Source organism: Oncorhynchus nerka, linkage group LG28 (genome assembly GCF_034236695.1).
Source record: "Oncorhynchus nerka isolate Pitt River linkage group LG28, Oner_Uvic_2.0, whole genome shotgun sequence".
Taxonomy (NCBI): domain Eukaryota; kingdom Metazoa; phylum Chordata; class Actinopteri; order Salmoniformes; family Salmonidae; genus Oncorhynchus; species Oncorhynchus nerka.
Genome location: NC_088423.1, coordinates 55,247,782 through 55,824,497, shown reverse-complemented (window position 1 = coordinate 55,824,497; position 576,716 = coordinate 55,247,782). Strand labels below are relative to the sequence as shown.

General features: G+C 43.0%; 1 protein-coding gene and 1 long non-coding RNA gene across 2 annotated transcripts; both read right to left on the bottom strand.

Annotated features, from left to right (window-relative positions):
• Positions 1-30,178: 30,178 nt before the first annotated feature.
• Positions 30,179-38,430, bottom strand: LOC115112833 (uncharacterized). The gene is made up of 3 exons (XR_003861037.2): positions 38,333-38,430; positions 37,985-38,171; positions 30,179-30,547 (listed from the first exon to the last, which is right to left on the bottom strand). It is a non-coding gene; the product is annotated as an uncharacterized LOC115112833 (long non-coding RNA).
• Positions 38,431-120,879: 82,449 nt separating this feature from the next.
• LOC115102815 (MAM domain-containing glycosylphosphatidylinositol anchor protein 1-like) lies at positions 120,880-518,677 on the bottom strand. Its single transcript, XM_029623129.2, has 18 exons — positions 518,423-518,677; positions 431,508-431,647; positions 391,969-392,143; positions 305,659-305,855; positions 288,708-288,840; positions 251,996-252,265; positions 239,734-239,849; positions 239,262-239,475; positions 235,506-235,802; positions 223,518-223,784; positions 223,015-223,163; positions 184,571-184,766; positions 184,347-184,370; positions 183,167-183,319; positions 178,906-179,067; positions 155,260-155,390; positions 135,314-135,422; positions 120,880-121,748 (listed from the first exon to the last, which is right to left on the bottom strand). The coding sequence occupies exons 1-18, from the start codon at positions 518,487-518,489 to the stop codon at positions 121,654-121,656; spliced, it is 2,895 nt and encodes a 964-aa protein (XP_029478989.2). The 5' UTR covers positions 518,490-518,677; the 3' UTR covers positions 120,880-121,653.
• Positions 518,678-576,716: the final 58,039 nt, after the last annotated feature.

The window sequence follows — 576,716 nt, the reverse complement described above, 5'->3', positions numbered from 1 at the left end:
GGGGGACCTTCAGATGAGTCTTGTGAGGGCTGTGGGCATCCCAGAGCAAGACAAGAGGGGTCATATTAGTGTGTAGCTCAAACTGTTTGGATGTTACAGACAGAAGTTGGCACAATGGCTGTACCAACCTCAGACGAGTCCCAAGAAGCTTGTGAGGGTCGTAGCGCAAAACGGAGTACACCACCGTGGTCAGACGCTACAGACGGTTTTGTGAGAAGGCTGCATTTTCAAGATCTCTCACGGTCTGACAAACACTGCTCTAGCTCTGTCACCTTTCACCACAGATGTGAAAGTGCGACATCGGGGGATGCGGTGGATTGAGAAGCATCCAATGCAAAACAACATATCCCTTGCTTAAACTGACACATTTTAATGGGGATTTTTTATTTTGCTAGGGGGCCATGTCCCACAGTGAATGAACGTACATATCCCAATTAGAAGCTATGAGGAAGCCCGGGAGGAAGAGCAGCTCCATCTTATCCAGGTTGAGTTAGGGGTGGTGGGCCAACATCCAACCTGAGATATCTGCCAGGCACTCAGAGATGCTTGTCGCCACATGGGTCTCAGAAGGGGGGAAGGCGAAAAGTAGTTGAACGTCATCCGCATAGCTATGATAGGAGAGACCATGTGAGAAATGGTCTGGAGAAGGGGATGGGGTCCAGTGGGCAGGTTGTCCTATAGCTACCTCAATTACCTCGTACCCCTGCACATCGACTCGGTACCCCATGTATATAGCCAAGTTATCATTTCTCCAACAATCATTGTGTATTTATTTTTGTTTTATTATTTTTCTATTTTTCTAATTAAGTATTTCACTGTTAGTCTACACCTGGTGTTTACGAAGCATGTGACAAATAACATTTTATTTGATTTTTGATTTGACAAAGAAAGAGGAGACAACTGTAAATCAATTGGTGATTCATCATAATGAGATGGTGAGTACTGAATTACTCCAACTACTTAGCATCATTGAGATATAGTTTTACTGTAGCATGATGTCTTAAAGACAGATGGAGACACGCTTACCTAAAAATGTACGTTCCCACAGCAGGCGAAACATCCACTTCCGTTTTCCCGATCAGGAAACTTATGGCTTCTTTCCTAGAACCGATGGGAAACCAAAAACGTACGTTCCCACAACTTCCAAGGAACCAAATGTGCTAGCTGAGATGACAATCTGTCTCTTTCTGTTGCTCTGGCTATGTCAGTGTGTGTGTTGTCGACTGTGCATGTCCTACCTCAGGGTTCTTTCCATTAGCATCAAGCTATAGCTTCAGGCTGATATAGTTTAAATAGAGAGGGTGTCCTCTTCCTCACGTCTTGGTGACTGGGCTAGAGTGAAACAGCAGCCCTAACATCATGCTCACCTCTGATACAACAGCACAAAGTTTCAGTCCTCCCACTGAGGACCGGTGATTGATTGTGAGCTCGAAAGCGAGTCATAATGGAGTTGTGAGTAAAGATGCGAGGGCAGCAGGAAGAGAGAGATATTGTTTCTGTGTGTAAGAAAGAGAGTCTTTGTTTAAGGAGCCGAGACAGAAGTACACACTTCGTTATGGCAAAAACTGCCAAGGATATTCATTAATTTCAGCTCTACATCACTGCCTAGTACTTACTGCCTTCTCACAGTATGTTAGTGTGACATTTTTATAAAAAAATCATAAGCATATAGTCATTACATTTCCCTCAGAGCCCTGTCCAAGAAATTGACCAACAAAAACATTATAAATATCTGCCAAGTGATTGCACCCGATTATATTGGGGAATGCCAAAAACGTGTGAAGAGTCGAAACAGCAACTAAAGTTTGTAAGAGGTGGACCAATCTTATAGCCATACCAACAACATCGATATCAATCATCAGACCGGGCCTGCAACCGCCTATTGAACAAAGATTGTTTGAGTTGAACTTTCCATGTGATTTAAAAAATGGAAGATTCTGGTATTGACAGAAACTTAGATCTCTGGACATTCTGGACTCTGATATTAACATTGAGGGTTATAATGTGTTCAGAGCTGACAGACGGTGGTGGAGTGACCATATATATTTCTGTCTCTTTACTGAAATGCATTTCCTTTGCCTAAAAATGTGAGCTTCTATCTTCAAGCCTTTGTCTTGGGAAAAAATGTATCCATAACTGTTACAGGGGTGTACCGCCCTCCCCCAGCTAACCTTTGGGCACTCGCGGAGTTAGCTAGTTTGTTGTCTTCTTTTACTAAATCAGAAGTTATTTTCCTGGGTGACCTAAATTATGATTGTGAAATGCAGGCTTCAGACAATCTAAAAGAAATGGGTAATGATCTAAATCTAACCCAGCTGGTGACTAAACTTATATAACCCAACCCTCAAGATGTGAGAGTACAAAAATCTAAGCCTCGTGTAATCACAAAGAACTTTAAAAACATCAGTGAACAGGCTTTTTTTTACATGATCTTTATTTCAGTGACCTGGATTGTAATTTCAGCTATTCCTGAACTAGATTTAGCTTTGAGCCTTTTTGCAGATGTCTTCAATACTACTGTGGATAATCATGCTCTCTTCAGAAAAAATAAGGGTTAAATGCCTGGAACACTCCGGAATTATCAGAAGTCATTCATAAAATAAATTGTGCTTTGGTCAAGGCCAGGAACACAGGCTTCGGCCCAGCTTTTAAGCAACTAAGGAATCATTGTGTAAGACAAATCAGAAAGGCTAAATCTGATTATTATGTAACCACTCTTTCGGATAGTAATGGGAACCTGGCTAAAGTCTGGAAATCTGCCAAATCCATGAAGGATTCTACTACATCCTCTCTGCCACAACAAATTAATTCAAACACTGGCCTCATTACGGAAAAAAATGCTATCACTGATGCATTTAATCACCATTTTATTTCACCAGGCTATCTATTTGAAATAACTTCTAAGCATATTCACAATGATATTTGGCTGGCTGCTGATAGGTAAAACTTTCTGAATGATCAGAGAAATTATAGTCAAAGCTTTTCTTTTATGCTATTTACAGAAAAATAAGTCCTGGATGCTTTGCTAACAGACAAGAAATCCACAGGGGCCAACCAATTGGATCCTGGTCTGCTTAAGTGTGCAGCGACCATCATTGTTGGCTCAACAGCCCATTCTTTAAAAATAAATTGTTATCAGGAAATATTCCAAAAATATGAAACTCAGCTCTTGTGCTGCCACCCAATAAGGGTGGGGATTGTAGTGACCTTAATAATGAGCACCCCCTTTCAAGGCTTTGTAGCTAAGATTCTCTATTATTTATTTTGAATGTAAACCAGGCCTGGGTATAGAACTAACCACTTAGTTGTTAATGATCTTGTCAACGCTTTAGACACTAAAATGAGATAAAATGAGACCAGTTCGATTAACTATTTACAGTATGTAAACACATTGGTCAATCTGTTAAAAAACCTGCATGTACAGTACCAGTCAAACATTTGGACTCAACTACTCACTTCCCGTTTGGCCCTGTCCGGGGGTGTCCTCGGATGGGGCCACAGTGTCTCTTGACCCCTCCTGTCTCAGCCTCCAGTATTTATGCTGCAGTAGTTTATGTGTCGGGGGGCTAGGGTCAGTTTGTTATATCTGGAGTACTTCTCCTGTCCTATTCGGTGTCCTGTGTGAATCTAAGTGTGCGTTCTCTAATTCTCTCCTTCTCTCTTTCTTTCTCTCTCTGAGGACCTGAGCCCTAGGACCATGCCCCAGGACTACCTGACATGATGACTCCTTGCTGTCCCCAGTCCACCTGGCCATGCTGCTACTCCAGTTTCAACTGTTCTGCCTTACTATTATTCGACCATGCTGGTCATTTATGAACATTTGAACATCCTGGCCATGTTCTGTTATAATCTCCACCCGGCACAGCCAGAAGAGGACTGGCCACCCCACATAGCCTGGTTCCTCCCTAGGTTTCTTCCTAGGTTTTGGCCTTTCTAGGGAGTTTTTCCTAGCCACCGTGCTTTTACACCTGCATTGCTTGCTGTTTGGGGTTTTAGGCTGGGTTTCTGTACAGCACTTTGAGATATCAGCTGATGTACGAAGGGCTATATAAATACATTTGATTTGATTACTCATTCAAGGTTTTTTATTTTATTTGTACTATTTTCTATGTTGTAGAATAATAGTGAAGACATTGAAACAATGAAATAACACATGAAATCATGTAGAACCAAGAAAGTTTTAACAAATCAAAATATATTTTATATTTGAGATTCTTCAAATTAGCCATCCTTTGCTTTGATGACAGCTTGCACAGTCTTGGCACAGTCACCTGGAATGAATTTCAATCAACAGGTGCCTACAGTGCCTTCATCAAAGTTGATTTGTGGAATTTCTTTCCTTAATGCATTTGAGCCAATCTGTTGTGTTGTGGACAAGGTAGGGGTGGTATACAGAAGATAGTCCTACATGGTGAAAGTCCACATTATGGCAAGAACAGCTCAAATAAGCAATGAGAAACGACAGTCCATCACTACTTTAAGACATGAAGGTCAGTCAAATTTCAAGAACTTAGACATTTTCTTCAAATGCAATCTCAAAAACCATCATGTGCTGTGATGAAACTGGCCCTCATGAGGACGGTCACAGGAAAGGAAGACCTATAGTTACCTCTACTGCAGAGGATAAGTTCCTTAGACTTAGAGCCCCAAAAATTGCAGCGCAAATAAATGCTTCACAGAGTTCAAGTACAGACACATCTCAACATTAACTGTTCAGAGGAGACTGCGTTAATCAAGCCTTCATGGTAGAATTGCTGCAAATAAACCACTACTAAAGGAAACCAATAATAAGAAGAGACTTGCGTGTGCCAAGAAACACGAGCAATGGACAATAGACAGGTGGAAATCTGTCCTTTGGTCTGATGAGTCCAAATTTGAGATTTTTGGTTCAAGTACAGACACATCTCAACATTAACTGTTCAGAGGAGACTGTTAATCTTTGGTAGAGCTGCAAATAAACCACTACTAAAGCCAATAATAAGAAGAGACTAGGTGAACAGATGGACAATCTCTGTCCTTTGGTCTGATGGTTCCAATCACCGTGAAGCATGGAGGGATGATCTCCGCATGGTTCCCACCGTGAAGCATGGAGGGGGAGGTGTGATGGTGTGGGAGTGCTTTGCTGGTGACACTGTCAGTGATTTATTTAGAATTCAATGCACGCTTAAACCGCATGGCTACAACAGCATTCTACAGCAATACGCCATCCCATCTGGTTTTCGCTTAGTGGGACTATAATTTGTTTATTAACAGGACAATGACCCAACTATGGAAAGGCTGTGTAAGGGCTATTTGACCAAGAAGGAGAGTGAATCACCCAACCTCAAACCAATTGAGATGATTTGGGATGATTTGGACCGCAGTGGGAAGGAAGAGCGGCCAACAAATGCTCAGCATATGTGGGAACTCCTTCAAGGCTTTTGGAAAAGCATTTGAGGTGAAGCTGGTTGAGAGAATGCCAAGAGTGTGCAAAGCTGCCATCAAGTCAAAGGGTGGCTACTTTGAAGAATCTCAAATATAAAAAATAAATAAAATTGTTTAGCACTTTTTTGGTTACTACATGTTTCCATATGTCTTACTTAATAGTGTTTATGTCTTCACTATTGTTTTATAATGTAGAAAATAGTAAAAAATAAAGAGAACCCTTTTAATGAGTAGGTGTGTCCAAACTTTTGACTGGTACTGTCTCAGCCTCCAGTATTTATGCTGCAGTAGTTTATGTGTCGGGGGGCTAGGGTCAGTTTGTTATATCTGGAGTACTTCTCCTGTCCTATTCGGGGTCCTGTGTGAATTTAAGTGTGCTCTCTCTAATTCTCTCTTTCTCTCTTTCTTTCTCTCTCTCGGAGGACCTGAGCCCTAGGACCATTCCTCAGGACTACCTGACATGATGACTCCTTGCTGTCCCCAGTCCACCTGGCCGTGCTGCTGCTCCAGTTTCAACTGTTCTGCCTTATTATTATTATTGGACCATGCTGGTCATTTATGAACATTTGAACATCTTGGCCATGTTCTGTTATAATCTCCACCTGGCACAGCCAGAAGAGGACTGGCCACCCCACATAGCCTGGTTCCTCTCTAGGTTTCTTCCTAGGTTTTGGCCTTTCTAGGGAGTTTTTCCTAGCCACCGTGCTTCTACACCTGCATTGCTTGCTGTTTGGGGTTTTAGGCTGGGTTTCTGTACAGCACTTTGAGATATCAGCTGATGTACGACGGGCTATATAAATCAATTTGATTTGATTTGATATATGTGGATGATACTACACAGCGGAGTCAATCACCACCTTCCGGAGACACCTGAAACACCACCTCTTTCAGGAATACCTAGGATAGGATAAAGTAATCCTTCTGACCCCCCCCCCCTTAAAATATTTAGATGCACTATTGTAAAGTGGCTGTTCCACTGGATGTCTTAAGGTGAACGCACCAATTTGTAAGTCGCTCTGGATAAGAGCGTCTGCTAAATGACTTAAATGTAAATGTAATACTATTATATATGCTATTGCTCTGACTGTACAGAAGTACAGAAACAGATTGTGCCTTTCTCTAAGCAGTTGAATGCAAATGATTCAGTCACCCTTTTTATCTGTTATTGATTATTGTGATATAATTTATCAAAGTACAGCTGCTTGTACTCTTAAACCTTTGGATGCCATCTACCATAGAGCCCTTCGGTTTGTTACAGGTGACAGTTTTGATACTCATCACTGCATCTCGTATCAAAAGGTTGGCTGGACTTCGTTCAAGACCCGCAGATCCCTACATTACCCCCTTTTTGTTTACAAGGCCCTACTTCATAAATGTTTGTCTTATCTAACTTTGCTGTTGAAGTATAGACACCTAACCCAAACCGTTCACTGGTTAACTCTCGAGGTTCATAGGGTCTCCACCGAGGTAGGTAAATCTGCTTTTAGATTTAATGCACAGTATTGCTGGAACAAAATTCAAATGACATTTCATCTTGATGTTCTGGTGCCTGTTCGGCCAATTTAAATTATTAATGGGTGACTTAATTGTGGAGGAACTGTTTTTCTTGGTGATTTGTGATGTTTTATTTGTGCTTACCATGACTGTGTTTTTGCATTTTAATGTGTATTTATATTTTTGGGGTGGAGGGTGTGTATAATGTGTACGTTTATATTTTATTATACAGGGTGCATTTGAAAATAGACTTATGTCTCAATATGTCTTCCCTGTTAAAATAAAGGTTCCGTAAAAGAAATGTAACGATTCCAATGACCTCTACTGGAGTCTAGCTGAAAAGAAAAACCCTACTCCGTGTGCCTTTGTGTAGATCTTTTGCCTTCACATTTCTCATTAACTTGGCCATATCTGCATTTCCATCAGTGATTGCACAGTTATTTCACAAACAGGTGAGGCTAAAGAAAACACAGCATAACGAGTCTGCGAGGGGGGGAAGCCCTTCATGATACACTTTTTCAGAATACAATGTTTCTCCCACACCCGGGTTTATCGGTTAAATCTGAATGCAATCTGCCCCATAGCGAGTTTGCACATCGTGTTTAGTCTGTGTGCACCCTTTCATTTGTTTTGTCAGGCGTTTTTTAAATGTTATTTGTTGATGGGCTTTCTCTTTTTGTATTACCAGAGCAAATTTAATTACCGCTTCTGGAATACAAATATGTGCCTGTGTGTGTTCTCCATGGGATGTTTTGCACGCCAATAAAGGACTTAGTAGACTGCTCAATGTGCCTCTCCACAATGATGATGAAAGGTGATGAGAGAAAACAAATGTTGTCATCTTTACAACAAAGGAATTTGTAAATAAATTAGAAGTGTAGTGTAATAAGAAGGTTAGTTTTCCGGACCTAGATTATGCCTATTCCAGGACTTTCAATTGAGATTATTCATTGAGCATTGTTTTAAATCTAAGAATAGACTTAATCTGGGTCAGGGAAATCGACTAGCACTAAAAGTACAACCACATTCTCACGGCACCTACTTTATCACTACTTCGACCCTCTGAGGTTTTACATTCTCCCAACCAATTGTGCTATTTTGTTATTTTTTTGTGTTTTGTGTAACTTATTTAAAAAAAAAAATTGTGTACATAATGTTGCTGCTACCGTCTCTTATGACCAAAAATAACTTCTGGACATCAGAAAAGCGATTACTCAACGCGGACTAGAAGAAACTTTTTCCTTTAACAAGTCTGACGAGAAGGATATCCTGCTTTCACTGGAACAAGCCCAGATCCACGTCTTTTGCATGAAGAAAAGATGCAGGAAAAGGGGCTGCAGATCAGGCATCCTCCTGAGAATCCGGAGATGAGCGAGTAAACTCCCACTGCCTTCCATCCTTCTTGCTAATTTGCAATCATTGGAAAATAAAATTGATGACCTACAATTATGATTATGCTACCAACGGGACATTAAAAACTGTAACATCTTATGTTTCACCGAGACGTGGCTGAATGAAGGTACGGACAATATAGAGCTAGAGGGATTTTCCATGAACTGGCAAAACAGAGATGCTACCTCTGGTAAGACAAGGGGTGGGGGTGTGTGTCTTTTTGTCAATAACAGCTGGTGCGCAATGTCTAATATTAACGTTTAAAAATACCTAACGTTGTATTACAAAAGTAGTTTGAAATATTTTGAGGTGGCGTTGTGTTTTGGTAAACTGTTTTTCTCTGGATCAAACGCGCTTTATAAATGGACATTTTCGATATATATGGACGAAATTAAACAAAACAAAAGAACCAATTGTGATGTTTATGGGACATATTGGAGTGCCAACAAAAGAAGCTCGTCAAAGGTAATGCATATTTTATGTTTTATTTCACCATTTGTGTAGCGCCTGCTACGCTAGCTCCTTTGTTTACTGCTGGTACAGATGGATGCAGGCTATCAGATAATAGCTTCTTATGCTTTCGTCACCCCAATTTCTTTTTTTAATCTGACATGTCTGGATTCACAACGAGTGAACAAGTATAGCATTTTATTTGAATCTGGCGCTCTGCATTTCCCCTGGCAATTGGCCAGTTGAGACGCTAGCGTCTCCCCTATCCATAAGAGGTTTTAAAGAAGTTTTGAGGAATTGTCAACCAATTTAGCAAGACAGTTATCATCTGTATTATTTGTAGCCGTCTATTTACCACCACAAAACGAGGCTGGCACTAAGACCGCTCTCAACCAGCTCTATAAGGCCATAAGCAAAGAAGAAAATGCTGACCCAAGAGCGGCACTTCTAGTGGCCAGGGACTATAATGCAGGCAAAGTTAAATCAGGACTATTTACAGGACTATTTTGCTAGAACAGACTGGAATATGTTCCGGGATATGTTCCGGGATTCATCCAATGGCATTTTGGAAAACACCACCTCAGTCATCAGCTTCATCAATAAGTGCATCGATGACATCGTCCCCACAGTGACTGTACGTACATATCCCAAACAGAAGCCATGGGATTACAGGCAACATTCGCAATGAGCTAAAGGCTAGAGCTGCCGCTTTCAAGGAGCGGGAGACTAATCCGGACTCTTATAAGAAATCCTGCTATGCCCTAAGACGAACCATAAAACAAGCAAAGCTTCAATACAGGATAAAGATTGAATCCTACTACACCGGCTCTGACACTCCGTCGGATGTGGCAGGGCTGCAAACTATTACGGACTACAAAGGGAATCCCAGACGCGAGCTACCCAGTGTTGCGAGCCTACCAGACAAGCTAAAAGCCTTTTATGCTCACTTTGAGGCAAGCAACACTGAAGCATGCATGAGAGCACCAGCTTTTCTGGGTGAATGTGTGATAACGCTCTCGGTAGCCGATGTGAACAAAACCTTTAAACAGGTCAACATTCTCAAAGGTGCTGGGCCAGACGGATTACCAGGCCGTGTACTCAAAGCATGCGCAGACCAACTGTCAAGTGTTTTCTCTGACATTTTCAACCTCTCCCTGACCGAGTCTGTAATACCTACATGCTTCAAGCAGACCACCATATTCCTTGTGCCCAAGGACGCCAAGGTAACCTGCCTAAATGATTACCGCCCCGTGAAGTGCTTTGAAAGGCTGGTTATGGCTCACATCAACAGCATCCTCCCGGACACCCTAGACCCACTCCAATTCGCATACCGCCCCAACAGATCCACAGGTGAAGCTACCTCAATCGCACTCCACACTGCCCTTTCTCACTTGGACAAAAGGAACACATGTCAAATCAAATCAAAATCAAATCAAATGTATTTATATAGCCCTTCGTACATCAGCTGATATCTCAAAGTGCTTTACAGAAACCCAGCCTAAAACCCCAACCAGCAAGCAATGCAGGTGTAGAAGCACGGTGGCTAGGAAAAACTCCCTAGAAAGGCCAAAACCTAGGAAGAAACCTAGAGAGGAACCAGGCTATGTGGGGTGGCCAGTCCTCTTCTGGCTGTGCCGGCTGGAGATTATAACAGAACATGGCCAAGATGTTAAAATGTTCATAAATGACCAGCATGGTCGAATAATAATAAGGCAGAACAGTTGAAACTGGAGCAGCAGCACGGCCAGGTGGACTGGGGACAGCAAGGAGTCATCATGTCAGGTAGTCCTGGGGCATGGTCCTAGGGCTCAGGTCCTCCGAGATAGAGAAAGAAAGAGAGAAGGAGAGAATTAGAGAACGCACACTTAGATTCACACAGGACACCGAATAGGACAGGAGAGGTACTCCAGATATAACAAACTGACCCTAGCCCCCCGACACAAACTACTGCAGCATAAATACTGGAGGCTGAGACAGGAGGGGTCAGGAGACACTGTGGCCCCATCCGAGGACACCCCCGGACAGGGCCAAACAGGAAGGATATAACCCCACCCACTTTGCTGTTCATTGACTGCAGCTCAGCGTTCAACACCATAGTGACCAAGAAGCTCATCACTAAGCTAAGGACTCTGGGACTAAACACATCCCTCTGCAAGTGGATCCTGGACATCCTGACGGGCCGCCCCCAGTTGGTAAGAGTAGGCAACAACACGTCTGCCATGCTTATCCTTAACACTGGGGGCCCTCAGGGGTTTTTACTTAATCCCCTCCTGTATTCCCTGTTCACCCACAACTGCGTGGCCAAACACGACTCCAACACCATCATTAAGTTTGCTGACAACACAACAGTGGTAGGCCTGATCAGCAGCAATGATGAGATGGCCTATAGGGAGGAGGTCAGAGAACTGGCAGTGTGGTGCCAGGACAAGAACCTCTCCCTCAATGTGAGCAAGACAAAGGAGCTGGTTTTCGACTACAGGAAAATGTTGGCCGAACAATTGTTTCTACAAATGAACATGGTACCTTCAGGCGTTTGGAAATTGCTCCCCAGGATGAACCAGACTTGTGGAGGTCTACCATTGACTGATTTATTTTCCCATGATGTCAAGCAAAGAGGCACTGAGTTTGAATGTATGCCTTGAAATACATCAACAGGTACACCTCCAATTGACTAAATTAGCAGAAGCTTCTAAAGCCATGACATCAGTTGTTTAAAAGCACAGTAAACTTAGTGTATGTAAACTTCTGACCCACTGGAATTGTGATACAGTGAATTATAAGTGAAATCATCTGTCTGTAAACAATTGTTGGAAAAATGACTTGTGTCATGCACAAAGTAGATGTCCTAACCAACCTCCAAAAACTACAGTTTGTTTAAACCTCTTTGGGCTTCAATCCCGTTAACGGGATGATATGAAAACAGCCAGTGAAAGTGCAGGCGACAAATTCAAAACAACAGAAATCTCATAATAAAATTCCTCAAACATACATGTCTTATTCCGTTTTAAAGGTAATCTTGTTGTTAATCCCACCACAGTGTCCGATTTCAAATATGCTTTTCAGCTAAAGCACCACAAACGATTATGTTAGGTCACCACCAAACCACAATAAACACAGTCATTTTTCCATCCAAAGAGAGGAGTCACAAAAAGCACAAATAGAGAGAAAATGAATCACTAACCTTTGATGATCTTCATCAGATGACACTCATAGGACTTCATGTTAAACAATACATGTATGATTTGTTTCATAAAGTTCATATTTATATAAAAAAATCGGAGTTTACATTGGCGCGTTACATTCACTAATTCCAAAACCATCCAGTGATTTTGCATAGCCACATCGATTCAGAGAAATACTCTTCATAAATGTAGATGATAATACAAGTTATACACATGGAATTAAAGATATACCTCTCCTTAATGCAAACGCTGTGTCAGATTTCAAAAAATTTACGGAAAAAGCAAACCATGCAATAATCTGAGATGGCCCTCAGAACAATAGTCAAATTAGCCGCCATGTTGGAGTCAACATACCTTTGATGATCTTCATCAGAATACACTCCCAGGAATCCCAGGTCCACAATAAATGCTTGATCTGTTCGATAATGTCCGTTATTTATGTCCAATTAGCTACTTTTGTTAGCGCGTTTGGTACACCTATCCAAACGCTGGTGCTGGTCGACCTTTTCTTCAGACAAAAACTTTAAAAAGTTATATTACAGGTCGAAGAAACATTTCAAACTAAGTACAGAATCAATCATTAGGATGTTTTTTTCATAAATATTCAATAAAGTTCCAACCGGAGAATTCCTTTGTGTCTTGAGGAGGAACGGAACGCAGGAAGGTATCATGTGCGTGACCTGGAACTGGCTCTCTGCCAGTAGTCTGATTCATTCCCCTCTTATTCAGTCCCACAACACAGTAGAACCTTCATTCAAATTTCTATAGACGGGTGACATCTAATGGAAGCCCTTGGAAGTTAATATTCATTCGTATCCCAAGGGGATTTCAATAGGGAATGGGTTGAAAATATACCAACCTCAGATTTCTCACTTCCTGTTTGGATTTCTTCTCTGGTTTTTGCCTGCCATATGAGTTCTGTTATACTCACAGACATCCTTCAAACAGTTTTAGAAACTTCAGAGTGTTTTCTATTCAATACTAATAATAATATGCCATTTACTCTGGGCACCTCTGGGCACCTTTCATCCAAGCTACTCAATAGTGCCCCTGCAGCCATAAGATGTTTAACAAGAAATGTGTGTATTGGTTGAAAAACTAGTTTTAATGACTCCAACCAAAGTGTATGTGAACTTCCGACTTCAACTGTATATAATAGGCAGCGTTAGAGGAAAGCCCATACATTTTCAGACTCCATTCACCCAAGTTATAGACTGTTTTCTCTGCTACCGCACGGCAAGTGGTACCGGAGCACCAAGTCTAGGACCAAAAGGTTCCTTAGCAGCTTCTATTCACAAGCCATTAAACTACTGAACTATTCATAAAATCGCCACCGGACAATTTACATTGCCCCCCCTCCCTTTTGTACACTGCTACTACTAGCTCTTTATTTGTTACCAATGCATAGTCACTTAGTCGCCCCAACCTACATGTACAGGTTATCTCAACTAGCCTGATCTCCCGCAAACTGAGTCGGTACTGGTGCCCCGTGTATAGCCTCGTTATGCTATTCTTATTGTGTTACTTTTTATTATTACTTTTTATTTTAGTCCACTTGGTAAATCTTTTTCTTGAACTGCGCTGTTGGTTAAGGGCTTGTATGTATGCATTTCACGGCAAAGTCTACACTTGTTGTATTCGCCGCATGTGACAAATAAAGTTTGATTTGATTTGTTATCAAGTCTGATGTTCAGCTTGGAAACAAAGTGCTCAGGGCCGTAACCATGGGTGGTAACCAACACTTTAAATGCTATTTGGAGAACAGCAAAAACAACCCCAGCTATTATCAGCTTAGCTGCTGTAGATTTATTCACCTCAGTCGAACAGCAAACACAAAGCCTATTAGCTATACAATTGTAATGTTCCCTGAAGTGGGAAAATACGAGAAATGATTCACGTTTGCATTTTGATTGCATTTGAACTTCTTGGATATAGGGGGCGCTCTTTTAATTTATGGATAAAAAAACGTTCCCGTTTTAAACAAGATATTTTGTCACGAAAAGATGCTCGACTATGCATATAATTGACAGCTTTGGAAAGAAAACACTCTGACGTTTCCAAATCTGCAAAGATATTATTTGTCAGTGCCACAGAACTGATGCTACAGGCGAAACCAAAATGAAATTTCAAACAGGAAATGCCCCAGATTTTGAATGCGCTTTGTTCCAATGTCTCCTTATATGGCTGTGAATGCGCAAGGAATAAGCCTACACTTTCTGTCGTTTCCCCAAGGTGTCTGCAGCATTGTGACGTATTTGTAGGCATATCATTGGAAGATTGACCATAAGAGACTACATTTACCAGGTGCTTCGGTTGGTGTCCTCCGTCTTATTATTGCGTAATCTCCAGCTGCGTGTATTTTACCATTTGCTTCAGAGGAGAAACCAAACTGCCACGAATGACTTATCATCGAATAGATATGTGAAAAACACCTTGAGGATTGATTCTAAACAACGTTTGCCATGTTTCTGTCGATATTATGGAGTTAATTTGGAAAAACGTTTGGCGTTGTAATGACTGAATTTTCGGGGGGTTTTCTTAGCCAAACGTGATGAATAAAACGGAGTGATTTCTCCTACACAAATAATATTTTGGGAAAAACTGAACATTTGCTATCTAACAGAGAGTCTCCACATTGAAAACATCCGAAGTTCTTCAAAGGTAAATGATTTTATTTGAATGCTTTTCTTGTTTTTGTGAAAATGTTGCCTGCTGAATGCTAGGCTTAGTGCTATGCTAGCTATCAATAATCTTACACAAATGCTTGTGTAGCTATGGTTGAAAAGCATATTTTGAAAATCTGAGATGACAGTGTTGTTAACAAAAGGCTAAGCTTGTGAGCCAATATATTATTTAATTTAATTTGCGATTTTCATGAATAGTTAACGTTGCGTTATGGTAATGAGCTTGAGGCTATAATTACGCTCCCGGATGCGGGATTGCTCGACGCAACAGGTTATTGTAGGCCTATAGGGAAGCTAGGTCATGTGGAGATGTTCATATGTTCATACGTTTCTTATCCTCTTGAGCTTAGGGCTGAATGACTGGCCCCTTTGGAGGAAGTGCGTGCCCATAGTAAACTGAAAATATTTTTTACCAAAATTGCTAATATATGCATATACATATGTTTTACCAAAATTGCTAATATATGCATATAATAATTATTATTGAATAGAAAACACTCTAAAGTTTCTAAAACCGTTTAAATTATGTCTGTATGTAAAGCAGAACTCTCAGGGCAGCCTTTCTCCCAAACTCTCTCTTGTCAAGAGAAAAGTTGGGTCAACTTTGACGTCATCGCCCCCACCCTTCCCAGGCAGCTACCGATCTCCAGTCTCTATCTCTTCAGCGCGATGCCTGCTTTCAAATGGCGCGTTCATTGCGAGAATCGTGAGCGCCCTCGTCTTTTGGCGGGCAAAAATGCTGGGGTCACTCCCAAATACATGCACTCTATTGCGCGCGGCCGATTTGGGGAACGTTCTTTTCCAAGATACACCTATTGAAGCCGGTTTGTCTGTTCGCGCTGATCATTGTTTTACATGTTAAAAACATCATAAAGTTCGATTCTGCACATAGTTTGACCAGTTTAGTCGACATATAATATGTAAATTTGAAGTTTTGATGTGCAAGAGTGCGGGACCAGAAGTAATTTTGGGTGCATTTCAGCTGAAGCTGTTAGCATATGCTAATACAGAGACACACAACGTGAAACCAAACAATGTATTGGGTAAGTATGACTCCTTATACGTCTTCTGATCGAAGAACATCAAAGGTAAGGGAATATTTATGTGGTTATTTTGGGTTTCTGTGGACTCCAAACGTAGAGGAGACATACTGCTAATATCTGAGCGCCGTCTCATTGTATAGCCCAGTGAACGATTTCTGTAACGTTAAAAATAAATGTAATACAGCTGTTGCATTAAGAAGAAGTGTATCTTTGTAACTATATGTAGAACATGTATATTTAGTCATGTTTATTGCTTGTTATCTGACGTTATCTGTCGGAGCTATCATCATTTCTCCGGACATTTGAGTAGCATTTTTTGAAATGTCGTCATTGTAAACAGAGATTTATGGATATAAATGGCATATTATTGAAAAAAAATTTAATGTACTGTGTAACATATAATATTACTGTCATCTGATGAAGATTTTCAAAAGGTTAGTGAATTATTTATTTTTTAATCCTACTTTTAAATTTTATATTTTCTGGGACAAAATGGCCACCGCTTGTCTTTTGTTTCGGTGGTGATCTAATATAAATATGTGCTATGTTTTCGCCGTAAAACATTTTAGAAATCTGACTTGCTGGGTAGATGAACAAGGTGTTTATCTTTCATTTGAGCTATTGGACTTGTTAATGTGTGGAGGTTAAATATTTCTAAGAATATTATTTTGCATTTTGCGTTATGGTAATGAGCTTGAGCCGTAGTCACGATCCCAGATCCGGGATGGGTAGGATCAAGAGGTTAAATCTTCCTAACTTTTTTTATTAAGATTATTACAGATTTCCTCAGGGCACCTCACGTGGACCCTTCCCCAAGTTTGGTAACCGCTGTACTAACCTTTCTCTCTGCTTGCTTCCTCTCTGTCTCCTCTGCCTCTTCCTGCATGCATTGCAGCCTGCCTCAACCTCACCACTGAACCCCACATCACTGTCTGTCTCAGTGGCCTACTCTCTGTAAAGCAAAGTTATTATGAGAATTTAGTAACATATTTTTTAGGCTCTGTTTAACGTCATCTTCTTACTTCATCCTTCTCGCTAGTAATACTAACCAGAGCCTTTTAACGTTACTACAATAGAAGTCTCTACTGGCAGCTAGCCACCTGACTTACTGAGGTTCTCTGAGAGTCGGTTTTTGTTTGTTTTGGTATGTCTGTAGACACAGCAGGAGTTGCGGGATGGTTTTAAAATTGTCAGCAGGTCTGACTCTCTAGTAGCCTACTTGATCCGACTGCAAGCCGAGGTAGTTTGTTTCGCATCTCAGGCTCTACTATTTCGCAGGCACAATTAGAACTTGGTCAGAATATAAGAATATAAGCATTCTGAGCTTTGATCAACGTTGGGAGCAATATTTAAATGTTGACCCGTAAATGATTTTCTTTATTGTGAACAAAATATATTTATTTATTAAATTACAGAGGTCTGATACTGTACGTATGTAGTTACGGCCATGATAGCAAGTAACTCAATGGAGATTGGCGAGTACCTTAATAACCTGACTCCATGGTTTCCTGATGAATGAATTATTACTACTTTTATGTACATTCTGGGGGCTATAAAACAAAAATATGAACTCAAAATGCAACAATTTCAAAGATTTTACTGAGTTACAGTTCATATAAGGAAATCAGTCAATTGAAATAAATTCATTAGGCCCTGATCTATGGATATCACATGACTGGGAATACAGATATGCATCTGTTGGTCACAGATATCTTCAAAAACAAATGAATGGCACAACAATGGACCTCAGAATTCATTACATTATCTCTGTGCATTCAAATTGCCATTGATAAAATGCAATGTTAGTTTCCATAGCTTAGCAAACCGCTCGACGCCATACACGTGGTCTGCAGTTGTTTAGACGGTTGGACGTACTGCCAAATTCTCTAAAAATGACGTTAGAGTTGGCTTATGGAAGAGAAATGAATATTACATTTTCTGCCAACAGCTCTGGTTTACATTCCTGCAATCAGCCTGCCAATTGCACACTTCCTCAAAACTTCAGATATTTGTAGAATTTGGGTTGTGTGAGAAAACTGCACATTTTAGAATGGCCTTTTATTGTCCCCAGCACAAGGTGCACCTGTTTAATGATCATGCTGTTTAATCAGCTTCTTGATATGCCACACTTGTCAGGTGGATGGATTATCTTGGTGAAGGAGAAATGCTCACTAACAGGGATGTAAACAAATGTGTGCATAAAATGTAAGCAAAATAAGCTTTTTGTCTTTTATTTCAGCTCATGAAACATGGTACCAACACTTTACATATTTCTGTTCAGTGTAAATGAACGTTTACTCTGCGATTGAAGATATATTGAGGTTTGATAGAGATAGTAGAAAATGGGTTAATGACATGAATGTTGCTATTAGACACGGTGGTGTAATGAAACATGTGTTGTGAGTTAATATGGCCAGAGAGAAATCATTTTCGATAACCTGCTTGTGTTTTACCCTTCTGCAATTGCAGTCAAGGGGAAATGCACACACATGCAAGTGCTCACACACACAAAGAAGACAGATGAGACAAAGGCAGGCCTATGCTCAGTCAAAAGGAAAAAATAACACACACACAGGTGTGACAGTTGCACCTGATCATTCGGACCTCTTCTGACCCCAGTCTGGGGCGGGCTACTAGGGAGAAGAGAGCAGAGACACACATGCCTACCCAGGTGTACCTTTTGCTCCCACACCGTATCAGGGACTTGGCTGACCAATCACCAGCAACCCTCCCTCGGTCGCTTCCTCTCTGACCCCACTGTGATCACATCTGCGAGGGGGGCGGCTGACTTCCGCCTGCCCACTCACCCCACCCGTCACAGGGTCACTGTGTCCTCCAGCCATGTTGAATAGACCACTGCCAATAGTTAAATAGAACATGAAAAAAATAAGGGAAATGGGATATCTCAGAGTAGCAAAAGAGTACTGTATCCATTTCAACTGAGTTGTGACTGAGGAGAGAGAATTAGTTAAGGTTATTAAGACTGTGAAAGAACTCAAAGAAAATAACTATCTTTTTATTTCATTTTTAATTTCATTGGTGGATATGCTGCTGCATTTTTGGCTTGAATACAGTTTCAATTGACTGTCTATTTGGTCAATGGAAAACCTTGGTGGAGGTTAATGTATTGTATACACAGTGTATAGGGTCTATTTATAAATGATATGCAGTCAAATTAAATTCAAATATATTTTACTATTCTAAAAGCAATTTCAGTGCATTCGGAAATTACTCAGACCTTTTGACATTTCCACATTTTGTTAAGTTACAGCCTTATTCTAAAATTGATTACATATATTTTTTCACGTATAAGAGAGTATGTTATGGGTTAGCCGCTGCTCCATCAGCATTTCAGAAGATGATGTTGATGTCAACCATACTGAAAGATCTCCCTGGTGTCCACTGCTATCTTGATGACATCATAGTGTATGGAAACACTGCTACTGAGTATGATGTACGTCTTAAGACTGTTCTTTCCAAGCAACAGGAGGCTGAACTGCATCTGAATAACAAGAATGCAGGTTCCACCATGAGAAGCTGAGCTTCTTGGGACACCATCTGCAAAGATGGACTGCTGCCAGATGACAACCAAATCGTTTCTATTCGGGACACTCCAGTCCCCCTACTACATACTACACAACAACCACCATACCACGAAACAGTGCTATTTCATAGTTATCACGGCTTTGCTCTCTCTCTCTCTCTCTCTCTCTCTCTCTCTCTCTCTCTCTCTCTCTCTCTCTCTCTCTCTCTCTCTCTCTCTCTCTCTCTCTCAGCAATGTAAAACAAGAACTCTACCAATCATAATTACCAGTCATTTTTCCCTATGAAAGGTCTATCAAACAGTAATTAAGCTATTGAGAAGAAAGGGGGATGGAGAGTGGTCTGCCCGCTTACTGGTCCACACAAAGCTCTAGAGCATGGGTTGGAAACAGGTGGACCGTAGGCCAAAACCAGCCCGTAAGTGATAACCCCCCCCATCCCCCTCACAAAAGAGGTTTAGAAAATAATTGTGCGTTTGTCTTTTGGTCAAAGAAGACCTGTCAATTCCCCAGTAATTTGTCAATAAATGTGTTCAATAGTCCCGTGATCATGTCTCAATGTAATCAAGGTATTACTTGTTTTATTTTTTATTTTATTCAATCACTTATTGGGCTTAGTTACGGTCACTCTTCAATTGTACAAATTAGAATTATGTTCCGGACCCTCGAACATCATCTCAGAGAAAAAATGTCCCGTGGCTGAATCCAGTTGCCTACCCCTGCTCTAGAATTTAGCCCCAACTAAAATCATATTCCCTTCATCCATATATCCATCTGAGCCGTGGTGAGAACTGACATTTGAGGAAGCGAAAGGTTAACGTCCCGCATGCCCAGACGAGCACAAGCTCCGTACGTCACTCCTTCACGGACAATTATGAGACTAGGTGGGTTGAGCTAATGGGGAAGCTAGCTCAAAAGCCCACCACGGGGCTAACCGCATCTCTACTCCTCTCTCCCTGCTTTAATTGGACTGTTCCTCATCCTCTGTCAGCTCCATTAATAAATTATATTTTATCCTTTATTTAACTAGGCAAGTCAGTTAAGAACAAATTATTATTTACAATGACAGCATACCGGGGAATAGTGGGTTAATTGCCTTGTTCGGGGGAAGAACAACATATTTTTACCTTGTCAGCTCAGGGATTCAATCCAACAACCTTTCGGTTACTGGCACAATGCTCTAACCACTAGGCTACCTGCCACCCCATCTAAGTTTTAAGGTTAGCGCACCAACACTACCGTGTCGAGCCAAGAGCATTCAATTCCCAGATCACTGTTCTCGTGGTGTGGGCTCGAGAGAATAACTTGTCTTCCTACTCTTACTCAACTAACCAAAGTTAATGCATCAGTATTGCGAAACAGGGCTTAATGTTGGATTATGAAGTATATTACAGAAGTTGTCTTTTTTTGTCTTGTCTGGCTAATGCATTCAGGTATTCTCTGGCAAAGGATTCAGGTTTATAGAATTGGGTTCAGTCCTGCCAACCCAGTCTTCTTTAAGATTTTGGCAATTTCCGCTGCTTTTTAGACATTTATGGACAAAACTATTTTGATAGTCACCTACGCTGCCTTCAGAAAGTATTCACACCCCTTTACTTTTTCCCCATCTTGTTGTGTTACAGCCTGAATTGAAAATGTATTAAATTGAGATTTTGTGTCACTGGCCTACACATAATACCCCAAAGGTCAAAGTGGAAATATGTTTTTAGAAATGTTAACAAATTCATTAAAATGAAAATCTGAAATGTCTTGAAACAATAATCTATTAAACGCCTTTGTTATGGCAAGCCTAAATAATTTCAGGAGTAAACATTTGCTTAACATGTCACATAATAAGGTGCATGGACTCACTCTGTAGTGCAAAATAGTGTTTAACATGATTTTTGATTGACCACCTCATCTCGGTACCCCCCACAAATACAATTATCTGTAAGGTCCCTCAGTCGAGCAGGGAGGTTTTCCAGTGCCTTGCAAAGAAGGACACCAATTGGTAGATGGGTAAAAATAAAAAGTAGACATTGAATATCCCTTTGAGCATGGTTAAGTTATTAATTACATTTTGGATGGTTTATCAATACACCCAGTCAATACAGAAATACAGGCTTACTTCCTAACTCAGTTGCTGGAGAGGAAGGAAACTGCTCAGGGATTTCACCATGAGGCCAATGGTGATTTTAAAACAGTTACAGAGTTTAATGGCTGTGATAGGAGGAAACTGAGGATGGATCAACAACCGTGTAGTTACTCCACAATACTAACCTAAATGAAAGAGTGAAAAGAAGGAAGCCTGTACAGAATACAAATATTCTAAAGCATGCATCCTGTTTGAAATTAGGCACAAAAGTAAAACTGGAAATAATTTAGGAAAGAAATTAACTTTTTGTCCTGAGAAAAAAGTGTTATGTTTGGGGAAAATCCAAAACAACACATTGCTGAGTTCCATATGTTCAAGCATGGTGGTGGCTTGATAATGTTTTTTATAAAACATTAATGGAATAGAACTAAGCACAGGCAAAATCCTAGAGGAAAACCTGTTTCAGTCTGTGTCCATCAGACACTGGGAGACAAATTCACTTTTCAGCAGGACAATAACCTAAACTGCAATGCCAAATATACACTGACGTTGCTTACCAAGATGACACTGAACGTTCATTTGTGGCCCATGTACAGTTTTGACTTAAATCGGCTTGCTTAAACAGCATGGCTAATACAGCACTGTGCAGCTATACACCAATTGGTTTGCCCTTAGTGGGACTATCATTTTTTTTTCAACATGAAAATTACCCAACACACCTCCAGGTTGTGTAAGGGCTATTTGACCAAGAAGGAGAGTGATGGAGTGCTGCATCAGATGACCTGGCCTCCACAATCACCTGGCCTCGGCCCAATTGAGATGATTTGGAATTATTTGGACCACAGTGTGAAGGAAGAGCAGCCAACAAGTGCTCAGCATACAGTGGGGCAAAAAAGTATTTATTTAGTCAGCCACCAATTGTGCAAGTTCTCCCACTTAAAAAGATGAGAGAGGCCTAACCCAAGCAAGTTGTTGCAGTAGAAAGTGTATTGATGGATAAAGCATCCATAGACCATCTTTAGTGTACTAGCCATGATTTATGTTATTAAAAAATGAAGATTTTGACATGATTGTGCTGTATATTACCGTAAGTACTTTCTGTGCTTAAAGGGAAAGTACATTTTACAATGTGTTTTGAGACTTATGGAATTGAGACTCCCCTGGCCCCTCAAAAAAGTAGATAATCAAATAACCACTTTCCATACACTCCAGTAGATTTTCCCATAAACGTTCCACAAACACAGAAAACATCCAACCTGTCTGACCTTGTCGTGAGGAGGTGATACTGTACATCTCAATGCCAGTTGTTCTGACAGAGCAAAGTGGTTTACATATCAGAGTGTTTCTCCCTAGACTTTCTCTAAAGGTGAGAGAAAAGGTATTTTTTCCTCAAAATGTCTTTCTTCACTGTGCCTTTGAAATCAGAGTAAGCTCCCATTGATCTGTGATCCAGATCTTTTCTGGCAAAGACTGTGAGAAGAGCTCTAGACCATACTAGATTCCAACCTCTGCTGCACTGTATGCCTGAGAAGAGAAGGTTATTTTAGCAAGAGAGACATTTTTCCATCAAATGTCATTGTCATTATTAAGAATGCTAGCAAGATATTTTAAGTCCTGTGAAAAACTGAGACAAAACTCTAGACAACACTAATCACAGCATCTACTGTATGACTGAGCAGAGAAGAGTTTGTATACTGAGAGAGCTTGCTATACAGATAATGTTATTGTCATTATTGAGATGGCAAGATTTCCAAAGCCAGTCTTCAGTCTCCCCTATGATTCTCCAGAGACCACAAAGCCCCCCATTTTCGTCTTTTGACAATTATAAACAATACACGTTCCACTTCTGATTTACACTCCAGTGATACCATGGCTCTGTCCCAAATGGCACCCTATTTCCTATATGGTTCACTACTTTTGACCAGAAATCTACCTCGGTGAATAATACCCTGATCAAAAGTAGTGCACTGAATAGGGAGTAGGGTTTCATTTCGGACACAGCCATGTCTTTTCTTTCCCCGTATGTAATAAAAGTAATTTCCAGCGTCGCACTCACCCGAGCCTCCTCCATATTTACTTTCATGTCCCCCAGTGAATGATACCATTTCCAATTCATTAAGCAATGCTTTGTTTTAGAGGGCCTGCAAATTAAAGTGGATGGTGTTTTTTTTCTGCCCCCCCTTTCCGCACGAGTGCCCAGCGTTGAATCTGACTTTATCGCGGCATTCCTAATACAGCCCGTTCCCTGGTTTGTCCCAGGTGTCCAGGCTAGCACCCCTTCCAGAGAGTCCAGTCTTGCCACTTGATTTCTTTATTCATTACTCTGCATTAAAGTAACCATGAAAACAAGGGGAAACAAGGCTAGGCTTGGGCAGTCACCGAGGGGACCGGCGCTGTTGGCGCTTTGGCTTAATCTGGGCTATGCAGCTTGCGGCTGACTGGCTCGCCTTTCAAATGGAGTTTATCGATGCAAAATCTTGGCTGAGTTGGCCATAGTCTTTGGACAGTGGCCATACGGCAGTACATTAGGCAGAGGTTTGAACCAGTGCAGTCGTGTCATGAGTATGTGAGTCAATACTGAAAAGCTTGAAGATTTCTTTAATTTGTGGTATGGTTACATTTTCAGCCAGACACTTCCGGGTGAGCTGCTGATCCCAGTTATTGCCAAGGTGACTATGACCAACACCATGTCAGATCCACCAAATCTCAACTCTTATCACTTAACGGTTTCCTGTCTCCAGTTAAGCACATCTGATAGGATGTGTTTCATAATGTACGTGTGACTACCTATCAATGTATTTACAAACAGCACAAGAATGAAATCATCCTTTGTTTCAGAGGGCCTGATCACATCTGTACTGATCACATCTTTGCTAATGCTGCAGAAATCTGCTCTAAAGCAGTACCCAAATCCATCGAATGTAGTGATCATAATATAGTAGCCATATCTAAGAAAACCAAAGTTGCAAAGGCTGGGCCTTATATAGTGTGTAAGAGGTCATACAATAAGTTTTGTAGTGATTCATATGTTGTTGATGTAAAGAATATGTGCTGGTCTGTGGGGTGCAATGAGGAGCAACCACATTTAGCTGCCTTGGCACATTTATGAAATTGTTTATTCCAGTAACAAATAAGCATGCACCCATTAATAAAATGACTGTAAAAACGGTTAAATCCCAGTGGTTTGATGAGGAATTTAAACATTTTATGGTTGAGAGGGATGAGGTAAAAGGAATGGTAAATAAGTCTGGCTGCACAACCGATTGGAAAATGTACTGTAAATGTGGAAATCATGTGACTAAACTGAATTAAAAGAAGACACTATACTATGAAATATCTAAATGATATAAAGAATTACAGTAAAAAGTTTTGGAGCACCTTAAATGACATTTTGGGCAAAAAGGCAAACTCCGCTCCATCATTGTACCAGATTGCTAATTCATCACAAAACCCACAGATATTGCCAACTACTGTTCTTTAATGGAAACCTCTCCAACATAATCCCAGTAGAATCAGGAAAATGTATGCGGATGACTCAACACTATACATATCAGCTGCTACAGTGAGTGCAATCACATTGAACACTTAACAAAGACCTGCAGTCAGTTTCAGAATGGGTGGCAAGAAATAAGTTAGTCCTAAATATTTTTTTAACTAAAAGCTTTGTATTTGGAACAAATCATTCACTAAACCCTAAACCTCAACTAAAACCTGTAATGAATAATGTGAAAATTGAGCAAGTTGAGGTGACTAAAACTGTTTGGAGTAACCTTGTATTGTAAACTGTCAACAGTCACTAAACTGGGGAGACATATGTCCATAATAAAGTGCTGCTCTGCCTTCTTAACAACACTATCAACAAGGCAGGTCCTACAGGCCCTAGTTTTGTCGCAGCTGGACTACTATCCAGTCGTTTGGTCAGGGGCCACGAAGAGGGACTTAGGAAAATTGCATTTGTGTCAGAACAGGGCAGCAAAGCTGGCCCTTAAATGTACACAGAGAGGAAACATTAATACTATGCATGTTAATCTCTCATGGCTCAAAGTAGAGAAAAGATTGACTTCATCACTACTTGTTTTTGTAAGAAGCATTGACAAACTACTAGCGCACAGCACGGACACTCATGTATATCCCACAAGGTACCACAGGTCTCTTCACAATCCCCAAGTCCAAAACAGGCTATGGGAGGCGCACAGTACAACAGAGAACCATGGTTACATGGAACTCCATTCCGCATCAGGTAACTGATGCAAGCAGAAGAATCGGAATTAAATAACAGATACAAATACACTGTATGGAACAACGGGGACTATGAAATGATACACACAAAGGCACAGACACAAGCATGCACATACACATGCTAACACACACACTCTACACACACACACTTGGGTTTTGTATTTGAGATATGTGGTAGTAGAGTAGTGGCCTGAAGCAACACACTTAATTAATGTGTCGTGAAAAGTGTTAAGAAATGTAATGCCATGTAATGTGTTCTATTATTATAACTGCTGTAATGTTGCTGGACCCAAGGATGAGTAGCTTCTGCCTTGAAGGGGGATCCTTAATAAATACAAATAATACAATTACTATATTCTATCAACCTATACAACAGTATGAATATAACATGGTGAAACATATAAAAATACAAAAAGGCCAAGGAGAATTGAGTATATGTATCTAATACAAACATGAAAATTAATGTCACACGTTATATCATCTAGGGATGTTACGTTCTGTAGATACTGTATCTAAAGCACTGTGTTTCGACTCCTAACAGATAATGTCCCTTGCGGATGTAAAGAGGTATTTTGGTCATAGCTCTGTTTTACAGTTGCCAGTGTTTTTTTAGACAATAGTGTGAAGACCCCTAAAAATGAAACCCTATTCAACTGAAGTATAAAGGTAGGTTAATATAAAAAAATGACTCAACTTTTCTAGGACTGATAGTTATATTCGGTATCTTTAAACAGAGGCTTCAAATGCAGAGCCTGTTCTGTTTAAGCTTTATTGTAACATTAACAGTGGGGAGATGGGAGAGAAACAGTGGGAAAGGTGGACGCAGAGATTGAACCCCAGTCTCTGAGGTTACAATATATAGCATGTGCTTAGAGCTAGTAGTGTTGCCACTGGACAATTGGCTCTGCACCGCTTCCTTGTCCAACGTATCAGATGTATAGGATGATTGACTTACCTAATCTACACATAACAACTGTATAACAATCACCTCAACTTTTACCAACAACAACAGACAAACTGGTCCAGGTCCAGTGGTCAAGTGTATGAAGTAACTACTCAGGCTTCATTGTAGCTTCAATCTCTTTTATGGTACACAGAACACACCCAGACTCTCTCTTCTTCAGGAAGCCAACAATGTCCTGCTTTAATGCTCATGTTGCTGTTCACGGAGAGGGCTTTAATCGTTGTTTTTTAAGCCGCTTGTCAATGCTAACCTGAAGCTCTGGAGTCTCGTTAGAAACCCAATTCCTGTTCAATTTGGGGCCTTCAACTCGCCGGAGTCTCTCTCTAACCAGGCCCATTAGTGGAATTTGTTGCTGAAATTGAGCCGCAAGGCGGTTCCAGCCAGGCGTTTAGCAGAGAGGCAGGGGAGACAGCCGCCACGCTGTTTGAGATGCAAGTCAGGCCAGCAGCCCGGCAGAGTAAATCTCTGTTAATAAAGTTCTGTTAAAGGCAAGGGGGACGGTGAGGGAAAGGTGAGGGGCAGCCGGCAGCAAGCAAGGAGAAGAAGGCAGCCGTCGGCCTGGTTACACGTGAGGAAACAACGCACCCCCTGAGCGCAGGACAAAGAGTGTGTGGGGGGGGGAGTGTAAGTCTGGGTGAGGGAAGTTTATACTCTGAGAAACAGGTCTCCAAAGTAATTTCAAGGGGAGATTTTCCTTGAGTACTCCTTGTATTTCGGCATATAACTTCCTTGAGTCGAAAAAGTTTTTGACCTCATTGATTGTTTGCTTTGTCCAAAATTCATATCAACTGGAGCGTTGGTGAACGATAAACCAGTCCCATTTTGTGACTGTATTAATTGTTATCTGTGTAACAACACCCTTGTTGAGCAAACATATTTAGTGATGTGTCCTCTATCTGCTCCATGCTGATTTGCCCAATATAGTGTAGTGTGTACACAACTAAATACAGGCTGGAATGAAATGCGAATAAATGAGAGAGATATGAAACTAATTGTATGATAATGAAACCACTGCCTAATTACATACACAGTAATGAAGATCACAGAGTTAAGCAAGGGTGTGCAAGGTCAGGATCAGGAGATCGTGTTTTGGACCGATTCATAGCCTTCAACATTTTTGTTGCCTAATAGAAAGAGAATATATAACTATTGAACTATTGAAATCGAGGCAGTAGCTTGTGCAGTACATGATGTAGGCTTCAACACAAAAAATGGAATATACATATTCACTGATCATAATTATAAACAAACATACATGTTTGTTCTTGCTTAGTCTTCCCATGTATTTATATATATATTTTTCTTGATGCAGGGTCTCCTTACCTCAACTTATAATACAGAAAAAGTAATAATGTTTTAAATACTGTATGTATTTATGATGGGTACATTTTCATGGTGCAAAAGAGCACAGATCTCTGCAAAAAATACTGTGAACCTCATTATAATCGGCCAATTAAATCATGCTGCTAGATCTGTGCTCTTTTGCGCAATGAGAGCACAAAGGTGCAACCACCCAGGTGTGTTTTTGTTTTCTAACCTTTTCCTAACCCTTAACCACTCGCTAGCATGCCTAACACTAACCTTATACTAACCACTTTGTCATTTGGCAATGACATCTTGTTGGAAAAATGTGATTGTGTAGTGTAGTCTGGCCCAGGAGTGTGAAGGTGAATGGAAAGGCTCTGGAGCATCGAACCGCCCTTGCTGTCTCTGCCTGGCCGGTTCCACTCTTTCCACTGGGATTCTCTGCCTCTAAACCTATTACAGGGGCTGAGTCACTGGCTTACTGGTGCTCTTGGGTTGAGTGGGTTGAGTCACTGATGTGATCTTCCTGTCTGGGTTGGCACCCCCCTTGGGTTGTGCCGTGGCGGAGATCTTTGTGGGCTATACTCAGCCTTGTCTCAGGATGGTACGTTGGTTGTTGAAGATATCCCTCTAGTGGTGTGGGGGCTGTGTTTGGCAAAGTGGGTGGGGTTATATCCTTCCTGTTTGGCCCATTCCTGGGTTATCATCGGATGGGGCCACAGTGTCTCCTGACCCGTCCTGTCTCAGCCTCCAGTATTTATGCTGCAGTAGTTTATGTGTCAGGGGGCTAGGGTCAGTTTGTTATATCTGGAGTACTTCTCCTGTCTTGTCCGGTGTCCAGTGTGAATTTAAGTATGCTCTCTCTAATTCTCTCTTTCTCTCTTTCTTTCTCTCTCTCGGAGGACCTGAGCCCTAGGACCATGCCTCAGGACTACCTGGCATGATGACTCCTTGCTGTCCACAGTCCACCTGGCTGTGCTGCTGCTCCAGTTTCAACTGTTCTGCCTGCGGCTATGGAACCCTGACCTGTTCACCAGACGTGCTACCGGTCGCAGACCTATTAGTTGACCATGCTGGTCATTTATGAACATTTGCACATCTTGGCCATGTTCTGTTCTAATCTCCGCCCGTTGCAGCCAGAAGAGGACTGGCCACCCCTCATAGCCTGGTTCCTCTCTAGGTTTCTTCCTAGGATTTGGCCTTTCTAGGGAGTTTTTCCTAGCCAACGTGCTTCAACTCCTGCATTGCTTGCTGTTTGGGGTTTTAGGCTGTTTCTGTACAGCACTTTGATGTACGAAAGGCTGTATAAATAAACTTGATTTAGATTTTTTTTTAATGTTGAATGCACTGAGCTGTCTGTCTAAACTACTTGCACACAGCTCGGACACCCATGCATACTCAACAAGACATGCCACAAGAGGTCTCTTCACAGTCCCCAAATCCAGAAAAGACTATGGCAGGCACACAGTACTACATAGAGCCATGACTACATGGAACTCTATTCCACATCAAGTAACTGACGCAAGCAGTAAAATTAGAATCTAGAAACAGATAAAAAAACACCTTATGGAACAGCAGGAACTGTGAAGCAACACAAACATTGGCACAGGCACATGAATACACACACACACGATAACATACGCACTATACATACGCATGGATTTAGTAGATATGTGGTAGTGGTGGAGTAGGGGCCTGAGGGCAAACAGTGTGTTGTGAAATCTGTGAATGTATTATAATGTTTTTAAAGTTGTACAAACTGACTCCATTTTGCTGGACCCCAGGAAGTGTAGTTGCTGCTTTGGCAGAAGCTAATGGGGATCCATAATAAATACAAACACCAAACAACCTGCCCATGGTAAGCCTTACGTGGACCCAACCATCTCTGTGAGAGGTCAGTACCTGTCACCTGTGGAAAAAATAACCTACCTTGTTGCCACTCTGTCCCATGCTGTTCACATAGAGGATGAAATAAACATCAGGATCGCCAAGGCTAGTGCAGTCTTTGGCCATCTGTAAGATTCAGTGTGGGAAAGGACAGGCATCAAACTGGCAATTCAACTGAAGTTCTACCAGGCTGCTAGGGTTGGGCTGTATCCTCATACCGTTTCTGTACCATACCTGGTTATATGGTATTACTGGAAGTGCACACAAGGGGCGCTGTTTAAAGCAAAATGGGCAAAGGGACCTTCGTTCAGGAGGGGATTGAATGTTTCTGCTGTAACCAAGAAGCTTGATCTTGACATCTAGTGACTTAGCTAGCAAGTTAGGAAACCAAATGCATAACAGGAGTCCTGAGCTGGATATCATTTATTTTTTATAATTATACTTAACTTATAGTTAATTATAGGCAGTGCTGTAGCACGCACTCCCATAGCCCCACGTTGCGGGGCTGCCCCCAACCCCCAAAAAATTAAGTCACGTTTTTGACGGTATTTAAACTCATACCGTTGGTATTCCGAAATACCCCCATATACGGTATAAATGGTATTTCGCCCAAGCCTACAATACCAACCCTTATGGCTGAAAAATCTGGACAGTCTACCAATGCCCTGCCAGGAAGCTTAATCACTTACACCAAAACAGTTTGAGGTAGCTCTTAAGGATCAAATGGCAGGATATAATCACAGACATTGAAGTCCTTAGCCGTGCTGACATGTTGAGCATTCCATCACCGCTCATGAAAGCACAGCTCAGATGGCCGGCTGTGAGACCAGGATGCCTGTTACTCCCTAAGCAGATCTTTTTGGAGAGCTGAAGAGTGGGAAGAGAGCACAATGTGGGCAGAAGAAACGTTACAAAGACAATAACTCCCTCAAGAGCTTTATTAACATTGATCTCATCCAGAATCGTGCTACCCCCTCTGAAACCAGCAGGGCCAAAATGCTATGTGGAATAGACAACAGTACAAGGACCAGTATCAACAGATCCGTCCTTCAGGAGACTGCGGCTAACATCATGCCCAGTATGCCAGAGTGTTCCGGGCTCAGATTGGCCTCATCGGCCATCTGCACACTCAGTGTACTCCAGTCTCATCCAAATGAATCGTGTCATGGTCATCATTAACCGATGTGACCCCGTTTGACCATTCGCTATAGGCTGGTATATCTAAGGCCAATTGCCTCTAACACTACGTATGTCAAAATGACAAATAAGATAACAATACAGTACTACAGTTTTGTTGCTCCTCATGGACATTCTATTTTCTGACAGATGACTCGTGTTTAGTTGAAGTCACGATTGCAATAAGCCTCAAGAAAATGTCAGGCCTTTTTCTTAGATGATGAAATTCAAACAGTTATTCTTCCATTCTCATAAAACGAAAACGAAAGAGAGAGAGCAAAAAGAGAACAAATAGGAGGGAAATTATCAAGCATTTATTAGCCTACGAAGACTGTGGTATTCAAATCTGCCCTGCTATTCTCTGCACTTTATTTAAGAGAGAGAAAATGGGGTTTTAACAAAGAGCTCCCTATTAACGACACCTCGAGGGCTATGTCAATGGGATTTGTTTCTGAGCCTCTCCAAACCTCCCCTCTCACAAACCGACTCCAACTGTTTCATTAAGATAAATTACCATATATACATGCAAACAAGCTCTTGTTGATGTTGATATGTTGATAAGCTGTTTTTTCTACGCTGGTAATAAAATACAAAATATTAAGAGAGCTAGGAGGCTCCTGGGGTGTTACGCAACAGTGTGCGTCTTGTAATAATGAAACGTGCATTGACGCCGTACATGGGTTGTATCCAATTATGTACATAAACCCTAGTACATGTTTTACTCTTTCACCATTGTAAAAAAAATATATACTTTTGAAGATATAGGAATGCAATTATTAATGTCTATAATTGTATTTGCCAAACATATTCTATTACAGACACCTTAATGCATACTTTTAAAATATATTATGTGAACTGGACATAAAAATACAAAAATATATAATCTTATTTTCCTTAAAGAGGCAATCTGCAGTTGCTATATCCATTTTTGGACTTTAGTTAATAATAATAATAAAATTGGGTACCCATTGATTAATTAATATTACTTATAAATACCTCATGAGCTTGATATAACTGTCATATCCCATCAGAACCCAAAATATAAGAATATTTTACTCCAATATACAGTACCAATCAAAAGTTTGGACACATCTACTCATTCCAGGGTTTTTCTTTATTTTTACTCTTTTCCACATTGTAGCATAAGAGTGAAGAGATAAAAAACCATGAAATAACACATGGAATTATGTAGTAACCAAAAAGTGTTAAACAAATCTAAATATATTTTATGTTTGAGATTCTTCAAAGTAGCCACCCTTTGCCTTGATGACAGCTTTGCACACTCTTGACATTCTCTCAACGAGCTTCATGAGGTTGGAATGCATTTCAATGAACAGGTGTGTCTTGTTAATTTGAGATTGAGCCAATCAGTTATGTTGTGACAAGGTAGAGGTGGTATACAGAAGATAGCCCTAATTGGTAAAAGTCCATATTATTGCAAAAACAGTGGCAGGTAGCCTAGTGGTTAGAGCATTGGTCTAGTAACTGAAAGGTTGCAAGATTGAATCCCCGAGCTGACAAGATAAATATCTGTCGTTCTGCCCCTGAACAAGGCAGTTAACCCACTGTTCCTAGGCCACCATTGAAAATAATAATTTGTTCTTAACTGACTTAAGGTGGTAAATAAAGGTAAAATAAATTCAAATGACATCATTACTTCAAGACATGAAGATCAGTCAATCTGGAAAATGTCTACTTCCGGGTTGGAGCGAGCGGTCGCATCCGCACTCGGTCCGCAGGTAGTATTACATTTCATTACATTTCATTATAGTACAACGGTTTGAATTGTCTAATCTTAGCAATTTCTTCTTAGCTAGCTACATAGCCGTCTTTGTATCATAGATAATTGCGTAATTATCGTATTTCGTCGTCCTAACGCAGTCTACACTGCTATCTGCCCTGCAGCTAGCCAGCTAGCTAACGTCCACCGTCTACCGATTAGCAGCACAACTATTACACTCAACTGAACGACTTGATTAGTGTAGTGTTAGCTAGCTACATAGTTGTCTTTGCTGTCTTCGTATCCAAGATAATTGTGTAGTTTAGAGTGTGTAGTTTTAGAGTGATTATCTTAATTTACCGAGGTTAGCTAGCCAGCTATTTGTTGTCCTTAACGTAGGAGACACTGCTAGCTAGCCAACAGCTAGCCAACGTCTACCGAACAGAACTTCCGCACTCAACAACCCGGTCGCATTTCGCTCGCTCCACAGGTAGTATCACATTTTTATTTCATTTCATTACAGTACAACGGCTTGATTTGTTTGATCGTAGCTAGCTACATAGCTAGCTACATAGCCGTCTTTGTATCAAAGATAATTGTGTAGTCTAGAGCGATTTCCTAGGTTAGCTAGCCAGCTATTGTCGTTCTTTTAACGCAACGTAACGTAATCAACACTGCTAGCTAGCCAGCTAGCCCCGAATAGCAGCACAGTAGAAACTATTACACTCAACGGAACGACTTGATTAGTGTAGTGTCAACAACGCAGCCACTGCCAGCTAGCCTACATAGTCAACAACGCAGCCTCTGCCAGCTAGCCTACTTCAGCAGTACTGTATCATTTTAATCATTTTAGTCAATAAGATTCTTGCTACGTAAGCTTAACTTTCTGAACACTCGAGACGTGTAGTCCACTTGTCATTCCAATCTCCTTTGCATTAGCGTAGCCTCTTGTGTAGCCTGTCAACTATGTGTCTGTCTATCCCTGTTCTCTCCTCTCTGCACAGACCATACAAACGCTCCACACCGCGTGGCCGCTGCCACCCTAATCTGGTGGTCCCAGCGCGCACGACCCACGTGGAGTTCCAGGTCTCCGGTAGCCTCTGGAACTGCCGATCTGCGGCCAACAGGGCAGAGTTCATCTCAGCCTATGCCTCCCTCCAGTCCCTCGACTTCTTGGCACTGACGGAAACATGGATCACCACAGACAACACTGCTACTCCTACTGCTCTCTCTTTGTCTGCCCACGTGTTCTCGCACACCCCGAGAGCTTCTGGTCAGCGGGGTGGTGGCACCGGGATCCTCATCTCTCCCAAGTGGTCATTCTCTCTTTCTCCCCTTACCCATCTGTCTATCGCCTCCTTTGAATTCCATGCTGTCACAGTTACCAGCCCTTTCAAGCTTAACATCCTTATCATTTATCGCCCTCCAGGTTCCCTCGGAGAGTTCATCAATGAGCTTGATGCCTTGATAAGCTCCTTTCCTGAGGACGGCTCACCTCTCACAGTTCTGGGCAACTTTAACCTCCCCACGTCTACCTTTGACTCATTCCTCTCTGCCTCTTTCTTTCCACTCCTCTCCTCTTTTGACCTCACCCTCTCACCTTCCCCCCCTACTCACAAGGCAGGAAATACGCTCGACCTCATCTTTACTAGATGCTGTTCTTCCACTAACCTCATTGCAACTCCCCTCCAAGTCTCCGACCACTACCTTGTATCCTTTTCCCTCTCGCTCTCATCCAACACTTCCCACACTGCCCCTACTCGGATGGTATCGCGCCGTCCCAACCTTCGCTCTCTTTCCCCCGCTACTCTCTCCTCTTCCATCCTATCATCTCTTCCCTCTGCACAAACCTTCTCCAACCTATCTCCTGATTCTGCCTCCTCAACCCTCCTCTCCTCCCTTTCTGCATCCTTTGACTCTCTATGTCCCCTATCCTCCAGGCCGGCTCGGTCCTCCCCTCCCGCTCCGTGGCTCGACGACTCATTGCGAGCTCACAGAACAGGGCTCCGGGCAGCCGAGCGGAAATGGAGGAAAACTCGCCTCCCTGCGGACCTGGCATCCTTTCACTCCCTCCTCTCTACATTTTCCTCTTCTCTCTCTGCTGCTAAAGCCACTTTCTACCACTCTAAATTCCAAGCATCTGCCTCTAACCCTAGGAAGCTCTTTGCCACCTTCTCCTCCCTCCTGAATCCTCCTCCCCCCCTCCCTCCCTCTCTGCAGATGACTTCGTCAACCATTTTGAAAAGAAGGTCGACGACATCCGATCCTCGTTTGCTAAGTCAAACGACACCGCTGGTTCTGCTCACACTGCCCTACCCTGTGCTCTGACCTCTTTCTCCCCTCTCTCTCCAGATGAAATCTCGCGTCTTGTGACGGCCGGCCGCCCAACAACCTGCCCGCTTGACCCTATCCCCGCCTCTCTTCTCCAGACCATTTCCGGAGACCTTCTCCCTTACCTCACCTCGCTCATCAACTCATCCCTGACCGCTGGCTACGTCCCTTCCGTCTTCAAGAGAGCGAGAGTTGCACCCCTTCTGAAAAAACCTACACTTGATCCCTCCGATGTCAACAACTACAGACCAGTATCCCTTCTTTCTTTTCTCTCCAAAACTCTTGAACGTGCCGTCCTTGGCCAGCTCTCCGCTATCTCTCTCAGAATGACCTTCTTGATCCATATCAGTCAGGTTTCAAGACTAGTCATTCAACTGAGACTGCTCTTCTCTGTATCACGGAGGCGCTCCGCACTGCTAAAGCTAACTCTCTCTCCTCTGCTCTCATCCTTCTAGACCTATCGGCTGCCTTCGATACTGTGAACCATCAGATCCTCCTCTCCACCCTCTCCGAGTTGGGCATCTCCGGCGCGGCCCACGCTTGGATTGCGTCCTACCTGACAGGTCGCTCCTACCAGGTGGCGTGGCGAGAATCCGTCTCCACACCACGTGCTCTCACCACTGGTGTCCCCCAGGGCTCTGTTCTAGGCCCTCTCCTATTCTCGCTATACACCAAGTCACTTGGCTCTGTCATAACCTCACATGGTCTCTCCTATCATTGCTATGCAGACGACGACACACAATTAATCTTCTCCTTTGCCCCTTCTGATGACCAGGTGGCGAATCGCATCTCTGCATGTCTGGCAGACATATCAGTGTGGATGACGGATCACCACCTCAAGCTGAACCTCGGCAAGACGGAGCTGCTCTTCCTCCCGGGGAAGGACTGCCCGTTCCATGATCTCGCCATCACGGTTGACAACTCCATTGTGTCCTCCTCCCAGAGCGCTAAGAACCTTGGCGTGATCCTGGACAACACCCTGTCGTTCTCAACTAACATCAAGGCGGTGGCCCGTTCCTGTAGGTTCATGCTCTACAACATCCGCAGAGTACGACCCTGCCTCACACAGGAAGAGGCGCAGGTCCTAATCCAGGCACTTGTCATCTCCCGTCTGGATTACTGCAACTCGCTGTTGGCTGGGCTCCCTGCCTGTGCCATTAAACCCCTACAACTCATCCAGAACGCCGCAGCCCGTCTGGTGTTCAACCTTCCCAAGTTCTCTCACGTCACCCCGCTCCTCCGCTCTCTCCACTGGCTTCCAGTTGAAGCTCGCATCCGCTACAAGACCATGGTGCTTGCCTACGGAGCTGTGAGGGGAACGGTACCTCAGTACCTCCAGGCTCTGATCAGGCCCTACACCCAAACAAGGGCACTGCGTTCATCCACCTCTGGCCTGCTCGCCTCCCTACCACTGAGGAAGTACAGTTCCCGCTCAGCCCAGTCAAAACTGTTCGCTGCTCTGGCCCCCCAATGGTGGAACAAACTCCCTCACGATGCCAGGACAGCGGAGTCAATCACCACCTTCCGGAGACACCTGAAACCCCACCTCTTTAAGGAATACCTAGGATAGGATAAAGTAATCCCTCTCACCCCCTTAAAAGATTTAGATGCACTACTGTTCCACTGGATGTCATAAGGTGAATGCACCAATTTGTAAGTCGCTCTGGATAAGAGCGTCTGCTAAATGACTTAAATGTAAATGTAAATGTTAATAACATTAAAAGTTTCTTCAAGAGGAGTTGCAAAAACCATCAAGTGCTATGATGAAACTGACTCTCATGAGGACCGCCACAGGAAAAGAAGACCCAGAGTTACCTTTGCTGCAGAAGATAAGTTCATTAGAGTTACCAGCCTTAGAAAATGCAGCCCAAATAAATGCTTCAGAGTTCAAGTAACAGACACATCTCATCATCAACTGTTCAGAGGAGACTGCATGAAGCAGGCCTTCATGGTCGAATTGCTGCAAAGAAACCACTACTAAACCACTACTAAAAGACACCAATAATAAGAAGAGACTTGCTTGGGCCAACACAAGCAATGGACATCAGACTGGTGGAAATCTGTCCTTTGGTCTGATGAGTGCAAATTTTTTATTTTTGATTCCAACCACCGTGCCTTTGTGAGACATAGAGTAGGTGAACGGATGATCTCCGCATGTGTGGTTCCCATCGTGAAGCATGGAGGAGGAAGGGTGATGGTGCTTTGCTGCTGACCACTGTAAGTGATTTATTTAGAATTCAAGGCACACTTAACTAGCATGTTTACCACAGTATTCTGCAGCGACACACCATCCCATCTGGTTTGAGCTTAGTGGGACTATCATTTGTTTTCAACAGGACAATGACTCAACACACCTCCAGGCTGTGTAAGGGCTATTTGACCAAGAAGGAAAGTGATGGAGTGCTGCATCAGATCACCTGACCTCAATCCAATTGAGTTGGCTTGTGATGATTTGGACTGCAGGGTGAAGGAAAAGCATCCAACAAGTGCTCAGCATATGTGGGAACTCCTTCAAGACTGTTGGAAAAGCATTCCAGGTGAAGCTCATTGAGAGAATGCCAAGAGTGTACAAAGCTGTTATCATGGAAAAGGGTGGCTACTTTGAAGAATCTCAAATATAAAATATATGTTGATTTGTTTAACACTTTTTTTGTTACTACATGATTCCATGTGTTATTTTATAGTTTTGATGTTTTCACTATTATTCTACAATGTAGGAAATTGTAAAAAAATAAGAAAAACCTTGAGTAGGTGAGTAGGTGTGAACAAACTTTTGACTGGTACTGTATGTAAACAAACAAAGCAAAGCCTCAAAGCATGGTTAAAACTATAATTCTGGTCAATCCTTGCATTGTAGCTCTGTCTGGATTTGAAGGTGGTTACATTTCTCCAGCCCCATCCCTCAGCTCAGTGGAGGCTAGTGACTTGAATAATCTAGGAGGATGGAAAACCCACGGAGACAACAAAGCATTGTTGAAAAATCGACGAAGACTAACTATTTTAACATATAGCATTTAATTAAAACATTTACAGTATAGTACAATGTTATGGGAAACGGAAATGAGAAGGCTACTTACACAGTGTTGGGAAGGGATCACAACAGTGATGTGAATGAGGGTATGAGGCATGAGTTGAGGTGTTCAGAGGCTTCAGTGCAGGACAGTGGTTGAGGTGTTTATAGGCTTCAGTGCAGGACAGGCTCATCATGGATGGATGCTGTTGAAGAAGAGCTCAACTCTTCCACTGAGGCAGGAAAGGATTTGACTGGGAAGACAAAAAGCAATAACACAACACACTACACAGTTAGGCAAATGAGCTAAGTTAGTCCAAGAAAGGACCAAAATCATTTGTGTAATATGTGAGTGTGTTGTGTGTGTGATTTACTCTAGATACAGTATTGAGAGAAAATTGCCAGGTCTACTCACAGTGCTTGGAGAGGAAGCATTTAATGTGCCAGTGGATGAAAAGGCACTTGAGGCATTTTTTCAGTTCATGTTTGGTGAGAGTTGGCACTGGCAGTGGAACGGAGTGGTCATCACCTCTTAATCAGGGAACTGAAGGGGACATAGCTACAAATAGCATATTGCCTACATTCCATTATAGCAGCGCAATCATATGTTTGGGCAACAAGTTTCTCTATGAAGTCAGGATTTACACAATCAAACACAGACTGCGCATCTCGCCCACAAAATGTACTCACAGTCTGTCATCATTATTCTGTTGATTGATTAATTCCAGTTGCTAAATTTGCATTTAAAAGGCAGCCTAGCCTGCCAAATGTCAATATATACCAAATTTGATCACGTTCACATTTTCCCCTGAAACAAACAAATGGACGATAAATACATAACGTTACCAATTTCTTTACCCTGACCAGATGGACAGGGCGCATATGTAGCGTCGTTCGTTCTGCGTTCTGTCATTTAATGAGGACACTGCCACAACTGGGGGTCTGCTTGTTTGATTTTTATTTGTCCTTTGCTCGAAGAGACAACATACATGATGTGAGCCCTTGGCGCAGTCACAGCTCTCAGGCACCTCGCTAACTGAAGGTCAGGCAAGAGAGAGCAACCAAAAATAAATAACAGATGCTGCTGCACACATTCAGTGCACAACAGCACATAACAATACAATACAAGTAAAATGATATACAACATAATTCAGACAAAATAAAATACCTCCCTGCGCACGAAGAGACAACATACAAAATGTTAGCCCTTGGAGTATTCACAGCTCTCAGGCACCTGCGTGAGCACATGGGAACTCACTCAAACACTGTCCCAAGTGCCCACAAGTTACAATAGGTACCCTAGCTAGCAAATTTTTGAATTTAATAAAATCCTCAACAATTACTCTTCACTCTTAATCTCTATCCAATATGTAACCAACTCACCTAGCTCCTCAGCACATAGAATTACCATAGTGCTCTGCAGCACAATGCCACACTAGTTCATTCTCTGATCCTAATCCTATGATTTGATTGACAACATGTCAGTTCATATTGCAAAAGCTTTGATTGATTGGAGAATGTCCTCCGGAAGTGGTTATAACTACCGTGAATTGACAACAATTCAGTAAATGCAGTGTTAGAGAGGATTCAGATAAAAAAAATCAAATGCAACCACACAAAGAAGGGTATTGGATTGACAAAGATTCTTATTTCTGTAAAAATATGAACAACTAATCAGAGACTATTTAAAAATGTAAATAACCTCAATAAGACTTAGTACAGACTAGGCCTGTACAGCAATTAAATTCTTGTTTTTTAAATATATTTTCCCTCTTTATTGTTTTCCCTTAACCCTACCACGCTTTCTATAATTATCTTCCGAAATTGTTGCAACCCCGATTACTAGCCTGTTCAACCTCTCTTTCGTATCGTCTGAGATTCCCAAAGATTGGAAAGCTGCCGCGGTCATCCCCCTCTTCAAAGGGGGTGACTCTCTAAGGTCTTCGAAAGTCAAGTTAACAAACAGATTACCGACCATTTCGAATCCCACCGTACCTTCTCCGCTATGCAATCTGGTTTCAGAGCTGGTCATGGGTGCACCTCAGCCACGCTCAAGGTCCTAAACGACATCATAACCTCCATCGATAAGAGACATTACTGTGCAGCCGTATTCATCGACCTGGCCAAGGCTTTCGACTCTGTCAATCACCACATTCTTAGTGGCAGACTCAACAGCCTTGGTTACTCAAATGATTGCCTCACCTGGTTGACCAACTACTTCTCTGATAGAGTTCAGTGTGTCAAATCAGAGGGCCTGTTGTCCGAACCTGTTGCCGTCTCTATGGGGGTGCCACAGGGTTCAATTCTCGGGCCGACTCTCTTCTCTGTATACATCATTGATGTCGCTCTTGCTGCTGGTGATTTGCTGATCCACCTCTACGCAGATGACACCATTCTGTATCCTTCTGGCCCCTCTTTGGACACTGTGTTAACTAACCTCCAAACAAGCTTCAACGCCATACAAATGTCCTTCCGTGGCCTGCAACTGCTCTTAAAGCAAGTAAAACTAAATGCATGCTATTCAATCGATCACTGCCCGCACCTGCCCGCCCGTCCAGCATCACTACTCTGGACAGCTCTGCCTTAGAATACGTGGACAACTACAAATACCTAGGTGTCTGGTTAGACTGTAAACTCTACTTCCAGACTCACATGAACCATCTCCAATCAAAAATAAAATCTAGAATCGGCTTTCTATTTCGCAACAAAGCATCCTTCACTCATGCTGCCAAACATACCCTCGTAAAACGAACCATCCTACCGATCCTCGACTTTGGCAATGTCATCTATAAAATAGCCTCCAACACTCTACTCAACAAATTGGATGCAGTCTATCACAGTGCCATCCGTTTTGTCACCAAAGCCCCATACACTACCCACCACTGCGACCTGTACGCTCTCGTTGGTTGGCCCTCGCTTCATACTCGTCGCCAAACTCACTGGGTACAGGTTATCTACAAGTCTCTGCTAGGTAAAGCCCCGCCTAATCTCAGTTCACTGGTCACCATAGCAGCACCCACTCGTAGCACGCGCTCCAGCAGGTAAATCTCACTGGTCACCCCCAAAGCCAATTCCTGCCTTTGGTCACCTTTCCTTCCAGTGTATTAGGTAAGATAAGGGAGGTAAGGCAATAAATAGGCCATAGTGGCAAATTAATGACAATATAACAATTAAACAATGGAGTGATAGATGTGCAGAAGATGAGTGTGCAAGTAGAGATACTGGGGTGCAAAGGAGCAAAAAAATTAAAATAAAATAAACAACAGTATGGGGGATGAGGTAGTTGGATGGACTATTTACAGATGGGTTGTGTATAGGTGCAGTGATCTGCAAGCTGCTCTGACAGCTGGTGCTTAAAGTTAGTGAGGGATATATGAGTCTCCATCTTCAGTGATTTTTGCAGTTTGTTCCAGTCATTGGCAGCAGAGAACTGGAAGGAAAGACGGGAAAAGGAGGAATTGGCTTTGGGGGCGACCAGTGAGATATACCTGCTGGAGTGCGTGCTATGGGTGGGTGCTGCTATGGTGACCAGTGAGCTAAGATAAGGCAGGGCTTTACCTAGCAAATACATATAGATGACCTGGAGCCAGTTGGTTTGGTGACGAATATGGCTCAGCCGTCAATTATTTGGTCCTTAAATAGAACTGGAACACTTATTTATTCATCACACATTTTTTGGAACCAATTTTGGTCTTCAATGCAGAGCCAACAGACAGTTCCTCACCCTTCCACTTGCCTCTTCCATTTTTGTGGTAATGCTGCAATCAGTTCGTTGTAATTTTGGATAGAGCATTTAATAATTATTGCCCTCCAAATTCATATTCATTATATAAATAGGCCCGTTTAATTTTATCTGACTTGCCGTTCAAAATAAAGTGGAATATTTTTTGATAATGTAATTAAAAAAGGGCCATAAGTAAATAGGTAAACTTGGATATGACTAAAGAATTAATCAGGGTGATTTTTTTCCACAAATATACAGGTATTTACCATTCCATGATAGCAAGATCTTATCTACATATTTTTGCAAACTTTATAATAAAATGTATTGTAGTGAGAATCTTTTGGGATATGAATACCAAGTATGTCCACTTCACCATCAGACCATTTTATTGGTAAACTACACATTAATGTAAAAGTTTAAAAAATTGGTACACTTGTATTAAGGTACATTTATCATAGTTTAGTTGTAATCCAGATAGGTCAGATAAATGATCTAGATCCTCTGTGAGGCTGTGCAGGGATCCAAATTGCAGATTTAAAAGGAAACATGAGTCATCAGTATACAATGACAACTTTGTATTTAAACCATGGAATTCTAGCCGCTTAATATTCTTATTGGATTTGATTTTAATAGCTAACATTTCAATGGCCATAATAAATACACTGAATAAAAATATGAACGTAACATGTAAAGTGTTGGTCCGAAGGAAGCCGATTCTATGTTTTATGAGCTGAAATAATATATATAGCATATATTTTCCATATTCACAAAAAGCTTATTTATCTCAAATGTTGTTCACAAATTTGTTTAAATTCCTGTTAGTCAGTATTCCCCCTTTGCCAAGATAATCCATCCACCTGACCGGTGTGGCATATCAAAGAAGCTGATTAAACAACATGATCATTACACAGGTGCACCATGTGCTGGGGACAATAAAAGGCTATTCTTAAATTTGAATTTTTGTCACACAACACAATGCCACAGATGTCTCGTGTTTTGAGGGAGTGTGCAATTGGCTTGCTGACTGAAGGAATGCCCCACCAGAGCTATTGCCAGAGAATGTAATGTTAATTTGTCTACCATCAGCTGCCCCCAACATCATTTTAGAGAACTTGGCAGTACGTCCAACCGGTCTCACAACCGCAGATCACGGGTAACCACGCCAGCCCAGGACCTCCACATCTGGCTGCTTCACCTAAGGGATCATCTGAGATCAGCCACCAGACAGCTGATATAAAACTGTTGGCTAGCACAACCAAAGAAATTCTGCATAACCTGTCAGAAACCATCTCCGGGAAGCTCATCTGCATGCTCGTCGTCCTCACAAAGGGCTTAACCTGATTGCAGTTTGGCGTCGTAGACGACTTCAGTGGTGAAATGCTCACCTTCGCTGACCACAGCCACGCTGGAGAAGTAACGGAAGAATACCGGTTTCAACTGTACCGGGCAGATGGCAGACAGCATGTATGGTGCGGTTTGCTGATGTCAACATTGTGTACAGAGCTTCTTGATATGCCACACCTGTCAGGTGGTTGGATTATCTTGGCAAAGGAGAAATGCTCACTATAACAGGGATGTTAACACATTTGTGTTACATCTGCTCCTGCCATGCCCGCTACTGCTCATCCTGTGTCTCCTCGACCTGCCGTCACTCCCCCAATACTCTCTCCCTGTCCCCCTCTCTCTCTCTCTCTCTCTCTCTCTCTCTCTCTCTGTGTGATTGTGTGGGCGGAGATATGTGTGCTGAAGTCTGAGCAGATCCCCACCAGCTGCCACCTGTTCCATAATCAAGACCTCTACAAATAATCAGTCCTGCCACTTCCACACTGCCCAATCATAATCTCAGATCAGTCAGTCTACGTTTCTAGCCGTTTGTTACTATTTAGATCCTGTTATGCCTGTTCTCCTTGCCTGACATGGTTTTCCTCTCCGCTACAGTTCTGCCCACTCGGACTCTGGTCCCTGTCTCCAGTCCCACGCCTCCTCATCCTGCTACTCTGCCCTGGATTCTCCACTCTACTGCTCCCTTGGATTCCCCTCCGGACCTGCTTACCCCGTCCCAACCCCTCTCGCTCCAGCCTCAGCCTCTGCACCTGGATTCCTGCAACCCGGCCGAGCCTCCCCTGGCCTGTACTCCATCTTCCCCCTGTGTTTCAATAATTACCTTGGTTACTTCATCCCAGTCTCCTCGCCTGAGTCTGCTCTTGGGTTTCCCTGTTCCACTTTGCATAACAATTTGAGCATTAGCGTTAACATTTTGATCAGTATCATTTCTAGTCATACTTTATCAAAGTCCTTTTTAAAATTAGCTATAAATGCCAGGCCTGGTATCCCAGATTTTTTCATAATGTTCTATTGTTTCCAGTACTTCTCTTATCTCCAATGTGTCATCCATGAAAAAACCTGTTTGATTAGGATGAATAATATCCAACATTATCTTTTTAATTCTATGAGGTGTGCATTTTGTTAGTATTTTGGTAAGGGGCCTCCAGCTTTTTAGGTGGATTGGATCTTTATATTTAACACCTGGGTCCTGTTACAGTAACAGTGAAATCAGACCTTCTTGCTGAGCATCTGATATTCTACCATTTTTATAGGAGTGGTTTAAACATGCTCAGAACGGACCATTGAGTACATTAATAAAGGGGGGTGGGGGAGGGTGCTGAAAATGTGTTGCCCTATATCGGTCCGCTAATACAGGACTAGTAAAGGCCCAGTGTACTTAAAAGATGTATAAAATCTGTTGAATGTATATTTTTATATTATGATTATTCAAGGAGTGCTGAAGCACTCTCAACACCCCTACTTCCCGATGCTATGAGTGAATCATGGATGACTTTGTTAGTTATTTTGGTAGCATTTTCTCCTATATTCCATGAAATTTGTTTTATTTTTATAATATATTACACTTAATCTTGTCACAGGCCGGCAAAAATGAGGGGACGCGAACAACAGGTATAGGACAATTATTTTTATTTATTTATTGTAAACAAAACTATTAACTTTAAACTAAGAAAAGGGAATGAGGTGTGGAAGTATCATAATGTAAGGTGTATGTAAAGTGCATGGATGCGTGAATCTGTGTGTGTGAATGACTGAGTGAAAACTATGCAAAACTACAAAAGAACAAACAAAACAGGTTCATACCTGGAGGAGTGGAGAGAGAGAGAGAGAGTGAATAGTGACAGTTGAAATACTCTGATCCCAGGTGACTCCAATCACTAACGACCCTCCTCTGCCTGAGGAGGAACCGCACCTACAATGCAGAGGAGGAGCCGTGACACCCCCTCTTCCTGAACAAGTTCCTCCAGTTCTTTTTGTTTTTCCTATAACTTATGTGCTTCTATGGTACAGTTTTTACTTCTATCTGTACTGTTAGTTTCTCTATTTCCTTTGTTAATATGAACTCCTTTGACTTATATTTTTCTTTTAAAGATGAGCATTGAATTGCATGGCCTCTAAAGGCACATTTAAAAGTGTCCCATACAATTAGGGTATCTGCTTAACATGTTATGTAGGAAAAAGTTAGCAAACAATTATTCTGTCTTGGTTAAAACAAGTTGTCATCCAGTAGGCTTTGATTATATTTTCAATATCCTCACCCACAAACTGTATTATAATCACCCACCTGACTCCCATTCTATACGTGACACCACCATTATAATAGAGTCGTGTATTGCTTGCAAGCTCAATAAATGATTTTATATATTTTCAAAGAAGCCTGGACCATCATTATTTGGATCGTATAGATTAATCCAAATCTGTTAATGGTCCAATAGCATATTTACATCCACCTTCTTTGCGGATCTGTTTGGACATTATTGTTAATTAATCATCACCCTAGTTGAGTTTCCCATGGGAGACAGTATTTCACCCCCCCCCCCTGTTCTTTTTCCACACAACTTCATCTAAGGATGTACAATGCTTTTATTGTTAACAATAGATAGTATATTCCTACTCTTTTAGGCAGGAAATACGCATTTATATGTTCTTGTTATCTGCTAAGCCATTACAATTATAACTCGCTATACCTATTTTAATCACTTACCATAATAAGGTACCCGTTTCAATTATACTTACCATAATATGTTTTTGAATCTACCATTAAGAAGTACCATGATGATTCAGTGTCCATATAGCTGTACCATGATATTTGCACTAACATATTGTAGCTGCGACTGAGTAAACCTCAATTGTCCTCCAATACTGTCACGTTCTGACCTTAGTTCTTTTGTTATGTCTTTGTTTTAGTATGGTCAGGGCGTGAGTTGGTTGGTTTGTCTATGTTTGTTTTTCTATGTCGTGTTTTGAGTTTGGCCTGGTATGGTTCTCAATCAGAGGCAGGTGTCATTAGTTGTCTCTGATTGAGAATCATACTTAGGTAGCCTTTTTCCACCTGTGTTTCGTGGGTGTTTATTTTCTGTTCTGTGTTTGTATTTCACTGTTCAGGACTGTTTTCGGTTCGTTTTGTTGTTTTTGTTCGAGTGTTCATTTTCATTAAAAGAGAATATGAATACTTACCACGCTGCACCTTGGTCCTCCTCTCTTTCTCCCAACAACAAACGTTACAAATACTCCATCCGCTAAACCTCCCCCATCCCAAGTTGAGTTGTCTAACAACTTCACCTCAGTTGTGCTGTATGTAGTTATTTAAAAATACATATAAATAAAAAATCCCACAATTTGAATTAATTCCCACAATTCACAAACAATGTCTGTAATAATGTAGGCACTTCTTATGAAGGATTGTTACCTAAAACTGGCAGTAGAAAATCTACATTTATGGCAAGCAATTATTATTCATTTTATATACAGCTTGTGATTCCATCCTATACTATCCCTAACATCATTATCCCATAGCAACACATTATATTATTTTCCTTTTTAGCCCCTAAAATGTACAGTGTTGGGTGTTCCATTATTCGCCCCTTCTATGGGAACGTTTTCTTATTTAGAATATCCATGGAGTAGTCCTGGTGTCTACGAACAGTTGGTTATCAATGTACAGCTTGTCGAATACGAGATCTACGTTTCCCTTTTTATCTTTGAAGAGTGGGTATAGTACTTTGCACTGTTCTGCGATTTCCTTCGGGAACTTGGCGACTCTCTGTCCGAGTCGATGTACACGTTCAAGTTTGATTTTGTCCTGGGTTCTATTCGCAACACCATCCATCATTGTCTTAAATTCTGGTAAGCAGTAGATTTTCTCACATAGATCTAGTTTGTATATCAAGTAAGGATTCTCTTAGAAACTTGTTCTCTTTTGTTTTGTTCATTAACACAAGTTTCGATAGTATTCATCCCCAGGCTCACCTTCAGCTCTTACATATCTGCACGGACTATCTCAAGTATGCCTAATTTGTAATTTTAGCAGTTCGGTTTCCACTGAAACCGTACCGGGTGGCTAAAAGCATAGGTCATTCGTGTCTGTCACTGAGTCTCATACTTTTCTTTTGGAGTTGGAGCTGACTGCCTTACTAATATACAGTGGGGCAAAAAAGTATTAGTCAGCCACCGATTGTGCAAGTTCTCCTACTTCAAAAGATGAGAGAGGCCTGTAATTTTCATCATAGGTACACTTCAACTATGACAGACAAAAAAAAAAAAAATCCAGAAAATCACATTTACAGGATATTTAATTAATTTATTTGCAAATTATGGTGGAAAATAAGTATTTGGTCACCTACAAACAAGCAAGATTTCTGGCTCTCACAGACCTGTAACTTCTTCTTTAAGTGGCTCCTCTGTCCTCCACCCCGTTACCTGTATAAATGGCACCTGTTTGAACTTGTTATCACTATAAAAAACACCTGTCCACAACCTCAAACAGTCACACTCCAAACTCCACCATGGCCAAGACCAAAGAGCTATCTAAGGACACCAGAAACAAAATTGCAGACCTGCACCAGGCTGGGAAGACTGAATCTGCAATAGGTAAGCAGCTTGGTTTGAAGAAATCAACTGTGGGAGCAATTATTAGGAAATGGAAGACATACAAGACCACTGATAATCAACCTCGATCTGAGGCTCCACACAAGATCACTCCCCGTGGGGTCAAAATGATCACAAGAACTGTGAGCAAAAATCCCAGAACCACACGGGGGGACCTAGTGAATGACCTGCAGAGAGCTGGGACCAAAGTAACAAAGCCTACCATCAGTAACACACTACGCCGCCAGGGAATCAAATCCTGCAGTGCCAGACGTGTCCTCCTGCTTAAGCAAGTACATGTCCAGGCAGGTCTGAAGTTTGCTAGAGAGCATTTGGATGATCCAGAAGAAGATTGGGAGAATGTCATATGGTCAGATGAAACCTAAATAGAACTTTTTGGTAAAAACTCAACTCGTCATGTTTGGAGGACAAAGAATGCTGAGTTGCATCCAAAGAACACCATACCTACTGTGAAGCATGGGAGTGGAAACATGCTTTGGGGCTGTTTTTCTGCAAAGGGGCCAGGACGACTGATCCGTGTAAAGGAAAGAATGAATGGGGCCATGTATCGTGAGACTTTGAGTGAAAACCTACTTCCATCAGCAAGGGAATTGAAGATGAAACGTGGCTGGGTCTTTCAGCATGACAATGATCCCAAACACACCGCCTGGGCAACGAAGGAGTGGCTTCGTAAGAAGCATTTCAAGGTCCTGGAGGGGCATAGCCAGTCTCCTGATCTCAACCACATAGAAAATCTTTGGAGGGAGTTGAAAGTCTGTTGGAGATCTGTATGGAGGAATGGGCCAAAATACCAGCAACAGTGTGTGAAAACCTTGTGAAGACTTACAGAAAACGTTTGACCTCTGTCATTGCCAACAAAGGGTATATAACAAAGTATTGAGATAAACTCTTGTTATTGACCAAATACTTATTTTCCACCATAATTTGCAAATAAATTCATAAAAAATCCTACAATGTGATTTTCTGGATTTTCTTTCTCATTTTGTCTGTCATAGTTGAAGTGTACCTATGATGAAAATTACAGGCCTCTCTCATCTTTTTAAGTGGGAGAACTTGCACAATTGGTGGCTGACTAAATACTTTTTTGCCCCACTGTATGTCAATTCTCTGGCCTTACGAGTTGTTTTGAGTTATTATCCAGCTTGGATGTAAAGCAATACTATTTAATGGTTTTTAAAAATACATTGATTCCTTAGTTTTTTTCACGAGGCATTCAGCACCGCTATCTTGAGTCCACCATGTTCATTGGTCCTCCTCATTGGTTCACATCTCCCACTCTTTTCCCCGCCTCACTCCTGATGCACACCACACACACTCTCTTGTGCCCTTCAAACTTCACCAGGGAGTGGCCTGCTTTCAAATCATGAGTAACAACTCGGTCCACACCCCCTGGTGCCACACTCTTGGCTCCCCACTCCTGCCACTGTAGCCATCAAAAAGTGAATGCACAGGCTGCATTTTAAATGCCTTCGGGGACCAGTGCCTGCGGTTTCTGGGAATGGGCCTTTGCAGAGTCCGCCACACTGGTCTACTGATGCCGCCCTCAGGTTACCATACATAGGTAGCAATATGCCATGCAACCAAATTCAACAAATGAGACAGACAAATTGCACGAAGTAAGCCGTGTGGTACAAGGGTGTACCAAGCTATTCCTCTTTGTCCTCTTCCTCTCCATGTTCCTCTCCCTCCACTCTCCTCTCCCACTGTCACGCCCTGACCTTAGATATTTTTTGTCTCTATTTTGTTTTGGTCAGAGTGTGATTTGGGTGGGCATTCTATGTTCCTTTTTCTATGTTTTTGTATTTCTTTGTTTTTGGATGGGTATGGTTCTCAATCAGGGACAGCTTTCTATCGTTGTCTCTGATTGAGAACCATACTTAGGTAGCTTTTTCCCACCTATGTTTTGTGGGTCGTTAATTTCTGTTTAGTACCTTTCAGGACTGTTTCGGTTATTCCCTTTTGTTATTTTGTTATAGTGTTCAGTTTAATAAAGAAAGCATGAACACTTACCACGCTGCTCTTTGGTCCGATGATTCCTCATCTTCAGCCGACGAATACCATTACACCCTCCCCTTCACTCTCCTCTTCCCCTTTCCCTCTACTCTCCTCTTGCTCCACTACTTTTTAAAATTGTGTGTTACACACACACACACAGTATAATCATGTGGTAGTCGAGGAAGAGTAGCTGCTGCATGTGTAGTAGCTAATGAGGCTCCTAATAAACTGAACGAAATCATGAAGATATACAGCATTTGGATTCAATGAATCATTAATTAAAACAATTTTATAAATCCCTTAATGGCCAGATTGTTTGTTTGTTGTTGCTGTTCATTGTGCGCATATGTTTGTCTGACTGATGGATAATCAGACAGGATAGAGCACGCAGAAATACGTTCATAAACATGTTCATAGATGACCAGCAGGCTTAGATTATAACCGTAAAGGCTATATATGGTACACACACACCTCAAGACCAATGGTCAGATTACTTAGTTAGCTGGTGGTCCATTTATAGGGGGGATTTGGCCTTGTGTTTTAGGTTAGTGTCCTGCTGAAATGTGAATTAATGTCCCAGTGTCTTGTGGAAAGCAGAATGAATCAGGTGTGTTGCCAGTGCTTAAGTCCATTATATTTATTTTTATCCTGAAGAGTGCTACTCAGTAATGTGTTGTATTGGATTTTCCCAAACATAACACCATGTATTTTTGCAGTATTACTTTAGTGCCTTGTTGCAAACAGGATGCATGTTTTGGAATATGTGTATTCTGTACAGGCATCCTTCTTTTCACTCTGTCAATTAGGTTAGTATTGTGGAGTAACTACAATGTTGTTGATCAAACCTCAGTTTTCTCCTATCACAGTCATTAAACTCTGTAACTGTTTTAAAGTCACCATTGGCCTCATGGTGAAATCCCTGAACGGTTTCCTTCTTATCCCTGATTAGACCGGATGCGTAGCGTGCACCAGCGTTGCAAAATAAACATTACAATTCAATTATTGCACCCACACTAAGCGAGCATCTGCAAAGCCAGGCGCTAAAATAGAACTTGGTTCTATTTGTGACGCTCAACGCGCTGCAAGTCCTGCCTCTCCCATCTCCTCTTGGTTTTTAGGAGCATATACCCACATGGGTGATTGAAAGATGAACTGAAGTCCACACTCCAGTCGGTTGTGGTAATGCACCTTAAAGTTTGTTGCCAACCGCCATATAAAGTCCAAAGAAGAAGAAGAAGCCTGAAGGAGGAGGAGAGATTACTGGAAAAACTAACTCGGTTGACCGTTTTATCTGTGGATTTTTTGTAGGAGTAGAGTATCTTGTGCATTTCAGGTAAAATAACAACCCAATGTTTATTTCCCAAGACAAATTAGCTAGCTAAAGTGCCATAAATGTTTAATGCTTTTCGACCTGTCCCCAAATGAATATAATTGGTTCAGAGTTTGTTTTGATATTTCAACCTGTGTGTCCTGATCACATCTGGTGTGGGTGGACAAAATCAACTTGTGCACGATGGTACACTGAACCATGCGTGCGTTCGGCCTAGTCAACATGTAGGAAGGACGCCTGTATCTTTGTAGTGACTGGGTGTATTGATACACCATCCAAAGTGTAATTAATAACTTCACCATGCTCAAAGGGATATTCAATGTCTGCTTTTTAATGTTTACCCATCTACCAATAGGTGCCCTTCTTTGCAAGGAATTGGAAAACCTCCCTGGTCTTTGTGGTTGAATCTGTGTTTGAATACCACTGCTCGACTGATGGACCTTATAGATAATTGTATGTGTGGGTTAAAGAGATGAGGTAGTCGTTCAAAAATAATGTTAAACACTATTATAGCACACATAGTGAGTCCATGCAATTTATTATGCAACTTGTTCAGCACATTTTTACTACTGAATTTATTTAGGCTTGCTACAACAAAGGGGTTGAATACCGACTCAATTTCATTTTAAATTAATTTGCTAAAGATTCTAAAATCATAAATCCACTTTGATATTATAGGGTATTGTATGACAGTGAAAAACTAAATTAGCAATTCATGTTGTAACAATAAAATGTGGAAAAAGTCAAGGGGTGTGAATGCTTTCTGAAGGCAGTCTCATTTGCATCATTGGTGGCGTCCCAATATTCTCTACTTTCTCCGTAAGTGTACACCTGTTCACTTTCCTTCATGGAATTGAAAGGAAATGAATGGTATATGGAACTCCCCCTTCCCCCTGGCTACATCAATCAAATCCAGTGGAGATTAGTGAACAAGTGCACAGTTTAAGAGGAAGGAAAGATTATTGGCGTGACCGCAGGGTGTTAGACGACGATTGGGATTGTCCCCCGCTGTTTTATTCTGCCCCTGAGACTTCCTGTGTATGACCTTGTCTGTGACCAGTGTCTAATCAATATCTGTGATAATTGCAGAGCAGTGACTCATTTTAACTTCAATACAATGCCAAAGAGCATCATTATTTAAAAGGACAGGTCATACACCTCTGCATTTTCAGATCGTGAAAGAAATTGCTGTTATTAACCCTCTCTCTTTTTCGCTCTCTTTGGGAATAGGATTCAACCAAATGATTCGTTGCCAGAGTTTTATTAATGCTATGTTATTTTCACTGGAGACGTGGGGGTCATGTCCCCCCCATATTCTGAAATTTGTGAAAATTCTATAGTAATATAGAGTAGAAAAGCGGCCATGCGTTTCGACAATTAATAGACACTGCAGCAAATCATAAAAAATAAAAAAACATCTGTCTTGTTCAGGACCGGAGTCTACACACACCAGTGCACTATAGCAAATCAGAGCTACAGTGGCCATATACAAACAAGTAATTTGTCACACAGGCCTGCCATCATTCACTTTGAACTGGACTGCATGTTTACAGGCAGTTGGGCCTGCCATCATTCACTTTGAACTGGACTGCATGTTTACAGGCAGTTGGGCCTGCCATCATTCACTTTGAACTGGAGTGCATGTTTACAGGCAGTAGGGCCTGCCATCATTCACTTTGAACTGGAATGTGTGTTTACAGGCAGTAGGGCCTGCCATCATTAACTTTGAACTGGACTGCATGTTTACGGGCAGTAGGGCCTGCCATCATTCACTTTGAACTGGACTGTGTGTTTACAGGCAGTAGGGCCTGCCATCATTCACTTTAAACTGGATTGCATGTTTACAGGCAGTAGGGCCTGCCATCATTCACTTTGAACTGGACTGTATGTTTACAGGCAGTTAAAACATTTGCCAAAAGCCAAAAAATTCACCTGAATTGATTTCTTAAAATATGTAAACACCACGAGAGTCTTCTTACATTTGGGAACTTTACAGTCCCATTGATCAAACAACCATGAAAAGGTAGGCTCTCTCTCCCTCGGTTACGCACATCAACAACAACACCATCAACAACTAATGCTAGAAAGAGCAATATGAGCTCAAATCTAACGAAGGATTTAGATAAACCCTCTCAAACCTTTTCAGTTAGTTAGCTGTCGAAATTCCACTGATGAACAATGGGGAATTGTAGCCTCCTCATTCATCTGCAGCTTGCCTGCCATTGCATGCTTGTCCCAACTAAGCACCCGAGCTAACTGGCTAAAGTACTTCTAGACACAAATGAGAGAACACCTCACTCTGACCATTTTACTCGCCGTAAGCAGAGCTGGTAAGGCTGTTTACATCTAGAGCGTTCTTGACTAACTATTACTTAGGCATGACATCCAATGGCATGGAATCCTCCTTGCAGCTAGCTAGCTAGCTATCTCACTAACATTAGACTCCATGTTTTTTGCTTGTTACATAAATAAATATGCTAGCCGATTAGCCATGTTATGAATGACTTGTGATCATTGCCCCTTGCTAGTTTGATTGTATTGACATTACAAGCCTTAGTTACATTCGTCCGTTTTTGTCTAGAATATTGAGTCATTGAAACCGAAACAGTTCATCTCGAATGGAGGAAGCAAACAATGTACCAGGGTGGCTGTGATTTACAACCTGATATCAATATTTTTTGGACTACCAAGAAATGTATTGGTGAATTATATTAATCATGCATTGAACTGTATCCATCTATTCTGACAACAACGCCTTAGTGTCATGGAATGTTGGGTCTAATAGAACCTATGTTTAAAAGTTGGTTTTGTAGCATAAACTGTGAATTTGATATTTTTGACTAATATTATGAGTGTGTTTGTTTCATATCTGCAAAGTAGTTCAAATGCAATCAGTTTCACTTTAAAATGTATGCCACTGGTTACTGTGTGCTGAACGTGAAATGTTTATTTGCAAAGGGAAGTAAGAGTTGTACATTTTGATAGGGAAATGCTTAATGGTTGTGTTTTTGTATTCTTATGATTGGGACCTACTGGCTTATTATGTCTGAGTTCATGGACTGGTTATCCTTTAACATCATGCTGTGACTGTTGTCTTTCCATCAGCCCTATGCAGTGGTATCGTGGTGCTCATCATGCTGTGTGTGACTGCTGTTTCTCCATCAGCCCTATGCAGTGGTATCGTGGTGATTTAACATCATGCTGTGTGTGACTGTTGTCTTTCCATCAGCCCTGTCCAGTGGTGTAGTGGTGCTTCAACATCATGCTGTGTGTGACTGTTGTCTTTCCATCAGCCCTATGCAGCGGTGTAGTGGTGATTTAACATCATGCTGTGTGTGACTGCTGTCTTTCCATCGGCCCTATGCAGTGGTGTACTGGTGATTTAACATTGTGTTGTGTGTGACTGCTGTCTTTCCATCAGCCTATGCAGGGGTGTAGTGGTGCTTTAACATCATGCTGTGTGTGACTGTTGTCTATCAATCAGCCTATGAAGTGGTGAAGTGGTGCTTTAACATCATGCTATGTGTGACTGCTGTCTTTTCATCAGCCTATGAAGTGGTGTAGTGGTGCTTTAACATCATGCTGTGTGTGACTGTTGTCTTTCTATCAGCCCTGTCCAGTGGTGTAGTGGTGCTTTAACATCATGCTGTGTGTGACTACTGTCTTTCCATCAGCCTATGAAGTGGTGTAGTGGTGCTTTAACACCATGCTGTGTGTGACTGCTGTCTTTCCATCAGCCTATGAAGTGGTGTAGTGGTGCATTAACATCGCGTTGTGTGTGACTGCTGTCTTTCCATCGGCCCTACGCAGTGGTGTAGTGGTGCTTTAACATCATGCTGTGTGTGACTGCTGTCTTTCCATCAGCCTATGAAGTGGTGCTTTAACATCGTGTTGTGTGTGACTGCTGTCTTTCCATCAGCCTATGAAGTGGTGTAGTGGTGCTTTTACATCATCCTGTGTGTGACTGTTGTCTTTCCATCAGCCCTGTCCAGTGGTGTAGTGGTGCTTTAACATCATGCTGTGTGTGACTGCTGTCTTTCCATCAGTCCTATGCAGTGGTGTAGTGGTGCTTTAACATCATGCTGTGCGTGACTGCTGTCTTTCCATCAGCCCTATGAAGTGGTGAAGTGGTGCTTTAAAATCATCTGTGTGTGACTGCTGTCTTTCCATCAGCCATATGCAGTGGTGCTTTAACATCGTGTTGTGTGTGACTGCGGTCTTTCCATCAGCCTATGCAGTGGTGTAGTGGTGCTTTAACATCATGCTGTATGTGACTGCTGTCCTTCCATCAGCCCTATGAAGCGGTGAAGTGGTGCTTTAACATCATGCTGTGTGTGACTGCTGTCTTTCCATCAGCCATATGCAGTGGTGTAGTGGTGCTTTAACATTGTGTTGTGTGTGACTGCTGTCTTTCCCTCGACCCTATGCAGTGGTGTAGTGGTGCCTGAAGAAGTGGGTATACGCAAATTTTTCAAAAGTGTCCCCAAACGGCCCACCCAGCAAAGGAAAGGCACCCTGTGTTAAAAAGTCCTGTAGGTTTTTCAGATTTTCACTCTCAAAATCACACTTTTTTAATAGAAAAAAATTGAAAAATGTGATGATCTAAGTGCAACAATGCTTAAACAAATTCAATCTGATTGATTGGGTGGGCCCGTCAGTTCCTGGCTCCCCAGTGTGTGGGCCCATGTCTACGCCCCTGATGCAAACAGGCCATGATGACAATTGTGCATCACAAATAGCCTACTAAATAACACTTCGGGCTAAAAAATGTCAATACCTAGTTTCCATACCTTTGTCATCATGTACTGGTAGATATCATAAGTCGAAACGTCTTGTTATTCTTCTGTGAGCTGCTCCATACCAAAAACAGCTGAGAGCTGCCCGCTCTTGCTGCATGCAGATGATAAACTAGGCAATATGTTCAGCGTGCATGTGAATATATTTCACGTGCTTTGAGTTTGTGTAAGCTACTTTGTGCATGATTTCTCTATTGTACTACATAAATGATAAGTCGTATACCTCCACTACACTTATTTGAGATGGATCAGTAGGAATTTAAAAAGTGAGTATACACAATGCCCACCCAAAAAAGTGGGTATATGGCTTATATCTGCATATTACCTCCACCACACCACTGGCCTTTTGTGTTTTACAGAAAGTGCACTCTCCTACATGAGTGTGATGGTATTACAGTGGCTGTCCTTTCAGAATCACAAACCTGTCAGACACTGAGGTAGGTTCCCCACTGTACTAACCTGTCACACTGAAGACCTATAGGTTCACCACTGTACTAACCTGTCACACACTGAAGCCCTATAGGTTTACCACTGTACTAACCTGTCACACTGAAGCCCTATAGGTTCCCCACTGTACTAACCTGTCACACTGAAGACCTATAGGTTCACCACTGTACTAACCTGTCACACACTGAAGACCTATAGGTTCCCCACTGTACTAACCTGTCACACACTGAACACCTATAGGTTCACCACTGTACTAACCTGTCACATACTGAACACCTGTAGGTTCACCACTGAACTAACCTGTCACACACTGAAGACCTATAGGTTCACTGTACTAACCTGTCACACACTGAAGACCTATAGGTTCACCACTGTACTAACCTGTCACACACTGAAGCCCTATAGGTTTACCACTGTACTAACCTGTCACACACTGAAGACCTATAGGTTCACCACTATACTAACCTGTCACACACTGAAGCCCTATAGGTTTACCACTGTACTAACCTGTCACACACTGAAGACCCTTAGGTTTACCACTGTACTAACCTGTCAGACACTGAAGACCTATAGGTTCACCACTATACTAACCTGTCACACACTGAAGACCTATAGGTTCCCCACTGTACTAACCTGTCACACACTGAAGACCTATAGGTTCACAACTATACTAACCTGTCACACACTGAAGCCCTATAGGTTTCCCACTGTACTAACCTGTCACACACTGAAGACCCTTAGGTTTACCACTGTACTAACCTGTCAGACACTGAAGACCTATAGGTTCACCACTGTACTAACCTGTCACACTGTGAAGACCTATAGGTTCACCACTGTACTAACCTGTCACACCCTGAAGCCCTATAGGTTCACCACTGTACTAACCTGTCACATACTGAAGACCTATAGGTTCACCACTATACTAACCTGTCACACTGAAGACCTATAGGTTCACCACTGTACTAACCTGTCACACACTGAAGCACAATAGGTTCACCACTATACTAACCTGTCACACACTGAAGACCTATAGGTTCCCCACTGTACTAACCTGTCACACACTGAACACCTATAGGTTCACCACTGTACTAACCTGTCACATACTGAACACCTGTAGGTTCACCACTGAACTAACCTGTCACACACTGAAGACCTATAGGTTCACTGTACTAACCTGTCACACACTGAAGACATATAGGTTCACTGTACTAACCTGTCACACTGAAGACCTATAGGTTCACCACTGAAAACCTATAGGTTCACCACTGAAGACCTATAGGTTAGCCACAGAAAACCTATAGGTTCACAACTGTACTAACCTGTCACACACTGAAGACCTATAGGTTAACCACTGTACTAAATTGTCACACACTGAAGACCTATAGGTTAACCACTGTACTAAATTGTCACACACTGAAGACCTATAGGTTCACCACTGTACTAACCTTTCACACACTGAAGACCTGTAGGTTCACCAATGAACTAACCTGTCACACACTGAAGACCTATAGGTTCACCACTGAAGACCTATAGGTTCACCACTGTACTAACTTGTCAAACACTGAAGACCTATAGGTTCACTGTACTAACCTTTAACACTGAACACCTGTAGGTTCACCACTGTACTAACCTGTCACACACTGAAACCCTATAGGTTCACCACTATACTAACCTGTCACACACTGAAGACCTATAGGTTCACCACTGTAATAACCTGTCACACACTGAAGACCTATAGGTTCACCACTGTACTAACCTGTCACACACCACAACGAAGACCTATAGGTTCACTGTACTAACCTTTCACACTGAACACCTGTAGGTTCACCACTGTACTATTCGGTCACACACTGAAGTTATTTTGGTTCACCACTGTACTAACCTGTCACACACTGAAACCCTATAGGTTCACCACTATACTAACCTGTCACACACTGAAGACCTATAGGTTCACAACTGTACTAACCTGTCACACACTGAAGACCTATAGGTTCACCACTGTACTAACCTGTCACACACTGAAGACCTATAGGTTCACCACTGTAATAAATTGTCACACACTGAAGACCTATAGGTTCACCACTGTACTAACCTGTCACACACTGAAGACCTATAGGTTCACCACTGTACTAACCTTTCACACTGAACACCTGTAGGTTCACCACTGTACTAACCTGTCACACACTGAAGACCTATAGGTTCACCACTGTACTAACCTGTCACACACTGAATACCTATAGGTTCACCACTGAAGACCAATAGGTACACCACTGTACTAACCTGTCACACACTGAAGACCTATAGGTTCACCACAGAAAACCTATAGGTTCATCACTGTACTATCCTGTCACACACTGAACACCTATAGGTTCACCACTGTACTAACCTGTCACACACTGAGACCTATAGGTTCACAACTGAACTAACCTGTCACACACTGAAGACCTATAGGTTCACCACTGTACTAACCTGTCACACACTGAATACCTATAGGTTCACCACTGAAGACCAATAGGTACACCACTGTACTAACCTGTCACACACTGAAGACCTATAGGTTCACCAATGTACTAACCTGTCACACACTGAAGACCTATAGGTTCACCACTGTACTAACCTTTCACACACTGAAGACCTATAGGTTCACCACTGTAATAAATTGTCACACACTGAAGACCTATAGGTTCACCACTGTACTAACCTGTCACACACTGAAGACCTATAGGTTCACCACTGTAACAAATTGTCACACACTGAAGACCTATAGGTTCACCACTGTACTAACCTGTCACACACTGAAGACCTATAGGTTCACCACTGTACTAACCTGTCACGCACTGAAGACCTATAGGTTCACCACTGTAATAAATTGTCACACACTGAAGACCTATAGGTTCACCACTGTACTAACCTGTCACACACTGAAGACCTATAGGTTCACCACTGTACTAACCTGTCACACACTGAAGACCTATAGGTTCACCACTGTACTAACCTTTCACACACTGAAGACCTGTAGGTTCACCAATGAACTAACCTGTCACACACTGAAGACCTATAGGTTCACCACTGTACTAAACTGTCACAAACTGAAGACCTATAGGTTCACAACTGTACTAACCTGTCACACACTGAAAACCTATAGGTTCACCACTGTACTAACCTGTCACACACTGAAAACCTATAGGTTCACCACTGTACTAACCTCTCACACTGAAGACCTATAGGTTCACCACTGAAGATCTATAGGCTCACCACAGAAAACCTATAGGTTCACCACTGTACTAACCTGTCACACACTGAAGACCTATAGGTTCACCACTGTACTAACTTGTCAAACACTGAAGACCTATAGGTTCACTGTACTAACCTTTCACACTGAACACCTGTAGGTTCACCACTGTACTATTCGGTCACACACTGAAGGTATTTTGGTTCACCACTGTACTAACCTGTCACACACTGAAACCTATAGGTTCACCACTATACTAACCTGTCACACACTGAAGACCTATAGGTTCACCACTGTAATAACCTGTCACACACTGAAGACCTATAGGTTCACAATTGTACTAACCTGTCACACACTGAAAACCTATAGGTTCAACCCTGTACTAAATTGTCACACACTGAAGACCTATAGGTTCACCACTGTACTAACCTTTCACACACTGAAGACCTGTAGGTTCACCAATGAACTAACCTGTCACACACTGAAGACCTATAGGTTCACCACTGAAGACCTATAGGTTCACCACTGTACTAACTTGTCAAACACTGAAGACCTATAGGTTCACTGTACTAACCTTTCACACTGAACACCTGTAGGTTCACCACTGTACTATTCGGTCACACACTGAAGGTATTTTGGTTCACCACTGTACTAACCTGTCACACACTGAAACCCTATAGGTTCACCACTATACTAACCTGTCACACACTGAAGACCTATAGGTTCACCACTGTACTAACCTGTCACACACCACAACGAAGACCTATAGGTTCACCACTGTACTAACCTGTCACACACTGAAGACCTATAGGTTCACCACTGTACTAACCTGTCACACACTGAACACCTATAGGTTCACAACTGTACTAACCTGTCAGACACTGAAAACCTATAGGTTCACCACTGTACTAACCTCTCACACTGAAGACCTATAGGTTCACCACTGAAGATCTATAGGCTCACCACAGAAAACCTATAGGTTCACCACTGTACTAACCTGTCACACACTGAAGACCTATAGGTTCACCACTGTACTAACCTGTCACACACTGAAGACCTATAGGTTCACCACTGTACTAACCTCTCACACTGAAGACCTATAGGTTCACCACTGAAAACCTATAGGTTCACCACTGAAGACCTATAGGCTCACCACAGTAAACCTATAGGTTCACCACTGTACTAACCTGTCACACACTGAAGACCTATAGGTTCACCACTGAAGACCTAAACTTCACCTGAAAACCTATAGGCTCACCACAGAAAACATATAGGTTCACCACTGTACTAACTTGTCACACACTGAAGACCTATAGGTTCACCACTGTGCTAACCTGTCACACACTGAAGACCTATAGGTTCACCACTGTACTAAACTCTCACACTGAAGACCTATAGGTTCACCACTGAAAACCTATAGGTTCACCACTGAAGACCTATAGGCTCACCACAGAAAACCTATAGGTTCACCACTGTACTAACCTGTCACACACTGAAACCCTATAGGTTCACCACTGTACTAACCTGTCACACACTGAAGACCTATAGGTTCACCACTGTACTAACCTGTCACACACTGAAGACCTATAGGTTCACCACTGTACTAACCTGTCACACACTGAAGACCTATAGGTTCACCACTGTACTAACCTGTCACACACTGAAGACCTATAGGTTCACCACTGTACTAACCTGTCACACACTGAAGACCTACACCACTGTACTAACCTGTCACACACCACAACGAAGACCTATAGGTTCACCACTGTACTAACCTGTCACACACTGAAGACCTATAGGTTCACCACTGTACTAACCTGTCACACACTGAACACCTATAGGTTCACCACTGTACTAACCTGTCACACACTGAAGACCTATAGGTTCACCACTGTACTAACCTGTCACACACTGAAGACCTATAGGTTCACCACTGTACTAACCTGTCACACTGAAGACCTATAGGTTCACCACTGAAGATCTATAGGCTCACCACAGAAAACCTATAGGTTCACTACTGTACTAACCTGTCACACACTGAAGACCTATAGGTTCACCACTGTACTAACCTGTCACACACTGAACACCTATAGGTTCACCACAGAAGACCTATAGGCTCACCACAGAAAACCTATAGGTTCATCACTCTACTAACCTGTCACACACTGAACACCTATAGGTTCACCACTGTACTAACCTCTCACACTGAAGACCTATAGATTCACCACTGAAAACCTATAGGTTCACCACTGAAGACCTATAGGCTCACCACAGTAAACCTATAGGTTCACCACTGTACTAACCTGTCACACACTGAAGACCTATAGGTTCACCACTGTACTAAACTCTCACACTGAAGACCTATAGGCTCACCACAGAAAACATATAGGTTCACCACTGTACTAACTTGTCACACACTGAAGACCTATAGGTTCACCACTGTAATAACCTGTCACACACTGAAGACCTATAGGTTCACCACTGTATTAACCTGTCACACACCACAACGAAGACCTATAGGTTCACCACTGTACTAACCTGTCACACACTGAAGACCTATAGGTTCACCACTGTACTAACCTGTCACACACTGAATACCTATAGGTTCACCACTGTACTAACCTGTCACACACCACAACGAAGACCTATAGGTTCACCACTGTACTAACCTGTCACACACTGAAAACCTATAGGTTCACCACTGTACTAACCTGTCACACACTGAAGACCTATAGGTTCACCACTGTACTAACCTGTCACACACTGAAGACCTATAGGTTCACCACTGTACTAACCTGTCACACACTGAAGACCTATAGGTTCACCACTGTACTAACCTGTCACACACTGAAGACCTATAGGTTCACCACTTTACTAACCTCTCACACTGAAGACCTATAGGTTCACCACTGAAAACCTGTAGGTTCACCACTGAAGACCTATAGGTTCACCACTGTACTAACCTGTCACACACTGAAGAACAATTGGTTCACCACTGTACTAACCTGTCACACACTGAAGACCTATAGGTTCACCACTGTACTAACCTGTCACACACTGAAGACCTATAGGTTCACCACTGTACTAACCTGTCACACACTGAAGACCTATAGGTTCACCACTGTACTAACCTGTCACACACTGAAGACCTATAGGTTCACCACTGTACTAACCTCTCACACTGAAGACCTATAGGTTCACCACTGAAACCTGTCACATATAGGTTCACCACTGTACTAACCTGTCACACACTGAAGACCTATAGGTTCACCACTGTACTAACCTGTCACACACTGAAGACCTATAGGTTCACCACTGTACTAACCTGTCACACACTGAAGACCTATAGGTTCACCACTGTACTAACCTGTCACACACTGAAGACCTATAGGTTCACCACTGTACTAACCTGTCACACACTGAAAACCTATAGGTTCACCACTGTACTAACCTGTCACACACTGAAGACCTATAGGTTCACCACTGTACTAACCTGTCACACACTGAAGACCTATAGGTTCACCACTGTACTAACCTGTCACACACTGAAGACCTATAGGTTCACCACTGTACTAACCTGTCACACACTGAAGACCTATAGGTTCACCACTTTACTAACCTCTCACACTGAAGACCTATAGGTTCACCACTGAAAACCTGTAGGTTCACCACTGAAGACCTATAGGTTCACCACTGTACTAACCTGTCACACACTGAAGAACAATTGGTTCACCACTGTACTAACCTGTCACACACTGAAGACCTATAGGTTCACCACTGTACTAACCTGTCACACACTGAAGACCTATAGGTTCACCACTGTGCTAACCTGTCACACACTGAAGACCTATAGGTTCACCACTGTACTAACCTCTCACACTGAAGACCTATAGGTTCACCACTGAAAACCTATAGGTTCACCACTGAAGACCTATAGGCTCACCACAGAAAACCTATAGGTTCACCACTGTACTAACCTGTCACACACTGAGGACCTATAGGTTCACCACTGTACTAACCTGTCACACACTGAAGACCTATAGGTTCACCACTGTACTAACCTGTCACACACTGAAGACCTATAGGTTCACCACTGTACTAAACTCTCACACTGAAGACCTATAGGCTCACCACAGAAAACATATAGGTTCACCACTGTACTAACTTGTCACACACTGAAGACCTATAGGTTCACCACTGTAATAACCTGTCACACACTGAAGACCTATAGGTTCACCACTGTACTAACCTGTCACACACTGAAGACCTATAGGTTCACCACTGTACTAACCTGTCACACACCACAACGAAGACCTATAGGTTCACCACTGTACTAACCTGTCACACACTGAAACCTATAGGTTCACCACTGTACTAACCTGTCACACACTGAAGACCTATAGGTTCACCACTGTACTAACCTGTCACACACTGAAGACCTATAGGTTCACCACTGTACTAACCTGTCACACACTGAAGACCTATAGGTTCACCACTGTACTAACCTGTCACACACTGAAGACCTATAGGTTCACCACTTTACTAACCTCTCACACTGAAGACCTATAGGTTCACCACTGAAAACCTGTAGGTTCACCACTGAAGACCTATAGGTTCACCACTGTACTAACCTGTCACACACTGAAGAACAATTGGTTCACCACTGTACTAACCTGTCACACACTGAAGACCTATAGGTTCACAACTGTACTAACCTGTCACACACTGAAGACCTATAGGTTCACCACTGTGCTAACCTGTCACACACTGAAGACCTATAGGTTCACCACTGTACTAACCTCTCACACTGAAGACCTATAGGTTCACCACTGAAAACCTATAGGTTCACCACTGAAGACCTATAGGCTCACCACAGAAAACCTATAGGTTCACCACTGTACTAACCTGTCACACACTGAGGACCTATAGGTTCACCACTGTACTAACCTGTCACACACTGAAGACCTATAGGTTCACCACTGTACTAACCTGTCACACACTGAAGACCTATAGGTTCACCACTGTAAACCTGTCACTCACCACAGAAAACCTATAGGTTCACCACTGTACTAACCTGTCACACACTGAAGACCTATAGGTTCACCACTGTACTAACCTGTCACACACTGAAGACCTATAGGTTCACCACTGTACTAACCTGTCACACACTGAAGACCTATAGGTTCACCACTGTACTAACCTGTCACACACTGAAGACCTATAGGTTCACCACTGTACTAACCTGTCACACACTGAAGACCTATAGGTTCACCACTGTACTAACCTGTCACACACTGAAGACCTATAGGTTCACCACTGTACTAAACTCTCACACTGAAGACCTATAGGCTCACCACAGAAAACCTATAGGTTCACCACTGTACTAACCTGTCACACACTGAAGACCTATAGGTTCACCACTGTACTAACCTGTCACACACTGAAGACCTATAGGTTCACCACTGTACTAACCTGTCACACACTGAAGACCTATAGGTTCACCACTGTACTAACCTGTCACACACTGAAGACCTATAGGTTCACCACTGTACTAACCTGTCACACACTGAAGACCTAACCTGTCACACACTGAAGACCTATAGGTTCACCACTGTACTAACCTGTCACACACTGAAGACCTATAGGTTCACCACTGTACTAACCTGTCACACACTGAAGACCTATAGGTTCACCACTGTACTAACCTGTCACACACTGAAGACCTATAGGTTCACCACTGTACTAACCTGTCACACACTGAAGACCTATAGGTTCACCACTGAAAGACCTATAGGTTCACCACTGAAAACCTGTAGGTTCACCACTGAAGACCTACTGTACTAACCTGTCACACACTGAAGAACAATTGGTTCACCACTGTACTAACCTGTCACACACTGAAGACCTATAGGTTCACCACTGTACTAACCTGTCACACACTGAAGACCTATAGGTTCACCACTGTACTAACCTGTCACACACTGAAGACCTATAGGTTCACCACTGTACTAACCTCTCACACTGAAGACCTATAGGTTCACCACTGAAAACCTATAGGTTCACCACTGAAACCTGGCTCACCACAGAAAACCTATAGGTTCACCACTGTACTAACCTGTCACACACTGAAGACCTATAGGTTCACCACTGTACTAACCTGTCACACACTGAAGACCTATAGGTTCACCACTGTACTAACCTGTCACACACTGAAGACCTATAGGTTCACCACTGAAGACCTATAGGCTCACCACAGAAAACCTATAGGTTCACCACTGTACTAACCTGTCACACACTGAAGACCTATAGGTTCACCACTGTACTAACCTGTCACACACTGAAGACCTATAGGTTCACCACTGTACTAACCTGTCACACACTTCACCAAGACCTAAGACCTAGGTTCACCACTGTACTAACCTGTCACACACCACAACGAAGACCTATAGGTTCACCACTGTACTAACCTGTCACACACTGAAGACCTATAGGTTCACCACTGTACTAACCTGTCACACACTGAAGACCTATAGGTTCACCACTGTACTAACCTGTCACACACTGAAGACCTATAGGTTCACCACTGTACTAACCTGTCACACACTGAAGACCTATAGGTTCACCACTGTACTAACCTGTCACACACTGAAGACCTATAGGTTCACCACTGTACTAACCTCTCACACTGAAGACCTATAGGTTCACCACTGAAAACCTGTAGGTTCACCACTGAAGACCTATAGGTTCACCACTGTACTAACCTGTCACACACTGAAGACCTATAGGTTCACCACTGTACTAACCTGTCACACACTGAAGACCTATAGGTTCACCACTGTACTAACCTGTCACACACTGAAGACCTATAGGTTCACCACTGTACTAACCTGTCACACACTGAAGACCTATAGGTTCACCACTGTACTAACCTCTCACACTGAAGACCTATAGGTTCACCACTGAAAACCTATAGGTTCACCACTGAAGACCTATAGGCTCACCACAGAAAACCTATAGGTTCACCACTGTACTAACCTGTCACACACTGAAGACCTATAGGTTCACCACTGTACTAACCTGTCACACACTGAAGACCTATAGGTTCACCACTGAAACCTGTCACACTATAGGTTCACCACTGAAACCTGGCTCACCACAGAAAACCTATAGGTTCACCACTGTACTAACCTGTCACACACTGAGACCTATAGGTTCACCACTGTACTAACCTGTCACACACTGAAGACCTATAGGTTCACCACTGTACTAACCTGTCACACACTGAAGACCTATAGGTTCACCACTGAAGACCTATAGGCTCACCACAGAAAACCTATAGGTTCACCACTGTACTAACCTGTCACACACTGAAGACCTATAGGTTCACCACTGTACTAACCTGTCACACACTGAAGACCTATAGGTTCACCACTGTACTAACCTGTCACACACTGAAGACCTATAGGTTCACCACTGTACTAACCTGTCACACACTGAAGACCTATAGGTTCACCACTGTACTAACCTGTCACACACTGAAGACCTATAGGTTCACCACTGTACTAACCTGTCACACACTGAAGACCTATAGGTTCACCACTGTACTAACCTCTCACACTGAAGACCTATAGGTTCACCACTGAAAACCTGTAGGTTCACCACTGAAGACCTATAGGTTCACCACTGTACTAACCTGTCACACACTGAAGAACAATTGGTTCACCACTGTACTAACCTGTCACACACTGAAGACCTATAGGTTCACCACTGTACTAACCTGTCACACACTGAAGACCTATAGGTTCACCACTGTACTAACCTGTCACACACTGAAGACCTATAGGTTCACCACTGTACTAACCTCTCACACTGAAGACCTATAGGTTCACCACTGAAAACCTATAGGTTCACCACTGAAGACCTATAGGCTCACCACAGAAAACCTATAGGTTCACCACTGTACTAACCTGTCACACACTGAGGACCTATAGGTTCACCACTGTGCTAACCTGTCACACACTGAAGACCTATAGGTTCACCACTGTACTAACCTGTCACACACTGAAGACCTATAGGTTCACCACTGTACTAACCTGTCACACACCACAACGAAGACCTATAGGTTCACCACTGTACTAACCTGTCACACACTGAAGACCTATAGGTTCCCCACTGTACTAACCTGTCACACACTGAACACCTATAGGTTCACCACTGTACTAACCTGTCACACACTGAAGACCTATAGGTTCACCACTGTACTAACCTGTCACACACTGAAGACCTATAGGTTCACCACTGTACTAACCTGTCACACACTGAAGACCTATAGGTTCACCACTGTACTAACCTGTCACACACTGAAGACCTATAGGTTCACCACTGAAGACCTATAGGCTCACCACAGAAAACCTATAGGTTCTCACCTGTCACACAGAAACCTATAGGTTCACCACTGTACTAACCTGTCACACACTGAAGACCTATAGGTTCACCACTGTACTAACCTGTCACACACTGAAGACCTATAGGTTCACCACTGTACTAACCTGTCACACACTGAAGACCTATAGGTTCACCACTGTACTAACCTGTCACACACTGAAGACCTATAGGTTCACCACTGTACTAACCTGTCACACACTGAAGACCTATAGGTTCACCACTGTACTAACCTGTCACACACTGAAGACCTATAGGTTCACCACTGTACTAACCTGTCACACACTGAAGACCTATAGGTTCACCACTGTACTAACCTCTCACACTGAAGACCTATAGGTTCACCACTGAAAACCTGGTTCACCACACTGAAGACCTATAGGCTCACCACAGAAAACCTATAGGTTCACCACTGTACTAACCTGTCACACACTGAAGACCTATAGGTTCACCACTGTACTAACCTCTCACACTGAAGACCTATAGGTTCACCACTGAAAACCTATAGGTTCACCACTGAAACCTATAGGCTCACACACTGAAACCTATAGGTTCACCACTGTACTAACCTGTCACACACTGAAGACCTATAGGTTCACCACTGTACTAACCTGTCACACAAGACCTGAAAACCTATAGGTTCACCACTGTACTAACCTGTCACACACTGAAGACCTATAGGTTCACCACTGTACTAACCTGTCACACACTGAAGACCTATAGGTTCACCACTGTACTAACCTGTCACACACCACAACGAAGACCTATAGGTTCACCACTGTACTAACCTGTCACACACTGAAGACCTATAGGTTCACCACTGTACTAACCTGTCACACACTGAAGACCTACTAGGTTCACCACTGTACTAACCTGTCACACACCACAAGAAGACCTATAGGTTCACCACTGTACTAACCTGTCACACACTGAAGACCTATAGGTTCACCACTGTACTAACCTGTACACACTGAAGACCTATAGGTTCACCACTGTACTAACCTGTCACACACTGAAGACCTATAGGTTCACCACTGTACTAACCTGTCACACACTGAAGACCTATAGGTTCACCACTGTACTAACCTGTCACACACTGAAGACCTATAGGTTCACCACTGTACTAACCTGTCACACACTGAAGACCTATAGGTTCACCACTGTACTAACCTGTCACACACTGAAGACCTATAGGTTCACCACTGTACTAACCTGTCACACACTGAAGACCTATAGGTTCACCACTGAAGACCTGTCAGGCACACTGAAGACCTATAGGTTCACCACTGTACTAACCTGTCACACACTGAAGACCTATAGGTTCACCACTGTACTAACCTGTCACACACTGAAGACCTATAGGTTCACCACTGTACTAACCTGTCACACACTGAAGACCTATAGGTTCACCACTGTACTAACCTGTCACACACTGAAGACCTATAGGTTCACCACTGTACTAACCTGTCACACACTGAAGACCTATAGGTTCACCACTGTACTAACCTGTCACACACTGAAGACCTATAGGTTCACCACTGTACTAACCTGTCACACACTGAAGACCTATAGGTTCACCACTGTACTAACCTGTCACACACTGAAGACCTATAGGTTCACCACTGTACTAACCTGTCACACACTGAAGACCTATAGGTTCACCACTGTACTAACCTGTCACACTGAAGACCTATAGGTTCACCACTGAAAACCTGTCACACCACTGAAGACCACAGAAAACCTAGGTTCACCACTGTACTAACCTGTCACACACTGAAGACCTATAGGTTCACCACTGTACTAACCTGTCACACTGAAGACCTACACCACTGAAACCTATAGGTTCACCACTGAAACCTGTCACCACACTGAAAACCTATAGGTTCACCACTGTACTAACCTGTCACACACTGAAGACCTATAGGTTCACCACTGTACTAACCTGTCACACACTGAAGACCTATAGGTTCACCACTGAAAACATACACCACTGTACTAACCTGTCACACACTGAAGACCTATAGGTTCACCACTGTACTAACCTGTCACACACTGAAGACCTATAGGTTCACCACTGTACTAACCTGTCACACACCACAACGAAGACCTATAGGTTCACCACTGTACTAACCTGTCACACACTGAAGACCTATAGGTTCACCACTGTACTAACCTGTCACACACTGAAGACCTATAGGTTCACCACTGTACTAACCTGTCACACACACTGAAGACCTATAGGTTCACCACTGTACTAACCTGTCACACACTGAAGACCTATAGGTTCACCACTGTACTAACCTGTCACACACTGAAGACCTATAGGTTCACCACTGTACTAACCTGTCACACACTGAAGACCTATAGGTTCACCACTGTACTAACCTGTCACACACTGAAGACCTATAGGTTCACCACTGAAGACCTATAGGCTCACCACAGAAAACCTATAGGTTCACCACTGTACTAACCTGTCACACACTGAAGACCTATAGGTTCACCACTGTACTAACCTGTCACACACTGAAGACCTATAGGTTCACCACTGTACTAACCTGTCACACACTGAAGACCTATAGGTTCACCACTGAAGACCTATAGGCTCACCACTAACCTGGTTCACCACACTAACCTGTCACACACTGAGGACCTATAGGTTCACCACTGTGCTAACCTGTCACACACTGAAGACCTATAGGTTCACCACTGTACTAACCTGTCACACACTGAAGACCTATAGGTTCACCACTGTACTAACCTGTCACACACTGAAGACCTATAGGTTCACCACTGTACTAACCTGTCACACACTGAAGACCTATAGGTTCACCACTGTACTAACCTGTCACACACTGAAGACCTATAGGTTCACCACTGTACTAACCTGTCACACTGAAGACCTATAGGTTCACCACTGAAAACCTGTAGGTTCACCACTGAAGACCTATAGGTTCACCACTGTACTAACCTGTCACACACTGAAGAACAATTGGTTCACCACTGTACTAACCTGTCACACACTGAAGACCTATAGGTTCACCACTGTACTAACCTGTCACACACTGAAGACCTATAGGTTCACCACTGTACTAACCTGTCACACACTGAAGACCTATAGGTTCACCACTGTACTAACCTGTCACACACTGAAGACCTATAGGTTCACCACTGAAAACCTACACCACTAACCTGTCACACACTGAAGACCTATAGGTTCACCACTGTACTAACCTGTCACACACTGAAGACCTATAGGTTCACCACTGTACTAACCTGTCACACACTGAAGACCTATAGGTTCACCACTGAACTAACCTGTCACACACTGAAGACCTATAGGTTCACCACTGTAAACCTGTCACACACTGAAGACCTATAGGTTCACCACTGTACTAACCTGTCACACACTGAAGACCTATAGGTTCACCACTGTACTAACCTGTCACACACTGAAGACCTATAGGTTCACCACTGTACTAACCTGTCACACACTGAAGACCTATAGGTTCACCACTGTACTAACCTGTCACACACTGAAGACCTATAGGTTCACCACTGTACTAACCTGTCACACACTGAAGACCTATAGGTTCACCACTGTACTAACCTGTCACACACTGAAGACCTATAGGTTCACCACTGTACTAACCTGTCACACACTGAAGACCTATAGGTTCACCACTGAAACCTATAGGCTCACACACTGAAGACCTATAGGTTCACCACTGTACTAACCTGTCACACACTGAAGACCTATAGGTTCACCACTGTACTAACCTGTCACACACTGAAGACCTATAGGTTCACCACTGTACTAACCTGTCACACACTGAAGACCTATAGGTTCACCACTGTACTAACCTGTCACACACTGAAGACCTATAGGTTCACCACTGTACTAACCTGTCACACACTGAAGACCTATAGGTTCACCACTGTACTAACCTGTCACACACTGAAGACCTATAGGTTCACCACTGTACTAACCTCTCACACTGAAGACCTATAGGTTCACCACTGAAAACCTATAGGTTCACCACTGAAGACCTATAGGTTCACCACTGTACTAACCTGTCACACACTGAAGACCTATAGGTTCACCACTGTACTAACCTGTCACACACTGAAGACCTATAGGTTCACCACTGTACTAACCTGTCACACACTGAAGACCTATAGGTTCACCACTGTGCTAACCTGTCACACACTGAAGACCTATAGGTTCACCACTGTACTAACTGAAGACCTATAGGTTCACCACTGTACTAACCTATAGGCTCACCACAGAAAACCTATAGGTTCACCACTGTACTAACCTGTCACACACTGAGGACCTATAGGTTCACCACTGTGCTAACCTGTCACACACTGAAGACCTATAGGTTCACCACTGTACTAACCTGTCACACACTGAAGACCTATAGGTTCACCACTGTACTAACCTGTCACACACCACAACGAAGACCTATAGGTTCACCACTGTACTAACCTGTCACACACTGAAGACCTATAGGTTCCCCACTGTACTAACCTGTCAGACACTGAACACCTATAGGTTCACCACTGTACTAACCTGTCACACACTGAAGACCTATAGGTTCACCACTGTACTAACCTGTCACACACTGAAGACCTATAGGTTCACCACTGTACTAACCTGTCACACACTGAAGACCTATAGGTTCACCACTGTACTAACCTGTCACACACTGAAGACCTATAGGTTCACCACTGAAGACCTATAGGCTCACCACAGAAAACCTATAGGTTCACCACTGTACTAACCTGTCACACACTGAAGACCTATAGGTTCACCACTGTACTAACCTGTCACACACTGAAGACCTATAGGTTCACCACTGTACTAACCTGTCACACACTGAAGACCTATAGGTTCACCACTGTACTAACCTGTCACACACACTGAAGACCTATAGGTTCACCACTGTACTAACCTGTCACACACTGAAGACCTATAGGTTCACCACTGTACTAACCTGTCACACACTGAAGACCTATAGGTTCACCACTGTACTAACCTGTCACACACTGAAGACCTATAGGTTCACCACTAACCTCTCACACTGAAGACCTATAGGTTCACCACTGAAACCTGGTTCACCACTGAAGACCTATAGGTTCACCACTGTACTAACCTGTCACACACTGAAGACCTATAGGTTCAACACTGAAGACCTATAGGCTCACCACAGAAAACCTATAGGTTCACCACTGTACTAACCTGTCACACACTGAGGACCTATAGGTTCACCACTGTGCTAACCTGTCACACACTGAAGACCTATAGGTTCACCACTGTACTAACCTGTCACACACTGAAGACCTATAGGTTCACCACTGTACTAACCTGTCACACACTGAAGACCTATAGGTTCACCACTGTACTAACCTGTCACACACTGAAGACCTATAGGTTCACCACTGTACTAACCTGTCACACACTGAAGACCTATAGGTTCACCACTGTACTAACCTGTCACACACTGAAGACCTATAGGTTCACCACTGTACTAACCTGTCACACACTGAAGACCTATAGGTTCACCACTGTACTAACCTGTCACACACTGAAGACCTATAGGTTCACCACTGTACTAACCTGTCACACACTGAAGACCTATAGGTTCACCACTGTACTAACCTGTCACACACTGAAGACCTATAGGTTCACCACTGTACTAACCTGTCACACACTGAAGACCTATAGGTTCACCACTGTACTAACCTCTCACACTGAAGACCTATAGGTTCACCACTGTAACCTAACCTGGTCACACACTGAAGACCTATAGGTTCACCACTGTACTAACCTGTCACACACTGAAGACCTATAGGTTCACCACTGTACTAACCTGTCACACACTGAAGACCTATAGGTTCACCACTGTACTAACCTGTCACACACTGAAGACCTATAGGTTCACCACTTTACTAACCTCTCACACTGAAGACCTATAGGTTCACCACTGAAAACCTGTAGGTTCACCACTGAAGACCTATAGGTTCACCACTGTACTAACCTGTCACACACTGAAGACCTATTGGTTCACCACTGTACTAACCTGTCACACACTGAAGAACAATTGGTTCACCACTGTACTAACCTGTCACACACTGAAGACCTATAGGTTCACCACTGTACTAACCTGTCACACACTGAAGACCTATAGGTTCACCACTGTACTAACCTGTCACACACTGAAAACCTATAGGTTCACCACTGTACTAACCTGTCACACACTGAAGACCTATAGGTTCACCACTGTACTAACCTGTCACACACTGAAGACCTATAGGTTCACCACTGTACTAACCTGTCACACACTGAAGACCTATAGGTTCACCACTGTACTAACCTGTCACACACTGAAGACCTATAGGTTCACCACTTTACTAACCTCTCACACTGAAGACCTATAGGTTCACCACTGAAAACCTGTAGGTTCACCACTGAAGACCTATAGGTTCACCACTGTACTAACCTGTCACACACTGAAGAACAATTGGTTCACCACTGTACTAACCTGTCACACACTGAAGACCTATAGGTTCACCACTGTACTAACCTGTCACACACTGAAGACCTATAGGTTCACCACTGTGCTAACCTGTCACACACTGAAGACCTATAGGTTCACCACTGTACTAACCTCTCACACTGAAGACCTATAGGTTCACCACTGAAAACCTACACACTGAAGACCTATAGGTTCACCACTGTAGAAAACCTATAGGTTCACCACTGTACTAACCTGTCACACACTGAAGACCTATAGGTTCACCACTGTACTAACCTGTCACACACTGAAGACCTATAGGTTCACCACTGTACTAACCTGTCACACACTGAAGACCTATAGGTTCACCACTGTACTAACCTGTCACACACTGAAGACCTATAGGTTCACCACTGTACTAACCTGTCACACACTGAAGACCTATAGGTTCACCCACTGTACTAACCTGTCACACACTGAAGACCTATAGGTTCACCACTGTACTAACCTGTCACACACTGAAGACCTATAGGTTCACCACTGTACTAACCTGTCACACACTGAAGACCTATAGGTTCACCACTGAACTAACCTATAGGTTCACACACTGAAGACCCTATAGGTTCACCACTGTACTAACCTGTCACACACTGAAGACCTATAGGTTCACCACTGTACTAACCTGTCACACACTGAAGACCTATAGGTTCACCACTGACCACTGTAAACCTGTCACACACTGAAGACCTATAGGTTCACCACTGTACTAACCTGTCACACACTGAAGACCTATAGGTTCACCACTGTACTAACCTGTCACACACTGAAGAAGACCTATAGGTTCACCACTGTACTAACCTGTCACACACTGAAGACCTATAGGTTCACCACTGTACTAACCTGTCACACACTGAAGACCTATAGGTTCACCACTGTACTAACCTGTCACACCACTGAAGACCTATAGGTTCACCACTGTACTAACCTGTCACACACTGAAGAAGACCTATAGGTTCACCACTGTACTAACCTGTCACACACTGAAGACCTATAGGTTCACCACTGTACTAACCTGTCACACACTGAAGACCTATAGGTTCACCACTGTACTAACCTGTCACACACTGAAGACCTATAGGTTCACCACTGTACTAACCTGTCACACACTGAAGACCTATAGGTTCACCACTGTACACCACTGAAGACCTATAGGTTCACCACTGAAAACCTGTCACACCACTGAAGACCTATAGGTTCACCACTGTACTAACCTGTCACACACTGAAGACCTATAGGTTCACCACTGTACTAACCTGTCACACACTGAAGACCTATAGGTTCACCACTGTACTAACCTGTCACACACTGAAGACCTATAGGTTCACCACTGTACTAACCTGTCACACACTGAAGACCTATAGGTTCACCACTGAAAACCTGTCACCACTGAAGACCTATAGGTTCACCACTGTACTAACCTGTCACACACTGAAGACCTATAGGTTCACCACTGTACTAACCTGTCACACACTGAAGACCTATAGGTTCACCACTGTACTAACCTGTCACACACTGAAGACCTATAGGTTCACCACTGTACTAACCTGTCACACTGAAGACCTATAGGTTCACCACTGAAACCTGTCACACACTGAAAACCTATAGGTTCACCACTGTACTAACCTGTCACACACTGAAGACCTATAGGTTCACCACTGTACTAACCTGTCACACACTGAAGACCTATAGGTTCACCACTGTACTAACCTGTCACACACTGAAGACCTATAGGTTCACCACTGTACTAACCTGTCACACACTGAAGACCTATAGGTTCACCACTGACTAACCTCTCACACTGAAGACCTATAGGTTCACCACTGAAAACCTGTAGGTTCACCACTGAAGACCTATAGGTTCACCACTGTACTAACCTGTCACACACTGAAGAACAATTGGTTCACCACTGTACTAACCTGTCACACACTGAAGACCTATAGGTTCACAACTGTACTAACCTGTCACACACTGAAGACCTATAGGTTCACCACTGTACTAACCTGTCACACACTGAAGACCTATAGGTTCACCACTGTACTAACCTCTCACACTGAAGACCTATAGGTTCACCACTGAAACCTGTCAGGTTCACCACTGACCTATAGGCTCACCACAGAAAACCTATCACCACTGTACTAACCTGTCACACACTGAGGACCTATAGGTTCACCACTGTACTAACCTGTCACACACTGAAGACCTATAGGTTCACCACTGTACTAACCTGTCACACACTGAAGACCTATAGGTTCACCACTGTACTAACCTGTCACACACTGAAGACCTATAGGTTCACCACTGTACTAACCTGTCACACACTGAAGACCTATAGGTTCACCACTGTACTAACCTGTCACACACTGAAGACCTATAGGTTCACCACTGTACTAACCTGTCACACACTGAAGACCTATAGGTTCACCACTGTACTAACCTGTCACACACTGAAGACCTATAGGTTCACCACTGTACTAACCTGTCACACACTGAAGACCTATAGGTTCACCACTGAAACCTGTCACCACACTGAAAACCTATAGGTTCACCACTGTACTAACCTGTCACACACTGAAGACCTATAGGTTCACCACTGTACTAACCTGTCACACACTGAAGACCTATAGGTTCACCACTGTACTAACCTGTCACACACTGAAGACCTATAGGTTCACCACTGTACTAACCTGTCACACACTGAAGACCTATAGGTTCACCACTGTACTAACCTGTCACACACTGAAGACCTATAGGTTCACCACTGTACTAACCTGTCACACACTGAAGACCTATAGGTTCACCACTGTACTAACCTGTCACACTGAAGACCTATAGGTTCACCACTGTACTAACCTGTCACACACTGAAGACCTATAGGTTCACCACTGTACTAACCTGTCACACACTGAAGACCTATAGGTTCACCACTGAAAACCTGTCACCACTGAAGACCTAGGTTCACCACTGTACTAACCTGTCAAGAAGACCTATAGGTTCACCACTGTACAACCTGTCACACTGAAAACCTATAGGTTCACCACTGTACTAACCTGTCACACACTGAAGACCTATAGGTTCACCACTGTACTAACCTGTCACACACTGAAGACCTATAGGTTCACCACTGTACTAACCTGTCACACACTGAAGACCTATAGGTTCACCACTGTTCACACTGTACTGAAGACCTATAGGTTCACCACTGTACTAACCTGTCACACACTGAAGACCTATAGGTTCACCACTGTACTAACCTGTCACACACTGAAGACCTATAGGTTCACCACTGTACTAACCTGACACACTGAAGACCTATAGGTTCACCACTGTACTAACCTGTCACACACTGAACCACTGACCTGTCACACACTGAAGACCTATAGGTTCACCACTGTACTAACCTGTCACACACTGAAGACCTATAGGTTCACCACTGTACTAACCTGAAGACCTATAGGTTCACACTGAAACCTGACCTATAGGTTCACCACTGTACTAACCTGTCACACTGAAGACCTATAGGTTCACCACTGTACTAACCTGTCACACACTGAAGACCTATAGGTTCACCACTGTACTAACCTGTCACACACTGAAGACCTATAGGTTCACCACTGAAACCTATAGGCTCACCACTGAAAACCTATAGGTTCACCACTGTACTAACCTGACCTATTGGTTCACCACTGTACTAACCTGTCACACACTGAAGACCTATAGGTTCACCACTGTACTAACCTGTCACACACTGAAGACCTATAGGTTCACCACTGTACTAACCTGTCACACACTGAAGACCTATAGGTTCACCACTGTACTAACCTCTCACACTGAAGACCTATAGGTTCACCACTGGTTCACCACTAACCTATAGGCTCACACACTGAAGACCTATAGGTTCACCACTGTACTAACCTGTCACACACTGAAGACCTATAGGTTCACCACTGTACTAACCTGTCACACACTGAAGACCTATAGGTTCACCACTGTACTAACCTGTCACACACTGAAGACCTATAGGTTCACCACTGTACTAACCTGTCACACACTGAAGACCTATAGGTTCACCACTGTACTAACCTGTCACACACTGAAGACCTATAGGTTCACCACTGTACTAACCTGTCACACACTGAAGACCTATAGGTTCACCACTGTACTAACCTGTCACACACTGAAGACCTATAGGTTCACCACTGTACTAACCTGTCACACTGAAGACCTATAGGTTCACCACTGTACTAACCTGTCACACACTGAAGACCTATAGGTTCACCACTGAAACCTGTCACTCACACTGAAGACCTATAGGTTCACCACTGTACTAACCTGTCACACACTGAAGACCTATAGGTTCACCACTGTACTAACCTGTCACACACTGAAGACCTATAGGTTCACCACTGTACTAACCTGTCACACACTGAAGACCTATAGGTTCACCACTGTACTAACCTGTCACACACTGAAGACCTATAGGTTCACCACTGTACTAACCTGTCACACACTGAAGACCTATAGGTTCACCACTGTACTAACCTGTCACACACTGAAGACCTATAGGTTCACCACTGACCTGAAGACCTATAGGTTCACCACTGAAAACCTGTAGGTTCACCACTGAAGACCTATAGGTTCACCACTGTACTAACCTGTCACACACTGAAGACCTTGGTTCACCACTGTACTAACCTGTCACACACTGAAGACCTATAGGTTCACCACTGTACTAACCTGTCACACTGAAGACCTATAGGTTCACCACTGTACTAACCTGTCACACACTGAAGACCTATAGGTTCACCACTGTACTAACCTCTCACACTGAAGACCTATAGGTTCACCACTGAAAACCTATAGGTTCACCACTGAAACCTATAGGCTCACCACAGAAAACCTATAGGTTCACCACTGTACTAACCTGTCACACACTGAAGACCTATAGGTTCACCACTGTACTAACCTGTCACACTGAAGACCTATAGGTTCACCACTGTACAACCTGTCACACACTGAAGACCTATAGGTTCACCACTGTACTAACCTGTCACACACTGAAGACCTATAGGTTCACCACTGTACTAACCTGTCACACACTGAAGACCTATAGGTTCACCACTGTACTAACCTGTCACACACTGAAGACCTATAGGTTCACCACTGTACTAACCTGTCACACACTGAAGACCTATAGGTTCACCACTGTACTAACCTGTCACACACTGAAGACCTATAGGTTCACCACTGTACTAACCTGTCACCTGAAGACCTATAGGTTCTCACCACACACTGAAACCTATAGGTTCACCACTGTACTAACCTGTCACACACTGAAGACCTATAGGTTCACCACTGTACTAACCTGTCACACACTGAAGACCTATAGGTTCACCACTGTACTAACCTGTCACACACTGAAGACCTATAGGTTCACCACTGTACTAACCTGTCACACACTGAAGACCTATAGGTTCACCACTGTACTAACCTGTCACACACTGAAGACCTATAGGTTCACCACTGTACTAACCTGTCACACACTGAAGACCTATAGGTTCACCACTGTACTAACCTGTCACACACTGAAGACCTATAGGTTCACCACTGAACTAACCTGTCACACACTGAAGACCTATAGGTTCACCACTGTACTAACCTGTCACACACTGAAGACCTATAGGTTCACCACTGTACTAACCTGTCACACACTGAAGACCTATAGGTTCACCACTGTACTAACCTGTCACACACTGAAGACCTATAGGTTCACCACTGTACTAACCTGTCACACACTGAAGACCTATAGGTTCACCACTGTACTAACCTGTCACACACTGAAGACCTATAGGTTCACCACTGTACTAACCTGTCACACACTGAAGACCTATAGGTTCACCACTGTACTAACCTGTCACACTGAAGACCTATAGGTTCACCACTGTACTAACCTGTCACACACTGAAGACCTATAGGTTCACCACTGTACTAACCTGTCACACACTGAAGACCTATAGGTTCACCACTGTACTAACCTGTCACACACTGAAGACCTATAGGTTCACCACTGTACTAACCTGTCACACACTGAAGACCTATAGGTTCACCACTGTACTAACCTGTCACACACTGAAGACCTATAGGTTCACCACTGTCACACACTGAACCTATAGGTTCACCACTGAAGACCTGGTTCACCACTGTACTAACCTGTCACACACTGAAGACCTATAGGTTCACCACTGTACTAACCTGTCACACACTGAAGACCTATAGGTTCACCACTGTACTAACCTGTCACACACTGAAGACCTATAGGTTCACCACTGAAGACCTAAGACCTAGGCTTCACCACAGAAAACCTAAACACCTAGGTTCACCACTGTACTAACCTGTCACACACTGAAGACCTATAGGTTCACCACTGTACTAACCTGTCACACACTGAAGACCTATAGGTTCACCACTGTACTAACCTGTCACACACTGAAGACCTATAGGTTCACCACTGTACTAACCTGTCACACACTGAAGACCTATAGGTTCACCACTGTACTAACCTGTCACACACTGAAGACCTACACCACTGTACTAACCTGTCACACACTGAAGACCTATAGGTTCACCACTTTACTAACCTCTCACACTGAAGACCTATAGGTTCACCACTGAAAACCTGTAGGTTCACCACTGAAGATCTATAGGTTCACCACTGTACTAACCTGTCACACACTGAAGAACAATTGGTTCACCACTGTACTAACCTGTCACACACTGAAGACCTATAGGTTCACAACTGTACTAACCTGTCACACACTGAAGACCTATAGGTTCACCACTGTGCTAACCTGTCACACACTGAAGACCTATAGGTTCACCACTGTACTAACCTCTCACACTGAAGACCTATAGGTTCACCACTGAAAACCTATAGGTTCACCACTGTACTAACCTGTCACACACTGAAGACGTATAGGTTCACCACTGTACTAACCTGTCACACACTGAGGACCTATAGGTTCACCACTGTACTAACCTGTCACACACTGAAGACCTATAGGTTCACCACTGTACTAACCTGTCACACACTGAAGACCTATAGGTTCACCACTGTACTAACCTGTCACACACTGAAGACCTATAGGTTCACCACTGTACTAACCTGTCACACACTGAAGACCTATAGGTTCACCACTGTACTAACCTGTCACACACTGAAGACCTATAGGTTCACCACTGTACTAACCTGTCACACACTGAAGACCTATAGGTTCACCACTGTACTAACCTGTCACACACTGAAGACCTATAGGTTCACCACTGAAGACCTGGCTCACACACTGAAAACCTATAGGTTCACCACTGTACTAACCTGTCACACACTGAAGACCTATAGGTTCACCACTGTACTAACCTGTCACACACTGAAGACCTATAGGTTCACCACTGTTCACCACTGAAGACCTAAGGTTCACTGAAACCTGTCACCTACACCACTGAAGAAGACCTATAGGTTCACCACTGTACTAACCTGTCACACACTGAAGACCTATAGGTTCACCACTGTACTAACCTGTCACACACTGAAGACCTATAGGTTCACCACTGTACTAACCTGTCACACACTGAAGACCTATAGGTTCACCACTGTACTAACCTGTCACACACTGAAGACCTATAGGTTCACCACTGTACTAACCTGTCACACACTGAAGACCTATAGGTTCACCACTGAAAACCTATAGGTTCACCACTGAAGACCTATAGGCTCACCACAGAAAACCTATAGGTTCACCACTGTACTAACCTGTCACACACTGAAGACCTATAGGTTCACCACTGTACTAACCTGTCACACACTGAAGACCTATAGGTTCACCACTGTACTAACCTGTCACACACTGAAGACCTATAGGTTCACCACTGTACTAACCTGTCACACACTGAAGACCTATAGGTTCACCACTGTACTAACCTGTCACACACTGAAGACCTATAGGTTCACCACTGAAGACCTATAGGTTCACCACTGTACTAACCTGTCACACACTGAAGACCTATAGGTTCACCACTGTACTAACCTGTCACACACTGAAGACCTATAGGTTCACCACTGTACTAACCTGTCACACACTGAAGACCTATAGGTTCACCACTGTCACACTGAAGACCTAAGGTTCACCACTGAAGACCTATCACCACTGAAACCTGTCACCTGAAGACCTATAGGTTCACCACTGTACTAACCTGTCACACACTGAGACCTATAGGTTCACCACTGTACTAACCTGTCACACACTGAAGACCTATAGGTTCACCACTGTACTAACCTGTCACACACTGAAGACCTATAGGTTCACCACTGTACTAACCTGTCACACACTGAAGACCTATAGGTTCACCACTGTACTAACCTGTCACACACTGAAGACCTATAGGTTCACCACTGTACTAACCTGTCACACACTGAAGACCTATAGGTTCACCACTTCTAACCTCTCACACTGAAGACCTATAGGTTCACCACTGAAAACCTGTCACCACTGAAGACCTATAGGTTCACCACTGTACTAACCTGTCACACACTGAAGAACTTGGTTCACCACTGTACTAACCTGTCACACACTGAAGACCTATAGGTTCACAACTGTACTAACCTGTCACACACTGAAGACCTATAGGTTCACCACTGTGCTAACCTGTCACACACTGAAGACCTATAGGTTCACCACTGTACTAACCTCTCACACTGAAGACCTATAGGTTCACCACTGAAAACCTAACCACTGAAGACCTAACCTCACACACAGAAACCTATAGGTTCACCACTGTACTAACCTGTCACACACTGAAGACCTATAGGTTCACCACTGTACTAACCTGTCACACACTGAAGACCTATAGGTTCACCACTGTACTAACCTGTCACACACTGAAGAAGACCTATAGGTTCACCACTGTACTAACCTGTCACACACTGAAGACCTATAGGTTCACCACTGTTCACACTGAAGACCTATAGGTTCACCACTGTACTAACCTGTCACACACTGAAGACCTATAGGTTCACCACTGTACTAACCTGTCACACACTGAAGACCTATAGGTTCACCACTGTACTAACCTGTCACACACTGAAGACCTATAGGTTCACCACTGTACTAACCTGTCACACACTGAAGACCTATAGGTTCACCACTGAAGACCTATAGGTTCACCACTGAAAACCTAACTAACCTGTCACACACTGAAGACCTATAGGTTCACCACTGTACTAACCTGTCACACACTGAAGACCTATAGGTTCACCACTGTACTAACCTGTCACACACTGAAGACCTATAGGTTCACCACTGTACTAACCTGTCACACACTGAAAACCTATAGGTTCACCACTGTACTAACCTAACCTGTTCACCACTGAAAACCTGAAGACCTATAGGTTCACCACTGTACTAACCTGTCACACACTGAAGACCTATAGGTTCACCACTGTACTAACCTGTCACACACTGAAGACCTATAGGTTCACACACTGAAGACCTATAGGTTCACCACTGTACTAACCTGTCACACACTGAAGACCTATAGGTTCACCACTGTACTAACCTGTCACACACTGAAGACCTATAGGTTCACCACTGTACTAACCTGTCACCACTGTACTAACCTGTCACACTGAAGACCTATAGGTTCACCACTGTACTAACCTGTCACACACTGAAGACCTATAGGTTCACCACTGTACTAACCTGTCACACACTGAAGACCTATAGGTTCACCACTGTACTAACCTGTCAACACTGAAGACCTATAGGTTCACCACTGTACTAACCTCTCACACTGAAGACCTATAGGTTCACCACTGTACTAACCTGTCACACACTGAAGACCTATAGGTTCACCACTGTACTAACCTGTCACACACTGAAGACCTATAGGTTCACCACTGTACTAACCTGTCACACACTGAAGACCTATAGGTTCACCACTGTACTAACCTGTCACACACTGAAGACCTATAGGTTCACCACTGTCACACACTGAACCTATAGGTTCACCACACTGAAGACCTATAGGTTCACCACTGTACTAACCTGTCACACACTGAAGACCTATAGGTTCACCACTGTACTAACCTGTCACACACTGAAGACCTATAGGTTCACCACTGTACTAACCTGTCACACACTGAAGACCTATAGGTTCACCACTGTACTAACCTGTCACACACTGAAGACCTATAGGTTCACCACTGTACTAACCTGTCACACACTGAAGACCTATAGGTTCACCACTGTAAACCTGTCACACACTGAAGACCTAGGTTCACCACTGTACTAACCTGTCACACACTGAAACCTATAGGTTCACCACTGTACTAACCTGTCACACACTGAAGACCTATAGGTTCACCACTGTACTAACCTGTCACACACTGAAGACCTATAGGTTCACCACTGTACTAACCTGTCACACACTGAAGACCTATAGGTTCACCACTGTACTAACCTGTCACACACTGAAGACCTATAGGTTCACCACTGTACTAACCTCTCACACTGAAGACCTATAGGTTCACCACTGAAAACCTGTAGGTTCACCACTGAAGATCTATAGGTTCACCACTGTACTAACCTGTCACACACTGAAGAACAATTGGTTCACCACTGTACTAACCTGTCACACACTGAAGACCTATAGGTTCACCACTGTACTAACCTGTCACACACTGAAGACCTATAGGTTCACCACTGTACTAACCTGTCACACACTGAAGACCTATAGGTTCACCACTGTACTAACCTCTGAAGACCTATAGGTTCACCACTGAAAACCTATAGGTTCACCACTGAAGACCTATAGGCTCACCACAGAAAACCTATAGGTTCACCACTGTACTAACCTGTCACACACTGAAGACCTATAGGTTCACCACTGTGCTAACCTGTCACACACTGAAGACCTATAGGTTCACCACTGTACTAACCTGTCACACACTGAAGACCTATAGGTTCACCACTGTACTAACCTGTCACACACCACAACGAAGACCTATAGGTTCACCACTGTACTAACCTGTCACACACTGAAGACCTATAGGTTCCCACTTCCTGTCAGACACTGAACACCTATAGGTTCACCACTGTACTAACCTGTCACACACTGAAGACCTATAGGTTCACCACTGTACTAACCTGTCACACACTGAAGACCTATAGGTTCACCACTGTACTAACCTGTCACACACTGAAGACCTATAGGTTCACCACTGTACTAACCTGTCACACACTGAAGACCTGAACCACTGAAGACCTATAGGCTCACCACAGAAAACCTTCACCACTGTACTAACCTGTCACACACTGAAGACCTATAGGTTCACCACTGTACTAACCTGTCACACACTGAAGACCTATAGGTTCACCACTGTACTAACCTGTCACACACTGAAGACCTATAGGTTCACCACTGTACTAACCTGTCAACCTGGTCACACACTGAAGACCTATAGGTTCACCACTGTACTAACCTGTCACACACTGAAGACCTATAGGTTCACCACTGTACTAACCTGTCACACACTGAAGACCTATAGGTTCACCACTGTACTAACCTGTCACACACTGAAGACCTATAGGTTCACCACTGTACTAACCTGTCACACTGAAGACCTATAGGTTCACCACTGAAGACCCTGTCAGGCTCACCACAGAAAACCTATAGGTTCACCACTGTACTAACCTGTCACACACTGAAGACCACTGTACTAAACTCTCACACTGGTTCTCACCACTGTTCACCACTGTAAACCTGTCACACACTGAAGACCTATAGGTTCACCACTGTACTAACCTGTCACACACTGAAGACCTATAGGTTCACCACTGTACTAACCTTCAACCTGAAAACCTCAACCCCTGTCACACACTGAAGACCTATAGGTTCACCACTGTACTAACCTGTCACACACTGAAGACCTATAGGTTCACCACTGTCACACTGAACCTGTCACACACCTGACACACTGAAGACCTATAGGTTCACCACTGTACTAACCTGTCACACACTGAAGACCTATAGGTTCACCACTGTACTAACCTGTCACACTGAAGACCTATAGGTTCACCACTGTACTAACCTGTCACACACTGAAGACCTATTGGTTCACCACTGTACTAACCTGTCACACACTGAAGACCTATAGGTTCACCACTGTACTAACCTGTCACACACTGAAGACCTATAGGTTCACCACTGTACTAACCTGTCACACACTGAAGACCTATAGGTTCACCACTGTACTAACCTGTCACACACTGAAGACCTATAGGTTCACCACTGTACTAACCTGTCACACACTGAAGACCTATAGGTTCACCACTGTACCTAACCTGTCACACACTGAAGACCTATAGGTTCACCACTGTACTAACCTGTCACACACTGAAGACCTATAGGTTCACCACTGTACTAACCTGTCACACACACTGAAGACCTATAGGTTCACCACTGAAACCTGTCACCTGTAGGTTCACCACTGAAGACCTATAGGTTCACCACTGTACTAACCTGTCACACACTGAAGAACAATTGGTTCACCACTGTACTAACCTGTCACACACTGAAGACCTATAGGTTCACCACTGTACTAACCTGTCACACACTGAAGACCTATAGGTTCACCACTGTACTAACCTGTCACACACCACTGAAGACCTATAGGTTCACCACTGTACTAACCTGGTTCACACACTGAAGACCTATAGGTTCACCACTGTACTAACCTGTCACACACTGAAGACCTATAGGTTCACCACTGTACTAACCTGAAGACCTATAGGTTCACCACTGTACTAACCTGTACACCACTGAAGACCTATAGGTTCACCACTGTACTAACCTGTCACACACTGAAGAACAATTGGTTCACCACTGTACTAACCTGTCACACACTGAAGACCTATAGGTTCACCACTGTACTAACCTGTCACACACCACAACGAAGACCTATAGGTTCACCACTGTACTAACCTGTCACACACTGAAAACCTATAGGTTCACCACTGTACTAACCTGTCACACACTGAAGACCTATAGGTTCACCACTGTACTAACCTGTCACACACTGAAGACCTATAGGTTCACCACTGTACTAACCTGTCACACACTGAAGACCTATAGGTTCACCACTGTACTAACCTGTCACACACTGAAGACCTATAGGTTCACCACTTTACTAACCTCTCACACTGAAGACCTATAGGTTCACCACTGAAAACCTGTAGGTTCACCACTGAAGATCTATAGGTTCACCACTGTACTAACCTGTCACACACTGAAGAACAATTGGTTCACCACTGTACTAACCTGTCACACACTGAAGACCTATAGGTTCACCACTGTACTAACCTGTCACACACTGAAGACCTATAGGTTCACCACTGTACTAACCTGTCACACACTGAAGACCTATAGGTTCACCACTGTACTAACCTCTCACACTGAAGACCTATAGGTTCACCACTGAAACCTGGTTCACCACTGAAGACCTATAGGTTCACCACTGTACTAACCTGTCACACACTGAAGAACAATTGGTTCACCACTGTACTAACCTGTCACACACTGAAGACCTATAGGTTCACCACTGTACTAACCTGTCACACACTGAAGACCTATAGGTTCACCACTGTACTAACCTGTCACACACTGAAGACCTATAGGTTCACCACTGTACTAACCTGTCACACACTGAAGACCTATAGGTTCACCACTGTACTAACCTGTCACACACTGAAGACCTATAGGTTCACCACTGTACTAACCTGTCACACACTGAAGACCTATAGGTTCACCACTGTACTAACCTGTCACACACTGAAGACCTATAGGTTCACCACTTTACTAACCTCTCACACTGAAGACCTATAGGTTCACCACTGAAAACCTGAGGTTCACCACTGAAACCTATAGGTTCACCACTGTACTAACCTGTCACACACTGAAGAACAATTGGTTCACCACTGTACTAACCTGTCACACACTGAAGACCTATAGGTTCACCACTGTACTAACCTGTCACACACTGAAGACCTATAGGTTCACCACTGTACTAACCTGTCACACACTGAAGACCTATAGGTTCACCACTGTACTAACCTCTCACACTGAAGACCTATAGGTTCACCACTGAAAACCTATAGGTTCACCACAGAAGACCTATAGGCTCACCACAGAAAACCTATAGGTTCATCACTGTACTAACCTGTCACACACTGAAGACCTATAGGTTCACCACTGTACTAACCTGTCACACACTGAAGACCTATAGGTTCACCACTGTACTAACCTGTCACACACTGTACTAACCTGTCACAACTGACCTATAGGTTCACCACTGTACTAACCTGTCACACTGAAGACCTATAGGTTCACCACTGTACTAACCTGTCACACACTGAAGACCTATAGGTTCACCACTGTACTAACCTGTCACACACTGAAGACCTATAGGTTCACCACTGTACTAACCTGTCACACACTGAAGACCTATAGGTTCACCACTGTACTAACCTGTCACACACTGAAGACCTATAGGTTCACCACTGTACTAACCTGTCACACACTGAAGACCTATAGGTTCACCACTGTACTAACCTGTCACACACTGAAGACCTATAGGTTCACCACTGAAAACCTATAGGTTCACCACAGAAGACCTATAGGTTCACCACTGTACTAACCTGTCACACACTGAAGACCTAATTGGTTCACCACTGTACTAACCTGTCACACACTGAAGACCTATAGGTTCACCACTGTACTAACCTGTCACACACTGAAGACCTATAGGTTCACCACTGTACTAACCTGTCACACACTGAAAACCTATAGGTTCACCACTGTACTAACCTGTCACACACTGAAGACCTATAGGTTCACCACTGTACTAACCTGTCACACACTGAAGACCTATAGGTTCACCACTGTACTAACCTGTCACACACTGAAGACCTATAGGTTCACCACTGTACTAACCTGTCACACACTGAAGACCTATAGGTTCACCACTTTACTAACCTCTCACACTGAAGACCTATAGGTTCACCACTGAAAACCTGTAGGTTCACCACTGAAGACAAACTATAGGTTCACCACTGTACTAACCTGTCACACACTGAAGAACCTATTGGTTCACCACTGTACTAACCTGTCACACACTGAAGACCTATAGGTTCACCACTGTACTAACCTGTCACACACTGAAGACCTATAGGTTCACCACTGTACTAACCTGTCAACCTATAGGTCACACACTGAAGACCTATAGGTTCACCACTGTACTAACCTGTCACACACTGAAGACCTATAGGTTCACCACTGTACTAACCTGTCACACACTGAAGACCTATAGGTTCACCACTGAAGACACTGAAGACCTATAGGTTCACCACTGAAAACCTGTCACACACTGAAGACCTATAGGTTCACCACTGTACTAACCTGTCACACACTGAAGAACAATTGGTTCACCACTGTACTAACCTGTCACACACTGAAGACCTATAGGTTCACCACTGTAAAACCTGGTCACACACCACAACGAAGACCTATAGGTTCACCACTGTACTAACCTGTCACACACTGAAGACCTATAGGTTCACCACTGTACTAACCTGTCACACACTGAAGACCTATAGGTTCACCACTGTACTAACCTGTCACACACTGAAGACCTATAGGTTCACCACTGTACTAACCTGTCACACACTGAAGACCTATAGGTTCACCACTGTACTAACCTGTCACACACTGAAGACCTATAGGTTCACCACTGTACTAACCTCTCACACTGAAGACCTATAGGTTCACCACTGAAGACCTATAGGTTCACCACTGAAGACCTATAGGTTCACCACTGTACTAACCTGTCACACAAGACCTGAAGAACAATTGGTTCACCACTGTACTAACCTGTCACACACTGAAGACCTATAGGTTCACCACTGTACTAACCTGTCACACACTGAAGACCTATAGGTTCACCACTGTACTAACCTGTCACACACTGAAGACCTATAGGTTCACCACTGTACTAACCTCTCACACTGAAGACCTATAGGTTCACCACTGAAAACCTGTAGGTTCACCACTGAAGACCTATAGGTTCACCACTGTACTAACCTGTCACACACTGAAGAACCTATTGGTTCACCACTGTACTAACCTGTCACACACTGAAGACCTATAGGTTCACCACTGTACTAACCTGTCACACACTGAAGACCTATAGGTTCACCACTGTACTAACCTGTCACACACTGAAGACCTATAGGTTCACCACTGTACTAACCTGTCACACACTGAAGACCTATAGGTTCACCACTGTACTAACCTGTCACACACTGAAGACCTATAGGTTCACCACTGTACTAACCTGTCACACACTGAAGACCTATAGGTTCACCACTGTACTAACCTGTCACACACTGAAGACCTATAGGTTCACCACTGACTAACCTCTCACACTGAAGACCTATAGGTTCACCACTGAAAACCTGTAGGTTCACCACTGAAGATCTATAGGTTCACCACTGTACTAACCTGTCACACACTGAAGAACAATTGGTTCACCACTGTACTAACCTGTCACACACTGAAGACCTATAGGTTCACAACTGTACTAACCTGTCACACACTGAAGACCTATAGGTTCACCACTGTGCTAACCTGTCACACACTGAAGACCTATAGGTTCACCACTGTACTAACCTGTCACACTGAAGACCTATAGGTTCACCACTGAAACCTATAGGTTCACCACTGAAGACCTATAGGCTCACCACAGAAAACCTATAGGTTCACCACTGTACTAACCTGTCACACACTGAAGACCTATAGGTTCACCACTGTGCTAACCTGTCACACACTGAAGACCTATAGGTTCACCACTGTACTAACCTGTCACACACTGAAGACCTATAGGTTCACCACTGTACTAACCTGTCACACACTGAAGACCTATAGGTTCACCACTGTACTAACCTGTCACACACTGAAGACCTATAGGTTCACCACTGTAATAACCTGTCACACACTGAAGACCTATAGGTTCACCACTGTATTAACCTGTCACACACCACAACGAAGACCTATAGGTTCACCACTGTACTAACCTGTAAGTCACTGAAGACCTATAGGTTCACCACTGTACTAACCTGTCACACACTGAATACCTATAGGTTCACCACTGTACTAACCTCTCACACTGAAGACCTATAGGTTCACCACTGAAACCTGTAGGCTCACACACTGAAGACCTATAGGTTCACCACTGTACTAACCTGTCACACACTGAAGACCTATTGGTTCACCACTGTACTAACCTGTCACACACTGAAGACCTATAGGTTCACCACTGTACTAACCTGTCACACACCACAACGAAGACCACATGAGGTTCACCACTGTACTAACCTGTCACACACTGAAACCTATAGGTTCACCACTGTACTAACCTGTCACACACTGAAGACCTATAGGTTCACCACTGTACTAACCTGTCACACACTGAAGACCTATAGGTTCACCACTGTACTAACCTGTCACACACTGAAGACCTATAGGTTCACCACTGTACTAACCTGTCACACACTGAAGACCTATAGGTTCACCACTTTACTAACCTCTCACACTGAAGACCTATAGGTTCACCACTGAAAACCTGTAGGTTCACCACTGAAGACCTATAGGTTCACCACTGTACTAACCTGTCACACACTGAAGACCTATAGGTTCACCACTGTACTAACCTGTCACACACTGAAGACCTATAGGTTCACCACTGTACTAACCTGTCACACACTGAAGACCTATAGGTTCACCACTGTACTAACCTGTCAACCTGTCACACACTGAAGACCTATAGGTTCACCACTGTACTAACCTGTCACACACTGAAGACCTATAGGTTCACCACTGTACTAACCTGTCACACACTGAAGACCTATAGGTTCACCACTGTACTAACCTCTCACACTGAAGACCTATAGGTTCACCACTGAAAACCTGTAGGTTCACCACTGAAGACCTATAGGTTCACCACTGTACTAACCTGTCACACACTGAAGAACAATTGGTTCACCACTGTACTAACCTGTCACACACTGAAGACCTATAGGTTCACCACTGTACTAACCTGTCACACACCACAACGAAGACCTATAGGTTCACCACTGTACTAACCTGTCACACACTGAAAACCTATAGGTTCACCACTGTACTAACCTGTCACACACTGAAGACCTATAGGTTCACCACTGTACTAACCTGTCACACACTGAAGACCTATAGGTTCACCACTGTACTAACCTGTCACACACTGAAGACCTATAGGTTCACCACTGTACTAACCTGTCACACACTGAAGACCTGGGTTCACCACTGTACTAACCTGTCACACACTGAAGACCTATAGGTTCACCACTGAAACCTAACACCACCACTGAAGATCTATAGGTTCACCACTGTACTAACCTGTCACACACTGAAGAACAATTGGTTCACCACTGTACTAACCTGTCACACACTGAAGACCTATAGGTTCACCACTGTACTAACCTGTCACACACTGAAGACCTATAGGTTCACCACTGTACTAACCTGTCACACACTGAAGACCTATAGGTTCACCACTGTACTAACCTCTCACACTGAAGACCTATAGGTTCACCACTGAAAACCTGTCACCACTGAAGATCTATAGGTTCACCACTGTACTAACCTGTCACACACTGAAGACCAATTGGTTCACCACTGTACTAACCTGTCACACACTGAAGACCTATAGGTTCACCACTGTACTAACCTGTCACACACTGAAGACCTATAGGTTCACCACTGTACTAACCTGTCACACACTGAAGACCTATAGGTTCACCACTGTACTAACCTGTCACACACTGAAGACCTATAGGTTCACCACTGTAAACCTGGTCACACACTGAAGACCTATAGGTTCACCACTGTACAACCTGTCACACACTGAAGACCCTGTCATAGGTTCACCACTGTACTAACCTGTCACACACTGAAGACCTATAGGTTCACCACTGTACTAACCTCTCACACACTGAAGACCTATAGGTTCACCACTGAAAACCTATAGGTTCAACACTGAAGACCTATAGGTTCACCACTGTACTAACCTGTCACACACTGAAAACCTATTGGTTCACCACTGTACTAACCTGTCACACACTGAAGACCTATAGGTTCACCACTGTACTAACCTGTCACACACTGAAGACCTATAGGTTCACCACTGTACTAACCTGTCACACACTGAAGACCTATAGGTTCACCACTGTACTAACCTGTCACACTGAAGACCTATAGGTTCACCACTGAAACCTATACCTCACCACTGAAGACCTATAGAACAGAAAACCTATAGGTTCACCACTGTACTAACCTGTCACACACTGAAGACCTATAGGTTCACCACTGTACTAACCTGTCACACACTGAAGACCTATAGGTTCACCACTGTACTAACCTGTCACACACTGAAGACCTATAGGTTCACCACTGTACTAACCTGTCACACACCACAGAAGACCTATAGGTTCACCACTGTACTAACCTGTCACACACTGAAGACCTATAGGTTCACCACTGTACTAACCTGTCACACACTGAAGACCTATAGGTTCACCACTGTACTAACCTGTCACACACTGAAGACCTATAGGTTCACCACTGTACTAACCTGTCACACACTGAAGACCTATAGGTTCACCACTGAACCTACCTGTCACACACAGAAAACCTATAGGTTCACCACTGTACTAACCTGTCACACACTGAAGACCTATAGGTTCACCACTGTACTAACCTGTCACACACTGAAGACCTATGGGTTCACCACTGTACTAACCTGTCACACACTGAAGACCTATAGGTTCACCACTGTACTAACCTGTCACACACTGAAGACCTATAGGTTCACCACTGTACTAACCTGTCACACACACTGAAGACCTATAGGTTCACCACTGTACTAACCTGTCACACACTGAAGACCTATAGGTTCACCACTGTACTAACCTGTCACACACTGAAGACCTATAGGTTCACCACTGTACTAACCTGTCACACACTGAAGACCTATAGGTTCACCACTGTACTAACCTGTCACACACTGAAGACCTATAGGTTCACCACTGTACTAACCTGTCACACACTGAAGACCTATAGGTTCACCACTGTAACCTAACCTGGCTCACCACTGAAAACCTATAGGTTCACCACTGTACTAACCTGTCACACACTGAAGACCTATAGGTTCACCACTGTACTAACCTGTCACACACTGAAGACCTATAGGTTCACCACTGTACTAACCTGTCACACACTGAAGACCTATAGGTTCACCACTGTACTAACCTGTCACACACTGAAGACCTATAGGTTCACCACTGTACTAACCTGTCACACACTGAAGACCTATAGGTTCACCACTGTACTAACCTGTCACACACTGAAGACCTATAGGTTCACCACTGTACTAACCTGTCACACACTGAAGACCTATAGGTTCACCACTGTACTAACCTGTCACACACTGAAGACCTATAGGTTCACCACTGTACTAACCTCTCACACTGAAGACCTATAGGTTCACCACTGAAAACCTGTCAGGTTCACCACTGAAGACCTATAGGTTCACCACTGTACTAACCTGTCACACACTGAAGAACTATTGGTTCACCACTGTACTAACCTGTCACACACTGAAGACCTATAGGTTCACCACTGTACTAACCTGTCACACACTGAAGACCTATAGGTTCACCACTGTACTAACCTGTCACACACTGAAGACCTATAGGTTCACCACTGAAGACCTGGTTCACCACTGAAAACCTATAGGTTCACCACTGTACTAACCTGTCACACACTGAAGACCTATAGGTTCACCACTGTTCACCTTAACCTGTCACACACTGAAGACCTATAGGTTCACCACTGTACTAACCTGTCACACACTGAAGACCTATAGGTTCACCACTGTACTAACCTGTCACACACTGAAGACCTATAGGTTCACCACTGTACTAACCTGTCACACACTGAAGACCTATAGGTTCACCACTGTACTAACCTGTCACACACTGAAGACCTATAGGTTCACCACTGTACTAACCTGTCACACACTGAAGACCTATAGGTTCACCACTGTACTAACCTGTCACACACTGAAGAAGACCTATAGGTTCACCACTGTACTAACCTGTCACACACTGAAGACCTATAGGTTCACCACTGAAAACCTGTAGGTTCACCACTGAAGACCTATAGGTTCACCACTGTACTAACCTGTCACACACTGAAGACCTATTGGTTCACCACTGTACTAACCTGTCACACACTGGTTCAAGACCTATGAGGTTCACCACTGTACTAACCTGTCACACACTGAAGACCTATAGGTTCACCACTGTACTAACCTCTCACACTGAAGACCTATAGGTTCACCACTGTAAACCTATAGGTTCACCACTGAAGACCTATAGGCTCACCACAGAAAACCTATAGGTTCACCACTGTACTAACCTGTCACACACTGAAGACCTATAGGTTCACCACTGTACTAACCTGTCACACACTGAAGACCTATAGGTTCACCACTGTACTAACCTGTCACACACTGAAGACCTATAGGTTCACCACTGTACTAACCTGTCACACACTGAAGACCTATAGGTTCACCACTGTACTAACCTGTCACACACTGAAGACCTATAGGTTCACCACTGTACTAACCTGTCACACACTGAAGACCTATAGGTTCACCACTGTACTAACCTGTCACACACTGAAGACCTATAGGTTCACCACTGTACTAACCTGTCACACACTGAAGACCTATAGGTTCACCACTGTACTAACCTGTCACACACTGAAGACCTATAGGTTCACCACTGTACTAACCTGTCACACACTGAAGACCTATAGGTTCACCACTGAAGACCTATAGGCTCACCACAGAAAACCTATAGGTTCACCACTGTACTAACCTGTCACACACTGAAGACCTATAGGTTCACCACTGTACTAACCTGTCACACACTGAAGACCTATAGGTTCACCACTGTACTAACCTGTCACACACTGAAGACCTATAGGTTCACCACTGTACTAACCTGTCACACACTGAAGACCTATAGGTTCACCACTGTACTAACCTGTCACACACTGAAGACCTATAGGTTCACCACTGTACTAACCTGTCACACACTGAAGACCTATAGGTTCACCACTGTACTAACCTCTCACACTGAAGACCTATAGGTTCACCACTGAAAACCTATAGGTTCACCACTAACCTGGCTCACCACAGAAACCCTATAGGTTCACCACTGTACTAACCTGTCACACACTGAAGACCTATAGGTTCACCACTGTACTAACCTGTCACACTGAAGACCTGAAGACCACTATAGGTTCACCACTGAAAACCTATAGGTTCACCACTGAAGACCTATAGGCTCACCACAGAAAACCTATAGGTTCACCACTGTACTAACCTGTCACACACTGAAGACCTATAGGTTCACCACTGTACTAACCTGTCACACACTGAAGACCTATAGGTTCACCACTGTACTAACCTGTCACACACTGAAGACCTATAGGTTCACCACTGTACTAACCTGTCACACACCACAACGAAGACCTATAGGTTCACCACTGTACTAACCTGTCACACACTGAAGACCTATAGGTTCACCACTGTACTAACCTGTCACACACTGAACACCTATAGGTTCACCACTGTACTAACCTGTCACACACTGAAGACCTATAGGTTCACCACTGTACTAACCTGTCACACACTGAAGACCTATAGGTTCACCACTGTACTAACCTGTCACACACTGAAGACCTATAGGTTCACCACTGTACTAACCTGTCACACTGAAGACCTATAGGTTCACCACTGTACTAACCTGTCACACACTGAAGACCTATAGGTTCACCACTGTACTAACCTGTCACACACTGAAGACCTATAGGTTCACCACTGTACTAACCTGTCACACACTGAAGACCTATAGGTTCACCACTGTACTAACCTGTCACACACTGAAGACCTATAGGTTCACCACTGTACTAACCTGTCACACACCACAACGAAGACCTATAGGTTCACCACTGTACTAACCTGTCACACACTGAAGACCTATAGGTTCACCACTGTACTAACCTGTCACACACTGAACACCTATAGGTTCACCACTGTACTAACCTGTCACACACTGAAGACCTATAGGTTCACCACTGTACTAACCTGTCACACACTGAAGACCTATAGGTTCACCACTGTACTAACCTGTCACACACTGAAGACCTATAGGTTCACCACTGAAACCTGTCACCACAGAAAACCTATAGGTTCACCACTGTACTAACCTGTCACACACTGAAGACCTATAGGTTCACCACTGTACTAACCTGTCACACACTGAAGACCTATAGGTTCACCACTGTACTAACCTGTCACACACTGAAGACCTATAGGTTCACCACTGTACTAACCTGTCACACACTGAAGACCTATAGGTTCACCACTGTACTAACCTGTCACACACTGAAGACCTATAGGTTCACCACTGTACTAACCTGTCACACACTGAAGACCTATAGGTTCACCACTTTACTAACCTCTCACACTGAAGACCTATAGGTTCACAACTGTACTAACCTGTCAGGTTCACACTGAAGACCTATAGGTTCACCACTGTACTAACCTGTCACACACCTGAAGAAACACCTATTGGTTCACCACTGTACTAACCTGTCACACACTGAAGACCTATAGGTTCACAACTGTACTAACCTGTCACACACTGAAGACCTATAGGTTCACCACTGTGCTAACCTGTCACACACTGAAGACCTATAGGTTCACCACTGTACTAACCTCTCACACTGAAGACCTATAGGTTCACCACTGAAAACCTATAGGTTCACCACTGAAGACCTATAGGCTCACCACAGAAAACCTATAGGTTCACCACTGTACTAACCTGTCACACACTGAAGACCTATAGGTTCACCACTGTGCTAACCTGTCACACACTGAAGACCTATAGGTTCACCACTGTACTAACCTGTCACACACTGAAGACCTATAGGTTCACCACTGTACTAACCTGTCACACACACTGAAGACCTATAGGTTCACCACTGTACTAACCTGTCACACACTGAAGACCTATAGGTTCACCACTGTACTAACCTGTCACACACTGAAGACCTATAGGTTCACCACTGTACTAACCTGTCACACACTGAAGACCTATAGGTTCACCACTGTACTAACCTGTCACACACTGAAGACCTATAGGTTCACCACTGTACTAACCTGTCACACACTGAAGACCTATAGGTTCACCACTGTACTAACCTGTCACACACTGAAGACCTATAGGTTCACCACTGAAAACCTATAGGTCACACACAGAAGACCTATAGGTTCACCACTGTACTAACCTGTCACACACTGAAGACCTATAGGTTCACCACTGTACTAACCTGTCACACACTGAAGACCTATAGGTTCACCACTGTACTAACCTGTCACACACTGAAGACCTATAGGTTCACCACTGTACTAACCTGTCACACACTGAAGACCTATAGGTTCACCACTGTACTAACCTGTCACACACTGAAGACCTATAGGTTCACCACTGTACTAACCTGTCACACACTGAAGACCTATAGGTTCACCACTGTACTAACCTGTCACACACTGAAGACCTATAGGTTCACCACTGTACTAACCTGTCACACACTGAAGACCTATAGGTTCACCACTGTCAAAACCTCTCACCACTGAAGACCTGTCAGGTTCACCACTGAAGACACTGAAAACCTATAGGTTCACCACTGTACTAACCTGTCACACACTGAGGACCTATAGGTTCACCACTGTACTAACCTGTCACACACTGAAGACCTATAGGTTCACCACTGTACTAACCTGTCACACACTGAAGACCTATAGGTTCACCACTGTACTAACCTGTCACACACTGAAGACCTATAGGTTCACCACTGTACAACCTGTCACACACTGAAGACCTATAGGTTCACCACTGTACTAACCTGTCACACACTGAAGACCTATAGGTTCACCACTGTACTAACCTGTCACACACTGAAGACCTATAGGTTCACCACTGTACTAACCTGTCACACACTGAAGACCTATAGGTTCACCACTGAAGACCTATAGGCTCACCACAGAAAACCTATAGGTTCACCACTGTACTAACCTGTCACACACTGAAGACCTATAGGTTCACCACTGTACTAACCTGTCACACACTGAAGACCTATAGGTTCACCACTGTACTAACCTGTCACACACTGAAGACCTATAGGTTCACCACTGTACTAACCTGTCACACACTGAAGACCTATAGGTTCACCACTGTACTAACCTGTCACACACCACAACGAAGACCTATAGGTTCACCACTGTACTAACCTGTCACACACTGAAGACCTATAGGTTCACCACTGTACTAACCTGTCACACACTGAAGACCTATAGGTTCACCACTGTACTAACCTGTCACACACTGAAGACCTATAGGTTCACCACTGTACTAACCTGTCACACACTGAAGACCTATAGGTTCACCACTGTACTAACCTGTCACACACTGAAGACCTATAGGTTCACCACTGTACTAACCTGTCACACACTGAAGACCTATAGGTTCACCACTGTACTAACCTGTCACACACTGAAGACCTATAGGTTCACCACTGTACTAACCTGTCACACACTGAAGACCTATAGGTTCACCACTGTACTAACCTGTCACACACTGAAGACCTATAGGTTCACCACTGTACACCACAGAACCTGGCTCACCACTGAAAACCTATAGGTTCACCACTGTACTAACCTGTCACACACTGAAGACCTATAGGTTCACCACTGTACCTAACCTGTCACACACTGAAGACCTATAGGTTCACCACTGTACTAACCTGTCACACACTGAAGACCTATAGGTTCACCACTGTACTAACCTCTCACACTGAAGACCTATAGGTTCACCACTGAAAACCTGTCAGGTTCACCACAAGACCTATAGGTTCACCACTGTACTAACCTGTCACACACTGAAGACCTATATGTTCACCACTGTACTAACCTGTCACACACTGAAGACCTATAGGTTCACCACTGTACTAACCTGTCACACACTGAACACCTATAGGTTCACCACTGTACTAACCTGTCACACACTGAAGACCTATAGGTTCACCACTGTACTAACCTGTCACACACTGAAGACCTATAGGTTCACCACTGTACTAACCTGTCACACACTGAAGACCTATAGGTTCACCACTGTACTAACCTGTCACACACTGAAGACCTATAGGTTCACCACTGTACTAACCTGTCACACACTGAAGACCTATAGGTTCACCACTGTACTAACCTCTCACACTGAAGACCTATAGGTTCACCACTGAAGACCTATAGGCTCACCACAGAAAACCTATAGGTTCACCACTGTACTAACCTGTCACACACTGAAGACCTATAGGTTCACCACTGTACTAACCTGTCACACACTGAAGACCTATAGGTTCACCACTGTACTAACCTGTCACACACTGAAGACCTATAGGTTCACCACTGTACTAACCTGTCACACACTGAAGACCTATAGGTTCACCACTGTACTAACCTGTCACACACTGAAGACCTATAGGTTCACCACTGACTAACCTGTCACACACTGAAGACCTATAGGTTCACCACTGTACTAACCTGTCACACACTGAAAACCTGAAGACCTATAGGTTCACCACTGTAAACCTGTCACACACTGAAGACCTATAGGTTCACCACTGTACTAACCTGTCACACACTGAAGACCTATAGGTTCACCACTGTACTAACCTGTCACACACTGAAGACCTATAGGTTCACCACTGTAAACCTGTCACACACTGAAGACCTATAGGTTCACCACTGTACTAACCTGTCACACACTGAAGACCTATAGGTTCACCACTGTACTAACCTGTCACACACTGAAGACCTATAGGTTCACCACTGTACTAACCTGTCACACACTGAAGACCTATAGGTTCACCACTGTACTAACCTGTCACACACTGAAGACCTATAGGTTCACCACTGTACTAACCTGTCACACACTGAAGACCTATAGGTTCACCACTGTACTAACCTGTCACACACTGAAGACCTATAGGTTCACCACTGTACTAACCTGTCACACACTGAAGACCTATTGGTTCACCACTGTACTAACCTGTCACACACTGAAGACCTATAGGTTCACCACTGTACTAACCTGTCACACACTGAAGACCTATAGGTTCACCACTGTACTAACCTGTCACACACTGAAGACCTATAGGTTCACCACTGTACTAACCTGTCACACACTGAAGACCTATAGGTTCACCACTGAAACCTATAGGTTCACCACTGAAGAACCTGTCTCACCACACTGAAAACCTATAGGTTCACCACTGTACTAACCTGTCACACACTGAAGACCTATAGGTTCACCACTGTACTAACCTGTCACACACTGAAGACCTATAGGTTCACCACTGTACTAACCTGTCACACACTGAAGACCTATAGGTTCACCACTGTACTAACCTGTCACACACTGAAGACCTATAGGTTCACCACTGTACTAACCTGTCACACACTGAAGACCTATAGGTTCACCACTGTACTAACCTGTCACACACTGAACACCTATAGGTTCACCACTGTACTAACCTGTCACACACTGAAGACCTATAGGTTCACCACTGTACTAACCTGTCACACACTGAAGACCTATAGGTTCACCACTGTACTAACCTGTCACACACTGAAGACCTACCAGGTTCACTTTCACTGAAGACCTAACCTGTCACACACTGAAGACCTATAGGTTCACCACTGAAGACCTGGCTCACCACTGAAAACCTATAGGTTCATCACTGTACTAACCTGTCACACACTGAAGACCTATAGGTTCACCACTGTACTAACCTGTCACACACTGAAGACCTATAGGTTCACCACTGTACTAACCTGTCACACACTGAAGACCTATAGGTTCACCACTGTACTAACCTGTCACACACTGAAGACCTATAGGTTCACCACTGTACTAACCTGTCACACACTGAGACCTATAGGTTCACAACTGAACTAACCTGTCACACACTGAAGACCTATAGGTTCACCACTGTACTAACCTGTCACACACTGAAGACCTATAGGTTCACCACTGTACTAACCTGTCACACACTGAAGACCTATAGGTTCACCACTGTACTAACCTGTCACACACTGAAGACCTATAGGTTCACCACTGTACTAACCTGTTCACACACTGAAGACCTATAGGTTCACCACTGTACTAACCTAGGCTCACACACTGAAGACCTATGGTTCACCACTGTACTAACCTGTCACACACTGAAGACCTATAGGTTCACCACTGTACTAACCTGTCACACACTGAAGACCTATAGGTTCACCACTGTACTAACCTGTCACACACTGAAGACCTATAGGTTCACCACTGTACTAACCTGTCACACACTGAAGACCTATAGGTTCACCACTGTACTAACCTGTCACACACCTACACCACTGAAGACCTATAGGTTCACCACTGTACTAACCTGTCACACACTGAAGACCTATAGGTTCACCACTGTACTAACCTGTCACACACTGAAGACCTATAGGTTCACCACTGTACTAACCTGTCACACACTGAAGACCTATAGGTTCACCACTGTACTAACCTGTCACACACTGAAGAACAATTGGTTCACCACTGTACTAACCTGTCACACACTGAAGACCTATAGGTTCACCACTGTACTAACCTGTCACACACTGAAGACCTATAGGTTCACCACTGTACTAACCTGTCACACACTGAAGACCTATAGGTTCACCACTGTACTAACCTCTCACACTGAAGACCTATAGGTTCACCACTGAAAACCTATAGGTTCACCACTGAAGACCTATAGGTTCACCACTGAAAACCTATAGGTTCACCACTGTACTAACCTGTCACACACTGAAGACCTATAGGTTCACCACTGTACTAACCTGTCACACACTGAAGACCTATAGGTTCACCACTGTACTAACCTGTCACACACTGAAGACCTATAGGTTCACCACTGTACTAACCTGTCACACACTGAAGACCTATAGGTTCACCACTGTACTAACCTGTCACACTGAAGACCTATAGGTTCACCACTGTACTAACCTGTCACACACTGAAGACCTATAGGTTCACCACTGTACTAACCTGTCACACACTGAAGACCTATAGGTTCACCACTGTACTAACCTGTCACACACTGAAGACCTATAGGTTCACCACTGAAACCTGTAGGCTCACCACTGAAGACCTATAGGTTCACCACTGTACTAACCTGTCACACACTGAAGACCTATAGGTTCACCACTGTACTAACCTGTCACACACTGAAGACCTATAGGTTCACCACTGTACTAACCTGTCACACACTGAAGACCTATAGGTTCACCACTGTACTAACCTGTCACACACTGAAGACCTATAGGTTCACCACTGTACTAACCTGTCACACACTGAAGACCTATAGGTTCACCACTGTACTAACCTGTCACACACTGAAGACCTATAGGTTCACCACTGTACTAACCTGTCACACTGAAGACCTATAGGTTCACCACTGTACTAACCTGTCACTGAAAACCTATAGGTTCACCACTGAAGACCTGTCACCACTGAAGACCTATAGGTTCACCACTGTACTAACCTGTCACACACTGAAGACCTATAGGTTCACCACTGTACTAACCTGTCACACACTGAAGACCTATAGGTTCACCACTGTACTAACCTGTCACACACTGAAGACCTATAGGTTCACCACTGTACTAACCTGTCACACACTGAAGACCTATAGGTTCACCACTGTACTAACCTGTCACACTGAAGACCTATAGGTTCACCACTGTACTAACCTGTCACACACTGAAGACCTATAGGTTCACCACTGTACTAACCTGTCACACACTGAAGACCTATAGGTTCACCACTGTACTAACCTGTCACACACTGAAGACCTATAGGTTCACCACTGTACTAACCTGTCACACACTGAAGACCTATAGGTTCACCACTGTACTAACCTGTCACACACTGAAGACCTATAGGTTCACCACTGTACTAACCTGTCACACACTGAAGACCTATAGGTTCACCACTGTACCTAACCTGTCACACACCACTGAAAACCTATAGGTTCACCACTGTACTAACCTGTCACACACTGAAGACCTATAGGTTCACCACTGTACTAACCTGTCACACACTGAAGACCTATAGGTTCACCACTGTACTAACCTGTCACACACTGAAGACCTATAGGTTCACCACTGTACTAACCTGTCACACACTGAAGACCTATAGGTTCACCACTGTACTAACCTGTCACACACTGAAGACCTATAGGTTCACCACTGTACTAACCTGTCACACACTGAAGACCTATAGGTTCACCACTGTACTAACCTGTCACACACTGAAGACCTATAGGTTCACCACTGAAACCTGTCACACACTGAAGACCTATAGGTTCACCACTGTACTAACCTGTCACACACTGAAGACCTATAGGTTCACCACTGAAACCTACACCACTGTGCTAACCTGTCACACACTGAAGACCTATAGGTTCACCACTGTACTAACCTGTCACACACTGAAGACCTATAGGTTCACCACTGTACTAACCTGTCACACACTGAAGACCTATAGGTTCACCACTGTACTAACCTGTCACACACTGAAGACCTATAGGTTCACCACTGTACTAACCTGTCACACACTGAAGACCTATAGGTTCACCACTGTACTAACCTGTCACACACTGAAGACCTATAGGTTCACCACTGTACTAACCTGTCACACACTGAAGACCTATAGGTTCACCACTGTACTAACCTGTCACACTGAAGACCTATAGGTTCACCACTGTACTAACCTGTCACACACTGAAGACCTATAGGTTCACCACTGTACTAACCTGTCACACACTGAAGACCTATAGGTTCACCACTGTACTAACCTCTCACACTGAAGACCTATAGGTTCACCACTGAAAACCTGTCACCACTGAAGACCTATAGGTTCACCACTGTACTAACCTGTCACACACTGAAGACCTATGGTTCACCACTGTACTAACCTGTCACACACTGAAGACCTATAGGTTCACCACTGTACTAACCTGTCACACACTGAAGACCTATAGGTTCACCACTGTACTAACCTCTCACCACTGAAGACCACTGTAGGTGTCACCACTGAAAACCTATAGGTTCACCACTGTACTAACCTGGCTCACACACTGAAGACCTATAGGTTCACCACTGTACTAACCTGTCACACACTGAAGACCTATAGGTTCACCACTGTACTAACCTGTCACACACTGAAGACCTATAGGTTCACCACTGTACTAACCTGTCACACACTGAAGACCTATAGGTTCACCACTGTACTAACCTGTCACACACTGAAGACCTATAGGTTCACCACTGTACTAACCTGTCACACACTGAAGACCTATAGGTTCACCACTGTACTAACCTGTCACACACTGAAGACCTATAGGTTCACCACTGTACTAACCTGTCACACACTGAAGACCTATAGGTTCACCACTGTACTAACCTGTCACACACTGAAGACCTATAGGTTCACCACTGTACTAACCTGTCACACACTGAAGACCTATAGGTTCACCACTGTACTAACCTCTCACCACTGAAGACCTATAGGTTCACCACTGTACTAACCTATAGGCTCACCACAGAAAACCTATAGGTTCACCACTGTACTAACCTGTCACACACTGAAGACCTATAGGTTCACCACTGTACTAACCTGTCACACACTGAAGACCTATAGGTTCACCACTGTACTAACCTGTCACACACTGAAGACCTATAGGTTCACCACTGTACTAACCTGTCACACACTGAAGACCTATAGGTTCACCACTGTACTAACCTGTCACACACTGAAGACCTATAGGTTCACAACTGTACTAACCTGTCACACACTGAAGACCTATAGGTTCACCACTGTACTAACCTGTCACACACTGAAGACCTATAGGTTCACCACTGTACTAACCTCTCACACTGAAGACCTATAGGTTCACCACTGAAAACCTATAGGTTCACCACTGAAGACCTATAGGCTCACCACAGAAAACCTATAGGTTCACCACTGTACTAACCTGTCACACACTGAGGACCTATAGGTTCACCACTGTACTAACCTGTCACACACTGAAGACCTATAGGTTCACCACTGTACTAACCTGTCACACATTGAAGACCTATAGGTTCACCACTGTACTAACCTGTCACACACCACACTGAAGACCTATAGGTTCACCACTGTACTAACCTTTCACACACTGAAGACCTATAGGTTCACCACTGTACTAACCTGTCACACACTGAAGACCTATAGGTTCACCACTGTACTAACCTGTCACACACTGAAGACCTATAGGTTCACCACTGTACTAACCTGTCACACACTGAAGACCTATAGGTTCACCACTGTACTAACCTGTCACACACTGAAGACCTATAGGTTCACCACTGTACTAACCTGTCACACACTGAAGACCTATAGGTTCACCACTGAAGACCTATAGGCTCACCACAGAAAACCTATAGGTTCACCACTGTACTAACCTGTCACACACTGAAGACCTATAGGTTCACCACTGTACTAACCTGTCAAACACTGAAGACCTATAGGTTCACCACTGTACTAACCTGTCACACACTGAAGACCTATAGGTTCACCACTGTACTAACCTGTCACACACTGAAGACCTATAGGTTCACCACTGTACTAACCTGTCACACCACAGAAGACCTATAGGTTCACCACTGTACTAACCTGTCACACACTGAAGACCTATAGGTTCACCACTGTACTAACCTGTCACACACTGAACACCTATAGGTTCACCACTGTACTAACCTGTCACACACTGAAGACCTATAGGTTCACCACTGTACTAACCTGTCACACACTGAAGACCTATAGGTTCACCACTGTACTAACCTGTCACACACTGAAAACCTATAGGTTCACCACTGTACTAACCTGTCACACACTGAAGACCTATAGGTTCACCACTGTACTAACCTCTCACACTGAAGACCTATAGGTTCACCACTGAAAACCTATAGGTTCACCACTGAAGACCTATAGGCTCACCACAGAAAACCTATAGGTTCACCACTGTACTAACCTGTCACACACTGAAGACCTATAGGTTCACCACTGTACTAACCTGTCACACACTGAAGACCTATAGGTTCACCACTGTACTAACCTGTCACACACTGAAGACCTATAGGTTCACCACTGTACTAACCTCTCACACTGAAGACCTATAGGTTCACCACTGAAGACCTATAGGTTCACCACTGTACTAACCTGTCACACACTGAAACCCTATAGGTTCACCACTATACTAACCTGTCACACACTGAAGACCTATAGGTTCACCACTGTACTAACCTATCACACACCACACTGAAGACCTATAGGTTCACCACTGTACTAACCTTTCACACACTGAAGACCTATAGGTTCACCACTGTACTAACCTGTCACACACTGAAGACCTATAGGTTCACCACTGTACTAACCTCTACACACTAACCTGGTCACACACTGAAGACCTATAGGTTCACCACTGTACTAACCTGTCACACACTGAAGACCTATAGGTTCACCACTGTACTAACCTGTCACACACTGAAGACCTATAGGTTCACCACTGTACTAACCTGTCACACTGAAGACCTATAGGTTCACCACTGAAGACCTATAGGTTCACCACAGAAACCTATAGGTTCACCACTGTACTAACCTGTCACACACTGAAGACCTATTGGTTCACCACTGTACTAACCTGTCAACACTGAAGACCTATAGGTTCACCACTGTACTAACCTGTCACACACTGAAGACCTATGGGTTCAGACCTATAGGTTCACCACTGTACTAACCTGTCACACACTGAAGACCTATAGGTTCACCACTGTACTAACCTGTCACACACCACACTGAAGACCTATAGGTTCACCACTGAAGACCTATTCACACAGAAAACCTATAGGTTCACCACTGTACTAACCTGTCACACACTGAAGACCTATAGGTTCACCACTGTACTAACCTGTCACACACTGAAGACCTATAGGTTCACCACTGTACTAACCTGTCACACACTGAAGACCTATAGGTTCACCACTGTACTAACCTTCACACTGAAGACCTATAGGTTCACCACTGTTCACCACTGACCTATTCGGTTCACCACTGAAGACCTATAGGTTCACCACTGTACTAACCTGTCACACACTGAAGACCTATTTTCACCACTGTACTAACCTGTCACACACTGAAGACCTATAGGTTCACCACTGTACTAACCTGTCACACACTGAAGACCTATAGGTTCACCACTGTACTAACCTGTCACACACCTGTCACACATTGAAGACCTATAGGTTCACCACTGTACTAACCTGTCACACACTGAAGACCTATAGGTTCACCACTGTACTAACCTGTCACACACTGAAGACCTATAGGTTCACCACTGTACTAACCTGTCACACACTGAAGACCTATAGGTTCACCACTGTACTAACCTGTCACACACTGAAGACCTATAGGTTCACCACTGTACTAACCTGTCACACTGAAGACCTATAGGTTCACCACTTACACTGAACACCTATAGGTTCACCACTTACTAACCTTTCACACACTGAAACCTTTGGTTCACCACTGTACTAACCTGTCACACACTGAAGACCTATAGGTTCACCACTGAACTAACCTGTAGTTCACCACTGTACTAACCTGTCAACACTGAAGACCTATAGGTTCACCACAAATGAAGATTATAGGTTCACCACTGTACTAACCTGTCACACACTGAAGACCTATAGGTTCACCACTGTACTAACCTTGTCAAACTGAAGACCTATAGGTTCACCACTGTAAACACACTGAAGACCTATAGGTTCACCACTATACTAACCTTCTAAACTGAAGACCTTTCACACTAACTAACCTGTCACTAACCTATTCACACACTATATTAGAAAACCTATGGTTCACCAACAACCTGTGAGGTTCACCACTGAAATTATACTAACCTGTCACACACTGAAGACCTATAGGTTCACTGTACTTCAATAACCACACATTGAAGACCACTGAGGTTCACCACTGTACTAACCTGTCACACACTGAAGACCTATTGGGTTCACCACTGTACTAACCTTTCACACACTGAAGACCTATAGGTTCACCACTGTACTAACCTGTCACACACTGAACTGAGGTTCACCACTGTACTAACCTTTCACACACCACACTGAAGACCTATAGGTTCACCACTGTACTAACCTGTCACACACTGAAGACCTATAGGTTCACCACTGTACTAACCTTCACACACTGAAGACCTATAGGTTCACCACTGTACTAACCTGTCACACACTGAAGACCTATAGGTTCACCACTGTACTACCAACCTGACACACTGAACCCTATTTCACAACTGTTAACCTGTCACACACTGAACCTATAGGTTCACACTGTTAACCTGTCACTGAAGACCTATAGGTTCACCACACTGAAAACCTAAGACCAAATTTTAGGTTCACCACTGTACTAACATCTCACAGAAGACCTATAGGTTCACCACTGAAAACCTATAGGTTCACCACAGAAGACCTATAGGCTCACATCTAACAAGTGATATCTAACAATTTCACAACAAATACCTAATACACACAAATCTAAGTAAATAGTACATTAGATTTGACAGAATAAAGTATTGTTATGACTCTCACTCCTGGGTGAGGATCAAAGATAGCCCCGCTCCCCCTCTCTCCCACCAGAGAGGAAGGGGGAAGGCCGGTTTTATGACTTAACGCCAGTCATAAACTTTCTCTCTTTGAGAATGGAATGTCTGAGTGTTACGGAAGAGAGGCTCTTGCTAAAAACTTTAACGTCAAAGGATTGGACATTGGAACATCAGTTTTAGAATCCAAACGTTTGGAATGGTCGGTGGGGATCCAAACAATAATCATGTAATTTAGTGTTTTGTGATATCATTAAGGATGGTATAACTAAATAACTGTATCTTTAAGAGCTTTCACAATGTAGACATCAGATGTACATCTAAATGTTGTACAACGTATATGATTAAATATGAAAGTATTTGTGAAAAGATAGCAATGTGATTTTAACCTTCTAAATGAGAACTGTTTTTCATAAAAACTTTTGCCAAGTCAGTAACCACGCCCATGTGACCATAGACATTGTGGCAACATAATGGAACTGCTCTTCAAGGTGCGTGCATAAAAGGACTTGCTGAAAGATTAACATATTAGACCAGAGAACGTGGTTTGAATTTAAATTACATCAAACAGCGTGGAGCGGTGCCTACACGACTGACAAATGGTTTAAAACTACAACACCAGATAATAGTAAGACCCTCTGAAACTGTCAACGAGTGAAGAAGCTAAAGATTAAACCGGAACATTCACAGTCTACAACTGTTTAGGTACTGTTAACCTAGGAAACTCAACGCAGACAGGAAAGAAGAATAGTTCCTTATCACAGTGTGATACACCTCTGATGAATCCATTCTAACGAACACTCCAGAACAAAAGAAGCATACAACTACAAAGGACATTGTGACCTCTGGTGGACAAACCAGAGTCTTACATCTCTCGAACTCCTCGCAATAGATGGATGAGTAGTTTCAACTATTACTTTCGACGACATAGAAAGACATCGAAGCGTAAATATACGTTGCATTTCTAAATCCGAATGAGCGGTCGTTAGGGTGCTAAATATTCATATTTACGATGAGCGTATTTTCCAAAGGTATGTATGATACATCCACTCTATTTGTCTCTCCCATCATTGTGTAACCAAACGTTCATGTTTTTGATAATCCACTAGGGACTTCTCATTGCCTTATGTAGGTTATCAATAATCTATACTGTGTGTGTCTTTATGTATTTCTGTGTGATTATTTAGTTAGTTGGTAAATAAATAATTAAGCCAATTTGTGTATCGCTGAATCATCACGTGCAGATTTCTGAAGTCAATGACATTCAGAATGAGACCGATGAAGTAATAACACATAAATAAGTGACTTATCTATAGATTAATATATCTTAGAAGAGTTTAATTCGGAAGATAGTAACTCGTTAAATAAGTTTTCCCATGGTGCCCCAAGTTACTAATGAGTTGATTGTTAAATGATTAATTTAATCACGTAATAATTAAACGTAGTTAATTGATTTGATAAAATAAGTAATCACATTAATAATAGTCATGACAGTATATACATATGAAATGAATAATGCAAGAAATGTAAACATTATTAAAGTGACATTATTAAAGTGACTAGTGTTCCATTTATTAAAGTGGCCAATGATATCAAGTCTGTAGGTAGGCAGCAGCCTCTCTGTGCTAGTGATGGCTATTTAACAGTCTGATGGCCTTGAGATAGAAGCTGTTTTTTAATCTCTCGGTCCAGCTTTGTTGCACCTGTACTGACCCCACCTTCCGGATGATAACAAGGTGAACAGGCATTGGCTCGGGTGGTTGTTGTCCTTCATGATTTTTTTTGGCCTTCGGGTGACATTGGGTGCAGACCGCACCACCATCTGGAGAGCACTGCAGTTGTGGGTGGTGCAGTTGCTGTAACACGCGGTGATGCAGCCCGACAGGATTCTCTCAATTGCGCATTTGTAAAAGTTTGTGAAGGTTTTAGGTGACAAGCCAAATTTCTTCAGCCTCCTGAGGTTGAAGAGGCGCTGTTGCGCCTTCTTCACCACACTGTCTGTGTGGGTGGACCATTTCAGTTTGTTAGTGATATGTACGCCGAGGAACTTCCTGGGACAAAGCAACAATGCATCACACCCAAAAGTGAGAAAAAAACTATTGTTTAACTGTGCAATCACTGAAAATTATAAATGAATGTCAATAGCGTCATTCCAAACCCTTTACAAATGGAAACTTATTGTAAAGTGTTACCTGAAATTCACTGCTTGACTGAGGAATTGTGTGTGTGGGTTACAGGGATAAGGTAGTCATTCAAAAATCATGTTAAACACTATTATTGGACACAGAGTGAGTCCAGGCAACTTATTATGTGACTTATTAAGTACATTTTTACTCCTGAACTTATATAGGCTTTCTATAACAAAGGAGTTGAATCCTAGACTCAATATATTTCAGCTTTTAATTTTTTAAATTTTTATACAAATTTCTAAAAACATAATTCCAATTAGGCATTATGGGGTATTGTGTGTAGGCCAGTGACAAAAAGTCTAAATGTAATCAATTTTAAATGCAGGCAACATGTGGATAAAGTCAAGGGGTTTGAATACTTTCTTAAGGCACTGTAGATGGGGAATAATAGATGTATACAATATTGAGTGTTGTCTCAAAATTCATTGTGGAAACATTTATGAAACAAGAACTATATTTTACCTGCATTCCAGATTTCTAACAGTCTTGAGAATCAGAATGAAGTCCTTCACAGGAAAAGTAACACTCTAGATGGGAAAAGTATATTCCAACAAGTCACAGAGTTATTAAACAACATAAGTTAATTTCTAATTATGATCATTATACCTTAACTTCTTGTTTAGAAAACAACCACACTCACTACTTATTTGGGTGTCACAGAGTATCCAAGTCATATTCCCAGGTTTATGATCAAACTAAAATATCCTACACTAATCATGAAAAGTAGCCTGTACTCAGCGGATAATGAAAGAAAGCATAGAACAGCTAGTCTCACTGCCTTCATAATAGGACAAGAGAAACAACCTGGGAATTAACTTAGTTAAGTAAAGGTAACTTTTTTTTTTGAATGACTTGAGACGAGAGCCTAAAACAACGAGAGTCAGCATCTGAATCAACCGGATCATACCAACCCACCAATAAGCCATGTCTAGAACAAGAGCAGCTTAATTAGCCCTATATCTATCTCCGTCACAGATCATGAAAATGCAGACGAGTTGGCGTCTTTTGGGCCCCGCCATTGTGCCTTGTGAGAAGACAGTAAGGAAGAAAGGGGAGGGGTGGAGGGTTAGGTGGAGAGAAAGGGAAGGAGGGGGGAAATGACAGAGAGCGTGGAGCTTGCCGAGTGTGTGGAATGTGCGAAGCGCACTGGACCGTGCACCCAGCTGGGTCTTTTTCCTAGATTCAATCAGATCAAGCGTTAACTGGTGGTAGCCAACAAGTTCAGAATGAGAAAGTGCTACAACTCACATTCCAGTGTTAGAACTTGTAAACAAGGCTGCATGGGAATTATCTTAATGATACTCTGTCGCTCCCTTTACCACCATCACTACCACCTTCCTCCCATCCCCTCCGACTTTGACACATTTTGTATTCTTCCACTACACTCAGCTGGACCCGTCAGATCGTTTCCTTGTCCTGAAGTGAGAAGGCTCTCCCTGATGAGGTCAGGGGTCAAAGCTGCCCAGGAGCAATGGATAAGGGTCCGGAATAACAGACCCTGTCTAGTATCTAGTAACGCCGGAGCCTTGGGGCATTACACTAAACTGTTGCTTGCAGAGATACACCTAAAAAATTGTACAGACCGTGGTCAGACATGTTACAATGCCAGACATGTTGAAATGTGTTGCCCAGGAGACTGTGTAGGACATGTTACAATAATGTGCTTTAGTGTCACTACTACTAATTTTAAACTTATGACAAATTAGGTTTTAGAACATTACAACTGAAGTGTTCATACCAGAACAGGATTATGTCACTCAGCAAAAGTATTGTATGTGGTTCTAGGTCAAAGTTGATTGACCTACCAAGACAGGTATTGTTAACTGTAGGTGCTCTAAATATAAAGTAGCAGTTTAGTAAATGTACACTGAACATACAAAACATTAGGAACACCTTCTCTATCCAAGACAGACTGACCAGGTGAATCCAGGTGAAAGCTATGATCCCTTATTGATGTCAACTGTTAAATCAATTTCAATCAGTGTAGATGAACGGGAGGAGACAGGTTAAATACAGATTTTTAAGCCTTGAGACGATTGAGACGTGGATTGTGTATGTATGCCATTCAATGGGTGAATGGGTGAGACAAAATATTTAAGTAACTTTGAACTGGGTATGGTAGTAGGTGCCATGCTCACTGGTTAGAGTGTGTCAAGAACTGCAACGCTTCTGAGTATTTCACGCTCAACTGTGGCTGTTCTGAAAGGAAAAAGGGAATGCAACTCATGTTTTGTACACTCTGTGTATATCTTAGAGTCCGACCCGGTTTCCTGTGAACCTGTATGTGTGTAATGATACGAGGCCTATACTTGAACCTACATGTCTGTAGCCCTGGATCTCCTATAAAAAAAAGTACAGTACGTGTACAGTATCGGAGCATAAACAGAGGATAATTGCAAATTGCAGTCGTGTAAAGGTAGTGGGAAATTCTACAATGATCAAAAGTGCTGGGCCTCCTATATGAACATTGCTTCCAACTTCCCTTGCCTATACAGCGAAAACACAGCCGAGTGATGTGAATAACTTCCGAAACTGCATGACATACGACAAGACATTTGAATAATGATTTGTGCTTGCTAATTGCTATGGGAATCTCATTTTGGAGTTTATTTGATATGCCAGGAGGAGAGAACGCAGGTGTCTGTAATGCTACTTACAGCCACAGGATGTGAATGAGGTCTGATTACTAAATTCACTGTGATGCTGGTAATATGCAAGGCTTGAATACAAACTGGTGGATAGAGGATAGTGTGGGAGTTGGAATTCTGCATTTTACACTGCATAACAAGTCCCCAAGAGGTGTTTTTATGGTGAAATCATTATGTACGTGTGATGGTGACAACATGTGCGAGAACCCACTGTGTGTATTGGAGAAGATGAAAAAAATAAGACAAAAATCATCTCTTTTTGTTCTTTCATGATTATTTATTCATACATTTTGGAGTCATATTTCAAATATATTTTTCCTCTAAAATATTTCAGTACATGACAGAGAATATACAACACCCAGCACTGCTACACCGTTCTTCGCGCGTTCATTAAGGTGCATATACACACACACACCGTCTTTGTCTCGGATCCGCACACATTGCACAAGTCTGCACAGCCAGGCAGGAGCTGTGAAGTTACTCTGACCAATCTGACTGCATTGGGGAGGGTTCAGTCATTTGGTTGCGCTCCAGATACACAGATCCTGCACAGGTCTGCGTAGATTATAGGATGATCACATCATGTTGATGTGGTTGATCATACATAAAATACTTCTCCAAGGCATTATAAAGATCTGGGGTGACTTTCCCAATAACATGGCTATAATCTTTAGCACTAAGATCATCCTAAATCCATAGGTTAGGCAATGGACAAACAATGATTATTGAATGCTAAAGATGTCTTTGGGAAACTTAGCCCTGATCAAAATCACTGAATCTGGAACGCACCCTTTATGTGAGTGGACAAAGTGTCTGCACTGGCAGTGAGGCAGTGATGTGAAAACCTATACAGTAACAGTCAGTCGGTCCTGCTGTTGAATACGTAGAGCATCAATGGTGTGTGCCGGGATGTCTCTAATGGAAGAGGGGTTCATTTTTAGTGACTGAGTGACTGGCCACCCCTTCTGAACATTGCCACAGATATTGCTTGGACACTACGCTAACTGGCTAAAGTGGTTTTCATGGATGGAAAGTCACCTCATGGAGGAATAGCAGTTGTGAGGCACTTGCTTATTTGATCTCTAACCTGCATGTCGGGGGTCCTTTCTAACGTTCTTGTTTTAGACAGATAACTACAAGGATATAATGGACAAAAGATGATAGATTGATAATCTACAACAAAACATTGTGATAGTACATACACTTGTAGTGGAGGTTTGAAAATGTTCTGCATGAACTGGGGACCCTTTAGGTGGTCAAGGGAAAACCTGGATCATGTAAAAACATCATAACTGGAGGTGTGGCAATGCCACATTTATTTACCAAATTCCCACTCTTTTCAGAAATCTTGGTTGTAGAATTCCTGAAATCAGAAGATAATAAGCAGGGAGGGAACTGGTAGTCAGAAAGGTTCCAGAAATGTGCAAACCTAAGGGACTATACCAGTGAACTGAACTCCCATTCGGTCTTGTATCCTAGAGGAATATAATGATAATCTACACTTTAAACCAGTCTGCAATAATATAGAGTACGGTGTAGATTTTAGGACAACCTCAGCTAATGAGGGAGTGATGTGACAATCATGAAGTACTAAAAAAACGAGCATTAGTACACAATGGGTGTCAAATGGCATACATTTTACACACATTAAAGTGCATGAAAAGCAGCACAATGAATTATACCTCAGACCGAACAGGTGCATACTCCTTTCTGGACACAAGTGAATAGATTTCAAATGGCCAACTATTGGATATATCTGATTTGTCAAAACAAAATGTCCTCACTTTCAGGCATTTCTTGGTTTCATTTGAAGTATGCAGGTTAGTTTAATTTCCAATTGATCTTGTGACAGTAAAGACAACCTAAGGGTAGGCTGTGTAACGTTTGTCAATATCAAAAATGTACAACTCAATTCATATAGGAGTTTTGGAAAGAAAGACCATGAATTCAAACAACCAAATAGTACTACCAATACTGAAGGTCAGGTTCAGATCAATGGAGGCACTTCAACCATCATGTCATAAGATCAAAATTCATCATTTACAATTCTCCCCTCAACAATAAATATAATATTGGTTAATGCTTATTTCCCCCAAAATAATGTTCTTGCCCACATTTCATAGTATTCCTACCCACATATTTAATTGACAAGGAATCCACCTGATTTTACAGCAGTGTTAAGGTTGAGAACTATTCTATAATAAAGAACACAGAAGACACAAAGATAAATTCTTATTACATTAAATTTAATCCAAGGTTTATAGTTCTCTATTTCTGTGCTGTACCTTTTCTTCCATTGGGTATTTAACATGATCAGTCTATGCCCTGGGCATTTCTATGCAGGTTACTCAACTGTAATAATTGTAATCAGTGTCAGCGATGTATTTGCAGTACTGTATAATATATTTTGAAGTGGACCCTCCCACGCTCTCCCGAACACAGCAGCAGAGTACAGGTATAGTAGGATCCGGTTACATCTACACGTGTTGTGTTTCAAACGCTCAGTGTGTTGAGACTAATTGTAATGTTACACATACTGTAGGTGCTTAGCTACACATATATGATTATTGTGGAACTCCATTTAAAGTTCATTTGTTTCCTAGTAAAGTATGTGACAATGGACAGGAATGTGTGTGGTCTCAAATTGATTTAGCTTGATATTGTAGTCTTGGTTTGAAAGAAAGAAAAAAAAAACATTTACAAAAATAAATACAAATAAAAGGGAAAACAATTGATCTTCCTTTTAAAAACTTCATAATTGCCAAATACTCTAGATGTGTGAAGAAACCACAAATGAAATAAAACAACAAGTGAACATCAATTGCACCAAGCCTCTGAATTATTTGGGGTCATGTAGAACATGAGTTAAAATTTCCTAATGAAACATTATCATTTAAAATCATGTGATAAGGTACTTTGATAATTATCTTTCAGTTGCATCTGATTCTGATGCATCATTGTTATGTCCTAATTCAGGCATTGCCACCCTGCATATCTCCTGCCTATACTTACAGATAGTTGTAAATATACATTAAATATAGTAGCTAGCAAATGGTCAGCGCTTTGCCAAAAATGCTTACGAAATGCACAGCTTACTGTATAAAGGAGGTGGGAAATGGATAGTCGGCAAGACAGTAACTGCTGTTATGTGGTACCAGAGTTATCGTAAACTCTGAAAGAATCTTGGAACAAAAAAATAGCCCTAAATTGCCCACACATCATAACTCTGAGCTTCTGCTGTCCAAAGCTTCCAAGTGATGAATCAAGCACTCTTCTACCGAGTTTCCCAGTTGGATATTTCAGAGTTTCTTGGTTGTGAGTAGCACATGAACACCACAGAGCTGAGATAAGACACCTTACCCCCTGTGACACCATGTTGGCTCAAGACATGACCTGAGATGCCAAAACTCCAACAACCGTTGGAGAGCATCTACGCTAAGACATGAGCTGCTGTTACATACATATGGGTGTTACAGTTAAAGTGAGCGAGCGAAGTGTACAAGCAAGCATGAGGTTAGGACCACACAAGATGGCTCCCAGATCACAATGACATACATTTAATAAAGCAATGCTTCTCATGAGCTTGCAATGCAGTATGGACCTAAGTAGCTATTACAATGTGACTATGAGGGATGTCAAAAAGACAGCCAAAATGCACTTTACATCTGAAATCGAGTGTCCACACCCGATTTTTACCAAGTGCTTTAATTTAGGAAGATTATGGAAGCAAGTCTTGAGAGGCACACAGTTTGATATCCATGTTCTGTGTATGTATATGAACAAGGTTCCCTTGTTGAGAACTTGAAGTTGAAGGTGAGAGCTGAATTAAGTAATATCGGCAACCGATACGATAAAAAAAAGCCTCATGCAGTAAAAGTACAACACTTATTTGGAGAAGAATGATGTAACAGTATCCATGTATACCAAATCAACCCTTAGTCCCTGCTCCCATGCACTTGCGTAGATATGAAAGGATTGGACAGGTATAAGCAATATAGCAACAATTCCACCTGGCGTATCAGATGGTAAGATGGAGCTCCCACCATCGTGCTTACACCTATCCAACCCTCTCAGATTTACAAGTGCCTAGGGGTAGTATGTTGCGGTTTACGATTCAGGGGACTTTTGGAAACTAATCTTGAGAGGAAGAACGAGCCAGTTACATGTGTTCTGCATCATCAGTTAGGTTAGTGTGTTGTTTTGTTCTTAGATTGTGACCAATTATTTTAGCTGAGATTCAATCCGATTGCATGGTCGACAATGCAGCTTTTAAAGGTGATTTCTGTTTGAACGGACATCTGAAGCATTTACTGTGAACATGAACATTGCCTTTAAAAGCTGCGTTGTCAAGAATCTATGACCGGATTGAATCTGTACCTTTGTGCAACAATGTGCTTGGGGCTCATTGGAATCTCTACCTTAATTGGGCGAACAGGTGCATTTGCAGGATGTAGACTTTGATCAATCATGATGTGCTCGGGCTAACTATGTGAGCTGATAGTGAATGATTATTGCTCCACAGAGAAACACAATCATACTGTAACAATGTTACATGAGTAATCATCTTAAATAAACTATGGTTACATCGAAGACATTCAACCTCGATCGGCTGATACAGTTGTAGTAGGAAATTGGACCTGCTGCCTTCCAAATGTTGTTGATTCAATTATTTCTCGAGAATCCTATACATGACATTCATCATCGGAAACCTGTGAAATAGAATCCATCTATCGGATCTGCACACCCCCTCTCCTTACCCTGTTGGTAATTTTCTTGGATTTTGACGCCCTGCCCCCAATATACTACATCCATGCCTCATTTAAATGATGCGTATCGACGTGGTTGGCGTAATTGATTTCAATCATGCTCCACCTCCACTTTCTCCTTGTACAGGAAGCAGGAGGTCCATTGTCTGTAGACCGCAGGAAGTCCGAGAGATGCTGTTACTGGCTGGACTTTGAAGATAGGGGATGTGGCTGGCTGGGGTGAATGAGTAGGGGAGGCTAGTCGTAGTCTCTGTCAAGTCATTTTTTGGGGTGGAGAGTGTGGTGGTGGGCATAATGGAGGTGACTGGCCCATCACTGCCACGAGTGCTCAAGTGGGCTATAGGCGAAGGGTGTCATAGGTACCAACCAACACATCCACATATCTCTTCCACATAAATGTTACCACTCTCTTTTTTTCACATCCGCCCCCCAAAAAAACATAAGAACACAAATAGTTAGATTGGGACAACATACAGCAACAACACACGGAGGAAAACCCCAAATAAAAGGGAGTAGATTGTATAAATTTGTGCTTCTGTAGATTTGCTTTGTTGCAGCCTGTAACGTTGCTCATGTCCATGAGTGTTTTTTTTAAACGTTTTATTTATTTAAACTTTTGTAATATATCATATATAGAGAAATGTACACGTATGATCCAACACAAGTCATCTACGGCTATGACCGGTAGAGGAGAGGCAAATGGGAACTCCTTCCTTCCTTCCTTCCTTCCTTCCTTCCTTCCTTCCTTCCTTCCTTCCTTCCTTCCTTCCTTCCTTCCTTCCTTCCTTCCTTCCTTCCTTCCTTCCTTCCTTCCTTCCTTCCTTCCTTCCTTCCTTCCTTCCTTCCTTCCTAGCCTCCTTAGTCTGTCAGTCACTCAGTCTGCTGTGATCGGCAGCTCCCTGGCGCCCAACCCAAGGAGGCGAAGGGGAGGGTTCAATAAGGAGGGGGGGAACCCCCCTACCCTTGTCATCCTATTATTCTCAGCCCCTCCCCCCACCCATCCTTTCCCTTTCTTCCTCAGGTTCTTCAGCATCTTTGGTAGAGTGTCCGACACTTTGGTGTGTCAGGGATACGGGTGGTCGCTGGGGGGGTTGGAAAGAGTAAAGGGGGGTGACGGAAGAGTGTGTGAGAGTGAATAGAAGAATGAAGTGTGTCTGCTGTGAGGGGTTGGATTGAGTGATATTGGGTGTCAAAGGTCAGGTCATTGAGTTTGCGACTTTGCCTCAGTTAAAAATAGTGTGATTGGTTGAAAGAAAAAACACAGCCACATACGACTGTAAAGGGGTGATTGTGGAAAAGGAAAATGATAGAGAGAGAGAGAGTCAATCAAATGACAGTCAGTTACAAGCATAACCCAGGTGTAATGGGAGAAGTGAAGCATGGATTGTCATCGAAAACAGGGCTGGAGATGAAAACTAAAAGGTGGATGGAGAATGTGAGAGGAAGAAGGGAGGGGAGTGGGGAGAGGTAGCGAGGGACACAGGGAGAGAAGAAGAGAGAGCAAGTCTGGGCAGTAGCCTGTCTCGGCAGACAGGGGACGCTGTGCGTTGTGCTCATCATCTGTAGAGCAGCAGTAGATATGAGCAGAGGGCGAAGGTCAGTGAGGCGACCAATGGGAGCGAGCGCAGACCTGGGGCTCCCCCAATCAAAACTGTGGAAAACACAAACAGAACAAACTGAATGGTCTGGGCTCAATAGGCTATTGTCCACAACCCACAAGTCACATTGATAAAAAGAGATGAAAATGTGAAACATCTTGAGATTTTGTTAAATGTACAATAGTTTTATCTAGTCTAGTAACCCATATTTAAAAACTGTATGGGAGACCTTTACAGTAAAGCCTTGTAAGATACTGTAACTCAATCCCAAGATCTTATGAAGAGAGAAAGAGTGGAGGGATATGGCACTAAAAGCCTGAGACTGGCATAAGGGAGTAATGTATTTTATCACTTCAGAGGCAGGGTTCACAATGGAGATTGGATGTGTGTCATAAGTGCTTTGAGATAGCATATGAGAGACGAGTTGCTCATTGATGTCATCATCAAACTGCTCGCCTCTCGCCTCTTGAAGATCTCTAAACTGAGCCGAATCAAAGAATAGATTGTGTGTTCGGCAGGGAATTTGAAGCTCATAGTACAGTTGATGTACTGTGTTTTTATTTAAATGTATGTAATGTCACTGTCCGTTTCCGAATACCCATACTTGTGTCCTAAATAGTAGGCTGTTTGAGTATGAGAAATAATTTGTTTAATAAATAGTATGCAACATTTTGAAAATCTAGTATACTTTAAATGCCCAGATGTCATACTCTACTGGATGCGCAAAAGAAATCAATGAATAGTGGGAAACAGCACAATGACATGACGTATTCTCAGTATGCGAAAATAGAATATTTAATAGTATGCGACATTTAGAAAATTGAGTATGGTTTAAATGCCAGGATGTTATAATCATATTGGCTCTTCATCTAGTAGAATATGTTGCACACTTTTCCACAATGCATTGGAAGAGGTAGACTGCAAGTGATTGGCTACGTGAAGAGAGCTAGGGCCTAACAAAAAAACGGAGCTTCTGTAGTCGTGTAAAATATAGGCTAAGTCGTTTTTGTTCTCATTAAAATGATCACGGGTATTACATCGTAGGCTACATCTTTGAAAAAATAAGTCTTAAAAAAAAAATTCTAAAGTGGATTTCTGTTTTCTCACTAAAAAGTGTTTATTGTTCTCTTGGCCTTCATCTGAGCTTTTATATTAAATTCTAAACCATTTTTTAATTTGTGAATGTGTCTGCACCGGGGACTCGGTACGTGGCTGCATTACTGATGGCATGTTAATCAGGCCTTTTGATTTGAACACATGGAATGTTTTAGTTTTGTAGGCTACATATTCCATTTTTGAATGGATGTATCAAGCCTCAACATTCATTCTGATCGCGTTCCCTACGATCAGTGCTTTAGTTTATGTTCCTGTCCAGCGGTTCTGAATTTGTGATGCAGCCGTCTGTCCACGTTTGTCTGTGCAATAGCCTTTTGATTTGAACATTTGATTTAATTTATTTCACTAAGAAATATGTTGAAATGGAACCAAATGATCTGTTCTGTCTTCAATCCTTTTTAAAAAGGAAAGATGGGCTACTACGGTATAGCTTGAATGTGATATCTGCCTACACCCTGAGTAGGCATATAACTCCATTCCTATTCCATTCATAGTTTAAAGAAAATGAATCAAATTGGAAATGAGCTGTTATCAGCTGCTTAATGCGATGCATGTGTGTTGAATTTGAAAAACTCCACCCGCACTCGGCCCGCCCCATCTACTCAGCCAATCAGGAGCTGCTACTGCGTTGCGGCCATGGCATATTGTATACTTTTTACTTAACAGTATGTGCTAAATAGTATGCGACGATGAGTAAATAGAATGCAGTTTATGTATGCAATACGCTAGCATGGGTATTCGGAAACTGCCATTGTGTTTTCTTGTACTCATATGAAACAGCATCACAAAAGCACCTGTACATGAGACATCTGCGACCCTCCCTCTTCTTTTGTCGAAGTGCATGCAAACACAGATGCGCGCACACACACACTAATTGCATACACAACACCCCCCGCCCACCCACAGACACTGCACTTACACAAAGTCAACAGCGCATTACGCATGTAAGCCGTGGAATGAGTTTCATAAATAAAGAGTAAGGCAGGTATTGTATTTAAGAAATCAATATACATTTATATTAAGGGGCTTCTCTCGCTGGCAGAAAATCTATGTAATCATAATCAAGCTTTTTATTCCTCCCGTCCTCTCCCATAGAGAACAAGTTAAGTGCCTGGCACAGGGGCCAGCCCTGATTTCTCTCTCAAGGATCTTTGAAGGGGGTGAAGCACAGAAAGTTTGGTTGGGTTTGGCGATGGATAAAATATCTGTGGCTGTATGTATCAAAGGTCTTTGAATAGGAGTGCTTATTCTAGGATCAGTTTAGCCTTTTATATCATGTGGAAATAAGGAGTCGGAGGACCTGAGCCTAGATCAGCACTCCAACTCTGAAAGCTTTGTGAATGTGCTTTGTTGTTTTCTTATGGTGTGTATGAGAGGGGGCCAACACAGTTCAGCTGAATCCTGATAAATGCAACAGCTTGAAACTGTCCTCCATGTTCCAGTGTCTGGGCTTACATTTACATTACATTTAAGTCATTTAGCAGACGCTCTTATCCAGAGCGACTTACAAATTGGTGCGTTCACCTTAAGACATCCAGTGGAACAGCCACTTTACAATAGTGCATCTAAATATTTTAAGGGGGGTGAGAAGGATTACTTTATCCTATCCTAGGTATTCCTGAAAGAGGTGGGGTTTCAGGTGTCTCCGGAAGGTGGTGATTGACTCCGCTGTCCTGGCGTCGTGAGGGAGTTTGTTCCACCATTGGGGGCCAGAGCAGCGAACAGTTTTGACTGGGCTGCGCAGGAACTGTACTTCCTCAGTGGTAAGGAGGCGAGCAGGCCAGAGGTGGATGAACGCAGTGCCCTTGTTTGGGTGTAGGGCCTGATCAGAGCCTGGAGGTAGTGAGGTGCCGTTCCCCTCACAGCTCCGTGGCAAGCACCATGGTCTTGTAGCGGATGCGAGCTTCAACTGGAAGCCAGTGGAGAGAGCGGAGGAGCGGGGTGACGTGAGAGAACTTGGGAAGGTTGAACACCAGACGGGCTGCGGCGTTCTGGATGAGTTGTAGGGGTTTAATGGCACAGGCAGGGAGCCCAGCCAACAGCGAGTTGCAGTAATCCAGACGGGGAGATGACAAGTGCCTGGATTAGGACCTGCGCTGCTTCCTGTGTGAGGCAGGGTCGTACTCTGCGGATGTTGTAGAGCATGAACCTACAAGAACGGGCCACCGCCTTGATGTTAGTTGAGAACGACAGGGTGTTGTCCAGGATCACGCCAAGGTTCTTAGCGCTCTGGGAGGAGGACACAATGGAGTTGTCAACCGTGATGGCGAGATCATGGAATGGGCAGTCCTTCCCCGGGAGGAAGAGCAGCTCCGTCTTGCCGAGGTTCAGCTTGAGGTGGTGATCCGTCATCCACACTGATATGTCTGCCAGACATGCAGAGATGCGAACCTGGTCATCAGAAGGGGGAAAGGAGAAGATTAATTGTGTGTCGTCTGCATAGCAATGATAGGAGAGACCATGTGAGGTTATGACAGAGCCAAGTGACTTGGTGTATAGCGAGAATAGGAGAGGGCCTAGAACAGAGCCCTGGGGGACGCCAGTGGTGAGAGCGCGTGGTGAGGAGACAGATTCTCGCCACGCCACCTGGTAGGAGCGACCTGTCAGGTAGGATGCAATCCAAGCGTGGGCCGCGCCGGAGATGCCCAATTGGAGAGGGTGGAGAGGAGGATCTGATGGTTCTGTATCGAAGGCAGCCGATAGGTCTAGAAGGATGAGAGCAGAGGAGAGAGAGTTAGCTTTAGCAGTGCGGAGGGCCTCCGTGATACAGAGAAGAGCAGTCTCAGTTGAATGACTAGTCTTGAAACCTGACTGATTTGGATCAAGAAGGTCATTCTGAGAGAGATAGCGGGAGAGCTGGCCAAGGACGGCACGTTCAAGAGTTTTGGAGAGAAAAGAAAGAAGGGATACTGGTCTGTAGTTGTTGACATCGGAGGGATCGAGTGTAGGTTTTTTCAGAAGGGGTGCAACTCTCGCTCTCTTGAAGACAGAAGGGACGTAGCCAGCGGTCAGGGATGAGTTGATGAGCGAGGTGAGGTAAGGGAGAAGGTCTCCGGAAATGGTCTGGAGAAGAGAGGAGGGAATAGGGTCAAGCGGGCAGGTTGTTGGGCGGCCGGCCGTCACAAGACGCGAGATTTCATCTGGAGAGAGAGGGAGAAAGAGGTCAGAGCACAGGGTAGGGCAGTGTGAGCAGAACCAGCGGTGTCGTTTGACTTAGCAAACGAGGATCGGATGTCGTCGACCTTCTTTTCAAAATGGTTGACGAAGTCATCTGCAGAGAGGGAGGAGGGGGGAGGGGAGGAGGATTCAGGAGGGAGGAGAAGGTGGCAAAGAGCTTCCTAGGGTTAGAGGCAGATGCTTGGAATTTAGAGTGGTAGAAAGTGGCTTTAGCAGCAGAGACAGAAGAGGAAAATGTAGAGAGGAGGGAGTGAAAGGATGCCAGGTCCGCAGGGAGGCGAGTTTTCCTCCATTTCCGCTCGGCTGCCCGGAGCCCTGTTCTTCTGTGGCTTCAACTTCAACTTGCACATCCAAGAACATCCAACCCACACTAAATGGACTACCAGAGATATGGGAGTTGGCTCAAGATCAGACCTCAGTTCAAATGCTATTTATTGTATTTCAATTACTTTCAAATACATTTAGAAGTAAGTATTTAGAATGTTTTTATTTTATTAAAATACAAGTAGTTATATATTGGAATGTATTTGCAAAGTATTGGAATGTATTTGAAAATTCTTAAATACAAATATAATATTTTCAAATACAGATATTTAAATCCTCCATGCATTTGAACACAGGTATGTTTGGTAAAGGGGCATGTGTAATGTATTTGGAAACAAGTATTTTAAAATAGATTCAAATAGTATTTATAGGAAATTATTTGAAAATACTTTTAAATTGAAGAAGTTGATTAGGCCATATTATTGAAAAATACTCAAATACACAGAAAATAAGTAGTTCAAATACAAATACTTAATAACCATGCGTTTGAACCCATGACTGCAATGTCAACTCCAGTAAACAGGCGCGTTGCCTTATAGGGAATAATGAAATACTATATTTGTCTTTCTTTTTCCCTGCATGGATTCTGTGCTCATTGGTCTCATATTGTGTTTCCTAACTATATTTTGTATTGAATACTTTTTGTAGCTGCTGCACAGTTTGTGAGGAGAGCTTGCAAGTAAGCATGTCATTGTACTGTACACTACACTGTATCTTGTGTACACTACACTGTATCTTGTGCATATGACCATATGCATATGTATACTTTTCGCAATTTCAACAACAGTGTGGGACCACCAGGGATCTGGGAGTGTTGCATGCCACACAGGGTGACCGAGGGGATAGAGAACCAGGGGGTCTGGGGCTAAAACGCGGGGACTTGAGTCATCGCCGACGTGGGATCCAGACAGTATTGTAAGCCACCCCTTACAGGATCAAAAGAAGGGGAGTGGAACAAAGGAGGGAGAAGGAAGGAAAGGAGGGAGGGCAGTGAACGGTGTGCAGTGCAACAATTCCCTTGTCGAACTCACCCATAGCTAAGACACGTACACATGCATGGAAATGTGCACACGCAGACATAGACACACTTACATAGCCAGGCAGGCACCTACACATTTTCTGTTATACACAAGCAAACACACACACTCTCTCTCTGTCTGTCTCTCAAACACACACACACACACTCTCTCTCTCTCTCTGTCTGTCTCTCAAACACACACACACACACTCTCTCTCTCTCTCTGTCTCTCAAACACACACACACACACTCTCTCTCTCTGTCTGTCTCTCAAACACACACACACACTCTCTCTCTCTGTCTGTCTCTCAAACACACACACACACTCTCTCTCTCTCTGTCTGTCTCTCAAACACACACACACACACACACACACACACACACACACACACACACACACACACACACACACACACACACACACACACACACACACACTTCAGCCCCAGAGCCAGGTTCCAGTCATTCCTATGATTTATGAATGTGGAGTTAGTTGAACACAACATGTCAGAGGCAATCATCATTAATTTTAGGAGAGCCACACGGTTCCGCAGTCCCCTGTGCTACACCCCATCAGACAGCTAGCCCAGTGAGATGTGTGTGTGTGTGAGCGTGTATGTGTATGTATGTGAGCGTGTTTATATGTGCGTGTGATGTGTGTTGGGGGGAAACAGGGTGTGTGTTTGTGCGCATGTTTGTGTGTGCGTGTGTGATGGGGAGAGATGGAGTGTGTGAGGGACAGGTGGCCTGCATCCCAAATGGCACCCTATTCCCTACATAGTGCACTACTTTTGACAGGAGCAAATACAAGATCCTGGTCAAAGTAGTGCACTATTATAGGGATTAGGGTACTATTTAGAAGGCCGACGTGAGCTGCATCAGCTGGGTATTACAGCTGGGCACACTCGCTAGCAAAAACTCCTGGGAGGGTTGGCTGCTCACATGATGCACACTCTCTGGCACACTAGCATACAGATTTAGACCTGCATATACACGCACACGCACACACACACACACACACACACACACACACACACACACACACACACACACACACACACACACACACACACACACACACACACACACACACAGAAAACATACAATCATACATTTATGAACAAAGTGTCTGACTCTTTATTCCACCCATTAGTGACTTTGATGTACTGTAATCGGTTATGCCTGCTTTGAAATGTTCTATGCTATAACACAACTATCACGCTGGCTGGCTCATTACTAGTATTGTGATTAAATCATGTAGAATTACAACTGCAGAAGCCAGTTGGTTATTACAGGTTAATACTAATGTTTGTGGGGCAAACAATATGGGCCAGATTCTCAGAAACAGATTTAGCCTGGACTAAAAATGATTCTCTGTGGAAAATAAGTATTTTAGTACAGGACTAGGCTAATTATGTGTTTGGTAAAACTGGCCCCATATAAATAGAGCATCTCAATTGAACATGTTTCATAGTCGCGGATTACGCTTAATCTATGTTTGGGAAACAGGCCTATATTGTTTTACCCACATACATTATTCCTTATCGTCGTGTCTGCTAATACATAGAGGTGACCCAGGTGTGTGAGCTGGGTCTTTCCTCTACCCAATCTCCTCTAACCAATAATTACCCATCTGTCTCGGCTAGCTGTCTTGTGCAGCGCTGCATCGGCCCCACAGGCTAGCGTAGCCTGGCTTCCTGTTTACACCCTCCATCAATAATTCACTGTATTACATTAGGATCCCCGCTAGCTCTCGGCTCTTTCGTTGCTTTTGCTGCTTTCTCAGATGAGGGGTTTTTGGGGGGAGGCAGAGGGTTTTTCTCGTTAATTATTTACCGACCCACCAACGTCTCCTGATTTGTTTAGCCTTGTTTTGTTTTTGCAGCCATCTTCGGGGGGAAAGTGAGCAGAAAGGGATGATGTCTCGGGGGGAGTTGATTGTCTTGGCCTGTTGCTTTTGGAGGCCTCTTGACTTGCCTAAGCTATAGTACCACCCAATTTGATATGTGAAGGAGTGCAGGTGCCTTCAGTTAGGTTGGAATTACAGGGGTACACTCCCACAACAAAGTAGGGCACTCCCATAACTGTTGAAAATGATGTAGGCACCCTCATGAGTGGTAAAAAATACACAAATACCAACACTGTACCAGATCATTTTCTTGGGAACACCCCCCAATTGTAGTCTGTTTACCTTGATCTCGCGATACAGCAAGTACATTAAGATAGTACAGTAGCTTTATCTTGAATCATTTACCATTTCCTAAGATCCCGCATTCATTTACAAACACAATGTTTATGGTTTTCTATCAGTGGGTGGAATGAAATATTGAGGAATGTGGCTCTACAAACTGACTATCGGCTGCAATATATCCCAGAATGCACTTGAAGTCAGGGGGAGCTACAAAACAGATTAGTGACGGCTTGATTCAATCAAATCAAATCAAAGTTTATTTGTCACGTGTGCCGAATACAACAGGTGTTAACTTTACTGTGAAATGCTTATTTACAGGCTCTAACCAATGGTGCGGGGGAAAGAAATTGTGTGTGTGTAGGTAAGTAAAGAAATAAAACAACAGTAAAAAGACATTTGAAAAAAAGAGTAGCAAGGCTATATACAGACACATGTTAGTCAGGCTTATTGAGGTAGTATGTACATGTAGGTATCGTTAAAGTGACTATCCATATATGATGAACAGAGAGTAGCAGAAGAGTAAAAAGAGGGGTTGACAGGTGGTGGGACACAATGCAGGTTGGTCGGGCCAATTTAGGTAGTATGTACATGAATGTATAGTTAAAGGGACTATGCATATAAGATAAACAGAGAGTAGCAGCAGTGTAAAAGAGGGGTTGGGGGGGGGGCGGGTACACAATGCAAATATTCCGGGTAACCTTTGGTGTAGAGGTCCTGGATGGCAGGCAGCTTTGCACCAGTGATGCACTACCCTCTGAAGTGCCTAGCGGACGGAGGCCGAGCAATCACTGTTGTCAGTGGGGGTCAACGGCCACAATTATACATTGACAGTGAAGCTTTCTCACTTAGGGGTAAGTAATTGTCAATAGAAGCCATCGTGTGGAGTTGTTCAATTGTGGCTGTCCATATATTGGCGATGAAGAGCTCTTTCAATTATGGGCAGTGCTATGGTCAGTGATCTATGGAGCCACTGCATGGAGACTGGTGTGGGTAACTTGGAGGAAACCTATAGCAGTGTCAGGATGAGTGAATGAAGGTCAAGAGCTTTCAGCCTTGCGATGTGGTATTGCATTTTTGTGAGTGGTCAGTATTTTGTCTTGATGAAATCCCAGTTTGGGGTCGAAATGTCCTTGTCTTATTAAACACTTCAGAAAGGATCATACCATTGTGGGGATTTACTATTTCTTATTTTTTGGTCTTCTTCAGTATTTAAAGTTACAGTGGATTGAGTGTACACTATAACACTACAGACCGTGCTAGGCGACATTGCACACTAGAAAAATGCCAGTGTTTCATTTACAATTCACACAGTAACATGATGGCATTTTAAACCATGGTCCGTGTAACATGATGACCATCTGACCATGGTCCATGTAAGGTGTCAGGGCTCCGGGCAGCCGAGCGGAAATGGAGGAAAACTCGCCTCCCTGCGGACCTGGCATCCTTTCACTCCCTCCTCTCTACATTTTCCTCTTCTGTCTCTGCTGCTAAAGCCACTTTCTACCACTCTAAAGTCCAAGCATCTGCCTCTAACCCTAGGAAGCTCTTTGCCACCTTCTCCTCCCTCCTGAATCCCCCCCCCCCTCCCTCTCTGCAGATGACTTCGTCAACCATTTTGAAAAGAAGGTCGACGACATCCGATCCTCGTTTGCTAAGTCAAACGACACCGCTGGTTCTGCTCACACTGCCCTACCCTGTGCTCTGACCTCTTTCTCCCCTCTCTCTCCAGATGAAATCTCGCGTCTTGTGACGGCCGGCCGCCCAACAACCTGCCCGCTTGACCCTATTCCCTCCTCTCTTCTCCAGACCATTTCCGGAGACCTTCTCCCTTACCTCACCTCGCTCATCAACTCATCCCTGACCGCTGGCTACGTCCCTTCTGTCTTCAAGAGAGCGAGAGTTGCACCCTTCTGAAAAAACCTACACTCGATCCCTCCGATGTCAACAACTACAGACCAGTATCCCTTCTTTCTTTTCTCTCCAAAACTCTTGAACGTGCCGTCCTTGGCCAGCTCTCCCGCTATCTCTCTCAGAATGACCTTCTTGATCCAAATCAGTCAGGTTTCAAGACTAGTCATTCAACTGAGACTGCTCTTCTCTGTATCACGGAGGCCCTCCGCACTGCTAAAGCTAACTCTCTCTCCTCTGCTCTCATCCTTCTAGACCTATCGGCTGCCTTCGATACTGTGAACCATCAGATCCTCCTCTCCACCCTCTCCGAGTTGGGCATCTCCGGCGCGGCCCACGCTTGGATTGCGTCCTACCTGACAGGTCGCTCCTACCAGGTGGCGTGGCGAGAATCTGTCTCCTCACCACGCTATACACCAAGTCACTTGGCTCTGTCATAACCTCACATGGTCTCTCCTATCATTGCTATGCAGACGACGACACACAATTAATCTTCTCCTTTCCCCCTTCTGATGACCAGGTGGCGAATCGCATCTCTGCATGTCTGGCAGACATATCAGTGTGGATGACGGATCACCACCTCAAGCTGAACCTCGGCAAGACGGAGCTGCTCTTCCTCCCGGGGAAGGACTGCCCGTTCCATGATCTCGCCATCACGGTTGACAACTCCATTGTGTCCTCCTCCCAGAGCGCTAAGAACCTTGGCGTGATCCTGGACAACACCCTGTCGTTCTCAACTAACATCAAGGCGGTGGCCCGTTCTTGTAGGTTCATGCTCTACAACATCCGCAGAGTACGACCCTGCCTCACACAGGAAGCAGCGCAGGTCCTAATCCAGGCACTTGTCATCTCCCGTCTGGATTACTGCAACTCGCTGTTGGCTGGGCTCCCTGCCTGTGCCATTAAACCCCTACAACTCATCCAGAACGCCGCAGCCCGTCTGGTGTTCAACCTTCCCAAGTTCTCTCACGTCACCCCGCTCCTCCGCTCTCTCCACTGGCTTCCAGTTGAAGCTCGCATCCGCTACAAGACCATGGTGCTTGCCTACGGAGCTGTGAGGGGAACGGCACCTCAGTACCTCCAGGCTCTGATCAGGCCCTACACCCAAACAAGGGCACTGCGTTCATCCACCTCTGGCCTGCTCGCCTCCCTACCACTGAGGAAGTACAGTTCCCGCGCAGCCCAGTCAAAACTGTTCGCTGCTCTGGCCCCCCAATGGTGGAACAAACTCCCTCACGACGCCAGGACAGCGGAGTCAATCACCACCTTCCGGAGACACCTGAAACCCCACCTCTTTCAGGAATACCTAGGATAGGATAAAGTAATCCTTCTCACCCCCCTTAAAAGATTTAGATGCACTATTGTAAAGTGGCTGTTCCACTGGATGTCTTAAGGTGAACGCACCAATTTGTAAGTCGCTCTGGATAAGAGCGTCTGCTAAATGACTTAAATGTAATGTAAATGTGTCAAAGCGCATTCCGTTTGTCCGGGGCAAATTAGCTGATGCTGTGAAAAAGCCACAAGGAAGAATTTGATTACAGGCTCTGCTCAGTGTCACTGTGTATTTAGGGTGCAGACTGCAGCCTCCAGCCTGATGTCACTGTACAATTTGCCGGGACACGGAAATGTGGAGTCTGGTTACTTTATCACGGTGGCCTGTGGGTCAGGATTCCAGGACAGGAGGCCTCGACCTGAACAGATGCCCGGGAAGTGATCCTATCTTAGATCCTGGCACCCAGCCCTGCATGGCTGTATCTGTGCCCATTGCCCACAGTTTACAATGAAAATACGGTGCCAACGCTTCCACCTCATAACGCCAATGCGTCCTGGTGCCCTCTGCCATGTTGGGCGATGGGGAGTGACAACGGGGGAGGAGAGGAATGGTGAGGGGAGAAGAGGAAGGGAGGCTGGGGAAGGTGGGGTTCAAGCCCTCCACAGGCTATAGCCCACGTGGCAGGGAGAGGAAGGGAGTCCAGCTGCCTCCACAGCCCCTGCACTGACAGCTCTCACTGCTCTCTTTCTCTCCTCTCCTCTCTGACTTTCTATCTCTCCTCATGTTCACTGTGCTGTTCTCTCTCCTTGTCACTGTTTATCTTTCACACTCTCTCTCATTACTATCAATGTGTCACCTGTTTTCTTCTCCTCTTTCTCCTCACTCCCTGTTCCTTAATCTCTTGCTCTCTCTTCCTAAATCTCTCTCTCTCTCTCCTCATTACTATCATTCTGCCACCCGTTTTCATAATTAGGGTTTCCGCTCTCTAGGTCAACTATTCTTCTCTGCTTTATTCACTGCGATTGTTGCCCCTTCTATCTCTCTCTCTCTCTGCTGTCTCTGGTTTCCCCAAATCATTTGAAAAGTATGAAAATGATCCACCTGTTGCAGCAAGCGTTTCATGTATTGCATATTAAATATTTAAAGTAACCATACAGCAGAGTGTAGAGGGTTGAAAGCTATAGCTTTGGCAAGCTCTCTACAATGTCTGGGTGACACAGAACAGTTTATTCCTATACCTTGTCTGGTTTGTATTGTAGTGAGACTGCATCTGCCTACAGTGAATTGGAAAGATTGACAAACAGATTCTGATTGAATGGCATAGAACCCACTCTCTTGACCTTACTACTCACTTGTAGATCTCTGATGATGGTCACATACACTACATGGCCAAAAGTATCATTCCAAAGTCGTGGGCAATAATATGGAGTTGGTCCCCCCTTTGCTGCTATAACAGGTTCCACTCTTCTGGGAAGGCTTTCCACTAGATGTTGGAACATTGCTGTGGGGACTTGATTCCATTCAGCCACAAGAGCATTAATGAGGTCGGGCACTGATGTGGACAATTAGGCAGGCTCGCAGTCGGCATTCCAATTCATCTCAAATGTGTTCGATGGGATTGAGGTCAGGGCTTTGTGCAGGCCAGTCAAGTTCATCCACAAAGATCTCGACAAACCATTTCTGTGTGGACCTCGCTTTGTGCACGGGGGTATTGTCATGCTGAAACAGGAAAGGGCCTTCCCAAAACTTTTGCCACACATTTGGAAGCAAAGAATAGTCTAGAATGTCATTGTATGCCGTAGTGTAAAAATGTCCCTTCACTGGAACTAAGGGACCTAGCGCGGACCGTGAAAAAGATCCCCAGACCATTCATTATTCCTCCCCCACCAAACTTTACAGTTGGCACTATGCATTGGGGCAGGTAGCGTTCTCCAGGCATCCACCAAACCCAGATTTGTCCGTCGGACTCCAAGATGGTGAAGTGTAATTCATGACTCCAGAGAACGCATTGCCACTGTTCCAGAGTCCAATGGCGGCAAGCTTTACACCACTCCAGCCAACGCTTGGCATTGCACATGGTGATCTTAGGCTGCTCGGCCAAGGAAACCCATTTCACGAAGCTCCCGACGAAAACGTATTGTCCTGATTGCAACCATGGACAGACAATTTTTATGCACTCGGTGGTCCCGTTCTGTGTGGCCTACCACTTCATGGCTGATCTGTTGTTGCTCCTAGACGTTTCCACTTCACAATAACAACACTTACAGTTGACCGGGGCAGGTATAGCAGGGCAGAAATTTGATGAACTGACTTGTTGGAAAGGTGGCATCCTATGACGGTCCCACTTTGAAAGTTACTGAGTTCTTCAGTAAGGCCATTATATTGCCAATGTTTGTCAATGGAAATTGCATAGCTGTGTGCTCGATTTTAAAAACCTGTCAGCAATGCGTGTGGCTGAAATAGTCAAATCCACTTATGCACTCTTCTGTAAGTTGCTCCGGATAAGAGCGTCTGCAAAATTACTAAAATGTAAATTAAATGCAAACTTACCCAAGACCAGCGTCTTGGATAAACTTCACCCTACAGTAACATTGTGACATACAGACAGTACCTGTGTTGGAGACAGAGTTCTCCTGCTTGCATTTCCCTTTGGTGACTGAGACATCATCGATGGCAATGTCCCCTTCATAGCCCGATCCCCGAATAGCCTCAAACATCACCTGAACAGGGAAAAAGAAAAATACTTGTATTTCCATAGAAAATAAACGTCCACTTGCTACTCAGGAGACGTACTTGAATGCTTCGGTTTGTGAATAGCACCAAAGTGTTGTTACAAATTGCTTCCAAGAATATGGAGACCTACAAGTGATTTATCACACTCAGAATACCGAATATGTTTTACATTTTAACACTTCCCAAAACACTTTCCTCACTTTCCTCCTTTATGCTATACTCCCAGTCGATATTCACATCATAAGAAGGAATTCCTCTAGATTACGCCACCATTGGCCCTCATTGAAAAATAGCCAAATTCTTTGTTGATTTTTTATTATACAGAAATAAAAAACTGTGCTGAAAAGCTGCTAATTTGTACAATGTACATCTAACCAGGTAAAAAATCCCTATCTCTAGTTTGCAACGCTCCCACATAGGGAAATAGAGACTGCGACGAGAGCCCTCTGACTTCAGGCTATTTGGTGTGAAATTGCGGTACCCGGTATCCGAATACACATAGCTATGTGTGTGGTAAGACACTTAACTTGTTTAGTATAGTCTGTTTGTAATTCCAGTCTGTAGTACTGGAATTAGTAATGAAGAATTGTAAAAGAGTGACAGAGTTTCTCTAAGGCCATGTTATGAGGCCATTTGAAAAAAGGGAGGGGAAAGAACAAACGTCCTAAAATAAAACTAGGCCAGATATTGTGGCGGAAGCAACAAGCTGTTGCTCGAAACCCTCCTGGCCACCTGTTCAGAAACGTTTACGTTTGGCTCACCGTTTTTACCCAGAAGGCCTTGCTTTGGATTGACAGCTTAATTACTGTGGAAAGCTGCGTCCCCAAACCCCATCCCACCGAGCTAATCAAAGATGGAGTGTATTCCATTTGGTGAAAAAAAGGAAAAAACCACCACAACAACAAGGAGCACACTTTCATCCGTAATGGCATTCAACTCAGACTGGAGGCTAATTCATTTGTAATCTTCCGCAATCATTCGCCATGGATATACAGTATCCATTTTTTGTTTTCTCGTTTCAATTAAGAAAGTGCTTGTTGTTTATGTTGAAGTGCAACAAATTCTGTTATTATTTTCTACCAGGCAGTTTCCACATGGTGTTTTCATATCATGATAGAACATTTGCTGTCCTTGTAAACCATGTTACATGATGAAAGTCAAGTTTTTTGTGTGAGAGCGGAAAGTTGTGTGTGTGTGCGCTCATTCATGTTAGTGTATAGCCTCTTGACCCGTGGTTGACCAGGGACTCATTGATTACCCACTCAGCTCTCTGACCTCTCTCTCTCTCTCCTTCTCCCAACCTCTCTCTCTCTCTCTCTCTCCCTCCTTCTCCCAAACTCTCTCCCTCCTTCTCCCAACCTCTCTCTCTCCCTCCTTCTCCCAACCTCTCTCTCTCGCTCTCTCTCTCTCTCTAATTCAATTCAAGGGGCTTTATTGGCATGGGAAACATGTGATAACATTGCCAAAGCAAGTGAGGTAGATAATATACAAATGTGAAATAAACAATCAAAATTAACAGTAAACATTACACATACAAAAATTTCAAAACAATAAAGACATTACAAATGTCATATTATGTATATATACAGTGTTGTAACAATGTAAATGGTTAAAGTACACAAGGGAAAATAAATATGGGTTGTATTTACGATGGTGTTTGTTCTTCACTGGTTGCCCTTTTCTTGTGGCAACAGGTCACAAATCTTGCTGTTGTGATGGCACACTGTGGAATTTCACCCAGTAGATATGAGAGTTTATCAAAATTGGGTTTGTTTTCAAATTCTTTGTGGATCTGTGTAATCTGAGGGAAATATGTGTCTTTAATATGGTCATACATTGGGCAGGAGGTTAGGAAGTGCAGCTCAGTTTCCACCTCATTTTGTGGGCAGTGAGCACATAGCCTGTCTTCTCTTGAGAGCAAGGTCTGCCTATGGCGGCCTTTGTCAATAGCAACGCTATGCTCACTGAGTCTGTACATAGTCAAAGCTTTCCTTAAGTTTGGGTCAGTCACAGTGGACAGGTATGCTGCCACTGTGTACTCTCTGTTTAGGACTAAATAGCATTCTAGTTTGCTCTGTTTTTTTGTTTATTCTTTCCAATGTGTCAAGTAATTATCTTTTTGTTTTCTATTGATTTGCTTGGGTCTAATTGTGCTTCTGTCCTGGGGCTCTGTGGGGTGTGTTTGTGAACAGAGCCCCAGGACCAGCTTGCTTAGGGGACTCTTCTCCAGGTTCATCTCTCTGTAGGTGATGGCTTTGTTATGGAAGGTTTGGGAATCGCTTCCTTTTAGGTGGTTGTAGAATTGAACGGCTATTTTCTGGATTTTGATAATTAGTGGGTATCGGCCTGAAGCGAGAGAGGAGGAAGATGGGAGAAGAAGAGGGAGAGAGAGTGGTCAGAGAGCTGAGTAGGTAATCGAAGCTCTCTATTACTGAAAGAGAAAGAAAGAGAGAGCTTCTCCAATTACACACAAAGGGAAGGAGCCAAACAGGCGGACGGCGCATCTCTCTCTGCTATTCTCTAATTTAATCCTTGAATACACTCCTTTGAACGAAGGACTCCTTTGAATAAATAAAGAAAGCCTGGAGAGGAGGCTTTGACAGGGATGGAGGGAGTGGAGGGGTGGAGGAGTGAGATTTGGCCAGTCTTCTCATTTGTGAGGAAGGTTGATTTGATTTGCTTGCTAGGGGGAACACAGGGGAACAAGGTATGAGGGGTGGCTAGGCTAATTGGCCAAAGGGCCGTGGCGGACGGGCACTGTCAGGCGTAAGAGCCTGGTCACGATGTTCGATTATACTCAACAATATTAGACTGCACTGTTATATATGCAGACACACACCGAAGGTGCGCACACACAAACACACACCTCCTAAATGCATTCTGTATTCTTGTGTGCATGTGTGTTTGTGTCTGCAGCAGGCCAGCTCTTGCTATTAGTTATTATTTTTATTTATGTATTCACTTCCATGGCTCTTTCTTGTAAATCTCCTTCTCTAAAAGGCAGAGGCCAGCGTTTGCCGAAAGTGCAAGCCTGATTTATTGTAGGGCAGAAGAGCCTCACCTGGGGCTCTGAAAACACAGACACACACACACACACACACACACACACGAACACACTCAAATACACATGCACTATGGCCACGAGAGAGAGAGTGAGGGGTAGAAAGGAGAAGATTGAAGGGAGACATGAGTAAAAGAGAAAGGGAAAGAGAAAGAGAGAGAGAGAGAAAGGGGAGTGGGAAGAGAGATAGAAAGAAAGCTGCCAAACCCTCCTGAATTACACAGTTAAAAAGCTGGATGTGTGTGTGTGTTTGTTAGTCGTTATTGATGTGTGTGGTTAGTCTTTGTAAAGTTTGGGGTGTGTGTGAGATTTTGCAAGCCGTGTGTATGTGTGCGTGTGTGTAAGTGTCTTAATTACTATGCTCATTTTGTATTTTCCTGCTGGAGGTGATACATTTGTAGCAATAGAACATGTTAAACCTCAAGGGAGTAAGGAAGAAAGGAAGCGAGGAAGGAAAGAAGGAAAGATGCATTTTAAAAGTATTTCAATGTGGCCCACTTTCTGCTTTACAACACCCATTAACAATGAGCTAATTACAAAATCGCTGCCATCCACTCACTTCAAACAATCCCCATTCTCTCCTACTCTCGTCCTGCCTCCCCCTGAGGGATCCGTCCCTATAATTCCCATAGTGCCTCTCTCACATCGCCGTGCCAACCTGTTCCTGGCCGTACCACTTCCTTTGACAGGAAGTACAGTGGGCGGCGTGAACGTGGTGTTTTGCCTCCACTTGTAACCTTTAATGTGGTGCATTGATCTGTGGCCCTGCACAGAATACGCCAGGGGGGGAAACAGCCTGTAGGGAGCCCCGCTTTGAAGTGCTGTGTGTGTGTGTGTGTGTGAAAGAACGAAAGAGACAGAGAGGAGGGGGGGAATGCACAAGAGAGAGTAAGCTAGTAAGAGAGAAAGGGATGCAAGAGAGAGAGGGGGTAAACATGCAGAAGAGAAAGCGAGTGAGAAAGCGAGAGGCAATAGAGAGCAAGCAAGAGAGAGAGTGAAATTAAGACAGAGAAAGTAAGAGAGTAAGAGAGAGACAGAAAGAGGAAGAGGAGGGAGAGAGAACATACAGCGCAGTGCAGCATGGGAGAAATGTGGGTTGCCCTGTTTTCCAATAAACCCAGAGGCACATCATTGGGCTGCAGTAAGGAAGGAACAAAGATGGCCTCTGGGTAAGCGTCGTCTCAACCGGCCAAGATGTTTCGACAACTTTTCTCTTCGCATCTTCCTTCTTAAATGTTTTTATTTTTGATTGCGGTCGTTTTAAGACATTTTTTTCTGCTTGCAAGTTGCTTTGGGGAGTAACTTGTATTTTTAGCAATAGTCTTTTTGGTGAATCCTCGCTAACATCACGGCTGTTGTAGACTGTTTATTATGTAAAGTGACAAGCAGGTTGCGATTTAACACAACATCAAAAGATGTGCCGAAGGTGAATTGATCAGCCTAGTGTGATGCCAATTGTTCTTTATTTCTGTGCATAAGTAGGCAACCATAGCCATGACAGAGATGAGCAGTAGTTGACGACAGTACATGCCAGCTAGGTCATAATGTCTTTACAGCAGTAATGACCAGTAGGCTTACAGTCATTTCATCTCGAGTTTGGATTGGCAGTACAGTATGCTTTACTTTTCAACAAAACAGGTGTATCCTGTTTCCATTGGTCATCCATGAGATGTTTCTAAAACTTTACTGGAGTCCACCTGAGGGAAGGGTACCAAAACATTTCTGCATCATTGAAGGACCCCAAGAACACAGTGGCCTCCATCACTCTTAAATGGAAGTAGTTTGGAACCACCAACACTCTCCCTAGAGTTTGCCGCCCGGCCAAACTGAGAAATCGGGGGAGAAGCGCTTTGGTCAGGGAGGTGACCAAGAACCCGATGGTCACTCTGACAGAGCGCCAGCATTCCTCTGTTGAGATAGGAGAACCTTCCAGAAGAATGACCATTTCGGCAGCACTCCACCAATCAGGCCTTTATGGTAGAGTGGCCAGACGGAAGCCACTCCTCAGTAAAATGCACATGACAGCCCGCTTGGAGTATTCCAAAAGGCACGTAAAGGACACTGACCGTGAGAAACAAGATTCTCTGGTCTGATTGAACTCTTTGGCCTGAATGCTAATTGTCAAATCTGGAGGAAACCTGGTACCATCCCTACGGTGAAGCACGGTGGTGGCAGCATCATGCTGTGGGGATGGTTCACAGCGGCAGGGAAACTCATCTGGATCGAGGGAAAGATGAACGGAGCAAAGAGTACTGAGAGATCCTTGATGAAAACCTGCTCCAGCACGCTAAGGACCTTAGACTGGGGTTAAGGTTCACCGTCCAACAGGACCACAACCATAAGCACACAGCCATAAGACAACCATAAGACAACGCAGGACGGCTTTGGGACAAGTCTCTGAATGTCCTTGAGTGGCCCAGCCAGAGGCCGGACTTGAGCCCGATCGAAAATCTCTGGAGAGACCTGAAAATAGCTATGCAGCGACGCTCCCCATCCAACCTGACATAGCTTGAGAGGACCTGCTGAGAAGAATGGGAGAAACTCCCCAAATACAGGGGAGCTTCTAGCGTCATACTTAATCAATTTTAGAATAAGACTATAACCTAACGAAATATGGAAAACTAAAGGGGTCTGAATACTTTCCAAATGCACTGTAGAAGCCATCACTCTCTCTCTTTGTTATACAGGACAACTATTGACCAACTCTATAAAATAATTTTCTGTCTTGAATCATTATTTCCATGCCATGAAACAGCTTCCAATTTTACATAACATAATTAGCATAACGTTATTAGTCTGATACTACATAATTCATAATTGGTGTCATGAATAAAGATGGCTGCCAACGTTTATCTAATCTTCCTGCATGGCACTGCCAGTCTCAGCGGGTGAGCTGTCAGTACGAGATCCCTAAATTGTCGAGTCTTTGATTGGGTTATCCATGCTAATCAACAAAGAATGTTGCTATATTGTATTTATGAAAATACTAACGACACAACGTGTCAGACTGAAATGAGGCTGGAAGGATTTATTAACCCTTATTTTACAAGATATACACATTCTCCAACCTTCTCCCCACTTGCACCACTTGCATGGTGTAAATTCCCTCCAACCCATGCTTTACTCTAATCCTGTGCTTTTAAATCCATGACGGGGATTGCGCAAGTGCACACTTCTGGAAAAGGATAGTGCATCAGGGAAAAGTCATTTTCTTCTACAGAAACAACCTGGGGAAGAGTTGCAATGGAGAGGAGGAAAGGGAAACACAGAGGTACTGTAGAAAATCCTGACGAAAAAACCTCTTTGTATGTATCCGAAACACATTAATGAAAGTGTCAGACTTGGTCTAAGGTTGAAGAACAAAACAATGCTTGCACAAAGTCTTTCTAGCGTGACTCATTTATGAGGAAAAAGTGGAATTTGTGTGCCAGACCCTACTGCAACTCATTGACTTCTCTCTCCTGCTCAAACTCTTTCTCTCTCAGATTAACTCCTCTACTATCTGGGAAGGTTTATTTATACTAACTGTTTCCATTAGATCGAATCCGAGATACATGTAGTCTCTTCAGACAAAGACATACACTTTGCTTCCTAACAACTTGCGGTGCCACCTCCTCTCCACTCAATACCGGCTGATACTGCAATATGTGAGGCTAGCCTCAAAGTGGATATAATTGCATTTTTTTCTTACATCTAGCATTGAGGGAACAACCCCTTAAAGGGGCAATTCAGGATTCAAAACAACGCGGTCATCTACCAACCTTTTTTTTGGTAAACAGCTGAGGGATAGGGCTATAGAAATGCAACCACTCTCAAATTCATAGACAGAGCTATGCATGCAAGGACAGACCATCCATAAGATAAAACTTGTAGTTTTACCCATATTTTGAATCTATACAGTGTTTGATTATGATTACGTTGTTTACAGTAAAACAAGCTTATAATGTTGGGTTCTGATGGGGTAGCATTTCAAATCAAATGAAATTGTATTTTTCACATGCGCCGAATACACCAACCTTACTTTACTTACAAGCCCTTAACCAACAATGCAGGTCAAGAAATAGAGTTAATAAAATATTGACTAAATAATCTAAAATAAAAAAATTAATAAATCAAAAAGTAACACAAGATATGTACATAACAATAACGAGGCTATATACAGGGGGTACCTGTACAGAGTCAATGTGGAGGCTATATACAGGGGGTACCAGTACCGAGTCAATGTGTGGGCGTACAGGTTAATTGAGGTCATTTGTGAAGTGACTATACATAGATAATAAACAGCGAGTAGCAGCAGTGTAAAAACAAATGGGGACATTCAATGTAAATAGTCCGGGTGGTCATTTGATTAGTTTAGTGATTCAGCATGCCTACATCTGCTCATGCCACGCCTTCTACTTCTCATCCTGTGTCTCCCTAACCTGCCAACACACCCCCAGTGCTCTCCCCCTCTCTGTGGGTGTATGTGATTGTGTGAGTTGAGACAGGTGTGCTGGAGGCAGAGCAGATAGCCACCAGCTGTAACCTGTTCCATAACCAAGACCCCTACGAATACTCAGACCTGCCACTTCCATGCTGCCAGTCCGTAGCCTCTGCACAGTCAGTCTGCTTTTCAAGCCACCTGTTCCGGCATAGATCTTGTTATCCTGTGCCTGTTCCTCCTTAGCCTGACGCTGCGCTTCTCTCCTCTCTACAGTTCCGTCTGCTCTGACTGGTTCCTGTCTCCAGTCCCTCGTCTCGTCAGTCCTGCTTCCCTGCCCTGGACCCCCGCTCTACTGCTTCCTTGGATTCCGCTCCAGACCTGCTTACCCTGCCCCTACTCCCCCTGCCTCAAGTCCTGGTTCCCAGCTACCTGTCCAAGCTTCTCCTGGCCTGCACCCCCACACACACTTTTCAATAAATATCTTATTTACCATGTCCCGGTCTGTCTGAGTCTGCACTTGGGTTCACCTGCTCCGCCACACATAACACAGCAGTCTTATGGCTTGGGGGTAGAAGCTGTTAAAGAGCCTTTAGGTCTAGACTTGACACTCCGGAACCGCTTGCAGTGCGGTAGCAGAGAAAACAGTCTATGACTTGATGACTGGTGACTGGAGTCTTTGACCATATTTTGGTCCTTCCTCTGACACCGCCTAGTAAATAGGTCCTGGATGACAGGAAGCTTGGCCCAAGTGATGTACAGGGCTGTACGCACTGTAGCGCCTTATAGTCGGAAGCCAAGCATTAGCCATACCAGGCGGAAGCGTCATCGTTCAGCCACTACTCGGTGAAACATAAGATATTTCAGTTTTTAATGTCCCGTTAGTTGGAACTTTGAGACAGTTGAACTAAGCTCATTAGGAATTTATGTTACATCCTTCAAGTATCAATGGCTATATATTATATTTCACAATAAATTAAGTGCAAAAATGAATGTCGCAATCACAGTTTGCCCCATTAACTTAGTAAATGTCCACTTAATATACGCTGCAGTCGAGGATCGAAGGAGACAGATATAGCCAAATAAAACCAGAGAGCCCAAACCGTAAAAAAACAAAAACAACACTGACTTGGGTAAATTCCCACTGTCGGAATGAGCCCTTCTCAGTCATTATCATTGATTGGTGAGAAAACAGGTGTCTGACAGAACAGAAAAGAAAGAAAGTACAAGGGAGGGAGGAAAGGGAGGTGTTTTGCCTCAGCTCCATTGCTGGCAACCTAGAGTACAGGAAGTCTGTCTGATACAAGCGAGAAAGTGGAGAGAGAGAGAGACTATACAAAGCCTTCGTATAAGCATCCCTCCACTTGCCCGTGCTCAGATCAAGTCTGTTCTGTTTAAAATCTCTATTTGTAATGTTACGGATTGTAGAGTGCATTCAAAGTATTCACATCCCATCAGTTTTTTGGGTCACTGGCCTACACACAATACCTCATAATGCCAAAGCGGAATTATGTTTTAATGAATTTTTACAAATTAATAAGAAAAATGTCAAGCTGAAATAAGTCAACCAGTATTCAACCCATTCGTTGTCAAATCAAATTTTATTGGCCACATACACATGGTTAACAGATGTTAATGTGAGTGTAGCGAAATGCTTGTGCTTCTAGTTCCGACTATGCAGTAATATCTAACAAGTAATACAACAATTCCCCAACAACTACCTAATGCACACAAATCTAACAAGTATTCTAACAATTCCCCAACAACTCCCTAATACACACAAATCTAACAAGTAATCTAACAATTCCACAACAACTACCTAATACACACAACTCTAAAGTGGTGAATAAGAAAATGTACATATAAGTATATGGATGAGCAATTTCCGAGCGGCATAAGCAAGGTGCAGTAGATTGTATAAAATACAGTATATACAGTACATGTGATATGAGCAATGTAAGATATGAAACATTATTAAAGTGGCATTATTTAAAGTGACATTGTTTAAATTAACTAGTGATCCATTTATTAAAGTGTCCAGTGATTGGGTCTCAATGTAGGCAGCAGCCTCTCTGAGTCAGTGATGGCCTTGAGATAGAAGCTGTTTTTCAATCTCTCGGTCCCAGCTTTGATGCATCTGTACTGACCTTGCCTTCTGGATGATAACAGTGTGAACAGGCAGTGGCTCGGGTGGTTGTTGTCCTTGATGATCTTTTTGGCCTTCCTGTGACATCGGGTGCTGTATGTGTCATGGAGGGCAGGTAGTTTGCCCGCGTTGAAGTGTTGTGCAGACCGCACCATCCTCTGGAGAGCCTTGCGGTTGAGGGCAGTGCAGTTGCTGTACCAGGCTGTGATATAGCCCGATAGGATGCTCTCGGACAGGATGCTCTCGATTGTGCATCTGCAAAAGTTTGTGATGGTTTTGGGTGGCAAGCCAAATTTCTTCAGCCTCCTGAGGTAGAGGAGGCGCTGTTGCGCCTTCTTCACCACACTGTGTTGGTGAACCATTTCAGTTTGTCTGTGATGTGTATGCCCAGGAACTTAAAACTTTCCACCTTCTCCACTTCTGTCCCCTCGATGTGGATAGGGGGGTGCTCCCTCTGCTGTTTCCTGAAGTCCACGATCATCTCTTTTTTGGTAGACGTTGACTGAGAGGTTGTTTTCCTGACACCACACTCCGAGTGCCCTCACCTCAGCCCTCATCTCGTTGTTGTTGGTGATCAAGCCAAGTTAATGTTGTGTCGTCTGCAAACTTGATGATTGAGTTGGAGGCGTGCATGGCCACGCAGTCATGGTAAACAGGGAGTACAGGAGAGGGCTGAGGACACACCCTGGTGGTGCCTCAGTGTTTAGGGTTAGCGAAGTGGAAATGTTGTTTCCTACCTTCACCACCTGGTGGTGGCTTGTCAGAAAGTCCAGGACCCAATTGCACAGGGCAGGGTTGAGACCCAGGGCCTCCAGCTTGATGATGAGCTTGGAGGGTACTATGGTGTTGAATGCTGAGCTCTAGTCAATGAACAGCATTCTTACATAGGTATTCCTTTTGTCCAGATGGGATAGGGCAGTGTGCTGTGTTATGGTGATTGCGTCATCTGTGGACCTGTTGGGGCGGTATGCAAACTGAAGTGGGTCTACGGTGGCTGGCAAGGCTGCCGGTGATATGATCATTGACTAGCCTCTCAAAGCACTTCATGATGACAGACATTAGTTCTAAGGGAAATTCATTTCAGTCATCTTTGACTTTTTGGGTACAGGAAAGATGGTAGCCATCTTGTAGCATGTGGGGACAACAGACTGGGATAGGGAGCGATTAAATATGTCCGTAAACACACCAGCCAGCTGTTCTGCACATGCTCTGAGGACGCGGCTAGGGATGCCATCTGGCCAGCAGCCTTGAGAGGGTTAACAAGTTGAAATGTTTTACTCACATCAGCCACGGAGAAGTAGCAGGTTGGGACGCAGTCTTTGTTAGCAGGCAAAGAAGGTGTTTAGATTGTCTGGAAGCGTGACGTCAGGGTCCGTGACGTGGCTGTTTTTGTTTGTGTAGTCTGTGATTTCCTGTAGGAAAGGTTCTCTCTGAACTTTGCTCTGTTCAACTTTGCCTCGATCCTTACTAGTCTCCCAGTCCCTGCCACTGAAAAACATCCCCACCGTGATGCTGCCACCACCATGCTTCACTGTAAGGATGGTTCCAGGTTTCAGCCAGACTTGACGCTTGGTATTCAGGCCAAAGAATTCAATCTTGGTTTCATAAGACCAGAGAATCTTGTCTCTCATGGTCTGAGAGTCTTTAGGCACCTTTTGGCAAACTCCAAGTGGGCTGTCATGTGTCTTTTACTGAGGAGTGGTTTCCGTCTGGCCACTCTACCATAAAGGCTTGATTGGTGGAGTGCTGCAGAGATGGTTGTCATTCTGGAAGATTCTTCCATCTCCACAGAGGAACTCTAGAGCTCTGTCAGAGTGACCATCGGGTTCTTGGTCACCTACCTGACCAAGGCCCTTCTCCCCCGATTACTCCGTTTGGCCGGGCAGCCAGCTCTAGGAACAGTCTTGGTGGTTCTAAACTTCTTCCATTTAAGAATGCTTGTGGCAACTGGTTTCTTGGGGACCGTCAATGCTGCAGAAATTTGTTGGTACCCTTCCCCAGGTCTGTGCCTCGACACAATCCTGTCTCGGAGCTCTACAAACAATTCCTTTGACCTCATGGCTTGGTTTGTGCTTTGACATGCACTGTCAACTGTGGGACCTTATATAGACAGGTGTGTGCCTTTCTAAATCATGTCCAATCAATTAAATTTACCACAGGTGGTCTGCAATCAAGTTGTAGAAACAACTCTGTTTCTACTGATAAATAATCAGGATGCACCTGAGCTCAATTTCGAGTCTCTGAATACTTTTGCAAGCAAGTTTTTTTATATATATATATATATATATATATATATATATACACACACATCTTCAAACATTTCTTAAACCTTTTGCTTTTTTGTTACGGGGTATTGTGTGTAGATTGCTGAGGAAAATGTTTTCTTAATACACTTTAGAATAAGGCTCAAATGTGGAAAAAGTCAAGGGTTCTGAATACTTATCTTATCAAGAAATAAGTGTTTTATTTTTCATAAATGTTTTACATGTTTTCTTCCTCTTTGACATTAGCGAGTATTTTGTGTAGATCGCTGACCCCAAGAACATTTCATTACATTAAATCCATTTTAATCCTGCTGTGTAAAACAACAACATTTGGAAAAAGTTAAGGGGTGTGAATACTTGTGTGAAGGCACTGTAGGCCCACTTTAGCAGCAGAGGAGCTCTTGGTCATAGTGGAGTTTGGAGTGTGACTGTTTGAGGTTGTGGACAGGTGTATTTTATACTGATAACATGTTCAAACAGGTGCCATTAATACAGGTAACGAGTGGAGGACAGAGGAGCCTCTTAAAGAAGAAGTTACAGGTCTGTGAGAGCCAGAAGTCTTGCTTGTTTGTATGTGACCAAATACTTATTTTCCACCATAATTTTCAAATAAATAAATAAATGTGATTTTCTGGATTTTTTCCCACATCTTGTCTGTCATTGTTGAAGTGTACTAATGATGAAAATTACAGGCCTCTCATCTTTTTAAGTGGGAGAACTTGCACAATTGGTGGCTGACTAAATACTTTTTTGCCCCCCTGTATCTATTGTATATTGAAATTGCTACAGTATGTCACTGTCCACACTAAGTAATAGAATAGAATATTACTTAATTGTCCTTTGTGGAACTGACTGTCTGTTTATTCCAAGACACCACAGACATGACAGACATTTACAGATATGAGAGGCTGGAAGATGCAAAACCTCCATAGGCATTGAAGTGTACTTATGATGAAAATTACAGGCCTCTCTCATCTTTTTAAGTGGGAGAACTTGCACAATTGGTGGCTGACTAAATACTTTTTTGCCCCACTGTATATACTGTACTCGATACCATCTACTGCATATTGCCTATGCCGTTATGTACCATCCCACATGCATATATTTTTACGTATATATTCTTCATTCCTTTACAATCGTGTGTATAAGGTAGTTGTTGAGAAATTGTTAGGTTAGATTACTCGTTGGTTATTACTGCATGGTCGGAACTAGAAGCACAAGCATTTCGCTACACTCGCATTAACATCAGCTAACCATGTGTAATACAATTTGATTTGATTTGATTTACCGTATGTCTAACACGATCCAATGCTTGTAAATCCTTGAAGGAAAGTAAACGAGTGATCACTTCAATGAGATGAGGGAGAATTGTAATTTGGCTTCAGTCTGGACTCAATGTCCCTTGCACTCCGTACTGCCCAAACACAAGGATAGTGGCAGTTTGGTGTGGAGGCACTGAAGTATAATATAAGTGATATTGTGTTTGTGATAACGGAAACATAAATTATTCTTGAAAAGTCACATTCATGTAAATGTCTAACTAGTTAATGTAAACGTCTTACTAATAAACAACATTTGATTCAGTCCCACTATTGAACATCTACACCAAAGAGGAAGCACAACTAACATCAACGAACCTAACGTTATATGATTGTGGCCGATAGTAAGGAAAACAAGAACACACAAAAACAAAATCCCTGAGCCAACACCTTTACTCTCTCATATCCACCCTATTCGCCAACCCACCCCCTTTCTGACACCCCTCCTCTCCTCTGTCAAAAACAAATGGTGTAGGAGTGGGGAGGGGGATGAATATTAAACTTTAAACAAGTTTTGAAAGAAGGAAGCAGTGCTTTATTAATGACTTATACTTCTATTCATTATCGGCCAAGACAGTGTCGGGCCCAATTTACAGTTTAAACCCACACTTGAAACCCATATGAAACATTTGGAAGAAGAAAGAACACTGTGTCCCAAATGGCACCCTCTTCCCTATGTAGTCTAGTACTTATGACTAGGACCCATATGGCTCTGGTCAAAAGTTGTGCACTATAAAGGGAAGAGGGTGCCATTTGGGACACAGACCTTTTCTCCCCCCACAAACGCTAAAGACACTAAAGGTGCCCCTGTAATGAACACATTTGTCTGTGTGAAGTCGAGTCCTTGAGGTATGGTGTTGTGTGAGGTAGGTGACGTGGGAAAATATAAACACAAACATAAAAGCAACATGTAAAGTGTTGGTCCCATGTTTCATGAACTGAAATGACAGATCCCAGAAATGTTTCATACACAAAACGCTTATTTCTCTCAGATTTTGTGCACAAATGAGTTTACATCCCTGTTAGTGAGCATTTCTCATTTGCCAAGATAATCCATTCACCTGACAGGTGTGGCATATCAATAAGTTTATAAAACAGCATGATCATTACACAGGTGCACCTTATGCTGATGACAATAAAAGACCACTCTAAAATGTGCAATCTTGTCACAAAACACAATTCCAATTTGGCAGTAGGTCCAACCGGCCTCACATATGTAAACCATGTGTAACCATGTCAGCCCAGGACCTCCACATCCGTCTTCTTCACCTGTATGATCATCTGAGACCAGCCACCTGGACAGCTGATGAAACTGTGGGTTTGCACAACTGAAGAATATCTGCACAAGCTGTCAGAAACCGTCTCAGGGAAGCTCATCTGTGTGCTTGTCTTCCTCACTAAGGTCTTGACCTGACTGCAGTTCAACATCGTAACCGACATCAGTGGGCAAATACTCACCTTCGATGGCCACTGGCATGCTAGGAAAGTATGGTCTTCAAGGATGAATCCTGGTTTCAACTGTACTGGGCAGATGTCAGACAGGTAGGCGAGTGGGCGAGTGGTTTGCTAATGTCAACGTTGTCAGAGTGCCCCGTGGTGGCGGTGGGATTATTGTATGGCCAGGTATAAGCTACAGACAATAAACACGATTGCCTTTTTTCAAAGACAATTTGAATGCACAGAGATACTGTGATGAGATTGTCATGCTATTCATCCCCCTGCTATTCATCAAAGTGTGTGTGAGTTAGTAAGTGAGTGTGTGAGTGTGTGTGGGGGGCGTCAGTATGCATTTGTGTGTGGGCACACACACTTTCACTTTCACCTCATGTTTCATCATGAAAATGCACAACCCCATATCTGTACACAGTTCCTGGAAGTTTAATATTTCATAGGTCTTCCATGGCATACTCACCAGACATTAAACATGTTTGGGATGATCTGGATCGAAGTGTACGACAGCCGGTTCCAGTTCCTGCCAATATCTAGCAACTTCCTACAGCAACTAAAGAGGAGTGGGACAACATTGCACAGGCCACAATCAACAGCCTCATCCACTCTAAGTGAAGGAGATGTATCACTCAAGCATGGGTCAAATAGTGGTCACACCAGTTACCGACTGGTTTTCTGATCCATGCCCTACCTTTTTTTAAAAGGTATTTGTGACAAACAGATGAAAATCTGTATTCCCGGTCATGTGAAATCCATAGATTAGGGCTTAATGAATTAATTTCAATTGACTGACTTCCTCATATTGTGGTATCCCGGGAGGTCTAACCCAGAGGTTGGTGATAGAGGGGAAGTACGTTTGGCAATGTTGGCTCCCTCTGTTGGGAGTACCAGGTAATTAGGGGGGAGTGCCAACCAGCAGTGCAAACAACATAAATGGAGCACCGTGGCAGGAGAAAAAAAAAGAAAGGCAGGGAGTGAGCTGAGAGAGGGGGATGAAGCTCCCGGAAGGGTGGCCCAAACTCAAGTGGGCCAGCCTTTTGGCAGCCTACCTCTCCGGGAAGGCCCAGAAGGCAAATTTGGACTTGAATGCCAACCAGGCAGTGAATTATGAGGAACTCAAATGCAAGATCCTGAGCTGTTATGGATTCAGCCTTGCAGATCTGGTCCATGACTGGGCCTTTAATTCTACCAACTCTCCCTGTGCTCAGATGAGCGACCTGGTGCATCTTACCAATGGCTGGCTACTGACCGATGTACCGTCCCTCCCGATAATCAATAAGGATTTCCTGGATAGGTACCTTCGAGCCCTCCCCTACGAGATGAAGAAGGCAGTGAGAATGCAGAACCCCCAAAGCCTGTAGGATTTGCTGACGGTGGTGGAAACCCACCAGAACACCCAGGACCTGCTGAAAGAGGGCCCGGGCGGAGAGAGCGGACGCGGGGTGGGGGATGGAAAGCACAGAGAGAGGTTAGGAGCTGAAGGGGGCCTGGACGAAACCAGCCGAGGCCGTGGAGCAGGAGGGAGACTCGAACTGACGATGACGTCCGCTGCTAGACCCAGATCAGAGGCGCTGCTGTGAGTACGGCAATCCGGGACACCAGCTCAGGGGTCACCTCCTGTTGGGTAAACACCAAGACGGCCCCTCCGATGGTTCCAGTACGAATCGATGGCATTGACACTATGCTCTGCTGTAGCATGGTGACCTTGGCCCAACCACAGTGGCACACATGAGAGGGGAAAGACGAACTGGGGGACACGGAGATAATGGTTTCCTGTGTACACAGGGACATGAAGAGGTACCCAACCATGCCAGTGCAGATAACCACCCTGAGGGGGGCGTGCCAGAAGCACGTGGGGCAGTTTCTAATGTGCCCATGCCCATTCTCCTCGGTAGAGATGGCACTCTCTTCCAGGCACTATGGAGGAGGGACCTGGGGAGGTGCGCGTGTGAGATAGGAAGGAGAAGGATGCGAAAGGTATCACACTGGAGTTCTTCCATTTATCTAGCTGGGTGGTTATCCGGTCGGAAATCCTGACAGCTTTTACATCCTCAAACAAATGGGCTAGTAGAATGCTTCAATAAGACCCTAAAGCAGATGATGAAGAAGGTCATCGAGAGAGACAGGAGGAACTGGGACCAGCTTCTGGCCCACCAGATGTTCTCGGTGTACGAGGTACCCCAAGCGTCCACTGTGTTTTCCCCCTTTGAGCTCCTGTATGGCTGTCGGCCCCATGAACTGCTGGACCTAACCAAGGAGGTCTGGGAGGACCAACCAACCCCCCTTGACATCTTGGTGGAATACATTGAGGAGATAAGGGAGAAGATGAGGACAATACGGCCAGTGGTGAGGGAGCACATGGCCCAGGCACAACTCACCCAGGAGCGTGCATACAACCGGGAAGACAAACCAAGAGAGTTCTACCCGGGTGAGAAGGTCTTGGTGCTGATCCCAACAATAGAGAACAAATTCATATCTACGCGGCATCGTCCCTAAGACATCATTGAGCGGGTAAGCAACGTCAATTATAAGGTCCGCCAACCGAGGCGGGGAAAACCCCTCCAGCTTTACCATGTGAACCTACTGAAGAGATGGCACGCACGAGAGGAGCTGTGCGCAACGTGGGCCCGGCCAAAGCAGAACCTGCCCTCCGTCTAAGTTCCATGGGGATAGACCTCAGTCCGACCCAACGACAAGCGCTCCGAGAGTTGGTCCAGCAGAATACGGCCGTGTTCTCCGAGGCACCGGGTTGCACGGATCAGGTGGAACATCATATCAATACGTCCGGGAGAAAAAGTGCGTAAACGGCCATGCTGGACACCAGAATCCCAGAGGGCGGCAGTAAAGCGGGAAATGACGATAATGCTGGGGAGGTACTGGGAGTGTCCCACAGTGAGTGGTCTAGCCCTGTAGTGCTGGTACCAAATCCGGGCAGAACCGTCCACTTCTGCAGCTACATCTGGGGCCTGAATGAGGTCAGTATATTCTATGCCTACCCCATGCCCAGGCGGATGAACTGCTTGGGGAAGGCAAGCTACGACAGCACTCTAGACCTGATGAAGCGGTGCTGGCTTCTTCCCGGAAGAAGACGACATTCTCCACCCCGAGGTTTGGTGATAGAGGGGAGGTAGGTGCCGCAACGTAAGGGAGTCTCTGCTGGGAGTACCCGGGCTGGGCACCCTGACCCTGATGGCACCAATTAGGGGTAATTAGGGGAGAGTGCCAACCAGCCGTGCAGGCCACATGAATGGAGCACCGTGGCAGACAGCGGGAGAGAAAACGTGAGAGAGAAGGAGGGAGCCGATAGAGGGGAACGAAACTCCCGGAGGCACGGAGCCGAATATGAATATTTTTTGTTGCCTAGTGAAGTCGTGTTTTCTCACTAGAACCTCTCTGTGTCCATCTCTGTGCGCTCAACCCAATACCCCACAGTTGATCACAATATGAACTGTAACTCAGTAAAATCTTTGAAATGGTTGCATTGCGTTTATAAATGTCTGTTTTTAAAGCTGAATGCAAGCTGAGGATTTATCTTAATTCGTTTGTCGGACCATGCTGAGGAACTTGACCCTGACTTCGCATGGTTAAATGAATTTAAAACTGTTTGCAAACAGGAAACTGAATGGAACAACATGTTGTCGCGCAGGCATAACAAATTACACACCCAAGCAAGCAATCTGACCCCCCTCCCCTCCAGCCCTCTTCCTTTTCTTCTCAGTGCATTCATCATTGATTCCATTTTTCCTCACACACACACACACACACAGTATCTGGAATCATTACAAAAACAACGAGGAGGCCTTGTCTACCGCATAAATATTCCTGGTAATTGACCTGTCATAACTAATTGCTGAAGGGGGCAGGAGACTGGGAGTATGTGTGTGTGTGTGTGTGTGTGTGTGTGTGTGTGTGTGTGTGTGTGTGTGTGTGTGTGTGTGTGTGTGTGTGTGTGTGTGAAAGAAAATGTCTATCTATCTGTGTGTGTGCATGTGAATGTCTGTGCATTTGTGTATGTACAAGCAGGTGTGTGTGTCTGTGTGTGTGTGTCTTGGCATGTGTGTGGATGAGCGTGCGCATTGCTGCTAAACCTACCATTCTTTGGTGTTGAGACTATGGGGCCTACAAACCAGACCAATGTGGAACGATCGCGTTTAATTTGCTCTCAGGGCTGTGGCCGAGGGAGAGAAGAAGACAAGGTTGCTTAATGGGTGGCAAACAACTGGTTGAGATTGGACCGTTGGACTGGTTTATATTTACTCTGGACTGGGTTGTTTCTGGGTGTCGCGGGTTGTTTCAGTAATTATTTTATTCTTTCACTCTCTCTGGTGGGGCGAGGTGACTCCGTATGCTGTGTGATGTTTTCCGAGGTGGACATCCCACGCATTTAAACACGCACACACAAAGACACACCCACCAACACACACACAAGCAGTCTTAGAGGGAAGTGACAGCCTATAAACAAGGTTGCTGACAGGCAAACCCATATCTACACGTTCCTCTACTGTAAATACACACGTGCAAACACACACATGTAAACACAAAGAAGAGCCTGATATCCACACTCTTACTGACCCAGATACATGCACACACACACACACACACACTCAAGAACGCAAAGACATTCACACATGCATGCGCACCAACACACACTCAAGAATGCACATGCACACACACACACTTGACTCAGCATAAACGGGCAACCTGGGGAGATGAGACGGAGCCCTGAGTGGTAATCACTGCACACTACACACACAGAACACTGAGTCATCACTTCAGCCCGCCAGACACCATAGTGGGAGTAAGGTGCAACGTAGGCCCTTGTGGAGACAAGTGGACCTCCATAACGTGCCCACCAGAAAGATTTAGATTATTATATTATATATATTTCCAGAACTTCATTTTGTACATTAAAGCACTGGACATTCTGTGGATTACCCATTTTCTACATAATCCATTGGTGTCCTATACAAACCTTGTATCAGAGTTTTTGTTCATTACATTTTTTACATCAATTGAAAGTAGTTATCCCCTCCAATGTGCTGTGAAAGTTTCTTATTCTCAAGTTTATTTGAAAACTACAACTTTTACAACAAACCTTTTCAAGGATATGGATATTTTGTCAATAGGGTACATTTTTGGCTCGGCATGCTCACAGAAAGCTGTACCTGGAAGGGTCCGCTGGGGTTGACGTTGATGTTGGCCTGAATCCAGTCAGGACCCTGGTTCCCATCCAGAGTCCAGACCCGATCGCCCACAGAGGCGATGCTCTTCACCCTCAGCCACACATTCAGGGAACCTAGATGCGGAGGCAGAAAGGAGGGCCAGGGATAAGTTCAGGGGTTTTGGAGAGGGTGTATGTGTTTGTAAGTGTGTGTATCTGTCTCTTTACGTTAATGCCGGTACCTTGTGATTTATTTGTATTTGAGGCGTATACTTTGACTTTACATGCATACAATATACATATTAAGTACTGTATATTATTTTCATCACACCCTGGTGTTAGGATAATATAATTTCAAGGTGGGGAGCTGAGATCTAGGGAGAAAGCCACCAACCTAAGTTATGCATTGAAATACCACTACGGCTTGTGTTTAGGAGAAACCAATATATTATTCACAAATCTCAGCTGGGTGCAGAAACAAAGGAAAGTGTTCTCAGGTGAAAGGGAAAATAAACGTATATACTCTCAGAAATAAAGGGCTACAAGCGCTTGTCACTTGGGTGGCACCCTGGAAGGTCCTCCTTTGTTTTTTTAGTTATAGGTACATACATAATTGTAACCCAGTTCATACCTTAGAAAGTACCTTTCTCCACACGTACAAAAGCAGGCTTTGTGCCTTTATACTGTATAGTACCAACACAGAAACAAAGCCATTTTCCCCTTGTAAATGTAAATGCACCTCCACCATAGACCACTTAAACTTTCCACTCATTGGTGGCCAAAAATAACTATCTGAAAGCCACGCCCCACAAACCACGCCTACAATATAATTCCACAGTATGCATGTCTTGCTGAGTGAATTGTAGAGTTACCAACCATGATTGTGTATGTTGTTGTTGAAATTGTTCATTTTCAGTCCTGTGGCATTTACCAAGTGAATTCTTAGGCGTATGTTATCATTATAATTACACTTTATGATTGCATATCTCATAAGACCTTATTTTGCAGCCTAGTTTACCCTAATACAGTGGCCTGAAACTCATGGTTTACAGGCCACATCAGGTCTGCAAGTAGGCTACCAGATTTTAAAAAAGATCATGGTTGAATGATTTCCTGCATAATCCCTCCCAATTCCAGGAATCTTCCAACTGGGATTTCTGGAACGTTGGGAAATTTGGGAAAGCTACCAGAATTTTGCAACCCTACCTGAAAATTACATTAATTGATTTGTAATTCCTATTGGAATCCAGCCACAGTTAGGATATCCAACCATTTTTTGTTCACCTGCAACCTGCATTCATAATGACTGTAGGGTTAAGAACATATTGAGGAGACTACCTAAGCCATTTAAACTAGAACAACCATTTCAGCAAAAAAAAAAATCAAACTAACTGATTAAATTAGTTTAGTATATTATTTATCTTTGTGTAGCATAAGATTAATCAATCAATGTATATGCAAAAACACAGATATTAAAAACAATCCTTTTTTTTACCTGTGGTAGTGCATGCTGGGGAATATGTTAATGATAATAATGGTACAAATGTGCCTTTTTAGGGTACTACCCCAGTGACAAAGACTTAAGTTCCTTGAAAAAATCCTCATTGTACCGTATTAGGGAAAATATGTACATTCACATTGAAAATATGGAGTACGCACATGTACCGTTATACTCTTTATCCACACAGATAGCGAATTACACCATGTGAGATTACACCATTGTGTACCTTTTTTGGTACTGCAGGGAACAATACCAACCCTTATTTCTAAGAATGTACCCTGAGATTGGGCAAAAACAACAACATTGAAACACACATGCACCTTGTGAACACAGCAAGAGTATAAACATTTGCTCTTTCTTTTTGTTGCTATTTCACATTCTTTGTCTTACCAGTGTACAATCTTCCTCATGCACACAAATATGCAGATGCATGTATGCGCGTTGTACGTGTGCATACAGACCAGCACATAGTCACACACAGACTTTAGTACTTAACTGTCATTTTGTTTCTGTTGTTTTTTCTTGTCTAGTGTGGCACCAGATTCATCAACCCTTGACAACCCATTATCCCAACCTGGCAAGATGGACTACAGGGAAGAGGTAGGCACTCTGACGGTGTGGTGCCAGATAAACAACCTCTCCCTCAATGTCGCAAAACAAAGGAGTTGATTGTGGAACCAGGCATGCCGCCATCCTCATCAACAGGGCTGCCGTGGAGACGATCAAAAACGTAAAGTTCCTCGATGTACACTTCTCTGAGGAGCAGAAATGGTCAAATCACCCAGACACCGTGGTGAAGAAGGCATGACAGCTACTCTTTAACCTCAGGAGGCTGAAGATATTTGGCCTGTCCCCAAGGGCCTTCAAAGTCTTCTACAGGAGCACCATGAGTGCATACTGTTGTGGTATGGCAACTCTATCGACGCTGACCGCAAGGCACTACAAAGGATGGTACGCTCAGCAGAATGCACCATTGGGTGCACACTGCCTTCCCTCCAGGACACCTACAACACAAGGTGTCACAGGAAGGCCAAGAACATCCTCAGGGACATCAGACACCTAGGCCACAGCCTGTTCTCCCTGCTTCCACCACTCAGACATGGGCAGTACAGGAGCATCATGGCTAAAACTAACAGACTGGCCAATAGCTTCTACCAAAGACCATCAGGATAATGGATAGCCACCAGGAGTCATCTACCTGCTCCCCCTGTCCCCCTCGCCATAAAATATGTTATGAATTAGCAATATGTATGATAATGTTATCAATTCCAATTTGTTGTAGCGAACATTAGCTAGGTGGGTAGGTGGCTAACTTTAGCTAAGCTATGGGTTATGGGTTAAGGTTAGGGGAAGGGTTATCTAAAATGCTAGATGTCCTCTTAAACCTTGTGTCACATAGCTAGTCTCTGAAGTCTCTACCTGAAGTAAAGTAAATATTCAATCTCTCTCTATCCCAGTCGATTGTCCCCACATGCTTCAAGATGTCCACCATTGTTCCTGTACCTAAGAAAGCAAAGATAATTGAACTAAATTACTATCGCCCCGTAGCACTCACCTCTGTCATCATGAAGTGCTTTGAGAGACTAGTCAAGGATCATATCACCTCCACCTTACCTGCCTCCCTAGGACGCACTTCAGTTTGCTTACAGCCTTGATAGATCCAAAGACAATACAATCGCCACCACACTTAACATATTGCATCACCCATTTCATACAGTTGAAGTCAGAAGTTTACATACACCTTAGCCAAATACGTTTAAATGAAAAACGGCTTGCAAGCCTCCCCCTTTTCCTCCAAACATAATGATGGTCATTATGGCCAAACATTTCTATTTTTGTTTCATCAGACCAGAGGACATTTCTCCAAAAAGTACTTTCTTTGCCTAATGTGCAGTTGCAAATCGTAGTCTGGCTTTTTTATGGCGGTTTTGGAGCAGTGGCTTCTTCCTTGCTGAGCGGCCTTTGAGGTTATGTCGATATAGGACTAGTTTTACTTTGGATATAGCTACTTTTGTACCCGTTTCCTCCAGCATCTTCACAAGGTCCTTTGCTATTGTTCTGGAATTGATTTGCACTTTTCTTACCAAAGTACGTTCACCTCTAGGAGACAGAATACGTCTCCTTCCTGAGTGGTATGATGGCTGCGTGGTCCCATGGTGTTTATACTGTTGTTTGTACAGACGAACGTGGTACCTTCAGGAGTTTGGAAATAGCTCCCAAGGATGAACTAGACTTGTGGAGGTCTACAATTTTTTTCTGAGGTCTTGGCTGATTTCTTTTGATTTTCCCATGATGTCAAGCAACGAGGCATGAGTTTGAATGTAGGCCTTGAAATACATCCACAGGTGCACGTCCAATTGTCAATTAGCCTACCAGAAACTTCTAAAGCCATGACATAATTTTCTGGAATTTTCTAAGTTGTTTAAAGGCACAGTCAACTTAGTGTATGTCAACTTCTGACCCACTGGAATTGTGATACAGTGAATTATAAGTGAAATAACCTGTCTGTAAATAATTGTTGGAAAAATTACTTGTGTCATGCACAAAGTAGATGTCCTAACCAACTTGCCGAAACTATAGTTTGTTAAAACAAGAAATGTGTGGAGTGGTTGAAAAACGAGTTTTAATGACTCCAACCTAAGTGTATGTAAACTTCCGACTTCAACTGTATGTATATACTGTAATGTATTCTACACTACACTACAGACTGTTAAACAGCCATCTCCAGCACATCAGAGGCTGCTGCCTATAGACATAGATTAGGAATCACTGGCCACTTTCAGGAAATTAAACATTAGCCACTTTAATAATGTCTCCGTATCTTGCATTTCTCATCTCATATGTGTAAACTGTACTCTATACTATGCCACTGTATCTTAGTCCAATGCCGCTCCAACTGTCACGTCCAGACCTTAGTTCCTTTTTTATGTCTCTATTTTAGTTTGGTCAGGGCGTGAGTTGGGGTGGGCCCGCCACAGGACTCGCTAGTGCGTGATGGGACAAGGACATCCCTGCTGGCCAAACCCTCTCCTAACCGGGACGATGCCAATTGTGCGCCGCTCCATGGGTCTCCCGTTCGCGGCCAGCTGCAACAGAGCCTGGACTCAAACCCAGAATCTCTAGTGGCACAGCTAGCACTGCAATGTAGTGCCTTAGACCACTGCACCACTCGGGAGGCCCGTATATATATTCTTAATCCATTCCTTACTGTATGTGTATTTTGGGAATATGTTGTGAAAATGTTAGATATTACCGTACTGTTGGAGCTAGAAGCAAAAACATTTCGCTACACCTGCAATAACATCTGCTAAATTTGATTTGATTCTCTACCACAGTGTTGGCAAAACATTCATTCAGCTCATTGAGAGCTTGATGATTAGTTGACAAGTTGAATCAGGTGTGCTTGTCCAGGGTTACAACACAAAATGTGTACAGTTGGGGGTTCTCAAGGCCCAGGTTTGGGAAACACTGCTCTACCAGATTTTCAGCTCCCACATAGACGTTTCAGAAACTTAGGAATGTGGGGCACATTATCTACCTTCAGAAATCCCCACATGCAGGCATCAGACACACAGCCTGTATGTACCATCAACACTTCTCCCTCATACGAGGTCCCCGACTGTCAAGTTGCGCTGTCACAATCCACCCCCTACCACCCCTATGCTGATATGACGACCATCATAATCTCCTGTTCTTTTATTCACTGACTGAGATCTCATCTCTGGAGAGGGACGGAGTCGGACTGCGTTGGCCTGCTATCCTCATCTGAACCCAGAATAGTATTAGCACAACTATGTCACACACACACACACACACACACACACACACACACACACACACACACACCTGTATGCGGTGGAGGAAATATGCAACTCTTCCATTGTGACTGCCCTGAGGCGCCGTTAATATAGTGACCCCATTCACTCACGGGAGAGCAGGTGAGAGCATGCAGTGAGGGATGGAGGGGGGAGGGAAGAAATGGAGTGGGGTGGGAGTGACAGTATGGCGATCAGATACTTCACCTGAGAGCAATAAGTCACAAGCATTGCGACCACATAACAGGTTGACATGTTAGTGACAATGAACCACAAGGGGAGGTCAGGGGAGCAAGCTACTGCATATAAAGAGGGTTGAATAGCACGGCTGAATAATATACTGTAAGGGTTGTATTGACGTGACGGGCAATGCCTATGGAGGTTTTGCATCTTCCAGCCTCTCATATCTGTAAATGTCTGTCATGTCTGTGGTGTCTTGGAATAAACAGACAGTCAGTTCCACAAAGGACAATTAAGTAATATTCTATTCTATTACTTAGTGTGGACAGTGACATACTGTAGCAATTTCAATATACAATAGATACAGGGGGGCAAAAAAGTATTTAGTCAGCCACCAATTGTGCAAGTTCTCCCACTTAAAAAGATGAGAGAGGCCTGTAATTTTCATTATAGGTACACTTCAACCATGACAGACAAAATGAGAAAAAAAAATCCAGAAAATCACATTGTAGGATTTTTAATGAATTTAATTGCAAATTATGGTGGAAAATAAGTATTTGGTCACCTACAAAAAAGCTAGATTTCTGGCTCGCACAGACCCTTCTTTAAGAGGCTCCTCTGTCCTCCACTCGTTACCTGTATTAATGGCACCTGTTTGAACTTGTTATCAGTATAAAAGACACCTGTCCACAACCTCAAACAGTCACACTCCAAACTCCACTATGGCCAAGACCAATGAGCTGTCAAAGGACACCAGAAAAAAAATTGTAGACCTGCACCAGGCTGAGAAGATTGAATCTGCAATAGGTAAGCAGCTTGGTTTGAAGAAATCAACTGTGGGAGCAATTATTAGGAAATGGAAGACATACAAGACCACTGATAATCTCCCTCGATCTGGGGCTCCACGCAACACACTACGCCGCCAGGGACTCAAATCCTGCAGTGCCAGACGTGTCCCCCTGCTTAAGCCAGTACATGTCCAGGCCCGTCTGAAGTTTGCTAGAGAGCTTTTGGATGATCCAGAAGAAGATTGGGAGAATGTCATATGGTCAGATGAAACCAAAATATAACTTTTTGGTAAAAACTCAACTCGTCGTGTTTGGAGGACAAAGAATGCTGAGTTGCATCCAAAGAACACCATTCCTACTGTGAAGCATGGGGGTGGAAACATCATGCTTTGGGGCTGTTTTTCTGCAAAGGGACCAGGACGACTGATCCGTGTAAAGGAAAGAATGAATGGGGCCATGTATCGTGAGATTTTGAGTGAAAACCTCCTTCCATCAGCAAGGGCATTGAAGATGAAACGTGGCTGGGTCTTTCAGCATGACAATGATCCCAAACACACCGCCCGGGCAACGAAGGAGTGGCTTCGTAAGAAGCATTTCAAGGTCCTGGAGTGGCCTAGCCAGTCTCCAGATCTCAACCCCATAGAAAATCTTTGGAGTGAAAGTCTGTGTTGCCCAGCAACAGCCCCAAAACATCACTGCTCTAGAGGAGATCTGCATGGAGGAATGGGCCAAAATAGCAGCAACAGTGTGTGAAAACCTTGTGAAGACTTACAGAAAATGTTTGACCTCTGTCATTGCCAACAAAGGGTATATAACAAAGTATTGAGATAAACTTTTGTTATTGACTTAATACTTATTTTCTACCATAATTTGCAAATCAATTAATAAAAAATCCTACAATGTGATTTTCTGGATTTTTTTTCTTCTCATTTTGTCTGTCATAGTTGAAGTGTACCTATGATGAAAATTACAGGCCTCTCTCATCTTTTTAAGTGGGAGAACTTGCACAATTGGTGGCTGACTAAATACTTTTTTGCCCCACTGTAGCAGGTAGCTCAAGGGCAGTGGAAACAAGTAGGCATTGCACTAGTTCCTTGAAGATTCTGTATCAACAAATAAATCCATCACCCTGAAGAAGTAAGAACTGTAAAAGAAAACAAACATCCTGTTGAAGTGATAGAAAAAAATGTTAATCTGTGTAACGTTTTCAAAGGCGTCTTGACTCATCCCAAACAGCCATTCATCTTCTTAATGGCAGTCTTTCCGAGCACTTAATTGGAGCACTAACAAGCACCAGTCTCTTAAACAAATACACTGGCGGAGTGTGTGTGTGAGTGTGTGACGGGGTCCTTGTGCACAGTGATGGGGGGGTGCAAGCGCGTGTGTGCAATTTGTCCTTCTGTGATTCATCACATCCTATCTCCTCGATCCCTTCCGAACAATATTGGAGAAGGTCCATGGTCCCGCCCCTCTGACATTCTTCTCTGATGGTTTTTAAGAAGGAGGCAAGGAGAGAGGATGCTAGGAATCAAGGTACATTGAATTGTAAAGCCTCAATGTTGACCAAACAGGAAATTTGCTAGGAGGCTATAAGCAACAGCCCTGCTTTGTCGATACAGAGCAAGCATCTTTAGGTGATCCTCGATTGTGTGATGAGGTTGAATGCGGGCAGGGAGGTAGAAGATGCCCTTAGACACGTCTAGAATCAGCTAGATCTAAAATAGTAACCTTGAAACTCACACTCTGTTAGATTTGTTTACGATCAAATAGTGTGGGGACCAAGCAAAACGTAAAATGTGGAAACATTTAAAAAGTGCTAACGTTAGTGTCAAGGGGCAAGTCCTCCAAATTTAATGGTGACCAGTGTGAGCTGTGAATAGTGTGTGGGCAGTGATGTTGTAACATGTAGTAGTTGGGTCATGTTCAATAGGCACAAAATGGAAGAAACTGTCCAAAACGAGCAGGTCCAATAACAAGCTCCTGTTTCTGTTTTCGGGTTGCACAACATTTTGAAATCTTAACTGGGGATATCTGTCCACTGCTATGGAGAAGAAAGAAAGAAATAAAGAAATAAAGAAAGGCTTCCTCAGTCATAGATACACAGCACAAAAAACGCAGGCAGACATGTGGCCATGTCTCAACTCACAACATGTAGCTGTTGTTTAGCTACTTCTGTGTAACAGCTGGCTGTGTCTATCACAAACAAAGCATCCAACACCATAAGTGAGCCTGAGTATTGCGCTGTAAATAGAGATGGTTCATTCGCTATTGACCTTCCTGATAGTCTGAAGATGAGAAAAACTTAGAGCAAAAACACAAACACGCACAAGCCCCTTCCCACACACACACACACACACACACACACACACACACTCCTTCCCACACACACGCTGACACACTCCTTTCATCAAACACCCTGTCTCCTCCTCAGTTCCGTCCCGACCCTGTTAATGGTTTAATGCGAAGCGCGCTGGCCTTTTCTTTATTTCTTTATTTGGCGAGCCTCCCACTCGGAGGGCATTTATCAAAGCTCACTTCACTCCTCCGCCCATCCTCCTCTCATCCCCCCATCTGCCATGACAGGGTAGCTGAGGGGATTTCTTTCTCTTTGTTTTTCTTTCCCTCTCCTTCTCTTAAGGAAAAGAAAGTGGAGCCCTGTAAAATATTTATCGATCGGTTGAAGTAATGCAATAAAGCTTGTCTCTGAGAGAGTCAGGTGGGGAGAGAGGGAGAAGGGCTAGACACAGCTCTATCAGGCTAGCTGTCCTGGGGAGTGAGGAGAGAATGAGGAGGAGGAGGTGTGACGATAGAGGCGTGGGAGGGCCTACATGTATTAGTACATGGAGGTGCATCCTTCTTCCTAGCCTCCAATATGGCAGGGTTTTCTATGTGTACAGTACCTGGATGTACTAAAATGGACAACAAATGGACAAAGTACCTTTAAAAAAGTACCTTTACCTCTAGAATATAACATCTAATTAACATCTATACTGTATAAACTTTTTATGCTTTTGCAATTCCACTTTACCTCACCTTTTTTAAAGGAGTGGGGCAGTCATTTTATTTATATTAGTTAGGATAAAGACAGATTGGAAAGAAAGGAAGAGAGATTATGCTGAAATAGCAGTGGACTGGATTGTTTACCTAGCAGTGGATATACAGTATTTATACACCGGGGTCGGTCTAATCATAAATGCTGATTGGTTAAAACTGCTTTCCAGCCGGTGTCTATTCTACAAATGACCACCGGCTAAATCTATGATGCTTAAACGTCTATTTACTCTTTTCCATCTGCCCAGCCAGGCATTTATAAACTTGATCTCCACGATGAAAAGCATCTAGACATTATCTCACATTTCTTTTAGACTAACATTTAGTTTCCAACAGCTTAGATTTGTATAAACCTTGCTGTCTGTCTCCACAACATTTGCAACATTGTCTCAAGCTTCAAATTAAATCTCCAGCTGTCCCATAGTAAGTGTCGGGACAAGACAGGCAGGCAGCGTTTCTCAGCCAGTCGAAATCTTGAATGAGCTAGCATAATTTTGGGGATTTATAAAAATAAAAATAAATGGAAAATGTGCAGCAGTTTGCAGTCTTTCCAGCTTCAGTTTGAAGTGATTGTGTTAGCTGTGATGTTGGCTAGTGGCTCTGAACAACAATGTCCTGACTAGAGAGCACATTTTCTATGCCAGGTGAAATCATGCCTCGTTAGCTCATTGTTATGAATGTAACCAAATAAATATCACTAGAGAACAGGTAAAACAAATGCAAATGCGGCTACTTTGCTGTTATTCTGGCTGCACTTTTTGACGTGACTGCAAGTTAGCCATAGTTGGCTAGCTAGAAAGCAAGGGATAAGAACGTTGCCAGCCAGTATGGCAATGGAACATTTAGAAGAAACGACTGGGTTGTGTCCATAGATACAGATCAAAAAGACAACCAAACCGATAAAACGACCAAACCGATAGAATGAATGACCAGCCGGCTAGGGTAGCAACCCTAGATTTGTATCGGGACTATATCTTGTGGAAGAATGAAATAGTATTAGTATATTAATCAAAATATTATTTTTTATTAAAATATGTCAATCATTATTTGAATAGGTTGTTAACCCATTTTAATGAGCTGCATTTGAAGATGCATGTGAACATTTAAGTGATACTGCCTGAGAAGCCGGTGTTTGGACGATATATTGGTGCGGTTTGTCAAGGTTTGTCAACTTGTTAAGTTTGTCAAGGTCATTGCATGGGGTTGTTCAATGACACATGTATTTGTTTCAAATTAGAGAGACAAAAAATAATGTTTTGTTGAAAAACAATTTATTTCCAACATAGTTGTAATGACACAAATGACTGATTATTGGTTGAAAGAAATTGATAATAAGAACATTGTTGGAGATGTACTATTAGATTTCAGTGCAGCCTTTGATATCATTGACCGTAGCCTGTTGTTGAAAAAATGAATGCGTTATGGCTTTTCAACCTCAGAAATGTCTGAATACACAATATGGCAATCTAATTGAAAACCGAGTTTTCTTTAATGGAAGCTTCTCTAATGTTAAACATGTAAAGTGTGGTGTACCCCAGGGCTCTCTTTGCCCTCTACTTTTTTCAATTTTTTTTTTACCAATGACCTGCCGCTGGCATTAAACAAAGCCTGTGTGTCCATGTATGCTGATGATTCAACTCTATACACACCAGCAACCACAGCTAGTGAAATCACTTCCACCCTAAACAAAACGTTGCAGTCAGTTTTAGAATAGGGGTTGCAGTAATAAACTGGTCCTGAACATCTCTACAACTAAGAGCATTGTATTAGGTACAAATCATTCCATAAGTTCTAGACCTCAGCTGAATCTGATAATGAATGGTGTGGCCGTCGAGCAAATTGAGGAGACTCAATTACTTTGTGTTACCTTAGATTGTAAACTGTCATGGTCAAAACATATTGATTCAATGTTTGAAAAGATGGGGAGAGGTCTATCCATAATAAAGGGTGCTCTGTTTTATTCATGTTTATGAAGATGGGGGGAGGAACGTCCGTGATAATGAAATACTCTGCTTTGTTGACACCACACACAAAGCAAGTCCTGCAGGCTCTAGTGTCATCTTATCTTGGCGTGTGTCGAGTCATATGGTCAAGTGCTGCAATGGAGGACCTAGTTAAACTGCAGCTGGCCCAGAAAAGAGTGCCATGTTTTGCTCGTCATTGTAATCAGAGGGCTAATACTACGCATGCCAATCTCTCTTGGCTAAGAGTTGAGGAATGACTGACTGCATTGCATCTTGTTTTTTATAAGAAACAATGTGTTGGAAATTTCAAATTGATTGCAAAGTCAACTTACACACAACACTGACACACACACTTACGCCACCAGACATGCCATCAGGGGTCTCTTCCCAGGTCCAGAACTATTCAAGGAAACGTGCAGTATTATACATCGCCATGATGGCATGGAATTCCCTTCCATCTCACATAGCGCAAGTGAAGAGCAAACTTGGCTTTAAAAAATAAATAAAACAACACCTCGCAGCACAATGCCTCTCCCCATGTGACCTACTTGTTGTGTGTATGCACTGACATGCATGTGTAACTGATCCAAACACACAGACACACTACACGTTCATGTTTAAATGTATGTCAATCGGAAAGTATTTTGTCTTGTCTTTTTCCGTTACGTGTCGGAACCCAGTGAGACGAGCTGTAGCCGTTGGTGTCGGCTAACAGGGATCCTAAATGCAATAAAAATCAGCCTCACTCTCAGGATTACTGCTAGGTTTCACACAGTCAAATGAAATAAATACATGTTTAATAAAGATACATGTTTTATAAATCAATAGAGTAATATGAGATCTGTATGTAAAATATTTACATTTGACATTTTAGTCATTTTGCAGAGGGACTTACAGTTAGTGCATTCATCTTAAAATAGCTAGCTAAGTGAGACAACCACACATGACAGTCAAATATACAGAATACGAAAATTCCATTTCAGCCAAACAATGGATATATAGTGCTTTGCAACAAAACTGATATTAATACACATCTAAAATTTATTCATAAAAAATCTGAGAACAGTAAGCATTTTGGAACGGAACTCTTCATGTGTTCCATAGGAAGCGGCTTAAGTCGGCTAGCTGAAACCATTCAGCATTGCTCATCTTTCATGTTAATTTAGGACTAGCTGATGTTCACAACAGACGGCGTGGAACAATTGGCTCAGACTTGAAGCAATAGTAAGTAACCTCGCTACCAGCGACCAGTGATTTTCAATGAAAGGAGACACGAGGAGACACACAACAACTTAACTGTCAGCAGCGAGTGAGCTAGCGACCATCATTGAAAATGTCCCAATTTTATGCAAATTTCAGCTACGGAATCGCACGACAGCTGATTGGGAAAGGGCAGGTCTTACTAGTAGGCTTTGACATTGGCTAACCACAAAACTGCCATCATGCAAGCCGTTTAAAGGATACGCCCACCGGGGGTGATTTTCAACAACTTGGGCCGGGATAACATTTCTGCTATGCATCATTGAAAGGCAATGTTATAGCGGTCGCGGAGATCGCATTCAAAGTAAACACTGCAGATGTCGGCTCAATCGGAAATGACCTTTAAACGTTCACTGTGCTACAACGTAGACCTTCCAGGGTCCGGATTGAATTCCGGCCTTGATTGCTAATTACTGCTCCAAGTCTGAGCGCTCTGTAAGACAACTGCAGATGTAGGATCTTAATTTGAGACAGTTTGTTACAACAAGAAAATAATCATGGAACAAGAGGAAATGGGAATTATTATGTGGATTATAATTAAATTGACATTTTTCTGTAGAGCTTGATACATTTTAAGTTAGGGCAAATCTGTCTGAAATGTTAAAGATGTCCTCCATTGATTTTGAACTTTTACTGTTGAAAAGTGATATCCCAAGTATAAATACAGTAAAGTGCACACACTAAAGGTAAACAAAAATTGTTTTGAGCAAAATAGTGTTTATTTTAGACACACCTGCAAACTTCAACTTCTGTCAGTGATGTCATTGGCATCCCCCCTTGGTTAAGGAGAAATAGAGAATAAAAGAGGAAAGGCCCACCCCCTACTTGACATATCTGGAGCACTTATTGAGATGCGCATTTGTTAAGTAAATCAGGTGTTAAATGGGGTGAAAAGAAGACTGGATTTCCACTTTGAAGTGGAAATTACAAGTTTTAGAAAACTTTTTAACCTTAAATACACTACACGTTTGCATTTCCTGCAGTGCAAGAAAATTTGAGTGATCAAATTAAGATCATACATCTGTACATCTGAAAAACGTCTGACAAATTTTGGAGACTTATTTTTCACTGGCCTAGTTAATAAGTTCAAAGGCTGCAGGTCGAAAGATAGTATTATAACAAGTGAGGACAGTTCCCAAAAGGCAAGTTGCCAATGGACTAATAGTCTTGCGTTGCCTGGCCTCCATTCTCTCATTCACTCTGAAAGCATGGCAAGAGAGGTTAAAAATGCAAGTGCTGTGCCACACACACTCTGCCAATCTCCCACTCTTATTCAACCTTTGTCACGGTACCTCCATAATATATGACAGCATAAGAGATGGCCATACACATTAACATCATTATCGCTACTCTATTCTATTAATATCCACTGTGTCCTTCAAGTAGCGGGAATATGACATCACACGAGGGCTGTTTGTCGAGCCGCGTACAACGCCCTAATTGATAAAAAAACGATGCTGCATTTGATCCGTAGAAAACCCATTTGTAAGGGACTGAAGAGCTAGATAACAAATTGTATGGCTCTTATTAGTGTTCTGTTGACAACTCTTGGAGGAATGCAACAATCTGCTCCAGAGGAGGATGGAGCGGAGGAGGAGGAAGAGTGAGTGTCAGTGGTGGTGTCACAGTTCGGCTACTGTGCTCGCATAGTCCCTTAAAAGACATTCACTTGAAAAATGAGAAAAAAGTGGCAATAGTTCTGTTTGTACTTTTTGAGACGCGGGAGCCAATATATACTTCCTCTTAAAAAGTCAGAATGAATCTAAGATAACTCAAGAAATCTATAATTGACAGTTACTTGTGACCAATCACTGATGAGGGGGCGTAGACATGGCTCGGGAAAAAAAAGCTGTCACGGTCAGCTGAAAAACACCTTGTCGAAGTCCAAAACTAACATAATATATGCATGAACTGTTCTGAACTGTTTTGTCTGGGAAGCATGCAGAAGCCCTTAGGCTCTCTCTCACTTACTCCCTTTCTCTCTGTCACTTTCTCTCTACTAATTATTTCCTTCTTTCTCTTTCTTTGTCTCATTCTTCTTCTCCACAATTCACTCTCCTGTTTGTCGCTCCTTCTCCCTTTTCTTTGCTTCATTCTCATGTTTCTCTCTCCAATTCCTTTTCCAGTTTGTCTTTCACTTCTCTCTCCCTCCTTCTCTCTTCTTTCTACCCCCTCTCTTTCTTTCTCTTTTCCTCTTTCTCTCCTTCCCCCTATCCCTCTCTCTCTCGCTTTCTCTTTCTCTCCCTCCTTCTCCCTCCATCTGTGTTAGAAGGGGTGATTAATAGAAGGTGATAAACAAAGTGATGATTCCTCGGCAGCCCTGCAGCTCTCGCTCTCGGCAAACCGGGACACTTCAAAATATTGTTTAATGGAAACCAAAGCTCATTAAATGTTGTTTAATGCTGCCGCCAGAGCCTAAAGACACTGAAACAGGGCTTATGGGTAATTATGAGGGAGGGAGGGAAAGACAGAGAGAGAGTGTGAGTGAATTAGTGAGTGAGTGCTGAAGAGAACTGCAGGGAACTCACTAGCTGCATTCCAATTCTCCACCCTTCTCCAGAACTGTGCACTCGCTCACTCCCCCTCATGCATTTAAAAGCATTGGAATAATCCTTACTGGTCCTTGGATTTGTCTATTCCTTTTAAATCCATGAGGGGGAGTGTACGAGTGTACACTTTGGGAGAGAGGTAGAGAATCGTAATGTAACCACTATATTTTACCACAATAATTACTGAGATGGCGTGGCTCAATTCTAATGGAACTGTCAATCGAACATTTATCCGACCGTCATACCATGATAGGTCAAGGTTGACAAATGTATATGTTATTAATGTGCAAAGTCACACTTCTTGATTTTAAGACAGGCACGGACTCCAACCGACAAACACAAAAAAAGCCAGACACCCTCCTTTGGTCCATCAGAACCCAATGAAAATTCCTTTCCCTCTAGGGGAATCCCCTTCAAATTAAAGACCCAGATTAATGGACTATTGTCTCTCCACTTTCATTTTCACCACCTGATCTTCCTTGGCTTCTAGGGTCGAGGCAGTCCGACTTAAAGAATCAGCCCTTATTAATAAATAATTACTTTAAATAAGGTAGAGCTTTAAGAAGTGAGTCGCTAATGCCTCGGATTGGAGGGAGGATCTTTCTTTAGTGTGTCTGGTGTCTGGTCTGGCATCCAGCAGAAAGAGATAGAGGGAGTGGGAGGCAGAGAGAATGAAAGAAAGAGGGAGTGGGAGGGAGGGAGGGAAGTAAAAACATCTATCTGGAGGTGACACTATTCCCTCCGAAATATGCCCCCCTAGACACAACTATGACAAAACAACCGACAAAAATTGGTCACAACTCCAGCAGCTCTGTGGCACGCTGGGTCTGTAGTCAATGATAGGCTTTGAGGAGACGTCTATGGTAGGTACTCCTACAGCTCATCCCTTGGCAGTAGTACTGTATACAGCCATGGCCAAAAGTTTTGAGAATGACACAAATATTAAATTCCACAAAGTTTGCTGCTTCAGTGTCTTTAGATATTTTTGTCAAATGTTACCATGGAATACTGAAGTATAATTACAAGCACTTCATAAGTGTCAAAGGCTTTTATTGACAATTACATGAAGTTGATGCAAAGAGTCAATATTTGCAGTGTTGACCCTTCTTTTTCAAGACCTCTGCAATCTGCCCTGGCATGCTGTCAATTAACTTCTGGGCCACATCCTGACTGATGGCAGCCCATTCTTGCATAATCAATGCTTGGAGCTTGTCAGACTTTGTCAGTTTTTGTTTGTCCACCCGCCTCTTGAGGATTGACCACAAGTTCTCAAAAGGATTAAGGTCTGGGGAGTTTCTTGGCCATGGACCCAAAATATCGATGTTTTGTTCCCCTAGCCACTTAGTTATCACTTTTGCCTTATGGCAAGGTGCTCCATCATGCTGGAAAAGACATCGTTCGTCACCAAACTGTTCCTGGATGGTTGGGAGAAGTTGTTCTCTGAGGATGTGTTGGTACCATTCTTTATTCATGGCTGTGTTCTTAGGCAAAATTGTAAGTGAGCCCACTCCCTTGGCTGAGAAACAACTCCACACATGAATGGTCAGGGTGCTTTACTGTTGGCATGACATAGGACGGATGGTAGCGCTCACCTTGTCTTCTCCGGACAAGATTTTTTCCGGATGCCCCAAACAATCGGAAAGGGGATTCATCAGAGAAAATGACTTTACCCCAGTCCTCAGCAGTCCAAACTATTTGCAGAATAATAATCTGTCCCTGATGTTTTTCCTGGAGAGAAGTGGCTTCTTTTCTGCCCTTTTTCACACCAGGCCATCCTCCAAAAGTCTTCACCTCACTGTGCATTCAGATGCACTCACACCTGCCTGCTGCCATTCCTGAGCAAGCTCTGTACTGGTGGTGCCCCGATCCCGCAGCTGAATCAACTTTAGGAGATGGTCCTGGCGCTTGCTGGACTTTCTTGGGCACCCTGAAGCCTTCTTCAAAAACAATTGAACCACTCTCCTTGAAGAACTGGATGATCCGATTAATTGTTGATTTAGGTGCAATCTTACTGGCAGCAATGTCATTGCCTGTGAAGCCCTTTTTGTGCAAAGCAATGATGACGGCACATGTTTCCTTCCAGGTAACCATTGCTGATAGAGGAAGAACAATGATTCCAAGCACCACCCTCATTTTAAAGCTTCCAGTCTGTTATTAGAACTCAATCAGCATGGCAGTGGGATCTCCAGCCTTGTCCTCGTCAACACTCACACCTGTGTAATCGAGAGAATCACTGACATGATGTCAGCTGGTCCTTTTGTGGCAGGGCTGAAATGCAGTGGACTTGTTTTTTGGGGGATTCAGTTCATTTGCATGGCAAAGTGGGACTTTTCCATTAATTGCAATTCATCTGATCACGCTTCATAACATCCTAGAATATATATAAAATGCCATCATACAGAGGCAGCAGACTTTGTGAAAATGTATATTTGTGTCATTCTCAAAACTTTTGGCCACGACTGTATTACTTTATCACTGACCTCAATCCAGACTCTGTCAGAGTGTTCAGTCAGCCCACTAACACCCCTATCAGCAAAATCACAGTCTTCCCGAACAGAGCAATATGCAATCATGAGGCATTAAAGCCAAAGGAACTGCACAATATTAAGAAATGCTATAGATGGAAGGAAAGTAGTTTAGAAACCTAACAAAAAACAATTAGGCAACAACAAATTCAATCGCTTTTAGACAACTTCCTGGACAAAACATTTCACTGTAGTAGTGAAAGTGTAAACTTGGCAGTAGAAAGCCTAAATAGTATATTTGACCTATCAAATCTATAAAAAATGTCTATCAATCAAATGTATTTATAAAGCCCTTTTTACAGCAGATGGCAAGTTCTATTCTGCTTGTCCCGGGTGGAGATTATAAGAGTACATGGCCATTAAGCCCAGATTCCAGCCTTACAACCTAAGAAAATGAAAAACAATGAACAATGGTTTGATGAAGAATGCAAAAACCTAAGAAAGAAATTGAGAAACCTATCCAAACAAAAACATAGAGACCCAAAAACCTGAGTCTACGCCTTCACTCTGGTGAATCACTAAAACAATACAGAAATACACTATGGAAAAAGAAGGACCAGCACATCAGAAATCAGCTCAATATAATTCTCACTTCTGGGAAAATTGGAACACACTAAACAAAAACCATGAAGAATTATCTATCCAAAATGGATAAACTTCTTCTCCAATCTTTTTGGCCCTATTACAAAGAACAAACAGCAAAAACGTATACATGATCAAATATAAATCTTAAAATCAACTATTAAAGTCTACCAGAACCCACTGGATTCTCCAAAAGGCCTTTGCTGTTGATGGTATCCTAAATGAAATGATAAAATATACAGACCACAAATTCCAATAGGCTATACTTAAACTATTTAACACCATCCTTAGCTCTGGTATCTTCACAGATTTTCAGAACCAAGTACTGATCACCCCAATCCACAAAAGTAGAGACACATTTGACCCCAATAACTACTGTGGGATATGTGTCTACAGCAACCTTGGGAAAATTCTCTGCATTATCATTTACATTAGACTTGTACATTTCCATAGTGAAAATAATGTATTGAGCAAATGTCAAATTGTATTTTTACCAAATTACCGTACGACAGATCACATATTCACCCTGCACACCCTAATTGACAAACAAATCAAAACAAAGGCAAAGTATTTTCATGCTTTGTTGATTTAAAAAAAGCTTTTAACTCAATCTGGCATGAGGGTCTGCTATACAAATTGATAGAAAGTTGTGTGGGGGAAAAATATACGACATTATAAAATCAATGTACATAAACATTATGTGAGCTGTTAAAATTGGCAAAAAAAACATGTTTCTTTCCACAGGGCCGTGGGGTAAGACAGGGATGTAGATTAAGCCCCACATAAATATCAACGAATTGGCGAGGGCACTTGAACAGTCTGCAGCACCCGGCCTCACCCTACTAAAATCGGAAGTCTGATGTCTGTTTGCTGATGATCTGGTGATCTGGTGATCTGATGATCCACTCCACCATAGTCTTTGCCCACTTCCGACCTCGTACTGGCGACTCTTGCAGCTGGTCCCGAATAGATGGGAGACTAACCAGAATAGAAAGAGTGAGAGTTGCCGGTGCACAACTGAGCAAGAGGACAAGCACATTAGAGTGTCTAGTTTGAGAAAAAGATGTCTCACAAGACCTCAACTGGCAGCTTCATTAAATAGTACCCGCAAAACCAAATTCTCAACATCAACAGTGAAGAGGTAACTCCCGGATTCTGGCCTTCTAGGCAGAGTTGCAAAAAAATGCCATATCTCAGACTGGCCAATAAAAATAAAAGATTAAGATGGGCAAAAGAACACACACACTGGACAGAGGAACTCTGCCTCGAAGGCCAGTATCCCGGAGACGCTTCTTCACTGTTGACGTTGAGACTGGTGTTTTGCGGGTACTATCCAATGAAGCTGCCAGTTGAAGTCTTGTGAGGTGTCTGTTTCTCAAACTACACACTCTAATGTACTTGTCCTCCTGCTCAGTTGTGCACCGGGGCCTCCCACTCCTTTTTCTATTCTGGTTAGAGACAGTTTGCGCTGTTCTGTGAAGGGAGTAGTGCACAGCGTTGTACGAGATCTTCAGTTTCTTGTTAATTTCTCGCATGGAATAGCCTTCATTTCTCAGAACAAAAATAGAATGACGAGTTTCAGAAGAATGTCTTTGTTTCTGGTCATTTTGAGCCTGTATTCGAACCCGCTGACACTCCAGATACTCAACTAGTCTAAAGAAGGCCAGTTGTATTGCTTTTTTAATGAGCACAACAGTTTTCAGCTGTGCTGACATAATTACAAAAGTGTTTTCTAATGATCAATTAGCCTTTTAAAATTAATAAACTTGGATTAGCTAGCACAACCTGCCATTGGAACACAAGACTGATGGTTGTTGATAATGGGCCTCTATGCCTATGTAGATATTCCATAAAAATCGGCCATTGTCAGCTACAATAGTTATTTACAACATTAACAATGTCTACACTGTATTTCTGATCAATTTGATGTTATTTTACTGGACAAAATAATTGATTGATTTTCTTTCAAAAACAAAGACATTTTCTAAGTGACCCCAAACTTTTGAACGGTAGGGTAGTTGCGGATAGTCCCTGTAATCCTAGATTCAGATCATTCAGGCGAGAAAAAACATCACCCAGATAGGCCAGTCGTGTGAGAAACTCGTCGTCATGCAAGCGGTCAGACAAGTGCAAATTAGGGTCAGTAAAAAAGCTTTAAGCTAGTCTCTCAATTAAAAAAAACCTGTTAATACTGTAAGAATATTTTGAAGATAAATACACAATGCAGAGTTCGAGAGGACGAGAGTACTATAATTAATGATCACTAGGGAATTGTCAATGTAAATAGGAGTTGGGTTTCAGTTCAACATCTGTTCAGAATCTGTGGAATATCACTCCTGATTTCAGAGCGACGTGTGCTACGTGTGCCACGTTTTCATTGGTCTGTACAATGAGTCGAGAGTAAGATACTTATTTGACGTTGTACTGCAAGGACTTCTGATTGGTCAACCCCAGGCTGGGGTGGGGGGTTATAAATGGAATCCTGTTCCTTTTTTCGGTGGGGAAAAGCTGAGGACAGGGGAGACTGAACATTTATCTTCCAGCATAACATCTTGATTTGTCCTCTCTGAATAAACCCATTTTCCTCCATCCGATTTGCTTTGGAGTTTGTTATTGAAGAATAAAATAATTTGCTAACTATACTTTGCTCCTTGATAACCAGCACAATATGTTGTAAAACTGTTACATGGTCGCTGCCCATATGATTGCATAATGCAGAAAATACACGAAAGTTCAGGGGCCTTGCTTTAACAAAGTTAACCATTTTCACTGTAGTGTCCAAAACATCTTTCAAGCTATCAGGCATTCCCTTGGCATACCCCTAGGGGTATGCGTACCCCAGTTTGGGAATACCTGCCCTAAAGCATACAAAAATTATACACACCTCGGCCTAAACATCAGCGCCACAGGAAACTTCCACAAAGATGTGAACGATTAGAGAAACAAGGAAAGATTGTCCATCTATGCTATCAAAAAGAAATATATAATCTGGCACACCAATTAGGAACTGGCTAAGAATACTTGAATCAGTTATATAGCCCATTGCTCTTAATGGTTGTGAGGTCTGGCCTCTCACCAACCAAGAATTCACTAAATGGGACAAACACCAAATTGAAACTGCATGTAGAATTGTAACGTAGACACTGGGAGTCGAGAAGCAGGTTGTAAGTTTAACAAAACAAAGAACAATACACCATCGGCGTAGCGTTTTAACATGAAACAGAAGCAATACTGCCTGGGGAATGAACCTAAGGGAGTGTCAGATAAAGGGGGGTTAATGAGTGAGGTAATGGAGTCCAGGTGTGCCTCATGATGAAGTGCAGGTGTCCGTAATGATTAATGCCAGGTACGCGTAATGATGGTTGCCAGGACCGGTGGTTAGTAAACAGGTGATGTTGGAGAGGGGAAGGGGGTGTAGAAGTGCCATGAATTCTGCAAAAATATCCTGTGTACAATGTAAATCACCAAATAATGCATGCAGAGCAGAATTAGGCCAATACCCGCTAATGATCAAAATCCAGAAAAGAGCTGTTAAATTCTACAACCACCTAAAAGGAAGTGATTCCCAAACGTTTTGTAACAAAGCCATTACCTACAGAGAGATGAACCTGGAGAAGAGTTCCCTAAGCAAGCTGGTCCTGAGGCTCTGTATATAAACACAATCAGACCCCATCGAGCCCCAGGACCCAACCAAATCATGAGAAAACAAAAAAGATAATTACTTGACACAATGGAAATAATTACATTTAAAAAACTGAGCAAACTAGAATGCTATTTAGTCCTAAACAGAGAGTACACAGTGGAAGAATACCTGACCACTGTGACTGACCCAAAAATAAAGAAAGCTTTGACTATGTACAGACTCAGTGAGCATAGCCTTGCTATTGAGAAAGGTCGCTGTAGGCAGATCTGGCTCTCAAGAGAAGACAGGCTATGGGCACACTGCCCACAAAATGAGGTGGAAACTGATGGGTCATATTAAGAGCCGACATCTGTACTATCCTTGTGAGGACTTCTGGTCTCCACAAGGATTGTAAAACCAAAAACACACACACACACCCTCCACACCCATAAATCACCAGTGCCCGGTTGTTGACATAGACGAAGTGTGCCATGAGATCTATACACTTGATAAACCCATCTGATAGCACGCACTATGATGAACCACTTCCCCAGTGACTGATTGCGTCACACCCCCTCTCGTAAATCACCCAGCGACACCCCCTCTGGCCCCTTCTCTTCCCACCACCACCCTGCCCTTGAGGAGTACATACACACGCATACAGGAACACATACACACACCCACAAACTGACAGAAAAACTGTACACATGTACGCACGTAATCACACACACAAACAACACACACACACACACACACACACACACACACACACACACACACGCACACAGATGGGGTGTATCTGAAACACACTCTACAAGTGGAGTGTGGTGGAGGTGGGCTTTTGACAGAGGAGAAATAAAGCTTATGGTTCTGAAACTGACAGTTTTCCCACAATCTATCTCATTGTGCTTATTGTCATCTATTGTCCAGTCCTAGTAAGACAATGATATAGTAAGCATGCCAACCTTTCCCTGGCAAGGTAGACATTCATACGTGGGTCTCACGACAGCAACTAGGGCTATGCCAGTCTGCCTTGTGTGTGTGTGTGTATGTGTGGGTGTAAGTGCGCGTGCGTGTGTTAGTGTGTGCCACGTGAGTAAGAGCGTGTCTGTCTGTCTGTCTGCCTGTGTGTGTGGTTGTGCCTGTGTGTATGTATGTACATGCTTGTGCAGGCGTGTATGTATATTTGTGTGTTTGTGCATGCCTGTGTGTGTGTGCGTGCATGCATGTGCATGTGTGTGTGTATGTGCGTGTATGCCCACGCCCGTGTGTGTGATGCTGAGTCGGCTGAGGCATCATCTGTGCCAGGTGGAGTGTGTGGAGGGGTGAGGTCGGCAAGGCCACCTGGTGAGGGGAGCAGTGTAGGGGTAGTGTGTGCCAGCTGTGCCATTCTTGGGGATGTGCAGGGCAGCAGTTGAGAGCAGTTGTCCCTGATGCGACATGGGCGGAAAGGAAAGTGCTGACACACACACACACACACGTGCACAAACACAGATGAGGATTCACTCAACCACTCATTCATTCACCTCACTCACTCAAACACACAGACCCCTCACTGACGCTTGAACCCCTATATTACAATAGCTTTTCAACACTGACCCTAACAACCTCAAAAATGGCAAAATGTCAAAATGGTGCTAAGAACATTAGGGCTCGGACTAGGACCGCCATAGATTGGGAGTAAGGCCCTGTGATACTAGCCTCCTGTCAGGGGGTGTACTTGTACGTCAAGCTGCCTCACGCTATAGAAACATTATGGCTTGGACAAGGCTACTTACTTTTACTTCTGAACTTATGTGGCTCAGGTACTCACCGATGTGCTTGCCCTTCATGTGGTAGAAGAATGAGACACAGTAGGGGAGACGACCGGAGCCCTTGGGGCCTCTGGTAGCAGTAACATTGTAGAGAGGGGACAGGAGACGGGCATTGTCCCCAGCGACCCGTGGACGAGAGGCCTCGATGTACATGTAGTAACCTAGAAGGGGGAGAGGGGAGGGAGAGACACATATGGTTCGAGACGGTGGTTTTGATCCCATTTTACATTTGGGATTATCGGTAAATCCTGGTGAATTCTGCATGCCGCAAATAGGTATGACAGTTGTAAGTGCCATGAAATACCTATACCTATGTTATTCAACACAAGCGGCAAAGAAAACGCCATCCCTCTTTGTGACTGCAGCATCAGAGATTTCACATCGCTGGACATTTTAATTATGGCCATCTGTGGTACAGTCTGTAGATGATGTGTTAATATCACATATAAAAGTTCTTATTCAGTTAACTATTCTGCTAATTCTGTCCTATTCTTGTTATTGTGGCCAATGCATAAATTGGAGGGGGGAAAAAACACTTCAAAAACCTTGTATCTCAAACAGACCATAAAACAAATGCTTGCCATTTTCCTCATGTACACTGAACAAAAATATAAACGCAACATGTAAAGTGTTGGTCCCATGTTTCATGATCTGAAATAAAGAATCCCAAAAATGTTCCATACGCACAAAAAAGGTATTTCTCTCAAAGTTTGTGCACAAATCTGTTTACATCCCTCTTAGTGAGCATTTCTCCTTTGCCAAGATAATCCATAAAATAAAAGGCCACTTTAAAATGTGCAGTTTTGTCACACGACACAATGCCACAGATGTCTCAAGTTTTGAGGTGCAATTGACATACTGACTACAGGAATGTCCACCAGAGCTGTTGCCAGATAATTGACTGTTCATTTCTCTACCATAAGCCACCTCCAACATCGTTTTAGAACATTTGGTTGTACATCCAACCAGCCTCACAACTGCAGACCAGATGTAATCATGCCACCCAGGACCTCCAAATCCGGCTTCTTCACCTGTGGGATCGAGGGGAGGAGGTGCTGAGGAGTATCTATATCTGTAATTAAGACATTTTGTGGTGAAAAACTCATTCTGATTGGCTGGGCCTGGCTCCCCATTGGGTGGGCTTGGCTGCCAAGTGGGTGGGCATATGCCCTCCCAGGCCCACCCATGGCTGCACCCCTGCCCAGTCATGTGAAATGCATAGATTAGGGCCTAATTCATTTATTTTGATGGACTAATTTCCTTATATGAACAGTAACTCAGTAAAATCTTTGACATTTTTGCATGTTGCATTGATATTTTTGTTCAGTATAGTATGATATAGTATGAGCTGGCCAATGAGCTGGTCAATCAGTGGTCTAGAGGAGGATGAGCTGGCCAATAAGTGGTCTACTCGCATTAATATTTTTAATGACCGGTATGCACACAGCCAATACAATGCAGGAGTGGCTTCGGGACATGTCTCTGATGTCCTTGAGAAGTCCAGCCAGAGCCCAGACTTGAACCCGATTGAACATCTCTGGCGAGACCTGAAAATAGCTGTGCAGCGATACTCCCCATCTAACCTGACAGAGATTGAGAGGATCTGCAATGAACAATGGGAGAAACTCACCAAATAAGAGTTGTGCCAAGCTTGTAGCATCACAACCAAAAAGACTTGATCCTATAATCGCTGCCAAAGGTGCTTCAACAAAGAACTGAGTAAAGGGTCTGAATACTTATGTAAATATGAGCAAGGCAAAGGGTGGCTACTTTGAAGAATCTCAAATATAAAATATATTTTGATTTGTTTAACACTTCTTTGGTTACTACATTATTCCATGTGTCTTATTTAATTGTTTTGATGTCTTCACTATTATTACACAATGTAGAAAATATTAAAAATTAAGGAAAACACTGGAATGGGTAGGTGTGTCCAAACTTTTGACTGGTACTGTGTATATATAAGTATTTTAATAAAATATTTTTATACACTATATATACACCCCTTCAAATGATTCGATTCAGATATTTCAGCCACACACGCTTCTGACAGGTGTATAATATCGAGCACGAAGCCATGCAATCTCCATAGGTAAACATTTGCAGAAGATTCGGCCCGTACTGAAGAGCTCAGTTACTGTCAACATGGCACCATCACAGGATGCCACCTTTTCTACAAGTCAGTTCATCAAATTCCTGCCCTGCTTGAGCTGCCCAGGTCAACTGTAAGTGCTGTTATTGTGAAGTGGAAACGTCTAGGAGCAACAATGGCTCAGCCGCGAAGTGGTAAGCTACACAAACTCAGTAGAGTGTGACCGCCGAGCACTAAAGCTCGTAGCGCGTGAAAATTGTCTGTACCACTCACTACTGAGTTCCAAACTGTCTCTGGAAGCAACGTCAGCACAATAACTGTTCCTCGGGAGCTTAGTGAAATGGGTTTCCATGGCCGAGCAGCCGCACACAAGCCTAAGATCACCATGCACAATGCCAAGCGTCAGCCGGAGTGGTGTAAAGCTTTCTGTCATTGGACTCTGGAGCAGTGGAAACACGTTCTCTGGAGTGATGAATCACACTTCACCATCTGGCAGTCTGAAGGACAAATCTGTGTTTGGCGGATGCCAGGAGAACAATACCTGCCCGAATGAATAGTGCCAACTGTAAAGTTTGGTGGAGGAATAATAATGGTCTGGGGCTATTTTTCATGGTTCGGACTAGGTCCATTAGGGAAAATTAAGGGAAATCTTAATGCTACAGCATACAATGATATTCTAAAGGATTCTGTGCTTCCAACTTTGTGTTAACAGATTGGGGAAACCCCTTTCCTATTTCAGCATGAAAGCGAGGTCCATACAGAAATGGTTTGCCAAGATGTGGAAGAACTTGACTGGCATGCACCACAACCCCATTGAACACCTTTGGGATGAATTGGAACGCCAACTAATTATGGCTGGCATTGGTTACATCAATCTGCTACAATATCAATGTTGCCAACTAAGTTTTATGAGGAGATAGTAAAAAGCCTAAAAGGCTATCTGAATGTGCACACTATGGATTTTTTTTTTAAATGCACTGACTGTCATGGGACTAAAATGGCTGTGACTAAAACTAGAAATAAATTGTCCAGAGTTTAAGTCGACTGATAATAACTACCACTAACGAAAAAAGTAACTGCCAAAATTAACACTGCTTAACCTCTTAAGTCGACCCTCTACTTTTTTGAACATTCTGTTAAAAATCGCGCAACATTTCAGCGCCCTGCTACTCATGCCAGGAATATAGTATATGCATTTGCTTAGTCTGTGTGGATAGAAAACACTCAGACGTTTAAAAAACTGGTTAAATCACTGCTGTGGCTTTACCAGAACGGCATTTACATCGAAAAGCACAGGAAAAACTGATCACTGAAAATGGGAAAATATATCCATGCGCTACTTGAACCCATTGATAAAGGTGAACCACAATTAATTGACTGAGGTTGCAGTACCTACAGCTTCCACACGGTGTCTAAAGTCTTGTCATTTCCCTTCGAGTTTTTTCTTGGTCAAACACATACAGGACACCGTATCTCCTCCGGTCTAGGACCGGATATTTTCGTTGAGTTTCTAGCCGGACATTTTTCCAGACGGACAGCTAATGATCTTTACATCGCCTCCTGATTAATTTTATCGCTTATTAACGTTTACTAATACCTAAAGTTGCATTACAAACGTATTTCGAAGTGTTTTGTGAAAGTTTATCGTCGACTTTTTGAATTTTAAAAAATGACGTTACGTTTTGAAACGATGTTTTTTTCGTTTATCACACAGTCTACATATAACGATATCTAGGCTTTATATGGACCGATTTAATCGAAATAAAGACCCAAATAGTGTTTATGGGACATCTAGGAGTGCCAACAAAGAAGATGGTGAAAGGTAATGAATGTTTTCTATTTTATTGTGCGGTTTGTGTAACGCCGAAATGCTAATTATTTTGTTTACGTCCCCTGTGGGTCTTTTGGGGTGTTGCATGCTATCAGATAATAGCTTCTCATGCTTTCGCCGAAAAGCATTTTAAAAATCTGACTTGTTGCCTGGATTCACAACGAGTGTAGCTTTAATTCGATACCCTGCATGTGTATTTTAATGAACTTTTGAGTTTTAACTAATACTATTAGCATTTAGCGTAGCGCATTTGCATTTCCAGAGCTCTAGTTGGGACGCAAGCGTCCCGAGTAGAAGCAACAGGTTAAAGGGATGTGTGTACATTTCAGGAAGATACCTTCTTTGTTTCCACTCCTGTCCATCTCTGGGCCGGTATTGGACGAGCGCTTGGGGTTCTGGGTCAGGTGGTTCTGTCTAGTCCAATCAAACTTGTCACCCCGGTCCTGGGAGAAACCACAGATGCGCTCGTCCTCAAAGCCACAGACGTGGTCTGTTGAGAGCCAGAGAGAGAAGGGGATATAGAAAGAGCGAGAATACAGAGGTTGAAGAGGATGAGCAATAACATTGATAGCGACAGAGACACAACGAAGTGAGGAAAAAGAGGCAGAGGAAATAGGGAAGAGTGAGGGATCAAAGAGAGAAGAGCGACAAAATTGCGACACATTACCAAGCCATGGTGAAAAAGAGGGAGAGAGAGAGGAGAGACAAAGTTTGAAGTTTTAAAATGACCAATGAATCACTTCAAGAACCTCTTTGCATTCCAGTAACAATTCTCTGTTCTTTTCATCTCTGAATCACCCAAACGAACTAAAACCTAATACTACCCTCCAACAATCCACAAGGTTCCTACCTACCACAACCATCACATCAATTTCAACCCATTACATAAATCCACTGCTGGCTGTGGTATTCACTAAGCATTGTCAATGGAAGGACTATGAAACATTGCAATTAGGCACACCAAATGCAACTGGACACACAGGCACTTCATTTATGCTCTGGAGCAATAATACCCATCAAAAGCTTTAACATTGCTACATGTTAAACACGCACACACGCTCACACAAACACATACTCATACAAATTACGCTAGCCACACACTGTCAGCCATTGACTGTAGGTACATTCCAAATGTGCACCGTATTCCCTCCATAGTGCACTACTTTTGAACAGGGCCCTTGTCAAATGTAACGCACTAAATAGGGGATTTGGGATGAAGCCTGTACCCCATTCACATTGGTGTTATGATAGAAACATAATCTATTATGATTCATGTCCCACTCAGCGACGTACGTGCACTTCCTCAATTTGTTTTCTGTTGTTCTCCAATCTGCGTGGTTGGAGAAAATGTGATTTTAATTGTGCTCGTTTGGCGTCACTCTCCACTTCCCCTGCCTGAGCGGCGTAATTGAACCAAATTGCCTGACGAGAGGAGAGAAACAGAGAGAGGGCGGAGTGGGGGAAAAAAGGAAGAGTGAAAGAGAATGGGGGGAAGAAAGAAATAAAGATATTCTTACCTGAAGGTCTTGGGTAAATGTAGGCTGTGAAAAAGGAAATACACATAGATTATCACTATACCCTTTTACATAACTGTAGTGGTACTCATTTAAAAAATGTATTTAAATAAATGCCAAAATGAACACAAAAAAGGCCTACTTGGCCAGTTATTGATTATTATTATTAATATTAGTATCATCAGAGTGGCCACTTTGGCTCCAGGCGCAAGCAAGTTGCTACTCACGCTCTGAGTACTGGATGGTGCGACTGACATAGTCTCCGGTGCTGTAGGTGGTGATGGGGGCCAGGCGGATCTCATAGGAGACAGGGATCTTCAGGTCAGTCAGGGTGTAGGACATGAGGCTGCCCTTCACGGGCTCCTTCTTGTCGATCTGCTTGGAGAACATGTTCACCTGGTTCATCTTGTCATTCTGCTTAATCTGGGGGAAACAGAGAGAGGGATAGAAAAGAGGGGAAATGGGACCATGATGATGGTGGGCTCAACTGGCAGAACTGTAATATAAAGCCATTTGAAAAAATACATTTTCATCAAAATGTCCACACAAGGAAAAAGGCTATTTTAGGCTTAGGGATTAGGTTTAGGGATACAATTAGGGTTATGGTTTCGGGGTAAGGTTGGGGGTTATGGAAAATAGGATGTTGAATGGGAATAAATTGTTTGGTCCCCACAAGTATAGTAAACCAAATGTGTGTGTTTGTGTGTGTGTGTTACCATATATCCATAGATTCAAGGCCAGAATAATAGTAGAGAGAATTATTTATTTCAGCTTTTATTTCTTTCATCACATTCCCAGTGGGTCAGAAGTTTACATACACTCAATTAGTATTTGGTAGCATTTCCTTTAAATTGTTTAACTTGGGTCAAATGCTTCGGGTAGACTTCCACAAGCTTCCCACAATAAGGGTCAATTTTGGCCCATTCCTCCTGACAGGTTTGTAAGGCCTTGCTCACTCACGCTTTTTCAGTTCTGCCCACACATTTTCTATGGGATTGAGGTCAGGGCTTTGTGATGGCCAATCCAATACCTTGACTTTGTTGTCCTTAAGCCATTTTGCCACAACTTTGGAAGTATGCTTGGGGTCATTGTCCATTTGGAAGACCCATTTGCAACCAAGCCTTAACTTCCTGACTGATGTCTTGAGATGTTGCTTCAATATCTCCATGAAATTTTCTTTCCTCATGATGCTGTCTATTTTGTGAAGTGCACCAGTCCCTACTGCAACAAAGCACCCCCACAACATGATGCTGCCACCCCTGTGCTTCACGGTTGGGATGGTGTTCTACGGCTTGCAGGCCCCCAGTTTTTACTCCAAACATAACGATGGGCATTATGGCCAAAGAGTTACATTTTTTGTTTCATGAGACCAGAAGACATTTCTCCAAAAAGTACCATCTTTGTCCTCATGTGCAGTTGCAAACTGTAGTCTGGCTTTTTTATGATGGTTTTGGAACAGTGGCTTCTTCCTTGCTGAGTGGCCCTTCAAGTTATATCGACTTGTTTCACTGTGGATATAGATACTTTGGAAGCTGTTTCCTCCAGCAGGGTCCTTTGTTCTGAGACAGATTTTCACTTTTCGCACCAAAGTACGTTCATCTCTAGGATACAGAACGCATCTCCTTCCTGAGCGGTATGACGGCTGTGTGGTCCCATGGTGTTTAGACTTGCGTACTGTTGTTTGTAGAGATGAACGTGGTACCTTCAGGCATTTGGAAATTGCTCCCAAGGATGAACCATGACTTATGGAGGTTTACAATTGGTTTGTAGCTTTTAGGTTTTAGCTGATTTCTTTTGATTTTCCTATGATGTCAAGCAAAGAGGCACTGAGTTTGAAGGTAGGCCTTGAAATACATCCACAGGTACATCTCCAATTGACTCAAATTATGTAAATTAGCCAATCAGAAGCTTCTAAAGCCATCACATCATTTTTGGGAATTTTCCAAGCTGTTTAAAGGCACAGTCAACTTAGTGTATGTCAACTTCTGACCCACTGGAATTGTGATACAGTGAATTAATCTGTCTGTAAAGAATTGTTGGCAAAATGACTTGCGTCATGCACAAAGTAGATGTCCAAACCTACTTGCCAAAACTATCGTTTGTTAACAAGAAATGTGTGGAGTGGTTGAAAAACAAGTTTTAATGACTCCAACCTAAGTGTATGTAAACTTCCGACTTCAACTGTATATGTACATAGCTACGTCAATTGCTTGGTAACCCTGCACATTGACTTGGTACTGGTAATCCTTGTATATAGCCCTGTTATATTTACTCTTTATAGTTTTTTGTTATTCACTGTGTATCTATTCCTCGTGTCACTATTTCAATTTTCATTCAAATGTATTTCTTTAACTCTACATTGTTGGAAAATAACTCATAAATTAGCAATTCACTGTTAGTCTACAACTGCTATTTATGAAGCATGTGACAAATAAAGTGAGATTTGACACACACAAATGTTATCGTCCTCATGAAAGGCTTATTTCATGTATTTTATTGTATTTATTCATTTTATTAAAACATACATTTCAAAGGGTCAAATATGATGTATTGAATCACATATTGAGCTGTCATTTAAGCTAGGTGTGCGTCACTTAGAACAAAAAAACAGAATCATATTTTGCCATTTAGCAGAGGTACAAAGTGACTTTCAGTCATGCATGCATACATTTTTCCCCATGGGTGGCCCGAGTAGGAATCAAACCCATGACCCTTGGCATTGCAAGAGCCATGTTCTACTCAATGAGCCACACAGGACCACAGTTAATTAAGTGTTTGCACATATACAGTGGGGAGAACAAGTATTTGATACACTGTCGATTTTGCAGGTTTTCCTACTTACAAAGCATGTAGAGGTCTGTCATTTTTATCATAGGTACACTTCAACAGTGAAAGACGGAATGAAAAACAAAAATCCAGAAAATCACATTGTACGATTTTTAAGTAATTAATGTGCATGTTAGTTAATTATGTTTATATTTCTTAATATGCATTGCACAGTATATGCATAATCATATGAACATAATGTCAATGTATTATGTATGTGGATGTACTGTATATGACAGTTTGTTAATGCATGTCTTTGTCCATGTGTTGTTGTGCTTGTTTAAGTACTTACAGATATAGGATCGTAATTTGATACCTATTTTATTGCTCAGAATTTTCCTGCACAGCAGTAAATGCTATTTTGTAGTGTATTTGAGGTTTAAAAAGGATTCTAACGTTTATAATTTCCACTTTAAAATATCAGACTTGATTTGCACTAATGCAAAAATGCATCAACCCCTACAAAACATTAATTATAATCAACATTTCCTGTTGCTGCAAGATTATTTTCTTGATGTAGCAAATGGGTTCAAATGAAGATCCTACATCTGTAGGGGTGGCTGTGGGAGTGTGGCATCCCTGCAATCCTGAATATTGACAATAACTCTAGAAAACATTGGAAACACCTTTCTAATATTGAGTTGCATCCCCTTCTGCCCTGGACTATACAAGGTGTCAAAAGCATTCCACAGAGATTCTGGCCCATGTTGACTCCAATGCTTCCCATAGTTATCAAGTTCGCTGGATGTCCTTTGAGTGGTGGAACATTGTTGAAACACATGGGAAACTGTTGAGCGTGAAAAACCCAGCAGAGTTGCAGTTCTTGACACGCTCAAACCGTTGCACCTGGCACCTACTACCATACCCCGTTCAAGGGCACTTGAAATGCACACATACACATTCCATGTCTCAATTATCTCAAGGCTTAAAAAGCCGTACTTAACCAGTCACCTCCCTTTCATCTATACTGATTGAAGCAGATTTAAAACCTGTTAGAGATAGGGGGCAGTATTTCCCCTTTGGATGAATTGCGTGCCCATAGTGAACTGCATACAAATCTGTCCTAAATTGCTAATATATGCATATTATTATTAATATTGGATAGAAAACACTCTGAAGCTTCTAAAACCGTTTGAATTATGTCTATGAGTATAACAGAACTCACAGGGCAGGCAATCTTCCAAACTAGTTTTGAAATCCTGAAAGTTGGGGCAACTTTGACGTCATCGCCCCTCCCTTCTCAACAAGTTATGGATCTGGAAACACTTCCTATGTCTTCCACTAGATGTCCTCATTCAGTAGAAAGTGTAATGGAGCATTTACTGTTAACTTTGACCTAATGGGAAGGAAAATAGTAAGTGTCGCAAAAGATTTCCATGTGCTTGAACGCGCGTTTGCGTTCGAGTGCTTCGGCTGTTCCAATCAGCCCCAGATGAACATGAATAGTCCGGTTGGAATGCTATTCGATCTGTATGATTATAACATCCTGAAGATTGATTCTGCACTTAGTTTGACTAGTTTCGTCGACCTGTAATATGTAATTTGGAAGTTTTGATGCAAAGTTATCCTGGACCAGAAGTCATTTTTTGGGCATTTGAGCTGAAAGTGGTAGCAAATGCTGCTACTTGGACACTAGATTTGATTATTATGAAACAAAACGATTTATTGTTGAACTAGGACTCCTTGCACTACATTCTGATGGAAGATCATCAAAGGTAAGGGAATATTTATGTTGTAATTTTGTATTTCTTTTGACTCCAACATAGCGGAGAAATATTGTTACGTCTGAGCGCCGTCTCAGATTATTGCAATGTTAGGCTTTTTCCGTAACGTAAAAAAAAAAGTGACACAGCGGTTGCATTAAGAACCAGTGTATCTTTTTAATTATATGTAGAACATGTATCTTTAGTCAAAGTTTATGATGAGTATTTCTGTTATCTGGCGTAGCATTCTATAATTCCTCCGGACATTTTGGAGAATTTTCTGAACATGGCGTCAATGTAAACTGAGATTTATGGATATAAAATGCATATTATCGAACAAAACATAAATGTACTGTGTAACATGTCATATGACTGTCATCTGATGAAGATTTTCAAGAGGTTAGTGAATAATTAAAAAAAAAACTTTTGTCAATTTATATTTTGTTGGACAAAATGGCTACGTTTTTTCTTTGTTTTGGTGGTGGTCTAACATAAATATATGCTGTGTTTTCGCCGTAAAACATTTAAAAAATCTGACATGCTGGGTAGATGAACAAGGTGTTTATCTTTCATTTGAGGTATTGGACTTGTTAATGTGTGGAGGTTAAATATTTCTAAGAATATTTTTGCATTCCCTGTGCCACCGTTTGAGTTCAACGGGGGGGTGTAGTTCCCGCTGGAACCTATAGGCACAACAGGTTTTAATGCAGGGAACCTTATATCAGTTTTCTATCAGCATGTTAAATGTGCAACCAAAGGGGAAAAAAACTCTAGACGGCCTTTACTCCACACACAGAAATGCGTACAAAGCTCTGCCTCGCCCTCCATTTGGCAAATATGACCATAATTATACCCTCCTGATTCCTGCTTACAAGCAAAAATTCAAGCAGGAAGCACCAGTGACTCGGTCAATAAAAAAGTGGTCAGATGAATCTGATGCTAAACTACAGGACTGTTTTGCTAGCACAGACTGGAAAATGTTCCGGGATTCTTCCAATGGCATTGAGAAGTACACCATATCAGTCACTGGCTTCATCAATAAGTCATCGATGATGTCGTCCCCACAGTGACTGTACGTACATACCCCAACCAGAAGCCATGGATTATAGGCAACATTTGCAATGAGCTAAAGGGTAGAGCTGCCGCTTTCAAGGAGCGGGACTCTCGGAAGCTTATAAGAAATCTCGCTATTCCCACCGACAAAACATCAAACAGGCAAAACGACAATATAGAACTAAGATCGAATTGTACTCTGACACTCGTCGGATGTGGCAGGGCTTGCAAACTATTACAGACTACAAAGGGAAGCACAGCTGAGAGCTGCCCAGTGACACGAGGCTACCAGATGAGCTAAATAACTTCTATGCTCCCTTCGAGGCAAGTAACACTGAAACATGCATGAGTGCAACTGTGTGATCACGCTCTCAGCAGCCGATGTGAGTAAGACATTAAACAGGTCAACATTCACAAGGCCGCAGGGCCTGATGGATTACCAGGACGTGTGCTCTGAGCATGCGCTGGACAACTTGCAAGTGTCTTCACTGACATTTTCAACCTTTCTCTGTCTGAATCTGTAATACCAACATGTTTCAAGCAGACCACCATAGTCCCTGTGCCCAATAACACTAAGGTAACCTGCCTAAATGACTACCGACCCATAGCACTCTCGTCTGTAGCCATGAAATGAATTGAAAGGCTGGCCAGGGCTCACAGAAACCCCAAACCCAATTAAATTTGCATACCACCCAAACAGATCCACAGATGATGCAATCTCTATTGCACTCCACACTGCCCTTTCACACCTGGACAAAAATAACACCTATGTGAGAAAACTATTCATTGACTACAGCTCAGCGTTCAACACCATAGTGCTCTCAGAGCTCATCACTAAGCTAAGGATCCTGGGGCCACCTCCCTCGTCAAAGGGATCCTGGAGTTCCTGACGGGCCGCTCCAGGTGGTATAGGTAGGTAACTACACATCCGCCATGGTGATCCTCAACACGGGGGCCCCTCAGGGGTGCGTGCTCAGTCCCCTCCTGTACTCCCTGTTCACTCATGACTGCACAGCCAGGCATGACTCCAACACATCATTACGTTTGCAGATAACACAAAAGTGGTAGGCCTGATCACCGACAACAATGAGACAGTCTATCGGGAGGAGGTCAGAGACCTGACCGTGTGGTGCAAGAACAACAACCTCTCGCTCAATGTGATCAAGACAAAGGAGATGATTGTGGACTACAGGAAAAGGAGGACCGAGCACGCCCCCATTCTCATCTACAGGGCTGTAGTGTTGCAGGTTGAGAGATTCAAGTTCCTTGGCGTCCACATCACCAACAAACTAACATGGTCCAAGCACACGAAGAGGGCACGAAAAACCTATTCCCCCCCAGCAGACTGAAAATATTTGGCATGGGTCCTCAGATCCTCAAGTTTAACAGCTGCACCATCGAGAGCATCCTGACGGGTTGCATCACTGCCTGTTATGGCAACTGCTTGGCCTCCGACTGCAAGGCACTACAGAAGGTAGTACATACATATGGCCAAGTACATCACCGGGGCCAAGCTTCCTTCCATCCAGGACCTTTATATCAGTCGGTGTCAGAGGAAGATCCTAAAATTTGCAAAGAATCCAGCCACTCTAGTCATAGACTGTTCTCTCTGCTACCGCACGGAAAGTGGTACCGGAGCGCCAAGTCTAGGTCCAAGAGGCTTCTAAACAGATTCTACCCCCAAGCAATAAGACTCCTGAACATCTAATCAAATTGCTACCCAGACTATTTGCATTGCCCCCCCCCCTCTTCTACGCTGCTGCTACTCTCTTATTATCTATGCATACATAGTCACTTTAACTCTACCTACATGCATATATTACCTCATTTCCCTCGACACCGGTGCCCCTGCACATTGACTCTGAACCGGTACCCCCTATATATAGCCCCGTTATTGTTATTTACTGCTGCTCTTTAATGATTTGTTATTCTTATTTCTTACTTTTTTATAGGTATTTTCATACATTTTCATTGTTGTAAGTAAACACCCCACTATAAGGTCTACACATGTTGTATTCGGCGCATGTGACAAATACAATTTGATTTGAGTATGTACTACGATTTTGTTAACCATGATGCTGGATGTTCAATTCCTCAAAACAAGAACAAATGCGGCTGGAGTGGCCAGTGGCAGTGTTTTGCGAGGGATCCATGTGTCTGAATCCAGGGGGGATGCAGCCACTCACAGATGACACACACACACACACACACACACACACACAAATACACAAATACACACACAGTTAACCCCCACAGTGGAGTCAAACACATTTGTTATGAATGTAATTATGTATCATGATAAAGGCCAGCTATGAGACCCCGGCATTAAGGAACAAGGCCCCAGCAACGCATTAGGCACACCACTTCAAACTAATACACCAACACTGGTAAAGATGTGTGTGTGTGTGTGTGTGTGTGTGTGTGTGTGTGTGTGTGTGTGTGTGTGTGCGCGTGTGTGTGGCTGCATCCCCCACTCTCTTTGTAATGTGTACACCACTCTATATTTCTAGTACATGCCATTAGTGTATGTGAGTGTTTGTGCAGATTCATGCCCACCTAGAGAACATCTGGTTGAGAGCAGAGTTCAAATCACACACGCACACACACACACACACATTCGAACATTAGCTTCCTCATGTTCCAGAGCTTGCATGAACATTTGAGTGCATGTAGCTACTGTATGTACACTAGGTACACTGCATTCGGAAATAATTGACTTTTTCCACATTTTGTTACTTTAGAGCCTTATTCTAAAATGGATTCAATAAATACAATTCTTAACAATCTACACACAATACCCAATAATGACAAAGTGAAAACAGATTTCTAGACATTTTTGCAAATGTATTAAGAATTAAAAACAGAAATACCTTATTTACATAAGCATTTAGACCCTTTGTTTTAGAAACTTAAAATTGAGCTCCTGTTTCCAATGATCATCCTTGAGATGTTTCTACAACTTGTTTGGATTCCACCTGTGGTAAATTCAAATGATTGGATAAGATTTTGAAACGCACACATCTGTCCATATAAGGTCCCACAGTGCATTTCAGAGCAAAAACCAAGGTATGAGGTTTGTCCGTAGAGCTACGAGACAGGATTGTGTTGAGGCACAAATCTGAGGAAGGGTACTTAAACATTTCTGCATCATTGAAGGTCCCCAAGAACACGGTGTCCTCCATAATTATTCAATGGAAGAAGTTTGGAACTGAGCAATCAGGAGAGAGGGGCCTTGGTCAGGTAGGTGACCAAAAACTCAATGGACACTCTGACAGAGATCTAGAGTTCCTCTGTGGAGATGGGAGAACCTTCCAGAAAGACAACCATCTCTGAGGCACTCCACCAATCAGGCCTTTATGGTAGAGTGGCCAGACGGAAGCCACTCCTCAGTAAGAGGCACATGACAGCCCGCTTGGAGTTTGCCAAAAGGCACCTAAAGACTCTCAGACCATGATAAAGAAAATTCTCTGTTCTGATGATTGCCAGGAGTCTAGTCTGGAGGACACCTGGCACCATCCCTACGGTGAAGAATGGTGGCAGCATCATGCAGTGGGGATGTTTTTCAGTGGCAGGAACTGGGAGGCTAGTCAGGATCGAGGGAAAGATGAACGGAGCAAAGTATAGAGAGATCCTTGATAAAAAAAAAACATGCTGCAGAGCACTCAGGACCTCAGACTGGGGTGAAGGTTCACCTTCCAACAGGACAACAACTCTAAGCAAACAGACAAGATAACGCTGGAGTGGCTTTGAGACAAGTCTCTGAACGTCCTTTAGTGGCCCAGCCAGAGCCCAGACTTGAACCGGATCGATCTCTGGAGAGACCTGAAAATAGCTGTGCAGCAGCGCTCCACATTCAACCTGACAGAGCTGCCAAAGGTGCTTTGGCAATGTACTGGGTAAAGGGTCTGAATACTTACGTAAATGTGATATTTCCTTTTTTATTTTAATAAACTGTTTTTAGTTTGTCATTATGGGGTGTGTAGATTGATGAGGAAAAAAACTATTTAATCTATTTTAGAAGAAAGCTGTAACATAACTAAAGGTGTCGGGAAACTTTCCCAAGTCACTATATATTAAATCAAATCATATCAAATTTTATTTGTCACATACACATGGTTAGCAGATGTTAGTGCGAGTGTAGCGAAATGCTTGTGCTTCTAGTTCCGACAATGCAGTAATAACCAACAAGTAATCTAGCTAACAATTCCAAAACTACTACCTCATAGACACAAGTGTAAGGGGATAAAGAATACGTACATAAAGATGTATGAATGAGTGATGGTACAGAGCGGCATAGGCAAGATGCAGTAGATGGTATTGAGTGCAGTATATACATATGAAATGAGTATGTAAACAAAGTGGCATAGTTAAAGTGGCTAGTGATACATGTATTACATAAGGATGCAGTAGATGATATAGAGTACAGTATATACGTATACATATGAGATGAATAATGTAGGGTATGTAAACATTATATTAGGTAGCATTGTTTAAAGTGGCTAGTGATATATTTTACATCCTTTCCCATCAATTCCCATTATTAAAGTGGCTGGAGTTGGGTCAGTGTCAATGTCAGTGTGTTGGCAGCAGCCACTCAATGTTAGTGGTGGCTGTTTAACAGTCTGATGGCCTTGAGATAGAAGCTGTTTTTCAGTCTCTCGGTCCCAGCTTTGATGCACCTGTACTGACCTCGCCTTCTGGATGATAGCGGGGTGAACAGGCAGTGGCTCGGGTGGTTGTTGTCCTTGATGATCTTTATGGCCTTCCTGTAACATTGGGTGGTGTAGGTGTCCTGGAGGGCAGGTTGTTTGCCCCCGGTGATGCGTTGTGCATGGAGAGCCTTACGGTTGTGGGCGGAGCAGTTGCCGTACCAGGTGGTGATACAGCCCGACAGGATGCTCTCGATTGTGCATCTGTAGAAGTTTGTGAGTGCTTTTGGTGACAAGCCGAATTTCTTCAGCCTCCTGAGGTTGAAGAGGCGCTGCTGCGCCTTCTTCACGATGCGGTCTGTGTGGGTGGACCAATTCAGTTTGTCTGTGATGTGTATGCCGAGGAACTTAAAACGTACTACCCTCTCCACTACTGTTCCATCGATGTGGATAGGGGGGTGTTCCCTCTGCTGTTTCCTGAAGTCTACAATAATCTCCTTAGTTTTGTTGACGTTGAGTGTGAGGTTAATTTCCTGACACCACACTCCGAGGGCCCTCACCTCCTCCCTGTAGGCCGTCTCGTCGTTGTTGGTAATCAAGCCTACCACTGTGGTGTCGTCCGCAAACTTGATGATTGAGTTGGAGGCGTGGGTGGCCACGCAGTCGTGGGTGAACAGGGAGTACAGGAGAGGGCTCAGAACGCACCCTTGTGGGGCCCCAGTGTTGAGGATCAGCGGGGTGGAGATGTTGTTGCCTACCCTCACCACCTGGGGGTGGCCCGTCAGGAAGTCCAGTACCCAGTTGCACAGGGTGGGGTCGAGACCCAGGGTCTCGAGCTTGATGACGAGCTTGGAGGGCACTATGGTGTTAAATGCCGAGTTGTAGTCGATGAACAGCATTCTCACATAGGTATTCCTCTTGTCCAGATGGGTTAGGGCAGTGTGCAGTGTGGTTGAGATTGCATCGTCTGTGGACCTATTTGGGCGGTAAGCAAATTGGAGTGGTGTCAGGTAGGGTGGAGATGATATGATCCTTGACTAGTCTCTCAAAGCACTTCATGATGACGGAAGTGAGTGCTACGGGGCGGTAGCCGTTTAGCTCAGTTACCTTAGCTTTCTTGGGAACAGGAACAATGGTGGCCCCCTTGAAGCATGTGGGAACAACAGACTGGGATAGGGATTGATTGAATATGTCCGTAAACACACCAGCCAGCTGGTCTGCGCATGCTCTGAGGGCGCGGCTGGGGATGCCGTCTGGGCCTGCAGCCTTGCGAGGGTTGACACGTTTAAATGTTTTCCTCACGTTGGCTGCAGTGAAGGAGAGTCTGCATGTTTTAGTTACGGACAGTGTCAGTGGCACTGTATTGTCCTCAAAGCGGGCAAAAAAGTGATTTAGTCTGCCTGGGAGCAAGACATCCTGGTCCGTGACGGTGCTGGTTTTCTTTTTGTAATCTGTGATTGACTGTAGACCCTGCCACATACCTCTTGTGTCGGAGCCGTTGAATTGAGATTCTACTTTGTCTCTATACTGACGCTTAGCTTGTTTGATTGCCTTGCGGAGGGAATAGTTACACTGTTGGTATTCGGTCATGTTTCCAGTCACCTTGCCCTGATTAAAAGCAGTGGTTCGCGCTTTCAGGTTCACGCGAATGCTGCCATCAATCCACGGTTTCTGGTATGGGAATGTTTTAATCGTTGCTATGGGAACGACATCTTCCAAGCACATTCTAATGAACTCGCTCACCGAATCAGCGTATTCGTCAATGTTGTTGTCTGATGCAATACGGAACATATCCCAGTCCACGTGATGGAAGCAGTCTTGGAGTGTGGAATCAGATTGGTCGGACCAGCGTTGAACAGACCTCAGCGCGGGAGCTTCTTGTTTTAGTTTCTGTCTGTAGGCAGGGATCAACAAAATGGAGTCGTGGTCAGCTTTTCCGAAAGGAGGGCGGGGCAGGGCCTTATATGCGTCGCGGAAGTTGGAATAGCAATGATCCAAGGTTTTTCCAGCCCTGGTTGCTCAATCGATATGCTGATAAAATTTAGGGAGTCTTGTTTTCAGATTAGCCTTGTTAAAATCCCCAGCTACAATGAATGCAGCCTCCGGATATATGGATTCCAGTTTGCAAAGAGTCAAATAAAGTTCAGAGCCATCGATGTGTCTGCGTGGGGGGGGGGAATATATACGGCTGTGATTATAATCGAAGAGAATTCCCTTGGTAGATAATGCGGTCTACATTTGATTGTGAGGAATTCTAAATCAGGTGAACAGAAGGACTTGAGTTCCTGTATGTTGTTGTGGCCACACCACGTCACATTAACCATAAAGCATACGCCCCCGCCCCTCTTCTTACCAGAAAGATGTTTGTTTCTGTCGGCGTGATGCGTGGAGAAACCAGCTGGCTGCACCGTCTCCGATAGCGTCTCTCCAGTGAGCCATGTTTCCGTGAAGCAAAGAACGTTAGTCTCTGATGTTCCTCTGGAATGCTACCCTTGCTCGGATTTCATCAACCTTGTTGTCAAGAGACTGGACATTGGCGAGGAGAATGCTAGGGAGTGGTGCACGATGTGCCCGTCTCCGGAGTCTGACCAGAAGACCGCTTCGTTTTCCCCTTTTTCAAAGTCGTTTTTTGGGGTCGCCGGCTGGGATCCATTCCGTTGTCCTGGGTGAAAGGCAGAACACAGGATCCGCTTCGCGAAAGTCATATTATTGGTCGTACTGATGGTGAGTTGACGCTGCTCTTATGTTCAGTAGTTCTTCTCGACTGTATGTAATGAAACCTATGATGACCTGGGGTACCAATGTAAGAAATAACACGTAAAAAAACTGCATAGTTTCCTAGGAACGCGAAGCGAGGCGGCCATCTCTGTTTTTATTAGGCTTACTTCATGTGTTTTATTACTTTTATTCATTTTATTAAAACAAACATTTCAGAGGGTCAAATCTGACGCATTGAATCACATTGTTGTCATTTAAAACTTCTTCGGGACAGGTGTTTCTTCCACGGGACGGTTGAGCTAACATAGGCTAATGCGATTAGCATGAGGTTGTTAGTAAAAATAACATTTCCCAGGACATGGACATATCTGAAATTTGCAGAAAGCTTACATTCTTGTTCATCTAACTACACTGTCCAATTTACATTAGATATTACAGTGAAAGAATGACATGCTATTGTTTGAGGAGATTTTGAACATAAAAAGGCATATTTGGGCAGTCTTGAAACAACATTTTGAACAGAAATGCTATGGTTCATTGGATCAGTCTAAAACTTTGCACATACACTTCTGCCATCTAGTGGCCATGATGTATATTGCACCTGGGATGGAATAATACATTATGGCCTTTCTCTTGCATTTCAAAGATGATGGTAAAAAAAATACAAAAGAATGGTTGGTTTTTTCTTTGTATTACTTTTACCAGATCTATTGTGTTATTCTCCGACATTTCTTTCACATTTCCACAAACTTCAAAGTGTTTCCTTTCAAATGGTATCATGAATATGCATATCCTTGCTTCAGGGCTTGAGCTACAGGCAGTTAGATTTGGGTTTGTCATTTTAGGAGAACATTTAAAAAAAGGGCAGATCCTTTTAGCTAGGTGTGCATCACTTAGAATAAGAAAATACAGATATAAGGTATATATCATTTAGCCGAGGTTTTTATCATAAAGCGACTTGCAGTCATGCATATATTTTTCATATGGGTGGCCCTAGCAGGAATCAAACTCATGCCACTTAGCATTGCAAGAGCCATGCTCTACCGACTGAGCCACACGGGATCACAGTCAGGGCCGGCCCTCCCATTAGGCAAGATTAGGCCACCACTTGAATTTGTGGCGGCATTTTGACTGGCTACTACACCGCCCGCGGCACACCAGCAACAAGCTCAAAACATTGTTGCAGTTCCCGCCCCCACTCCATTCCCACTTCTCCCAAAGTTCACTCCCACTATCCTTGGTAGCTATGGTGATGTGTGTGTTTATATGAGATTATCCAATTGTGAAACATTAAAAATGAATCTGCCAATTAAGTGATTGTATATTTTAATGTTTGTGTGAGACGAAGACGATTAGTGATTAAAGCAGTAGCCTAACCTAGCCTATTAACATTAGCTAGCTACAACTTGTGGATATAATTTTTGCTAAAAGTAATCAATAGAGATTTGAAACTATTTGCTATCATATCTAAGAGACAAAAACTATCACTAGCAAAACAAATTTGCTCGTGAAATGTATCAGCGTGCAGCAATGTCCATCAGCCGGTGTGGAGAATGACAAGCCTACGAGGACATGCCATTCATTCGTCGAGAACGACAAGCCCCATTCGCTGATTCTAGCAGCGAACCAAAGGAGTCCGAGCCATGCACTTCCACCGATGATGACAGCTCTCCGTCAGTCTCTGTCCACACTTGACTAGCATGGCTACGACAGCATTCTGCAGCGATACGCTGTCCCATCTGGTTTTGCCTTAGTGGGACTATCTGTTTTTCAACAAGACAATAACCCAACACACCTCCTGGCTGTGTAAGAGCTATTTGACCAAGAAGGAAAGTGATGGAGAGCTGCATCAGATGACCTGGCCTCCACATCCCCAGACCGGTCAGGGGTGGCTATTTGAAAAATCTCCAATATAAAATATATATTGTTCAACACTTTTTTTGGTTACTACATGATTCCATGTGTGTTATTTCATAGTTCTGATGTCTTCACTATTATATTACAAATGTAGAAAATTGTAAAACAAAATAAAGAAAAATCCTTGAATGAGCAGGTGTTCTAAAACTTAGACCGGTCGTGCATATGAATGGATCTTAACGGGATATGTTAGTGCAGGCAGGGCCACATTATGATAAGGAGGGGAATTTCCTAAGAGAGGAGGGGCAACGAAGGTTTTCGGTGGCCCTCTGCAATAGGAGGATGGCGAACGGGGAGAGAGTGGAGATCAAGGCTTGTCTATGCCAAGCAAAAGGATGCAGCCTTCTGTTTTTTGTGCAAAGTTTTTTCACACAAGTGCAAATCTGCGCTGGTCAGGGAAGGAACCAGGGACTGGAAGAATCTGTGCCACCTCCTCAGCTCGTATGAGAAGTCGCATGACCTAGATAGTTTCCAGAGATGGAAGGAGCTGGAGATTAAGCTGGTTGGTGTCCAAGCAAACTCAGATGATTTGATTTCAGGACCATGGACATCTAACGAGAGGAAACATCGCTGAATGCAATGCAGCACCACAGCAGAGGAAAGAGGCCACTCTAGGTGGAGACAAAATAAATAAATGTTCAAACTGATGTTGGACAATCAAATTCGATATGTAAATAAACGAAATTCGTTAAGCCTGGGTCATTGACATAAAGCTTATTTTACACTGCTACAGCGAAATGAGGCCCCGCCATGCATTTATGAGTGCATACCAGTTATTTCCAAAGCTCAAATGATCTTACTCTGTTTTACAGTTCTACAGGAATATTAAAATATGTTAAATATGTTATATACAAATGTTATTTTATTGTAATAATTATTGGGTCGTGCCATGTGTGATAACAAGTGGGATATTATTAATAAAAAACTAGTTTTCCTACTATAGGTAGTAGGTTGCATAAGATAGCAACATTGTAACTCTGCGATGCAGGGGTTAAGGTAACATTCCCTTCTGCCCGGTAAGGGACCTCCTATATGTGCACGCATGCACCAAACATTATTATAGGCATAAACATAGAATTACAGAGATAATTTGAGCTTATTTCTTCATCTTCCAAAAAAAACAAGTGGTAAGTCTACCTGTTTGACAGACACAATTATCCTGTCCATAGATGTCGGTATAGCTAAATACTCCAATACACGCACACACTGATTAAATACCTCCGTGTCTGGGAAGGGCTTGGTGTTTTTGACTACAACCAGGGCTTGAACTGAGTGAGGGTATCATATACCCTTTGTTAAAGAAAAGGGCAAAAAGGATATCTATTGTTTGCTTTATATTTGTGAATAAATACATAAAACGTATCCAGATTATATCAAGCGTTCTATAACAATGCTTAACTCTGTGATGTCTTATGGTAGAAAGAAGCTCTAAAATGCCCACGAAAGACGTGACTCCGATGCATATGGGGTATATTGATTCCTCTCTATAACAATCTGAAGCTGAACTGTAGCCTATAATATTCTGCCCCTATTAATTTAGTTTTTCTCTTTCTGAAAACAGAAGATGTTTGTTTAAACCCAGACAGCTTTTAGGGAAGCACTTCTGTTGTTTGTCTGGGTGGAAAAGTTTCGAAAGTGCCATTCTGCACGTCCAGAACCGGCCCTGACCACATCTAACTAGGTGTGTGGATGTGTACATAGGAGTTGATTATTCATATATTTAAATTCATCAATATCAACATTGTTATGCATTGCACAGTATATGCATAATCATATGAACATAATCTGAATGTATTATGTACATGGATGTATATGACAGTTTTTTAAAGCGTGTTTTTTCCATCTGTTATTGTGTTTGTTTATGGTTAACTGCTATAGGGGTGGGTGTGTGCAGTGGGAATGTGACATCCCTGCAATTCTGAGCACTTGACAGTTAAGAGCAGGGACAGACGAGCAGGGACAGACAAACACACACATGCATGCAAACACACGCACACACCCTTGGGTCAGCATGTGGTTAGCAGACGAGGGATCAATGTGTCTGAACACAGGGGGATGCAGCCACTCACAGATGCCACACACACACACACACTTCAAGACAGTGGACAGATGGATTGGGCTCAGGGGGAACATTTGTCAGTGGACTTAAACTTACAGACACTACTCCCACACTCCAGACAGAAAGTGTGTTTAGACTGGGATTCATAGCAGGTGGGTTATAGCATCAATGTAGAGTCCTGCACTGGTCTGTTTTTTGGAGCTGAACCCGCACCACACCGGCCACATCAATTGAGAACCCCACTTGATACCCGACATCAGGACACCTTTTTTTCCGCAACCCGAACCACCCGCATATAATTGTTCCAAGAGCCGATGCGTTACCCGCCACATAACATCCATTCATTGAATAGTTTTTGAGTGCTAATACTTTTTATTAGGCTATTGTTACTATTCCCCTTGCCTGCATGAATTAATTTTGTCTGCATGTCTATTCAACATTTGGACAATAGGAAACCATTTCATAAATTAAGAATATCTATTTATTTTCAAAACGTGATTCGTCACTCAAATCGCTTTATAGAAAAATAGCCTTCTAATTAGCCTTCTTAGCTACTGAAAGACAATAGCCGACTATAGCCGACAAAACAATAGCTTTACATTTTAGATCATCAAATAGTTTAGGACTAATTCAAACTTAAATAAACAATTTGCAGAATCGAATATAGCCTGCAAAAATTGTCTACATTGATTTAGGCTACTCTAACTTTTACCAGCCGCACAGGTTTACACTTTAATTAATGCTGTAATTAACTGATAATTAGCTGAATTATTGAAAGTAAATACCTGCTTGCACACTGTGCAGGATGTGTATCCATATACTTTGTGATTGTCCCTCCAAACTGGGGATTTCACTCGAACCTGCTTCCATGATGATGTTGTAGCCTATTTATTCCCTTATTACACTGAACAAAAATATGAACGCAACATGTAAATTGTTGCTCCCATGTTTCATGAGCTGAAATAAAAGATCCCCAAAATGTTACATTCACACAAAAAGCTTATTTCTCACAAATGTTGTGCAAAAATGTGTTTAAATTCCTGTTAGTGAGCATTTCTCCTTCTCCAAGATAATCCATCCACCTGACAGGTGTGGCATATCGAGAAGTTGAATAAATACCATTACACAGGTGCACCTGGTGCTGGGGACAATAAAAGGCCACTCTAATAATGTGCAGTTTTGTCACACAACACAATGCCACAGATGTCTCAAGGTTTGAGGGAGCATGCAATTGGCATGCTGTCTGCAGGAATGTCCAACAGAGCTGTTGCCAGATAATTTAATGTTCATTTCTCAACCATAAGCCGCCTCTAACGTCGTTTTTGAGAATTTGGCAGAACGTACAACCGGCCTCAAACCGCAGACCACGTGTATGGAGTTGTGTGGGCGAGCGGTTTGCTAAAGTCAAAGTTGTGAACAGAGTGCTCCATATTGGAGGTGGAGTTAAGGTATGGGCAGGCATAAGCTGCGGGAAACGAACACAATGGCATTTTATCGATGGTAATTTGAATGCACAGAGATACCGTGATGAGATCCTAAGGTCCATTGTCGTGCCATTCATCCACCGCCATCACCTCATGTTTCATCATGATAATGCACGGCCCCATGTCACAAGGATCAGTACACAATTCCTGGAAGCTGAAAATATCCCAGTTCTTCCATGGCCTGCATACTCACCAGACATGTCACCCATTGAGCATGGTTGGGATGCTCTGGATCGAAGTGTATGACAGTGTGTCCCTAGGACCGTGCCCCAGGACTACCTGACATGATGACTCCTTGCTGTCCCCAGTCCACCTGACTGTGCTGCTGCTCCAGTTTCAACTGTTCTGCCCTACTATTATTCGACCATGCTGGTCATTTATGAACATTTGAACATCTTGGTCATGTTCTGTTATAATCTCTACCCGGCACAGCCAGAAGTGGACTGGCCACCCCACATAGCCTGGTTCCTCTCTAGGTTTCTTCCTAGGTTTTGGCCTTTCTAGGGAGTTTTTCCTAGCCACCGTGCTTTTACACCTGCATTGTTTGCTGTTTGGGGTTTTAGGCTGGGTTTCTGTACAGCACTTTGAGATATCAGCTGATGTACAAAGGGCTATATAAATAAATTTGATTTGATTTGATTTGTGTTCCAGGCAAATGGTGGTCACACCAGATACTGACTGTTTTTCTGATCCACGCCATCAACATTTTTTTTAAGGTGGCTGTGACCAACAAATGCGTATCTTTATTCCCAGTCATGTGAAATCCATAGATTATGGCCTAATGAATTTATTTCAAGTCAGTGACTTCCTTATATGAACTGTACCTCGAAAATCTTAGAAATTGTTGCATGTTGCGTATATATATATATTTTATATATATATACGCAACATATATTATATATTTTCAGTATATAATCTTTCTTTTTATATCTCCGGTTAGGTCTACGTTAGCCATTGTCCCGTGAGCTAGTGTATCCAGGGAAAGTAAACTTGGCAACGTATTCTCAGATGGGAAGACAGAACATAAGCTCGGCAAATGGACAAATTATAACATTTCAGCACTACACAAGTAATGGACAGTTCCCTGCTCCACACACTCTCAGTGTGTGTGACTGGTAGCCTTGTCTGCCTCACCACTCACATAATATAATTCCATACACAACAAGCTCCTTGGTTTGTGAAAAGGATATTATCTTGATTTAAAACTCTACATCAGAGTATGTGGAAATAGCTTGGATCCTCATGTCTTGGCAATTTCATCATCATCGCCAATACCATCCAATAAAGCCTTCATAATTGGCTACTCACTCACTCTCTCACTCACCTACTCACTCACTCACACAGTATTTATCCAGGTGAGGTAATGAGAAGAGAGGCCGTCGGAGTGTGTGTTAGCATGGCCCCTGGCAGGCAGACAGCCAGAAGTTCACACAGCTATATTTAGACGTAACTCATTCTCCCTCCTCATTCTAGCTTAACACAAGCCTGTGTCACTATCACCCTCACACCAGAAGATAACACAGCTGGCCAGACAGGTGAGTCGGTTGTGTGTGTCCAACTCTTTGTTTATTGTACTGTCATGTAGGTTTATGTTTGAGTGAGGAAGTCATGTATGTGATTCAAGTTTTAATGTTGAATGCACAAGTACAGTAAAATTCCTGTAAAACCAACAATGCAGTTATCAATATTAATGTACAACAACAAAAAATACAATGTGGTGTAAAGTACTTAAGTAGCCTTGTCTGCCCCACCGTTCACAGAATGGAATTCACAACAAGCTCCTTGGTTTGTGAAAAGGGTATTAATCTTGATTTAGAACTCTACATCAGAGTATATGGAAATTGCTTGGTGTAAAAAAGTACTTAAGTAAAAATACTTTACGTGCTACTTAAGTTGTTTTTTTAGGTATCTGTACTTCACTATTTATATTTTTGGCAATTTTTTATTTTACTTCACTACATTCCTAAAGAAGATAATGTACTTCTTACTATATACATTTTCGCTGACACCCAAAAGTACTTGTTACATTTTGACAGGAAAAAGGTCCAATTCAAACATTTATCAAGAGAATATACCTGGTCATTCCTACGGCCTCTGATCTGGCGGACTCACTAAACACAAATTCTGCATTTGTAAATTATGTCTGAGTGTTGGAGCGTGCCCCTGTCAATAAAAACAAACAAGAAAATGTTGCCATTTGGTTTGCTTAATACAAGGAATTTGAAACAATTTATACTTTTACTTTTGATACTTAAGGTATCTTTACTTTTACTCAAGTATGACAACTGAGCACTTTTCCCACCACTGGTAGTACTAACATGCGTTCTCATATGTGTGTGTTCATTTACAATATAATGTGTCTATGCAGCCAGGTCACACCAGATCTACTTCAGTAATCAACGTTTGTCCAGGTCCCCAGGACATCAAGAGTTGCCATCGATACCGTCCACTAGAGGCAACCTGAGCGCCTATTACTATCTAGTAGGCTCGCGGCTTGCTAGGGTGCAAGCTACGGCTCCAAGGATCGCGGGTTCAATCCCAGTGCAAGGCCCTCATATACATTATCCCAAACTTAAATGTCAAGTTTTTACCCCACCCCACCTATGTATGTGTGTGTATCTGTCTCTGTGTGTGTCTGTGTGATCACATTCCTAATATTGAGTTGCACCCCCTTTTGCCCTCAGAACAGCCTCAATTATGTGGGGCATGGACTCAACAAGGTATCAAAAGTTTTACACAGGGATGCTGGCCCATGTTGACTCCAGTGCTTCCCACAGTTGTGTCAAGTTGGCTTGATTTGATAAACATACTATACATGTGTGTTTATTATCTACTCAAGCATGTGCCGACAGATCTTCACACAAAAAGGGTCAGCCTTCACAGGGTGAAGATTGACTCTTCTCAGTCAATCATTTCTCACTCAGGGATTTTTGTTAAGATGTTTGTTGGGATAGAGGTGTCAAAGCAGCCATCGGCATCAGTCGTGCACCTTTGAAGACTAGCAGCTGGGGTTAGCCTTCATGTCTTCATGCATTACTACAAGAGGGTAATGTACTGTCCTGACTAACGCGCTGGGAAAGCTGTGTGTGTGTGTGTGTGTGTGTGTGTGTGTGTGTGTGTGCGCTTGTTTGTGTGTGGGTGTGTGTGTGTTCACACATACTTGAATACACAGTACAGTGTCTTGCAAATGTACAGTTAAGGTTGGAAGTTTACATACACCATAGCCAAATACATTTAAACTCAGTTTTACACAATTCCTGACATTTAATTCTAGTAAAAATGTCCTGTCTTAGGTCATTTAGGATCACCACTTTATTTTATGAATGTGAAATGTCAGAATAATAGTAGAGAGAATGATTTAAAATAGCTTATATTTCTTTCATCAAGTTCCCAGTGGGTCAGAAGTTTACTGTGGCGAACAGCAGGTCAGCCACCAGGGGAGACTCGTCGAGGCCTGGTGACAGATGGAATATACATCTCAAGGCGATGGCTCCATCTGCTGGACGTGCCAGGTCTGGACGGGCCCACCGGCCAGGACTAATTGGGGCTGATTGCGGATTGGTGAGTAATCAAGGGCTGATTGCTCACCAGCTGTACAAGTCCCACAAAGCTGCCAGAAGGGCAGCACACAGGAAAGAGACTGGGGGAAGAAAGGACTCCCGTATAGTTGGGGATGGTTGCAGAGGTAACAGGAGTGAGTTCAGTTTTTGATCCCCACAGAATACAGCCAGACCCGGAGCCCAGAAGATGGTATCCCGGAGAGGGTCTCATGGGGGAGACCTATTCTTTTCTTTTGAACTATTATTTTAATAAACACCTTTGAAACTGAGCTAATACTACTCTGTCTGTGTCTGATCTGTGTACATGTTTTGACCCAACCCCCTGGTCTGCCACAAGTGGCGGAGAATGCGGGCACTCTGATAACGTGGTCAGATCAGAGTTTATGTTTATGCAGCATCAGCATGGACGAGTTGATAGCTCAGTTCATCCGGGCCCAACGAGCCCAACAGGCGGTTCAGGAACGAACGCTGGAGGAACAACGGCTACAAAACGTTCGCCTCATTGAGGAAATCAGGAAGCTACAAGGAGGAGCATCTACTGAATCACATCCAAACAAGTTTTTAATCAAGCTAATAGAAGAAGACAATATCGAAATCTACCTCTGTACGTTCGAACGGATAGCACTACAGGACAGATGGTCAAGGCAGAAGTGGGCCAGTCTGCTGGCCCCTTTCCTCTCTGGGAATGCCCAAAAGGCATATAGGGACCTAAACGATGAACAGGCGGCTAACTACAACGGGAGATACTCAGCCGCTACAGGTACAGCCTGGCCCATCAGGCTCAACTATTCCACGACTGCAGGTTCGTAGCCGACACATCCCCCCCGAGCCCAGACGAGAAACCTACTGCGTGTCACCAGGGGATGGCTCCTAACCAACGTATCCACCCTCTCCATCCTAGACAAAGTGGTCCTGGATCGCTTCCAATGGGCACTACCCCACGACATGAAGAGGGCAGCAAGTCTATGCACACCCCAGACCTTGGAGGGCCTCCTGGAAGCAGTGGAGATGCATCAGAACACTCAGGCCCTGCTGAGTGGGAGCCAGGCCGAGTTGCCGACCTGTTCGAGTAGTCGAAAGGACAACCCCACTGCTGTGTACCCCGAACCGACAGTTGGCAGGGTCAAAGGTAAGCAAACCCCTGGGGAGACGGCTGGGGTAGGGCCTACCCGCCACCAACGACCCAAGGTGGATGGAGACCAACGGAGGTGTTTTGAGTGTGGCACCCAGGGGCACATTGCCTGGAATTGCTCGGCTCGAGAGGAGTAAGCCCCGGAGGCGAGGTGGGTCATGCAGTGAACTACGTCACCTCCTGTTGGGCACACCACAAATCAATTGCACCCATGGTCCCAGTGAAGGTTGACGGACACGACACAGAAGCTCTATTAGACTCCGGAAGTATGGTTACCCTCGTAACAACGTGCCTGCTGAACCAGAAGACCGAACGTGGTAGGGATTTGTCGTTTTCTTGTGTTCATGGGGACACAAAGCGGTATCCAACCATATTGGCCAACATCATGATGCCACAAGGAGCTGCCAGATGATGGTTGGTGCAGTACCAGAGTTGCCGGTACCTCTCCTAATGGGACGAGATTAACCGCTGTTCACGGCCCTGTGGGGGCACGAGCTGAGGAAGAAGGTACGAGCTGGCTGAAGACGAGAGCGAGGATGACCCATCGCCTGTGCGGCCCGGAAGCAAACTGTTGACCAACGTGTATCTACAGATCCGGAGTCAGACTTGGAGGGGGTGCCGGAAACACGACTCCCCCCGGGGAAAAATGGGAGGAAGAGGGGCCAGTCAAGTCACCCGCTGGGGACCAACTGAGGGGACAATTCGGGATGGCCCAGTGGGAGAATCCGAACTTGAAATCCGCCGCAGCCCAAGTGATAGCGGTGGATGGACAGCTACTTCAAGGGGTTAGTGACTGGTGGTACCCCCATTTCCAAATCAAGAATAACCTTTTGTGTCAGGTGTCGCGCCAACAAGGGGAAATTCGAGAGGTATTGTTGCTGCCCCGACAGTACGTGGGAACCGTTCTTCAGCTGGCCCACACCCACCTGTTGGGGGCGCACCTGGGAATGGAGAAGACCCGGGAACGAATCGACGCCCTGTTCCACTGGCTCGGGATGATGAGGGCCGTGGAAGACTACTGTCACAGCTGCCCAGAGTGTCAAATGACTGCCGCAAAGGCCCACTTCCGAAACCCAATGATCCCCCCCCTACCGATCACCGGGGTGCCCTTTGAATGCATCGTCATGGACATAGTGGGATCCCTGGTAAAACAGCAGGAGGACACCAGTACATCCTGGTAACAGTAGACTATGCCACCCGGTATCCCGAGGCTATTCCCCTATGGGCGGCGGTAACCAAGGGAATTCTCCGGGAGCTGTTCGACCTCTTTAGGAGGGTGGGCATCCCGAACGAGATCCTGACAGATCAAGGTACTGAGTTTATGTCCCGCCTAATGAAGGAGTTGTGTGGTCGCCTGCAGATCAAGCAGATCCGGACTCTGCGTCTTTCACTCGCAGACGGATGGGCTCGTCGAGGGCTTCAATAAAACGCTCAAACAAATGTTGCAGAAGGTCATCGAGCAGGACGGGAAGAACTGGGACCAGCTACTACCCCACCTAATTTTCTCAGAGAATTACCACAGTCCTCCACTGGGTTTTCCCCTTTCGAACTCCTCTACGGGAGGAGGCCACGCCTCCCACTGGACCTCACCCAGGAGGTGTGGGAAGCCCAACCAACCCCCTTACGCAGCGTGGTAGAGCACATGGAGATGACGAGGGAGCAGATGACAGCCATATGGCTAGTCGTGAGGGAACATATGGAGAAGGCCCAAAGTGCCCAAGCCCAGGTCTACAATCGGGGTGCCCAGCCCCGAGAATTCCAGGTGGGAGACAGGGTGTTGGTCTTAATCCCCACGGCCGAAAGTATGTTCCTGGCAACATGGCATGGGCCATACGGGGTGATCGAGAAGCTGGGACCAATCAATTACCGCGTAAGGCAACTGGGGAGACAGAAACCCCAGGTTTGTTGTGGTGCCGATTCTTTCCATTTTTTTATAATGGATTTAATGGCGCTTTGTGGGATGTTCAAAGTTTCTGATATTTCTTTATAACCCAACCCTGATCTGTACTTCTCCACAACTTTATCCCTGACCTGTTTGGAGAGCTCCTTGGTCTTCATGGTGCCACTTGCATGGCGGTACCCCTTGCTTAGTGGTGTTGCAGACTCTGGGGCCTTTCAGAACTGGTATATATATTTACAACGATCATGTGACAGATCATGTGACACTTAGATTGCACACAGGTGGAATTTATTTAACTAATTATGTGACTTCTGAATGTAATTGGTCGCACCACATCTTATTTAGGGGCTTCATAGCAAAGGGGGTGAATAAATGTGCACGCACCACTTTCCCCATTTTTTATTTCTTTGCATTTTGGGAAATAAGTCTTTTTTTTTTTTACTTCAACAATGTTGACTATTTTGTGTATGTCCATTACATGAAATCCCCCAAAAATCCATTGAAATTACAGGTTGAAATGCAACAAAATAGGGAAAATGCGAATTGGGATGAATACTTTTGCTAAGCACTGTATGTATGTGAACCCAATGTATGGCCTGTGTATTGTCAACCAAATAGGCAGCTTTGTTCCTGCAGATCTGGAGTCATGCATATGAACACACACACGTATGCATGCACACCAGCACATACGAACATACACACAAGCGCACCTGTGCAACGACACACTTCACTCCTTAGTGTGTGTGTGTGTGTGTGTGTGTGTGTGTATTTATGTGTGTGTGACACCTTGTGAACTCCACTAATCTCTTCACGAAAGAACCTGGGGACGCGACTAAATAACCAAAATTGAAATTTCACAGCTCATGCTATTCAAACCTCCTCTTGTATTATTCTTCAACAAGCACTCACAGTCTCACTGGAGAATTAAATGTTTATCCACATTTCTCCAAATGTAAAATGTAGAAGTTGCTCCAAATGTCAAATTTAGAAGGTTAAGGTTTTGGATAGGGTTAAAACATTAAGTTTAGGCACTCATTCCCGAATGGTTACTGTAAGGGTTACGTTTTGGGATATAGTTCAAATAAAAACAAAAAATAAACAAGTGTCCACCACTAGAAGAAACACGCATTCTTCTGATCCAGAGTCATGGGATTACGAGCATCCAACCCCGTTCAAAACAGCCTTGCAAAACCCAAGCCTACTTGAGGGTAATAGCGCTCACTGTTGCACCTTTATCACCTGGTTTTAAAGGCATTTCCCAATGTCCTCAGGACATGGATAGACTTCCAATTTCAAAGTCCCTATTGAACAATCTGCCTGACGAAAACATTCCTAAATTACAAACTCTTAAATATTTTTTTTATAATATTGCAATGTTGTTTTGAGTTTTTCTCCAAATCAACTCTAACTTTGTAACCAATCCCACAATGCCCCGCGCTCAGCGTCACATGGTGGGGAAATATAAATCCATTCTCACCTTTCATATCAAATCAAATTTTATTGGTCACTTAGACATGGATAGCAGATGTTACTGCGAGTGTAGCGTATACTCGTAGGTTAAAGACTTAAAACTATCGAGCTAGCTAGCAATTGCACATTTTATCCCTGAGAACTTCCACGGCTAACAACAATGGAAGGAGGGCTTCAGCAAGAAGTTGCTTCTCAAAGTCGATGCTGTCCTTACCATCAACGTGGCTTCTAAAGCATTTCAAACAGCCAGGAGCACCAGCAGAGACAGAGCATTGTCAAGGGCTTCTGTGAGCATGGAAGTGATAGCGCTAGCTTGCTACCGTTAGCTAGTGATTAAGCTAGCTTGCTACCGTTAGCTAGTTATAGAGCTACCGCGTTTAACTAACGTCTTCCATCTACATAACACTGATATCTTGTGTTCGGGGCTTTCATGCAGTCTTTGTGGTTTTTATATGGGAAGAACATAAATTGTACAATGTTAATAACTATTATATGGGTTCTAACTTGAAAAATGATTTGTTAGTTTAAGGAGAGTGCACAGTTATGAACTTGAAAGTGTATTAACCTCTTCAGTCGACCCTCTACTTTTTTGAACATTCTGTTAAAAATCGCGCAACATTTCAGCGCCCTGCTACTCATGCCAGGAATATAGTATATGCATTTGCTTAGTCTGTGTGGATAGAAAACACTCAGACGTTACAAAAAATGGTTAAATCACTGCTGTGGCTTTACCAGAACGGCATTTACATCGAAAAGCACAGGAAAAACTGATCACTGAAAATGGGAAAATATATCCATGCGCTACTTGAACCCATTGATAAAGGTGAACCACAATTAATTGACTGAGGTTGCAGTACCTACAGCTTCCACACGGTGTCTAGAGTCTTGTCATTTCCCTTCGAGTTTTTTCTTGGTCAAACACATGCAGGACACCGTATCTAATTTTCGTTGAGTTTCTAGCCGGACATTTTTCCAGACGGACAGCTAATGATCTTTACATCACCTCCTGATGAATTTTATCGCTTATTAACGTTTACTAATACCTAAAGTTGCATTACAAACGTATTTCGAAGTGTTTTGTGAAAGTTTATCGTCGACTTTTTGAATTTTAAAAAATGACGTTACGTTTTGAAACGATGTTTTTTTCGTTTATCACACAGTCTACATATAACGATATCTAGGCTTTATATGGACCGATTTAATCGAAATAAAGACCCAAATAGTGTTTATGGGACATCTAGGAGTGGCAACAAAGAAGATGGTGAAAGGTAATGAATGTTTTCTATTTTATTGTGCGGTTTGTGTAACGCCGAAATGCTAATTATTTTGTTTACGTCCCCTGTGGATCTTTTGGGGTGTTGCATGCTATCAGATAATAGCTTCTCATGCTTTCGCCGAAAAGCATTTTAAAAATCTGACTTGTTGCCTGGATTCACAACGAGTGTAGCTTTAATTCGATACCCTGCATGTGTATTTTAATGAACTTTTGAGTTTTAACTAATACTATTAGCATTTAGCGTAGCGCATTTGCATTTCCAGAGCTCTAGTTGGGACGCAAGCGTCCCGAGTAGAAGCAACAGGTTAATAAACCAATTAGGCACATTTTGGCAGTCTTGATACAACATTTTGAACATAAATGCAATGGTTCATTGAATCAGTCTAAAACTTTGCACATACACTGCTGCCATCTAGCGGCCAAAAACAGAACTGTGCCTAAACCTGGAATATTACACTTTGACCTTTCTTTTACATTTCAAAGATGATGGGGGGATCTAATGTGTTATATTCTCCAACATTAATTTCCAAAAACTTAAGTGCTTCCTTTCAAAATGGTATCAATAATATGTAAACTCAGCAAAAAAAGAAACAACCCTTTTCAGGACCTGTCTTTCAAAGATAATTCATAAAAATCCAAATAACTTCACAGATCTTCATTGTAAAGAGTTTAAACACTGTTTCCCATGCTTGTTCAATGAACCATAAACAATTAATGAACATGCACCTGTGGAACGGTCATTAAGACACTAACAGCTTACAGAAGGTAGGCAATTAAGGTCACAGTTATGAAAACTTAGGACACTAGAGAGGCCTTTCTACTGACTCTGAAAAACACCAAAAGAATGATGCCCAGGGTCCCTGCTCATCTGCGTGAACGTGCCTTAGGCATGCTGCAAGGAGGCATGAGGACTGCAGATGTGGCCAGGGCAATAAATGGCAATGTCTGTACTGTGGCACGCCTAAGACAGCGCTACAGGGAGACAGGACGGACAGCTAATCGTCCTCGCAGTGGCAGACCACGTGTAACAACACCTGCACAGGATCAGCACATCCAAACGTCATACCTGCGGTACAGGTACAGGATGGCAACAACAACTGCCCGAGTTACACCAGGAACGCACAATCCCTCCATCAGTGCTCATACTGTCCGCAACAGGCTGAGAGAGGCTGGAATGAGGGTTTGTAGGCCTGTTGTAAGGCAGATCCTCACCAGACATCACCGGCAACAACGTTTCCCATGGGCACAAACCCACCGTCACTGGACCAGACAGGACTGGCAAAAGTGCTCTTCACTGACGAGTCGCACTTTAGTCTCACCACGGGTGATGGTCGGATTCGCTTTTACCGTCCAAGGAATGAGCGTTGCACCGAGGCCTGTACTCTGGACCGGGATCGATTTGGAGGTGGAGGGTCTGTCATGGTCTGGGTCGGTGTGTCACAGCATCATCGGACTGAGCTTGTTGTCATTGCAGGCAATCTCAACGCTGTGCGTTACAGGGAAGACATCCTCCTCCCTCATGTGGTACCCTTCCTGCAGGTTCATACTGGCATGACCCTCCAGCATGACAATGCCACGAGCCATACTGTTCGTTATGTGCATGATTTCATGCCAGACAGGAATGTCAGTGTTCTGCCAAGGCCAGTGAAGAGCCCGGATCTCAATGCCATTGAGCACATCTGGGACCTGTTGGATCGGAGGGTGAGGGCTAGGGCCATTCCCCCCCAGAAATGTCCCAGAACTTGAAGGTGCCTTGGTGTAACATCTCACAGCAAGAACTGGCAAATCTGGTGCAGTCCATGAGGAGGAGATGCACTGCAGTACTTAATGCAGCTGGTGGCCACACCAGATACTGACTGTAACTTTTGATTTTGATCCCCCCTTTGTTCAGGGACACATTATTACATTTCTGTTAGTCACATGTCTGTGGAACAGTTTGTCTCAGTTGTTGAATATTATGTTCATACAAATATTTACACATGTTAAGTTTGCTGAACATAAACACAGATGACAGTGAGAGGACGTTTCTTTTTTTTGCTGAGTTTAGATCCTTGCTTCGATTCCTGAGCTACAGGAAGTTAGATTTGGGTATGTCATTTTAGATTAAAATTGAAAAAATGGTCCGATCCTTGAGATGATATACAGCAACAACTACATAAATATCTGATACACACTAAGAAAGGAGGGTTCTTTGGGGAGGGTGATAGTCCTATGTGGAACAATGATGACTCAAAGAACCCATTGAGCCTGATTCAACTTCAATTAACACACAAATAATATCCATGGACTTACTAACCTAAAAAAACTTTTAAAATGTATTGTTATTCAAAAGGTTCTACAAAGAACCTTTAAGATTGAGAAAGGTTCTTTATAGAACCATAAAAGGGGTCATTTAGAGCCCCAATAAGTGTTGTAACCATATATAGAACCATTCGTTTTTAGTGTGTAGGTTCCATTATCTTCTACCTGGACCTTAGTTCTATTGTCCTTTTAGAGTTGCTTCTTCCTTACGTACTATACATTGATGAACTTCCTAGCAAAGACAATTGGCCAAATTGGCAGTGGTGTATTCCATCTCTCAGTTATCACGCTATCATTCAACAACCCCAAAAACTATACACATTGAAGAGCAGAAGGAGCGCTCAAACTCACTCAAAAAATATATCCTGCCAACTAGGGAGATGCTAAGTCCCATGTTTCCCAGCCGACGCTTACTTACTGTAAGGTATGAGTTTTAAAGACCTGACGATTAGCTATTCAGCCGCACAAATGCAAGCTGGCTAATTCCGCCCCCCAATTTCCTCTCTACCCAATCTGACCCCCAGGTGTGTGTGTGTGTCCTTGTGTGATTGTGTGTGTGCTTTTTGGGGGAGGAATCCTGCCGCTCTTATATAATTCATCAAGATACTTCCTCTCTTCCTCTCTCTCTCTTCTTCTCACTCCCGCTCTGTTCCGCTATCCCTCCCTTACCCTCTCCGTCTCTCTGGCCATACTGTATACTTACGTCGAGTTTATAATTGCGGGACTGCACACATCTGCATTTTTGTGCTATGCAACTATGTAGGGTCGACATTTTGCTTACAGTAGCTATTTGTAGTTATTGCATTGCATACTATGTAGAGTATACATTTAATAGCACATGTCATGTCATGACATATCAGCTCCAAGACAGGAAATACATTAACGTAAAACAACCTCAATATTAACAGTCAAGTAAAACAACCAATTTGTACACATAGCCCTACACACTCTCATATGTGTTTCCCTTACTGCAACAACCAATACCAATAGTTAGTGGCTGGTGGGGGGGGGTATATTCATCACAGGCTTCAAGACAGAGGAAGAAGACAGAGGAAGAAGAAAGAGGAAGAAGCGAAAACAAAGCAGATTTGGCATTTATTAAGATGACTCATGTACTGGAGGCAGCTCTATAGCGTGGTTAATAGCTGGCACAGCCATAAAGTAATACAATATTATTTTAAACCTAACCCTAAACACACTGCTACCACTAATGCCTAATCCTAACCTTAAATTAAGACAGACATTTTTACGATATGGTCTGTTCTGTTACAATGGCATTGATGCTCACCTTTAAGATGCTTGTCTCCCCCTGCTGGCTGTTTGCAATATGCTCAGTTAATGTTACCCTGACCTCTGTCATGTGACATGGCTAATCAGGAAGTGATGGTGTGTTAATGCAGAGCTCCTTTCACTTATTAGCTGTGTTCGAATACACATACTAACATACTGTATACTACATACTTAATTCATGAGTATATACTATATGCTATACACTATTAATCAATTTTAGTATACAGTAAACTAACAGTATGCTTTCAGTTGAGCGTACTAGCTCTTTGCCCTACCGGAAGTTGATGCTGTTCCAATGCAACCTCTTGCTAGCTAGTTAGCATAATAAATGACTAGTTAGACATTTTACGACTTCGGGTGTGTTCTTAAATGCAATGTGGAGTGCCAGAGTGCTCACGTTAATTCAGAGTGTTATCAAATTGTGTGTTTGTAAATTCAGAGCGTTTCGCTCATGGAGCGCACACTGGATGCTCTGGCCGAGGAGTGGGTTGATTTGAGCGTTCTGACCTTGCAACGGCATTCAAGCACCCAAGCTAACATTGACTAGCGTGTTAGCTACTTCCAGACACAAATGAGACCACTCTGACCATTTTTCTCGCCCTAGCAGAGCTGGTTAGGCCGTTTCATGTTATCCAGAGCGTCGGTGACTGTAACTGTGCTGCTGGCAACAATTTAATTACGCCTTTTTGCCTCCGGCCATATTCAACGGGTGTTGAGCGCTCTTATATTCATTATTCTGAACTCTGGTATACAGACGAGAGTGCTCTGAAATTGGAGAAGATAGCCAGAGCGAATTTACGAAAGCAGCCAAATGTCCATTGAGAACGCATACCATTTAGCTAAGAATGAAGTGTATAATCAAGTCAACAAACGTTGTGTAGTTAGATAGCCTATAGTTAATATACTCGCAAGTTTGATGTATAAGTAGCCAACTAACATAGCTAGCTAACATAATGCTACATACTGCTGTAATGATATGCTATGTGATTCGTTAGAACAGAGTAGCTAACAAATTGTCAGCCAACATAACGTGTAAGATAACTTATTTGAAAATAAATTATTTTACAGTGCCTTGCAAAAGTATTCATCCCTCTCTGTGTTTTTCCTATGTTGTTGCATTACAGCCTGTAATTTAAATGGATTTTTCATTTTGATTTCATGTAATGGACATACACAAAATAGTCCAAACTGGTGAAGTGAAATGAAAAAAATAACTTGTTTCAAAATATGAATTGAAAAAATAAAAAACAGAAAAGTGGTGCGTGCATATGTATTCACCCCCTTTGCTTTGAAGCCAAAAAATAAGATCTGGTGCAACCAATTACCTTCAGAAGTCACATAATTAGTTAAATAAAGTCCACCTGTGTGCAATCTAAGTGTCACATAATCTAAATATATATATATTCACCTGTTCTGAAAGGCCCCGGAGTCTGCAACACCACTAAGCAAAGGTCACGACAAAGCAAGTGGCACCATGAAGACCAAGGAGCTCTCCAAACAGGTCAGGGACTAAGTTCTGGAGAAGTACAGATCAAGGTTGGGTTATAAAAAAATATCAGAAACTTTTAACATCCAATGGAGCACCCTTAAATCCATTATTAAAAAATGGAAAGAATGTGGCACCACAACAAACCTGCCAACAGAGGGCCGCCCACCAAAACTCACAGACCAGGCAAGGAGGGCCTTAATCAGAGAGGCAACAAAGAGACCAAAGATAACCCTGAAGGAGCTGCAAACCTCCACAGCGAAGATTGGAAGCCATAGCTTAAAGAAATAAATAAGAAAACACATTTGGTGTTCTGCAAAAGGGGAGTGGGAGACTCCCCAAACATATGGAAGAAGGTACTCTGGTCAGATGAGTCTAAAATTGAGCTTTTTGGACATCAAAGAAAACACTCTCTCTGGCGCGTACCCAACACCTCCCATCACCCCAAGAACAGCATCCCCACAGTGAAGCATGGTGGTGACATGTTTTTTTTATTGGCAGGGACTGGGAAACTGGTCAGAAATGAAGGAATGATGGATGGCACTAAATACAGGGACATTATTGAGGGAAATCTGTTTCAGTCTTCCAGAGATTTGAGATTGGGACAGAGGTTCACCTTCCAGCAGAACAATGGCCCTAAGCATACTGCTAAAGCAACACTCAAGTGGTTTAAGGGGAAACATTTAAATGTCCTGGAGATTGCTGTACACCAGCGGAACCCATCCAACTTGAAGGAGCTGGAGTAGTTTTGCCTTGAAAAACGGGCAAAAATCCAAGTGCCTAGATGTGCCAAGCTGATAGAGACATACCCCAAGAGATTTGCAGCTGCAATTGCTGCAAAAGGTGGCTCTTCAAAGTATTGACTTTGGGGGTGTGAATAGTTATGCACCCTCAAGTTCAGTTTTTTGTCTTATTTCTTGTTTGTTTCACAATAAAAACTGCTTTGCATCTTCAAAGTGATAGGCATGTTGTTTAAATCAAATGATACAACCCCCCCAAAAATCTGTTCTAATTCCAGGTTGTAAGGCAACAAAATAGGAAAAATGCCAAGAGGGTGAATACTTTCGCAAGCGACTGTATTACACTGCTCAACATTTTCTTAACATTTGTCATAATTAGTTAAAGCAATGAATTTGTATACGCTCTCATTTTCTTCAAATCTGAAAACGATGTATAGTCATGCCCATTTCCTGAAGAATTGCATTATGGGCCCTAAAGTACAGAAAATGTGTCCTCTGCGTGCATACATCATATTTTGACGAATTTAGTTTTACTTTTGGCATACTAACGATATCCATACTGTGACCAATAAGTATACTATATACTCAATTTACGCCACAAATTATATGGTTAGTGCGGTTATTATCAGTATTGGAACACAGGTATTGTCTGCAACAATTTGGTGTAATCCTCTTCATTCTAACAGCACTTTATGCCTTCTGAAGCAACTCTTTATTAACTTACTTACCTAAAGTGGTGGATTATTCTTTTTGTGAACTTTGAATATTTTCATTGTCATTTTGGAGAGTATTATTTTGTAATGTAATGTGCAAGCATAGCCTTGGAACTGTGGGTTTACACTGGGGAGCCTGGGCAGGCCAATCAGAATATATTTTTCCCCACAAAAGGGTTTGTTGCAGACAGAGAAATAAGCTTTTTGTGAATTTGGAAAATGTCTCTGATTTCAATTTCAGTTCATGAAACAAGGCACCAACAAAACATGTTGCGTTAATATTTTTGTTCAGTGTACATACATTCATGTTGTTTTCTTATGTAAGTCTATGCTTGTTTTGTGTTAAATATACAGTACCAGTCAAAAGTTTGGACACACCTACTCATTCAGGAGTTTTTCTTTATTTATACAATGTTCTACATTATATAATAATAGTGAAGACATCGGGCCTCCCGGGTGGTGCAGTGGTTAAGGGCGCTGTACTGCAGCGCCAGCTGTGCCACCAGAGACTCTGGGTTCGCGCCCAGGCTCTGTCGTAACCGGCCGCGACCGGGAGGTCCGTGGGGCGACGCACAATTGGCATAGCGTCGCCTGGGTTAGGGAGGGCTTGGCCGGTAGGGATATCCTTGTCTCATCGCGCACCAGCGACTCCCGTGGCGGGCCGGGCGCAGTCGCGCTAACCAAGGATGCCAGGTGCACGGTGTTTCCTCCAACACATTGGTGTAGCTGGCTTCCGGTTGGATGTGCGCTGTGTTAAGAAGCAGTGCGGCTTGGTTGGGTTGTGTATCGGAGGACGCATGACTTTCAACCTTAGTCTCTCCCGAGCCCATACGGGAGTTGTAGCGATGAGACAAGATAGTAGCTACTAACAATTGGATACTACGAAATTGGGGAGAAAAAGGGGGTAAAATGTAAAAAAAAAAAAAAAAAAAAAGGAAAAAAAAAGTGAAGACATCAAAAAAATTAAAGAACACATATGGAAACATGCATTAACCCAAAAAGTACATGTTATAAAATATATGTTATATTTGAGATTCTTCAAAGTAGCCACCCTTTGCCTTGATGAAAGCTTTGCACACTCTTAGAATCCTCTCAACCAGCTTCACGAGGAATGCTTTTCCAACAGTCTTGAAGGAATTCCCACATATGCTGAGCACTTGTTGGATGCTTTTCCTTCACTCTGCGGTACGACTCATCACAAACCATGTGGAGGCCAGGTCATCTGATCCAGCACTCCACCACTCTCCTTCTTGGTCAAATAGCCCTTACACAGCCTGGAGGTGTGTATTGGGTCATTGCCCTGTTGAAAAACAAATGATATTCCCACTAAACGCAAACCAGATGGGATGGCGTATCGCTGCAGAATGCTGTGGTAGCCATGCTGGTTAAGTGTGCCTTGAATTCTAAATAAATCACTGGCAGTGTCACCAGCAAAGCAAACCGACACCATCACATGCTTCACATTGGGAACTACACACTCAGAGATCATCCGTTCACCTACTCTACGTCTCACAAAGACACAGCGATTGGAATCAAAAATTTCAAATATGGATCAGAAATTTCTTGGCCCAAGCAAGTCTCTTCTTATTATTGGTGTCCTTTAGTAGTGGTTTCTTTTCAGCATTTCGACCATGAAGGCTTGATTCACTCAGTCTCCTCTGAAAAGTTGATGTTGAGATGTGTCCGTTACTTGAACTCTGTGAAGAATTTATTTGGGCTGTAATCAGGTGCAGTTAACTCTAATGCTTGTATCATCTGCAGCAGAGGTAACTCTGGGTCTTCCTTTCCTGTGGCGGTCTTCATGAGAGCCAGTTTCATCATAGCACATAAAACTTTCAAAGTTCTTGACATTTTCCTGATTGACTGACCATCATGTCTTAAAGTAATGATGGACTGTCATTTCTCTTTGCTTATCTGAGCGGTTCTTGCCATAATATGGACTTGGTCTTTTACCAAATAGGGCCATCTTCTATATACCAACCCTACCTTGCCACAACACAACGGATTGAAACAAATGCATTGAGAAGTAAAACATTCCACAAATAAACTTTTAACAAGGCACACCTGTTAATTGAAATTCATTCATGAGTAAGTGACTACCTCATGAAGCTAGTTGAGAGAATGCCAAGAGTATGCAAAGCTGTCCTCAATGCAAAGAGTGGCTACTTTGAAGAATCTCAAATATAAAATATATGTTTTATTTTTTTAACACTTTTTTTGGTTACTACAATGATTCCATATGTGTTATTTCATAGTTTTTGATGTCTTCACTAATATTCTACAATGTAGAAAATAGTAAAAATAAACATAAGCCCTGGAATAAGTACTGTAGGTGTGTCTAAACTATTGACTGGTACTGTACGTATACTGTACATTGAGAAACTTTGGTTGTAGCTGTAATTAGCTGTCATTTTGTTAAGGCTTTATACCATACTGTTGGAGGTTTCTTCTAATCTTTTTGGGATAGGGGGCAGCATTTTCACTTTTGGATGAATACCGTGGCCAGAGTGAAGTGCCTCCTACTCTGTCCCAGATGCTAATATATGCATATTAATATTAATATTGGATAGAAAACACTCTGAAGTTTCTAAAACTGTTTGAATGATATCTGTGAGTATATCAGAACTCATATGGCAGGCGAAAACCTGAGAAAAATCCAACCAGGAAGTGGGACATCTGAGGTTTGTAGATTTTCAAAGCTTGGCCTACCGAATACACAGTGTCTATGGAGTCAAGTTGCACTTCCTACGGCTTCCACTAGATGTCAACCGTCTTTAGAAACTTGAATGAGGATTCTCCTATAAAGGAGAGGCTCGTGAGACCTCTTTGAGTCAGTGGTCTGGCAGAGTGTCTCAGGCTCGTGATGCGCACTCCCGACAGATATACCTCTCGTTCCAGTGCTTTTCTTCAGACATAGGAATTCTCCGGTTGGAACATTATTGATGTTTTATGTTAAAAACATCCTACGATTGATTCCATACATCGTTTGACATGTTTCTAAAGGACTGTAACGGAAGTTTTTGTCTGGACGAAGTGCTTGCGCCTCATGATGATGAATTAGTAGGCTGAACACGCTAACAACAAGTGGCTATTTGGACATAAATGATGGACTTCAAGGAACAAAGCAGTCATTTATTGCCGAACTGGGATTCCTGGGAGTGCCTTCTGATGAAGATCATCAAAGTTAAGTGAATATTTATGGTGGTATTTCTAACTTCTGTTGACTCCAAAATGGATATTTGTATATTTCTCTGGCTGTTTTGGGCTCTGAGCGCCGTTCTCAGATTATGCTTTTTCCGTAAAGTTTTTTTTAATCTGACACTGCTGTTGCATTAAGGAAAAGTCTATCTTTAATTCTGTGAATAACACTTGTATCTAGTATCTAATATAGTCAATTCTGACTTTGGCTCTGGCCCATCTAGTGGAAACCACTCAGTTCTACCTCCAGGGCAAGACTCATGATAATAAACGTCAACCTGCGACGTTTGAAACTGCCCACCCTGCTGTTACAACAATGGAGTCATTTTCCATGTGACACTGCCACTGTCATGATTAGGGAGGATATGCGTTTTGAGCAGGAGACTTTTGAGCAGGAGACTGGAATAGGGGGGCTGGAGGTGGGACTGCCAACTTTATAAAGAGAAGTTGTATCTGTCAGAGAGTATCTGTCCTCAATTAGCATGAGGAGAGGGGGGTGGAGGAGATGAGAGGAATGGAGAGGGGATGAGAGGGTGGAGAGTAGAGGAAGAGAGAAGGGGAGGAGAAGAAAGGGGAGAGGAGAATAGAGGAAGAGGAGAGGTGGAGATGGGCAATATGAGGGGAGAAGAGGCAGAGAGGAGGAGAAAGGAGAATAGAGAAGAAAGTGGAAGAGGAGAGGAGGAAAGAGGAGGAGAAGGGAGTGAAAGGATAATAGAGGAGAGGACAAGAAAATAAAATAGAGGAGAGGAGAGGGGAGGATAGAGAGGAAGAGGGGAAAGGGGAGGATAGAGAGGAAGAGGGGAAAGGGGAGAGGAGAGGCATGTAGCTAGGAGGAGAGGAAGAGAAGGGTGGAGAGAGGTGTCACTCTGGATCTTGGCTGCTCAGAGAGTGTTGTTAATGCAGTAGCTCCCATCGATCCACTGTCCACTCCCAACACAGCCTCAGCTATTCCCCTGGCTCAAATTATGAAGGCCCACGTTCACTTATTTCACTTCACACAACACTCAATATAGTGCTCCTGAGTGAGTGGGTCAGTGAGTGAGTGAGTGTGTGTGTGTGCGCATGTGTGCAGGCTCCTTCTGCAATGTGTGGGGGACTCTTTCTGCAATGTGTGTGTGACTCTTTCTGCAGTGTGTGTGAGGCTCCTTAAGCAGTGTGCGTGTGCGCGCGCGTGTGTGTGTGTGTGTGTGACCCACCGTGCGGACGTTGACCCAGTAGCCGATGATGCGGTCTGTAGCTGCCGGCTCTCTCTGGGTCCACTGGAGGTTGTAGGAGTAGTTGTTGACCTTCTGAATGCGGATGGGGTTGGGCGTATCAAAGTAAAACTCTGCGTTGTATGGACGGGCTACAGTGTTGGAGGAGGGAGAAAGAAGAAGGAGAAGAGGGAGTGGGAGTTTTGGTTGGTTGGTTTGGTACTTTATGAATTGTGTATCAGAGGGTCAGACGCCCATTTGTGTATCAGAGGGTCAGACGCCCATTTGTAAATGTTTTAAAAGTTGTAATGCACTTCATTTTCAGTCCTATATTTTATGACATGAGAAACTGCTCTCTTTTCATCTTGTAGCCATAACCATATGGGTCCCATTATGTCTGTTGAAAACCAAACACTGCAATCCTAAATTGGACATCCTGAAAGGACTGAATTGATATGGAATTGACCCTAACACTACCAGGAACTCCAACCTCTTCTGGTACTCACACGAGACGTTGAAGGTGCAGGTGGAGCTGCCCACGCCGTTGCTGACGCGACACTCGTATGTGCCGTTGTTGCTGGGGTCCAGCTTGAATTTCAGCTGCGGGTTCTCCTGCGGGTTCGGGGTCAGGGAGGACAGGGGCTCGCCGTTTCGGACCCAGCGGACACTGGCCACTCGTGCCGGGTTGGACTTCTGAATGAGGCAGCGCAACGTCACAAACTGGTAGTTGGGTGAACGGACATCCTGAAAGACCGGGTCCAGGACTGGAGCGTCTGAGTGAAGGAGGAAAATAGTGTTAATTAATAAGTTATGTATGGGTTATAAACGTGTTATGACATCCTTATGTAGGTAGCCTTCAAATAAAGTGTTCCCAAATAGCCTCCTCTCACAGTTTTTGAGAAAGACAGATCTTTAATGGAATAATGCAAGAAAGGGAGGTAGAGAGAGAGGGTGGAGGGAAGAGTAAGAAAGCAGAAAAGGAGATAGGTGTCTTCACAACAATGGTCCCAGCAACATAATGAAAGGAGGAGAAACCTTGAATCATGATCAGTGGTTTAGTATTGTTCTTTACGCCTTAAGACGTAAGAAAACAATACTAAGCCGCTTGATAATCAATGAATTTTGTGGAATAAAACCCTGGCCTCTACAGCTTATCCCAGGAACCTCTCCCTGCATACAGTACCCTGCAGGAGAATAAAGACAAGGAGCAAGAGAGACGTCACACCTGACATGTGAAAACTGATATGTCGACATGATGGATCGGACGCCACGAGGCGCAGACGTTAGCGTCGTGCTAAGCACTAATCGTGTGTAATTAACATGTCAGAAGCTATCCACGGAGAATGACTGACTAGCCTCCAGGTCCAATGGCTAGCACCGTAGCAGAATTATACTGCTGCAAATCACCCCGCGCTGCCATTAAGCTAATAGGCTACTTATTAGCAAAGGATGCTAATGCAGAGCTAACGATGCCACGTTACGTATGGGGTCACAAACGTTAGGGTTCACACGACGTTAGCCTTAAGCCACCATTGAATTTTGTCTTTATTGGCAATGGCTGTGTAATTATAGACTATGTTTTGGCCGTGTTTCAAAGAGACCTGGACGATAAGGGAGATGAAGTGTAGATTGTGGAGTTGATACCAAGGCCTGGTAATTGTACATTTGACATTTTTGTCATTTAGAAGACACTCTTATCCAGTGCGACTTAGAGTAAGTGCATTCCTCTTAAGGTAGCTAGGTGAGACAACCACATATCACAGTCGTAGTAAGTACATTTACCTCAATAAAGAAGTTGTCAGTGCTAGCCTAGGTAAAGTGCTTTGGGATACTGGAATCCAGTAAATTATTATTATTATATCTGAGTACGCAAGCTTGAATCTTCTCATTGTAAGAATCACTCACTTCCTTAGAGCAGAATACCTACACTCTTAGAAAAAAGGGTTCCAATAGGGTTCTTTGAAGAGGGATAGGGTTCTACCAATAACTGTTTTGATCAGATGAACCCCTTTGTAAGGCAAAGGGTTCTATATAGAACCTTTAACATCTTAAGAACCATTTTTGGAAGAATATTTATTCTTTGGAAGGCAAGAATGAGGGAGAGATGAGAGAGAGAAGCTGCAACCCCTCACCACCCCGAACACCGCTACGCCCCACTGACCCACACTCACCCAGACCTTGCCCCCCTTCCCTCCACAGGGCCCAAAAGCAGGAACAGTGCAATTATGCAGAGGCCCTCAGTGGACAGGAGAACTCTGTAGGATTGAGTGAGATTAAACAGCTCCTCCAAGTTTACTTGTTCAATGAAGAAAACGATAACAAATGTTTGCTGTTTTCCTGTTTATCTCACTCTTATTAACAACATAGTAGTTAGTAGTTACTTTATTTTTTGACTGTGCTATTCTTTCTTTTTGTAACATGAAATCGCTATCAGTGAGCATGTGGAACATTGAGAGCCTGAACTCATCAACCTTTGGACCAAAGAGTTTAGCACTGTAGTAAAAAAATCTTAAACATGTTGATGTCGTCATTCTGCAGTAGACATGGTGTAAGGCAGACATTGTCAGTCACTGTCCCACAGGCTACAGAAAGGTAATTTTGCCGTCACAAACACAGCTCTGTCAATAGAGGCAGAGAATCTGAAGGTTTGATCATTTGCTACAAAACCAAACTACAAAATCAAATTGATCCCCTCAAAATGGGTAAATATCACATTTGTATTGACAGAAAAATGTGTTCTTATGCACAATATATTCCCCCCAAAATCCCCATATTACTCAGAGGAGATATTTCCCATCCTTGAGGAAGAGACGTGCCATTTCCAGTCCCAGGAAAATGTGCTTGTCTATGGGGACATAAATGAGCGAACAGGAACACTTCCCGTTCTAACAACCACACGAGGGGAGGGCGTTCTTACAGGCCATACTGCTCCCAACTGTCGTAATCTTCCCAATAGAAACAGTGACGGAGCCATCAACAAAAACGGAAGAGATCTGTTGCAGCTCTGTCGAAGCCTGGGTCTCTACTTTGTCAAAGGTAGGTTACTCTTTGGGGAGATTCACCTGTTGCTCACCTCCTGTCCACAGCACAGTAGACTATATGATTACAGACATAGACCCTTTCTTTCCCAGCTCCTTCACTGTCAAGTCACTAAGACCTCTGTCTGATTACAGCCAAATTACATTGTTCCTCAAAAGAACAGACATGGAAACAAACACACATTCACAGCCCAGTAAGCTTTACAAAATCAAAAATTCATACAGATGGGCCCAAAACAGCACATAAGAATAGCAGAAAGCAACCAGTAACCAAAAAATTCAAACACTCTTAGATAGTTTTCTGGATACCACATCCACTAACAGTAAAGAAGGCATACATCTAGCAATAAAAAACATCAACAATATATTCTGGAAAACGGCAAAAGAAGCACAACTGAAATTGATAAAAAATGAACCAAAAAAGACCACAGATGAAAACTGGTTTGATGCAGATTGTCAAATGATAAAGAAAAAAATGTAAACAGTATTAAGCCAAAAGCACAGAGACCCAAATGATGGTGAATTACACCCTAATTACTGTGAGACTTTAAAACTATAAATGTACTGTACACTCAGAACCAAAAATGCACAGTACAACTTCAAACATTTGACACTAATTGAGGAGTCCATAAACATCTTCTCGCAAAATTGGAAAAACCTACAAAAAATCTAAACTAGAGAAATTAACAATACAAAATGGTGACATATTGGACAATCCATTTTAAAACACTCTACAACACCGTTCAAACTGATGCAAACGCAGAACCATGCAAAATTCATGAAAAATCCATTGGACTACCCAATTACTGACCAGGAGCTCTATAAGAAATGTCAGGCCCCCAAATTTTAAAAAGCATGCAGACCTGATGGAATCCTAAATGAGATGATCAAATTCACTAGTGCAACATTTAAATTGGCTATATTAAAACTGTTTAATTTGAGTGTAGGTTATTTCCCTGACATCTGGAATCAAGGACGCATAACCCCAAGCTTTAAGAACGGAGACAAATTTAAATTACATAGGCATTTGTGTGAACAGTAACCTGGGGAAGGTTTTCTGTAGATTTATAATTACAAGAGTTCTAAACTTCCTTAAAAAGCACAATGTCTTGAATAAAAGGCTAATTTGATTTATACCAAAACATCGCACGACCAATCATATTTACACCCAACACACTCCACCAAAATAATACCAAAATGTACACTCGAGTCATCGACTTCCGAAAATAATTTGATTCTATCATTAAATCAATGTATTTTGGTAATAAGTGCGGCATCAAAATTGTCAAGAAAATAACACAATTCTTTAACCAGGGGCGGGGCCTTCGCCAGGGTTGCAGTCTAGGCCACAATTCTAGAAAAATCCTCAGCCCCTGGTGCTAGTCACCACAATTCAGAGGTTAAATGTCTGCTGTTCGCAGATGACCTGTGCCTGCTCTCACCCACAGCAGAGCCTGAACCCCAAAAAGTCAAAAATAATGATTTTCCAGGGAATATCCAGATCTCAGGGAATTAGACCAGAATGCTCAATTAGTACAACATATATAGAGTACTGCACACACTACAATTTCTTATGTTTAAAAATGAGCTCAACTGGACACCTAAATGAGGCAGTGAATGAACTGAGAGAAAGCATGCAGGGCATTCTACACCACTAAAAACTAATTCAAATGTAAATAAATTTGGCTAAAACTAATTGAATGTGTCATTGAACCAATTGCACTTCATGACAGTTTTGGAAACATCTAAAATACATTAACATTACCAAGTCCTGCAATGACAAGATTTGAGCAAAGAATATAGTCTCCACATCCAGCTGGTTCATAAACCTGTTCTACTAACACACTGAAGCCTCAGGACAAGAACATCCAGTCAATCAGAATAAACCAAAACACAACACAGTCAAAACAAAATTACATTATTTATTAGGAAGCACAAGCAAAATGCAGTGCTACCTGGCCCTAAATTGACAGTACTGTACACCGTGGAAGATGGTTTGACCAAGATCAAAACCTTAGAAAAACCTTGACAAAGTACAGGCTCAGTGGGCACAGCCTTGCCACTGAGAAGGGTAGACACAGGAATGCCTGGCTCCCTGTAGAGCAGTGGTTCCCAAACTTGTTATAGTCCCGTATCCCTTCAAACATTCAACCTCCAGCTGCATACCACCTCTAGCACCAGGGTCAGTGCACTCTCAAATGTTGTCTTTTGCCATCATTGTAAGCCTGCCACACACACACACTATACGATACATTTATTAAACATAAGAATGTGTGATTTTTTTGTCACAACCCGGCTCGTGGGAAGTGACAAAGAGCTCTTATAGGACCGGGGCACAAATTAAAATAATAATAGTCAATCATTTTGCTATTTATTCAACCATCTTACATATTAAATTGTATTTGTTAATTTAATATTGTGAATAACTCACCACAGGTTAATGAGAAGGTTGTGCTTGAAAGGATGCACATAGCTCTGCAATGTTGGGTTGTAATTGAAGAGTATCATTTTCCACACACAGTCTGTGCCTGTATTTAGTTTTCATGCTAGCGAGGGCCGAGAATCCACTCTCACATAGGTACGTAGGTGCAAAGGGCATCAGTGTCTTAACAGAGCGATTTGCCAATGCAAGATACTGTGAGCGCAGCCCAATCCAGAAACCTGGCAGTGGCTTCTGATTAAATTAAATTTTCACAGAACCGCTTTCTGCAATTTTGATGAGGCTCTCTTGTTCAGATATCGGTAAGTGGACTTGAGGCAGGCCATTAAAGGGATAATGAATCCAGGTGTTTGTGTCATCCGTTTCGGAAAAGTATTGCGTAATTGCACACCCAACTCAGGTGCTTTGCTATATAACATTTTACATTGTCCATAAGCTTGAGTTCATTTGCACACAAAAAAATCATACAATGATGGAAAGACCTGTGTGTTGTCCTTGTTAATGCAGACAGAGAAGAACTCCAACTTCTTAATCATAGCCTCAATTTTGTCCCGCACATTTAAAATACTTGCGGAGAGTCCCTCCCTAATCCCAGATTCAGATCATTCAGGCAAGAAAAAACATCACCAAGATAGGCCAGTCGTGTGAGAAACTCATCATCATGCAAGCGGTCAGACAAGTGAAAATTATGGTCAGTAAAGAAAACTTTAAGCTAGTCTCTCAATTAAAAAAACATGTCAATACCTTGCCCCTTGAAAACCAGCGCACTTCTGTATGTTGTAAAAGTGTTACATGGTCGCTGCCCATATCATTGCATCGTGCAGAAAATACACGAGATTTCAGGGGCCCTGCTTTAACAAAGTTATCAATTTTCATTGTAGCGTCCAAAACGTCTTTCAAGCTGTCAGGCATTCCCATGGCAGCAAGAGCCTCTCGGTGGATGCTGCAGTGTACCCAATTGGTGTCGGGAGCAACTGCTTGCATGTGCATTACACACTTCACTATGTCTCCCTGTCCATGCTTTTGCACCATCGGTACAGATACCAACACATCTTGACCTCCAATTCCATTCCAAGTCCAATTTATGTCACAAAGCTTTCCAGTACTTTAAAATTATATTCTCCTGTTGTCCTGGTTTCCAGTGGTTTGCAGAAGAGTATGTCTTCCTTAATTGACCGCCCATAAACGTAACAGACATATACCAGGTGCTGTGCCAGGCCCGCCACGTCTGTTGACTCATCCAGCTGTAAGCATATAATTCACTGGCTTGTATGCAAAGCAGTAACTGTTTCAAAACAACTCCTGCCATGTCACTAAATGCGTCGTGAAACAGTGTTGTTTGATGAAGGCATTGTCTGTATCGTTCTTTTTGCCTTTTCCCCCAGCATTGTCCCAGCCATAACCGTGGCAGCAGGAATAATTAAGTCATCCACAATAGTTTGGGACTTGCCTGTCCTAGCCACTCGGTAGCTCCTAGACCCTAACTTCTAGACCCTTCTTATTAATGGTATCTGTTGCTTTTATACATGCCTTAGTACTTGAAAGTCGTCTTAATTCTCAGTCAAAACCTCCTGTGGCTTATTTTTCAAATTGGCTGATGGTATAATTTTATTTTTGGCAGTGAAACTCAGGCAAGATAAAAAAAAAACTCTAATGTATAGCCCCGTTGGAAAATATAAATGGACTGTTTGAAAATATGAAGATTTTTTTTTAAATGTGATTAATTATATTTTTTTAAACGTGAATCACATTTTTAGTTGGTGTAGTTTGGGAATAGCTGCTGTAGAGGAAAGGCAACCATAGCAGAACACGAGACAGAGCTGCATTTCCTGACAAAATGTAAAAAATATAAAACAATGAGAGAGTGTCATTTCTCCAAATTTGAAACCCTTATTCAAGGTTTCAAAGACCACTCGGATGAGAATAGGCTACCCGTCCTGTTGGGGGAGGATGCAGAGAGCTGTGGGTTGGCAGCGCACTACATTGCTGCCTGCCATAAAATGAGGGTCAATGTCTGACAGACCAACAAACCTGCCCATGTCCTCTCTGCCTTTGTTACTGTTCACTGAATGGCTATTTTGACCCTTGATTATTGCTGTTACTGTTGTCCCGTTGACAATATGTATTATTATTATTTTAATTATGTTAATATTGCAAATTGGTAATATGTCTGTCTATTGTTACGTCATGAGAATTGGATTGAATTGAGAGAGAGAGAGAGATAGAGAGCAAGAATTAGAAAGAGGGTGAGTGAGGGAGAGAGGTAGGACACAGGAGTAACCTCTGGAGAGAGAGTCAGAGAGAGGGAAAAAAGAAAGGAAGATTGAGAGGAATTGAGAGAATGGGAACAGTGGAAGCCCCTAGAGAGAGACCATGAGCAAGCGAAAGGGAGGGAAAAAAAGATATACAATATAAATGAGATGAGAGAGGAAAAGATAGAGGTGGCTGTGAGAGAGAAAGAGAGAGGAGGAAAAGCGACAGAACAGGGGGCAGAGAGACGTAAGGTGAGGCTTGTTGATAAAGTTATGTAGTGGTGGCTTCGTATCTTGCCAGTCAGCAGTTGGTGTCTTCATCCTAGAAACGTGGTGCACGGATGGGACCACTGACAAAATGACTCCGCAACAGGCCTTACTGTCTCCCCTATCTATTTTCCTTGGCGGCTCGTGCTACGCTAGAATGTTTCAATTTCACGATGCTATAATCCCCGTAAACAGAATCATCGTCCGTCTTATTGGAGACAACAAATATCTGCTCTCTCACACACACACACACACACACACACACACACACACGCAGCTTTCCCAGCGTGTTAGTCAGGTTTGTACACTACCCTCTTGTAGTAATGCATGAAGACATGACATTTATAGTACGGTACACTCCAGGGAGATTGATCTGCATCAAGTGTAAGGGAGAAAGGGTGGGGGTGATGGAGAAAGATAGATGACGGAGAGCATGTGTGGTGTAAGAGTGAAAGAGAGAAAGACTGCACATGACTGAGGAGCTCAGACGGAGCGAGGGAGGGAGGAAGAGCAAAAGGGACACAGAAGAGAGAGTGAGGTGGCAAGGGAATAGGAGAGAGGGAAAGAAAGACAAAGAGAGAGGGAGAAGGATAGTGACAGAGAGATGCGGTGAGATGCCGTCTGATTGATGATGATGAGAATAGCAATGAAGAAGAACATCCATGTCACGGTGAGAGGAGTGATAAAGAAAGGGAAGGCAAGGGAGAATAAAATGAGGAAGAGGAGAAAGGGAGAGAAGGAGGCAGGAAGAGATAAAGAGGGTTGTCCACTTATAGGCACAGTAAAAAAAATTATAGCATCTTCCCGCGTATCGATCAACGGTGCTAAATGAAGGGTTGAAAAACTAACCTGATAAACTAAACAAATAAATACAAAGTAGGAGGGAAGGAGCGTTTAGTTAAGTTCATTCGGATCCCCGTTAGCTGCACAGGCATCAGCTACTCTTCCTGGGTTCCACATAAAACGTATAAATACATGACAAATTATATACAAAAACAGCATAAGATATGACATTAATTAAAATGTAAAAAATCATAAAATAAGAGTTATATATTGGAAAGACAACAAGAGACAACAAAAATACTAATTAGACACTATTAATTTATTCTGCACATATTCATACTTTGATAGGCAATAAGAGTTCAATTAAATCTTTAGAAAGAAGAGAGGCGCTGTGATACAATGTTTTTTTTAAATCTGTTTTTTTAAAGTTAAACTTGCTTTTTGCTTGAGTAACCTCTGGTGGCAGAGCCTTCCATGAGGACATGGCTCTATACATAACTGAGCAATGCATTAAATCTGTTTTTGGTTTGGGTACAGTGAAGAAATCCAGGGAAGGAAAGGGCAATCGTTGGTTTCCAAAGCACCTATGGTTCCCTGGAAAAGGGGTTCTGCAACATCTACCTATCTCTGTTTTCCTCTCTCTGTTCATAATTCTCTCCCTCATTTTCTATTTTCTCCCTCTGTCTCTTTCTCCGTCTCTCTGTCTCTCTCTCTTCTTCCCTCTCTTGCTTGTTACTAAAACCCTTCCTCTCTGTTTGTCACTCTCTCTTTCTCCCAGTTTGTCTTTCTCTCTTCCTCCATCCATCTGTCACACTCAGTTTCTCTCTCTCTTTATTTCTGTCTTTCTAGACTGGGGTGGCCACCTGGCCAATAAATCATTGAAGTGGACTGGACTAGACGAGCATCTGAAAGTGTCGTCCTTCCGCCCGCCTGCATTAGCAAGCCTTGTAAATCTAGTAGTATCTTTGTAAGCATGTGGACGGATGGTGGATGGGGGTTGGGAGGATTTGGAATGTCAGCTCCACGGTCATAGTGGTCTTTAATTAAGCTGGCATTCGTTCTGCGCTAAGCTACACTCTTACAAAAAGGAGTTCCAATAGGGTTCTATGTGGAGGGATAGGGTTCTACCATGAACCATTTTCATCTGAATAACCCCTTTTGGAAGAGAAGGGTTCTTTGTAAGGCAGAGAGTTCTACCTCAAACATTTGTTATCCTTAAGAACCATTTTTAGAAGAAAGGTCTCTTTGAGAGGCTAGAAGGATTCTTTCGAAGGCAAAAAAGGATTCTGCTTCTGAATCTGAATAAACGTTTTTATTGTAATACTTGTCCTTTCTTTTAAATAGTGCCTGAGCAATAATGTTTACTTCAGTGTTTAAACTTTAAGATCAGGAGTTTGAGTAATTTGATACATTTAAAAAGATAGGTGTGAGAATATTTTTAACTGTACCTAGAGTATATAGGAATATTTGTGCACGTATCTGGTATTCCCTTAACCCTTTTACATTTACAGTACTGACATAATTTATATCTTTGCCATGATTTCTGTCTTTCAAATTAGTATTTTCTGTTTTATTGAGCAGAGAGTAGGAGAATAGAAGGAAGTATGAGTGAACCAGCAGTGTATTTTTGTACTGCATATTACATAGCAAATTGGCCAGTTTAACCTAATGTAGATTTTTCTGTGTAACATTTCTAGTGTTGATTCAAGAGTTCAATTAACATAAAACTTGGCGGTGTAAATGACCTTAGTGTTGTTATGATATATGTAATGTATTGTCATAAATAATGACATTTTAAATGGGAATAAGGCTGGTGGAACTGTTCATAAGGGATTCTAGGAAGAACCTTTAGAGGAAAAAATGCTTCTTGCTAGGAATGTTCACAGAGGGTTCTAGGTAGAAACATTTACAGGGAGTTCTATGAAGAACCCTGCATAGAGGGTTTTAGCACCAAAAAGGGTTCACCTATTGGGACAGACTGAAGCACCTGAGCAACTTTTATTCTAAAAGTGTTGTTTAATTCGCTAAGCAAGCTAGTGTGGGCATATCCCTTACATTGAATCCCAAACCAACTCCTAGTCCCTACCCACAAGGCACTTGTGGAGAAATGAGAGGATTGTATAAGTGTCCGCAACAACAATTCCATATAGCATATCAGAGGCCAATTCTCTCAGATCTACATAAGTGCCTAGGGGGCAGGGGCTAGGACTTAGGTTTGTTTTGTGATGTTTAGGCTTCAAGGCTCATAAGCTTCCCAATAGAGTAGTCACTCCAGGTCAATTAAAGGAAACTACAGCGTTCACAGATTAATGGTTTTTCAATGGGGCTCATACATTGACAGATGGACAGTCCTCTATCAAAAGTTTGAATTATTTGAATATATCACAGGATACATGGAGGACCATACATCTTCTCACATTGTTAATGTTGCATTCACAATTAATGGGAAATACAGGCATTGGAACGAAAGCTGTAAACAAAAAAATTCTAAAGAATGGATGTAAAGGGATATTATACTAAGCTATGTGGGCTTCAGGGCTATTCTTTGAGCCTCTATGTTTCACTATTAGCCATGAGTGTATTGTTCGCTCCATCCACCAAAGTGCATCACCTTCCTTTTACAATTTACACACAAACACATTCTAAAGAAGAGCCTTCTAGGACAGTGAGAGTTTTATTCAACATTGGCTGTCATGGCACAGCCCGCATTGAAGACAAAACAATGGCAAAACAACCTTCAGTGGCACTATTTTGAAACTGGAAAGTCAGGAGCTGGATTTTCACGAGCTTCTAGCAACATCAATTACTGTAGGCTACAGTTAGTGAATGGGGAAGCGAAGAGAAATGGTGTTGAATTCTGACGCTTTTAGGGTTCTGAACTTTATGGACGAGCCCCTTTCATAATGGAAGCATTATTGAAGTGTGGCAGGCATAAGCACTTTTACTGAGCACAAAGTGTAAATATAACCAAGGGGAGAGTTCGCTAATAGCCTAGCTAGCGTCATCACTAATGGCTCGCGTAAACAATAAACAAGGTTTGTTCACTTAGCAGCATTGGTTTCTGAGTGGCATTATACCATTTGTTAATTAGTGACCTTGTTTGTTAGTAAGACTGCATTCAACCCCGTTTGGGGGTTACCGTTAGCATACTCCGGTCCAGTGTGAGTTTTAAATTGAATTGAGACAGCAGTCAATGCTAATCTAGTAGTGCTAGCTATCGATTTGAAGAAATTGATGGTTGAGTTGTAATGACTGATAATGTTGTTGAAATTCACCTTTCAATCGTTTTTTTAATGGAAATGTAGAGGCATGTAGTGCTGGTGAGAAAAATGAAGATTGAAGACAAAAGTTGAACTCAACTTGGCAGTTTTGAACCGGCCAAGTGCTAATTTGACTGACCAGGGTACGAACTCAGGTCTCCTGACTGTTGAGCTACAATGTAGGCATTACCTGGGTGAACAAAAGCAAGTCTTCAGGTCTCAGTCAAGGTTATTCATCACGTGAGCATGGTTCAGAATGATCTCCGTTACACTACCACAGCTGATTCATCTACTCAAAAACATACTCAATTCATTCATCAGGTGTGTTACTACTGGGCTGGAACAAAAGCCTGCACCCCATGTAGGTCAACAGGACCAGAACAGAACAAACGCAATAATACTCAGAGCTCAATAAACAGATGACTCATAGGAAATGTAGTACTTTACTACTCACATTGCACGTTGAGCTGCACCTGTGCCTGGCGTGGCTTGATGTTGAGGCCATTGTAGGGCGCCGTTTGGCAGCGATAGGAACCCATCAGGTCACGGGTGACGTTGGTCAGCCGGAGTCGCCCGTTGCGTGTCTCCACCGCCCACTCACCCGTGGGCATAGGCAGGTCCTTGTCGGCGCGTGACCAGAGCACAGGCGGACGGGGCTTGCCATCCACCAGGCACACCAGGTCGGCAGAGCCTCCCTCCCTCACACTCACCACCTGGCCCCCTGCCGGCACCGTCAAAATTGGGGGAGTGACTGTAGGGGTGAGAAATTGGAGAAAGGGAGAGAGAGGGAGTGTGAGAGGAGTTGGAGTGGAGCAAGGGGGAGTTAGAGGTAGGGAGATATAGAAAGAAGGAGGGTTAGGGGGGACAAAATAAAATATTTAAGGAGGGGTTGCCCAAAAGACAAACAGGGTTTATAAAAAGAAGTAATAAATTCATAAAAATTCTACAATGTGATTTTCTGGATTTTTTTTCTCGTTTTGTCTGTCATAGTTGAAGTGTACCTATGATGAAAATTACAGGCCTCTCATCTTTTTAAGTGGGAGAACTTGCACAATTGGTGGCTGACTAAATACTTTTTTGCCCCACTGTATATGGGAGTGACCTACTGAGTAAAGTATTTGTCATTACATTTTTGCAAATCGGTTCCCTTGGCAACTTCTTCCCATGAATCTCAGAATGTTACCTAGCAACAACAACAACATTTTCAGAATAAGTCAGCATTCTGTAACTAAATAAATGTTACATCTAGCTTAGGAGTTTAGTGCTTGAATGAGCAGTATTTCTGAAGTATTATAATGTACACAAACACCCAGGCTACATCTCTAATGTTATGCCTGAGCCAATCACATTGTCATAAAATACAATGAACAGGTTTTAATGCCTTGAGACAGTCCAGTATCGAGTCAGCTCAGCAGCTGCTTCTGAATGTAGATGTGCCCAAGACATGGGGGGGGAGTGTTGTGGGAGATGACTGGTTGGAAGATGAAGCCAATTAAGCCAATGACTATCATGCCAGGAGTTTCTCACGTCTTTCTGATTGGCTATTGACGCTCCTATCCACCAGAGTCTCCGTGCATTTAGGCGGAGGTGAGTATGGGAACGAGATTAAAAAGACGCAGACTGGCCAATATGAGTCCCAAAACACTCACTACAACGTTCCCGTTGCTCTCTGGACAGGTATAAGCAGTGTAGTGGTAGACCTTACACCATAGTGCTTCCATTTTATAGATTGAAAAAGGGATAGGGACGGAGGGGGATTGAGACTGTCTGTGGTAGTCAAAGAAAAGGACATCGAAAGAGATGGAGAAAGACCTTAGTTATCTTTGTTTTCTTTATTGTTTTGGTTAGGACAGGGTGTGACAAGGGGTGGTTTGTTGTGTTTTTATTATGTCTAGGGTTTTTGTATGTTTATGGGGTTGTTTACTAGAATAGGTGTTTTGTATGTCTATGGTTGCCTAGAGTGGTTCTCAATTAGAGGCAGCTGTTTATTGTTGTCTCTGATTGGGAAACACATTTAGGCAGCCATATTCCTTGGGTAATTGGTGGGTGATTATCTATGTCTATGTGATGTTGCATGTTTATAGCGGTCACGTTTATTGTACTTCGTGTTCATTCGTCTTACATTAAAAGTATGTATTCACATTGCGCTGCACTTTGGTCTCCTCACTACGACGATCATGACAGAATCACCCACCAACAAAGGACCAAGCAGCGTGGTAACGGGCAGCAGCAGCGATCTCAGGACTCCTTGACATGGGAGGAGATTCTGGACGGCAAGGGACCCTCGGCACAGGCTGGATAATATCGCCGCCCCAAGGCTGAGCTGGAGGCAGCGAAAGCCGAGAGGCGGTGTATGAGGAGGCAGAAAGGCAGCACGGTTGGAAGCCCCAACAATTTATTGGAGGGGGCATACGGGGAGTGTGGCTAAGTCGGGTAGGAGACCTGAGCCAGCTCCCCGTGCTTACCGTGGAGAGAGAAGGACCGGGCAGGCACCGTGTTATGCCATGAGGCGCACGTTGTCCCTGGTGCGCAGGCATAGCCTGGTGCGGTACATAGCAGCGCCTCGTATCGGCCGGGCTAGAGTGGGCATCGAGGCAGGTGCCATGAAGCCGGCTCAGCGCATCTGGTCTCCAGTGTCCCCGGTTCACCAGCACAGCCCAGTGCGGGCTATTCCACCTCGCCGCATTGGCCTGGCTACGGGGAGCATTCAGCCAGGTAGGTTTGGGCATGTATTCACATCATGCTGCGCTTTGGTCTCCTCACTACGACGATCGTGACACAGAGAAAGAGAGAAACTGAAAGAAAGCAACACCAATCCACAACCGATGATCGAGTCAAGCCAGAGAGATATCATCACCCCGGTTATCGTGAGAACATTAGGACATGACATACATACATCAAATAAAGTGTTACTGAACATTTGAAGGGAGAAAAAGAACAACAGTTCTAGAACCTGGGGAGATGAGAGGAGGGCGAGATCGCAGGAGTGGGAGGTCCCATCACTCCGGGCCAAACCAATATCCCCAAGGTCGCTGACCATCACCTGAACAACCACCATTCAGAGACTTGTCCCGAAGCAAATCGTGCATTGCCTTGGCTGTGTGCTTAGGGTCATTGTCCTGTTGGAAGGTAAACCTTTGCCCCAGTCTGAGGTCCTGTGCGCTATGGAGCAGGTTTTTCGTCTCTATACTTTGCACTGTTCATCTTTCCCTTAATCCTGACTAGTCTCCCTGTAGCTGAAAAAGATCCCCACAGCATGATGCCACCACCACCATGCTTCACCGTAGGAATGGTATTGGCCAGGTGATGAGCAGGGTTGTCCAGGTGATGAGATGGTTGTCCTTCTGGAAGTCTCTCCTATCTCCACAGAGGAACTGGAGCTGTCAGAGTGACCATCAGGTTCTTGGTCACCTCCCAAACCAAGGCCATTGTCCACCGATTGCCCAGTTTGGCTGGGGAGCCAACTCTTGGAAGAGTCTTGGTGGTTCAAAACTTCTTTCATTTAATAATGATGGAGACCAGTGTGTTCTTGGATACCTTCCGTGTTGCAAATCTGAGCATTTTTAAAATTATTTTCTTATATTTTTATGCACTTCTATCAGCAGCATTTTCACGCCAATTGGCTAAACAAGTCAACAAGCATTCCAATTCAATCCAGTCAAATCAGGAGGTACCCTAACCCTAGCCCATGTTCTTTGTACAGTGGTTCCTCCTTTCAAAGTTGCGTCATACTGTGGGACGTTATCTAATTGTCAGCCATTTTTTAAATGCAATTTAGTGCTAGTTTGACCACCAGAGGGCATCTTTGAAAAGCCTTTGATAGTCTTCCATATTGGCATTGCCAGAGAATTTGAAACCTTTTTTGTAATAACATAGCATACGGGATTTATTTTAATTAATTTGTCTTAATTAATTTAATATTATGGTGTTTCTATTCTGAGAAAAAAATAAACATTCAAGGTTTCCGTTAGGATGGAATGAAAAATATGGCTCTGTACAACGTGACGGTCGGGAGTAGGCCACAGCATAAGAAGATTGGAGTATCCTAAATTAATATCTAAGGGGCACAACTTTCAGTTGAGCATACATTCTCTTTGCCTTCTCTACTTCTCTACCGGAAGTTGATGCTGTTGCTATGCAACCTCTTGCTAGCTAGTTAGCATAACAAATGACTAGTTAGGTACTTAGAACAAAGAAACAGTCCACTCACCGCTGCTTTGGGTAATGTTGACATCTACCCTCAACTCGGGCACCGTGCTCCCAGGAAAGTTGGCCACACAGCTGTAGGTGGCCTGGTCACGGAACTTCATGTCCACGATCTCCAGGCTACTTGTGCCCGGTGCCATGTCCGGGTCGCTGCGCAGCACGATCAAGCTGTCCGAGTTGTAGACTAGTGCCGCATTCTTGTACCATGTGTAGTTGACCTAATAATATAAAATAGCAATATGTTATTTTATTATATTAATATATTGCTATAGCCTATATACTTTCCATAATATGTTGCAACTTGTATTAAGCATGCATAAATATTTATAATGTCCTTTAACAATGCTTATGTATCTCTTTACATAAAATGTTCATCCGTCTCACCTATTTTGATTTATTCGGCATCATTATGAGATTATTATGAAGGGGTCACACCCTACTAATATTATTATTACTAATAGTATTATTCAGTTGACCTTGTCCTGGGGCTGTGCGTCCACGTGACAAGAGAGCTTGAGATCGCGGCCCATCTGGATGCTCTCACTGTCCTTGTTGGAGTCGGGTGTGATCTGGAAGGTGAGGTTGCCCATACCTGAGGGGAGGGAGTGGAGAGGGAGGAAGAAAGGGAGGGATGAAGCGTGTTAGGAGGGGGTGGGAGTCGGGATGAGAGGAAGGAAGGAGGAAGAATAAAGGGGGAGATGGATAAGAAAGAAGGGGGTGAGAGAAGGAGGGGGAGAGTATAATCGAGAAAGAAGTAAGGAGGAGGATAGAGAGTGGTGGAGGAGGAGGGAGAGAACATAAGACAGGGGATGGGAAGAGGGAGAAAGAGGAAAGAGTAGAAGAAAAGTGATGAAGTAAGAAGGAGGGAGATGGAGAAGAAGAAGACAAAAAGAAAACTGAGCAAGAAGGAGAGATATCTACCTTAACCATCCTAAACACTAGACACTGATTGGTCCGATTTAATTCCAGAACCTGACAAATTGGCCCTGTTCTGAATACAAAACTCCATTGGCAAACGACATAGCAACTAATATAAGCAGGAGAGGAGAGAGAAAAATCTTGTAAGTCTACGCTTCGCCAAGCATGCTAACTAGCTCGGCAGGTGGGGTTGGTGAGGATGGGAGACCATATGTTTGATCGTCCTCACCGCCATATGGCTAGCCCACCGCGCTCAAACGGACGGAGACCGTATGTTTTGCCTTATACTTCAGCGAGGCACTTACGAAGTACTCGTCTGCGTGGTGTTATCACCACCTGGGCTCATGTGACTTGCTCAGGCCCATTAACAGGGAAGGGGAAAACACACTCACATACACATATGTTCAATACACACAAATATGAACACACACACACTCATTATGTACAATATACACACATGCACACACACAAACACCCACACCCACCTACCCCCCTTCTACCACACACACGCGCACTTTATCAGCTCCTCTAATTACTTCCATCTCGGCTCCAATTAATCTGAGTAAATAAAGATTATTAAAAGCGATAAAAATAGCCGGCGGCGGGCCACTGAATAAAGGAGTTTGTTTAATGGGCAGGGTAATCTAGAGTTAATCTAGAGTCTTGACATGATTGTATAGAAACCAGAGCTAATCACAGATCAACTGGATGACGTTCACACACATGTAGACATTATATTCCCAGGTAATGCTTAGGCACACACACCACACACAGCAAATGCAACCGCACGCACACAGACAACTGTGCTCAAGAGTATACAGCTATTGTAATTCACAATGTCAGTTACATGGAATAGTTCATTAACCAATGTAAATTTGACTTAGTTGGTTCACATGCAAAGTTGCATCCATTAATGTCCACAGACAGATGTGTAAGGTGATGCTGCCCCTAAAAGCTAATCTGGGATCACTTTTTAATTTTACCCACTACAGTTTAAGGTAAGGATTGGGGGAGGGGAAGCCGATTCTAGATCTGCACCTACAGTAGGGGGTATTTCACCCCGGAGCCAAACACATATGTTGGCTACACTTCATTGCACAAGATGATGTAAATATGACAGAAATGATAACCTCTCACAAATGCTTACTTACAGTACTTATGTACTGTAATGTAGTCATATTATACCGTATGTTACACAAACTAGTTAAGACCTCTATATGTCAAAACAGACATGTGGAAAAAGGTCACGCACACACACACAGTTACAGACACATCCAAAATGATTGGCTCCCTTAATAAAGATGAGGGAAAAAATGAATGAAATAAATAATACAAATACTGGGTAATGGTATACGTTGACTACATATCCATAACACATTTATTACACATCTAAAGCATTTCCTGAACATGTTAAAACAGGTGCAAACCACATTATTCCCAGAACTGACAAGTTAAAAATCTGTCGTTCAGCCCCTGAGCAAGTCAGTTAACCCACTGTTCCCCAGGTGCCAAAAGACGTGGATGTCGATTATGGCAGCCCCCCGCACCTCTCTGACTCAGAGGGGTTGGGTTAAATGCATTCAGTTGTACAACTGACTAGGTAGCCCCCTTTCCATTTTCCTTAATGAAATATATCCATAGCATATCTTTAGTGCATTCATGTTATGCTATGTGTCATATGTAGGTATCTTAATAGATGCATCATTACAATGACAGCAAAGTGTGAGTATGTATGAGTGAATATGCCAAATGGCCAAATGGGCAAACCACGTTTTGAAAATTATGCTGATATATACTGTACCACCCCCACTGCATGAAATTTCCCCTCCAGGCCTATATTGGCCAGCAGGGGAAACTTCATGCAGTCAATCCCACCTGCCTGAATTTTATGCAGTCATTGTACTGTCATTACAATTTACCCATTCATAAAGAATTTATAAGCATTCATCACTTATAAAAAATAATATGAACACAACACAGAATGTTAAAGGAAATGTTACGTTTTTAAATCATGTAAGACGCTTGTGTTTTCACGAATGTTTAATATTACGATTTCACCGGATGTTGTCGAGTTCGCTAGCGGCACGTATAGCACAAAGAGGTTTTAACAATACATTTGCGGAGTGGTTGAAAAATGAGTTAATGATTCCAACCTAAGTGTATGTAAACTTCCGTCTTCAACTGTATCCTTAAATGTGAGCTCTTGCATAGCATGACAAGAATGCGTTACAGAGGGTTGCCAGTTGATGTACAACACCACCTGGCATCCATGTTGGGAGTCCACCGCATGAATTATTTCGACAACAACAGCTGAGTGGCTATCCAAATCTGCATGATAACAGTGCTTCTAGTCATGAAAGCTTCTAGTCATGAAATCTATGCAGCCTACTCAATAACTTTTTTTTATAGCTACTGTTTACAGGCCTCCTGGGCCATATACAGCATTCCTTACTGATTTCCCTGAATTCCTATCAGACCTTGTAGTCATGGCAGATAATATTAAAATGTTTGGTGACTTTAATATTCACATGGAAAAGTCCACAGATCCACTCCAAAAGGCTTGCGGAGCCATCATCGACTCAGTGGGTTTTATCCAACATGTCTCTGGACCTACTCACTGTCACAGTCATACTCTGGACCTAGTTTTGTCCCATGGAACGAATGTTGTGGATCTTAATGTTTTTCCTCATAATCCTGGACTATTGGACCACCATTTTATTACGTTTGCAATCGCAACAAATAATCTGCTCAGACCCCAACCAAGGATCATCAAAAGTTGTGCTATAAATTCTCGGAGAACCCAAAGATTCCTAGATGCCCTTCCAGACTCCATCCGCCTACCCAAGGACGTCAGAGTACAAAAATCAGTTAACCAACCACAAAATACTGGAAAAGCTAAGTCAAAGTCCAAGTACAGATTTGACTATATTCTTGCAGAAAAATGTAATGTGAATGTAAATGTCTCCTTCACGATTTGCCCAAATCTACCTGGGTGACTTCACACTAAATGTCATATAGTTTGCCCATACTTCAAGTTATCCGTTTGCTTCCATCTTGTGGACACCATCGGAATTACAACCAGAGTGGTGGCAGATGTGGGATCTTTCTGTTGCATCCTGAGCTACAGGCAATTAGATTTGGGTGTGTAATTTTAGGCGAAAATTGAAAAAAAGGGGTCATATGCAAACAGGGTTTCACAAATCTCTGTATCTGAGGACAGAAAACATAAAAATAAGCAGGCTGCATTATACTCAAATTAGACAGCATTGAATATTAAATCAAATCAAATTTTTCACATGCTTACAAGCTCTTAACCAACATTGCAGTTAAGAAAAATATTTACTAAATAAACAAAAAAAACAAGAGCAAAAATAAAATAACAATAACGAGGCCATATAGAGGGGGTACTAGAACCTAGTCAATGTGCGGGGGTACATGTTAGTCGCGGTAATTTAGGTAATATGTACATGTAGGTAGGGGTAAAGTGACTATGCATAGATAATAAACAGCGAGTAGCAGTAGTGTAAAAGAGGTTGTCAATGCAAACTTAATGATGGTGTTGGAGTCATGCTTGGCCACGCAGTCATGGGTGAATCAAGGAGTACAAGAGGGCACTAAGCATGCACCCCTGAGGGGCCCTCGTATTGAGGATCAGCGTGGCAGATGTGTTGTTGCCTACCATTACCACCTGGGGGCGGCCCATCAGGAAGTCCAGGATCCAGTTGCAGAGGGAGGTGTTTTGTCCCAGGGTCCTTAGTTTAGTGATGAGCTTTGAGGGCACTATGGTGGACGTGAGCCACGACAAGCCTTTCAAAGCACTTCATAACAACAGACATGAGTGCTACGGGTCGGTAGTCATTAAGCAGGTTACCTTGGTGTTCTTGGCCACAGGAGCAATGGTGGTCTGCTTGAAATATGTAGGTATTACAGACTCAGACAGGGGCAGTTTAAAAATGTCAGTGAAGACACTTGCCATTTGGTCAGCGCATGCTCGGAGTACACGTCCTGGAAATCAGTCCGGCCCTGGGCCTTGTGAATGTTAACCTATTTAACTTCTTGCGTCGAGCAATCCCGTATCCGGGAGCGTAATCATAGCCTCAAGCTCATTACCATAACGCAACGTTAACTATTCATGAAAATCGCAAATGAAATTAAATAAATATATTGGCTCACAAGCTTAGGCTTTTGTTAACAACACTCATCTCAGATTTTCAAAATATGCTTTTCAACCATAGCTACACAAGCATTTGTGTAAGAGTATTGATAGCTAGCATAGCATTAAGCAGGCAACATTTTCACAAAAACAAGAAAAGCATTCAAATAAAATAATTTACCTTTGAAGAACTTCGGATGTTTTCAATGAGGAGACTCTCAGTTAGATAGCAAATGTTCAGTGTTTCCAAAAAGATGATTTGTGTAGGAGAAATTGCTCCGTTTTGTTAATCACGTTTGGCTAAGAAAAAAAACGAAAATTCAGTCATTACAACGCCAAACTTTTTTCCAAATTAACTCCATAATATCGACAGAAACATGGCAAACGTTGTTTAGAATCAATCCTCAAGGTGTTTTTCACATATCTATTCGATGATAAATCATTCGTGGCAGTTGGGTTTCTCCTCTGAAGCAAATGGAAAAATGCACGCAGCTGGAGATTACGCAATAATTTCGACCGAGGACACCAAGCGGGCACCTGGTAAATGTAGTCTCTTATGGTCAATCTTCCAATGATATGCCTACAAATACGTCACAATGCTGCAGACACCTTGGGGAAACGACAGAAAGTGTAGGCTCATTCCTGGCGCATTCACAGCCATATAAGGAGACATTGGAACACAGCGCCTTCAAAATCTGGGCCATTTCCTGTTTGAAATGTCATCTTGGTTTCGCCTGTAGCATCAGTTCTGTGGCACTCACAGATAATATCTTTGCAGTTTTGGAAACGTCAGAGTGTTTTCTTTCCAAAGCTGTCAATTATATGCATAGTCGAGCATCTTTTTGTGACAAAATATCTTGTTTAAAACGGGAACGTTTTTTTATCCAAAAATTAAAAGAGCGCCCCCTATATCGAAGAAGTTAAAGGTCTTAAACATATTGGCTACGGTGAGCGGGATCACACAGACATCCGGAACAGCTGGTGCTCTTATGTATGCTTCAGTGTTGCTTGCCTCGAAGCATGCATAGAAGTCATTTAGTTCGTATGGTTGGCTTGTGTCACTGGGTAGCTCGCGGCTGGGCGTCCCTTTGTAGTTCGTAATAGTTTGCAAGCCCTGTCACATCCGATGAGCGTCGGAGCCGGTGTAGTAGGATTCAATCTTAGTCCTGAATTTACACTTTTCCTGTTTGATGGTTTGTCTGAGGGCATAGCGGGATTTCTTATAAGCTTCAGGGTTACAGTCCCGCTCCTTGAAAGCAGCAGCTCTACCCTTTAGCTAATCCTTAATCCATGGCTTCTGGTTGGGATATGTACTTACGGTCACTGTTGGAAAAAAGTCATCGATGCACTTATTGATGAAGCCGGTGACTGGTGTGGTACACTCCTCAATGCCATTGGATGAGTCCCGGAACATATTCCAGTATGCGCTAGCATAACAATCCCGTAGCTTAGCATCTGCCTCACCTGACCACTTCCTTATTGAGCGAGTCACTGGTACAATCTGTTGCAATTTTTGCCTGTAAGCAGGAATCAGGAGGATATAATTATGGTCAGATTAGCAAATGGATTGTGAGGGAGAGCTTTCTACATGTCTCTGTGTGTAGAGTAAAGGTGGTGTAGAGTTTCTCTGGTTGCACATGTAATATGCTGGTAGAAATTAGGTAGAAATGGATTTAAGTTTCCCTGCGTTAATGTCCCAAACCACTAGGAGTGCCTCTTCTGGATGACCATGTATCTTATTTGCTTATGGCTTTATACAGCTTGTTGATGGTGGTCTTAGTCCCAGCATTGGATTGTCGTAGGAAGGTGAAAAGTTTGGACACATCTACTCATTCCAGGGTTTTTCTTTATTTTTACTATTTTCTACATTGCACAATAATAGTGAACACATCAAAATTATGAAATAACACATATGGAATCACATAGTAACCAAAAAAGTGCTAATAAGATCAACAAATATTTTATATTTGACATTCTTTAAAGTAGCCACCCTTTGCCTTGATAACAGCTTTGCACACTCTTGGAATTCTCTCATCCAGCTTCATGAGGTAGTCACCTGGAATGCATTTCAATTGAATGGTGTGCCTTCTTAAAAGTTAATTTGTGGAATTGCTTTCCTTCTTAATGCGATTGAGACAATCAGTTGTGTTGTGACAAGGTAGGGGTGGTAAACAGAAGATAAGCCCTACTTGGTAAAAGAACAAGTCCATATTATGGCAAGAACAACTCAAATAAGCAAAGAGAAACGACTGTCCATCATTACTTTAACCTGTCTAGTACTGGAACCCCGTTGCGCTAGCGGAACCCCTCGCCAACAGCCAATGAAATTGCAGGGCGTCAAATTCAAATCAACAGAAATCTCATAATTCAAATTTCTCAAACATTCAAGTATTAGACACCATTTCAAAGATAACATTCTCCTTAATCCAATCCGGATGTGGTGGATTAATACGCAGCCCATGCAAAGATACAGTATCTCTAGCTTAAACAGACATATTTTTATGGGGATTTTTTATTATGCTAACTATTTTCAGTGGGGGCGCGGACATCAACTCTAGGGGGTTTTAACACGGTTTAACACTGTTAATCATATTAATTCGTGGTTTGAGTGGATTATCCCTTTAATATCGATAGTAGCCTAGCCTAGTAGCCTCGTGTGTTGCACAGCTCACGAGACAGCTGTAACACTACTAGCAATACATTTAACATCTTGATTTAATGATTTTATTTTAGTCACATTGTTAGTTTATAGCATCATTATCTGCAGAAGTAGGTTCCCACTGGGCACAGATATCAATTCAACGTCTATTCCACATTGATTCAATGCCATTTAATTGAAATGACCTGGAAACAACATTGATTCAACCAGTGTGTGCCCAGTGGGATAGGCTTTACGTTTTATCCATGTTTTTACTTATGTGTCATACATTTTACATAATTAGTCCCTCTTGTCAGTCCGTCTGTTTATTCTAGTAAAAAAGATTCCAGTAATTTGCTATTGTATTGTAATGCTAGTATAACAATGTAAACGTGTTACATGAATAATCAGGCATTCTCTTGACTTGTATGTTCTTCATATAACTTCAACACAATTATATTTCCATGTCATGTGCTTCCACTAACTTCTCTTCTTCTTTGGATTATAATGGTGGTGTACCGACCAATATTAGGTACATTACCGCCACCTACCGGGCTGGATTTCCCTGGAGACTATGGACATGTTCTAAATTCTGTTCTCTAGTCTACATGAGTGGAGGAAATAAATGTGTGCTGCGTGTATTTCAGTTTGTTCTGGACGGGCTTTGAGTAAACTGGGGAGGTTGAAGTTTATTCCCATGGATGTGATTTTCTTCTGAGTGTCTGCCTTTGATGTTAGTATGCATGACAGTGAAGCAGGACATCATCTGTGGTTTCTGCAGCTGGACAGTTGGGACATGAACCTGTGTTGTGTTTTCCTAGATATTGATGGACTTTGGGTGGATGAAATGTTCATACCTTTCTTTTCCCCCATTCTGTCCATTCCTTTTGCCATTTGTGGGGTATTTCAGCTCGCAACCAGACAGATCACAACACTGGACTCTGAACTTCCCTTCCCATTTTTTGTCTTAATGCATTCTCTATGTTTCTCTATGTATACTCTTACACTAAATATATGATTGCTTCATTCTTGTTACATATTACCTTCTGCTATTTATTAATCTGCTTTCATATTGGAATAAATTATGTCTTACAAACTGTCTAAATCATCGAGTTAAATTATACTGAGTGTACAAAATATTAAGAACACCTGCTCTTTCCATGACAGACTGACCAGATGAATCCATGTAAAAGCTATAATCCCCTGTTGAATTCATATCCCCTGTTAAATCCACTTTAATCAGTGTAGATGAAGGGGCAGAGGCAGGTTAAAGATTGTTAAGCCTTGAGACAATTGAGATATGAATTGTGTACGTGTTCCATCCAGTGGGTGAATGGGCAAGAAAAACCAGGGTATGGTAGTAGGTGCCAGGAGCACCGGTTGGTGTCAAGAACTGCAACACCGCTGGGTTTTTCATGCTCAATTTCCTGTGTGTATCAAAAATGCCCCCCCCCCCCCTCCCCGAGGACATCCAGCCAATTTGACACAAATGTGGGAAGCATTGGAGTCAACATGGGCCAGCATCCCTGTGTAACGCTTTTGACACCTTGTGGAGTCCATGCCCCAACAAATTGAGGCTATTCTTAGGGCACGACTAAATATTAGGAAGATGATCCTAATGTTTGGTATACTCCGTGTCTATCTTCTTCCAGTAGAGTCAGGTAGGAGCTCCAAAGGGTATGTAGGGAGGGCCATCATGTTTTATGTATTTTTAATCACGGGAACTATCATGTGTTGTGCTGCAACTGCTACTGCCGTGGTAATCACCCTGCAACTCTTACTGCCAAGGTGAATGCTCATGTTAATTCATGATTTAGCTTATGTCCCTGTATCATTTGCACATTATTGGCATGTTGCTTGTATCGCTGGCAGAGCACACGTTGAGATTGTATTTCCTAATGCTTTGTTGTTTCACTATTGCCCCATCAATGCCTGGCCTGAGCCTCCCAAAACACTTTGGATGTCTGGGCACTTGCTTGTAGTGTGCTTTATTCTATTGTTGTAAACATGTGTTTGCACACAAACCCTGTAGCTTATGGTTTTACAGTCATCCATAGCTGTCATGCACATAAAACATCAAGGTTAGGCAATATCTTAGGTGTCCTATATTTAAGGATAGTAGTAGGCCTAGTTACGCGTGCATATCATTCATGCTTGTACATTGTGTGTATGCAAAGTGTCTTATACCCTTATACCGCTCACTCTGCTATAGTCATTTTATAATGCTGTGGGTCATGAGCTTTCTGCATACTGGCTGAGCGTAAACTCATATCTGACACTATCATGTTGGCAAAATGCTTTGGTCCGCTATGTGCACCGTTCAGCAGGAGAGCAGCATGATATCTTGTGCTAATTGGATGGTGTCTGTCGCTGGCTGACATTATTACTGGGTCGCTTCTAATCAGAGTTGTCTAGAATAAGCTCTCTCAAACAGAACGTTTCATTAAAGGTGATAAAACGCTTGATTGCCAACTGCTGATCACCATATGGTGTTTAACAAGCCATCAGCATGCTAGGTAATGCTAGTATCAACAGCCATCCAACACAGCTGGAAGCTATAGCTAGCCTTGTTTGGTCATTGCACCACAATATAGGGTCAGCTTCCCCACTAAGGTCCAGGGTAAGAACTTGAAATTTGAGGAAAATGGTTTTGGGTTAAGGTTAGGGTTAGTGCTAGCAGCTGTAATGTGAATATGCTATACGTAGCCACCATTGGTTGCTGTTTTGGGGTTTTGTTAGTATATTGTATGTAGTTTTATGCTTTTTGATGATAATGCATGTTATGGCTGAGCTGTGCTGCTGTGAACCAGTCTGATGTCTGCTCTTCTCTCTGTATAATGTGTTCTGTTTATATAACCAGGTATGCTTTTCTATTCCACATCTGTCTGGCAAATGCAACCTTCCTTATCAATGGCCCGATGGCAGGCTTTCAGTTCATCGGTTTGTAGTCTGCCCAGGAATCCACCTGACTACCTATTCTTCATGGCCTACAGAGCAGCGACCAACTTTCATATCAAAGAGTATGTCTCCTCTCTCAGTAGTACAAGTTGTAGTTTCACGCTAAAGCAATGGTGTAGAATAGAGCCCTTAGTATCACAATACTCGATACTAAAATGATACATATTATCTAAAGTCAGAATAACCACTAGGTTTTTTAAACAATGTGTTGATAACTGGTAGAACAACTAAAGTAACAAATATAATATATTCTATTCTACAGTATATTACATTTATTTAAAAAAATAAAACACTATATTTAATTACAGATGAACATCCTAACCCTTCCTTATGCAAAACCATATGACACATCCGATCATACAAAATAATTGTACAATTGAATCTTAACTGTTTTAAAATGTGGGGTTAATTTGCTCATCTATGGCCAAAATATTGGGTCAAATGACATTCATTAGACCTAGGATTCATTATTCATTACAGCTTAATCATTTAATGTATTAACTGAATAGTTTAGTTCCAAAACTTAAAGAACACTCTGAAGCTCCTTTCTTGAAGCGTCTATATTACAATGGTCTACACACCATATAAATACAATTGGTTTTTAGACAGCATACTACGATTCCCATTTCAACACCCAGGGTGCAATCCTCTGTCCGGGGCTGCTAGATGTCTAGTGGTTACTGCTAGCAAGTACAGCCCTGACAATGTAGTCTAAATATATGACTTTTGGTTTGTAATCACACTATAATTATAATGCTCACTCGCAAAATGTATTAGAATTTAGTTGCTAGTAAAATAATGTACAATGCAAATGTCATGGGTGAAATATTTTTTTTATGTTGTTTTGGAACTAAAACCCCCTTGCATAATGTAACACCTTTTTCTTACTTGTATTCCCATAGTTCACTTCGTTAGAAGAAGCCATGCTGTCTGCATTTTCTCTATCCTCTCGCTTGCTTCTCGAAAGTGGCTTGCGCTGTGTCAGCTGCATGCACAAGTAGCCTGGCTGGCTTACTACTGCCCCATTGAAGATTTAGAATGACACACTCGATCCTATCAATCCATATATGACGTGAGACACATTTCACAGAAGTACCGAAACTAACAAAAATTCTAGTACCTAACCTTTTTTTCGTGTTCTAGTATCGAAAAAGTACTGACGTTTCAGTTTACCATGTGGTGATTTACGGCACAGCATTAGATGAGTAGCTTATTTTTAATTTACCAAGATGGCAAGTTCATCTTGCCTCAGCGAGGTCACTGGGCAGTGAGTAACATGAGAAATAAGCCTACTCTTGGTTTTCTGAGAAGCTGTCTCAGTATGGCGTGCCTTAACAAATTTCATATTACAGTGAGCTCCAAAAGTATTGGGACACTGACACATGTTGTGTTGTTTTTGCTCTGCAGTCCAGCACTTTCGATTTGAAAAGATATAATGACTATGAGGGTAAAGTGCAGAATGTCAGCTTTAATTTGAGGGTAATTTCATAAACTGTTTTGAAATTCCATCACTTTTTGTAGCGGACCAAAAGTATTACAAAAATGTTATACCCAAGTGAAAGCCATGGAAGGCCACAATATAGTCCCTTAAAATTAGATTAACTTTTGTTTTCAAGTAGAATGTTAATGCAGATTTAATTTAGTTTGATTTTATTTATAAGGATCTTTTGGGGTAGAAATCATTTTGACACCTATCTTTTAAAGAAAACAAATACAAATATTATAAAAAAATGTGGTGTATATCTCAGACGAACAGCTTTACTATATAATTTTTTTTGAAGGTTCCTGTCTGTGTAAGTGGGTGTTCCCTTTCTTGCATGAGCTCACGGTTCCTCCATAATATCTGGCATGCTCACGTGAGAGAACAGCTGGCTCTAGTCTACTTATTGTTCCCTCCCCACTCGCCCCACCTGCCCTGAGCAGAAATATTTGACAGTGAGATGTCTCGCTATGCGGCAATAAGTAGACCAGAGTGGCCCCGCCCAGATCAGAAAAAATTGGAAAGCCAGATGTACCCCTTTCTCTTCCGTCTCTGACTGTATATCAAATAGACACACACACACACACTCACTTCGGACGAGGAGGTTGACGTTCCTCTTGGCCGGGTTCCCCACGTTGTTGACCGCTGTGCAGTTGTAGAAGCCTGAGTCGGCGGGCGTGACCGAGCGCAGTGTCAGAGTCCCATTCCTTACCAACGAGTTTCTCGGCAATGGGTTGGGGTAGCGCGACCAGGTGACAGTGGGCTTAGGGAATCCGGCGGTCACCTCACACGACAGGGTCACGTCTTTCCCGGGGTCCACCACCAAGGTCTCGTTGACCGACAGCCGTAGAGCAGGGGGAGCTGAGGGGAGAGGAGGGTGAGAAGAGTGGAAAATGTGTGAGTTTGTCATTGTTTAAAATATGCGTCCGGTGAGTTGTCTACATTGTTGTTAGGATGTTGGCTAGTTGACCGACAGCCAGAGAGCAGGGGAACTCAGGAGAAGAGGGGGAGAGGAGAAGGTGTTAGTATGTACATTGCCAGTAGCTAGTTCTTGTTCCGTTTTGACTTCTCACACATGTGAGTGGACACACTGATAGTGATAACACACAGATTCACGCACGCGCACACACACATACACACACAGATCTGCCTTCCAGGCATGTTCTACTCTAAACCCAGAGCTGTGTAGACATTAGCTGTAGCTTATATCTTTAGCTCTGTGTCAATCTTTAACCACATTCATTAACGACTCCATTACAACTACCTCTCCAGGAGTACCCAAACAACTAGACACGCTTTTAGATGGCTTCGGGCTAAATCAATATCATTTTTCAGAAGGTAAGATTGTAGCAGTGGGCTCACTTCACAATTTGACTGTGTGAACAACTAAATAGCAGCCTGTCGATGTGCCCTTGAGCAAGGCACTTAACCCTAATTGCTCCTGTACTGTAAGTTGCTCTGGATAAGAGTGTACGCTAAATGACTAAAATGCAAATGCGCGGTATCTGAAAGGGCTTCGAAGATACAGTTGACTCATTGGATCTATCTGTATTGATTTGGAAAGCAAGCTCTATTAAATGACACCTCTGTCTCTAGATCAATATACATAAGAGGTAGACGGAAAGAATGTGCGCATATCATTTAGTCACTTTAACAGGCATTCATTTAGAATAGATTTGTGTCCTCCTGGTCTCTTTATAGTTATACTCTCCTTAGAGCATTAGTCGGGAATACTTTAAATGAAGTTGCTCCTAAACCTTTGTAGTACAACTAGTAACATAATTGTATTAACATTTGTAGTACTTTAGTAGCAGCAACCTCTTAAGGATCACACCTTCCTTTTCTATTTTTGCCTAAAATGACATATCCAAACCTAACTGCCTGTAGCTCAGGACCTGAAGAAAGGATATGCATATATAACACATTAGATCTGGTAAAAGATAATACATTCGTAAAAAAAAATTGTTTCCATCATCTGAAAAGAGGGGTCCCGTAGAGGCTAATTGCAAATTAATTGCATGTTAAGACAAGTTTCACGGCAGACATTGTGACAGCCATGCTAAGTGACAAGCTACCAAAACTAGCACAAAGTGAAGTTCTTGTTTCATAGCTGTCCTTTAAAAAAAAAAAGAGTAGAATGACCTGAAATACAGCATGGCGAGAACATCGCAGAGGGCAAAACACTCCAGAACACCAGACAGAGATCGATAGCAGCTCAACACATTGGAAATACAGAGGGCAAAGCTGGGAAGAGTGGAACAAAATACTGTAGAGCAGACAAAGGAGGAAAAAACGGGTAAGTCCAAAGGGACATTAATCATCAAAGTTGTCGTTTTGACAGAACACACACAAACCTAGCCGTCGGACTTAAGGTGGAAAGAATGGCTGTGGACGGCTTTTCCGTCAGGCCATGGAGTCACACATCCCTAATGGGCAGAACTTGTTTGCTGTGGAGTATAGTAGTGCATACAGAAAGTGTGTTAATACTTGATGGTATGCCAAGGGCCTCCCGGGTGGCGCAGTGGTTAAAGGCGCTGTACTGCAGTGCCAGCTGTGCCACCAGAGACTCTGGGTAGAGTTGTCCGGGTTAGGGAGCGTTTGGCCGGTAGGGATATCCTTGTCTCATCGCGCACCAGCAACTCCCGTGGCGGACTGGGCGCAGTGCGCTCTAACCAAGGTTGCCAGGTGCACGATGTTTCCTCCAACACATTGGTGTGGCTGGCTTCCGGGTTGGATGCGCACTGTGTTAAGAAGCAGTGCGGCTTGGCTGGATTGTGTATCGGAGGACACATGACTTTCAACCTTAGTCTCTCCTGAGCCTGTACGTACGGGAGTTGTAGCGATGAGACAAGATAGTAGCTACAATTGGATACTACGAAATTGGGGAGAAAAAGGGGGTAAAAATAAATCAAATACTTGTTGGTATGAATAAAATGTAGGACATATTATGGAGGTTGTTATGAATGATACTGCAATACGGTCCTGAATTATTTCATGAAGGCGTTATGAATGCCCTATGCACCATGAAGTAAAGTATTTCAGATATATTTTGTGTCTCTGAGATCTGTCTATGTTCACATTTGCCATGCATTTGCCATACATTTGCCATGCATTTGCCATACATTTGCCATGCTTCCAGGAATAACAAGAGTCAAGGTTAACCACATTTAAAAAAACAAAAAACAATAATGGACTTACAAACCTTTTACAATTCACAAAAAATACAAAACGTTGGTAGGTTTTAGATTTGGGAGAGTGCAATAGCTTTTATTTGATCAAGTTTTTAAATTAGCAACTTTATGTGTCCACTTTTTGGATATAAGACTCCAGTCAAAAGTAGTGCACTATATAGGGAATAGGGTGCTATTTGGTACGCCAACAGTCTTACTGTGTTGTAACTTTAATGAGTTACAGAGTTAATTGTTTACCATTAATTCATTGAGCTGTATCTATAGATATTTTATTTTACAATTATTTACAAATGTAAGAGTCATTGTATTAGAATTCATGTGAAGGAGATTGAGAGTGTACATATTTCTGTTGTATTTGATTACGGAAGTAAAAAAAATGTGAACAAGCCCAGTGACAAGTTATATTCCCTGGCTTCCGAACCAACTTTCTTTTATTGTTTTGTAGAATCTAAAGTGGTAAAATGTAACGTGAACAAGTATTATTACTAAAAAGAAGCTTTCATCTCACAACCTTTGAAGATAGTTATTCTATATTTTTGGTGCCGAAACCCGGGAGTATGAACTGCGACGAAGATCAGAGGGAAAGAAAGAATAGTAGAAAGTAGAAAGTAGAAAGAATGCAACGAAAGCGGGGTACCATCCGAGGTGCCACAACGCAGACTTTTGAATAAAACTGACGTGGAAATAACCCAGTCAAGTCCGGATACCGATCACTTGAGTACATTATTGGAATTGCTGTTAGCTAAGGAGGACAGCTTGTTTGAGAAAATGAGAAGAAAATAAGTCCTAAAAAAACAGGATCTCAATCTATTACCAGCACAGGTGAGTGATGCTAACTCAGACAGATCTCAGAGACAATCAGTAAGGCTACCAAAGTTGATTATTGAGAAATTCTATGGAGATGTCAATATGTGGCAGGAGTTTTGGAGCCAGTATCAGACTGCTATTCACAAAATGATTCACTGTGCAATAAAGATAAGTTTACCTACCGGGAAACATATCTCACTGGACCAGCTGCAAAGGCAGTAGCAGGACTGATGTTAACAGGCAGTAACTATGATGATGCAATCGCTCTGCTCAAGAGCAGATTTGGAAGGAAAGATCTTGTGATTAGTGCTCACATGTCAAAGCTGCTGAATCTCACTCCCGTGAAGATATCCTCTGACCTAAATGCCTTGAGGCAGCTATATGAGGAATGTGACATTCAGGTTAGGAGCTTGGAATCGCTGGGTGTAGTGTCAGAAACCTATGGAAGTCTTCTATGCCCAATCTTACTGCAGATGATTCCAGAGGACATAGCTCTTGAATATAGTCGTCAGAGGGGAGTAGATGATGAATGGAAAATGTCTGAGATCGTCAGTTTCCTACAGAAGGAGGTCCAGAGCAGGGAGAGGGCGCTACAAATGACAAGATCATGAAACCAACAGAAAGAGAGCAAACCATGGAACAAGTCATGCTCCTCCAATGAAATGAAAACAGAAAGACCCAACATGCAATCTGCTGCGGCACAACACTGTCTATTCTGTGACAGTGCAGACCACAAATCAGAAAACTGCCCTGACCACAATATTGAAGCACGCAAAGAGAAATGAAAGAAAATGGAAAGATGCTTTGTATGTTTAGGACAGAAACACATAGCAAAATTATGTAAAGTCAAAGACATGTCATGTGCAACATGTGGAAGCAAACATCAAATTGCTGTGTGTACCGGTAAGAGGAGTGAGATGCGAGATCATACTGTTTCTGCAGATGATGATGCTTCCTCAGTTATTCCCCAATCAGTGAAGATGAAACCAGATTAACAGAACACTGAATAGCTATAAACGACAAAGGCATGGGTAAGAAGGCCCATCGGGCAGGAAGATAGCTCGTTGCTTTTTAGATGGAGGCAGTCTGAAGTTTCATACATGAACACCTTGTGAAGAGCCTGAAGCTACCAGTAATCAGACAAGAGGCACTCACTCTTCACAAGTTTGGGTCCTCTGCTCCAGCAACGTCCCAACGCAACACAGTGAAAGTCATCTTGGAGAATGTCTGGGACAAACAGCAGAGAATTGAAATAGAGGCAATTGAAACCTCACAAGTGTGCACAGCTGTGATGAAGGTTCCTAGTGAGCAGATTCAACATTAGCTCTATAGAAAGGGACTGCAGATCGCAAACTTTTCGGGAGATGACAATGATATTGAACTTTCTGTCCTGAAAGGAGCAGACTACTACCGGCAGATAGTATCAGGCCGAGTGGAGCGACTGACAGAGACACTGGTGGCTTTAGAGAGCACCTTTGAATGGTTGTTGCAGGAACCAGTGTCCATGTCAAGTGTCGCTGAGGCAACATGCATGTTCATCTGACATGATGAAGACACACTAGTCTCCAAACAACTGCATGCATTCTGGGAGCTTGAGTCTCTGGGTATCACAAGTGAGAAAACACAAAACGAAGAGGAAAATTAGGCTCTACAGAGGTTCAAGAGAACAACCACCTTCAAAGATGGACGATACCATGCGGAGTTGCCATGGAAATGAGAAATGCCAGAAATCCAAGACAACTGCAGAATTGCTAAGAAATGGTTTGAAGGACTGAAGAAGGATGTGACGTTGTACAGAAGATACAATGAAGTAATAGAGGACTACTTACAACAGGATATGGGAGAGGACATGCCCAAGGACACTGCATCAAGCACAGGCAACATGAAATACTACTTACCTCACCATGCAGTACTCAGAGAAGACAATGTGACGACAACACAGAGTGGTGTTTTATGCCTCGTCCTATGAAGATGGCTGTCCATCACTCAATGACTGTCTACTCACAGAACCTAACCCGAATCCAGATCTGCTCAGCGTTCAGACTACATGAGATCGCATTCATGGCAGACATCAAGAAGACTTTCCTAGAGATATCCCTAGCAGAGAGAGACTTAGACGCTGTGAGATTCCTGTGGCTCACAGGCCCAACAAGGGGAGAAAATAAAGAGGAACTGTGCGTGCCGAGGATGAACAGAGTGGTATTTGGAGCTTCCCCAAGTACATTCTTGCATGCAGCTACAATCAGGAAGCACCTGAAACAATATAAAACAGAACAACCAGAAGTTGTAGAGACATTGAGAGAGTCACTCTATGTAGATGACTTCATTGGAAGTTCACGCGATGTTGAAGAGGCTGACCTTGTGACAACTGCAAAGTGAATGCTGTCGACTGCAGGCACGGACCTGTGAATGACCAATTCTCCTGAACTGAAACCAAATGGGAGGAGATTATGACAACTGACCACCCGTTGGTGCTAGAAATACAAGGGGTAGTGCTGAAAGTTTTAGGTTTAGTGTGGAGACTGGGAACAGATGACTTTGTGTTACTGACCATTCTAAAGCAAAAGAAAAACACAACGTGAAGTGTTTTGCAGTCGTCTGCACTCATCTTCAACCCTCTTGGCTTCCTGACCCCCTTCACAATCAAGATCAAGTACATGTTCCAGGAAATGTGGGAGTCAGAGGAGACTGATGATAACAAGGTTCCAGAAGAAGTGAATACAGAACAAAAGCCCAGTTGCCAGGTCACTGTACCGCTCGCAGCAAACAGCACAGACATCACTGGACGCGTGTTGGAGCTTGAAAGGTACAGAAAACTGAAAAGAGTGTTCAGAGTGACCGCCTGGATAGAGAGATCCTTAGCCAATGCTGGGAAATACTCATCAGGTCAGTGAAAACATGCCTGAGAAAGGTTCTTGGGAGAGCTTCACTCAACTTTGATGAGATTTAAGCAAAGTTCTGACAGAGATTGATGCTGTCCTAAATTCTAGGCCTCTGACCTTTGTGCACAATGAAGTGGATGAGCCACAACCCCTGACACCAGCACACTTCCTGGTGGGTAAAAGACTAACCTATTTGCCGACCAAGCCATTTCCAGCTGACACTCAGTACCCAACGCTAAACAAGGAGGAAATGACACCCAGATGGAAGTACAGACAGAGACTTGTGACCAGCTTCTGGAACAGCTGGCAAAGAGTCTACTTACTGGATCTATAGTCAGCACACCGCTGTGACACACCACAGCCCACCCCACTGAATGTGGGTGATGTTGCACTCATCAGATAAGATAACACACCCAGACTAACCTGGAAACTAGGAAAGTTTGAGGAACTGTTTCCAGGCTGAAATGGCCTAGTTAGGTCATGTTCAGTTTGTACTGCCTCATGGACTTGTTGGTTGAGAAGGCCTATTCAGTTGATATACTGCTTAGAGATTTAGATGAACACAGCGGTTCATTGGGGGGAGGATGTTGTAACTTTAATGGGTTACAGAGATAATGTTTACAGTTAATTCATTGAGCTGTATCAATTTACATATGTAAGAGTGATGGAAATTGAGAGAACTATGTACATATTTATGTTGTATTGTTTAGTATTGGATTACGCTATTGTCAGTTAGTACCAGAATGCCTTGCTATAGGAAGTTAAAAAAAAAATAAGAATGTGCCAGTTATGTACAAGTGACAAGTGATTACCCTGGCTTTCGCTAGCAACTTTCTTTAAATTGTTTTGTAGAATCTGAAGTGGTAAAATATAACGTGAACAAGTATTATTACTAAAAATAAGCGTTCATCTAACAACCGACATTGAGTCATTACTTTGAAGATAATTAGTTATTCTGTCATGTGTGCTCCCTCTACGGCCTCTATGTCACCAAGCTGCACACTTGTTACCATCATTAAGCGCACCTGGCCGTCATCAGACTCACCTGGACTCCAGCACTTCCCTGATTACCTTCCCTATATATGTCACTCCCTTTGGTTCCTTCCCCAGGGGTTATTGTTTCTGTTTCTGGTCTGTGAGTTGTTAATGTTTCTTGTTTTGTTTTATGTTGTGTTTATTTATTAAAACACTCACTGCCTGAACTTGCTTCCTGACTCTCAGCGCACATCGTTACATATTCTATATACTGAGATGAAAGTGCACATTTTACTTAATAGAATAGAGCTGCTTTGTCAGATTCAAAGTACAAACTAAGTCCAAACCCCCACTTACTGGACTAACGAACACATATTACCTGGATAGTAACAATTTTTTATTTAGATTCACTGGCATGTTCAGGGTGCAATGTCATAGAACATTCAGATAGAAATGCATTGTCTAGAACATATATGACTTAGAATTTGGCATCATGTCAGCTCTTTTCATGACATTTCGCTCAGACGTTATGCATAAGTATTCATTTAGAACCACTGGTCTATTCAGAAGGGTGCAACATTACAGAATATTCAGATATAAACGCATTGTACAAATGCTGTATGACAATAATGCCGAATTGGACAGCATGACAGTTTTATTCATTACATTTCTTTTCTGCAACACTCAGAACATTTCCTCACCGAATATATCCCCCTCTTCGCTAATACTCGTCATGAATCTACCCAATGGAGTGCTGGGTCAAAGGTCAATGGTGAGAGCTGACTCCCACTCTAATCCAATGACAGGTGAGAGAGTGAGATGGAGGATATGCATCCATCCGCACAGTAATAACCTCGCTCCCCACTCCAATCCAATATGCTTACCCCTTTCTATGGGAAGTGGTGGGGAACACAGTGGGGGGCTAAAGCTTTTCTCTTAGCCCCTGAATTCTCAGAGTAAAGGGATAATCTCATATCGAGACCCCGCAAAAAATAGGAACCTATTTATTAGAGAGACCTCATATCCCTTAGTCTATAATCTTCCTCTCTTCACCAGATTTCCATCGCAGTAATGAAAAGAGCATGTGGGGAGGCTGGCAGCTGGGGAGGAAAACACACATGAGACAGACACGGACACACAGATTCGCATACACACACGTGCACACACAGACACATCGGAACTGACACACACACACAGACACATGTGCACAGACAGACACATCACAACTGAAGACAGGCACACACACACACACATTCACAAAACACAGATCCAACATCTTGCTATACCTCTTCAACTAACTCATTGTTAATTATTTTCGGAGGAGCAACAGATTTTCATAGTTATTCATGCATGTATGTCAAGGTTTGAGTTAATATTATACGTTTATAGCCATGTATTTCCAAGTTATACACCAAATCATGACTTTCTTTATTATGTAACTAGAAAGAATATTGGAAACTGAAGCCATATTGGTCCTCAATAAAAACTATTAGAGCCCAGAAGAGAACCTTCTCTTGCTTGAAGAAAAAATAAAAACACCTTGAAACATCCATTTAATAGAATGGTGCAAGGGGCACCATTTCCCTGATCTTATGAGCTCTTAAACATCAGTCTCTGGATCTGTCCCAAATGGCACTCTATTCCATATCTAGTGCACTTCTTTTGACCAGAGCCACATGGTCACTGTTCAAAAGTAGTGCACTAGATAGGGAATTGGGTGCCATTTGGGATGCACCCTATGTGCCAGGTCCACTAGAGCGAAGGTCCAATATAATTATTTAATGAACACAATACTTCATGAGTGTTATTAAAAGTGTCCTGATGCCACCTTTCTTAAGACTGATATCCCTCATAGGGGAAGTCCCCCAATCCGTCAAAACTACACTTACTACAGATTTGGTCTCAACAATGTGCCACCTCTCACACTGCAGGCCTTAATGCTCAAACCAGTTTTGTTTTTCAAATCCGCTTTCGACTAGTGACTGTCCAAACAGCATGTTACAAGTGACCAAATGGGATTTGTGTAAATTCAGACTGTAGTCATTTGCTAATATGGCTACACTAGTTGCCATTGTAATAGTGGGTGTTTGCGCAGTGCCGTAAACCACAGATTACCCATGTTATTGACCAGATAATCATGTGGCCTAATTAAAAATGAAAATAATTGTCTTCAAAAAGGTATTTAAAAAATGGAAGGCAGTCGGGAGGAGGCAAGATCCGTTGGGACCATTCTAGCCAAAGCGAGGGCAGATATTCATGTGAACAACCGGCGCAACGCCGATAATAAAGTGGTTTTTGCTGGGATGTTACGTGTCCTACTTATACCAGTACACTAGTAACAACCTAAGCGTCACACACTTCTATTCGATCAAATAAGCCTCACTTAGCAAATAAGCCATTCAATTTTTGGGGGACCAAAATTGACACTCTCATTGATCTCCATACAAAAACTTCTCCCTTGGTGAGCAAAAAAAAAAATGCCATCTGCTGGAGAAAATATATTTTGGGCCCAATTATCCCTCTTGCGTTGCCTCTTCCTCTCTGCGTAAACTGATTGGTGGTGGTGCTCTCATTTAGAAGTTGTTGTGGAGCAAGCATTACCAGTGGTGTACTTAAGTAAAAATACTTTAAACAACTACTTAAGTACTGCTTGCGGGCATCTGTACTTTACTATTTATTTAACAACTTTTACTTCATTACATTCCTAAAGAAAATAATGACCTTTTTACTCCATACAGTTTACCTGACAGACAAAAGTACTTATTTGGAATGCTTATCAGGACAGGAAAATGGTCCAATTCATGCACTTATTGTGTGCTCCCTCTCCGGCCTCTAGGTCACCAGGGTGCTCGTTATGGCACACACCTGTCACCATCGTTGCGCGTCATCAGACTTGTATTACGTTGCATTTTTTAAAATTAAAACACTCACTTTCTAAACTTGCTTGCCGATTCTCAGCGCACATGTTACACTTATCAAGACAACACATGGTCATCCCTTCTGCCTCCGATCAAAAGGAATCCCTAAACACAAATGCATCTTTTGTAAATTATGTAAATTATGAGTGTTGGAGTGTGCCCCTGACTATCCATACATTTTAAAAACAAGAAAATATTGCCGCCTGCTTTGCTTAACAGAATAAATTTGATTTATACTTTTACTTTTGATACTTAAGTATATGTTAGTAATTACATTTACTTTAGAGCTGGTCACGGGTGCACCTCAAGGTATTAAACGATATTATAACCGCCATCGACCTGGCCAAGGCTTTCGACTGTCAATCCCTGTATTCCTATCGGCAGACTCAATAGCCTTGGTTTCTCAAATGACTGCCTCGCCTGGTTCACCAACTACATCGCAGACAGAGTTCAGTGTGTCAAATTGGAGGGCCTGTTGTCCGAACTTCCGGCAGTCTCTATGGGGATACCACAGGGTTCAATTCTCGGGCAAACTCTTTTCTCTGTATATATCAATTGTCGCTCTTGCTGCAGGGATTCCCTGATCCACCTCTACGCAGACGACACCATTCTGTAAACATATGGCCCTTCTTTGGACACTGTGTTAACCTGTTGCTTCTACCCTCTACTTTTTTGAACATTCTGTTAAAAAATGCATGCTTTTCAGCATTCATTTCAGCGCCCTGCTAGCATCATGCCAGGAATATAGTATATGCATTTGCTTAGTCTGTGTGGATAGAAAACACTCAGACGTTTAAAAATCTCCAATCCAAAAATCAAATGCTGTGGCTTTACCAGAACGGCATTTACATCGAAAACACAGGAAAAACTGATCACTGAAAATGGGAAAATATATCCATGCCTACTTGAACCCAACTGATAAACGTGAACCACAATTAATTGACTGAGGTTGCAGTACCTACAGCTTCCACACGGTGTCTAGAGTCTTGTCATTTCCCTTCGAGTTTTTTCTTGGTCAAACACATACAGGACACCCAGCATATCCTCCGGTCTAGGACCGATATTTTCGTTGAGTTTCTAGCCAGACATTTTTTAGACGGACAGACTTTTAATGATCTTTACATCGCCTCCTGATGAATTTTATCGCTTATTAACGTTTACTAATACCTGAAAGTTGCATTACAAACGTATTTCGAAACTTTTGTGAAAGTTTATACATCGACTTTTTGAATTTAAAAAAATGACGTTAAAACAATGTTTTTTTCTGAATATCAGCAACAGCTCTACATATTAATGATATCTAGGCTTTATACAACCTTTAATCGAAATAAAGACCCAAATAGTGTTTATGGGACATCTAGGAGTGCCAACAAAGAAGATGGTGAAAGGTAATGAATTTTTTTATTTTATTTGTGCGGTTTGTGCCACCTGAAATGCTAATTATTTTGTTTACGTCCCCTGTGGGTCTTTTGGGGTGTTGCATGCTATCAGATAATAGCTTCTCATGCTTTCAGCGAAAAGCATTTTAAAAATCTGACTTGTTGCCCGGATTCACAACGCCATGTAGCTTTAATTCGATGCCCTGCATGTGTATTTTAATGAACGTTTGAGTTTTAACTAATACTATTAGCATTTAGCGTAGCACATTTGCATTTCCAGAGCTCTAGTTGGGACGCAAGCGTCCCGAGTAGAGGGAAGAGGTTAACTAACCTCCAAACGAGCTTCAATGCTATACAACACTCCTTCCTTGGCCTCCAACTGCTCTTAAATGCTAATAAAACCAAATGCATGCTTTTCAGCCATTCGCTGCCCGTTCGCCCACCCGGCTAGCATCACTACCCTGGACAGTTCTGACTTAGAATATGTGGACAACTACAAATACCTAGGTGTCTGGCTAGACTGTAAACTCTCCTTCCAGACTCATATTAAACATCTCCAATCCAAAATCAAATCTAGAATCGGCTTTGTATTTCGCAACAAAGCCTCATTCACTCACGCCGCCAAACTTACCCTAGTAAAACTGACTATCCTACTGATCCTCGTCTTCGGCGATGTCATCTACAAAATAGCTTCCAATACCCTACTCTGCAAACTGGATACAGTCTATCACAGTGCCATCCGTTTTGTTACCAAAGCCACCCCGACATATTCGTCGCCAGACCCACTGTCTCCAGGTCACCTAGTCTATGCTAGGTAAAGCTTATCTCAGCTCACTGGTCACAATAACAACACCCACCCATAGCACGCGCTCCAGTAGGTATTCTCACTGGTCACCCCCAATCCCCAACCGATGATATGGTGTGTTGTCCTCTAGAAATATTAGATATTTAGAACCAAATATTTTTAGACTTTTACTCGAGTAGTATTTTACTGGGTGGCTTACTTTTACTTTCTATTAAGGTATTTATACTTTTACTCAAGTATGACAATTGGGTACTTTTCCACCACTGAACATAAGAACTCTTTACTATGAAGTCACCTTATAGAGTACATCTTGACAGGGGGAAAGCCTTTTGTAAATCACACCGAAAATAGCTGAATACAGCAACAGCTCAAAAGTGATTAATGCACACACAGACACGACAACAACCTCAATAACGCAATGTATCATAAGAAGTGACTCGATGCTGGCTGTCTGAATTAGCAAATACTTCAATAAATTGTGCCGTTTGTGCGATGAATATTCATGTTTTTTATTTTATTTTATTTTGTCTTGATAGCGTTACGCCTCTTCCTCAATGCCACCTGAAGAGAACTGGTATACAAATGGCACCCTATTCCCTATATAGTGCACTACTTTCGAGAAGGGCCCGTAGGGGGAGTTTAGGTGCCATTTTGGACACAGGCTTTGTCTCACTGTTTGGCTTTGAGCTGGCGGATGTCATACAGTGTATGTAGCCTATTCATGTACAGACTGCCTTCAACATGGCCAGCGGTCACTACGAGTATCTGGTCATGCCATTTGGCCTTACCAACACGCATGCTGTGTTCCAGACTCTGGTTAATGTTGTTCCTTGACATGATGAACCGGTTCGTTTACCTCGATGACACCCTCATCTTCTCCCACTCCACCCAAGAACACGTGCTCCACGTCAAACAGGTTCTCCAATGCCTCCTGGAGAACCAGCTTAACGTAGAAGCAGAAGAAGTGCGAATTCCATCGCTCCACCATCCCCCTTCTGGGTCACATCATCGCTGCAGGAAGTGTACAGATGGATTCCGGGAAGGTGATGGTGGATTTCCCACGGCCTACGTCGTGTAGAGATGCAACCTTTCCTGGGATTCACCAACTTTTATCACCACTTTGTCCAGGGCTACAGCACCCTGGCTTCTTCCCTGTCTGCACTCACATCTTCCAAGGTTCTGTTCACGTGGTCCCCAGCTACTGACCGGGCATTCCGGGATCTCAAACACTGTTTCACCACAGCTCCGATCTTAGTTCATCCTGACCCATCCCGCAAGTTTGTGGAGGAGGCCGATGCTTCGGATGTCAGAGTGGAGGCTGTCCTGTTCCAGCGATCTGCCCTAGACCTAAAGTTACATCCATGTGCCTTCTCCCACTGCCCCAACGCTATGGAGAGGAATGATGATGTGGAGAATTGTGAGCTTCTCTCTTGAAGATGGCGTTGGAGGAGTGGAGGCAATGGCTTCATTCCTGTGTACCGACCACAAGACCCTTGAATATCTCCGCACCGCTAAGCGTCTCATATCCAGTTGAAACAGGCTGTTCACCCAGTTCAACTTCTCCCTCTCATACCGGCCGGGATCCAAGAATGTCAAGCCGGATGCGCTGTCTCGCCGCTATAGCCCCATGGCTACATGAACCTAAGACCATCCTTCCCACCTCGTGCCTGGAGACGGCACTTAGCTGTGGAATAGGGAAGCAGGTTCGTGAGGTGCATTGATCTCAGCCGAACCCCGGTGGGGGCCATGATAACCGGATGTTTGTTCCTCACCATGTTTGTTCCTCCGCATCTGAGTGGGCCCACTCCAGGCTTGCCTGCCAGCTAGGTTCCCTTCGGACCCTGGCCTTTGTGCGACAACGCTATTGGTGGCCTACCATGGTTCCTGGCGTCTCCTCGTTCGTCGCTGCATGCACGATCTGTGCACAGAATAAGACTCCTCGGCAAGCTCCGGCTGGTCTCCTTCAACTTCTCCCTGTCCCTCACCGTCCCTGGTCTCACATATCTCTGGACTTTGTTACGGGTCTCTCCCCTGTCTGATGGCAACACTGCCATCCTGATCGTAGTGGATCGGTTTTCCAAATCCACCCACTTCATTTCTCTTCCTAAGCTACCCTCTGCCAAAGAGACAGCCCAGCTCATGGTGCAGCACGTCTTCCAAATCCATGGACTGCCAGTGGACATGTTCTCCGACCGGGGTCCTCAGTTCTGGTCCTGGTCCTGGAAGCCATTCTGAACACTCATTGGGTTGTCGGCTAGCCTGTTCTCCGGGTTCCACCCCCAGTTCAATGGCCAGTCGGAGCGAGCGAATCAAGACCTGTAGACGACTGCGCTGCCTTGCCTCCGCCAACCCCACAACCTGGAGCCAGCAACTAGTGTGGGTCGAATACGCCCGCAAAACCCTTCCATGCTCTGCCAGAGGTCTATCGCCCTTTGAGTGTTCCCTGGGATATCAGCCCGCTCTTGCCTGAGCAAGAGAAAAAGGTTGACATTCCTTCGGCCCAGATGTTTGTTCGCCGCTGTCATCATACCTGGAAGAGAGTCCGTCGGCCCTTCTCAAGACCACCTCCAGGTATCGGCAACAAGCGGATCGCCACCGGACCCCGGCTCCCCGGTATCATCTCAGGCAGAAGGTATGGCTGTCCACCCGGGATCTGCCCCTCCGGGTGGAATCCCACAAACTCTCCCCCCGGTTTATCGGCAATTTCCCCATCTCCAAGATCATTAGCCCCTCTGCTGTTCATCTTCTGTTGCCCCATGCCCTCCGTAAACATCCCAATGTCCAGAATGAATCCCGTCTCACAGCCCTTTGTCTCCTGTTTCCAGGAAACCTACCAGCGTGTTTCCCCTTACTCCTGTCTGTTCCTGTTTTCTAGTTTTTCCCAGTTTGGACCTTTCTGCCTGCCCTGACCCTGCCTGCACCTTGCCACACCACACTTGATTATTGACCCCTGCCTGCTCTGACCCTGAGACTGCCTGCTGTTCTGGACCTTTTGCACCCTATATGGATTACAGACCTCTGAAAGCCCTTGACCTGTCGTTTGCCTGCCCCTGTACTAGTAATACACTTTTGTTTCTTCGACACTGTCTGCATCTGGATTTTAACTGAAATGTGATAAATAAAGCATAGGGGAGGTGTGGTAGGGTGGAGGTGATATGGTCCACGACTAGGGCTGTTCTTCATGAAGACGGAAGTGAGTGATACAGCTCTTAGCCGTGGTATATTGGCAATATACCATAAACCCCCGAGGTGCCATATTGCTATTATAAACTGGTTACAAACATAATTAGAAGCGTAAAAATGTATGTTTTGTCATACCTGTGGTATATGGTCTGATATGCCACTGCTTTCAGCCAATCAGCATTCAGGGCTCAAACCACCCAGTTTATAATAAGAGATACACTATATCTCCCTCTGCCCTCTCCCTTGTGATTTACAATCTTCTCTCCATCTCTTTTATGTGTGTGTGAAGACCCTTCATTCACTTAGACTGTGTACCAAATGGCACCATTTATTCACTACTTTTGAGCAGCCCAGTTATTAAATCTGGCCAGGATCTTTCAGAGTCATAGAGCAGAAAGCAATGAGGAAGAGATGTTTAGTTTTTAAAAGTGTCACATTGTTCTGTTGAGAATATCACTATACTGTATATCAAATACTGTATCTTGTATGCTAATGATCAAAAGAAACAATAACTTTTTATTTACTTGACACAGAGGACAAACCCACACCATTATCTCTGGGTCCTGAGAACTCTATCTACTGTGCTCATCTTATAGTGTCTCTGTCGTGAGTATTCTCCGTCCACTCATATCGTCATGGCAACTGGGACTGGGAACGTCGTGACACCATCTATCGTCCCCAGCTAATGGGGAAAATGGTTTCCGTTTGCAAAGAGTTAATTAGGGAGCCCAGTCAATTATTAATAATCGGGGAGCGGCTAATTTGGAGGGGAGATTAACGCGGTTAAATGACGCATTTAGATGGCTTCTTAACTAGCCGTTTATTAGCCTAGTTCTAACACAGTACCATAAAGCCTGAGAGGAATAGGCAGTCATTGGTGGACCGAGAGTCTGAAGGGAGGAGAGAGACAGTCTTAACTGAATGTTGTTCAGGTGTCTTAAGAGCAGATCTATGTCTGAATTTTAAAAGGCGAGTGTTGAAATACTCATTTAAAACATATACATTGTTAGAAAAAAGGTTCTCTAGAACCTAAAATTGTTATTTGGCTGTTAACCCTTTGAAGAACCCTTTTTGGTTAAAGGTACAGATGTTGAATCTTAATTTGATTACTCTTTTGTAGCTGAGAATTTTCCTGCGGAGCAGGACACAAACTTGTAGTGTATTAGAGGTTTAAAAATGGTTTTGAAGTTTCTAATTTACACGTTAAAATGTTATTTGCCCCAATGAAAAATGTATCAACCCTATTAATTAATCTGCATAATATTTCACATTTCCTGTTGCTGCAGAATAATTTTCCTGCTATAGCAAACTGGCTCAAATTAAGATCCTATATCTGTAGAACCCTTTCCACAGAGGGTTCATAATTGGTAACAGCTGAAGAATCCTTTTGGAACCTTTTTCTGTGTATACACACACACACAACGGACATGTGTGACATGCACACAGTACGACATCCTGCTGTACATTGGTTTGTTCTGCAGGAGTGTGTGTAACTGTATAAGAAGAGAAAAAACTAATCCTAAGCGGACACAAACACAAACCTTTAAGACTCCTATGGCATTCATAGTTTTCAGCCGAAGGCCGATTCAGGCAGATTCTAGGATGCCCTTATTGGGTCCTTCCAGTTGGGGCAGGAGGAACCACGCCCCAGAATCTAGGGTTTAGCTTTATGCCTGTTGTTTTATGGGGGGAAAGAGGATTTGGCATTGTCACTTAACGGAACAAGTCAGCCCTAATCCCAAGCGAGGATTATGATATAAAAATCTATCAATCCTCTTGTCCTCCGTTTCTGAATCACCAGCGCTTTCCTGACCTACATGGAAAAATCTCATCTAACAGCAATTGATGACACAAGGACAGAGCATTGTGAACCTGGGGAACCTGCCGTGCATCGGGAGAAAACAAAGCCCTGGTCTTAGCTCTGTCGCTAATGCAGAGTACAGGTACACACAAACAGCAGCACACACACACACACATACATACATACGCACATACACGCACACACACACACACAGAGGCGGCATACAGGCACCTAAAGGTGGACACACACACACACACAAAGAGACCACAAAAATAACAACTCGTCAAGTAAACCCTGAAATACATAAACACCAAAATAACCAAAAAATACATCCATGTACAGTATTCCAGACAAATTACTCCCCACAAACAGAAACAATGATTACGTTTACATACACACCAATAATGTGGATGTTAAACATATGATGACAGTAGTCCGAGTATGGCATTAGTCATGTAAACAGGGGGGGGGAAAGGCCATGTGGCAGTTTGAGCAAATTTCACATTGGCTGGTCCGTTTTTAGCCCAGTGGGCCTCTCAAACTTTTTTGTGTGCGCAAAATTATCTTTATCTGGTCTCAAGGGAAGAAAAATGGGCCAATATCAGGGCCTTGAGGAAAAATGGTCTGGTGTGTTAGAAATGCCAGGGACAATTTTTGGTCCCAGTCCACTCGTGCATGTAAACACCTTACTCTGCTTATCTTAATCAGCATACGATTATAATCAAAGTAAGCATATGCCGATTAAAACACATGGTTTTCTGGACAAACTTTCAAATGATTAGGACATGTAAACGCCTCAGCGTGTGAATTTGATCTGTGCATGCAGTATGCTTATCACGAGCAGCTTCCTTCTTTTGTGCGAGTGAAATGAGTTTGGAAAAACTAAAAGTATGCACCTAGAAATAGTTTCACATAGAATCTTTACATGTCCGAATTCAGAATCAAATAGGCTTCACAAAAACATGGTTGCTGTGGTTGATTTTCTGCATTTTTGAAGTCCCATCGAGTAGCCTGATTTCAGGTCTGTCCATGTAAACAGGGTTATTAATAATTATAATATATATTTATTTGGTGCTAGGCCCCTTTTTTCTAAATTTCCCACCTGAATGACGTGCCCAAAGTAAACTGCCTGTTGCTCAGGCCCTGAAGCCAGGATATGCATATAATTGGTAACTTTGGAAAGAAAACACTTTGAAGTTTGTAGAAATGTTAAAATAATGTAGGAGAAAATCCAAAGAAAACCAACCGGAATTTAAAATAAATTGAGAGACCATCCTCTTAGAATGGCAAGTACAAGGTCATATTGAAAATTAGCTCCCTGGATGCAATTTCTATGGCTTCCACAGCGTGTCAACAGTCTATGTTCAAGGTTTCAGGCTTGTAACTTCAAAAACAAAAATCAGTCTTAGTACAGGGACACAGTCTTGGAAATTTGTGTTTGCTAGTACCATGAAGACAGGAAGCACCTGCTAAAATTGGTTTCCAATTAAACATACTTCTTTACGTAAGAAATATTGTAGTTTGATTACATTTTAGGGAATCTGAGGAGTAATTAGAAACATATTTTGACTTGTTGAAACAACGTTTAGGGGTAGATTTTTGGATTCCTTTCTCTACAGTTGAACGAGTGGATTACTCAAATCGATGGCACCAACTAAACATACTTTTTGGGATATAAGGAAGGATTTTATCTACCAAAACGACACTACATGTTATAGCTGGAACACTTTGGATGACAAATCAGAGGAACAATCATTTAAGCTTTCAGCAGATATAAGACACTTATATTTACCTAAATGTTTAATATCCATAATTTTTATGATTATTTGTTTGAATTGTGCCCTTCCAGTTTCACCAGAAGTTGTCCTGCTAGCGGGATGCCTAGCTCTAAGGGAAATTGATATTGTAGAGCATGTAAACGTTTAAAATCAAACTGTTATATTAATCTGACTTTTCACAATAATCATACTGTTGTGTCCATGTAATCGTAGAAAAAAAAGATCATCAAGGACAACAACCACCAGAGCCACTGCCTGTTCACCCCGCTATCATCCAGAGGGCGAGGTCAGTATAGGTGGGACAAAGTGACTAAAAACAGCTTCTAGCTCAAGGCCATCAGACTGTTAAATAGCCATCACTAGCACATTAGAGACTGCTGCTCTAATTTGAAATCACTGGCCACTTTTAATAATGGAACACTAGGGAAAGGGAAAGGAGAAAGGATACCTAGTCAGTTGTACAACTGAATGCCTTCAATTGAAATGTGTCTTTGCATTTAAATATTCTTCATTCCATTCCTTTACTTTAGATTGAGTATATTGTTAGACATTACTGCACTGTTGGAGCCCCCTGTATTGCTTAAAATTGCAGGTGTAACATGGAAACCAAAATGTATTTGTTATGTTATTTCATTACCAGATCATATTTATTGTCATTATATCCAGAATAATGAAGATAAATAGTGCTGGGTGTTGCAATATTCCATCCTACACAATTGTGCACAGTAGACTCAGTGGCCAATCTGAGGTAATGAAAAAAATATTGAAAATATTAACTCATTACCTTAATGATTTCTCTGATAAATCTAATGAGAACTTGCTGTAAATCAAGCAGACAATGACAGAAGATCAACATCAATTCACTAGGGATATTAGATCCAACATGGATCAAGACAGTGTTGTAGTACATTTTTATTCAGTCTTGGACAGAGAGGATTCTTATTTCTTCCCGAGACCAGCGGAGTAAAAAACTCATAATTATCAGCTTCCATTCAGTCAGTGCATGAAAGCGCTGAAAAGAGACATTCAGAAGTCTCTCAGCCTATCACACAATGTTATGTAAATGAGTTGCTGTATGCGAGGATGCTGGGGCATGCTGAGGGAGAGATTTTGGGAATGTGATTCGTGCGGTGAGTCAGTGCTGGGGTGCACTGACTGTGTTCATCCAAATAAAATACAAGTTGATTACTTCATGACAAATCAGAGTCCTAGACTGTTTACGCTAGTTAACAAACTATGTGTGAGTTTCAATGGCCTTACAGGTTCATTACAAATTGGTGGCAGCGGTGGGATCAGCACGTCAACTAGCTAACAGCCACTTGCGAGCTTGGTTAACTCTAGCTGGTCAGCTGTGTGGGAAAATGGAGAGAGAAGTCGAACAACACAGGACAGCAATCAACAACCAGCGACCGACTGACAACCGGTGGTGGATCAGCCGGGTGCCGTGGACAGGCAGATTGACCGGCCAGTGTTCATGCCAGAAACTGTTTGGGATGGAACAATTTGAGTTAGCAGTGCAAGTGAATGGATGGTGTGTGTCAGATCGTTTGAACTTTCTCATGCTGTTGCTGACGGGCTTGTCCAGATTATAGCGCAAGCACACGTGATTTGCTGGCACAAGACCATTTTATCACACACATTGGGTGCAGTGGTCTTCGTAGGCACCTGCGCAAGGCGGTAACAAAAACGTTAGAAGAGGCAATTAGCATTGCTACAGAGCTTGATAAGATAAGGCAGCTAGAATCCCTGGAAAGAAAATACACTGCACATTACAAAGTGGACATGTGTGGTACAAGCGAGGTCACTCTGCCTCCAGTTGGAGACAGTGTCAGAGTTCCAAAAGAGATGTTTCAGTAATTGTGTGAAAGGGTTGTACAGTTGCGGACCGAGGTGCCACATCAGAGAGAGACATACCAAAGCATAAGAGTGTTTCCAGGGTGTTCTGCAGAAGCTAAGGCGGATGCCGCGGGAGGATACAGACGGGACCAGGGGAGAGGGAGGTCTAGGTTCCCCAGGAGAGACAGAGGACAACCTGTGTCGACCAGTAGCAGGGCCTGCTGGCACTGTGGTTGCGCATGAAAAAAAAAAAAATCTTACATGGAAAAAGATAGCGCATTATAAGCTTCAACTACATGCACAGCTGTCCAGCCCACAACAAGGATTACGTCAAGTGTTGTGGGTAATGAGGTTTACCTGGAGTGCAAAATTGCTGACTTCAAGTGTGAAGTCATGGTGGGCTCGGGAGCCCCGTTTTCCATGGTATACAAATAGGTAGGAAGAAATGCTACAGCACGGTTAAAGTAGCACATGGACAGTTTCTCTCAGTCCTGGGGTGCTGGTCCACAGTCATGAACATTGACGGTTTGAAACTGACCAGGGATTTTGTAGTCGCTAGCGACGCCGACCAGTGTGCTCTGATAGGAACAGACTTCCTGGTAAAATATGGGGCTGGGGAAGTGTGTAAAGTGGTGCTGATGAATGACATCTATTCCCTCTAGTACAGGGTACAGGGTACAGTAGACGATGACAAAACAGAGGGTCTTCTTGAGCCCTGTGTTGAAGTCAATGATACAGTAACTTGTTGGTAGCATGTAGCATGTGCAGCTCAGTGAAGGGGAAACTGCCAGTGCTTGTGATGAATGTTACTCCGGAATCACAGTTCCTGAGGGAGGGCATTTAACTGGGGGGTTTCTCTATCAGGGAGAAGGGTAGTGAAGACACTACCGTTGCTAGCCAACAGGATTCTAACCAGCCACCATACTCTCCCACCACAGCAAAGTGGGACGTAGAGCTGGACAGATTGCAGCCAGCTAACGGAGGTCCAAACTGAGAGCTGTAAAGGAAATGGTGGGGATGTATGTGGGAGTGTTAAGCACTGGTGATTTTGACTTGGGCTGCACAAAACTAGTCCAGCATAGGATTGACACAGTGGACAGCAGGCCTATCAAACAAGCAGAGTTTGACAAACATCCAGCAATCCATGAGCAGCAGCGAGGTGTTAGGAAGAAAGAAGGACGGCTCAATCAGGTTCTGTGTGGATTACAGAAGGTTAAATGTGAAGACTGTAAAATATTCTTATCCACTGCTCAGTGTTTTGTTTACTTTAGACTTAGCCAGTGGACACTTTTTGCTGGGGATAATTCTACTGAGAACTGATCACAGCTCACTGAGGTGGCTGAGTAACTTCAAACAACCTGAGGGACAGTTAGATGGTTAGAGTAACTGAATCAGTTTGACTATGATATTGTCCACAGGCCAGAGAGAGACTGCACGGTAACGCAGATGGTGTGTCACACCGACACACACAGACAGAGAGTGTAGACACAGCCGACTCACAGGAGGCCACAGTCAATCTGAGAGGTTTCGTAAACAAGCCTCAGGATGTCTCGATTGAGCCTGTATTTGGAGTTCAAACAAGCCAGGCAGTCCCCACAAATGCCGTTTCCTTTTGAAAGCTCAAGATAGAGACCCAGTGGTCTCCCAGTTAAAGACTTTGAAAAAAGAGGTTAGAGCAGAGCTCCCTATGGAGTTTCAATCAGAGCCAAAGTTCAGGCATTTCAAACAAGAGTGGGGGGCATTACATGTAAAGAATGGGCTGTTTTGCCTTGAGAGTCAAAACTATGAGACGGATGACACCATCTGGAGAGGGGTTGTACCAGATGAGCTCGTTCATAAGATACTTACCTTTATCCACAATGATAGAACAGGAGACCAATTAGGAGATGAAAAACTCACCAGTAAAATCAGAGCAAGATTTTATTGGCCAGGCTGGCAGAGAGCCATAAAGCAGTGGTGTCAGGGCTGTGTGGCGTGCGCTGCATGCAAGTTACAGGGTCCAGTCCTCAGAGCGCCCATGACAAGTTCTATCACAGGCCGCGCTTTTGAGAGGAGAGCTGTAGACTTAATTGGTCCGTTTACAGAGACAGGACGAGGTACCAAACATATTATGGTAGTGTCGGATTATGATACTAATAGGTCAGAGGCATAAGCCATACCCAATCAGGAAGCAGTAACAGTGGCCAAGAAACTTTGTGTTTAATTTTTGTTGAAGCTAGGTGTTCCTAGCTCTATCCATAGTGACCAAGGGCAACATTTTGAATCTACTCTTTTTAGAGAGATGTGCAATCTTTTACAAATGAACAAAACAAGAATCACTCTGTACAACCCACAATCAGGTTTAGTGGAAAGAATGAACAGAACTCTGATCAACATGCTGTCACTTTTTGTTGATGACAATCAAAGAAATTGGGATGAGATTACTGCCATATGTGATGATGGCATACAAAAGTAGTGTTCATCCTCCACAGGGTTTACATCATATCATGCTGGTCAGTACTGAAATTACTTTATCAGTTGATGTGTTTATGGAAACACAAGAATATGAAGGGAAACAGTATGTTTCTCAGTATGTGCAAAAGGTGCAAGGGTATCTAAGCACTGTAACGGAAGCTGTAAAGAGAAATCTCCTGGTGAAAGACACAGGTAAACAAAAGCAATACTTTGATCTAAATGTGACACCCCAGAGGTATGAGAAAAATAGTTGTGTGGCTTAGGGACTACCAGAGGAAAAAGGGGATGTCACCAAAACTGAGAAATAAATTCAAGGGTCCTTTCAAAACTGCAAATAAACTGTCAGAGGTGCTGCATGAAGTAATACAGTGTAATGGACCTTATTGTGCTGTGGTACACTACAACAGGCTCAAACCTTACTTTGGGGTTGTTTCAGAGCATGATGTCGTTTAAGCATTGTTGTGGACTTAGAACATCACATTTTTGTGTTTTTATATATTTTTTAAAAGAGTGATTTTGAGAGTGAAAATCTGAAGAGAAGAAAATTAATACAGGACACCTTTTCTTCACACTGGACCCACTTGTCCAGGAACCACTACACCACTGCATAGGGCCGGTTGGAAAGACACCAGTCCATTCACTCTGAAATAATAAGCCGGTAGGTCCCAATAATAATACAAAATCACAACTAAGCATTTCCCAATCTAAACGTACAACAATTACTTCCCATTGAGAAAAACAATTCACATTTATCACACAAAATAACCAAAAATGTTTCACACACAACTTACTTTCAAAGAGTTTGCCAACAACAGCATGCAAGCTGCAATAAAAAACATAGTTCCACTCACCAGATGATGATGAAACGTAACTTCTTGTTAAAAGTTATTCTTGAAAAGGGACAAGCTTACAAATTAGCAAAAACCTCATCTTCGATAACACCTGCTGCAGCCACTGCAAACAGGCCTAAAATAAAAGCTTGCTAGCTAGACCGTGCTCACTGTTGCAGTGACCTGTTGGCCTTCAATAGCTTGGCAATTACAAGTCAATGTGATTGGTTGATTCCACTCTCACTCCAAAATTCTGCCCTAATACAGTTGAATGGCAGATGCCTTCTATCAAGCTTCTGCTGCCCTAGCCAATGTCTGACTTAGCTAGCTAGATTTATCTGCCATGAGACCACCAAAGAAAAATCCTGATTGGATATTTTTTCCCTTCAGTGTTAACCTTTTCCTGTCTGTTAGCAGTTGATTTTACTCTCCAATAACACAGACCCCAAAGCAAATCAGGGGGAGAAAAATAATAGGTTTATTCAGAAGACAAATCATAGATGTTATGCTGAGAGGGAGATTCATTCTCCCCTGTCCTCAGTGATTCTCTCCACAGAACAAAGGCCCGGATGTAATTTATAACCCCCAACCCTGGCCTGTGGCTGACCAATTAGAATTCCTTGCAGTAAAGTTGGCCCAAAGGCCAGATTACAAGAATCCTGTTTCAGGCTGCATATATAGACAAATTCCTCCCATGTCTCTGGCCCATTGATCATTAATTCCCTATTACAGAAAAAACACTATTTCCATCGATTGTTAATTCCCTATTGACCTCTAGTCCTCTACGCTGTGTATTATTTTAAAATATTCTTACATTTCTAACAAAAATGTAAGAGATTAAATCAGAACGCCATTGAATATATTATTATTATTATTTTATAAATCCTTAGGCTTCTCTGAAAGCATAGAAGGCTCTCATTGTTCCCCACTGTATTTGGGTTAGTATATTTGTACTCCGCATTAATTTTTTCACCATTCTGAATGTCTAAAGAATCCAAATGTTCTTATAAAATATAAACACAGAAATACTGGACATTTTTAACTCTTATTATGGTGACGATTTGACAAAATTACAGTCATTGAATTGGACTTGCGTTTTTCTGTTCTTCGTCGCGACCTCTCGTCCCCTGAGCAGTCTTGAGTATAACAGAACTCATATGGCAGGCGAAAACCTGAGAAAATCCAACCAGGAAGTGGGACAGGTTTGTACTTTTTCAAAGCTTGGCCTACCGAATACACATTGAGATATGGATAAAGTTGCACTTCCTATGGCTTCCACTAGATGTCAACCGTCTTTAGAAACTTGAATGAGAATTCTACTATTGAGGAGGGGCTCATGAGACCTCAGTGGTCTGGCAGAGTGCCTTTGTCTCATGACGCGCGCTCCCGACAGGGTTAACTCTCGTTCCAGTGCTTTTCTTCAGACAAATGAATTCTCCGGTTGGAACATTATTGATGTTTTATGTTAAAAACATCCACAATATTGATTCCATACATCGTTTGACATGTTTCTAAAGGACTGTAAAGGAACTTTTTGAGTTTTTGTCTGGATGAAGTGCCTGTGCCTCATGAAGATGGATTACTGGGCTGAACACGCTAACAACAAGTGGCTATTTGGACATAAATGATGGAACTTTATGGAACAAATCAGTAATTTATTGTCAAACTGGGATTCCTGGGAGTGCCTTCTGATGAAGATCATCAAAGGTAAGTGAATATTTATGGTGTAGTTTCTAACTTTGTTCTTATTTAGCTCGTCTGGTAGGCTCGTGTCTCTGCTGCAGCTCTCGGCTGTGCTTCCCTTTGTAATCTGTAATAGTTTGCAAGCCCTGCCACAGCCGACAAAACGTCGGAGCCAGTGTAGTACGATTCAATCTTAGTCCTGTATTGACGCTTTGCCTGTTTGATGATTCATCTGAGGGATTTCTTATAATCTTCCGGCTTAGAGTCCCGCTCCTTGAAAATGGCAGCTCTACCCTTTATCTCAGTGAGGATGTTGCCTGTAATCCATGGCTTCTGGTTCGGGTATGTATGTAGGGAAACCCTGCCCTAGAAAGGTTTTAATGACCGTATATATTTAGGTTTTATTAAGTATCAAGGTAGGGTGACTCTTTCAGTTACAAGCATTCCATTTTGCAATCCCATACATTTTGAGGGAATTTGTGTCGATTTGTGCTGCTTTCAAGTAGATGTTCTGTATAGTTGGGAGCAAGGTCCCAGTGATGTACTGGGGCGTCTTCACCACCCGCTGGTCGTGAACGGAGCAATTCCAGTACGAGGCCATGATGCAACCAGTCAGGATGCTCTCGATGGTGCAGCAGTAGTATTTGGAGAGGACCTGGGGTGGCATGCCACATTTCTTCAGCCGCCTTAGAAAGTAGAGATGCTGTTGCACCCTCTTGACAAGAGTGGTTGGTCCATGTCAAGTCTTCGGTGATTACGTTGGACATTGAGGAGGCATCATCCTCTATCATACTGATCAACCAATAGATTACCCTTGATTGAGGGAAAGAAACTACAAAACCTAAAACAGCAGAGAATCCGCCCTTACTCTTACACACCACTGGGTCCCAATGCATCCTGTCAGCTGGAGTCTCAGGCGCTAAACCCAGCCTGAGTGTGGTGTAATTGTTCCTCTCCTTCCTCCCTTACTCTCCACCACCTGAGTCAAAATGGTATTATGTAGTTCCTCAGGTTGCCGAGGTTTATATTTTTGGGACTATTGCATTGGCTCCCATTGCACCAGTTAAGCTAAATTAATTGGTAAGACTCTTTTTCTTCCCAGAAATCTGTTTTCTTTTTAACTATTTTTGTTCCACTCTTCCTCATTAGTTTCATGCCATGTTTGCTTAATGTCTCACTCGATCCTGCTCTTCCATTCTCATGTTTCTTACTCACCTGGCCTCAACTGTTTCATTCACTCTGGCTTCACCCTTTCTTTTTCTCTCGCTCTTCTTCTCTTTCTCTCAACCCTAAACCTATGCATCTCCCCCATCTTTCACATTTCAGAGACATACCTGAGGGTTGAGTAGAATACTTGTGTTGTATTAGCTTGTGGAGATAAACAACTTCCATTCAACATGATTCCAACCTACAACCGTCATTCAATACAATTCCAACCTACCTTGACTTTAGTGCTATCAGAGATGCCATGGCAGTCACCAGAGTACTTGGCTCTTTTAAGCTTGTATATTTTTGTATTTATTAGGAACCCCAATTAGCTGCTGCCTAGGCAGTGGCTATTCTTCCTGGGGACCAAAAAGGATACAACATAGCAAATAAAATACATAATATACATTTACATTTAGCCATTCAGCAGATGCTTCCATCCAGAGTAACCCATAGCTAGTGCATAGCACACTGCTAGCTTGAATTACCTGGGGTGGCAGTAAGTTCCATTTAGTCATGGCTCTATTTAACACGGTGTGTTTCCCAGCCTCTGTTCTGGACCTGGGGACTGTAAAGAGACCTCTGGTTGCATGACTTGTGAGATACCGATGAGTGTCCAAACTGTGTAGAAAGCCACAACTTCCATTCAATGGGATTCCAAACAACCTAATTCCAACCTAACCTTGATTTTTTTTTAACCTTTATTTAACCAGGCAAGTCAGTTCTGTTCAGGGGCAGAACGACAGACCTTGTCAGCTAGGGAGTTTGAACTTGCAACCTTCCGGTTACTAGTCCAACGCTCTAACCACTAGGCTACCCTGCCGCCCCAGTGATTTAGGAGATGACATGGCAGACACCAGAATAGTTGGCTTCCCTAAGCTTATGGAGAGAGCCACGACCTTCACTCAACTTGATTACAACCTAACATTGACTTTAGTGAGTGCTATCAGAGATGCCATTGGCAGACAGCATCAAAAATGCTGATGTGACTTCAGTTCTCCCTGCCAAGGCTTATGAATAATAAGTCTTTGGCATATAAAACAGGTCATCATTGATCTATTGTAAAAGTCAGCGACGTACAGGTGACCTTGTGACCTTCTTATAACCATTGCCATTAGAAGTGCCAGGGTCACGTGAATAAAAAGCAGGCTCCTTAGTGACGTGGAGAATAATACAGAGCTGATGTAATTATGATAATCCTTCCTTAAGTGGCGTACATTTTCTTTGTGCTGCCTTTGACCTTCAGAAGGAAGACGTGCCTGAGGCAAAGCCATTGAGTGGAATACAGGAAGTGTTTGACAGTGAATACAAAAGGAACGTGTACAATGAATGAGGGCAAATGTCGTTCGCAACCTCGAGTGTACTAACCTTTGTGTAAATTCACAAGTCAAAATAACTTGAATGAATGGAACAAGGATTATTTTACAGGTGCATATAAACAGTGCCTTCAGAAAGTATTCAAACCCCTTGACTGATTCCACATTTTATTGTGTTACAATATATTATATATGCTTGGGGTCATTCTTCATTTGGAAGACCCATTTGCGACCAAGCTTTAACTTCCTGACTGATGCCTTGGGATGTTGCTTAAATATATCCACATAATGTTCCTTCCTCATGATGCCATTTATTTTGAGAAGTGCACCAGTCACTCCTGCAGCAAAGCACCCCCACAACATGATGCTGCCACCCCCCTGCCACCCCACCTGATGGTGTTCTTCGGGTTGCAAGCCTCCCCCTTTATCCTCCAAACATAACAATGGTCCTTATGTCCAAACAGTTCTATTTTTGTTTCATCAGACCAGAGAACATTTCTCCAAAAAGTACAATCTTTGTCCCCATGTGCAGTTGCAAACCGTAGTATTGCTTTTTTATGGTGGTTTTGGGGCAGTGGCTTCTTCCTTGCTGAGCGGCCTTTCAGGTTATGTCGATATTGGACTCATTTTACTATATTATATATATATTAAATAAATAAAAAAATCTCACCCATCCACACATAATAACCCATAATGAAAGTGAAAACATGTTTTTAGGAATCTTTGGGAATGTATTGAAAATTTAATTCAGAAATGTCATTTACATAAGTATTCACACCCCTGTCAGTACTTTGTAGAAGTTCCTTCGGCGGGGTTTACAGCTCTGAGTCGAAGAGCGTTGCACACCTGGATTGTAAAAAATATATATTTGCCCATTACTGTTAAAAAAATTGTTCAATCTCTGTCAAGTTGATTGTTGATCACTGCTAAACAGCCATTTTCAAGTTTTGCCATAGATTTTCAAGCCACCCAGGAACATTAAATGACAGCGTACATTTGACCTTGTGTTCTAGGTTTTAGTCCTGCTGAAAGGTGGAATTTGTCCCCCAGTGTCTGTTGGAAAGTAGACTGAACCAAGTTCCTCTGTGCCTATAGCTTTATTCTGTTTATTTTTATCCAAAAACACTCCCTAGTCCTTGCCGATGACAAGCATACAGTGGGGCAAAAAAAGTATTTAGTCAGCCACAAATTGTGCAAGTTCTCCCACTTAAAAAGATGAGAGAGGCCTGTAATTTTCATCATAGGTACTCTTCAACTATGACAGACAAAATGAGAGAAAAAAAATCCAGAAAATCACATTGTAGGATTATTAATGAATTTATTTGCAAATTATGGTGGAAAATAAGTATTTGGTCAATAACAAACAAGCAAGATTTCTGGCTCTCACAGACCTGTAACTTCTTCTTTAAGAGGCTCCCCTGTCCTGCACTAGTTACCTGTATTAATGGCACCTGTTTGAACGTGTTATCAGTATAAAAGACACCTGTCCACAACCTCAAACAGTCACACTCCAAACTCCACTATGGCCAAGACCAAAGAGCTGTCAAAGGACACCAGAAACAAAATTGTAGACCTGCACCAGGCTGGGAAGACTGAATCTGCAATAGGTAAGCAGCTTGGTTTGAAGAAATCAACTGTGGGAGCAATTATTAGGACATGGAAGACATACAAGACCAATGATAATCTCCCTCGATCTGGGGCTCCACACAAGATCTCACCCCTAGTGAATGACCTGCAGAGAGCTGGGACCAAAGTAACAAAGCCTACCATCAGTAACACACTACGCCGTCAGGGACTCAAATCCTGCAGTGCCAGACGTGTCCCCCTGCTTAAGCCAGTACATGTCCAGGCCCGTCTGAAGTTTACTAGAGAGCATTTGGATGATCCAGAAGAAGATTGGGAGGATGTCAAATGGTCAGATGAAACCAAAATATAACTTTTTGGTAAAAACTCAACTCGTTGTGTTTGGAGGACAAAGAATGCTGAGTTTCATCCAAAGAACACCATACCTACTGTGAAGCATGGGGGTGGAAACATCATGCTTTGGGGCTGTTTTTCTGCAAAGGGACCAGGACGACTGATCCGTGTAAAGGAAATAATGAATGGGACCATGTATCAGCAAGGGCATTGAAGATGAAACGTGACTGGGTCTTTCAGCATGACAATGATTCCAAACACACCGCCCGGGCAACGAAGGAGTGGCTTTGTAAGAAGCATTTCAGGATCCTGGAGTGGCCTAGCCAGTCTCCAGATCTCAACCCCATAGAAAATCTTTGGAGGGAGTTGAAAGTCTGTGTTGCCCAGCAACAGCCCCAAAACATCACTGCTCTAGAAGCGATCTGCATGGAGGAATGGGCCAAAATATTGAGATAAACTTTTGTTATTGACCAAATACTTATTTTCCACCATCATTTGCAAATAAATTAATTAAAAATGAAAAAAATGTGATTTTCTGGATTTTTTTTCTCATATTGTCTCATAGTTGAAGTGTACCTATGATGAAAATTGCAGGCCTCTCTCATCTTTTTAAGTGGGAGAACTTGCACAATTGGTGGCTGACTAAATACTTTTTTGCCCCACTGTACCTATAACATAATGCAGCCACCACCATACTTGAAAATATTAAGAGTGGTACTCAGTGACATGTTGTGTTGGATTTGCCCCAAACCTAACAATTTGTATTTAGGACAACAAGTTCATTTCTTTGCCACATGTTTTTTCGCAGTATTACTTACAGTACCAGTCAAACGTTTGGACACACCTACTCATTCAAGGGTCTTCCTTTATTTTTACAATTTTCAACATTGTAGAATAATAGTGAAAACATCCAAACTAACACATATGGAATCATGTACTAACAAAAATAATAGTTAAACAAATCAAAATATATTTTATATTTGAGATTCTTCAAAGTAGCCACCCTTTGCCTTGACAGCTTTGCACACTCCTAGCATTCTCTCAACCAGCGTCATGAGGAATGTTTTTCAAAACAGTCTTGAAGGAGTTCCCACATATGCTGAGTACTTGCTGGCTGCTTTACTTTCCTTCACTCTGCGGTCCAACTCATCCCAAACCATCTCAATTGGGTTGAGGTCGGGTGATTGTGGAGGCCAGATCATCTGATGTAGCATTCCATCACTCTCCTTCTTGGTCAAATAGCCCTTACACAGCCTCGATGTGTGTTGGGTCATTGTCCTGTTGAAAAACAAATGATAGTCCTGCTAAGAGCAAACCAGATGGATGGCGTATCGCTGCAGAAGACTGTGATAGCCATGCTGGTTAAGCGCGTCTTGAATTCTAAATAAATCACTGACAGTGTCACCAGCAAAGCACTCATACACCTCCTCCTCTATGTTTCACGGTGGGAACCACACATGCAGAGATCATCCATTAACCTACTCTACGTCTCACAAAGGCAAGTCGGTTAGAACCAAAAATCTCAAATTTGGACCCATCAGTCCAAAGACAGATTTGCACTGGTCTAATGTCCATTGGCCCAAGCAAGTCTCTTTTTCTTATTGGTGTCCTTTAAAAGTGGTTTCTTTGCAGCAATTCAACCATGTAAGCCTGATTCACGCAGTCTCCTCTGAACAGTTAATGTTGAGATATGTCTGTTCCTTGAATTCTGTGAAGAATTTATTTGGGCTGCAATCTGAGGTAACTCTGGGTCTTCCTTTTCCTGTCATTTCTCTTTGCTTATTTGAGCTCTTCTTGCCATAATATGGACTTGGCTGTTTACCAAATAGGACTATCTTCTGTATCCCACCCCTACCTTTTCACAACACAATTGATTGGCTAAAACGCATTAAGAAGGAAAGAAATTCCACAAAAACTTTTAACATGCATTCCAGTTGACTACCTCATGAAGCTGGTTGAGAGAATGACAAGAGTGTGCAAAGCTGTCATCAAGGCAAAGGATGGCTACTTTGAAGAATCTTAAATATATTTTGATTTGGTTAACATGTTTTTGGTTACTACATAATTCCATATGTGTAATTTCATAGTTTTTATCTCTTCACTATTATTCTAAAATAGTATAAAAATTAACAAAAACCCTGCAATGAGTAGGTCTGTCCAAACTTACGACTGGTACTGTAAGTGCTGTGTTGCAGACAGGATGCATGCTTTGGAATATTTTAATTATGTACAGGCTTTGTTCTTCTTTCTCTTCCATTTAGGCTTGTTCTCATAACGCAATCATTAAACTCAAACTGTTTTAAAATCACCATTGGCCTCACAGAAATCCCTGAGCAGTTTCTATCCTCTCTGGCAACTAAGTTAGGAAAGATGCCTGTATCTTTGTAGTGACTGGCTTTATTCATACACAATCCAAAGCGTAATTAATAACTTCACCATGAAGTAATATTCAGAGTCTGCTTTTTACATTTTTACACATCTACCAAATCTGTGTCCTTCTTTGCGAGGCATTGACAACATCCCTGGTCTTTGTGGTTGAATCTGTGGTTGAAATTCACTATTTGATTGAAGGACCTTACAGATAATTGTATGTGTGAGGTACAGAGATTGGGTAATCATTCAACCACTAGTATTGAACAACAGAATGAGAATGAACTTATTTAGGCTTGTCATTACAAAGGGTTTCAATGCTTATTGACATATTTGTTTTATTTCAAACATTTTCTTCAAACAAAATTCCACTTTGACATCATGGGGTATTGTGCATAGATCTGTGACACGCAATCTCAATGCAATCCATTTTAAATTCAGGCTGTAACAAAAAAAGAAGGAAAAAGTAAAGGGGTGTGAATACTTTCTGAAGGCACTGTATAGTAGTATAAAACAAGGTACAAAATAAAAAGGTACATCTAACTTGAAGGGTTTTGCTTATTTTATTCAAGTGCTCTCATTGGTTGCTTTGTGCCGACCTGCATCAGAGCTTGGAAGATGAAATATGGGCCATTTGTATTCCTTGTTTCAATTGCATGTCCAACAGCAAATAAGTAAAATAAAAAGCCAAAAAACAAAACAAAAAAATATGTGATTGATTCCTCTTGTCCCTCTGCATCTTTATCCGGCTTTATGCCTCTCTCTTAAAACCAGATCCAAATTCCAATTTGTGTTGTTGTTCTTTTGCTTTCGCCTTGGCTGTGGACTAAGGGAAGCGAGTTTGTTTTTGTCTGTTTTTCAGAGTGGGTATCCTCAAGGGTACAGAAGTATTGAGTCCTGTGTGTCCTACTCTCCTTTCACAATTCTCCTCAGTCAGAGAGAGCGCGCAAGCTTGCCACACAGCCTCTTATGGGATGGGGGGGGGAATCTGTGCATTTTACTTCAGTGAATCCCACACGTAAAGAACAATGTGTTCGCAGTTTGAAGCTGTATACATTTTCAGCCCACTAATTTGACAAAGGGTTCACAGCCCCCCCAAAACAAGGGTTCTCAGCCAAAGTAAGACGGCGAGAATACCACAAAACCAACATTGTCTGTTAATGGAGAGCTCATCTCTCTGGTACTTTCCCCTTTATTAGGTGTTACAAAATGTTTTCTGGCTGCGTCGCCTGCTTTTTTTGTTACCACTAATGACCGGAATAAACGTTGATTTCCAAACATTTAGCCTCGTGACTGGTGCTAACCTCATCCACCCCATATTTTTTCTTCTGAATTGACTCTTAATTATGCAAATGAGCATCCTTTGAACCCTTTAATTTAACTGTCCGGTACTTCAAACCCCAACATTAGCTGTATTATCTTATCATCAATCATGGCCTTTCAATTCTTGTAAAGAAAGAAAAATATAGGCTGCATTAAAACAGACGAATAGGTCAGCTCTTGGAAGGGGAGGTTCGTCTGATGACATTTGAAATGCGGCAAAAACAGAAAAGAAAGGGAATGAAAAAGAAGATAGGATTCTGGCTCTCGTTTGCCGAGCAAGCGGCCTTCGGAGGGAGGCTGCAGTCTAACTGACAGCGTTGTCAACGGCAACGTCTTTGCCGGTGGTAACATGACATCGCCGTGGAGACGGGCCGGAGTGAAGAGAGATAAAAGAGTTCTATGACAGGTGAATTAGAAGTGAGGGCCAGAGATGTGTCTCCCAGCAAGGGAATAACAAGACGGATAGACAGTGTAACACACAGAGGAGAGGAGCAAGGGAGTGAGAGATGTATGTCAACGAGGAGGAGAGAAAATAAAGAGAGAGACAGTGAGGGGTATGGACATTGAGGGAAAAGGAAGGGGAGACGGAGTGAGTTGAGAGTAGGAGAAGAGATGGAGTGCAATCGTCAAAGAGAGGCAGTTGGAGAGAACTGGAGAGGGTGAGCGAGAGATGAGATATCAGGAGGGGGAAAGTGGGAGAGAGGGAGGATGAGATGGAGTGTCTGAATATGAACTGCATTGTTGGTTAATTAAGGGCTTGTAAGTAAGCATTTCATGGTAAGGTCTACACCTGTTGAATTCGGTGCATGTGACAAATACAATTGTATTTGATTTGAAAGAGAGGAAGGGGGAAAAGCAGAGCATGGTTCAGTGAGACAGAGCAAGACGAGGAATAGGAGAGCGAGGGATGGATTCACACAGAAAAAGGGAGATTAAAGGAGAGAGAGGTGTTGTCTGGGGTGGTCTAGTGGTAAACACCACCCCCTTCAACACATACAGTACCAGACAAAAGTTTTAGAACACCTACTCATTCAAGGGTTTTTCTTTATTTGTACTATTTTCTACTTTGTAGAATAATAATGAAGACATCAAAACCATGAAATAACACATACATATGGAATCATGTAGTAACCAAAAAAGTGTTTATTTCATATTTAATATTCTTCAAAGTAGAAACCCTTTGCTTTCATGAGGAATGTTTTTCCAACCATCTTGAAGGAGTTCACACATATGCTGAGCACTTGTTGGCTGCTTTTCCTTCACTCTGTGGTCCAACTCATCCCAAACCATCTCAATTGGGTTGAGGTTGGGTGATTGTGTAGGCCAGGTCATCTGGTGCAACACTCCATCACTCTCCTTCTTGGCCAAATAGCCCTTACACAGCTTGGAGGTGTGTTGGGTCATTGTCCTGTTGAAAAACAAATGACACTGGGACTAAGCGCAAACCAGATGGGATGGTATATTGCTGCAGAATTCTGTGGTAGCCATGCTGGTTATGTGAGTCTTGAATTCTAAATAAATCACTGACAGTGTCACCAGCAAAGCAACTCCACACCATCACACCTCCTCCTCCATGCTTCACGGTGGGAACCACATGTGGAGATCATCCGTTTAGCTACTCTACGTCTCACAAAGACATGGAGGTTGGAACCAAACATCTCAAATTTGGACTCAAATTCAGACCAAAGAGAGATTTCCACCAGTCTAATGTCCATTACTCGTGTTTCTTGTCCCAATCACATCTCTTCTTCTTATGGGTGTCCTTTAGTAGTGTTTTCTTTGCAGCAATTTGACCATGAAAGCCTGATTCACACAGTCCTCTGAACAGTTGATGTTGAGATGTGTCTGTTAATTGAAGTCTGTGAAGCATTTATTTGGACTGCAATTTCTGAGACTGGTAACTCTAATGAATTTTTCCTCTGCAGCAGAGGTACCTCTGGGTCTTCCTTTCTTGTGGCAGTCCTCATGAGAGTCAGTTTCATCATAGTGCTTGGTGTTTTTTGCGACTGTACTTGAAGAAACTTGAATTTTCCACATTGACTGACCTTCATGTCTTAAAGTAATGATGGACTGGCATTTCTCTTTGCTTATAGTAGCTGTTCTTACCATAATATGGACTTTTACCAAGTAGGACTATCTTCTGTATACCACCACTTCCTTGTCACACCACAACTGATTGTCTCAAACGGATTAAGAAGGAAATACATTCAACAAATTCACTTTTAACAATGCAGACCTGTTAATTGAAATACATTCCAGGTGACTACCTCAAGAAGCTGGTTGAGAGAATGCCAAGAGTGTTAAAAGCTGTCATCAAGGCAAAGGGTGGCAATTTTGAAGAATCTCAAATATATTTTCATTTGTTTAACACATGTTTTTGGTTGCTGATACCATATGTGTTATTTCATAGTTTTGATGTACTCAGTATGATTCTACAATGTAGAAAATAATAAAAAAACAAAAACCCTTCAATGAGTAGGTGTGTCCAAACTTTTTACTGGTACTGTATGCTCTTCCTAACCACACAGATTTGAACCCTATGACAAACTGTTGTGTCTTTACTGTCTTCTCTTCAATTAAAAACATACTAAAATAAAATTATGAAAGAGGGGTATAGAATAATGATAGGGAGGACGATGTGTCGCTTACTGGTGGCATTGGTGAGCCGAAAGGTGACAGAGCTCTCAGGGATGTCACACACGTTGCGAACAGTCACCTCGCACGTGTAGTTTGCAAAGTCCTTTGGCCTCAGGTTCTTCAGCTTCAGCACCTTGGTCTCCCCCTGCGTGACAGAAAACATGGACTGGTCACACAAATATAACAGTAACACACCCTCACTGACCGCATGTGAATAATCTTCACAAAAACACAAGCACACAGTACATTTACACAATCTCAGACACACACCATAAATACATTTCTAAATGCACTTTTAACCCTCCTGCTGTGTCCCGGTCAAATTGAATTTTCTCTCTGAAAAATGTAGTTAATTTAATCTGTTGTCATAAGGTTCCATGACAATGTCCACACAGAGCATGTGAACAAACAAAACACATTTTGATGATTTTCATAACATTTTGGGTGTTTTGTTTAACTTTTGTACACCTGTGGTGTTCCCGGTCAAAAATTACTGGTCATTAGAAATTAATGGGTGAGACTACAATTAGTGTATACAATTGAGTTCAGGCACATGCCCATTCATCAGATGGGCACAGTTCCTCTCCCAGACCCCCACATGCATGTATGTTTGAGCACACACACACACACACACACACACACACACACACACACACACACACACACACACACACACACACACACACACACACACACACACACACACACACACACACCTTCTTGGCTTCCACGGGAACCTTTCCCCAATAGATTCTTTCCCCCATGGGAACCAAACCTGTTTGCAGTCTCACAAACAAACGCAACATTGTTTCAGTAATACATAGAACATTTCTCACAGCTCTGGTATATAAAGCTTTTTTGAGGACTTGCTCACAATTCATTCTGTGGCAGCACAATGACCTAATGATATACTGTATGTGAGGCTCTTGATCATATCTTTGATTATGACACTGGCGAGGAGAGAGGCCAAGAAACTAACAGTGAAAATGAATTAGAGGAGGAAGTGTCAGAAGTTGAAGGCAACACAGAATATGATCCAGACCAAGAAACAACCGATGTGGAACAATCCAGTGATGAGTAGGAGGGCCCTGCTGAGGTTGTTGTTACATTCGGTCAAAGAATGGGAATTTGTCCTGGTCTTCATCCCCACCTGAGAGGAGAAGTCGGCATTCAGCTGAAAATGTTATCAGGATGACCCCAGGGCCAATGAAATACGCCATATCCCAGGATGATGACATAAAATCCTGACACTATTTAAACATTTGAATTGGTTTCAAAACAAATCAAATGACATTTTATTAGTCACATTCGCCGAATACAACAGGTGTAGTAGACCTTACAGTGAAATGCTTACTTAAGAGCCCCTAACAGACAGTGCAGTTTAAACAAAATATGAATAAGAATAAGAGATAAAAGTAACAAGTAATTAAAGAGGAGCAGTAAAAAAATAACAATATATACAGGGAGGTGCCAGTACAGAGTCAATGTGGAGGCTACATACAGGGGGGTGCCGGTACAGAGTCAATGTGGAGGCTACATACAGGGGGGTGCCGGTACAGAGTCAATGTGGAGGCTACATACAGGGGGGTGCCAGTACAGAGTCAATGTGGAGGCTACATACAGGGGGGTGCCAGTACAGAGTCAATGTGGAGGCTACATACAGGGGGTGCCGGTACAGAGTCAATGTGGAGGCTACATACAGGGGGTGCCAGTACAGAGTCAATGTGGAGACTACATACAGGGGGTGCCAGTACAGAGTCAATGTGGAGGCTACATACAGGGGGTGCCGGTACAGAGTCAATGTGGAGGCTACATACAGGGGGTGCCAGTACAGAGTCAATGTGGAGACTACATACAGGGGGTGCCAGTACAGAGTCAATGTGGAGGCTACATACAGGGGGTGCCAGTACAGAGTCAATGTGGAGGCTACATACAGGGGGTGCCAGTACAGAGTCAATGTGGAGGCTACATACAGGGGGTGCCATACAGTACAGAGTCAATGTGGAGGCTACATACAGGGGGTGCCAGTACAGAGTCAATGTGGAGGCTACATACAGGGGGTGCCGGTACAGAGTCAATGTGGAGGCTACATACAGGGGGTGCCAGTACAGAGTCAATGTGGAGGCTACATACAGGGGGTGCCAGTACAGAGTCAATGTGGAGGCTACATACAGGGGGTGCCAGTACAGAGTCAATGTGGAGGCTACATACAGGGGGTGCCGGTACAGAGTCAATGTGGAGGCTACATACAGGGGGAGGCTGCCAGTACAGAGTCAATGTGGAGGCTACATACAGGGGGTGCCGGTACAGAGTCAATGTGGAGGCTACATACAGGGGGTGCCAGTACAGAGTCAATGTGGAGACTACATACAGGGGGTGCCAGTACAGAGTCAATGTGGAGGCTACATACAGGGGGTGCCGGTACAGAGTCAATGTGGAGGCTACATACAGGGGGTGCCAGTACAGAGTCAATGTGGAGACTACATACAGGGGGTGCCAGTACAGAGTCAATGTGGAGACTACATACAGGGGGTGCCGGTACAGAGTCAATGTGGAGGCTACATACAGGGGGTGCCAGTACAGAGTCAATGTGGAGACTACATACAGGGGGTGCCAGTACAGAGTCAATGTGGAGACTACATACAGGGGGTGCCAGTACAGAGTCAATGTGGAGGCTACATACAGGGGGGTGCCGGTACAGAGTCAATGTGGAGACTACATACAGGGAGGTGCCAGTACAGAGTCAATGTGGAGGCTACATACAGGGGGGTGCCAGTACAGAGTCAATGTGGAGGCTACATACAGGGGGGTGCCAGTACAGAGTCAATGTGGAGGCTACATACCGGGGGGTGCCAGTACAGAGTCAATGTGTACAGTCAATGTGGAGGCTACATACAGGGAGGTGCTGGTACAGAGTCAATGTGGAGGCTACATACAGGGAGGTGCCAGTACAGAGTCAATGCGGAGGCTACATACAGGGAGGTGCCAGTACAGATTCAATGTGGAGGCTACATACAGGGAGGTACCGGTACAGAGTCAATGTGGAGGCTACATACAGGGAGGTGCCGGTACAGAGTCAATGTGGAGGCTACATACAGGGAGGAGTCAATGTGTGGGGGCACCGGTTAATTTAGATAGTATGTAGTACCAGTATTATAGTGACTATGCATAGATTACAACAGAGAGTGGTAGTGGTGTAGAGAGGGGGGGGGGGCATTTGACTAGATGTTCAGGAGTCTTATGGCTTGTGGTTAGAAGCTGTTTAGAAGCCTCCTTGACCTAGACTTGGCGCTCTGGTACCGACGTGTGGTAGCAGAGAGAACAGTCTATGACTACGGAGGCTGGAGTCTTTGACAATTTTCAGGGCCTTCCTCGGACACCGCCTGGTATAGAGGTCCTGGATGCTAGGACGATTGGCCCCAGTGATGTACTGGGCCGTTCGCATTACCCTCTGTAGTGCCTTGCGGTTGGAGGCCGAGCAGTTGCAATACCAGGTAGTGATGCAACCAGTCAAGACGCTCTCGATGGTGCAGCTGTAGAACCATTTGAGGATCTAAGGAGTCATGCCAAACCTTTTCAGTCTCTTGAGGGGGAATAGGTTTTGTTGTGCCCGCTTCACGACTGTCATGGTGTGCTTGGACCATGTTAGTTTGTTGGTGATGTGGACTCCAAGGAACTTCAAGCTCTCAACCTGTTCCACTGCAGCCCCGTCAATGAGAATGTGGGCATGCTCGGTCCTCTTTTTGCTGTAGTCCACAATCATCTCCTTTGTCTTGATCACATTGAGGGAGAGGTTGTTGTTCTGGTACTACACGGCCAGGTCTCTGACCTCCTCCCTATAGGCTGTCTCATTGTTGTCGGTGACACTGTTGTGTCATCGGGAAATGTAATGATGGTGTTGGGGTCGTGCCTGGCCGTGCAGTCATGAGTGAACAGGGAGTACAGGATGGTGCTGAGCACGCACCCCTGAGGGGCCCCTGTGTTGTGGGTATCAGCGTGGCAGATGTGTTGTTACTTACCCTTACCACCTGGGGGCGGCCCGTCAGGAATTTCAGGATCCAGTTGCAGAGGGAGGTGTTTAGTCCCAGGGTCCTTAGCTTATTGATGAGCTGGAGGGCACTATGGTGTTGAACGCTGAACTGTAGTCAATGAATAGCATTCTCACATACAGTTGAAGTCGGAAGTTTACATATACTTAGGTTGGAGTTATTAAAACTCATTTTTCAACCACTCCACAAATGTCTTGTTAACAAACTATAGTTTTGGCAAGTAGGTTAGGATATCTACTTCGTGCATGAGACAAGTAATTATTTCAACAATTGTTTACAGACAGATTATTTAACTTGTATCACAATTTCAGAGGGTTCAGAGGTTTACATACTCTATGTTGACTGTGCCTTTAAATAACCTAGACAATTTCATAAAATGGTGTCATGGCTTAAGAAGCTTCTGATATGCTAATTGACATCAGTAGAGTCAATTGAAGGTGTACATGTGGATGTATTTCAAGGACTGCATTCAAACTCAGTGCTTTTTTGCTTGACATCATGGGGAAATCAAAAGAAATCAGCCAAGACATCAGAATAAAATTGTAGATCTCCACAAGTCTGGTTCATCCTTGGGAGCAATTTCCTAATGCCTGAAGGCACCACGTTCATCTGTACAAACAATAGTACGCAAGTATAAACACCATGGGACCACACAGCCCTCATACCGCTCAGGAAGGAGACGCATTCTGTCTCCTAGAGATGAACGTACTTTGTTGAGAGAAATGCAAATCAATCCCAGAACAACAGCAAAGGACCTTGAAGATGCTGGAGAAAAGTACAAAATGATCTATATCCACAGTAAAACAAGTCATATATCGACATAACCTGAAAGGCCGCTCAGCAAGGAAGAAGCCACTGCTCCAAAAGGCTATTTAAAAAAGCCAGACTACGGTTTGCAACTGCACATGGGGACAAAGATTGTACGTTTTGGAGAAATGTCCTTTGGTCCGATGAAACAAAAATATAACTTCTTGGCCATAATGACCATTATTATGTTTGGAGAAAATGGGGGGCTTACAAGCCGGAGGCTTACAAGCCGGAGAACACCATCCCAACTGTGAAGCACGGGGGTGGCAGCATCATGTTGTGGGGGTGCTTTGCTGCAGGAGGGACTGGTGCACTTCACAAAATAGATGGCATCATGAGGAAAGAAAATGATGTAGCTATATTGAAGCAACATCTCAAGACAGTCAGGAAGTTAAAGCTTGGTCACCAAATGGGTCTTCCAAATGGACAATATTCCCAAGCATACTTTCAAAGTTTTGGCAAAATGGTTAAGGACAACAAAGTCAAGGTATTGGAGTGGCCATCACAAAGCCCTGACCTCAATCACATAGAACATTTGTGGGCAGAACTGAAAAAGCGTGTGTGAGCAAGGAGGCCTACAAACCTGACTCAGTTACACCAGCTCTGTCAGGATGAATGGACCAAAATTCTTATTGTGGGAAGCTTTTGAAGCTTCCCTGAAGAGTTTGACACAAGTTAAACAATTTAAAGGGAATGCTACTAAATACTAATTGAGTGTATGTAAACTTCTGACCCACTGGGAATGTGATGATATAAATAAAAGCTGAAATAAAATCACTCTCTACTATTATTCTAACATTTCACATTCTTAAAATGAAGTGGTGATCCTAACTGACCTAAGAAAGGGAGTTTTATTTGGATGACATGTCAGGAATTGTGAAAAACTGAGTTTACATACACCTTAGCCAAATACATTTAAACTTCCGACTTCAACTGTAGGTGTTCCCGTTGTCCAATTGGGAAAGGGCAGTGTGGAGTGCAATAGAGACTGCATCATCTGTGGATCTGTTGGGACGGTATGCAAATTGGAGTGGGTCTAGGGTTTCTGGGATGATGGTGTTGATGTGAGCCATGACCAGCCTTTCAAAGCACTTCATGGCTACTGACATGAGTGCTCCGGGTCGGTAGTCATTTAGGCAGGTTACTTTCGTGTTCTTGGGCACAGGCACTATGGTGGTCTGATTAAAACATGTTGGTATTACAGACTCGGACAGGGAGAGGTTGAAAATGTCAGTGAAGACACCTGCTAGTTGGTCAGCGCAAGCTCGCAGTGCATGTCCTGGTAATCTGTCTGGCCCTGCGGCCTTGTGAACGTTGACCTGTTGTTGACCAATGGTCTTACTCACATCGGCTGCGGAGAGAGTGATCTACACAGTCTTCCGGTACAGCTGGTGCTCTCATACATGTTTCAGTGTTTTTTGCCTCGAAGTGAGCGTAGAAGTAGTTTAGCTCGTCAGGTAGGCTCCTGAGACTAGGCAGCGCACAGCTGTGCATCCCTTTGTAGTCTGTAATGGTTTCCAGGCCCTGCTCACAGGGCCGGTGCACTACAACTCGATCTTAGTACTGTACTGACACTTTTCCTGTATGATGGTTTGTCAGAGGGCATAGCGGGATTTCTTATAAGCTTCCGGGTTAGAGTCACACTCCTTGAAAGTGGTAGCTCTAGCCTTTAGCTCAGTGCGGATGCTGCCTGTAATCCATGGTTTCTGGTTGGGGTATGTACGTACGGTCATGTGGGGATGACGTCATCGATGCATTTATTGATGAAGCCAATGACAGATGTGGTGTACTCATTAATTCCATTGGAGGAATCCCAGAACGTATTCCAGTCTGTGCTAGCAAAACAGTCTTGTAGCTTAGCATCTGCTTCATCTGACCACCTTTTTTTTATCTAGTCACTGGTGTTTCCTGCTTTAATTTTTGCTTGTAAGCAGGAATCAAGAGGATATAATTATGGTCAGATTTGCCAAATGGAAGGCGAGGGAGAGCTTGGTATGCATCTCTGTGTGTGGAGTATAGGTGGTCCAGAGCTTTTTTTTCGCTCTGGTTGCACATTTAACATGTTGATAGAAATGAGGTAATACTGATTTAAGTTTCCCTGCATGAAAGTCCCCAGCTACTTGGAGCGCTGCCTCTGGGGTGAGCATTTCTTTTTTGCTTATGGCGTAATACAGCTCATTCATTGCTATCTTAGTGTCAGCCTTTGACTGTGGTGGTATGTAAAACAGCTACAAAGAATATAGATGAAAACTCTCTCGGTAGGTAATGTGGTCTGTAGCTTATGAGAAACTCTCCCTCAGGCGAGCAATGGCTCGAGACTGCCTTAGATATCGTGTATCCGGCGCGTTGTTTACAAAAATACATAGACTGCCGCTGCCTGTTCTATCCTATATCGTATAACCAGCCAGCTGTATGTCGATATTGTCTTCGTTCAGCCACGACTCCGTGAAGCAAAAGATATTACAGTTTTTAATGTCCTGTTGGTAGTTTAATCTTCCCAATAACAACATTTTGTTGTCCAAAGATTGCATGTTTGCGAGCAGAATTGTGGGGAGTGGGGGTTTATTAGATTAACTCCTACGCCTCAGAAGGCAGCCCACCCTCCGGTCTCTCTTTCTCCTCCTCCTCTTCACACGGATCACTGGGGTAGGGGCCTGTTCCCGAGGTAGCCATATATCCTCCGCCTCGGGCTCGTCAGTGACGTGAAAGAAGAAAAACGATGCTGCTAGTCTATGGTGAGTAATCGCAGTCCTGCGATTGTCTAGAAGTTATTTTCGGTCATAAGAGACAGTAGCGGCAACATTATGTACAAAAATAGTTTAAAAAATATTACAAACAACGCAGATAAAAAAACAAAAAAGCACAATCGGTTTTGTCCTTGTTTGTCCATGTCCTTGTTAAACTTTGACATAAAGTAGTCTGTGATAAATAGCACAATACGTTTCATCTGAGTATTTGTTATAGACAAAATAATCCAAGGATTATGCTTTTTTTTACTCAGAAATGAGTTGTATGAGCTCACGGCAATGAGGCCTACAGGTCATAAATAGCAAATAGAAGTTAACATTTTTGTAATGTTCACAACAACTTAAGTTGATCAAAAGATCTAACACAACATTAGGTGATAATGTATGCATTATTATGGATTTATATTCAGCTATAATTGGGCGGTCATTTTGGACCGTGAACACAGAATAAATTAACATGAAACAAACCCAACAGGAGGGTTAAACACAAAAGTGTTTGAAAGTGGACATACACACACCAATGTCCTAATATCATAGAGCAGAGAGAATATATCTGATTAAAGGATTCAACATTTATTTTGGATGAGACCATCAGCCAAATGAAATATCATCATTAGAATAACAAATCCATCTTTTTTTCCCATATATCTCTTTCACTTTCCATTCCCCTCTCCGTCCATCCTCTCTCACTATCTCGCTCTCTCGCTTCATCTGTCTCTGCAGTCCATAGAACTACATAGAGCTTTACAAACTCTACTCCAATAATGATTCCCAGATAAGCTAGTTCACACTTCATTCCCAAGGCTGCCTATTCCACCCGTCTATGCCTTGGTGTGCGTCCCAAATGACAATCTATTCCCTACATAATGCACTACTTTTGACCAGAGCCCTGTGGGCCCTTGTTGAAAGTAGTGCAATAAAAAGGGAATAGGGTGCCATTTGGGATATAGGCTTGGATGACTGAGTGGGATTTTTCCTGTCTCATTCTTCCACTGTCGTAGCGTGGGAAGAGCTACTCCGGCTAATTGTGCTCTCAGGGTGGCCCTTTGTAGCAGACCATACAGCTATTTCAATTAAAGGAGAACAGAGGAAACAATGCTAGTAGCTAGATGAGGTCGGGGAGTCATCTGTTACGTTACCAGCTAAAATATTGTAATCAGATGTCAGATACTTTGAAAAATGTGATGATCACTTCCAGGATTCTCTGACAGGTGAATTAGAAGTGATGGCCTGAGATCCATCTCCCCTTTTAAGGGAATAACAAGACGCATAGACATTTGTGTGGGAAAAAACGATGACACCTTTCCGTTTTTCTTAATGACATTCAATCAGCATTGAAAAAATGCCAAGTTTAAGTTTGTTCCGGATGAGCGAGTCTGACCACGAGTCAGAAACCACAATGATGACACACCAAATGCATTTGATGGATTGCGGGAAAAGAGCAGGAATATGATTTTGTAGGCTATAGTGAAAGCCTGTGTCTTCCAATGGTGCGACTGCTGTCGGGATAAAATATTATATGACCAACTTGAATAAACGCTTCAAGGTAAGGACGACAGCAGTGGTGTTGCCTACGGGCTATATGGATATTTATTTACTTCACCTTTATTTAACCACGTAAGCTAGTTGAGAACAAGTTCTCATTTACAACTGAGACCTGGCCAAGATAAAGCAAAGCAGTGTGACACAAACAACAACACAGAGTTACACATGGATTAAACAAACATACAGTCAATAACAATAGAGAAGAAAGAAAGTCTACATACCGTGTGTGCAAATGGAGTGAGGAGTTAAGGCAATAAATAGGCCATAGTAGCGAAGTAATTACAGTTTAGCAAATTAACACTGGGACTAATAACAAGATAAACAATGTAAAGCATACGGGATCTGTAAAATGTATATAGGTTCAGAACGTCTGTGAAATAGCATAGTTACAAATACAAACTGGATGGACATCAGAAATAGAGGAAGGACTAAGAGCAAACAAGAGAGAACTATTGTAAAGTAGACTGTGTCTATAACATGTGTATAAGATGTATAAATTGAAGGTAAAAGCAGAAGTGTTTATTAGTTTACTCCAATTGGGGGATTGGCGGTAGGGTTTGCGGGGAATAGTAATAAAGGTATATTCTTTTAAAAAGTATGTCTATATAGGTATGTGTATGTATATATGTGTATATATATGCATGCGTGTATGGATATATATATTTACAAAAAATATATGGGGGATTGGAAATGATGCAGACAATTACATTGGAAGCAACATTCTTTCCACAATATTAAGCTGATACTCCCTTAATAATAATAATAATTAACACTGGAGTGATAGATGAGCAGATGATGATGTGCAAGTAGAAATACTGGTGTGCAAAAGTTCAGAAAAGTAAATTAAAACAATATGGCGATGAGGTAGGTAGATTGGGTGGGCTATTTACAGATGGACTATGTACAGCTGCAGCGAGCGGTTAGCTGCTCCGATAGATGATGTTTAAAGTTAGGATATCACTTACTTAGGCCCATTATTGATATCTACCTACAGTAGCAATTTATTGAATCAAACTGCTGCTCTCTCAATTATTTGTGTATTTTTTGTGGATGGCTGTTCGCAAATGTATAACTGTATGTTAACGCAATAACGGTTGAATAGAAAAAGTGTAGGCTAAGCTGCCTATCAATCATTTTTTATGCAACCCATGGACAGCCAGTGAAAACTGTGCTGTTGCACTAGCTTCATATAGCTGTGTATCCCAGCCTATGGATTCAAAGTTTGAGCGAGTTCCTCCCTTGTAAACTTCGGTGGTATTGTGCTTCACACATATTGTCAAAAATAAGTTTAATATCAGAAGACCATGAGTAGGGCATTAGTTGCTCAATCTAATTTGTGCTGATTTAAAGAAATGTCCAAAGGCCTAATGGACACATGGTTAAACTTGCAGACTTTTGATAGACTTCAACAGCTGCAAATGATCAAGATATCAAAGTGTCACGCATAGGTCCTATTAAATTAAGTGTTTAATTTCATAATTCTATGGTGTCACCAACAAAAACGTAAATAATACATAAATAAGAAAATAAATAAATAAATATTGCAAATGCATTCCATGAGAGCATCACTTCTTTTTCAACCATGTTTTGAAGCAATGACCCCAATCAGTCCTCCCATGACAAAAACAGAAACATCGTAGGCTAATAAGTCGTTCATTTTTGTTCAGGTAAAACAAGTCCTATTGTTGAAGATCAAGGGGTATTTAATTAATGGACTGTCTGGAAATCTGAGTTTTTAAATATGTAAATAGATGGCCTAATAGTTGTATTATCTGTACTGAAGCAAAAACAATGGGTTAGAACCCTACATAACCATAAAGTAAAATGCAACATCCATTTATGGCCAGTAAACTCTAAAGTACATTTGTCTTACAATAGATGTCGTTCAATTGGAAATATTCATTTTTGTCTTCTAATGACTCTTGAGGGGAAAGTAATCTAAAAGTACTCACATTGCATTACTGAGTTTGGGTAATCCAAAGTTACACTAATGATTACAATATTGGACAGGTAACTGAAACGGATTACATTTAGAAAGTAACCAAACCAACCCTGATGGTGTACTGACTGACTCAGAGTTTAACAGCTGCCTGTGTGTGCATGTTTGTATGAAAGAGAGTTTGCTTGTGTGCGTGTGTGTGCTGTTTGCAACCAGAATCTGTGAATTGCTGTCTGTAAGCATCGAGTCCCACTGCAGTAGCTGCTATAGTCCCTTTCGAGTGGCTGAACCTTGAATTCCATTTAGGGGTATACTGGTTAAACAATGGACTATCTCACAGCTATGTTGTTGGATGCTTTTCAATTGTTGTACTAACGTGACATATTCCACATATTGCTGCCTTGTGATTTGAGAAGAGAGGCTCAGCTATGACAGTGGAATGTAAGTCAAAGGTGATTTTTAACCTGTGTACAGATGAAGTGTTGTGTGCATGTACATATATATACACACGTATATATACACATACGTATACAGTGGGGAGAACAAGTATTTGAAACACTGCCGATTTTGCAGGTTTTCCTACTACAAAGCATACTTAAGTCATGCAATAAAATGCAAATGAAATACTTAAAAATCATACAATGTGATTTTCTGTATTTTTGTTTTAGATTCCGTCTCTCACAGTTGAAGTGTACATATGATAAAACATTACAGACCTCTACATGCTTTGTAAGTAGGAAAACCTGCAAAATCTGCAGTGTATCAAATACTTGTTCTCCCCACTGTATATATACACACACACACACACACACACACACACACACACACACACACACACACACACACACACACACACACACACACACACACACACACACGTATACTGTATATATTTGTATTTATTATGGATCCCCATTAGCTGTTGCCAAGACAGCATCTACTCTTCCTGGGGTCCAGCAAAAATAAGGTTATACAATTTTAAAAACATTACAATACATTCATTACATAATTCACAACACACATAGTGTGTGCCCTCAGGCCCATACTCCACTACCACATATCTACAACACAAAATCCATACATGTACATATACATGTTATCATGTGTGTGTATGCATGTTTCTGTGCCAATGTTTGTGTTGCTTCACAGTCCCTGCTGTTCCATAAGATTTATTTTGTATCTGTTCTTTTAAATCTGATTCTACTGCTGCATCAGTTACCTGATGTGGAATAGAGTTCCATGTAGTCATGGCTTTATGCAGACCTCCCACAGTCTGTTCTGGACATGGGGACTGTGAAGAGACCTCTGGTGGCATGCCTTGTGGGGCATGCATGGGTGCCTGTGCTGTGAGCTAGTCGTTTAAACAGACCTCTGGTGGCATGCCTTGTGGGGTATGCATGGGTGCCTGTGCTGTGAGCTAGTCGTTTAAACAGACCTCTGGTGACATGCCTTGTGGGGTATGCATGGGTGCCTGTGCTGTGAGCTAGTCGTTTAAACAGACCTCTGGTGGCATGCCTTGTGGGGTATGCATGGGTTCCTGTGCTGTGAGCTAGTCGTTTAAACAGACCTCTGGTGGCATGCCTTGTGGGGTTTGCATGGGTGCCTGTGCTGTGTGCTAGTCGTTTAAACAGACCTCTGGTGGCATGCCTTGTGGGGTTTGCATGGGTGCCTGTGTGCTGTGAGCTAGTCATTTAAACAGACAGCTTGGTGCATTAAAAATGTCAATACCTCTTACAAATAGAAGTAGTGATGAAGTCAATCTCTCCTCTACTTTGAGCCAGGAGAGATTGGCACGAATATTATTAATGTTTGCTCTCTGTGTACATCCAAGGGCCAGCCATGCTGCCCTGTTCTGAGCCAATTGCAATTTTCCTAAGTCCTTTTTGTGTGGCACCTGACCACACGACTCAACAGTAGTCCAGGTGCGACAAAACTAGAGCCTGTAGGACCTGCCTTGTTGATAGTGCTGTTAAGAATGCAGAGCAGCACTTTATTATGGACAGACTTATCCCCGTCCTAGCTACTGTTGTATCAATATGTATCAATATCAATCCTTGCCGTGTCTGAATCCTGGCTCAGGAAGGCCACCAAAAATTCAGAGATTTCCATACCCAACTATAACATCTTCCGTCAAGATAGAACTACCAAAGGGGGCGGAGTTGCAGTCTACTGTGCCTGCAAAGTAATGTCATACTTTCCAGGTCCATACCCAAACAGTTCGAACTACTAATTTTGAAAATTACCCTCTCCAGAAATAAGTCTCTCACTGTTGCCGCCTGCTACCGGCCACCTCAGCTCCCAGCTGTGCCCTGGACACCATTTGTGAATTGATCGCCCCCATCTAGCTTCAGAGTTTGTTCTGTTAGGTGACCTAAACTGGGATATGCTTAACACCCCGGCAGTCCTACAATGTAAGCTAGATGCCCTCAATCTCACTCAAATCATCAAGGAACCCACCAGGTACAACCTTAACTCTGTAAACAAGGGCACTCTCATAGACGTCATCCTGACCAACTGGCCCTCCAAATACACCTCCGCTGTCTTCAACCAGGATCTCAGCGATCACTGCCTCATTGCCTGTATCCGCCACGGAGCCGCAGTCAAACGACCACCCTCATCACTGTCAAACGCTCCCTAAAACACTTCTGTGAGCAGGCCTTTCTAATCGACCTGGCCCGGGTATCCTGGAAGGACATTGACCTCATCCCGTCAGTTGAGGATGCCTGGTCATTCTTTAAAAGTAACTTCCTCACCATTTTAGATAAGCATGCTCCGTTCAAAATGCAGAACCAAGAACAGATACAGCCCTTGGTTCACTCCAGACCTGACTGCCCTCGACCAGCACAAAACATCCTGTGGCGGACTGCAATAGCATCGAATAGCCCCGTGATATGCAACTGTTCAGGGAAGTCAGGAACCAATACACGCAGTCAGTCAGGAAAGCTAAGGCCAGCTTCTTCAGGCAGAAGTTTGCATCCTGTAGCTCCAACTCCAAAAAGTTCTGGGACACTGTGAAGTCCATGGAGAACAAGAGTACCTCCTCCCAGCTGCCCACTGCACTGAGGCTAGGTAACACGGTCTCCACCGATAAATCCACGATTATCGAAAGCTTCAATAAGCACTTCTCAACGGCTGGCCATGCCTTCCGCCTGGCTACTCCAACCTCGGCCAACAGCTCCGCCCCCGCAGCTCCTCGCCCAAGCCTCTCCAGGTTCTCCTTTACCCAAATCCAGATAGCAGATGTTCTGAAAGAGCTGCAAAACCTAGACCCGTACAAATCAGCTGGGCTTGACAATCTGGACCCTCTATTTCTGAAACTATCTGCCGCCATTGTCGCAACCCCTATTACCAGCCTGTTCAACCTCTCTTTCATATCGTCTGAGATCCCCAAGGATTGGAAAGCTGCCGCAGTCATCCCCCTCTTCAAAGGGGGAGACACCCTGGACCCAAACTGCTATAGACCTATATCCATCCTGCCCTGCCTATCTAAGGTCTTGAAAGCCAAGTCAACAAACAGGTCACTGACCATCTCGAATCCCACCGTACCTTCTCCGCTGTGCAATCTGGTTTCCGAGCCGGTCATGGGTGCACCTCAGCCACGCTCAAGGTACTAAACGATATCATAACCGCTATCGATAAAAGACAGTACTGTGCAGCCGTCTTCATCGACCTCGCCAAGGCTTTCGACTCTGTCAATCACCATATTCTTATCGGCAGACTCAGTAGCCTCGGTTTCTCGGATGACTGCCTTGCCTGGTTCACCAATTACTTTGCAGACAGAGTTCAGTGTGTCAAATCGGAGGGCATGCTGTCCGGTCCTCTGGCAGTCTCTATGGGGGTGCCACAGGGTTCAATTCTCGGTGACTCTTTTCTCTGTATATATCAATGATGTTGCTCTTGCTGGGGCGATTCCCTGATCCACCTCTCGACGACACCATTCTATATACTTTCGGCCCGTCATTGGACACTGTGCTATCTAACCTCAAACGAGCTTCAATGCCATACAGCACTCCTTCCGTGGCCTCCAACTGCTCTTAAACGCAAAACCAAATGCATGCTTTTCAACCGACGCTGCCTGCACCCGCATGCCCGACTAGCATCACCACCCTGGATGGTTCCGACCTTGAATATGTGGACATCTATAAGTACCTAGGTGTCTGGCTAGACTGCAAACTCTCCTTCCAGACTCACATCAAACATCTCCAATCGAAAATCAAATCAAGAGTCGGCTTTCTATTCACGAACAAAGCCTCCTTCACTCACGCCGCCAAGCTTACCCTAGTAAAACTGACTATCCTACCGATCCTCGATTTCGGCGATGTCATCTACAAAATGGCTTCCAACACTCTACTCAGCAAACTGGATGCAGTCTATCATAGTGCCATCCGTTTTGTCACCAAAGCACCTTATACCACCCACCACTGCGACTTGTATGCTCTAGTCGGCTGGCCCTCGCTACATATTCGTCGCCAGACCCACTGGCTCCAGGTCATCTACAAGTCCATGCTAGGTAAAGCTCCGCCTTATCTCAGTTCACTGGTCACGATGGCAACACCCATCCGTAGCACACGCTCCAGCAGGTGTATCTCACTGATCATCCCTAAAGCCAACACCTCATTTGGCCGCCTTTCGTTCCAGTACTCTGCTGCCTGTGACTGGAATGAACTGCAAAAATCGCTGAAGTTGGAGACTTTTATCTCCCTCACCAACTTCAAACATCAGCTATCCGAGCAGCTAACCGATCGCTGCAGCTGTACATAGTCTATTGGTAAATAGCCCACCCATTTTCACCTACCTCATCCCCATACTGTTTTTATACTGTTTTTTTAAATTTTATTTATTTATTTATTTACTTTTCTGCTCTTTTGCACACCAATATCTCTACCTGTACATGACCATCTGATCTTTTATCACCCCAGTGTTAATCTGCAAAATTGTATTATTCGCCTACCTCCTCATGCCTTTTGCACACATTGTATATAGACTGCCCATTTTATTTCTACTGTGTTATTGACTTGTTAATTGCTTACTCCATGTGTAACTCTGTGTTGTCTGTTCACACTGCTATGCTTTATCTTGGCCAGGTCGCAGTTGCAAATGAGAACTTGTTCTCAACTAGCCTACCTGGTTAAATAAAGGTGAAATAAAAAAAATAAAATAAAAAATATGTTTTGACCATGACAGTTTATAATCCAGGGTAACTCCAGGCAGTATAGTCATCTCAACTTGTGTGTATGTGTGCATAGTGTGACGTGTTCAAGGATGAACACATCACATGGATAAGGTCTGTGTTTGGTATACGAAGTATGTTCTACTACGTTATCCTTGCTGTACCGTTTGTTACGTTTAGTCTGGAATGTTAGTGTGTGTGCCTATACTTGTCTGTATGGCGGTTCAAAGACATTCACTCCAATATCCTTGCTTTGTCCAATATGATGTGATGAGTGAGCATGGGTATGTTTGTGATTAGGCCCATCTATGGGAGGCTGTATCTTTGTGCATTCACAATAGGTTGACGGTTTTCCCCAGTTATATATTATGTATACGCTGTGTGTTTCCCTCATACATCCAATACCTGTGTGTAGAGTGGCTCGTAGAAGCACACTGTTATGCTTGTTATATCTTACGGGTTGTGGTCATATAAAAGGACTAGATGGATATAACCCATTTTAGCACGGGCATTGCCATTGAAGACCTAAGACCTCCAGCATTTTAAAGTAGTCAACAGGGTGGGGATTCCTATTTGTTGGGAGCGATCAGCCAATGATCAGAGCACTGTCTTCTTCATATTGTAAATTGTTACTAATACTGTTCTATGGGTTGTGTTGAATTTGGAGTGTGAACTTGTGTGCTTGTGTTTGGTCCTCTTACAGTACCTGTGTGTAGAGCGGTTCGTAGATGTCCACTCCGGTATCCTTGCTCTGCTCTATGGGCGTGTTGCCACGTTTCCAGATGAAGCGGGCTGGGGGGTTGGAGTTGACCGTACAGCGCAGGAACACCGTCTTCTCCTGGTAATAGCTCCCGCGCACATCACTGATGGTCTGGTGCACTGTCAGCACGGGTTTGTCGAGGTCTAGAAACACACACACACACACACACACACACACACACACACACACACACACACACACACTTTGTCAATATCAAGAATATGTTTATCCAAATACTATACAAAACTCCAAGGTTATGTAAAGACCTTCTTCACAATGGTTATACTGCACTACGCAGTCTCCACCTACTGTACCTTATACATTACTGAGACACTCCACAAATGAATCAGGAAAATATCTACACTACAGGTTTACCTGCCCATATAGGTGCAGCAGGAAAATGTGTGTGTGTGTTTCCGTGCATGACTCGGGTCATTTTGGCTACCTTCCTGTTTTATGTGCTGTTGGAGCAGTCCTCTACAGATGCCAGTTCTTCATTTGATGTTCCTGTTTTTGCAGAGATTTTTCTGCACTGTAGGAAATGCAAACTTGTAGTGTATTCAAGGTTTAGAAATTGGGGCGGCCCACTGAACACACCGGACCATTTTTCCTCAAGGCCCTGACATTGGTAAATGTTTTTCCTTGAGGCCCCCATTATTAGCCAGGTAATGATCATTTTGCGCCCAAAAATCAGTCTGCCCATTTACAAATGCTTCTAAAGTTTGTAATTTCCACCAAACAATATCAGACTTGATTTTCCATAACAGGACATTTATCAACCTCTACAAAAAAATGGCTATTCATTATTAGCCTTACTGTTATCCCGAAAATAAAACAAACTGGTTCCAGACCACTATTCCAGGAAAGATTGTGTGGTTACATGGCTTCTCTTCTTCAAGAGATCGAAGAGTACAGTATACAATGCATTATCTCTTTTTCCTATCTCACACACACACAGGCACCCTAACCCATCTTTCTACACAAAGGCTACTCAACAGTGTGTGATGAAAGGCAGTTAGTTTTCCTCAAATAGCTGCCTTTGAGTTTCTAGTTAGGTTTCTAGTTAGGTTACCAATGCCTTACCTGGTCCAGACTTGTTTCATTGGAACAACTGGACATAAAGGTGTAGGATCTTAATTTGATCAACCAGGAAATGTAAAACTTGTAGTGTATTTGAGGTTTAGAAGGCTTCTTTAAACTTTGAAATTTCAGACTTGATTTTCACTTAAGAAAAATGTATCAACCCCTAAATTTTTTTTATTATTTTCCTGCTGTAGTAAACTGCCTAAAATGAAGATCCTACAGTGTCTTGCGAAAGTATTCATCCCTTGGAATTTTTCCTATTTTGTAGCCTTACATCCTGGAATTAAAATATATATTTTTTGGGGGGTTTGGATCATTTGATTTACACAACATGCCTACCACTTTGAAGATGCAAAATAATTTACTTTCAAACAAACAAGAAATAAGACAGAACTTGAGCGTGCATTGCCACTGGGATTTGTTTCCCCTTAAACCACTCAAATGTTGCTTTAGCAGTATGCTTAGGGTCATTGTCCTGCTGGAAGGCGAACCTCCGTCCCAGTCACAAATCTCTGGAAGACGGAAACAGGTTTCCCTCAAGAATTACCCTGTATTTAGCCCCATCTATCATCATCATAATTCTGACTAGTTTCCTAGTCCCTGCCGATGAAAAACATCCACACAGCATGAAGCTGCCACCACCATGCGTCACTGTGGGGATGGTGTTCTCAGGGTGATGAGCTGTTTTGGGTTTGCGCCAGACATAGCGTTTTCCTTAATTGCTAAAAATCTAAATTTATGTCTCATCTGACAAGAGTACCTTCTTCCATATCTTTGGGGAGTCTCCCACATGCCTTTTAGGAAAACACCAAACATGCTTGCTTATTTTTTTCTTTAAGCAATGGCATTTTTCGGGCCACTCTTCTGTAAAGCCCAGCTCTGTAGAGTGTACAGCTTAAAGTGGTCCTATGGACAGATACTCCAATCTCCGCTGTGGAGCATTGCAGCTCCTTCAGGGTTATCTTTGGTCTCTTTGTTGCCTCTCTGATTAATGCCCTCCTTGGGTTTTGGTGGGTGTCCCTCTCTTGGCAGGTTTGTTATGGTGCCATATTCATTCCATTTTTTTATAATGGATTTAATGGTGCTCCGTGGGATGTTCAAAGTTTTGGATATATTTTATAACCCAACCCTGATCTGTACTTCTCCAGAACTTTGTCCCTGACCTGTTTGGAGAGCTCCTTGGTCTTCATGGTGCCACTTGCTTGGTGGTGACCCTTGCTTAGTGGTGTTGCAGACTATGTGGCCTTTCAGAACAGGCGTATATATACTAAGATCATGTGACAGATCATGTGACACTTAGTTAAATAAAGTCCATCTGTGTGCAATCTATGTGATTTCTGAAGGTAATTGGTGGCACCAGATCTTGCAAAGGGGGTGAATACATATGCACGCACCACTTTTCCATGTTTTATTATTTTTTTAAACAAGTTAGTCCAAATTGGTGAAGTGAAAAAACTATTTTGTTTATGTACATTACATGACATCCAAATAAAAATACATTTAAATTACAGTTGTAATGCAACAAAATAGGAAAAACGCAAATGGGGATGAATACTTTTTCAAGGCACTGTACATGTGTAGCCCAGCTAGCAAGGACCTAGACATCTGACTGCTGGTGGCTATGAGCCAACATACTATTGTAGGCACAACATAATCTCACAAACTCTGATTCTTAAAATGTGTCTAACTGACACTAATGTTACATTGTGAGGCTGCAATCAAATGTCATATTATGCTGTCTAACGGGAAAGTTAGAGAGAGGGAGCGAGAGAGATTTTGACAAGGCTACTTAATTTTTCTTGTCTTTCCTTCTGCCTGTCTTTCTTCCTCTTTTTCCACTGTCTTCTCTCTCTTTCAGTCTGTCATTTTGTACTTTCTATCTTATCTCTGTATATCTCCCTGTCAGTGTAATCTCCCTATTTCCAGTGTGGTTGTAATTTCAACAGCTTTCACGTCCATGAAAGTCTTTCCTCGATATCCCTCCATCGCTCCCACTACTACCGTAATTTGAATAATTTGACCCAGTTTCTCACAGCAGGGAAATAATCCCGCAGCAACAGGGAATGTGAATTATTATGTTGATTATAATTATTCTAATTTTTTGTAGGGTTTGATACATTTTTTGTGAGGGCAAATCAAGTCTGAAACTTTAAACCTAGAAATTACAAACCTCAGAAGCCTTTTTCAACCTTGAATACGATACATACTGTGCCGGAAAAATATTGCAACTACAGGATGATCAAATTAAGATATGATCTATATGGTGATATTGGCACATTTGATGAGGACTGGGGAAGTTACAGGTGTGTGTGTGTATATATACATATACTGTATATACACACACACACATACATATATATATATATATATAGATATATATATATATATGACTTGCTGCCAGCCTAATTGGCACATTGACGACGTGCTCAGTCACTGAGACGCTATCTAACTGCCACCTACTCCGGTGCAGCTCCCCTACACCTCTGCACCTTCTATCCTATTTTCCCCGTCACCGTCATCCTTTCCCTCCCTTTCTTTCTCTCTTCTGTTGGCAGGTGACACTGGCAGGAAACAGAGATGGAGAGGATAGCTAATCAGGTCATCCGGATCGTCTGTGGGCTATAGGCTTCTCCTGTCTGTAGAATGGACTGGGAATGTTTTGGCTTGATACACCTGCATGAGAATGGACTGGGAATGTTTTGGCTTGATACACCTCCATGAGAATGGACTGGGAATGTTTTGGCTTGATACACCTGCATGAGAATGGACTGGGAATGTTTTGGCTTGATACACCTGCATGAGAATGGACTGGGAATGTTTTGGCTTGATACACCTGCATGAGAATGGACTGGGAATGTTTTGGCTTGATACACCTGCATGAGAATGGACTGGGAAGGTTTTGGCTTGATATGCCTGTGGTTTGGGGTATTTTCTTTTATTGTAATTGTGAGCATTTATCCATTTTGTGTGTGTGTGTGTGTGTGTGTGTGTGTGTGTGTGTGTGTGTGTGTGTGTGTGTGTGTGTCCTGTGCTGTGGAGGATCTGACAGAAGCGGGGTACTTGGGGCATAAACAAAGTCAGGATCAGCAGCTTTTCTGAGGCTCTGAAACTTTTGCACCCTGGGATCAGGTGAAAGAGGAGGATGGAAAGGGGAACGATGAGTCTGAAGCTTGGACTCAAGCCTGAATGTGGACAAAGTCCGAAATGGTTCAATATCAGCAGACTCGGTTGTTTTCTGTAATGCAACCACCACTCTCTCTGTCCCACTTTCTGGACCAATATTTTCCTGCCTCTTCAATCTCTCTCTCAATTTCAATTTCAGGGCTTTATTGGCATGGGAAACATATGTTAACATTGCAAAAGCAAGAGAAGTACATAGTATAAAAAAGTAAAATAAACAAAAACGAAACAGTAAACATTACACTCACAAAAGTTCCAAAATAATAAAGACATATCAAAATGTCAGATTATTTCAAATTCTTTGGGGGTCTGTGTAATCTAATTATTAGCCCAGGAAATATTTTGCGTTATTACATACAGCCAGAAATAACTTTTAAATATCAGAGTGGTAACTCACCAGCATTACGACCGGGAATAGGACTTTCCGGAATTGGATCCTTGTTCATACCCCCCAGGGCAATTTAACTGATTCCAGAGGCTGATCCAAATCACCGCTGGTGGAGAAGAGGTATTAGGAGTGGACTTCTAGTCCACGCACACCATCCACCACATCCGTGTATGTTACTTCTTAATGTTCAGTCTCTAGATAATAAAGAAGACGAGCTCAGGGCGAGAATCTCCTTCCAGAGAGACATCAGGGAGTGTAACATACTCTGTTTCACGGAAACTTGGCTCTCTCAGGATATACTGTCTTTGTCCATACAGCCAGCTGCGTTCTCAGTATATCGCGCAGACAGGAATAAAGAACTCTCCGGCAAGAAGAAAAGCGGGGGTGTATGTTTCATGATTAACCACTCATGGTGTGATTGTGATAACATACAGAAACTCTAGTCCTTTTGTTCACCCAACCTAGAATACCTCACAATCAAATCACGACAGTATCACTTCCCAAGAGAAAAATCTTCAGTTATCGTCACAGCTGTGTATATTCCCCCTCAAGCCGATACCACAACGACCCTCAAAGAACTTCACTGGACTTTATGCAAACTGGAAACCACATAACCGGAGGCCGCATTTATTGCAGCTGGTGATTTTAACGAGGCAAATACAGTGCCTTGCAAAGGATTCATCCCCCTTTTCGTTGTTCCTATTTTGTTGCATTACAACCTGTAATTTAAATAGATTTTTTATTTGGATTTCATGTAATGTACATAAACAAAAATAGTTTTTTCATTTCACTTCACCAATTTGGACTAACTTGTTTCAAAAAAAGAAAAACAGTGCATATGTATTCAGCCCCTTTGCTATGGAGCCCCTAAATAAGATCTGATGCAACCAGTTATCTTCAGAAGTCACATAATTAGTTAAATAAATAAAGTCCACCTGTGTGCAATCTAAGTGTCACATGATCTGTCACATGATCTCAGTATATGTACACACACCTGTTCTGAAAGGCCCCAGAGTCTGCAACACCACTAAGCAAGGGGGACCACCTAGCAAGTGGTACCATGAAGACCAAGGAGCTCTCCAAACAGGTCAGGGACAATGTTTTGGAGAAGTAAAGATCAGGGTTTTGAACATCCCACGGAGCACCTTTAAATACATTATTAAATCCATTATTTAAACAAACCTGCCAAGAGAGGGCCACCCACCAAAACTCACAGACCAGGCAAGGAGGGCATTAATCAGAGAGGCAACAAAGAGACCAAAGATAACCCTGAAGGATCTTCAAAGCTCCATAACGGAGATTGGAGTATCTGTCCATAGGACCACTTTAAGCCGTACCCACAGAGCTGGGCTTTACGGAAGAGTGGCCAGAAAAAGGCATTGCTTAAAGAAAAAAATAAGCAAGCAAGTTTGGTGTTCGCCAAAAGGCATGTGGGAGACTCCCCAAAGATATGGAAGAAGGTATTCTTTTCAGATGAGACTAAAATTGAGCATTTTGGCCATCAAGGAAAACGCTATGTCTGGCGCAAACCCAAAATCTCATCACCCCGAGAACACCATGATGTTTTTTTATCGGCAGGTACTGCTAAAGCAACACTTGAGTGGTTTAAGGAGAAACATTTTACATGTCTTAGAATGGCCTAGTCAAAGCCCATACCTCTGTGGTAGGACTCAAAGATTGTCCTACACCAGCAGAACCCATCCAACTTGAAGGAGCTGAAGCAGTTTTGCATTGAAGAATGCATTGATGCCCTCAATCTCACACAAATTATCAATGAACCTACCAGGTACCTCCCCAAAGCCTTAAACACGGGCACCCTCATAGATATCATCTTAACCAACTTCCCCTCTAAATACACCTCTGCTGTCTTCAACCAAGATCTCAGCGATCACTGCCTCATTGCCTGCATCCGTAATGGGTCAGCGGTCAAATGACCTCCACTCATCACTGTAAAACGCTCCCTGAAACACTTCAGCGAGCAGGCCTTTCTAATCGACCTGGCCGGGGTATCCTGGAAGGATATTGATCTCATCCCGTCAGTAGAGGATGCCTGGAATTTTTTTTTAAATGCCTTCCTAACCATCTTAAATAAACATGCCCCGTTCAAGAAATTTAGAACCAGGAACAGATATAGCCCTTGGTTCTCCCCAGACCTGACTGCCCTTAACCAACACAAAAACATCCTATGGCGTTCTGCATTAGCATCGAACAGCCCCCGTGATATGCAGCTGTTCAGGGAAGCTAGAAACCATTATAACCAGGCAGTTAGAAAAGCCAAGGCTAGCTTTTTCAAGCAGAAATTTGCTTCCTGCAACACTAACTCAAAAAAGTTCTGGGACACTGTAAAGTCCATGGAGAATAAGAACACCTCCTCCCAGCTGCCCACTGCACTGAAGATAGGAAACACTGTCACCACTGATAAATCCACCATAATTGAGAATTTCAATAAGCATTTTTCTACGGCTGGCCATGCTTTCCACCTGGCTACTCCTACCCCGGTCAACAGCACTGCACCCCCAACAGCAACTCGCCCAAGCCTTCCCCATTTCTCCTTCTCCCAAATCTGTTCAGCTGATGTTCTGAAAGAGCTGCAAAAGCTGGACCCCTACAAATCAGCCGGGCTAGACAATCTGGACCCTTTCTTTCTAAAATGATCTGCCGAAATTGTTGCCACCCCTATTACTAGCCTGTTCAACCTCTCTTTCGTGTCGTCTGAGATTCCCAAAGATTGGAAAGCAGCTGCGGTCATCCCCCTCTTCAAAGGGGGGGACACTCTTAACCCAAACTGCTATAGACCTATATCTATCCTACCATGCCTTTCTAAGGTCTTCGAAAGCCAAGTCAACAAACAGATTACCAACCATTTCGAATCTCACCATACCTTCTCTGCTATGCAATCTGGTTTCAGAGCTGGTCATGGGTGCACCTCAGCCACGCTCAAGGTCCTAAACGATATCTTAACCGCCATCGATAAGAAACATTACTGTGCAGCCGTATTCATTGATCTGGCCAAGGCTTTCGACTCTGTCAATCACCACATCCTCATCGGCAGACTCGACAGCCTTGGTTTCTCAAATGATTGCCTCGCCTGGTTCACCAACTACTTCTCTGATAGAGTTCAGTGTGTCAAATCGGAGGGTCTGCTGTCCGGACCTCTGGCAGTCTCTATGCGGGTGCCACAGGGTTCAATTCTTGGACCGACTCTCTTCTCTGTATACATCAATGAGGTCGCTCTTGCTGCTGGTGAGTCTCTGATCCACCTCTACGCAGACGACACCATTCTGTATACTTCTGGCCCTTCTTAGGACACTGTGTTAACAACCCTCCAGGCAAGCTTCAATACCATACAACTCTCCTTCCGTGGCCTCCAATTGCTCTTAAATACAAGTAAAACTAAATGCATGCTCTTCAACCGATCGCTACCTGCACCTACCCGCCTGTCCAACATCACTACTCTGAACGGCTCTGACTTAGAATACGTGGACAACTACAAATACTTAGGTGTCTGGTTAGACTGTAAACTCTCCTTCCAGACCCATATCAAACATCTCCAATCCAAAGTTAAATCTAGAATTGGCTTCCTATTTCGCAACAAAGCATCCTTCACTCATGCTGCCAAACATACCCTTGTAAAACTGACCATCCTACCAATCCTCGACTTTGGCGATGTCATTTACAAAATAGCCTCCAATACCCTACTCAACAAATTGGATGCAGTCTATCACAGTGCAATCCGTTTTGTCACCAAAGCCCCATATACTACCCACCATTGCGACCTGTACGCTGTCGTTGGCTGGCCCTCGCTTCATACTCGTCGCCAAACCCACTGGCTCCATGTCATCTACAAGTCCCCCCTTATCTCAGCTCGCTGGTCACCATAGCATCTCCCACCTGTAGCACACGCTCCAGCAGGTATATCTCTCTAGTCACCCCCAAAACCAATTATTTCTTTGGCCGCCTCTCCTTCCAGTTCTCTGCTGCCAATGACTGGAACGAACTACCAAAATCTCTAAAACTGGAAACACTTATCTCCCTCACTAGCTTTAAGCACCAACTGTCAGAGCAGCTAACAGATTACTGCACCTGTACATAGCCCACCTATAATTTAGCCCAAACAACTACCTCTTTCCCAACTGTATTTAATTAATTAATTTATTTTGCTCCTTTGCACCCCATTATTTTTATTTCTACTTTGCACATTCTTCCATTGAAAAACTGCCATTCCAGTGTTTTACTTACTATATTGTATTTACTTTGCCACCATGGCCTTTTTTGCCTTTACCTCCCTTCTCACCTCATTTGCTCACATTGTATATAGACTTGTTTATACTGTATTATTGACTGTATGTTTGTTTTACTCTATGTGTAACTCTGTGTAGTTGTATCTGTCGAACTGCTTTGCTTTATCTTGGCCAGGTCGCAATTGTAAATGAGAACTTGTTCTCAACTTGCCTACCTGGTTAAATAAAGGTGAAATAAAAAATAAATAAAAAATAAATAAATAAAATGGGCAAACATCTCAGTGGCTAGATGTGCCAAGCTTATAGAGACATACCCCAAGATACTTTCAGCTGTAATTGCTGCAAAAGGTGACTCTACAAGGTATTGACTTTGGGAGGGGGGTGATTAGTTATGTACGTTTTCTGTTTTTGTGTCTTATTTCTTGTTCGTTTCACAAAGAAATATATTTTGCATCTTCAAAGTGGTAAAGTGATACAACCCCCCAAAAACCAAGTTTAATTCCAGGTTGTAAGGCAACAAAATAGGAAAAATGCCAAGGGGGGTGAATACTTTCACAAGCCACTGTATGAGGAAAACTCTACCGACGTTCAATCAACACATTGACTGTACTATAGTACTTGTGCTGCTAAAACACTCGACCACTGCTACTCCAACGTCCGGGATGCCTACAAGGCCCTCGACCACTGCCCTCCATTCAGCAAATCTGATCACGCCTCCATTTTCCTCATCCCTTCCTATAGGCAGAAACTCAAACAGGAATTACCTGTGCTAAGGGCTATTCAGCACTGGTCTGACCAATCAGAATTGACACTTCAAGATTATTCTGATCACGCAAACTGGGATATGTTCCACTTAGCCTCTGAGAATAACATTGAGGATTATACAGATATGGTGACTGAGTTTACCAGGAAGTGTATAGGAGATGTTGTACCCACTGTTGCTATTAAAACCTACCCTAACCAAAACCAATGGACAGATGGCAGCATTCGTGCTAAATGAAAGCATGAACCACCGCATTTAACCATGGCGAGGTGATTGGGAAAATTGCAGAATAACAACAGAGAAGTTATTCCCCCCGTAAGGCAATCAAACAGGCAAAATGTCAGTATAGAGACAAAGTGAAGTCGCTATTCAACGGCTCAGACATGATACGTATGTGGCAGGGTCTACAGACATTCATAAACTACAAAGGGAAAATCAGCCACGTCGCAGACACCGATGTCTTGCTTCCCAGACAAGCTAAACATCTTCTTCGCCCGCTGTGAGGATAACACAGTGCCACTCTGTGCTCTCCTTCTCTGTGGACAACCTGCGTATGACATTTAAGCGTGTTAACCCTCGCAAGGCTGCCGGCCCAGACGGCATCCATAGCCAAGTCCTCATAGCATGTGTAGACCAGCTGGTTAGAGTGTTTACCACTTTCTTCAAGATGTCCACCATTGTTCCTGTACCCAAGAAGGCAAAGATAACTGAAGTAGATGACTATCGCCCCGTAAGACTCACTTCTGTCACTTCATCATCATGAAGTGCTTTGAGAGGCTAGTTGAGGATCACATCACCTCTACCTTACCCACTTCAATTTGCTTACCGCCCCAACAGATCAACAGATGATACAATCGTCATCGCACTGCCCTATCCCATCTGGACAAGAGGAATACCTATGTAAGAATGCTGTTAATTGACTATAGCTCAGCATTCAACATCATAGTACCCTCCATGCTCATTATTAAGCTGGGGTGCCTGGGTCTGAACCGCGCCCTGTGCAACTGGGTCCTGGACTTCCTGACGGGCTTCCCTCCAGGTGGTGAAGATAGGAAACAATCCTTCCACTTCGATGATCCTCAACACAGGGTACCCACAAGAGTCCTTTCACAGTCCCCTCCTGTACTCCCTGTTCAACCATGACGGCTTGGCCACGCACGCCTCCAATTGAATCATCAAGTTTGCAGAAGACACAACAGTAGTAGACCTGATTACCAACAATGACGAGACAGCCGACAGATATGAGGTGAGGGCCGGGAATGTGGTGCCAGGGAAATAACCTCTTACTCAATGTAGATAAAACAAAAGGAGCTGATCGTGGACTTCAGGAAACAGCAGAGGGAGCACGCCCCTATCCACATCGACTGGACCGCAGTGGAGCAGGTGGAAAGCTTTTAAGTTCATCGGCGTACACATCATTGAAGATCTGAAATGGTCCACCCACACAGACAGTGTGGTCATGTCTTTGCTATTAACTTCTTAAGGATGACGCAGAATACTGTTCCCATGCAGGAACATCACTCAGCGGAATTTCAGAGCGCCACCTATAGTTTTTGATAAACTATTCATGAAAATCGCAAATGAAATTAAATGAATCTATTTCCTCTCAAGCTTAGCCTTTTGTTTAACAACACTGTCATCTCAGATTTTCAAAATATGCTTTTGAACCATAGCTAAACAAGCATTTGTGTAACAGTATTGTTAGCCTAGCATTGGATTATGCCTCTCTTTCACCATGCAACATTTTCCACAAAAACCAGAAAAGCATTCAAAATAAAATAATTTACCTTTGAAGAACTTCGGATGTTTTCAATGAGGAGACTCTCAGATAGCAAATGTTCAGTTTTTCCTGAAAGATGATTTGTTTAGGACAAATCGCTCCGTTTTCTGCGTCACGTTTAGCTACGGAAAAAAAACCTGTATCCAGGATTGTGTAAATCTATCCGCAAGCTCATTAGCATAACACAACGTTAACTATTCATGAAAATCGCAAATGAAATGAAATTAATATATTTGCTCTCAAGCTTAGCCTTTTGTTAACAACACTGTCATCTCAGATTTTCAAAATATGCTTTTGAACCATAGCTAAACAAGCATTTGTGTAACAGTATTGATAGCCTAGCATAGTATTATGCCTCTCTTTCACCATGCAACATTTTCCACAAAAACCAGAAAAGAATTCAAATAAAATCATTTACCTTTGAAGAACTTCAGATGTTTTCAATGAGGAGACTCTGTTAGATAGCAAATGTTCCGTTTTTACAAAAAATATTATTTGTGTCGACTAATCGCTCCGTTTTGTTCATCACGTTTGGGTAAGGAAAAAAAAAAATATATATATTAAGTCATTAAAAAGCTAACTTTTTTCCAAATTAACTCCATAATATCGACAGAAACATGGCAAACCGATGTTTAGAATCAATCCTCAAGGTGTTTTTCACATATCTATCGACGATAAAATCCATCGTGGCAGTTTACTTTCTCTTCTGAAGAAATGGAACGCGCATGGACCTACAGATTACGCACACAGGACACCGGGCGGGACACCAGGTAAATGTAGTCTCTTATGGTCAATCTTCCAATGATATGCCTACAAACACGTCACAATGCTGCAGACACCTCGGGGAATAGACAGAAAGCGCAGGCTCATTCCTGGCACATTCACGGCCATATAAGGAGATATTGGAACACAGCGCCTTCAGAATCTGGGGCATTTCCTGTATGAAATTTCATCTTGGTTTCGCCTGTAGCATTAGTTCTGGGGCACTCACAGATAATATCTTTGCAGTTTTGGAGAAGTCAGAGTTCTGTCTTTCCAAGGCTGTCAATTCCATGCATAGTCGAGCATCTTTTCGTGACAAAATATTGCGCTTAAAACAGGCACGTCTTTTTATCCAATAATGACATTAGCGCCCCCATAGGTTGAAGAGGTTAAAGCCTTTAAGTCTGGGAAAACTTCAGGCCTGGATGGCATACCAGTGGAGGTGTACCAGACCTTTTTTTGATCTACTCAGAGGACCGTTTATTAGTATGTTTTAATCACTCCTATATAAATAGTATATTATCAGACACTCAACAAGGTCTGATTTCATTATTACAAAAAGAGGATCAAGTGGTAAATATAAAGATTACAGTCCATTTAAAAAAATGTAAGGCCTCTTACACTTCAGAGTTGTTATGCAAAGATTCTAGCAATATGCATAGAATTGAAAAGTTATTGTCGGATATTATTCATTCTAATCAGACATGTAAATGCCTGGAATATTTACATTTTTAGAATATCTTCTAAAATGATTTATAGTTATAGTAACCCTAGGTGTAAAAGAGTAAATAATGGCTACTTCTCAGAAAGTTTTAGACTGTCAAGAGGAGTAAAACAAGGTTGTCTACTATCGGCATATCTATTTATTATCGGCATCGAAATGTTAGCTGTTAAAATCAGATCCAACAATAAAATCAAGGGGTTTGAAATCCAGGGCTTAAAAACAAAGGTGTCATTGTACGCTGATGATTCATGGTTAATTTTAAATGCACAATTTGGATCCCTCAGGATCTAGATCCTATTTTAAACGAAATTATGATAAATACTATATTATGTAGGTTACCAATAAAATGGTCTGACGGTGAGTTGGTATTTGATTAAAGGGGGGGGGGGGGGCATTAGCTACTCTTCCCGGGGTCCACACAAAACATGACATACAGACATATAGTGCATTCAGAAAGTATTTAAACCCCATAACTTTTTACACGTTGTTACATTACAGCCTTATTCTAAAATGGATGAAATACTTTTTTCCCTCATCAATTTACACACAATACCCCATAATGCAAAGCAAAAACAGGTTTGTAGAAATGTTTGCAAATGTATAAAAAGAACATGGAAATATCACATTTACATAAGTATTCAGACCCTTTCAGACCCAGCGATTACAGCCTCAAGTCTTTAGGGGTATGATGCTACAAGCCTGGCACAGCGTTATTTGGGGAGTTTCTCCCATTATTTTCTGCAGATCCTCTCAATGCCTGTCAGGTTGGATGGGGAGCATCGCTGCACAGCTATTTTTAGGTCTCTCCAGAGATGTTCAAGTCCGGGTTCTGGCTGGGCCACTCAAGGTGATTAAGAGACTTCAGGTCAAAGAGTTCCATCTTGGTTTCATCAGACCAGATAATCTTGTTTCTCATGGTTTGAGTCCTTTAGGTGCCTTTTAACAAACTCCAAGTTGCCTGTCATGTGCCTTCTATTGAGGAGTGCTGCAGAGATGGTTGTCCTTCTGGAAGTTTATCCCATCTCAGCAGAGGAACTCTGGAGCTCTGTCAGAGTGACCATCAGGCTCTTGGTCACCTCCCTGACCAAGGCCCTTCTCCCTCGATTGCTCAGTTTGGCCAGGCGGCCAACTCTAGGAAGAGTATTGGTGGTTCCAAACTTCTTCCATTTAAGAATGATGGAGGCCGCTGTGTTCTTGCGGACTTTCAATTCTGCAGACATTTTTGGGTACCCTTCCCCAGAAGGGTGCCTCCACACAATCCTGTCTTGGAGCTCTACGGACAATTTATTTAACCTCATGGCTTGGTTTTTACTTTGACATGCACTGTCAACTGTGGGACCTTAAATAGACCGGTGAGTGCCTTTCTAAATCATGTCCAATACATTTATTTTACCGCAGGTGGACTCCAATCAAGTTGTAGAAACATCAAGCATGATCAATGGAAACAGGATGAACCTGAGCTAAATTTGGTGTGTCATAGCAAAGGCTCTGAAAACTTATGTAAATAATGTATTTCTGTTTTATTTTTTATACATTTGCAAAAATGTCTAAACCTGTTTTCGCTTTGTCTTTATTGGTTATTATGTATAGATTAATTTATTGCATTTTATAATAAGGCTGTAACGTATCAAAATGTGTAAAAAGGGCAGGGGTTTGAATACTTTACGAATGCACTGTAATATGGAAAATTAATAGACAAGAACAGCTCATGGACAAACTAGCAATGAAAAAATAAATTTTAAAAAGGCATACGTAGCCTACATATCAATACCAATACATACAAACAAACTATCTAGGTCAAATAGGGGAGAGTTGTTGGGCCGTGAGGTGTAGATCTGTTTTGCTGTCCATTTGAACAATATGAGATGGAACGGAGTTACATGCAATAATGGCTCTATATAATACTGTACACTTTCCATTTTATTTGGACTGGCAAGCCAGACAAAATTAACAGGGCCCATTTTATATAATGAATATGTATTCGGAGGGAATTATATATAATTTATTATATATTAAAGCATTAGATCTCTCACTAAAGGGGTCATTCATACAAAGGTTATACTTAAATCTGATTAAAACTGATTCACTCGCTAAATTAGTAAGAATGTCTCTCCCTTTATTCAGATTACAACCTCTCACTTTCGGTTATTTGAAAAGTTAATAATCTCATAAATATCGCTATTTTAAAAAACAAACCATAGAAAGTTAAACTCAACTATACAGTGGGAAGAACAAGTATTTGATACACTGCCGATTTTGCAGGTTTTCCTACTTGTAGAGGTCTGTCATTTTTTTAATTATAGGTACATTTCAACTGTGAGAGACGGAATCTAAAACAAAAATCCAGAAAATCACATTGTATGATTTTTAAGTAATTGATTTGCATTTTATTGCATGACATAAGTATTTGATCACCTACCAACCAGTAAGAATTCCAGCTCTCACAGACCTGTTAGTTTTTCTCCACTCATTACCTTTAATGAAACTGGATGGACATCAGAAATAAATGGGAGAGGTTGAGGGTAGAGGAGGGACTAAAAACAAATAAAATATAACTTTTAAAATGTATATATTATGTATAAGATGGAAGTAGAAGCCAAAGTGCATTTGTTTGCTCCAATTAGGGGAGTGTGGTAGGGTTAGTGGAAAACAATAAAGGAAAATATATTTTAAAAGATATTTAAAAGATATGTAATATATACAGCACCAGTCAAAAGTTTGGACACACCTCATTCAAGAGTTTTTCTTTATTTATACTATTTAATACATTGTAGATTAATAGTGAAGACATCAACACTATGAAATAACTCATATGGAATCATGTAGAAACCAAAATAGTGTTGAACAAAAATATATATTATATTTGAGATTCTTCAAAGTAGCCACCCTTTGCCTTGATGACAGCTTTTGCACACTCTTGGTATTCTCTCAACCAGCTTCACGAGGTGGTCACCTGGAATGCATTTCAGTTAACTTGTTGCAGTATTTTGATGTTTGGATGAAAAACGTACCAAAATGAAAATGACTATTTCTCAGGACCAGGATCTAGAATATGCATATCATTGTCGGATTAGGATAGAAAACACTCTAAAGTTTCCAAAACTGTCAAAATATTGTCTGTGAGTATAACAGAACTGATATTGCAGGCAAAAACCTGAGGACAATCCAGCCAGGACGTGCTGTTTTACCTGAAACCTCTCTGTTTCATTGCATGCCTTGCCTCCATTTAAAGGGATATCAACCAGATTCCTTTCCCTATGGTTTCCACATGGTCTGAACAGTCTTTAGACATAGCTTCAGGCTTTATTTTGATAAATTAAGCACGAAAGATCACATCACGTCAGTGGATGGCTGCGTGCCAGCAGCGTTTTGCATGCGCCAACAGAGTGGAGCAGACATTTTCTCTCTCACTCCTATTGAAAAAGCTACGGTCCGGTTGAAATATTATCGATTATATATTGTAAAAACAACCTGAGGATTGATTATAAAAAAACGTTTGACATGTTTCTACGAACTGTACGGATACTATTTAGAATCCTTTCCCGTCATTACCGCTCGAGCCTGTGGATTTCTGAACATAATGCGCCAAACAAATGGAGGTATTTTGGATATAAAAATAATCTTTATGGAACAAAATGAACATTTATTGTCTCACTGGGAGTCTCGTGAGTGCAAACATCCGAAGATCATCAAAGGTAAGCGATTCATGTAATCGCTTTTCTGACTTTCGTGACCAATCTACTTTGCTGCTAGCTGTTTGTAATGTTTTGTCTGCTGAGAGAGATGTCCTTACATAAACGATTGGTATGCTTTCGCCGAAAAGCTTTTTTACTACATTGCACTTGTGATTTCATGAAAATTAAATAATTTTAGTAATTTAATTTGAATTTGGCGCTCTGCAATTTCAGAGGATGTTGAAGAAAATGATCCCGCTAACGGGATGGGTGCGTCAAGAAGTTTTAACAGGTGTGCCTTGTAAAAGTATTCTGACCAATTGGCTGACAGTTCGAGTCAAAAGTTTGGACACACCCACTAATTCCAGGGTTTTTCTTTATTTTTTACATTTTTTTACATTGTAGATTAACAACACTGTCATCTCAGATTTTCAAAATATGCTTCTCAACCATTGCAAAACAAGCATTTGTGTAACAGTATTGATAGCTAACGTAGCATTTAGCGTAGCATTTAGCGTTAGCATTCAGCAGGCAACATTTTCACAAAAAACAGAAAAAGCATTCAAATAAAATCATTTACCTTTGAAGAACTTCGGATGTTTTCAATGAGGAGACTCTCAGATAGCAAATGTTCAGTTTTTCCTGAAAGATTATTTGTTTAGGACAAATCGCTCCGTTTTCTGCATCACGTTTAGCTATAAAAAAGACCTGTATCCAGGATTGTGTAAATCTATCTGCAAGCTCATTAGCATAACACAATGTTAACAAAAGGCTAAGCATGAGAGCAAATAGATTAATTTCATTTCATTTGCGATTTTCATGAATAGTTAACATTGCATTATGGTAATGAGCTTGAGGCTGTAGTCACGATACCGGATCCGGGATGGCTCGACGCAAGAAGTTAATTGCATCAAGAAGTTCCTCCTCTGTAATTTGGCCTTCACCTGAGTCTTTCTGCACAGTGGTTAATGTACATTATTAATAGAGAAAAACAATTGTGCAGATGGAAAAATGTATGCTTTTTAGTACTTTACTTTATTTGTAACAAGTTTGAGTAAATTATTTTTGGTAGCATTTCTATAATTTGGTACATTTTTCCCCATATTCCATCCAGTTTGCTTTAAAATAATAATATATTACACTTGATTTTCCTTGAATAAGTTCCTCCATTTCTTTTTGTTTTTCTTCTAATTATTGTGAGCCTTTATGGTACAGTTTTTATTGCTATCTGTACTGTTAGCCCTTCTATTTCCTTTGTTAATATGGACTTTGTTGACCTAAATTGCTTTTGTTTTAAAGATCAGTACTGGATTGCTTGGCCTCTAAACGCACATTTAAAAGTGTCCGATAGAATAAGGGGATCTGCTGTACCTATGTTATATCAGAAAAAGTCAGTTATAAATGATTCTGTCCTAGTTAAAAACAAGTTATCATCCAGTAGGCTTTGATTAAATTTCCAATATCCTCGCCCACGTGGATATATGCCAATTATTTGATAGTCCGACCGCATTCTGTCCCCTATCAGCACTTTTTAAACTTTTGGAGCCAGATAGAATGACATAAGAAGGTAATCAAGACGACTAGCTTGATTGAGCCTCCGCAATGTATGTCTCACTAACTGCATGAGGATGATAGTTTGTAGTGTGATTTTCTTTACGGTCCATAGAGGTATTTTAAACCCTATTAATAATCTCCCACCATAATAATAGAGTCTTGTATTGCATTTAGGGTTGATAAATTATTCGATTTTCAAAGAAGTGTGGATCATCATTATTTGGACTGTATGGGTTAATGAGTCATATCTGTTTATGGTCCAATTACATATTTAAAATCATCCATCTACCTTGAGGATCTGTTTGGACAATTTGCACATTTTGAATTTCTTTAATCAAGGCTCCTTTTCGTATTTAGGAGCCCATTAATTGCAAAGAAACCTGTCTTTGCCATCAACCTGTTGTGCAATGGTGTACAGAAATAGTATGTTACAGTTTGTTTTGCATCCAAAACATTGGCTCATTGTGGGTTGTGAGATGCAGGATTGGCAAGTTCCCACTGCCAAAAACCAGAGGGTGGATAACAACGGAAATGGCATGCATTTGCCCTTTTAAAGTAGGTCTTAAATCTTTGCAAACATCCTATAAGATTTATTTTGGAAAACAATATCCGATGAGCAAATCTGTACATCCTGCAAAAAAAGTCCCAGCTCTCTGCTAAATGCAGTGTGCCAAATATTTCCAACAGAGCAAGATCAACCATCTCTCATTCGATTTCTCATTATCTCAGTCTGTAATTTCTATAATAACTTGTGTCACCGAGTCGTGGCTGAACAACGACATGAATAACATACAGCTGGCGGGTTATACACTGTATCGGCAGGATAGAACAGCAACATCTGGTAAGGGGTGGCAGTCTAAGTATTTTTTGTAAACAACAGTTTGTGCACGATATCTAAGGAAGTCTCAAGGTTTTGCTCGCCTGAGGTAGAGTATCTCATGATACGCTGTAGACCACACTATCTACCTAGAGAGTTTATCTGTATTTTTCGTAGCTGTCTACATAACACCACAGACCGATGCAGGCGCTAAGACCACACTCAATGAGCTATACCGCCATAAGCAAAGAGGAAAACGCTCTGGGACTTTAATGCAGGTAAACTTAAATCTGTTTTACAAACTTCTACCAGCATGTTAAATGTGCAATCAGAGGGGGAAAAAACTCCTTTACTCCACACACAGAGATGTGTACAGAGCTCTCCCTCACCCTCCATTTGGCAAATCTGACCATAACTCTATCCTCCTGATTCCTGCTGACAAGCAAAAATAAAGCAGGAAGCACCAGTGACTCGGTCTATAAAAAAGTGGTCAGATGAAGCAGATGCTAAGGTACAGGACTGTTTCTAAATGACTACTGACCCGTAGCACTTATGTCTGTAGCCATGAAGTGCTTTGAAAGGCTGGTCATGGCTGACATCACACATTTATCCCAGAAACACTCCAATTTGCATACAGCTCCAAAAGATCCCTCAATGTGATCAAGACTTAGGAGTCATTATGGACTACAGGAAAAGGAGGATCGAGCATTCTCATCGACGAGGTTGTGTGGAGCAGGTTGAGAGCTTCATGTTCCTTGGTGTCCACATCACCAACAAACTAAAATGGTCCAAGCACACCAAGACAGTCGTGAAGAGGGTATAACAAAACGTATTCCCGCTCAGGAGACTGAAAGACAGCTGCACCATCTAGAGCCTGACTGGTTGCATCACTTCCTGGTATGGCAACTGCTCGCCCTCCGACCGCAAAGCACTACAGAGGGTAGTGCATACGGCCCAGTACATCACTTGGGCAATCTTCCTGCCATCCAGGACCTCTATACCAGGTGGTGTCGGAGGAATGCCCTAAATGTTTGTCAAAGACTCCAGCCACACTAGTCATAGATTGTGCTCTCTGCTACCGCACGGCAAGTGGTACCAGAGAGCCAAGTCTAGGTCCAGGAGGCTTCTAGACAGCTTCTACCCCCAAGCCAGAAGACTACTGAACATCTAATCAAATGACAACCCAGACTATTTGCATTCCCCCCCGTCTGATACGCTGCCACTACTCTTATCTAGTCATAGTCACTTTAATAACAACTCTACCCACATGTATATATTACCTTGACTAACCGGTGCCTCCACACGTTGACTCTGTACGGGTACCCCCTGTATATAGCCTCGCGATTGTTATTTTACTGCTGCTCTTTAATTATTTGTTGGATTATTAATTGTTGTACCTGTTGTATTCGCAAAATATTTTATTATTCCTCTCACAATTTCAGATTTTTTTTTTTTTTTTCCATTCTCAGCTTGACCAACAGTTCCCTTATTCCACCACTTGTCACTGCGCGTAGACATGGTCAAGTAAAGTATGCACACTCAAGCAAACGTTCATACTGATAAATCTCACACTTTGCATGGAAATGATCCAACACATGCATGGTTTACGCACAAATTTGTGCCTATGCATGATTCATAAATGAGGCCCCAGGATAGTACAGTTAAGTGTAGCATAAATGAGGTGGAGGCAGAGCTGGTGGGGTAAGGTAGGGTGAGGCTTCAAGCAAATCTATCTGAACTACACAGGGACCTGGGTGCTTTCTTTCAGATGAAAGCAAAAGGATCACTTATAAGAGCTAGATTTTCTATGTTGAAAGAGATGGACACTCCCAGCTCTTTTTTCTTTGGGTTGGAAAATCAGAGAGGGGACACCAGGCAAATGCATTGTTTTCATTTGTCTGATGGGCGTGTGTGTAACTTCTGTTGTTGGGGAGATGCGGAGCAGGCTATGGAGTTGTACTCTAATTTGTATAGGGCAGAACTCTGTTATCTTGTGTTTTCTCAGGCTTTGCTCTTGGACCTTCCTAAACCTTCTCTATCGCCGTCTCTCAGATGGCCCCCGACCACGCCCCGGGGCTTAACAGTCTGCCTTCAGATGTTCTGGGGAATTATTGAACATGACTTGTTTTGCTTGTTGCGTAAGTGTGTCAGGGTAGGGGACTTGCTGCTAAGCTGTTGGAGGGCTGTATTAACTCTCGTGACCAAAAGAACTGAAGGCCTGTGGCATTGCTCTCTGTGGACTATAGGGTCTTTGCGAAGGTCCTCGCTAACAGACTCAAGTCTCACCTGGACACTGTTGTGCACAAGGACCAAATGCACTGGGTACCTGGACGATTAATCACGGACAATCTGTTCATAATCAAGGACATACAGTAAATGCTGGACCTGTCAAGGCTTTCAAATGTGAACTTTGGTTTCCTTATACTGGGAGAAAGACTTTGATAGGATGAACCTTAATATCTGTTCAATGTGCTGTCTCTCTTTGGTTGTGGAGACACTGCAGTGGCCTGTGTTAAAATGCTGTATGGGGCTTCATGCATGGTCAAGGTGGGGGATGCTCAGTAGGCCAGTCTGGGTAGGGCGGGGCATTTGCCTGGGATTCCCTTTGTCGGGGCAGCTATACACTCTTGCTATCGAGCCCATTCTTCTGGGCCTGCTATGCCAGAGGCTCCAGGGGGTTTGTTTGCCAGTCATAGTGTTGGGGACAGGGATAGAGTAGCAGTGTCAGCATACGCTGATGACGTCTCAGTGATAGTTAGGGATGAGCAGGACCTATTGTACAGGCCCTGGAGACTAGTTTGAGGGTGTACAAGGGGGCGTCTTTGGCTAGGGTAAACTGGGGAAAGAGTGAGGCTCCTATGTGGGGCTTGGAGGGACAGGGCACCTCAACAGTACCTAGACAGGAAGGTTAGTCAGGAAGAACTGGGAGAGAGTGTCACCAGTGGTGGTGTCGAGGCATGTCACCCTACAGTTTAACCTAAAGTGATATGACTACTAAATACACTTTAAATAAGTGATTGTACTTGATTTGACTCAAGCCCGGAACATTGGATCATTTTCTTCTGAAAGACGCCATTAACATTGCTTGTAAACTAACAGTCTCTGTTTCCAAACGGGTGAAGATGTATTTTTCTGGTTGCTAAAAATACTTAAACCAAAGTAAAGGGTTCAAGCGAGGTCACGTGTCAAACACATTCTGAGGAGGGCGGAGTGTCTGCGAGTTGCCGTTCCTCCCTACTTGATTGATGAATTAAGGTCACTAATTAGTAAGGAACTCCCCTCACCTGGTTGTTTGTCTTAATTGAAAGGAAACAACAAAAACCAGCAGACACTTGGCCCTCCATGGAATGAGTGGGTCACACCTGAGCTAGGTGGATGAGATTAAAACAAGCAGGTGTGAAGGACAGATAATTGGCCTGCAGCTCCGGGGAAAAATGTCTGTTAGGTACAGCTTTCCCTACCCCAATCCTAACCTTAAAGATGGAGTCCAGGATCTTAAGCACAACTAACTTTTAACATATTTTTGGAATTGGATACGTAAAATATCATACGAATTGCACACCCAAATTTTTTTATTGAAGGACGTAACATATCGTACGAAATGGATGATGTAGTACACAAGAAAACAGGGATCCATTTTGGCTCGTGAGCACCACTTTCAAACCTACTGGCTACAATTATACAAAAGTTCCAGAGCATCACTTTAACAATTAAAGGTAAAACTGACATTAAGACCAGTGTCTTTGGGTGACTCGTCTCTACACTGAGCTATGCTGCAGTCAATTCAGAGTTAATTAGCCAATGCCAGAGGACCAGAAGAGGGAGAAAGAAAGCAAGGAGGAAATGATGGAAAGGAAGCAAGAGAGGATAGTAAGGAGAAAGAAAGAGGGATGTTGGGTGGAGAATCAGGATGCAGCTAACTAGAGAGAGAGGAAAGAGAGAGACAATGGATGGAGGATGGCGAAAGAGAAATGTTGGGTGGAGAATCAGCATGCAGCTAGAGAGAGAGGGGAGCAAAGAGACGAAGCAAGGGAGAGAGAAACAGACAGAGGTCAGGGGGCACTCTTTCTAATCATGTAACACAGTGTGACCTCTGCTGTCTCCAATCACCCGAGGAGGAAGCTTGATTTCCAAAATCCTCTTTGATTTCCAATAACACGGAGTGTCTATAATAGCTCTGTGAGCAAGAAGGAGCAAATAAGCCATTATGGGAGGCAGGGGTGTAAGGAAAATAGGCATGACAGATTTCATTGATTGTGTGTGTGTGTGTGTGTGTGTGTGTGTGTGTGTGTGTGTGTGTGTGTGTGTGTGTGTGTGTGTGTGTGTGTGTGTCGGACGGGGGGGGGGTGCTTGTATGTACACTACCCGTCAGAATTTGGACACACCTACTCATTCAAAGGTTTTTCTTTATGTTTACTATTTTCTACAAAGTATGAAATAACACATACAGTTGAAGTCAGAAGTTTACATACACTTAGGTTGGAGTCATTAAAACTTCTTTTTCAACCACCACAAATGTCTTGTTGGTTTAGACATCTACTTTGTGCATGATATAAGTAATATTTCCAACAATTGTTTACAGACAGATTATTAAACTTATGATTCACTGTGTCACAATTCCAGTGGGTCAGAAGTTTATATACACTAAGTTGACTGTGCCTTTAAACAGCTTGAAAAATTCCACAAAATTATTTCATGACTTTAGAAGCTTCTGATAGACTAATTGACATAATTTGAGTCAATTGGAGGTGTACTTGTGGATATATTTCGAGGTCTACCTTCAAACTCTGTGCCTCTTTGCTTGACATCATGGGAAAATCAAAAGAAATCAGCTAAGAATTATTTTTTGCAGACCTCCACAAGTCTGGTTCATCCTTGGGGAGCTATTTCCAAATGCCTGAAGGTACCACGTTAATCTGTACAAACAATAGTGCGCACGTATAAACACCATGTGACCATGCAGCCGTCATACCGCTCAGGAAGGAGACGCATTCTGTCGCCTAGAGATGAACGTACTTTGGTATGTGAAAAGTGCAAATCAATCCAAGAACAACAGAAAAGGACCTTGTTCAGATGCTAGAGGAAACAGATACAAAAGTATATATAGCCACAGTAAAATTTGTCCTATTTCGACATAAATTGAAAGGTCGCTCCAAAACTGCCATTGAAAAGCCAGACTACGGTTTGCAACTGCAGATGAGGACAAAGTTCGTACTTTTGGGAGAAATTTCCTCTGGTCTGATGAAACAAAAATAGTGTTTAGATGTTCATTCATCTGTTTTTGTGTTTAGATTAATGATCGTTATATTTGGAGGAAAAAGGGGGACGCTTGCAAGCCAAAGAACACCATCCCAACTGTGAAGCACGGGGGTGGCAGCATCATGTTGTGGGGGTGCTTTGCTGCAGGAGGGACTGGTGCACTTCACAAAATAGATGGCATCATGAGACACCGAAATGATGTAGATATATTGAAGCAACATCTCAAGACATCAGTCAGGAAGTTAAAGCTTGGTTAAAATGGGTCTTCCAAATGGAGTTCCAAAAGCATACTTCCAAAGTTGTGGCAAAATGGCTTAAGTACAACAAAGTCAAGGTATTGGAGTTGTCATCAAAAAGCCCTGACCTCAATCCCATAGAACATTTGTGGGCAGAACTGAAAAAGTGTGTGCGAGCAAGGAGGCCTACAAACCTGACTCACACCAGCTCTGTCAGGAGGAACGGGCCAAAATTCACCCAACTTATTGTGGGAAGCTTGTGGAAGGCTTCCCAAAACGTTTGACCCAAGATAAACCATTTTTTAGGCAATGCTACCAAATACTAATTGAGTGTATGTAAACTTCTGACCCACTGGGAATGTGATGAAAGAAATAAAAGCTGAAATAAATAATTCTCTCTACTATTATTCTGCCATTTCACATTCTTAAAATAAAGTGGTGATCCTAACTGACCTAAAACAGGGAATTTTTACAAGGATTAAATGTCAGGAATTGTGGAAAAACTGAGTTTAAATGTATTTGGCTTAGGTGTATGTAATATTCTGACTTCAACGGTATGGAATAATAGTTTTGATATCTTCACTTTTATTCTATAATGTAGAAAATTCTATAATAAAGACAAACCATGGAATGAGTAGGTGTGTCCAAACGTGCGGGTTATTATACAGTACGCAATACCGACAGTGGGGCAAAAAAGTATTTAGTCAGCCACCAATTGTGCAAGTTCTCCCACTTAAAAAGATGAGAGGCCTGTAATTTTCATCATAGGTACACTTCAACAGAAAAAATGAGAAATAAAAATCCAGAAAATCACATTGTAGGATTTTTAATGAATAATGTAATGTCTGAGTGTTGCAACTTTAACATAAAAAGATTGGACATTGGAACATTAGTTTTGAAATCCAAACATTTGGAATGGTTCGTTGGGATCAAATCAATTATCATGTCATATAATTTTGTATTTTGTGATGTCATTAAGGATAGTATAACAAGATACCTGTTGTCAGGTTTGCATCTAAATGTTTTATGAAATAAATGATTAAGTATAAGAATACTTTTGTGAGCACAGACATTATGCCGGCTTGATGAAACACCCCCTTTGAACCAAAGGACTCGTAACGAAATTTACATGAGACCAAAACATGCCAGGTTGCTGCTGGTGTGTAAAGTGGTTCTAGCTGTACCCTGAATAATCAACCATTGACACCAGTCTCCGTGCAGCGTGAGCTGAATACATGACAAATGGTTTAAAACTACAAGACCAGAAAATGGTAAGATCTTCTGAAACTCTCGACGAGTGAAGAAGATGAAGACTACACCGGAACACTTACAGTCTGCAGCTGTTTAAGTACTGGTAGTCTAGGAAACTCGTCCGAAGACGAGAGGGAAAGAACATTTCCCTCTCACCACCGTGTGGTACTCTGATTTACCCATTCTAACGAAAGAAGCCTACAACTACAAAGAACATGGTGACCTCTGGTCGACAAACCAGAGTCTTACATTCCTCGAACTACTCACCATAGACAGACGAGTGGTTTCAACAGAGAGACGACAGAGAAAGACATCTAAGCGTAAATATATTTTGCATTTCCAAAAACCGAATGGGTGGTTGTTAGGGTGCTAAATATCCATATTTATGATGAGCATATTTTCCAAATGCATGTACGAAAAGTCCACTCTCTTTGTGTCTCCCACTCTCTTTTTTCCAACCCCTACATTGTGTACAAGCCGTCATATCAGGTTAGTCCACTAGGGACTCTTCATTGAATTATGGTAGTAATCAATATAATCTATGCTGTGTGTGCTTATATATTTCTGTGTGATTATTTCGTTAGTTTGTAAATAAATAATTAAGCCAATTTGTGTATCGCTGAATCATCACTGAGAATAGGGTTTGTGCATATTTATGAGGTCAACGATGTTCAGAATGAGACTGATATGAGGAAATGATTAATTGATGACTGGAATGATATCGATATATTCTGATATATTCTTGAATGAATTGGGGAAACGGTAACTCATTAAACAAACGTTTTCCGTGGTTCCCCAAGTTACTAATGAGTTAATTGTTACATTATTAATTTAATAGGGTATTAATTAAACGTAGGATGTAATTACTCAATGAATAGCCGTCATCACATTAATGATAGCTATGTTACGACAACCGTCGTAATGTATAGGAGCAATTCCCCCCACCCACAACTTTTCACCTGAAATGTAAAAAAAATTAAAAAAATTCTGCATGATGGTAAACGGCCTGAGTGAAGTATCTTTAATTATCCACCATCTTTGGTACGGACCTCATAGGATAAGATTTGAATACCCCTGGTGTAGAATATCCCTCCCCTCCTTTCTTCTCTTCCCTCTACTTTTTAACCTATGTACAGTAGAAGACAACTGCGCGGCGGTGGGGTATAGGGATGAAGACAAAAAAAACTGATGAATATCACTTTCTCTTCCCTCTCAACTTTCAACCATGTATGGTGATACTATGTCAAATAGGCCTACTTTCAAATACTGAAGGTGTGCTTGATAAAACGCAGGATTGGCAGAGTTTACACTTTTCTTTCCTGTTTAATCAGGCCGAGTTAAATCAAGTGCACCTCATGTAATTGAAAGTATTGGCCTATTTGTATTTGGCGCAGGTTGGCCATATCCAGTAGTGTTTATAAAATGACCTGTTCTAGAGATTTATTTTGGTGGTATGTCAATCATTTTGTCTAGTGAAGCAGATCTGTAAGTTAGGGTATCATACAGATGAGGATGGATGAAATCGAACACCAAATTAGATGTTTTTTGTGAGGCCAGCTAGAAAACCGCATTTGGGCATGCAAGGGAGGGAAATAACGCAAGAGAAAGGAGAAAGAGAAACCCAGTATTTGTAATAGCTTCAGTGATGGTAATAATCCCAGCACTAGAACGTATGCACACACACAAACAGGCTTGTACAGAACCACAAAAATACTGCTCTCTCTCTCTCTCTCGCTCGCTCTCTCTCACTCTGTGCTTTCAAGCAAATTCTCAAACAGAGGCTGGCATCCGCGTTTGATCCAGCTAGCGCCTCGTCAATTATTCAAGAATCCACACATAGCCTTAAAGAGAGCATAAAAACAAGCACAAGGCCTACATTTGGAAAATAATGAGAACACTGATCTGAGTTTAAAATGCAAAGCTAAGAAGTAGTTTCATTTTGGACTGTTTTCTGAGCTCCTTTTCAGAACTGTTTGGTGATTTTTCAACCGCTATGAATCAAGACTCGTGGGGAGCGAGTTTTCCTTGACTTTCCAGATTCCCTTGCCTCAGCATATAGGACCAAGAATACTGCAAGTCAATGTTATACTTACCAGCATTATTCATTTCCTCAACGCCCTTTGATATATTGTGCACATATCCTACGAGCCGTTTATGACAAACAGTTTTATGTGATCATCACTCACTTGTTGGAGAAGGAGTCGAAGTAAAAAAGTTTGGGTGGTCGCTTGCCCATTCACAGACGCTAACGACATTTAGCACCTATTGACGATAAGAGTCTTCTGGTCTGGGGAAATTTGTTAAGAGCCCCGATGCTCGTTCTGAACGTTAAAACGCTTTGCTTGTGGTACAGTTTTGGAAACATAGGAATTATATCTTTCATATCTGTAAGAAATTATTTTAAAAAAACAAAAGGTTAAATTATTACACATATTTATAGGTTAAGTGTTCCCACACAGCCATATCTCCATTTTACAGCACTTGTTTACGAAAGACAGATATGTAGGTTGCCACATGTACTAATTAGTTATCTAGAGTGCTCCTAACACCTGTGTGTAATCGTAACAGTGGAGGAAGTGTAGTTTGTCAACTGGAGGCACACACAGTCTATGGATCTGTGCAAAACTTCTACAGTAGGTGTATCTTATTTATTTGAAAGATAAGGGGCATTTCAGCATATGCTTCAAAAACTGTTTCACATGCAATGAGTATTGATGTTTCTAAACGTTAATCGCTGAAAACCATACGGATAAGAAAGGTTTAGGAGAGCTAGGTGGAGCATGGAGTAGATAGAGTAGAGTGACCAAGTGTTTCAAGGGGCTGTGGAATTTGATCAAATGCCTCCACAGTTCTGAAGCTCTATATTCTTTTAGCATTTTGTTCCATAAATCATCACTTTTCAGGTGTTTGGATTGATAATATTATTTCCTCTGTCGATTTTCTAAAACAATAAAGAACAAATGCCTGAAAACAACCCACCAATAATAAGTAGACTTATTGGATGCAAGGCGGCAGCTGTCATTGTGGAGTGACACTTACTTTCATATTGCCTGTTGCGAAAACTAATTTGTTCTCTCGACTCCTTGGCAAACAAGCTGAAATTACAGCGCAGGTGACTTTGCACGTCATACAATGGAATGAAATAGAATGCTGAATTGCCAAACAAAGGTGGATGGGAAAGAGTTTCTGGTTTTTATGACTTAATTTGTTCAAGAGTATAATTTCTCAGAGAAGTTTGTCCTCCCAAGGTTGCACACCTCATTCATGCCCCCCACCTTGATAATTACGTAGTTGAATAGAAGCCTTCATTAGTTGAATCAGTTGTGCTTGGGACGGGCTATAACATGGATGGGGTCTGATTGACATACTTTGCCCCCGCTCCAGCTAAAGTTGGCCATACATTACACGATTTCAAAATGCAATTTTGCGATCCCACAACACATTTCTGGGATCATAGTTAAATGTAAAGTTGTAGGCTCCGACCAAGATGTCATAGGTCACATAATTGTGATTGAGTGAAAGACGTGATTATAGGTATTGCACACGCTTGATACGCATTTTAGGTCCCAACAATTTTTCTGACATTCCAGACATTTTCAGTCGTATCTTGTGTAGTGAGGGGTAATGCTACGATGCGACTTGTTCCCTCTATTACTCAGCTCATTCTTGACTACAGCCACAGAGTCAGAGGCATAATGACAGAGTTTCTAAACCATTTTTGGTAATGATGCCACGGCACATCTGGAAATCGTCGCAGGACAGGGAGGTGTCTAGACAGTTCACAATGTGAGCAAACTCGTGTAATGTGAGCACACCGGTTGCAGACCTCAGGATGACAACAATATTCTGACAATGTAAAGATTTGCGTTGTTGTGTAATGTATGTCTAGGTTAACTTAACACACCTAACCCCAATAATCAACTACTCCACAGCTAACACACCTGACTCGAATTATATTCAGTTTAGAATGCAATTTGTTTCATTAGGTGTGTTAGCTATATGGCTGGGGAAAAAGTGTGACACGAATCAGGCCCCTGAGAACTGGAGTTCCCATCCCCGGGTAACAATGTACAATCTTGTGGGTTTAGCCTACTCCAGGACCAGGGTTGAGAAACTCTGTCCAAGTCAAAAAATTGATTGTTGGTAAATATCACAGCGGGCACAATTGATAGAAATTACATCATTAAAGAAACTTGCCTCCACAAAAAAACTTGTTAGTGGCCCTAGTTATCCAAATTGCCCAGAAATGTAAACAAATTTGAACAAATAAGTGAAGAAATAGCCTTTTATCGAACAAGGAAGTAATTTGTTAGAATTATGAGATTATTACAGCTTCCTTGAGGCTTTGCATGTGGGGGTTGGGAAATTGTTAAGGGCTTGTAAAGTAAGCATTTCACAGTTAGGCGCATGTGACAAATACAATTTGATTTCATTTCATTTTAAAATCAGTGACGCCCAGGTGTAAATCGGTGATGTCTCGCAACACCTCAAACCAATCAAATGCCTTGCTTGGGCAGAGTACCGAAGGTGCTCACCAGATGAGTGACACAGGAGCAACAGTCCTTGAGGACTAAAATTGAGGACTAAAATTGTCAAGCACTGCTGACAAAACCTTTTAGAACGTTTGGAGCACACTGGTTTTCACACGCATTCCTGTTATTTCAAGATGAGCTAAAGCTGCAGCAAGAGGGGAGAAATGGTCTACAATGCTAGCCATATAAAAAAAAATTTTGACATGTCTGAAGTGATATTTGGCTGTGCATGCTAGCATAGGGGATAAGAAGTAGCTAGCCACAATGAAAAGTCAGCTAACCTTGTAAGCTACCTACAGTATGTACAGTATAACTAGCTAGTTCAATATCTGTCATGATTTTAAAGCCAACAAAATGTTAATAAAAACAGCATATTATTGACCTAAAAGTTTAGCTAACTTTAGCCCAGTGCCTAGCTTATCCAGGGTAAGTGATACATAGGTCACCACGTACAGTACTGTCTATCTCCCTCAAATTCAACTGTGGATCACAAAGCCAGTTCCACTGCTTTTTTTCATTGCTACCCTCTAATCAGAGACTGATTTAGACTTGGGACACCATGTGGATGCAATTCATTTTCAAGTAGAACAGAAAACCAGCAGGCTCCAGACCTCGAAGGGTAAAAGTTGAATACCCCTGGTCTATCTATTATGGGAACAACTGCAACCTTTTTGCAAGCAACCTTACTAAAATGTATAGAATAAAAGGAAGCTCATAATGTTACCTTGAATTGCTCATCACCTGTAGCCCAATTGTCATCTCCTTATTTTCATACTGTACCTAAATTACAAGGGTTGGATTTGCACCAAACGATTGTATGTCAGCAATTAAACAACACACACAAAATCTGGTATATGGTTTGCCTCATATACATCGTCTATTGGTGTCATTTTTTAATTGAGAACAGTGCCTTCACAAAGTATTCCTACCCCTTGACTTTTATTCCACATGTTGTTGTGTTACAGCCTTAATTCAAAATGGATGAAATGTTTGTTTTACTTTCACCCATCTACACCCACACACAATGTGAAAACATGTATTATTTTGATATTTTAGCAAATGTATTGAAAGTTACATTCAGAAATATCTAATTTACATACGTTTTGAGTCAATACTTTGCAGAAATATCTTTGCAACGATTACAGCTGTGAGAAGTTTTTGGTAAGTCTCTAAGAGCTTTCCACAACTGGAATGTGTATGGTCGTTTAGTTGACTTAGGGGTGAAATCAGTGGTCATGGTTGATGTGCATAATTACTACTTCATAATAAGTTCATGCATCAGTGCATTATCACTTATGTACCTACAACATATTTGGCTGGACAGCAAATAAACTTTCAAGACATTTTTCTCAGTTTTACTATTTGGGTAGTTACTGCTCTTTGCCTTTGTATGGTAGAGTGGGTAACTGAATTAATAAAAACAAGGTGGAACAAAGCCAGTGGAACAAGGTGGAACAAAGTGCAGTAACTTACACATTACATTTTCTCTGAAATTGAACATAATTGAACCAGGACACTTTGTCACAAGATAAAACAGATACTACAAAGCCTGATTTCAGTCATAACTCAATTTGGACCAAAAGTATAGTTTCTGTGTTTTGCCTTTGTAGGGCAGAATAAATATTCAACCTCTTTGTTATGGCAAGCCTAAATAAGTTCAGGAATAAAAATGTTCCGCACCAAACACTGCTCCATCGAGGAGATTGTAATACTGCTAGTTTACCAGGAAAACTGCCATTTTCATACTCATGCTAGCTAACCAGCTATTTTATTGTTCAACACAACGTGCCATTCCATAATGGCTGCTATGGTTATTGCTAGCTAGCATAAGGACGAAAATGGCAGTTTTCCGGGAAAACTAGCAGTATTTCAATCTTCTCGATGGAGCAATGTGGATAAAGGTCCAATTTGGAGTAGAGTGGCATATCACATCCCTGCATTGAGGTAAATGTTCAGACCTACATCTCACGCAAGCTCCATGGTGTCTTAATGTAACCATGATTGCGTTCCGACTTCAGTGCAGCTCAGTTTAAACAAGTGTATCCGTAGAGTTGGTATCTTCTGGCAAGATGGACACTAGCTGGACACACACAAACCAGGCAGAACTCGAAAATGATCTAGTAGCGATAGCAGTCTAACGATACACAACAGCACTATATTCAATTATGCCGATACAAAAACATTAGCTAGCAGGAGCAAAACATTGTCTGTTGTCATCTGTTCTCTTGGCCCAGATGATTTAGGCTGTTTTCTCCAGCCTTTTGTGCATTGTCTTACACATTACAACAAACGCTGTCTCTGTAGGCATTACTGTCAGGGCAGTTTCCACAGTTAGTGTTCGTACGAACCTCCCCAGCTTTTGTTGCTGTTCAAATTATTATTATTATTTTACTCCTGGATTTGCATCAATATGCGGACTACTTTCACTCTGGATGAGCTACTGAATATTGGGGACTCATTGCCAACTGGTTTGTGCCCCGAAATGCTGTCTTCATGCATCAAAATATTGCGAAAGGACATGTCATAACTACAAGTCAGTCTACTAGCCAAGACTATGGAGCTCTACACTGGAGGAGAAGGGGGACGCACGCCGGGGCTCTCCTGCGCTTTGGGAGACGGGACCTCTGTGCTCCCCTTCCTGGCTTGTTCCTCTGACTCCAGTGTTCACTCACCAACAAAACTGACAAACTACAGAGTTGAATGTTTACTGTTCTGATACTGTATTCTGTTTTTATCACAGGAGGTTGGTGGCACCTTAATTGGGTAGAAGGGCTTGTGGTAATAACTAGAGCGGAGTCAGTGGAATGGTATCAAATCAATTAAACACATGGGTTTTAGGTGTTTAATGCAATTCGATTTGCTACGTTCGGGCCCATATTATGAACCGTTCTCCCCTCAGCAGCCTCCACTGGTTTTATACATTGTCTATTGCTGGCAGCACCTTCTCACTAAGTCAAATTCCAGATATGTGTAAATGTACTTGGCAAATAAAGGTGATTCTGACTATTCAACAACACTTAATATAAGTTGTAATCATCCAAATCTGCAGGAGTCATTCTATAAACTATAGGTTATCTGACTGTAAAGAGAAGCTCTCTGACTGACACAGAACTACACTCTCATGGCTGTTTTAACTAGGAACGCCAACTTTTTTAAAAATTCCCCATGTTCAGGGGGTGGGAAAAACAGAGATCAGGAAATCTAAAGCTTGTTGTAGTTTTGAAACAGAAAATGTGATTATCACCAAATCCGTCACGGAGGGTAAAATCTGGAAGAATTACCATACATAGCTTTTGATATGCAGAACGCGTTTGGACGCGATTTTCACACTCCTACATGTTCGTAATCTGTATAACAAATGTTTGGTAAAAAATGTACGGAACATTCCTTCAAAAACACAATTTGTTTGAAAATTGTTTTCCTCCTGCCTGCAGGCCATAGGGCATAGTCTGTAACTGATGCATCTCTCAACACAACCCCTGTGGGAAATGCTGAGCTCATGTTTGAAAAATGTGGCCCATATATATCGCCTCATCATGTCCTTGGGAGCCATATGGACATCTGAGGACAACATGCTGCAACCATGTGAGGTACGGGGCACATTGTAGGACCCCCTCAGCCATGATACTGGTGAATAATGTCCATTTTAGGAAACTCTCAGCCTTGGTCCAGGTTCCAGAGAGACTTGTATTTAAATACCACTGACTCCCCCTCTCTTTGTGAGGTCTATTAAAGGCCACTTGCTCCAGTGGATCAAGTTCATTAGGGCACGTAACTGAAAATGTTTTTTAAAGTTTCGCAGGTGAAACCGAAAATGTGTGTTTCTTATTGGTCCAGTCTCAGTTTGTTTCAAGCGGTTTTCTTTAATTTGGAGCATAATGAACACAACCCTATTGTAAAGGGGACAACAGCTGTGCTAAAATAAAATATAGTACCAGTCAAAAGTGTGGACACACCTACTCATTCAAGGGTTTTTCTTAATTTTTACACATTTCTACATTGTAGAATGATAGTGAAGACATCAAAACTATGAAATAACACATATGGAATCATGTAGTAACCATAAAAGTGTTAAGCAAATAAACATATATTTCAGATGCTAGATTCTTAAAAGTAGCCACCCTTTGCACAAGCGTGGCATTATCTCAACCAGCTTCACATGGAATTATTTTCCAACAGTCTTGAAGGAGTTCCCACATATGCTGGGCACTTGTTGACAGATTTTCCTTCACTCCGCAGTCCAACTCATCCCAAACCATATCAATTGGGTTGAGGCCAGGTCATCTGATGCAGCACTACATCACTCTCCTTCTTGGTCAAATAGCCCATACACAGCCCGGTGGTGGGATGCGTCATTGTCCTCTTGAAAAACAAATGATAATCCCACTAAGTGCAAACCGGATGGGATGGCGTATCGCTGCAGAACGCTGTGGAGTGTGCCTTGAATTCTAAATAAATCATCAAGAGTGTCACCAGTAAAGCACCTCCACACCGTCACACCTCCTCATCCATGCTTCACAGTGGGACCCACACATGTAGAGATCATCCGTTCCCCTACTCTGCGTCTCACAAAGACACAGTTGTTGGAACCAAAAATCTCAAATTTGGACTCATTAGAACAAAGGACAGATTTCCAACGGTCTAATGTCCATTGCTCGTGTTTCTTGGCCCAAGCAAGTATCTTCTTAGTATTGTTCTTAGTGGTTTCTTTGCGGCAATTCGGCCATGATTCACGCAGTCTCCTCTGAACAGTTGATGTTGAGATGTGTCTGTTACTTGAACTCTTTGCAGCATTTATTTGGGCTGCAATCTGAGTTGCAGTTAACTCTAACATGCTGACCACACCGCTCACGTCGCGTGCGCATGCGTTGCAAAATAAATGTATACGTTATTCAATCATTGCGCGACAGCGAGCATCTGTGTGGCCAGGCGTTAAAATAGAAGTTGGCTCTATTTGTGACGCTGAACGCGCCTCTCAAATCTCCTCATTAGTTTTTAGAAGCATTTACCCACTTGCCATATCCTCATTTGTTTTTGAAAGATGAACTGACATCCACACTCCAGTCGGTTGTAGTAATGCACCGTGAAGTTGGTTGTCAAACGTCAAATAAAGTCCAATGAAAAAAAGAAGCCTGAAGGAAGAAGGAGATATGACGAGAAACAAATTTGATTTACATTTTATCTGTGGATTAATTATCGGAGTTGAGGAGCTTCAGGTTGAGTTGAGCATTTCAGGTAAAATAACAACCCACTCTTTATATCCCAAGACAAATTAGCTAGCAACAGCAAGCTACATTTACATTTACATTTAAGTCATTTAGCAGACGCTCTTATCCAGAGCGACTTACAAATTGTAAATGTATAATGCTTTTCATCCTGACCCCAAATTAATATAATTGGTTCAGATATTTCAACCTACGTGTCCTGATCGCTTCTGGAGTGGGTGAACAAAATCAACTTGTGCGTGTCTGGTTTGGACAGCATGTAATAAATGTATCCTCTGCAGCAACTCTGGGTCTGTAACTCTGGGTCTTCCTTTCCTGTGGTGGTCCTCATGAGAGCCAGTTTCATCATAGCGCTTGATGGTTTTTGTGACTCCACTTGAAGAAACTTTCAGTTTTTGACATTTTCAGATTGACCTTAACGGTTTAAAGTAACAGACTAGTCTGCTCATTGACTGACCTTCATGTCTTAAAGTAATGATGGACTGTCGTTTCTCTTTGCTTATTTGAGCTGTTCTTGCCATTACATGGACTCTGCCTTTTACCAAAATAGGGCTATCTTGTCACAACACAACTGATTGGCAAAAATCCATTAAGAAGGAAACAAATTCCACAAATGTCCTTTTAGCAAGGTATACCTGTTACTTGAAATGCATTCCAGGTGCCTACCTCATGAAGCTGGTTTGAGAGAATGCCAAGAGTGTGCAAAGCTGCCATCAAGGCAAAAGGTGGTTACTTTGAACACTTTTGTTGGTTACTACTTGATTCCATATGTGTTATTTCATAGTTTTTATGTCTTCACTATTATTCTACAATGTAGAAAATAGACACATAAAGAAAACCCCTGGAATGACCATGTGTGCCAAAACCTTTGACTGGTACTGTATACCATGATATAACTAAAAATAGATGGATATCATTGCAATGTGTTGATTCGCACGCTGCATGGTATTGCAGTGCTTAGGCATCTTACCGAATGCCAGATGTCATCAGCTCCTATCAGACCTCGTTCACTTCCCAACCTTAGTTCCTACATCCTCACCTTTGACCACATCCTCAGGCGGTTGTCAAATGTAAAGCACTATATAGGGTGCCATTTGGGATGCATACCACATTCCAGAGACTGACCCCTAGCCCATTGACCTTAACTTATACCCTAAAGCAATGTTAATAATGTGTTATTGTTTACCGCGAGGCTCTAAATATGTACAGTGGACAGGATATTACCAGTGACCTACTGGGTCAAAGTCTTTGATGTAGCCAGGAAGAAGTGATGTCACAGCCACCAGGGCCCTACCCAAATTGTCAGAATTCCCCACTGGCTAGCAATCTCTCAGGACCTTGTGGTTGCAGAATGTTCTCACTCTCTCCAGCTAATTGGGCTAACATTGTGACATTTCTTGAAGTGTGAATGAAGTTTTCCTGGGTCTAGACCCCTGACCCGTCACCAAGGTCCAGTCTCTCTTTCATCAAAAAGACAACAGTAGCCTATTACTGTATGTCGGTTATCTATTGGGGTTGTATGGGTCACGAGGTGGGGGTTTGTTACTAAGCTGATATTTATTTTTTATATCCAGACCTTTGCCACCTACAGTGGATTGCGAAAGTATTCACCATTGGCATGTTTCCTATTAGTTGCCTTGCAACCTGGAATTAAAATAGATTTCTGGGGGGGGGGGGGGGGGGTTGTATCACTTGATTTACACAATATGCATACCACTTTGAAGATGCAAAATATACTTTTTGTGAAAAAAACAAGAAATAAGACAAAAAACAGAAAACTTGAGCGTGCATAACTATTCACCCCCCACTTCAAAGTCAATACTTTGTAGAGCCACCTTTGACAGCAACTACTGCTGCAAGTCTCTTGGGGTATGTCTCTATCAGCTTAGCACATATAGCCAGCCACTTGGATTTTTTCACATTCTTCAAGGTAAAACTGCTCAAGCTCCTTCAAGTTGGATGGGTTCCGCTGGTGTACAGCAATATTTAAGTCATACCACAGATTCTCAATTGGATTGAGGTGTTGCTTTAGCAGTATGCTTAGGGTCATTGTCCTGCTGGAAGGTGAACCTCTGTCACAGTCTCAAATCTCTGGAAGACTGAAACAGGTTTTCCTCAAGAATTTCCTTGTATCTATCATTCCTTCAATTCTAACCAGTTCCCAGTCCCTGCCAAGATGGTATTCTTGGAATGATGAGAGGTGTTGGGTTTGCGCCAGACATAGCGTTTTCCTTGATGACCAAAAAGCTCAATTTTAGTCTCATCTGACCAGAGTACCTTCTTCCAATATGTTTGGGGAGACTCCCATATGCCTTTTATTCTGAACACCAAACGTGTTTGCTTATTTTTTTCTATAAGCAATGGCTTTTTCTAGCCACTCTTCCGTAAAGCCCAGCTCTGTGAAGTATATGGCTTAAAGTGGTCCTATGGACAGATTCTCCGATCTCCGCTGTGGAGCTTTGTAGCTCCTTCAGGGTTATCTCTGTTGCCTCTCTGATTAAATCCCTCCTTGCCTACTCCGTGAGTTTTGGTGGGCGGTCCTCTCTTGGCAGGTTTGTTGTGGTGGCATATTCTTTCAATTTTTTAATAATGGATTTAATGGTGCTCTGTCGGATGTTCAAAGTTGTGGATATTTTATTATGACCCAACCCTGCTCTGTACTTCTCCAGAACTTTGTCCCTGACCTGTTTGGAGAGCTCCTTGGTCTTCATGGTTTCACTTGCTTGGTGGTGCCCCTTGCCTAGTGGTGTTCCAGATTCTGGGGTCTTTCAGAACAGGTGTACAGTCGGAAGTTTACATATACTTAGGTTGGATTCATATATATAAAACAAACTGTGTTTATATATACTGAGATCATGTGACACTTAAATTGCACACAGGTGGACTTTATTTAACTAATTTTGTGACTTCTGAAGATAATTGATTGCACCAGATCTTATTTAGGGGCTCCATAGCAAACGGGGTGAGAACATATGCACACACCACTATTCATTTTTTATTTTTTATTTTTTTTAGAATATTTGGAAACAAGTTTGTTTTTTTCACTTCACCAATTTGGACTATTTTGTGTATGTCCATTACATGAAATCCAAATAAAAATAAATGTAAATTACAGGTTGTAATGCAACAAAATAGGAAAGGGGATGAATACTTTTGCAAGGCACTGTAGGAAATATGTGTGACCGGACTTTTTGAAACAGTATTTAAGCACCCCTGGTCTACAAGAGCGCAGATGTCATCCGAGGATTGATTACTAGCAAGTTTGCAAGCCAACGAGGCAAAGTAAAATATCATAAATAGATCTAGATAAATCCAGAAGTATAATACTTTTTGAACATAACTAAAGCCATCAGTCTTGCATGTTTTCATGGTCATCACTCACTCACTGTTAAGTTGTCAGGGTCGCGACATCAGCGTTAACAATCATGCTACAGAGCTCTTTGTTGCAAGGATGTACGCGCATAACTTTAGTGTGACGTTTGCTTATAAACAAAAAATGGTTCTATTCTCAAGAACACATAGGAACTGGAAGTGTTAGGATGTTTTGTTTGCGGGTGAGGTTGATCAGCTTTAATATTGCAAGTAGATTGTGGCTTCTATCAGTGTAATTGTCTGCATCATTTCCAAATAACTAGGAAAAATACACCAAAAATGCTTGACAATTGGAACCAAACGAGATGAAGTGCAAACAGTACACAGAGTGAAAAAAACTTTGACCAGTGAAAAAGGGCCACATTTTCTGGGGAAAAAGCCACCTCCCATAATACTAGCCGCCTCCATTTTGTTCTGACTGTTTTGTTTCATCCTCTATTGCTGCAGCTTTCCCCCCAATTGCCATGCAGTGCTCAAGTGGATAACGGTGCAGTGACTTGTTTGACTAGCCTGGGCCCGTCTCAGTTTGGTTTGACTTGTTTTGCTCTGCAGAGACATTTTGGCGGCTGTGCCATTATTCAAGCAGTGGGTCATAATCGACCTAAGAGGGGGGTATTTAGACCGCAAATTTAATGACCACCGCAAAGTGGCCATACTCAAGGATTTAGTAAGGGGTCTACCTCCGTTACCATAACGCAAATAAGAAGACTAATTATCAAATTAATTCTCTCAGACATCCCATAGTTTGTGCTGGGGGACAGAGAAGAGAGCAGGGCAGTGAGTAAAGGTTAAAGGAGGAGCCCCAAGGGGGGAGAGAAAATCTATAATGTTGCCCATTTTGCAAATTATGTATATATTTTTATTTTAAACATTTAGCAATTGAGCCCTAGCCTAAAGGCATTGCAATCATCCATATACATGGCATACAAGGACAATGCAAAAGCCTTGACCGCAGATAACACATCAGATAACAACCTTGAACTGTGGCCATATTAGAACAGCCTCAAAGTTACAGAGATACTGACACCAAGTCCTTGTGACTCTGAGGCTGTCAACTGTGACGTTACCATACAGTCAATAAGACATTAAGACCAACTGAAGAAACACAGGCTGAGTCCCAAATGGAACCCTATTCGCTGCATAGTGCCTTATTGGCCCTGGTCAAAAGTAGTGCACTATTTAGGGAATTGGCTGCTATTTGGGACATAGGCACCTGTATTACATTTGTATGCCAGGTTCATACAGACTGCACTACATTCATAGCACAACTTAGTTGAATGGCTTTATGAGCAATTGCACACCGGAATATATCTTCCTAATGAACGTAAGCAACCCAACTGGGAAAGTTATGCATTCATGAAATTCGCTAGGATTCCATCCAATTGGCGACAGATTTTCATGCAAATATTCTCGAATCCGCATGAAGAAAATATTCAGATATTCCCACCAGTGGTAGATTTCCTCCAAATCAGTGTGTGATGAAATCGTGCACGGAAAATTTATTTTTGTTTATATGTAATAAAAATCAAAAGTTAGATGTGTTTCCATCCATTTCAACTCTACCAATAAATATTTTCCTTTAAATATATCCAAGATGGCGTAGCAGTGAAGACGGGTTTTGTTCGTCCTCTCGTGTACTTTTGTATTCTTCATATTTTTTGTACATATATTTCAATTTGATTTTCAATCTCTTTTCGATTTTTAATTCGATTATACCTTCCGGTAACCTGCCTCACCCAATGTGATACGGAATCGCTATTATTTTTAATTTTTAGAACACATTCAAGAACCTCCAGAAGCTAACCAGCTAATTAGCTACAAGCTATTTAGTCATTGTTAGCCACTGCTAGCGGCTTTTACCTTCTGCACAGCCAGCCCTGTTTTTAGCCTGGATAATACTCGCCAGTCTACCAATATCGGACTGTCTCTCCACAACAAAGCCGGAGTCCTGCCGTAATCTCTGGACCACTACTTCTGATCCTCACATCTAGCTTGCACCCAGTACCGAAGCTATCCCTGAGGCCCACCTCCCGGCCTACTCAGCTGCTCACCCGAACCCCAGTCATACATGGCTAGAGCCCAATACTCCACCGGATCCTTGCTGTAAACTCTGGACCTTGGCACCGGATCACCGCTGCTACCGATTGGCTATAGAGGCTAACGCCACTGCCACGAAGCTAGCACCAGTTAGCCGTGAGCCAGGCACATCTTCAGGCTAGCAAACTAAATTCTACAATACCTCTTTCGCCATCTGGCTTGGATTCTCTATCGACATGGCGCTCCGCCGCACCACCACGACTGGTCTGCCGACGAACACTCCATCCGCTGTGCCTTCAACCGGCCTCCTTCGGAGCAGACGCTCCTACTAGCCCCGGGCTACTAACTTTAAACACCGTGTCGCCCGCGTGCTAGCGTAGTGTGGCTTCCCTGTTCCGTCTACTGCTGCCCCCTGGATACTATGATCACTTGGCTACATACAGTAGCTGATGCCCGCTGGACTGTCCATTAATCACGGTACTCCATTCTGTTTATGTATGTCTCTCTCAAATATCAATATGCCTTGTATACTGTTGTTCAGTTTAGTTATCATTGTTTTAGTTTACAATGGAGCTCCTAGTTCCACTCCTCATACCTCTGATACCTCCTTTGTCCCACCTCCCACACATGCGATGACCTCACCCATTATAACTAGCATGTCCAGAGATACAACCTCTCTTATCATCACCCAGTGCCTGGGCTTACCTCCGCTGTACCCGCACCCCACCATACCCCTGTCTGCACATTATGCCCTGAATATAATCTACCATGCCCAGAAATCTGTTCCTTTTATTCCTTGTCCCCAATGCTCTAGGTGACCAGTTTTAATAGCCTTTAGACGCACCCTCATCCTACTCCTCCTCTGTTCCTCGGGTGATGTGGAGGTAAACCCAGGCCCTGCATGTCCCCAGGCACCCTCATTTGTTGACTTCTGTGATCGAAAAAGCCTTGGTTTCATGCATGTCAACATCAGAAGCCTCCTCCCTAAGTTTGTTTTACTCACTGCTTTAACACATTCTGCCAACCCTGATGTCCTTGCCGTGTCTGAATCCTGGCTTAGGAAGGCCACTAACAATCCTGAGATTTCCATACCCAACTATAATATTTTCCGTCAAGATAGAACTGCCAAAGGGGGAGGAGTTGCAATCTACTGCAGAGATAGCCTGCAAAGTAATGTCATACTTTCCAGGTCCATACCCAAACAGTTCGAACTTCTAATTTTAAAAATTCATATCTCCAGAAATAAGTCTCTCACTGTTGCCGCCTGCTACCGACCCCTCTCAGCTCCCAGCTGTGCCCTGGACACCATCTGTGAATTGATCACCCCCCATCTAGCTTCAGAGTTTGTTCTGTTAGGTGACCTAAACTGGGATATGCTTAACACCCCGGCAGTCTTATAATCTAAGCTAGATGCCCTCAATCTCACACAAATCATCAAGGAACCAACCAGGTACAACCCTAAATCCGTAAACATGGGCACCCTAATAGACATCATCCTGACCAACTTGCCCTCCAAATACACCTCCGCTGTCTTCAATCAGGATCTCAGCGATCACTGCCTCATTGCTTGTATCCGCTACGGGCCCGCGATCAAACGACCACCCCTCATCACTGTCAAACGCTCCCTAAAACACTTCTGCGAGCAGGCCTTTCTAATCGACCTGGCCCGGGTATCCTGGAAGGATATTGACCTCATCCCGTCAGTTGAGGATGCCTGGTCATTCTTTAAAAGTAACTTCCTCACCATCTTAGATAAGCATGCTCCGTTCAAAAAATGCACAACTAAGAACAGATATAACCCTTGGTTCACTCCAGACCTGACTGCCCTCGACCAGCACAAAAACATCCTGTGGCATCGAATAGCCCCCGCGATATGCAATTGTTCAGGGAAGTCAGGAACCAATATACGCAGTCAGTCAGGAAAGCAAACGCCAGCTTTTTCAAGCAGAAATGTGCATCCTTTAGCTCTAACTTCAAAAAGTTCAGGGACACTGTAAAGTCCATGGAGAACAAGAGCACCTCCTCCCAGCTACCCACTGCACTGAGGCTAGGTAACACGGTCACCAACGATAAATCCATGATAATTCAAAACTTCAACAAGCATTTCTCAACAGCTGGCCATGCCTTCCTCCTGGCTACTCCAACCTCAGCCAACAGCTCCGCCCCCTGCGCAGCTACTCGCCCAAGCCTCCCCAGCTTCTCCTTTACCCAAATTCAGATAGCAGATGTTCTGAAAGAGCTGCAAAACCTGGACCCATACAAATCAGCTGGGCTTGACAATCTGGACCCTCTATTTCTGAAACTATCCGCCGCCAATGTCGCAACCCCTATTACCAGCCTGTTCAACCTCTGTTTCGTATCATCTGAGATCCCCAAGGATTGGAAAGTGCCCGCGGTTATCCCCCTCTTCAAAGGGTATAACCCCGTCTGCGTAGAGGTGGATCAAAGAATCACCAGCAGTGAGAGCAACATCATTGATGTATACAGAGAAGAGAGTCGGCCTGAGAATTGAACCCTGTGGCACCCCATAGAGACTGCCAGAGGTCCGGACAACATACTGAACTCTATCGAAGAAGTAGTTGGTTTACCAATCGAGGTAATCATTTGAGAAACCAAGGCTGTTGAGTCTGCCAATAAGAATGTTGTGATTGACGGAGTCGAAAGCCTTAGCCAGGTCGATGAATACGGCTGCACAATAATATCTCTTATCGATAGCGGTTATGATATCGTTTAGGACCTTGAGCGTGGCTGAGGTGCACCCGTGACCAGCTCTGAAACCAGATTGCATGGCGGAGAAGGTACGGTGAGATTCGAAATGGTTGGTAATCTGTTTGTTAACTTGGCTTTCAAAGACCTTAGAACGGCAGGGTAGGATAGATATTGGTCTGTAGCAGTTTGGGTCTAGAGTGTCTCCCCCTTTGAAGAGGAGAATGATCGCGGCTGCTTTCCAATCTTTGGGAATCTCAGACGATACAAAAGAGAGGTTGAACAGGCTAGTAATAGGGGTTACAATAATTTCAGCAGATCATTTTAGAAAGAAGGTCCAGATTGTCTAGCCTGGCTGATTTGTAGGGGTCCAGATTTTGCAGCTCTTTCAGAACATCAGCTATCTGGATTTGGGTGAAGGAGAAGTGGGGGGGGGGGGTTGGGCAAGTTGCTGTGGGGAGTGCAGGGTTGTTGATCGGGGTTAGGGTAGCCAGGTGGAAACCCTGGCCAGCCGCAGAAAATTGCTTATTGAAATTCCCAATTTTAGTGGATTTATCGGTAGAGACCGTGTTTCCTAGCCGCAGTGCAGTGGGCAGCTGGGAGGAGGTGCTCTTATTCTCCATGGACTTTACGTTCCCAGAACTTTTTTGAGTTTGTGCTACAGGCTGCAAATTTCTGTTTGAAAAGCTAGCCTTAGCTTGCCTAACTGCCTGTGTATATTGGTTCCTTACTTCCCTAAAAAGTTGCATATCACGGGGGCTATTCGATGCTAATGCAGAACGCCAAAGGATGTTTTTGTGCTGGTACAGGTCTGGTGTGAACCAAGGTCTATATCTTTTCCTAGTTCTACATTTTTTGAATGGAGCATGCTTATTTAAGATGGTGAGGAAGGCAATTTTAAAGAATAACCAGGCATCCTCTACTGATGGGGTAGGGTCAATATCATTCCAGGATACCCCGGGCAGGTCAATTAGAAAGGCAGCAGTGTTTTAGGAAGTGTTTGACCCATTAGGGAGCGCAGACCCATTACGGATGCAGGCAATGAGGCAGTGATTGCTGAGATCTTGGTTGAAAACAGCAGAGGTGTATTTGGAGGGTGAGTTAGTTAGGATGATATCTATGAGGGTGCCCATGTTTACAGATTTGGGGTTGTACCTGGTAGGTTCAATGATAATTTGTGTGAGATTGAGGGCATCAAGCCTAGATTGTCGGACGGTGTTAAGCATGTCCCAGTTTAGGTCACCTAGCAGCACGAGCTCAGAAGATAGATGGAGGAAATCAATTCACATATGCTGTCCAGGGCACAGCTGGGGGCAGAGGGTGGTCTATAGCAAGCGGCAAAGGTGAGAGAATTTTTTGAAGTAGAAGCTCGAATTGTTTTGGCACAGACCTGGATAGCAGGCTATCTCTGCAGTAGATTGCAACACCGCCCCCTTTGGCAGTTCTATCTTGGTGGAAAATGTTATAGTTAGGAATGGAAATTTCAGGGTTTTTGGTGGCTTCCTAAGCCAGGATTCAGACACAGCTAAGACATCCGGGTTGACTTCGATATGATGGTTATTATATCCATATTTGAGCATAAAGGTTTCTACCGCCATTTCCCACGTAAGTGTCCCTTTCCTGCAGTCAAATGACCTAGTGGCCTCATGAGTGTAATGTTTTTAATATATTTCATTATTTCATAATTAATAAATGTTACCATGCAGAAAATATGGTGTTTCTATGTCAAACGGTTATGTTATATTTCAGTCTTCTGTGATGTATATAAAGAGTAATATCGGGATGCAAACTCAAAATTGAATACATTTCAACTCTATATCTGACATGATACAGGTGTCTTCTTTTTAAGCCCTTATCCATGTGTGTGAGGTGTATAATTTTGTTTAGTTTCAAAGTAGATTTGTTTAAGACAACCAAGAAACACTCAGTGACCCTGATTTAGGCCCTGCAGTAAAAGGTACAAAAAGATCCCACCATGTCGAACGAACAAATGATGTGTCGGCATTTTAAAAATTACATCGAAACTTCCTGTTTCCATCACTGTTGTCGTGATTTAAAAAAATAAAATATGACTTTACTCGCATAACAACTGTGGATGGAAACGTGGTTAGTGTCACACTTTAATGTGTGTAGATGGTACAGGAATTTGGAGATTGTTTTGTGCTCCTGGTTCAAGCCTGGTTCCATGAATGTATTGAATTTGTTTTCCTCTCATAGTAGAACACTCGCAGCCATGAGCCTAAGGTAGTGATTTCTAAATGTGTATGCAGTGTGATTTAGCTAAAGCTCTCCAATATTACTCCTATTACTCCTGGCCCGCTAAGTGCCAATATAACTGGGGACCTTACCAAGCTCAAGACATTAGCTACAACTCAATTGCCAAGAACTTATCGCACTGAACTTATCAGACAGCTCTCTGGGTGAGTGTGAGAAGACCAACTCTCCCGCCAACTCCCTATAGTTACTCCATACTTTCTTACCTGATTTGTGTTGTGTTCTCTCATACACCCAGAGCCACACAGTACAAAAAGTGCTGTCCTCAGCCTGCAACTGTTAACACAATTTAGTAGCCTTTGGTCTGAGCCCTCTGGACACCATTTTACTTTTTTTCTGTGTTTTATTCGCTCCTTTATTTACTTATTTATCTGGCAGCTCCCTTTGTCTTTCACATGAGCTGGGGTATTTTTCAGAGTGTTATATACGGTATTCTCACAGGTCACGGCCAAACTTTTTCCTTGCTCCAGTCCTTTTGTGTGCCTGTCTCCATCAGACCCTCTTTCTGTTTTTCAATCTCTCGATGCCAATATGAGGGCATCTCTAGGGCTTGGGGCCCTTCCTATACTTTATAACCCTTTCTTCATTATCTAGTCTGCCTCTGCTAGCTTTAAATTAAAATATGAGGGCAGAGGAAGGAAGGAAGAAAGGAGGAGGATGACGAAGTGGAAGGAAAAGTCTATTGGTGACAGTGGGAGGGGAGAGAAGAAAGAAAGCAATAGAGAGTGAGATATATAGAGATGGTCAGAGAGAGAGGGAATGAGAGAGAGATAAAGAGAGTGTGAGAGTTAGATATAATCAGAGAAAGGGGTGAGGGAGAAAGAGAGGGTGGAATATAATGATGAAGAGAGAGAGAGAGAGAAATATATAGAGAAAGTCAGAGAAAGAGGAAGCGCAAAGACATTAATCTAAGTCTGGATTTATTGGGGTCTGGGCAGATGAAAAATGTCATGGTCGTAAAATAATATTTGGATTGGTCTGGCCTTATGGCTTTGATGAATATGAATGTTGCCCAGTGGAGGCTTCTTCGGATATGAGACTTGGCTAATGGGAATGGTGGCCATCTTGCCTGCGAGGACAACTGTGAGATGGTAGTTTATGACTACATTCACATCCCAAAGCAATTCGATGCCAATGGTCTACGAGAGAACGCAACCTCTGGCAATTGCTTAATATCGAGGAACTACGCTTTTGCAATGAGTAACCTTGAGTAGAACCTATCTGTAGACATTTCTGAGCTAATGCTTATAGGCTATAGCGCAAAGGGCTATCAGTCTTGTGGCGTTCAGACTTCCGAAGTTCAAACCCAGTCGATCACATTTGCAACACCATTGCTTTGTTACACCTTCAACAAAGGATGGAGGAAAATTATACTCCAAAAGAGACAACCCAGACAGAGTGTTTTGCTGTGAACAATCCACTTCATATAACAATGTTTAGGATTTAGCTCAGCGAGCTACAGTGCCCTGCAAAAGTATTTATCTCTCTTGGCGTTTTTCATATTTTGTTGCATTACAACCTTTAATTTAATAGATTTGTATTTTTATTTCATGTAATGGACTTACACAAAATAGTCCAAATTGGTGAAGTGGAATGAAAAAACAAACTTCTTTCAAAAATTCTCAAACAATTTAAAACGGAAAAGTAGTGCGTGCATATGTATTCTTCCCCCTTGATGTGAAGCCCCCCAAAATATCTGGTGCAACCAATTACCTTCACATAATTAGCTAAAAAAGTATCACATGATCTGTCACATGATCTCAGTATATATACGTATGTCTGCAACACCACTAAGCAAGGGGCACCACCAAGCAAGTGGCACCATGAAGACCAAGGAGCTCTCCAAACAGGTCAGGGACAAAGTTGTGGAGAAGTACAGATCAGGGTTGAGTTGTAAAAAATATCTGAAACTTTGAACATCCCACGGAGCACCATTAAATCCATTATTAAAAAATGAAAACAATATGGCACCAAAACAATCCTGCCAAGATAAGGCCGCCCACCAAAACTCACAGACGAGGCAAGGAGGGCATTAATCAGAGAGGCAACAAAGAGACCAAAGATAACCTTGAAGGAGCTGAAAATCTCCACAGCAGTGATTGGAGTATCTGTCCATAGGACCACTTTAAGCCGTACACTCCACAGAGCTGGGCTTTACCAAAGAGTGGCCAGAAAACATCCATTGCTTAAAGAAAGAAATAAGCAAACACGTTTGGTGTTCGCCAAAAGACATGTGTGTGTCTCCCCAAACATATGGAAGAAGGTACTCTGGTCAGATGAGACTAAAAATGAGCTTTTTGGCCATCAAGGAAAACACTACGTCTGGCGAAAACCCAACAGGTCTTTGGTCAGAATTGAAGGAATGATGGATGGTGCTAAATACAGGGAAATTCTTGAGGTAAACCTGTTTCAGTCTTCCAGATATTTGAGACTGGGACAGAGGTTCACCTTCCAGCAGGACAATGACCCTAAACATACTGCTAAAGCAACACTTGGGTGGTTTAAGTGGAAACATTCACATATCTTTGAATGACCCAGTCAAAGCCCAGACCTCAATCCAATTGAGAATATGTGGTATGACTTAAGGATTGTTGTACACCAGCGGAACCCATCCAACTTGAAGAAGCTGGAGTAGTTTTGCCTTGAATGGGCAAAATACCAGTGGCTAGATGTGCCAAGCTTACAGAGGCATACCCCAAGAGACTTGCAGCTGTAATAATGCCAAAGGTATTTCTACAAAGTATTGACTTCTGAGGGGTGAATAGTTATGCGTGCTAAATTTTACAGTTTTTTTTGTCTTATTTCTTGTTTGTTTCACAAAGTGGTAGGCATGTTGTGTAAATCAAATGATACAAACCCCCACAAAATCTATTTTAATTCCAGGTTGTAAGGGAACAAAATAGGAAAAATGCCAAGGGATGAATAATTTCGCAAGACAGATTGGGAACACACCCAGTGGCTATTTAGCATGTAAATCTTTGTGGGGCAAAAAAACATAAATGTGTCATCAAAGTCTGGCATTCTCTGGATTTATGGTGCATTCAAACAACTGGGAACTTGGAAAAATACAAGGTCGAATCATGAAGACGTTGTTGATCTTCAGATCGTAGCTCTAGAAAAAGGCCAGATTCCCAATTCCGAGTTGCCAGTTGTCTTGAACTAATTGAAGTCAAGTTTTCGTTGTTGTGTAATGTTTATGTTCAATGGCCGATGAGCACCGATACACTTTATCTATAATTTCTCTTCATCCTCTTCAAGGATTTGCCAATGTGGAGTTGGTTGCCTCTTTGCTGCTATGACTACCCCCATTCTTCTGGGAAGGCTTTCCACTAGATGTTGGAACATTGCTGCGGGGACTTCCATTCAGCCACACGAGCATTAGTGAGGTTGGGCACTGATGTTGGGCGATTAGACCTGGCTCATAGTTGGCGTTCCAATTCATCCCAAAGATGAACGCGTTTCCACTGCTCCGGAGTCCAATAGCGGCGAGCTTTACACCACTCCAGCCGACACTTGGCATTGTGCATGGTGATCTTAGGTTTGTGTGCAGCTAATCGGCCATGGAAACCAATTTCATAAAGCTCCCGACAAAACAGTTATTGTGCTGATGTTACTTCCAAAAGTAGTGAGTGTAGCAACCAAGGAGAGACTATTTTTACGTGCTAGGTACTTCAGCACATGGTGGTCCCGTTCTGTGAGCATGTGTGGCCTACCACTTCGCGGATGAGCCGTTGTTGCTCTTAGACGTTTCCACATCACAATAACAGCAACAGCAGTTGACTGGGGCAGCTATAGCAGGGCAGAGATTTGACGACTGACTAGTTGGAAAGGTGGCATCCTATGGCGGTGCCACTCTGAAAGTCACTGAGCTCTTCAATAAGTCCATTCTACTGCCAATGTTTGTCCATGGACATTGCATGGCTGTGTGCTTGATTTTATACACCTGTCAGCAACGGGTGTGGCTAAAATAGCTGAATCCACCCATTTGAAAGTACCTTCACATGCTTTTGTATATATAGCGTATATGATGATAGCAGATTGAAAAGTAGCCAGTTTAAATCTGATAAGGCTATTGATTTGAGGATATTGAATCGACCTCTGTCTTCTTAATTACTGCCTTGGTCATTGTAATGCAATTATATCACATTTCAATCGTGTTACACAAACACAATTGAAAAACACAAGGTCATTCTTCACTATTAAAGGTGAATTAACGAACTTACTCGAACCACAAAAAAAATCCCAGATATATTTCTTGAAACCTTGCCCCAAAAAAGTATCCCAATGCAGCCCTTGAGAAGCCAGTAAACCTTTTCATCTGTGAGAATTAGGTCTCAAGTATCTACTAAGGTGGCCATCTTGGATTGAATGACATGATTTATACCAGCTAATTCTGGCAACAGAAGCTGGTGTAAGGTCAAGATCATTTTTGCTTTACGCTGAATTGTGTACCTAACCTTCATGGAGGGGAGAAAGGACATAAATAAACTGGTGATAAAACTCATTTTAGATAAAGCTTGGCCAAGCAATGTGGACAAGCAGATCTTATCAGGGCTCAGTATGAGGACCGGCTTATTTCCCCCACATTTACTCCCATTTTTACCTCCGAGGTGTCTGTGTGTCTGTCTATTTCCATCTTTATCATGCCTGGGGGTGTGTGAGTGCAGACTCATTTTGTGGTTTAGCCCTCCCTCCTTCCCAGACATGACAGTCTGAATGCTGCATGGGCAGTGTCCCACTGGGCACACTGGTTGAATCAACGTTATTTCCATGTCATTTCAATGAATTACGTTGAACCAATGTGGAATAGAAGTTGAATTGTATTTATTACTGATCCCTATTAATTGCTGCCAAGGCAGCAGCTACTTTTCAGGGGGTCCAGCAAAACAAAAGTAGTTATATACAATACATTTCATAACAGATTTCACAACATATTAAGTGTGTGCCCTCAGGCTACTACTTTACTACCACATATCCACACAAAACTCATATGTACGTGTGTGTATAGTACATACAGTATGTTATCGTGTGTGTGTATGCGTGTGTCTGTGCCCATTTTTGTTTGTCTCTTCACAGTCCCCGCTGTTCCATAAGGTGAATTGTTATCATTTTTTTTTTAAATGGATTTTACTGCTTGCTTGAGTTACTTGATGTGGAATAGAGTTCCATGTAGTTATGGCTCTATGTAGTACTGTGCAATGGATATTCCAACCCTGCCCTGGCCTGCTCTTGCTGATCAAAAACTTTTTTGTTTGCTGCCTAACCAATGGCTTTGCTGTGTTAATTTAATTTAAACCATCTTAATTTGAATTACACTTTACTAACAACAAGAGGGCTTTGTGTTGCAGCCTAATTCTTCTTATTTAAAAAATAAGATGTAGGCCTACCTGTTTGACAGACGAAATTAGGCTATAGACTGCTATATCCATAGATTTGTCGGCTCAATTACAACCTTTTATAACAGAGGAGACAAAACATTGACTTTGCTTGGGAAGTAAATCAAATTCTTTCACTTAAGCTATTCACTTTCTGTACAGTAGAAGAATTTTAAACACAGACAGCTTTTAGGGAAACACTTGTGATCTTCTCTCGTTGGGTTAAGCCACGGAAGAAGAGTAGCCAAGAGTTAAAGCTTCCATTATTCTGTTTGGGGTGGAAAGGTAGGCCTAACTTTTGACAGTACCATGCTCAGATTCCTAATGACATCTCAGATTTAATTATTTGTAAACAGGGACAAACAAGACACAGATTTGGCATTGGAGAAATATGATAAAATGAACACATAGGCCTATCTCTCTGTCCATTCTCAGCCTATCATTTCAGTAATTTGTGTGGTATTAAAAAATGATGCTAATATGTCAAATTATGTCTCGCAGCCTCTTCCTTGCACAATCAAAATGTCTGCATTGCCATGTAATGCTTACAGGACAAAGTTTCTAAAACTGCATATCTAATGCTCTGGTCTGTCCAAGAAGTGAGGATAAACAGTAGACATATCTGCTATTCACTTTGTTTTAATTATTATTTTGGGTATAGGGGAGGGTCACTTTTTATTTCAAGCGTTCAAGGGAAGGTTTAGCTAAAATATATTTTGCTGAAAGGAGGGCCATCCATTTTAATTTCAGAGGTCCGGTTCTCCATGTAAACCTAATTATTAATAACGTTCACTCCCTTAGAAAACACAAATCCTAACCAAGCAAGGAAGCGATATAGCTACACAAGCAGAGCAGAAAGTAGTTAGCTATAAGCAAACTCGAAAAACAATACCAAGACCCAAAACTCACAACATCTAGGGGGACTTGTACTCCCTCCCCATTAACAGACACTTAAGTCAGAGCTGAATCCAGTAGTCTTTGTGTGCTTGAAAAGTTTGTAAATTGCCTAACACGTTCTCCTTCAGTCGAGCTGAAGAGCGAAGAATTTAGGAAATAAATTTGAGTCCCGGTGTTATAGCCAGAAAGACGGGGCTTCCGAGGGTGGACTCTGCATTCATTGGTCAGTTGGCCATGTTTTTATTTTTTTCAAGTGAATGTGATTGGTCTTTGATCCCCATATTATCTAATACCGAGTGACCGACTGAAAAGGAATGCACACTGAGCAAGACACGATGGCTAATTAGGAAGCAGACGACATGACTTGCCCTCACCGTCATGGGCTGTTTTTCACGATCCTCGCGCAGCCCGTCAGTGGGGCCAATCAATAGCGATCCATAGCCTCCAGGCTGACAAGCAGGGCGATTGGTGTTAAGTCAGGTGCTGGGGGACTGGAGCGGCCTAGGGGGGCTGAAAGAGGGCAATCCATGGAAAGCAATCTCCACAACCCCCTCTCAGTAGGTAAGCAAGCCCATGTTGAGATATTGGTGTTAGGGTATGGGGTATGGGTTGGGTGCCTGGAAAGGGGGGCATCCGCCAGCGTCTGCCCTAACACCAATCGCCCTGCTTGTCAGCCTGGAGGCTATGGATCGCTATAGATTGCACGAGGGCTGTGAAAAACAGCCCATAACGGGGGTGAAAAAGGGGGAGTTGGAGGGCAGTCCACGGAGAGCAATCCAACCACCTCTCACCACCTCCCAATGTAGCCCACATTGAGATATACGCATTTTCTACTCTCCCTGAATGTTTAGTAGCCATTTAGATTTCCACAGAGAAACCTTTTCATGTTTTTTGTTTGTTTTTACTCTCTGGTCAAAACAAAAATTGTGTGGGGTGGTGAGTGCTTTTTGCTGTGTGCTTTGGCTGGGATTCACCTCAACAAGGACTTTTTTGACTCATGTTTTATTTTTGCCGAAGAGATGACATAGATAAACGGGTCAGGAAATATATATGTCAGTTTTTAGAAAAGCTGCTTTTAGCTTTAAAGTATCTCCTGACCATGAGACAAACACTCTCTGACAGCGAGAATAAGCAGGTCTTGTTAAACAGCGGTCAAGGATATTTATAACATTATTATTAAATAATAATGTTACTCTTCTTAATATAGAATATTGAGGATTAGTCTATGAATATGGACCACTATGGCGAATGTAGACCACTACCAACCTATAAATGCACACAAGGGTGAAATACTTGGTTGGATATGCAACAAATTGATCAACTACCTTGGTATACTACTGTGGCAAGTTCACACAAGCTTTTGTATATGATGGTAGATGAAATAGGGGGAAAAAAATGTTCCTACAGCAACACTACTCCATTCCTTCCACATCTATTCTCATTTGTTGATGGTAAATAGCATACCTCATCAAGTCATCCATTGAATCTTCATTTCAGTCTCTTCATTGAAAACTAATGACTAAATCCATGCATATGCTGTGTGATGGCCTACTTTAAATAGTCAGACCATGTTCGATAATCTCTTACATATTTAATATGCTCCATTTATGAGTCGCCATAAATATTCTAATTTGAGAATTTTTTTTGCCTTCCCTTCATTGGGCAATATAAACCTAACTGTTATTACCCTGTGACTGCAGCTCATGGCTGAATCATTGGAGAGTTCTCTACAGGATTGGTGTCCCCCCTCCGCGGGACGGTTGAGCTAACGTGCGCTAATGTGATTAGCATGAGGTTGTAAGTAACAACATTTTACAGGACATAGACATATCTGATATGGGCAGGAAACTTAAATTCATGTTAATCTAACTCCACTGTCCAATTTACAGTAACTAATGCTGTGAAAGAATACCATGCTATTGTTTGAGGAAAGCACACAGTTATGAACTTGAAAAGGTATTACACTTAAGGATCACCTTAAATGACATACCCAAATCTAACTGCCTGTAGCTCAGGACCTGAAGCAAGGATATGCATATTCTTGACACCATTTTGAAGTTTCTGGAAATGTGAAATTCACGTAGGAGAATATAACACATTATATCTGGTAAAAGATAATACAAAAGAAAAAACATGTTTTTTTCCCCCAGCATCTACCATCTTTGAAGTGCAGGAGAAAGGCCACAATGTATTATTCCAGCTTAGGCTCAATTTAGATTTCGTCCAATAGATGGCAGCAGTGTATACGCAAAGTTTTAGAGTGATCCAATGAGTCATTGCATTTCTGCTCAAAATGTTGTATCAAGTCTGCCCCAAAGTGCCTAATTTGTTTATCAAAATATTGATGTTTTATGAATATAGATCCTGCCCAGATCTGGTTTAGTAATGTACCAGCCAACTATATTATTGTTGCATGGCCTCATTATTCCAAATCCAACTAACTCTGTAATGAAACTGTAATACTTTCAAATGCATTTATAGATTTCATGAATTCTTTTAGGCTGTAAAACACAACCATGGTGTGTTACTAATGTTATAATAACCATGTTATAAAAGCCATTTTATATGCGGTGAAAAGCTATGCAGTAGGCCTATACAAAGGTGGTTCATGGAAAACTATCCCTCCTACAACTACCCAGTGCACAACAATTGTAACATTACTTCTTATTGAATCAATTTCTGGTTGTAAACAGTTTTTTGCTTGAGAAGACATCATATAACCAGATTATAACTCAGAATGTCTCTGTTCCAACCAGGTAAAGATGTATTCATCAGGTTGCTAAAACGATGTAAAAAAAAACATGCTTACACAACCAATGTACAACCCGACCTGTCGATAAAATACATAATGATGTCATTACAAGCAGTTTTGCCCACTAGGTCATTATTATTCACAGAAAGAGCTTTCTAATCTTGAGGGTTACTTAACCCATCGAGTGCAAACAAAGGGAAAAGGTCACTAATTGAGTGTAAGTAATATTTGCCAGACAACGAATATTAGAATGTCCTATTGGGTCATATCAATTTGTTTAAATGGTAAATAGTGTCTGACATTAGAATTCAGCAATATGGAGATTGCATTAATAGCATGAAGAGAGGCATTAATATGTAAATGTAACCTCTATTATAGCACCGTTTGCCATAATGACACAAAGTTTCGTTCTTAATGAATTCATTAGTAGCTTTTCCCAGTCATTGTTGCTCAGAGTTGGAAATGTAAAATGTATCTCTTCTATTTGACCACTTCAACATTGTGACGACTCAACCTGATATCATTGATGCGTGTCAGTACTGTGAAGCTTTTGCTAAAATATATGGTCAAGGGTATTGAAGTATAGATATGCATAAAAGGTATGAATCATTGAAGAATAAGTCAATACATTGTTTTCAACGCAAAAAAGTTGGTGATAAAGATGCAATGGGTAAATAGGTGAAAGTTTCATACAGCTATGCAAATTTATCATCAACCTTTTTGCATTGAATGTAATGTCTTGACTTATGTGTCAATACTCTTGACACATATCTGTCAATACCTTTGATGCATATGTTTTGATGCATATGTTCTTGCGTCAATTATGTGTCATAATTGTGAAAGTTTACAAAAGTATCACAGTACTGATGCTTATCAGTTGATACAACTGCCAGGTCGCAACTAGCCTACCTGGTTAAATAAAGGTGAAATAAAATAAATAAAATAAAAAATACCAGGCTGGACGACTATACTTGCCAGATCAGCTAACCCTACTTAAGCCGTACCCTTAACTATGAAAATACATTAACTACTACAATACAAAACTGACCGTGGATCGTTTGCTTTGGGGCATCTAACAGCGATTTGCTCATAGATTGAGTTTGAATTATGTATTGGAGCCCTACTTTCAAGGCTTATTTTTATTGGTGGGAAGATATCATTGGTCACATGACCCACTGAACTATGTTGAAATGTACATGTTTTATGTACAACCTTTTCTACGACATACCATGTTTTTATTTTTTTATTTTACAATTGTTAGTAGCTACTATCTTGTCTCATCGCTACAACTCCCGTACAGGCTCGGAAGAGACAAAGGTTGAAAGTCATGCTTCCTCCGATACACAACCCACAACATGCTTCTTAACACAGCGTGCATCCAACTCGGAAGCCAGCCGCACCAATGTGTCGGAGGAAACACTGTGCACCTGGTAACCTTGGTTAGCGTGCACTGCGGCCGGCCCGCCACAGGAGACACTGGTGCGTGATGAGACAAGGATATCCCTACCGGCCAAACCCTCCCTAACCCGGACGACGCTAGCCCAATTGTGCGTCGCCCCATGGACCTCCTGGTCGCGGCCAGTTACGACAGAGCCTGGGCGCGAACCCAGAGTCTCTGGTGGCACAGCTGGCGCTGCAGTACAGCGCCCTTAACCACTGCGCCACCCGGGAGGCCCTACGACATACCATGTTGAAAATTTTTAGGATTATACAGAGATGCTAGTGATAGTGAAAATGCAAAGTATGTTCTTAATTATTCATTATTTAATTACCAACCTGACACAAACATGCTTGCACACACACGCACACACACGTCAATGAAAGCCACAGACACACACAAGCACTTCACAATGAAATACACTCACACACACAGGCACACATCAACATTACCCACGTAGAAAGTATCCTCTGTTCGACAAAATGGCTGTAGGCCCTGAATTCGGGCCTGTACACAAATCAAGTACATATTTCACCAAACAAATTGAAAGAATGGGAGTGGGGCCACCAAGGATGGTCAGGATGTAACTGTAAGGGATTTCTTCCATTGACGGAGAGGCGGACCAAAGCGCAGCGTGGTTGTTTTGATTCATGTTTTAATAAATCACTTCACATGAACAAACTAACAAAAACAAGAAACGTGAAAACCCAAAACAGCCCTATCTGGTGCAAAACACAGAGACAGGAACAATCACCCACAAACACACAGTGAAACCCAGGCTACCTAAGTATGATTCTCAATCAGAGACAACTAATGACACCTGCCTCTGATTGAGAACCATACTAGGCCGAAACATAGAAATACCCCAAAACATAGAAAAACAAACATAGACTGCGCACCCAATTCACGCCCTGACCATACTAAATAATGACAAAACAAAGGAAATAAAGGTCAGAACATGACAGTAACACACCATTCTCCCTTCTTCTTGCCTCTGGAAATAACTCCAAGGTCGGCCTGCGTAGCATCAGGGGGCTGTGCTAAGTACAGATGAATTAACCTTAATGGGAAACAATGAGCAGATTCTTGATTAGTTTCCTACTCACTGTGGAAGAAATGCTATCTCGAGCTAGCCTAGCAACAATATCATTTTGAGGCCATTCTGTAATTATGGTATTTGATAGCATAGTTTTACATTTGTGCTAATGACGAGGACCCTAGCGCCGGTATGCAAGGACAACGACACTACAGGGTAAGTAATGCTATGCAATGACGATGATGCTACAAAGTGAGCAATGTTATGGATTTGATGCTAGGTGCACATTCTTGTGTAAAGACTGCATTATTGTGTAAATGGAAAACTCACATACCTAGTAAAGCTTTCTACATTGTTCATAGGCAAAATATGTAGAAAGCCAAGATATAGCAAAGTACCAACATTACAGATTAGACTCTTATATGAGCTCAACATCATAGCAACTTTGACAGCCATTTTGAAAAGCAGTGGAGGTGGCTGAAGTGCTATGCAAAACTACGCTAGCAATGCTACAGATTAACTGATAAACTCCCAAATAGACTTTTATGAGCTCAACATTGTAACAACTTTGGCAGCCATTTTACACAACACAACAACCGAGGAGGAGGCTTAAGTGCTATGTAAAGCTACGGGGACGTTAACGATCCGTCAGGGGAGACTAATGCTGCGTCAACAAGCTGCTCACAGGCGATGACACTGATTAGGCCCCAAACTCTGCCCCTCTGTTTGAAGAACGGTTCATTAGGCCAAAGAATATACATACCGCACTGCCCTGGTTTTAAAGGCAATCAATGTCTCATTACAATTCCCCCATATGTCTTAAACCAATTTGGTTTGGGATTAGGGAAGGGTTGTTGTAGTCTCACCCCCCCCCCCACGTCAATATATTGGTTGCAGGTGCAAACATGCGTGAAGTAGCGAATGAGCAGACAAACATACTATATCCTCCCACGCAGATTGAGAGAACTAGACAGTGCTTCTTCTGACCACTTCCCTTGACCCAAAAATAATGTTGTTTCTATCTCCAGGCCGTCAGACTGTTCAATAGTCACCACTGCTTTTAGCCGGCCACCACCAGGTATTCGACACTGAACCTTAGAGACTGCTGCCCTATGTACATAGTCATTGAACACTGGTCACTTTAATAATGTTTACCAACTGTTTACCTCCTTCATATGTATATACCATATTCTAGTCAAGGCTCATCCTATATAACTACTGCTGGACACACCTTTTCGATTCATATAGTGTCCTATACAAATATATTTCTATTCCGGACTCTGGCATTGCTCGATTCGAATATTTCTATATTTCTTAATATGTTTTTTTGGGGGGGGATTTGTATATATTATTTTGTAATGTATGGTATTACTGCACTGCTGGAGCTAGGAACATACGCATGTTGCTACACCTGCAAAATATGTGTAAGCGAACATTAACATCTTGAACTCAACATTTGCAAAGCATCTTTCCCCAAAAACTGTTGAAACCATTATTGAGTGTATCACTGTTAATACAATAATGCAGCATATACAACAGACCAGAAAGAAATGTCTATATCTGTTTGGGGAAAGACATCTTCAAATCAAATATGCTGTCAGATTCAATCACCTTCCCAAACTTCTACATAGAAAATAATCAAAAATGGCTGTCATCTTGGCTCTCATTTCAAACAACAGTAAGGTCTCAAACAGCTCTATTGAAAAATATCATAGAAACTCACCTTACTGTTTTTATTTTATTTACAGTGCCTTGCAAAAGTATTCATCCCCTTTGCGTTTTTCCTATTTTGTTGCATTACAACCTGTAATTTAAATAGATTTTTATTCGGATTTCATATAATGGACGTACACAAATTAGTCCAAATGTCACGTCCTGACCATAGAAAGCCTGTATCTATGGTAGAGTAGGTCAGGACGTGACTAGTCTAGGTTATTATTTCTATTTGAAGTTCTAGGTTTATTTTTCTATGTTGGTGTTTGTGTATGATTCCCAATTAGAGGTTGCTGGTAATCGTTGTCTCTAATTGGGGATCATACTGAAGTTGCATTTTTTCCACCTGTGGGTGATGGGATATTGTTTATGTTTAGTTGCCTGTTCGCACTACATTGTCATCACAGTTCGTTTATTCTTTATTTTGTTTTGTATTAGCTTAAGATTCACTTTCTTTATTAAACATGTAGAACTCTATGTATGCTGCGCTTTGGTCAAATCATCATTATTACGAACAGCGTGACATAATATCCCATCTACAAAGGACAAAGCAGAATGCCCGGGAGGTAATGGCATCCTGGTCTTTGGAGGAGATTAGGGAGAGAACATCCTGGACTTGGGACGACATAATGGCAGGAGAGGAGAGCCTGCCATGGAAGCAGGCGGAACCAGCGAAGGAGGGACAGCGACGAAGTCGGGGAGGAAGGCCACAGAAACCCCAAGAAAATGTTGGGGAGGCACATGGAGCAGCCGGTGGAGCCAAGGAGTGAAACAGAGCCAGTCTGGGAGAAGAAGGTGCATTTGGAGGAGAGAGAAATGGGAGATTTGTTGAGTTGGTGGAGGATGCACGGATTTGGACTAAAGGAATGTGTTGTCAGTTTGGTGCCACCTGAGTCAACTCCCCGTACTCGTCCTGAGAAGTGTGTTAAAGTTCCGGAACAATTGATGCCGGCTATACGCACCGGGTCTCCAGTACGTCTCCACAGCCCGGTACGTCCTGTTCCTGCTCTTCGCACTCTCCCTCAAGTGCGCTTTCCCAGTCAGGTGCGTCCTGTTCCTGCTCCTCGCACTCTCCTTGGAGTGCGTGTCCCCAGTCCAGTACGTCCTGTGCCCCCTCCCGGCACTCGCCCTGAAGTGCATGTCACTAGTCCAGTTCCACCTGTACCGGCCCCACGCACCAGGCTGCCTGCGACGAGGACCAGTCCAGAGCTTCCGGCGACAGTGCCCAGTCCAGAGCTTCCGGCGACAGTGCCCAGTCCTGAGCTTCCGGCGACAGTGCCCAGTCCAGAGCTTCCGGCGACAGTGCCCAGTCCAGAGCTTCCGGCGACAGTGCCCAGTCCAGAGCTTCCGGCGACAGTGCCCAGTCCTGAGCTTCCGGCGACGGTCCACGGTCCGGAACCTCCTGAGACGGTCCACGGTCCGGAACCTCCTGAGACGATCCACGGTGCGGAACCTCCTGCGACGGTCAACGGTTTGGAACCTCCAGCTCCATGGCCGGAGCCTTCCCCCACCGATGCCCAGTCCAGACAAAGTGTTCAGCCTGGGTCCATGGCTGGATCCGCAGGATGAGTGGGTACTTCGTCCCGCACCAGAGCTGCCCCTGATGCTGGTGAATGAGTGGGTACTTCACCCCCCACCAGAGCTGCCACTGACACTAGACATCCCCCCCTCAACCCTCCCTTTTTGTTTCAGGTGTTGCGGTCGGAGTCCGCACCTTTGGGGGGGGGGTACTGTCACGTCCTGACCATAGAAAGCCTGAATTTTTTATGGTAGAGTAGGTCTAGTTTATTCTTTCTATGTGGGGTTCTAGATTTATTTTTCTATGTTGGTGTTTGTGTATGATTCCCAATTAGAGGCAGCTGGTAATTGTTGTCTCTAATTGGGGATCATACTTAAGTTGCATTTTTTTCAACCTGTGGGTGATGGGATATTGTTTATGTTTAGTTGCCTGTTCGCACTACATTGTCATCACAGTTCGTTTATTCTTTATTTTGTTTTGTATTAGCTTAACATTCACTTTCTTTATTAAACATGTTGAACTCTATGCACGCCTTGGTCCGATCATCATTATTACGAACAACGTGACACCAAATTGGAAGTGAAATGAAAAAACGTGTTTAATTTTTTTATTTTTATAAAAAGTGGTGCACCCCCTTTGCTATGAAGCCCCTAAATAAGATCTGGTGCAACCAATTACCTTCAGAAGTCACATAATTCGTTAAATAAAGTCCACCTGTGTGCAATCTAAGTGTCACATGATCTGTCACTGGATATTAGCATATGTACAGTTGAAGTCGGAAGTTTACATACACCTTAGCCAAGTAAACTTAACTCAGTTTTTAACAATTCCTGACATTCAAACCTAGTAAAAATTAGGTCAGTTAGGATCACGACTTTATTTTATTTTAAGAATGTGACATGTCAGAATAATAGTAGAGAGAATTATTTATTTCAGCTTTTCTTTCTTTCATCACATTCCCAGTGGGTCAGAAGTTTAAATACTTATTGGGTGTATTTGGTAACATTGCCTTTAAATATGGGTCAAGCTTCCCACAATAAGTTGGGTGAATTTTGGGCCACTTCTCCTGACTTCATGGTTGGGATGGTTTTCTTCGGCTTGCAAGACTCCCCCTTTTTCCTCCAAACAAAACCATGGTCATTATGGCCAAACAGTTATATTTTTGTTTCATCAGACCAGAGGACATTTTTCCAAAAAGTATGATCTTTGTCCCCATGTGCAGTTGCAAACCGTAGTCTGGCCTTTTTATGGCGGTTTTGGAGCAGTGGCTTCCTCCTTACTGAGCGGCCTTTCAGGTTATGTGGATAGCGGACAAATTGTACTGTGGCTATAGATAATTTGGTACCTGTTTCCTCCAGCATCTTCACATGGTCCTTTGCTGTTGTTCTGAGATTGATTTGCACTTTTCGCACTAAAGTACGTTCATCTCTAGGAGACAGAACGCGTCTCCTTCCTGAGCGGTATGACGGCTGCTTGGTCCCATGGTGTTTATACTTGCGTACAGATGAATATGGCACCTTCAGGCATTTGAAAATTGCTCCCAAGGATGAACCAGACTTGTGGAGGTCTACAATTATTTTTCTGAGTTTTGGCTGATTTATTTTAATTTACTCATGAAGTCAAACAAAGAGGCACTGAGTTTGAATGTAGGCCTTGAAATACATCCACAGGTACACCTTCAATTGACTCAAATGATGTCAATTAGCCTATCAGAAGCTTCTAAATGACATAATTTTCTGGAATTTTCTAAGCTGTTTAAAGTCACAGTCAACTTGGTCAGGGACAAAGTTGTGGAGAGGTACAGGTCAAGGTTGGGTTACAAAAGTTCAAACCAAAGTTTGAACATCCCACAGAGTACCATCAAATCTATTATTAAAAAATGGAAAGAATATGACACCACAACAAACCTGCCAAGATAGGGCCGCCCACCACAACCCATGGACCAAGCATCGAGGGTATTAATCAGAGAGGCAACAAAGACACCAAAGATAACCCTGAAGGAGCTGCAAAGCTCTACAGCAGAGATTAGAGTATCTGTCCATAGGACCACTTTAAGCCGTACACTCCACGGAGCTGGGCATTACGGAAGAGTGGCAAGAAAAAGCCATTGCTTCAAGAAAAAAATAAGCAAACACGTTTGGTGTTCGCCATAAGACATGTGGCAGTCTCCCCACACATATGGAAGAAGGTACTCTGGTCAGATGAGACTAAAATTGAGCTTTTTGGCCATCAAGGAAAACGCTTTGTCTGGCGCAAACAATTTCCTCTCACCACTATAGGTATCTCTAGGACAGGTATTCCCAAACTGGGCAACGCGTACACCTAGTGGTATGCACAATGCTATCGGAGGTACGCCAAATAAAAATGTGATTCATATTTTCCAACGGAGCTATACATTTGGGTGAGTTTTCTTTCCTCGCCTGAGTAGCCTCGTTTCACTGCCAAAAATAAAATTAAACCATCTAGTGTTCAGCGAAATAACAGCACAATGTCAAATACAGGTAGCCTAGTAAAATTATTAACATCCAATCACATTAACCATTACTCTCTCGGTGGAAACATTTACTCTTGCGCAGACATTTTGAAATGAAACATGAACATTTGAAAAATAAGCCGCGGGTGTTTTTTGAGTGGGAATGAATATGACTTTTGAGTAGTAAGACATGTATAAAAGCAACAGATACCATTAATAAGAATGGGCTAGAATTGTCTTAAATGGTGAGCTAATGAGTGGCTAGGACAGGCAAGCCCCATACTCTTGTTGAGGACTTAAATCTTCCTGTTGGCACGGATATGGCTGGGACAATGCTGGGGGAAAAGAACGAAAAAACTATGCAGACAATAACTTCATCAAACAACACTGTTTCAAGACACATCAGTGACATGGCAGGAGATGTTTTGAAACAATTACTGCTTCGCATACAAGCCAGTGAATTCTATGCGTTACAGCTGGATGAGTCAACAGACGTGGCGGGCCTGGCACAGCTCCTATTATATGTCCATTACGTTTATGGGGGTCAATTAAGGATGACATCCTCTTCTGCAAACCACTGGAAACGAGGACAATAGGATAGGACATTTTTCAATTACTGGAGAGCTTTGTGGACTTTGGTGGTCAAGATGTGTTTGTATCTGTACTGATGGTGCAAAAGCCATGACAGGGAGACATAGTGGAGTGGTAATGCACGTGCAAGCAGTTGCTCCCAATGCCACTTGTGTACACTGCAGCATCCACCGAGAGGCTCTTGCTGCAAAGGGAAAGCCTGACAGCTTGAAAGACGTTTTGGACACTACAGTAAAAATGGTTAACTTTGTCAAAGCAAGGCCCCTGAACTCTCGTGTATTTTCGGCATTATGCAATGATATGGGCAGCGACCATGTAACGATTTTACAGTTGTACAGTTGAAGTCAGAAGTTTGCAAACAGTTTTTCACCATTCCTGACATTTAATCCCAGTAAAAATGCCCTGTTTTAGGTCAGTTAGGATCACCACTTTATTTTAAGAATGTGCAATGTCAGAATAATAGTAGAGAGAATTATTTATTTCAGCTGTTATTTATTTCATCACATTCCCAGTAGGTCAGAAGTTTACATATACTCAATTAGTATTCGGTAGCATTGCCTTTAAATTGTTTAACTTGGGCCAAACATTTTGGGCCAAACAGAGCTCTTTGTCACTTCTCACGAGCCTGGTTATGACAAAAAATCACAGTCATTCTTATGGTTAATAAATGTATTGTATAAACTATACAATACATTTATTAAACATAAGAATGAGTGTGGCAGGCTTACAATGATGGCAAGAAACAAAAATTGAGAGTGTGCTGTCCCTGGTGCTAGAGGGGGGACGCACCTGGAGGTTGAATGTTTGAAGGTGATATGGGAATATAAAAAGTTTGGGAACAACTGTCTTAAAGTAATGATGGACTGTTGTTTCTCTTTGCTTATGTGAGCTGTTCTCTCCATAATATGGACTTGGTCTTTTGGCAAATAGGGCTATCTTCTGTATACCACCCTTACCTTGTCACAACACAACTGATTGGCTCAAACGCATTAAGAAGGAAAGAAATTCCACAAATGGACTTTTAACAAGGCACACCTGTTAATTGAAATGCATTCCAGGTAACTACCTCATTAAACTGGTTGAGCTGTCATCAAGGCAAAGGGTGGCGAATTTAAAGAATCTCAAATATAAAATATATTTGTATTGGTTTAACACATTTTTTGTTCATAGTTTTGATGTCTTCACTATTACTCTACAATATAGAAATAGTAAACCTAAAGAAAAACCCTTGAATGAGTAGGTGTGTATAAACCTTTGTTTCACTGGTACTGTATATATTATTTGTATTATATTTTTTATATTTATGAAGGACACAATAGATATGAGAACCCCTTAGATCAAACTCAACATGAGCGTGTATGAAGAACACCTGATTCAGAAGTGACCATCTCTCCATGTGAGGAATTTCACATAGTATTTTAAACAAGTCTATATCTTTACAAGCAATGATGTTTCTAGACCATTTCAACTGGGGGGGCCAAGCTGGGGCCAGTTGTACTGTTAGAGGGGCCAGTTACATTGTTGTCATATCGTTTTCTTCACTGCATTGCAGGCATTAACAGGCAAAAGACCATGTTCATAATCATCATCGTTTTCACTGTCTAATAACGGATGTAAAAAAATAACAATAGCAAATATTAGTCACGTAAAACCTATTTCATACTCCACATTGAAGGGGGCCACGAGGGGGTCCAAAATTGTTGTCACAAGAACCGCAGAACCGCTAGTGCTTACAAGTCCAGTGATGGACCACAGGTTCAACCCATAAGTACAGTACACACCACCAGACTCAACTGTCTCATCTGACAAACCTTTAGAGGAACACCCTGATATTTACACCACTGCACTGTGCAAACTGAGTTGCTAGAAATAGTAACTTATTAAGCAAGCAAGTCCACGAATGAACAGGTAAATCAGACACAGTGAATAGAGTACGTACAAAATATACAGATATTTACATATACATTTATATACATACATGAATACATTTTTGTTGTTGTTACTAAGCACTTTGAGCATGTACCATATTTGTGTCCATACAGGGGACACATGGTCCTACAATATGTCCACCTTGGAACATGAGTTGAATACATTGCAAGTCCCACTTAAATGGTCCTGTCCATGTGTAAGACTGGCCACTGCAAGTAAAGTACTGATAATGATACTGGGAGTCAACTTACCCCCAACCATGTATGCATCTACAATGCAAGAATATGGTCTGTGGCACAAGACTATACTGAGAGTAACTGTCTCTTATGATTTAAGATTATAATTCAACAGTGCCATATAACCATCCTCTGACAGGTTCCAGCTGCCAATAACACTAGCCCACTGTTTAATAAGGACCTTTAATAAAGTAGATATTTATCTCTCAATCGGGCCACGGTATTCGCTGTAGTTATATTGCCTGCCGCAGAAATGGCACCCTATTCCACACGTTGTGCATTGCTTTTAACCAGAGCCGTATGTGGCCAAAATTAGTGCACAATATAGAGAGCCATTTGTGACAGAGACATATTGATTATAGGTATGTCATTTTGTGCAACCCAACAAATATTAGGTGAAGTGACAGTCCTTCTATTCAAGAGCATCAACCAAACAAATGAACCTCCCACTTTTCTGTGTCCCAAATAGCACCCTATACCCTATTTTGTCACCCACTTTTGACCAGAACTATATAGGAAATATAGTGACATTTGGTACATAGACAATAAGTGACCTATTTCCTTTTCAACAGTAATGTCTGTTGACAATATTGTTCAGCGACAGTGTGGCCTTATGATAAATACCAAAAGGACCACAAGGTCCTGTCAGACTTCATGTGATCTGTATTCAGGTGCTGTAAGGTAGTGGATAGAGAAGAAAATGGGTACATAATACCTTTCATGCCGAGTTGCTTTGTGTTGTTATTGACAGTGAGACAGTGTTCCTCTTTGGTACTGTCACGAGATGGATTGGTAGATAAGTGGGTGGAGGGGCTGGTGTGATCAGACGCACCTGCAGAGAGTGAGCTAATTAGACAGGTAGCTGGGGATTGGCTGTAATTTCCTTTAAAAGCCCTGTGTTTTGTGGTGTTCGGGGGCTGGGAGTTGAGTGGAGAATGTCTCTTCTTGGGGATCGGACCCCTATGCAAGAGTCCATGGCTTGTCTGTTTGCTGTGATCGCACTGGACCAGTGTCTGCGGGACGAGTAGTCTTACTGACGAATTCAAGTGAGGAAGTGGGAGGCTGCGCTGATGACGAACTGGGGCTGTGGAGCTGATCTGAGAGCAGAGGACCGAGTGAGGCATTGGTACAAGGCACATCTAGGAGCTTTAGCTCTGCCACTTTTCCCTGCAGTCTGTCTTCCTCTCGTTTCGCACCGGAGGTGGGCCCATCCGTGGCGTTGCCAAGCAGTCTCAGACCAGGTGCATTTCAGGACAGGGGGCTGTGCGGATCTGGATATTGCCATACAGAGACATTTATTTTATGGGAATACGGTTCTCGTTGGGCCCTCGTTGGGAAATTTAGACCCTATCCCCACCCTTGTCTTATCTCTCTTTCCCCCTCCCTATTTTGTCACATACAGTTGAAGTCAGAAGTTTACATACACCTTAGCCAAATACATTTAAACTCAGTTTTTCACAATTCCTGACATTTAATCCTCGTAAACATTCCCTGTCTTAGGTCTGTTAGGATCACCACTTTATTTTAAGAATGTGAAATGTCAGAATAATAGTAGAAAGAATGATTTATTTCAGCTGTTATTTCTTTCATCACATTCCCAGTAGGTCAGAAGTTTACATACACTCAATTAGTATTCGGTAGCATTGCCTTTAACTTGGGTCAAACATTTCGGGTAGCCTTCCACAACCTTCCACAATAATTTGGGTGAATTTTGGCCCATTCCTCCTGACAGAGCTGGTGTGAGTCAGGTTTGTAGGCCTCCTTGCTCGCACACGCTTTTTCAGTTCTGCCCACAAATGTTCTATGGGATTGAGGTCAGGGCTTTGTGATGGCCACTCCAATACCTTGACTTTGTTGTCCTTAAGCCATTTTGCCACAACTTTGGAAGTATGCTTGGAATCATTGTCCATTTGGAAGATGCATTTACGACCAAGCTTTAACTTGACTGATGTCTTGAGATGTTGCTTCAATGTGTCCACATAATTTTCTCCCCTCATGATACCATCTATCTTGTGAAGTGCACCAGTCCCTCCTGCAGCAAAGCACCCCCACAACATGATGCTGAAACCCCCGTGCTTCAAACTATAGTGTGTTAACAAGAAATTTGTGGAGTGGTTGAAAAACAAGTTTTAATGACTCCAACCTAAGTGTATGTAAACTTCCGACTTCAGCTGTAGCAGTAGAGTCTTATAGAGGGGTTTGAAGAGTAGAGTTGGACCAAGGGTGGGTCCCATATGGTTTGCAGCAACAGAGTGACATTGTATTGCCATTTAACATATTGTTTGAAGTGCCATATCAGAATAATTCAGTGTGCAGTATGTTGCAGTGTCACTTTTGCATGCCTGATATTTACCTGAGGCAATCAGGGGGAGGGTAACCTATCTGATGGGAAGGTTACCCTCTATTGTGTCGACACAGTCTGGGAAATCATGCAGTCTGCTGTAGGGAAACTGGGTCCGATCCATGTTAACCCATGAATTTAAAATAAAACTGACCTTGAGCATACTTAAATGTCGTGGTCTTCTATGTTGGGATTGTGTTCTAGAAAACATTAAATCTTGTGTTGGGTGGAGTAAAAATGGGTTCACAGTAAACTGTGCAAGCACCAAGGAACCTGAGACCTCTTATTATGAATTGAAGCAACATGTGCTGAAATGTACAGTAAAATAATGTACAATGCAAATGTTTGTATAACACAAGCATGCATGCACACAATAGGTGTCAGCCAGACTAAACATAGACATCTAACTCAAAGTGCTGCCGTCTTCAGTCTGGAAAGGCTCTTTTGATGTTTTCGGTAAAATGTGTTAATCATGAAGGGGACTTCAAGGTGGTGTCCTACGCTTATTGGATATAACCTATGTTTTACTGAAGCGAAGCGAATTGACTAGGGCGGCAGGGGTGTTGTGAATTCAATTATCTTGCATGTAAGAACCAATCAAAACTTAAGCCAACTTTTGCCTGAATATTGCACCGACAAACAGACTTCTGTACAGACCAGTTATCAGTTCTCCCGCGCTGTGTACCATGAGTCGCGTCTGCCAGGCTAGGCTATGTTAGCATCACTCCTTCCTTCCTGAAGTAGTGTAGACCCCTACTTACCACAGGTATGGCTTTATATACAGTGCCTTCGAAAAGTATTCAGACCCCTTGACTTTTTACACATTTTGTCAAGTTATTTTAAAATGGATTGCAGTTTTTTTTCAACCTACAGACAATATCCCATAATGACAAAGCGAAAATGTTTGCAAATGTATTAAAAATAAACAAACATTCAGACCCTTTGAAATGAGACTCAAAATTGAGCTCAGGTGCATGTGTTTCCATTGATCATCCTTGAGAAGTTTCTGCAACTTGATTGGAGTCCATCAGGGGTAAATTCAATTGATTGGACATGATTTATAAAGGCACACAACTGTCTATATAAAGGTCCCTCAGTTGACAGTGCATGTCAGAGAAAAAACCAAGCCATGAGGTCGAAGGAATTGTCCGTAGAGCTCCAAGACAGGATCGTGTTGAGGCACAGCTCTGGGAAAGGGTACCAAAACATTTCTGCAGCATTGAAGGTCCCCAAGAACACAATGGCCTCCATCATTCTTAAATGGAAGTTTGGAACTACCAAGACTCCTCCCAGAGATGGCCTCCCAGCCAAACTGCACAATCGGGGGAGAAGGGCCTTGGTCAGGGAGGAGACCAAGAACACCATGGTCACTCTGACAGGGCTCTAGAGTTCATCTGTGGAGATGGTTGTCCTTCTAGAAGGTTCTCCCATCTCTGCAGCACTCCACCAATCAGGCCTTTATGGTAGAGTGGCCAGACGGAAGCCACTCCTCATTAAAAGGCACGACAGCCCTCTTGGAGTTTGTCAAAAGGCACCTAAAGACTCTCGGACCACGAGAAACAAGATTCTCTGGTCTGATGAAAACAAGATTGGACTCTTTAGCCTGAATGCCAAGTGTCACATCTGAAAGAAACATGACACTATCCCTATGGTGAAGCATGGTGGTGGTAGCATCACGCTGTGGGGATGTTTTTCAGCGGCAGGGACTTGGAGACTAGTCAGGATCGAGGCAAAGATGAACAGAGCAAAGTACAGAGATCCTACATAACCTGCTCCAGAGCGCTCAGGACCTCAGACTAGGACGAAGGTTCCCCTTCCAACAGGACAATGACCTTAAATGCACAGCCAAGAGAACGCAGGAGTGGCTCCGGGACAAGTCTCAATGTTCTTGAGTGACCCAGCCAGAGCATTGGGCCTGAACCCGATCGAACATTTCTGATGAGACCTGAAAATAGCTGTGCAGCAATGATCCCCATCCAACCTCATAGAGCTTGAGAGGATCAGGAAGAATTGAAGAAACTCGCCAAATACAGGTGTGCCAAGTTTATAGCGTCCTACCCAAGAAGCTGTAATCGCTGCAAAATGTGTTTCAACAAAGTATTGAGTAAAGGGTCTGAATACTTGTGAAATTTCATTTATTTTATTTTTTATAAATTACCACAATTTCTAAACCTGGTTTTGCTTTATAATTATGGGGTATTGTGTGTAGATTGATTGGGGGACAATTTAATACATTTTAGAATAAGGCTGTAATGTAACAAAATGTAGAACAAGTCAAGGAGCCTGAATACTTTCCAAAGGAACTATAAACAGCATTTTATTTGTCATTCTCATCAACTAAAAAAACAGCAACCAAGTGAATATTTTGATAAAGTTGATATATTATAATATGTGGGGTACATATTCATCCAAGCTCACAAGCTCCTCTCTGCATATGAGTGATATAATATACAACACATGGCAACAGCATGCAGTCTTGTTTCTGTACACACACACCACTAAAACACAACTGCACCCTATAAATTCCTCATTAAAATCCTACACATACACACTCCAGAGACTACCCCCTTTGCACTTTACATTTCTTAGAGGGCTAAACCAACTCCACATTTTGCTAAATTAGCATAGCTTATGTTAGCACAATTAGCTAACTGTTAATGCACACACCCCATTAATATGCCACTGCATCTTTTCTACACTCCTTGTTAAAATCTTCCTACATTGCACTTCACATTGGTCGACAGAGGGCTAAACCAACTCCTAATTTTGCTACACGAGCGCAGCTCGCATTAGCACAATTAGCTAACTGTATACGCAGAGCCTGGAACTCACTGACACATTTTTTTTAACTAAGTGAATAACTTTAACAAGGCTGGGGGTTGTTTATTAGGCGGCTATGAAAATTCCATAGCTAAGGAAGTATTTCCCTTTCATCAGGGCCGCCTGGGTGAGAGGTACGTTGGGTCGCTAGGCAGGAAGCAGCAGCGGAGAGCCATGGCAGTTTGTTTTGTGTGTGCGTGTGACTCTGGGTGCGTGTGATGGGGCTGTTGTGTTATGGGGTGAGATTGGCACCAGAGGTGGCATGCAAAAATGCTCGCCAGCTCCTGTCGGGTGCCAATTAGTGGGAGATATGTTGCGTGATTTGCCCAAACAGCTCTCAAACACGATGCTCAATGGCTGCACAGTGTGTGCGTGTGGGAGGGGAGGGGGGGCTCTGAGAGGACAGAGTGAACAAAGAGGAATAAGGAGGGAAGGTTATGCAGACTGGGAATAGAAGAGCAAATGGAAAATGACTGCATTGTGTGTGTATGATGTTTCTCCTTCTCGGTGACAAAACAGAGCAATCTTACACACAGACCGACCGCTGTACACATCAACTAGCTCTCACATTGGCACGTCAGAATTAGACGTTCATTCATCTTTCTTAAATGTCAAAGTTTTTTTCAAAGTAATATGCATATTATTAGAATATTTGGATAGAAAACACTCTGAAGTTTCTAAAACTGTTTGAATCATGTCTGTGAGTATAACAGAACTTATGTAGCAGGCAAAACCCCGAGGACTAACCGTTCAGATTTTTTATTTTTTTTGGTCTCTGTCTGTTCAGTGAATTCTCATTGGGAAACAATATTTCTTAGGAACTTGTTTTCAGTTCCTACCGCTTCCACTGGATGTCACTTTGGAATTGGATTGAGGTTATTATTTTGTGCAATGAAGAAGTACGGCAATCTAGGAACTGCGTAACACTGTTGAGAGTTGCGTAAGACTTGAAAAGTAGCTTGGTATGTTGTCTTCCTGTATTGAAAACAGATAGACCTGTCTTCAATTTGATCGATTATTAACATTTAAAATAACCTCAAGTATTTAGTATCTTACATGTGTGATTTAATGAAAGTTCAATTTTATATCATTTTATTTGAATTTGCCGCACTGCATTTTCCCTGGCTTTTGGCAAGCGTCCCCTATACCAGGAGAGGGATAAGGTTTGGGATAGGCTGAAAAATAAATCTCAAACTCCTTTCTATCGCTGGATTCAGATGTGCAGGCTTCGACACCAGAGGCAGATACTTATGCCCATCCTTTATCCACAACGCCCTAGCAAAACCGAAACCTACTTGAAGGTAACAGCGCTCACTGTAGCCCTTAGTGGCCGGTTTCCAAGTCATCTCCCAACATCCTCAGACATGGATGTATGTCGAATACTGACTTTTTTCACGGGTGGTAAATACACAGAGTTTGACAAACAACACTACACGCTCATGCAATACATATATGCTACAGCTTTCCTCTCACGTACGTACAGCTGTCTTTTCAGAGCGGTGCTACAAGTCCTATTCAGATTCCAGGCACAAGTGACATAAGCGGTCACTTAGGGCCCCCAACTCAGTTTTTGGCCCCCCCTCTTGCCTATTCATTGTATTGTGGTAAGTGTGTTAGGATAAAGGCAGGAAGTTGGGCCTTCGGGAGAGGGAGTCCTTGCTAAATGCGGGAGCGGTATAGTTTTGACCATACAGACACACAGACAGGTCATAATATGTATCTTCCATATCAAGTATTCTATGCTTTAAGTTGATTGGAGAATCATTAATTTGTTAGATATAAGAAGAATAAACATTTTTGTTGCACCATATCCCTGGATGTCATTGAATGTTTGGCCGTTTGGAAACCTTGAGTATGCGTACCAAACATCCCCGCTTCAGGCTTGGGCAGTGGCTATGGTAAAGACTAAAGGAAGCCACTACAATCAAGTCAAAAACCTCAGTGAAGGATTACTATCCGAAGGAAATCTCCGGTTCGGACACACGCTGGATATTGTTCTATTGGGACAGCTTGCTTGGAAGGATTTGAACTCCTGGAATTCGCCAGCCGTGAGTAACCACTGCAAATGAATGAGCTGCCCTGTTCAATGCGATCGTTTGATCATGCATATTATGGAAGCGCAAATGTGCTTTTAGTTGGAATGTTTGATAAACTTGGGAATGGAATTCAAAACACAGCGTTGTGAAAACAATTAAGAAGTTTAAGTTTGGGAAACACTGAGATCCTACGCACAATGTAGCCTAATCTTATGTGTAATATTTGGCCTAACGTGGAAATGCAATGCATCAACGCAACGAATGCAATCTAAGGATCTAAAGATACTGCGTGTTTAATCTTCATTAAAGGGACAACTTATAATGGGATGAAATGTTTAAAACGCATCTAAAATGCCGAACTTGCACATGTGCAATTCAAAATGAGTCAATATGCTGAAATGGAGGACTGTGTTTTAAAGCATTAAAGGAGATCTAAAGGGGCATTACGTTTAACAATCAAAAACCAACAACTGTGTCATTGTAAATTTAGTGAACTAAAAGTGAATGATGGAGGATGAAATCCCAAATAAGACTCCACTGGAGAGGGCAGAGGAGCATCTAAATTCACTCTATGCAGCCCGGAGAGGCAAACTTGGAGTGTGTACATGCAAAATGAATGAAATTAAAAGCCCTTCTTGTTGATGGAGGAAACATTGAAACTGTGGATGAGAGTCTTGAAGCATTTCATGCTGTTCTCAACGACTTTAAGAATGCTCATGATTCTGTGCTAGAGCTGGTCACAGAGGAGGAACACGAACAGGAGAGCATTAACTATTATCAACCAAGAATGAGAACTTATGAACATTTCCTGAAAGAGGTGGAAATATGGAAAAAAGCTGAAATCGAGCCACAAACCCTCATTGAACCACACGACAGCATTTCCAATGTGTCAAAAACATAAAGTAAAACAAAATATTCTAAGACTGCTTCCTCAGTGTCCTCTGCACGCCTAAAAGCTGAGGCAAAGCGAGCAGCTCTACTAGCTCGCCAAGCATCATTAGAGGACAAGCATGCATTGGAACTGGAGAAAGCTCAACTGGAACAACAGAAAGCTCAACTGGAACAACAGAAAGCTCAACTGGAACAACAGAAAGCTCAACTGAATGTTAGGATGGAAAAAATGGCACTGGAAACGGACATAGCAGCATGTAATGCCAAACTGAAGGTTCTGGAGAGTGTTGAGTCCACTTCTCAATCCCATGCTGTGGCAGCACATTTTCTAAGCCAAGAAGATGGAATGAACTCTTATTTTGAGAACCAGGAACCCGATGTCTATAAGGAACCTGAACCATCACCTGTTGAGTTTGCTGCATTAGGTGCAGTTCCAAAGACCCCACTACAAAGAGTTTTACAACAACTGACCACAAACCCATCAAAACCTATTCAGAAAACAGTCATAAACCACACCCTTCAGCAGCCAACATCAAGGTCTAGCAATCAACACAGAATCAATACTGCGGGTATCAGCCATAATACCAGCCATGATAACCTCTCTACTGTCATGCAAAGGCAGAATGAAATTGCTGACCTCCTTGTACTACAGCACAAACAGGCCACACTCCCTGTTAGGGAGATACCTATGTTTGACGGTGATCCTCTAAACTTTAGGCCATTTATGCGTGCATTTGAGCATGGTATAGAAAATAAGACAAACAGTCACCAGGATAGGCTCTATTACCTGGAACAGTACACCTCTGGTCAGCCCAAGGATCTGGTCCGTAGTTGTCTGCATATGGAAGCCAGAAGAGGCTATGCAGAGGCTAAGAGGTTGTTAAAGGAACACTTTGGCAATGAAATCAAAGTCACCACTGCTTACATGGAAAAAGCTTGGAACTGGATAAACATCAAACCGGATGATGGAAAGGGACTGGGTGGATATGCACTCTTAGAGGTTGCTGTAACGCTATGCAAGACCTACAGAACATGGAAGAGCTTAATCTTCCCTCCAACATAAAGTTGATCATGTCAAAACTTCCCTACAAACTAAGGGAAGAGGTCTACGGCATGTGATATTTTAGAGAGAAGCCACCTGAGGGCCCAGTTCAGTGACCTTGTGACGTTCATGGAAAAACAGGCCAAAATATTGCAGGATCCGTTGTACGGAGATATCCACGATCCCCTGACCAACAAAAAGTTTTTGAAAACCAAAATAGAAGCTGACTTTAAACACCAGTTCAAGTCCAAGAGTAGGGGAAGCAGCTTTGCCACTGCAGTAGCTGTAGTGGCAGATTGTTCTTTTAGAGGTTTTTCAGGGTCACAAACATTCAAAGTCAAGAAACCAGGCACCTACCCTTCTGATGCTCCCAGTATCTCATGTGTATTTTGCGCTGGTGAGCATTTCTTGGTCGACTGCCAACAGGTGAAGGCACAGCCACACGAAGCCAAGGTTGGGTTTCTGAGATCAAAAGGCCTTTGTTTTGGCTGTTTGATGAGAGGACACTTAAGCAAAGAATGTAAAAGAAGGATGACCTGTCAGAAATGTCAAAGAAAGCACCCCACTATCCTGCACATTGAAGGAAGAGAGATATTTAGATCTCTGAAGGCAGATACGAGGGGTGTAGCAGTAAAGCGGGAGGAGACTGTCAGCAGTGCTCTTGTTTCACTGGAAGCTGGTGAAGATGCCAGGGCCGGTACAGATTGTGCACTTGCGATTGTGCCAGTTCAAGTAAAGATGGCAAATGGAAGCAAGTCTACGTTAACCTATGCATTTCTCGATTCTGGTAGATCAGCAACATTTTGTACGGAGAGACTTACGAGGCAGTTGCAAGCGAAAGGCAGTGAGACTAAAATTCTGCTACGCACAATGGGGCAGGAGAGTCCTACCAAGAGCTTTGAGATATCTGGATTAGAGATTGGCAATGTGGAAGGTGACACATTTCTTGCATTACCAAAGGTCTACACCCAAAATAAGATCCCAGTGACAAGGGAGAATATTCCCACTCAGAAAAATCTCAAAAGGTGGCCATACCTGAAAGAGATTCAGTTGAAGGAAATTGATGCCGAGGTCGAACTCCTGATTGGCGTAAATGCTCCAAAGGCAATGGAACCCTGGAAAATCATAAACAGTCAAGGCAACGGACCGTATGCAGTGAAAACCCTCTTTGGATGGGTGATGAACGGTCCTCTTAACAATTGTACCATGGCAGAAGAATCTGGGCATCCTACGGTGATGGCCAATCGTATCTCAATGGCCGACCTGGGGGTTCTTCTTGTAAATCAGTACAATCATGACTTCCCTGAAAGAGAGTATGAAGAGAAAAGTGAGATGTCAGCTGAGGATCGTAGGTTTATGGAGATCGTATCAAGCTCCATAACCCTCAAAGACCATCACTACTACTTACCGTTGCCCTTTCACAAAAAAGATGTAGTCCTGCCAAACAAGCGTGACATTGCAAAGCAGCGGGCTCTAAATATTATCAGGAAGATCAAGAAGGACAAAGGTTACGCTGCAGAGTACAAAGGCTTCGTGGAAGAGATGATAACAAAAGGTTACGCCGAGAAGGTACCACAAGAACAGCTCCTCAGAGAGAAAGGCAAGGTATGGTACATACCACACCATGGCATTCACCATAAGCGCAAAGGAATGATACGAGTAGTGTTTGACTGTTCATCATCCTATAAAGGTACATCTCTTAACAGTGAACTCCTTCAAGGCCCTGACCTGGCAAACACGCTTATAGGAGTCTTGCTAATGATGATGATGATGGCAGACATCGAAGGAATGTTCCATCAAGGACGTGTCCATGAAGATTACTTAGACTTCCTGCAATTCCTATGGTGGCCAGACCGTGATACTAACAAAAGATTGGAGGAGTACAGAATGACGGTTCATCTTTTCGGTGCTATATCCTCTCCAAGTTGTGCAAACTTTGCACTGCGAAAGACAACTGTGAGAGGTACAATGAAGAGGTGATTCAAACAGTCAAGTCCAACTATGTTGATGACTGCCTCAAGTCTGTGGCCACAGAAGAACAAGCCTTAGCTCTCACAAAAAACCTCAGGGATGTGTGCTCTCCGGGTGGGTTCAAATTGACCAAGTGGGTCAGCAACAGCCGCACTGTGCTGGCTTCTATCCCTGATGAACACAAAGCCAAGCAGATAAAAGAACTGGACCTGGACAGAGAAAAGCTGCCTGTTGAAAGAGCAATTGGAATCCGATGGAACATTGAAAGTGATGCATTTACCTTCCGAGTCACTGTCAAGAACAGAGCCCTTACAAGAAGAGGTATTCTCTCAACTGTCAGCTCTATTTATGATCCATTAGGTTTCCTCGCCCCATTTGTATTAAAGGCAAAGCAAATTCTTCAAGTGCTCTGCAAGCTAAAGTGTGGATGGGACGAAGTCATCCCTGAAGAACACTCTATTTCATGGCAGAGATGGCTCTCAGAGCTGGACCAGTTCTCCAGATTCCAGATAGACAGGTGTATGATGCCTGAGAACTTTGGTCAAGTCAAGACGGCACAGCTGCATCACTTCGGTGATGCAAGTGAACAAGGTTATGGCACGGCAAGCTACATTAGGTTCACAAACGGTATGGAAAAGGTTCACATTGCATTCATACTGGGGAAATCAAGGGTGATTCCACTCAAGCAGATGACAATCTCCAGACTGGAACTTGCTGCAGCAACATTGGCAGTGCGAGTGGACCGGATGTTAAGGTTGGAGCTCCAGATTGAACTTGAGGAGTCAACTTTTTGGACGGACAGCCAGTCTGTGCTAAAATACATCCGCAATGATACCAAGAGATTCCCTACCTTTGTGGCTAATAGGGTTGCTATGATCCGTGACCTATCGAAAGCAAAACAGTGGAGGTATTTGAACTCCAAACACAACCCAGCCGATGATGCCTCAAGAGGATTACATGTTGAAATGTTCCTGAACTCAAAGAGATGGCGCAAAGGACCAGAATTCCTGGAGAAACCAGAAACTCAATGGCCGAAAGTCCCCGAGGAGCTTAGCTCCATCCCTCTGGACGATCCAGAGGTGAGAAAAGACGTAATCGTAAACAGTACAAGTGTGGAAGAAAAGAGTCCAACCAGCAAACTGATTGAGTACTATTCAACATGGAACAGCTTGAAGAAAGCAGTTGCCTGGATGCTTAAACTGAAGAAATGTCTTCTACAGTTAAGCCAGAAAAGGAAAATTCTCTCTCAAACTGATCCAAGGTCAGATCAGAGTCTGACAAACTCACTGAGGGAACAAATTGACAAGTTCAAACTGACGTTTGGATAAGAAAGTCTGTCTGTGGATAACCTAGATGAAGCAGAAAAGGTCATCATCCGATTTGAACAACGACAGCACTTTAAACAAGAAATTGCACTAGTTGTGAAAGGAAAACAATGTGCCAAGAGAAGCGGCTTAATCTGTAAGCTTGATCCAATTGTTGACAAAGGAAGGTTAAGCAAAGCTGCTATGCCTACGGAACTAAAGAATCCTATGATCCTGCCCAAAGACTCCTACATCTCTAGACTGATCTTACTCCACATCCATGAGCAGGTTGGCCACTCTGGGAAAGGTCACATGCTTTCTAGACTTCGCCAGCGATATTGGATACCCTGTGCCAACTCTTTAGCAAGGAAGATCCTTAAGAGCTGTGTCTTCTGCAGGCGGATGCAAGCTAGAGCTGGAGAACAGAAGATGGCCGACCTTCCACAAGATCAGGTGTCACCTGATTTGCCGCCTTTCACCCATGTGGGCATAGATTACTTCGGCCCCATACAGGTGAAGCGAGGCCGCGTTCATGTGAAGCGGTATGGTGTGATCTTTACTTGCCTTGTGAGTCGAGCTGTCCATCTAGAAGTTGCTAGTTATCTGGATACTGATTCCTGCATCAATGCCCTGAGCAGGTTCATCTGTCGAAGGGGCCCAGTAACAAGTATCAGAACAGACAATGGCACTAACTTTGTTGGAACACACACAGAGCTAGGAGAAGCTATGAAAGAGCTGGATCACAACAAGATTCAAAATGAATTACTGAAGGAAGGAGTGACATGGTCATTCAACCCTCCCTCTGGAGCCCACCATGGGGGGATATGGGAGTGGTTGATCCGACTGGTGAAAAAGATCCTCTATTCAGTCCTTAAAGAGCAAGTACTGGATGATGAAACACACACACACACACACACACAGTGCTCCATCTTAGATTCACGTGCACCTCTGATTCGTTGATGTCGTACTCTTACATTCTTTGATGTCATAGTCATACATTTTTGGACGTCAAACTTGACATTTTTGGAAGTTGAAAACCTTTACACTTACACTCAGACTGAGATCTATGGACTATTTTCCTATATGGCACCTTGTATATTTGTATATAGCTATGAACTGTAATAGTGCTCTGGTATAGAATGTTTTGTGTGTTGGCTCTACGTTTGAATATTAAGTAATTGTTGTGCATTCAGTGCAGTCAACAATTAGGGGCTGGTATGTTAGAGCCGATTTGGACATATTTGTATAAAAGACTGAACATCCATGTATATTTGTGTAAATATATGAAATATTAATGTACATTATGAAATATTAGGTACGTACCTTTATGATTTATATTTACCTGATTGAGATATATTCATTTGTTGTTAGTGTAACTCAGTTTCCCCCCCCCCCTCTCTTGCCTATGCATTGTATTGTGGTAAGTGTGTTAGGATAAAGGCACGAAGTTGGGCCTTCGGGAGAGGGAGTCCTTGCTAGATGCGGGAGCGGTATTGTTTTGACCATACAGACAGGTCATAATATGTATCTTCCATATCAAGTATTCGAGGCTTTAAGTTGATTGGAGAATCATTTATTTGTTAGATATAAGAAGAATAAACATTTTTGGTGCCCTGGATGTCATTGAATGTTTGGCCGTTTGGAAACCTTGAGTGTGGACTGTATGCGTACCAAACATCCCCGCTTCAGGCTTGGGCAGTGGCTATGGTAAAGACTAAAGGAAGCCACTACAAGCTGTCTAGCAATGATCAACAACTAACTTAAAAAATTATACAATCCAGGTGGGCAAAGCTCTTAGAGACTAACCCAGAAAGACTCACAGCTGTAATTACTGCCAAAGGTGTTGACTCAGGGGTGTGAATACTTATGTAAATGACATTTCTGTATTTAATTTTCAATGAATGTACAACAATTTCTAAAACCAAGTTTACACTTTGTCATGGGTGAGAAAAATTTGATTGAAAGCATTTTGAATTCAGGCTGTAACACAACAAAATGTGCAATAAGTTAATGGGTATGAATAATTTCTGAAGACACTTTTCAAATAGCTTTAACATGCACTCATTTCTCTCCACCCCATGGCAAAATGGTGAGAATTGCAGGAAATTTGTTTTAAAATTGCACAAAAAAATCCTCCACCCCATGACAAAATGTGTATAATTGCAGAAAATATGATCAAACACGTCGAGGAGGGCTACTAAAATGTTTTGCCTAGTGGGGACCCCCCCAACCACGTCACGCTTGGGGCCCCCAAAAGGCAAGAGCCGTCCCTGTTCCTATTCTTCAGTGTGTACAAAAACACAGCTAAGCTGGCTGTGCGAAGCTACGGTACAGTGCACTGCTATTCTATCTGACAATGGCAGAAGCCTCAGAGTGGGAGGTAAGTGCAACAAAGCTCTCATGGATTCAAGGCTCCCTCGTACGCTAGACCCGACCTTGCCTCAGTGTGTGTGTGTGTGTGTGTTTATTTATTGGAGGCTTTGGCATTGGCGCAGTGGCCGTGTGGCGGAACTCATGGGAGGCATCGACGGCGAGTTGCTTGGCTACACACACACACAGACAGAAATTCGTACACACACACACAGAAAGTGGTACACACATTTAGAGGTATGCACTTACACACAAGAAAGGCACATACACACACAGTGTCACACACACAGGGCTGAGTTCACATGGCGGGACAATGTAATGATGCAATCAAGGCCGACAAAAATGCCAGATTGTCAGCATAATCAAACAACATTCAGCTCATACACCCATACATACCCAACAAGACATGCAAGCAGCCTGTCACCTTCTCAACCACATCCACTCACATTTGAACCCTGCAGCACATCCTCTGTGTTAGGCTGAGTTTGAGATTGGCATAAAAGAACAGTGTCGTTACAAAACAGAGGGAAGCTGTCAGATTCGTAACACACCTTAGGGCAAGAGTCACTGAACATTTGCCGCTTTCACAGAAGACTGGACGTGTAGTAGAGTTTGTGAGTCACTTTTCAACTCAAAGGCACTTCAGAGGAAATCAGAGATATAGCTAGCCTGGTTCCAGATCTGTTTGTGCTGTCTTGCCAAGAACGGATTGCTTTCAGTTAGTGAGGTTGTGTGTTGTGACTGAATCACTGTGTAAAATAAATTGTCTCCCACAAAGTTTTATGAATGTGTTTCATAATGTAAAAGTTGCATACTGTTATATTGTCTGACTGGGACTTTTATTTATCCTGTCTCTCTTCTTTGTTGACATTCTCCCATTGGGGTCTCTTAAAGGTGCAATATGCTCTGCCATTTCCTCATTTCAAAAAATCTAAAATGACCAAAGAGAATCATTGTACCATCTAAACCGATGCATATGAAATATATTTTTCAATAACCAAACATTTTGTATTTTAAGCAGAAGTACAGTATAAAACCGACAGTAAAAAAAGAAGCAGAAACAAAAGAGGGAAACATAGAAATATCACATAGAAAGGATTGATCTCTTATCAGACTTGCTTTGAATGAGAAATCTGCTGTATCTCCCATTTCTATCTGAATTCGGTCAGGTCTCACAAAAAAAAACATTTAAAAAATGCCACACTGGTAATAAGTGAGGGGATATACTTCCCATATCTCAACTCATCCATTTTTCTTACACTCTTATATGTACCTGCCAATCCCTCTCCCTCCCCTTAAGCCCCCCTAGCTCCCATACCCTCCAATACTATGCTCTAATTGGCTATCATGTATCCAAACATTTCCAGCGAACAATCTGTAGAGAAAGAGATACAGAGGAGAACATGAGACAGAAAGAGAGAAGAGAGGAGACATACAGTAGGGAGAGAAAGAGGGGGTAAAGAGAGAAAGTTACAGAGAGAAAGAGGAAAGAGACAGTCATACAGCCTGACAGAAAAAGAGGGAGAGAGAAGTAGAGAGAGAGGACAGAGAGGAGAAGTTTTGACAGCGATTCTTTTTTTACTGGTTGGTTCATGATTCAGAGAGCCGAAGCCTGGCTCAGACAGAAAGGTCAGAGCTTATGTTTCTTTACCTCCTCCTCTACTTTCCCTCTCTCCCTCATACACACACATACTTGCAAGCATGGGGGGAGGTGGAACACACACACACTGAGGAGAGTGGGCAGCAATTTAGGATTGGCCACTGGACGTTGTGTGAGAGAGCATGGAATTCCTTGTATCGGTTTGTGTGTCCTTATGTGTTTTTCTGTGTGTGTGTGTTCGCCAGCCTAGGTGTACCCACCCACACACAGTTCTAAGGGGATCACAATGTGATTGGCTTCCTCATTCCCATTCTGTGCCACGGTCTGTGCCTCTTGCTATCGTGTGTTTGTGTGCGTGCGTGTGTGCGTGCAGAGGATGAGTGTGATGCCAACTACTAGCGACCAGGGACAAACCGGAGTTGGTGCTCAACCCAGGCAACAACACACATGAGAGGTAACATGCTAGCAAAGAGCCTTTCTCAGGTTACATGTAATAACACTCACCGAGTGATTGCCTACATATAGAGGACATCCTTTGATGATCATCCGATGCTCACTAGGTGTGAGTGGTGTGAGTGCTACAGGATTCATTCCAGGTCACAGTATTGACATGACAAATTGTTTATCCTCATTTCATCCTTATAGACCATAGTACAGTACCATAATAGGACTATATTCAACTATTCTAGAAGGCCAGTATTCATCGGCGTACACCAACCCACATACCACAAGCCATAGCTTTCCCCATTGAACCACCACTACCACCACAGCATGACCACCTACCTCCTTTCCCCATCCTATCCCGGGATACCCTGCCTCCAAGACCCCCTTACCTGTGTGGATCCTCCGGTGGGTCTTTGGAGAGGGCTATGCTAAGGTAGGAAGCGCTATAGGGTGTTTTAGCATGGGTCCCTGAACCAAGTCCATCCAACAGTAGAGGCAACAAGTTAAACTCCCGCCCGCCCACTGGCCCATTGTCTCACTGGTCAGAGTGCCAAAGGTCAAGGTTCAGCCAGCCATCAACTGACATTGCATGGAAAGTCAGAGGTGAGAGGTCAATGATAATGAGGTGTCTGTCAATGAAGGTTAATTGAGATTTCGTGAACAATGATGGAGTTTGTAAACATGGACGCCTGTCTGCTTTTTTGGAGTACATTTGTGTACATTAACAAAGTGAACTTGTACTAAAACACAATGGAACATATTTGTTTTAGGTGGATTTAACTACACCGGCAGGGGCATACAGTATAAGAAACAATTTCATGATGGATAGTTTGATAATTGTATAGGTAATTTTGATTTAACCGCTAGTATTATATCACTCTCAGTGGACTCTCCTCCCTCAGAGCTAGTCTAATTTAGCTTACTCCCTCCAATTTTGTTTTTATACTTCCTTCCCTTCCCTTCCTCTAAATGAGTATTTATCTCTCCTGCTGTTCTTTGCGATCTGCAAACATTAAAGATAAACACTTGTATATTTTCAGGACAAACAAAACCAAAACCTGTAAGCAAATATTATATTTCATTAATCACTTACATTTAGTTAAATATTGGAAAAATACTACATTTCACAGAATGCATTAATTTAGGATCATGTTGATCTTGAGGCCTTCAAAACGAAGCCAAACAAATTAAATGGTTGGTGGAAAATTAATTGACTATTCTAAGCACAGACGTTAAAGGAGTGTATGATTGTCTAGGACAAAGTAAGTCGCTCTGGATAAGAGCGTCTGCTAAATGACTTAAATGTAAATGTAAATGTAAATGAACATTGTTTCCAGAGAAATTTGATATATTCTCTTTCATGTTCTATGACTGAGTATAATTTCTATGAATTGCACTGAATTAAATTATACTTCCTGTCACTCAAACTCAAATTCTACATCCTGTGGGGTGTGGCCAATTCAATGCGAATTTCAACTTGTGAGTTCAATGGGAGTCAATTCCAAAATTCTGAATTGAGCCCAACCCAGCATTTTAGCCATGTCTCACACCCTCGCTCTCTCTTTCTGTGACTGCGTGAGCATATGTCAGTTTGTGAGCATGTGTGAGTGCGTGTATGCTTGACTGTTTGGGGCACTGCCAAAATCCTGAAGTATCCCTTTAACCTCGCGCTGACCTGTGTCACACAAACAAACATGCAACCTTACACTCACACACACAAACTCACATATGTGCATGCAGTCACAGAAGGAGAGAGAGGGTGTGAGACATGGCTAGTATGCAGGGTTGGGCTCAATTGCCAAAATCCAAGTGTCTCTTTAAACTCCTGTAGGTAGCACGTGAAATGATGTCAAACAAACCTTGCAGTGACGCAGCAGTGAGAAAAAGTATCTGGCTCATAACTTCAAAAAGATAATTGTAAACAGATGTCGCAAAGGGATTAAATTGGCCAGAGCTGAGAAAAGAGAGCGTGTGGATTTTCTAAGGCTTTTCTCTCTTTTTCTATGCTCTCTCTCCCTCCTGTCTCCGAACCCTCTACCCTCCTTTTGCTCTCCATCTCTCTCCTTCATTGACTGTGGGGACATGATATTATGGCCCATGATATCCAGCTGTCTACTGTTCCCAAAGGAGACCTGAAACCAGACCTACCCCCTGGTTCACCTTGACTCTCTTCTGTCTTGGTCTGTGTCTGTCTCCTCTCTTTCGCTCTTTTTTTTCTCTGTGCTTTCTCTCTCTCCCTGTTTCCCTCTCTTTCTCTCTCTCTTACTTCTTTACTCCGTGCCTTTCTATATCTGCCATTTCTCTCTTAACTCCACCCCCCCCCTCAGTCCCACATTTCCTGGATCCCCTTTCCTCTCCCACACCATCTCTGCACACCATAAGACCAAGGTGTAGAAAAAGAGGGGGGTAAGGGTGGCAGAAGAGGAGGAGAGGTGGAGGCTCTCCTCTGCCTGCCGGCCCTCTTGCTCACTCTAATTACTGCCTCTCTTTCTCTCCCTCACTTCCAAAGTCACCCGGCGAGCACACTGAGGTGCGGCGGGGAGGGAAAATTGAACAAGCGTCACACGTCACTACTGGTTACCCTCTGCCTCCCCTGTCAGCACCGCAGCTCTCTCTGTTCACTCGCCCCGCAATTACCGCCCTCCGAGGACCAGAAGACTAAAAGACAGACCTAGCTGGCAATAGCGGTATAGGATCTTTGTGATGCTTTTTGTTGAAGGATGATGGACAAGGTAATAGTAGGGAAAACATTATGTACAATGTCAAAGAGCACAAAGGTTAAAAAATAATGTGTGCCTATCCTGATCCTGTGCTGTGTTGTGCTGTAATTGGGGTGAATGGCAGGTCTGGATAATGTTAAAGGGATTTAGAGATATCACACCTGTGCAATGCAGTAGGGGGCACTATACCAAGACTGGCTGAGGGCCCTGACCTGGCCCCTGACTCAGGGGGACAGTGGGTCGGCGGCAACAGGCAGCAGCACGAGGCCCCGTTCACAGGGTGGCCACGTGCCACCTGGACTAACTCTCCCATGCTCTCCTTTAGATCCCGCCACTGCTAGCCTCTCCAGGAATATCCATATTTGTATCTTCTTCCTTTCTCCTCTCCTATGACTAAAACAGTCAAAGGAAATCTCCCTTCTACCCAACTAACGTTTACCCTACAAACACCCTAGTACAGGGGTGTCAAACCCATTCAATGGAGGGCCTAGTGTCTCCTGTTTAAAATAAAATCTCTCTCTATATATATATATATTAAGTCCTAGACAACCAGGTGAGGGGAGTTCCATACTAAGTAGTGACCTTAATTTATCAATCAAGTACAAGGGAGGAGCAATAACCCGAAGACACTCCGTGAAATGAGTTTGACACGTGCCCAAGTCCCTTTGAAGTTTTCCCACCCAAAGCTAACAACTTCAATATCAAAACCTCCACCCCTTTTACCATCTAAATATCCCTAACAGATACTCCCAGAGAGCTCATTCCCATTTAGAAATTTGCCACCATTTTCCTGCCAAGATCCTTCCAAATTCCAGACATAAATTCTGAGAATGACTCATTCTGGGAATGGATTGGGGGGGGCAGTGGAGGGATCGATCGCGGCGTTCCCTGCCGACTTACACTGCACGTCTACCCGGATGGACTTGATGGCAGCCACCCCCACCCCGTTGTCGGCCTTGCAGTAGTAGCGGCCGCCCTGCACCCGCTGGATGCCCTCGATGCGCAGTGTCTCGTTGTAGATGGACGTCTCCTGGAACTTGTCAGAGGCGCTGCCTGCTGTCTTTGTCCACCGCACCTGCAGGGGGCAAAGGATTGAGTTGGTTAGTTAGGCTCAGAGTATAGTATACTATAGTATAGAGTGAATATATACTATACCCAGCCAAAAACGTTGATCTATAACCTTTCTACAGTGCTTCTCCCAAATGACCAAATTTGAAAAGAATTGGCAACCCTTCCTCTACTACCTTTAGGATATATTAGCTGAATAAAATTTAACCACGTGCACTTTTTTTTATCCATGAGCAATTGGAGTTGAGTGGGAGGAATGTGGGGGGCTGGGTGGAGGCAGCTGCGGGGGACATGTGGAGTGCCTGAGAGGGAGGGGGAGCTTGCCAGGGGTGCCTCTTTACGGTGATGTTGGGTAGGAATATTTTTGTTATTTTGGTTGTCTGTCAGGGGATTTTTCCTTTTCTCTGCATACCATTTTTGATGTACTTATTTGTTTATTCACCCTATGTTTATTTTCTTCTGTATAAAACAAAATCCCGTCACTGTTTAATTGTATATATTATATGCTTCACAATAAAATATCTGAAACGAGAAGCGCTTTGAAGGTATTGACATCTGGGAGATGGGGGTAAAAGTGTACGGTGCTCTGGTGGACATAGCAGTCCACTTTTCAGGCCTAGGGGCCTTTCTCCAGACAAAGATAGAAATGGAGATATTACCTTAATACATCTTGAACCTATAAGGGTTCTTTGGATGTCCTCATAGGAGAACCCTTTGAAGAACCCTTTTTGGATCCAGGTATGAGAACCCTTTTGGGCTCTATGTAGAACCCTTGCCAAAGAAGGCTCTACCTGGAACCAAAAAGGGTTCTGCTATGGGGACTCCCGGAGAACCCTTTATTCTAAGAGTGTAGACACAGAGGTTATGTTTAAATTGGCATCCTTCACTGTACTATCCATTCTGCACTTTGTTCAGTTTGTTTACTGCTTTCATTATTTTCATCTTGTGAAAAAGCAGATTTTTCATGCTTTTCATGCTAAAAACCAAGCTCTTTTGAGTAAAAAAAGACAATCAAGAGCCTATAAAAACCCACCACCTCTATACGTTGATCTTTGCTAAACACTATCACAAAGATCAATGTCAATTAAACAAACTAATCAATTAAACAAATAAAGCCTGATTAAACACTTTCATATCAACCTCTACAGGACAACTAACTTCATCCTCCTACTATCAGAGAGGTCATTCCTGATAACAGTGTGAGCTGGGATATAATAGCATAGCACTAGACTGAGGAACAGGGGATGTGTAGGCTGTAGCCCAAATGGCACCCTATTCCCTATTTAGTGCATGCCTTTTGACCAGAGCCCTATGGGATACCATATGGTATAAATAGTGCACTAATAGTGCACTATTAGTGCACTAAATAGGGCATAGGGTGCCATTTGGGATGTGTAAATTACAACGCACACTTGGGATTATAGGATTAGCTGGGCGCTTTTAAACACTCGTTGTTTATTCAGGTTTGTTTGTCTGCGCATATGGAGACAGCTGTTTCTCATTGATCGGACAAGGAGGGGAAGGTTAGGAATTAGGTGTGGGAACCTGTTGTCAATAATTACTGACTCAATGGTTTGTGTATGTGTGTGTACTGTCGATGGTTTGTGACTGAGTGCGTGTGTGTGGCTGTGCTCTTTATGTGTGTGTATCCCTGATGAACCAATGATAAAGACGAGTCGATCTGTCTACCATGGTATGATGGTATAACCTTGACCTGGTTGACTAAATACAATTATAATGCACTTCTGGTCAACAGGAGTGCCATTTGGGTTACAGACTGTAGAGATGGCCCTGTAGGAGATGGCTGCCGTTTTACGTGCTCCTAACCAATGGTGCTATTGTCTGTTTTTTCACCTTATCTGATGACCGAAAAAAGCTTCTGTATATCAGGACAGCGATTACTCACCTCGTAGTGGACAAAGATTTTTATCTTTAACGAGTCAGACGCAAAAGATTTACTATAGACACCGGACAAGGCCCATATCCCCGTCATTTACATAAAGAAGAAACTGAGATGCAGGTCGGGGTGCCTTGTAAGAATCCGACGGTGAGTGGGTAACCCACCTCTACCATCAGTCCAATTAGCCAACGTGCAATCATTGGATAACAAAATGGATGAGCTCCGATCTAGACTATCCTACCAACGAGACATTAACAGCTGAACGACACGGATAATCAAATTGACAGTGAAATGACAGTGAAATGTTTACTTACAAGCCCCTAACTAACAATGCAGTTCTAAAAATACAAATAAGAAATAAAAGTAATAAGTAGTTAAAGAGCAGCAGTAAAAAAACAATAGCGAGACTAAATACGGGGGTACCGGTATAGAGTCAATGAGCGGGGCCACCGGTTAGTCGAGGTAAAAGGTACATGTAGGTAGAGTTATTAAAGTGACTATGTGCAGATAATAACAGATTAGCAGTGGCGTAAAAGGGGGGGGGGGCAATGCACATAGTCTGGGTAGCCATTTGATTAGATGTTCAGAAGTCTTATGAATTGGTGGTAGAAGCTGTTTAGACTTGGTGCTCCGGTACCGCTTGCTGTGCGGTAGCAGAAAGAACAGTCTATGACTAGGGCGGCTGGAGTCTTTGACAACTTTTAGGGCCTTCCTCGGACACTGGTATAGCCTGGTATAGAGGTCCTGGATGGCAGGAAGCTTAGCCCCAGTGATGTACTGGGCCATTAGCACTCTGTAGTGACTAGTGGTCGGAGGCCGAGCAGTTGCCATTCCAGGCGGTGATGTAACCAGTCAGGATGCTCTCGATGGTGCAGCTGTAGAATCTTTTGAAGAACTGAGGACACATGCAAAATCTTTTCAGTCTCTTGAGGGGCAATAGTTGTGTTTGGACCATAATAGTTTGTTGGTGATGTCGACACCAAGGAACTTGAAGCTGTCAACCTGCTCCACTACAGCCCAGTCGATGAGAATGGGGGTGTGCTCGGTCCTCCTTTTTCTTTAGTCCACAATCATCTTCTTTGTCTTGATAACGTTGAGGGAGAGGTTGTTATCCTGGCACCACACTGCCAGGTCTCTGACCTCCTCACTATAGGCTGTCTCATTGTTGTCGGTGATCAGGCCTACCACTATTGTGTCTTTGGCAAACTTAATGATGGTGTTGGAGTCATGCTTGGCCATGCAGTCATGAGTGAAACAGGGAGTAGAGGAGGGGACTGAGCACGCACCCCTGAGGGGCCACTGTGTTGAGGATCACGTGACAAATAAATTTTTTGATTTGAATGTTATCCAGCAACTTTGTGTCAGATTTCAAAGAATCTCTTAAGGAACAAACAAAGAGGTGTTGTTATTGCGTTGACGCTGATCTTGGGTCAGTTCAGCATTTTTCCCACTAATGTTCAAGGTTGGGGGAGGGAAGCTTATCCTAGATTTGTACATAGGGAAAACTTCACCCCTGTGTGAAATAATAAGGCTTGAGTGAGTGAGTGAGTGAGTGAGAGAACCCGGTTAGCAGAGTGCAGTTGAAACTGGGGATGGACGGGAATGCTGGATGTGGGAGAGAAAGTGAGGGGAAAAAGGAGCAGAGGAACACATTGGAAGTTGCAGAGAGAGATCGGGAGAGAGCAAGAGAGAAAGGGAGGAATTGGAAGAGAGAGGAGAAAGAGAAATACACTGGAAGTAGATAAACGCCAGAGCAGAGCAGCAGTCTTTCTCTCTCTGACATTAGTCATGGGAAATCATCACCCTCTTTCTCCTCACCAGCTTTTATTTTTCCAGAGTTCCCTGTGGAGGAGCGATGGCACACCAGCGTACAGTATCTTCCTCTATTCCCTTCCTTTATTGCCAGAGTAGGGAGATGCAACGAGTCTCGCAGTTCAACAGAAAGTGGATTTTCATCACAGACCCCCTCCCAGCTTTCCTGTGAGTTATTTGAAGAACTAAAGTAAGAAATGAATGAAACTCAGTTCATTCACCAAATACTTGTTTTATTTTCTTAGGGGTACTGCATACAGAAGAGACAATAAGCCCTAGAGAATGTAAGACTGCAGGGATGGATTCAACAGGGGATTCGGGACACTGGGGTTCGGATGTGAACGTGATTCAATGGTACTTGTGTATTGAGGGGGAGTTCTTCACAGAATAATAGTACTTTATTAGTCCATCAAATATGGAAATCCTTATTCTGCTGCTCTGCTCCCAATCCCCTCAGTGCTACAGAGCGCTGCACAGCAGGTCTTGAGACAGGGGTCACTTCAATTAATCTCTTCATGCCTTTCGCCCATTTGTAGACTTTTCCATTGGTCCTAAAGTGAAAATTCTCACACAAAACACTTAGACTTTGTCCACTCAGTCACACCTCTTGGCCAATAACAAAATATGGATATGTGGGACTGGCATCCAGGACACAAACAAAGCCTAGTCCTAGATTTAAAAGCTATTTCAATGGAAAATCTCCATTAAGCTTGTCTAGGAAACCAGCCTGTGGAGCCCCACGATTCTAAACTCAAACCGAAAGTAGAATTTCTCTGAATACAATATAGACTTAATTTGGGTTCTACATGTCAACTATTGTCTGTTTAGTTTATTTAATCCGTCAGTTTAAGCCAGCTCTATCAATCGTAGCGGACATTAAGTCCCTGAAAGGCACCTAGCAATAGCATAGCGCCCTGTACTTGTAGGCTCGGTTTCCCTGTCACAGATTGACCCTAGTCCTGGATTTAAAAGCATGCTCAATTGACATTGTCCTTTGAAAGTGCTTTTTAGTCCAGGGTTACGCTTAATCTGTGTCTTCCACTATTAAGTTTTGCAGTACTACAAAGCCTTTCAACTGCTCCATCCAAATATCCATCCCTCTGCCATAGTGCACACATAGATAATGCTACCGTTACCGCTATCCGAACCCCCTCTCCCGCTATCCGAGACCCCTCTACTGCATAACACCGGTTTATCTGTGGATAAGATTGGTTAAACTGTATTGACCCGCCGAGTGCAGGTGCTCATTATGCATGTTTGTTGTGGATCATTGCCGCAGCGCCGAGGCAGAGGACAAACACAGAGGGAAAAACAAGTTGCGCTTCGATCCGTGCGAAAGAAAAAGAAAGGGGGGGGGAATGAGGGGGAAAAGGAGTCTTCTTGGGGGTGTTTGGAGGGAAAGAGTGGGAGTGGTGAGATATGGATGGATAGTGAGTGATGAAGAGATACCTGGGAGAGGCGAGGAAGGTTAACATCTGTCAACAACTGGCAGACAACACGTCGGTGTCTGGGTTAAGTGTTTGACATGTCCCGCACACAAGCTCACAGACTCTTTCACACACAGGCAGTCACACACACACACTCCAATTCTCAGGTTAAGTGTTTGAAATGGTTTCCCGCAGAGTCCCATCCACCTCCTGTGAATGGATTTGACACCAACCCCTGGTCTGTACACTACACAGACCCGGCCTAAAACAATACTGAGCCGTAGGGCTCGATTAAATTTGTATCGCCAAAGTTCAGCGCTATAGCGTGCTTGACATTTAAAGGTAGTTTCCGACTGAGCATTGCCTTAAAATTCAATTGCACTATAGCACTGAACTTCGGCGATATGGATTGATTCGAGCCCTTAGCCTATCTATCAACAATTGTATTGGGTTTAAGGCTTCTCACTTGTTACTGTTAATGTACCGTATGCAAGTAAATTGTTACCACTTATAGTACACTGACATTTTGGGCTGGTTTACCGGGTACTAAACTTTGTCCTGGTCTAAAAAGCATGTTCAACATAGAAAGTCTAGTTCAGGCCTAGGCTTAATATGTTTACTTTTATAAGGCAGCCTACTTGATACTGTTCATTTAATTGTGCTTCAATGAATGTTCACTATTGATAAGATTAACTTGTGTAATGTGGTCGGGAAAGAAGCTAAACTACAAGCTTCAAAATGACAAAATGGCTGGGGTATAGAATCAAGTGAAGTCCTGCTAATACCATTCTTCAATGAATTTGTTCTCAAACACAATTGACAGTGTGAACACACTGAGCTACGCCTCAGTGCGCAACTCCATTATGCTCTTTCAAAATGGGCCGATCATAATCCGTCTATTGTTGGAAGAGTATTTGGAGTGACTAATTGGCACGGCACAATCCCACACACGTTGCTGTGTGACTAAAGAAAGAGGAATGAGAGAGAGGGAGGGAAGGAGGGAGGAGAAAATACACGGATCTCAACCAACGCCCGGAGAGAGATCCCTGACGAAGCATGGTTTTTCAAACGCTTGCTAATAAAAATAATAAAACGCTGCTGAGCTTAAAATAAACTTACTGTGGCAATAACCATTTTCATTATTCTCCCTCACTGGGAAAGAGAGGAGGGAAAGGATCACTTGGAGATTAAACACGGAGAACAATGGGCATTAAGTAATAAACGTTGTCTCCAGGATCGTCGACTTGAATCGTGTCACTTAGCTGGAAGTGGCAGTTATGGGATGGTGTGAAAAATGATGGAGTAGAGAGAGAGAGGATAGGGGGAAGCTAAGGCAAAGAGAGTTATGTATTCCCAGTCAGATAAAGGAATGACAGACAAGGCATCACAGCAATATATCGGATCAATACATCTGGTCGATACATGTTGGCTCATTGACATCCTATACCCTCCACTGACCAAGGTCCTTCGAGATCCCCTTACACATATCAAACTTCCACTAGAATGGTGCCGTTGACACAACAACGGTTAAAGTAATAGTCCATATGATTTATAATGGGCTCCTATGCTCAAAAGATGGGGGAAAATATGTCTTAATCTTATACTAGATTGGTTTCCTGCTTGGACGTTGACCAGGCTAAACTGCCAGTTTTAGTCAGTCCATCCACAAACTTTATGAAAAGATGATAACAGTATATCTGAACATACACATACACACACACACACACACACACACACACACACACATACACACATACACATTCACACACATACACACACACACACACACACACCACACAACTGTCCTTTGCTTCCCTTTGATTTACTGTGCAAACTGACAAACTTAAATATGACATGATGGTACAAAGATTTGCTTTGCATAAGATGACTCACAACACTAGCGGGCTACAGAATATGTCCAAGTCAATAAACCTATGTCCGTTTCAACTGTTTCAATAGTTTGTCGCTGTTAGACGTGATGGGTTGTAGCGGCGAGCGAAGGGATTTAGTTCAAGCGTGGCAGAATTGGGAAACGGGACCCGAATGGGTGATGCCAGGCCTGACTGTGGATCTGTGTCCAGAAAGCTGAGAGAACAGTATAATGAACCGGCCAAGAAATGGAGGGGTGGAAACGGGAGATGATGATGGGAGTGGGGTGATTGGGTGTATGGGGTATACGGTTACCTGAGCATGCTGGGAAGTGTGGGTCTGTCATGTACAGTATCAAAATAATTGTCTAAAAGGCCTTTTGTTCTGTATGTCTCTGTCTGGTCCGTCCGTCCATCTGACTGTGTCCATTTGTCTGTCCGTCTGTCTGCCTGCTGCCCATCTGTTCGCCTATCTGCTTATCTACCTGCCTTCCTTTCTGTCAATCTGTCTGCCTGCGTGTCTGTCTATCTGCCAGTGTGCCCATCTGTCTGCCTGTCTGCCCATCTTTCTGACTCATAAAGTTATATTATATTCTACTCTATTCTGACACTCAACAAACGTGTCACGTCAATCTCCCAGTCTTCAAAACATAGTATATGTGTAACATTGGGGTGAAACAGGTTTCCGAATTAAATGAAGTGATTGACAACTTTATAGCACATTTCAAAGCTCTTTAGTGCCAGCAGTTGATTGGTGATGAGGGATTTCCTCAATCTAGCATCTGTCATTTGCTATTTAATACATGTCTTCGATTCTCTTCAAAACTATGCTTACTTCTCTCAACACACTACATAACAATTCTGTATTCATCGCTGAATACACATCTTTTGAACACAGCATTAATAAGTGAATGCGTACGAAAGGTTCATAGTTAAGCATCAAAGCCTGTGGAGACATATTTCAACATTAAAGCATTTTGGGATAATTGTATAGGATAAGAAGAGCTGGCTGGTGAAGGCTCTACTGAATAATAATTGGGGTGACTCCTGAAATATGTTTCTTGTGTGTGTGTGGTGTGCACACATGCACGTTTGTGTGTAGTTGTCTATGTATCACTGCATTGCTGGGCACAGGCTGTTATTTTGGATCATACTGTGCCGCTCTTGTGGGAAGGCCAGCTGATTGCCCAGACCAGGGTAGCAGACCAACCAGCTCTCAGAGTCTCACGTCAGAATTAGAAGTTCATCCATGTTTCTCAAACATCACATTTCAAAGTTGTTCCAAATGTCAAATTTCAAGGTGTTTAAGGTTAAGTTTAGGGTTAAGGTTTGGCATAGGCTTAAAACAAACACATTCAAAACAACTTTCTAACTTACAACCATTGGAATCAGAGACAGTTCCTTATGCCCATCTGCCATCCCTGTCCACAGCACCCTAGCAAAACCGAAACCTACTTAAAGGTAACAGCACTCACTGTTGCCCCTAATGGCCGCTTTCAATGTCATCCTGGACTTGCGTCACGGGTGACCTGGCTGAGCAGACAGATCAGGGCAAGGGAAAGAAAAGAGACACACGTCTTGATGAAAACACTGCTCTGTACCTTCATTTGTCTCCTTCTGTCTGTTTACTCTTTCACACACACACATGCTGCTCTTTCACTTTCTTTCTCTCTGTCTGTTTTCTCTCTATATACATCAATAATAGAGGCTATACTTATTAATAATGTACTTTGAACTTTTGTAGAAAGAGTTTGTTTCAGAAAATACATTATACTTATGCTGTATGTGGGCCAATCTAAAAACGTACATTTTGGATCGTTGCTTGTAGCTGGGAAGTTACCTTTCCGTTGCTGTCTTGTTTCCGATTACTTTCCTTACATTCCTGTCGTTACTTCTAATTTGTATTTAATGTTGTATCTTATCTTTAACTCTGCATTATTGAAAAGGACCCATAAGTAAGCATTTCACTGTTACGAAGCATGTAACAAAACATTTTCTTTTGATTTGACACACTCCCCCTTGGCCAATTAAAACGCTGGACATTTAGTTAAGATGAGTCACATTTTCTCAGATTCTCAACCCTAGATCAACCCTGAATTCACTGAACACATTCTGTACACAGCCTGCCAAAATCAGCTGAAAGTGAAACCCTCTGGCACGGAAAGAGATAAAAGTTTGAAAGCAATTAAATATTCATATTAAATATACCATAAGATTTTGGAAGCGGGAGTGCAACGGAAAACACATACACCGAACAAAAATATAAATGCAACATGTAAAGTGTTGTTCCGATGTTTAATGAGCTGAAAATAAAAATTAAAAAAATGCTCCATATGTACAAAAAGCTTATTTCTCTCAAATTTTGTGCACAAATTTGTTTAACATCCCTGTTAGTGAGCATTTCTCCTTTGCCAGGACTAACCATCCACCTGACAGGTGTGCCATATCAAGAAGCTGATTAAACAACATGATCATTACACAGGTGCACCTTGTGCTGGGGACAATAAAAGGCAGCTTTAAAATGTGCAGTTTTGTCACACAACGACACAGATGCCTCAAGTGTTGAGGGTGCGTGCAATTGGCATGCTGACTGCAGGAATGTCCACCAGAGCAGTTGCCAGAGAATGTAATGTTAATTTTCGGTACGTCCAACCGGCCTCACAACCACGTGTAACAGTGGTGGTGGGGGACTAATTCTGATTGGTTGGGCCTGGCTCCCAAGTGGGTGGGCCTATACACCCCCAAGGCACACCCCTGCCCAGTCATATGAAATCCATAGATTAGGGCATCATGAATTCATTTCAATTGACTGATTTCCTTATATGAACTGTAAGTCAGTAAAATAGTTTACATTTTTTGGTAATTATTATAAATCAAAAAGCATTGCTTGAGGAAGTGAAATGGCTCAAGAAAGGTCGACTTGACCGAAGCATCGACGGCATAAACTCACCAAGGAGTAATTTGTGTGCAACGGGGAGTTGTCATGTCAGTAATGAAAGGAAGAAAACGGCATCTTATACAATGATGCTTTTATTCTCAGCACAACTAACAAAAACAACCCTAAATGTCCTATTAGTTTATTCATTTTGGTCATCGACTATAACGCGTTGGCCACATCCACAATAGTTGCAATATCTGTGCTGGAAACGACAATACAAAAATTTAAAGACATCAGCCAGCACAGCAGGGTTCAGGTCGGCAAAATGATGTCACAAGCGCAAAAGAGAGCGAAGCGTGCATGTTAAAAAACGCTAGCACATTAGTTACAGTGCTGAAAAAAAGAGGGTAATGTTCAGAATATACGTAGAAACAGGGAAACAATACTGCAATGACTAGGTAAGAGCGCAGTATTTACCCCTTTAATAACTAGCAACTGATACATATACATAGATTGAAAAATGTTCCTGGTTGTTACATAGGAACAACTTAATTCATTAATGAGGAACTATCAATAATAGAGGCTATACTTATTATGCACTGAACTTTTGCAGAAAGCATGTTTAAGAAACCATATACTTAAACAAAACTCAGCAAAAAAAGAAATGTCCTCTCACTGTTAACTGAGTTCATTTTCAGGAAACTTAACATGTGTAAATATTTGTAAGACCATAACACGATTTAACAACTGAGACATAAACTGAATAAGTTCCACAGACATGTGACTAACAGAAATGGAATAATGTGTCCCTGAACAAAGGGGGGGGTCAAAATCAAAAGTAACAGTCAGTATCTGGTGGCCACTAGCTGCATTAAGTACTGCAGTGCATCTCCTCCTCATGGACTGCACCAAAATCTGCCAATTATTGCTGTGAGATGTTAACCCACTCTTTCACCAAGGCGCCTGCACAGTTCCCGGACAGTTCTGGGGGGAATGGCCCGAGCCCTCACCCTCCGATCCACCAGGTCCCAGACGTGCTCAATGGGATTGAGATCCAGGCTCTTCGCTGGCCATGGCAGAAATCCTGTCTTGCAGGAAATCAAGCACAGAACGAGCAGTATTGCTGGTGGCATTGTCATGCTGGAGGGTCATGTCAGGATGAGCCTGCAGGAAGGGTACTACATGAGGGAGGAGGATGTCTTCCCTGTAACACACAGCATTGAGATTGCCTGCAATGACAACAAGCTCAGTCGGATGATGCTGTGACACACCGCCCCAGACCACGACGGACCCTCCACCTCCAAATCGATCCCGCTCCAGGTTACAGGCCTCGTGTAACGCTCATTCCTTCGACGATAAACACGTATCTGACCATCCCCACTGGTGAGACAAAACCACGACTCGTCAGTGAAGAGCATCTTTTGCCAGTCCTGTCTGGTCCAGTGACAGGGAGTTTGTGCCCATGTAAGTCGTTGTTGCCGGTGATGTCTGGTGAGGACCTGCCTTACAACAGGCCTACAAGCCGTCAGTCCAGCCTCTCTCAGCCTATTGCGGACAGTCTGAGCACTGATGGAGGGATTGTGCAGGTGTTGTTACACATGGTCTGCCAATGTGAGGACGATCGGCTGTCCGTTCTGTCTCCCTGTAGCGCTGTCTTATGCGTCTCACAGTACGGACATTGCAATTTATTGCCCTGGTCACATCTGCAGTCCTCATGCCTCCTTGCAGCATGCCTAAGGCACGTTCACGCAGATGAGCAGGGACCCTGGGCATATTTATTTTGGTGTTTTTCCAGAGTAGAATGCCTCTGTACTGTCCTAAGTTTTCATAACTGTGACTTTAATTGCCTACCTTCTGTAAGCTGTTTTTTTATTTTTTATTTTTTTTATTTCACCTTTATTTTACTAGGTAGGCTAGTTGAGAACTCATTTACAACTGCGACCTGGCCAAGATAAAGCATAGCAGTGTGAACTGACAACAACACAGAGTTACACATGGAGTAAACAATAAACAAGTCAATAACATAGTAGAAAAAAAGGGGGGAAAAAGAGTCTATATACATTGTGTGCAAAAGGCATCAGGAGGTAGGCAAATAATTACAAAAAAGGGAAAGTGATGGCAATATCCCCAAGAAATCCTTGGAAGAACCTAAAAGATACTAGACAGAAGTTGGGATGCTAACCTTGATCTGACTAGAAACGCACAGTGTCATGCTACGCGACATGCACTGCTTAAAACAGTCATGTTAATTTGGTCCGGTTTAAGATGAGTGGCAGTGGTGATCAAGGGAAGTGAGGACAGGTGTGGAGGCTTATTAGCAATGAGTTGCAGCTGATGCTTGTTGAGGAACTGTATTCAAGGCAAGTAGTTAAAGTTTTGCAAACAGACGTAGAGGCTGATTGGCAATTAGGAGCATCTGGTGCTTGTTGAGTTGCTAGGGACCTGCTTTCAAAGCAAATGGTTATAGTGATTGCTTTCAAGTCTCTATCCTGCATTTTTGTTGATTCTTAACACCATTAAAATAGTTCTGAATGAGATAAAATGCATTCGTAAATGTGTCACACACCCTACACTCCAAAAGACCACAGGCTAAAATAAATGCACAACACAAATAACAATAGGGCTGGCTCTAGCAGATACCTTCTCAGGGCACAGACGCTATGAGACATACCAGCTTAGACAGGATGTCTAAATGGTGACAGACTGGCGGTAATGTACCATCCTCTAACTGCACGGGTGGTGGAATTACATAGTTAGCTAGTACCAGCTACTAGCTAGCTATGCCCTGGACCAGCACTAGTGAAGACCAAAACTAGCGTGGACCACAAGCTACGAGCTATACGCTATCTAGTGAAAACTAAACAGCAGACAGGCAAGAGAGGCATGCTGGTCAGATGTAACTCCAGACCAAAGCAAACCATCACAGAGTGATTCTCAACTGTGACTTGCACCATCATTATTTTTTTATTTGACCCCGAAATATATTTTGATCTCTCTAAATTTAGGAAAAAGGATATTATAAGCTCAAAAAATGTATAGCTTGTGTATCAGCTCTCCAAAATGAGCTCAGTAAAGCCAGTTATGTGCCTCTCTTTCAGGCTTTGATGCTCACAGGGGGGAGGTGCCTTCAGAAAGTCTCCAAACCTCTTGACTTTTTCAACATTTTGTTGTTACAGCACGAATTTAAAATGTATCAAATTCGATTGTTTTGTCACTGGCCTACACGTTATACCCCATAATGTCAAAGCGGAATTCTGTTTTTTGACATTTTTACACATTTTTACAAGTTTTTTTTAAATGTCAAGGCAATGCTACCAAATACTAATTGAGTGTATGTAAACTTCTGACCCACTGGGAATGTGATGAAATAAATAAAAGCTGGAATAAATCATTCTCTACTTTATTCTGACATTTCACTTTCATTTCATTCTTAAAATAAAGTGGTGAAACTAACTGACCTAAGACAAGGAATTTTTACTATGATTAAAATGTCAGGAATTGTGAAAAACTGAGTATAAATGTGTTTGGCTAAGGAGTATGTAAACTTCCGACTTCAACTGTACTTTGCCAACACTACGACCAGCTGGCTCAACTGGGGATGGCTATGGATGAGGTCCTCCGCATTCTTCAACATCTTGTTGTTGCCCGAGAGGAGTGAGCAGTGTCCGATATGTCCCAACCCGTGGTCCACAAGAGCAGATGGACCGTCCCGTGATAATCCTTCTCCTGGGTTTGGTGTGAGTATTCCACCATCCTCATTTTGTACGAAACCCTTTCTGGTGTCCATATCACTAGCTGGCTGTCCATCAAATGTTGTATCTACTGCTCTAGTTGACTCCGGTGCCGTGGGGAATTTCATTGACCAGGTCCTTGCCTCCTAACTGAACATCCCCTCATAGCCGCTCACCTCTCCATTTCCGGTTCAAGCGATTGCTGATCGACCACTGGGATTCCGGAAATGTCACACACATCACAGCACCACTCACCCTCACTGTGGGACCTATGCACCAGGAAAGCATTCCCTTTCTCATCATCACTGCACCCATGCACAGTCATCCTCTGCCTCCCGTGGCTTCAGCGTCATAACCCCACTATCTCCTCGTCGAGGATGAGAATCACTGCCTGGGCACCAGGATGCCGGAGGACCTGCTTTCCCTCACCTTGTGGTTCCACGTCTGTTGAGAGTCCAGATAGTGCCCACCAGTCTCCAGCCTATCCCTCCCTTACTGTGTTTTGTGATGTAGATGTGGACATCCACCAGGCTCTGTAGAGGGAACCCACGCCCTCTACCTGCCCTCCTGAATCCATCTATGTCCCCTCAGGGGTAAGGGATAGGCTGTTGACCTGGGTGCACACATCCCTCACCACTGGACACCCAGGTATTACTTACACTATTCACTCCATCTCTGAGAAATACTGGTGGCCCACCTTGGTGCAAGACATGGCTCACTATATCAACTCATGTTCAGTATATGCCCAAACAAACGCCCCCCGCACGCTCCAGCAGGGAAGCGCCTTGCCCTTCCCGTGCCTTAGCATCCCTGGTCTCATTTGTCCATTGACTTTGTTACCGATCTCCCCTCTGACTGTTTCACCACCATTCTGTTGGTTGTGGACAGATTTTCAAAATCATGCCGGTCCCCTCTCTGGTCTCCCTACCGCTCTCCGGGTTGCTGAGGCAATGTTCCAGCAAGTCTTCCGGCACTATAGCCTTCCGGAGGATGCCGTCTCCGACCATGGCCCCCAATTCACTTCACGGGTATGGGGGCTTTCATGGAGAAACTGGGGGTCACGGTCAGCCTCAATCCAAAGGGCAGGTGGAGAATGAACCAGGAGCTGGGGGGGTTCCTGAGGAGTCACTGCTAGGACCGGCAAGGGGAGTGGGCCCCGACTCCTTCCTTGGGCAAATATGCCCAGAATTCATTATGTCACTCCTCCACTGGGCGTACTCCCAGTGTGTCCTGGGTTATCAGCCAGCCCTGGCGTCATGGACTCCGAGCCAGACCGAAGCCCCTGCGGTGGACGAATGGTTCCGGCCCACAGAGGAAGTTTGGAGTGACGCTCACATGAGGCTCCTGTATGTGCCGTCTGTCGCCAGAAGGTGCAGGGGGGCACCCTTGTTCCATCCTGGTGATTGCGTCTGGCTCTCCACCAGTAACATCCCATTCTTCCTTCCCTGTGAGAAGCTGAGACCCTGGTTTGTGGTGGCCTTCAAGGGCGTCCGAGGGTCAACGAGGTGGCTTATAGGTTACAGCTTCTCATTAACTACCAGATCTTACCTTTTCATGATTCTCTCCTCGGCCGGTGGTTCCTGGTCTCCTGGCCATCCCCCACGACAACCCTCTGCCTCATCTGGACATCGAGGGAGGTCCAGCCTATGCTGTCAGATCCCTTCTGGACTCCAGATGTCATGGGGGTCGGCTTCAGTACCTGGTAGACTGGGAGGGGTACAGTCCAGAGGAGCGGTGTTGGGTTCCGTTTGAGGACATTCTAGATCCCAACATCACTTGAGAATTCCACCTCTGCCATCCGGACTGGCCTACTCCTTGCCCTCTGGGCCGTCTACTCCCACTCCCCCTCTCTGGTGCTTGAGGTCACCTGTCTACTAACCACGAGTCCTGGCAACCCATCTTTACATACACCTGGCAACCATTCATTACGCACACCCGCGCCTCATCATTAGGCATACCTGGACCTTATCACTTCGCTGATTACTACCCCATATATATGTATATATATCCCACTATATATCCCATTTCCTGTCAGGCTTTATTGTCTCTGTTTATGTTCTCATGTCCAGACGCTTCTCTTGTTTTTGAGTTACAATCCACCAATTATGAAGAAGTGGGATGTAAACAAGGAGCAGATGCGGCACGTGCAGCCATGCAGCATGCTCTTCGGACTTTGCGGCTAGAACCCATTACCATTGTCGTTTTTACCCCATCGTTACGACCTTGTCTGATCTCTGCAACCCCTCAATGGGCTCAGGAGAGGAGAAGGTCGAGACGTGCATCTTCCGAAACATGAGCCGCCTGGTCGTCTACTTCTTAACACACTGCTTGCTAAACTCGGAAGTCAGCCACACGTGTGTCGGAGGAAACGCCATTCGACTGACAACCGAAGTCAGCTTGCAGGAGCTTGGCCCACCACAAGAAGTTGCTGTAACACAGCCTACCACAAGAAGTTGCTGTAACACAGCCTGGGATCGAACCTACTTGATCTGATTGGGTAGTACTTGTCTGTTCTCTATGTTTTCCACATTTTTTGGAATGTTCTCTGTGAAGTAGTGCCACAGAAGTTTTGCAACTCATTTCACCTTGGCTTAGTGCTAGCATGCTAGCTGATGGACATCTGGAATCTATCTATTTCGGATTTCCCTGATTCTCCCTCCCAAACTGCCCGCCTCCCCATCACTTTGGTAGCTAACTCAGCATGTACTCTTCAAAAGTTCTACCATCGGATGGGCCCCAGCCATCAATTTGTAAGTCTGCGGTTGTGTTTAGTTAGTTGTGTTCTCCAGTAGTTGGGCTCTAGCATGCCGACCACAACCGCGGTGGTTGGCTAGGCTAATAGCTAGTTGGATAAATAGCTAATGTTAGCTGGCTGGCTAGATTGCTGGCTAAGATAACTGCATTCTTTGATAATTGGTTAGATGGCGTTTTCAAAATATTGGTTAACTTTAATGTAGCTGTAAGCTAGATGTTGATAGCAACTGGCTGACTCATGCACTGCTAACAAAATGTTAGCAGGCTGGTAGGGCTAATGTTAGCAAGCTAGTAGGGCTAACGTTAGCAGGCTAGTTGACTAGCAACTTGATTTGTAACAATAAATTCAAAGTATTTGATTGAAAATTGCCAGACATTTTAATTGAAACCACTAGTCATCAGTGCAAAGGATTTGGTTTAATTTGAAGTTATACATTTGAAGTAAAAAAAATTGGAGTTTACATTATAGGAAAGAGGCTGGCTTGCCGTGTCCTCCATATTACATCACACCCCAGAAAATTTTCCAACATGACTTCGGCATTCTTCAGAATTCTGATCGGTTTATGTAATAAAGATGAAACTTTGATGTGTATCCTAAATCAAATCCATATGTTACATGTGGTTAAATTTTTGTTACATAATTTTAACAGGGTATCTGTGTTTGTAGCTTCCTCACATCTATGGCTTCCATATTGCAAGCTCTCTAACTTCACTCTTCCCCAAGTGTTTGTGTAGCAGAGGAGCTTGTCAGTTGCCATTCATGTAATTGCTATGCATTCACTCACTGCTGCATGTATTTAATCTCAATCAGGTAAATTGGTCCACAACAAGTTTTGTTTTGTATATTTGCTGTATTTTTGTCTATTTGCCATTGGTTAATACATTTATGTCACGCCCTGGTCTAAGTATTTTGTGTTTTTCTTCATGTATTGGATCAGGCCAGGGTGTGGCATGGAGTTTTTGTATTGTGGTGTGTTTTGTCTGGGGGTTTTGGTGTGTATGTTAGTGGGATTGTAGCTTAGTAGGGTGTTCTAGGAAAGTCTATGGCTGTCTGGAGTGGTTCTCAATCAGAGGCAGGTGGTTATCGTTGTCTCTGATTGGGAACCATATTTAGGCAGCCATATTCTTTGGGTGTATTGTGGGTGATTGTCCTTAGTGTCTTGATGTCATGGTTCTGTGTTAGTTTGCACCAGTTTAGGCTGTTTCGGTTTTCATTACGTTTATTGTTTTGTTGAGTTTGTGTTTTGATTCGTGTTAAGTTGTTTTATTAAACATGGATCGAAATCTACATGCTGCAGTTTGGTCCGACTCTCCTTCACCATTAGAAAACCGTTATAATTTATATTAGCCACTGGTCTTTTTGAATGTCGGATGTGTGACCCAAAAATGAAGAATGGATTTTTTTACGTGTTATTTCTTACATTGGTACCCCAGGTCATCTTAGGTTTCATTACATACAGTCGAGAAGAACTACTGAACATAAAAGCAGCGTCAACTCCCCATCAGTACGACCAAGAATATGACTTTCGCGAAGCGGATCCTGCGTTCTACCTTTCACCCAGGACAACGGAATGGATCCCAGCCGGCGACCCCAAAAAACAACTTCGAAAAAGGGGAAAACGAAGCGGTCTTCTGGTCAGACTCCAGAGACGGGCACTTCGTGCACCACTCCCTAGCATTCTCCTCGCCAATGTCCAGTCTCTTGACAACAAGGTTGATGAAATCCGAGCAAGGGTAGCATTCCAGAGGGACATCAGAGACTGTAACGTTCTTTGCTTCACGGAAACATGGCTCACTGGAGAGACGCTATCGGAGACGGTGCAGCCAGCTGGTTTCTCCACGCATCGCGCCGACAGAAACAAACATCTTTCTGGTAAGAAGAGGGGCGGGGGCGTATGCTTTATGGTTAACGTGACTTGGTGTGGCCACAACAACATACAGGAACTCAAGTCCTTCTGTTCACCTGATTTAGAATTCCTCACAATCAAATGTAGACCGCATTATCTACCAAGGGAATTCTCTTTCATTATAATCACAGCCGTATATATTCCCCCCCAAGCAGACACATCGATGGCTCTGAACAAACTTTATTTGACTCTTTGCAAACTGGAATCCATATATCCGGAGGCTGCATTCATTGTAGCTGGGGATTTTAACAAGGCTAATCTGAAAACAAGACTCCCTAAATTTTATCAGCATATCGATTGCGCAACCAGGGCTGGAAAAACCTTAGATCATTGCTATTCCAACTTCCGCGACGCATGACGCATATAAGGCCCTGCCCCGCCCTCCTTTCGGAAAAGCTGACCAAGACTCCATTTTGTTGATCCCTGCCTACAGCCAGAAACTAAAACAAGAAGCTCCCGCGCTGAGGTCTGTTCAACGCTGGTCCGACCAATCTGATTCCACACTCCAAGACTGCTTCCATCACGTGGACTGGGATATGTTCCGTATTGCGTCAGACGACAACATTGATGAATACGCTGATTCGGTGTGCGAGTTCATTAGAACGTGCATTGAAGATGACGTTCCCATAGCAACGATTAAAACATTCCCAAACCAGAAACCGTGGATTGATGGCAGCATTCGCGTGAACCTGAAAGTGTGAACAACTGCTTTTAATCAGGGCAAGGTGACTGGAAACATGACCGAATACAAACAGTGTAACTATTCCCTCCGCAAGGCAATCAAACAAGCTAAGCGTCAGTATAGAGACAAAGTAGAATCTCAATTCAACGGCTCAGACACAAGAGGTATGTGGCAGGGTCTACAGTCAATCAAGGATTACAAAAAGAAAACCAGCACCGTCACGGACCAGGATGTCTTGCTCGCAGGCAGACTAAATAACTTTTTTGCCCGCTTTGAGGACAATACAGTGCCACTGACACTGCCCGCAACTAAAACATGCGGACTCTCCTTCACTGCAGCCGACGTGAGGAAAACATTTAAACGTGTCAACCCTCGCAAGGCTGCATCCCCAGCCGCGCCCTCAGAGCATGCGCAGACCAGCTGGCTGGTGTGTTTACGGATATATTCAATCAATCCCTATCCCAGTCTGTTGTTCCCACATGCTTCAAGAGGGCCACCATTGTTCCTGTTCCCAAGAAAGCTAAGGTAACTGAGCTAAACGACTACCGCCCCGTAGCACTCACTTCCGTCATCATGAAGTGCTTTGAGAGACTAGTCAAGGACCATATCACCTCCACCCTACCTGACACCCTAGACCCACTCCAATTTGCTTACCGCCCAAATAGGTCCACAGACGATGCAATCTCAACCACACTGCACACTGCCCTAACCCATCTGGACAAGAGGAATACCTATGTGAGAATGCTGTTCATCGACTACAGCTTGGCATTTAACACCATAGTGCCCTCCAAGCTCGTCATCAAGCTCGAGACCCTGGGTCTCGACCCCGCCCTGTGTAACTGGGTACTGGACTTCCTGACGGGCCGCCCCCAGGTGGTGAGGCAACAACATCTCCACCCCGCTGATCATCAACACTGGGGCCCCACAATGGTGCGTTCTGAGCCCTCTCCTGTACTCCCTGTTCACCCACGACTGCGTGGCCACGCACGCCTCCAACTCAATCATCAAGTTTGCGGACGACGCAACAGTGGTAGGCTTGATTACCAACAACGACGAGAAGGCCTACAGGGAGGAGTTGAGGGCCCTCGGAGTGTGGTGTCAGGAAAATAACCTCACACTCAACGTCAACAAAACTAAGGAGATGATTGTGGACTTCAGGAAACAGCAGAGGGAACACCCCCCTATCCACATCGATGGAACAGTAGTGGAGAGGGTAGTAGTTTTAAGTTCCTCGGCGTACACATCACAGACAAACTGAATTGGTCCACCCACACAGACCGCATCGTGAAGAAGGCGCAGCAGCGCCTCTTCATCCTCAGGAGGCTGAATAAATTCCGCTTGTCACAAAAACACTCACAAACTTCTACAGATGCATAATCGAGAGCATCCTGTCGGGCTGTATCACCGCCTGGTACGGCAACTGCTCCGCCCACAACCGTAAGGCTCTCCAGAGGGTAGTGAGGTCTGCACAACGCATCACCGGGGCAAACTACCTGCCCTCCAGGACACCTACACCACCCGATGTCACAGGAAGGCCATAAAGATCATCAAGGACAACAACCACCCGAGCCACTGCCTGTTCACCCCTCTATCATCCAGAAGGTGTGGTCAGTACAGGTGCATCAAAGCTGGGACCGAGAGACTGAAAAACAGCTTCTATCTCAAGGCCATCAGACTGTTAAACAGCCACCACTAACATTGAGTGGCTGCTGCCAACACTGACTCAACTCCAGCCACTTTTAATAATGGGAAATGATGTAAAATATATCTCTAGCCACTTTAAACAATGCTACCTAATATAATGTTTACATACCCTACATTATTCATCTCATATGTATACGTATATACTGTACTCTATATCATCTACTGCATCCTTATGTAATACATGTATCACTAGCCACTTTAACTATGCCACTTTGTTTACATACTCATCTCATATGTATATACTGCACTCAATACCATCTACTGTATCTTGCCTATGCCACTCTGTACCATCACTCATTCATATATCTTTATGTACATATTCTTTATCCCCTTACACTTGTGTCTATAAGGTAGTAGTTTTGGAATTGTTAGCTAGATTACTTGTTGGTTATTACTGCATTGTCGGAACTAGAAGCACAAGCATTTAGTTACACTCGCACTAACATCTGCTAACCATGTGTATGTGACAAATAAAATAAAATTTGAAATTTGATTTGAACATATTAGTTACTAGTAGCTCCACTCCAGGGCATAGGGAGCAGCTTTAGTCCGCACTATTTCGGGTCCACGAGTAGCTAGCCGCACTGGTGCAGGGCGTAGCTAGCTAGCTCTGGTCAACACTAGCTCTGTTCCTTGATGTAGCTAGCTATCTCTAGTCCACTCTAGTATAGCTCTGGTCCAGGGTGTGGATAGTAAGCTAGCTTATTCGTCACTAGCTCTGGTCCAGGGTGTAGCTAGCTATAAAGGTGGCTAGATAGGTACTTGCCTGGAAACCCAACTTTGAATTGTTTTTAATTCTACATTAGTATGTCAGCATGTCTAGGTAATCCTGCCTTGGTCAACTTTTTTTATAGCATAGTAAAACTGCTTAAGTGTTCTCCACTTTATGGAGGACCGAGTTTTGAAATCAGTGGAATTCGACTGATAGCTAAGGAGAGAGATGAAAACCGGTGTTTTCTCCAAGGAAAAACATGGCATTCAAAAGACAAAAGATCCATTTGTGATGTATACTGGTAAGATAGTCTAGCTAGCTACATTTTCTCATTTTAACAAAGTGGTTTCATTTCACATTAAAGTGCACTGTTAGCTAGCTAAAGTTGGCTGGCTCGTGTACGTGTATGATCTTATTATTTGTATCTCAGAGCCATTTGCTTGGCCAGTTATAGCCTAATGTTAGCTTGGTTGGTTAGCTACCTGCATATTCATGCAAGGGGAGTAACGTCATGAGTTGGGACTATGGTTCATTGTCTAGCTAGCTAGCTACATGTCTTAACAAAAGACCCCACTATGCAAGTAACCATTTCAGGTGTGTTTGTAAATTCAGTCTGGCCATCTACTCCGATTTCAGAGCGCTCTCGTCTGAGTGTGCCAGAGCGCAGAATAACTAATGAATTTACGAACTCTCAACACCCGTTGAATATGGCCGGTGTCAGAAAACGTCAGCAAAAAAGTGCAATTAAATTGTTGCCAGCATCACAGTTAGTCACCAACGTTCTGGATAACATGAAACAAGCCTAACCAGCTCTGCTAGGGCGAGTAAAATGGTAAGTTTGGGTGGGGGCTGAAGCTTAAGGGGTGTGAACAATGCTGAATGGGTGTCGACAAAGAAGAGCTCTCCAGTAGGTACCAAACATTCAAAGGCCATTTTCTCAAAAGTGAGGTTACGAGTTTATCAACCTTCAAAGCAGAATTACTTTCCCATTGTTCCTCAAATGCAGTGTATGATATAACATTTTGTCGCTCTGCATTTATCAATGTAAAACAAATATCCTGACTCAAACACTAATTTCCTGGCGTAGAACTCGAGTTTCTAGGCAAGCTAGGTACTAGCTAGTTTTATGTTATTCGACCACTCGTGCTGTTTGTGATGGTAATTTACCATCCGCTCTGGCACAATTAGACATCCTGTCTCAGCTCTTGTGTCTGTGTACTGAGAAGGTATATGCTGGAGCCAGGAAGTTACACAGAAACGATGGTTGCTTCCTCTTTCTCAACCTCTGTCTTTCTATCCTTTCCCTCCATGATCTTGTCAGAGGGTCACAGAGTGACCTTGTTTGCAGTTCTTGGAGCTCGCTCTGCCACCGGATCCTCCTCGATTTCAGCCCTCCATCGATCGTTTCCCTCTCACCCCTCAAGGATGGAAATCCAAGCCCTTCTTCCCTCCCTCACTGCTTTTTTCTCTCCCCATCCCTTGTTCTCTCTCTCTCTTACATACTGCTTGACTCCACCATACACCCTCCCGAACCCTGCTCCGGTCTTCTGACCACACACGCATGCACGTACGTGGACACACACTGTTCTCAAGGTTGCAGTGACCAGACCCATGAATAAATAATGTGTTTTTGGGGGGGGGGGGGTTGAAGAGGCATCACTTTCAGAAAAACCATTTACCCTCCTATTGTGTTTCTAAAGGGCCGTGTAGAGAGGGAGAGAGCAGGTGGGGGAAACATTGACAAGAAAAGCTATAGGGGTGGCGAGAAGCGAGACTATTGCAGTTTGTGTGAGCTAAAAGTACTGCCCCTGTAGTCGAACCTCTACAATGTTATGCACACCACCTTCTCTGTGACCTTCTGAGAACCACACTCTCTTTCTCCTTCAAAAAGCTCTTCAACAATTTATGAGTCAGCATTTACGAGAGTGAAGTATTGTGGAATGATACTTATTCCAATGTGGGTAAAGAGAGTTCAACTTATCTTTGTGTAAAAGGATTAGTCCAGTGGATAAGAACCAAATATACCCGAGATTGTTCCACTTTATGATACAAGAATAAAACGTTTTATACTAATACTAGATACCTTAAGCGAGAAGGGGGGGGGGGTGAGAGACAAAGGGACTTGAATAGTTCTTTAGGGTTGGGGACTTTGTCATGGACTTTTACCTTGTATTTGAAGGGTTTCATGTTTTTTATATATACACTGTATACATATTCAAGGAATGAAAGATGGAAGGCATTGACAAGCTTTTCCATTTATTGGACTAAAATAATGAACTTCAACGAGGAGCAAAAGGCAAAAACTGGCTGGGAGGTACAGAATTGGTCACCCAGGTAGTTTCTCCAGGTTGTGTCTGCATTAGCCTCAGCTCCAGGTTTCACTGATGTTCTCGAAATACCTTCATCCCGAAGGTGAGGTGAAATCCTGTGGCAGAGGCTATGTCTGCATTGATTCCTTAACTGCACAGCCCATTCCGGTGGCGTCCCTGTGCTGCACGAGACTTTTCCCGAAGCCACTCCTGCGTTGTCTTGGCTGTGTCCTTAGGGTCGTTGTCCCGTTGGAAGGTGAATCTTCGCCCTAAGCTGAGGTCGTGAGCGCTCTGGAGTAGGTTTTCATAAAGGATCTCTCTGTAGTTCGCTCCATTAATCTTTTCCTCGATCCAGACTATTCTCCCAGTCCCTGCTTTTGATAAACATCCCGCAGCATGATGCTGCCACCACTTACTTCATCACCTTAGGGATGATATTGGCCAGGTGATGAGCGGTACCTGATTTCCTCCAGACATGACGCTTGACGTTCAGGCCAAAGAGTTCCATCTTGGTTTCACCAAACCATTGTTTGTCATGGTCTGGAGGTGCCTTTTACTGAGGAGTGGCTTCCGTCTGGCCACTACCATAAAGCCCTGATTGGTGGATTGCTGCAGAGATGGTTGTCCTTCTGGAAGGTTCTCCCATCTCCACAGAGGAACTCTGGAGCTCTGTCATTGAGCTTGGTCACCTCCCTGACCAAGGCCCTTCTCCACCTGTTGCTCAGTTTGGCCAGGCAGCCAGCTCTAGCAAGAGTCTTGGTGGTTCAAAACTTATATTCAAGAATGATGGAGGCCAGTGTGTTCTTGGGGATCTTCAATGCTGCAGATATTTTTTGGCACCTTTCCCCAGATCTGTGTGTCGACACAATCCTGTTTTTTGCTCTGACATGCACTGTCAACCGTGGGACCTTTTCATAGACCGGTGTGTGCCTTTCCAATCAATTAAATTTACCACAGGTTGACTCCGATCAAGTTTCAGAAACATCTCAAGGATGATCATTGGAAGCAGGATGCACCTGAGCTCAATTCGAGTGTCATTGCAAAGGGTCTGAAAACGTATGTAAATAAGCAATTTCGTTTTTGTTTTTTTTGCAAAAGATATCTAAAACCGTTTTCACATTTTCATTATGGGTTATTTTGTGTAGATTGAGAGATTAAAAATCATGTCATCCATTTTAGAATAAAGCTGTAAAGTAACAAAATGCGTGAAAAGTTATGGTCTTACTTAAAATGGCGTAAAATGTTTGAGGGGGGTTGGAAAACACAGTGGCCCAAAAATGCCATATCACGTATCCTTTAAACTTTTAGGAGAAAAGTGGTGAAGACAAAATTACTGTTTTCATAAATGTTTTAATGGCTAGTGTCAATAGAGTAATATGGGTGTTCCTTGAATTCTACTGATTGCAATGATGCAGTGCCTTTAGAAAGTTTTCATACCCTTTGACTTATTCCACATTTTGTTGTGTTACAGCCTAAATTCAAGATAGATTAAATAGATTATTTTTCTCACCCATATACACACAATACCCCACAATGACAAAGTGAAAAAGTTTTCGGAAATGATTGCAAATGTTTTAAATTAAATACAGAAATTTGCCATTCATATAAGCATTCACACCCATGAGTCAGTACATGTTAGAATCACCTTTGGCAGTGACTACAGCTGTGAGTCTATCTGGGTAAGCCTCTAAGAGCTTTGCACACCTGGGTTGTGCAACATTTGTTCAGACTTCTGAAAGTTCCCCCAGCTATGTCAAATTGGTTGTTGATCATTGCTAGACAACCATTTTTAAGTCTTACCATAGATGTTCAAGCAAATTTAAGTCAAAACTTTAACTCAGCCACTTAGGAACATTCACTGTCTTCTTGGTAACAACTCCAGTGTATATGAACAACTCCAGTGTACAAAACATTAAAAACACTTGCTCTTTCCATGACACAGACTGACCAGGTGAATCCAGGTGAAAGCTATAATCCATTATTGATGTCACTTGTTTAATCCACTTCAATCAGTGTAGATTAGGGGTGGAGTCAGGTTAAAGAAGGATTTTTAAACCTTGAATCAATTGCGACATGGATTGTGTATTTGTGCCATTCAGCGGGTGAATGGGCAAGACAAAATATTTAAGTATCTAGCCTCAGTTTTCGCCTATCACAGCCATTAAACTAACCATTGGCCTCATGTTTAAATCTCTGTTTCCTTCCTCTCTTGCAACTGAGTTAGGAATGATGTCTGTATCTTTGTGATGAACGGGTGAATCACATTTGCAAAAAACTGTAAGTTGGCATACGTTTTCTATACAAAAGATTTAAAGGATACTGTAAGGACCGACGCTGGAGAAGAGATGCAGGTACAGGGAGTTGAATGTTTAATGAGGAACAGCGTTAGAACCAGGAAACAAAAATGAACAACGAACATCAATCCTGAAGCGGGGAACAGATATAGGGGAGGTAAATGACAGTGATTGAGTCCAGATGAGTCCAATAATTTCTGATGCGTGTGATGGTGGGGAAGGCAGGTGTGCGTAATGATGGTGACAGGAGTGCGTAATGCGTCTTCGAGTGCCAAGGAGGGGGGGCGGGAGCAGGCGTGACGGATACGTATGTATGGCATCTTTGTGTTTTCCAGACACCCTAAAAAATTGTAAGCCATCATTGGTCTGCATGTACCAATTATTTATGGCGATATGGCCAAGTGAATCTAGTCCAATATGGCCCTTTGCAGCTGGTTTGCGGCTGTATAAAAGCCCTCAGAGCGGAGCAGCGTTCTACTGACATGAACTTGATAAACAAAGTTGATTTCACCTCTTAATGCCGCACACTAATTATCAGGATTGCCCTGATAGGCTCATTAACATATTTCATTTGTATTTAAATCCTGCCAAGCCATTTCTCCAGTTCTTTCCAGTCGCTAGCATCCCACCTCGACAACTTCCAATGAAATTGCAGAGCGCCAAATTCAAATTAAATTACTATAAATATTTAACTTTCATTAAATCACAAGTGCAATACATCAAAATAAAGCTTAACTTGTTGTTAATCCAGCCGCCATGTCAGATTTCAAAAAGGCTTTACGGCAAAAGCAAACCATGAAATTATCTGAGGACAGCGCTCAGCCACAAAACATTACAAACAATTAGCAGCCATGTAGATTAGTCACGAAAGTCAGAAATAGCAATAAAATGAATCACTTACCTTTGATCTTCGTATGGTTGCACTCACGAGACTCTCAGTTACACAATAAATGTTTGTTTTGTTCGATAAAGTCCCTCTTTATATCCAAAAACCTTTTTGTTCAGAACTCCAATGGCTAAAATACGGTCACAAGTGGCAGACGAAAATTCCAAATAGTATCCGTAAAGTTCGTAGAAACATGTCAAATGTTGTTTATAATCAATCCTCAGGTTGTTTTTAGCCTAAATAATCGATAATATTTCAACCGGAGAATAGCGTCGTCAATAAAAAAGAAAAACAAGAAAGGCGCGCTCTCAGTCGTGCACAGTAACCAGCTCTGGGGACATCCCAGGGTCCACTCACTCAATGTGGTAATTCTCCCTCCTTTCTCAGAATAAAAGCCTGAAACAATGTCTAAAGACTGTTCACAACTAGTGGAAGCCACAGGGAACGGAATCTGGGTCCTCTCCCTTTAAATGACGAATAGGCTTTTATTGGAAAAACAGCCATTTCAAAATGTTGGCACTTCCTGGATGGATTTTCCTCAGGTTTTCGCCTGCCATATCACGTCTGTTATACTCACAGACATTATTTTAACAGTTTTGGAAACTTTAGAGTGTTTTCTATCTGTCACGATCGCTGTATAAATAAGTGGACGGCGAAGCGTCAGCAGAGTTCCACATATTTATTATAGTGAAACTTCCCAAAAGAACAACAAATTAAGAAACGTGCAATACGTAGCACACCTAGGCACTAATACGAAACAAAACAGTATCCCACATCGCAAGTGGGAAAAAGGACAAATTAAGTATGATCCCCAATTAGAGGCAACGATTATCAGCTGTCTCCAATTGGGAACCATACCCAGACACCAACATAGAAACACAATACCTAGAACCCCCCTAGTCACGCCCTGAACTAAAACACCATAGAGAACTCCGAGGGCTCCCCCCCCAAAGGTGCGGACTCCAATGGCAAAACCTGAAACTAGATGGGGAGGGTTAGGGTGGGCAACTAGCGTCGGTGGTGGCTCCAGTGCGGGACGTAGCACCCGCTCAGACCATGAAGCCGGGCTGAACGCCATGCCCGGACTGGGCACCGGCGCAGAGGAAGGCTCCGGCCATGGAGCGGGACTGGACGCCGTGCCTGGACTGGGCATCTGCGCAGTGGAAGGCTCCGGTCATGGCACCGGTGCAGGAAGCCCTGGACTATGAACCGTCGCTGGAAGCTCTGGACTATGAACCGTCGCTGGAAGCTCTGGACTATGAACCGTCGCTGGAAGCTCTGGACTATGAACCGTCACTGGAAGCTCTGGACTATGAACCATCGCTGGAAGCTCTGGACTATGAACCGTCGCTGGAAGCTCTGGACTATGAACCGTCGCTGGAAGCTCTAGACTATGAACCGTCGCTGGAAGCTCTGGACTATGAACCGTCGCTGGAAGTTCTGGACTATGAACCGTTGCTGGAAGCTCTGGACTATGAACCGTCGCTGGAAGCTCTGGACTTTGAACCGTCGCTGGAAGCTCTGGACTATGAACCGTCGCTGGAAGCTCTGGACTATGAACCGTCGCTGGAGTTTCCAGGCTGTAGACTGTCGCTGGAGACTCCGGACTGTACACGCACTGGTGGACGAGTGCGGGGAGCCGGCACAGGTTTCACCGGACTGATAACACGCTCTTCAGGGCGAGTGCTGTGAGCCGGCACAGGACGTACCGGGCTGGGCAGGCGCACTGGAGGCCTGGTGCATGGAGCCAGCACAGGTTTCACCGGACTGATAACACGCTCTTCGGGGCGAGTGCGGTGAGCCGGCACAGGTCGTACCGGGCTGGGAAAGCACACTGGAGGCCTGGTGCGTGGAGCCGGCACAGGTTGCACCAGACTGATGTCACGCCCTTCAAAACGCCTGCGCTACAGCATACTCCTAGCCAACATCTCTCTCCGATATCCCTCCTCAAACTCCTCCATCGACTCCCAGACCGTCTCTGGCTCTCCCCTCACCTCGGCCGACTGCCACTTGTGTGTGCCCCCCCAAGATTTTCTTTGGGTTGCCCTTGGGCTGTTTGTGGCCACGGACCCCGGCGTCGTCGCTGTCCTCCTTTACTCCTCGGCGACTCCCGCCAAGGAAGGAGCTCGCATCCACCCAGTATATCTTCCCATGTCCAAATCTCCTTCACTTCCTGGGCACGCTGCTTGTCCTGCTATGGTGGGATATTCTGTCACGATCGTTGTATAAATAAGTGGACCAAGGCGAAACTTCCCAAAACAACAACTAATTAACGAGCGTGCAATACGTAGCGCACCTAGGCACTAATACGAAACAAAACAGTATCCCACATTGCAGGTGGGAAAAGGCTCTCTATGGTTAGGGCGTGACACTATCTAAATCTATCAATTATATGCATATCCTAGGTTCTGGGCCTGAGAAGCAGGCAGATTACTTTGGGCACGCTTTTCATCCAAAATTCCCGAATGCTGCGACCTACCCTATAAAAGTAAAGAGTAAGTTTGTTTGCTTGCTCACTGACCCGAGCAGAGTACCCCTGGTGACAAGTATCCAACAAGTTACCGATCTTGGGTTTCTTACCTTATTTTTCATATTGGAAATGAAAGCCAGTGGGATAACGGACAAATTCTGCAATGTCACTATAGCCAACAATAGTTATTAAGATATGCTCTATCTGTGTGTTAATTTTAGTGGCTCTATCACAGCTCCAGAATTGTTTCCCATAGCTGCAAGACTATTGTAAAAGTTACCTCAATATGACCTCCATGAAGGTCTCCAGTATTTTATGATCGGAATTATTGCAGGTCATTTTGATGTGGTTTGGAATGATTTTACCCTATTTCCTTCTAACAGGAAATCCAGATGGCAGATATTTTATGAAAATGGCCACCCTGGTTGACCGGCAGGCTTCTGAGACTGCCTCCAATCTTTAAAATGTTGCTTAAGGCATTAAGTATTAGTGTTCCAAGTGTGATATTTTGTATCATAAAATGGAACAATTATTTTACCTATCCGCTGGACTAGATTAGTTGAATAGCACAGGGACACCAGCGGTGACACAAGTGGAATGGGCTGTGCAGTTTAGGAGTCAATGCAGACCTAGCCTCTTCCACAGGCTTTCACCTCCCCTTTGGGATGAAGGTATTTCAAGAACAACAACAGTGAATCCTGGAGCTGAGGCTAAAAGCTTGTCAATGCCTTCCATCTTCCATTCCTTGAAAATACATAAAAACATTTAAAAAACATGAAACCCTACAAATAAAAGGTAAATGACAAAATATCCCAGTCCCTAAAGAACTATTCAAGTCCCCCCCCCCCTTCTATCTCCCCTCCTCTCTTATCCACCTAACTAAACCAAATCCTTGACCCTTCCGGATCTTGGAGGGTGAATCAAATCTCTGTTGACTTGATGTAGGGCTTTTTGCCTGTTTCACCCGCTTGTCCCTAAATGTGGGAAGGATAGAGAGATAGGTGGAGAAATGATTGGATTCCTCTCTGTTCTGTATGGATTACGGCGTGACCCCGTTTTCAATCCAATCTTCTGGGGCGAAGGTAAACAATCAGTCTTGATAAAGGATTGGATAAATCCTCAATCAGAGCCATTCTCTGTAAAGCAATCCCTTTATTGCCCAGGCTAACATGGCTAAATTGGATCCTCTCGGAGAATGAGAGGGAGGGGAGAGATGGGGAGAATGGGATGGTGCCCTTGCTCTCTTCCCAATTTCGGGAAGACTCATGGTGCAATTTCCAATGGCTGTTGTTGGCATGCAGAATTCTGTCTTTTAAATTGGTGGTAATCGCAGCAGGATATTGTTTTTAAGTTATGTCATAATGCATACTTTTAACTTCTTGGTGACAGGGGGGCAGTATTGAGTAGCTTGGATGAATAAGGTGCCCAGAGTAAACTGCCTGCTACTCTGTACCAGATGCTAATATATGCATAGTATTAGTAGTATTGGATAGAAAACACTCTGAAGTTTCTAAAACAGTTTGAATGATGTCTGTGAGTATAACAGAACTCATATGGCAGGCAAAAACCTGAGAAAAATCCAAAGAGGAAGTGGGAAATCTGAGGTTTGTAGTTTTTCAACTAAGCCCTCATTTTTTTTTACCTTTATTTAACTAGGAAAGTCAGTTAATTAAGAACAAATTCTTATTTTCAATGACGGCCTAGGAACAGTGAGTTAACTGCCTGTTCAGTGGCAGAACGACAGATTTGTACCTTCCGGTTACTAGTCAAACGCTCTAACCACTAGGCTACCCTGCCGCCCCATTGAAGAAACAGGGTGAAATTAGTTATGTTTCACTTCCCAAGGCTTCCACTAGATGTCAACAGTATTTAGAACCTGTTTTGAGGATTCTACTCTAATGGAGGGGCTCATAAGGGCTCTTTGAGTTAGTGGTCTGGCAGAGTGCCACAGCCTGGCGCGCTCATGTGAAAGGTAGCTACGTTCCACTTCATTTGTGCAGACAAAGGAATTGTCCGGTTGGAACATTAATTAAGTTTTATGTTAAAAACATCCTAAAGCTTGATTCCATACTTAGGTTACCAATCCTTTATCAAGACCAGTCTATGGCTGTCTGGAGTGGTTCTCAATCAGAGGCAGGTGTGTATCGTTGTCTCTGATTGGGAACCATATTTAGGCAGCCATATTCTTTGAGTGTTTTGTGGGTGATTGTTCCTGTCTCTGTGTTTGTTGTCACAAGATAGGCTGTATAGGTTTTCACGTTCCGTTTGTTTTGTAGATATAAGTTATTTCATGTATCGTTCATTTTCTATTAAAGAGCATGAGTAACCACCACGCTGCATTTTGGTCCGCTTCTCCTTCTACAGACGAACGTCGTTACAAGATGCTTGTTCTAGGTCCCAAGAAACAAAGAGATCTTCTGTTGAATCTAACAATTCATCTTGATGGTTGTACAGTCGTCTCTGGACCCTGACCACTCTTTTGACGAACATATCAATACTTTTTCAAGGACAGCTTTTTTCCATCTACGTAACATTGCAAAAAATCTGAAACTTTCTGCCCAAAAATGATGCAGAAAAATGTATCCATGCTTTTGTCACTTCTAGGTTAGACTACTGCAATGCTCTACTTTCCTGCTACCCGGATAAAGCACTAAACAAACTTCAGTTAGTGCTAAACACGGCTGCTAGAATCTTGACTAGAACCAAAATATCTGATCATATTACTCCAGTGCTAGCCTCTCTACACTGGCTTCCTGTTAAGGCAAGGGCTGATTTCAAGGTTTTACTGCAAACCTACAAAGTATTACATGGGCTTGCTCCTAACTATCTTTACGATTTGGTCCTGCCGTACATACCTACACGTACGCTACGGTCACAAGACGCATACCTCCTTACTGTCCCTAGAATTGCTAAACAAACAGCTGGAAGCAGGGCTTTCTCCTATAGAGCTCTATTTTTATGGAATAGTCTGCCTACCCATGTGAGAGACACAGACTCGGTCTCAACCTTTAAGTCTTTATTGAAGACTCGTCTCTTCAGTAGGTCCTATGATTGAGTGTAGTCTGGCCCAGGAGTGTGAAGGTGAACGGAAAGGCACTGGAGCAACGAACCGCCCTTCCTGTCTCTGCCTGGCCGGTTCCCCTCTCTCCACTGGGATTCTCTGCCTCTAACCCTGTTAAAGGGGCTGAGTTACTGGCTTACTGGTGCTCTTCCATGCTCTCCCTGGGAGGGGTCCATCACTTGAGTGGGTTGAGTCATTAACGTGGTCTTCCTGTCTGGGTTGGCGCCCCCCTTGGGTTGTACCGTGGCGGAGATCTTTGTGGGCTATACTCGGCCTTGTCTCAGGATGGTAAGTTGCAGGTTGAAGATATCCCTCTAGTGGTGTGGGGGCTGTGCTTTGGCAAAGTGGGTGGGGTTATATCCGGCCTGTTTGGCCCTGTCTGTGGGTATCGTCGGATGGGGCCACAGTGTCTCCCGTCCACTCCTGTCTCAGGCTCCAGTATTTATGCTGCAGTAGTTTGTGTCGGGGGGCTAGGCCCAGTCTGTTATATCTGGAGTATTTCTCCTGTCTTATCCGGTGTCCTGTGTGAATTTAAGTATGCTCTCTCTAACACTTTCTTTCTTTCTCTCTTTCTTTCTTTCTCTCTCTCTCTCTCTGAGGACCTGAGCCCTAGGACCATGCCTCGGGACTACCTGGCCTGATGACTCCTTGCTGTCCCCAGTCCACCTGGCCGTGCTGCTGATCCAGTTTCAACTGTTCTGCCTGCGGCTATGGAATCCTGACCTGTTCACCGGATGTGCTACCTGTCCCAGACCTGCTGTTTTCAACTCTCTAGAGACAGCAGGAGCGGTAGAGATACTCTCAATGATCGGCTATGAAAAGCCAACTGACATTTACTCCTGAGGTGCTGACCTTTGCACCCTCGACATCCACTGTGATTATTATTATTTGACCCTGCTGGTCACCTATGAACATTTGAACATCTTGGCCATGTTCTGTTATAATCTCCACCCGGCACAGCCAGAAGAGGACTGGCCACCCCTCATAGTCTGGTTCCTCTCTAGGTTTCTTCCTAGGTTCTGGCCTTTCTAGGGAGTTTTTCCTAGCCACCGTGATTCTACACCTGCATTGCTTGCTGTTTGGGGTTTTAGGCTGTGTTTCTGTACAGCACTTTGAGATATCAGCTGATTTTAAGAAGGGCTTTATAAACAAATTTGATTTGATTTTGGTTTGTTGTGTTAGTATGGGTATGTGTATTTGTTTGTGTTGACTGTATGTGAATGTTTGTGAGTTTTGTGTGAGTGTCAGTGTAGTGTGTGCATGTGAGTGTGTATACAGTGTGTATTTTTAGTCTTGTGAGTGTGCATGGAGTCAGTGCAAGATAGGGACAGTGCATATAGTCTAGGTAACAATTCATTAACTATTTAGCAATCTTATGGCTATTTAGCAGTCTTATGGCTTGGAACTAGAAGCTGTCTCTGAGCCTGTTGGTCCGAGAGCCAATGCTCCGAAACCGTTTGACGGATCATAGCAGAGTGAACAGTCTATGGCTTGGACGGCTGGAGTCTTTGGCAATGTTTAGGCCCTTCTTCTGACACCGCCTGATATACTGTAGAAGTCCTGGATGGCAGGGCGGTAGGCCCCAGTGATGTAATGTGCTGTAAGCACCACCCTCTAGCGCATTGCGGTCGAGGGTGGTGCATTTGCCATACCAAGTGGTGATGCAGCCATTCAAGATGTTCTCCATGGTGCAGCTGTAGAACTTTTTGAGGATCCGAGGGCCGATGAAAAATCTTTTTAGCTTCTTGAGGGGGAAGAGGTGCTGTCCTGCCCTCTTTACGACTGTGTGGGTGTAGGTGGACCATTTTAAGTCCTTAGTGATGTGGATGTCAAGGAACGTAAAGCTCTCTATCCGCTCTACCACAGCCCCATCGATGTGGATGGGGGTGTGCTCTCCCCTCTTTCTCCTGTAGTCCATGATCAGCTCATTGATCTTAACGATTGAGGGATAAGTTGTTGTTATGGCACCACACTGCCAAGTCTCTGACCTTGTCCTTGTAGGCTGTATCATCGCCATCACTGATAAGGCCCACCACTGATAAGGCCCACCACTGACGTGTCATCAGCAAACTTGATGATGATGATGGTGTTGGAGTCATGCGTGGCCAAGCAGTCGTGGGTAAACAGGGAGTACAGAAGGGGACTAAGCTCACACCCTTGAGGGGTCCTTGTGTTGAGGGTCAGAATGGCGGAGGTCTTGTGCCTACCATCACCATCTGGGGCCGTACCGTCAGGAAGTCCAGCATCCAGTTACAGAGGGAGGTGTTCCGTCCCAGGGTCCCCAGCTTGGCAACGAGCTTGGAGGTGACAATGGTGTCGAACGCTGAGCTATAGTCTATGAACAGCATTCTCACATAGTTATTTCTCCCTTTGTCCAGGTGGGAGAGGGCTGTGTGAAGTGGAATTGAGATTGCATTATCTGGGATGGTGGTGTTAATGTGTGTCATGACCAGCCTTTCAAAGCACTTCATAATTACAGATGTGAGTGCTACAAGGCGATACTCATTTAGGTAGGTTACCTTTGGTTCTTTGGGAACAGGGACAATGGTGTTCACCTTGAAACATGCGATTACAGACTAGCACAAGGAGAGATTGAAAATGTCTGAAGACACTTGCCCGCTGGTCTGCGCATGCTTTGAGGACGTGCCCTGGTATTCCGTCTGGCCCGGCGGCCTTGCGACTGTTAACCTGTTTAAAGGTTTTACTTACGTCGGCCACGGAGAGCGAGTCACACAGTCATCCGGAACAACAGGGGCTTTCACTCAAGACTCAGTGTTGTATTCCTCGAAGCTAGCATAAACAGTCTTGTAGCCTCGCGTCTGCTTCATCGGACCACTTCCATATTGAGCATGTCACTGGTACTTCCGATGTTAAAATTAAGTGGTGCACAATTGACAAATTAGATTTCTGAGAATGATCTCCTAACAACTCCAGAGCCGCTGACTATCTCTGTTTGTTAAACGTTTCCAAACTGACTTATTGAGATCCACCGAATAACTCTGAAACTAATCGGGAAACGTCAAATCTAACAGGCTGTCTGTCTTGTCACATCGAGTGTTTTACAACTGCTTCAAAAAATATACATTTACCATGCTAGACACATCTACTCCACTGAAAAGTCTGTCCAACAGTTGATTATAAGTTTGTTGCTTACGGCTCAGTATGTCCAGGATATGTGTGTTTATATGAGTGGTCCCATGTGGCTCAGTAGGTAGAGCATGGCACTTGCAACGCCAGGGTTGTGGGTTCGTATTCCCACGGGGGACCAGTACGAACAAATATGAAAACATATGCACTCACTACTGTAGGTCGCTCTGGATAAGAGCATCTCCTAAATGACTAAAATGTTTTTAAAAAATGTATAACATGTTTATTACATGTTATGTCACGCAAACTGCATATCGACAAACTGCTCTCTACCAGGGTGGCCAGTTTATGGGAAGTTTGCTGATATGCATAAGATGACGGAGGGAGAGAAGGAGAAGGGAGTAGAGGGGTTGATTGGGGATCAGTTATCTTCAGATAGCCCTCAGATTGCCACTGCAGGAGAAACTTAGTAGTCCCGGTGGGACGCGGCACAGACTCCCGCAGTGCCCCGTCAAACGCCATGACATCATCAGGTCACACATTCCAACGGAGAGGGAAAATCGGACACAACATCCCATCATATGGATACAGTGTATTTCGCTGACATTTGACAGCTGTTCAAAGAAGCCGTCCCTTATGTGTTCATCTCAAAACCCTTCAATATGTAGTGAAGAGCATACATGTCTCAAATGGATACTTCAGGATTTTGGCAATGAGGCCCTTTATCTACTTCCCCAGACACATACAAATGTATCCACAAGTGAATCTGACTCTAGGGAAGTAGGAACTCCAGTCCAGACACAACACTGCTTCACAATGTAGAGGGTACAAGAACAGTACATCTCTGAAATAGAAGAAGTACTGCACCTATCACTTGTAATTCTGTCTGTCCATTCGTCTGTTAATATGTCTGATTTCCCTTCTGTCTGTCTGTTCGTATGCCTGATTGATTGCCGTCTGTCCGATTGCTGTCTCTCTCTGTGGGTGTGTCATAATTCATAATTTCCCCTTTCGCAGCTGGTCACAACTGTCTTTTTTTTATGCAACCCCAAAAATAAAAACATGAGCTCCCTATTCATGGCTATTTTGCTTAACTGATCTGATCTCATAACGATTAAACCCACTTCATGGTGGCACCTTTTGAATGAGAGAAGGAAGAGATTTTGGAACGTTTTCAAACCGCCAATTGTATTGCAGGTTAAAGGTCACATATAAGATAAACATCCTGGAGTTCGAAGCTAAATGGGATAGTGACATTCGTGTGTGTGTGTATGTGTGTGTGTGTCCATATTCGTATTCCGACCGTGAATGGAAGGCAGGTGGCGTGCCAGGTTGCCATGGCAATGCCTCAGTTAAGACACTACCAAGAGGAGGGGAGAGCTGAATGGAGGTCACCATGGTACTCTACTTACACACACAAACACACACTCACACTACTCTGCATTATCTGCCATCGGATTCCTCAGTAGGGAAAACACTCATACAACTCACACACTCCATCTTTCTCTCTCCCTTTCTCTCTCTCTAACACACAGTGTCTCGTTCATTCTCTCTATCACTCCATCGACAGTATCTTCCTTTATCTCTTGGTTTTTATCTGTCGATCCCTACCTCTATTTCTCTCAGTTCACTATTTCTCACTTTTTCTCTCTCCTCCCTCTATCCTCGATGCATTTAAAAGTTGACAGTTAATGTAGAAAAACTAAAGTCATTTGTTTTCCTAAACCTTGCTCTTAATCTCACTATGATTTACCATGCAATATTTAATTTAACTAAAAATGGATATTTCCTAAAGAAAATGTGTGTGCTTGCTGGTGTTCAAGTATGTTCATATTACAGCGGGCTGCTGATAGGAGGACGGCTCACAATAATGTCTGGAACGGAGCAAATGGAATGGCATCACATGGAAATCATGTGTTTGATGTATTTGATACCATTCCACATATTCCGCTCCAGCCATAACAACAAGCCCATCCTCCCCAATTAAGGTGTCACCAACCTCCTGTAGTTAATAAGTAAGGTGGAATACAGTAATGTTCTTGCTTTCATCAACCACACTAAGAACTGCCTCAAGACCTCATCACTCATTATCAAGTAGTTCTAATACTAACACGTTGCCTAGGTGACACCATGTACACTATATAGCCAAGCCCTCACTGCTGCAGATCTAACGATAGCAAACTTTCTTCAAACACTCCCCAGAGAAGACAGCCAACCCAAATCATGTCTACCCTTTGTCTCACCTTGACTAGACTGACTTTTTCTAGCTTCCTTTGTGTGTGTGTGTGTGTGTGTGTGTGTGTGTGTGTGTGTGTGTGTGTGTGTGTGTGTGTGTGTGCCTCCTTCTCACACTCTCACACATGCACAGGCAAACACTCACAAACACACTTAGAATTGAAACGCTGCTGAGCACCATAGCCCAAGGCAATACCAGCGCTGATAGTGAATGTAATATTGTTATTATTGTTTTACTTTCGGAAAGCGTGACCAATATAATCATTATTCAAAATACATGACTGCCACAGGCCCAGAAGGAACTGCTGTTGCTGTTGCAAATGACTGAATTTCACAACTGCTCCTCGGCAAACTGAGATAGGAACCCTACTTGTGTCTATATTTGCCTAAATGTTTATTCTCTCTAACACTCGGCTATATGGAGGGAATGAAAGCTTGATTAAATTTGTGCATTTTTGTTTCAGAGCCAAGTCTAAATAAATAGGGATAGACTGTGTGCGTGTGTGTGCACTTGTGTTCGAAGTGTGTTGTATGCGAGTACATGTGCGTTTGTCGCAGACAAGAGTCAGGCACCATTCTACACAAGTAAAGCAGTGATGGTATGAAGTTAATATATTCTGTAAAAGTTTGGGATTGAAGAAAGACCAAGTATAACATCTGCATGACCTCTAAAATAATTGGGTCCTTTGTACTGCCAAGGTTTCACTGTGGATCCAACTAAAGTATTCAAATATGTCTGAAAGTGTCTGTATATAGGAAGGAATATGTATGAGAGAGCGATGGAGAGAGAGAAGAGGGAGTGATAGAAAAAGGGGGAAAACAGAGCGGGAATGAGAGTGAAAAAGGAGAGAGATGCGGAGAGAAAGAAACAGAAAGCGAGATTGGGAGTCAAAGACAGAGAGAGAGAAAGATGCAAGTGTGACTTGTGTGACTTGACTTCTAAAACTATGGTTTTGGAATGCCTTAGCGATATTTACAGATGTAGGCTATTTCATGCCAATAAAGCACCTTAAATTGAAATTGGATTGGAAGAAAGAAAAAATGCATCAGTCCCTGAGAGGACAGCACATGAAATATGTTGGTAGGGGGTTAGATGACTCAGGGAATCAGGCAGAGGAATCTGCTGAGCCAGTTTGGGGTTAGTAGATGACGTGGGCAGTGGAGGTGGGGGCGCGGGGGCACAGACACACACCCCTGTTTTATTCTCATGCCACCAGACCTGTGGGTATTCCAGGGGAGCACGCTGCTTTTCACCTGTCTTACACTCACACACACACACTCACACACACTCACACTCACACAGACACACTCACACTCAGTCTAAAGTCAGCTTGATCTGCATTAGTGCTCAAAAGAGCTCTCAAAACAGACAGCTCACACCAGACTCAGAGCTCTCCTCTGTAGCGTTCACCACATGGTGAGATCTGAGAAAGAGAGAGTGCTTTTTAAGATGCACTTTAAATCTGCTCCTTGGTCAAATACAGGGGGGTTGAGAACACTGTGTGTGTATGTGGAGGTCAGATAATTGGCATTGTGTGATTTGTTGGTTTGATGGTGTATCTAAGATGGCTTTGCAAGCCCCATGTTTCTCTACTGGTGTTGCAAGCCCCATGCTCCACCAACTGAGCCACACAGTCATGTTATGATATGGTACCTGTGGTTGTGGGTGTCCTTTGACCAGACATTGTAGCTCCAGGCGGTCTCCCTCTCTGATAGTGTAGATCCTCTCACTGATGTTGTCCTCCTTCACCACGCATGCCTGGCCCGCGTGTGAGATCTGGGCATTGGCAGGGGCTGTGTCAACACAGGAGAAACAAAAGAGAAAGGGTCATATTTTCAAACGAAATAACAAATATATTTTAGTTTTTTTGTAATGTACATGAAAGTTCAAGTTTTAGATGGTGTTCCTGGAAAACAATAATCCGATTTCTTAGTTTCGAACAGCTCTCCTGTATATTACAGTTGGAAGCCCCATATTCAGACACCCGAATAAAAATGTTTTAAATCATAATCGTCACAGAAAATCCACCAAACCCTGGTATTTCTTAAAGAATTTTGTGAAGTTCTATCCCTAAAAAAATAACAAATAAAGATTGAACTAATCACAGGCTTGGTGAGTTAGGAATGTTAGTGTTGGGCTAGAACAAAAATGTTCCGTGCACATCCATTGGATTGAGAAGCACTGAATGAAGTGACAGGTTGAAGAGAACCCCAGTAGACACCAATGCCTCAAGAACTAGGACCGAAGACATCTGACTTATGACGTAAAACAGCCTACGAGGCTCGTCACAGAAGGTGGTCAAGATTGCGTGCGAGTTGCTTCATGTAACATCAGCCTGGGCAGGATTTTTACATTTACATTTGAGTCATTTAGCAGGTGATGGGGGACAGGAGGTAGGTGGGGAAGAGAGGGAATTGAGACAGAGACAAGGAGAGAGAAACAGCAGGTGATGGAGAGGGAAGAAGAAAAGAAGATAGAGAGAAAAAAAGAAAAACACTAAGGACTGCTCAGAAACCACTGTAGGGAGAAAAAAAGAGGGGAGTAGAATCCCAGGTAACAATTATAGGGAGAGAGAGAGAGAAAAATGTGGAATGTTACCTGTAAAGTTCCCCTAATGTTTGAGTGTCCAGTTTTCCGTTACTTAGGGAAACATTCTATCTACACTGAACAAATATACAGTATAAACTCAACATACAAAGTCCAATGTTTCATGAGCTGAAATAATACATCTCAGAAATGTTCCATACGCACAAAAATATTATTTCTCTCAAATTTTAAACACAAATTTGTTTACATCCCTGTTAGTGAGCCTTTCTACTTTGCCAAGATAATCAATCCACCTCACAGGTGTGGCATATCAAGAAGCTGATTAAACAGCATGATCATTACACAGGTGCACCTTGTGCTGGTGACAATAAAATACCATTCTAAAATGTGCAGTTTTGTCACGCAACACGATGCTACAGATGTCTCCAGTTTTGAGGGGGTGTGCAATTGGCATGCTGACTTCAGGAATGTCCAACAGAGCTAATTTCCATACCATAAGCCGCCTACAACGTTGTTTTAATGAATTTAGCAAGACGTCCAACCGGCCTCACACCCGCAGACCACGTGTATGGCGTTGCGTGGGCGAGCGGTTTGCTGATGTCAACATTGTGAACAGAGTGCCCCATGGTAGGGGTGGGGTTATGGTATGGGCAGGCATAAGCTACGGAAAATGAACACAATAGCATTTTATCGATTTTATCGACGAGATCCTGATGCCCATTGTAAGGTATCTGTGACCAACAGATGCATGTCTATATTCCCAGTCATGTGAAATCCATAGATTAGGGCATAATCAATTTATTTCAATTCACTAATTTCAGTAAAATCTTCGAAATTGTTTCATGTTGTGTTTATATTTTTATTCAGTATTTCAATTGACTGATTTCCTTATATGGACTGTAACTCTATGAAATTGTTGCATGTTGCGTTTATATTTTCATTCAGTATATGTTAACAAAAACCTTCGGAGAACATTTTTAGTGTGTTTTGGTGTTAAATTTAGGAGAATATTCCCTTCATGTCAAGCAGAACATATCTAGAACATGGTTGTGGTTTGCTATATTAAGCAGGCAGATAGGCATCCTGTTACTGTTCAATTGAACATTAAAAATGGGCAAAACGAGTGACTTAAGCGACTTCAAGCGTTGTATGATTTTCGGTGCCAGGTATGCCGTATCCAGTATCTCAGAAATGTCTGCCTTCCTGGGCTTTTCACGCCAGACAGTGTCGAGGGTTTACCGAGAATGGTGCGACAAACAAAAAACATCCAGTCAGCGGCAGTCCTCTGGGCGAAAACAGTTTGTTGATGAGGGAGGTCGAATGAGAATGGCAAGAATTGTAAGAATCGTGCAAGCTAACAAGAGTTCCACAAACAGACAAATAACACCACAGTACAACAGTGGTGTGCAGAACAGCATCTCAGAACGCACAACTCGTCAATCCTTTTCAAGGATAGGCTATTGCAGCAGACAGCCACACTGGATTCCACTTCTATCAGCTAAAAACAAGAAGAAGCGGCTCCAGTGGGTACACAATCACCAACACTGGACAACTGAGGAGCGGAAAACATTGCCTGGTCTGACGAATCCTTGTTCCGGTTGCGTCATGCTGATGACAGAGTCTGGATTTGGCATAAACAGCTATGGAGTCCATGGACCCATCCTGCCTGGTATAGGCTGGTGGCGTACTGGTGTGGAGAATGCTTTCCTGGCACAAGTTAGGTCCCTTGAGCAATTGAACAAAAAACTTTGACACCATCCTGAATCCATGCCCCAAAGAATATGGGCTGTTCTGGAGGCAAAAGGGTCTCCGGCCCGGCACTAGATGGGTGTACCTAATAAACTTCTTGTTTCATGGCTTTCAGATGATGCTGCTACGACCACCGTGTCGGTGTCAGTTATCCATTCATTTGACTATTCTCTCATCATTGATTTGATTTACTTATTTCAACAACTTAAGGGCTTTCTGTAGAGTTGTCAAAATTGGTGGGGCATATTAAGTTGTTTTAATGACACTCCTGAATCACTATGATAAATACATTTTTTCTTGAGTGTAGTTTTAAGAAAGCTGAAATTTACTTCAAAGTGCAATCAGCCTATTGCTTACACCTGTCAAGTTGTTTCAGATCTACACAAATTTCTAGGGAGGAGGTTAGGGTTTCTTCTGGACAGGGTGTAACTATACTAGCCCAATAACACATGCCCTAGAGATATCCCTTGTTGGGACAGTGTTTAGGGTCCTGGTGGCCTGGGTTTGAGACCTGCTAGGACAGTCACCCTACTCTCACGTTCTTAGCAATGTTAATGTCATTATTTGGCAACAGTTACAGCACACCTATCTGATATCATTCAAATGAGTTTCTCATTGAAAGATGGGAATCAGTAGAATTCTAGACAGCTGAGCATCTCAAAAAGAACTCTGTCGTTTTTTTTATCCACACCATGTGATTCTTAAGGGAACGTTCTCTAAAGTTGTGGGAACATTTGCTGTTAGCTGGGATGATGTGATTCTTATCGATGCACGTTTCCCAAAGTAAACAGCCATTCAAATGTACACACTGATAGAGACCCCAAACGTATACTCTCCTAAAATCAGATCCTCTCCCCATAATGCCAACCCCATTGCCACAATGTAAAATAGTATATTATTAGCATACTGTATTAGCATGTTAGCCCAGCCATAACCAGCGAGAGCAGTGGCATAGCAGCCCCATGGCCCCTCACTCGTCTGGGGCAGGCCTGGAGCGACAAGGCCCTTGACAGTTATCACATTGTTTCAGCCTGACACAGGCAGCATGCCACATGCTAACCCTCTAACCTGGCGTGAGCTTCACAGTATGAATAGTAAGAGAAGAGAGACCGGGGAGGGGGAGTGGGTGTAATATGGTGTAACGCTCCACACTCTACTGCCTGCATCAGTGAGAGAGAGAGAGAGAGAGAGAGAGAGAGAGAGAGAGAGAGAGAGAGAGAGAGAGAGAGAGTTTGTGTGTTATGGAGAAAGGTGTCAGTGTGTGTGAGAGAGGTAGAAAGAGTGTGTGTGTGTTGCGGGGGTAGGGAAAGGGAAAAGCATATTTGAATCAGAGATGTGCTCTGGTGCCCGTTTAGCAGTTTTCGGTAATGGCACATCTTGTCAGGAAGTATCAGTGGACCGCTACACTGGGGTGATTACGACATGGCAGTGGCCTGTTTTAGCATATACCGCTGCTATTGATATCTCCCTCTTTCTCTCTCCCTCTTTCCCTCTCTCGCTCTTCTACCTTCTCCATCACTCGTTCTCTCTTTTACTCTTTCTCTCAGTTTTACTCTCTCGCACTCCATCTCATGTCGAGGTCAACTTATGAAACCTCTCTGGCCACTGCGATTGCCCAGAAGGTCAAACAGGTCTGCATTAGGGAGATAGAGAGGACACAAGGTGGGGGTCAGAGGAGACATAGGGGCAGAACCTTGGTGGCAGGGCCATAGGCGGTGAGGGGTTAACTCGACAACTCAACTTTGAGGTGAGTGCACAGGGCAAGGCTGATTAAAATTGTGAATAATTGTCCTTTTGAGCTCATTAGCACGTTGGCGCTAGCGCAGCCTCTCCAGGGGGAGAGCGTATGAACCACATCGTGCAGCTCCTCCACTACTCTTGCCTCAGGCTAGAAGCAGTCTAACCGACTCCAGCAGCCAGTGCTGGTTAAAGGTATATATTTAGGAGAGAGAGAGAAAAATATAACACCAAAATATATCCTATACTGCATACATGTACCATACTCACCTTTCCATCTACCACATGATACAAACCAACATCACAATACCCAAAACAATACCCACTTCTACAACCGTATATCCCAAAAAAATTCCAAAACTCTTCCCAATCCCAAACATCACATTAAACAGATACTCATGGTCTACTCTATCAAAAGCCTTCTCTTGATCTAAAGAGACCAGTCCAAAGTTCACATTAGAACCTCTCGACAAGTCCAACATGTCCCTGATTAAGGACAAGTTGTCCGTAATTAGGTGTCCCGGTACACAATATGTTTGGTCCTTATGTTCTATCGAGTCCAAATGGGACTTCAGTCTGTTAGAGAGGACCTTGGCAAATATCTTGTAGTCCGCACAGAGTAATGCCACAGGCCTCCAGTTCTTAAGTTCACACAAGTCCCCTTTTTTGGGCAGGTTAGTCAGAGCCTCCTGACGACAGCTCATCGGCAACTCTCCTACCCCGACGCATTCACGCAACATGCAAAAGAAGTCCTGTCCAATTATTCCCCAGAATTTTTTATAAAACTACACTGGGAGTCCATCGACCTCCGGTGCACGACCGGGGACATCTGGGTTACAGCCTCTGCCAGTTCATGGGACAACAATGTAAAGCTCTTGTAAGAGCTTTACATTGAACTTCCAATAGGATGACTGCCGGGGCCCTGGTGAAATAGACAGCCGAGCCATGGTTATGTGGTGATCCAAAAACCCCACTGGGAGAATGGTAGCGTCCAACAGCCTATTGCTCCGATTCCTAGACATATAAAACCGATCGAGTCGGGCTGCACTCACCCTAGCACCAAAAACCTTCACTCATGTATACTGTCTTGTGTTGGGATGTTTAGTTCTCCAAACATCCACTAGGTCGAACTGATTAATGATGTCCCTTAACACTCCCACTGACACTGAATGAGGCTCTTCACGATTTCTGTCTTTCGTAAAATCCATTGTACAGTTCCAGTCCCCTCTGACCACCAGCGTCTCCTCAGGCGCTACCTGTGAGAGTTCCTGTCTAAGACTCCCAAATAGAACCCCACTCTCTCTCCCTGTATTAGGCGCATACACATTTATAAAGACAAAACCCATATTGTTAATTTCTGCTTTTACAACCAGCGGCCTAACCCTACACACCTCCTTTGAGGAACAAATTGTTACAGACAGACCCAGTGCAAAAAGGACTGCCACCCATGCACAAAAATGTATCCCATGGCTCAAAATTTGCCCCTTTCCACCAGAGCCCCCATTCGACTTCATTCATCACATCATGTGTCTCCTGCAGAAACAACACCTGTATTTTTTTTGTTTTACATATTCACCCAACACACTCCTCTTTCCCGCATCTCTGGTGCCATTTATATTGAGTGAGCCTACCTGAAGAGTCTCCATAAGAAGTGGGAGAAAAGCCAGCAAAGAAAGAGACCAATAGCAAAGCTCAAAAAGCCCCAGTGTCAGAAAGAAAATATACATCTTAACAGTATCTGAAGGTAAACCTTTACACACTGTTGTGACCCACTTCCTCAACCTAAACCGTTTCCTGGGTGAGAGGGCACCATGCCCCTCATTTTTCATAGCATGTTGTACTGATCTTACAAACGTTCTCAGATCAGAAAAAAAGCCTCAAGATTGACTTGTTTTCCCTTGGTCTCATTCAGGAACCTTATCAGTTCTCTCAATGTGTACTTTGACCCCTCTGCTTGACTGGCTGTCGGCTCCGGACCCATTGAAAAATAACTCCTCATACTCTTTCTCACACTCACGTTCCTCCTCATCTCTATCTCCCATCCTGACCACCTGCACTTCCTCTCTGGTCAGGGCATCCCCCACAGCAACAGGTAAAGTTTCCATGGTGCCTTTGACCACACCCTTTTTCCTTTTCCGCTTGACACCCCCCCACCCCCAGTCTCTTACACTTCCCCACTATAGTCTCCTCATCCACTAGCATAACCTGACTAGACCCAGCCTCATCTACACCACCCTCCATAGCATGACTAGGCCCAGCATCATCTACACCACCATCCATAGCATAACTAGGCCCAGCCTCAGCTACCCCACCATCTCTAGCTTGACTAGACCCAGCCTCCACTACACCACCATCCATAGCCTGACTAGACCCAGCCTCCGCTACCCCACCATCTCTAGCCCGACTAGACCCAGCCTCCACTACACCACCATCCATAGCCTGACTAGACCCAGCCTCCGCTACCCCACCATCCATAGCCTGACTAGACCCAGCCTCCGCTACCCCACCATCTGTAGCCTGACTAGACCCAGCCTCAGATACCCCACCATCCATAGCATGACTAGGCCCAGCCTCATCTACACCACCATCTCTTGCATGACTAGGCCCCGCCTCATCTACACCACCATCTCTAGCCTGACTAGACCCAGCCTCCGCTACCCCACCATCTCTAGCCTGACTAGACCCAGCCTCAGATACCCCACCATCCATAGCATGACTAGGCCCAGCCTCATCTACACCACCATCTCTTGCATGACTAGGCCCAGCTTCATCTACACCACCATCCCTGGCATGAGTAGGCCTAGCCTCTGCTGTCTGCATCTCATTACCCCCTTCACGTTGACTTCGATTTCCCCTACTGGCGCTTGTACCCTCACCTTGTCTACGGCCTTTATGTGGGCACGCAAAGCTCTTATGCCCCAAAAACACTCAAAACACCCTACTGTGCTGGCAAACCCTGCATAGAGACCCTCCTCATGCCTCACTTTAAAATGCACATTTAGCTGTTGCTCATTGTTATTCAGAAACATAAACACTTGCCTCCGGAACGAAACAACGTGATTGACGGCATCTGCCTGAAAACCTCCCGACAGTACACGAAAACCGCTAGCAAACTTACCAAAAACACTCAGCTCTTTCCTGATTTGATCATCCGTAAAAAACGGAGGAAAATTTGCAACTACCACTCTTGTCGAAGGGGTAGAGAGAGGTGACCACAATCACTTCTTAGGACAGAGCCCTCCACACCAAACACTCAAACTCCAAAAAACTCCAAGCATGCACAGACAGACAGAGAGAGAGAGAGAGAGAGAGAGAGAGGAGGAAAGGAAGAAGCATGGAGAAAGGTTGAGAGAGAGATGGTAGATGAGGCTGGGTCTAGTCAGGAGAGACAAATGGAGCCAGACAGGCAGAGAGAGAAAAGATGCTAAGGAAAATGTAAAAGCAGGTGATGCGATGAAAAGTAAAACAAAGAGTCTGTTGAGAAGAAAGATGAAAACAGGAGGAGAAAAGAAAGGATAGCAAGGAAGAGGGGCGAGGTACACAGTGGGAGTAAAAGTTGCAAGAATAGAGAGAAAGAGAGACGGAGAGATGTGTTTCACAAAAAAAATTGTTTTTGCACCAAACCACATTAAGAAACAAGCAGCAAAACAATAATGTCCCATATAGAGCATTGCCCCAATGGCCAAACGAATCTCCTTTTCCCTTAAATGGTAAGACAACAGAACAGGCATTCACTTGGCCATCTGTCTCTTGAGGACCCCTCATGGACCCCTGTTCCTGTGTAGATGACCCTATCATAACCCTATCCCATTGTTTCCATACTGTCTCCCTTTGCACCATGTCACCCGACCCCTTCTGAGCATAACATTAACCAGAGGTACTCACACCCAACAAACACTGGTGAGGCAAAAATAAGATGTTTTGTATCTATAATGGAATAAAATATCACCTTATTTTTGCCTCCCAGTGTCAAATGTTTTATTCCATTCATGCCCTTTGAGATGACATTAACTGTGAAGCACTGTGCCACATACTCATTGAACTCACATCCAAGCCTTGAAGTTCGAAATACTGCTGCTTCCCTTCAGTCAGTCAATTTTAGCACAACATACTATGTGGAGTCGCACTCTGGCGACTTTGGTTGAAGGATCTACAATCACGCCTGACAAGGCCAATTCAATTTGCATCTCGCTGGAAGCCCTGCCTTCCACAGGTGATAAGCATGAGCCTCAGATTCATTTTACCTGCTGTGAAGAGGAACAATTCACGCTCTTAAAACAAACAACTGTAAAATGTTGCGACAACTAAACTGTTCCATAGTGGTAGAGCGTGCTCACCCCTGGACATTGTGTGCTTAACAATTATATCAATCAAAAATATAAACGCAACATGTAACGTTAGTCCCATTGAAATAAAAGCTATGGGAACATTTTCATATGCACAAAAAGCTTATTTCTCTCAAATGTTGTGCACAAAATTAGTGAGGATTTCTCATTTGCCAAGTTAATCCATCCACTTGTGACAGGTGTGGCATCTCAGGAAGCTGATTAACAGCATGAACATTACACATGTGCACCTTCTGCTGGTGATAATAAAAGGCCACTCTAAAATGTGCAGGTTTGTCACACAACACAATGTCACCGATGTCTGAAGTTTTGAGGGAGCCTGCAATTGGCATGCTGACTGCAGGAATGTCCATCAGAGCTGTTACCAGATCATTTAATGTTCATTTCTCTACCATAAGCCGCCTCCAATGTCGTTTTAGGGAATCTGGCAGTGCATCCAACCGGCCTCATAACCGTAAACCACGTGTAACCACACCAGTTCAGGACCTCCACATCCAGCTTCTTCACCTGCGGGATCATCTGAGGAGGGGGAGGGGGTGCTGAGGAGTATTTATGTCTGTAATAAAGCCCTTTTGTTGAGGAAATACTCATTCTAATTGACTGGGCCTGACTCCCTAGTGTGTGGACCTTGCTCCCAAGTTGGTGGGCCTATGCCCTCCCAGGCCCACGCCTGACTGCGCCCCTGCCCAGTAATGTGAAATCCTTAGATTAGGGCCTAATTTATTTATTTCAGATGACTGTTTTCCTTCTATGAACTGTGACTCAGTAAAATCATAGAAATTGTTTCATGTTGCGTTTATATTTTTGTTCAGTATAGTTATTCTTTAATTTGCTAGTGCAATGTGTAAGATGGCTAAGATCATGCCCGAGTCAGTATTTCTCTGAAAGATTCTCACAATTTATGTGTAGTTTGTCTCGGGGTTGAGATCATGCCCGAGTCAGTATTTCTCTCAAAGATTCTCACAATTTATGTGTAGTTTGTCTCGGCTTGGAACACGCTCAGGCGGCCCTTGCACGAACCAATCAGTGTGTTAATTGTCACGTATTTCGGGCAAACTCCCTGGAAATACATGTAGCATTCTTGAGGAAGCTTGGACTTTTCTTTCCAGGATGCCAGTACCTCTGCTGGGACTGAGATGCAGGAAGCGGAGAGAGATGTTGGGCTCTGGTCAGAACATGTGGAACTAGCATGCCAACAGGGGGATAGTGTGACAGCTGGTTATATACAGGGCCCAGGTTCGGATAAAGACTTGGTTCTCTGGACGGATCCAGGGGTTTCTAGGGTGATGAAAAGGACTTAGTTCCGGGACAGCCACCATCTCGCACTAAGAAAAACTAGTATCCAATGCATCATTCATAGAATTGTTCTACAGGGCGGCTATGCATTTGAAGGTGAAGTGGCCATGTTCAAACCCGCTTCAGAAGTCATCAAGGTTCGGTGGGAAGCAACTGGCCCCTCTGGCTGCCACAGTCAAGCACCACCTACCCCTGTTTCTGGATTTCATCTAAGAATTGACAACAACCTGGTCCAAACCTCATTCAGCTAAGCTGATGCTTTATGAGTGTGACCCCTTCATGGATCCGGAAGGGATGGAGGGGGCAGGGCTGGTACACAAGCAACCGGGGGGTGGCAAGTTAGCTGGCCACCTAACCCTATTGGTAACAAAGGCGTGGCTAATGTGAATCGTATGTTCCCTAACAAGCAGTGTCGCTTTTCGGCTGCTCAGCTGGAGAAGGTGTATCGTGCAGAGGGGGTGGCTGCCCGAGTCCTGTCGTCTTTCACTATGTTGCAGGTCTACCAGACTGAGTTGGTGGAGGACATGGTCACGGCTTTGGCCACAGGAGAGCCCATGCAGAGCTCTGGATGAGACCTGTGTTACGGCCAACTTCCTTCATGGGGTTCGGGAAGAGCATGGCAGCTACTGTAGTGGCATAACGTCATCTTTGGTCAACGTTTCGCAGGTGCCCGAGAAGGACAGACAGTCATACCTTGGTGAGCCAAAAATCTCCCACGGGGTTGCTTGGTTTGGCCCTGTAGGCTATACAGGTCGGTTCAAGGCCAAAAAGAAGCAAGAAGAGGCGCTGCATGCTTTTCTCCCTCGGAGGTCCTTTGGCGATGCCGAGGGTGGCACTTTCCAGAAGGCCGGCAGTCAGAGCATCGCCGGGTAAGCGGATCAGCCTGGTTCCCAGGCGCAACACCAGTATGCCTGGCACCCTGCTTCCAGGGTCGAGGTGAGAGATGGTCCTGACACCTCACAGGGAAAAGACAGCCCCCGCACACCTTGCTTGGGGATGGGGGGTGAAACAACCATTTGAGGTATGTCACCAATGGCACCGATGACGGGACAGGGGCTGAGGGTATTGGCCTACCTTGACGACTGGCAGATAGCAGCAGAGTCAAGGGAACAAGCAGTGTTACACACATCCAGGCTGAAATCGAATGTTCAGTCCTAGGTTTTATTTTAAACCAGGAAAAAAGCTGTCTAACCCCATTGCAGCGCATTCCATTCCTTAGTACATCAAGCTTTTCTATCCAGGGAGAGGGTGCCCTGGTTCCAGCTCGGCTTGGCCCAATTTAGGTTGGGGCGAACAGTACGTTTTGCCGGTTCCTGCACCTTCTGGGGATAATGGCTTCTATGAGAGTGGTTATTCCCCTGGGACCATTATTGATGCGGTCCGTCCAGTGCTGGATACTAGTGACATGCTTTGATGCATCTCACCACCTAAACTGGCCAAATCAGTGGAGGGATCCCCAGCCACTATCACAAGGGGTTCTGATGGGTGTTGTTCCACAAGGTGGTCACAACAGACGCGTCCCCCCAAGGGTGGGGTCCCCCCAGTGGCAAACATCAACAGACAAGGGGTGATTAGGTCCCTCCCGTTGCTCTCCCTTCAGACAGTGCTTGTTCCAGGTTTCCTCAACTCGGGTGCGGACCTGCTATTCAGGGGGAGACAACGCCCCTGGGTGGTTGGCCATATTTGGGAGAGGTTCTTTATGCATCGGAGAGAAAACTCACAGTGTCATCTATTTTTTTCGATGAGGGACCTGAGTTCCCCATTGGGAACGGATGCTCTGGCAAACCAGTAGTTCTGATTCAGTCCAATTTGGAAAGGGTGCAACTGGAGGGCTTATCAGACATTTTTGTGGCCCCCCATTGGCCCAGGTAGCCTTGGTTCGTGGAGCTCATTCACCTTTAGGCGGGACCCAATGGCAAATCCCGTTGCGCAGTTACCTATTGTCCCATGTGCACAGGTTTGGCACGAGAGGCCAGAGATTTGGTTCCTATGGGTCTGGCCCCTGAGAGGGCCAATATGATGTCTAGGGGTTTACCTCCGAATGTTATAGTCTGCAATGGTGCCCCCCACAAGAGGGCTGTATGTATTTATTCCCAGTGTATTTATACCTGTGTTCTCTGTTTGTCTGTTGCCAGTTCATTTTGTTTCATGAAACCTACCAGCATTTGTCCCCTTGCTCCTGTCGGTTCTTGTTCCTGTTTTCTAGTTTTTCCCAGTTTTGACCTTTCTGCCTGCCCTGACCCTGAGCCTGCGTGCCTTGTGTTCTATACCTTGCCACACCGCTCTGGATTATTGACCCCATGGCTGCCCTGACCCTGAAACTACTGCCTGCCGTTCTGTACCTGTTGTACCCTTTTTGGATTACTGACCTCTGCCTGCCCTTGACCTGTCGTTTGCCTGCCCCTGTACTAGAAATAAACTGTTAATTCGACACTGTCTGCATCTGAGTCATACCTGAAACCTGATAAACAGTACTTATTGTCATAACGTTGTGGTTTCTTCCTTCCCTGGTAGTTCATTGATAGATAACAATTTAATTGATAAGATTACTGATTGGCCAGAGATTCTACCCAGTTGCGAATAAGTTCCTAATTGAGGAAAGAAATAGTGAAATCCCAGTATAGGCTGGATGACATTGTTTTCACTTCTTTAAACATGCCATTTTGTAGACACTTTTATCCAAATTGACTTACAATAGTGCAAACATTTTTCATTTTATGGGTGGCCCCAGCGGGAATCTAATCCACAATCCTGATGTTCTAAACACAATTCTATACCAGCTGAGCCACACAAGACCCCTTCATGCTCCACCTCAAGGTTCCCTTGTCCAAAGAATGAGTATACTGCTATGGTATCCTTTATGTGGTCGGGAGACAAGGTGAAAATGTAGCATACAATAATGGTACGGTTATTTAGAAACAGTCTAACATGCTAATTCATTTAGTTTGGTCGATGGAGCATTTTATTAGGGTCTTTTGACAGTGATCCGTTCTGTTGCAGTTGTTCTATTGAGCAACAACTAATTCGGTGGAACGTTGATCGAGATTGCAAGCGATTGACTCGAGTTCTGCCTAAGCATTATCGATAGCTTGGTCCATCACTCGATACTGATCCAGTGAAAGACAAACATGACCAAGGGATGATTTCTTGCTTGAAGCTAATGAGTGGGATATGTAGTGGCAGAGTGTGTGTGAGAGAGAATAATCATGTACATGTGTGTGCCTGTATGTGTATTAGAGAGAGTGAGTGTTTTATTTTATTTATTTATTTCACCTTTATTTAACCAGGTAGGCAAGTTGAGAACAAGTGTGAATGCAAAAAAAAAGTGAAAGTGTGAATGCATCCTTGTGTGAATGTGCCCATGTGTGTGTTTGTGTTTGTGTGTGAGTGTATTAGAGTGCCCATGTGTTTGTATGTGTACCCATGTCCTTGAATGTGCCCGTGTGTGTGTGTGTGTGTGTGTGTGTGTGTGTGTGTGTGTGTGTGTGTGTGCATCCATGGTTGTGTGTGTGTGTGTGTGTGTGTGTGTGTGTGTGTGTGTGTGTGTATGAGAGTCTATTGGCAGAGAGGAAACTCAGGAAGGTCATGAATCCTCTTGCAGATACAAGGCACACGTCCCATGATTGATACGCGTAGTTACTTTATCACCAATGCCCATGCATACCAATGAATTGCCGGCTGAATTCACTTCATTCATGACAAGACGTTTTACTTCCCGGCCCCATCTTCTACAGTTGCATAAAGCACATGAGAGCCGGGGAAACTAGGGAAAGTCACAACCATTATCGATCACGACAAGAGGGAACCCTTCAATGTGACCTAGAAAGGCAAGACATTAACACACACACACAAATACTCTCACTCTCTCTCTCTCACACACACACACACACACACACACACACACACACACACACACACACACACACACACACACACACACACACACACACACACACACACACACACACAGCTTAGAAAACCACTACTGAAGATAACTATTTGTATTACTTTCATGCCAAAGAATACGAGATAAATGAGGGGAATGTCAAATAGTTTAGGTCATTGTATTACAGGGGTTCTCAAACTATTTTGGCCCACGACCCCATTTTGTTATCTGAAAATTGTGAAGAAAATGATTTAGCCTGATAAACAGCCAATGTTTACTTTTTTATTTGGGGCTATGGCAGTCAATTGAAAAACATTCTAACAGTATTGTCTTCTCAACTCACCATCACAAACTGTTAATGTGGGGCTATAACACTCAATTGCAAATAAATCTGACATAATGTATCTTATCTCACCACCACTAATGAGATGGGTATGCTTGATGCATGTCGCGTCAGATATTCTCAAAGTCAGGGGGCGTGGTCGACAGTGCACACCTCATCTCTGCTGTCACATCCATTTGAATAATTTTAATTTAGATTTTTAAGGTTAACCACATTACAATGATTTTTTAAGGATATTGGAAATTCTCCCGCAACAATGGTTCCCTAGTTTGGAAAGCCTCTTCATTTGGGATTGAAGTGAGCTATCAAACATCATATTGGCTTAATATATAATATTATATAAAGCAGACGCTTTTATCCAAAGAGACGTACAGTTTAAGTGTTGATCGGATCTAGGAATTGAACCCACTGCTCTGTCGTTACAAGCGACAAAGGACCAGCTTCAGCACATTACATCGCCGAACAGGTCTCTTTGTGACGGTCAAGCAAACAGCCACTTGCAACCTTCACATCTTTACATCTTCTACTAAAAGTCAACAAAAAGTTGAAAACTGGAGAGCAGTGTCAATTTTGATAAAAATTCCGCTACTCAAATGCCCCCAAGAAAGCATTCAACTATATACAATGATCTATCATTTTTCATATTTCTCAATTGTGGCTGGGTTTGCATTTAGGGATATCTACGACTAAACAGGTTGTTACTGCGACTTTAAAGCAAATCCAAACAAATAAAAGGGACAGAGATAAATGTCCAGAGAGGTGGCTGTCGAAGGGAGTGAGGAAGCGCAGCCAAGATCGCAGACGTCGACTGTTTTAGCGGCAGTGACAGGCCATTGATTAAATGCCGGAATGAATGGTGCAAACGGAGAATCAATTGCTCCACCCCTTCCTCTCTTCCCCTGGCTTGAGGGGGTGGTTCTGAAGGGGTGGTCTTCAAGCCTTCTTTATGCAGATCAATGATTTTTAACGCTTCACACTGCTAAATTGATTGCGAAGGTCTGTGGGCCTGTGTTAGTTTTTAGTAACACAAAATGAAAGATGAAAATATACAAATGCTTTTTAAACACTGAACCAAATGTCTCTAAAAGCTTGATATCAAGGGGCCTAGATTCAGTGAATTCCCAATTGTGCATTGCCAGGTTTAAAAAAACGGCCCACCTACTGAACCTGGGTAAGCTTACTACAGTAGGCTATCCCTCCTTGTCGCTAACGTTCCCTAACGCAAACATGACTAACGCAAACATCATTGTTTACCGTATAGCTAGCGAGGGCATTTACTCCACATTTGGGAGGAGTGTTTGTAACGGCCCGTGTCGCTGACTAAACGTTGCATGCCAGACACTGATAGAGTGCAAACCAGATTCCTGATGAATTTTTCATTCTGCTGCATCATGTGCATCGAGGCAGTGCATTTAAAATGTGTATAGGATCTTCATGGCACTTGCAAATATGCTATGTAAGTTAGGGATTCATAAATACTGTATAGGTTCCTTTAGATCTCCCGATGCAGGTCAGTGACCTAGTTTGAATGCAGGATTTGACCACAATGCCAGGGTACCAACGTAGGTGTGACATGAGGAAATTGTCTCTGCTATCTTTCGTGCGGGATGCATATTTAAACGGTGACATGTATTCCAAATGCTACAAGGTGGTTGTGGAGGCAGAGTTAGATAAGATAGAGACGGACTTAGGCAGAAGCTGGGGAGAGAGAAAGGTGGGAAGGGGAGAGGGAGAGAGGGAGAGAGGGAGAGAGAGAGAGCGAAACCGCCACACAGGACACAACAACAGTACAGTCGAGAAGTCTACGAACAGCCGGGGTTGTGGGAGCAAACAAGCGAGAACAAGTGGATATGGCAGAGGGAGATGAACGGGGAGATCAGTTTGAGAGAGGGAGAAAGAGAGGAGAGAGACAGGAAAAAAACAGAAAGTGAGGGGAATAGGCAACACAATCTAACACTCAATTAGTGCAAATATGTACAAAAAGTATTTTAGCAAATGTTGTGTGCTTTTGTGTGGCTTAATTCATTTTAAAATACACACATTTCTCTGCAACTTAGGAAAATACATTTTTGGAGGTCAAACCTAACAATCTTTTTAAAGTCATTGGAGCAATGCATTTTGGGAAATTGTGTTCTACACTGCCTTTTCTTGTGTCCTACATTTATTTAAATAAAACAAACGTGTTAAAAACCCAATATTGTTAATAAACCAGGTTGTCACCGAAATGCTTATAAAAGTAGCCTTATATATTTTTTTAAATGTTTATGCAAACACTATTTTCCATGCTTATTTTTCGCTTAATACTTTGGGATACTGGTGCTGTGGTGTATTTTATGAGGGTTGCCAGATTGGAGTGAAAAGTTGTATTTGTCCATTTTTTTGTGGATTAAATTGAATGTTGTCCTCATCAACCTACACACAATTCCCCATAAGGACAAAGCGAAAACAGGTTTTTGGACATTTTCTCTGCAGCACTCAGCACTTTATGGTAGAGTGGCCAGATGGAAGCCACTCCTCAGCTAAAGGTGGAAACCAGGCACCACTCATCACCTGGCCAATGCCATCCGTACGGTGAAGCACGGTGGTGGCAGCATCATGCTGTGGGGATGTTTTTCAGCGGCAGGGACTGGGAGAATAGTCAGGAGCAAATTACAGAGAGATCCTTGATGAAAACCTGCTCCAGAGAGCTCAGGACCTCAGACTAGTGCAAGGGTTCGTCATCCAACAGGACAACGACCCTAAGCACACATCCAAGACAATGAAGGAGTGGCTTTGGGACAAGTCTCTTGAGTGGCCCAGCCAAAGGCCGGACTTGAACCCGTTCAAACATCTCTGGAGAGACCTGAAAATAGCTGTGCAACGACGCTCCCCATCCAACCTGACAGAGCTTGAGAGGATCTGCATAGATGAACGGGAGAAACTTCCCAAATACAGGTGCCAAGCTTGTCGTGTCATACCCAAGAAGACTCAAGGCTGTAATCACTGCCAAAGGTGCTTCAACAAAGTACTGAGTTAGGGTCTGAAAACTTGTGTTAATATGATATTTCTGTTATAAATTTGAAAATAAAAAAATATATAAAAAACTTTGCTCTGTCATTATGGGGTATTGTGTGTAGATTGATGAGGGGAAAAACTATTGTATCAATTTTAGAATAAGGCTGTAGCTTAACAAAATATGGAAAAAGTGAAGGGGTCTGAATACTTTCTAAATGCACTGTATGCAGGCTTACACTTCCAAGGACAATTCATGATGACAGGTTATATACTTAGGCTATTGTAACAAGGCATAGGGTAGCATTATAGGCCTACTGCCTCTGTCCAGAGGACTACTGGGCCTTCATGGCAACGGCTGATAGAGTTTCCTCCAGCTCGAGGCGGCAGGGTAGCCTAGTGGTTAGAGCGTTGGACTAGTAACCGAAAGGTTGCAAGTTCGAATCCCCGAGCTGACAAGGTACAAATCTGTCATTCTGCCCCTGAACAGGCAGTTAACCCACTGTTCCTAGGCCGTCATTGAAAATAAGAATTTGTTCTTAACTGACTTGCCTAGTAAAATAAAAGTTAAAAAAAAACAAAAAAAACATATGAGCCCTGGTTAGAGTCCCTGTTGCAGCTGTCACTTTCTTCCACAACTTTGGTGGCAGCATTGGGATCACGCCCAGCTCACGTCTAGTTATGGGAAGCATTCTGTTGTTCAACATTGTGTTGGGTGGTATTACATTGATATATCTAGTGAACAATGGATAAGTAACAATGGGCATGGCAGATGGAAGTAGTCACTACAGGTGTGACCAAGCCTTACATCGAAGTTACCTGAAGATGAATGGAAAGTGTTATACCCTGACCAGTTATTCAGAAGAAAATCCTCTGTGATTGTTTCATTTAAATAAGTTAACTTACCAGCGTGGACCCAGAACAAACACATTCTACACATTTACAAACGATCTGTTTAAGGTGTTATTACCACCATAGTGTTCTTTTGTTACTGAAGCCTTTTGACTCCTCGTACCTGCTTCTCTACTCCTGCGTCGGTTCTTACAGAAATATGAAAAGCGTTAGGAAGAAAATAGTTTAGGCCTACTGTTGCCTACACAAAAAAAGGCCCTTTCTGACTACAAGTGCACCAGTATCCCAAAGTATTAAGCGAAAACTAGCATAGAAAACAGTATTGGCATTCATGTAAAAAAATAACAACAACGTAAAGCTACTATTATATTCAAATTAGTTTGGTGACAACCTGGCTGATTAACAATATTGGGTTTATAACATGTTTGTATTTATATGAATAAATGTGGAACACAAAAAAAGGCACTGGCAAATAATTGAGGGAGTGTGTGAGTAAATGAACGACAGGGAGGTTTGACAAAACAGAGTGCGGGGAGGGGAGAGACAGAATGGAGGGGGAGGGATGTATCTGTGTGCACAGGCGTGTTTGCACTCAAGATCAAGGGGGCTTAATCTGATGGAACAATCTTTCCAGTATACCTGCATATTGGGGGGGCTTACGGCAAAAAGTGCACCCTTCACCTGCACGTTTCCCTTGACTTCACCGGCCACTAGCCACCACAGAAGGGTATATACGGAGGGCACACAGAGTGATATGCATCCACACACAGTCTAGATACACATACGTTACACAGGCTCACACACACTCCCATGAACCCAGAGCAGAGAGTGAAAGCTAGCATGGTGAAGCCTATGTGTTGAAACAAGCTGTGGGTGAGTGGATTAGGACAAGCCTGTTCAAACACACCACAGAGAGACACCAACCCTGCATCAAGGGCATAGGGGATGGGGTGTGTGTATGTAGGGGGAAGGGGGGGTGGGGTTGTTTGTGTACTCTATGAGTACAGTCCTGGCATGTGTGCATATTCACACAGATAACTGAGCTTCCAAATACTTGCAAACACCCATGCTGAATCTCAGTCATCTTTCACTCTAAGGTTGTGGAGGTAAAGAGAGAGAAAAAGTCCACTGACAAATTACCACAACAGCTTCCTCATGCATGGCATCCATTCTGCCCAAGCAGGACGCTGCTTCCCCCCTCTGTTTGAATCATTCCCAATGACATAGTGATTACTCAGCCCATCTTTCTACATCTTCCACCTTCCAAGGACAGCAGTATAGGAAGAAACCAGACCGGGGTTCAAATACTATTTCAAATATTTAAATTACTTTCACATACATTCAAAGTGGGGCGGCAGGGTAGCCTAGTGGTTAGAGCGTTGGTCTAGTAACCGGAAGGTTGCAAGTTCAAACCCCCGAGCTGACAAGGTACAAATCTGTCGTTCTGCCCCTGAACAGGCAGTTAACCCACTGTTCCTAGGCCGTCATTGAAAATAAGAATTTGTTCTTAACTGACTTGCCTGGTTAAATAAAGGTAAAAAAAGTGAATTATTCAGCTATATTTTATTTGAAAAGACAAGTGGTTTATATTTAATATTTTATGGTATTTGGAAATACACAAATACTTATTTCAAATACTGTACTATTTTCAAATACCTGGATTAAATGCATGGGAGTGTATTAAAGTCAGTGTATTTGATTGTTTGAAATAAAAATATATATATTTTTTACAAATAACCATTCAAATACTCAAATAAAAGTATTTGTTTTGGGCTGTGTATTTGAAAATATAAAAATACACCCCCAAAAAAATGTAATACCAGATAGAGAGAGAGAGAGAGAGAGAGAGAGAGAGTAGGCTAGTTCCCATGTTGAACGGCCGGGGGACTAACGGCAAGACTGCATCTGCTGGGGGCAAGGGGAGAATTAGTATGAAGTAGGCAATTTCCCTTTTTCTTTTCCCCTTCATTGCCACAGGCGAAGCTCATCTTTCCCAGCGCTCCCCTGGCGATCACAGAAAGGGGCTCTAGAACGGGGATGCTTCGGAGAAAGAGCTTGTGTCGTTTGAAGGAAAAATTGTTGACAAAGGGCAATGGTTGAACTTTAATTAGTGTAGAAGGGTGATACAGAGAGGAGGATTGTGGGGGTTTGGTGATATAATAAAAAGAAAACGAAGGTGAGGTTGTAGGGCGCGGACGGACATGTCCGGTGACTGGTGGAGCATGGGAGTCGATTTTGATTGTTCTTCAGACGAAAGAAAGAAAAAAAGAAATTAAGAAACAAAGGAGTTAAAGAAAGGAGGGAAAAGGAAAGGAGGGAAGGATCGCTGAGACAAATAGATGAAACTCCCTGTCAGGGCTTAGATCTCTGCCGCAAACTGACAGAGGAGAGACGGAGAAAGAGAGAGAGAGGGTGAAAAAGAGGGAGAGAAATAAAGAGAGGCGAACAGCCAGGGGAGTGACTGGCATTCCCTTTGTGAGCGGTACATTCAAAGAGCCTGTCATATCTGATAGGGAGCCTCGGAGAGAGAAGGGAGAGCTGACAGCTCGGCGACGGTAGCAGTGGGGAGTGTGTGGATTTCAGCGCTACCGGCTATTAGCACGATATTAGCACAATGTTCGCGTTAGCTTTAAGTGCATTGACTATTAAAATCTCAGCTTGTGTCTAAATGTGGACTTGAATTGCCACTATTATCATATCACCAGATTGGGGAGGAAATCATGAATTATTGGTGTTAATGGGTGGAAGGCCATATGTCTACGTTACCCAACTCAATTATTCAATAACAATGTCCTCTTGAATAAAAATGAGTATTTAAAGCATTTTCTGGAAGCTTGAGCATGTATATGTCAATGCAAAAGTGAATTTGCAGAGTCAAATTATGGATTTCACCATTTCAATAGGTTCCTACTTGCCACCTAGTAGGTGAAAGTATTTGTCATTTGAATCAGAAAAAAGGCCTACTTGATGTAAAGCTCAAGACTTAGATGTAAATATGTTCCCTTCCTCTTAATTGGGAATGATAAAACTGGTTGTTTGGATCCTGGATGCTGATTGAATGACACGCGTTCCAAGCAGTACTGTATTGGCCGTCACTGGCAAACCCATGCCTGCTAACAGTTCCATCGGAACGATCAGTGCGCCTTCATAAGAATATCATTATGTTCATGTTTCTGTCCAAATCAACTCTTTTATCTATCTCAACTCACACATTATTTCTCCTTGCTTCTACCCTAGCATTTGGTTTGGTACAGCGGAGGTTAATATAAGCTTTGTTGTCTGCCTGTCCGACCTAAGAAACAATGTTTCACCCCGCTATCGCGCGTCAAACAACCACATTTACCTGTGACTGTATTCATGATACAGCACTAACCCCTTAATTAAGCAATGAGTACTGTTGCAATGAATATGGGTGATGCAGTGCCAAGTCAAAACTAAGTAGAAATGTATATTACAGTACAGTAATTGCCAGGTTTTTCCCAAGAATTTGCATAGGTAATTGGTTATTATAATAATGACGTGTATGTTTCAGTGTGAACGAACAGAAACACTCGCTCAATCCGACAACCCAATTCTAATCAAAAACCAACCCGACCCCAAAGTTACTTTCAATCCAAAATGATATTTTCAAACATCTGTTCAGGCCGACAAACAACAAAGAGAGAGACGAAAGAAAGGCAAACCAGCTGGTGTTGTCCAAAAATAGCATTGACGCCACACTCTTCCTCCTCTCGTTTTCACCGAGGCGAGCCAGGCGAATGGCAGCACATCACCTCAGGTGCAACATATGCTCTTAATTCTAATCAATTTAGCTCTCAGCTGGACCGTGATGGGGAGGTGAAGAAATGGTAAGGAGGGGTGGGAGGACAGGAGGGTAGGATGGCATCTCCAGTTGATTGGGGGAGGGGATGTGTGTGTTTGAAAGAGAGTTGTGGGAGGTGGCACATCTCTGCCTATGTGAAGGGGTTGACAGTACATGCTGGGTGGTTAATGCAGGTGCAGTGGATGGATGTCAATAAGTAAGGTGGGAGAAAAAAAAAGGATGATTTAAAAGGGTCAGGTGGAGAGAGGGTGAAAGAGGGAGAGGGGGAGGAGAGGATGCAGAGAGAAAGGAGGACAGAGTAAGAGCGAGATTTCACAGAGAATAAGAAGACGGAGAGAGAGTGAGAAAGAGAGGGAGGAACAGAGAGAGAGTGAGTCAACAGAGCAGAGGTAAGAAGACGGAGAGAGAGTGAGTCAACAGAGCAGAGGTAAGAAGACAGAGAGAGTGAGTCAACAGAGCATAGGTTAGAAGACGGAGAGAGAGTGAATCAACAGAGCAGAGGTAAGAAGACGGAGAGAGAGTGAGAAAGAGAGGGAGGAACAAAGACAGAGAGAGAGGTCAACAGAGCAGAGAGAAGACAGAGAGAATGAGTCAACAGAGCAGAGGTAAGAAGACGGAGAGAGAGTGAGTCAACAGTGCAGAGGTAAGAAGACAGAGAGAGAGTGAGTCAACAGAGCACAGGTAAGAAGACTGAGAGAGAGTGCGTCAACAGAGCAGAGGTAAGAAGACAGAGAGAGTGAGTCAACAGAGCAGAGGTAAGAAGACGGAGAGAGAGTGAGAAAGAGAGGGAGGGAGGAAGACGGAAAGAGAGAGTCAACAGAGCAGAGGTAAGAAGACAGAGAGAGAATGAGTCAACAGAGCAGAGGTAAGAAGACTGAGAGAGTGAGTCAACAGAGCAGAAAGAAGACAGAGCAACAGAGCAGAGGTAAGAAGACAGAGAGAGTGAGTCAACAGAGCAGAGGTTAGAAGACGGAGAGAGAGTGAATCAACAGAGCAGAGGTAAGAAGACGGAGAGAGAGTGAAAAGAGAGGAAACAAAGACAGAGAGAGAGTGAGTCAACAGAGCAGAGGTAAGAAGACGGAGAGAGAGTGAGTCAACAGAGCAGAGGTAAGAAGACAGAGAGAGAGTGAGTCAACAGAGCACAGGTAAGAAGACTGAGAGAGAGTGAGTCAACAGAGCAGAGGTAAGAAGACGGAGAGAGTGAGTCAACAGAGCAGAGGTTAGAAGACGGAGAGAGAGTGAGAAAGAGAGGGAGGGAGGAAGACGGAGAGAGAGAGTCAACAGAGCAGAGGTAAGAAGACAGAGAGAGAATGAGTCAACAGAGCAGAGGTAAGAAGAGGAGAGGAACAAAGACAGAGAGAAGAGAGTGAGTCAACAGAGCAGAGGTAAGAAGACGGTGAGAGAGTGAGTCAACAGAGCAGAGGTAAGAAGACAGAGAGAGTGAGTCAACAGAGCACAGGTTAGAAGACTGGAGAGAGAGTGAATCAACAGAGCAGAGCAGAGAGTAAAAGAGAGGGAGGAACAAAGGAGAGAGTGAGTCAACAGAGCAGAGGTAAGAAGACGGAGAGAGAGTGAGTCAACAGAGCAGAGGTAAGAAGACAGAGAGAGAGTGAGTCAACAGAGCACAGGTAAGAAGACTGAGAGAGATTGCGTCAACAGAGCAGAGGTAAGAAGACGGTGAGAGAGTGAGTCAACAGAGCAGAGGTAAGAAGACGGTGAGAGAGTGAGTCAACAGAGCAGAGGTAAGAAGACGGTGAGAGAGTGAGTCAACAGAGCAGAGGTAAGAAGACGGAGAGAGAGTGAGAAAGAGAGGGAGGGAGGAAGACGGAAAGAGAGAGTCAACAGAGCAGAGGTAAGAAGACAGAGAGAGAATGAGTCAACAGAGCAGAGGTAAGAAGACGGTGAGAGAGTGAGTCAACAGAGCAGAGGTAAGAAGACGGTGAGAGAGTGAGTCAACAGAGCAGAGGTAAGAAGACAGAGAGAGTGAGTCAACAGAGCATAGGTTAGAAGACAGAGAGAGAGTGAATCAACAGAGCAGAGGTAAGAAGACGGAGAGAGAGTGAGAAAGAGAGGGAGGAACAAAGACAGAGAGAGAGAGTGAGTCAACAGAGCAGAGGTAAGAAGACGGAGAGAGAGTGAGTCAACAGAGCAGAGGTAAGAAGACAGAGAGAGAGTGAGTCAACAGAGCACAGGTAAGAAGACTGAGAGAGAGTGCGTCAACAGAGCAGAGGTAAGAAGACGGAGAGAGTGAGTCAACAGAGCAGAGGTAAGAAGACGGAGAGAGAGTGAGAAAGAGAGGGAGGGAGGAAGACGGAGAGAGAGAGTCAACAGAGCACAGGTAAGAAGACAGAGAGAGAATGAGTCAACAGAGCAGAGGTAAGAAGACGGAGAGAGAGTGAGTCAACAGAGAAGAGGTAAGAAGATGGAGAGAGAGAGTCAACAGAGCAGAGGTAAGAAGACGGAGAGAGAGTGAGAAAGAGAGGGAGGAACAGAGAGAGAGTGAGTCAACAGAGCAGAGGTAAGAAGACGGAGAGAGAATGAGTCAACAGAGCAGAGGTAAGAAGACGGTGAGAGAGTGAGTCAACAGAGCAGAGGTAAGAAGACGGAGAGAGAATGAGTCAACAGAGCAGAGGTAAGAAGACGGAGAGAGAGTGAGTCAACAGAGAAGAGGTAAGAAGATGGAGAGAGAGAGAGTCAACAGAGCAGAGGTAAGAAGACGGAGAGAGAGTGAGAAAGAGAGGGAGGAACAGAGAGAGAGTGAGTCAACAGAGCAGAGGTAAGAAGACGGAGAGAGAATGAGTCAACAGAGCAGAGGTAAGAAGACGGTGAGAGAGTGAGTCAACAGAGCAGACGTAAGAAGACGGAGAGAGAGTGAGTCAACAGAGCAGAGATAAGAAGACGGAGAGAGAGTGAGTCAACAGAGCAGAGGTAAGAAGACAGAGAGAGTGAGTCAACAGAGCAGAGGTAAGAAGACGGAGAGAGAGTGAGTCAACAGAGCAGAGGTAAGAAGACGGAGAGAGAGTGAGAAAGAGAGGGAGGAACAAAGACAGAGAGAGAGTGAGTCAACAGAGCAGAGGTAAGAAGACAGAGAGAGAATGAGTCAACAGAGCAGAGGAAAGAAGACGGAGAGAGAGTGAGTCAACAGAGCAGAGGTAAGAAGACAGAGAGAGTGAGTCAACAGAGCACAGGTAAGAGGACTGAGAGAGAGTGCGTCAACAGAGCAGAGGTAAGAAGACGGAGAGAGAGTGAGTCAACAGAGCAGAGGTAAGAAGACGGAGAGAGAGTGAGTCAACAGAGCAGAGGTAAGAAGACCGAGAGAGAGTGAGTCAACAGAGCAGAGGTAAGAAGACCGAGAGAGAGTGAGTCAACAGAGCAGAGGTAAGAAGACGGAGAGAGAGTGAGAAAGAGAGAAGAGGTAAGAAGATGGAGAGAGAGTGAGTCAACAGAGCAGAGGTAAGAAGACAGAGAGAGAATGAGTCAACAGAGCAGAGGTAAGAAGACGGAGAGAGAGTGAGTCAACAGAGCAGAGGTAAGAAGACAGAGAGAGAGTGAGTCAACAGAGCACAGGTAAGAGGACTGAGAGAGAGTGCGTCAACAGGGCAGAGGTAAGAAGACGGAGAGAGAGTGAGTCAACAGAGCAGAGGTAAGAAGACGGAGAGAGAGTGAGTCAACAGAGCAGAGGTAAGAAGACCGAGAGAGAGTGAGTCAACAGAGCAGAGGTAAGAAGACGGAGAGAGAGTGAGAAAGAGAGAATTGGTAAGAAGATGGAGAGAGAGTGAGTCAACAGAGCAGAGGTAAGAAGATGGAGAGAGAGTGAGAAAGAGAGGGAGGAACAGAGAGAGAGTGAGTCAACTGAGCAGAGGTAAGAAGACGGAGAGAGAATGAGTCAACAGAGCAGAGGTAAGAAGACGGAGAGAGAGTGAGTCAACAGAGCAGAGGTAAGAAGACGGAGAGAGAGTGAGTCAACAGAACAGAGGTAAGAAGACGGAGAGAGAGTGAGTCAACAGAGCAGAGGTAAGAAGATGGAGAGAGAGTGAGAAAGAGAGGGAGGAACAAAGACAGAGGCGTGGAAAGAGAATGGCAAGCAGAGGTAACGGTAAATGACAATTGGAGATAGACAGGAAGGCAGACAGAAAAAGAGAGATGATGAGTGAGAGACAGAGAGAGAGAGTGTGTAAGAGAAATACAGACAGAAAGAGAGAGAGAGAGAGAAATTATTCCAGAAACCGTGAGCTAGCTCCCTTCTGGTAATGTCAGAGCAGCGAATCAAGGCACATTAATATCACTCTCGTAACTGACTCTGAAGACCTTTTTTATGACTAATTGATAAATAATACTTAATTAACACGTCACAGATCATTTATTGCAGACCTTTTCAAATTCTCATGAAGTATGCATGAATCACTCTGTTAGACAATGGGAGAGAGGGACCGCTCTTTGGATTATTCATTCATCTTTCTGTCTCCCTTTCATATTAGGTGCACAGTGCCTACACCGCACAATACAAGGTATGGCATTTGCAAAGCAATGTCAAACTAGAGCAAGAGTTGATAAAGGAAAGACTAGCTACAGTTTAATTCAATTCAAAAAATACATTTTCGAAAAGAAAATTTCATGTTCTCAAAACAGGGGTTGTATTTATTTGGCACAATGCAGAAGAAAACAGACTGAAACAGGGAGGGACTACATGGACATAGCCAATGCGACATTTTCCTTTTTGGGTTTCTATTGCTAAATGTTTTAAAATTATTTCCATCCCATGCCTCAATGAACAAGAGCCAGTTAACACAATGTCAAAATATACATCTGCAACGATTGAATTGAATTCCTGCCCGGGAGTGTAGGACAAAGTAAAATGATTATACCAATGTATCAAATCTGTACAATCTCTACCAATATTTTGTTACAACTTTATGTTAGGATTTCTCTTTCAGTTTTACCCACGCTCTGACACCTACACTCTCTCTCTCTCTCTCTCTCTCTCTCTCACACACACAGACACACATACACACACAGTCACACTCACACACACCTGCTGAGGCGCTTGGGGCCACAGTCGGTAATCAGACAGTGTGGCGAGAGTGTTAATATAAAATGTGAAACAAGATCACATCAGGCCCAAAGAACTGGCAACCCACGATGCAACTGTGCTCCCAAAAAATAACATTATTGGCTTTAAGGTACTACCACGGAAATGATTGGCCAATTACTTCATCGCCCTATAAAAGTTTTGGACTGTTGTGAATTAGTTACTATCGATAACACTGTAATCGTAAATCTCAAGCCTTCCAGTATGGCTGAAGGTGCCATAAATACCTAGATTTTGTGTGTAAGACTTTCCCTAGACAATTGCCCCGAAAGCAACATCAAGGTCCTCTAGCACCAAAATGAATTTAAACCAATAGAAACCAAACATTTAGGCCAGAGCTAGTTAGGCGGGGGGCCCTGCCTTTACAATGTTAGGGGTAATACTGATCCGTACAACATCCATCTTCATCACTTCCCTTTCAAATAGTATTTGGCTCCCTTGACTAGCGACTGAGACACAGAGTAAACCTCATTAATCCTTAGAGCAAAGCATGTCATCTCACTCGTGTGTGTGTGTGTGTGTGTGTGTGTGTGTGTGTGTGTGTGTGTGTGTGTGTGTGTGTGTGTGTGTGTGTGTGTGTGTGTGTGTGTGTGTGTGTGTGTGTGTGTGTGTGTGTGTGTGTGTGTGTGTGTTTGTGTGTGTGTGTAACAAGCTCTTACAGTCCCACTGCAGAATTAGACATTCATCCATTTCAAAGCTTCTCCAAATGTGACATTTCTAAGTTAAGGTTTAAGTTGAGGCACTCAATCCAACAGGTTAAGGTAAGAGTTAAGGTTTGGGATTGGGTTTTTCACACTCAACAGTTTCCCATGTGTATCAAGAATTGTCCACCACCCAAAGGACATCCAGCCAACTTCACACAACAGTGTGAAGCATTGGAGTCAACATGGACCGGCATCCCTGTGGAGTGCTTTAGACACCTTGTGGAGTCCATGCCCAGACAAATTTACGCTGTTCTGAGGGCAAAATAAGATATTCCTAATGTGTTTTACACTCAGTGTATGTGCACAAACAGACACACTTTGGTCACATACTGACAGCCGTCAATCAGCCCTCTGCTTACAACTGGTAGCCCCATCTTATTGTCACATACACACATCCATTCTTCTCAACAATAGCATACAATGCCAGTTCACTGCCCTCACATACCCCTTCCCCCAACTCCTTCCCACTCCACATGGCAGTGAGCTGAACTGTGCCTGGAGGCCCTATTTCACTTGCTCCACACACACACACACACACACACACACATGTCCCGTAATGTGCCGTGAAAGCGCATTGTAATTAGATTTGCTGTGGAGAGCTCCTATTATTTTTGGACTGCGTGTAAGCACCGTGGGCTATTGAGGTGGAGAAGTGTGTGTATGCGTATGCGTGTGTGTGTGTGTGGGGGGGGATCAACATCATTGCTCTCTGCTCTAGCAGCCACTGAGTACAGGTTAGTTCAACAATGTGAGCGAGTGTGAGGCAGTTGTGTCTAATCTATCCTAATTATTATGTCCATATAAGGACAGCCTCAGTCTCGGCACAACTAGCTGACCCACTCGTTCCATCACAATCCAACACTGAACTGATGACCTGAGAAGTATGAGACAACAGAGTGAGAGAGCAGGTAAACCCAGTAACACAAATGTTGATTAACGACTGTCCACAGCTGCCCTATATGCTTCCCCTCTAAAAAAGAACTGGCATGATTAACTGGCAGCCAGCCAAAAACAGAGGTAGTATGTTCCCATCGCCACCGGCGACCCTCGTCATGGCAATAATACGCAGATGGGAGAGTGTTTGAGAGGAGGAGTGTGTATTAGCAGGCGCTAAGAGACACGGGTCACAGTCCAATTCGAAGCAATTACTGTCGAGGAAGGCTGGGCCCTGAGTCTGAATACATTAAGGCAATATAAGAGAGGGGGGAGAGAAAGAGGTGGGGGTGACAGAGAAAGGGGAGAGAGAAAGAGAGAGAGACCCTGCACTGACAGCAACAGTGATGAGATTTGTCATCTACAGCAGTCCTTAATAGCGACTACCACTTATTTTCTCTCTCTCTCTTTCTACTCTGCATGCATGCATACACATACACGTGTGTGTGTGTGTGTGTGTGTGGGGGGGACTCATTTAGGAAGTCGCTTTCTAGTTTGTCATCACAGTAACCAATCAGATTGGAAATTAGATCTCTGCACCCTTTAGTGCCTGGGGAGCTGGCAGCAGCCAAACAAAGACAAAAAAAATAGAAGACGTTGTGCTACGAAACTAAAGCAAACAAAAACAAACCCAACGGACTGATGAGGGAGAGAGGAGTGTCATGGAAGAAGGCAACTGCATTGGAACTAGCATGGATGTGGTTATTATTATTACGTGTCCTTATCTGCCACATACAGTAAACAGTCCTTAAAGGAGAAAAATGTCTGGGTCATGTTCATTAGGTACAAACGGTACAAATTAAACTGAAACAGTAAGGGTCTACCTGGACCGGTCCAATAAGAACAGCTTGTTTTGGTGTTCTGTTTATTCATTTTTTAAGCATTTTATAACGACTTAGGTTTTGTCCACTTACATGACAATGCTCATAGCTTACATTGTTGTCAACTGTGAGACTTTGTTAATGATACCAGGTTAGCAGCATTGTATCTGGGGGCATAATTGCTATTGTCTTTAACCAGTGGATTGACATCTGGAATAGAAAGCATCAGTAGGGGACACTGTTGCAGACCATGAAATAATTCAACATGTGATGGCGTAAGACTATGATGTGTGACAGAACTATTTAGAAAAACAAAATCAAAATGTACTTGTCACAGCCTGACCATAGAGAGCCATTGTTTCTCTCTGGTGTAGTAGGTCAGGACGTGACTAGGGGGTGATCTAGTATATCTATGTCTATGTTGTGTTCTAGTTTCTATGTTGGTGTTGTGTATGATTCCCAATTAGAGGCAGCTGGTAATCGTTCTCTAATTAGGGATCATATTTAAGTCGTTATTTTTCCCACCTGTGTTTGTGGGATCCAGTTTATGTGTAGTTGCCTGTGAGCACTTCATTGTCTTCACCTTTAGTTCATTCTTTATTGTTTTTGTGCGTTTCCGTTAATAAATATGTGGAAACCATATCCATGCTGCACCTTGGTCCGATAATTCTTACGACGAACATGACAGTACTGATGTTTCAATATACTATAATTACTGACTCAATATCAATGCTTGAATAACTGTATTTCTCCTTTTTGGAGAAAAAAGTCAGTTTCTTTATTTAAAAAAGGTTTGTCTGCTCTTTCCCCAGCCACAGGGAAAGGGATGGGTGGTGTTGTGGGAGGGTGTGAGGGGTTGAAAATATAGTTCCTGTATTATGAATTATGTTTTTAAATTATTATGTGCAGGAATGATTATAAAAACATAATAGTAATAATAATATATAGTGTTATCAGGCAGACGATACACAACTTTACATTTCTGTGTCACCGGAGGATTTTAGCTCCACAGATAAATGATTAGACTGTATTAGTGATTTAAACACTTGGATGGCTCACAACTCCCTCCAGCTAAATCAAGACATACTTATTGTTGGAGCCAAAGCACAGAGAGAGAATCTGGCTGTACATTTTGATGTGATCGTTTTTTATCTCAGGCTGATACAGAGAGACTTATCCATGCTATTATTACAAGCAGGCTTGACTACTGTAATGCTCTCCTGTCTGGTGTACGGAAGAAAGCCATTGCTCAACTCCTAAACATACAGAAGAATGTAGCACCAGTATTGACCATTGACCATACAGAGAGCACACCTTACAACAGTTTTAAATACCTGCACTGGCTGCCTGTGAGTTTTAGAATACATTAAGATTATTCTATTGGCTTTTAAATCAATCCAGGATTGTGCACCTCCAATACATGTCAGACATGCTTTTGAGTTATGTACGCTGTAGGTCCCTCAAGTCCTCTGGCAGTGGCCTTTTAACTATGAAGAATGCCCAGGAACCAAGAGGCATGGAGAGGCAGCCTTTAGCTACTATGCCCCCAGCCTCTGGAATAGCCTGCCAGAGAACCTGAGGGGGGCACGAAACTGTGGACAATTTTAAAAGAGATCTTAAAACTTGCTTCTTTTCCTTACAGTGTTTTTTAAGTGCTTCAGTTTTCATTGTTATTCTTTGGCTTTTAACCCTCCCATGTTTGTTGTGTAGTAAATATTTCAGTTTGTCACGTTCGTCGTATACATAATGAGCGGACCAAGGTGCAGCGTGAGTAGAATTCTACATATTTATTATAGTGAACCTTCAAAAAACAACAAAGAATAAAGAAATGTGCAGTTCGTAGAGCACATAGCACTAAACCGAAACGAAACAATATCCCACAAACGCAGGTGGGAAAAGGACCACATTAAGTATGATCCCCAATTAGAGGCAACAATCATCAGCTGCCTCCAACTGGGAACCATACTCACACCAACATGGAAATACAAGACTGGAACACCCCCTAGTCACGCCTATTGCACCATAGAGAACCATAAGGGCTCTCTATGGTCAGGGCGTGACACCGTTTTTATTTTCATTGTTTTTTTATATACTGTATGTTTTTTCCTGTGAAGCGCATTACAGTGCATCCATGTCTGAAATGTGCTATATAAAGCTTGATTTGAATAAAAAAATAAGTAAGCATCACTAAATCAGGAGGATCATCCTTTCTCCATGGTCAAACTTACATCAACGGTGGATACCAGAACAGCCATTTTTAAAACAACATGATCTCATAATCACTTGGCAAGCAGTGTTTTGTTAATAAATCCCTAATTGCTTTGTTATAAATGCGTAATGAGAGTATAAGAACCTGGAACAGTGGGTGGCAAACTACTTTGAAAAGCTACAATCACAGACAGTCAATTACAGAGTGTGAGGCAGCCAGTGTTACCTGAGGCAGCCGGTATAGATGTTGGTAGGAAATGGATTATTACACTGTAATACAGTAATAAATACAATTGTATTGTCCATTTGTTACAGTGAAGGTAAATATGTCTTCTGTTCAAATAACCCAGACAGCACACATCACACACAGAGAGGTGCACAAGGTCAAGTCGCAGCACCCCTGGATGTAGACCATTTTGTGGGGTTAAGTACCTTGCTCAAGGGCACAATGGTAGGGGATTGTGTTAAGATCTGAACCCATTAGCTCTTCAGTATCAAATAATTTCCCTAGTTGTTTACAGTTGCCAGACCAGGATTTGAACCCGGAATGAAGGGTTACAAATATGAAGCGAAACTCGCTGTTTAACAGCAGATTTGGTTATAAATAGGTAAATGGTAATAAATACTTAATTAGAGTCTCATTGTTCAGAGTAGACTCCTCTGAGGTCTTATGCAAATTCGTAGAGCAGCAAAGCGTAACAAAAGGCAACAAAGAGGGACCCATTGGCACTGCTTTGGGTAGGTCACAAATATTGAGGGAGACATGTGGTGTAAAGTGGACTGGGGCCAGAGACACACACACATAAACATACGAGCATGAATGCACACACACGCTCACACACACACACACACATACACATATACACCCACAGAAAGACACACTTTCTCTCTCCTCTCTCTCTCTCTCTCTCTCTCTCTCTCTCTCACACACACACGCGCACACACTGCAAACTCCTCTGTGTTGTCATTTGGGCTCTTCTGTAGTTTCACTCCGTGTCACAAAGCACAGCAGCTGTTGTTTTGAAGTGGTTTTTGGGGCTTTTTCTCCTTCTCCTTGATGTTGCCATTCTGCACATGTGCAGAGAAGATGGCTTGTGGTAAATGGCCGTTCAGCACATCATGAAAAGAAACTAAGAAGTTAACTCTTCTAAATGCTTATGACACTCTGATTCTGCTACAACGAGCACGACAGGAGCATTCTAAGAAGTGTGTGTGTGTACAGTGTGAAAAATGTGTACTGTGTGTATGGTGTGTGTGTGTGTACAGTGTGCACAGTGTGTACGGTGTGTGTTTGTATGGTGTGCACAGTGTGTACTGTGTATGTGTACTGTGTGTGTATGTGAGAGAGACAGACAACGAAAGAGAGAGAGAGCAAGACAGAGAACTAATCTAACCCTATGTGACACATTTCAAGAAGTTAGGCATAGCACATCACTACTTCACAGGAGAGTAGTTTATGTTTTTAAATCAAAAATGTGTTTTTTTGGCAGAAATGCCTTTTAGAACATGTGAACTTTCATGTGCCTTAATAACAAACTTGTATGCCATCTGTAAATATGAATAAACATTTTAAATTACGAGCCTTGAGCCTTGGTTTAGCAACGGAAAAGGACAGGAACCTTCACAATAGCCATGATTGGCTGAGATAATGTATGGGCTGGACATACCGAGAGATGAGTTTGGATTGTAGCACGCTTCTGTCTATAACATGAGCTGCTCAGTACGTGTAGATACTTGTTGCTACCGCAAGCTTTTTTGGAGGATGTAACGTTAGCCATGGAAAACTGCGAAAGTGTTACTACTGCTCTCAATAACATTGCTACACCGAATTTAGGCGCTCTCAACAAAGATCATTGGGAAAAAGTTGTGACGGACTACTTTCTGCACATGGTCAGTGTGAAACGGAGTGACTTGACACAACGGGCCAACCAAGCTGTAGCTAGCTACAAACAAAACGGAAAGGACACAGGACGTCTTACTTAGTTAAAGTGCTTCCAGTCTGGCGTGAACCCGTCATCCATGATTACATCACTACTAAACATATGAGTTACCACACCCAGTTTGCCACGGGGATGGCAAACTGGAAATTCCTTTGGTCTTTATTGAGCTATTTGTTTATTGAACTATCTTTAAAACGTTCTTAAATGTGATGTTCTGGTGCCTCTTGGGAAATTCAGAAAGCTGATTGAAGACCTTATTACTGATGAACGTGTTTGTTTTTAATGACTGTGTTTTTCTTTCTGCTTGCATTTGTATTTATATTTTCATGTGTGTATTTTATGTAATTCAGGGCTCATCTGTAAAATAGACATTGGTCTAAGTATGACTCTCTGAGAAAATAAAGGTCATATTTGAAAAAATACGAGTAAGATGTCTACATTTTCAGATATTATACATTTCGTCAGGAAGTCGTTTTCATTACAAGTTCAAATGTAAAATGTACTGTTCGCTAGCTAGTGAACATTAGCTTGCTGGCTCACTAGATAATGTTACGTGTATGATCTGTGTAGTAATACACGTTTTATCTCAGAAAAATACATTTGCATTGCTAGTTATAGCCTAATGTTAGCTAGCTAAATAACATTGAACATAGTTGGTTAGCTTTAGCTACCCGCAGATTCATACTACAGGATTTTACGCAATTTGTTTGTACTGAAGCTATGGGTTGGGATTATGGTTCATTGTTTAGGCAGCTAGCTAAATGTCTAAACAAAAGCCTCCACTTTGCCAGATGATTACACAAACTATCAAATTAGACAGGTGTGTCTGGGGGTGATTATGGCCATCTATTGTATTTCGTCTAGGCAATAGTGACCCATCAACTTAGCTAGATGCAGTTGGGGGGTGATTATAACAATTCTTTCACAGCTAATGATTATAAAATATGTATAAAATATTTGATTTGGACACTTTCTATTTTTGACATTGCTATTATAAAAATATGCCAGTAACCATTTCACTGTACCGTTTACACCTTGTGTATTCTGTGCATGTGACAAAAACACTTTGGATTTTATTTGATATAGTGTGTGTTTACCAGAGACGTTAATGTGAAGAACAACATGACCTGCACCAAACTCAGAATAGGACATAGGCCAAGGACTAGAGTTGTTCCTTATTGTAGGCTACTATTTTCACCACCTTTAGTCTTGAAAACGTTGGTTGTTTACTACACTACCTTACTCACTCTGTTTAGCATATGGCCTCACTTAAGGCTTAAGAGGGTGTGAACAATACTGAATTGTGTAGACAAAGAAGAGCTCTCTAGTAGGTGTACCAAAACGTTAAAAGGGTCATTTTCTCAAAAGTGGAGTTACAAGTTTCAAATCAGAATTACTTTCCCATTGTTCCTCAACTGCAATATATGAGATACCATTTGTAGCTCTGAGTCTCTACTTTTATCGAATGTAAAAAAAAACACAATTTCAAATGTTTCTCTATGAGACTGAATCGAGGTGGTCGGTCACCTATGGTCTTTGGGATATGGCAATTTGGGAATTATGCAACATATTTGCTAGGTGTGGCACCCAGCTCTGATCGTGCTTGATTGCAGGAATAATAGACCGTTGTGTTTGCGTGTAATGAATGAAATGTACAGTACCAGTCAAAAGTTTGGACATACCAACTCATTCAAGGGTTTTTCTTTATTTTTACTATTTTCTACATTGTAGAATAATAGTGAAGACATCAAAAATATGAAATAACAAATATGAAATCATGTAGTAACCAAAAACTGTTTTATATTTTAGATTCTTCAAAGTAGCCATCCTTTGCCTTGATGTGACCTTTTAACCCCTTGAAACAGCTGCTCTGACACCCGATATAAGGCACTTCCGGTTGTCACAGGAAGCTGAAAGTAAAAATATATCCTCTTTGGGACACGCTTTTACCGAATCCTGTTCTTTATGTTAAGAACTGACTGATTTACAGGGGGTGCAGTGTTTTTCACTAACTGCAGGGAGTGAAATCAAAACCACGTTCAGGGTCAATTTAATCACTTCCGGTTGATCCAGGAAGCTTAAAATCAACACAGGTAATCCTTATAGTGTCCTGATGGGCTGTCATTGAAGACAATTTGATATGGCAATCATAACCCACATTGGCATCAGGTTGAAGTTAAGGCAGCAGGCAATGTATTCCTATGGGGAGAGAAATCATGGTCAACTGTTAGAAGAAATACACCCTTCCCCATGGTCAAGGGTAGGCTTACGCAGATCGGTAGGACCTTAGGAGCATTCCTGTGGTTGAATTGTGTTTCTAGCCTCAATGGTTCTGCCACTGTCACCCAAAAGCACCCTAAATGTAGGTTTGGGCCTTGTCCTAGGACCTCTCTGGATATCAGTATCTTGCCCCGACAATGTAGGAGAAAGCTGCTCTTTGAATATGTTGCTCTTTAGATGCCCCCAAACCATAATCTGGAAATAGATTAAATTCAGAATACCATAAAGGGGTGTGGTGGCATCTTAGACTACACATGGATACATACCGCTACCTAGGTTGAATTTGTAAGGTTTCCAAAAACGACCTAAAAACGGAGAAAAACCTGGTTTTCAAATATGTACCAGTTCATGAGAGATGCCTAATCACATATATGACATTTATGTGATTATGACCCCAATTTAAGGCACTTCCTGTTGTCACTGGAAGTATATATCCCCCTTCAAGCCGATATCACGACTGCCCTCAAGGAACTTCACTGGACTTTATGCAAACTGGAAACCATATATCCAGAGGCTGCATTTATTGTAGCTGCGGATTTTTATTAAGAAAGTAAATTTGAGGAAAAGGTTACCTAAATTCTCTCAGTGTATCGACTGTAGTACTCGCGCTGGAAAAACACTCAACTATTGTTACTCCAACTTCCGGGATGCATACAAGGCCCTCCCCCACCCTCCCTTTGGCAAATCTGACCACGACTCCATTTTGCTCCTCCCTTCCTATAGGCATAAACTCAAACAGGAAGTACCCATGCTAAGGACTATTCAGCACTGGTCTGACGAATCGGAATGCACAATTCGTTTTTTTAACTTTTATTTAACTAGGCAAGTCAGTTAAGAACAAATTCTTATTTACAATGACGACCTACCCCAGCCAAACCCGGATGACGCTGGGACAACTCTATGGGGCTCCCAATCACAGCCTGATGTGATACAGCCTGGATACGACCCAGGGATTGTAGTGACACCTCTTGCAATGAGATGCAGTGCCATACATCGCTGCGCCACTCAGGAGCTTCAAGATTGTTTTGATCATGCGGTCTGGGATATGTTCCGAGTAATATTGATGTGTACACTGGGTAATATTGACGTGTACACTGAGACGGTTACTGAGTTTATTGGAGATGTTGTATCTACTGTGACTATTAAAACCTACCCTAACCAGAAACCGTGGATAGATGGCAGCTTCGCACAAAACTGAAAGCCTGAACCACCACATTTAACCATGGCAAGGTGACTGGGAACATGGCAGAATACAAACAGAGCAATCATTCCCTCCGCAAAGTATGGTAGCAAAATTACAAGATTATGTTATGATACTGTTTTGTACCGAATGGTTGTTTTCATGCAATAGAGTAGGGTTCTTAGAATTCTCTCTCTTCATTCTAAGCGAACTGAGAGGATTCTTAAGAAGCTTGGGCAGGCAACTGATTAAGTTATGGCTTGGTGATCAAAAACTTTACAGCCACATTCCATTCTATGATTAATGGTGCTTGTGAGACATCTCCGGTCTGACTGAGCCTGCATTCATAGATAAGATGTGGTGTAAGATAGAGAGAGCCTGAAGGAATAGAGCAAACATCTCATTGTTAAATATCAAATAAAGATTATTTTTTAAAAAATGGCAACGTCTCCCACCAACATTGTACGACAAAGGCAATCAAACAGACAAAACGTCAATATAGATACAAAGCAGAGACGCAATCCAACGACTCAGACACGAGACGAATGTGGCAGGGTCTACAGACAATCACAGACTGCAAAAGGAAAACCAGCCACGTCGCGGACAATGACATCTTGCTTCTGGACAAGATAACCACGTTCTTTGCCCGGATAACACAGTGCCACCAGCGCGGCCAGCTAACAAGGACTGTGGGCTCTCCTTCTCTGTGGCCGGCATGAGTAAGACATTTAAATGCGTTAACCCTCGCAAGGCTGCCGGCCCAGACGGTATCCCTAGTTGCGACCAGCTGACTGTTGTGTTTACGGACATATTAAATCTCTCCCTATCCCAGTCCACTGTCCCCACATGCTTCAAGATGGTCACCATTGTCCCTGAACCCAAGAATGCAAAGGTAACTGAACTAAATTACTTTTGCCCTGTAGCACTCACTTCTGTCATCATGAAGTGCTTTGAGAGACTAGTCAATGATCATATCACCTCCACCTTACCTGTCATCCTAGACCAACTTCAATTTGCTTACCGCCCCAATAGGTCCACAGACAATGCAATCACCATCACACTGCACACTGCCCTATCCCATCTGGACAAGAGGAATACCCATGTAAGAATGCTGTTCATTGAATATAGCTCTGCATAGTATCCTCCAAGCTCATCATTAAGCTCTGCCCAGGGCGGGGTCTGAATCCCGCCCTGTGCAATTGGGTCTTGGACTTACTGATGGGCCACCCCCAAGCGTTGAAGGTAAGAAAAAACATCTCCATTTGCTAATTCTCAACACTGGGGCCCCACAAGGGTGCGTGCTCAGCCCCCTCCTGTACTCCCAGTTCACCCATGACTACGTGGCCAAGCATGCCTCCAACTCAATCATCAAGTTTGCAGACAACACAATGGCAGCCATCCGCACCTCTCTGATTCAGAGGGGTTGGGTTAAATGTGGAAGACACATTTCAGTTGAATACATTGAGTTGGACAACTGTCTAGGTATCCCCCTATCCATTATTTTCCTTTCCTTTAGTAGGCTTGATTACCAACAACGACGAGACAGCCTACAAGGAGGAGGTGAGGGCTCTGGGAGTGTGGTGCCAGGAAAATAACCTCTCACTCAACATCAAAAAAACAAAGGGGATGATCGTGGACTTCAGGAAACAGCAGAAGGAGCACCCCCCTATTCACATCACCTGGACAGCAGTGGAGAAGGTGGAAAGATTTAAGTCCCTCTGCGCACATATCACTGATAAACTGAAATGGTCCACCCACACTGACAGCATAGTGAAGAAGGTGCAACAGCACCTCTGCAACCTCAGGAGGCTGTAGAAATTTGGCTTGTCACCTAAAACCCTCACAAACCAGGCGGTATCACCAGGGCTCTCCAGAGGGTGGTGCGGTCTGCACAACGCATCACAGTGACAAACTACCTGCCCTCCAGGACACCTACAGCCCCCGATGTCCCTGGAAGGCCAAAAAGATCATCAAGGACAACAACTACCCGAGCCACTGCCTGTCCACCCCGCTATCATCCAGAAGGCGAGGTCAGTAAAGGTTCATCAAAGCTGGGACTGACAAACAGCCTCTATCACAAAGCCATCAGACTGTTAAATAGCCATCACTAGCACAGAGAGGCTGCTGTCTACGTACACAGGCTTGAAATCATATGCCCCTTTAATAATGTCACTTTAATCATGTTTACATATCTTGCATTACTCATCTCATATGTATAAACTGTATTCTATACTATCTGCTGTATCTTAGTCTATGCCGCTCTGACATTGCTCATGCATATATTTATATATTCTTAATTCCATTCCTTTACATAGATTTGTGTGTATTAGATATATGTTGTGACATTTGTTGATATTACTTGTTAGATATTGCTGTACTTTCAGAACTAGAAGCACAAGCATTTCGCTACACCCGCATTAACATCTGCGAAACACATGTATGTGACCAATAAAATGTGATTTGATTTAAACTGATAAAAAAGTCTGATTTTAGCACCCTTCTTGCTTTGTCAGTTGCAGTCAGTGACACACAGCATAACAAATCCTATGCTTTCTATCACATATGGATGCTGACAATCACAAAAATCTCAGAGCCAGCTTCTACTGTCCAATCAGAAAAATAAACATTTTCTCTGCCATCCAATGAGAAAATACTGCAGTACTATATGTTCCTTATAGAGGGCGCTTGATGTTCTCTGATATCTAATGATACAATACTGCAGTACTGTATGCTCCCAATAGGGGGCCTACAAAAATACCACCTTTTTAGACCCTGACAGTTTATCTTGATTTTCAAAGCAGGCATATTAGCATGCTATTTCCAGGCTATTCCTCATGAGGACCATGTTTTTGGACCTAACTTGTCCAAAAGGTCCACATATGGAAGGTGTTTATGCAAGTTGAGGTCCCAATACAATCTCAAAAACAAGAACACACCAAATACGGATACATTCTCCCCAGCTTGTGTGACTGCAGGTTTTAAATACAATCATGACACACTACCCACTGGGCACAAACTGGTTGAATCAACGTTGTTTCCATGTGAGATATCCTCTGCAATGGGCTCAGGTGTCTATAACTCCACAGACAGAGAAAATAGGAGAGAGACGAAAAGATAAAAAATAAACGGAGAGAGGGGAACAGACAGAGAGAGAAAGCATGAGACAGAGAGGGAGAAATGAGAGAGAAAGAAGAATGACAGAGAGTGGGGGAGAACAATGAAGTGGGAGACAGAGAAATAAAGAGAGCCCGAGAGGAACATACCTTTATATAAGAGAGAGAAGTGAGTCGAAGTAAGTGAAGCCGGAAAAGTCAGACAGAAAGAATAAAACAGAACGAGCGAGACAAAGAGGGACTGTCAGAAGCCCCAATGCCACCCAACCTGTCAAGCCTCTCTCTACAATATTAATTACACCAGCCCAGGTGGTGAATAATTAAGCAGGCCTATTTAACAAGAGTGCATTATTTAGGAGTGGGCCCGGGCTTGTGTATATAACATGTTCGATAAGTACCGACTTTAGCTAATGAAAGGGTAAAGGGGAGAGACAGGAGTCAGTGACGGTTGGTGTGTGGATGGGGAGGGTAAGGTGGGGGGCATTGTTAGTGTGTGTGTGTGTACGTGCAGTGGTTCCTCCTTTAAAAGTTGCGAGCTTTACACCGCGGGACTTAGAGGTACCCGGCGTCACGGTTTCATTGCTCCAGACCACCGCAAGGGGGAGTTAGAGCACTCATTATTTGTATTTTTTTTTATTTCACCTCTATTTAACCAGGTAGGCCAGTTGAGAACAAGTTCTCATGCACAACTGCGACCTGGCCAAATAATAGCAAAGCAGTGTGACACAAATAATACATACAATCAATAACACAATAGAAAAGTCTATATACAGTGTGTGCACATGAAGTAAGATTAGGGAGGTAAAGGTAGTAAATAGGCTATAGTGGCAAAATAATTACAATTGAACAATTAAACACTGGAGTAATAGATGTGCAGAAGATGACAGTGTTGTTAACAAAAGGCTAAGCTTGAGAGCTAGCATATTAATTTCATTTAATTTGCGATTTTCATGAATAGTTAACGTTGCGTTATGGTATTGAGCTTGAGGCTATGATTACGCTACCGGATCCGGCAAGGCTCGACGCAAGAAGTTAATGTGACTCTGGAAGGAGAGTTTACAGTCTAACCAGACACCTAGGTATTTGCAGTTGTCCACATATTCTAAGTCAGAACTGTCCAGAGTAGTGATGCTAGACGGGCGGGCAGGTGTGGGCAGCAATCGGTTGAAGAGCATGCATTTAGTTTTACTTGCATTTAAGAGCAGTTGCAGGCCATGGAAGGAAAGTTGTATGGCATTGAAGCTCGTCTGGAGGTTTGTTAACACAGTGTCCAAAAAAGGGCCAGAAGTATACAGAATGGTGTCATCTGCATAGAGGTTGATCAGAGAATCACCAGCAGCAAGCCCGAACATCATTGATGTATACAGAGAAGACAGTCGGCCCGAGAATTGAACCCTGTGGAACCCCCATAGAGACTGCCAGAGGTCCGGACAGCAGGCCCTCCGATTTGACACACTGAACTCTGTCTGAGAAGTAGTTGGTGAACCAGGCGAGGGAGATATTTGAGAAACCAAGGCTGTTGAGTCTGCCGATAAGAATGCGGTGATTGACAGAGTCGAAAGCCGTGGCCAGGTCGATGAATATTGTCTTTTATGTCTTACTATGCATTTGAGTCCCAAGGTTTTTATACAACCTATCACATTGAGTGGTTCCAATGACGAATTTGACACGAGTCACCCGTCCCTGGTGACTTTCTTCAGCAAAGATGGCTGACAAAACATTACAGTAGAAGCAAATGTAAGTAATTATAACGTCATATCGAGTCAATTTAGTTTTTTACAATTGATAGGAATATGTTAGTTACAGAAGAGACAAACGATTGTGCATAATGTTTTGTCAAAAAATGTATTTACGAAAATTGCTATTTAGCAAGTTAGCTGACTAGCCAGCTGTCCTATATACATGTACTGTAATTATTACAACGCATGAGATCCCCACATTGTAGCCTGTACATTGAATATATTCACTGATCATGTACTCTTTCTTGGCAAATAAAGGTGCGGTTCAGGTATGAATCTCTGTGAGACATTCTTTTTCAGTCATATCCAATACTAGGTGTATCAAACTCCATTTTGCGTTCTATTACAAAATATTTGATTGCAAAAAAAAACATTTATTTTTATTTTTGCTTTCAGAACAATTATTTCTGATTGAAAAGAAAAATGATTTGCTCTCGACAAAAAGACACAAATGTACCTCCATAGCATATAATAATTTGCCTGTGAATAACCACACCTTCACACAAACTTGCTCTGCAGAATTCTTGATGCACAACTGATGGTGCGGCCATATCCTGCCAGCACGCCCACAGGTGAGCCACTCAGGCGGAGAGTGACGCATGGAAGAGGGCGAGGAACGAGATCGGAGTAACAACAATTTGTTGCAAGTTGGGGAGGGGGGCTAATAGCTGAACAATAGACTATTCAGCCTTTACTACAGAATAGCCTAATAGCCGAACTATGTGTGAAAAAGAAACTCCTATCACAGACCAGATTTTCCCCAACAACCAAGGGGGAGTTAGAGCACTGATTATGCTTTTGTGTCCCAATGCACTACTGTGTCCCTAACTGACATTACATGGGCATTATAAACCAAATAATAAACTGTTAATTGTGCACGACTTCAAATGAAACAAGCAGGGAGCAGGTTTCTAACCCTCAACCTTCTTGCCCGATGTCCAGCTCGCTATCGACTGTGCACCAAAAGCATGCTCTAGCCGCAGAGTCAATAGAGCATGTCCTCGCGGTAGCTTGCTACTCAATGTAATGAAGTACTGACTTTTCAAATAAGTTAACTTACACGTTATGTTGGCTGACAATTTGTTAGCTACGCTGTCCTTATGAACCACACAGCATATCATTACAGCAGTATGCACTGGTATGTTAGCTAGCTACTTAATATTAGTAGTTATACATCAAACTTGACAGTATATTAACTATAGTCAAACTGCCCAACGTTTATTGACTTGATTATTCCCGTCATTCTTAGGTTAGCTAAATGGTGTAGCCGTTGTGCATTCTCAATGTACATTCGGGTGCTTTCGTAAATCCGCTCTAGCTCTCTACTCCGATTTCAGAGCACTCTCGTCAGAGTACCAGAGTACAGAATAATTCATTTATGAGCGCTCAACACCCGTTGAATATGGCCGGTATCAGTAAACGGTGACAAAAAAGCATAATTAAATTGTTTCCAGCAGCACAGTTTCAGTCACCAACGCTCTGGTTACCACAACAACTGCCTAACCAGCTCTGCTAGGGCGAGTAAAATGGTCAGAGTGGTCTCATTTGTGTCTGGAAGTAGCCAGCAGGCTAGCCAACATTAGCTTGACTGCCGTTGTAAGGTCAGAACGCTCAAATCAAACCTACTCCTCAGCCCGAATGTCCAGTGTGCGCTCCGAGAGCAAAATGGTCTGAATTTACAAAAGGACAATCTGACAACGCTCTGAATTTCTGAGCGAAGGCAATCCAGATTGAATTTAAGAACACACCCAAAGTTGAAAAATGTCTGACTAGTAATTTGTTATGCTAACTAGCTAGCAAGAGGTTGCATAGCAACAGCATCAACTTCCAGTAGTGAAGTAGAGAAGGCAAAGAGTAAGTCAGCTCAACTGAAAGTTTGGTTACACTGCAATTAGAGCGTGGAAATGTTATGCCCCTTAGATATTAATTTAGAATCCTCTTATGCTGTAGCCTACTCCTGACCGTCACATGCGCCATATTATCCAAACCCTGAAACCCTGAGGGTTTCGTTTTTCTCGGAATAGAAACAAATGTCTGGCAGACATATCAGTGTGGATGACGGATCATCACCTCAAGCTGAACCTCGGCAAGACGGAGCTGCTCTTCCTCCCGGGGAAGGACTGCCCGTTCCATGATCTCGCCATCACGGTTGACAACTCCATTGTGTCCTCGTCCCAGAGCGCTAAGAACCTTGGCGTGATCCTGGACAACACCCTGTCGTTCTCAAATAACATCAAGGCGGTGGCCCGTTCCTGTAGGTTCATGCTCTACAACATCCGCAGAGTACGACCCTGCCTCACACAGGAAGCGGCGCAGGTCCTAATCCAGGCACTTGTCATCTCCCGTCTGGATTACTGCAACTCGCTGTTGGCTGGGCTCCCTGCCTGTGCCATTAAACCCCTACAACTCATCCAGAACGCCGCAGCCCGTCTGGTGTTCAACCTTCCCAAGTTCTCTCACGTCACCCCGCTCCTCCGCTCTCTCCACTGGCTTCCAGTTGAAGCTCGCATCCGCTACAAGACCATGGTGCTTGCCTACGGAGCTGTGAGGGGAACGGCACCTCAGTACCTCCAGGCTCTGATCAGGCCCTACACCCAAACAAGGGCACTGCGTTCATCCACCTCTGGCCTGCTCGCCTCCCTACCACTGAGGAAGTACAGTTCCCGCTCAGCCCAGTCAAAACTGTTCGCTGCTCTGGCCCCCCAATGGTGGAACAAACTCCCTCACAACCGCCAGGACAGCGGAGTCAATCACCACCTTCCGGAGACACCTGAAACCCCACCTCTTTAAGGAATACCTAGGATAGGATAAAGTAATCCTTCTCCCCCCCTTAAAAGACCTAGATGCACTATTGTAAAGTGGCTGTTCCACTGGATGTCATAAGGTGAAAGCACCAATTTGTAAGTCGCTCTGGATAAGAGCGTCTGCTAAATGACTTAAATGTAAATGTAAATGCTTCTCAAAGATGCCCTCTGGTGGTCAAACTAGCACAAACTTGCATTAACAGAAAAATGGCTGACAATTAGATAACATGCCACAGAATGCTACAGCAGTCCGCAAGGTGTGCTGCAGTATGGCGCAACTTTTAAAGGAGGAACCACTGTACATATGTGTGAGAGAGGAGGGGCTACGTATGTGTGTGGGGAGGCATTGTTAGTGTGTATATGTGATGTGCGTGTGTCTTCCTGCCTACCTGTGTTTGTGAGCATGCGTTGGCTGTCTGTGTGCTTGTTTGTGTGTGGATACAGGTTGTTTCTGAAACAAGAAAGACCTGCCTGTAATTGGATTAATGTGTGTATTTAAACGATTATCATGTGTGTATGCCTGTGTGCATGCATGTGATGTCATGGTATTTGCATGTACGCGTGTTGGAAAGGATGTACTAGTACAGAACACAGTTCAGATTGGGCCTAAAACAGGCGATCCACTGGGGAATCATCATTCACGTAGTACCCATTCCTCTTGTGTTCGCAGGCTATTCAATTATTTTAGGATACATGTCAATAGTCTTCGCTTGCCTGATGGTAAATTATTATGTTCTCAAAATACTTGACTCTTGCCATGTAAAAATGCCTAGAAGAAGCTGAGAACCATGCCCACTAGAATGTTGTACTGAAACATGAGGTACATGTAGGCTTCATTTATCTACCGTTGTAATTGATTGCAAATATACTGCATGTCTCCACAAAGTACTCAAAAAGTAACTCCGATTGCAAATTTCAGAAAGCTATTGATCGATATGGCAAATCTTTGAGAATTAATTCACTCCAATATAAGGATTCCTCGGGCACAACTAGGCCCCGTTCTTCATTGTCTATGTCGCTAATATTGTCTCTAATATTATCTACATGGCATGTCGCTAATAGCATAGCCACTTTCTTAGGCTGAATGATTAGCGTTAGCTGTTTGGTTCTTTTGAGTTAGCATGCAAGCTATTTTGTTCTCGATTAAACATTCAGATAATGAGATTCCCACGAGGATAAGAAGTCTCCTCTCCTGCCTTAGAAGGTAACAGCGATAATAACACTTTCCAATTTCCCCCTGTTACTCATCTGTCTTGTGTGTGTGTGTGTGTGTGTGTGTGTGTACGTGTGCGTGTACGTGTGTGTGTACGTATGTACGTACGTGTGTACGTACGTGTGTACGTGTGTGTGTGTGTGTGCGTGTGTGTGTACGTGTGTGTACGTGTGTGTGTGTGTGTGTGTGTGTGAGTGTGTGTGTGTGTGTGTGTGTGTACGTGTGTGTGTGTGTGTGTGTACGTGTGTGTGTGTATGTGTGTTTGTGTCACATGTGTGTATGTCGTTCTGTGTTTCTGACTGTGTGTGTATGTGTGTCTGGGACACAGAGTGCCAGTGGGGCAAACCTCTTCAAGATTAATCAATCCTGCAGTTGTGTGCGCGCTTCCTGGTAAATTGATGCAAGCAAAAAGTAAAAAGACTTATAAATAAATGACACAATAAATGACACAATAAATAATAGTGTTTGTGTTGTCTGAGGCAGGGGCGAGGCAATACGTTAGCAAGGGAAAGCAGATTTACGCTCACTGCACATTACAGAGAACGGACACCGTGCGAGACAATAAATATGCATTATAGTGGAGGCAGTAATACAACAGGACAGAAAAAAGGGAAGGTGAAAAAGAGAGGGAAGACAAGAGATAAAAGGCGAAAACAAATCTCAGAGAGGTGAGTCGATGCTGCAGACGCCGGCGTGGTGTGTCATTGTAATGCTTTTTCTCCTACCTTTGACCTGTGTTATGTCAAAGTGATTACTTTTACCATGTTCACTACTTAGTTAAGCTGTACTGTGAAGGCCTGGTTAGTCATCCACCAAAGTTGCTGGAGGGGGCTGGAAACTGTGATAGACATGTTCCAGTGTGTCATGTTGGTACTAAAAGTTAATGTCAGGTACAAAAGTTCATGTTGGCACCATAACTTCATTTTGGCACCAAAATTCCATGTTGACACCGAAAGATCCTTGGCAATTAACATTTGAATTAGAATTAGAATTAAAATATCATTGTCATGGACCATTTGATGCCAGGTAACATGGAGGATCATTTTGAGAAAGGGTCTTGTCCAGGGGGCGTAATTGTACATCAAGCTGCTTCACGCTACAGAAACGCTATGAGTTAGGCGCCTTGTGGGATATTCTGGCTTGGACAAAACTACTTTCGTACTGTGTGTATATACACACTGCTCCAAAAAATGAAGGGAACACTAAAATAACACATCCTAGATCTGAATGAATGAAATATTCTTATTAAATACTTTTTTCTTTACATAGTTGAATGTGCTGACAACAAAATCACACAACAATTATCAATGGAAATCAAATCTATCAACCCAATGAGGTCTGGATTTGGAGTGACACTCAAAATTAAAGTGGAAAACCACACTACAGGCTGATCCAACTTTGATGTAATGTCCTTAAAATAAGTAAAAATGAGGCTAAGTAGTGTGTGTGGCCTCCACGTGCCTGTATGACCTCCCCACAATGCCTGGGCATGCTCCTGATGAGGTGGCGGATGGTCTCCTGAGGGATCTCCTCCCAGACCTGGACTAAAGCATCCGCCAACTCCTGGACAGTCTGTGGTGCAACGTGGCGTTGGTGGATGGAGCGAGACATGATGTCCCAGATGTGCTCAATTGGATTCAGGTCTGGGGAACAGGCGGGCCAGTCCATAGCATCAATGCCTTCCTCTTGCAGGAACTGCTGACACACTCCAGCCACATGAGGTCTAGCATTGTCTTGCATTAGGAGGAACCCAGGGCCAACCGCACCAGCATATGGTCTCACAAGGGGTCTGAGGATCTCATCTCGGTACCTAATGGCAGTCAGGCTACCTCTGGCGAGCACATGGAGGGCTGTGCGGCCCCCCAAAGAAATGCCACCCCCACACCATGACTGACCCACTGCCAAACCGGTGATGCTGGAGGATGTTGCAGGCAGCAGAACGTTCTCCACGGCATCTCCAGACTCTGTCACGTCTGTCACGTGCTCAGTGTGAACCTGCTTTCATCTATGAAGAGTACAGGGCGCCAGTGGCGAATTTGCCAATCTTGGTGTTCTCTGGCAAATGCCAAACGTCCTGCACGGTGTTGGGCTGTAAGCACAACCCCCACCTGTGGACGTCGGGCCCTCATACCACCCTCATGGAGTCTGTTTTTGACCGTTTGAGCAGACACATGCACATTTGTGGCCTGCTGGAGGTCATTTTGCAGGGCTCTGGCAGTGCTCCTCCTTGCACAAAGATGGAGGTAGCGGTCCTGCTGCTGGGTTGTTGCCCTCCTACGGCCTCCTCCACGTCTCCTGATGTACTGGCCTGTCTCCTGGTAGCGTCTCCATGCTCTGGACACTACGACAAACACAGCAAACCTTATTGCCACAGCTCGCATTGATGTCCCATCCTGGATGAGCTGCACTACCTGAGCCACTTGTGTGGGTTGTAGACTCCGTCTCATGCTACCACTAGAGTGAAAGCACCGCCAGCATTCAAAAGTGACCAAAACATCAGCCAGGAAGCATAGGAACTGGGGGTGTCTTCCTAATTGCCTATAATTTCCACCTGTTGTCTATTCCATTTGCACAACAGCATGTGAAATTTATTGTCAATCAGTGTTGCTTCCTTAGTGGACAGTTTGATTTCACAGAAGTGTGATTGACTTGGAGTTACATTGTGTTGTTTAAGTGTTCCCTTTATTTTTTGGGGCAGTGTATATAAGGCTGTGGGTCAAACAAGTGGACCATTGCCAACATAGCACACTGTACATAGCACACTGTAGAAAAGTAACACCAATAACAAACAGTCCAAAATGCTTTCAAAGCAGAACTCTAATACAACGACATAGAATAATGCTAGATCCAGTATAAAACACACTTAATTTCCCCCATTTCTCCAAACTGCGTTCAGTATGATTAAATTGTGCTCTTATTGTCGGAGAATGTTTGATAAAAAATGCCAACGTTTTTAACACTTTACACCCTTTTCCTCAAAAGAGGATGTTGAAAAGTAACAAAAAACAAAACTAATAGCGCAGAACTGCAATTTTTTAAGAACTGCGATGCTTAATACAGCAGACCTGGGTTCAAAGAATATTCAAAATAATTTAAAATACTGTATCTGAGCTCCATTGAGCTTGCCTGTTGTAATGGATCCAAAAAGTCCCAATAAGTGCAAACTCTGCCCATCTGACACTCCAGGCAGGCTAAACCAGACACCAAACGCTGAAAGTATTTGAAAGATTTAAAATCGTACTTGAACCCAGGTCTGTAATACAGTAACTAGCCTCTCCACTGCTAGGTCCTTCTGTATAAACTTTCTACTTAAGTGTCTAATTTCCTCTGTCAGGTTTATGCTGATAAAAGCAATATTGTCCTACAGCAGCTCATATGAATTCGTCTCACAGACATAAGAGGGGGAGGAAGGGAGCAAAGCAGGGAGGGAAGGGGGATAATGGAAGGAGAGGAGGAGGGAGGAAAGGAGGGGAGAGAGAAATGGGAGGGGAGAAAAAGTAGAAGGGGGAGGGAAGTGTGGAGAAGGGAAGGGAGTGTGGAGAAGGGGAGCAGGGAGTAATGAGGGAGAAGGGCACAGGAGAAGGGGAGAGAGAAAGAGAAGGGGAAGGGAGGACAGGGAGAAAAGGGAGAGGGGGCAGTGTTGCCTTGTGCTTTTATTACGCTCGGCATTCGTTGTGAATTCATTATGCTGGCGCATGAGAGAGAGACAAAGCTTCATTACACGCCATAATCTTCTTCCTTACAATAAGACGCAGACCCCCTTTCCAGTGTTTTTCATTCATTCATTTTTCATTCATTCATTCATTCTATCATGGCATGCGAGTGCACTTACAGCAGGCTTAGGTAGGCACGCTTTGGCATACACACATATATAGAGCATGCGTAGACCAGCTGGCTGGTGTGTTTACGGACATATTCAATCAATCCCTTTCCCAGTCTGCTGTCTCCACATGCTTCAAGATGGCAACCATTGTTCCTGTTCCCAAGAAAGCTAAGGTAACTGAACTAAATGACTATCGCCCCGTAGCACTCACTTCTGTCATGATGAAGTGCTTTGAGAGACTAGTCAAGGATCATATCACCTCCACCCTACCTGATAGAATAGACCCACTCTAATTTGCTTACCGCCCCAATAGGTCCACAGACGATGCAATTGCCATCCCACCGCACACTGCCCAATCCCATCTGGATAAGAGGAATAACCATGTAAGAATGCTGTTCATTGACTACAGCTCAGCATTCAACACTATAGTACCCTCCAAACTCATCATCAAGCTTGAGACCCTGGGTCTCGACCCAACCCTGTGCAACTGGGTCCTGGACTTTCTGACGCGCCGCCCCCAGGTGGTGAAAGTAGGAAACAACATCTCCAACCCCCTGATCCTCAACAATAGGGCCCCACAAGGGTGCGTGCTCAGCCCTCTCCTGTACTCCCTGTTCACCCATGCATGGCCATGCACGCCTCCCAACTCAATCATCAAGTTTGCAGACGACACTACCATGGTAGGCTTGATTACCAACAACAACGAGACAGCCTACAGGGAGGAGGTGAGGGCCCTCTGAGTGTGGTGTCAGGAAAATAACCTCTCACTCAACATCAACAAAACAAAGGAGACTATCGTGGACTTCAGGAAACAGCAGAGGGAGCACCTCCCTATCCACATTGATGGGACAGCAGTGGAGAAAATGGAAAGTTTTAAGTTCCTCTGCGTACACATCACGGACAAACTGAAATGGTCTACCCACCCAGACAGAGGCGCAACAGCACCTCTTCAACCTCAAGAGGCTGAAGAAATGTGGCTTGTCCCTTAAAACTCTCACAAACTTTTACAGATGCACAATCGAGAGCATCCTGTCGGGCTGTATCACCGCCTGGTACGGCAACTGCACCGCCAACAACCGCAAGGCTCACCAGAGGGTAGTGCGGTCTGCACAAATCATAACCGGGGGCAAACTACCTGCCCTCCAAGACACCTACAGCATCTGATGTCACAGGAAGGCCAAAAAGATCATCAAGGACAACAACCACCCGAGCCACTACCTGTTCAACCCCCTATCATCCAGAAGGTGAGGTCAGTACAGGTGCATCAAAGCAGGGACCGAGAGACTGAAAAACAGCTTCAAGGCTGTTAAACAGCCATCACTAACATAGAGAGGCTGCTGCCAGCATACTGACTCCAATCACTGGCCACTTTAATAAATGCATTTAATAATGGTGTCACTAGTCACTTTAAATAATGACACTTTAATAATGTTTACATATCCTACATTACCCATCTCATATGTATATACTGTATTTTATACCATCTATTGCATCTTGCCTATGCCGCACGGCCATCGCGCATCCATATATTTATATGTACATATTCTTATTCCATCCCCTTACATTGTGTGTAGTTGTTGTGAATTTGTTAGATTACTTGTTAGATATTACTGCACTGTCGACTAGAAGCACAAGCATTTCACTACACTCGCATTAACATCTGCTAACCATGTGTGTGTGACCAATAGAATGTTATTTGATTTGATATAGACTTGTACCTAGACAAATGCACACACTGGAGAAAGCACACACACAAAGAGACACTTGCTGACATGTGTGCTCCCATAGAAAGACACACACACACAAAGAAACAAAGACACATACCACACACAGTGAATGGATATACACAGGTACACAAACACAGGAGCGCGCACACAGGAGCACGCATACACGCGTGCACACATACACACACAGAGGCAGCACAATACACACTACCCTCTTGATGGGTATTAATCCAATATAGCCTGGTGGATATACTGTATATATGTTTCACCACATGTACCTTTATACAGTATATCCTCGTGTGTTACTCAGAATGTATGGCGTCAGTTTGAAAGGCCACATACGGTAAAGTACAGCCTGTTTCCTAGATGACTTAATGGGAAAAACATCTCTTCTGAGAAAACGGGTATGTGCTAGCTCACTCAAGTGTTGGCTCAGTCCCCTGCTTGGAGGGCTTAGCAGTACCTTGGCTGATCTTAGCGCACCAGAGTGGGAGATTACATGGATAAACTCCCCTCTCCACTCCCCACTTCACATGCCTGGGATCAGTTCAGGCTCAGCCCAGGCTGAGCTAGGGACTACGTGCCAATGAGACAATGGGCTCTACTTTAGCAAACCTAACGCAATGGTCAATCTAAGCACTGGCGGTAGGGTTATAGATTCAGGGCTGTGTCAGAAATATTTTTGCTATTTTCACAACCACAATTATTGATGCAGTTGCAGGCGTTGGCGCGAAAGGGCTGGGTTTTGATGAATAAACAAGTTGTGGGCGTGTTGAGGATTGGTCAATCACTGGCCAATCAGAACGTGCTCCTTGATATGTGGTTGCTTAAGGTTGTGTATTTACAGTCTTTTATGTATTGCCTTGGAATCAACTCCAATTCCAATCTTTGTCCGGTATAGGTTGTTAAACAGTTTACAGAAACAAAACATCTAAATGTAGAACTATGCCATCTAAATGCGTTAGCTTGAACCTGTTTGCAGTCCACATTGCTCTTGCAGGGCATCAGAGTAATTGCATGGCATGAAAATATATACATAACATTCACACTGATATAGAAGCTAGGCCTGGTGTAAATTGCATTATGGCTGAGCATTGACATGCCAAATGTTGTCAATAAGCAAGATTAAATTGATTATTGATAAGGCCTGAAAATAATAATTAGAATCAAATTCTAAACAAAACAACAACTTGTCTAAATACAAAGCAGACTGTGGACGGTGTTACGGACATCCAAACCTTTCACAGTAGCTGGAGAAAGATTCAATATCAAGGGAGAATGTCCACTCACTGTTATATTGCTCTAAAATAGAATGTTTTATATACAGTGGTTCCTCCTTTAAAAGTTGCGACCTTACACTGTGGGACTTAGAAGTGCCCAGTGCCACGGCTTCATTGCTCCAGACCACCACATTAAAGCACTCATTATGCATTTGGGTCCCAAGGTTTTTATATGACCAATCATATCGAGTGGTTCCAATGACGAATTTGATGCGAGCCACCTGTCCCTGCTGTCTTTCTTCAGCAAAGATGGCTGACAAAACATTACGGGGAGGCAAATGTAAGAAATTATGACATCATAACGAGTCAAGCAGAACATATACAATTGAGGGGAATATGTTAGTTAATGTAGACAAACTATTGTGCATATTTTTTTGTCATAAAGTTAATTACGAAAACCGCGATTTAGAAAATTAACTGACTAGCTAACACTATGACATTGTAATTTGTGTTGTTTAATGTTTTAGGGACTCCTGAGAAAACCAGCAAACCAGGCTTTCGTCTTAGGAAACAGTGGATGTAAAGAACCTAGCTAACTAAAGCATTTACTGCAAACTGAATGTACAATTGTGTAAGCTTGCCTTGCCGTGCAATGCAGCTGAAGTCACATAGCTAGCTAACTATTCACTTGTTTATTGTGTAGTGGAGGATAAAAATAACTGTATGCCTATCGATGTGTAGCTAGCTACAGTATGTAGCTTTTCTGTGTATGGACCCAAAAACGTTCTGAACTAATATTCATACCAATCTATGAACCTCAGCTATCATAGTTGTTGTATCAGCTAAATGGTCACCATAGCAGCACACACACGTAGCACGTGCTCCAGCAGGTATATTTCACTGGTCACCCCCAAAGCCAATTCCTCTTTGGCCGCCTTTCCTTCCAGTTCTCTACTGCCAATGACTGAAACTAATTGTAAAAATCACTGAAGCTGGAGACTCATATCTCCCAACTTTAAGCATCAGCTGTCAGAGCAGCTTACAGATCATTGCACCTGTACATAGCCCATCTGTAAATAGCCCATTCAACTACCTCACCACCATATTGGTATTATTATTCAAAAAAATTGCTCATTTGCACCCCAGTATCTCTACTTGCACATGCACCTTCTGCACATCTACTATTCCAGTGTTTAATTGGTATATTGTAATTACTTCGCCACCATGACCTATTTATTGCCTTTACCACTCTAATCTTACCTTATTTGTACACACTGTATATAGACTTATCTATTGTGTTATTGACTGTACGTTTGTTTATTCCATGTGTTCTTCTTTGTGTCATACTGCTTTGTTTTATCTTGGCCAGGTCGCAGTTGCAAATGAGAACTTGTTCTCAACTGGCCTACCAGGTTATCTTTTTAGGATAGGGGGCAGTATTCGGAATTTTGGATGAGAAGCGTGCCCAAAGTAAACTGCCTGTTACTCAGGCCCAGAAGCTAGGATATGCATAGAAAACACTGAAGTTTCGAAAACTGTTAAAATAATGTCTGTGAGAATAACAGAACTGACATGGCAGGCAAAAACCTGAGGAAAATCCATCCAGGAAGTGGGCTGTTTTGATGTGTCTAGTCTTCAATTGAATGCCTATACAGTTTCCATTGGGTTAGGACCTAGATTGCAGTTCCAATGGCTTTCACTAGATGTCAACAGTCTTTAGACAATGTTTCAGGCTTGTATTCTAAAAAATGAGGAAGAATGAGAGCCTTTTCTATGTGGCATGCAGAATGAAGCAGAGCTCCTTTGCGCGCGTGACCGATAGCGAGCCCTTCGTTCTTTGTCCTTTCTATTGAATACGCTCTTGTCCGGTTGAAATATGATTTATTATTTTGACAATAGACAACCTGAGGATTAATTATAAACATTGTTTGACATGTTTCGACGAACTTTACCGGTACTATTTGGATATATTAGTCTGCCTGTTGTGACCGCCTTTGAGGCAGTGGATTACTGAACAAAACGTGCCAACAGTTTTTGGGACATAAAGAGGATTTATCGAACAAAACTAACATTTATTGTGTAACGGGGACTCTTGTAAGTGCAACCAGATGAAGATCATCAAAGGTAGGTGATTAATATTATCGCTATTTCTTACTTTTGTGACACCTCTACTTGGCTTGAAAATGTTTGTTTGCTTTTGTAAGCGGGGCGCCGTCCTCAGATAATCGCATGGTGTGCTTTTGCCGTAAAGCCTTTTTGAAATCTGACACAGCGGCTGGATTAACAAGAAGTTAAGCTTTATTTTGATGTATAACACTAGTATTTTTATGAATGTTAAATATTTATAATACTGTATTTTGAATTTCACGCTCTGCAATTTCACCAGATGTCGGTGCGCCAAACAGGTTAATTAAGGTTAAATAAAAATATATATAATAAATAATAATAAAAACTTCAAGTCTGAATGGCATTAATGAGAGTAGAGTAGAATAGAGTAGAATATAATAACTTTCTTGTGCCAAGGATGCAAGTCCTATATACATGTACTGTAGTTATTACAAGGCATGATATCCCCACATTGTTGCCTGTACATTGAACCTATTCACTGATCATGTACTCTTCCTTGGCGAATAAAGGTGTGGTTCAGGTATAAGTCCCTGAGACATTCTTTTTCAGTCATATCCAATACCATGTGTTCAAACTACCTTCTTTGAATGATGCTGTGTCTGCATGTATGTATTACAATTATATACTTCAACAGTGTTTACCACTCCTGCTCCTGGGACATCAATGATTATACATTGTAACTATGCAATAGACTGGAAACATGATTTAAGTAAAAGCTGATTTGTAATTCATATATACAGAAATAAAAACCTATGCAAAACTAACTCCCTTCATCTGCATTAATCTGAGGACACAGGATAATATTTCAATGAGATACTTCATTTCAACCAGTGGAGAATGTGAAACGCTTTATTGAAAGAAGTTCATTATCCAGGTGTTATAAATACATAATACATGCATTCTAATTATGATAATTGTAATATTATATTATAAATACATAATACATGCATTCTAATTATGATAATTGTAATATTATATTATAAATACAAGTTCAATCTGTACTTCAATGCACATATGTTGTGCATTATAAAACGAGGAAGAAAGACGAGGTGTAGAAGACAGAAAGAACAAAAGGTAAGAACAGAGGCAGACAACATATGCTTAAAACCTCTTAAGCCTACCCCTTACTTTTTCGAACATTCTGTTAAAAATCGCGCAACATTTCAGCGTCCTGCTACTCATGCCAGGAATATAGATTATGCATATGATTAGTATGTGTGGATAGAAAACACTCTGACGTTTCTAAAACTGGTTAAATCACGGCTGTGACTATAACAGAACTTGTGTTTCATCGAAAAGCGCAAGAAAAACTGATCACCGAAAACTGGAAAAAATATCAATGCGCCACTTGCATGTATTGTCTATGGGACAGCAAATTATATGGGGCTGAGATTGCAAGTCCTACAGCTTCCACACGATGTCGCCAGTCTTGTCAATTGCCTGGGCTTTGTTTCTTGGTCAAACGAGTAAGAGAGAGCCCATTCCTTCCGGTCTCCGACAGGATGTTTTGGAAGAGAAATTTCCGACCATGATTTGAAGACGTGGAGCTATTGAATACACATCACCCCGTGATCAATTTGATAGATTATTAATGTTTACTAATACCTAAAGTTGGATTACAAAAGTATTTCGAAGTGTTTTGTGAAAGTTTATCGTCGACTTTTTTAATTAAAAAAATTACGTTGCGTTTTAAAACGGTGTTTTTTTCCTGGATCACACACTTTTCATAGATCGATATTTAGGGTATATATGGACCGATTTAATCGAAAAAAAGACCCAATAGTGATGTTTATGGGACATCTAGGAGTGCCAACAAAGAAGCTCGTCAGAGGTAATGAATGTTTTATATTTTATTTCTGCGTTTTGTGTAGCGCCGGCTATGCTAATTATTTTGTTTACGTCCCCTTCAGGTATTTCGGGGTGTTGCATGCTATCAGATAATAGCTTCTCATGCTTTCGCCGAAAAGCATTTTAAAAATCTGACTTGTGGGCTAGATTCACAACGAGTGTAGCTTTAATTCAGTACCCTGCATGTGTGTTTTAATGAACGTTTGAGTTTTAACGAGTGCTATTAGCATTTAGCGTAGCGCATTTGCATTTCCAGATGGCTAGATGGCACGCCAGCGTGTCGGGTGGGCTTAAGAGGTTAATGGATTACAGTGCTACAGTGCTACCCTAACAGATGGATAGAGAGAGAGCATGATTAAGCCTTGTTTTTTTTTATCTAACACTGTCAGTCATCATAATCATCAGGAGGTGAAATGCAAAACAGACCTTGGATCATTAACTCTGGGACTACTACATCTCTGTCTGTATTTCAATGTAAAGGATCTCTTTAATATTACCTCCTGTTGACCCAACCAAGTGACCTCTCACCTATGATCATTCTGTGACCTCTGTGTCGGCCAGTTCAGATGCGGGAGGGGTTCACCAACACAGCTGATATAACCTAGAAGATTTAGGGAGAAGGGGAGAGGGATGAAGTGAAGGAGAGAGACTGTTATTGTGTGTGTGTGGTCTCACCTTGTGTCCACACTAAGTGGCTACAGAGTACTTTATGCTGAAAAACAGACACGAGGACAAACAAAATAAGATTAACAAAAATGGGATATGGCCTGCTTATGAGTTGCCATGAATGAAATTTTGTTTAATTCAACTGAAAATGGAGAGAACAGGTGTTCCCAGCTAAATGCTTTTGGTTAGCTTGAGAATAATAATTGCATGATTTATCGTTCTACGGTATGTAATATAGTAGAATCTTATGAACCGATACTGAATCGTAGGAGCTAACTACTAGCTATGTAAAAGCTGAACGGAAGAACACCCAGTGCTGCTTACCTGAGATGCCATCATCACACAGTCCTTCTTCGTGGGTGTCCGCTATGACTTCCTTTGTGTCGGAAAAAAGGTGCTTTCAGAACAATTATTTTTGATTGAAAATAAAAAAGGTTTTCTTTCGACAAAAAGACACAAATGTACCTCCATAGCACATAACAATTTGCCTGTGAATAACTACAACTTCATACAAACTTGCAGAATTCTTGAAGAACAACCGAAGGTGCGGCCATATACTGCCAGCACGCCCACAAGCAAGCCACTCAGGTGCAAAATGATGACGGGTGGAAGAGGGCGAGGAACTAGATGGGAGTAACAACAATTTGTTGCAAGTTGGGGAGGGGGGCTAATAGCTAAACAATAGACGATTCAACCTTTACTAAAAAAATAGTCTAATAACCAAGCTAAGGTCAGAATGCTCAATCAACCCTACTCTTCGGCCCGAATTTCCAGTGTGCTCTCCAAGAGCGAAATGGTTTGAATTTACAAACTGACAATCTGACAAAGCTCTGAATTTATGAGTGTCACGTTGTTCAGCGCCATATTTTCTGGTCCATCCTAACAGAAACCCAGAAGGTTTTTTGTTTTTCATGGAATAGAAACACCAAATATTATTCTAATTAATTAAACAAGTACCAGTCAAAAGTTTGGACACACCTCCTCATTCCAGCATTTAATTTTTTTTAAATGATTTTCTACATTGCAGAATAATAGTGAAGACATCACAACTATGAAATTACACATATGGAATCCGTTAAGAACTAATTCTTATTTACAAGGACAGCCTACTCCTTCCTCCCCATTGCATTGGATGATTGAACCTCGGTCTCCCTTCCGCACGACAAAGGGATTCTTTAGCTAAATAGCCCAGTACTGTACTGCTGACCGTCATGTTGTACAGTGCCATATTTTCTGTTCCATCCTAACAGAAACCCATAGGATTTTTCATTTTTCATGGAATAGAAACACCATAGTATTAATCAAATAAATTAAGCAAATACTCAGTGAAAAGTTTGGACACACCTACTCATTCCAGGAATTGTTTCTATTTTTACTATTTTCTACATTGTAGAATAATATTGAAGACATCACAACTATGAAATAACACATATGGAATCAGTTAAGATCTAATTCTTAGACAGCCTACTCCTTCCTCCCCGTCAGAGAATTGAATCCCAGTCTCCCGCGTGCCTGCAATATGGAAGACTAGTAATAGTAAAAAGAAAGAAAAAACCTTGAATGAGTAGGTGTCCAAACGTTTGTCTGGGACTGTGTATGGGACTGTCTGGTTTAAACCTGGGTCGTCTGTGCATCCCAGGACTGTGTCAGCCTGCTGAGTTAAAGTCTAGGCATTAGCTAGGTGAGCTTCCATAAGTCTTCAGATGTCAGAAAATGGTTTGTCAACCCCACATACAGTGCCTTTGGAAAGTTTTCAGACCGCTTGACTTTTTCCACATTTTGTTACATAACAGCCTTATTCTAAAATGGATAAAATAAAAACATTTCCTCAGCAAAATCTACACACAATACCCCATAATGACAAAGCGAAAACAGGTTTCTATACATTTTTGCTAAATTTATGCAAAATTAAAAACAGAAATACCTTATTTAAATAAGAATTCAGACCCTTTCTATGAGACTAGAAACTGAGCTCAGGTGCATCCTGTTTCCATTGATCATCCTTAAGATGTTTCTACAACTTGATTGGAGTCCATCTGTGGTAAATTCAATTGATTGGACATGATTTGTAAAGGCACAAACCTGTATATAATTAGGTCCCACAATTGACAGCGTGCATGTCAGAGCAAAAAACAAGCCATGAGGTCGAAGGAATTGTCCGTAGACCACCAAGACTCTTCCTAGAGCTGACCACCTGGCCAAACTGAGGAATCAGGGGAGAAGAGCCTTGGTCATGAAGGTGACTCTGACAGAGCTCTAGAGTTCCTCTGTGGATATGGGAGAAACTTCCAGAAGGACAACCATCTCTGCAGCACTCCACCAATCAGGCCTTTATGGTAGAGTGGTCAGACAAAAGCCACTCCTGAATAAAAGGCACAATGACAGCCCACATGAAGTTTGCCAAAAGGCACCTAAAGACTCTCAGACCATGAGAAACAAGATTCTCTGGTCTGATGAAACCAAGATTGAAGTCTTTGGCCTAAGTGCCAAGCGTCACATCTGGTGGAAACCTGGCACCATCCCTACGGTGAAGCATGGTGGTGTGGGGACTTTTTTCAGGGGTAGGGACTGGGAGACTAGTCAGGATCGAGGCAAAGATGAACAGAGCAAAGTACAGAGAGATCCTTGATGAAAACCTGCTCCAGAGCACTCAGGACCTCAGATTGGGGCGAAGGTCACCTTCCAACAGGACAACGACCCTAAGCAGACAGCCAGGACAATGCAGGAGAGGCTTCGAGAAAAGTCTATGAATGTCCTTGAGTGTCCCAGTCAAAGCCCAGACTTGAACCCAATCGAACATATCTGGAGAGACCTGAAAATAGCTGTGCAGCAAAGCTCCCCATCCAACCTGACTGAGCTTGAGAGAATCTGCAGAGAAGAATGGGAGAAAATCCCCAAATACAGGTATGCCAAGCTTGTAGCGTCATACCCAAGAATACTTGAGGCTCTGATCACTGCCAAAGGAACTTCAACAGAGTACAGGGTCTGAATACTTAAGTAAATTCAATATTTCCATTTTTTTTCTTGAAAAACAAGTTTTTGCTTTGTCATTATGGGGTATTATGTGTAGATTGATGGGGGGGAAACAATTTCAATAAATTTTAGAATAAGGCTGTAACATAACAAAATGTGGAAAAGGTCAAGGGGTCTGAATACTTTCCGAATGCACCGTACATAACCCATAATCTAGCCCTGTATAGTATGTGGACACCCTGGATGAATACCCTGGCCTCCCATCATCCAACAACAAGATATTTCACCATGTAACAATACGAGTCATAACATTTATCTCATCCAACACGAGCTACAGAAAACGTAAACACACAACCCAAAACAATGCCCTTTGCCACACCATAGCATTGAGCAGCCATGTTACTAAGATACAATACAGCCAGAACCACCCACCCCTCTCTCTCTCTCATTGACTCAAAGCAGGAGTCAATCAATGGGCCTGTGTCGCTGTAATAGCCTCATTATTTATGGATGAGACCGGGCAGCACGCATGGCAAAGACAAGAAACCAGGACACAATCTCTACAGATTTTAGTCATGGCCAGGCCGAAGTGTGAGGATGTGTGGGTGTGTGTAGTGGGGGGGAATTAATGTGTGCATGTGTGCATGGGACTCACAGTTCATGTGAAGCTGAGATTGAGGAGGATGTAGTGAGAGCCAGAGCAGCACAGCTAATTAAAGGGAGAGAACTGGGTCTTTATCAGATGCAAAGTGCCCTATTAAAAATAAAAAATATGTGGGAATGAGTTGGGCCCCTGCAGAGGGAGAAGCAGAGTGTGTGTGTGTGTGTGTGTGTGTGTGTGTGTGTGTGTGTGTGTGTGTGTGTGTGTGTGTGTGTGAGCGTTTATGCCTGTGTGAAGCACGTGCTCAATAGAGAGAGACAAGCTGCGGGAGAAATAAACTCTCTCGCTCCCTTTCTTTCTCTCCCTCTCTCTTTCTCCCTCGGTTGTTCTCTCTCCCTCCGCTTAGTGATAGCGAGGCCTCTCCAGTGTCACTTGAAAGGACAACTATTGTGCCACCAATCTATTTGAAGAGGGCTACATCGTAACATAGGACATTCTGATATACTCCCCGTCAGCGTAGTCTTATACTCAGAGTACAGACAATCTACATCCCAAATTGCACCCTATGCCCATAGTGCTTAGTTAAAAAAGTAGTGCACTATATACAGTCTTGGCCAAAAGTTTTGAGAATGACACAAATATTAATTTCCTCAAAGTTTGCTGCTTCGGTGTCTTTGGATATTTTTTTTCAGATGTTACTATGAAATACTGAAGTATAATTACAAGCATTTCATAACTGTCAAAGGCTTTAATTGACAATTGCATGAAGTTCATGCAAAGAGTCAATATTTGCAGTGTTGACCCTTCTTTTTCTGCGGAATCGATTTGGAAGTGGAGGGTCCATCATGGTCTGGGGCCGTGTGTCACAGCATCATCGGACTGATGATGTCATTGCAGGCAATCTCAATGCTGTGCGTTACAGTGAAGACATCCTCCTCCCTCATGTGGTACCCTTCCTGCAGGCTCATCCTGACATGATCCTCCAGCATGACAATGCCACCAGCCATACTGCTTGTTCTGTGCATGATTCCCTGCAAGACAGGAATGTCAGTGTGCTGCCATGGCCAGCGAAGAGCCCAGATCTCAATCCCATTGAGCTCGTCTGGGACCTGTTGGATTCCCCCCAGAAATGTACGGGAACTTGCAGGTGCCTTGGTGGAAGAGTGGGGTAACGTCTTACAGCAAGAACTGGCAAATTTGGTGCAGCCCATGAGGAGGAGATGCACTGCAGTATTTAACCTCTCTTGGGTAGGGGGCAGTATTTTCACTTCCGGATGAAAAGCGTGCCCAAAGTAAACTGCCTGTTACTCAGGCCCAGAAGCTAGGATATGCATATAATTGGTAGATTTGGATACTCTAAAGTTTATAAAACTGTCAAAAGAATGCCTGTGAGTATAACAGAACTGATATGGCAGGCGAAACCCAGAGGACAAACCATCCCAAAAAAAAACTATTTCAGCCTACCACTATTTTCAATGGCTGTCACTTTTATCATTAAGCGAAGTCCTCCCAGATTGCAGTTCCTATGGCTTCCACTAGATGTCAACAGTCTTTAGAAAAGAGTTTCAGGCTGGGTTTTGGAAAAATGAGCCAGAAATTGTAGTTTTTCTAGGTGGCTCCCATTTTGGCTGTAGGTTTTCCATGCGCGTGAATGAGAGAGGGTTCTTTGGTATTTTTCTCCGGTAAAGACAATAACGATTCTCTGTCTTAAATTGTATCGTTTATTTACGTATTAGGGTACCTAAGGTTTGATTATAAACATTGTTTGACTTGTTTGGAAAAGTTTATTAGTAATGTTTGGGATTAATTTTGTATGCATTTTGATGGAAGGAAACAAGGTGGATTATTGACTAAAGTGCGCCAGCAAAACAGAGTTTTTATGGATATAAAGAAGGACATTATCGAACAAAAATGACCATTTGTGATGCAACTGGGACCTTTTGGAGTGCCAACAGAAGAAGATCATCAAATATAAGGCATTTATTATATCTCTATTTATGACTTTCGAGTCGCACCTGACTGGTTGAAATATGTTTTTCATGGTTTTGTATGTGGGACGCTGTCCTCAGATGATCGCATGGTGTGCCTTCGCCGTAAAGCCTTTTTGAAATCTGACACAGCAGCTGGATAAACAAGAAGATGTATTACACTTGTGATTTTATGAAAGTAAAATATTTATAATTCTGAGGTTTGAATTTCGCACTCTGCAATTTCACCGGATGTTGGCCAGGCGCTACAGTCCCACCTGCCCTTAAGAAGTTAATGCAGCTGGTGGCCACACCAGATACTGACTGTTACTTTTGATTTTGACCACCCCTTTGTTCAGGGACACATTATTCCATTATTGTTAGTCTCATTTCTGTGGAACTTGTTCAGTTTATGTCTCAGTTGTTGAATTTTATGTTCATACAAATATTTACACATTACGTTTGCTGAAAATAAATGCAGTTGACAGTGAGAGGACGTTTCTTTTTTGCTGAGTTTATATTTGTAAGTACAGTGTCCAGTAGAGGTTGCGTGTTTGAAAGCAACTTGGAATCAAAGACAGAAAAGACAGGAACTACAGTGAAATCAGTGAGATCTCGCATTATGCACTCTGGACATGCATTGGTAGTACCCAACTCACTACGACAATCAGGTCGATAATGGCCTGGTACTCAGGGCTCTATTGTCCCTCTAACCATTCTGATATCAATGCAAATGCATTCAAAAATCACATCAACCACTTATCATCAAAACATACCCTGTTTTGACAGCTTGGCTGTTGAAACGTTGGTTATAAAATTATTGCATCTGAGCTCCTAGAGTGTGTGACTCTCCTTTCCTTCTCAAGTGTTCTACTTTGCTAGCCAGCACCTCGCCTGAACAGGTGTGCATTTCTTTCGCTTTGAAAATCCCATCCCATTATCATCAAAACAGTTTTGTGCTTTTAAAACTCATCTCACTGTGATTGATGTTTCAAAGCCTAACAAAACAAAATGGACAGCGCTTTCTAAGGTGATAGTTAATATGAAAAACACCCATATGCATATTAGAGCTTATGCCTAGGCCTATATTATGAGCCCAAGCCCCCAAAAAAACGGAATTAAAATAATGATTGTGCTGTTATACAATAGTGTACATAGCCTACCGCATATTATATATTACGCAGGGCAGAGAGACGTTTTTAAAAACGGACTTAAGATGTCTTTGGTACATAACTGGTCTAGTCTATGCTCTAGTAATCACCTTTGAGTGTGGACTGTATTATTATTCATACTGGATGGACTGGTTACCTTATGTTACCATCCAAATGTTCTATCCATGAGTCTGGGAGAGAACAGATAGGCCTAGGCGATGTAGTAAATTCATTGGTTGTGCAATGCAGCTTACAGAGTTAGCCTAATATCATAGTGAATTGTCTTCGATTTTGAATAGCCTAGCAATTTCAATTTTTTTTATATTTTCCTAATGAATAGGCTAACATTACCTTCAGCTACAGAATATCTCACCACTGTGAGTTTCCATCTCCTCCACTCCCTCCTTCATTCATTTCTCGAGCACGCAAAGAGAGGGTCTGTCTGTCAACAGTTTAATGAAATATGTTTTGTTGTGAAAACGTTACTATCGATATTCCGGAACAGATTTCAATCGTTTTCCCAAATGAAGCACTGGGTAGCTGCAGGAACAGCGTTGGAGAGCCCATGGCATACAGAGTTTGGGTCTAATGCAGCAAGAGGCTGCATGCTCCTCAAACAGTGGTTGATGAGTGGAGTGAAATAACCAGAATAGTCTACCCAGCATACTTGAAAAATGAACTCGCTATGTGAGTGCATATGGACAGTCATTCACATTTATTTAGCATGTTACTCGGTAAAAAAATGCATTATTGAGTTAATAAAGCTGAATACAAACATGTTCTCTTTTTTGCTTTCTTGAGTAAGGCAGCTCCAAAATGCAGGTGTTTCAGCCTAGCTCAGTGCTTTCTGTGGTGGTGGGGCAGCCAGCGGAAAATACGGAGTAGGTGTTGGTAATGTTCTCTAGTTGCGCCGTGATTAGCTCAGTATTTTGTCACTCATGGGAACACTAAGTCACCGCCAAGTCTAAGGGTAGAGCTCGAAAATTCAAGCCCCTTGAGTGCTGCCATAGTTACATTAGAAGTGCCCATCCAAGAATGCTCAAGGTTATTGGCCGCAGATAGAATTACGTCAAATCACGTTATCTCTACAGTAGCTTTGATTGGACTGATCATGTCAACATCATACTTTCAAAATATTAGCTAGCAGTCAACATCATGAATCACGTCGACAATCTACTGGCAAATCCTTGTCATATGAAGAGAAATAATGAAGAGAAAATATAGTTGAAGTCAGAAATGTACATAGGTTGGAGTCATTAAAACTAGTTTTTCAACCACTCCACAAATTTCTTGTTAACAAACTATAGTTTTGGCAAGTTGGTTAGGACATCTACTTTGTGCATGAGACAAGTAATTTTTCCAACAATTGTTTACAGACAGATTATTTCACTTATAATTCACTGTAGCACAATTCCAGTGGGTCAGAAGTTAACATACAATAAGTTGACTGTGACTTTAAACAGCTTGGAAAATTCCTGAAAATTGTCATGGCTTTAAAAACTTCTGTTAGGCTAATTTACATAATTTGAGTCAATTGGAGGTGTACCTGTGGATGTATTTCAAGGTCTACCTTCAAACTCAGTTCCTCTTTGCTTGACATCATGGGAAAATCAAAATGAATCAGCCAAGACCTCAGAAAAAAATGTAGACCTCCACAAGTCTGGTTCATCCTTGGGAGCAATTTCCAAATGCCTGAAGGTACTACGTTCATCTGTACAAACAATAGTACGCAAGTATAAAAACCATGGAACCACGCAGTTGTTATATCGCTCAGGAAGGAGACGCGTTCTGTCTCCTGGAGATTAATGTACTTTGGTGCGAAAAGTGCAAATCAATCCCAAAACAACAGCAAAGGACCTTGTGAAGATGCTGGAGGAAACAGGTACAAAAGTATCTATATCCACAGTAAAACGAGTCCCATATTGACATGAAAGGCCGCTCAGCAAGGAAGATGTCACTGCTCCAAAACTGCCATAAAAAAAGCGAGACCATGGTTTGCAACTGCACACGGGGACAAAGATTGTACTTTTTGGAGAAATGTCCTCTGGTGTGATAAAACAAAAATAGAACTGTTTGGATTAATGACCATCGTTATGTTTGGAGGAAAAAGGGGGATGATTGCAAGCCGAAGAACACCATCCCAACCGTGAAGCACGGGGGTGGCAGCATCATGTTGTGGGGTGCTTTGCTGCAAGAGTGGCTGGTGCACTTCACAAAATAAATGGCATCATGAGGAAGGAAAATGATGTGTATATATTGAAGCAACATCTCAAGACATCAGTCAGGAAATTAAAGCTTGGTCGCAAATGGGTCTTCCAAATGGACAATGACCCCAATCATACTTCCACAGTTGTGGCAAAATGGCTTAAGGACAACAAAGTCAAGGTATTGGAGTGGCCATCACAAAGCCCTGATGTCAATCCCATAGAAGATTTGTGGGAAGAACTGAAAAAATGTGTGCGAGCAAGCAGGCCTACAAACCTGACTCAATTACACAAGCTCTGTCAGGAGGAATGGGACAAAATTCACCCAACTTATTGTGGGAAGCTTGTGGAAGGCTACCCAAAACATTTGACCCAAGTTAAACATTTTCAAGGCAATGCTACCAAATACTAATTGAGTGTATGTAAACTTCTGACCCACTAGGAATATGATGAAAGAAATAAAACGCTGAAATAAATCATTCCCTCTACTATTATTCTGGCATTTCACATTCTTAAAATAAAGTGGTGATCCTAACTGACCTAAGCCAGGGAATTTTTACTTTACTCCGATTAAATGTCAGTAATTGTGAAAAACTGATTTTAAATGTATTTAAGCCTACAGTGTAGCCTACAAATAGAAGTCAATTGACTGAACATGGCATGTATTCAATATGATTGAAATATATAGGCCTATGTAACCTACTTTTATTGTCATGACTTTCCCCTTCCGATTTCTTCTGTAGGTAAAACATATCGGTGCTCATCGGCCATTGGACATAAACATCACACAACAAGTTGGAAATCGCAAATTCAACAATGAGTGGTTTGGAAGGAATCAGTGGCTAACTGCAAGCATTGCAAATCAATCACTAGCCTACTATTCAGTGGAGTGGCTGTGTGGTCCAAAGTCTGGGATCTCTTTTCCAAGCTTAAAATGATACAAATTCCACATTGGCCAACTGTTAGCTCAGAACTGCGAAATCTGACTTAGTCAGCATTGTAAATCCAGAACCCGGGCCTCTTTCTTGAGCTATGACCTGAAGATCACTGATGTTATCATGATACGCATTGTTTTTTTCAGAGTTCCCTGTTGTCCCAGTGGGCTCCCGAGTGGCACAGCGGTCAAAGGCGTCTCAGTGCTAGAGGCGTCCCTACAGACACTCTGGTTCGATTCCAGGCTGTATCACAACCAGACGTGATTGGGAGTCCCATAGGGCGCTGCCCAGTGTCGTCCGGGTTTTGCGGGTGTAAGCCGTCATTGAAAATAAGAATCTGTTCTTAACTGACTTGTCTAGTTAAATAACAGTGAAATAAAGAGAACCGAGCGCAAGCTTTTTTCGCGACTTTCACAAATCATCAATAGCCTATAGGCGCATCATGCAGCCCATATACAGAGCCTTCAGAAAGTATTCAGATCCCTTGACTTTTTCCACATTTTTTTACGTTACAGCCTTATTCTAAAATTGATTAATTCGTTTTTTTTCCCTCATCAATCTACACACAATAACCCATAATGACAAAGCAAAAACAGGTTTTAGAATGTTTTGCAAGTTTATTAAAAATAAAAAACAATAGGGAGGGAGGGAGGGAGGGAGGGTGGGTGGGAGGTCGGAAGAGGGAGAGAGAATTGGAGTGGAAAGAGTGAGACAGAGGCTGAAGACATCAACTTCCTGGCGTTGATACTGATAGTATCAAAAAAAGGCAGCACTACTCTCTGATCTTTCTCCATTCAAATTTTACCTTACATTATTCCACAATACTGATGACGGATCAGCTCCTAGAGAAATATTATCACCTAATGGCTGCAAATGTTGAGGCGGCTTTTTCTAATGCTTACCCTATAATAATGCACTCAATCCAAGAATAATTTGGCACATCGATGTTGTTAAACATCCTGAATAAATTGAGTCAAACATTACAGTGTAGCCTACAAATAGAAGTCAATTGACTGAACATGGCATGTATTCAATATGATTGAAATATATAGGCCTATGTAACCTACTTTTATTGTCATGACTTTCCCTCCTGGGCGAGGATCAAAGAGACCCCCCCCCCTCCCATCAGAGAGGAAGGGGTTCTAGTTTATGACCGGTCGTAAACTTCCTGTCTCATGCACTGCAGTATGGAGAAGTCAAGAGAGACTCTGCACCAAAACTTTAACATCACAAGGTTGGACATTGAAACAATATTTCTAACGTAAATAATGTGGGGAAATGGTCGGGAGGGACTTAAAGAACAAGCATGTCAAATCATTATAACGGAAACACTGTAACGTTAAGAGCTTTCACAATGTATATGTCAGAGTTTCATCTAAATGTTGTAAAACTTATATGATTAAATATGAAACTATTTGTGAGAAGATTAAATCTGATTTTAGCCTTCTAAATGAGAAATTGTATTTCATATAAAGTTTTATCCAGTCAGTAACCACGCCCACGTGAGCACAGACATTATGTCGGCGTGATGGAATGCCCCCTTTGACCAGAGTGCTTAAAAAGGACTCGTAGCAAAATTGACATTACACCAAGCAGGCGGATGGTGTAAGCCGGATGTCACGAATGGTTAAACCAGACCAGAAAACGTGGAGCTACACATGACAAATGGTCTAAAACTACAAGACCCTCTGAAACTCGACGAGTGAAGAAGACAAAGTCATGCATTGCCTGCAGCTCCGCATGTAAAGTAGTCTAGAACGAGGAAGATCTTATCAAATGACCATTGGAACGTCTGATGTTTCCAGTCTAAAGAACACTGCCAGAACAAATAAAGCTACTACTACAACTACTAAGGACATGGTGATCTCTGGCGGACAACCTAGAGACTTACACAAACAGAGACTTTCTGTCGAACTATTCGTCAAAGATGTTTTGGGCGATTTCAACTGAGAGACGGCAAAGACGTACAAGCGTAAATATGTACATTGCATTTCTAAATCCGAATGAGCGGTTGTTGGGGTGTTAAATATCCATATTTACGTTGAGCGTATTATTCAAGCGTATGTATGATAGTTGAATTCCTTTGTCTCTCTGTCTCTCCCGCTCTTTATTTCCCCACCCCTTTTCATTGTGTACCAAGCAGTCATATCAGGTTAGTCCACTAGGGACTTTATATTGCATCCTGTGTGATTATTTAGTTAGTTAGTAAATAAATAATTAAGACAATCGCTGAGTCGCTGAGTCATCATGTAGACTAGTGTCCGCGCAGATTTATAGAATTATGCGACGTTCAGAATGAGTCTGATATGGGGAAATGACTGCTATGATATTGAGATTCTGATGTTCTTGAGTTAATTCGGGAAACGGTAACTCCTTCAACAAACTTTTCCCGTGGTGCCCCAGGTTACTAATGAGTTAATTGTTACATGATTATTTCACATAATTAATTATTCGATAAATAGCATGTCATCATATTAACGATATTCACGTCACATTATCCTCTGTTTGTTCAATTGCAAAGACATTGGCAACTTTGTATTTGTAGTCACAGAAACAGACAAACAGCTTGTTTATATGTTTAACAGAGATCTTCTGTGTATAAAGTGACGTAGACGGGTAACAATGGATCTAACGACGTACTTATGTGTTCTACAAGTGGTCTGAGGCAGTCGGTAAATAACAAGCGTTTTCAAGTGCAACTTCGCTAACAATGGTTTTGGGAAACTGCTCTGAGATTTAACGATGCTCCTATGAAGGTTCTAATGATAAAATTAGCCTTAAGATACTTTTGGGTAAACAGGCCCACATCCAATCAACACGGTAGATTATTGAGCCTATCACATTTTACTCTCAGGTATTTTCTATTGTAGTGTCGTTGAAAGGAAGACATGGCATCAAAAGTGCCAAAACTAACTTCTTTGTTAAAAAATCGTTGCTGTCTAGTCTCTTCCTGTTTTATTGAACACTTAGGGAATGCTGTGTAATTTAAGATAATTTAGAAGTGATAAAATATCTAAATGATCTATGATGGCAATAATCGGGATTTCAGGTCAAGTACAACAAACATTATCAAATAATTAACCATGCTATAACAATGTATACATTTTCACACCAACAAAATATTTCTCAACTAATTCTCCTTTTCACCTCCAACTCCAATCCATCTACAATCCATTCACATTAGTTTAAACAATATCACTCTCCCACACAATAAATTAAAGTTAGACCTGATCTAAAAACAGATCTTTAAAATCACATGCTCACCTCCAGTAAGATTAGAATTGACCCAAAACCATCCCTCAAATAACCATTTCTTTGCTTCTCTTTGCTTCTGTAAGACAATAGACTCGTCCTCCGCCCTCCTGCCCTTGACACCTTCACTGCTGTTGTTGAGTTATGGCCCGGCAGCACGTTTCGCTGGCTAGATTGACCCATTTCAGGAGGGGAGAAACTCTTCCAGAGACAGTAACTGACAGGGCACCATATTCCCTATATAGTGCAATACTGTACTTTTGACCAGAGCCCGTTCAAAAGGGCCCGTTCAAAAGTAGCACACTAAATAGTGTTACGGGAGCCATTTGGGACTTGGCCGGTGTCAGGCTATGCTGCTGATGAGGATTTGTCACGCATTCCAATAGAGACTGTATGTTATTATATTGTGGTGAAATAAATAGAATAGATAGGGGGGAGTGTGTGTGTGGGGTGGGTGGGTGGAATATGTTTGTGTGGGAGGGTGTGCGTCTGTGGCGGTGGAGTGTAAGTGTTTGTTTGCATGCTTGCATTTGTACAGCGGTGGTGTTCGTTGTGTTGTGTGTATGCATATGCACACTTCCCACGGGTGTTGCATTAAAACACAAAACAAAATCCAAAAAACAAACCCAAGCTACAATTTCCATGAGGAGAAACAAAAACACTTTTCAGGAAATCTCAAAACTACTTTTAAAACAATGTAAATTCTTCATAAAAACCTGCTGCCTAATCACTCAATGAAACTGAATGAGTCAAATCTATCAATCAATATGGTGAGCAAAATGTGCAAGAGAAACCTGCAGGATGAAACATGTTGCCGATTGATTGTATACAATATATTTAAAGAGCCACCATCTTTTGATGACTCATCTTCAGATGTTGGCCATAGAGCGTTTTAAATATTCAAGCAGAGATGAGTTATAGCACGAGCTATAGCTCAACCTTTAGCAGTGTCAGTACTTTTAACAGCACCTAAAGTGCAACTAAGCCCTTGCAAAGTTTGCAGACACGCTATTTTTCTCAGTAAAACAGAGAAGAGGAGAGAGGTGTTGTGTAACAAATTGAATGTTTATGTTTTGTGTTCAAGGTCGGACATCTATATTGAAACCTGCATTCCATAACAAGTATAAAAGAGTGTAACTCTACGGGCCTATTTTATTGAATCCCTAAATATTACTTTAAAGTAACTGCCCAGTGTTTCCAAATTTTTATGAAATATCACCTAATTACTTACAATATAAGTGAAATATTTTTCCTTCACCAAAAATTGTAATTAAGTATGTTTTATAGCAGATTCTCTGTGTTGGAATGGTGTGGGCGTACCCCAAACAACAGAATGGTGCGGGGGTATACTGGTCATAAAAAATATTAATTCTGATAGGCCAGATCCTTCTCCAGACCGCTGATTGGCCAGGTCATCTTCCTCTGGGAAATTGCATCATGTTCTATGAGCAAACAGCAAGTATTTGAGCAAGTATATGTTTGAGATACAAGTTTGAGGTGGGGTTTTGGAAGTGTTTTTTTCTCAGATTTATGCTTTGGCCACAAATATAAGTATAGAATGTGTCAACAACATTATTTTGATAAGAGTTAAGAGAATATGAACTTTTAAAAGTGAGATTTTCACTGTTGCTTTAATGTATGTCTAAGTTATCACATATTCCCCTATATACAAAAATATATTAAGTTCTAGTAATTTGGCAAAAATGGCAACCATGTTCTGGGACCATTCACAAAACCAATTTTGCAGTGCTGGGTCTGCTCCAGGCAAGTAGCAGTCAACTTGCCCTGCTGGCCAGTGCCCACACATTTTGTTCCATCCCTGGTATCCAAGCTAAGGGAAAAACACCAAGTCGCACTGATGCTTATTAAACCACCAAAGTGGATTAGTTAGTACACCTGTACATGCCTCACCAGGGTACATCATGGTATATCTGCCCAGAGGAAGTCCCTGTTCTTTTTCTAAAGCAACTAAAGTGTCACCTTATGCTCTAAATTGTGTATGCTTTGTGGATCAATGTGTTTATACAAAAGGAAGACATTGCTGTGGCTTCCTTTCTAAGGCATGCAGGAATATACCTTTGCCCCCCTCCTCTCTCCTCCCCCTTCCCTCTCTTCTTCACGCGGCGCCCCAGTTCTACCACCGGGATTGACAGTGGGGATAAATAATTCATGGCCCTATGGAACAGGTTGTGTTTGTGTTGCAGGGTGCTGGAGGGACAGAGAGAGAGAGAGAGAGAGAGAGAGAGAGAGAGAGAGAGAGAGAGAGAGAGAGAGGTTGAGGTGGAAAGAGTCAAATGAAAGGGGATAATGAGAAAAGAGATTCAGAGGACAGAAAGAAGAGATACTGTGTGTGAAAGGCATCATAACATCTGGGGAAGAGATGACACAAGGACCAGCAAAGGGGGAGGGAGAGAGAGAGAGAGAGAGAGAGAGAGAGAGAGAGAGAGAGAGAAGAACCTCTCCATATCCTCTCCAATGAAGTAAATACTCTCTTTTTTCATCCCCTTTCAGGCATAATACAACTAACACACAAGCGCATCAGGGCCCGTCAGAGCCAGGGGAAACCATCCTCTGTGAGACCAAAGTGAAGCTGCAGCATCCCAACGCATAGCGTCTCTATTCTACTCACGGGACGATGTCTTAAAGTGAGGACCCCCGTAAATCACTGACTCACTCCCTTTTCTCCCAGGCTCCCCACCTCCCCCCACCTCTCTTGTTGTTATATTTATTTTTTGTTAACTCCATTACTGATTCAGGTGTCATTAATGACAGCATTGTACCAGTGAGGTAGGAAAGGTTGGATTATTGCTGATAGAGAGTGGCGCAGCGGTCTAAGGCACTGCATCTCAGTGCTAGAGGCATCACTACAGACCCTGGTTCCATCCTGGGCTGTATCACAGCTATCTAAGGAACTGCATCTCAGTGCTAGAGGCGTCACTACAGACCCTGGTTCCATCCTGGGCTGTATCACAGCGGTCTAAGGCACTGCATCTCAGTGCTAGAGGCATCACTACAGACCCTGGTTCCATCCTGGGCTGTATCACAGCTATCTAAGGAACTGCATCTCAGTGCTAGAGGCGTCACTACAGACCCTGGTTCCATCCTGGGCTGTATCACAACAGGCCAATTAAATATTGTGCATACAGAACTGTATGAGCAGGGGTTAGCTTTCCAGGGATAGTTCACTTAGTTGTCTACAAGTTAAGACAAGCATAGAAGTCTTAGAGGTCGTCTGCTGTTCCTCACTCTCAGTCTACTTTGGGAGAACATGGGGATAGGTTGAACCTGACCATGATGACAGATACAAAAGCTTTTCAGAGTTTAGGAATGCATGTTTTTATAGTTTGTAACACCCCAACTTCACACAAACCTAAGCCACATTGTATACTGTATTGAGACCTCATAAACACAGGGTGAGCTGTTGCTCATATCGACCATACTGTCTGCTAGTCTACATCCACCACAACGTCAGCTGGTCCTCATAGGTCACAGTGTGGTCTGACACAGTCCTGGAAAAGTCTCACGGAAGGTCAAAAATGCATTCTCATGAGACTTTTACATTTTGAACCTGCACACCATGCCTGCTGTTCCAAGTGTGCAGTACACCTATAGCAGCTCTGTACTTTCCAAATGTAATGTATCAAAACAGGTAGCTACTGTATACATCAGTATCTAGTCAGTCCACATACATTTATCTTTTGCTTTTTGTACAGTAAGTACAATTTCAAGGTATAATCTCAATTGACAGGATATTTTTAAAATGTGTTTTAACTAGGCAAGACAGTTAAGAACAAATGACAGTCTACCAGGGAACAGTGGGTTAACTGCCTTGTTTAGTGGCAGAAAGACAGATGTTTACCTTGTCAGCTCAGTGATTTGACCCAGCAACCTTTTGGTTACTGGCCCAACACTCTAACCACTAGGCTACCTGCCGCCCCATCTCACAGGTATTTGAGGGAACCATCTTTAACCCGGCAATACTTAAAATGACCTGTGATGTGATAAGATCAATCATAAAGTGTAGAAAGACCCACAAGAGCTGGAACAAATGATTGGTTATGTCAAAAGCTTGGCTTTTTAATAAAGTAGATGGTTTCCTCTGAGGCTCTCCCTCATCACTTCTGTTTTCTCTGGTGGTTTAGTCCGTCCCTGATGACGAGAGAGAGACAGAGGCAGGGACAGAGACAGAGACAGAGACAGAGACAGAGAGAGAGAGAGAATGGAGACAAGGTGGGAGGGAAAGACTACAGACAAAGAGAAGTTTCAACTGTTCTGCCTTATTATTATTTGACCATGCTGGTCATTTATGAACATTTGAACATCTTGGCCATGTTCTGTTATAATCTCCACCCAGCACAGCCAGAAGAGGACTGGCCACCCCACATGTGCTCTCTCTAATTCTCTCTTTCTCTCTTTCTTTCTCTCTCTCGGAGGACCTGAGCCCTAGGACCATCCCCCAGGACTACCTGACATGATGACTCCTTGCTGTCCCCAGTCCACCTGGCCGTGCTGCTGCTCCAGTTTCAACTGTTCTGCCTTATTATTATTCGACCATGCTGGTCATTTATGAACATTTGAACATCTTGGCCATGTTCTGTTATAATCTCTACCCGGCACAGCCAGAAGAGGACTGGCCACCCCACATAGCCTGGTTCCTCTCTAGGTTTCTTCCTAGGTTTTGGCCTTTCTAGGGAGTTTTTCCTAGCCACCGTGCTTCTACACCTGCATTGCTTGCTGTTTGGGGTTTTAGGCTGGGTTTCTGTACAGCACTTTGAGATATCAGCTGATGTACGAAGTGCTATATAAATACATTTGATTTGATTTTGATTTGATAGAAAGTTAAGAGCATGAAATCAAATGAAGGAAAAAAGTGAAAGGATAATAAAAGGAAAGTAAGTAATGAAGATGAGAACAAGGAGACACAGAGAGGGGGGAGAAGAAACAAAACAAGCAAAGGGGGAGGGAGATACAGCTGTCGCTGAAGTAAGCAATGTTCTCACCGTGGCTCACGCCCCTCCTGTCGCCCTCATGTATAAGTCATGGCCAACACACACACACACATAGTCTCTCACACACTGAACCCTTTCTATTTTTCTGCCCCTTGGCCATGAAGAGGATCTGAATTCCCATCACTACCAACCCCACCCCTCTTGAAAACATCTGACCGAGCAGACAAAAGACAAACTACAAAACTTTCTTTGAAAGTTCCCCACAGAACTCTCTCTCAGATTGCTTTATTGGCATGAAATACAATTTGTAGATATTGCCAAAGCAGTGTAGTGGTAGAGCATAAATACAGTACAATGTAATGATGATAATAAAATACAATTCATTTCAGTAGTAATATTAATAGTACATAATCATGTACACAGGTGCAACACTACTCCTGCTGTATTGTGAAATCTTAGTTCGATAAATAATTCAATAAAAATAAGATTCTAAAAAGAATGAATGGCTAATAAACAACTAAATGTACATGGATGATGGTTACCTTATGTATAACTTGTAAGTTATATACAATGCAAATACTTCATGAAATTAATGTTCGTAGAAAATCTCTTCGTGTCTTCCTTTTTCTGGAGCCAGTTGGTGGTCACTGGGCCTGTATTTGTTTGAGGATCTGTCTCTGTTAATTGTGCTATTTGTTTCATTTTCCCAATTTGTCAAATAGGTTTTAATTTCTGTAACAATCTTATGGATTTCCCTATGTTTGGATAATAAGGTTATTTCATATTTTTAACAGCTGACATCAGGTTTAAGCTCTTGGGTATCCAGTGATTTAAATTGTAAGGAGGTTTTGGGTCTTAATTTCAAATGGTGGCAAAGTTTAAGTGTCCTTTTATTTATGTTTACAACTAAAGGGAATCATCCACTCATCCAATCTGCATGCATTATTTCGTACTTTCTTTTGGATATTTAGGATGATTCTGCAGAATTCGGTATGCAGATTTTCTATTGGGGTTTTCTCCCAATGCTTATAATAATTACAGGTTGGACCCCAAACCTCACAAAAAATATAGTGCAATTGGTAAAATTACACAATTGAATATTTTGCACTAGATTTGGTTAGGATTTTTGGATAGGATTTTTTTATTTTCATGGAGTAAAATGCTTTGCGGGATTTTAATTTTAGTGCATTCACTGCCAAACCATTGGGTATTTTCAACCATGTTATTTCCTCATTTGAAAGAGTGTCTGTTGCTTTGATTCCTGGCCTTTTTTGGGAAAATCATGACTAAAGTTTTCTGAAAGTTGATGTTGATTGCCCAGTTGATTGCTGTCTTCCCAAAGAATGTGAAGTTGTTCCTGTAGACCTTGCTCTGTTGGTGACAGTAGGACAAGGTCACCTGGGTAGACCTTGATCTCTTGGTGGCAGTAGGTCATCTGGGTAGACATTGATCTGTTGGGGACAGTAGGTCATCTGGTTAGACATTGATCTGTTGGGGACAGTAGGTCATCTGGTTAGACCTTGATCTGTTGATGACAGTAGGTCATCTGGGTAGACCTTGATCTGTTGATGGCAGTAGGTAATCTGGGTAGACCTTGATCTGTTGGTGACAGTAGGACAAGGTCATCTGGGTAGACCTTGATCTGTTGGTGACAGTAGGTCATCTGGTTAGACCTTGATCTGTTGATGACAGTAGGTCATCTGGGTAGACCTTGATCTGTTGATGGCAGTAGGTAATCTGGGTAGACCTTGATCTGTTGGTGACAGTAGGACAAGGTCATCTGGGTAGACCTTGATCTGTTGGTGACAGTAGGACAAGGTCATCTGGTTAGACCTTGATCTGTTGGGGACAGAAGATCATCTGGGTATACCTTAATCTGTTGGGGACAGTAGGTCACCTGGGTAGACCTTGATCTGTTGGGGACAGTAGGTCACCTGGGTAGACCTTGATCTGTTGGGGACAGGAGGTCATCTGGGTAGACCTTGATCTGTTGGGGACAGTAGGTCATCTGGGTAGACCTTGATCTGTTGGGGACAGTAGGTCATCTGGGTAGACCTTGATCTGTTGGGGACAGTAGGTCATCTGGGTAGACCTTGATCTGTTGGTGACAGTAGGTCATCTGGTTATATCTTGATCTGTTGGGGACAGTAGGTCATCTGGGTAGACCTTGATCTGTTGGAGACAGTAGGTCACCTGGGTAGACCTTGATCTGTTGGGGACAGTAGGTCATCTGGGTAGACCTTGATCTGTTGGTGACAGTAGGTCACCTGGGTAGACCTTAATCTGTTGGTGACAGTAGGTCATCTGGGTAGACTTTGATCTGTCGGTGACAGTAGGTCATCTGGGTAGACCTTGATCTGTTGGTGACAGTAGGTCATCTGGGTAGACCTTGCTCTGTTGGTGACAGTAGGTCATCTGGGTAGACCTTGCTCTGTTGGTGACAGTAGGACAAGGTCATCTGGGTAGACCTTGATCTGTTGGGCACAGGAGGTCACCTGGGTAGACCTTGATCTGTTGGGGACAGTAGGTCATCTGGGTAGACCTTAATCTGTTGCGGACAGTAGGTCATCTGGGTAGACCTTGATCTGTCGGTGACAGTAGGTCATCTGGGTAGACCTTGATATGTCGGTGACAGTAGGTCATCTGGGTAGACTTTGATCTGTCGGTGACAGTAGGTCATCTGGGTAGACCTACTGGTGACAGTAGGTCATCTGGGTAGACCTTGATCTGTTGGTGGCAGTAGGTCATCTGGGTAGACCTTGATCTGTTGGTGGCAGAAGGTCATCTGGGTAGACCTTGATCTGTTGGTGGCAGAAGGTCATCTGGGTAGACCTTGCTCTGTTGGTGACAGTAGGTCATCTGGGTAGACCTTGATCTGTTGGTGACAGTATGTCATCTGGGTAGACCTTGATCTGTTGGTGACAGTAGGTCATCTGGGTAGACCTTGATCTGTTGGGGACAGTAGGTCATCTGGGTAGACCTTGATATGTTGGGGATAGCAGATCATCTGGGTAGATCTTGATCTGTTGGTGACAGTAGGTCATCTGGATAGATCTTGATCTGTTGGGGACAGTAGGTCACCTGGGTAGACCTTGATCTGTTGGTGACAGTAGGTCACCTGGGTAGACCTTGATCTGTTGGGGACAGTAGGTCATCTGGGTAGACCTTAATCTGTTGCGGACAGTAGGTCATCTGGGTAGACCTTGATCTGTCGGTGACAGTAGGTCATCTGGGTAGACCTTGATATGTCGGTGACAGTAGGTCATCTGGGTAGACTTTGATCTGTCGGTGACAGTAGGTCATCTGGGTAGACTTTGATCTGTCGGTGACAGTAGGTCATCTGGGTAGACCTACTGGTGACAGTAGGTCCTCTGGGTAGACCTTGATCTGTTGGTGGCAGTAGGTCATCTGGGTAGACCTTGATCTGTTGGTGGCAGAAGTTCATCTGGGTAGACCTTGCTCTGTTGGTGACAGTAGGTCATCTGGGTAGACCTTGATCTGTTGGTGACAGTATGTCATCTGGGTAGACCTTGATCTGTTGATGACAGTAAGACAAGGTCATCTGCATAGAGAAGTAATCTGACCTCCTCTTCTGTGAGGGTGAGTCCAGGGGCTGCAGATCGGTCCAGCAACACTGCTAGTTTGTTGACGTAGACATTGAACGAGGTTGGACTTACACTGCATCCTTGTCTCACTTTACTTTATTATTGTTCAGTCTAATACTACATGTGTTGTTCGTGTAAATAGTTTGTATGACGTCATAAACTTTGCTCCCAACGCCACTTTGGAGAGTTTTGTAACATAATTCATTATGGAATCAAAAACCATTCTTAAAATCAACAAAATACTTTTCCTCTGCTTTTCTGATGAACATGCTGGTTTATTAGTGTGTGTAATGTGTGTATGTGGTCTGTTGTTCTGTGTTTGGACTGAAAGCTAATTCGTTTTTTGTTGAGAGCATTATGTTGTGTGAGGAAGGTCTGTATTTGGTCATTGAGAATAGAGCAACACATTTTCCCCATGTTACTGGTGACACATATTCCCCTATAGTTATTAGGTTCTAATATATATGGGGGTTATGAGCCGCTGGTTCCAAATGTCAAGGAAGCAGCCACTCTCCACAACCAGGTTGAATAGTTTTAATAAGGTATCCTGCAGCTCATCAGCACTGTGTTTAAGCATTTCATTCCTGATGCTGTCAGGGCCTTTCTCTCTCTCCCTCCACCCTCCTCCCACCTTCCCTCCCTCCCTAACCATGTAAAGCTCTCTTCACTTCATCAAGTTTCCTAGTGGGACGTGCACCTCGAGATGGCGACCCCTGACATGGAAGTTAATTGGCGGAAGCATTGGGGATAAACTGTCCCGTTGGGAGGTGGCCCAGGCTGCTGCGACGTTGCTAGCCCCCGCTAGCCAACATGCCCATCGGGCCAGGGGTTGATGCTACAGTAAACCCCAGTGGATCGGGACTTGGGCTCTGACCTGAGGTTAATAGAATTTCTGTGTACCTTTAGCCAGCTACCCAGCCAACCACACTGCCGGAACCCCATGAAATAACAGTAAAATGGTCTGATGGTGAAGTAGACATCCTTGATATTCACGTCACAACATATATAAATTAACTCTCTACAATACATTTCAATAGAAAATTTGAAAAAAAAACAGAAAAGATCCTGCAACTGTGGTAAATACCTGTCTATTTATGGGAAAGTTACACTGATTAAGTCTTTAGTCATATCTCATGCCTACTCCAGATGACTGGTTTTTCAAATCATATGAGAAAAAATGTTTTAGCCTTATCTGGAACTCTAAGCCAGACAAGATAAAACGTGCCTGTCTATATTATAATGAATGAGTTTGGTGGGCTAAAATGATTCAATATTAAACCTCTCACTAAAAGCTTCACTTATACAAAATGTTTACTTAAACAGTAATTGGTTCTCCAGTAGATTACTAAGAAAAGCTCATCTGTTGTTCAAAAAGGAACTTTTTGCCCTTACACAGGTTTGGTTAATTGAAACCCAAACCTTGTTCAAAGTATCTATCTCCCTTTCTCAAACAAGCCAGGCATTGGTTACAATTCCAATTTCATCCTCCAGAAAAGATGGAGGATATTACAAATGTTATGGTTAACCTCAAATATACTGATTGAGGAAAATAAAAAAACAATATAGAAAAAAATATTTAGAAGTCTATTTTTTTTAATTATATTATGTAAAGGAATGGTAGTTATGTCTCACAGGCAACTATTGGAAATATATGGGGCTTGCTCAATACAAGATTACAACCAATTGATTTGGGGCACTACCGCAGAAATGGAGGAGGCAAGCAGAGGGGGGGGGGGTTAGGGAACTTGTCTGTCTGCCTTATATTAAGGACCCAAATTTGTTTGTCATTTGAGGAACTTAATGTTGACAGCTGCACCATACAAAATTCTTGCCACAAACAAAATGTTAAATATATGGGGCATACAATCATCTCAGCTCTGCAGATTTTGCTGCGAAGAGACATAATCATTAGACCATCTATTCTGGTATTGCCCCCAGGTAGCCTGTTTCTATACGGCTGAAAAATCATAACATCTGTGGGGGAGGGGGGGGGGGCTGCCAGAGGGGTTTGGGAATTTGATTGAAGCGGCTTCACTTCAGGTGTGGAATGTATGTTTTTTTTAATTTTATGAAATAAATCAAATAATAAATAAATACAAAATACATAAATAAATAACAAGGACATGGGGAAAGGAGAGGAAATGGTGAATGAACTATCCTTCTCTCTCAAGGATTTGTATGTGTGTGTGTGTGTGTGTGTGTGTGTGTGTGTGTGTGTGTGTGTGTGTGTGTGTGTGTGTGTGTGTGTGTGTGTGTGTGTCTGTGCATGCATGCTTATGTGTCTGTGTATGTGTGTACATGTGTAAGAGAGAGGAGAGAGGGCAGGAGAGAAGGCCACCTGCTGGGAGCCACAAATGGAGAGGAAGGCCCAATAACACTGAGCTGTTATCCAGCCTCCCACCCCCTGACAACAACAACAGAGCGGCACTAACTAGATGGAACTGGAGAAGGAGGGGAGGGCAGACACACACACACAGAGAGAAAGAGCAGGAGACACACACACACACAAACACAGAATATCTGTCTCACTCTCTTCTCTATCTCAGGGGTGAGATCAATTCTCCATCTATAGTGCTTTTCCACTTCATTCTGCCTATAGGAGGATATTACAAAGTGAGAGGTACTGAGAGAGTATGAAAGGAGAGAGAGGGAGAGAGAAAGTAGATAGATGAGAAAGGTTAGAGAGAAAAAGATAGGAGATAGAGAATCAGAGAAAAATAGAGGTGATGGAGAATGAGAGAAGATAGACCAGAAACGAGGAGAGAGATGGAGATTGAGTGGAGAAAGAGATAGAGGAAATAGATTGAGAAAGAATAGCTCAGCTCTCAACCTTCCAAGTCCCCAGTCAACATCTTCTCTCTCCTCCACTCTCTTCTACTCTTTCCCAGCATAAAAGAAAGACATTGTGGCCTCTATTCTGTCTGAAAATGGCTCCTGACTGACATTGTATGGGGCTTGGGGACTCAATACAGTTTATACTGCCGTATTGAGTAAGTGGCAGGATAATACTTCCATTCACAGCGGTAAATAAAAGGAAAGCCGGTGGATAGAAAAGGGAAGTGAAACGTGGCGGCAAAAGATGTGTGGTTTCTTAATTAATGGCGGTGGCAGATTTTTCCAGACCTTGGTTCAACTACTACTTGAAATCTTTTGCATTTGCTTTAGTCTGCCTGGAGCGGAGTGACAGACAGAATAGTTGCAAAATGTTCAAACCCTGCCTATTTGTTTTCAATTGTGCCAGGCAAGCACAATTAAGTCTAGCTGAAGTATTCTACATGATTTTGAGTAGTGTTTGAACCCAGGTCTGTGAATTTCACCATAAGGCACCAGTTCTCTTTTTTTTCTTCTTTTCTTTCTTTTACATTTTTTTTTCATGGCAAGTCACCTAACTAATTAACTCTCAAGGACTTTAATTAAAGAATAATAAAGAAGGAAAGGTCAGTCAACAATGGTCGACATTGACTGGTGAGGGGCGAGAGTGGAGCAGAGTTTTTAAGAACACGGCGTGCGTGTGTGAGTGGGGTGAGAGTGTGTGGGTGTGTGTGCGTGCATGCGTGCGAGCAAGCAGAAAATCGAGAAGATTGTCATTGTCGGTGTGAGAACCTATGAGTGAGAATCTGAGTAAAGTCAGGTTTAAAAATATCAGGACAGTGAAGAAAGTATTTACAATACACACAGGTTCAGAGGTGCCTATTTTACTCTGTGTGTGTGAGTGTGTGTGTGCGTGCGTGTACAGTAATGTGTGGCCATTCATTTGACAATCCATTTTACATTCCTGATACGATTCAAACTCCCAGTAGGGCCTTGAAGGAAATATTTGAAAAATCTGCCTTCTCATAAAACTGAATGCGACAAAATAGTCATCTCTCAACAATTATGGAATGTGTTTCATTATAAAATATTGTTTTGCACTTTATTTTAGACAGTAAAGAATTCACAGAGGGGGAGACAGGTAGGTGGGAGAAACAGTACAAAGGGTTGGAGTGGGGATTGAACCCCGGTCTCCAGTAGAAAGAGGAGTATGTGTGACTACAGCCAGGACGGCCACTGCTAGACCACAGGACACACCCTCTGGGCCTTGCATTTTAATTGCAAGGTTAACTTCAGACAGAGTGTGGTTTGGTCATGGAAAGTAAGCAGGTGTTGTCCATTCATTGTGGACTATGTCACCTTGCTTTATTATTTAGAGCCTGATACTGCATGGACGTGCAGAGACCAATAGAGAGAGAGAGAGGGAGTGAGAGAATGTGTGTGTGTGTGTGTGTGTGTGTGTGTGTGTGTGTGTGTGTGTGTGTGTGTGTGTGTGTGTGTGTGTGTGTGTGTGTGTGTGTGTGTGTGTGTGTGTGTGTGTGTGTGTGTGTGTGTGTGTGTGTGAATGAATGAATGTTTGAGAGAGAGAGAGAGAAAGTGAGGGCAGAAAAGTGAGAAGATTGTAATCACTAGCTGTGCTCCACCTCTCTTCCTCTCTCGCTCCCTCCCTCCTTTGCTATCCCCTGCCTCACAGCCATGGATAAATTATGAATGCTTATTAAAAAAGGGCAATATTCAGCATCCAAAATAAACGCACGAGGCGGTGAGAGACATAAAAGAGAGAAACAAACAAAAAGGTGTGGAGGATGAGGAAGAAGAAGAGTTAAAGTCACTGGAGATTTGGGTGGTCACTGGCATAATACCTTTGGTCTTCTAGGCCTTAACGAAGTAAGAGATGCCATTAGTTCAATTAATGTATACAATAGTAGATAAAGTGTGGTGTTTGTATCAACAACTATACCACATAGCCTTCCATGAGTGAGAGAGAGTGAATTCCAACCTGCGCATTGACATGGAAATCAATGGCACAATGTATGTTTGGTTGCACAGAAATGATTAACATTACTTAGTGTAACTAGTGACACTTCATGACAATCCAATCATTGTTTAAATTACCTCATCAGTTGTGAGGAAAGAGTGTCCATGCTCTCCATCCTCTGGGTAGAACTTTTCCTTTTCAGGCACAGATATAGGGTCAGCCCGACCCTGCCCAAATCTGAATTACACCATTAGGCCTAGGTGTAGAGATGCATAGCTGATCCCTCGATTGTATAACGACCCCTCAATAGAGAAGCTCTCTCTATTTCTCTCTGTCTCTATCATGTTAGCACCACTCTTGATTGAGTGTGGAGGATGAGGAAGAGTGAGTGAGTGTTGGAAGCTTCAGACAACAATGTTGAAATGCAAAGCAGCACAATCGATGAACAGTAAAGCAACGAGGGATCACGGGAGTCCGAGGTGAGATAGCAACAGTAGCGTCAGCCGCTACAGTATCTAAAGAAAAGCCTACATCCACTTGTGTCCTGTCCAGGCAGGGAATGTAGGCCTACAATGTATTTTATTTTTTACTTGGACAATAAGCTGCCTCAGGCAACATTAACAGGAGATAGGCTAACCCTGTGGGCTGTTCTGCTTCTGAAAGGGCTTACTTATTTACTTCATGACAGGGCTAACGAATATGATAGGCATAAAAGGGCTTTCGGAGCAGTAGCATCAGCAGCAGGCGTGCTTGTGGCATTCGGTTCCCAGCGGACAGCGAGTTGCATCGGTCTCCATAGGAAGTGAGAACATTCCAAAAACAGGAAAAGCCATTTTAAAGCTTCTCAATACACAGTCGTGTGCCAAGCTCACGGCAGATCTCCTGACGTTTTCTACTGTTCTTGCATAATTCTCCGTCTCGCACCTGTGTAACATCGCACCTGTGTAACATAGCACCTGTGTAACATATTTAACCGAGGCAGCAGGAGACCAGACGCGTTTGCTGATTGCACAGGGAATTATTACGGCTAAGGTCCTTCCTCCTCGTAGTCTAAACCGAAGAATCATCATCATGACCAAGAATGCAATAGAATAATACTGACTTTAGACTCTCTCTCATCTCCTGTAAACTTGTGGGTTTGCGCAAGATCATTTTTTAATGGGCCTAGTTCGTTAGGAGGTCATTTGTATTGCGTGCTATATGCATTCATTCACATAGCCCGCAAAAAAAAGGGGAATTCAAAACGATCTATTCAGGATGAGCTCACCAAACCCATTTGGATCCGCAACGCCAAGCCGACCATACGTAAAGTTCTAACTAGTTTGAGGTCATACTTATTACTTCGAACGCAACCATGTTGCTAATCCACACTGTACAGGGCCCATGGGACAACTGAGCAAATACTATAAACTACATCAGTCAACAGAACAATGCATAACCTTAGCAATGCAAAACATAAGCATGTTATACATTTAGGCTTTCACAAGAAGTAAGGGGGGTACCTAGTCAGTTGTCCAACGGAATGTATTCAACAGAAATGTTTCTTCCACATTTAACCCACCCCTCTGAATCAGAGAGTTGCGGGGGGCTGCCATAATCGACATCCACGTCTTTGGTGCCCAGGGAACAGTGGGTTAATTGCCTTGCTCAGGAGCAGAATGACAGATGTTTACCTTGTCAGGTCGGGGATTCGATTCAGCAACCTTCCGGTTACTGGACCAACGCTCTAAGTAGACAGACACATCGCCATTGACAGGCCGTTTCTCAAAGTAAGGCTAGTGAAAATATTTACTAAGATATATAATTTTTAATTAAATAGCCGCCCTGCGTTTGACATTTAACAGTTAGAGTGTGTCGTGCCCCTGTTTGGAGAGCTGGAAAGGGTAAAAGTGTGATCAGAGAGCTTTAAATATTGCAGCTGCTTTCCTTGGTTTATACATAATTGTAATGTAATGAGCATAGGCTACCTGTCCAATTTGCACCGACGATGATCTACTTGGCTTCAAATCGTTCCTTCGTCATACTGTCATACTGTTACGCAGAAACATGCTTTTCTCAACTAGAGTGCCGATTCCCCTATAAGGTCTAAGGTATACTGTGGTGCCTGTCACAAGAGTAAAATATCCTTTGGTCCTAAAGTAAACAAAACAGTTGTAGCAGTTCAGCTGTAGCGGCTGGAGATTCAACACCATTCAAGGGTAGAGCAACCATTCCACACTAGGAGAAACCTTATTTATTTTTTGCCCAAACTTTTTTTGCATTGTGGAGTAAATGGCAACCAAACGAAAATATACCTCTCGACTGTTCCTTTGAAATCCCAGTTATGTCCTCACTCCTTACACACAACGCAGCTAAATGTCTAAGTTCTTCAACAGTCACATCTGTGCATATGTGCTGCCCTGGAGCAGAATGTCACATTATAAGCTCCTGTAGCCTTTAAATACGATGTTCATCATTTCTTTCATTCCAATTTCTTGATATAGCCTAGAGGCTTGGTGTGTCACGAACAGGAGAAACTATGTGGTGTTGATCTTTGGCACTTGTCGAATTCAATTCCGGCCAACACATCTACCAGGCGAGTGGAACTAAAAAAAGAGTTTTCAGACCTCATTCTTATTAATTAGCCTATTTAGGCAGTGTGTGTCTTTTTAATCGGCAGTTTACTCTATATGACAGTACAGTGCCGCTCCCGTAGTATGTTCAATGATAACTATGTAGGTTTCAAAAGGGTAATTATGCAATAGCCTACTAGGAATCCGCCCGAGGCCATGCTCTTCTTGGTGATTTAATATACATTACCGAGGATTTAGTAAGCCTCCTACCTTTTCTCATTACAATGAACTTTTCATGTGAAAAAGATTTTTATGACAGACCATTTGCATGTGCCAAGCAAGCCAGAGGTGGATATGCATTAGGCCAATTATTATCATTGTTAATTTTAATAATATTATAGCCTAATGACACCGATAAAGGACATGTAGGCTACTGGGACAAGACAATTAAGATCATATGATGAATAGGGGAAAATATTAACCAAACCGGACTGTGTCCACTGTGCAATAACTCAATAGTTGCGCCACTTATTACCATCATATTAAACTGAATGGACACACAAACACACACACTTTCGTATCTCTTACCGTAAACTCCTTGCCCTCGTGTGTATGGGTGGATGATATAAAATAACAAAATCCAGAAAAGCTCCATCTTTAGCTTCGATCCCTCATAACCTGGAAATAGTCTGAGAGAGAGAGAAGAGCAGGTTTGAGTGAATAAGAAGAGGGCATGAGAGCACCGTGACTAGATCAAAGGAGCCACGGTAGATTGTGGCGTGTAACGGCTCCAGTAGGCTAGTTTATAATCCAGACGAGAGAACAAGTGGGGAGTCTATCAAATATATGTTTGTTCTGTCCGGGAATCGTGTCAACTCCCTTCCACAGATAATACAATCCTAATAATTCGTGGGTTAAAGTAATTTCGAATCGCATGCATTGTCTCAAACCGGGTTAAACTACGGCAAATTCAGTTGCGGACTCTGGATATCAAAAGATTACAGGACAGCTCTGCCATTGTCCTCTCGGGATTGATAGGATTGCCTAAAGTAATTACGGTTTATTTCTGAAATTGCTAACCGGCAGGTAAGGGCAGCGAGCATAACAATATTTCAAATGGTGGCCTGAGTGCTGGGGTCATGCACCTACCTGCATATCACCACCGCATAGCCTATATTAAGCACATGTGGGTGTACACACGCGCGCGCACACACTCACACACACACACACACACACACACACAGGACCTGTGGACAAAAGCCGTAGCATTCATTCGGAAAAAAAATTGAACATTTCCAAGATTACCAATAGGCTACATTCCTCACCCAACAGGCGATAAAAATGGAGTGATAAGCAATAGACAACTGTGCCAAATCGACCACGTTAACTGACATGTGGTATTGTGGTATTGTGGTTTAATCGAATGGCTATTAAAGGGACGTTGTAGTAAACGAGTCAATAAAAATGATTGATGCACTTTGTCACTCAAATTGGCGACTGATTGAGCCTTTCCTAGTCTGCATGATGACCCATAATATGTCTAAATGGGAAATGCAATGATCTATTTTAGAAAAGTAGGCCATAGTGTATACTAGTTTATATCTAGCGCAACTTGTGTGTCTCAAAAGCAACTAAAGTCTGCACGCGCTCTCTGACCTCACCCCATTGAGGATGGCGACCTTTCCACATAAACTGGTGGTTACACACGTCCCACGTTTGAATAGTCTACTTAGCCTAGTTAGGGATTAAAATACAAGCATATTCAAATCGTAGGCTATAACATGCAGGAAGATAATATATCCAGGATCAAACTTTTAAGACAGTATCCTACTGTCAATGTGTCTGTCCATAAGTGAAGCATATTGGAAAAACATCGCAGTAAATGGGTTCACTGACAGCAATATTGTCGAATTTAATTTACCTTACTCAGAGGTGTAGTCAGCGCAGCAGCGGGTGGGCTGTCTTGCAACTAAGTCTACGACGCGGCTCAGCGATAATTCCGTTTCAAGACCACCTTAGATGTCTTACCATAAATTCGTTGTAAATGTAGGTATCCCCACTTAAGTATTCCGGGTTCGTAGAATTTCTTAGTTCCAATTTCGATGTATACCAATTCTCAAAAGAGAGTAGAAATGTGATAAGAATTCACCGGGTAACTTTTAACGCACGGAGGCATTCGTTGGGATTCTTTAGGGGGCTCGAGCCGCTCCTTGTATCCACAAAGCGGAGTCCTCATAAACCCATGCAGTCCGAAATCACTCCGATTCTCTACCTTTCGGCGTTATTTCTTACGCCTCTTATTTCTTTAAACAGTTCAGTCCCGCGTAGGTTATTGGAAATTATAGGCTATCAAAATAAAGTCCCACTCTCCATACACTACACCGCTCCTCCCCTCGCGTCTCCAAGTAGCCTACTGTTTGCCAGTGGAAGTATGTGCGCAGACTGAGAACGATGTGATGGACTCCTTGGCCAAAAGCGGCACAGCTGAGATGCGCACGTCTCACTGAACAGGTTGTCAAAGACAGGCTCGTGTATCTTCTGCCTCTCTCTGTGTCTCTCCTATCTCTCTCCCTCTGTCGGACGTCAATTCAACTCCAAGTTCGCTTCTCCCGCCCCACGCAACATGAGTGACGTTTGCGATAGACTAACGAGTCGACCTGAGCGAGAGGGATGGATGGGGGGTGTAATTTGTTTTGGGGTGGTTTTGGTCGAATTTGCGACTGTGGTTCCACTCGTGGAGGAATGCCAATTATAGGCAGTGCAGCTGCAAAAAGGTCCTGCCTACTGAATACTGGCCCGGGCTCCCAACGGGGCAATTAGATTTTTTTTAAAGAGGCCGAGAAAGGAAAGAAAAATCACAGTCTCTCTCTCTCTCCCGCTCTCTTCCATCCCTCCTCGGTACTCTCAAGCTCTCCTTCTCATCTCCGTCTCCGTCAGTTTCTCTATGCACGGAGCCGACGTTTTAGTCCTACTCAATGTGGCCACAAAGCGGCGTATTTTAGCTAATTTTATTTGAGGTGTGAACTCCCCCCGGATTGATAGAAAGATAGATTCAGAACGGAATTGACAGTTGATGCATCTCAAATGTTGTTGTTGACTCGTCAATAAAACATATAGTAACCTACTCAAACATGTAACCTATTCCTTTTTGTTAGGAAGCAGCTTGAACCACATAGGTAGGTTGCAGCAGCGCTGAATATCCTCAGGTGCTTCCCTGTCTCCCGCAGCCTGTGCATTTCAGCACCATAGATGCTGTCCACTAACACAGACACGTGCTAAACTGCTGCTTTCTGTCTCACTGGTGTGCATGCCTCTCTCTCTCTCTCAGTCACTCTCTCCCTATCTCTCTCTTTCTCTCAGTCACTCTCCCCCTATCTCTCTCTCTCAGTCACTCTCTCCCTATCTCTCTCTCTCTCTCTCTCAATCACTCTCTCCCTATCTCTCTCTTTCTCACACACGCACACACACACAATGGTAAATATTTCAAATGTTGACAAGTATTTGCGTACACATGTCCAGCTCTGTGAAGCAATAACCTGTAGATATTAAATGCGTTTTTCAAAGGAGAGCCGTGCCATGAAGATAAGATCAAGATATTTTCCTTAGGGCACCTATAAGTTTCATGCTATCCTTTTCATAGATGACCAAAAATGAATATGTGGTCTACTTACAAAATGAACAGACAAGGAATAGTCTGTTCATTTGAATAGTAATTGTTTGTCTTAATTACTGGAGCAAAAGTATCACAGCACACGGAGTATCTCATCCAGGATACCACAAAACATTGACAGTCGATAATCTCTGAATAAAAATAGTCAGCATACAATTGAATGATTTTTTATTGAAAAAGACTGCGAAAGCCAGTCCAAATGATCTCTCTCTGTCTCTGTCTACCTCCCTGTTGGTCGGCAGCCAGCTTACTTGGCGTGCCTTGCCAAGAGAGCATCATTGAGGCTTAAGTCAGTTCATCACACTACACGTTGTGCTGCTCAGTGTGTGTGTGTGTGAGCGTAGGAATATACTCTCGGTGCCGCGCCTTATTGTTGGGATGAGCCCTGTCTAGAAACAGGAGACAAAGGGCTGTGAGACATGGGTTTGATTTTAGACACATGAAAAGTGGGATGTGTACAGAGGGCCGAAGGAAGGCCGACCTCTTCCTCTTGCTCAAGGAAGAGCAGGGGCTGACAGCCCAGGGAACACTCAAAGGGTGAGAGACCCACGGCAGATTAAGGAAGCCTGTTGCGGGCGTAGTCGACCCACACTAGTTGCTGGCTCCAGGTGGTGGGGTTGGCAGAGACCAGGCAGCAAATTGTTGTTTCCAAGTCTTGGTTGGCTCACTCCGACTGGCCGTTGCACTGGGGCTGGAACACGGAGGACAGGCTGACCACGACCCAATGAGTGTGCAGAATGCCTTCCAGAACCGGGACGAGAACTGAGGACTCCGGTCGGAGACCATGTCTCCTGGGAGTCCATGGATCCGGAAGACGTGCTGCACCATGAGCTGGGCCATCTCTTTGGCAGAGGGTAGCTTGGGGAGAGGAATGAAGTGGGCGGCTTTGGAAAACCGATCCACTAATGTCAGGATGGTGGTGTTCCCATCAGATGGGGGAGACTCGTGACAAAGTCCAGGGCTATGTGAGACCAGGGACAGTGAGGAACAGGCAGAGGTTGAAGGAGACCAGCCGGAGCTTGCCGAGGAGTCTTGTTCCGTGCACAGACCGTGCATGAGGCGACAAACACAGAAACGTTAGGAATCAGGATAGACCACCAAAAGCGCTGTCGCACAAAGGCCAGGGTCCAACGGGAGCCCGGGTGGCAGGCAAGCCTGGAGGAGAGGACCTACTCCAGGTCCGAGGAGCGGACAGCATCAGGAATAAACATCCAGACCCGGATTTTGTCTGGGAATGCTGCGCCTTACAAACCTTCCCTATCCCCCAGCTGAGTGCTGTTGCCAGGCACGAGGTGGGAAGGATGGTCTCAGATTCTGGTGTTGTAGCCATGGGCATTGACATTCTTGGATCCTGGTCGGTATGAGAGGGAGAAGTTGAACCGGGTGAAAAGTAGGGCCCATCTATCTTTCCTAGAATTGAGACACTTGGCGGTGTGGAGATATTCCAGGTTCTTGTGGTCGGTCCACACAAGGAACGGATGATCTACCCCCTCCAGGCAGTGCCTTCACTCCTCCAGTGCCATCTTCACCACGAGATGCTCACGATTCCCCACATCATAGTTCCTCTCCATGGCATTGAGGAAATGGGAGAAGAAGGTGCAGGGATGTAACTTGAGGTCCAGGGCAGAACGCTGTGACAGGACAGCCCCCCTCCGACATCCAAAGCGTCAGCCTCCACCAGGAACTGGCGGGACGGGTCAGGATGAACCAAGATGGGAGCTGTGGTGAAACAGTGTTTGAGATCCCGGAACACCCGTTCAGCAGCTGGGGACCACGTGAATGGAACCTTGGGAGAGGTGAGTGCAGGCAGGGGATAAGCCAGGGTGCTGTAACCCCGGATAGAGCTGCGATGAAAGTTGGCAAATCCCAGGAAACAGTGCAGCTGCACCCTGAATATAGGCTGGGGCCAATCCACTACCGCTCTCACCTTCCCGGGATCCCGTACACTCCCTGCAGCTATGATGTAACCCAGGAAGGGGATGGTGTAGCGATGGAATTCGCACTTCTCCGCTTTCGCAATAAGCTGGTTCTCCAGGAGGCATTGGAGAACCTTGGGCGGAGCGGGAGAAGATGAGGATGTCGTTAAGGTAGACAAAGATGAACCGGTTCAACATGTTGCAGAGAACATCATTAACAAAAGCCTGTAACACAGCAGGGGCGTTGGTAAGGCCAAATGGCATGACCAGATACTCGTAGTGACCGCTGGCCGTATTGAAGACACTCTTCCATTCGTCCCCTTCCTGTATCTGCACCAGGTGGTAGGCATTCCATAGTTCCAGCTTGGAGAAAACGGTGGCCCCCTAAAGCGTCTCGAAGGCCGAGGTGATGAGTGGTTGCGGGTAGCGGTCCTTCACCATGATGTCGTTGAGACCCCGTTAGTTGATGCACGGGCACAGGGTTTTGTCCTTCTTCTCCACAAAGAAGAACCCTTGCGCCGGCGGGGGAGGCAGAAGGACAGATGAACCCTGCATCCATTCATGGTCAAAACCGTGAAAACTAGAAAACAGGAACTATTGAAAAAGACAGGTGCAAGGGGTAAACGCTGGTAGGCTTGACGGACAAAACGAACTGGCAACAGAAAAACAGGGAACACAGGAATACATACACTGGCGATAATGGGGAGGATGGGCGACACCTGGAGGGGGGTGGAGACCAGCACAAAGACAGGTGTACCGTCTTGTGACAGGGGTACCGAAAATAATACATACTAGGGGTGAATCTCAATTGTATCACCTTGAATTACTTGCATCCCCTCTCCTTGTCTTTTTCTCTAAATGCGTTGGAGGAAAAGGTCAGAGATAAGGAACCTTTGATCTGCCCTCCAATGTGTTTTGAGAAGAAAGAGGACACAAGGAATTAAGCAAATACAAGGAGAAACAACGGAGATTCACCGCCGGTACAAGTGTCTTCAAAAGGAATTACACAGGAGAAGTTGCCAAAATGCAGCAGGGTGGCAGGTAGCCTAGCAGTTTGTGCACATTGGGCCAGTAACTGACAGGTCGCTAGTTTGTATCCCCAAGGTGAAAAATCCGGTGATGTGCCCTTGAGCAAGGAACTTAACCCTAATTGCTCATGGGGTCGCTGTTGATAATGGCAAACCCTGGCGCATTTTTGGAATAGAACAAATATAAGCAACCCCACCTAATTACTAAAACACTTTCCACTCCCACACCCTGGCACTGTTACAATAGAGACATGTTTAGGACAGTCCAACATTACAGAAAGTTCAAATAGACATGTATTGTGCAGAATACATACTATTGTCTGTCAAGTAGAATATAGGGAATTGTGTCAGCTTAATTTATTTACACATCTATCAGCAACGTTGTGAAATATTGCACATAGTAGAATGATAGAGCTTACACAAATCCCTATTCTATCTGATAGGCAATCGTATCTGTCTGTTCTACACAATACATTTTTAACTGAATGTTCTGTAACATTCTGTAACATTACATCCTCCTGAACAGACCCCCTGTTCCGTGTCTCCCTCAGACCATTTAAAAAACCATTAGGATGTTAGGGGGAGAATGTTGCCAGATTGTTATCAGCTGTATCAGCTGTCTACCTACAGGCAGTAACGCGATACAAGGTGCTTGGTTAAAGTTTCTGCTCCAGTTTCCTACTGGATGCCACCATCAATGTAATTACATCAGTGATTGAATATGGTGCATCCCAAATTACACCCTATTCCCTATAGGGCTATGGTCAAAATTAGTGCACTATATAGGGAATAGGGTGACATTTGGGACGCAGCCTATGATTCCTAGCCTAATCAGATTCTCTCCACAGCTAACATGGACGGCGAGACACTGTGGAGAAGATAACCGCATTTAAAGACGATTAAATCCGATAATGGGCTTCCTATGGAGGTAAATGGATAGACGCATGCAGATGGGAGAAGAGATGATGAAAGATGATTGGACGGATCAGGGAGTGTGGAAAGTATCCTGTGTGCCCACGTTGTTTGGTATTGCATGCAAGTGCGATAGGTTAGGTTGAGGCATGCTGAAGAGTGGTTAGGAGTTAGGGCAATGTTAAGTTTAGGCATTTAAGCGAGTTGGTAAGGTTAGGGGTAATTTGGTAAGGTTACGTTTAGGCTTGCTAGGTTAAGAGACAGGATTAGTAGTCAGCATAAGGTTAAGTTTAGGCATGCTAGCGAATGGTTAGGGTTGGGGTTTGCGGTTTGGTTGAGGTTAAGTTTAGCCATGCTAGTGTGTGGTTAAGGTAGACATAAAGTAAGGGACACAAAGAGCAGTGTTTTGCAGTGAGGTTGACTGAGGTCCTATAGGCCCTGGAATATGCCGTTCTGAGTGCTCCTTCCTTGGTAGATGTGGTAGAAGTTGGAAATTAAAACATTGCACAAGTACAACAACAAGTAAAAAGAACTCCAAAGACCCCAGGCAGAAACAGTATGCCGGTGTCCCAAATGGCACAAAAGTAGTGCACTATGAAGGGAATAGGGTCCCATTTGGGATGCTGACTGCCTCCAGAAGGTGGGTCTGGTGTCATTTCAGCTTGGGTAACAGGTAGCCTCTACCACCTGTGTGTGTGTTTGTGTATACATGTACGTACGCCTGCAGGCATGTGTTCAAAGACACACTAGACACACACTGTCCAAGTTTGTGTCCGTTTCCGTGTCTGTGAGTGTGACTACAGCCGGGCAGCCTCAAACCTCTGCCCACCCCTCACACCCCGACCTGACACACACACACGGGGGCCCATTTTTCAACGGATAATTGGCGGCACAATGGAATACCCTCGGGATTCGATAATTCATAACCTCCCTCGCCATCCAATATCGGATACGGAGAAATGGGCTGAGACAAGGAGGGTGTGTGTGTGTGTGGGGGGGGCAGCTCCCGCATCATTAGAGAAAGGAGAGGTAATGGTTGTTATTGATTCCTCCCCGCTGGGTCTTCGGCAACCATTTCATGTTTAAAACAACACTGATTCTCATTAAGGCGAGGCAACACTGATGCTGATAAGATGGGTGGGAGAGGGGAGAGTTTTGTCTCCCTCTCATTCTTGAGAGGAATGAGGCACAGTTGTGTGGGCCATTTTTCTTACTCTGGTTTAATTAATTCTCGAACTCTCTTTCTCTCTCTCCTCAAATATCAAAATGTTGCACTTTGTCTGCCTGTCTGTGTCTCTCCAACCCCCTCCCCCTCTCATCCCCTTTTTTCTCCAAGACTAATAAGATTGACTAAAAGGCTCTGAATGGTGTTAACAGAGAGAGAGAGGGAGAGAGAGACTAGGCCGTTGGCTATGCTATCATTACTGGTACACATACATATTACAGTTTCCACAATGAAGTTTTATAACATTACAGGGAAAGTGGTTAGCTGGCTGAAATAGAAAACACACACACACGCGCACATACACACACAGTCTGGTACAGCTAACCTTGTGGGTACACACAATTCAGTCCCATTCAAAATCGTATTTTCCCTAACCATAACCCTAACCCGTACTCTTACCCTAACCCTAACCCAAAAACCTAACCTTAAAACCCTAAATAACCATAGCTCTTAACCCTAACCCTTAAATAATTCTAACCATAACACTAATTCTAACCTGAACCCTAAACCCCCTAGAAATAACTTTGACCTCGTGGGGACTAACAAAATGTCCCCAGTTTGTAAAAAAAAACATTGTTTACTATTCTTGTGGGGACTTCTGGTCCCCACAAGAATAGTTAAACACGTCCACACACACACACATGCACACATACACACACACACACACTTCCAAATCCATAATCACCAGCAGCACTATAAGGCTAATTTATGTCCCCCCCTTCCTCATTAGACATCGGTCATTGGGTAGTTCAGTTGCACATCGATCTGATCCGCAGGCATCATCAAACACAGCCTCTTTGAAGGAGCACAGACCCAGCGAACAGTTTGTACAATGTTAGGTAACAGATCCTACAACGTTACTATGGAATTTTATGTGGTATGGTTTTATATGTGGACATAATATTATATGTTACTGTTAATTTGTTTTGGACTTGTGGACTCTGAATAGACCCCTGGTGGCATGTCTTGTAGGGTATGTATGGGTGTCTGAGCTGAATGTTGTTTGATTATGCCAACAATCTGGAATTATTGTCAAATAATATCATAAAAACTAGAAAAGAAGCAGTTAATCTCTCATCAACCCTCAACCAGGAAAGACTGACATTACATGTTGTTGATGTTAGTTCTGTATATGCAGTTAAGGGCAAGGTGTGCTGCTCTGTTTTGAGCCAACTGCAGTGTTGCTAGGTCTTTCTTTGCTGACCATATTACCGGACAGTAATCAAGATGGGACAAGACCAGAGCCTGAATAACTAGTAAAGTTGATTTTTGGGTCAAAAAGGCAGAACGTCGTATTATAACAGACATACCCCTCCCCATCTTCACAACGACTTTGTCAATATGACTTGCCCATGATAATTGACCATTCAACGTTATACAGTCCCTTCAGAAAGAATTCATACCCCTTGAATTATTCCACATTTTTGTTGTGTTTCAGCCTGAATTCAAAATTATTTTTTTCCCAAGCAATCTACACACAATACCCCATAATGACAAAGGGAAACATGTTTTTTTGAAAATCAAATACAAAAATATCTCATTTGCATAAGTATTCACACAGTCAATACTTTATAGAAGAACCGTTGGCAGCGATTACAGCTGTGTCTTTCTGGATAAGTCTCTAAGAGCTTTCTAATCCTGGATTGTTCAACATTTTCCATGATTCCTTTCAAAATTCTTCAAGCTCTGGTTGCTGATCATTGCTAGACAAACATTTTCAGGTCATGCATTAGATTTTCAAATAGATTTAAGTCAAATCTGTAACTCGGCCACTCAGAAACATTCACGGTCTTCTTGGTAAGCAACTCCACTGTAGATTTGTCATTGTGTTTTACGTTGTTGTCCTGTTGAAAAGAGAATTCATATCCCAGTGCCAGGTGAAAAAATAGACTGAACCAGGTTTTTCTCTAGAATTTTTCCTGTGCTTAGCTCCATTCCATTTCTTTTTTTTATCTGGAAAACTCCCCAGTCCTTAACGATTACAAGCATACCCATAACATGATGCAGCCACCACTATACTTGAAAATATGGAGAGTTGTACTCAGCAATGTGTTGTATTGGATTTGTCTCAAAGATAACACTTTGTATACAAGACAAAAAGTTTATTGCTTTGCCACATTTTTTAAAGTATTAATTTAGTGCCTTGTTGCTAAGAGGATGCATGTTTTGGAATGTTTGTATTCTGTACAGGCTTCCTTCTTTTCACTCTGTCAATGTGGTTAGTATTGTGGAGTAACTACAATGTGGTTGATCCATCACAGGTTTTGTCCTATCACTCCCAATGAACTCTGTAATTGTTTTTAAAGTCACCATTGGCCTCATGGTGAAATCCCTGAGCAGTCTCCTTCCTCTCCAGCAAATGAGTTAGGAAGGACGTGTGTATCTTTGTAGTGACTGGATGTACTGATATACCACCCAAAGGTTAATTAATAACTTCACCATGCTCAAAAGGATACTCAATCTCTGCTTTTTTAATTATTATTTTACATATCTGCCAATATGTGCCCTTTGCGAGGCATTGGAAAACCTTGCTGATCATGTTAAACTTGATTAATACACAAGGAGTGAGTCCATGCAACTTATGTGACTTGTTAAGCCCGTTTAGACTCCTGGGTGTATTTAGACTTTCCATAACAAAGGGATTGAATACTTATTGGCTCAAGACATTTCAGCTTTTAATTTTTTATGAATTTGCAAAAAATTCTAAAACATAATTCCATTTTGACATTATGGAGTATTGTGTGTAAGGCTGTGTTTACGGTGACCATATTGCCACAACACCAGTAGTCACGAGTCATGATGGCAGTCATATGTGACCGTTTAGTCACGGTAAATAGCCTAATAGTTTATCAACATTTTAAACTAAACATTCTGATCTGTTGCGTCAGGCTCATTGCTTAAAACAGTTTTTTATGCTAGTGGTTGTATTAATTTGGGATCTATCTGTAAGGGTTTTCCTGTGGTGAAGTAGAGGAGGACCAAAACGCAGCGTGGTTATATTGATTAATGTTTAATAAAAACAGATAAACATGAACACTACAAAACAATAAACATGGAAAACCAAAAACAGCCCTATCTGGTGCAAAACACAGAGACAGGAACAAACACCCACAAACACACAGTGAAACCCAGGCTACCTAAGTATGATTCTCAATCAGAGACAACTAATGACACCTGCCTCTGATTGAGAACCATATTAGGCCGAAACATAGAAATACCCCAAAACATAGAAAAACAAACAGACTGCCCACCCAACTCACGCCCTGACCAGACTAAATAATGACAAAACAAAGGAAATAAAGGTCAGAACGTGACAGTAACCCCCCCCCCCCCAAAGGTGCGGACTCCGGCCGCAAAACCTTAACCTATAGGGGAGGGTCTGGGTGGGGGTCTGTCCGCGGTGGCGGCTCTGGCGCGAAACGCGGACCCCACTTCACCATTGTCTTAGTCCGCTTTATTGTCCGCCTCCGTGGCTTTCTAACCATGGCCACCCCTCTCAATGACCCCACTGGACAGAGGGGCAGCTCGGGACAGAGGGGCAGAAGCTCGGGACAGAGGGGCAGGGGCTCTGGCGCCTCAGACTCCGGCAGCAGCGCCGGACAGGCGGGAGACTCCGGCAGCAGCGCCGGACAGGCTGGAGACTCCGTCAGCAGCGCCGGACAGGCTGCCACTGGAGGGCTGGTGCGTGGAGGTGGTGACGGATAGACCGGACCGTGCAGGCGCACTGGAGCTCTTGAGCACCGAGCCTGCCCAACCTTACCCGGTTGAATGGTCCCGGTCGCCCTGCCAGTGCGGCGAGGTGGAATAGCCCGCACTGGGCTATGCAGGCGAACCAGGGACACCGTGCGCAAGGCTGGTGCCATGTAAGCCGGCCCAAGGAGACGCACTGGAGACCAGATGCGTAGAGCCGGCTTCATGGCACTTGGCTCGATGCCCACTCTAGCCCGGCCGATACGCGGAGCTGGAATGTACCGCACCGGGCTATGCACCCGCAGCATAACACGGTGCCTGCCCGGTCTCTCCAGCCCCCCGGTAAGCACAGGAAGTTGGCGCAGGTCTCCTACCTGGCTTGACCACACTTCCTGTGTGCCTCCCACAAGAAATATTTGGGGCTGACTCTCGAGCTTCTATCCACGCCGCCGTGCTGCTTCCTCATACCAGCGCTTCTCCGCCTTCTTCGCCGCCAGCTCTTCTTTGGGGCGGCGATATTCTCCAGGCTGTGCCCAGGGTCCTTTACCTTCCAATTCTTCCTCCCATGTCCATTCCTCCAAATAGTGCAGCCTCTCCCACTGCTGCTGCTGCTGCCTCTGTTGCTTCTCCTGCTGTTGCCCGTTACCACGCCGCTCGGTCCTGTTGTGGTGGGTGATTCTGTAAGGGTTTTCCTGTGGTGAAGTAGAGGAGGACCAAAACGCAGCGTGGTTATATTGATTCATGATTAATAAAAACAGATAAACATGAACACTACAAAACAATAAACATGGAAAACCAAAAACAGCCCTATCTGGTGCAAAACACAGAGACAGGAACAAACACCCACAAACACACAGTGAAACCCAGGCTACCTAAGTATGATTCTCAATCAGAGACAACTAATGACACCTCCCTCTGATTGAGAACCATACTAGGCCGAAACATAGAAATACCCCAAAACATAGAAAAACAAACATAGACTGCCCACCCAACTCACGCCCTGACCATACTAAATAATGACAAAACAAAGGAAATAAAGGTCAGAACGTGACACTATCGCATCCCACAACTGTTCCGGACTATGTTCGGAATATTTATTTCTCACACAGTATAGCATAGGTCAACTTTTGTAGATGATAGATTGACATGAGCTAGGGCTTTTGCGGTTCGTTAGATCTAATCATCTTCCTGGCTGACGAAAAGTAAATGTGGAATGTTCTTCCAATGTCTTCAATATGCACCTCGGAATTTGATTAGGAGGCGTGCATGATGGAAAGCCATGTGAGTGTGGGGTGCTTCGGCACACAGTCGGGAGAAGGGAATTATAATTATCATATTCAGCCCAAGGGCACAACGGCCACTGGCCGCAAAAGGCAAGGACATTACGGCCACTCAAACAGTAGATGCAGCCGGGAAATTCAAGGCATTATCAAGTGCTTGTCAAATTGTGAATGAGAGAGTGCTGAAGTGTCTACAGCCTACGCAAAAAAACTAAGCAGAACTCGTGCCTTTCATGCAACTGTTTTTCAAATCATCATTGGAGTCGTATCATGGAACCTTTAAATCAAAACATATATTTGATATACAACTAAAGTTACATAAATAACTCTAAATAAAGCATATAGTAGTACCTGTTTCTTTGTTAACTGCTCAACACCCTCATGTGCGCACTCCTTTGGAAATTGTTTGGAGAAAATATCCTTTCTGTTTTATGCTCAATTATATATTATTCATACTAGGGATGCACCGATATTCTATTTTTGGCCTATAACGATATCCAATACTTTCCTTGCCAAAATAACCAATACCAATACCGATAACCGATATTTCATTTTTTTGCAGTCTTTTAAGCATTCTAGTACAGTTAAATAGTTAACACACACACACACACACACACACACACACACACACACACACACACACACACACACACACACACACACACACACACACACACACACACACGGACGCAGCTGTCTAAGACACTGCATCTCAGTGCAAGAGACGTCACTACAGTTCCTGGTTCGAATCCAAGCTGTATCACATCCGACCATGATTGGGAGTCCCAATCGGCAGCGTAAAAGTGGCCCAGCGTCACCCGGGTTTGTCATTGTAAATAAGAATTTGTTCTTAACTGATTTGCCTAGTTAAATAAAGGTTACGCACACACACACTCACACACACACCACACCACACTGACCAAAAAGTTTTTATGTTGGCATTTACAGATGTCTCCATTACCAGTAAAACATAAACTAACCTATTTTTTTCACTTACTTGCTGTGCTGTTTCATTGTTAATTTGTTCAGTCGTTTCATTCTCAACCAGGATTCCATCATGCATGTCAAGCAGTGAAGTTTCAGCTCTGTCTGTCCATGGCCTCACTTCCTCGGTGCGCACTGTCACTGTGTTCGTTTCCATCTTGTCCAGCTGTGTATGTAACATTTCACGTAAACCCTTTTTCTTGTCTGCATCGAAGTAGCAGTCCTTGTACCTATCATCGAGCATGGTCGTGACACTGTAAAGAGGCTCAGAGAGAATGCCAATGAATTGCTTGTTCACAGCCTCGAGTACTTTGTAAGTTTTAACCCATCGATCTGTCTGGAGTTTTGTTGAACAGGCATTTCAATGCCATGACAGAGGGTATCACATCTGCTGCAGACGCAGTTGAGCTCATTTCTCGAGTCAGTTGTTCGATTGGAGCTAGAAGTGTTCATGTTTCCAAGTTTCAAACATGTTCTCAAATGCCATTGAAATGGCAGCAGCGGTATGAGAACCAGCACATTCTTTAGCATGCAATACGGCTTTCCTCAGTACAAAATTCTCATCGACCCAATGTGCTGTGAGAATCAAAATGCTCATGGGGCTGACATCGCTGGTCCAAATGTCGTGAAGCTCAAGGATGTGAGTTTCAACAATACCGTGTAACTCCGGTAGGGAAACATCTGAAAAATAGTGTGTACCAGGGCTCGACCAGTTGGTGAAAGCCAACATCATCACAGCACAGTTGATTGTCAAGGGCAATGAATGCCATTATCTTGGCGTTAATGGATTTCACCTTTGAGTTGTCTCGCTGAAATTTCCTTACTCTTTCAAATGACTGCTCGACTTGAACTTGCTAACTATTTTTCTGCTTTTGTTCTGTTTAGAGCTGTATTTTCTGTGCCGTCATTACATAATCTACTTATGTTATATAGGTATGCACATCAGCTTTGACATCGTTTTTGCAAGATGTTGGCATTTTCACCCAATATGGTCCGATTCTGATATGCTGACCGATATATCGTGCATCCCTAATGTATACTATACAATAGTTTAAAACAATGCCACATAATTCTAAGCGTAACTTGTCTGCTAAATTAACTAGTGTAGCCCACATATGGCATAGCCATATCAGGGCCTAACATAAGGACAGCTCAGTGTATGCTATTCTGTTCTTCTGAAATAGACTACATTTTCTTCATATCCTGTTTCTTTAGACCATGTCTAAAATAAATAATGGATTTATTGTGATGGTGTAGGCTATATTATATAGATTTATTTGGACTTTTTAAAATGTAGGTGTTGCAAAGATCTGCATCAGTGGCTTGTTAGCTATGCGTAGAAGCCAGGAGATGTGTTTATATCCATTAGCAGGTCAAATCAAATTATATTGGTCACATACATATGTTTAGCAGATGTTATTGCAGGTGTAGTGAAATGCTTGTGTTTCTAGCTCCAACAGTGCAGTAATATCTAACAATTTCATAACAATACACCTACATTTAAAGTAAAGGAATGGAATTAAAAAATATATAAATATTTGGACGAGCAATGTCAGAGCAGTGTAGGCTAAGATACAGTAGAATAGAATGGATGGCAGTATAAACATATGAGATGAGTAATGCAAAACATGTAATTATTAAAGTGGCCTGTGATTGCAAGTCTATAAATATAGGGCAGCAGCCTCTAAGGTGCTAGTGATGGCTATTTAACGGTCTGATGGCCTCGAGATAGAAGCTGTTTTTCAGTCTCTCGATCCCAGCTTTGATGCACCTGTACTGACCTCGCCTTCTGGATAATAACGGCGTGAACAGGCAGTGGCTCGGGTGGTTGTTGTCCTTCATTATCTTTTTGTCCTTCCTCTGACATCGGGTGCTGTAGGTGTCCTGGAGGGCAGGTAGTTTTTTGAGGGCCGCCGTAGTATCGTCTTGAGGGGGAATATACATGGCTGTGACTATAACAGAAGATAATTCTCTTTGGAGTTAATATGTAGACGTTTGATTGTGAAGTATTCTAGTTTGGGTGAACAAAAGGACTTGCGTTTCTGTATGTTATCACAATCACACCATGAGTAGTTGATCATGAAACATACACCCCTTCTTTTCTTCTTCCCGGAGAGTTCTTTATTCCTGTCTGCACGATATACTGAGAACGCAGCTGGCTGTATGGACTCAGACAGCATATCCCGAGGAAGCAATGTTTCCGTGAAACAGAATATGTTACTTTCCCTGATGTCTCTCTGGAAGGAGATCCTCAACTGAGCTCGTCAACTTTATTATCCAGAGACTGAACATTAGCAAATAATATACTCGGAAGCGGTGGGTGGTGTGCGTGCCTCCTGAGTCGGACTAGGGGTCCACTCCGAATACCTCTTCTCCCCCGGAGGTGTTTTGGAATAGCCTCTTGAATCAGTTAAATTGCCCTGGGGGGTACGAACAAAGGATTCCATTTTGGAATGTCGTATTCCTGGTAGTAATGTTGGTAATGCTGGTGAGTTACCACCGCTCTGATATTCAAAAGATATTTACGGTTCTATGTAATAACACAAAAACAATTCTGGCCTAACAATGTAAAAAATTGTTTTAAAAAACGAAATACTGCAAAGTTGCTTGGGAGCTAGAAGCACGGCTTCCCTATCTTTTGGTGCCATCATACTACTCAATTACAGTGAGACTGACAGTTATTTGCTTGACAATCACCGGCTGACAAAATTTTATGACCACCACAGCCCTAATTGTGTGTAGGCCATTTTAAATTCAGACTGTAACACATGAAAATGTGGAAAAAGTCAATTGGTGTGAAAACTTTCTGAAGGCCCTGTATGTTGGAGTTTGGCTTATTCAACTTGTTCATTGGTCACACCCTTTATGTACAACTCCAGTTGAGGTTTAGGTCTATTGAGAATGTTTTGAACCAAATAGAATGCTTTTCGTTTTGGATTTATTTAAGACCAGTGTATTATTAATCACCCATTCTGATACTTAGTGGCGTCAGTTCAGCTAAACCTTTGATATGGCAGGCATTTTTGAGAAGTTGAAGCTCATTTACTGCATTTTTTCACAATATTAACATCATTCGGGGTATGGGGCAGCATTCGGAATTTTAGATGAAAAGCATGCCCAAATTAAACTGCCTGCTACTCAGTCCCAGAAGATAGGATAGGCATATAATTGGATTTGGATAGATAACACTCTGAAGTTTCTAAAACTGTTAAAATAATGTCTGTGAGTATAACGGAACTGATATGGCAGGCAAAAACCTGAGGAAAATCCAACCAGGAAGTACTATTATTTTGAAAGGCTGTTTTTCCATTGAAAGTCTATCCACGATAGACTTAGGACCCAGTTCACTCCATGGCTTCCTCAACATGTGACCCGTCTTTAGGCATTGTTTCAGGCTTTAACTCTGAAAAATGAGGGAGATATAGCACTTTCAATCAGTGATCAGTGGAAATGTCCATTCATCAGCCATGGGCCCTGATTGTGAACGCACCTTTCTTGTTTCTCCTTTCCTATTGACGAAGCTTCTGTCCGGTTGAAATATGATTGATTATTTATGACAAAAACAACCGGAGGATTGATTTTAAACATCATTTGGCATGTTTCTACTAACTTTTGTTGTACTTTAAAAAAACTTTTAGTCTGGAATTAATGCCTTCTGCATTCGGATTACTGGACAAAACACGCAAACAAAAATGAGGTTTTTGCTCATAAAGAGTGACATTATCGAACTAAACAAACATGTATTGTCTAACATGAAGACCTGGGAGTGCCACCAGATGAAGATCATCAAAGGTTAGTGATTCATTTTTGCTATTTCTGACTTTTGTGAAATCTCTCTTTGGCTGGAAAAATGGCTGTGTTTTTCTGTGACTAGGTACTGACCTAACATAATCGTTTGGTGTCCTTTCGCAATAAAGCATTTTTTAAATCTGACTCAGCGGTTGCATTAAGGAGAAGTGTATCTATAATTCCATGCTTAACACTTGTATCGTTTAGTTCTGTTATTTGATATGGCTCTCTGTACTACACCGGATGTTTGTTTGAGACAATGCATTTCTGACCATAACGCGCCAATGTAAAATGAAATGTTTTGATATAAATATGAACTTTATCGAACAAAACATACATGTATTGTGTAACATGAAGTCCTATGAGTGCCATCTGATGAAAATCATGAAAGGTTAGTGATTCATTTTATCTCTATTTCTGCTTTTTGTGTCTAGGTACTGACCTAACATAATCGTTTGGTGGTCTTTCGCAGTAAATCCTTTTTGAAATCGGATACTGCGGTTGGATTTACAAGAAGTTTATCTTTAAAATGGTGGATAATACTTGTATGTTTGAGGAATTTTAGTTATGGGATTTCTGTTGTTTTGAATTTGGTGCCCTGCAATTTCGCTGGCTGTCTCGAGGTAGGACGCTAGAGAGGTTAAAAACACAAAAACGCTATTATTATGAGTAATAATACCATAAAATGATTTTTTTTTTTATATATATATATTTATTTTTAAATGTATTACCCTCTGGCCTTCATAACAAACTAGCGAACCTTAGGTCTCGCCATTGATCAGAAGCAAGGTGTCACGTTCTGACCTTAGTTATTTTATTATGTCTTTGTTTTAGTATGGTCAGGGCGTGAGTTGGGTGGGTTGTCTATGTTCTTTTTTCTATAATTTGGGATTTTCTGTGTTCGGCCTGGTATGGTTCTCAATCAGAGGCAGCTGTCAATCGTTGTCCCTGATTGAGAATCATACTTAGGTAGCCTGGTTTCACTTTGAGTTGTGGGGGGTTTATTTTCCATGTTAGTGTTGGTGCCACACGGGACTGTTTCGGTTTGATTACTTCACGTTTATTGCTTTGTTCAGTGTTCATTACTTTATTAAAAAACATGAACACTTACCATGCTTCGCTTTTGCCCTAACCTTCTTCCACCACAGACGATCGTTACACCAGGATGGTTCTGTGCTCTGCACTGGATTTTAACCACTACTCCGTTAAGCACACATAATTACATTTTATCGTTTTCTGACCTCTGTAATCGACAGGCGTCGCTGTAGCCGTGTGATAAGATAAGAGCTTTTGGCTAGCTGCTAACAAGCTATTGTGGTTAGGTCAAATATCTGTTGTCAGCTAAGTGAAAATTAGCTAGATAACCACCGACTGTATTGACATGTAAAGAAGGTTAGATGTGTTGTACAAGTAAAAAGAAAACCCGCATAGGCTAGCATAATGACAGTTTTGACCTTTCAATTGACAAGTCTTCAGTGAGCAAGCCTGCTAGTTACGTTAGCTCATGGTTTGTTTAGTCATACTTTTTCACATGGTGACATTCTAGTGTTAGCCCACCAAGGAAGGGATATATAGCTAACATTGGCTAGTTAACGTTAACGCACTGTTTGTGTATTCAGACTTGCTACCTAATGTTAGGCCGGCACCATGGCAAGGGTAGTTGCTTAGCTAGCATGTCAACACTTTGAAAAGTCTCACTACATGAACGGAGAGCTAATCTTAACTAGGTAGCTAGCTAAATATTGCCTGGTTGGCGATCTAGTTAGGCACCTTGGTTGGCTAGTTAGCTACATTTTCTAAATTTGGCAACTAGCTCACAAAGGACTTGTGCGCTCAATGTTTTCCCCCTACAAAACACAGAAATGTGTTCCACGACTGCATCTGTTGTGCATGACTACGCATATGACATGGTAGTTAGAAATGTCATCAACTGATGGAAATTAAGCTAGCCCGAGGTGAGTACTTTTCCGATTGGTCTAGTAGAAAATGGGCCAAACTAGCCTGACACAGCAGTGAAATTTAGACTTTACAAACACTGCATACCACAGATTTATGACCTGATTGTAGAAATTCACCATGGCAGAAGAGGAAGCAGCTCGAGCCTGTAGCTGGACAGGTAAGTAAACTCATCAAATGTGTTACAACAATGAATTTGTAGATATACTGTATCTGCGCAGGATTTTTGTCATGTTTGTGTATGTTTCTAATGACTTAAGAGTGGGTGTTGAGGGACCAGTTGTCACATTGTGATACAGAATTGAGAAACACCTACTACTGACTAAATGTCTCTTTGTCCAACAGGAATGCATCCTTCAGACCATCCGGTGCATGGACATCCTGTGCCAGTGTGATCCGAGCGGGAGTTTCCATTTGGGGTGACTACAGCACATCGAGCCTGTGGACGGTTCAAATGTGAAACAATATTGTGTAAAACATTGCATGTTTAGATGCATCAACATTTACTTTATGTCCCCTTTTCCCCATGTTTTGGACATGAGGCGTGACATGAGGAATATCAGGCTCACCCCACAAGAAGCAGCTCATGATCGACGACACCCTCAGCAAGGAGATCTGCTGGAAGTGATGTACTCTCTCACTCTCTCACTATGGGGGGAAGACATAATTTAAACATCACAGATATAAATTCCCACTGAGCCCATGATAAAATGCAATGTGAATTACTACTGAACAAAACTGAGAAGATGCACTCAGATCAGCCTTTGTGATTAAACTTACGTTAGCTACATTACTTAAGTTGGTTGCTTTGAGCAGAACTTTAGTAATATAACCTATTCTAGGAGCCTATTGTTTGTGTATGGTATTTATTCATTGTTCACTTGTTTTTCAACAATGTCAGGTACAGGCAGATTTAATTGGGGCTTTCAGTAAGTAAGACACAGGGGGTAATTTGAACATCACAGATATGAATTCCCACTGTGCCCGTGATAAAGTTAAGTACTTAACTTTAGTTGGCTGCTATGAGTAATATAACCTATTCTGGGAAACTAGTGTGTGTGTATGAACTGTGTGGAATATTGTTGGACCATTGGCTTCTTTGAAAACGTACTGACAGGAGCAGCAACATGACTCTGTCAGAGGTCATCACACTGAATGGGGATGCTGATGGAGGCTTTGGTGGTCCACACAATGAAGAAGCAGGTGTCACTTCCAGTGATGCAGAGCTGACCTCGGACCTGGTGCTGGTCAGGATGGTCATTCAGAGGCTGTAAGACTCTCCCTCAATATAGAAATTATTCGACTTCACTGCCTCTTCAATGATAAGGTCCCTTGAACCATAGGGACACTTGACCTCCACCACTGCTGTGGTTCCCAACAGACCATCCAGTGAGGCACCCAGGATCTCTGACCCAAAGCCCTGACTCCTGCACATCCATCCCTGTAGCCATTTGAACGCCTTGATGTCCTCCTCTTTGTTATCTGTGCCCCACTTTACAGACAACACCCCATCTAACGACTGTGATCTGAGGACCCCAAAGTGCTTGGCCCGAACCACTGCTCCATAACTGCTCGCCATCATCCTCCCTCTCCTCATGATGTGCCAGTTGGGGTTTGTGCGCTGTCCAACTGTTGCCTGCCATCCTGTGTCCTGTGTTAAATTATGTTCAGCTCGTAAAGGCTCCATAAAGCCTTCATAAGCACTACATAAATGTGTTATAAAGCATCTAGAACTGTATTGTCATTCTTTATAAAGGGCTCATAAATGTGGCATAACTGTGACATAATCACCCATGTCAAATGTGACATAACCTACTATGTCTAATATGATATAAACATGTGCTTTAAAAAAGGTGACATGTGTTGAAGGATGGCATACAACCTAAAGTGATGTCATGTTAGTCACATTACAGCTAATATCGTTCCCACTTCCTCCCAAATGTGCGTGTGGACCATCAAACTTGGCCTTTATTAGTTAGGGTTAGGTTTAAAATCACATTTTAAGAAGAGAAATTGTGGAAATGGGCGGGGTTAGGCAATAATTATGGCTTTCTGACTGTGTTAATTAGTGATGATGACAAATACTTTAATCAGTATGGTCACTCCTATAGAATTCAAAGGTCACTCCCACTAAGACCAATTTTGAATGGTTGATATCCCAGGCTTATATGCGCTGTATAGCCTGGGGATGACGCTACACCAAGAAACACTTACAGTACCATTGATGAAAGCCCCCAACAAGAAGAAATGTAAAGTGACTTTCTTCTGGATCCAAGTTACATATTCCTCAGTACACAAACACGCACACAATACAAACGAGCCATACCGCGTGGAGCTGAGCCCAGTCAGGTCCCTCGCTGAAAGATCAGCCACAAAATGTTGGCACCATTTTTTAAACAAGTTGTCGCCAGCATGGGAACAGAAGAGGAATACCTGGAGCGGAAGTCTCAGGTTGGACTACTCCAAATCATGTTGGTTCTGACAAACACACACACACACAAATGCAAGCTTTGCAGGTCCATCAACCCATGTAAATACCTCTCACACCCTACAGTAACATGTGGATCATGAGAGTACCTTAATAAATCAGCATAATGTTATGTGGTGTCCTGTAATACTTACTTTGAAGTGAGACACCTTCGGTCATTCATAACACATCGATAAAGACTCTATATCTCATGACGCTATATTTAATTTAAAGTCAGACCCCTTTGCTCAATTATAACAAATACATAAATTGTATCATATGACACTGTACTTACTATAAGGTCAGAAAGCTTTGGTCATTCATAACATATACACACCATCACACTTCCTCCTCCGTGCTTCACGTTGGGAACCACACATGCAGAAATCATCCGTTCACTTGTTCTGCGTTTCACAAAGACACTGCGGTTGGAGCCAAAAATCTCAAATTTGAACTCATCAGACCAAAGGACAGATTTCCAACAATTCGATTGTCCATTGCTCACGTTTCTTGGCCCAAGCAAGGCTCTTCTTATTATTGATGTCCTTTTGTAATGGTTTCTTTGCAGCAGTTCAACCATGAAAGCCTGATTCACACAGTCTCCTCTGAACAGTTGATGTTGAGATATGTCTTATTTGAACTCTGTGAAGCATTTATTTTGGCTGCAATTTCTGAGCCTGGTAACTTTAATGAACTGGTCGTCTAGAGCAGAGTTAACTCTGGGTCTTCCTTTCCTGTGGCGATCCTCACGAGTGCCAGTTACATCATAGCGCTTGATGGTTTTTGTAACACCACTTGAAGAAACTTTCAAAGTTCTTGACATGTTCCACAATGACTGACCTTCATGTCTTAAAGTAATGATGGACTGTCGTTTCTCTTTACTTATTTGAGCTGTTCTTGCCATAATATGGACTTGGTCTTTTACCAAATAGGGCTATCATCTGTATACAACCCCTACCTTGTCACAACACAACTGATTGGCTCAAACGCATTAAGAAGGAAAGAAATTCCACAAATTAACTTTTAAAAAAGAACACCTGTTAAATGAAATGAAACTACCTCATGAAGCTGGTTGTTACGCACGCCTCTATGAAGAGGGAATGCAACACCCTGCTACAACTAAACTCTCTGTGAAGCGAAAAGGTATGGACTGTAGGTGCGAGTAAAAAATGACAACAAGCAGAATGGGGTACCGTTTACAAGGACTTTATTCCTTTACACGGTAATATGGGGAAAAAGGGTCTGGACGGAACCAAAGCAAAGAAAGTAAATCTCAAAACCTCCCCCTCTCCTATCTTACCTGCCTACCCACTACTTACCTAATTTAGCACCACCTGGTGCCCTAACCAAAATACAGGGGGTGGTCCGCCCAGGTCTTACCTAGTGTGCCTAGACAGCGAATATGCTACGGGTATATGTATGCTCGCGGGCCTCTTGCCTAAGCACTCCCAAGGTGCCTTCCCCTTCTCCCCCTGGGAACAAATGAAACAGAATATCATACAATTTTCAAACAAACGACATCAAATAAGCTCTATCTGAGCAACAAACTCACAAAATATACCAACTCTCAGCAAAATCAACCTCTAGCAAAATCTCTAGCAAAATCTCAGAAAATCTCTACACAAAAAGCTCTCTAGCAAAATCTCTCCCTCCTGAACAGAACACTGGCTTTTATATAGCGTCTGAGGGAATGGGTAATTGGAGACAGCTGCGTCTTGACGAGGGGGGGGTCAGCTCTCCAATTAGCCCTGGAGTCGACCAATCAGCTGCTTGAGGGCTTACCGGAAGCCATTTCCTGAAATAAACACATGCACAAACACAAACTACAACACATAAACTGGGGAACGTAACACTGGTCATCAAGGAAAAGGGTGACTACATTAAAGAATCTCAAATATTTTGATTTGTTTAACACTTTTTTGGTTACTACATAGTTTCATATGTGTTATTTCATAGTTTTTATGTCTTCACTATTATTCTAAAATGTTGATAATAGTAAAAATAAATAAAAACCCTTGAATGAGTAGGTGTGTCCAAACTTTTTACAGGAACTGTACATAAATGGCTTATATCATATGACGCTGTACTTACTATAAAGTCAGACACCTTTAGTTATTCATAACGCAAACATAAAGGCTTAATAATATTTTCAAATCAAAAGGCTTAATGATGTAAACACAAATGTATTACACTTAGGGATTATCAGTAAACAGCGAAAACAAATAAACATTAAAGACATGTTTAAACCACACATGTTTTTTAATTTCAATTTTTTTTTTAACAGTACAAATACATGAAGCTTCAAAAAGCCCAGTAAACCAATTACATTGAACATTACACAGGGCTTTGAATAGTGTAGCTTGTCCCTGAGCTGGCGGACGGATGGTTCTTGCCTCTTCCTGCTGGAGGTATTGCATGTTGGTTCCAACCTTAAAAGTAATAACAACAAAAAGTTAACAGGTTTGCTAAGAAATGCTTTTGTCACACCATCTTGATAAAGGCATGTTTGTGCCACGCCAGAAACTCTAAATTGGAAGATGGGAAACTCAATTAAATTCATATTATTATATTACTCTTTCATTTACAAATCTCATGACATGTCTATGAGACATAGCTGTATCTAGGGGGATTTGTATTTAGCAGAGCCTGCTAGCTAACTCAGTATCGTCTAACTAGCAATTGCTGTGAAGTCACCGAAATTATTTTACATAACGAATGAGGTAGCTACAGTATATAATCTAACTCAACACTTAACTACTACAAAGTAATTTAAGTAACAATAAATAAAGGTCAACCTGCTGGTTTTTCGCTGTCCAGTGGCAGCACAAGTGTCATGGTTCCTCCTGGCACCAGAGGGCAGCAGAGACCGCCCTAGAGACTTTTATTGGACTTATTATTTCATGATTGTGTCACTGTTAAATGAGGTGTGTTTTCTGTGGTCCTTTGTAGAAGCTTGAATTGTTTACTGTGTGCATTTGTTTCCTGAGTGAGTTTGAGACTTAGTGTTTGTTGTTTTTTTCAACTGTACTGTGATCCTGCGGCTACAATATCTCAGTAAAGTATTATGTTTACCCTTAACAACTGATTTCTCGTCTGGTCTCTTCTCTGCAACTGGGTCCAACCTTACCACGTCATTGCAAGCTTCTGCCTCCAGAATGGACCCAGCAGGGATCAGCCAGATCAGGAATGTTGTAACCCACCAAGGAGCACTGCTGGGGCGGGAGCATTAACAACTCTCCCAAATATCAGAGAACCTCCGGGCACATACAGACTTCCTCTAATCACAGTCCAACCCCAACCCAGGAGGAGACTATGCCCAATTTTCATCGCCCAGTGCTACAGGCGTCGCCGTAGTTCCTCCAGGGAACCTGCACCGGGAACCCAAGATCCCAGCCCCCAAGCGGTACGATGGTCACCCGGGAGGATGGAATGGGTCCACGCCGATCGGGCCATGATCGCCTACATCATCACTCTACTCTCGGGCGAAAGCGCAAACTGGCTCAAACCAGAATAGAAAGAGGAGTGGGAGGCCCCGGTGCACAACTGAGCAAGAGGACAAGTACATTAGAGTGTCTAGTTTGAGAAACAGACACCTCAAAAGTCCTCAACTGACAACTTCATTAAATAGTATCCGCAAAACCCCATTTTCAACGTCAACACTGAAGAGGCGACTCTCGAATGCTGGCCTTCTAGGCAATGTCCGGTGGCAATTTTATTAATTGTTCAACAGTCTTATGGCTTGGGGGGTAGCAGCTGTTGAGGAGCCTTTTGGTCCTAGACTTGGCACTCTGGAGTAGCAGAGAAAACAGTCTATAACTTGGGTGACTGGAGTCTCTGTAAATTTTATGGGCTTTCCTCTGACACCACCTATTTTATAGGTCTTGGATGGCAGGAAGCTTGGCCCCAGTGATGTACTGGGCCATACGCACTACCCTCTGTAGCGCCTTGATGGTGCAGCTGTAGAACCTTTTGAGCATCTGGGGCCCTGAGGAGGAAAAGGTTTTGTTGTGCCCTCTTCACGACTGTCTTGGTTAACCCGGACAAGGATAGTTTGTTGGTGATGTGGACACCAAGGAACTTGAAACTCTCAACCCACTCCACTACAGCCCCGTCAATGTAAATGGGGGCCTGTTCGGCCCACATTTTCCTGTAGTCCTTGATCGGCTCCTTAGTCTTGCTCACATTGAGGGAGAGGTTGTTGTTCTGGCACCACACTGCCAGTTCTTTGACATCCTTCCTATAGGTCGTCTAATCGTGGCATTGTTTAAATTGACTAGTGATCCATTTATTAAAGTGGCCAGTGATTGGGTCTCAATGTAGCCAGCAGCCTCTCTGACTTAGTGATTGCTGTTTAGCAGTCTGTTGGCCTTCGGATAGAAACTGTTTTTCAGTCTCTCTGTCGCAGCTTTGATGCACCTGTACTGACCTGGCCATCTGGATGGTAGCGGAGTGATGCGTTGTGCAGACCGCACCAGCCTCTGGAGAGCCTTGCGGTTGAGGGGGGTGCAGTTGCCGTACCAGAATGTGATAAAGCCCGACAGAATGCTCTCGATTGTGCATCTGTAAAAGTTTGTTATGGTTTTGATGAGAAGCCAAATTTCTTCAGCCTCTTGAGGTTGAAGAGGCGCTGTTGCACCTTCTTCACCATGCTGTCTGTGTGGGTGGACCATTTCAGTTGGTCTGTGATGTGTACGCCGAGGGACTTAAAACGTTCCACCTTTTCCACTGCTGTCTCTTCGATGTGGATAGGGGGGTGCCCCCTCTGCTGTTTCTTGAATTCCACAATAATCTCCTTTGTTTTGTTGACGTTGAGTGAGAGGTTGTTTTCCTGACACCACACTCCGTGTGCCCTCACCTCATATTTGTCGGCTGTCTCGTCGTTGTTGGTAATCAAGTCCACTACTGTTGAGTCGTCTGCAAACTTGATGATTGTGTTGGAAGCGTGCATAGCCACGCAGTCGTGGGTGAACAGGGAGTACTGGAGGGGGCTGAGCACTTACCCTTGTGGAGTCTAAGTGTTGTGGGTCAGCGAAGTGGAGATGTTGTTTCCTACCTTCACCAACTGGGGGCGGCCCGTCAGAAAGTCCAGGACCCACCACCTGGGGGCAGCCCGTCAGAAAGTCCAGTACCCAATTGCACAGGGAGGGGTTGAGACCCAGGGCCTCCAGCTTGATGATGAGTTTGGAGGGTACTATGGTGTTGAATGCTGAGTTATAGTCAATGAACATCATTCTTAAATAGGTATTGCTCTTTTCCAGATGGGATTGGGCAGTGTGCAGTGTGATGGCAATTTAACATCTGTGGACCTGTTGGGGTGATATGCAAACTGAAGTGGGTCTAGGGTGGCTGGTAAGGTGGAGATGATATGATCCTTGTCTAGTCTCTCAAAGCACTTCATGATGACAGAAGTGGGTGCTATGGGTGGTAGTCAATTAGTTCAGTTATCTTTGACTTCTTGGTTACAGGAACAATGGTGGCCATCTTGAAACATGTGGGGACATCAGACTGTCTAAGCAAGACTAAAGGTTTCAATGGACTGTTTGAAAATGTGAATCACATTTTTTTTGGCGTACCCTGACGGCATTGTGCGTACCACCTCTGGGAATAGCCGGTGTAGCCAGTAGGTAATGTAGAATGATTTAACAAAGTCTGGTTGCCTTCTAGAGTGTCTGAAGATTGCACAGAAACCGAACTTGACCAGGTGAAACAAAGTTTAGCCATTTAGATTTCATACATTGTTTTATTGCAAGTTGAAAGAGTAGGAATTCATGCGAAACACTGTATACACCATGGATCGGGTATAAAAATGGATTTTATCAAATAAAACTACACTACGTTTTATCTCTGGGATCGTCAGAATGACAAATCAGAGCATGATTACAGAATGTAAGTACATTTTATACCATCAGAGGGGATTATATAAAACCAGTTTGTCACGACTTCCGCCGAAGTTGGTCCCTCTCCTTGTTCGGGCAGCATTCGGCTGTCGACGTCACCAGCTTTCTAGTCACCACCGATCCATGCTTAATTTTCGTTTTGTTTTGTCTTCATTACACTCACCTGGTTTCCATTCCATAATCAGTGTTCCTTATTTAACCCTCTGGCTTCCCCTGCTGTTTTCTGCGTGATTGTTTTTGTCAAGTGGTTCTGTGGACGTGATCTGGATTGTTTATGTTTATCCTTGTTGGATTATTGTCAAATATTTTTTATATTTTTTTCTCCCCAATTTCGTGGTATCCAATTGTTTTAATAGCTACTATCTTGTCTCATCGCTACAACTCCCGTACGGGCTTGGGAGAGACGAAGGTTGAAAGTCATGCGTCCTCCGATACACAACCAAACCAAGCCGCACTGCTTCTTAACACAGCCCGCATCCAACCCGGAAGCCAGCCGTGTGTCGGAGGAAACACCGTGCACCTGGCAACCTTGGTTAGCGCGCACTGCCCCCAGCCCGCCACGGGAGTCGCTGGTGCGCGATGAGACAAGGACATCCCTACCGGCCAAGCCCTCCCTAACCCGGACTACGCTAGGCCAATTGTGCGTTGCCCCACGGACCTCCCAGAGTCTGGGCGCGAATCCAGAGTCTCTGATGGCACAGCTGGCGCTGCAATACAGAGCCCTTAACCACTGCGCCACCGGGGAGGCCGGATTATTGTTGAATTTGAGTAAATATCGTGGCTTTACTCATACCTGTGTCCTGCGCCTCACTTCGCCTTATTCCATTCACCTAGAACACTGACACAGTTGCCTTGATAAAAGTGTTTTGTTGTTATGCACTATCCTTAAACAAAAGCATGGTATTTTTTTGCTGTAATAGCTACTGTAAATTAGACACTGCAGTTAGATTAACAATCATTTAAGCTTTCTGACCATATAAGACGTGTCTATGTCCCGGAAAGTTGGCTTTTGTTTACAATGCCGTTCTAGTCAAATATCACATATTGAGCAGCAACTGTCCTTGATTTCAGGACACTGATCCAGTTGTTCCTATTTATGTGAAATTTGCATTTCATTTAGGTTTTAAAAAATGTTCCAAGGTCGAATAAATGCCCCCACTACAAATCACTGTATAAGGAATATTGGCTAAGAGCAATAACTATTCTGGGTGCCGCAGTAAAAGTATTGTAGGGATTACTCAGTCGGTTCAGTAGAATGTATACAGTGCATTCGGAAGTATTCAGACCCTTCCACATTTTGTTACGTTACAGCCAAAAATATGTTTCCTTAACAATCTTCACACAATACCCCATAATGACAAAGCAAAAACATTTTTTTTGTGCAAATTTATACAAGTAAAAAACAGATACCTTGTTTACGTAATAGTCAGACCCTTTGCTATGAGGCTCGAAATTGAGCTCATGTGCATCCTGTCTCCATTGATCATCCTTGAGATATTTTTACAACTTGATTTGAGTCCAGCTGTGGTAAATTCAATTGATTGGACATGATTTGGAAAAGCACACACCTGTCTATACAAGGTCCCACAGTTGACAGTGCATGTCAGAGCAAAAACCAAGCCATGAGGTCGAAGGAATTGTCTGTAGAGCTCTGAGACAGGATTGTGTCGAGGAACAAATGTGGGGAAGGGTACTAAAGAATGTCTGCAGCATTGAAGGTCCACAAGAACACAGTGGCCTCCATCATTCTTAAATGGAAGAAGTTTGGATCCACCAAGACTCTTTCTAGAGCTGGCCGCCCAGTCAAACTGAGAAATCGGGGGAGAAGGGCCTTGGTCAGGGAGGTGACCAAGAATACGATGGTTACTCTGACAGAGCCCCAGAATTCCTCTTCGAAGATGGGAGAACCTTCCAGAAGGTCAACCATCTCTGCAGCACTCCACCAATCGGGCATTCATAGTAGAGTGGCCAGACTGAAGCCACTCCTCAGTAAAAGGCACATGACAGCCCTCTTGAAGTTTGCCAAAAGGCATCTAAAGAACTCCCAGACCATGAGAAACAAGATTGCATGGTCTGATGAAACCAAGATTAAACTCTTTGGCCTGAATGCCAAACATCACGTCTGGTGAAACCTGGCTTGCTAATCACCTGGCCAATACCATCCCTACTGTGAAGCATGCTGGTGGCAGCATCATGCTATGGGGATGTCTTTCAGCAGCATGGACTGAGAGACTAGTCAGGATGTAGGGGAAGATGGACAGAGCAAAGTACAGATAGATCCTTGATGTAAACCTGCTCCAGAGTGCTCATCACCTCAGACTGGGGCAAAGGTTCACCTTTCAACAGAACAACAACCCTAAGCACACAGCCAAGACAATGCAGGAGTGGCTTCGGGACAAGTCTCTGAATGACCTTGAGTGGCCCAGCCAAATATCTCTGGAGAGACCTGAAAATAGCTGTACAGCGACGCGTCAACATCCAACCTGCCAGAGCTTGAGAGGATCTGCAGAGAAGAATGGGAGAAACAAGAAGCTTGTAGCATCATACCCAAGAAGACTCTAGGTTGTAATTGCTGTAAAACGTGCTTCAACATAGTACTGAGTAAAGGGTCGGAATATTTATGTAAAATGTGATTATTTGTAATAAATGTGCCAAAATGTCTAAAAAACAGTTTTTGCTTTGTCATTATGGGGTATTGTGTGTAGATTGATGAGAAGAAAAATAACAATTTAGTACATTTTAAATTAAGGCTGTAACGTAACAAAATGTGGAATAAGTCAAGGGGTTTGAATACTTTCTGAATGCGCTATATAGTTTGGAGTGTTGCTGGCCCTTAACTTCACCCTCCTCTGTCGGCTTTCGGGAAACAGAGGGTTATAGTCTTCGGCCGGGTACAGGTCCTCCACTGACTGCACCTGGCTGGGTACAGGTGGCTTCCTCCACTCACATTCCACATCCATACGGAAGATATTGTGAACCACCAAAATAGAGGCATTCCCATGTGGTAGAGAGAATCCCCTGGTCACTTATAGAGACCTGCCAAGATGTTAAATGCCACATGACTTTCAATGCATCACGTTGAACATCTTGAAATGCATTTGTTGTAAGAAATGTGCTTTATAAATGAAGTTTGATTTGATTGATGACATTACAGCTGTGGAATATAATAAACTGTAACTTTCACATGTAGACAAGTGCAGATTTCCATCAACTTTTAATTAATCATTTGGAATTGTATCACCTGACATATCAAATCGTATAGTGGGTTCCTATAGATCCAGACTGTGAATGCATGAACCACTCCGAATAAATAAATACTGTGCCTTTGTCTCTGGTCATGAAACTACAATACAGGCTGGATGTCTAAACAAAGTCAATTCTGAATATCAATAGATTTTTAGATTCATTCTCACCAATGACAACATTCTAAAACTAATTATTCACTCATCAAAGTCTGTTATCAGGGGTAATCTTGTAATTTATTATATAATTGATTAAGTGTCTCTTTCCTTGTAGAATGTTGACAGCTGTACAGAACACATTGCATTTCTAAGATACTCTAACTTTATCACTCATGCTGGCCCTGACCAAACTGACAAGTTGCCCCTCACTATACATGTAGCTGCACTTCTCCGTATGGCCAGACACACATCTTCTCCACTTTTAATGCACTTTTGCTCATCCTTGAAAAATGTCAGGTCTGAAATAGACACCAAAGTCGACATACTGAACAAACAATTATCTAGGCTAATTATCTTATTAACTACGTAAACCCCCCAAAATATTTTTGATCTACTGCTCTGCTAACTAAAGTGTACTCAGTGGCTAGCTAAGACAGGGAAAGGGGACATAAGAAGTCAATGGATTGGACAGAGGTCTCTGATCGCGCTGGTGAACGGTAGCTGAAGTGTCAGCTAGAGATGGCGTGCAGGAGCTTCCTGCAGGAATTTGTAGTCTTGCTGAGGTCTTCTCTGTTGCTAATTGGCATTTCAAATTCTTTAGATTTAATTGAAGAAAAGATATTGATAAAAGTCACCTTGTCTAAGAAATAATTACACCAGTTATCAAAACGTCATGCCAGTGTAAACCTACACGAAACGCATACCGTAAATTAAGTAGTTCTAAAATACCAAAGGAATGGAGAAAAAAATTATACAGTTAGGATTTATGGGTATTACGACACCTCTACTGAGCCGGTTTACTTTTGGAACAGAGCATGCAGTGCAACGTGAAATAGATGCATAACATGCTATCAAGTCACAACAAGGCCAACTTCAAATGCTGACATCAATGTGAACATAAACGGAACATAAAACAGTTGACAGCGAATGGAAACTATGCATTGAAATAAAAGGCATGCATCATAGGACTTACTTAGGGCTGCAATTGACAAGGATGCATTAAGACAAACAAACTAGTCGAAAGAATGATGAAAATCACGAAATACGAAAGAAAAATCTACACATTAAGGCCCGTGGCGTGGTGCACCGTGGCGTGGTGCAGAATGGACAGCGCCTCTGTCCAGTAGCCAGCTATAAAACTTTTAGTTTGTGGGGAGTTAGAATTTTTTGGTGCAGCCTACAATGTGTAGATGAATATCATAACTGGCAGACAGATCTTTAGAAATGGTAGGATCAATTGTAAATTGGCACTATACATGATAAAGGTTACCGACCCCCTGCTAGAGGCTATGCGTATCAGGTATGAAGGTAAGAACTCAGATGCAGACCACGTCCAATAAACAATTGTTTAATATTCCAACAAGGGCAGGCAAAATACAGGTCAAGGCAGGCAGGGGTCAGTAAACCAGAGGTGGGGCAATGGTACCGGGTGGCAGGTAGGCTCAGGGTCAGGGTAAGGCAGAGTGGACATGCAGGTGGGCTCGGAGTCAGGTAAGGCAAGGGTCAAAAACAGGAGGGCGAGAAAAGAGAGACTTGGAAAAGCAGGAGCTGAGACACAAAACACTGGTTGACTTGACCAAACAAGACAAACTGGAAACATACAAACAGAGAACACAGGTATAAATACACAGGGGATAATGGGGAAGATGGGCGACACCTGGAAGGGGGTGGAGACAATCACAAAGACAGGTGAAACAGATCAGGGTGTGACAATATGAAGCCATCCTTGTGGAATATGTATATTGTCTCATGCGCTTCCCACCAACATTGTCTCGTTGTACTGCATTCAGAGATATTCCTCATAATGTATGCGCTCAGATAATTTTTGCATTTGCCTGTCTGCATTATTTGCTAGGGAAGGAACATATTCTGCAAATATTGAAGCATTGTGTATAAACAAGGTGGTGCTGAATATTTTGAAACATTGTATCAACGTACAAAGCTGCCAGAGAATATAGAAACATTTTATAACAACAAGGCGGCTCAAAACATTTTGTTATAAATTACCCAACATCTTCAATGAACGATGGAGATTAATTGTTTTTTCTGCTTATGATATCATTTAACCTTTTCACGTCTGAGTTTCAAATATCTCTAACTGTTGCCCCCAGCGTGAGTTTTTTTGTGCTCGTGATGTCAGAATGCACTCACTGTTCCAAAATGTGATTGTTATGCAACAGGACAGTTAACCCGCGCTGCCCCTCAAACCAAGTCACACTGCCTTCTAATTATCCATAGGCTATGTTTAAACTCATCAATTTAAATGATTGTCTAACAAGTTTTATTTTTTTAACATCAGTTTGAATCGAGGTGTATTCCACCTCCTCATTAATTCACATAGAAGTAGCCCATTACACTGTTGCAGACCATTTCTGTTTGAGGCTTTACTGAGCTGGATAAACTTCTCTCTTCGAGGAGAGGCCCAGCACTTCCGCAGTATTTCCCCAGATCAAGGATGCAGACATTTGCGCATCTCCAGTCAGAACAAAGCCTGCACAAACTTTTTCCACCTGGCATATTTTCCATCGGACTCCGCATTGCCATCATTGTTGTTTTCCTGACTAATAATAACTTTGGACATGCGTACATTCCAATCAAAGTAAATACCTTATTACTTTCTGTATATCGTGTTGTCATTCCCACTGTAGCACACCGTATGGGGCATAACGTATTCTCGGTTTAATTCACATTTTGAAGTACTGATGACAAATCATTCATTCCGATTCTTGCATTGTTTGTACTGGACACGTGACGTGGAAAATATTTTTGGAAGGTTGTAATGATTATGATGAGCTAATGCTAATCTAAATGCCAGCTATGGGTGGCGCCATTTTTGTTGACATCAGATATTACAATAAAAATCTAATAAAAAATCTAATCAAACTGTATTTGTCACACAGTTGTACAGTTGTAGACCAACAGTTGTAGACCTTACCGTGAAATGCTTACTTACAAGCCCTTAACCAACAAATCAAAAGTATTTACTAAATAAGCTAAAGTAAAAAATAAAAGAGCAGCAATAAAATGACAATAACAAGGCCATATACAGGTCATACCGGTATCAAGTCAATGTGTGGGGTACAGGTTAGTCGAGGTAATTGAGGTCATATGTACATGTAGGTAGGGATAAAGTGACTTCAAAGACAGTATATAATAAACAGCAAGTAGAAGCAGCATTAAAAATTAGGGGGGAGATAAATGCAAATAGTCCGGATAGCTATTTGATTAGCTGTTCAGCAGTCTTATTGCTTGACGGTAGAAGCTGTTAAGAAGCCTTTTGGACCTAGACTTGGTGCTCAGGTACCGCTTGCAGTGCGGTAGCAGATAGAACAGTCCATGACTAGGGTGACTGGAGTCTTTGGCAATTTTTTGGGCCTTCCACTGACACAACCTGGTATAGAGGTCATGGATGGCAGGAAGCTTAGCCCCAGTGACGTACTGGGCCATAAGCACTACCCTCTAGAGCCTTGTGGTTGGAGGCCGAGCAGTTGCCATACCAGGCAGTGATGCAAACAGTCAGGATGCTCTTGATGGTGCAACTTTTTAAGGATCTGAAGACCCATGACAAATATCTTCAGTCTCCTGAGGGGGAATAGGCATTGTCGTGCCCTCTTCACGGCTGTCTTGGTGTGTTTGGACCATGATAGATGGTTGGTAATGTGGACACCAAAGAACTTCAAGCTCTCAAACTGCTCTGCTACAGCCCCGTCAATGAGAATGGGGGTGTGCTCGCTCCTTCTTTTCCGGTGGTCCACAACCATCTCCTTTGTCTTGATCATGTTGATGGAGAGGATGTTGTCCTGGCTCTATACTTCTAGGTCTCTGACCTCCCTCTAGGCTGTCTCATCGTTGTCAGTGATCAGGCCTCAACGTTTGGTTGAGGATGTTGGAGTCGTGCATGGCCACGCAGTCATGGGTGAACAGGGAGTACAGGAGGGGACTAAGCACACACCCCTGAGGGGCCTCCCATGTTGAGGATCAACGTGGCAGATGTTTTGTTGCCTACCCTTACCACCTGGGGGCAGCCCGTCAGGAAGTCCAGGATCCAGTTGCAGAGAGAGGTGTTTAGTTCCAGGGTCCATAGCTTAGTGATGAGCTTTGAGGGCACTATGGTGTTGAATGCTGAGCTGTAGTCAATGAACAGCATTCTCACATAGGTGTTCCTTTTGTCCAGGTGGGAAAGGGCATTGTTGAGTGCAATAAAGATTGCATCATCTGTGGATCTCTTGGGGCGGTATGTAAATTGGATTGGGTCTAGGGTTTCTGGGATGATGGTGTTGATGTGAGCCATGACCAGCCTTTTAAAGCACTTAATGGCTACAGACGTGAGTGCTACAGGTCGGTAGTCATTTAGGCAGGTTACCTTGGTGTTCCTGGACTATGGGACTATGGCACAGGGACTATGGTGATCTACTTGAAACAGGAAGGTATCACAGACTGGCCCAGGGACAAGTTGAAAATGTCAGTGAAGACATTTGCCAGTTGGTTAGCCCATGCTTGGAGTACACGTCCTGGTAATCTGTCTGTCCCTGCGGCCTTGTGAATGTTGACCTGTTTAAAGGTCTATGGCGAGCGTGATTACATAGTCGTTCGGGACAGCTGGTGCTCCAATGCATGCTTCAGTGTTGCTTGTCTCGAAGCGCGCATGTAATTTATTTTGCTCATCTGGTAGGTTTGTGTCACTGGGCAGATCTCGGCTGAGCTACCCTTTGTAGTTCATATTAGTTTGTAAGCCCTGCCACATCCGACGAGCGTCGGAGTCAGAGTAGTAGGATTCAATCTAAGACCTGTATTTACACTTTGCCTGTTTGATGGTTCATCTGAGGGCATTAGGGGAATTTCTTATGAGCGTCCGGATTAGAGTCCTGCTCCTTGAAAGTGGCAGCTCTACCCTTTAGCTCAATGCGGATGTTGCCTGTAATTGGGGTATGTACGTATGGTCGCTGTGGGGACAACATCATCGATGCACTTATTGATGAAGCTGATAACTGATGTGGTATACTCCACAATGCCATCGGATGAGGTTTGGAATATATCCCAGTCTGTGCTAGCAAAACAGTCCTGTAGCTTAGCGTCTGGGTCATCTTGAGAGAGTCACTGGTTCTTCCTGCTTTAGGTTTTGCTTGTAAGCAGAAATCAGGAGGATAGATTTATGGTCAGATTTGCCAAATGGAGGGTGAGGAAGAGCTTTGTATGCGTCTGTGTGTGTGGAGTAAAAGTGGTCAAGAGTTTTTTTCCCTCATGTTGCACATGTGACATACTGGTAGAAATGAGGTAAAACGGATTTAAGTTTCCCTGCATTCATGTCCCAGGCCACGAGGAGCACAGCCTCTTGGTGAACATTTTCTTGTTTGCCTATGGCTGTATGCAGTTCTTTGAGTGCGGTCTTCATTCCAGCATCGGGTTTGTGGTGGTAAATAGACAACTACGAAAAATATAGATAAACTCTTTGTAAATAGTGTGGTCTACAGCTTATAATGAGATATTCTACCTCAGGCGAGCAAAACCTTGAGACTTCCTTAATATTAGATCGCGCACCAGCTGTTATTGACAAATACACACAGCACGCCACCCCTTGTTTTACTGGAGGCAGCTGTTCTGTCTTGAAGATGCACGGAAAAACCAGCCAACTGTATATTATACATGTTGTCGATTAGCCACGACTCGGTGAAACATAAGATATTACAGTTTTGAATATCCCGTTGGTAGGATAACCTTGAACTGAGTGTCTTCTCTTCATGCGAATGACGGGGATTTGGGCCTTCGCGTCCGACTCGTTAAAGAAAAAATATTCGTCCAGTTCGAGGTGAGTAATCGCTGTTCTGATATCCAGAAGCTCTTTCCGGTCATAAGAGACGGTGGCAGAAACATTAGGTACAAAATAAGTTACAAACAATGCAAGAAAACACACACAAAACAGCACAATTGGTTAGGAGCCCATAAAACGGCAGCCATCTCCTCTGGCGCCCTCATATCTTGACGAGGTCAAGGGATGATTCACTCAACTGACTTAGATTGTAACTATTCTTACTCGGGGTTGCCAGCTCAGGTCCCTCTTTCCAGTGGTTTTATTTTGATTTAGCTTATAAACTTGTCCTGTGTTTGCCACCATTTATTGATACATCCCCCAACATAGTAATATTTCCTGCATTGGTTCCCCCCATGATACCTTGTCCCATTTTAAACCCCATGGACTTTAAATCCCCTACAAATGAAATGAACCCCCCTAAAATGCTTTCTTCAAATCTGGCAACCCTGTTTAGCTTTCGCTCTACGGTTAGGCTAGGCAAAATCAAATCAAATCAAATTTATTTATATAGCCCTTCGTACATCAGCTGATATCTCAAAGTGCTGTACAGAAACCCAGCCTAAAACCCCAAACAGCAAACAATGCAGGTGTAAAAGCACGGCAGTATGCTTGTATTCAGGGTGATGATCTGTGAGGTGATAACATTTTATTTACTTTGTGATTTGTCAAAAACTGTAAACGACTTGTCAAGTCATGTGCTCCGGTTATGTATACAAGTACAATAAAGATATGTAATATGCTGAACAATATTACATTTCTCCCTTGTGATTGTAAACAATTCTAGTTCTTAGGTCTCTAACTTATGTTTTTTTTTTGTCAGCACGACCTGTTATTTAGACTGGTTTATGGAATGAGTTTAGCTGACGATCTGTTCCGTGTGATGCTTGGATTATGAAGTTCGCATTTATCTTTTACAATAAAAGGTGGAATTGAGGACTTACGTTGTGAATACTTTTATTTCCCATCAGTACAAAACATTGTTTAGATGCTTTTCAGACAATACTGTTTAGACATGTTTGTTGCATTATACGTTCTGTTCCTACAGTTTCAATCACATATATGCGATGGAACGCCATAGGAGCCGCTCAACAATGATCACAAATATGTGATCATACGCATCAAAGGGTTAAGGTACTCCAAAGTATTTTTCCATTGTGTTTTATGGTGTTTGATAATATAATTTCTTATTTTTGTTAAGTTTAGTCACAACATTTCTAAATTTACAGTATGTAAACCAATCAGCTGAGGAACCTGACTTGTTTACCACCTCTTTAGCATATTTTCTTTGAACTAGGCAATTTTTTAATTGGTCATCATTCCAGGGGGCGGTAACAGTTCACAGTTAGTTTCTTGTCAACAATTGGCAAGAATAAATAAATAAATACTTCCAGTGCTGCATCTGGATTCACTCCCTCACACATCAGACCAACATAATTTTTTTATATCTTAAAAAAAAGGTATAGCAGGTCTTGACAAAACATTCTGTATGATCTTTAATTAATTACTTTAGTCCCAACCTATGGCACTTTGGCTTTCCATGTTATTGCCATAATATTATTGTCACTACAGCCAAAGGAAAAACTGATACTGTATGTTGTAATGATGATTTGGATAAACAGACTTCATCAGAGCGTGCAACTGAACAGTGTACTGTCTAGATTTGGTTTGTTGTTTTTATGAAATAGTTTTGAATAAATCGTTTTTAATTATAGCTAAAGTTTTTATTGCTACAGATTCCACGACGTGGTTACAGCTGGGAACGCAAAAGGTTGTGTTCCGGAATCCTGTTAAGTAGCAGTTAGCTGCTAGTCGTCACAAAAAATGAACAGCTTAGGTAAGAGATCCTCCGGAGGCTCTCTTGGCTGCGAGAAAAGTATAACCTGCTTTCTAAGTATACTGACCTTGATGTAACCCAGGCAATCCGAATATCAGAATATGTATATAATTGTCGGATTAGGAGAGAAAACACTCTAAAGTTTCCAAAACTGTCAAAATATTGTCTGTGAGTATAACAGAACTGATATTGCAGGCGAAAACCTGAGGAAAATCAAACCAGGAAGTAGCTTCTATTTTGAAAGCTCCATGTTCCATAGCCTGCCTTCGCTCCATTTAAAGGGATATCAACCAGATTTCTTTTCCTAACGCTTCCTCAAGGTGTCAACAGTCTTTAGACATAGTTTCAGGCTTTCATTTTGAGCGAGAAAGATAACATCACGTCAGTGGATAGCTGGGTGTTCGCATGAGTTTTGCTTGCTTAAGTTAACAGAATGGGGTAGCCATTGTCTGTTCCTCTCCTATTGATAAAGCTCTGAAGTTTGTGTAAATGTGAATTGAATGTAGGAGAATATAACACAAAAGATCTGGTTTAGATAATACAATGAAAAAAAACATATGTTTTTCTTTGTATTGTTGTATCATCATCTGTAAAATGAACAAGATAAAATAAACATTCAGATAGGATGATGGGGACAATTTCAGTGAAAAACATAAGAGGGCAACAGTACTTGTGTAAAGTTTGGGAATGATAACTCATAACCAAAATAAGTGTGCTACATGACATTTATCATGAAGATCTTACCGGCGCCGACAGAGATGGCCGCCTCGCTTCGCGTTCCTAGGAAACTATGCAGTTTTTTGTTTTTTTACGTGTTATACCTTACACAAGAGGAATATGGCAGGGTCTACAGTCAATCACGGATTACAAAAAGAAAACCAGCCCCGTCACGGACCAGGATGTCTTGCTCCCAGGCAGACTAAATAACGTTTTTGCGGACTCTCCTTCACTGCAGCCGACGTGAGTAAACATTTAAAAGTGTTAACCCTCGCAAGACTGCAGGCCCAGACGGCATCCCCAGCCGTGTCCTCAAACCATGCACAGACCAGCTGACTGGTGTGTTTACGGACATATTCAATCAATCCTTATCCCAGTCTGCTGTTCCCACATGCTTCAAGAGGGCCACCATTGTCCCTGTTCCCAAGAAAGCTAAGGTAACTGAGCTAAACGACTACCGCCCCGTAGCACTCACTTCCGTCATCATGAAGTGCTTTGAGAGACTAGTCAAGGACCGTACACCTCCAGCCTACCTGACACCCTAGACCCACTCCAATTTGCTTACCGCCCAAATAGGTCCACAGACGATGCAATCTCAAACACACTGCACACTGCCCTAAACCATCTGGACAATAGGAATACCTATGTGAGAATGCTGTTCGACTACAGCTCAGCATTTAACACCATAGTACCCGCCAAACTCGTCATCAAGCTCGAGACCCTGGGTCTCGACCCCGCCCTGTGCAACTGGGTACTGGACTTCCTGACGGGCCGCCCCCAGTTGGTGAGGGTAGGTAACAACATCTCCACCCCGCTGATCCTCAACACTGGGGCCCCACAAGGGTGCGTTCTGAGCCCTCTCCTGTACTCCCTGTTCACCCACAACTGCGTGGCCATGCACGCCTCCAACTCAATCGTCAAGTTTGCGGATGACACTACAGTGGTAGGCTTGATTACCAACAACGACGAGACGGCCTACAGGGAGGAAAATAACCTCACACTCAACATCAACAAAACGAAGGAGGTAATTGTGGACTTCAGGAAACAGCAGAGGGAGCACCCCCCTGTCCACATTGATGGGACAGTAGTGGAGAGGGTATTAAGTTTTAAGTTCCTCGGCGTACACATCACAGACAAACTGAATTGGTCCACCCTCACAGACAGCATCGTGAAAAAGATGCAGCAGCGCCTCTTCAACCTCAGGAGGCTTAAGAAATTCGGCTTGTCACCAAAAGCACTCACAAAGTTCTACAGATGCACAATCGAGAGCATCCTGTCGGGCTGTATCACCGCCTGGTACGGCAACTGCTCCGCCCACAACCGTAAGGCTCTCCAGAGGGTAGTGAGGTCTGCACAACGCATCACCGGGGGCAAACTACCTGCCCTCCAGGACACCTACACCACCCGATGTCACAGGAAGGCCATAAAGATCATCAAGGACAACAACCACCCGAGCCACTGCCTGTTCACCCCGCTATCATCCAGAAGGCGAGGTCAGTACAGGTGCATCAAAGCAGGGACCGAGAGACTGAAAAACAGCTTCTATCTCAAGGCCATCAGACTGTTAAACAGCTACCACTAAAATTGAGTGGCTGCTGCCAACACACTGACTCAACTCCAGCCACTTTAATAATGGGACTTGAAGTAAATTGATGTAAAATATATCACTAGCCACTTTAAACAATGCTACTTAATATAATGTTTACATACCCTACATTACTCATCTCATATGTACAGTGGGGCAAAAACGTATTTAGTCAGCCACCAATTGTGCATGTTCTCCCAGTTAAAAAGATGAGAGAGGCCTGTAATTTTCATCATAGGTACACTTCAACTAGACAAAATGAGAAGAAAAAAATCCAGAAAATCACATTGTAGGAATTTATTTGCAAATTATGGTACGCCGGAGTTTACTACATGGGTTGGTGTTCCAACACATAACCATTGCATATTGCCGTTTACCTCAGCTCATTGGCTATCTACCCAGCTAGATTTCAAGAAGATCAGTGGTCATTGGGTTAAAATACAGTTAATCAACGAAACAGCGGGAAAATCATTGGTGCACAGTGATGTCATTACTTATTGTCAGGTCAGGGCTTGACATGGGTAGGTTACTTTCTAAATGTAATCCCTTACAGTTACTATTTAGCTTTCCAAAATTGTTATCATTAACGTAACTTTTGGAATACCCAAACTCAGTAACGTAATCTGATTACATTCTGTTACTTTTTAGATTACTTTGTTACCAATTGAACCACGTCTGTTGCAGGATAAATCAATGTTAAAGTTTACAAAGCTGGCCAAATATGGATGTTAAATTTTGCTTTATGGGTCGTCTTCTTTTAACCCATCGCTTTTGTGATACAAAAATGACGTATTTACCTGATCTATTTGATATTCATGTTTAACAATAAATATTTAACTAATAGTAAGACATTTCTGTCCTACTAGTGTCTGTTTTTAGGGTCTCCACTCTAGTTCCCTGCAGCTAATCTGGGCGTATCCAAGATGGCGTAGCAGTAAGTCGTCCTGTGGTATCGTCTCTCTGTAAATATCGTCTCTTTTTCGTTTCGTTTTAGATATTTTTCTTTGCATATCTTTAAAAACATTTTGCTAAACCTAAGCTTCCAAATACTCTCCTGCAACCCGCCTAACCCAATGTAGCTACTTTTCCTAAAGTATTTATATTTACTTCGGAACCGGAACCCCTCAACTGAAGCTAACCACCAGCTATGCTAGCGGTCTTCGGCTAACCGGTCATCAGCTAACCTTTAGCTCGGAAAGCTCTCGCCAGTTCGAACAACGCGACGCTAACCAGAGCATAACGGACCTATTTATTTTTTATCCCCGGATTCCCACCGTACACGGAACATTTTTCAGCTGGATCTTCACAACTAGCTATCGAGCTAAACCGCAACCCTGGTCGATTACTCCTGGCTAGCGTTTCCACCCACGTAGCTTGAAGCTAACCCGGCCAGACCTCCTGTGCTCCTAGCATACTCCTGGGCTACAATACCCGGACTCACGACCGGTCTATCGATGTCACTGCATTAAGAGGAATAAACAGACTCACCCCACCGCGACGTCCTCCAAAGGCTAACTCTCTAGCCCTCGTTATCTCCTTGCTTGCTAATTCGGCATGCTAACTGCTAGCTTGTTTAACCCAGGTCCGCTAACTACTACCTTGTTTACCCCGGCCTACTAATCTGTTAGCTTGTTAGCACAGGCCTGCTAACCGTCTGCATCGCCGCGTCCCAAACACGTAGTGGCCCATATGTACTTTCTATCTCTTCCCGATTTTTAAAAATTTGTTTATACCTTCCGGAAACCTGCCTCACCCAATGTGATACGGAATCGCTATTATTTTTTATTTTTAGAACACACTCAAGAACCTCCAGAAGCTAACCAGCTAACTAGCTACAAGCTATTTAGTCATTGTTAGTTTCTTAACCTGGATAACACTCGCCAGTCCAGCCCCCCTGCCCCATCCACCGCTGCCCCTGGACTCTGATCACTTGCTACATAGCTGATGCACGCTGGACTGTCCATTAATCACGGTACTCCATTCTGCTTGTTCGTTTTATCTGTCGGCCCCGTTGCCTAGTCAATGCCATTTTACCTGCTGTTGTTATGCTAGCTGATTAGCTGTTGTCTCACCCACTGTTTTAGCTAGCTTTCAGAATTCAACACCTGTGATTACTGTATGCCTCGCTGTATGTCTCTCTCAAATGTCAATATGCCTTGTATACTGTTGCTCAGGTTAGCTATAATTGTTTTAGTTCACAATGGAGCCCCTAGTCCCACTCCTCATACCCCTGATACCCCCTTTGTCCCACCTCCCACATATGCGGTGACCTCACCCATTACAACCAGCATGTCCAGAGATAAAACCTCTCTCATCATCACCCAGTGCCTGGGCTTACCTCCGCCATACCCGCACCCCACCATACCCCTGTCTGCGCATTATGCCCTGAATATATTCTACCATGCCCAGAAACCTGCTCCTCTTATTCTCTGTCCCCAACACTCTAGGCGACCAGTTTTGATAGCCTTTAGCCGCACCCTCAAACTACTCCTTCTCTGTTCCGCGGGTGATGTGGAGGTAAACCCAGGTCCTGCATGTCCCCAGGCACCCTCATTTGTTGACTTCTGTGATCGAAAAAGCCTTGGTTTCATGCATGTCAACATCAGAAGCCTCCTCCCTAAGTTTGTTTTACTCACTGCTTTAGCACACTCTGCTAACCCTGATGTCCTTGCCGTGTCTGAATCCTGGCTCAGGAAGGCCACCAAAAATTCAGAGATTTCCATACCCAACTATAACATCTTCCGTCAAGATAGAACTGCCAAAGGGGGAGGAGTTGCAGTCTACTGCAGATATAGCCTGCAAAGTAATGTCATACTTTCCAGGTCCATACCCAAACAGTTTGAACTACTAATTCTGAAAATTACTCTCTCCAGAAATAAGTCTCTCACTGTTGCCGCCTGCTACCGACCCCCCTCAGCTCCCAGCTGTGACCTGGACACCATTTGTGAACTGATTGCCCCCCATCTAGCTTCAGAGTTTGTTCTGTTAGGTGACCTAAACTGGGATATGCTTAACACCCCGGCAGTCCTACAATGTAAGCTAGATGCCCTCAATCTCACACAAATCATCAAGGAACCCACCAGGTACAATCCTAACTCTGTAAGCAAGGGCACCCTCATAGACGTCATCCTGACCAACTGGCCCTCCAAATACACCTCCGCTGTCTTCAACCAGGATCTCAGCGACCACTGCCTCATTGCCTGTATCCGCTACGGTGCCGCAGTCAAACGACCACCCCTCATCACTGTCAAACGCTCCCTAAAACACTTCTGTGAGCAGGCCTTTCTAATCGACCTGGCCCGGGTATCCTGGAAGGACATTGACCTCATCCCGTCAGTTGAGGATGCCTGGTCATTCTTTAAGAGTAACTTCCTCACCATTTTAGATAAGCATGCTCCGTTCAAAAAATGCAGAACTAAGAACAGATACAGCCCTTGGTTCACTGCAGACCTGACTGCCCTCGACCAGCACAAAAACATCCTGTGGCGGACTGCAATAGCATCGAACAGTCCCCGCGATATGCAACTGTTCAGGGAAGTCAGGAACCAATACACGCAGTCAGTCAGGAAAGCTAAGGCCAGCTTCTTCAGGCAGAAGTTTGCATCCTGTAGCTCCAACTCCAAAAAGTTATGGGACACTGTGAAGTCCATGGAGAACAAGAGCACCTCCTCCCAGCTGCCCACTGCACTGAGGCTAGGGAACACGGTCACCACCGACAAATCCATGATTATCGAAAACTTCAACAAGCATTTCTCAACGGCTGGCCATGCCTTCCGCCTGGCTACTCCTACCTCGGCCAACAGCTCCGGCCCCCCCCGCAGCTCCTCGCCCAAGCCTCTCCAGGTTCTCCTTTACCCAAATCCAGATAGCAGATGTTCTGAAAGAGCTGCAAAACCTGGACCCGTATAAATCAGCTGGGCTTGACAATCTGGACCCTCTATTTCTGAAACTATCCGCCGCCATTGTCGCAACCCCTATTACCAGCCTGTTCAACCTCTCTTTCATATCGTCTGAGATCCCCAAGGATTGGAAAGCTGCCTCAGTCATCCCCCTCTTCAAAGGGGGAGACACCCTGGACCCAAACTGTTACAGACCTATATCCATTCTGCTCTGCCTATCTAAGGTCTTCGAAAGCCAAGTCAACAAACAGGTCACTGACCATCTCGAATCCCACCGTACCTTCTCCGCTGTGCAATCTGGTTTCCGAGCCGGTCAGACTCGGCAGACTCAGCAGCCTCGGTTTTTCGGATGACTGCCTTGCCTGGTTCACCAATTACTTTGCAGACAGAGTTCAGTGTGTCAAATTGGAGGGCATGCTGTCCGGTCCTCTGGCAGTCTCTATGGGGGTGCCACAGGGTTCAATTCTCGGGCCGACTCTTTTCTCTGTATATATCAATGATGTTGCTCTTGCTGCGGGCGATTCCCTGATCCACCTCTACGCAGACGACACCATTCTATATACTTTCGGCCCGTCATTGGACACTGTGCTATCTAACCTCCAAACAAGCTTCAATGCCATACAACACTCCTTCCGTAGCCTCCAACTGCTCTTAAACGCTAGTAAAACCAAATGCATGCTTTTCAACAGATCGCTGCCTGCACCCGCATGCCCGACTAGCATCACCACACTGGATGGTTCCGACCTTGAATATGTGGACACCTATAAGTACCTAGGTGTCTGGCTAGACTGCAAACTCTCCTTCCAGACCCATATCAAACATCTCCAATCGAAAATCATATCAAGAGTCGGCTTTCTATTCCGCAACAAAGCCTTCTTCACTCACGCTGCCAAGCTTACCCTAGTAAAACTGACTATCCTACCGATCCTCGACTTCGGCGATGTCATCTACAAAATTGCTTCCAACACTCTACTCAGCAAACTAGATGCAGTTTATCACAGTGCCATCCGTTTTGTCACTAAAGCACCTTACACTACCCACCACTGCGACTTGTATGCTCTAGTCGGCTGGCCCTCGCTACATATTCGTCGCCAGACCCACTGGCTCCAGGTCATCTACAAGGCCATGCTAGGTAAAGCTCCGCCTTATCTCAGTTCACTGGTCACGATGGCAACACCCATCCGTAGCACGCGCTCCAGCAGGTTTATCTCACTGATCATCCCTAAAGCCAACACCTCATTCGGCCGCCTTTCGTTCCAGTACTCTGCTGCCTGTGACTGGAACGAATTGCAAAAATGCTGAAGTTGGAGACTTTTATCTCCCTCACCAACTTCAAACATCTGCTATCTGAGCAGCTAACCGATCGCTGCAGCTGTACATAATCTATTGGTAAACAGCCCACCCATTTTCACCTACCTCATCCCCACAGTTTTTTATTTATTTACTTTTCTGCTCTTTTGCACACCAATATCTCTACCTGTACATGATCATCTGATCATTTATCACTCCAGTGTTAATCTGCAATATTGTAATTATTCGCCTACCTCCTCATGCCTTTTGCACACATTGTATATAGACTCCCCTTTTTTTCTACTGTGTTATTGACTTGTTAATTGTTTACTCCATGTGTAACTCTGTGTTGTCTGTTCACACTGCTATGCTGTATCTTGGCCAGGTCACAGTTGCAAATGAGAACTTGTTCCCAACTAGCCTACCTGGTTAAATAAAGGTGAAATAAAAAAAAATAAAAAAATAAAGTATGGTTACCAGAGATGGCTTGAGCTGACAAATTAGTTAAAGACTGCAGTACATAGACAAGAATGTGTTTTACTAGAGATAGCTTAGGAGTAGAACAATCCCTCATTGTCTCAAAATCATCCTTGCAACTGGGAAACTAAGCCAGGGTGACAGTATCCCCTCCCCGGCACGTTCGGTTCCAGCCACAGGTCGCACACCTGATGATGCGCAGGAACCTGTCGACCATCACAATTTACAATCCAGGGTTACTCCCAACAGTTTAGTCACCTCAACTTGATCAATTTCGAAATAATTTATTACAAGATTTAGGTTCAGAGTTTAGTGAATGATTTGTCCAAAATACAATGCTTTTTGTTTTTTAAATATTTAGGACTAACTTATTCCTTGTCACCCATTCTGAAACTAATTGCAGCTCTTTGTTAAGTGTTGCAGTCATTTCAGTCACTGTAGTAGCTGACTGTAAGGGTCCTGTGTGTAGCTGGTGTGGAGAGTCAGGTGCAGGACAGCAGATATGAGTAATCAACGTACTTTACACAAAAACACAAAATTACAAATTACAAAACCCACAAAGACTGACCGAATTACAATAAACAATCACTCACAAACACAACATGGAGAACAGAGGGTTAAATAATAAACAAGTAATTGGTTGAGTGAAGCCAGAAGTGTAAGACAAAGACAGAACAAATGGAAAATGAAAAGTGGATCGGCGGTGGCTAGAAAGCCGGTGACGTCGACCGCCGAACGCCGCCCGAACAAGGAGAGGGACCGACTTCGGTGGAAGTCGTGACACTTACGTGTATAGTGTTGTGTCATCCGCATACATAGACACACTGGCTTTACTCAAAGCCAGTAGCATGTCATTAATAAAGATTGGAAAAAGTAAAGGACCTAGACAGCTGCCCTAGGAAATTCCTGATTCTACTTGGATTATGTTGGATAGGCTTCCATTAAAGAACTCCCTATGTGTTCTGTTAGACAGGTAATCTTTATCCACAATATAGCAGGGGTGTAAAGCCATACCACATATGTTTTTCCAGACTATGATCGGTGATGTCAAAAGGTGCACTGAATAATGACAGTGGCGAGAGAAGATTTGGAGTGTAAATGGTCAACCAAACTATTTTAAACGTTTATACTGGACTTGTTTTGTCCTGAAAATGTCCTAATGGCATCCAGAGAGCCCACAGAACCCTGGCACGCAATCCGTGCGCCTCATGAAGATGGATTACTGGGCTGAACACGCTAACAACAAGTGGCTATTTTGACATAAATGATGGACTTCATGGAACTTTATGGAACAAATCAGTCATTTATTGTCGAACTGGGATTCCTGGGAGTGCCTTCTGATGAAGATAATCAAAGGTCAGTGAATATTTATGGTGTAATTTCTAGCTTTGTTGACTCCAAAATGGCGGATATTCCTCTGGCTGTTTTGCGTCCTGAGCGCCGTTCTCAGATTATGCTTTTTCAGTTTTTTTTTTAATCTGACACAGCGGTTGCATTAAGGAGAAGTCTATCTTTAATTCTGTGAATAACAGTTGTATCTTTTATCAATGTTCATTATGAATATTTCTGCAAAATCACTGGATGTTTTTTTTAAATCAAAACATTACTGCACGCAACGCGCCAATGTAAACTGAGAGTTTTGGATATAAATTTGCACATTATCTAACAAAACATACATGTATTGTGTAACATAATGTCCCATGAGTGTCATCTGATGAAGATCATCAAAGGTTAGTGTTTCATTTTATCTATATTTCTGATTTTTGTGACTCCTCTCTTTGGCTGGAAAATGGCTGTGTGTGTTTTTGTGACTTGACTCTGACCTACCAATCATATGTTGTGCTTTCGCTGTAAAGCATTTTTTTTTTATCGGACATGATGGGTAGATTAACAAGATGTTTATCTTTCATTTGCTGTATTAGACTTGTTAATGTGTCAAAGTTACATACTTCAAAAAAAAAAGCGGAATGTCCGCTAGCGGAACCCCTGCCATAGAAAGGTTAATGCCCTCCTTGTCTGGTCTGTGAGTTTTGGCGGGCAGCCCTCTCTTGGCAGGTTTGTTGTGGTGCCATATTCTTTCCATTTTTAATAATGGATTTACTGGTGCTCCGTGGTATGTTCAAATTTTCAGATATTTTTTTATAACCCAACCCTGATCTGTACTTCTCCACAACTTTGTCCCTGACCTGTTTGGAGAGCTCCTTGGTCTTCGTGGTGACGCTTGCTTGATGGTGCCCCCTGCTTAGTGTTGTTGCCGACTCTGGGGCCTTTCAGAACAGGTGTACATATACTGAGATCATGTGACAGATCAATTACTTCTGAAGGTAATTGGTTGCACCAGATCTTATTTAGGGGCTTCATAGCAAAAGGGGTGAATACATATGCACGCACCACTTTTACGATATTTTTTTCATTTCACTTCAATTCATTTTATTTTAAGAGTCATTTTTTGCATTTCACCAATTTGGACTATTTTGTGTATGTCCATTATACGAAATTCCAAATAACAATATATTTAAATTACAGGTTGTAATGCAACAAACGGGGGACTTTTGCAAGGCACTTTATATAAGGTGTCACATTTGACAGTGCATGTCAGAGCAAAAAAAATCCAAGCCATGTAGAATGAATTGTCCATAGAGCTCCAAGACAGGATTGTGTCGAGGCACAGATCTGGGGAAGGGTACCAAAGAAAATATGCAGCAGTGAAGGTCTCCAAGTGTCACGTCCATTGTAAGGAGGAGAGCAAGGTGCAGCATGGTATGTGTAGATTCTTCTTTTATTATAGAAAGAACACTGAACAAACTAAAACAGCGACAAAACGAACAGTGACGCTAATATGGATAGTGCATACAGGCAACTAAACATAGATCAAGATCACACAAATACCCAAGGGAAATGGCTACCTAAATATGGGAACCATAATCAGGCCACCATAGACATACAAATACCTAGACCTACTAAACCCCTAGACTTACAAAAACCATAGACAATACAAAACAAGCATACCCACCCTCGTCACACCCTGACCTAACCAAAATAATAACATATTTTGGCGTAACGCCAAGAATACTGTGGCCTACATCATTCTTAAATGGAAGAAGTTTGGAACCACCAAGACTCTTCCTAGATCCAGCCACTCGGCTAAGCTGAGTAATCAGGGGAGAAGGGCCTTGGTCAGATTTATTTACTTGTGGACTACTGTTTTTATTGCCATACCAGAAGTTTGTGGCCTTTATCTCCCAATACATAGTAAAGTAGCATTGTTCTCAATAAGGCTTTTGCTACCTTGTAAGTGTTAAAGACATCCACATGGCCTTCATTTCTTGGTAAGACCTTTGTATAGTCCTGCAGATCTGGTACAGGAATGCTCTCTTTCTCCAATTGTTTAATTTCAGATTTTAAAAAATCCAGATGTTTATGTGACTCCTTTTTCATCGTAGAGGTAAACGATATTATCTGTCCTCTCAAATCTGCTATTAATGATTCCCACAGGATAGAAGGAGAGGGAGCCATCTGAGCATTTATTCCAAGAAACATTACATATGTGAAGACAAATTATTCAAACTCTGGATTATGTGAAAGATAAGAGTTAACTCTCCATTATATAACAACTGGGAAAGTGCTATTTTGGAAGAACTGCTAATGAGAAGGGAGAGTGGTCTGACATGACGCAGGGTAAATAACTGCAACTGTTGACCCTATTTATAATTGACATTGAGATAATAAAGTAATCTATCCTAGTGTACGAATTGCATACAGGGGAGTAAAAATAGTCGTCTTCATCTTTTGGGTGTGTAAATCGTCAAATCTTACACAGGCCGTAATCCTTAACAAAAACATCAACTGCCTTTGCTGACTTTCTCACAGGTGCAATCTTATCTGAGGATTGGTATAAACTTAAAGTCCCCTCCTATGATGATTTCGCCATGTGTACTACTTAGCTTCAGGCAGAGGGATTGAACAAATGTTAAATCATGGTTTGAAGCATATAGAATGATAACTTCAGAGAAGTTTCTACATTTGACAATTATGTATCATCCTCCAGCATCACTCTCAACCTTATCAAGTAGGAAGGGCAGTTTTTTATTTACCAAAATACAGGCACCTCCTGAACTTGATGAAAAGGAACTTTAAAAAATCTGACCTTCTCAAACCGTGCCTAACTTCTCATGTTCTATTGCACATAAATGTGTTTCCTGTAAAAAAAATTAAAAAACATGACTCTTCTTAATAAGGTAGTTGAGGACCTTCTTCCTCTTAATTGGATGATTTAGACCATTAACATTCCAGGATAGTAATCATATAGGTGTGGCCAATTTTAAATATTCAGTCTATTATTGATCATGGAGTAAGCTAGTGTGTAATCAGTGAGGCATACAGTTGTTAAATTGTGAGTTCTTTTGCATTGCTGTGTATACAGTACAAGTATGGTATCATAAAAACATAACCCTCCCCCAACCCTCTTCCCCAAATGAGAAGGGTTAAGTATCCTAGACCGTATCAAATCAAATCAAATTTAATTTGTCACACACACATGGTTAGCAGATGTTAATGCGAGTGTAGCGAAATGCTTGTGCTTCTTGTTCCAACCATGCAGTAATATCTAACAAGTAATCTAACCTAACAATTTCACAACAACTACCTTATACACACAAGTGTAAAGGAATGAATAAGAATATGTACATAAAAATATATAAATGAGTCATGGCCGAACGGCATAGGCAAGATGCAGTAGATGGTATAGAGTACAGTATATACATATGAGATGAGTAATGTAGGGTATGTAAACATTATATAAAGTGCATTGTTTAAAGTGGCTAGTGATACATTTATTACATGCATTTTCCATTATTAAAGTGACTAGAGTTGAGTCGGTAAGTTGGCAGAAGCCCCTGAATGTTAGTGATGGCTGTTTAACAGTCTGATGGCCTTGAGATAGAGACTGAAAAACAGCTTCTCGGTCCCCGCTTTGATGCACCTGTACTGACCTCGCCTTCTGCATGATAGCAGGGTGGACAGGCAGTGGCTCGGGTGGTTGTTGTCCTTGATGATCTTTTTGGCCTTCCTGTGACATCGGGTGGTGTAGGTGTCCTGGAGGGCAGGTAGTTTGCACCCGGTGATGCGTTGTGCAGACCTCACTACCCTCTGGAGAGCCTTGCAGTTGTGGGCAGAGCAGTTGCCATACCAGGCGGTGATACAGCCCGGCAGGAGGCTCTCGATTGTGCATCTGTAAAAGTTTGAGTGTTTTTGGTGACAAGCCAAATTTCTTCAGCCTCCTGAGGTTGAAGAGGCGCTGCTGTGCCTTCTTCACCACGCTGTCTGCATGGGTAGACCATTTCAGTTTGTCTGTGATGTGTACGCCGAGGAACTTAAAACTTCCCGACTTCTCCAATACTGTCCCGTCTATGTGGATAGGGGGCTGCTCCCTCTGCTGTTTCCTGAAGTCCACGATCATCTCTTTTGTTTTGTTGACATTGAGTGTGAAGTTATTTTCCTGACACCACACTCCGAGGGCCCTCACCTCCTCCATGTAGGCCGTCTCATTGTTCTTGGTAATCAAGCCTACCACTGTTGTGTCGTCTGCAAACTTGATGATTGAGTTGGAGGCGTGCATGGCCACACAGTCATGGGTGAACAGGGAGTACAGGAGAGGGCTGAGAACGCACCTTTGTGGGGACCCAGTGTTGAGGATCAGCGGGGTGGAGGTGTTGTTACCTACCCTCACCACCTGGTGGCGGCCCGTCAGAAAGTCCAGGACCCAGTTGCACAGGGTGGGGTCGAGACCCAGGGTCTCGTGCTTGATGACGAGCTTGGAGGGCACTATGGTGTTAAATGCTGAGTTGTAGTCGATGAACAGCATTCTTACATAGGTATTCCTCTTGTCCAGATGGGTTAGGGCAGTGTGCAGTGTGATTGCAATTGATTGTCTGTGGACCTATTTGGGCGGTAAGTAAATTGGAGTGGGTCTAGGGTGTCAGGTAGGGTGGAGGGGATATGGTCCTTTAGTCTCTCAAAGCACTTGATGATGACGGAAGTGAGTCCTACGGGGCGGTAGACATTTAGCTCAGTTACTTTAGCTTTCTTGGGAACAGGAACAATGGTGGCCCTCTTGAAGCATGTGGGAACAGGAGACAGGGATAAGGTTGGTTGAAAATGTCCGTAAACACACCAGCCAGCTGGTCTGTGCATGCTATGAGGACGCGGCTGGGATGCCGCGCTGGGATTCCGTCTGGGCCTGCAGCCTTGCGAGGGTTAACACGTTTAAATGTTTTACTCACGTTGGCTGCAGTGAAGGAGAGCCTGCAGGTGTTGGTAGCGGGCCATGTCAGTGGCACTGTATTGTCCTCAAAGCGAGCAAAGAAGTAGTTTAGTTTGTCTGGGAGCAAGACATCGTGGTCCACAACGTGGCTGGATTTTTTTTTGTAGTCCGTGATTGACTGTAGACCCTGCCACACACCTCTCGTGTCTGAGCCATTGAATTGCCACTCTACTTTGTCTCTATACTGACGCTTAGCTTGTTTGATTGCCTCGTGGAGGGAATAGCTACACTGTTGGTATTCGGTCATGTTTCCGGTCACCTTGCCCTGATTAAAAGCAATGGTTCACACTTCCAGTTTCTGGTTGGGGAATTTTTTTATAGAAGCTTTGGGTACAACATCATCGATGCACTTGCTAATAAACTCACTCACCAAATCAGCGTATTCATCAATGTAGTTGTTTGACCCTATGCAGAACATATCCCAGTCCACGTGATCGAAGCAATCTTGAAGCGTGTAATCCGATTGGTCGGACCAGCGTTGAACAGACCTGAGCACGGGTGCTTCATGTTTTAGTTTCTGTCTATCGGCTGGGGAAAACAAAATTGAGTCGTGGTCAGCTTTCCCGAAAGGGGGGTGGGGGAGAGCTTTATATGCGTCGCGGAAGTTACAATAACAATGATCCAGGGTTTTGCCAGCCCGGGTCGCGCAATCAATATGCTGATAAAATTTAGGGAGTCTTATTTTCAGATTAGCCTTGTTAAAATCCCCAGCTACAATAAATGCAGCCTCAGGATATGTGGTTTCCAGTTTACATAGAGTCAAATGAAGTTCCTTCAGGGCCGCCGATGTGTCTGCTTGGGGTGGTATATGCACGACTGTGATTATGATAGAAGAGAATTCTCTTGGTAGATAATGCGGTCGGCATTTGATTTTAAGGAATTCTAGGTCAGGTGAACAAAAGGACTTGAGTTCCTGTATGTTGTTATGATCACACCACGTCTCGTTAATCATAAGGCATACATTCCCGCCCTTCTTCTTACCAGAGAGATGCTTGTTTCTGTCAGCGCAATGCGTGAAGAAACCAGGTGGCTGTACCGACTCCGATAGTGTGTCTCGAGTGAGCCATGTTTCCGTGAAACAAAGAACGTTACAATCTCTGATGTCTCTCTGGAAGGCAACCCTTGCTCGGATTTTGTCTACCTTGTTGTCAAGAGACTGGACATTGGAGAGTAGTATGCTCGGGAGCGGTGCGCGATGTGCCCGTCTATGGAGCCTGACCAGAAGACCAATACGTCTGCCCCATCTGGGGCGCCGTTGTTTAGGGTCGCCGCCTGGGATCTGATCCATTGTCCTGGGTGGTGGACCAAACAGAGGATCTGCTTCGAGAAAGTCGAGTCGAGTTGACGTTGCTCTTATATCCAATAGTTCTTCCCAGCTGTATGTAATAAAACCTAAGATTTCCAGGGGTAACAATGTAAGAAATAACACATAAAAAAAATAAAAAATACAGCACAGTTTCCTAGGAACGCGAAGCGAGGCGCCATCTCTGTCGGCGCCAGAAGAAATAGTATACAAGAAGGTTTATGCTCAGCTACTGTTAAAGAAACTGGCCAAGCACTTGTATAGGGAGTCGTGGTCCTGATAACAGGCTCCTAACCATGTTCTATGAGTATGTCTTCAAGTCAAAATATCCATATCCATAAAAAATGAAGGTATTGGAACCACAATAATCCTCTAGAGGGTAGCTTTCCATTGATGAGTAAATAATAAACCAAATTAGTTGATAGAGACTGGATATATGATGTCAGTTATTGACTTCTGATGGATCTGTCCTTAATTAAGAGATAGAGATAGATAGATAGATAGATAGATAGATAGATAGATAGATAGATAGATAGATAGATAGATAGATAGATAGATAGATAGATAGATAGATAGATAGACATTTTCTCCTTCCAGGAATTGTGTATTAATAAACCTTTGACTCGTACGATCACGTATTTGTGATCATTGTTGAGTGGTCCCTGCAGCGTACGATCTTAAATATGTGATTGGAACAGTAACAACAGAATGTATGACGCAACAAACGCGTCTAAACAGCATTGCTGTCTGAACAGCATCTAAATATTTTTGGTACTAATGGAAAATAACGTCTTAAACTTATTTCTCAATTTGACCATTTATTTTAAAAGATTAATTCAAAAGTCATTATCCAAGCATCACACAGAACACATCCACAGCCAAACTCATTCCATAAACCAGTCTAAATAATGTTGAGCTGACAAAAAAACAACAGCTAAACTAGTTTACAATGTACCACATTTTTGGTGAGCACAAGAGACTCATGTTTAGTTGTTTAGAAAATAAACGTGTGCCAGCTAAACTAACAGCAGCTAAATTCTTTATGATGGCAGCCATGTTTGTTTAAGTTTGACTTGGCGAAAACTCCCTATTCCCAGAATGCCATTCACTATAAGACGCAAATAAACAAAGTCATAGGTGGCTGCACTCATTGCCTGAAAAATATGAAGTTAGTTTTAAAACTCATGCAGGGGCATTGGTTAGAGATATTTTGAACCCACTGGTAAAAAGGTAAATTAGTTTATGGGAGAGTAATCTTGGGTCCCAGATCACAGAAAATCAATGCTCTGAAATTAATTTGCAATCCCAGAGTTTACATTGACATAAGATACAAGCTTTGTCAGTACACATTCTTTCATAGAGCTTATCTTACACCTGAAAGATGTAAAACAGAAATAGGTACTCTATTACACATGACATGGACCTGCCCTGAACTTGAGCAATGGTGGCTGGAGGTTGAAAGTTCTATATTTTACACAAGGTCCTTCATAGGGAAGTGCATCTAATTCCCATGAAGACAATCCTTGGTGATTTATCCAATTTACTACTCCCTTCTCAGAGATGAAAGAATTCCCTTAGCTTAGCTATGACTATGGCCAAAATATATATCACTTTTAAGTGGAACTATGAGGATCCTTCTAATGTCACCCAATGGATTAATGAGTTCAGTGCTTGTATGCCACTAGTAAAAAATCTGTATGATATGAGAGGTAGCTTACAGTCCTTGCATTAAACGTGGGATTCCTGGATAGAATACATAGAGTAATTGTAGACATTTGATCATGGTTGTGTGTATGGTATGTGAGTTGAGGTATCATCTAAACTGATGTGTTGATATATTCATATACAGGTATTATGGTGTCTGAAATATCAACAGTAATATGCAGTTTGCTTTTGTTTACCTTACACATTTGCTGTGCATTTTTATTGTATGTGCTGTGCTTGTGAAATGGAATTATTGAATGTCACATGAAAGATTTATTGAATGTTGTGAAAACCAATAACACAAATGTTCAATGACAAAAATTATGTCTACCATTGTTCCTGTACCCAAGAGAGAAAAGGTAACTAAACTAAATGACTATCTGTCATCATGAAGTGCTTTGAGATGTTAGTCAAGTATCATATCCCCTCCACCTTACTCGACACCCTAGACCTACCACAATTCGCATATCGCCCCAAAAGATCCACGGATGAAGCAATCGCCATTGCACTGTGCACTGCCCTATCCCACCTGGACAAGATAAATACCTATGTAAGAATACTGTTCATCAACTAGAGCTCAGCCACACCATAGCACCTTCCAAGCTCATCACAAAGCTTAGGGTCCTGTGTCTGAACCCCTCCCTGTGCAACTGGATCCTGGGCTTCCTGACGGGCCGACCCCAAGTGGTGAAGGTAGGCAACAACACTTCCACCATGCTGATCCTCAACATAGGGCCTTACAGCGGTGCGTGTTCAGGCCCCTCCTGTACTCTCTGTTCACTCATGACCGTGTGGATGTGCACATCTCCAACTAAATCATCAAGTTTGCTGACAACACAACAGTGGTAGGTCTGATAACAAACAATGATGAGACAGGGAAGTGGGAGGAGGTGAGAGCCCAGGCGAAGTGTTGCCAGGAAAATAACCTCAATGTCAACAAAACGAAGGAGCTGATTGTAGACTACAGTAGACAGCAAAGAGAGCACAGCCCCATCAACATTGACATGGCCACAGCGGAGAGGCCACAGTGGAGCGGAAAGCTTCCGAGTTTCTTGGCGTGCACGTCACTGACAACCTGAAATGGTACCTTAACACAGACAGCGTGGAGATGAAGGCGCAACATCGCCTTTTCAACCTCAGTAGGCTGAAGAAATTCGGCTCAGCCCCTAAGACCCTCAATAACTTCTACAGATGCACCATTGAGAGCATCCTGTCGGGCTGCACCATCCACAACCGCAGGGCTCTCCAGAGCGTGGTGTGGTCAGCCCATCGCATCACCTGGGGCACACTGCCTGCCCGCCAGGACATCTACAGCACTCGGTGTCACAGGAAGACCAAGAAGATCATCAAGGACCTCTGCCACCCAAGCCAGGACCTATTCCCCCCGCTACCATCTAGAAGGCGGAGACAGTACAGGTGCATCAAGGCTGGAACCGAGAGACTGAGAAACAGCTTCTATCTCCAGGCCATCAGACTGTTAAACAGTCACCACTAATAATATTGACATACTGTTTCACCAACTTTATATGTATATACTGTATTATAGTTATGGCTCATCCTATATTTCTGAACTTACACTGAACAAAAACAACATGTAGAAATGTTCCATACGGACAAAAAGAATACTCTCAAATTTTGTTCACAAGTTCGTTTACATCCCTGTTTGTGAGCATTTCTTCTTTGCCTTCTTTTGTAATCCAGGGCAGAGTCAATAAGGTACAGAACAG

Bases quoted from the DNA above. Each gene is read 5' to 3' on its own strand.
- LOC115102815 (XM_029623129.2), bottom strand. From the start codon at position 518,489: ATGGAGCTTTTCTGGATTTTGTTATTTTATATCATCCACCCATACACA. The intron at 305,856-391,968 runs GTAAGTCGGCAG...GTGTGTTTCTAG, and splicing joins CATCCGGGTAGACGTGCAGT to ACCTCGACAAACCCGTGCTG. The intron at 184,371-184,570 runs GTGAGTAGCAAC...CCTTTTTCACAG, and splicing joins CACCATCCAGTACTCAGAGC to CCTACATTTACCCAAGACCT.